The sequence below is a fragment of the Trichomycterus rosablanca genome, chromosome 9, assembly GCF_030014385.1.
Source record: "Trichomycterus rosablanca isolate fTriRos1 chromosome 9, fTriRos1.hap1, whole genome shotgun sequence".
NCBI classification, from domain to species: Eukaryota; Metazoa; Chordata; class Actinopteri; order Siluriformes; family Trichomycteridae; genus Trichomycterus; species Trichomycterus rosablanca.
Window position 1 is genome coordinate 25,743,811 of NC_085996.1, and position 536,192 is coordinate 26,280,002.

Here is a 536,192-nt window from a genome sequence, read left to right on the forward strand (position 1 = left end):
AGCATGACGTATTTGATTTAATTTGCATTAAGTAACATCGCAAGTCCTGCGTGTATATATATATATATATATATATACAGTGTATCACAAAAGTGAGTACACCCCTCACATTTCTGCAGATATTTAAGTATCTTTTCATGGGACAACACTGACAAAATGACACTTTGACACAATGAAAAGTAGTCTGTGTGCAGCTTATATAACAGTGTAAATTTATTCTTTCCTCAAAATAACTCAATATACAGCCATTAATGTCTAAACCACCGGCAACAAAAGTGAGTACACCCCTTAGTGAAAGTTCCTGAAGTGTCAATATTTTGTGTGGCCACCATTATTTCCCAGAACTGCCTTAACTCTCCTGGGCATGGAGTTTACCAGAGCTTCACAGGTTGCCACTGGAATGCTTTTCCACTCCTCCATGACGACATCACGGAGCTGGCGGATATTCGAGACTTTGCGCTCCTCCACCTTCCGCTTGAGGATGCCTCAAAGATGTTCTATTGGGTTTAGGTCTGGAGACATGCTTGGCCAGTCCATCACCTTTACCCTCAGCCTCTTCAATAAAGCAGTGGTCGTCTTAGAGGTGTGTTTGGGGTCATTATCATGCTGGAACACTGCCCTGCGACCCAGTTTCCGGAGGGAGGGGATCATGCTCTGCTTCAGTATTTCACAGTACATATTGGAGTTCATGTGTCCCTCAATGAAATGTAACTCCCCAACACCTGCTGCACTCATGCAGCCCCAGACCATGGCATTCCCACCACCATGCTTGACTTTAGGCATGACACACTTATCTTTGTACTCCTCACCTGATTGCCGCCACACATGCTTGAGACCATCTGAACCAAACAAATTAATCTTGGTCTCATCAGACCATAGGACATGGTTCCAGTAATCCATGTCCTTTGTTGACATGTCTTCAGCAAACTGTTTGCGGGCTTTCTTGAGTAGAGACTTCAGAAGAGGCTTCCTTCTGGGGTGACAGCCATGCAGACCAATTTGATGTAGTGTGCGGCGTATGGTCTGAGCACTGACAGGCTGACCCCCCACCTTTTCAATCTCTGCAGCAATGCTGACAGCACTCCTGCGCCTATCTTTCAAAGACAGCAGTTGGATGTGACGCTGAGCACGTGCACTCAGCTTCTTTGGACGACCAACGCGAGGTCTTTTCTGAGTGGACCCTGCTCTTTTAAAACGCTGGATGATCTTGGCCACTGTGCTGCAGCTCAGTTTCAGGGTGTTGGCAATCTTCTTGTAGCCTTGGCCATCTTCATGTAGCGCAACAATTCGTCTTTTAAGATCCTCAGAGAGTTCTTTGCCATGAGGTGCCATGTTGGAACTTTCAGTGACCAGTATGAGAGAGTGTGAGAGCTGTACTACTAAATTGAACACACCTGCTCCCTATGCACACCTGAGACCTAGTAACACTAACAAATCACATGACATTTTGGAGGGAAAATGACAAGCAGTGCTCAATTTGGACATTTAGGGGTGTAGTCTCTTAGGGGTGTACTCACTTTTGTTGCCGGTGGTTTAGACATTAATGGCTGTATTTTGAGTTATTTTGAGGAAAGAATAAATTTACACTGTTATATAAGCTGCACACAGACTACTTTTCATTGTGTCAAAGTGTCATTTTGTCAGTGTTGTCCCATGAAAAGATATACTTAAATATCTGCAGAAATGTGAGGGGTGTACTCACTTTTGTGATACACTGTATATATATATATATATATATATATATATATATATATATATATACACGCAGGACTTGCGATGTTAGCGCGATGTTTATGCGATGTTTATTATATATATATATATATATAATAAAACATATATAAGTGAAAACAAAAAGTTGAGGGGTGGAAAATGAGAACGGTGTGAATTTTCATTTTGTGTCAAGCAGCAAAAAAGTTGTAGCATGACGTATTTGATTTAATTTACATTAAGTAACATCGCAAGTCCTGCGTGTATATATATATATATATATATATATAATAAAAACATATATAAGTGAAAACAAAAAGTTGAGGGGTGGAGCTTTTTAAGTATGCTTAACTTCTGAACCAATTCTTTGTGTTAGAGCTAAATCAGATGGGTTACTGAAACAACTCTAAAGATGTAGTCAGCCTCTCTTATCTAATATCTCAACCATCTCTGATTATGTCTATTGTCCTGAGTTTGTACTCTACTTAGGACTAATCTCTGCTTCCCTGGCTGCAGTCAAGCAGGACGACGGTGAGTAACTGTGCTTATTTTGTTGTTTAGTGACTGAGAACAAGGCAAAAAGCAGCTTGGTGGGGTTGTTTTTTCCACTTTTTGTCCTTCTGGGTTCACTGCAATCCTCCATGTTATGAGCTGTCATAAAGAAAACCCAAGAGTGAAATGTCAAGCAGATCAAGAAATGAAAGCATCTCCTTTTTTAAATAACTCAAACTCCTTCACTTTAGAACATGCTCTTCATGTCTACTAAAGACATGTCAAGTAAACAAACTTTAATATCTGGAGTGCAGGCATACCAGCCTAGCACAAGTATTGTGTCTGTAATGCCTTGCTGTTGCAGCACATGCAGAATGGGGCCTGGCATTGTCTTGCTAAAATAACTATGGACATCCTGGGAAAAGACATCACCTTGATGTGTCCACTCACTGTCCACTCTATTAGACACTCCTACCTAGTTGGTCCACCTTGTAGACGTAAAGTCAGAGACGATCGCTCATCTATTGCTGCTGTTTGAGTTGGTCATTTTCTAGACCTTCATCAGTGGTCACAGGACGCTGCCCACGGTGCGCTGTTGACTGGATATTTTTTGGTTGGTGGACTATTCTCAGTCCAGCAGGAACAGTGAGGTGTTTAAAAACTCCATCGGCGCTGCTGTGTCTGATCCACTCATACCAGCACAACACACACAAACACATCACCACCACATGCAGAATGGGGCCTGGCATTGTCTTGCTGAAATGACCATGGACATCCTGGGAAAAGACATCACCTTGATGGCAGCATATTTTTATGAAATCTAAATATTTGCTTCCATGCACCTTGAATTGTGTGAAATGTATGGAAAGTTAAAATTGACAGTGGTTTTCATCCTTTCTGTCCATGGACAGTTTATCTGTCTACTGTACCTAATATTGTGAAAAGATTCAAGGAATAAAAAAGGCTTTTAAAATTGTATTAAATTTGTTACTGATAATTCTTAAATGTTTGGCACAATGTGGTGATCCACAGTATAATTACATCTGGTAAAGCATAATATTTAATCATTCTGGACATACAGTGTATCACAAAAGTGAGTACACCCCTCACATTTCTGCAAATATTTCATTATATCTTTTCATGGGACAACACTATAGACATGAAACTTGGATATAACTTAGAGTAGTCAGTGTACAGCTTGTATAGCAGTGTAGATTTACTGTCTTCTGAAAATAACTCAACACACAGCCATTAATGTCTAAATAGCTGGCAACATAAGTGAGTACACCCCACAGTGAACATGTCCAAATTGTGCCCAAATGTGTCGTTGTCCCTCCCTGGTGTCATGTGTCAAGGTCCCAGGTGTAAATGGGGAGCAGGGCTGTTAAATTTGGTGTTTTGGGTACAATTCTCTCATACTGGCCACTGGATATTCAACATGGCACCTCATGGCAAAGAACTCTCTGAGGATGTGAGAAATAGAATTGTTGCTCTCCACAAAGATGGCCTGGGCTATAAGAAGATTGCTAACACCCTGAAACTGAGCTACAGCATGGTGGCCAAGGTCATACAGTGGTTTTCCAGGACAGGTTCCACTCGGAACAGGCTTCGCCAGGGTCGACCAAAGAAGTTGAGTCCACGTGTTCGGCGTCATATCCAGAGGTTGGCTTTAAAAAATAGACACATGAGTGCTGCCAGCATTGCTGCAGAGGTTGAAGACGTGGGAGGTCGGCCTGTCAGTGCTCAGACCATACGCCGCACACTGCATCAACTCGGTCTGCATGGTCGTCATCCCAGAAGGAAGCTGACGCACAAGAAAGCCCGCAAACAGTTTGCTGAAGACAAGCAGTCCAAGAACATGGATTACTGGAATGCCCTGTGGTCTGACGAGACCAAGATAAACTTGTTTGGCTCAGATGGTGTCCAGCATGTGTGGCGGCGCCCTGGTGAGAAGTACCAAGACAACTGTATCTTGCCTACAGTCAAGCATGGTGGTGGTAGCATCATGGTCTTGGGCTGCATGAGTGTTGCTGGCACTGGGGAGCTGCAGTTCATTGAGGGAAACATGAATTCCAACATGTACTGTGACATTCTGAAACAGAGCATGATCCCCTCCCTTCGAAAACTCATGGCAGTTTTCCAACAGGATAACGACCCCAAACACAACCTCCAAGATGACAACTGCCTTGCTGAGGAAGCTGAAGGTAAAGGTGATGGACTAAACCCAATTGAGCACCTGTGGCGCATCCTCAAGTGGAAGGTGGAGGAGTTCAAGGTGTCTAACATCCACCAGCTCCGTGATGTCATCATGGAGGAGTGGAAGAGGATTCCAGTAGCAACCTGTGCAGCTCTGGTGAATTCCATGCCCAGGAGGGTTAAGGCAGTGCTGGATAATAATGGTGGTCACACAAAATATTGACACTTTGGGCACAATTTGGACATGTTCACTGTGGGGTGTACTCACTTATGTTGCCAGCCATTTAGACATTAATGGCTGTGTGTTGAGTTATTTTCAGAAGACAGTAAATCTACACTGCTATACAAGCTGTACACTGACTACTCTAAGTTATATCCAAGTTTTATTTCTATAGTGTTGTCATATGAAAAGATATAATAAAATATTTGCAGAAATATGAGGGGTGTACTCACTTTTGTGATACACTGTAACTCTCATAATCCAATAGTGGTGTGCTCTCTACCAATCAAGACAACTTGAGTTTATGGCGCAATAGCTGCAAACAAGCACAAGTCACACAGTATTCAGTTCTAGTTTGAATGTTTTTACAGCAAGTTTTTACAGTCTTTTGATTGAGCTGGTATTATAAAACTGGTGTCCACATTTTTCATGCATACAAACTTATAATACTTTACTAAAAGATAATTTAACTGTGTACAGAGTATCCCCTCCTTTTTTGTTGGTAAATCATCGTGGTGAAATAGATTTTAGAAGCTGTGGTAAAGTACAGTCACCACTTAAATATGACTTGACAAACTGATATACCAAGCATGACTTGTCATTACTGGAGTCCTTTGTGCCCCCAGGTGTAGTTTGTATGGTCTATTCTGACTTCTGAGCTCTACTAAACCACAGTCCCTGCAGAACCACCTGAGCATGTCTCATTCGTCACAGCCAGAAACAGTTCCAGCTCAGAGATCACAACAAAGAGATGGAAAAGGGAAAGAAAGTAGAGTTACATATACAACCCCAAATCAAAAAAAGTTGGGACAGCATGGAAAATGCAAATAATTTATTTTATTTCATTGCAGACAGGATGAACCTGAGATATTTCATGTTTTATCTGCTCAACTTCATTTCATTTATTAATAAACATCCATTCCTGCATTTCAGGCCTGCAACACATTCCAAAAAAAGTTGGGACGGTAAAGCATTTACCACTTTGTAATGTTGCTATTCCTTTTCACCACACTTAAAATACGTTTTGGCACCGAGGAGACCAAGCGATTTAGTGTTTCAGCTTTTATTTTGTCCCGTTCTTCCTGCAAACACGTCTTAAGATGTGCAACAGCACGGGGACGTCGTTGTCGCATTTTTCGTTTCAAGATTCTCCACACATTCTCTATTGGGGACAGGTCAGGACTGCAGGCAGTCCAGTCCGGTACCCGTGCCCTCTTCTTCCACAGCCATGCCTTTGTAATGTGTGCAGCATGTGGTTTTGCATTGTCTTGTTGAAAAATTATTGGACGTCCCTGGAAAAGATGACGTTCTGAAGGCAGCACATGTTGCTCCAAGTTCTCAATGTACTTTTCTGCATTAATGCTGCCATCACAGAAGTGTAAATGACTTTTGCCAAGGGCACCGACACAGCCCCATACCATGACAGACCCTGGCTTTTGGACTTGTCGCTGATAACAGTCTGGATGGTCCTTTTCTTCTTTGGTCCAATTTTTCCAAAAAGACCTGGAATGCTGATTCATCTGACCACAATACACATTCCCACTATGTGATGGTCCATCCTAGATGCCTCCGAGCCCAGAGAAGTCGACGCTCCTTCCTGACATGGTTAACATAAAACTTTTTTTTTTTGCACAGTAAAGTTTTAAGTGGCATTTGTGCATGTAACTCTGTATTGTAGTGCTTGACACAAAGGTTTGGCAAAGTAACCCCTCACCCATGTGGTTATATCAGCTATTGTTGAGTGGCGGTTCTTGATGCAGCATCGTCTGAGGGATGGAAGATCACGGGCGTTCAGCTTTAGCTTGCGCCTTTGGCCCTTACGCACTGAGATTCCTCCCGATTCCTTGAATGGTTTAATGATATTATGCTCTGTAGATGGAGAAATATGCAAATCCCTTCCAATCTTTCTTTGAGGTTCATTGTTTTTAAACATTTCAATCATTTTCTCACACATTTGCATAGTGTCACCCAAGTGCCATTTAAACCTGAATTCCAGCTCTGTCGTGCGGCCACTGTTGGACTCTTGAGTAAGGGTTTTAATCCTGCTGACCCTGCGCTCTGACTCCAGCTTCAAATCAAGCATGCAGATATGCAGAGAAATAATATCATTGTCCTATACAGTTGTGTATACAGCTTATGTATTTATTTAGTCACCAAAGCAGTTTATTTTCTAGACTCTGCATTAACCTGCTATTAAAGGTACTTGCTTAATAAAGATGAATCTTTCCTGGTTACACAGAGTGGCTCACAGAGCTGAAGAACATCTTTGGGAGTGATTAAGAATGTCCCTGTGTCTGGAAACTGAAGCGCAGCTTTTTTCCCCCTCAAGAAGGCTGATGTGGAGGGCCAGGTGTTCCTCCACCTCCCTTTAGACTTTCTGATACTAATCCACTGCAGTCTCCCTAATAATCCTCTCAATCTCCTGCTCCAACTGAATTCAAGCAGAAATTACTAAAAGGAATTATTCCTGGAGAGAGCACGGCTTAAGTGTTGGCGCATTAACACATGCTTTGCCTCTTTTTTCCAATTTTCTGCTAGCTAATGACCTTATGTAATTGATACTGAGCTAGGCTTGAAGAAGTGGCATTCTAAATTTATGGTACTGCTGGGTAGGGTGGAGGGGTAAGGCCTAAGGACTTGTAGATTAGCTTGTTTTGTAGCCGCAGCTTATAAATAGTAACAAACATTGCTGTAAAATACACCGATCAGCCATAACATTAAAACCACCTCCTTGTTTCTACACTCACTGTCCATTTTATCAGCTCCACTTACAATATAAGAAGCACTTTGTAGTTCTACAATTACTGACTGTTGTCCATCTGTTTCTCTGCATGCTTTGTTAGCCTTCTTTCATGCTGTTCTTCAATGGTCAGGACTCTCCCAGGTCCACTACAGAGTAAGTATTATTTGGGTGGTGGGTCATTCTCAGCACTGCAGTGACACTGACATGATGAGTGGATAAGACACAGCAATGCTGATGGAGTTTTTAAACACCTCACTGTCACTACTGGACTGAGAATAGTCCACCAACCAAAAATATCCAGCCAACAGTGCACCGTGGGCAGCGTCCTTTGACCATGATGAAGGTCTAGAAGATGACCAACTCAAACAGCAGCAATAGATGAGCGATCGTCTCTGACTTTACATCTACAAGGTGGACCAACTAGGTAGAAGTGTCTAATAGAGTGGACAGTGAGTGGACACGGTACTAAAAAAAACTCCAGCAGCGCTGCTGTGTCTGATCCACTCATACCAGCACCATGTCAGTGTCACTGCAGGGCTGAGAGTCATCCACCACCCAAATAATACCTGCTCTGTGGTGGTCCTGACCATTGAAGAACAGGGTGAAAGCAGGCTAAAAAAGTATGTAGAGAAACAGATGGACTACAGTCAGTAATTGTAGAACTATAAAGTGCTTCTATATGGTAAGTGGAGCTGATAAAATGGACAGTGAGTGTAGAAACAAGGAGGTGGTTTCAATGTTATGGCTGATCGGTGTACAGTAAGACAGGATTGTAGCATCATTGTTGCATTACAATGATTATGTTCAGTGTTTTATTATATTAAAGCCTTTATTCATACAGGTTACTAATTTGGTAAAACCAAAAGGCTCTTAAATAGTGCAGCAGAAGAGCATTTGCCCAATATTCTAAAGATTACAAGTTAAAAACCCAGTGTTGCCATAACCCTGAGGGTTTCTTTGGGTTGTCCCCTTAAGAATGCATAGTCTATATCATCACTTTAGTCTATATACCATCATGTATCCATTTATCAGTGTTAGGTAGTGCTCACCTAGAACTGTTTAGCTGCCATATGACTGCATGAACAGCTATTTTAGAGCAGTGTTTCCCAACCACCAGTCCGTGGGTCATTTATTACAGGGCCTCACAGAAAGAATACATAATTAGAGATCGCTACAAGAGCAATTACATTTCCAATACTCTTCGGGTGTTATTGTCTCCAATTACCACTAGGTGGGAGCAGCGTCTCGTTGCATCGAGAAAAAAAAAAGCTTCGGATTCACACTGATTTTCCATTCTGTAGTTATTCTATTTTAAATTCTCCCACCCCCCGCCGGTCCGGGAAATTATATTCTGTTTGAAACCGGTCCGTGGTGCAAAAAAGGTTGGGGACTGCTGTTTTAGAGAGTAGATTCTTGCAGCTTGGAGTATACATGTGCTAGCCCTCACCCTTAAAAGCTGGTAGCAATTTAAACCTGACATGACATCAAGGAAAATTCAGTCTGATACCCAAATTTGCCATGGTCGTAGTATGACATCATTACTGATCTTGATTTTTTTGGTGGAAATAATGGAATGCCAGCTGTGGTTGCATGCACATCCTGATATTGCAGAGTGAGATGTGGCCCTGGGTCAACAGGGGAGGTGCTTCAATCGAAATCGTTCGACCAATCACAAACTAGCCGCCGCTATGACATCACCACATTTGCCAAGCCTTTCTCGTTTTTCTCCCTTTTATTCTATTTTTCTCATTTTTTAACCTCAACCAGAGAAAAAGCTCCGTTGCCATGCACGCACTGAATCCCCTTGTTATAATACATGCTTAACATGTAGTAGTACCGTTTTTTTTGCTTTACACAGAATAATATTTTACATATCGTAGCTAGCCTTGGCTTGGCTAATCTCTTAGCTTTTTGCTATGCTAGCTAGTAGTAGTTAAGATAACTGGCTAACCTAATGGTAAATCTGAGAAATTTATTTCATGCTTTGCACACTGTTAATGTTTTGCTTGGAACAATGATTTCCAACATTCTATCAAATACTGAAAGTAACACAGTTGCCGGATCTTTTAGCTTGCATACTCATTACCTAGCTAGGATTAGCTAGCCCCAGCAAATGTCGTGTGTCATAGCAGCAGCTAGTTTGTGATTGGTCGAACGTTTTCGATTGAAGCACCTCCCCTGTTGACCCTGGGCCACATCTCACTCTGCAATATCAGGACGTGCGTGGTTGCACTTGTAGCAGCAATAAGTAACCCAGTCACTTGGCCTCCAAATTCCCCAGATCTCAATCCAATCGAGCATCTGTGGGATGTGCTGGACAAACAAGTCTGATCTATCGAGGCCCCACCTCACAACTTACAGGAGTTAAAGGATCTGCTGCTGACATCTTGGTGCCAGATACCACAGCACACCTTCAGGGGTCTAGTGGAGTCCATGCCTTGATGGGTCAGGGCTGTTTTGGCAGCAAAAGGGGGACCAATACAATATTAGGAAGGTGGTCATAATGCCTGATCAGTGTATATATGGCATGTACTTCAACAAACCAAACATAGTGATTTAGGGTTAAATGTCACTATCATCAAAACACGAGTTAAGGGACTGTCTTTTAAAAGAGTGGAGTTATGCCAAAGTTTAATTTGTCATCTGTCTAAATATCATATTGAGCAACTGGTGCTAAACATAATCCTCCAGTGTGTTTATAGAGACAGAAGCTGGAAAGAAGGATAAAGAAACTGATACATTGAGGAAAGTAAAGAATGGCACCACAGAGATTGCTTGGGGCAAGTTCTGTTTTTAGTGTGTGTCTATATAAAACAAAGCTGCCTGACACTCCAGCACTCAACCCCCAGACACCCGAAGAATGCATTATCAAGAAATTCCACTCACACACTGGAGAAAGGCAAGCTAAAATGCTCTAAAAACCAAATACTGCATGTTAACTTGAATGCGCCTCAGTGTGCTAACCATCTGTAAGAGCTGCACATCTGCCTTGAAGAATAAAGAACATCTGCCTGCAGCAAAGCCAGCAGGTAAAATCTGACATAGTACATTACAGAGACAGAGTAAAGAAATGTGATATGTTTCATTCATAGCTACTTTGCAGCACAGACATCCATCCAATCATTTTCATCAACTGCTTCATCCTTGTCAGGGATATAATGGGCATTGCTGTGTCTGTACAGGAAACACTGGGCAGGAATATAACTTGGACAGCACACCAGTTCATCACAGAAAAGGGGAGAGGGCACAAAACAAACACTTGGCTAATTTAAAATAGACGATTTACTTTCTGCATCTTTGTAAAGTGGAATTGGTAACATCAGTCAATTATCATGCCCTGCCATACAAATACTCTTGACTGATTTGGCTCAAGCTTCTACAGACATGCATACACTCATTGTCCATTTTATTAGCTCCACTTACCATATAGAAGCACTTTGTAGTTCTACAATTACTGACTGTAGTCCATCTGTTTCCCTGCATGCTTTGTAGTGGTCCTGACCATTGAAGAACAGCATGAAAGGGGGCTAACAGAGTAGGTATCATTTGGGTGGTGGATCATTCTCAGCACTGCCGTTACAATGACATGGTGGTGGTGTGTTAGTGTGTGGTGCTGGTATGACTGGATCAGACACAGCAGCACTGCTGGAGTTTTTAAATACCGTGTCCACTCACTGTCCACTCTATTAGACACTCCTACCTAGTTGGTCCACCTTGTAGATGTAATGCCAGAGATGATTGCTCATCTACTGCTGCTGTTTGAGTTGGTCACAGGACGCTGCCCATGGGGTGCTGTTGGCTGGATGTTTTTGGTTGGTGGACTATTCTCAGTCCAGCAGTGACAGTGAGGTGTTTCAAAACTCCAGCAGTGCTGCTGTGTCTGATCCACTCATACCAGCACAACACACACTAACACACCACCACCATGTCAGTGCAGTACCGAGAATGATCCACCACCCAAATAATACCTGCTCTGTAGTGGTCCTGTGGGGGTCCTGACCATTGAAGAACAGGGTAAAAGGAGGCTAAAAAACATGCAGAGAAACAGATGGATTACAGTCAGTAATTGTAGAACTGCAAAGTGCTTCTATATGGTAAGTGGACCTGATAAAATGGACAGTGAGTGTAGAAACAAGGAGGTGGTTTTAATGTTATGGCTGATCGTTGTATGTGCCCTTGTTATGTATGCCTTCATAGTTGTGTGATTGAAAATGCAATATTACTTCATTTTAGTACAAATTAAAAACAGTCACACACACATTCACAAACTACTCATTTTCATCTCCTGATCAATGAAATGTGTGGAGGCGAGAAATAGCTTAAACCCGTCTCTCTCCTCAGCTGAGTGCCCATTGATCTGGCCCAGACCACTGATTTAACAAAATAAGAAGGTAGGGGTATAGATTGATAAAAACAAAATTAATTGGAACCCTAATAAAAGTGCTGGCATCGATTACAGCAAAGTGGCTCAAAATTCTGATAAAATGAAACTCACATTTGCAGCCTTCAGAGGCTTTTGCAGCTTGGTACACCTGATATCATTTCTTTCTATGATACAATGTTTTAGAAGCATTTCTTAAAGAAATGGCGTGCGTATATATAAATGTTAGATTTGCTGTAGAGCTTTAGTACAGTCCACAGACATGGAGTGGTCTACATTAAATAAATTCAAATGTATTATGAAAGTTCTTATTAATAATTTATATGTCCTCATTTTTAATTTGCATATTTTATTCCCAATGCTTTTTTTAACAACACAATCTTGGATCGAGTTGGTTTGAGTTGGTCATCTTCTAGACCTTCATCAGTGGTCACAGGACGCTGCTCACAGTGACAGTGATATGAGTTTTTAAATACATCACTGTCACTGCTGTCCACAAACCAAAAATATCCAGCCAACAGCACCCTGTGGGCAGCGTCCTGTGACCACTGATGAAGGTCTAGAAGATGACCAACTCAAATAGCAGCAATAGATGAGCGATCGTCTCTGACTTTACATCTACAAGGTGGACCAACTAGGTAGGAGTGTCTAATAGAGTGGACAGTGAGTGGACACGGTATTTAAAAACTCCAGCAGCACTGCTGTGTCTGATCCACTCATACCAGCACCATGTCATTGTCACTGCAGTGCTGAGAATGATCCACCACCTAAATTACACCTGCTCCATGGTGGTCCTGTGGTGGTCCTGACCATTGAAGAACAGGGTGAAAGCAGGCTAAAAAGGTATGTAGAGAAATAGATGGACTACAGTCAGGAATTGTAGAACTTCAAAGTGCTCCTATATGGTAAGTGGAGCTGATAAAATGGACAGTGTGTGTAGAAACAAGGAGGTGGTTTTATGTTATGGGTGATCAGTGTACATGTTCAGATTTGTCTGAAGGGGGTTTCGGAGGTGGTCAGACAGTTTAGCCACTGGGAGGTGTACTTATCAGTGAACTCTGTCTTGGCCTAAAGCCCGGATAAAATAAGAAGAGAGGGCATCATGCATAAAGACTGTGCCAGCTGTGGTGACCTCCAAATAAGTATTTTAAAAAACAAATATTTACTGTTTACTCAATAATAAAAAAAATAAATGAACAGTCAAAAAGAAGGTCCACCCCCCAGAAGAGATATGTAAAAAGCAAGTTTATTCGCAACAGTAAACATAAAGAAGTTTTACACAGAACCTCCTTTCTCTCCAGTATAGGCAGCGTCTTCCTTCACTTTTAATGAGTCTTTTAATTAGTTTGCTTTTTAATCTATATCTCATTAGTTTATGACTTCATTCAGCCTCGGCTATCTCAGAGGAACACCTGCAAGGGCAGGACGAGTGAAAAAGCTACTGGCTTTTATTAAAGGAAAATAAATACAGCTTTGTTGTAAAACAAAAAAATGGAAAATCAAATACCAAGATTACAGAATCTACAGTATTTTTAGCAGATTCTCATTCAATAACATTACGGTTACAGTGCAAAGGTGTTAAAAGGATGGACCAGCATGGTAGTGCAGCTAGTATTGTGGGGGCTACTTTGTTGTGGGTTTAAAAAAAAATCTCTGTTGGGTAAAAATGAAGTTAAATTACTTTCGGATTTTCTGAGTCGTTTAAATCAAATGTGTTGTGTTTATGTGGATATTATTATTATTATTATTATTACTATTATTATTACTATTACTATTACTATTATTACTGTTATTATTTTTAATTATTATTATTACTGTTATTATTATTTTTAATTATTATTATTACTATTATTATTACTTTAGTTGTTATAATTATTACTATTATTACTGTTACTATTTTTATTACTATTACTATTATTACTGTTATTATTATTACTATTATTATTATTGTTACTATTATTATTACTGTTATTATTATTGTTATTACTTTTGCTATTATTACTCTTAATTATTATTATTACTATTATTATTACTTTTACTATTATTACTGTTATTATTATTACTATTATTATTACTTTTACTATTATTACTGTTATTATTATTACTATTATTATTAATATTAATATTATTATTTTTTTTTTTTATCATTATGACTTATACTAAATCCTTCTTCTTATTATTATTATTACTAATATTATTATTGTGCTACTATAAATTGGGCTAGATTGACCTCACTTGCAACTTTCAAGAGGAACATTAAAACTGTTACCTCTACTAAAAGCTTTTGTATGAATGGTAAGATGTAATTTAAGAACCACACACAAAAAAAACTGAACTGAGACTCACAAACGTGTATTCAGTGTTTCGGGGCTGCTGTGTTTCGGGGCTGCTGCTGTGTTTCGGGAAAGCACCTTGAGGTTCAACTGAAATGTGTTGCCAATCATGGACATAAAAATGCCGGAGCAGTAGGTGCTTTCTTGTACAGCTTGATTGATTGAACAGTAGGACCCATATCCCAGCAGCTTCCTATTTATGGCAGACCTGTTCCATTGTTTATACTATCAATATTTAAAGTGTTGTATTCAGATTTTATGACAAGTCTTACTGAAATTTCAATAAAGTGTTATCTTAAAAAGGAAAAAAGTTAAAAGTTCATTATTTTATTATTTTTTCTTAATGGCCACTTGATTGCCCTGAGTGTAAGTGAATAAAAAGATCAGCGCCTCTTGCCCAGTGATGGATGACCCTGTCCAGCAATTCAAATTAAATACTTAAAGAATTGAGTCAGTTTATTTAAACAGTTATTTAATTTTTTTTAAATGTATTATTATTACTAATATTATTATTATTAATACTATTACTACTATTATTATTACTATTATTATTATTATTATTATTAATACTATTACTATTATTATTATTACTATTATTATTATTACTACTATTACTATTATTAATACTATTATTATTACTATTTGTATTATTATTACTATTACTATTATTATTATTACTATTATTACTATTACTATTATTACTATTATTATTATTACTATTATTATTATTACTATTATTATTATTACTGTTATTATTACTATTATTATTATTTTTACTATTATTATTATTACTATTATTATTATTAATATTACTATTAGTATTATTACTATTATTATTACTATTATAATTACTATTACTATTATTATTTTTACTATTACTATTAGTATTATTACTATATTATTATTATTATTATTTTTTATTATTATTATTATTACTATTATTATTATTACTAGTATTATTATTATTACTAGTATTATTATTATTATTTTTATTATTATTATTACTATTATTTTTTCATTATTATTTTTATTATTATTACTGTTATTTTTATTATTATTATTAGTCTGTTTGTTCTTTAAAGAGTTGGCATTTTTGTTTCAAAATTTTATTCTATATTTGAATATGCTGAATTTAACAATATGCTACATTTGTTTTTTTAGGCTGTTATTGCGGATCAACCTGTTCACCCTACTACAACAAAAGCCTCCATTCTTACAGTGCTGTGAAAAAGTTTTTGTCTGTTACACAATTTTAATCTTTTATTTTTGCAAATTTGTCACATTTAAATGGTACTGATCTTCCAACTAATTTTGATATATAAGAAAGACACCATGAGTAAACAAATACAGCTTTTAGATAGTCATTCTATTTATTAAAAATCAAGATTCATTTTAAACTGGTTGAGCCAGCCTTGTGCAATCAAACGTTTGCAATAACTTGTCATGAGTCTCTTACATCACAGAAGAATTTTGGCCCACTTCTCTTTGATAAATTGTTTTAATTCAGCCACATTGGAGGGTTTTCAATCCTGAACTGCTAGTTTAAGGTCATCTGAGACAGCATCTTAATGTGCTTCAAGTCAGGACTGTGACTCGGCCGCTCCAAAACCTTCATTTTGTTTGTTTTAAGACTGCATATTCTCCTTGTGTCCATTTGACAAAATGTCCAGGTCCTGTGGAAGCAAAGCAGCTTACCAGAGGTTTCTATGTTCAAACCAGCGTTCCTCCTTGTCACGGATTTGCACATCATCATTAAACGAGTGGCCGCTGGCCTACAGTTGAGTGTAAACCATGGAGTCCTGGCCAGAAGAGGTCGATCTTCTATGTTGGGCCATCCGTTTCGCCAGTGGCTGTTTAGTTTCCCCGATGTACAGTTCCCGGCAATCCTCCCGGCACCTAACAGCATACACTACGTTACTCTGTTTGTGTCGAGGGACCGGGTTCTTAGAGTGAACAAATTTTTGGCACTGGTTTGAACGGGGAGGCAAAGAATACTAGACTATCGATTGAAAGGTTTAGGTCCCACCAAAGACAAGCTGCCACTGTTGGGCCCCTGAGAAAGATCCATAACCCTTAATTGCTTGCATTGTGTTCTGTCACAATTGTAAGTCGCTTTGGATTAAAGCATCTGCTAAATACTGTAAATGTAAAATAGCTGTAGTCGGCAGTTGTAGCCTAGTTGTTAGGGTACTGGACTAGTAAGCAAAAGGTCGCTGGTTCAAGCCCCATCACTAACAGGTTGTCACTGTTGGGCCCTTGACCCTCAACTGCTTAGACAGTATACGGTCACTGTACTGTAAGTCACTTTGAATAAAAGCATTTGCAAAATTCTGTAAATGTAAAATGAAAGTTGTCATGTGATGGGGAGAACTTGTTAAGTCAGAGGGAATTGGCTACAACAAAATTGAAAAATAAATAGTAATACAGGAATACCTTCTTTGCATTTGTGCTTTGAAAATCAGCTTAGTTTATTCAGTGATTTTAGGCTTCACTGTGTGAAGTAAAACAGCATGTACCCAGTTTGTGCTGTTTACCTGATCTCATGCTTTTTAAATTAGGGTTGTTTGCATATTTTTGGCATCTTGCTCTGACAAAATATTTATGGCTGTGTGTAACAGAGGATGAACCTAGGGTAGCTTTAAATGTCATAGTGTTGTGAATGTTAAGTAAGTACTATGAACTTGTTTACTTTTATTGTGTGTTTCTGTTTATATCACTGAGCTCATTAACTTGCTCCCTCAGCAGACCCTGCTCTTCTACAATACGTGGGTTGAGTAATTATCTGTGACACCATTATACTGCATAAACATACACTACACTCTAAATTCACACTGGTAAATAAATATTTTTGTCACAGACACAAACAATGTATGGACGCCCTTCTCCCATACAGCTTTTTAATTTCAAAGTTATCTGATGTTTCTGAATGTTATTTTCTTCTATTTACTACTAAAATCCGGAGCAAATAAATCTAATGCCATGCTTTTAACGTCATCTTCATAACTGTGCTTGTACATTTATCAGCCATAACCTTGTTTCTACACTCACTGTCCATTTTATCAGCTCAACTTACCATATAGAAGCACTTTGTAGTTCTACAATTACTGACTGTAGTTTATTTGTTACTCTGCATGCTTTGTTAGCCCCCCGTCATTCTGTTCTTCAATGGTCAGGACTCTCACAGGACCACCACAGAGCAGGTATTGTGTAGGTGGTGGGTCATTCTCAGCACTGCAGTGACACTGACATGGTGTTGGTGTGTTAGTGTGTGTTGAATAGTCCACCAACCAAAAATATCTAGCCAACTGTGCCCCGTGTGCAGCGTCCTGTGACCACTGATGAAGGTCTAGAAGATGACCAACTCAAACAGCAGCAATAGATAAACGATCGTCTCTGACTTTACATCTACAAGGTGGACCAACTAGGTAGGAGTGTCTATTAGAGTGGACAGACAGTGGACACAGTATTTAAAAACTCCAGCAGTGCTGCTGTGTCTTATCCACTCATACCAGCACCATGTCAGTGTCACTGCAGTGCTGAGAATGATCCACCACCCAAATAATACCTAGTCTGTGGTGGTCATGTGAGGGTCCTGACCATTGAAGAACAGGGTGAAAGCAGGCTAAAAAGCTATGTAGAGAAACAGATGGACTACAGTCAGTAATTGTAGAACTACAAAATGCTTTTATATAAGTGGAGCTGATAAAATGGACAGTGTGTGTAGAAACAAGGTGGTGGTTTTAATGTTATGGCTGATCGGTGTGTGTGTATATATACATATAAACTCCACTTACCATATAAAAGCATTTTATATATATATATATATATATATATATATATTTATACTGTATCTATACTGTATATATATAATATTAAATGCCTTTCTATTGTGTGCATGTGTTTCATTAAAAAAACAGTAGATTCATTGCAGCATTATGCTAGCAGTTTTAAACACACACCTCATAGCACTGCCACACCTCTGTCTCCCTTAAGCTTCCTATAGACTGCTTTATTGAGTGCTACAGCTTACCGAGTGCTAAAATATGTGAATGCATATTTACTCTACAGAGAAGAAAAGCAGACTTCACTGTGGTTGGTCCCAGCAGAGCAGTTAGCACACAGTTTAAGATTCAGTACACAGCTCAGACCAGCGTCCATGCAGCTTGACGAGAGTAATTGGAAAAAAACAAGCAAAAGCTAAGTATGTTTAGAACAATGGACTGCAGAAGCTAAAACCCCCTCACCCCATGAAGGCCCACCTGACCACTTTAGCAGCCTTAAAACTAGCTCTATCTGATTGTTAGAACTTCCATGTGATTTTACAAAAGTAAAACATGGTGTTCCACAGGGGTCAGTATTGGGACCTTTATTATTTACACTATATATGCTTCCATTAGGAGAAATTATTCTTAAACATGGCATCAATTGTCACTGCTATGCAGATGACACTCAGCTGTATATATCAGCCTAACCCATTGACAGTAACACAATCAGTAAGATTGAAGATTGTGTAAACGACATAAACTGGATGTCGTTTAATTTTCTTTTAATTAATTCAGATAAGCCAGTACGACCCTCTGCAGGGCTTTCCGTTCCAGAGCAGTGCAGCTCCCGTACCAGGTGGTGATGCAGCCTGTCAGTACACTTTCCACAGTGCACGTGTAAAATGTCCTGAGGATACGGGTACTCATGCCAAACCTCTTGAGCCGTCTGAGGAAAAAGAGGCGTTGTTGGGCCTTCTTCACCACCCGTGTGGTGTGTTCTGTCCATGTGAGGTCCTCAGTGATATGGACCCCTAGAAACTTGAAGCTGCTGACCCTCTCCACCGTGGCTCCGTTGATGGTGATGCGGGCGTGCGCTGTCTCCTGCTTCCTGAAGTCCACAATCAGCTCCTTGGTCTTGTTGACATTGATAAAGGTTATTTTCCTGGCACCAGTGTGTGAGGAAGCTGACCTCCTCTGTGTAGGCTGTCTCGTCAGGAGATCAGGCCTATGATCGTCGTGTCATCTGCAAATTTGATGATGACGTTGGAGCTGTGACTAGCAGTGCAGTCATGTGTGTATAGACAGTAGAGCAGGGGACTCAGAACGCAGCCCTGGGGAGCTCCGGTGTTGATGGTCTGTGAGGAGGAGGTGATGCTTTCCATTCTGCACAGAACTGTTCAGACCCAGGTTGCGGAGCTTAATGTCCAGTCTTGAAGGTACAATGGTGTTGAAAGCTGAGCTGTAGTCTACAAACAGCATTCTCACATGTTACTTATAGTTCCTAGAATTAAAAAGATCACAGCTCGTACAAAGCTCCACAACTTTGGAATAATCTCCCTGCCTCTGTATGGGACTCGTACTCGATGTTCAAGTCTGGATTGAAAACACATTTATTTACTCAGGCTCTTGATTAGTCTTGTCAAACTAAACAAACAAACTTTGTTATGCTGTAATAATTAGGGGTGCCAGAGTCTAAAGCTACTCTCTGTAAAACTGACATTTTACTCTTAACGATTTCACATTGTAACTACACCTTCTGCTGTTTTACCTCGAGGTGGTTCTGACGGAAACCTGTTTACCTTCTCGAGGTTAAAGACTGCAAGTCGAGGCTGCAGTGCCAACAATGCTGCTCCTACTAGATGGGATGGAACCTGGCGTGTTTGCACCAAAACAGACTTTATCACAGACTGGACTGAACAATGAAGTATCCTCCAGGCCACCCAAAGTCTGGTTTCTCTCAAGGTTTCTTTCTATAATTTTAAGGGAGTTTTTCCTTGCCACTGTCGCCCTCGGCTTGCTCAGTAAGGGTTTTTTTGTCTGTTGGTCCTGGATTCTGTAAAGTTGCTTTGAGACAATGTGCGCTATATAAATAAATTTTACTTGACTTGAATTTTGGTACAAATACTGTTAAATATTCCTGGATAGAAGTAATCTCATCCCACTTTGTCACAGGAAAGTAAGCCATGGATTGTTACTATGCCTGATTCAGATTTACTCTGTACCCTAAACTGGTTGGGAATTTGTTTTTCATTGCTTATCACTACACAAGGCCATACGATGAGTATTTAGGCAGGTTGCGTGATATAGGTGGGTGTATGAGTCTAAAATGCTACATTTATTGCAATGGATTAGTAAACTACTGTGTAAAGCAAGCATATAGTGTATTTCACATCATTTTAATTCTTGGGATGACATTGTTGACTATTGTTGTCTACCTCATTACAGGGGTGGCACGGTGGCTAAGTGGGTAGCACTGTCGCCTCACAGCAAGAAGGTCCTAGGTTCGATCCCCAGGTGGGGCGGTCCGGGTTCTTTCTGTGTGCAGTTTGCATGTTCTCCCCGTGTCCGCGTGGGTTTCCTCCGGGAGCTCCGGTTTCCTCCCCCAGTCCAAAGACATGCAAGTGAGGGGAATTGGAGATACTAAATTGTCCATGACTGTGTTTGATATAACCTTGTGAACTGATGAATCTTGTGTGTAATGAGTGACTACCGTTCATGTCATTAATGTGACCAAAGTGTAAAACATGACGTAAAAAACGTAATAAACAAACAAACCTCATTACAGAGGGGAAGTTTTTTTTTAACCAGACAGGGAGAGAAAGTGACTAACTTTAGCCTAATAAATGTATTCATTCATCTTTTTTACCACAGCAGTGGGTCTGATTTATTGCGCAAAAGACTGGAAACACCCCAGGTCACCAGTTAATCACAGGCCAGACACAAGCACACACTCACTTAGGTCATTTTCTAGTGTGTCCAACTGATCTGACTGTATGTTTTTGGCCTTGTGGAAGAACTTTACACCAAAAGGACCCTGGTCGCTAGGGAATCAAACCCAGGCAGTTCTTGCTGTGAGGCAACAACGCTACCATGCCTCTTTCTGATAAACATTAACTAATTAAGTAATAACTAGTTAAGTAATACATTTAAAGGTGTTATAGCACAACTAAGTTCTACCTTAAAGCAATTTGAAATTCAGCACAACATGAAGTGTTTATGCTCACAGCCATGCCATAAATTCAGCAAGACAAACCTATTGTGAATTAATTCTATGAATCTAAAAAATGAAACAGGTGCTCGGGTGGCATAGTGGTCTATTTTGCAAGCCCACCACTTGGATCCGGATTTAAATCTTAGTGGTGCTATTGGCAGGCCAAGTGTAGACATGACTGGCTATGTCTGAGGGGTAGGGTGGCCAAAACCCTGCTATGAATTGGCAAGACCCCGACCAAGATAAAGCAGCTGATGAAAATGAAGTGAAATATTAAAAGATTTAATAACATTTTCCTTCAAATGCTACATGAAATCTTAAAGGATACAAATTAATAAACCAGCACTTGATAGCACTAATAATAAAAATGGTTGCATCATAGTGAAAAGTAGATTCTAGATTTTTCCTTTAAAATTTTTTTTTTTGATATGTCTTCCATCAAGACTCTGATAACCCTGACAAATAGTCCACTTGGGACAAGCCTATGATGGTTGCTGGTCATAGCAGGTTTTAAAAGGCTGAACCATCAAAAGAATAAATAACCTGCAGAGACCAGCAATGTTATGAACTGGTAGACCTGAAATAATGACAGGTGAAAATTATTATCTGCGAAGAAAATCAACTATCATCGGGTTGCGAGCAGAGAAAAATAATAATAATTAAATAAACTTGTATGCGAATGCCCCTTTGTGGAGGCTTTATGTTACATTTTGTAACCACAGTGGGACCAAATTTTACAGAGAGAAAGATGTATTGCTTGTGTTGCCTGGGTCACGTAAAATAATCATGGATAAATTGTGGGTTGCTTGAAAAAAAAAAAAAAAAAAAAAGTTAAAAAAACCCCTTGATCTTAAGTATCAAAAACACATCAGCTGGGCTATAAGCTGATAGAGCAACAAGACCAACAACAAACCTGAAAAGCTCCAAGTATGTTATAACCTGGTAGACTAGCAAAACAGCCAACACTTGAACTAGAACTAGTAACTAGAAGACTAGGTTATAAGCTGACAAAGCAGCAAAGCCATCAGCATAGACCAGTGTTACTATCACAATACTAACCAATTCAAAGACCTGCTAGGTTACAAGCTTGTAGACCAGGGGTCACCAACACGGTGCCCGCGGGCACCTGGTCACCTGCAGGGACCACGTGAGTCGCCCGCAGGGCATGTTCTAAAATAGCACTAGTGACTATAGAGCTCCGTCTAAAAATTTTATTTGTGTTGCTGTTCTTTCTGAATCAATAACACTTGCCTTTATGTGGATTTAAATATGACAATACTGAATATAAAATTTCAAAAACTTTGATGCCCTTCGTATTATTCAGTACCCTTGAAGTAGCTCTTGCTCTCGAAAAGGTTGGTGACCCCTGGTGTAGACTAACAAAATCAATGCTAAGCGGGAAATATGAGCTGAGTACACAAACTAAAGCAATACATTGTTGGTAGTCTAGAATGTGAAATTTGAAACCCTACAGTGACAGTGCACTGTGATGGAACCAGTTATACTGTAGTTTATCATTATTTTATAGTTTATTCCAGATTGAGAAATGTGTTCCTTGTATACAGTGGTACAAAGCAGGCAAGCAGAACATGCGAAGAAAACATGTAAATAGGGCATCAGATCTGTGTTGGAATAACCTAAAAACAGCTTTGTTCATGTTCAAAGGAACAAGATGAAGCAACGCTCAACTAGACATGACGGTTAAAGGATTGATGGAAGAATATTGACCTTGTTCAACTGATCCCAAAATGCATGTGGATGTCAGAGTAGCACATGAGAAGATGAAAACAAAGAGCTATATTTAGAAATTAACTAAGCATACACAGCTGACACATGGAGCGAGTTACTGATTGTAATGAAAGGGTTTGAGAAATGTGTGGGTGACCGACGAATAAAAAACGTTAGTGTATTTTCAGGTCATGAATACTGTATATCAGAAGTCAAGACTTTTGAGCTCACAATGAAATTTATTTGCCATCAAGAGGCATTTGTAAACAAATAAATCTTCAAATTTAGCTCATTTGGTCAGATGAATTGCTTTAATGCTTCACACTCTGAGGGGAAAAAAGAACTTAAACATGATTGTTGCTGGGGTGGTAACAGGGGGCTTAGTACACAGGTTAACAACATGCAACACAGTCATGTCAAGGTACATCGATCAGCCATAACATTAAAACCACCTCCTTGTTTCCACACTCACTGTCCATTTTATCAGCTCCATTTATCATATAAAAGCACTTTGTAGTTCTACAGTTACTGACTGTAGTCCATCTGTTACTCTACATACTTTTTTAGCCTGCTTTCACTGTGTTCTTCACTGGTCAGAACCATCACAGAGCAGGTATTACTTGGGTGGTTGGTCATTCTCAGCACTGTGGTGACACTGACATGGTGGTGGTGTGTTAGTGTATGTTGTGTTGGTATGAGTGGATAAGACAGAGCAATGCTGATGGAGTTTTTAAACACCTCACTGTCACTGCTGGACTCAGAATAGTCCACCAACCAAAAATATATCAGCCAAAAGCACCCTGTGGGCAGCGTCCTGTGACCACTGATAAAGGTCTAGAAGATGACGAACTCAAACAGCAGCAATAGATGAGCGCTCGTCTCTGACATTACTTCTACAAGGTGGACCAACTAGGTAGGAGTGTCTAATAGAGTGGACAGTGAGTGGACACGGTATTTAAAAACTCCAGCAGCGCTGCTGTGTCTGATCCACTCATACCAGCACAACACACACTAACACACCACCACCATGTCAGTGTCACTGCAATGCTGAGAATGATCCACCATCTAAATAATACCTACGCTGTAGTGGTCCTGACCATTGAAGAACAGGGTGAAAGCAGGCTTAAAAAGTATGTAGAGTAACAAATGGATTACAATTAGTAATTGTAGAACTACAAAGTGCTCCTACATGGTAAGTGGAGCTGATAAAATGGACAGTGGAGAAACAAGGAGGTGGTTTTAATGTTATGGCTGATCAGTGTACGTTCAACAAATCTCACACAGTGATGAGATGCCACATTTCTAGAAGTCGGTTTATCATGGACAAACAGCCGAGGCTTCCAATGCTAAATCTAAGCTACCCTGAGACATTAAAAAAAGCTTAAAAATGGTGTAGCTTTTATTAACTTTGTAATAAATAATGGCTGCTATAAAACTTTTTTGGTACTATCTTGACAGGCAGAGTGAAATCATCATTCAAAGACAAACAGTACGTCCTATTAAAACAAGGGAAGAGCAACAACACAGCAACCTTTCAATTACAACTCCCTTGCAAGGTTCACAACCCCCTTGAGGTATTCTAGGGTACACCAACCCCCATGGACCACGCCACAGCATAGGAAGTGAAGTCTATAGCAATCATAGCAATAGCCCACATTAGTAAGCAACTCACATGCTATGCTGCATAATCACATAAATTTTCAGAGATGCTGGTATGGAACAGTGGGGGTTGTGTAAGCTAGTCAAACAAACAGATTGGAGACCCACTCAGTCGTAGTGTACGACTTGGCCTAAGGAGCAGTCATATAAATAGATTTGTATATATATATAAAGCCTTATGTTAAATTCAAAGCGTGGGGATTGCCTTGTGTGGGTGTGCATCAGGGTACAGTGGCTTACAGTGCAGTGAAAAATGTTGCTCCATCCCTTCTGCCTGCAGACGTCTCTCTGGCTCTTTCGGTAGCTACCATCCCGCAATACATCAGTCTCTTTGAGTGACATTTAATTCCCAGAACCAGGCCTGGTGAGACCTCGCATGCACACATCTGAGCCATCTACAACCCTTGGCCTTTCTGATTTGAGTTGAGATGAAATAAGCCAGGGATGGGGGCATCGTTTTAGAGGGAGATGAATGAGCCAAGACAGGGCAGAGAGATGTGGTCCGCCTCCGTCTAATGTTAAAAGATAGTGAAATGTCAAGACCACGTTAATAAATAACCCAAACAGAAAGCAGAATTAAACGTGGGTAAACTAGGTAATGTTTATTTTAAGATGCTTGGATAAAGGTGCACTGGTCAATAGGTGCGTTGCTGTCATTGGTAAAAGTACCATGGATAAAATTGTCTTTCGGCTAGAAATGTCCGCCATTGGTTGGAAGAGCATGACCAAGACTTCCAAGTACTACACTGGCTCACTTATTCCCCAGACTTGAACCCAATTGAGCATCTGTGGGACCACCCTGATTGTCGTGTTCGCTCTATGGATCCTCCCCCACGCACCCTCCAGCAGCTGTGTGATGCACTGCAGTCAGCATGGCTCCAAATACCTGTGACAACCTACCAGGACCTTACTGAGTCACTTTCAGACCATCTAGCTGCTGTCTGTGCTGCACATGACGGTTACTCTGGATATTAGCTGGTAGTCATAATAATGTGACTTGACTGTGTATATACACTTAACTGTAGTTAGAAACATACACCGATCATCCATAACATTAAAACCACCCCCTTGTTTATATACTCACTGTCCATTTTATCAGCTCCACTTACCATACAGAAGCACTTTGTAGTTCTACAATTACTGACTGCAGTCCATCTGTTTCTCTGCATGCTTTGTTAGCCCCCTTTCACCCTGTTCTTCAATGGTCAGGACTCTCCCAGGACCACTACAGAGCAGTTACTATTTGGGTGGTGGGTCATTCTCAGCACTGCAGTGACACTGGCATGGTGGTGGTGTGTGTTGTGCTGGTATGAGTGGATAAGACACAGCAATGTTGATGGAGTTTTTAAACACCTCACTGTCACTGCTGGACTGAGAATAGTCCACCAACCCAAATATATCCAGCCAACAGTGCCCTGTGGGCAGCGTCCTGTGACCACTGATGAAGGTCTAGTGGTAAACTCAAACAGCAGCAATAGATGAGCGATCGTCTCTGACTTTACATTTACAAGGTGGACCAACTAGGAGGTAGGAGTGTCTAATTGAGTGGACACGGTATTTAAAAACTCCAGCAGCGCTGCTGTGTCTGATCCACTCATACCAGCACAACACACACTAACACACCACCACCATGTCATTGTCACTGCAGTGCTGAGAATCATCCACCACCTAAGTAATACCTGCTCTGTGGTGGTCCTGTGGGAGTCCTGACCATTGAAGACAGGGTGAAAGTGGGCTAACAAAGCATGCAGAGAAACAGATGGACTACAGTCAGTAATTGTAGAACTACAAAGTGTTTTTATATGGTAAATGGAGCTGTTTAAATGGACAGTGAGTGTAGAAACAAGGAGGTGGTTTTAATGTTATGGCTGATCAGTGTATATGGACTGATCAGCTAACTAATACACTTGTGCTGGGTTGGTGAGTAATTTTGGTTATGTTGGAAGAAAGATACAGATTCAGATTGAAAGTACTGTTCCACCCTCACCGCTACTTGTGCGATTCTGTGGTACATGATTTTCTTTCAAAGGATTAACCGCTATGTATCTAAAAGGTTATCATAGCATTGTACCTCTATAGGATTAAGAGGTTAAACATTGTACAATGCATGTAACAAACAAACACCTACTCATCTGTCAGTGGGGGGTTAAGGTATCTGAATAACCTCCAAACTCTATCTTACAATCTGACACGCACACACGTCTTTCCAGGACCAAAAACTCAGAAAGAATGCCTCATTCACTCTGTTGCTGAGCTCCAAACCGGCTCTGTGATATCTATTTGATATTGGTTGGGCAGTATGGAAAATGCAAATAAAATAAAAATGCAGTGTTCCTTACATTTAACCCAGTATATTTCATGTTTTGTCTGTTCAAGTTGGGACGGGGGCAATTTAGGGCTAGTACTGAGGTGAAAAACTAAATAATGATTTGATTCCAGACAGGTGATTGTAATCATGGTTTGGTACAAAAGCAGCATCCAGGAAAGGCCGAGTCTTTGATGAGCAAAGATGATCAGAGGATCTCCAGTTTGTCAACAAATGTGTGAGAAAATGATTGAAATCTTTAAACAATGAACCTCAAAGAAAGATTGGAAGGGATTTGCATATTTCTCCCTCTGCAGTGCATAATATCATTAAACCATTCAAGGAATCGGAAGGAATTTCAGTGCGTAAAAGCCAAGGGCGCAAGCTTAAGCTGAACGCCTGTGATCTTCGATCCCTCAGACAGCACTGCATCAAGAACCGCCACTCAACAATAGCTGATATAACCACATGGGTGAGGGATTACTTTAGCAAACCTTTGTCAAGCACTATAATACAGAGTTACATGCACAAATGCCTCTTAAAACTTTTAAAAGATGCCTTATGTTAACCATGTCCAGAAGTGGCATAGACTTCTCTGGCCTTGCAGGCATCTAGGATGGACCATCACACAGTGGAAACGTGTATTGTGGTCAAATGAATCAGCATTCCAGGTCTTTTTTGGAAAAAATGGACACTGTGTGCTCCGGACCAAAGACTGAAAGGACCATCCAGACTGTTATCAGCTACAAGTCTAAAAGCCCAGGGTCTATCATGGTATGGGGCTGTGTCAGTGCCCTTGGCAAAGGCCATTTACGCTTCTGTGATGGCAGCATTTATGCAGAGAAGTACATTGAGATCTTAGAGCAACATGTGCTGCCTTCAGAACGTCATCTTTACCAGGGACGTCCATGCATTATTCAACAAGACAATGCAAAACCACATGCTGCACACATTACAAAGGCATTGCTGCGGAGGAAGAGGGTACGGGTACTGGACCGGCCTGCCTGCAGTCCTGACCTGTCCCCAATAGAGAATGTGAGGAGATTTTTGAAACAAAAAATGCGACAATGATGACCCCGTACTGTTGCACATCTTAAGACGTGTTTACAGGACGAATGGGACAAAATAAAAGCTGAAACACTAAATCACTTGGTCTCCTCGGTGTCAAAACGTCTTTTAAGTGTGGTGAAAAGGAATAACAACATTACAAAGTGGTAAATGTTCTACTGCCCGAAAATTTTTTGAAATGTGTTGCAGTCCTGAAATGCAGGAATGAATGTTTATTAATAAATGAAATTAAATGAAGTTGAGCAGATAAAACATTAAATATCTTAGGTTTATTCTGTATGCAATCAAATAAAAGTCAAAGTAAATGTAAGAAACTGTGTTTTTTTATTATTTGCTTTTTCCATGCTGTCCCAACTTTTTCTGATTTGGGGTTGTATAATTATTTATACTCTGTGCACATACGGCATCAATCCAACATGTGTCTGATTGGCAAGACAGCATTCTTTAACTCTTGTACAGCAATATAGTTTCTTAAATAATGTAAGTATATGGAACTAATTTGTGTTAATAGTGTTTAGATTTTAAGAAACATAAGTCACTGCATAGACACAATTGTTGGTTTCTGGGTTGATGTAACACCACAACAAACAAAACTACATACACATAAGACTAAACTGATGTGAAAGACTTTTGACTCATTAGCTATGATGTCATGAGCTCTGAAGTGCTTGAAGTCGACAGCTGACTCTGATTAATGAGGTCACACAAAGTCTCACACAGGCTGTGTTCCATCAGTTCTGAATGACTGAATCACCCAGCAGCCATTATGCTAGCACTCTTCATCCTCATCTAAACAGTGTGTATGCAGGAAATAGTTAGAACTAAATCACCTGGAAATCCATGGGGGGCATAGATTATTCACAGATAAGACAGTCATAGGCATTTTATGATTAGAGAATTTGGAGAATACACAAGGCACCAGCCACTCTAATCCAGAGGGATAGCTTTAGCAGCATGCTCATTATATTATATCTATATTCTCACTCATGCTTTGCTTTTACTTTTATGTATTACTTTCTTCTTTACTGCAATTTTTAAGCCATTCACAAACTTTTTTGTGTTTTATATGGACCACAACATATAGTTAATGACTCAAATACTGCTTGTGACACCACTGAAACAAACATTATGGTTTGGCTGTAGTCAGTAGAGGTTAATCATTTATCCTCTCAATGGTCAGTGTGTGGCATCACTATGCCCACTTTAGCAGAGGCCATTGTTTTCTAAGGTGCTAACACTAAAACCCCCAATCTAAAGCTAAAAGAAAATTACAGCACATTAACCCTCTAAGTGTACACCGATCAGCCATAACATTAAAACCACCTCCTTGTTTCTACACACATTGTCCATTTTATCAGCTTCACTTACCATATAGAAGCACTTTGTAGTTCTACAGTGACTGACTGTAGTCCATCTGTTTCTCTGCATGCTTTGTTAGCCCCCTTTCACAGGGCCACTACAGAGTAGGTATTATTTGGGTGGTGGATCATTCTCAGCACTGCAGTGACACTGACATGGTTGCGTTGCCCGATTGCGTCATGCTTCCTCTCCACCAATGCCGATCCCTGCTCTGATTGAGGAGAACGAAGCTAACCCACGTTGGCAGCATGCCGTATGCATCTTATCACATACACTTTGACGAGTGCAGTGCAGCTTAGCGTACGTGTACGGAGAGACACACCCTGAGAGCACTCTTTTCTCATCTTTGTGCAGGCACCATCAATCAGCCAGCAAAGGTCATAATTGCACCAGTCATGATAGAGAGACCCCATCCGACTTAGTCCCGCCCATATCTGAACAACAGGCCAATCGTTGTTCATGTGGCCGCTCAGCCTCAGCCAGCAGGCAGAGCTGGGATTTGATACGATGTATTCGAGATCCCAGCTCTGGTTCCAGCGTGTGTTTTTACCGCTGTGCCACCTGAACGGCCCTGACTGAGATATTAAACACCTCACTGTCACTGCTGGACTGAGAATAGTCCACCAACCTAAAATATCCAGCCAACAGTGCCCTGTGGGCAGTGTCCTGTGACCACTGATAAAGGTCTAGCAGATGATCAACTCAAACAGCAGCAATAGATGAGCGATCGTATCTGACTTTACATCTACAAGGTGGACCAACTAGGTAGGAGTGTCTAATATAGTGGACAGTGAGTGGACACAGTATTTAAAAACTCCAGCAGCACTGCTGTGTCTGATCCACTCATACCAGCACCATGTCATTGTCACTGCACTGCTGAGAGTGATCCACCACCTAAATAATACTTGCTCTGTGGTGTTCCTGACCATTGAAGAACAGGGTGAAATCAGGCTAAAAAGGTATGTAGAGAAACAGATGGACTACAGTCAGTAATTGTAGAACTTTAAAGTGCTCCTGTATGGTAAGTGGAGCTGATAACATGGACAGTGAGTGTAAAAACAAGGAGTTGGTTTTAATGTTATGGCTGATCAGTGTAGTTTCAATTTAGCAGGTCATCTGGGAATCTGATTCAATCAATATGGCTGCATAGCTTCAAGCACAGCACACAAATCTAAACATGTATACATGCTATTTGACTATTCCATAACAACAAGAGCTGTTAACCTCTGTGCAGATGGATCCATCCCATACAGCAAGAAAACTTGCTTTAAGATTGGACTTTAAAATGTAGAAATGGAAAGTAAGGAGTTGTTTTTACATGAGCTTCACACATTAAATCAGAGGTCGTCAACAATTCACAAATAATTCTGTACATAAATCATTCGGTCAGCATGCATGAGCACACAACAGCTGTAACATACACCGGTTATTGTTTGTACACACCTACGTACATTCAGACACAATGCATTCGATTCACCATGCCTGTCCCCGTGGTCATTAGAAAAGAAAGGACGACTACCGAGTGCAAACAATGAGGAAATGGATTTGTTAGCATTCAGCAGCCTTCTGTCCCAAGGCCAACATTAACTATGATGGGCTCCCTCCCACGCAAGCCTATTGTGAAAAAGGGCAACAGAGGCCTGGAAACAGATCGTGGCATTACGCTGAAACAAACAATCACGATGCAATTTCAACTTGAAGAACTCCCAGCAATTAGACTTAGAGTGCCAGACACATTGATTCGATGATTTTTAATAGCCGCTACATTCTGGTCAGGATCACAGTGGTCCAGATGCCAGCTACACCCTAGACAGGGCAATACATACACCGATCAGCCATAACATTAAAACCACCTTATTGTTTCTACATCCACTGTCCATTTTATCAGCTCCACTTACCATGTAGTCCATCTATTTCTTTACATACCTTTTTAACCTCCTTTTACTCTGTTCTTCAATGGTCAGGACCACCACAGAGCAGGTATTATTTAGGTGGTGGCTGATTCTCAGCACTGCCGTGACAATTACATGATGGTGGTGTGTTAGTGTGTGTTGTGCTGGTGTGAGTGGATCAGACACAGCAGCGCTGCTGGAGTTTTGAAATACTGTGTCCACTCACTGTCCACTCTATTAGACACTCCTACCTAGTTATACCACCGTGTAGATGTGAAGTCAGAGACGATCGCTCTTCTATTGCTGCTGTTTGAGTTGGTCATCTTCATCAGTGGTCACAGGACGCTGCCCACAGGGTGCTGTTGGCTGGATATTTTGGGTTGGTGGACTATTTTCAGTCCAGCAGTGACACAAGTGTTTAAAAACTCCAGCAGCGCTGCTGTGTCTTATCCACTCATACCAGCGCAACGCACCCTTACACACTGATCTACCACTTAAATAATACCTGCTCTGTAGTGGTCCTTTGGGGGTCCTGACCATTGAAGAACAGAGTAAAAGGAGGTTTAAAAAGTATGTAGACAAACAGATGGACTACAGTCAGTAATTGTAGAACTACAAAGTGCTTCTATATGGTAAGTGAAGCTGATAAAATGGACAGTGAGTGTAGAAACAAGGAGGGGGTTTTAGTGTTATGGCTGATCGGTGTACATTTACTCACTCAAGTTTAGCTAGGGGCAACGTTTTAGAGTAGCCGAATTACCATCTGCATTTAGTATGGAAGAGGAAATCAAAGAATACAGTGTATCACAAAAGTGAGTACACCCCTCACATTTCTGCAAATATTTCATTATATCTTTTCATGGGACAACACTATAGACATGAAACTTGGATATAACTTAGAGTAGTCAGTGTACAACTTGTATAGCAGTGTAGATTTACTGTCTTCTGAAAAGAACTCAACACACAGCCATTAATGTCTAAATAGCTGGCAACATAAGTGAGTACACCCCACAGTGAACATGTCCAAATTGTGCCCAAATGTGTCGTTGTCCCTCCCTGGTGTCATGTGTCAAGGTCCCAGGTGTAAATGGGGAGCAGGGCTGTTAAATTTGATGTTTTGGGTACAATTCTCTCATACTGGCCACTGGATATTCAACATGGCACCTCATGGCAAAGAACTCTCTGAGGATGTGAGAAATAGAATTGTTGCTCTCCACAAAGATGGCCTGGGCTATAAGAAGATTGCTTACACCCTGAAACTGAGCTACAGCATGGTGGCCAAGGTCATACAGCGGTTTTCCAGGACAGGTTCCACTCGGAACAGGCTTCGCCAGGGTCGACCAAAGAAGTTGAGTCCACGTGTTCGGCGTCATATCCAGAGGTTGGCTTTAAAAAATAGACACATGAGTGCTGCCAGCATTGCTGCAGAGGTTGAAGACGTGGGAGGTCAGCCTGTCAGTGCTCAGACCATACGCCGCACACTGCATCAACTCGGTCTGCATGGTCGTCATCCCAGAAGGAAGCTGACGCACAAGAAAGCCCGCAAACAGTTTGCTGAAGACAAGCAGTCCAAGAACATGGATTACTGGAATGCCCTGTGGTCTGACGAGACCAAGATAAACTTGTTTGGCTCAGATGGTGTCCAGCATGTGTGGCGGCGCCCTGGTGAGAAGTACCAAGACAACTGTATCTTGCCTACAGTCAAGCATGGTGGTGGTAGCATCATGGTCTTGGGCTGCATGAGTGTTGCTGGCACTGGGGAGCTGCAGTTCATTGAGGGAAACATGAATTCCAACATGTACTGTGACATTCTGAAACAGAGCATGATCCCCTCCCTTCGAAAACTGGGCCTCATGGCAGTTTTCCAACAGGATAACGACCCCAAACACAACCTCCAAGATGACAACTGCCTTGCTGAGGAAGCTGAAGGTAAAGGTGATGGACTAAACCCAATTGAGCACCTGTGGCGCATCCTCAAGTGGAAGGTGGAGGAGTTCAAGGTGTCTAACATCCACCAGCTCCGTGATGTCATCATGGAGGAGTGGAAGAGGATTCCAGTAGCAACCTGTGCAGCTCTGGTGAATTCCATGCCCAGGAGGGTTAAGGCAGTGCTGGATAATAATGGTGGTCACACAAAATATTGACACTTTGGGCACAATTTGGACATGTTCGCTGTGGGGTGTACTCACTTATGTTGCCAGCCATTTAGACATTAATGGCTGTGTGTTGAGTTATTTTCAGAAGACAGTAAATCTACACTGCTATACAAGCTGTACACTGACTACTCTAAGTTATATCCAAGTTTCATGTCTATAGTGTTGTTCCATGAAAAGATATAATGAAATATTTGCAGAAATGTGAGGGGTGTACTCACTTTTGTGATACACTGTATGTACCTTATGGAAACAGTTTGGGGAAGGTCCTTTCCTGTTATAGCATAACTGTGTTCCTGGACACAATAGGTTCATTTATTTATTTATTAGGATTTTAATGTCATGTTTTTACACTTTGGTTACATTCATGACAGAACAGATAGTTACTCGTTACACAAGATTAATCACTTCAAGTCAGCTGTAGCATTCTTATAGAATTCCTCAAACCCAAACGTATCTCAGATTAAACAATGGCTCCTGGTTTAATATGGTGTGCACTACACCACTTTAGCTGAAACCATGTTAAAGGTAAACCAGGAAATCTAACAAAGCTCAGATAAGTATTGGTTCTGACGCTGCTTTGAAAGGCAGGTTATAATCTTGTAAAATCTTGGAGATGAAAAAATCCTTTCAAGCTTCAGCACTCACTGCTTTCACATCATCATCACATGAAAATCTTCCTCTTAAAGCTTCTTTGAGTGTCCCAAAAAAGTGGAAATCAGATGGTGCTAAATCCGGACTATAAGGTCTCTCTTAGTCTCTCAGACACGACCAGTTACTACTCCTCCCACCCTCACCGTTTCCAACCAAAATATAAAAGTGCTGCAACTTTTGAAAGATTCCTTGTATGTTCCTAAAATCTCTGCTGATTCCCAAACAAAACAATATTTATCACAGGTGGAGTTAACTACATCCAATTATTAATCCCAATATATAAAAAAAAATTATAAAACCATTTAATCCAACAAATGATTAGCAAATTGGTTTTATTCCTGCCGTTGTTAATACAAGACAAATTCCAATGCAGGAAATTCAAACCTACATTAGCTTCAATTATGGGCTGCACACAATCAGGCTGGTATCAAAGGTGAATTCATGCCTGTGAATGTAATAAGAGAGTTTAGGAATCTGATTGCTAATTTTCAAGGACAAAACCAGTGTAAAGAGGCACAGCTGAGATAGCTCACATTCACTTTCATTTAATAGCTTCGCCTGTATAGAAGACTTCCTCACAGTAAAGCCATTAGTTCAGCCTAAGGCCACGGGCTTTTCTGTCTGAGTATGGTACAGGCATATTAAGTGTGTGTGTGGCGTCACATGCTAAGAATGGAGACTGCACGGAGACACACTTGACACTTCATGCAGGATCATTCTTCTTATACTGTCAGATCTACAGTACACCCTAAACGTTTATACATGGTTTACAGAGGAAAATAGGATTATCAGTGTAGATGCTTGCAGTAAAAGCTCTCTCTCTCACACACACACACTCACACACACACACAAACACACAATAATAAAGTTGCATACTGTAAACTCTGATTCTAGACTGACTACTGTTTATTATTCTTTCTTTTCTCTGGCATAGCTGTTACAATAAGCTAATTTTAAACCACCTCCTTGTTTCTACACTCACTGTCCATTTTATTAGCTCCACTTACCATATAGTAGCACCTTGTAGTTCTACAATTACTTCGTGGCTGAGTTGCTGTCATTCCCAATCGCTTCCACTTTGTTATAATACCACTGACAGTTGACTGTCACGACTGGACTTGTTGCACAGGTGGCATCCTATCACGGTACCACGCTGGAATTCACTGAGCTCCTGAGAGCGACCCATTCTTTCACAAATGTTTGTAGAAGCAGTCTGCATGCTTAGGTGCTTGGTTTTATACACCTGTGGCCATGGAAGTGATTGGAACACCTGAATTCAATGATTTGGATGGGTGAGTGAATACTTTTGCCAATATATAGTGTATGACAAAGGCATCCCATCTGCCCCTAGATAATCCTTGTCCTTGATAGACACCCAAGATACCTAAGAACCTTCAACATGTCAGATCAACAATGGAAATCAAGCTTTACACATTTTCTTTTTCTCTCAAGCTTTTTCTCTTTGTACTGTACAGTCATCATCCCCGTCAACTCTACAACCAGCCTTACAGTCTCTGCATGTACAGTCATTTGTATTCTGCTGGTCACACTGCTGTGTAGCCTTTGCTGCCATAATTTAAAGCACAATAGGCGCTGGAACACACAAACACTTCTATTTACAGTGCCTTAAGGTGGTTGGTCCCAAACCCTTCTGACACATAAATGATGGGATTAGTATCAATTGTGCCAACAGCAATAAGACAATCTTTCAAGCAGAAGCTGGTCTTTAAAGAAGACAAAACAGTACACTTGGTCCACTATATTAAATAAATAAATAAAGAAATACACATTTTGGCTGTAATAAGTTAATCGCCTTAGGCAAGTGGTGTAGAGCAAATGCTATATGTGGTCCAAGTCAAACCTCCATCCCAGTTGAAGCTTTCTTGTAATTGGGAACTTTTTTATTTAAAATGAGATGCACACCATTCTTTTCTGGTGAAATTCTCAACCAGTTTGATGTGTCACATACCTACCTTTCCATCTAAATCTTAAGTTGCATCCTAGATGGCGGCATCCAATACTGTGCCTTTTGTTAATCACTGAAGAAAAAGTCACAGCCGGCACCATCAGTATCTGACGTTCCTGTAGTGTATGCGTTACTACATATAACAGGACTGATGGTTAATTAATGCAACGCTTTAATTTTTAAGCCTAGCATCTGTTTTAACGCTTACAAGAGATTTTGTTTATTTTTACAGACTATATAATGGGACTGGTGGCAAATGGTAATGCTGGTAAAGCAAATATTTACCCCATGATTTACATCTGGGGCAAGTGTAATAGAATGCCTTTGTCATTATATATATATATATATACAGTATATAGCCCCCTTTCATGCTGTTCTTTATTGGTCAGGACTACCACAGATCAGGTATTATTTGGGTGGTGGATCATTCTCAGCACTGCAGTGACACTGACATGGTGGTGGTGTGTTAGTGTGTGTTGTGCTTGTAAAGTCAGAGACCATCGCTCATCTATTGCTGCTGTTTGAGTTGGTCATCTTCTAGACCTTCATCAGTGGTCACACGACGCTGCCTACGGGGTGCTGTTGGCTGGATATTTTTGGTTGGTGGACTATTCTCAGTCCAGCTGTGACAGTGAGGTGTTTAAAAACTCCATCAGCTCTGCTGTGTCTGATCCACTCATACCAGCACAACACACACTAACACACAACCACCATGTCAGTGTCACTGCAGTGCTGAGAATGATCCACCACCCAAATAATACCTGCTCTGTAGTGGTCCTGGGAGAGTCCTGACCATTGAAGAACAGCATGAAAGGGGGCTAACAAAGCATGCAGAGAAACAGATGGACTACAGTCAGTAATTGTAGAACTATTAAGTGCTTCTATATGGTAAATGGAGCTGATAAAGCTGGGGGTCAGAGCGCAGGGTCAGCCATTGTATGGTGCCCCTGGAGCTGAGAGAGTTTATGGTCTTGCTCAAGGGTCCAATCCAACAGTGGCAGCATGGCAGAGTCGGGATTCAAACTCTTAACCTTTTGATTGAGAGCCCAAAGCTCTACACACAAGGCTACTATGTGTTACCCATGCTACCTGATGCACCACTGCGCTTTGCAGACAATTTATTAAATAAAAAATTAATTAATTAAAACAGATTATATAGACATCAAATAGAATATAGTGATTAAATTGATCATGCAAGATATTTAAAGGGTGTTTTTATTTTGATATCTCATAAAAATTGATCTCAGCTATGGAGTGTAGGCTATGTGGAATTTCTGTTAGAACTGGATTGTATTAGTGTCTCTTTAACACAAATACTGTGATTCCCTGTGGTATCTCTCACACACACACAGTTGGACGGGGTGTAAATGAAACTGGCTGCCACGTTCTGAAAAAACAGTACAACTTGCAATGGAAACTGCACAAAGTGTGAACCAATTAAACATCATTAGTTTTTCACAGTGTCCCTTCTGCAAACTGAGTTGGAGAGACAGAATGTAAGAATTTGAAATGAGCATTGCACATTTCATGCTATTATACACAGTGTGTCAAAATAAGTAGACGATAACAGGAACCTCATAACATGTCCACATAATATTTCTTATAGCACAAAATAACTACATTTACATTGCAGACAGGATGAACCTGATATATTTCATGTTTTATCTGCTTAACTTCATTTCATTTATTATTAAACATCCATTCCTGCATTTTAGGCCTGCAACACATTCCAAAAAAAATTTGGGACAGTAAAGCATTTACCACTTTGTAATGTTGCTATTCCTTTTCATCACACTTAAAAGACGTTTTGGCACCGAGGATACCAAGTGATTTAGTGTTTCAGCTTTTATTTTGTCCCATTCTTCCTGCAAACACGTCTTAAGATGTGCAACAGTACGGGGTCGTCGTTGTTGCTTTTTGTTTCAAAATTCTCCACACATTCTCTATTGGGGACAGGTCAGGACTGCAGGCAGTCCAGTCCAGTACCCGTACCCTCTTCTTCCGCAGCCATGCCTTTGTAATGTGCACAGCATGTGGTTTTGCATTGTCTTGTTGAAAAATTCATGGACATCATTGGAAAAGATGACGTCTTGAAGGCAGCACATGTTGCTCTAAGATCTCAATGTACTGTTCTGCATTAATGCTGCCGTCACAGAAGTGTAAATTACCTTTGTCAAGGGCACTGACACAGCCCCATACCATGACAGACCCTGGCTTTTGGACTTGTTGCTGATAACAGTCTGGATGGTCCTTTTCGCCATTGGACCAGAGCACACGGGGTCCATGTTTTCCAAAAAAGACCTGAAATGCTGATTTATCTGACCACAATACACATTTCCACTGTGTGATGGTCCATCCTAGATGCCTCCGAGCCCAGAGAAGTTGACGCCGCTTCTGGACATAAGGTTAACATAAGGTTTGTTTTTTGCACAGTAAAGTTTTAAGTGGCATTTGTGCATGTAACTCTGTATTGTAGTGCTTGACAAAGGTTTGCCAAAGTCATCCCTCGCCCATGTGGTTATATCAGCTATAGTTGAGTGGAGGTTCTTGATGCAGTGTCGATTGAGGGATGGAAGATCACGAGTGTTCAGCATAAGCTTGCGCCCTTGGCCTTTACGCACTGAAATTCCTCCTGATTCCTTGAATGGTTTAATGACATTATGCACTGTAGAGGGAGAAATATGCAAATTCTTTCCAACCTTTCTTTGAGGTACTTTGTTTTTAAACATTTCTCCCAACTTTTTTGGGAATGTGTTGCAAGGAACACTGCATTTTTATTTTATTTGCATTTTCCATACTGTCCTATCAAACTTTTTCTGATTTGGGGTTGTATTGCAGAAGCATGTCAGTTTCATATTAGTGTCTTCTAAGAAAACAAAGATCACAGGCATTAAAAACTGGCATTTTGATTTGGTCTTTTATAAACAGATTTCGCCAGATTCTCTAAACCTTTTGATAATGTTAAGGACTTTAGGTGCTAAATTTCTTACTAATACTTTCTTACACTTTTCTGCTCACACCATAAGTTGAAATAATTATTAAGTATTTGACTAGGCATTTTGATATTGCTTGATTATGCATATTAGATTAGAAACAAGGAGGTGGTTTTAATGATATGGCTGATCAGTGTATATTTTCAAGAATAATAGAAGTGTATAAGGTAAAACCACACTCTCATACTGTCTTATTTGTGTAATTTTTAATTAAGATTTGCTTACATGTTTTCAGGTGGGAAATGCAGACCACACAGGGAATTTTAAAGGCTTAAAATCAAAGAGCAGGACCTTTATTTGCCTCTAGACTGGCTTTTTTTTTCTTGAATGTTTGAGATCACGTTAAAAAGTGGATTGGACAGCCGCTGCTTGGGGGGGGGGAAATGGGGAGAAAAAAAATGGTAATTTCTGGATCATATCTGGACAAATAAAACTAAACAAAAACCCAATTATTAACTCTGGCCTTAACCAATAACAATACAGCTAATTAATATTGGAAAATGCTTTTTAAGCCCTCTACTCTTAAGTACAGATACAGGGGTTGGACAAAATAACTGAAACACCTGTCATTTTAGTGTGGTAGGTTTCATGGCTAAATTGGACCAGTCTGGTGGCCAATCTTCATTAATTGCACATTGCACCAGTAAGAGCAGAGTGTGAAGGTTCAATTAGCAGGGTAAGAGCACAGTTTTGCTCAAAATATTGCAATGCACACAACATTATGGGTGACATACCAGAGTTCAAAAGAGGACAAATTGTTGGTGCACGTCTTGCTGGCGCATCTGTGACCAAGACAGCAAGTCTTTGTGATGTATCAAGAGCCACGGTATCCAGGGTAATGTCAGCATACCACCAAGAAGGACAAACCACATCCAACAGGATTAACTGTGGACACAAGAGGAAGCTGTCTGAAAGGGATGTTCGGGTGCTAACCCGGATTGTATCCAAAAAACATAAAACCACGGCTGCCCAAATCACGGCAGAATTAAATGTGCACCTCAACTCTCCTGTTTCCACCAGAACTGTCCGTCGGGAGCTCCACAGGGTCGATATACACGGCCGGGCTGCTATAGCCAAACCTTTGGTCACTCGTGCCAATGCCAAACGTCGGTTTCAATGGTGCAAGGAGCGCAAATCTTGGGCTGTGGACAATGTGAAACATGTATTGTTCTCTGATGAGTCCACCTTTACTGTTTTCCTTACATCCGGGAGAGTTACGGTGTGGAGAAGCCCCAAAGAAGCGTACCACCCAGACTGTTGCATGCCCAGAGTGAAGCATGGGGGTGGATCAGTGATGGTTTGGGCTGCCATATCATGGCATTCCCTTGGCCCAATACTTGTGCTAGATGGGCGCGTCACTGCCAAGGACTACCGAACCATTCTGGAGGACCATGTGCATCCAATGGCGGTGCCGTGTATCAGGATGACAATGCACCAATACACACAGCAAGACTGGTGAAAGATTGGTTTGATGAACATGAAAGTGAAGTTGAACATCTCCCATGGCCTGCACAGTCACCAGATCTAAATATTATTGAGCCACTTTGGGGTGTTTTGGAGAAGCGAGTCAGGAAACGTTTTCCTCCACCAGCATCACGTAGTGACCTGGCCACTATCCTGCAAGAAGAATAGCTTAAAATCCCTCTGACCACTGTGCAGGACTTGTATATGTCATTTCCAAGATGAATTGACGCTGTATTGGTCGCAAAGGGAGGCCCTACACCATACTAATAAATTATTGTGGTCTAAAACCAGGTGTTTCAGTTATTTTGTCCAACCCCTGTAGGTCTATTCTTCATTTCAACAATGACCGCAGTGTCTACAGGCCAAACCTTGATCTTGTCTCTAGTTGCTCCCAACCGTCACACTCAGCTCTTCAATTTATTTATTATAGGGTTGAAGCACTCCCCACAGCTTTGACCTCTGGCCATTTACTTCTGATTGGTTGTGACCCTAACAAATAGAACACTTGCCCGAGGGAAGGGACTGTTTTTCTGGTTAAAATCAGCCCACCCCCACATTTTTCAATCACATTTAACATCTACACACATACACCTCTCTGCCTTTCTCTTTCTCCACATGATTGAAGGCTGCCTTCGGGACGGCATCTGGTGAGACAGCAATAATCCGACTGGCTCGCTCTGACATAACGGCATCACTGCTGACTATAGCACACAATGCTGTGATAAAAAAGAGAGCTTACAACACCTGAGCATGAGGAATAATAGGACTCAGGATCCTGCGGGACAGAACTATAGGATCTGTGATGTACAAGTTGTCAGCCCAGGGGACAGATTTGTCCAGCTCTCCCAAGTAAAAGTCCCATAATTTAAATAAAACTACAAGTCAATCTAAAAGTACTAATCTCAATTATTTGTTTTGAATTCACATATGAACATATGACTTTCGATATGACTTTTCTTTTTTCTTGTTTTTTTTTTTGTCGTTTTTCTATAAACCCCTGTTTTAATTTCTTATTAATTTTGTCTAATCATCCCTTTCATGCAAACCTTTAAAACCATGGATGTGAAACTGGTAAGTGGTCAGTATCTATCAAAAGTGGTCCAAGGATAGAACAGTGGTAAACCGGTGACATGGTCATGGGTGGCCAAGGCTCAGTGATGCACGTGGGGAGCAAAGGCTGGCCCGTGTTGTCCGATCTAACAGATGAGCTACTGTAGCTGAAACAGCAGAAGAAGTTAATGCTGGTTCTGATAGAAATGTGTCAGAATGCACAGTACAGCACAGTTTGTTGCGTATGGGGCAGCATAGCCGCAGACCAGTCAGGGTGCCCATGCTGACCCCTGTCCACCGCCGAAAGCACCAACAATGGGCACGTGAGCATCGGAACTGGACCACAGAGCAATGGAAGAAGGTGGCCTGGTCTTATGAATCACGTTTTCTTTTACATCATGTGGATGGCCGGGTGTGTGTGCGTCGCTTACCTGGGGAACACATGGCACCAGGATGCACTATGGGAAGAATGCAAGCCGGCAGAGGCAGTGTGATGCTTTGGGCAATGTTCTGCTGGAAAACCTTGGGTCCTGCTATCCATGTGGATGTTACTTTGACACGTACCACCTACCTAAGCATTGTTACAGACCATGTACACCCTTTCAAGTAAACTGTATTCCCTGATGGCTGTGGCCTCTTTCAGCAGGATAATGCACCCTGCCACAAAGCAAAAATGGTTCAGGAATGGTTTAAGGAGCACAACAACAAGTTTGAGGTGTTGACTTGGCCTCCAAATTCCCCAGATCTCAATCCTATCAAGCATCTGTGGGATGACAAACAAGTCCAATCCATAGAGGCCCCACCTCACAACTTACAGGGGTTAAAGGATCTGCCGCTAAGATCTTGGTGACAGATACCACAGCACACCTTCAGGGGTCTAGTGGAGTCCATGCCTCGACGGGTCAGGGCTGTTTTGGCAGCAAAAGGGAGACAAACACAATATTTTAGGAAGGTGGTCATAATGTTATAGAGACATTTTAAAATGTTAACTAGAAGTTTATGATATTTATTAATGATAAAATCTTTTTAAGACGTTGGATGGCCCACAAATGAAAGTGGTTTTATTGTTATTTCAGCTATATACAAGAACATTTTGAAACAAAATGTTCCTCCAGGACATGGTTCAACAAATAACACATTGCAAGTAATACAATATACAAAATGCAGACAGAAACAGTGTAATAAATACCAAAGACTTACAACAAATATGAGGAACAGAGCCAGACAGTGATGACCACAGAATGCTGCGCAGCTGAACTAAAAAAAAAAATTGTACTTGCAAAATTACAACAGTTTGTATCATCAGAATCTTCATGCATCACAGATTCTTGTTTTTACTGCATTTTACAAAATGTCCTTACTTTTCCAGAAAATGGGTTTGTACATACATAGCCACAAAGATCCAACTTGTTTTGCTTGTTCTACTTTGATGGTGATTACTGCACTTTTCTTGTTACATCTTCAACTAGTTTTTAGAATGTTTTTCTTAGCCACTAAGTGTTTCATCCACAGCAAAAAAAAAAAAAACTCCAAAATTGTGGTAAATATTTTAGGACATTTTATGATTGGATTCATATAGAGCAGTGCTAAAGTGATAACAGGGATTAAAAATGCCAGTATGAAGAAAAGAGAAAAAATTTCACTGCTTATGTGTAACTGGTGGATGTAGATGCCGCTGCCACCAATAAACAAAGGAACTCTGCATTGTGTTTTCGTTGGTTTTATTCTGATAACAGAAATAATACAGCCTTTACTACTGGTTAGCGAGCCCCTGCTTTCTCTCTGCTCTCCTTACGTCCTCCTCAAGACAAAAATCAAAAGGGCCACGAAAACAGGGCTTATAGAAAAGATAACAATATATTGGTATGCACATTTTATAGGTCTAGAAACCGCTTGTCACAAACACTGGTTTCCAGTTTACTCCCTTTTCTTGTTCAGTTTGTGCCTTACTGTTTTAGCATGATTGCTGATGTGCATAAATTGTTTGTTGAGTTTGATGTAGAGTAACTTCAGTGGTTTATACAGAGCACCAAGCTCAACCTCATTCGATACATTCGATAAGATTTGGTCAGCTGGGTGCCGTCTAGCGGGCACGATTGGCAGTGCCTGCAGTAAACAATAATTGGCCACCGTGTCTGCTGGGTGGGACGACCGGACTAAGTGGGTGGGTCTTCAAACTCTGTGTAAGAACCCTGGTTAGCAGATAGAGAGGCGCCTGTGCAGAAAGCAGGGGTCTGCTAGGACTGAACATGGGTCGGAGGAGGTGTGAGCAGCAATGTACCAGATATACCAATATATACAGATTGACTATGCTAAATTGGGAGGAAAAGGGGAGAAAATGCATAAATATATAGAGAAAAAAAAAAGAATTGGAGTGTTGACTGGGAGCTAGGCCCTTTCATCCAACATCAGGGCATGATCTTACAAATGTGCTTTTCAGAAATCCCACTAATCCCAGCATTTCAAAATCTTGTGCAAAGCCTTTGTAGAAGAATGTATGCTGTTGGAATGGGGCATGAATTTGTGTTCACATACATTTGACCATATAGGTAGATCTCTACTTCTTTAATCACCTAAATAATTCAAATTAAATTTAAATGAAATGAAGTGTAACTGAACATACTCCTTTTCCAGCATGCAACAGCCTCCCAACATTTTTTCGTTTCTTAATCTGGCATCACACACAAGGTGTCTCATAATTACACATAAGCACTCTGGTGCATAATGATGAATCTAGTACTGTTGGTAAAGCGCCAGGAGATTTAGGGTATATTTAAACTGAGTATGAAGACCTAAAATACTCCAATATTAATGTGGAAATTCCTGTAATTACCTCTTGTGTAAATGCAGGTGATGACGTGATAGCTGAAAGGCTTTGTTTACTGACTGCACAGATTTGCCTTTAATGAAAACAGAGGGGTTATGGAGATAAATATGATAAATTAATCTATGCTAATGAGCGGCGCATATATCATCATTTTAGCAACATTAAAGTCATTCCATGCATATCACTATCATTTTCTGCACCATTAAACCTGAAAATAAACGTACTTTTTTTGTACATAACCAGAATGTTTCCCATCTGTCCAACTAACAAATGCTTTTTCACTCACATGTTTTGGTAGGATGCCCAGTAAGTCCGGTAACAGTCTGGTACAAAGGTCATTTATAGAGGATGCCACTTTTAGTTCTAACTATAGGTTTGATTCGGACACAGACAGTAATACGGGTGCTGCGAAACATTCTCAGAAACAAATGATGGTTGTAGAAAGAGCTCAGAGTGTGGATGTTCGGTTTAGTGATACGTATAATCTCTAGTCACAAAGCAATCCAATTGTATGACAGGAAAAACAAGACAGAGATGGCATGGTTTACATTTACGTTTTCGGCATTTTAGCAGACGCTTTTATCCAAAGCGATTTACAGTTATGACTGAAGGGCCTTGCTCAGGGGACCAACAGTGGCAAGGAAAGAGAGAAAGAAAAAACACCTATAGGAGCAGTTTCACCAGGAGACACATTGTTGCACATTGTTCGAACAGCTTTTATGTTACTCAGTAAGCTTATTTGGTTTTGCATATTAGTGTACTTATGGCCCATGGGAAAAAACTGTTCGAGAGTCTGGTGGTCCGCATTTTCAGTGACCTGTAGCGCCTTCCTGATGGCAACGGATCGAAGAGGTGATGTGCTGGGTGCGAGGAGTCACTGAGGAGGGCTGAGCACCGTCTGAGGCAGCGGGAGCAGGAGATGTCCTCCAGTGAGGGCAGGGGGCAGCCAATAATTCTCTGGGCGGTGTTGATGACCCTCTGCAGTGACTTCCTGTTGGTGACAGTGCACCCAGCATACCATGCAGTGATGCTGTAAGTTATCACACTTTCGATAGCGGCCCTGTAAAAGGTCGTCAGCAGCCTCAGGTTAAGTTTATTCTTCCTCAGGGTTCTTAAGAAGTACAGTCGCTGCTAGGCCTTCTTCTTGACTTCCCTGATATTGGTGGACCAGTGAACTAAAGAAAACAACAAACTGGGACAAACACGTCTACGTCTTCTCATCACCAATAGTTGAGCAATGCTTTTTAACAACAGCACAGATGCTCACAGGTAATCTACACGCCCTGCCATCATGTTACTATTCTTTACTGTCGTTGTGTAATGCCCATCACTGATGACGCAGGCTTGGCTCCCAAAAACTGGTGGAAACGCGGGTCGGTTATCTACAAAACACTAAGGTTCGAAGAAACCTGAACAGAACCTGTTTAAGAACCATGGTTCTTTTGGTGCAAACAGTGCTATATGTGGTTCTTGAAGCTTTTTGTAGAGTGTGAGACATATAAAAAAAACATATGGATATGCATTAAGCGCCTGAGCAGTCGGGCAGACTTGTACCTGTTGACCAAGTCTCATCTCCACATGAGTTATGGTTTGGTCTGTGCATTTGGTTTAATCAAACTAAATGAATAATAAGAAAAAATTCTAACAACAGGGTTTCAGCACCTTTGGTGACCCTATTTTAAAGGGTACTCCCAACATTTTATTTTTAACCATTTATAAACCTCCAAGATACTCTGCACATTTTATAGATGAATTTGCTGAACTACTGTCACTTATCTCCACTGAGTACAGCTTCTTCATCATAACTGGGGATTTTAACATCCACTTAGATAATAACAAGGACAACAACACCAAAGAACTTTTTGGACTTTTTGACACATTTGGTCTATTGCAACATGTGAAAGGGCCTACACATACTCGAGGGCACACTCTGGATCTAGTTATTTCTAAAGGTCTTAACATTTCCTCTGTTTTGGTCAAGGACTTGGCCCTCTCTGATCATTTTTGTGTCTTCTTTGAAATGCTGATCACTCCAGATGCTCAAACTAGCTCTGTTTCTGTTAAGAAAAGGAATATAAATGAAAGTACTAGTTCTCGGTTTATGGAGGCCATAGCTATATCACCAACTTTAATTGCAGAGTCAGTTGATGAACTCCTGGATAACTTTAACGTGAAAATATTGACTGTCATGGACGTGGTTGCTCCGGTAAAAGTCATGAAAACATTGAGCAAACAGAAAGCACCATGGCGTAACACAATGATGGTAATGGCTATGAAAAAAGAATGCAGGAGAGCTGAACGTAAGTGGAGGAAAACTAAACTTCAAATCCACTATGATCTCTATAAGCAAAGCCTTTGTAGTTTTAACTCAGAGTTAGGCAGGGCTAGACAGCTGCACTTCTCTAAGATCATTAACAGGAACATCAACAACACCCGCACTCTATTCAACGTGGTCGACAAGCTTACAAATCCTCCAAAACAGATCACGCCAGAACTTCTGTCCACAGAGAAATGTAATGAGTTTGCTCATTTCTTCTGTGAAAAAATCAAAACTATTAGACTGACCATTAACTCCACTCAGTCAAACAATAAAACCATGCTGCCCCTACAGACACCTAAAAATAACATGACTATTATGTCACAATTTAATACAATAGACCAAAAAACTCTGGAGAAAACAGTTCAGCATCTTAAATCATCGACATGTTGTCTCGACATACTGCCATCTGAATTTTTTAAAACTATTTTTAACTCTGTAAAAACTGATTTGCAACAAATAGTTAATGGCTCACTATCATCAGGCGTTTTCCCAAAGTCACTGAAAACAGCTGCCATTAAACCACTCCTAAAAAAGAGAACTCTGGATGCGTCTGTGTTAAACAACTACAGGCCGATCTCAAATCTTCCTTTCACAGCTAAGATCATTGAGAAAGTTGTCTACAATCAAGTCAGCAGTTTTTTGAATTCCAGTGGTTCTTTTGACAAATTTCAGTCAGGCTTTCGAGCTCACTACAGCACTGAAACGGCTCTCATAAAAGTGGTAAATGATCTACGGCTGAATAGTGACTCAGGTAAAATATCAGTTCTGGTTTTACTGGATCTTAGTGCAGCCTTCGACACTGTAGATCACAGAATACTGCTGGACAGGTTGGAAAACTGGGTTGGACTTTCCGGAACAGTCCTTAATTGGTTCAGGTCTTACTTAAAAGACCGCAGTTACTTTGTCACTATTGGCAGCTATGAATCTGACAGAGTGGCTATGACATGTGGAATCCCCCAGGGATCAGTTCTCGGACCTCTCCTGTTCAATCTTTATATGCTGCCATTAGGCCAAATGCTACAGGCTAACAACATTGATTACCATAGTTATGCAGATGACACACAGATATATCTGGCTCTCTCACCAGATGATTACAGCCCAATAGATTCACTGTGTCAGTGTTTAGAGGACATCAATAAATGGATGAGCCAGAATTTTTTACAGTTAAATAAGGACAAAACAGAGATTGTCGTGTTTGGCAACAAAGAAAAGAGGTCTAGTGTCATTGAACACCTCAGTTCCCGGGCTCTAAAAACCAAAGACCAAGTCCGAAATCTTGGCGTTCTAATAGACTCAGATCTTACATTCACCAGCCATATTAAAACCATCACCAAAACAGCCTTCTACCATCTTAGAAATATAGCCAAAATCAAGGGTCTAGTGTGCCAACAAGACCTAGAGAAGCTGATCCATGCTTTTATCTCCAGTAGGGTGGACTATTGTAATGGTCTCTTAACTGGACTTCCCAAAAAGACCATTAAACAGTTACAGCTCATTCAGAACGCTGCTGCAAGAGTTTTAACCAAGACAAAGAGAACTGAGCACATCACTCCAGTTCTAAAATCTCTACACTGGCTTCCGGTTAGTTACAGAATAGAATTTAAAGTGCTGCTACTGGTCTATAAATCACTGAATGGGTTCGGCCCAGAATACATCTCAGAAATGTTTAGAGAATATAAACCCAGTAGATCTCTTAGATCCATGGACTCAGGTCAGCTAGTAGAGCCCAGAGTCCAAACTAAACATGGTGAAGCAGCATTTAGTTGTTGGGCTGCATATAACTGGAACAGACTGCCAGGAGATATTAGATGTTCCTCAAATGTAGAAATCTTTAAATCCAGGTTAAAAACTTTTATTTTTTCTTGTGCCTATGATTGAGCTCGATATTTTTACTATTACCCTCATTTTACCATATTTCTTTTAGTCTTGTTTTAATTCCATATTCTCTAAACTGTAAGGTATATTTTACTATATTTTCTTTTAGTTTTTATGTTTTATTTGCTTATTTCTCTTGTTTTAATTTCGTATTTACCAAATTGTAGGGTATATTTTACAATATTTTCTTTTAATTTTTCAAGTTCTTAATTTTTATCTCTCTTGTTTGAATTTCATGTTTTTAATTGTAACTAAATGTTTGCAAGAAGTCTTTCTGAGGTTCTAGATCTCAGGAATGTTTTAATGCTTTTAATTTTTAATTTTTCCTTATGTAAAGCACTTTGAATTGCCACTGTGTATGAAAGGTGCTATACAAATAAACTTGCCTTGCCTTGCCTTGCCTAGACCCCTAATAATGTAATTACCATCACAGAAAATAACTTATCCAAATGGATTAAAGCTCCCACTCTAACGAGCCCTGAAATTAATTGCTAGGTAATGTCATAATTTATTTCTAATAGATTATTATAATTAGACAGTTGCACCTCAGTGGGAACCAAAACGTACCTGTGGTGTTTTGGTTGAGGAGAGCAGGTGGTAAGTTTGAACTGGATGCAGTGCAAACAGGACAGCAGGCAGGCACAGCAGCATGCACATTAATCACCATCAAAACACCTGCATTGACTATTCATAATTCATTATAATCCTCATTCAATATTACAATTGTGTCATTAAATATGCATTAGGCAGAGTGAGACAGGCCAAGAGCACGGGACACACTGAGAAGATAGCAATAGTGGAAGAGACTGGGAATAGCAGGGAATAGGAGATTCTGGGAGGAACATAGAAAGAGAATGAGATATAAATGATAATATAGTGAGTACAGACCGCAGCCAATGAATAACTTAAAGCTAATCTAGCCAGGCCACCACATGCATCTATTTGAGGGCCACACTTCAGTTAAAACAGATTCACTACCTCTATAAACATATTTCTAGAACCAGCAACGTGAGGTGATATTTAAACGATAAGGATGAAAATTGGCTTTGAAGTTCTACAATTACTGACTGTAGTCCATCTCTTTCTCTACATACTTTTTTAACCTGCTTTCACCCTGTTCTTCAATGGTCAGGACCCCCACAGGACCACCACTGAATAGGCATTGTTTAGGTGGTGGATGATTCTCAGCACTGCAGTGACAATGACATGGTGGTGGTGTGTTAGTGTGTGTTGTGCTGGTAAGTTAAATACTCTGTCCACTCATTGTCCACTCTATTAGACACTCCTACCTAGTTGGTCCACCCTGTAGATGTAAAGTCAAAGACGATCGCTCATCTATTGCTGCTGTTTGAGTTGGTCATCTTCTAGACCATCAGTGGTCACAGGACGCTGCCCACGGGGCACTGTAGGATGGATATTTTTGGTTGGTGGACTATTCTCAGTCTAGCAGTGACAGTGAGGTGTTTAAAAACTCCAGCAGCGCTGCTGTGTCTTATCCACTCATACCAGCACAACACACACTAACACACCACCACCATGTCAGTGTCACTGCAGTGCTGAGAATAATCCACCACCCAAATAATACCTGCTCTGTAGTGGTTCTGTGGGGGTGCTGACCATTGAAGGACAGCATAAAAGGGGGCTAACAAAGCATGCAGAGAAACAAATGGACTACAGTCAGTAATTGTAGAACTACAAAGTGCTTCTATAGGGTAAGTGGAACTGATAAAGTGGACAGTGAGTGTAGAAACAAGGGGTGGTTTTAATGTTATGGCTGATCGGTGTATGCTGCCTTCAAGACAACATCTTTTCCAGGGACGTCCATGCATTATTCAACAAGGCAATGCAAAACCACATGCTGCACACATTACAAGGGCATGGCTGTGGAAGAAGTGGGTACGGGTACTGGACTGGCCTGCCTGCAGTCCTGACTGGTCTCCAATAGAGGATTTTGAAAGGAAAAATGCGACAACGACGACCCCGTACTGTTGCACATCTTAAGACGTGTTTGCAGGAAGAATGGGACAAAATAAAAGCTGAAACACTAAATCACTTGGTATCCTCAGTGCCAAAACGTCTTTTAAGTGTGGTGAAAAGGAATGGCAACATTACAAAGTGGTAAATGCTTTACTGTCCCAACTTTTTACCGAATGTGTTGCAGGCCTGAAATGCAGGAATGGATGTTTATTAATATTTGAAATGAAGTTGAGCAGATAAAATATGAAATATCTCAGGTTCATCCTTTCTGCAATCAAATAAAAGTCAAAGTAAATGACATAAGTTGTGAAATTTACATAAAAATTCATTTTATCATGGAAAGGCATTATTATTAGCCGCACAATACATCGTCAACATTTCTTACATGCCGCTATCTCTGACCTCTCTGACTTTGAAAACTGCATAGAGCACCAAACACTATTTTTATTTTTACTTCTAAAACCCCACGAGTGAACATTTGTACACTTCTGGAAAAAAAAGACTCCAAAATCTATCCAAACTCCATGACCCTTACATTTCATATGCACTGGAAAGCGCTAGACTTGCCACTGCTGGCACAAGAGCAGTCAACCAAGATCCGGAAAAGATCGCACAATAAAAATAACATTTTAAGATTGTAGTTTATCTGACCCCACCCAGTTATCTGGCAACCACAACTCCCCATTGGCACACGCCCAGGCAGCTCATTATACCACTGCCACCACATACACGCAAAGCCAATTACTGCACAGCATACTACACACATGCAATTACTACACATTCAGATTCAATGAGTTTCAGTGTGTACTCATACTAAACGAGCTTTTAACACACGACATTTCTAAATAGGCAATTAAGCATTGCACACACACGCCCCACCCCCAAGTCTTTTTTTCCCTCTCCCATTTGGCACTAGTGACATTTTTAGGTTAGGGTAGCACAAAGAAATGCACATGATTAATTAGCTTTTTTACTTTGCAAAATACACAGCCATCCAACGTTCAAACATAAGATTGAGGGTATGAATACCTTAGGCTAATCTAGCCAAACTATATATGTATATATGTATATACACTGATCAGCCATAACGTAAAAACCACCTCCTTGTTTCTACAATCACTGTCCATTTTATCAGCTCCACTTACCATATAGAAGCACTTTGTAGTTCTACAATTACTGATTGTAGTCCATCTGTTTCTCTACATGCTTTTTTAACCTGCTTTCACCCTGTTCTTCAATGGTCAGGACCCCCACAGGACCACAACAGAGCAGGTATTATTTAGGTGGTGGATAATTCTCAGCACTGCAGAGACACTGACATGGTGGTGGTGTGTTAGTGTGTGTTGTGCTGGTATAAGTGCAGTTTTTAAAATACCGTGTCCACTCACTGTCCACTCTATTAGACACTCCTACCTAGTTGGTCCACCTTGTAGATGTAAAGTCAGAGACGATCGCGTATCTATTGCTGCTGTTTGAGTCGCTCATCTTCTAGACCTTCCTCAGTGGTCACAGGACGCTGCCCATGGGGCGTTGTTGGCTGGATATATTTTTGGTTGGTGGACTATTCTCAGTCCCGCAGTGACAGTGAGGTGTTTAAAAACTCCATCAGCACTGCTGTGACTTATCCACTCATACCAGCACAACACACACTAACACACCACCACCATGTCAGTGTCACTGCAGTGCTGAGAATGATCCACCACCCAAATAATACCTGCTCTGTAGTGGTCCTGTGGGGGTCCTGACCATTGAAGAACAGCATGAAAGGGGGCTAACAAAGCATGCAGAGAGACAGATGGACTACAGTCAGTAATTGTAGAACTACAAAGTGCTCCTATATGGTAAGTGGGGCTGATTTCTTGACACACATTGCTTTGTTAGAATAAACTATGCTGAAAGCATTGATTCTCATAGGGTGTGACCCTCAAGCTATACTAGATTGCATTTTTGGAAAGTGGTTGAATGTGTGATTCACAGCAAAAATGTGCAGTTGACAGATATGCAGCGAGGATGTGATGCTCGTAGGGTAAAGATTTTACAAAGTGCTTGAAGATTCGGGTCCATGTTGACCTAAAAAAAATTGAGGCTGTTCTAAGAACAGCTCTTTGTTTTTAATGGGAGTGGGGGCTCTTACCCAGTATTAGGATCATGTTTCTAATAAAGTGGACTACAGGATACCTACATTATGTAGCCAAAGAAAGTTTACCAGTCCCTCTTCTCCATGTCTTGCTTATCTTCATTGTTCATTTGTGGTTTTGATCTGTATTTATTTACCCAACCTGAGAGTACATATCATTTACACTTAGACACATGTGAATGTGAACAAAGTAACATTTGCACCTTTGGGAGTGCATGGGGGAGGGAGTGTGAGGAAGGAGAGAAGATGAAGAGAGTCTGGTAATTGGAGCTGGGAGTTAGAGACAGGTTGACATATCTTACCACAGCAATACACTTTACATGCTGTCGGCTTCCCTGAAATCTTCTCTACCTTTCTTGCATGATTTTTATCCTTCTCCTCCCTTGGTACTCTCACTTTTTAGCCCATGCAGACACTTGCATTCTCACACTCTTGCTCTTTAAACTCACTTATGCAGTTTATCTTACACACTTGTGCTTTTGTTTTTTTTACTCTCTTGTTTTTGAGTATTTATATTTCCCCCCAGACACTTGCTACCTACTCTTGCACTCTTGGGTGGCTTTCAAATGAGCATTTTGTGATTCGATCACCGCAGGGATGGGCACAGATTTCCACTTACCATAGGGTTTAAGCCTTCCACATTTACATTTTTGGCATTTAGCAGACGCTTTTATCCAAAGTGACTTACAGTACTGTGACAGCATAATGTCTAAGCAATTGAGGGTTAAGGGCATTGCTCAAGGGCCCAACAGTGGCATCCTGGCAGTGGTGGGGCTTGAACCAGCAACCTTTTGATTACTAGTCCAGTGCTTTACCTGCTAGAATACACCTGCCCTACATGATGTGCGACAAGGCCCCTTTGTTATGGCTGTGCTGCTTAGCGCCAAACTTAAAAACAATACACAATTTTGAGAATACTGACTGACGTTATAGACAGTTTATTCACATTCAGTTTTGTATGTAATGTATTCTACGGGGATCTTCAAAAAGTTTCCGCACTTTTATATTTTTGTTGGAAACAGCGAGGGCGGGAAGAGTAGTAATCGTGTCTAAGAGACTGAGAGAGAGCTTATAGTCTGGATTTAGCATCATCTGATTTCCACCTTTTTGGACGCTCAATGAAGCTTTAAGGGGAAGAAGATTTTCATGTGATGATGATGTGAAAGCAGCGGCGCATCAGTGGCTACGCGCTCAACCGAAAATATTTTTGCTGATGGCATTAAAATGGTACAACGCTGGGAAAAATGCACCGTAAGGTGAATATGTACAAAAGTGATGTAATTTCTTTTTGAAATCCTTAATAAATAGAGTTTAAGAAAAAGTGCATAAACTTTTTGAAGAACACTCATAGTTTATACAAGATTCGGCTATTTCTCTCTATGGAAGCTACTCAGATTCTTGTGCAGTCACTTGTAATCTCACGGTTGGACTACCGCAAGCTCCCATGTCCACTATTAAACCCCTGCGACTTATTCAAAATGCAGCTGGGTTTTTAGGTTTTTAACCAACCTAAACACTGTCACATCACCCCACTGCTGCGTTCTCTTTACCAGCTTCCTGTAGCTGCACGCATTCAGTTTAAAACACTGATGCTCGCCTACAAAGCCAAAAATGGACCAACCCCAAGCTACCTTCGTGGTCTAATCAAACCCTGCTATGTACCGCACAACCTCCGAGCCACTAGTCTTGCTCGACTTGATCCTCCATCCAGGACTAGAGGAAGACAAGCATCAAGGCTCTTCTCTGTACTGGCACCCAAGTGGTGGAACGAACTTCCTCTGGCTGTCCGAACTTCTGAGTCTCTTGCTGTCTTTAAGAAACTATTAAAAACGCACCTCTTTACTAAACACTTAAGCAGAAATGTACTTACTTACTAACACTCACTAATACTAATTCATTTCTTGCAAAAAAAAAAACACTTTGGTTCTAACAGGTTTTAGCAGATTTGTGTTCTTGGACTGTTGTCTACTTAAACTAGAGTAAGGTAATGTTCACTATGGAAGCACTTCTGTACGTTGCTCTGGATAAGAGCATCTGCTAAATGCCAAAAATGTAAATGTACAAGCAAGCTCTGCAATGTCGTCATTTGGAGACCCTGCAAAAGAATAAAGCATTAAGTTTCATTAATCTAAGTGTGAATTAAATCTAATACGAAGTCACAACAAGGGATTCCGGAATGAAGAAACTTCCACACAATGTTGTGGTTCTAATGTTATGTAGAATATAACAGCTCAAGGTTTTGTGGAACAGTTAGAATTGGCTTCTCTCTGCCATGTCTGTTTGGCTTTTTCCTGCATCATACAGCATTTTTTTTTACTTTGGTGATGCTTTGAAAAGGTCAGCGGCAATCAGATGCACTTTGAACACTGCGACAAGAGGTAAAATAAAGAGAAGCAAATGCCAAAGCTGTAAATGTGCACAGTGTGACACTTTAGGTAGCACAGTGGCAGAGTATGCGGTACTGCTTTACTCCATAGGAAAGGGCGGCATGGTGACTCAGTGGGTAGCACTGTCACCTCACAGCAAGAAGGCCCTGGGTTCGATTCCCAGGTGGAGCGGTCCGGGTCCTTTCTGTGTGGAGTTTGCATGTTCTACCCGTGTCTGTGTGGGTTTCCTCCCACAGTCCAAAGACGTGCAAAATTGGAGATACAAAATTGTCCATGACTGTGTTTGACATTAAAGGCTTGAACTGATGAATCTTGTGTAACAAATAACTACCGTTTCTGTCATGAATGTAACTAAAGTATGTAAAACATGTCGTTAAAATCCTAATAAATAAATAAAATACTCAATAGGAAACAGTGGCACAGCCAGCGCAACAGCAGTTTTACTGCATGTCTTGTTCTTTCTCTCTTACCCACTTTCCCTCATGTACATAAAAAGGGAGTCTATCTGCCTCTGCAGAAGGAGCTGAGCAGACAAAGAGAAGGGTTACAGGACGGATAGAGACAGACTTCTGACATACAGGTGATTCATGAACCCGCATCTATTAGGGATGAATTATGATCCGTCAGATCTTCTCTCTTGTTCAGCCTCACAAAAGTCTGCCTAGTGTCTGCTCCAGGCTACTGACTGAACAAGAACAGATGCTCTAGATCATTAGTGAACAGTCCCTGGATACCATTGACCTTGAAACCGTTTGCACGTCTACCAACGGTACCAGTTGAAAGTTTAGGCAAATCCTCGTATGTACTATGTTAGCTGGTATGCTAATAATTTAGCTAGCTTGTCCAAACTGTTGCCACTTTGTTGAAAGCATATTTCTTCATCTGATTGTTTTTATACACTTGCTTGCATTGGGTTTGCATTGTCTAGGCAAGACCATTTTAGTCCTATTTTTTCAAACTCATTAAATTGCTTAAAAATTGCTTTTAGTGGCTTTAAAGGAAAAAAGATACATGCAAAGTTGATTGCAAATTAGTTTATGTTGACACCCCTTATTGATGATTGTATCTCTCCAATGCAAACCTGACAAGAAATGTAATTTTGGTTATTGGTGGATGAATTGTAGGTGTTGGTGCAAATCCTTTATTTCCCTGCCTGGATCATGATGTACAAGGCCAGTTTGTAATTGAAAGAAAATAGGTTATGTTTTTATCAAAATATATATGGAAAAAAAAAAACAGTAGAGCACATACTGAGCTGATGTATGTTCTGCACCACGGCTACAACTATTATGGCAACTATTAGGTATACACTGACGAGGCATAACATTATGACCACTGACAGGTGATCTCTTCATCAACACACCTGTTGGTGGGTGGGATATATTAGGCAGCAAGTGAACATTTTATCCTCAAAGTTAATGTGTTAGAAGCAGGAAAAATGGGCGAGCGTAAGGATTTGAGCGAGTTTGACAAGGGCCAAATTGTGATGGCTAGACGACTGGCTCAGAGCATCTCCAAAACTGCAGCTCTTGTGGGGTGCAGGTATTATTTAGGTGGTGGATCATTCTCAGCACTGCAGTGACACTGACATGGTGGTGGTGTGTTAGTGTGTGTTGTGATGGTATGAATGGATAAGACACAGCAACGCTGCTAAAGTTTTCAAATACCGTGTCCACTCACTGTCCACTCTATTAGACACTCCTACCTAGTTGGTCCACCTTGTAGATGTAAAGTCAGAGACGATCGCTCATCTATTGCTTCTGTTTGAGTTGCTCATCTTCTAGACCTTCATCAGTGGTCACAGGACGCTGCCCACAGGGCACTGTTGGCTGGATGTTTTTGGTTGGTGGACTATTGTCAGTCCAGCAGTGACAGCGAGGTGTTTAAAAACTCCAACAGTGCTGCTGTGTCTTATCCACTCATACCAGCACGACACACACTAACACACCACCACCATGTCAGTGTCACTGCAGTGCTGAGAATGATCCACCACCCAAATAATACTTACTCTGTAGTGGTCATGTGGGGGTCCTGACCATTGAAGAACAGCATGAAAGGGGGCTAACAAAGCATGCAAAGAAACAGATAGACTACAGTTAGTAATTGTAGAACTACAAAGTGCTTTTATAAGGTAAGTGGAGCTGATAAAATGGACAGTGTGTGTAGAAACAAGGAGGTGGTCATAATGTTATACCTGACTGGTGTAACTTCAAATGATAAACAAAGCCGAGGATCGAACCTAGGTGTGCAGCATAGACTCTACAAGCTGTGCCAACCACTAATGAAATGCTTGTGTAAGAGACAGAAACTGAGTATGTGGTGTGTGTGTGTGTGTGTGTGTACATGTTGCAGTATGCATTATCACAAGAGACCACTACTCCATACATATTCATATATTCTTCCAATTAAAGCACACACGCCCAGTGTTCTAGAAAATATCAAACAGTTCTGCTGAATATTCATCACCTGAATTTTTGATGCAATACTTAGCTAGCACACAGGGCTCTTTCCAATTTACTCTGCACAACACGTTGGTGTTTATACTGGTGTTTATATCTGCTCTGTTGGTTTTGTTGCAGCATCTTATTTTTATATGTGTGTAGAGGTGCACAACATGATCACATTTCTGAGACTTTAGTCATATTTAATTTACAGCACAGTCACAAGGACCTTTGCTCTGCTCAATGTAGTTTCTTATATTTGTTATATGGACAAAAAATGCAGAACAAGTCATGTTCATTTTAGGGCAGTGTGCAATTTGTGTCCGTCCGTCCTTCCTTACTTCTTTCCTTCCCTCCCTCCCTGCCTCCCTCACTCATTTTAGTATAACCCCAAATCAGAAAAAGTTGGGAAAGCATGGAAAATGGAGTTGCATGGAGTTTCTTACATTTACTTTGACTTTTATTTGATTGCAGACAGGATGAACCTCAGATATTTCATGTTTTATCTGCTCAACTTCTGCTCATTTCATTTATTAATAAACATCCATTTCTTGCATTTCAGGCCTGCAACACATTCCAAAAAAAGTTGGGACAGTAAAGCATTTACCACTTTGTAATGTTGCCATTCCTTTTCACCACACTTAATAAAGCAATAAGCCATGAGAGACCGTGTGTTACTGCGATTTTATCACTGGGAAGGATGTTTTTGGAAACTTCTTTCCCCGTGATAAAATCATAGCAGTAACGCACGGTCTCGAGTGGCTTATTGCTTTTATAAAACGGCGGTCAACATAAAATATAATAAAATACAACAATGTTCAATTTATAAATGTTTTTATTTACAAAAAACACTTACAAAAAGCATTCTTCCCCGACCCAAGGTAGTCCGTTAACAGTGTGCCATGTTGCTAAGCAACATGAGGGCGAACATAACATTCGCAATAAACATTCCTCCACAAACGCTATTACACTATTTCTTGGATGAAACACCCGCTTAATGATTAGGATTACTGTTTATATTCATCTGGACATTTCCATGTATAGTACATGACTTAAAATAGTATTCAACCAAGTTTGTACTTTTTCTTTTCAGTGGCGTATTAATATGGAATGATGTGAGGTGGTCATAGGTGTGCGTATATCGGGGACTTTACAACGGCTTCGAACGCGGCTCAGCCAATCAGACTTTAGGACCGGAACTATCCGTTTTATAAAAGACATTTTGGCACCGAGTTCTCCACACATTCTCTATTGGGGACAGGTCAGGATTGCAGGCAGACCAGTCCAGTACCCGTGCCCTCTTCTTCCGCAGCCATGCCTTTGTAATATGTGCAGCATGTGGTTTTGCATTGTCTTGTTGAAAAATGCATGGACGTCCCTGGAAAAGATGACGTCTTGAAGGCAGCACATGTTGCTCTAAGATCTCAATGTACTTTTCTGCATTAATGCTGCCATCACAGAAGTGTAAATGACCTTTACCAAGGGCACTGACACAGCCCCATACCATGACAGACCCTGGCTTTTTTCTGGATGGTCCTTTTCGTCTTTGATCCGGAGCCCACGGCGTTCTTTTTTTTTTCAAAGAAGACCTGGAATGCTGATTCATCTGACCACAATACACGTTTCCACTGTGTGATGGTCCATCCTAGATGCCGCCAAGCCCAGAGAAGTCGATGCCGCTTCTGGACATGGTTAACATAAGGCTTCTTTTCGGCACAGGAAAGTTTTAAGTGGCATTTGTGCATGTAACTCTGTATTGTAGAGCTTGACAAAGGTTTGCCAAAGTCATCCCTCACCCATTTGGTTATATCAGCTATAGTAAAAGAGCATTACTGTCATTTTTGGGTTGTAGGGATGGCATCCTTGTCTCCTCTAGAGAAATACTGGGTATTTGTAAGCTCATGTACAGATGGTGGCAATTGTTGCCCTTTTACTAAGCGCATTAATTTGCATAATGAGTTTAAAAGAAGCAAGCTAGACGTCGAATTCAAGGATTGATCATTGTCATGTAATAAGTGGAGGAAAAATTCAAAAATCAAGGGCGTGGTGCAATCAAAGCCTAGCTTATTCAAGAATGTATTCAGGTGCAGCCTGCAGAATGGCAAACCCATTATAGCTGAAAGCTTAGATTTCCTGACTCTGTTCTTTCATTCATACTACCGTAACATGTTCCGCATGGTAAGTGCCTCTTCTGCTGTATTGATAAAGCTATTCAGAACATAAAAACATCTGTATTAAACATGAATGTCACCTGATTTCCAAACTCAGTGTCAAGGATCCCCAGCTTAAAGAGAATAAAATCTGCACAAAGAACAAAACTTCTGTCGACTGCGATTTAACTCCGCGCTTCAACTTCCTGACAGTTAATTGAATTTAGAATGCAGATTTCCAGTTGTACTTCCCTCGCACATTTAAATGGAACAAGCTCTCTGATTGCGGTACAAATCGCTGAAAAGAATCTATTCATCACCAAACTTCATAAAGCTAAAAATAATTGGGCTGAGCCGCTTAAAGATCAACCCACTTGTACCGTCACTGCTAAGAGATCGAGAGCATTTACACCCATTAAAAATCTACATCTTGATATTTATGCACTTTTAAAAGCCAATCCTGTCAATTGAGCTTCACTCTCGGCCTGTGCACCTGCACACATTCTCTAGCGGGTGCGCACACACCCCCTTCCCACACCTCAGAGCTTGTGAAAGAAATGAGTTTCACCATCATATTGGGTGTGTTCGAAAACCTAGTGAGCTGCCTTGCTGTCTTACTGTATCATGCCATTCAAACAAATGGGATGGGGTGGCACAGCGCGCTAGTATGTCAACTAACATCTCCCTCCGTGTACCGAAAACGGTTAAATTCGGTTCGGTTAAACAACACGTGCAATTTTATACAAATTAAAAATCAATAATAAGCCGCTCAGGTGGCGCAGCGGTAAAAACACACGCTGTTCACCAGAGCTGAGATCTCGAATACATTGTATCGAATCTCGGCTCTGCCTTGCCGGCTGAGCAGCCACATGAACAACGATTGGCCTGTTGTTCAGATAAGGAGCGGGATTAAGCCGGATGAGGACTCTCTCTCAGACCGGTGCGATTACGACCTCTGCTGGCTGGTTGGTGGCGCCTTCTCGGAGATGGGAAAGGAATGCGGTAGAGGGTGTGGCTCTCCGTGCACAGCGCTGTACTGCACTGCACTCGTCAAGTGTAGGTGATAAGATGTTCGATCGCTGTGCACGTGTCGAAGTGGGCGTGGAGCAGCCGGGGGGGCGCGAGTACTTGTCTGGGGGTGTCTGACCGGGTGGCGTGCATTACGAGATTTTTTTACTTCTAAAACTAAAGCAATTCATTTTTCTGCCTCGTTCTGCCTGTGGAGCTAAACGTTTTCTGTCAGTCAGAGCAGATGATCCCGAACTAACCAACTTAGTAATTGATGAACTTTTGTCTATGCTTGACTCTGTGAAGTAATGTTTTCTGCTCTCACCTACATCAAAAAGGAAGAACCGCTTACGATTCACTAAAGTGAACCAGATGGGATCGGAGTGTATTATCTTTTTAAAGTAATATTTTCAATCAGCAAAAAAAAAAGGGGGGCGCATGTCCAAAAAGGTTGAAAACCCCTGCGCTAAAGTGGGAGAAAAAGGGAAAAAAAAAAATCAATAATAGTTTATTTACGTTTGAAAATAACTAAAAACGCTTCCGATGCTCACTCGTTCTTGAGTCAAAATAGCGTTGAAATTTTAAGATGCCTAACTAAACAGCACATTAAGGCATCTAGGATTTTGAACAGCCTACTTCTCGGGAGCGCGCGTAGGATGACGTAAAATGCTGTCTATGTAGAGAGCTCCCTAGGTTTTCAAACACACCCATTCTAAACATTTCAGTGGCGGAGCTGATTGCTATTTCACAGGCTGAGCGAGGTAGGGAGCACAGACCTCATGAGCTAGTAACGTCTTATTAAAACAAAGCAGAGATGAATTTGTTCCTCTTTAGCAGCCAATTTAAAGTTTTTTGTTTGGGAAGGAGGATTGTGTCAGGGAAGCAAATACAAAAAAAAAGTTCTGGCTTTATTGTTTGCAGTTTTTAATCTTTTCCTCACAGGAAACTGGTTTAGCTTTCTAGATTTGGCCTGAAGACCTTTTGCTACTTCATTTCCTTTTATGTCCTTGAGCGAGGATTTTAACCCCCTTCCCTACACCCACCCACCCAATCCCATCCCATCCTTCATCCTTTTTCTGTAGCAATGCATATTCATTCACTCTGGCACATTCAGTCTTTCTCTCCCCTCCCATGTAGAGATGCATCTAGCCGGTCAGAGTAATTAAATTTAAAACTCCAGATTATTGGATTACAAGGCTACCATGCATGTTCATGCCCTTTCAGACCAGCAAGTCCACACTTAAAGCATGTTTACACACTTTCAAATACACACAAGGGTCAAAAACAGTGTTTTAGTAAGGTGTGTATGAGTGGATCAGACACAGCAGTGCTGCTGGAGTTTTTAAATACCGTGTCCACTCACTGTCCACTCTATTAGACACTCCTACCTAGTTGGTCCACCTTGTAGATGTAAAGTCAGAGACAATCACTCATCTATTGCTGCTGTTTGAGTTGGTCATCTTATACACCTTCATCAGTGGTCACAGGACGCTGCCCACGGGGCGCTGTTGGCTGGATGTTTTTGGTTGGTGGACTATTCTCAGTCCAGCAGTGACAGTGAGGTGTTTAAAAACTCCATCAGCTTTGACCACCATGTCAGTGTCACTGCAGTGCTGAGAATGACCTACCACCCAAATATTACCTACTCTGTAGTGGTCCAATGGTGGTCCTGCCCATTGAGGAACAGGGTGAAAGCAGGCTATAAAAGTATCTAGAGAAATATATAGACTACAGTCAGTAAATGTAGAACTACAAAGTGCTTCTATATGGTGGAGCTGATAAAATGGACAGTGGGTGTAGAAACAAGGAGGTGGTTTTAATGTTATGGCTCATCAGTGTATGCATATATGACAAATAAAGGCATTCTATTCTATTAGCCCTAAAATACATGGGTTTGGGGGACATGGGCTTGAGAACAAGTGGGTGTAAATTGCCTAATTTGACACAATAAAACATTAATACACAGCAAATGTTTGTTGGGTTGAAACCAAAGAATCAAAACTACTAACACAGACAGAATGTAAAGCAGTAACCAGTTTAGGCAAACCAGATAAACTAGTCAAAGCTATATTTCCTCATCAGCCATTTACAAAGGGGCAAATTAAACTGAACTTCTTAATTCTTTCCCGGTCTTATTTTTAACGTTTGCTCCTAGTCCTTCGACCAGATGCAAATCGATTCACTGATTTGAGTCTGGTCTCTGACACCCCCTCCCCCTTCTTCCCAACCACCACTGAACTGCCCATTACTGCGACCAAAGCATCAAATCAAATTAGCTTCGGTCAGCCCGCCATCAGTATGTCATACATTGGCTGATGCACAAAGAGAATGATGCAAATGATACAATCAAATTAATATTGCTTCTGTCAAGACGGGTCTTTTTAATCTGCTGATTTCAATCACAGACACTGACATCAAACTCGATGAAGATAGCAAGAGACGTGCACAGATGTCTGCTAGTCTTTTTAAAACATGTATTATGCCAGTCCATGGTCCATAATTAGATTAATATTGCACAAAAATGCAGCCAGTGATTGGCGGAGTAAATTAATTAACTGTAAAGCTTTCATTTAAGAGGTTACATATGTAAAATTTACACCGATTAGCCATAACATTAAAACCACCTCCTTGTTTGTACACTCTCTGTCCATTTTATCAGCTCCACGTACCATATTAAAGCACTTTATAGTTCTACAATTACTGACTGTAGTCCATCTGTTTCTCTACATACCTTTTTAGCCTGCTTTCACCCTGTTCTTCAATGGTCAGGACCCCCACAGAGCAGGTATTATTTAGGCGGTGGATCATTCTCAGCACTGCAGTGACACTGACATGGTGGTGGTGTGTTAGTGTGTGTTGTGCTGGTATGAGTGGATCAGACACAGCAGCACTGCTGGAGTTTTTAAATACCGTGTCCACTCACTGTCCACTCTATTAGACACTCCTACCTAGTTGGTCCACCTTGTAGATGTAAAGTCAGAGATAATCGCTCATCTATTGCTGCTGTTTGAGTTGGTCATCTTCGGGACCTTCATCAGTGGTCACAGGACGCTGCCCATGGGGCACTGTTGGCTGGATATATTATTATATATACATATATTCTCCCTATTTTCCTCCCGATTTAGGTGCTCTGGTGGCACCACAGTAAACCCCACTAGCCCACTGGTATCGAGATCTCGCACTCACGAGTTTGAATTTTAGCTCTGCCAGATGGGCGCCTACATGCAGACATGATTGCCTTGGGGATTCCTCATCACTGCTGCAATTGTGGTGTCTGCTGGCTGGTCAATGGCATCCACACAGAGACGGGAGATAATGGAGAGCAGTGAGTGACACTCGAGCAGGTAAAAAGAAGCGGTTGGAAACCGCACACGTGTTAGGTCTGGCCCTGCTCGGCCAGGGTAGGGATCTGTAGCAGTGGAGGAGATATATGACCAGGGAATTTGGATACGAATACACTGACCCAGACAAAATTTCAATTTATTTAAAGTATTTATTTATCTTTGATCTTTGTGGCTGACCTCTTCTGTATGTAGACACAACACACAATTTTCCCCACTTAATTACTTCTACATGCAAGTAAATGAAACGGCAAACAGAACCAGTAAGAGTAAAAAAGTGCAAGGCAGGAGCCTATTAATTAACAAGGAATTCATCTTTCAGCACCTTAGCTGAGCATGAGAATAGAGAAACAAGTCATGGCCTGATATAATAAGCAGCGTGTGTTTTCCATTTATTAAAAAGCACCAATCAAATTTTAGCTCTACGGCCAAAACAGGCTGCAACCTTCACAACCCGAGATCACAGCAACTGAAACCAATTTAAATGTGTGTAACAGATTTTCCTTTATTTACTTTTTGGCTTTTAACAAGCATATTTACAGAATATAAATTCAGTTGGAAGTTTAATATTGGGTTTGCTGTGCGGCAGTGTTAGCTGGCGGCGAGAATACTGTTGATTAGGAAGTGACTCAGGGGAAAGCTTTGTGTGTATGCTTCTCTTGGTACTGCTTTATTAAAGGACTTTGTTCAGCTTGCACAGGCCCTCTCTCCCCAATCCATCTCATTCACTTGAAGTAAGAGACTGATGTGTAAAAGTGGGAGAAATTGTCTCCAAATTATTTTGAATCCAAGGCTTATAAAATGAACAATGCCTTTTGCAATACAATATTAAATGTAATACTATAGCTATAAAAAAAACATTGGTTCTAATTGGCAGGTGGCTTCCAAATTAATGTACCCAACAAAGCTGCTAGATCTGTTAAATCTAAACATCACTGAAATAGAACCTGTTGGGACGGCACGGTAGCTAAGTGGGGCGTAACTACCGGGGGGGCAGGTGCACTGGGGCCCATGGCATGAACTCAACCCGCCACCGCACTGAACCCCCGATTGTCTGCACTCGCCAGGTCGTTATTATTATATTACAATATTGTAGGGGCGACATTCAGCTCAGCCAATCAGAATGCAGCACTCGGTTCATACATGTGTGTTTGGACGTTCTGCAGTTAGTTTTGTATATGAAACTCGCCATATGAACCTAATAGGCAGTTCGGGTGCTGGAGCTAGGCAGTCTAAAGTGTTGTATCGCTCATTGAAGTCCTGACTAAACAGTTAAAGTGAACTCTATCTTGTCGTGTGCCTTTATTCCCACACCTCCACCACCGCACGAAAGTCGCTAATGCTCAACAAATTTGTTGAGGAGGCCCAAAAATCTTTTTTTTGCACTGGAGCCCATGAGCTCCTAGTTATGCCACTGGTAGCACTGTCACCTCACAGCAAGAGGGTCCTGGGTTCGATCCCCAGGTGGAGGTGGGGCGGTCCGTGTCCTTTCTATGTGGAGTTTGCATGTTCTCCCCGTGTCTGCGTGGGTTTACTCTGGGTGCTCCAGTTTCCTCCCACAGTCCAAAGACATGCAAGTGAGGTGAATTGGAGACACTGAATTGCTCCATAGGTGAATGTGTGTGTGTATGTACTAGTTGTGCGACCAAACAAATGAATCTGTCCAAATATGGTTATTTTATATTCTAAAATCAATTGATTTAATCAAGTGTGGAAAAGTGGCAGAAAGGGTTCTATAAACCAGGATTTAATCCTTGCTGATTATGGTCTGTGAGGATTCTGACATGTTCTCATATACAGTACATAGTCTTCAGAAAATCATCATATTTATTTATTTAATCATGTTTTTCCTTACAAAATCAATTAAATGAGGTTTTGTACTTACATTAATGGTACAATATAATACAAATGCTTAATACTTAGTGGTATAGTAGTAGTGTATATGCTTCAATGTGTGGAAATTAAAACCTAAATGTGATAAACCTATGTATGTAACCATAGCAACTACTACTAGAATCAACCTTTAACCTTTGTACTGACAGGGAACAGAGCTACCAGTTGTGTGACCCAACAAATGAACACTATCTGTCCACATATGGTTATTTTAAATTGTAAAATCAATGAAAAATAACAGTTTGATTTAATCAAGTGTGGAAAAGTGGCAGAAAGGGTTCTATAAACCAGGATTTAATCCCTGCTGATTACGGTCTGTGAGGATTTTGGCATGGTGTCAAATACATAGTCTTCAGTAAATTATTAAGTAATTTATATATTTAATCATGTTTTTTTTCAATTAAGATACAAATGCTTAGTACTTAGTAGTATAGTGGTAGTGTATATGCTTCAATGTGTGGAAATTAAAACTTAAATGTGAAAAATGTATATATATGTGTGTGTGTAACCAGAGCAACTACTACTAGAATCAGCCTTTAACCTTTGTACCGACAGGGAACAGAACTACCAGTTGTGCGACCCATCAAATGAACACTGTCTGTCCAAATATGGTTATTTTATTTTAAAATCAATTGTGTGGCAAAATAGCACAAAAGGTTATACTTTTTTATTATTTAATCATGTTTTTTCTTTACAAAATCAATTAAATGAGGTTTTGTACTTACATTAATGGTACAATAAAATACAAATGCTTAATACTTAGTAGTATAGTACTACACTATTGTACCATTGATGTAAGTACAATACCTCATGTAACTGATTTTGTAAAGAAAAAATCTGGATTAAATAAATAAATAAATTACTTAATAATTTACTGAAGACTATGTATTTGAGAACATGCCAAAATCCTCACAGACCGTAATCAGCAAGGATTAAATCCTTGTTTATAGAACCCTTTCTGCCACTTTGCCACACTTTATTAAATCAAACTGTTATTTTTCGTTGATTTTAGAATATAAAATCAACGAAAAATAACAGTTTGATTTAATAAAGTAAATAATTTTTGGACAATTGGTTGTTTTTCTTGGAGGCTAAATTCTGTGTTTGGTGTCAAAATGCCAAATTTATACTCTATATTTATAATGTATATCTACATTTATATTGTACTCCTTTACCACAGACACGGCCTCATAACACAAGAGACATACCGGATTTTCTTCTTGAAGCACAAACTTGTATTCACTTTCCCATCTTTCATTAAATTTCCTCCTTCTGCTTCAATTTTCTCTTCTTGTACATATTTCTCAACATCACTTGTTGGAAAACCGCCTCAGTTTAACGCTGATGTGAAAACGCTGCCATCTAGTGGCGGGATGCGGTCACTTTGCGGGTCACAAAATTGGCATGCATTGCGGGAGATGCAGTTTATGTACAATTTTACAGTGTATTTTAAGATGATCATACTGTATGTCTTTTATGCTTTAAGGCCAAATCTGGCCCGCCACGCCATTTTGTGGCCCGCGAGAGCTTAAAAGACGTACAGTATGATGATCACCTTGAGTTTGACACATGTAATCTAGGTGTTTCTAGGTTTCTAGATTAAAGATAACTTGCTATCTTTATATATATATATATATATATATATATATACAGTATATATATACATATACAGTATATATATATATATATATATATACAGTGTATCACAAAAGTGAGTACACCCCTCACATTTCTGCAAATATTTCATTATATCTTTTCATGGGACAACACTATAGACATGAAACTTGGATATAACTTAGAGTAGTCAGTGTACAGCTTGTATAGCAGTGTAGATTTACTGTCTTCTGAAAATAACTCAACACACAGCCATTAATGTCTAAATGGCTGGCAACATAAGTGAGTACACCCCACAGTGAACATGTCCAAATTGTGCCCAAAGTGTCAATATTTTGTGTGACCACCATTATTATCCAGCACTGCCTTAACCCTCCTGGGCATGGAATTCACCAGAGCTGCACAGGTTGCTACTGGAATCCTCTTCCACTCCTCCATGATGACATCACGGAGCTGGTGGATGTTAGACACCTTGAACTCCTCCACCTTCCACTTGAGGATGCGCCACAGGTGCTCAATTGGGTTTAGTCCATCACCTTTACCTTCAGCTTCCTCAGCAAGGCAGTTGTCATCTTGGAGGTTGTGTTTGGGGTCGTTATCCTGTTGGAAAACTGCCATGAGGCCCAGTTTTCGAAGGGAGGGGATCATGCTCTGTTTCAGAATGTCACAGTACATGTTGGAATTCATGTTTCCCTCAATGAACTGCAGCTCCCCAGTGCCAGCAACACTCATGCAGCCCAAGACCATGATGCTACCACCACCATGCTTGACTGTAGGCAAGATACAGTTGTCTTGGTACTTCTCACCAGGGCGCCGCCACACATGCTGGACACCATCTGAGCCAAACAAGTTTATCTTGGTCTCGTCAGACCACAGGGCATTCCAGTAATCCATGTTCTTGGACTGCTTGTCTTCAGCAAACTGTTTGCGGGCTTTCTTGTGCGTCAGCTTCCTTCTGGGATGACGACCATGCAGACCGAGTTGATGCAGTATGTTGCGTATGGTCTGAGCACTGACAGGCTGACCTCCCACGTCTTCAACCTCTGCAGCAATGCTGGCAGCACTCATGTGTCTATTTTTTAAAGCCAACCTCTGGATATGACGCCGAACACGTGGACTCAACTTCTTTGGTCGACCCTGGCGAAGCCTGTTCCGAGTGGAACCTGTCCTGGAAAACCGCTGTATGACCTTGGCCACCATGCTGTAGCTCAGTTTCAGGGTGTTAGCAATCTTCTTATAGCCCAGGCCATCTTTGTGGAGAGCAACAATTCTATTTCTCACATCCTCAGAGAGTTCTTTGCCATGAGGTGCCATGTTGAATATCCAGTGGCCAGTATGAGAGAATTGTACCCAAAACACCAAATTTAACAGCCCTGCTCCCCATTTACACCTGGGACCTTGACACATGACACCAGGGAGGGACAACGACACATTTGGGCACAATTTGGACATGTTCATTGTGGGGTGTACTCACTTATGTTGCCAGCTATTTAGACATTAATGGCTGTGTGTTGAGCTATTTTCAGAAGACAGTAAATCTACACTGCTATACAAGCTGTACACTGACTACTCTAAGTTATATCCAAGTTTCATGTCTATAGTGTTGTCCCATGAAAAGATATAATGAAATATTTGCAGAAATGTGAGGGCTGTACTCACTTTTGTGATACACTGTATATATATATACTGTATATATATGCACTTTCTCCCCTTTTTCTCTCTTTTTAGCGCGTCCAATTGCCCAATTGCATCATGCTTCCTTTCCACCTATGCCGATCCCTGCTCTGATTAAGGACAACGAAGCTAACCTCCGACACGTGGGCAGCATGCCGTATGCATCTTATCGCATACACCTTGACGAGTGCAGAGCAGCTCAGCGTTGTGTACGGAGAGACACACCCTGAGAGCACTCTTTTCTCATCTCTGTGCAAGTGCCATCAATCAGCCAGCAGAGGTCGTAATTGCACCAGTCATGAGAGAGAGACCCCATCCGGCTTAGTCCCGCCCATATCTGAAAAACAGGCCAATCGTTGTTCATGTGTCCGCTCAGCCTTAGCCTGCAGGCAGAGCTGAGATTCGATACGATGTATTCGAGATCCCAGCTCTGGTTCCAGCGTGTGTTTCTACCACTGCGCCACCTGAGCAGCAATGACTAGCTGTCTTTGACTATATCCTTACAGTCTATACAGCTTGCTAAAGATACGGACGGTTTTTTAAAAAATTACAGATTTCAAGGATTTTTAAAGAAAAGTGCCAGATTTCACAGGAGTCATTAAATTACTCTCATAAATTGAATGATAGAATAAATTAAAGCCACAATACACAGCACAGCCTACCTTAATAACTCCCTCTCAAAGTTTGCTGAGTTTATAAAGACAGTTAGTTACAGTTGAACATGTGAATTAACTGTCTATAACGTCAGTCAGTATTCTCAAAATTGTGTATTGTTGTGTATTGTTTTAAAGTTTGGCGCTAAGCAGCACAGCCATAAAAAGGGGCTTTGTCGCACATCATGTAGGGCAGTTGTAGCCTAGTGGTTAAGGTACTGGACTAGTAGCCCACCACTGCCAGGTTGCCCTTGAGCAAGGCCCTTAACCCTCAATTGCTTACTGTCACAGTACTGTAGATCGCTTTGGATAAAAGCGTCTGCTAAATGCTAAAAATGTAAATGTAAATGTAGAAGCATTTGTGTAGAGTGAGATGTGTTCAAAGTGATGTAGCGAATACCACATTTTGTGTTATAGTTGTTATGAATTTGTAGAGTTAAGGCTGGACCCAAACAGAAGATCGCCAAGCCCATAAAGGTCAGCGCTCCTCCTGTGGGTGGCAAGCGTTAAATTTGTTTGGTTTTGAGTAATAAAATTTGTGTTGTTCATAGTGGCCTGTGTTCTCATGTTCGCTTGTTTAATGAGTGGGAGGGATCTGCTGTACGTCAGATCTGTCTTCTTTTTCCACGCCCTTGTCATTCACACAGGCTTATTTTTCATAAATAAAAGGGCTACTCTCTCAAGAGCAAGAGTGTTATGTTTCCTTAAGTCTCACAGACGCCACAATATTATGTAGCCTTTACTTTCACGTAAATACCATCATTTATCCCCAGAGATGCTCAAATATAACTCTTCCATGCTGGTCAAATGGGAAGCAGTGGCTTAGAAATGCTTTTCCTCCTCATATTTCTTTATATTACCAAGTGTCAAAACAGCATTTCCTTACAAAACTGCAGGATAATTGGAGCACTGTAGAATACTTCTTTTTGCCACTCTCTTTGATTTCATGTCTTGTGCAATTACTGTTATGGAGTTAGAGGTAAATCTGCACTGAGTGTATGAAATGGTTGGCATTTATATGCAGTACAGTCTCTTATCTGAACAGTCGTGTAGAATTAAATCCACTTTTTTAAAGCAATAAATACTGAGGTTTCAGACAACTCCATTATTCATCGGTTGTACATTCACAAGTACATTCACTGTAGACACTCGTGTATATATATATACCGATCAGCCATAACATTAAAACCACCTCCTTGTTTCTACATTCACTGTCCATTTGATCAGCTCCACTTACCATATAGAAGCACTTTGTAGCTCTACAATTACTGACTGTAGTCCATCTGTTTCTCTGCATGCTTTGTTAGCCCCCTTTCATGCTGTTCTTCAATGGTGAGGACCCCCACATGACCACCAAAGAGTACGTATTATTTGGGCGGTGGATCAGTCTCAGCATGACTGACAGGGTGGCGGTGTGTTAGTGTGTGTTGTGCTGGTATGAGTGGATAAGACACAGCAGCGCTGCTGGAGTTTTTAAACACCTCACTGTACCAGCACAACACACACTAACATACCACCACCATGTCATTATCACTGCACCATGTCATTATCACCACCTAAATAATACCTGCTTTGTGGTGGTCCTCTGGGGGTCCTGACCATTAAAGAACAAGGTGAAAGCATGCAGGTTAAAAAGGTATGCAGAGAAACAGATGGACTACAGTCAGTAATTGTAGAACTAAAGAGTGCTTCTATATAGTGGAGCTGATAAAATGGACAATGGGTGTAGAAACAAGGAGGTGGTCTTAATGTTATGGCTGATCAGTATATATATATATATATATATATATATATATATATATATATATATATATATATATATATATATATATATATATTTACATATATACATATGGTCATGCATATCGGAGGATAATTGATGGTCTCATGTGGTTTTTCCCTGGATTAAACATTGTCTCCCTAGTAATGACCATAATAAAGGTCATTCTACTACATTCAGAGGGATTCTAGAGGATTGCATGATTCTTTACAGGGTTAGACTACAGATCCTCTCCTGTTTCTGCAGGGCAATGCCCTGTGCACAGTGCAAAACCTATTTAATCAATGGTTTGTTAAGAATGGAAGAAAAGTTAAATAGCTTGTGCCAAATTTGGGGAGTTTGGCTATGATTAGACCCTTCATTACCATTCTATCTACTCACGGATGTGACGGTCAGCTGGGTCAGCATGGTTTATATGCATGTGTATGTATTTGCAGGTTTCCATTAATCTGCTTATATGCACTCTGACAAAAATCTTGATATACTAGCTAATTACATTTATTTATCTAAGATGATGAGATGCACACGCATAGTGTGGTTTTAGCATCAGCATTACCATAACAATGGGATGAACAGGTGCCTTCTTAATTGTAATGAATAAAAATTGAACATTTTTTCCAATATATGGTAATTAGTAGAACTTCTTCTAATTCCTATACTTAGAAGTAGTAGTAGCAGTAGTAGTGGAAAGTAGTGATGTCAACCTCAAAACATTTGAAGCTCAGTGTTTCGAAACGTTGCTTCGAAGTTCGTATTAAAATGAAAAAGTCACGTGACTGTCCCGGAAAAGGTTTCATTACGTCACGATGTTTTGAAATGTTTCGAAACTGATCAGTTGTATGTGTAATATTGCATAGCCCAGAGATGTTCACAAGTCACAAAATACGAGTCCGAGTCGAGTCACGAGTCTTTAGGCTAGAGTCCGAGTCAAGTCACGAGTCTTTAGGCTAGAGTCCGAGTCAAGTCACGAGTCAATATAATATACACAAAACATGTATTGGAAATGTAGCGTAGAAATAATAAATAATACGTACGTTCAGATAAAAACAACAACAGATTAGCGACTGTATTTTGCCGTTTTACTTAGTGCCTTTACTTTCCTAGGTACCAGTTAAAAGCTTAAACTGACGTTTTGTTTTCACTGCAAATTACGGCACAGCGGCCAAAATCCAAAACACAGCAAAAAATCCATAACCACTGCTTACCTTAGCTTATGTTGTTCCAGATGCTATTAAATTTATACCTGTGTGTTGTCCCATAAGGAATATAATCCATTATTTTGTAAATGTGCTTATAATTAAAAACCTCCAAACTTTTCCCGGTTGTGAAGTACAACACGAACTCGTTAGAAAGTCAATCAAGCGTTTCATTGACACATCATCTGTGTGACGCTGCAAACTAAATACATGCAAATAACAGCATTTCTTACTAACAATTTAAATCAGAAAGTCTGATTGGTTCAGAAAGTGGATCTTACAATCATTAGCACAATCATCAATTCTGCAGGAGCGTTCCATTCACATTATCTGTTACTTTGAAGTGCACTACGCAGGGTATTCCACCATTTTAAGTAGGGAGCGACGCTTCATCACTACGCCGGAAGCTGGCTGTAAAATTTACGCATTGCGTGCATTGCGGTTTAAAACGGCCGGAGCGTTATTAAAGAGCAGAAAATGACACAATCAGAATGATGTCGGATCACACACACACACATATTATATATATATATACAGTGTATCACAAAAGTGAGTACACCCCTCACATTTCTGCAAATATTTCATTATATCTTTTCATGGGACAACACTATAGACATGAAACTTGGATATAACTTAGAGTAGTCAGTGTACAGCTTGTATAGCAGTGTAGATTTACTGTCTTCTGAAAATAACTAAACACACAGCCATTAATGTCTAAATAGCTGGCAACATAAGTGAGTACACCCCACAGTGAACATGTCCAAATTGTGCCCAAATGTGTCGTTGTCCCTCCCTGGTGTCATGTGTCAAGGTCCCAGGTGTAAATGAGGAGCAGGGCTGTTAAATTTGGTGTTTTGGGTACAATTCTCTCATACTGGCCACTGGATATTCAACATGGCACCTCATGGCAAAGAACTCTCTGAGGATGTGAGAAATAGAATTGTTGCTCTCCACAAAGATGGCCTGGGCTATAAGAAGATTGCTAACACCCTGAAACTGAGCTACAGCATGGTGGCCAAGGTCATACAGCGGTTTTCCAGGACAGGTTCCACTCGGAACAGGCTTCGCCAGGGTCGACCAAAGAAGTTGAGTCCACGTGTTCGGCGTCATATCCAGAGGTTGGCTTTAAAAAATAGACACATGAGTGCTGCCAGCATTGCTGCAGAGGTTGAAGACATGGGAGGTCAGCCTGTCAGTGCTCAGACCATACGCCGCACACTGCATCAACTCGGTCTGCATGGTCGTCATCCCAAAAGGAAGCTGACGCACAAGAAAGCCCGCAAACAGTTTGCTGAAGACAAGCAGTCCAAGAACATGGATTACTGGAATGCCCTGTGGTCTGACGAGACCAAGATAAACTTGTTTGGCTCAGATGGTGTCCAGCATGTGTGGTGGCGCCCTGGTGAGAAGTACCAAGACAACTGTATCTTGCCTACAGTCAAGCATGGTGGTGGTAGCATCATGGTCTTGGGCTGCATGAGTGTTGCTGGCACTGGGGAGCTGCAGTTCATTGAGGGAAACATGAATTCCAACATGTACTGTGACATTCTGAAACAGAGCATGATCCCCTCCCTTCGAAAACTGGGCCTCATGGCAGTTTTCCAACAGGATAACGACCCCAAACACAACCTCCAAGATGACAACTGCCTTGCTGAGGAAGCTGAAGGTAAAGGTGATGGACTAAACCCAATTGAGCACCTGTGGCGCATCCTCAAGTGGAAGGTGGAGGAGTTCAAGGTGTCTAACATCCACCAGCTCCGTGATGTCATCATGGAGGAGTGGAAGAGGATTCCAGTAGCAACCTGTGCAGCTCTGGTGAATTCCATGCCCAGGAGGGTTAAGGCAATGCTGGATAATAATGGTGGTCACACAAAATATTGACAATTTGGGCACAATTTGGACATGTTCACTGTGGGGTGTACTCACTTATGTTGCCAGCCATTTAGACATTAATGGCTGTGTGTTGAGTTATTTTCAGAAGACAGTAAATCTACACTGCTATACAAGTTGTACACTGACTACTCTAAGTTATATCCAAGTTTTATTTCTATAGTGTTGTCCCATGAAAAGATATAATAAAATATTTGCAGAAATGTGAGGGGTGTACTCACTTTTGTGATACACTGTATATAAAATTGTCACACGTAACTAATGTTGCTGACTTTTGTTGTCCATAAGTCATTTTTTGTCCGAGTCGATTCTGAAGTCACTGTGTGTAAGTCACCATCTCTGCGCACAGCTCTGTTCCCTGTCAGTACAAAGGTTAAAGGTTGATTCTAGTAGTAGTTGCTATGGTTACATACATAGGTTTATCCCATTTAGGTTTTAATTTCTACACAGTGAAGCATATACACCGATCAACCATAACATTAAAACCACCTCCTTGTTTCTACACTCACTGTCCATTTTATGAGCTCCACTTACCATAGAGTGAATAAACATCTAGATGTAGCAAAAATTTAAACAGACAAAGCTGGAGATAAGCAAGAGTGCTCTTTGCAAATGTTTGTGGGAGGCCGAATGTTCACCACTCGTTCCTGAACAGTTAACAAGTGGAACAAGTGGAGCTCACTGTAGTGCGCTCTCATGTGCTCACCGTGATGTGCACATGGAATCTGAAGGTTAAAAAGAGTCATTACTTGTTCACTGTTCAAGTTTCTATTCAACAATTGCATATAAAACATTATTAAATCAATGCCACAGCTTAAAAAAAAATCACCGTAAAGGCCAAAAAAGAGTTTGAAAATTAAAATACACCGACAAAGCATAACATTATGACCAGGTGGTGAAGTGAATAACACTGATTATCTCTTCATCACGGCACCTGTTGGTGGGTGGGATATATTAGGCAGCAAGTGAACATTTTATCCTCAAAGTTGATGTGTTAGAAGCAGGAAAAATGATTTGAGCGAGTTTGACAAGGGCCAAATTGTGATGGCTAGATGACTGGGTCAGAGTATCTCCAAAACCGCAGCTCTTGTGGGGTGTTCCCGGTCTGCAGTGGTCAGTATCTATCAAAAGTGGTCTAAAGAAGGAACAGTGGTAAACTGGCGACAGGATCATGGGCCAAGGCTCATTGATGCACGTGGGGAGCGAAGGCTGGCCTGTGTGGTCCGATCCAACAGACGAGCTACTGTATCTCAAACTGCTCAAGAAGTTAATGCTGGTTCTGATAGAAAGGTGTCAGAATACACAGTACAGCACAGTTTGTTGCGTATGGGGCTGCATAGCCACAGACCAGTCAGGGTGCCCATGCTGACCCCTGTCCACCGCCGAAAGCGCTAACAATGGGCACATGAGCATCAGAACTGGACCACGGAGCAATGGAAGAAGGTGGCTTGGTCTGATGAATCACGTTTTCTTTTACATCTCATGGATGGCCGGGTGCGTGTGCGTCGCTTACCTGGGAAACACATGGCACCAGGATGCACTATGGAAAGAAGGCAAGCCAGCACACCACTACCATGTCATTGTCCCTGCAGTGCTGAGAATGATCCACCGCCTAAATAATACCTGCTCTGTGGTGTTCCTGTGGAGGTCCTGACCATTGAAGAACAGCATGAAAGCAGGTTAAAAAGGTGTGTAGAGAAACAGATGGACTACAGTCAGTAATTGTAGAACTACAAAGTGCTTTTATTTGGTAAGTGGAGCTGATATGCTGTGGCTGATCGGTGTATAATATTCATATAATAAAATATATGCAGTTCCATTGGACCATGGAACGCATTAACAGGTTTCCCATACATCCTAATTGGAAAAAAATACTTTGAAACGCAGTGCCACTCCCAGAAACAATTGAGGTTGAGTTTCAAGGTACAACCGTATTCCTGAATGGGACATGTACAGTTGTTACTAGGGATGCATCAATACCATTTTTTCCCAACCGAGTACAAGTACAAGTACATGTATTTTTGTACTTGCCGATACCGATACCAATACCTATTGGATCAGATGTCTGACATGCTAGAAAACTCGATCAGGTCGCCGAGTGCTCGGCGAGCCGGTTGGATCGAGTTGTTGGATAGTTCACACTTAGCGATCGAGAGCCAAGTTTTGATCGCCGAGCGAACGACGAGTTGCTCCCGAGCCGGCAAATCTAGCACCGACCAGTCGCCGAGCGAAAATCAGGGCAAGAGTCGTGTAGTGTGAACTAGGCATAACGCAGCAAAGTGCACTAAGCACACGGTATCGGATGTTTAGTATCGGAGCCTCGTTTGCGAGTACGAGTAGAAGTTAACGAGCGCGGTATCGGGCAAATACCCGATACCAGTATCGGTACTCATGCATCTCTAGTTGTTACACAATAAGAATGGTCATGTAAAATTTTATAAAATTTTTATACAACATTGCTTAAATGTTGTATATAAGCAATATACAGTACAATGTAGAATGCCCCAGTGAATACTTTTAAATCATAGAAAGAATTTTTCATTCACCTCCTGGCACCACAAGAGAAAGAAAGAAAAAGAAAGAGACTCCACTGTGAATAAGAGCAAGACCCTATTTCACACTACATGAGATGTGACCTTTTAGAAATAGCATTGTCTAAAGTGTCCCATACCCCCCTCCCTCTCTCTGTGCCACTGGTTTTGGTCTTGTTTGTGTGGGAGAAAAACAAAGAGCAAAACTGCCCACTAATAAACATACTCAGCACATTCACAAAAATATTAAGCTACTCTGCATCTAGTAGATATCATAATTTAGCTCTTATCATTTCTATTATGTACTAAATATTTAAGGTCTTTTTTTTTTGCATCATTTACTGGATGCTTTTATCCAATCGACTTACAATTGTGACTGAATACATTTCAAGCAAGGGTTAAGGGCCTTGCTCAGGGGCCCAACAGTGGCAACTTAGCAGTGGTGAGGCTTGAACCATTAACCTTCTGATTACTAGCCCTGAGAAAGTATATACACTGATCAGCCATAACATTAAAACCACCTCCTTGTTTCTACACTCACTGTCCATTTTATCAGCTCCACTTACCATATAGAAGCACTTTGTAGTTCTACAATTACTGACTGTAGTCCATCTGCATGCTTCGTTAGCCCACTTTCATGCTGTTCTTCAATGGTCAGGACTCTCCCAGGACCACTACAGAGTAGGTATTATTTGGGTGGTGGATTATTCTCAGCACTTCAGTGACACTGACATGGTGGTTTTAACGTTATGGCTGATCAGTGTATATATGCATGTAATATAATTAACTTTGTTATTTTAGAGGCTGCAGATCTATTTGACCAATGTATTTATTTATGTAAAACCTTATTACCAGTGTTTAAGGGTTCAAGTTCAAATGTTCCACCTTAATTTGTAATAATACATCAAAAGAAACACAACTGTTGGTTAAGTGATTATGTAACAGATGAGTACTGTGTAAAATAAACAGCAGCCTGCCATTAAGATAATGAAAACAGCATTAACATTTCATTTATTTTATTCAGACCTTTAACAGAGAAAAGTCTGAATAAAATAAATGATCAAGTCCGAGTTGGAGATAAATAAAAAAAAGGTCTCACCACAAAATTCTCCACTATACCCCTGAACGTGTGCTGTGGTATCTGGCACCAAGATGTTAGCAGCAGATCCTTTAACTCCTGTAAGTTGCGAGGTGGGGCCTCCATGGATCGGTCTTGTTTGTACAGCACATCCCAGAGATGCTTGATAGGATTGAGATCTGGGGAATTTGGAGACTAAGTCAACACCTCAAACTTGTTTGTTGTGCTCCTCAAACCATTCCTGAAGCATTTTTGCTTTGTGGCAGGGCGCATTATCCTGCTGAAAGAGGCCACAGCCATCAGGGAATACAGTTTCCATGAAAGAGTGTACATGGTCTGCTACAATGCTTAGGTAGGTGGTACGTGTCAAAGTGACATCCACATGGATGGCAGGACCCAAGGTGTCCCAGCAGAACATTGCCCAAAGCATCACACTGCCTCCGCTGGCTTGCCTTCTTCCCATAGTGCATCCTGGTGCCATGTGTTCCCCAGGTAAGCGACGCACACGCACCTGGACATCCAGGTGATGTAAAAGAAAACGTGATTCATCAGACCAGGCCACCTTCTTCCATTGCTCCGTGGTCTAATTCCGATGCTCACGTGCCCACTGTTGGCGCTTTCGGCGGTGGTCTGCGGCTATGCAGCCCCATACACAACAATCTGCACTGTGTGTTCTGACACCTTCCTATCAGAACCAGCATTAACTTCTTCAGCAATTTAAGCTACAGTAGCTCGTCTGTTGGATCAGACCCCACGGGCCAGCCTTCACTCCCCACGTGCATCAAAAAGCTTTGGCCGTCCATGACCATGTTGCTGGTTTACCACTGTTCCTTCCTTGGAGCACTTTTGATATAGATACTGACCACTGCAGACCGGGAACATCCCACAAGAGCTGCTGTTTTGGAGATACTCTGACCCAGTCGTCTAGCCAACACAATTTGGCCCCTTTGAAATTCACTCAAAAATGTTCACTTGCTGCCTAATATATCCCACCCACTAACAGGTGCCATGATGAAGAGATAATCAGTGTTATTCACTTGACCTGTCAGTGCTCATAATGTTATGCCTCGTCTGTGTATATTTTTCACACACTTATACATATAAAATACAAAAGTTATGTTTTCAAAATGCAAATACGCATTGAGTAATCTGTCTACTCAACCCTTTTCCTTAACAACTTTACAGTCTATTGAATTACAAACTGTAATTGATGGTAATTGTAATGGTTACATTTCAAATGCATTGATTTCATTTGTTAGCTTTATATCCAGTTCATTCGGGGAGCTGTCCTAGTCAATCAGAAATGAGGATCTTATGTGCTCATGGAATAAATGTTTAGAAAGTGTGGGTTAAGAGGTTAGCAGATAATGTCCATCACAGTGATGGATGATGCGTGACAGAGCTCTGATCCTATTCCAAATGTAATCAAATTATTATTCCTAATACAAAACAACCACACAGTGTGCTGGTAAGTCCGTAATTTAAGGAAAGCAGGAAAGCAAAGTACGAATTTAAAAAGATTTATGTGCAATTGTCATTTACCATGCTAATTTTGAAGCAACGGCTGTTTTCCTTTTTGTCCATGGTAATCACCCTGCAGCAGCTTCTATTGTGGAATCATTGCATTTGTCATTTTTAGAATACCAAGTACTGGTTATCCAGCTACCCTAAAATGTCTTATTCATTATAAGCTACAGCTCAGGTCTTTTATTCTTAGTTTTGCAAGAGACTGCTATTCCAACAATCTAGCTTTATTTATTAGAGTACTAAGTAGTCTCCAGCTACAATTATAATCACTACCAACTTTAACGACGTAAGAGGTTAAGCTTGTAGGTTAAACAACATTATAAAACTTTTTATCACACTAAATTTAAACAGTAAATGCAGAAATTATTAAAACAGTCACATGACAATCACATTTTCCCCTTTAAATATAGCTGTTATACACCGATCAGCCATAACATTAAAACCACCTCCTTGTTTCTACACACACTGTCCATTTTATCAGCTCCATTTACCATATAGGAGCACTTTGTAGTCCTACAATTACTGACTGCAGTCCATCTGTTTCTGTCCCTTTCATGCTGTTCTTCAATGGTCAGGACTCTCCCAGGACCACCACAGAGTAGGTATTATTTGGGTGGTGGGTCATTCTCAGCACTGCAGTGACACTGACATGGTGGTGGTGTGTTAGTGTGTGTTGTGCTGTTATGAGTGGATAAGACACAGCATCGCACCTCACTGTCACTGCTGGACTGAGAATAGTCCACCAACCAAAAAAAATCCATTCAACAGCATCTTGTTGGCAGCATCCTGTGACCACTGATGAAGGTCTAGAAGATGACCAACTCAAACAGCAGCAATAGATGAGTGATCGTTTCTGACTTCACATCTACAAGGTGGACCAACTAGGTAGGAGTGTCTAATATGTGGACACGGTATTTAAAAACTCCAGCAGCGCTGCTGATCCACTCATACCAGCACAACACACACTAACACACCACCACCATGTCAGTGTCACTGCAGTGCTGAGAATGATCCACCACCTAAATAATACCTGCTCTGTCGTGGTCCTGTGGGGGTCCTGACCATTAAAGAACAGGGTGAAAGCAGGCTAAAAAGGCATGGAGAGAAATAGATTGACTACAGTCAGTAATTGTAGAACTACAAAGTGCTTCTATATGGTAAGTGGAGCTGATAAAATGGACAGTGAGTGTAGAAACAAGGAGGTGGTTTTAATGTTATGGCTGATCGGTGTATATCCTCTTTATTTATATTTGATGAAAATTTAGCCAATTTACTGGCCATGAGTATGTTGCTTTTAGTTCTTTTATCAAGTACACAGGAAGCAGTCTGATAGCTTAGTCCAGGTGTTTCTTGTCTCAATCCACTTCACACTGTACATGATACACGAATACGCCATGTTACGATTATTCAAGTATTACTTAGTGTGTGGTTTAAGTTGCAAATTGCACATTAATAGTGAATGTGAATGCAAAATAATATCTACTGCAGCCTCATAAAAAGCCTCAAACACACACATACAGCAAGGATAGAGATCCCAGCAGACTGACTGGTGCAGTGTGTTAGGTAGCTTGTAATCCAGGCTCAGTGCTCTAATCCCTGTCCTTTAGGACAATATCAAACTTCTCTAAGCCACCAGAAAGCCGGTCTGATACTGTATTAGTGTCATGATGGAGCTAAACTTTGTCTGGGTATAAATAGTTTTTTTTACTTTGAAGGATGATTTTATTTGCATCAAGACATGAAAAGGATCCAGGTTAGAATTTTAATAGTCCTTTTACTGACATGATTAGCTACACCGATCAGCCATAACATTAAAACCATCTCCGTGTTTCTACACTCACTGTCCATTTTATCAGCTTCACTTGCCACTTTGTAGTTCTACAAATACTGACTGTAGTCCATCTGTTTCTCTGCATGCTTTGTTAGCCCCCCTTCATGCTGTTCTTCAATGGTCAGGACCCCCACAGGACCACCACAGAGCAGGTATTATTTAGGTGGTGGATCATTCTCAGCACTGCAGTGATAAGGACATGGTGGTGGTGTGTTAGTGTGTGTTGTGCTGGTATGAGTGGATCAGACACAGCAGCGCTGCTGGAGTTTTAAATACAGTGTCCACTCTATTAGACACTCCTACCTAGTTGGTCCACCTTGTAGATGTAAAGTCAGAGACGATCGCTCATCTATTGCTGCTGTTTGAGTTGGTCATCTTCTAGACCTTCTTCAGTGGTCACAGGACGCTTCCCATGGGGCGCTGTTGGCTGAATATTTTTGGCTGGCGGTGACAGTGAGGTGTTTTAAAACTCCACCAGCTTTCCTGTGTCTGATCCACTCATACCAGCACAACACACACTAACACACTACCACCATGTCAGTGTCACCGCAGTGCTGAGAATGATCCAACACCTCAATAATACCTGCTTTGTAGTGGTTCTGGGAGAGTCCTGACCATTGAAAAACAGATGGACTACAGTCAGTACTTGTAGAACTACAAAGTGCTTCTATATGGTAAGTGGAGGTGGTTTTAATGTTATGGCTGATCGGTGTATGTAGTCTTTCTTTGTAAGCAGTAAAGTGTCTTTTACATGCATGTGTCAAAAGAAGGCATGTGGGTCTTTGGTGCAAGCGGAAAAGGACCGCAATACAGGGACTTGGAAATGACTAGACTAAATTAAAAACCCTTTAAAATAGGTAAAACTGCTTTACATCACCAACAGCCTAAAAAAAGTGATTGCTTACATTTTGTAACTGAAAGCTAAAATTAAACACTGCAGCAGTTTGATTCTTGTATAGCAGCATCTAAGCCCAGAGTTATTTATATTTATTGACTTCACCAGTAGGGGCATTTTAAAGCAGCCTATACACATTCTGCAAAGCTGGGTGTACAAGACTCCAATACTGTGCAGCAGCCCAACTCCATGTGGCACCACTAAGCGGCCTGCAGTGTTCATTTTTAATCCATTTTATCTTTCCATAATAACATACTGCGGTATTTTACAAAGTCTATTAATGGTAATGACTCGACGTGTTGCAAGGAGATTAGCAGCAGACATTTATCAGTGTATAGCACAACTTTACTCTGAGTGTGATGTGCTGTCTTCATATCACTCTGGCTTTCCTCTACACACAGATTTCATGAGAACAGGATGATGTACCAGAGTGGATATGGTGCTCGGCTCGCTGTTGATTAATTCATGGGTTGATTTTAGTGTGTTTACATTATGCAATACTTGTAATATAGCAAAAATTTGGTTTGTTTTATTCAATTAATAAGCCATGTACATCTAGTTATCTATTTATGAACAGAAGAAAAGTCAGAAAAACATTATAGATGTACGATTTTAAAAGCCAACCTTGGCTGCTGCAGCAAAGTTATACATGATATATGAAAAAAGGAAGAGTGTGATAGATGTTATGGTGTCTAAATTTGTCATGGCTGAATGTTATTTACTATGACCGAGCTTATACGTCTAGCCCATAAGCTTTTTTGTCAACGGGTTTTTGTAGTAACAACGGGTTGTCAACGGGTTTTTTCCCCAGCTGCGCCCATATTTAAGGGTCGCCACACCGATTATTCTGGTCTGCAAAACTGATTTGGCATTGTTTTTATGCTGCATAACCTTCCTGACTTAACCATCCATATTTGTTTGAGATTGCACTGCCAAGTACACCTCCCAACATTTAGGCTGTTCAGTCTCTCCCACCTATAGACATAGTTAATCACGTCTGAGTAGACACCCGACTGTTTGATAGCACTGCTGTGATTCGGATGAGTGGTATCTCAGCGGTAGTGGTACTAACAGTTACAGGTGCATGATTTAAACCATGCCCTTGCTTACCAGTGCTGAGACCTCTAGTTTAATTTCCATTGGTGCTAAACTGGACAGCCACCCAAGAATTGAAGCAGTTTTTGGGGGGTACTGATGTGAAGATTTCCTTGTAGCTGTTGATATTGTAGAATTTTGTTCTTATGGTGTTCATCTGTTGGCATAAATAGAGAATGTGTTTAATAGAAGTTCTTGATCCACAGAATGGGCAAGTGGGGACCTGGTCTCCTTTTAGCAAGTAGGTATGGGTCAAGTTGGTGTGTCCTATGCAGCATCTTGTGTAGATACATTGTTCCCATCGGGTTTTTGGGGTATTGAGCTTTATCCATTTTTTATGGTAGAGTAGATCTCAGAGTTTTTTTTCAGGCTGCTGTGGTGTATTCTTTTATAATTGGTCTGAGGTCGGATGGCAGGTAGGGACATTGTTGGATTGAGGATGTTACGGCTTGTTTTGCTGTCAAGTCTTCTTATTCAGTCCAATATTGGCCCAAATCACTGGATTGGATATCGGAAGGTAAAAAAACGTGTAATCTGATCCGATACTGTTGCTTGATGTAAATAACACTTAATGTAAATAAGGCCATTCAGAAATTAAAACACACTGATCTACTTAAACTTTTAGCATTTTAAAAAATCATCTACTACTGCCACATCTAAAAACACTGTTTTACGGCATGTTGTTCAAAGTGTCTACAATTGGAAGATGTGGATGTCAATCAAACGCGATGGACCAATTGGAATTAACGCAGAGTTTGGTTGAAATTTTCTGTTAAATTTCTGTCACGTTTTTAGATGATTAAAAACCAAAGCACGCTTATTAAAAACGCTGCTGGATTTTGAAGAGGACATCTGTGGCTAAACGGGAAACGGTGTAGTTTGTTTTATTTCATAACACTAATGGATTCAATTTTGTTGAGGATGTGAGAGATCTCCAAGCCGGGACAAGATAGATACATTTGTTTATTTTTTATTATTTAATTGTTAATTGTATTTTTTTCCCTGCCTCTTTAAGGTGTAGACTTGAGAGTTGACAGATCTAGAATTTTATATTGAAATTATAATTTATTTGTTAAATACAGATAAAGTTGCACTTTAGATTTTATTTTAAATGTTTGTACGGTGCTGTTAAACAAGCCAAAATGCTGCTAAATGTTCTGTGTGTAAAAGTTAAAATAACAGCAGTTTTGCATAAGTGTGATGTTGTAGGTTCTGTATTTATTCCTTTAGAATGTTTGTTTCACAGTTTGAGCATTGTTATTTAGATAGCTAGTTTAACCATGGTGCATTGAGACATGTATTATTACTGCTTAGTTGTTTTAGAGGAGAAATGTCGGTATCAGATCAGTATTGGCAGATGCTCAATTTGCAGTATCGGTATCGGACATTAAAAAAAAGTGGTATCGAGCCAGACCTAATAAAAACCCATTCAAATGGTTGAATGATTGACAAGATAAAAAGCAGTATTCAACCTGGATAACATCAAATAAGGACAAGAAATCTCCAAACTATGTTGGGTGACCAGACTGCATTTATGGAAATTAGCAGATTTATTTAAAGCAACATACAAATGTAATTGTTTACAATTTAATCCAACCAACTGAGAGTTAAAGGTCTTACTCAAGAGCTCAGCAGTGGCAACCTGGCTAATGTTGGGCTTTAACTAGTCAAGTACCATAATTGGTGAAATGAGAGTGTGATCCTTTTCCAAACCACTGACTATAAGAAGGTGAATGCTTAACCATGTTTTAACACTGTCAGGGTAAGATTCCCCAGAATCACTGGGCACATGAAATCATCAAGCATCATCAACAACCTGACTCCATATCCTCTACCCTGGATCTTTTGCATCCATATTTCTTCTCTTTACCTTTCTGACTACCTCCACTTCTGGACCACTTTCTCTCAGCCCCTTCATCCCTCCAGGGTATGCGAACCAGAAGGTGGTGAGAGCCGAACAGTCCGTTTTAAGGTCACAGCTCTCTGTTACTTAGCAACATGCCAGTAAAAAGTCTGAGTCATTGGCGTTCTCTGTGGCAAATTGTAGATGACCACTCCAAGGTTAGGGCAAAGAGCTTCCCAGGCCAGAAAATAAAAACATACCCAAAACAAAACCAAAAAGACATAAATGTTTCCTGCTTTATTTTCCCCGCTAGTCCAAGGACCAATAATGCAGAGTGGGTAAAGTCTAAACAGATTCTAAGCATGAAATCTCCTTGGACACATGAGCTTAGCTGCTTAGGTGAATCTTTGAGTAACCATAGGCTAGGTTTACTTAATTAAAGAGGAACAGCATTCCAAGGTGTTTTAGTGCTGCATATTATGCATGAGAAGTACATTATTTATTCCCTAGCTTGCTCTCAGAGCTACAAATCTGTTACTGAACGCTAACCACCTCCAGCCATCTGTCAGACTACACATACAGCAAATCCTTTACCTCTCCTCCCCAACACACACACACACAAACCACCATACATGTCAGACACTTGCCTAAATACACTCATATAACCTCTCTACTGTATATAAGCTCTAACAATTGGATTTAGTAGAAGTGGTACAATTTATTATAGTCTGATAATTACCCAGATTTTAGCCCAGTATATATACATGAACAGCTAGTTCATGTATATATACGGTGATCAGCCATAACATTAAAACCACCCACTTATCATATAGGAGCACTTTGAAGTTCTACAATTACTGACTGTAGTCCATCTGTTTCTCTACATACTGTTTAAGCTTGTTTTCACCCTGTTCTTCAATGGTCAGGACCCCCATAGGGCCACCACAGAAAATATATTATTTAGGTGGTGGATCATTCCCAGCACTGCAGTGACGATGACATGGTGGTGGTGTGTTAGTATGTGTTGTGCTGGTATGGATTAGACACAGCAGGATATCGTGTCCACTCGCCGTCCACTCTATTAGACACTCCTACCCAGTTGATCCACCTTGTAGATGTAAAGTCAGAGACGATCGCTCATCTATTGCTGCTGTTTGAGTTGGTCATCTTCTAGACCTTCATCAGTGGTCACAGGACGCTGCCCATGGAGCGCTGTTGGCTGGATATTTTTGGTTGGTGAACTATTCTCAGTCCAGCAGTGACAGTGAGGTGTTTAAAATTTCTATCAGCATTGCTGTGTCTTATCCACTCATACCAGCACAACACACACTAACACACCACCAACATGTCAGTGTCACTGCAGTGCTGAGAATGATCCACCACCTAAATAATACCTGCTCTTTGGGGGTCCTGACCATTGAAGAACAGCATGAACGGGGGCTAACAAAGCATGCAGAGTAACAGATGGACTACAGTCAGTAATTGTAGAACTACAGAGTGCTTCTATATGGTAAGTGAAGCTGATAAAATGGACAGTGTGTGTAGAAACAAGGAGGTGGTTTTAATGTTATGGCTGAGTTTTCATATTTAGGACCTATTAAGGACTTTTTCTGATACTTGACATTACTACTACAGCAGTGCTAATCTAGGATGAGAGTTGGGGAGGGGTGTTCAGGGTAAGAAGTCTCATGCATTATGTATCCAGGTCCAGCCCAGCGATCACTCCTCCTCACCTCCAGGGAAATTTGAACCACTCGGCTAAAATGGGTTTTTTGAAGGGTAGGGCAGAATAAAATCATTAAGCCTTTTAGTTTAAGGCGGTTTTAAATATGATAATGTATGACAAGAAATGGCTAGAATGTGTTTTAGGTGCAAGACATGGCCGTGCTTGACATTAGCCAACTTTTATTATGGCCACAATTACACCATGTTGGAGCATGACATTTGCATTAAGTTTAGAGATCAATTGCCCAATTGATATTTTAAAGCCACTAGCTATGTTTAAAATTTGCAAGTAGACATTAAAAATACTTATTCAGTTAATAGAGAGTGCAAGAACAATGGAACAACACAGAAGTGGATCAGGTATCTGGTCAGTACTTCATGCATTGGAATACAAGCTTCAAAACGGATGCTGAGAAACACTGGTCAAAAGTAGCTTTCTTCTGCTGAGCATGGCCACACAAACTAACTGCACTGCTATTTTCTGAGCATGTAAAAATCTGTCCTCCTTACTACCATGTCCAAACTCTTTTAGCAGTGTCACTTAGCACAAAGAAAGAAAGCTCCCTATAGAGAATTATTTATATAGATTTTCCAGCCATAACATTAAAACCACCTCCTTGTTTCTACACTCACTGTCCATTTTATCAGCTCCACTTACCATATAGGAGCACTTTGTAGTTCTACAATTACTGACTGTAGTCCATCTATTTCTCTACATACTTTTTTAGCCTGCTTTTACCCTGTTCTTCAATGGTCAGGACCCCCACAAGACCACCAAAGAGCAGGTATTATATAGGTGGTGGATCATTCTCAGCACTGCAGTGACAATGACATGGTAGTGGTGTGTTAGTGTGTGTTGTGCTGGTATGAGTGGATCAGACACTGTAGCACTGCTGGAGTTTTTAAATACCGTGTCCACTCACTGTCCACTCTATTAGACACTACCTGGTTTACCCACCTTGTAGATATAAAGTCAGAGACAATCGCTCATCTATTGCTGCTGTTTGAGTCGGTCATCTTTGAGATCTTCATCAGTGGTCACAGGACGCTGCCCACAGGGTGCTGTTGTCTGGATATTTTTGGTTGGTGGACTTTTCTCAGTCCAGCAGTGACAGTGAGGTGTTTAAAAACTCCATCAGCACTGCTTTGTCTTGTCCACTTATACCAGCACAACACACACTAACACACCACCACCATGTGAGTGTCACTGCAGTGCTGAGAATGATCCACCACCCAAATAATACCTGCTCTGTAGTGGTCCTGGGAGAGTCCTGACTATTGAAAAAGAGCATGAAAGGGGGCTAACAAAGCATGCAGAGAAACAGTAATTGTAATTGTCAGTATTTGTAGAACTACAAAGTGCTTCTATATGGTAAGTGGCGATGATGAAATGGACAGTGAGTGTAGAAACAAGGAGGTGGTTTTAATGTTATGGTTGATTGGTGTATGTCTTGAGTCACCCTGACTATTAAATACATTTGGGGTAAATTGGTAAACCAAACATGAGCCATGCCTGACCACATTGTACTGTACACCTGTATATGTATAAATGACAAATGCATTCATTCATTTTAAATGAAAATGTTTGGCCATTGGAGAGATCCTTCAACTGTAGACCATGGCTGAGTGTGGAGTGGCACTAAATGTGTAGCTGCTGTTAACTTTACACTCTTTTCCCACTCTCTCCCCAACTTAATTCATACATGGTCATGTGTCTTATCTTGCCGGCTCAGAAAATGTAATGAGAAAAGCTTATTCGAAACAGTCTCTGATTTAAATGAACTCTCAGAACTGAGGAAAATAGAAGTGCATGTGTTTGCGGCTGCAATCTATGATAGGGTAATGAACTCTACAGCAATGAAGGTGGTCTTTGATGGCAGCTAGAAATCCAGAGTGTAAGACCATGAGGAAAACAATATATTAAACCCACAACACTTGTGACCTCAGCTGGCTGGTTAAGGAACCTGCATGAGTGAGGGATGCTTAACAGAGAGCATAGCATGATTCTGTACTTGACATGTCTTTCTGAGATAGGCAGGTGAAAAGTGGTGGAAGACAATATGGAATATGGGCTGAAGGAGGTGAATGCTAGTCTGTGGCTCTTCTCAGTCAGGGTGGGGGTGGTGCAAGCAGCAGAGGTATTGCAGTTGGAAGCTGGAAACAACTAGGTTGGGAGTAGAAAAAATGCATCTTTATAGAGTGGGCTTCTATAGTTGGGCAGCTGTAGCCTGGCAGTTAAAGTACTGGACTAGTAAGCATAAGGTTGCTGGTTCAAACCCCACCACTGCCAGGTTGCCACTGTTTGCTTTGGAAGAACCTGTCTGCCTTCAGTGACACCTGACCTCAACCCTATCAACTACATTTGGGATAAACTGGAATGTTGACTGTGGGCAGCCCTTACTACTCAAATCTAATTGCCCAAGTTACTAATGCTACTGTGGGTAAACTGACACAAATCAGTGTACCAATCCACCAAAATCTAGTAAAAATACCCTTTTTAGAAGACCCAGCCAAATGGGGACCAATTGCATCTTCATGGAATAGGCTTCTATAGTCAAACAAAGGTCAACAAGTACCAAGCTCTATGCAAAGCATTAGCTGTAGTGAGATCAATCAAACCTTTATTGTCTAGAGAGTTGAAGTCAATGGTAGTCTATAGAACTCGTTAATCTCACTTTATATGATGTTCTGATAAAGAATGTGTTTGCTTGCCGCTCAGGTGGCGCAGAGGTACAAAAACACACACTGGAACCAGAGCTGGCTGCCTGCCGTCTAAGGCTGAGCGGCCACATGAACAACGATTGGCCTGTTGTTCAGATATGGGTGGGATTAAGCCGGCTGTGGTCTCTCTCTCATAACTAATGCAATTACGACCTCTGCTGGCTGATTGATGGCACCTACACAGAGATGAGAAAAGAGTGCTGTCAGGGTGTGTCTCTCTGTACACAGTGCTGAGCTGCACTGCACTCGTCAAAGTGTAGGTGATAAGATGCATACGGCATGCTGCCCACGTGTTGGAGGGGCCGTGGGTTAGCTTCGTTCTCCTCAATCAGAGCAGGGATCGGCATTGGTGGAGAGGAAGCATGACACAATCGGGCAATTGGACGTGCTAAAAGGGAGAAAATTTATAAATAAAATAATAAAAAAAGAATGTGTTTGATTTGGAAGAACCTTGCCTTCACTGACACCTGACCTCAAAACCTATCAACTACATTTGGGATGAATTGGGATGTTGACTGTGGGCAGCCCTTGCTACCCAAACCCAACTGCCCAAATTACTAATACTTATGTGGGTAAAGTGTACCAATCCACCAAAATCTAGTAAAAATACCCTTTTTTAGAAGACCCAGCCAAATGGGGACCAGTTGCAAAGCATTACACTTATTTTAACTTCCTTTTACAATGTGTTTTTTTTGCCATGTTGTTAACAATCCCCCATCTGTGCATTTTCATATGCCATATCAACTAAAAGGGGAGCTGAAGTTTTGATTTGAAGCAAACATCTACCAGCTGGAGGAAAAGAAAAGTTTCTTAACAGCATCCTCTTATTTTAAGATTAATGAATATGTAAAACCATCTGTTCTGTGCATCAGCATGAGGTGCCTCCCTGCCGAGCAGTTCAACAATTGTCAGAGGGGACAGGACAACACCCCACCTTGGTGGGTAAGCTGTTACTAAACAGGTGCTGCTGTATATTTATGATTGGCCCTGTGCACCTCAGAGACCTAAGAATACTAAGGACACCCACAACCTCTGTCATTATATACACAGAGATGCCAACACTCACAGGTTGATGAACTTCATGCCTCATGCCTCACACATCACTTCAGGCCTAAATGTCTAAACTCTTAAAATGGTCATAATCCACAAGGACAGTGGTATCTTCTCATCATTGCTGGAATTACCAGGGCTGCCAGTTATGAGCAATGATCCTTTCCTGCCTCCATTTGGGATTTAGACACACTCTCAATCTAGATGTAAAGAATACATATTTATTTAGGCTTTTACACTCCTTTTTACTGTCCTTGGGTTTTGGTGTAGTCTGGTGGCTTTCCTGTTGAGTCTTACCTACTATTTATTTATTTATTAGGATTTTAACTTCAGGTTTTACACTTTGGTTACATTCATGAGAGGAACGGTAGTTCAACGGTAGTCCAAAGCTACCTTTGTGGTCTAATCAAACCCCGCTCTGTACCGTGCAACCTCCGAGCCACTAGTCTCACTCGACTTGATCCTCCACCCAGGACTAGAGGAAGACCAGCATCAAGGCTCTTCTCTGTTCTGGCACCCAAGTGGTGGAACGAACCTCCTATGTCTGTCCGAACATCTGAGTCTCTTGCTGTATTTAAAAAACGATTAAAAACCCACCTCTTTACTAAGCACTTAGGCTGACTTGTATTTACTTACTAACTAATGCTCTTTTTCATTTCTTTAAAAAATAAATAAATAAATAACAAGAAAAAACACGTTGGTTCTAACAGGTTTTAGCAGATTTGTGTTCTTGGACTGGTGTCTACTTAAACTAGAGTAAGATTATGTTTACTATGAAAGAACTTCTGTAAGTCGCTCTGGATAAGAGCCTCTGCTAAATGCTGAAAATGTAAATGTAGTTACTCATTACACAAGGTTCATCAGTTCACAAGGTAATATCGAATACAGTCATGGACAATTTAGTATCTCCAATTTACATTGCTTGCATGTCTTTGGACTGTGGGAGGAAACTGGAGCACCCGGAGTGAACCCACGCAGACACGGGGAGAACATGCAAACTCCACACAGAAACGACCCGGACTGCCCCCCCTGGGAATCAAACTCAGGACCTTCTTGCTGTGCGCGACAGTGCTACCCATTGAGCCACCTCGCCGCCCGATCCTTACCTACTAGCATAACAGTCAAGAGTTGGGTCAACTGTTGTGTCAGGTGTGTTTGGCAAGGTTGCCAGTTCTGCTACACTATCCTCCTTGTGTCACCACACTTTACAGTAAAAATAATAGAATAGCTAGGGATTCAGAAAATCTGGAACGTTTAAGCACCGTATGAGCACATGGTTTTGGATTTTCTCTTTAGTTAAGCTGTTGGACATAAGGGACCCGGACAGTCATGCATTACTGTGGCCAGCTGTCTTCTGTCTGTGCTACATACTGTATGTTTTGCTAACGTTTAACCGTATCTGCTGTTTCACGGCGATCTTACAAGTGCTGCTGTGAGGATTAGACATTCAGCTACTATGAATGAATCCAGATGTCATGCCAACAATGCTGGATTCCACCACCAAAAGACAACGTATAGAAAAAGTCCCATATTTCATCACTGACCACATACTGGTGACTTTATATTATGAATTTAACTGCTCCACCGGACCGCTCCGCCTGGGACTCGAACCCAGGACATTCTTGCTGTGGGGCGACAGTGCCAACACATACAGTATGAACAATTAAATAATTTACTGATTTAAGAAATGCATTTCGCTTAACACATTACACCTGTATACATTAATTCTACCTTTCCATTTTATCAGCTTCACTTACCATATAGGAGCACTTTGTAGTTCTACAATTACTGACTGTAGTTCATCTGTTTCTCTGCATGCTTTGTTAGCCCCCTTTCATGCTGTTCTTCAGTGGTTATTTAGGTGGTGGATCATTCTCAGCACAGCAGTGATACTGACATGGTGGTGGTGTGTTATTGTGTGTTGTGCTGGTATGAGTGGATAAGACACAGCAGCGCTGCTGTAGTTTTTAAACACCTCACTGTCACTGCTGGACTGAGAATAGTCAACCAACCAAAAACATCCAGCCAACAGCGCCCTGTGGGCAGCATCATGTGACCACTGATGAAGGTCTAGAAGATGACCAACGTAAACAGCAGCAATAGATGAGCGATCGTCTCTGACTCTACAAGGTGGACCAACTAGGTAGGAGTGTCTCATAGAGTGGACAGTGAGTGGACATGATATTTAAAAACTCCAGCAGTGCTGCTGTGTCTGATCCACTCATACCAGCACAACACACACTAACACACCACCATCATGTCATTGTCACTGCAGTGCTGAGAATGATCCACCACCTAAATAATACCTGCTCTGTGGTGGTCCTGACCATTGAAGAACAGGGTGAAAGCAGGCTAAAAAGGTATGTAGGGAAATAGATGGACTACAGTCAGTAATTGTAGAACTACAAAGTGCTTCTATAGATAAAATGGACAGTGAGTGTAGAAACAAGGAGGTGGTTTTAATGTTATGGCTGATCGGTGTATATTGAAGTACTGGCTCTAATTAAAGTGTTGGCATGCAACTTTCCTTTTAAGGTTTGTGCCTAGTGTTACCCACCTTTATTCACCTTTACTCAAAGGTAAAGGGTATTATCCAAGAATCATGTACTTAGAACAATCTGTCAGTGCTGTCTTGCTCTTTTGCCTAGTCTGCCCTGAAAATGACAGCTCCACCTAGGCAAGCAAAAAAGGGTAAAGAAAAAATGGAACTGCTTTTAACGACTGTGCCTTCACTTTTGACAGCAAATGAAAAGCATGAAATAGGTATTTTATAGGGACTGAAAAAACAGGGTGAGTGCATATACTGCTTTCATGTTGACTTGTTCTCATATAGCTGTGATTTAGACGTCAAAATTTGATTAAAGAAGCGTTTGAGCTCATATTGGTGTAGGTGTGATTCAGAAGGTGGATGTGGGCAGACTAAAAGTTATAAAAATGACTGTGGGATAGACAACAAGACTGCTAAAGAACAGTATAGAAAGAGTTAGGGGTTATGTAAACATCTCACTGTCACTGCTGGACTGAGAATAGTCCACCAACCAAAAATATCCAGACAACAGCACCCTGTGGGCAGCGTCCTGTGACCACTGATGAAGATCTCAAAGATGACCAACTCAAACAGCAGCAATAGATGACAGATCGTCTCTGACTTTACATCTACAAGGTGGACCAACTAGGTAGGAGTGTCTAATAGAGTGGACAGTGAGTGGACATGATATTTAAAAACTCCAGCAGCGCTGCTGTGTCTGATCCACTCATACCAGCACAACACACACTAACACACCACCACCATGTCATTGTCACTGCAGTGCTGAGACTCATCCACCACTTAAATAATACCTGCTGTGGGGGTCCTGACCATTGAAGAACAGGGTGAAAGCAAAAAGAATGTAGAGAAATAGATGGACTACAGTCAGTAATTGTAGAACTACAAAGTGCTTCTATATGGTAAGTGGAGCTGATAACATGGACAGTGAGTGTAGAAACAAGGAGGTGGTTTAATGTTATGGCTGATTGGTGTATTATCTAAGCAATTGAGGGCTTGCTCAAGGGCCCAACAGGGGCAACCTTGCAGTGATGGGGCTTGAACCAGCGACCTTCCGATTACTAGTCCAGCGCCTTAACTGCTGAGCTACCACTGCACTCAAACACTTGAATGGTCAAGCCACAAAACCACCAAGGAAAAACACATGACTGTTTGTGGTAGCACAAACTGTACGAATAGTCTTACTTTTTGTCTATTCTTCCCAACTTCACCATGGTAAGACTGACCTAGCACATATTGCTTTTTTTCCTGGACAGCACTGGGCAATATTTATAATTCAATATTGTGTTTGTGCAGTGCAGTGAGCAAGCCATTGTTTACTGTTGAATCTGTGTGACAGGAATCAGAACACTACGTGATGCACCATGATCTGGCCTGAAGCTGCCTGATAAACAAAGCAAACAGCAATGGACCAGGCAAGTAATATAAGAATTTCACACACAGTCTTACAGAAACACACAAAAGTGTGCACACACACACACACACACACACAAACACACTGCACTGCACTGCACATTAAGGGCTAGTGGATTATACACAGGTGTAGCATAATTTAATTAAGCAGCAAAAGCTGGGAGCCATTCTCCTTCACCCCTGCTCTCAAACTATATTACATTACTAATCTTCAATATGGACATATTAATCTCTCCAACCCCATTATCAAAAGGCACCTCCTCTTTTTCAGCTCCAGCCATAAAACCAGCAGGCAAATTTCATACATTACTGAATTACTGCACCATACACCAATCAATATGCAATTAATAAAGCTTAAATTGGGCTTTGGGTGTGAGGCCTGGAATGCTTCTTTCTCTGTCTTGCTCAGTAATAAAGCCCTGATTGAACAGTGCGAAATGATATCGATTACTGATCAAATTTGCAATAAACACAGCAGAAATAGTTCAGCTGAAGTCAAAAGGCCGTTTCCACATGAGTGTGAATAATCTTCTACTTTTTACCTTTTTCGGATTACTACCTAATTACTCCCCTGCTTCACACCCCTCAGTAAAGGGCAATCTTTCTCTTCTCTGCATTCTCCGCACTAATTAGCCACGGTTATCTGTCCTGGCTCTCCCTCACTCTCTTAATTAAGACTCGGCTCTCCAGTGGAGGTGCAAGCCTGGGAGTAATATGGCACCACTGAAGCAAAAGCACTGTCCACAGTACTGTCCACAAAGTACTCAGGAGTCAGATACTGGGTGACTGCCAAAACCACATTACAATAGCACTGAGAGACATTTATACATCTTCAATAACAATTTCATTTTGATTGGAGTTGCAGTGGGTTCTATGCAAATGTGGGTCGCAAGACAAACACATCAAGGACATAGCAGTCTGTTACGAGGAATGTAATTCACTTGTAGGCACCGGGGCAAAAATTACAATAGCCAGGACACCTTCTAAATGTTTTGGGAGGTTATAGACAAAAGTACCCAAAAAGACCCACACAGACAACATTTACTGACTGACCATAATGGCAAGGTTTGTGTCAAGGTCCCCAAGGTGCTGTGTGTCAACCAGTCTAACCTACTACACCACCACCCATCTGTAGACATAGGAAAGCCTTATCTTTTACTTCTAATGGGGTGGATTAAAATCAACTAATGACTAAAGAGGTGGTGGTTGCAGTGGGTCCAAGGAAATCCAAAAGCAATAGGCACAAGCAGGAATACACCCTCGGCAGAGCACCTTTAATCACTCACACCAAGGGCTCAAGTAAAGTACTCAATACAATTTTTGCATGTTTTTGAAGGCATAGAATAAAACACACCTGGATACAGTGAACACACGTGCGTTCAAACGTTCTGCAGTTAGTTTTGTATATGAGACTCGCCGTATGGCCCCAGCATTGAACCCAATAGGTAGTTCGGGTGCTGGAGCTAGGCAGTCTAAAGTGTTGTATCGCTCATTGAAGTCCTGACTAAACAGGTAAAGTGAATTCTACCTTGTCATGTGCCTTTATTCCCACACCTCCACCACCGCACGCATCAAAAGACCTGTAGCATCTCTGCCAGACGAACAGCACTCGCACCGGCTAGGTGAGCAGACCCTCTAGTAGCAAGTGGCTAATGCTAGCAGTAAAGTGTGGCGATAATGAAAGTAAAAACACAACAATATTTTTGTTAAGTAAAGTATTAAAATAACTAAAAGACAATATTTAGGATTTTGGGAATCTGTGTAACCTGCTTATACATACACCGACCAGCCATAACATTACAACCACCTCCTTGTTTCTACTCTCACTGTCCATTTTTTCAGCTCCACTTACCATATAGAAACACTTTGTAGTTCTACAATTACTGACTGTAGTCCATCTGTTTCTCTGCATGCTTTGTTAGCCCCCTTTCATGCTGTTTTTCAATGGTCAGGACCCCCACAGGACCACTACAAAGCAGGTATTATTTGGGTGGTGGATCATTCTCAGCACTGCAGTGACACTGACATGGTGGTGGTGTGTTAGTGTGTGTTGTGCTGGTATGAGTGAATCAGACACAGCAGCGCTGATGAAGTTTTTAAACACCTCACTGTCCCTGCTGGACTGAGAATAGTCCACCAACCAAAAAAAATGCAGCCAACAGCGCCCCATGGGCAGCGTCCTGTGACTACTGATGAAGGTCTAGAAGATGACCAACTCAAACAGCAGCAATAGATGAGCGATCGTCTCTGACTTTACATCTACAAGGTGGACCAACTAGGTAGGAGTGTCTAATAGAGTGGACAGTGAGTGGACACGGTATTTCAAAACTCCAGCAGCGCTGCTGTGTCTGATCCACTCATACCAGCACAACACACACTAACACACCACCACCATGTCATTGTAACTGCAGTGCTGAGAATCATCCACCACCTAAATAATGCCTAATCTGTGGTGGTCCTGTGGGGGTCCTGACCATTGAAGAACAGGGTGAAAGCAGGCTAAAAAGGTATGTAGATAATTTTATATATATATATATATATTTCGCATGTTGCCATGGTGATGGTGGACGCTGGCGCATTTGGCTGCCGCTACCGTTACCGTATTTTACCGTATTTTATTGTATTTTTATCGTTTTTCGTTTTCATCTTTTTACACACCTTGTGGATCTATTTCTTTTATGTTACTTTTGATACTTTTATTTGTGCTTTTGATACTTTTTGTTCTTTCTACTGTACATCGCGTCTGCGGCCGGTGGTGAACGGTGGATGAGTTTTCCTGGGATCGGCACGATGTTGAACTATTCCGTTGACCAGCTGAGGAAGTTCAACAACTGCACTACTCCATCGTGTATTTCAGTCATCAAACAGCTTGGACTCCTTCGCCGGCCTCGTTATATTCACAGGGGCTCCCGGAGAAAGCTTGTTTATCTTCGAAACGGTAACGCTATTCCATCCTTCTGGTCAGCCGTGTGCACTGTCGCTCCGCAAACACGTCATCAGAGCGCTGCTGCCTTGCACACCAGTAGCGGTGTAGTCTCCATGACAACGCTGTCCACGGAGTGGGATGGGAAACGCGGAGTGGACTTAGCAAATCTCCGTTCTCTTCCTCGTTCCTCACAGCCAACTACACAACAATACCACTTGAAAATGGCATTGCTTAATGTTCGTTCACTCAACACAAAAAGTACTGTACTTAGTGAATTTATATCTGACAGTGAACTAGACTTTTTCTGTCTCACTGAAACTTGGCATAAACCCTTGGATTATTTTACGTTAAATCAGACCACGCCAATGGGATACTCGTATATTGATGAACCTCGTATGGAAGGGCGAGGTGGTGGTGTTGCTGCAGTCTATAGGGATGATATTAAAATAACCACTTTGTCTTTTCCTGCTGCTCTTTCTTTTGAACACCTGGCTTTCAAGTTGTCAGGGCCTACTCCTCTGGTCACTGCTGTAGTTTATCGTCCGCCAAAGCCAAACGCTTCCTTTCTCTCTGACTTTTCAGATTTTTTAACCCAGCTTAGTGCCCTCTCATCCTCTGTACTGCTTATGGGTGATTTTAACATCCATATTGATGACAACAACTGTAAATTTGCCAGGGAATTTTTGGAATTGTTACAGTGTTTTAATTTCACACAACATATACATTTTCCAACTCATAAAAAAGGTCATACTCTTGACCTTGTCTGCTCTACTGGTGTCCTAGTTCATCAGCCGTCCAGCCATGACCTTACTGTCTCTGATCATTTGACAATCATCATGGACATTGAGGTCACTAGGCCCATCACTAGAGCTAAACGTAAAATATCCTTCAGGAATCTTCAATATATCTCTCCCTCTGCTTTCTCAGATTCTCTTGTTAAAAAGATGTCTGTCTGTCCTGTACTGTCTAGTAATTCATCTGACCTTGTCAATTACTATAATGACATACTCGCCTCATGTCTTGATGAGCTGGCTCCTTTGAGAACCAAATTTGTTTCATTTAGTCATTCCGCACCATGGTACACAATTGAGCTTCACCAAATGAAATCCCGTAAACGCCAGCTTGAAAGACTTTATAAGAAAACCGGTCTAACAGTACATTATCAGATTTATTCTGATTATCTTCAACATTACAAAGACGCTCTTACGGCAGCCCGATCCACTTACTATTCCGAACTCATACATGCTGGATCAACAAATCCTAAGACTCTCTTTTCTACAATAAATAAACTTCTCAAACCAGTTGACAATACTACCAATTCCTTTACAGTTGACAAGTGTAACTCTTACCTCTCATTTTTTCAAACAAAAGTTGAGAATATCCACAATTTTCTGACAGTTTCCCCTGTCATCTCTGTTTCTCCGCCTATCTCATCTCAATTTATTACCCAGCCTCTGTCTCAGTTCTCACCTGTGTCTCATTTGGACCTATCTGAGATCTTAACAGGGATGCGAAGCTCCACTTGTGTTTTGGATCCTGCTCCATCAAAACTTGTTAAGGGTTGTTTTCCAGTTATCTCATCACTTATCACAGAGATAATCAATTCCTCTCTTAGTTCTGGCTCAGTCCCTCAATCACTCAAATTGGCTGCTGTTACTCCCATACTTAAAAAACCTGGACTTGACTCTAACATTATGAGTAACTTTCGGCCCATTTCCAATCTTCCATTTCTGTCGAAAATACTGGAACGTGTTGTTGCCTCACAGCTCAAAGATCACCTAAATTCCAATAATCTATTTGAATCATTTCAGTCTGGTTTCCGCCCCCAGCACAGCACTGAGTCAGCCCTCCTCAAAGTCACAAATGACCTTCTTCTTTCCTCAGACTCTGGACAAATTAATATTCTCGTCCTCCTTGATCTTACTGCAGCTTTTGACACCATTAATCACTCCATTCTTCTGTCCCGCCTTGAATCCTCTGTCAACATCACTGGTACTGCCCTTTTGTGGTTAAGGTCATATCTCGTAAACAGACAACAGTTTGTTAATATCAACAATTGTAGTTCTGCCATTGCTCCACTGTCCCAAGGCGTTCCCCAAGGCTCAGTGTTAGGTCCCCTTTTGTTTATTCTTTATATGCTCCCCCTTGGTGACATCATACGTCGGCATGGTTTACATTTCCACTGCTATGCTGATGATATTCAGCTTTACATCTCCTCCAAATCCATTAATACTGAACTTCACTCCACTCTGACAAATTGCATCACTGAAATGAAATTGTGGATGAAAGCTAATTTCCTCAAATTAAACTGTGAAAAATCAGATATGATCATCGTAGGTCCTACAACCCTGGCAAAAACCACAAAAAATTTTCAAATTACCATTGATAATGACACTTTGTCTCCGTCTTCTAACATCCGAAATCTTGGTGTAATTTTTGATAGCAACCTCTCTTTTGACCTCCATGTAAATCACATCACCAAAACTGCTTTCTTTCATCTAAAAAACATAGCACGTCTACGTCCATCACTCTCCTTTTCTGCCGCCGAAACCTTGATTCATGCTTTTATTACATCCAGAATTGATTATTGCAATAGCATCCTTTATGGTACATCTAACAAAATCCTAAAAAAACTTCAGTATATCCAGAATTCAGCTGCTCGCCTCCTTACTCATACTCGCTCCCGTGATCATATTACACCTGTTCTACAAAAACTTCATTGGCTTCCCGTTGCTCAACGCATTCAATTCAAAATTCTTCTATTCACTCACAAAGCTCTCCATAATCAGGCCCCATCCTACCTCACCGACCTGCTCCATCAGCACATTCCCTCCCGTAGCCTTCGCTCTTCTGAGGCTAACCTACTGTCCATACCCTCTAGGACCAAGCACCGGACCTGGGGTGACAGGGCCTTTTCCATAGCTGCTCCATCTTTATGGAATGCTCTCCCCAAACACCTACGAGATTGTCCTGACCTGTCCAAATTCAAGTCACTTCTCAAAACTCATCTATTCAATATGGCATTTAACTTGTAACAACACAAAATAAATGCTTTTATTTTTGCTATTCTTTTTAATAGTTTTTATACTTAGATCACGACAGAAATGTGAAGTCCTAGATCCTAAAACTTGTAAAGTTTTCAGTTTCCTGATTGCATGTAAATCTGTCCTGTTTCTGTCTAATTTTAAGAAATTGTTCTATATTTGTTGTTCTCTCTCATAATTTAGCTAATTTTTAATGAACTGTCTTATGCTGCTCTCTTTGTTTTTATCTTAATTATTCTTGATGTTGATGTACTATTTTGATTTTGTACTATGATTTGTATGGTGTATGTACGTATTTGTTTTGATTATTTGTCTTATGTAAAGCGTCTTTGAGTATCTTGAAAAGCGCTATATAAATAAAATGTATTATTATTATTATTATATATACTGTATATATATATATATATATACTGTATATATATATATATATATATATATATATATATATATATATATATATATATACATATATTTATAAAATTTGTTGAGGGGACCCAAATTTTAGCTCCTAGGCACATGAGCTCCTAGTTACGCCATTGCTCTGGCACAAATGCATAGTGTAAGTGTGTCAGTTCAGCTCTTAGAATTCATCATAATAATAACAATTGAATAAAGCAATTTTAACAGGTACATAAACACAAAATAAATTTGTACATGAGCACCCCTTGTGGAAGCTTTATGTTACATATTGTAAACCACAGTGGGACCAGATTGCCATCATTTTATTATGTATACTTGTGTTGACAATGACTTGCTGAGTTCGGTATGGACAGAGCACAGAGCGCCACACTCAACCCCACCGAACATCATGTGAATTGGAACAGCAACTGCAATCTTTTTTTTTTTTTTTTTATCTATTTTTTCCCACTTTTCCCCCCCAATTTGTACCCCTATTCTAGTCATGTCCAATTACCCTGATTGTGTCCGCTATACTGATTCGACCCTTTTGCCGCTGACTGAGGACGCCACTCAACTGACTTGCGCCCCCTCCGGCACGCAGTCAGTACAGCCTGCATTTTTCACCTGCACGAGTCGAGGTCATACACCGAGAGACACTGCACACGGAGGTTAACACCCCCCTCAATGTTATTCCTCAGCCCTGTGCAGGCGCCGTCAGTCAACCAGCAGGGGCCGCAGTTGTACCAGTTATGAGGACCTATGCTCCGACTCTACCCCTAAGCCCCTGAACAACAGCCAAACGTTGTTCATACTGCCGCCCAACCCAGTCGGAAAGGCAGAGCTGAGTTTCGATACGATGTTATAGAAACCCAACTCTGGTGAGCCAGCAACTGCAATCTTTAACTTTCCATCAGTATTTGACCTCACACATGCTATTTGGAGTCAAATCCCCACAGATGTACTCAAATGGGATGGGAAAAACTTACCACAACACCATGTTGTAGTAATCAAAGATCCATAATATTGTTTTGAATGGCTTTAAACTGGGACATCCAACAAGTTGATGGTCAGGAGTCTACAAACTTTTGGCTGGTGTGAATAAAATAAGCTTTAATTCAGAATAAAAATGCCACCCTCCTGCTCAATGTTTATCCTGTTACATCTCCTAGATACACTGAATAGCAAACATTCACAGGTACTTCACAGCGAGCTACATAAAATCCCCCTGGACCACCAGAAGAAAATAACCCTCCCCCTTAGTTTCCAGGCAGTTCATGGTCAATGCCCACTCCTGTGAAAAGCACATCCACTCCTCCCCACTTTCATTTTCAATCCCTTCTCCTCTGGGTCATATTTCTGCCAACCTTTTCTGTCTGCTGAGTCACAAGCCATTGATTTCGAGCCACTGTGTGGAGCTTGCCGTTGCCTCTACAGACAGAAATAAACACAGCACAGTAGATGCCGGACACCATAAGCCACAGTTTGAAGTTGAAATAACCAATTACTTCTAGCATTCAATATTTCACGTGAGAGCAACATTGGTGTAAGAAAAGAGGGAAAAAGCTGTGCCCGAAGCAGGGTTCGAACAAAATGATTCTAATTTAAGATGACTGGTGAGCATGGATTCAAAGCTTTTAAATTATTACTCAGTGACATGACGGATGGCTTGCATCGTTCTGCTCATTACTTCCTCACGTTTCCTTGCATTGGCTTTTTTTTTTCACCCACCCTCACCCCAATTTCACTCCACTGCTCTTCTCAGTTAAAAGTTTACAAGTATACCCACTATATTCTTCCTAAAATCCATAACATTCCACCACCAAATAAAATAAATTGCTGGATGTAAACAGCATCTGAAGTCAGTTGATCACTAATGAGTAATTGAAAGGCAGTGAGTTGCTTTTTGACAGTTTTTTTACCTAGCTTGACAAGGCTGCCACACTTCTGCCTTCTACACTGGGTTTTGTTGTAATGAAACCTTGAAATCAAAAAGACTTGATTAAATAACATGCTGATCCAAACAGCTGCATGTTAGAAACAGCATGAAGGTCCTGGGTTGGATTTCCAGGTAGTGCAGACCGGGTCCTTTCTGTGCGGAGTTTGCTAGATCTCCCTGTGTCTGAAATGACTGAACAAGCTGATCAAGAAAGCGAGCTCTGTCTTGAACCGTCCTCTCGAACCTTTTAGAGTAGGTGGGAGAAAGGAGGATGATAACCAAGCACGAGTCTGTAGGGGTCCTGACAAGCTCCTTCAGCACCAGACTCCTCCACCCCCTGTGTAAGAAGGAGCGCTACTGCAGGTCCTTTATTCCTGCAGCCATCAGGGCTTAAAATTAAAATATGTAATACAATCCCAAATCAGAAAAAGTTGGGACAGCATGGAAAAGCACAGAGTTTCTTATTCTCCACACATTCTCTATTGGGGACAGGTCAGGACTGCAGACAGGCCAGTCCAGAACCCGTACCCTCTTCTTCCGCAGCCATGCCTTTGTAATGTGTGCAGCATGTGGTTTGTTAAAAAATGCATGGACGTCCCTGGACAGTAAAGTTTTAAGTGGCATTTGTGCATGTAACTCTGTATTGTAGTGCTTGACAAAGGTTTGCTAAAATAATCCCTCAACCATGTGGTTATATCAGCTATTGTTGAGTGGCGGTTCTTGATGCAGTGCCGTCTGAGAGATGGAAGATCACGGGTGTTCAGCGTAAGCTTGCGTCCTTTACGCACTAAAATTCCTCCCGATTCCTTGAATCGTTTAATGATATTATGCACTGTAGAGGAAGAAATATGCAAATTCCTTCTAATCTTTCTTTGAGGTACACTGTTTTTAAACATTTCAATCATTGTTGACAAACTGGAGATCCTCTGATCATCTTTGCTCATCAAAGACTCGGCCTTTCCTGGATTCTGCTTTTGTACCAAACCATGATTACAATCACCTGTTGACATCACCTGTTTGGAATCACATCACTATTTAGTTTTTTCACCTCATTACTAGCCCTAAATTGCCCTCGTCCCAACTTTTTTTTAGAATGTGTTGCAGGACTGAAATGCAAGAATGGAAGTTTATTAATAAATGAAATTAGGTTGAGCAGATAAAACATGAAATATCTCAGGTTCATCCTGTCTGCAATCAAATAAAAGTCAAAGTAAATGTAAGGAACACTGCATTTTTATTTTATAAGACATTTTACCATATATAAATTTTCATTTCATTCTTTAAAAATATAAACTCGCATATTCTGAATTTATAAACTGAATCCTGCAGTGGTCTCTTCTTTTCCCTCCCACAGAGTTCTATACATGCAGTACGCAGTACATATTCTGCCACTCTTCAGCATCAGCCTGCCACAGACAACTGCTCTACTTAATGGCATCAATTTCTCCAGCTTGCATTTCATACATAAAATTACAATATGAATTGCCTCGCGACTGTGCAACGTGATATTGCTAGAATTGGACTATTTGTCTTGTTAGGCGGCAAAAACATCAGATGAGTCGCACTCTCAAAATGCTTTTACAGGTATATGAAGAGGAGATGGAGGAGATTTAGAATAGCTGAATGTGAAATTCTCAGAGTATGATGCCATGATTTTAAATTTTCTGACAGCATAAGATATACGATATATAAGAGAACTGCAATGCATGATCCATTGCCACTGAGATCAATAAACTTAAAGTCAATGTTCTGCAAAGCCTAAAAAACTGGGGTTTGATCACAGAATATACACCGATCAGCCATAACATTAAAACCACCTCCTTGTTTCTTTACTCACTGTCCATTTTATCAGCTCCACTTACCACATAGAAGCACTTTGTAGCTCTACAGTTACTGACTGTAGTCTATCTGTTACTCTGCATGCTTTGTTAGCCCCCTTTCATGCTGTTCTTCAATGGTCAGGACCACTACAGAGTAGGTATTATTTAGGTGGTGCATCATTCTCAGCACTGCAGTGACATTGACATGGTGGTGATGTGTTAGTGTGCGTTGTGCTGGTATGAGTGGATCAGACACAGCAGCACTGCTGGAGTTTTTAAATACAGTGTCCAGTCACTGTCCACTCTATTAGACAGCATAAATATGATTGTGAGATTCTGCTGGTTTTATTAATATTGTCAATATGTTTATATAATATAGATATAATATTAATATTGTCAATATTAATAAAAAAACAGCCTTGTAATAATACAAAATATAAACACTGTAATTCTCTCAGAATGTATCAGAACTACAGTATTTTGTGTTTTTAAGATAATTTATAAACAATGTAAGCTAGACTACGGGCAGTGGCCTGCCATTGTACTTTAAGTTTACATTATATTGTTTCGTATCATATATCGCCACTTCTTAAAAGTATATCGAGATATGAGTTTTTTAGTCATATCTCACAGCCCTAGTGATTAGTCAGTTTGAAATTGGTCTCTCATTCAATTGACTTGCTTCGCCTTCTGAAAATTTAAAGCTGGGACCACCAATCATATTGCCCCTATAAATGTGTGAGCTATTGTATTGATTACTTTATGACAAGTTCTGCCCGCTGTGCAAGCTGCAATAATATCTGTCTGCAGAGTCACATGGGCCTGTCTTTAATGCATTCTAAACTCTCTTTTAAGGGGTCCAGGCACCAGATGCTTGAACCCTATTCTATGTTAAGATTTTTCCAACATGACAATGACCCAAAGCACAGTGGCCCAGCCAGAGCCCAGACCTGAATCCAATCAAACATCTGTGGAAGGAGTCATTAGTTACAGAAATCATGTATTTCTGTTTATGTTAAAGAATGTCCACAAAAATGGGGTCGGTGTACATGGTAATATCAGTAATTGCCTGTCCATTGAGAAACCATGTTTTAAAATAGCTGTAATTTCTCCTTACACTTTTTCAACAAAGGTAAACCTCAATCACTTTGTCACAGTGCTGGTTACCACTGTTACTTGAATCTCAGCTCCATGCTGTGCTTCTTTTACAAGAAAAAAGTGACTTTGATCCACAATAGTATTAGTGCAGGGTAATTATTTTATTTTTACAAGAGTTTTTGCCACTGTATTTCTGACTGAAATGTACATTCCTGGTAAGCACAAGATTAAACACACTTACACTGATCAGCCATAACATTAAAACCACCTTCTTGTTTCTACACTCACTGTTTATTTTATTAGCTCCACTTACCATGTAGGAGCACTTTGTAGTTCTACAATTACTGACTGTAGTCCATCTGTTTCTCTACATACCTTTTTACCCTGCTTTCACCCTGTTCTTCAATTGTCAGGGCCCCCAAAAGACCACTACAGAGTAAGTATTATTTAGGTGGTGGATCATTCTCAGCACTGCAGTGACACTGACATGGTGGTGGTGTGTTAGTGTGTGTTGTGCTGGTATGAGTGGATCAGACTCAGCAGTGCTGCTGGACTTTTTAAATACTGTGTCCACTCACTGTCCACTCTATTAGACACTCCTACCTAGTTGGTCCACCTTGTAGATGTAAAGTCAGAGACGATCGCTCATCTATTGCTGCTGTTTGAGTTGGTCATCTTCTAGACCTTCATCAGTGGACACAGGATGCTGCCCACGGGGCGCTGTTGGCTGGATGTTTTTGGTTGGTGGACGATTCTCAGTCCAGCAGTGACAGTGAGTTGTTTAAAAACTCCAGCAGTACAACACACACTTACACACTAAAACATCCACCGCCCAAATAATACCTGCCCTGTGGTGGTCCTGTGAGTCCTAACCATTGAAGAACCGCATGAAAGAGGGCTAAAAAAGCATGCAGAGAAACAGATGGACTACAGTTAGTAATTGTAGAACTAGTGAAGTCGATAAAATTGACAATGAGTGTAGAAACAAGGAGGTGGTTTTAATGCTATGGCTGATCAGTGTATAGTAATTGATTAACGTGTAAGCAATTTTATTCTTCCAGAAATATCTCCGCATGAAAGGTCAGCATGTGTTTATTTGTTTGTTACAGAGAAGCAGATTCAGCAGCAGTGTGTATCTATATGACAGCGTTGTAGTCATGTGGCACATTAAATATTAAAAACAGACTCATTCCAGCTCTGGCAAGACGTAAAATTAATTCCTCGACTACACACCACAGACTATCAGCAAGATCTTTGTCCTTAGAAAACTTCATCAGCAGATGTGTAGGCCACACAAATATGAAGAAATATTGATCTGAGGCTAAAGGATGACACTGTATTAAAGCCTGTTCTGGGTGCTTTTGTTATGATCATCTGCGGTTTTCTAGATTGACTTTTAATGACCGTCTGAAGTGTGAATAATGAATGGCGATTATCACCCTGCGGGGCGAGACCTATTTAAACTCCAGAGGAGAAGAACAACAAAGACATTAGAGAGTGCAGTTGTTCTCCTGACGCTGGGTCCAGGGTTACTGATCACCGCTGGGCCACTTTAAAGATGGCTATTGTTCAAGCTCTCATTACTATGGTCTCCATGTCCCAAAAGCCATTTTTTGGGGAAAGAAGGGGGGGGGGGGATTCTTCACTCTCCTGTCTCTCTTTTGCTCTTGCTTTCTCAAGGACACTTCGATAAAGGTCCAGGCTCCCCTGCTATGTCCTAATTGCCCATGATGAGTGCTCCATACATGAGCAGGCACACATCAGACCCTACTGACAGGGACCATTTAAGGACGCACACACATTTGGATCCAGCTAGCACAACAGCATTTTCACTTTGCTCACCTTAAAAAAAATGTCTGAAAATACAATACACACAGCAATGTACGCTTGTTTGCACACACACATTCGCCCATTAAAGTCGAACGGTCTTTAATTAGTGGCAAACGTGGGCAGGGGTTCTGAAGCGAAGCTAATAGAATGGTATCATGTGCAGTCAAAAATAAACAGAGCATACACTGTAAATACAGACAAAGCCCATAACCGATTTAATACAAGAGACACAAACTGTTATTTAATAACCACTGCAACTCTACATAATGCATTCTAGTTCAACCACAAATACATTTACATAGTGCTGGCTTTATTTCTTTAAAAAAGTTAAAACTAGGGCATATGATTAGAAATTCTGCAATAAACAAGCACTGGCACTGGAATAAGTTGTGCTGGGTTGCTCAATACGTGACTGTCATAGACTGCCACTTTTCAACCCCACCCTGAAATGTAATATATGACATATACACCGATCAGCCATAACATTAAAACCACCTCCTTGTTTCTACACTCACTGTCCATTTTATCAGCTCCACTTACTATATAGGAACACTTTGTAGCTCTACAATTACTGACTGTAGTCCACCTGTTTCTCTGCATGCTTTGTCAGCCCCTTTTCATGCTGTTCTTCAATGGTCACATGGTGGTGGTGTGTGTTGTGCTGGTATGAGTGGATCAGACACAGCAGCGCTGCTGGAGTTTTTTTTAATACCGTGCCCACTCACTGTCCCCTCTATTAGACACTCCTTCCTAGTTGGTCCACCTTGTAGATGTGAAGTCAGAGACGATTGCTCATCTATTGCTGCTGTTTGAGTTGGTCATCTTCTAGACCTTCATCAGTGGTCACAGAACACTGCCCACGGGGCGCTGTTGGCTGGATATTTTATGTTGGTGGACTATTCTAAGTCCAGCAGTGACAGTAAGGTGTAAAAACTCCATAAGCTGAGTCTTAACCACTCATACCAGCACAACACACACTAACACACCACCACCATGTCAGTGTCACTGCAGTGCTGAGAATGATCCACCACCCAAATAATACCTACTCTGTGATGGTCCTGACCATTGAAAAACAGGGTGAAAGCAGGCTAAAAAAGTATGTGGAGAAACAAATGGACTACAGTCAGTAATTGTAGAACTTCAAAGTGCTTTTTAATGGTAAGTGGAGCTGATAAAATGGACAGTGAGTGTAGAAATGAGGATGTGGTCATAATGTTATGGCTGATCGGTGAATATAAATAAATAAATATATATATATATATATACAGTGTATCACAAAAGTGAGTACACCCCTCACATTTCTGCAAATATTTTATTATATATTTTCATGGGACAACACTATAGAAATAAAACTTGGATATAACTTAGAGTAGTCAGTGTACAGCTTGTATAGCAGTGTAGATTTACTGTCTTCTGAAAATAACTCAACACACAGCCATTAATGTCTAAATGGCTGGCAACATAAGTGAGTACACCCCACAGTGAACATGTCCAAATTTTGCCCAAAGTGTCAATATTTTGTGTGACCACCATTATTATCCAGCACTGCCTTAACCCTCCTGGGCATGGAATTCACCAGAGCTGCACAGGTTGCTACTGGAATCCTCTTCCACTCCTCCATGATGACATCACGGAGCTGGTGGATGTTAGACACCTTGAACTGCTCCACCTTCCACTTGAGGATGCGCCACAGGTGCTCAATTGGGTTTAGTCCATCACCTTTACCTTCAGCTTCCTCAGCAAGGCAGTTGTCATCTTGGAGGTTGTGTTTGGGGTCGTTATCCTGTTGGAAAAGGGAGTTTTCGAAGGGAGGGGATCATGCTCTGTTTCAGAATGTCACAGTACATGTTGGAATTCATGTTTCCCTCAATGAACCGCAGCTCCCCAGTGCCAGCAACACTCATGCAGCCCAAGACCATGATGCTACCACCACCATGCTTGACTGTAGGCAAGATACAGTTGTCTTGGTACTTCTCACCAGGGCGCTGCCACACATGCTGGACACCATCTGAGCCAAACAAGTTTATGTTGGTCTCGTCAGACCACAGGGCATTCCAGTAATCCATGTTCTTGGACTGCTTGTCTTCAGCAAACTGTTTGCTGGCTTTCTTGTGCGTCAGCTTCCTTCTGGGATGACGACCATGCAGACCGAGTTGATGCAGTGTGCGGCGTATGGTCTGAGCACTGACAGGCTGACCTCCCACGTCTTCAACCTCTGCAGCAATGCTGGCAGCACTCATGTGTCTATTTTTTAAAGCCAACCTCTGGATATGACGCCGAACACGTGGACTAAACTTCTTTGGTCGACCCTGGCGAAGCCTGTTCCGAGTGGAACCTGTCCTGGAAAACCGCTGTATGACCTTGGCCACCATGCTGTAGCTCAGTTTCAGGGTGTTAGCAATCTTCTTATAGCCCAGGCCATCTTTGTGGAGAGCAACAATTCTATTTCTCACATCCTCAGAGAGTTCTTTGCCATGAGGTGCCATGTTGAATATCCAGTAGCTAGTATGAGAGAATTGTACCCAAAACACCAAATTTAACAGCCCTGCTTCCTATTTACACCTGGGACCTTGACACATGACACCAGGGAGGGACAACGACACATTTGGGCACAATTTGGACATGTTCACTGTGGGGTGTACTCACTTATGTTGCCAGCCATTTAGACATTAATGGCTGTGTGTTGAGTTATTTTCAGAAGACAGTAAATCTACACTGCTATACAAGTTGTACACTGACTACTCTAAGTTATATCCAAGTTTCATGTCTATAGTGTTGTCCCATGAAAAGATATAATGAAATATTTGCAGAAATGTGAGGGGTGTACTCACTTTTGTGATACACTGTATATATACTGTATATACAGTATATGATGTATGCTGATAGCTGATCAGAATGTACAGTTAAGTTCATGTCGTGGAGGCACCTATCTGAAACCCCAGACCCGGGGCATGGGCCCCAAGCTACCCCCCGGTAGTTACACCATTACAGATGCCACATATAGCACCAGGGTTCCAGAGACCTAGATTTAAACCTTGCCTACAGTCACTGTATGTGAGTAGCTGGACTTTTTCACACCTTTTCCAAGTGGATTTCTACTTAAATCTTTAGAATCTTTAGAAAGTGAAAAAGGCAAAACGGGGAAGGCAAGACAAAACAAAAATAATAAATCAGAGACAGTAAGTGTGTCCATTAATTTCCAAATTCTTACACCACAAGTTGATCACATAGTAATGATTATTTATTCCTTTTTTTAAATGACCAATAATTAAACTAATTGCAATAGCTGTATTTAATAAGTTCAATACACAGAGAGGAGAGCGGTGGCGCATGACGTGGTGAAATTAAATCTCAATTTAAATGTAATCTTTCCTGATGCAGTCACCTCAGCAGATAAAAACGTACATCACCCAGTTTTCCATTTAGCCACGATGATAAATTACTTTGTTTACTGGCTGTTTACAAGAACAATACTTTCGGGGCTTCATTTCCTCTTTTATCCCTAATTTAATCAGACTACGAGCAAGCCGTGTTTAATATGTGCAATGAATTGTAAAAAGAGGAAAAAGACATTGGGACTATTAGATAAGTATAATGTGTTTCATTAAATGACAGCAAAATAATAGTAAAAGCATAAAGCATTACTATTCTGCCCTATGTTTGTTTGCACTAGGTCTTTGGGTGGAACTGGCAAAGCTAAACCTCCCATAATTCCCTATAGAGAAGAATCAGACATCAACTCTCAGCTCAACATAGAATCAATTCTGCAGTTTTTTCTTTTCTAATGAAAGCACTGCAGTGACACTGACATGGTGGTGGTGTGTTAGTGTGTGTTGTGCTGGTATGAGTGGATCAGACACAGCAACTGATGAAGGTCTAGAAGATGACCAACTCAAACAGCAGCAATAGATGAACAATCGTCTCTGACTTTACATCTACAAGGTGGACCAACTAGGTAGGAGTGTCTAATAGAGTGGACAGTGAGTGGACACGGTATTTAAAAACTCCAGCAGCGCTGCTGTGTCTGATCCACTGATACCAGCACAACACACACTAACACACCACCAGGTTCCCAAAGTGAAAAGAAACCACACTTTCAGCTTCAACTGCATTAATAAGAAGTGCTGTAGGAAGGGCTAGAAATCATGAGCTTAACTGCCATGCTTTACTGCTGTTGGCTTTGTGCCACCCAACACCCTGGCAACCTTGCCATATCACCATAGTCCATGTTTCAGTGCTACTGCTAGAGTCAGCATTACAACAGCACGCTACGTAGATCATCCGCAGGGCGCTGGTGCTGCCTCTTCATCTCTCTTCTATTACCCTCCTCTTACCCATGCTGCTGATTACAGCAGTCATTGTTGTGTTCACTCCTTTTGATCTGTGTCCTCATTTTCTTGGTTTTAATAAGAACGCTCTTTTCTCAGTCTTAATGGAAAAGCTTGTTCTTTTCATCTCACTGTTTTTTTTTAAATACATGGGTAGTAGTCCTTGCCTTGCGATTGACTGGTGCCCTGTCCAGGTTGTTTGTGTGCCTTGCGCCCATTGAGAGCTGAGATAGGCTACATCACCTCTTGACTACTTGATTATACATATATGTGTTAAGTGCACTCCTTGATTATTTTATAAGCTACACACATTACACAGAAATAAACTTTGTTGGTATACAATTATTGACTGTAGCCCGTGTTGCTCTGTATACTTTGTCACCTCCCTGTACCAGAGATGTTGAGTCGCACGTAAGTCAAACACACAGCGACTTCAGACTCGACTCGGACTCGTTTCAAATGTTTCAGACTCGACTCGGACTATATGTTTTGTGTACACCGATCAGCCATAAAATTAAAACCACCTCCTTGTTTCTACACACATTGTCAATTTTATCTGCTTCACTTACCATATAGGAGCACTTTGTAGTTCTACAATTACTGACTGTAGTCCATCTGTTACTCTGCATGCTTTGTTAGCCCCATTTCATGCTGTTCTTCAATGGTCAGGACTCTCCCAGGACCACCACAGAGTAGGTATTATTTGGGTGGTGGGTCATTCTCAGCACTGCAGTGATGGTGGTGTGTTAGTGTGTGTTGTGCTGGTATGAGTGGATAAGACAAAGCAATGCTGATTGAGTTTTTAAACACCTCACTATCTAGAAGATGACCAACTCAAACAGCAGCAATAGATGACAGATCGTCTCTGACTTTACATCTACAAGGTGGACCAACTAGGTAGGAGTGTCTAATAGAGTGGACAGTGAGTGGACACGGTATTTAAAAACTCCAGCAGCACTGCTGTGTCTGATCCACTCATACCAGCACAACACACACTAACACACCACCACCATGTCAGTGTCACTGCAATGCTGAGAATCATCCACCACCTAAATAATGTCGGCTCTGTGGTGGTCCTGTGGTGGTCCTCACCATTGAAGAACAGGGTGAAAGCAGGCTAAAAACTATGCAGAGAAACAGATGTACTACAGTCAGTAATTGTAGAACTACAAAGTGCTTCTATATGGTAAGTGGAGCTGATCAAATGGACAGTGAGTGTAGAAACAAGGAGGTGGTTTTAATGTTATGGCTGATCAGTGTATATTACATTGACTTGGACTCTAGCCTAAAGACTCGTGACTTGACTCGGACTCGTATTTTGTGACTTGTGAACATCTCTGCCCTGTACCCTATCTATCAATTTAAAAGGCACACCCAAAAGACCCACACTGGCCAGATGAAGTTTGGGTGGTGAACCATTCACAGCACCACAATGACACTAACATGGTAATGTTCTGCTATGAGTGCATTAGGTGCAGCAGTGTTGTTGGGATTTTGAAATACTGTTACTTTAAGTAAGAAAGAAAAACAGGTATACAGGGAGAAAGGAAAGGCTAATTTACAAACACAGATCACTGGCAGACAGCAAACAACAATAACCACGAAGATCCAAGTTTGTGCAGGAGGGAAACGTGACAGATTTCTTTTCCGATTCTTTCACCCCAATTTCTCATCCTTCCTCCTTGCTACTTCACTCCCCACTAACCTCCCCCACCCACCTCCATGCACACTAATTGAGCCGAACAATGCCAGTGTTCACAAGACGCCCTCCTGACCACATACGCAATGTGTGTATGCGCATTAGGAAGAATGGGAGTGAAGCTTGGCAGAGCGTGCCAGCACATCTTGCAGAATGGAAAGATGTGATTGCTTTATTTTATAGAACAAAGCAAGAATAAAATTAGGCATATTGTGTAGCACTGACAGCTGGGCTGAGATTTACTTACTCCTGTGTCTCACTGTGGGAGAAAAAGAATAATGAAAAGAAAGTATTGGAATAAAAGGGAAAAGTAAACCGTACATGAATCTTGCACAATGTTAGATTTGCCTTCTAGTTACAAAATAAGCCTTGACATTTTAAAAGAAGCATATTTCAAACAGCAGAAATGACATTGATTGGGTAATTTACTTATTTTAAGGCACTCAGGTGGTGCAGCGGTGGTGGTGCAACTACTGAGAACAAGGATCAGCAATGCCATTTCCTGGACAGGTGTCTACACAGACATGATTGGCTATGTCTGAAGATGGGGGAAGGGAATTGGCCTCATCCCCCAGTGTTTCCCAGTAAAAATGGATCCTCCACAATCTTGACCAGGGGGGGGGGAAGTCTTGTTTGGCTCGTTTGTAGTATCAGAAAATACTGTTAGCAGTAGGTTTCCCAAAACCATTTACACCAAACACCTCCTTGTTTCTACACACACTGTCCTTTTAATCAGATTTACTTACCATATAGAAGCAATTTGTAGTTCTACAATTACTGACTGTAGTCCATCTGTTTCTCTGCATGCTTTGTTAGCCTGCTTTCACCCTGTTCTTCAATGGTCAGGACCCCCACTGGCACTGTTGGCTGGATATATTTTTGGTTGGTGGACTATTCTCAGTCCAGCAGTGACAGTGAGGTGTTTAAAAACTCCATCAGCATTGCTGTGTCTGATCCACTCATACCAGCACAACACACACTAACACACCACCAGCATGTCAGTGTCACTGCAGTTCTGAGAATGATCCACCATGACAGACCCTGGCTTTTGGACTTGTTGCTGATAACAGTCTGGATGGTCCTTTTCGTCTTTGGTCCGGAGCACACGGCATCCATTTTTTTCCAAAAAAGACCTGGAATGCTGATTCATCTGACCACAACACATGTTTCCACTGTGTGATGGTCCATCCTAGATGCCTGCAAGCCCAGAGAAGTTAACGCCGCTTCTGGACATGGTTAACATAAGGCCTCCTTTTTGCACAGTAAAGTTTTAAGTGGCATTTGTGCATGTAACTCTGTATTGTAGTGCTTCACAAAGGTTTGTCAAAGTAATCCCTCACCCATGTGGTTATATCAGCTATTGTTGAGTGGCGGTTCTTGATGCAGTGCCGTCTGACCTCATTACTAGCCCTAAATTTCCCCCGTCACAACTGTTTTTGGAATGTGTTGCAGGCCTGAAATGCAGGAATGGAGGTATATTAATAAATAGTTGAGCAGATAAAACATAAATGAAGTTGAGCAGATAAAACATGAAATATATCAGGTTCATCCTGTCTACAATCAAATAAAAGTCAAAGTAAATAAAAGGAACACTGCATTTTTATTTTATTTGCATTTTCCATACTGTCCCAACTTTTTACTAAGAAAATATGAATTTGGTATTATACATGTACAAAAAAAAAAAAAGAATGAAGCTGAAGCTTTGTTGTATCAGTACTAGGTGATGCTGTGTGTTCCACCCTGGTGGGAATCAGACGAGGCTGTGTGATACCGTCTGCCCCATAGTACCTGTGTTGTGTCAGTACTAGGTGATGCTGTGTGTTCCACCCTGGTAGGAATCAGACGAGGCTGTGTGATACCGTCTGCCCCATAGTACCTGTGTTTTGTCAGTACTAGGTGATGCTGTGTGTTCCACCCTGGTGGGAATCAGACGAGGCTGTGTGATACCGTCTGCCCCATAGTACCTGTGTTGTATCAGTACTAGGTGATGCTGTGTGTTCCACCCCGGTGGGAATCAGACAACGCTGTGTGATACAGTCTGGCCCATAGTAGAAAAGGTGACGCTGTGTGTTCCACCTGACCCGTAGTTTAAGGATTAACAGTAAAGACGTCTGGGACGCCTGTCTATGTAAGACAGAGATATCACCATAGATGAAATCGCTATATGAGCGTCATTGTGTGGCAGTAGAACTGGAACACTGTACTATTGGTGACGACCGGTAGTATAAGTTACTTTGTCTGCTGTCAGTCTGTGGGATAGTCTTAGTATTTAGTACTGAAATTTCCCCATTAATATGTATAATTAATCCCTTATAATAATGTGCATCTCTCTTGTTTAAATTTCTAATTCTCTAAATTGTAGGGTATATTTTACTATATTTTATTTTAGTTTTCATGTTCTTAATTGCTTATCTCTCTTGTTTTAATTTCATATTTCCTAAATTGTAGGGTATATTTTACTATATTTTCTTTTAATTTTTCATATTATTAATTTTTGATCTCTCTTGTTTATATTTCATGTTGTCTTAATTGTAACTAAATGTTTGCCTAGAAGTCTTTCTGAGGTTCTAGATCTCAGGAATGTTTTAATGCTTTTAATTTCATTTTTTTTTTCCTTATGTAAAGCACTTTGAATTGCCACTGTGTATGAAAGGTGCTATACAAATAAACTTGCCTTGCCTTGCCTTGTTGATATTTGAGCAAGTTTGATAATGCATTAAGAGATTTGACCCAAAACACACAAGCAAATCAACAACTGAACAGTTTAAAAAGAACAAAGTCTAGACTAAAGAACTTAAATCAAACTGAGATGCTGTGTTGTGACCTAAAATAACTTTTTAGGTGAGAAAAGCCAGGCTGGTATAAAATTAATTCTGTCTGACCGACAGCTAAAGGAAATATTAGGCTAAAGCCTCTACTCTAGTAAAGCTAGTGACTTCTTGAATACAACATATAATCCTTTAGATTCCGCAGCATAGAGAGATTTAAACCTCTTTACTTCTGCTGCTACGGGTTATGTGTGTTCAAAATCTGTGAGTAAGGTCCTGTATGGGTAAGAAAAGAAAGAAAAGATCACGAAAGTCATGCATGAAAGTGAGCATAAGAAAATAAATCAGCCATTTAAAAGTCTCCATTCAGCTTCAGTTTCTGGTTACAAAAGGCACAGTTAATTGGTAAATGAAAAGTGAGGTTATGAGTAAAAGGTTAACCAAAGACCTTTTTATATTTTAAAGCTAACTTTTGTTCTTTTCTGTTCATTCTTTTATCATTATTATATATTTTTTTCACAAATCATGTTTAAAGAATCAACCATATCAAAACAAAGTACATTTATGCAGACGTGGGTGTCGCACACTAACATGTATCCTTGGTTTGATCACCACCTCTGGTCACTGTTCATGTGGTTTTACTTCAGATACTAATTTCCTTCTGCCTCCCATAAGCATATTAGTAGGTAAACAGTCTGTGTAAAACTTCCCTTTAATAAACTAAGTTATGGCTTGCAGTGAACTGGTATGCTGTCCAAGGTACACCGATCAGCCATAACATTAAAACCACCTTCTTGTTTCTACACTCACTGTCTATTTTATTAGCTCCACTTACCATATAGAAGCACTTTAAAGTTCTACATTTACTGACTGTAGTCCACCTTTTTCTCTACATAACTTTTTAGCCTGCTTTCACCCTGTTCTTCAATAGTCAGGACCCCCACAGCACCACCACAGAGCAGGTATTATTTAGGTGGTGGATGATTCTTAGCCCTGCAGTGACAATGACATGGTGGTGGTGTGTTAGTGTGTGTTGTGCTGGTATGAGTGGATCAGACAAAGCAGCACTGCTGGAGTTTTTAAGCACCTCACTATGACTGCTGGACTGAGAATTGTCCACCAACCAAAAATATCCAGCCAACAGCGCCCCGTGGGCAGCATCCTGTGACCACTGATGAGCGATCGTCTCTGACTTCACATCTACAAGGTGGACCAACTACGTAGGAGTGTCTAATAGAGTGGACAGTGAGTGGACACGGTATTTAAAAACTCCGGCAGCAGTGCTGTGTCTGATCCACTCATACCAGCACAACACACACTAACACACCACCACTATGTTAGTGTCACTGCAGTGCTGAGAATGATCCACCACCCAAATAATACCTGCTCTGTGGTGGTCCTGTGGTAAGTGGAGCTGATAAAATGGACAGTGTGTGTAGAAACAAGGAGGTGGTTTTAATGTTATGGCTGATCAGTGTATAATTAAACATATTCCTGACCTGGCCGCTTACAATTCAAATGCTACCAAATAAAATTAGAACTCAACTAAATTCAAATGTTATTCCTGATTAACTTGTGAAAAATTGATCGATCTAAATGTCTGCAGAGGCTCTGACTTTTCTCAGCAGGGTCGTTCCTAGCTTTACTTATTCATCGAGCACAACAGCATTCATACCACAACTTCTCTCGGAGAATGAATAATTTAGTGTGTTTGTACACACACACTCTGTAGGGTATTTTCGTAAAATGGTCACCGGTCAGTCATTGTGTAATCTCTTTTAAAGTGTCTGGATCAGCCAACTGAAGTGCGCAGAAGAGCAAGTGGTGGAATAAATCTAGACATTTGGAAAACGGCTCCACTGGGACATACAGAATTGAATTTTGGAAAACAGCACTGACAATGGGTTTAAAAGCATGGACACTCTATTATTCCTACCTCCCCTAACCCAACTACCCGGGTTAACAACAGAAGTCACTTTTTCTTGAGCTGTTTGGGCATACTATTTCGAAAACTACAGACATTAATATAGTCTCATCTCCCCCCTTTTCTGGAGAAGCTTCTCATTGGATTTTGTGCAGGCCACTTGAATTTCTCCACACCAAACTCATCAAACTTTGCTTTGTGCACATAGACACGGTCCTGCCGGAACAGGGAAGTTTCCTCCAGAAACATCTGTCACTAGTTGGAAGCATATACAGTGGTACCGAGTTTAAAAGACAATGAGTTTCAAGGTATTTTTTTTCCCATAAGGATGTATGGGAAACCTGTTGATGCGTTCCATGGTCCTGTGGAACTGCATATATTTTAGGCTAATGTAAAATAATAAGGTTGTTTTTTACAATTATAGACTAAAAACAACACTAATTTAATATAAAAAAACACTGAAATACAATGTAAAAAAGTTAAAAATCAATAAAGAAAAATATCTTTTATCTTTACTTCTTTATTGTTTCCTTATGCTTCTTAATCATGGAGATGCTTGATCTCGGGAATACCGTATTCCGTTCACATGAGAAGCTGCAAAACTGTTTTTGCGCTGACCGTGCCATTATTTTCTATGGAGTGTGGTGGTGCACAAAGCTTAATGTGACTTATTGTACTAAAACAACAAGTGAGGAATTTCATTAGTGAAAGGAACTTACAAGCAGTAATAATTAAGAGAGGTTTAGTGTGTCTATGCCATTCGTTTAATACATAAAGTCACATTAAGCTTTATTTTTAATGATAAGCATTTTAGACTCTCAGAAATGCTGATTCTTACAATGAGCTATAACACAAGTTTAAAAGTGAAACAGGAGGAAAATCCAGCTCAACACAGATACATGTGGAGCTTTCAGAGTGAATCTGATGGTTATTCCACACAAATGCAGATTCGTCACATATTCGCACTTTGATGACGTTTACCACACCGCTCAAGCCGGGCGCTGAACAAAGCAGCAGTCGCACATGTCGAGTTTAAGGGAAACGTCAAATTTAAGGGTACAAATTTCTCAACAAAGGGCGTCGAGTTTCAAAAATTTCAAGTTTAGGGGACGTTGAGTTACAAGGTACCACTGTACACATGTTTGCAATTGATTTGGCTGAAATATCTGAAGAGAGTCAAGAGAGGCTTTATTGTCATTTCAGTTAGAGTCCATCATGTATGTATGTATGTATGTATGTATGTATGTGTGTCAGAGTCCCATCATGTATGTATTTGTGTGTGTGTCAGAGTCCATCATGTCTGTGTGTGTGTGTGTGTCAGAGTCCATCATGTCTGTGTGTGTGTGTGTGTGTGTCAGAGTCCATCATGTGTGTGTGTTAGAATCCATCATGTATGAATTTGTGTGTGTGTCAGAGTCCATCATGTCTGTGTGTGTGTGTCAGAGTCCATCATGTGTGTGTGTGCGTGTGTGTGTGTGTCAGAGTCCATCATGTGTGTGTGTTAGAATCCATCATTTATGTATTTGTGTGTGTCAGAGTCCATCATGCCTGTGTGTGTGTGTCAGAGTCCCATCATGTGTGTGTGTGTGTGTCAGAGTCCATCATGTGTGTTAGAATCCATCATGTATGTATTTGTGTGTCAGAGTCCCATCATGTCTGTGTGTGTGTGTGTGTGTGTGTGTGTCAGAGTCCATCATGTGTGTGTGTGTCAGAGTCCATCATGTATGTATGTGTGATCTGAACTCAATTCTGTGTCCACATACTTTTTGTAGAACGTCTGTTTTAGATAACGCTACCACCATATGGTTCTATGTCTATAAAGCATCAATCACATCATCGATCTTTGTGCTTCCACATTACAGAACAGAGATCACAGTTGTGAGCTAGTCAGCTAATGTATTCTAGCATGCTAAATGCAGTGAAATGTGCATACTGGACCAGCAAACAAAATACACGGAGGAGAAAAAACTCATTACTGTTAGTCCTGTAATGTAGATGAAGCAACAGTGAGGGCTGTGGTCAATGTATAAGCTTGACATTGAGCTAGATTGCTAACGGTGGTTGAATATCTCACTTCAGGCGATCCACCACTTCTGTCGATCGGTCGTCTAAACAGACACGATTGGTTTTGTCTCTGGTGGAGTCATGGTGGGGCATCTGTGGTTGAAGCCCTGAGATGGATGAGTGTATTCCTGCCTTGCCCGCGGTAACCCTGACCAGAATAAAGCAGTTGAAAATGATACACTGTCCAGAACTGAAGGCTTGGATTTGGACCCCCAATCAGTGTCCACATGGATGTTCTATGAGTATACTTGTCTCCCACTAAAACCTGCCAAGTGTGGATCGGCTGCTCTAAACTGCCCAAAGCTGTATGAAAGTAAATACACGGGCAAGATTGGCACAGTGTCCATGGTGTAACACAACCCCCCCCGCCCTCTTCCTGAACGCAGTGTTTCTAAAGACAGCTAAATATCAATTTTGAATGACTTGATGTGCAATAAAAGTGAACTGCTGCTTCAGAATCTGTATAAAGTATAATTGGCAGTGTTTTGCTAATGTCCACATTGTTTTAATGAGCAGCTGCTGAAATAAACAAGATGGATTTAAGCCTCACTGTTAAGCCAAAAACAATATTACTGATGTGCCAGTTGACAAATCTATTTAGGGGTGAGAAATAGAAAAACTAAAAATATCTATGAATTAGAACAAACCACAACCACCATCTTTATGGCACAATTAGACATTTAGCTTGGCATAGCATTGTACAACACTAATGTTAATAGCCAGATAAACAAAACACCATATGACATTGTATGCCATAACTTCATTTACTACTTTATTAGAACCAAAAATACCTGACTTTGTTTGACATCCACTTAACTGTCTTATTTCAGTGTAATACACTAAAATACTACATGGCTGAAAGTATTTGGACACCTGACTGTGAGCTTGCTGGACATTCCATTGCTCACATAGAATGACCTCTTCTTCTGAAAAGGCTTTTAAGTACACTGATCAGGTTGTTTCTACACTCACTGTCTATTTTATCAGCTCCACTTACCATATAGAAGCACTTTGTAGTTCTACAATTACTGACTGTAGTCCATCTGTTTCCCTACATACTTTTTTAGCCTGCTTTCACCCTGTTATTCAATGGTCAGGACCCCCACAGGACCACTACAGAGTAGGTATAATTTGGGTGGTGGATCATTCTCAGCACTGCAGTGACACTGACATGGTGGTGGTGTGTTAGTGTGTGTTGTGCTGTTATGAGTGGATAAGACACAGCAATGCTGATGAAGTATTTAAACACCTCACTGTCACTGCTGGACTGAGAATAGTCCACCAACCAAAAATATCCAGCCAACAGCGCCCCATGGGCAGCGTCCTGTGACCACTGATGACGGTCTAGAAGATGACCAACTCAAACAGCAGCAAAAGATGAGCGATCGTCTCTGACTTTACATCTACAAGGTGGACCAACTAGATAGGAGTGTCTAATAGAGTGGACAGTGAGTGGACACGGTATTTAAAAACTCCAGCAGTGCTAAAAAGCTAAAAAGGTATGTAGAAAAATAGATGGACTACAGTCCGTAATTGTAGAACTATAAATGCGTCATAGAACTATAAGTGGTCATAATGTTATGGCTGATCAGTGTATGTCTGTTGGAATTATGAAAATAGATTTAATATGTGGCTTTCCCTGTGTGTAATTGAGTTTCAGGTTGTATTTCTTGATGCAGCAAATGACTGTGTTGAGTGCTTTGGGATGACAGCATTGGTAAATAAATATGCAGTTTAATTTTGGAAATGAATGCTCTCTTGCTGTATTCAGACTACAGGCCAAACTAGAATTCAAATCAAATCTGGCCATACATTGAAGAAATAAGGAGGAAAAAGTATGTAGGTGTGTATATAAAGCTTATAAGAATGTTAAGCCTGCTCAGCAGCACTACATACCAATCAGACAAACACACTATTACGCCCCGAAGTGTGTGGGCTATTAAGGCCATCAGATGTGTCCGTGTGTGTTGGGAGAGTGTGGGAGTGTATGTGGGTGGAAGTGTGCATCTGTTCTTTTCTACTTGGCCTGAGTCTGGTAAGTCCTGTCTCCACGGTGATGCCCAGGGGCTCATCAGCACCTGTGAACAATTCATTACTGTAACCTAACTGCAGTCGTGTGTCTGTGGTTTTTTGATGTGGGCTTCAGGCAGTCAGAGCCTTCCTCTGCCATGAGCATGGATAAGAATAATTGGATATGAAGGAACAGACGGATAGATTTTTTTTTGATAACTAAAGAATACCATAGTCTACTGTCCATTACAATGCGTAGGGTACATTTTCCCAGCAGTTAAAAGAAAGCTGTGAGATACAAGGTGTAGCTAACGTCATTGATTCACTTCTGTCTTCTGTATGGCCTAATTATACATCGACCAGGCATAACATTATGAGCACTGACAGGTGAAGTGAATAACACTGATTATCTCTTCATCATGGCACCTGTTAGTGGGTGGGATATATTAGGCAGCAAGTGAACATTTTATCCTCAAAGTTGATGGGCAAGTGTAAGGATTTGAGCGACTTTGACAGGGGCCAAATTGTGATGGCTAGACGACTGGGTCAGAGCTCTTGTGGGATGTTCCCAGCCTGCAGTGGTCAGTATCTATCAAAAGTGGTCCAAGGAAGGAAGACTGTCCATGTTATCAGCTCCACTTACCATATAGGAGCACTTTGTAGTTCTACAATTACTGACTGTAGTCCATCTGTTTCTCTGCATGCTTTGTTAGCCCCCTTTCATGCTGTTCTTCAATGGTCAGGACCCCCACAGGACCACTACACAGCAGGTGTTATTTGGGTTGTGGATCCTTCTCAGCACTGCAGTGACACTGACATGGTGGAGGTGTGTTAGTGAGTGTTGTGCTGGTATGAGTGGATAAGACACAGCAGCACTACTGGAGTTTTTGAACATCTCACTTTCACTGCTGGACTGAGAATAGTCCACCAACCAAATATGTCCAGCCAACAGCGCCCCGTGGGCAGCGTCCTGTGATCACTGATGTAGGTCTAGAAGATGACCAACTCAAACAGCAGCAATAGATGAGCTATCGTCTCTGACTTCACATCTACAAGGTGAACCAACTAGGTAGGAGTGTCTAATAGAGTGGACAGTGAGTGGACATGGTATTTAAAAACTCCAGCAGCACTGCTGTGTCTAAATGAAGAAGTAAAGAAGTGAAATAAAGATGGAAATAATAGAGAAATATGAGAGTTATTTTTGTTTCTGGTAGATACATTTCATATAAAAAGAAATGTATTATGGTGTATGGTACAGCACACGTGCTGTACTGAAATGTGATGTGTGTTGTTTTATGTACAGTACTACTGTGTATTGTTGTTTATTATTGTTTATAATAGTAATGTCTATTCTATAATTTAAGATTTAAGGGAAAATATACTTGTATTTATAACAAAAAAGACCATTTAAGACATTAGAACGGTTAGGTAAGGGGGTGGTTTGGGATTAATTCCATTTACATTATTTATTATGGGAAAAATAGGTTTAACTAATGAACATTTTAACTTAAGAACAGCCCTTCGTAAGTCAAGGGTCTACTGTAGGTTGGAAGAGGTCAGTTTATATCCCAATAACAAAGGAAGAAGACAATTACAAGTGTGCAAAAACATTCTTCCTTGAATCTTACACCAGTAAAATTATGCTGAAGATTATTCAACACAGATTCTCGTACATGAAAAAAAAGTCAAAGCAAAAAGAGATTTCTCTGCAGATGTATGCTGGATTACAGAAAAATCCAAGGATTCCGAGAAGGGAGTCAACATGTGCTGCACAGACTACAGCAAAGCTTTCAACTGTGTCGACTGTTCAGAATGATGGAATGTCCTCGGGAAGATGAGATCACCAGAGCACCAGAGCATCTCATCGTTCTAATGAGGAATCTCTATACCAGGGGTGTGAAACTCATTTTCACTGAGGGCCACATCTGCATTATGGTGGTCCTTAAAAGGCTGATTGTAACGTATCCTGCTGTGATTGCTGTCTGCCTTTTAATTCTTGGACAAGTTGTTGTTTTACTTGGAGGCTAAATTCTGGGTTTGGTGTCAAAATGCCAAATGTATACTGTATATTTATAGTGTATATCTACATTTATATTGTACTCCTTTACCACAGACACGGCCTCATAACTTAAGAGACGTACCGGTTTTTCTTCTTGAAGCACAAACTTGTATTCACTTTCCCATCTTTCAATAAATTACCTCCTTCTGCTTCAATTTTCTCTTCTTGTACATTTTGGGATTATTTGTAAATATTCACCGAGGTCCACATCTGCATTATGGTGGCCCTCAAACGGCCGATTGTAACGTATCCTGCTGTGATTGCAGTCTGCCTTTAAAGTCTTGGACAATTTGTTGTTTTTCTTGGAGGCTAAATTCTGGGTTTGGTGTCAAAATGCCAAATTTATACTGTATATTTATAATGTATATCTACATTTATATTGTACTCCTTTACCACAGACACAGCCTCATAACACAATGCGAGAAGTGACGAGGGGTTTATATTCCCACGTCCAAAATGCACGTCATCAACAAGTAGCGAACGATCAAAGTTTGTGCGCTGATGTGCAGCGTAAAATCAAGGACCAAAAATAAATGAATCTGATTGACCAGCATGGATTGTTTGTTCTATAGTGAGTTGGAGGTTAATAAATAAGCAACGTTGGTGTTATGTTTTGTAGAGAACGATCAGGTCAGAAATACTGTAAAACTTGTGTGTGTGCCGATGTATTCTGATATAAACTATATTATGCCCCTGTCCCACCTTTGTACAACTCCTCCCCTGCGTTTCCCCTCACACCATATCTTGCGTTCTTATTGGCTGTTCGACATAGAACTCATTGCCAGTTGGGCGACTCATATCCAGATATTTGACATGCTAGATAAATTTCTCCAGTCGGATTAGATGGAATTGTTGAGTAGTTCACATTTAGCGATCGAGAGCCGAGTTTCGATCGTCGAGTGAACGTCGAGTTGCTACCGAGCCGGCAAATCTAGCGCCGACCAATCGGCAAGCGTAAATCAGGGCAAAGATCGCGTAGTGTGAACTAGGCATAAGGAAGCATCAGAAACTCCCTCGTTATTCAGTCAGATTATTGCTTAGAAGTAAGGCACCTCAGTAGACAGCATTTTAAGATATCTAAGAATTTAGACAGCCATCTTTACAGGAGTGCACATACGATGGCGTGAAATGCTACGTAAAAAAGTCTATGTAGAGAGCTCACTAGGTTTTCAGACAGACCCATAGATTGTGCTGTTTTTCTCTCTACTGCGCCTCTCTTTTTCTACAGTGCATATTTGGTTTTGGCAATCAACAGTCTGCTCCAGGTGGCTAACAAACAAATTAATATGCACACACTACAGTAATTAGCAGCCTCCATTGTGAGCAATGATGACAGTTTAACTTTCTAAATGGCTGCATTTACAATTAATCACTAAAAAGCTCAAAACACAAATTGTGAGTACTGGCTGTAGCATAAAAGAAGATATATACAGGGATCAGCCATAACATTAAAACCACCTCCTTGTTTCTACACTCACTGTCCATTTTATCAGATCCACTTACCATGTGGAAGCACTTTGTAGTTCTACAATTACTGACTGTAGTCCATCTGTTTCTCTGCATGCATTGTTATCCTCCTTTCATGCTGTTCTTCAGTGGTCAGGACTCTCCCAGGACCACCATAGAGCAGGTATTATTTAGGTGTTGGATCATTCTCAGCACTGCAGTGACACTGACATGGTGGTGGTGTGTTAGTGTGTCATGTGCTGGTATGAGTGGATCAGACACAGCAATGCTGATGGAGTTTTTAAACACCTCACTGTCACTGCTGGACTGAGAATAGTCCACCAACCAAAAATATTTAGCCAACAGCACCCCGTGGGCAGCGTCCTGTGAGCACTGATGAAGTTCTTGAAGATGACCAACTCAAACAGCAGCAATAGATGAGCGATCGTCTCTGACTTCACATCTACAAGGTAGACCAAGTAGGTAGGAGTGTCTAATAAAGTGGACAGTGAGTGGACACGGTATTTAAAAACTCCAGCAGCACTGCTGTGTCTGATCCACTCATACCAGCACAACACACACTAACACACCACCACCATGTCAGTGTCACTGCAGTGCTGAGAATGATCCACCACCCAAATAATACCTGCTCTGTGGTGGTCCTGTGGGGGTCCTGACCATTGAAGAACAGGGTGAAAGCAGGCTAAAAAGGTATGTATACCAAATGTACAGTCATACCGCCCAGCTCAACCCCCTCCTCAACAAAACAGAAAGCAGTTAGTCTGCTTAAACCTCAGCTTGTGGGCAGTTAATGTTTAGACTAACAGCAGATGTTTGCCCAAAAATTAAAGAAATGGAACCAAAAGAGGAGCCAGATGTACCAACAGCCAGTTTACAGCACCAGTGAATTTGCAAAAAGTGCTACATCATTATCAGACCATAATGAGCCGTTACAGAAGCTTAAATTGCCTTCACAGAATCTTCATGGATTTAGTTGCAGATAAAGATATGAATCGTTTAACCAATGCTAAGATGAGCTTTCACTGAAACTGGGAGTTTGTCTGCTATTAATATTTAAACAGATTTAAAAATACTTTTCTGAGTATTGCTTCACATTAAACATAGTGCACATTCCTACTGCTGACACACCGCTCCCATCTAGTGTGTTTATTAGCTCTGGCGTTGAGCAAACATGCCCTATATAAGACAAGAACAAACAAACAAATAAACAAAAAAAAGCTTTAAGCCTGGCTGTCACTACACTTAGACACTTTGCAAACACGCTAATACTAATTACACTGTAGACAGTTTCTCTACACAGTACACTAGAAGTGCAGTGGAGGTAAAGGGCCCACAGCAGGAATGCTAATGAATGTTAGCAAAACAAAGCCTTCCCTAATGACAGCTCTCAGATAACAGGGTGAAGGCCAGGCAAACAGACCGACAGACAGCAAGAGAGAGAGAGAGGGCTTATTGTCTTTCTCAAAAAGCTTGACAGCCTTATTCTAAATCAGAATTAGCGTTATTAGTCTTTTATTAAAAATGGCAAGTGCACACATTTGTTTTTATGACATTGTTGCATAAAATGTGTAGAATTAACTATACACAATTATATATTCAGTACTGCAGTGACAATAACATAGTGGTGGTGTGTTAGTGTGTGTTGTGCTGGTATAAGTGGATCAGACACAGCAATGCTGACGGAGTTACCGTATCCACTCACTGTCCACTCTATTAGACACTCCTACCTACTTGGTCCACCTTGTAGATGTAAAGTCAGAGACGATCGCTCATCTATTGCTGCTGTTTGAGTTGGTCATCTTCTAGACCTTCATCAGTGGTCACAGGACGCTGCCCACGGGGCGATGTTGGCTGGATATTTTTGGTTGGTGGACTATTCTCAGTCCAGCAGTGACAGTGAGGTGTTTAAAAACTCCATCAGCGCTGCTGTGTCTGATCCACTCATACCAGCACAACACACACTAACACACCACCACCATGTCAGTGTCACTGCAGTGCTTAGAATGATCCACCACCCAAATAATACCTGCTCTGTAGTGGTCCATTGAAGAACAACATAAAGGGGGCTAACAAAGCATGCAGAGAGACAGGTGGACTACAGTCAGTAATTGTAGAACTACAAAGTGCTCCTATATGGTAAGTGGAGCTGATAAAATGGACAGCGAGTGTAGAAACAAGGAGGTGGTTTTATTGTTATGGCTGATCGGTGTATGTAAATTGTACCAGGCAGCCTAGCTTATATTTAACCCTGCTCTGGTACCTTGAAAAAAATTACGTTGACAATGCCATGGGGTCTATGTGGTTTTCTTGTCCTTTGATCTGGGACAAATATAGCATCTCCTGCACTGTCCTGAATGGTGCTGGATGGTGCTTAGAGCTGATAAAGGTGCCTCTGGTAAAATGCCACAACTACAAATGACCTGTTTGACATCTTGCAGTGTTTGCTGCATTTCCAAACTCTGACGTGCATGTGGAATGATCAAAGCAAGGGCCTGTTTTTTCAAGACTTTTTGTCGCTTGTCTTTCTTATGTTCTCCAACGTTGGGCACATTTTCAGTGAAAATAACAAATGGCAAATGGTTCAAGGCAGCACTGTCAATTATTCCATAAAAGACTCTCATTTGCCAATGGTTTGTTTTTCTTGCCGTGGTGTACAAGCTGCACATTTGATCATGACTGTCCACACCACCTTTTTTCTGTTTGTAAAACAAATTTATATCTTCTTTTCCAGTATCCTCCTGTGTCTACCTATACCTATATTACATCAAATGTACACCAATCAGCCATAAAACCACCTCCTTGTTTCTAAACTCACTGTCTATTTTATTAGCTCCACTTACCATATAGAAGCACTTTGAAGTCCACCTGTTTCTCTACACACTTTTTTAATCTGCTTTCACCCTGTTCTTCAATGGTCAGGACCCCCACAGGACCACTACAGAGCAGGTATTATTTGGGTGGTGGATCATTCTCAGCACTGCAGTGACACTGACATGGTGGTGGTGTGTTAGTGTGTGTTGTGCTGGTATGAGTGAATCAAAAACAGCAGCGCTGCTGGAGTTTTTAAATATCGTGTCCACTCACTGTCCACTCTATTAGACACTCCTACCTACTTGGTCCACCTTGTAGATGTAAAGTCAGAGACGATCGCTCATCTATTGCTGCTGTTTGACTTGGTCATCTTCTAGACCTTCATCAGTGGTCACAGGACGCTGCCCACGGGGCGCTGTTGGCTGGATATTTCTGGTTGGTGGACTATTCTCAGTCCAGCAGTGACAGTGAGGTGTTTAAAAATTCCATCAGTATTGCTCTGTCTTATCCATTCATACCAGCACAACACACACTAACACACCACCACCATTTCAGTGTCACTGCAGTGCTGAGAATGACCCACCACCCAAATAATACCTGCTCTGTAGTGGTCCTGTGGCGGTCCTGCCCATTGAAGAACAGCATGAAAGGGGGCTAACAAAGCATGCAGAGAAACTGATGGACTACAGTCAACTGCTTCTATATGGTAAGTGGAGCTGATAAAATGGACAGTGAGTGTAGAAACAAGGAGGTGGTTTTAATGTTATGGCTGATCGGTGTACTATGGAAATGAAAATAACCATAAATAAAAAATAAACAGTAAGACACAAAAACTAGTGAACATGTGTCACATTATTAGGAAGGCCTTATGAAAAAATATGTGAAAGGCAAGGTCACTAATAATGAAAACATGGGTCAAAGAGGAGTGGGGTACCACCCCATGGTACCCCAGAAGAGTTAACGATAAATTATTAGCTTATTATATAGCAGCTTATTTTTCTTTCTATATATCCAACGATTTTGTTAATCTTTCCCGCTAATATGCATAGTGCCCGACCCAAGTTAAAATATTTTTTTCAGACCAAGTGTTTCCAGGAAAACTAATTTCTAATTTCATCTGACATCAGTTTGTGTAGCGGTTTGGAAACAACAAAGGAAGACGCCATTGTGAGCAGGAGCCTTAGGAATGTGAATGACTGTAACCAATGTTATGACTGTAATTTGCACTCATGTATGTCTATGAATACCAACACCAAGAGTCACCCTGCACACACATACAAAATATGATCCTTATACACCACGCTACACTGTCCCTCAGGCAGCACACACCGGCTTGTGTCCTCTCCAGATAAGGATTGATTGTAATGGATTTCTCTATGGTTTATGGCCTTAGGCCACTAATCAACTTGGTCTTTAAATAATAGCCTTCTGTCAGGCACACACACACACGACAGAATCAAACCTGCCTGTATGAACTCTGCACAGTCAGCAGGTATGAAGCACCTAACCCACCCTGCGTGCTACACTATTGCGCAGAAAGAGCCCAGATAAATTCATGTTTGTGCAAGATTTTCTACAATTTGCATATTATAATTCAGTTTGTAGCTTTCCCACTCACAAATTTTTCACCCAATAACCCCCCTTGTCCCATTTGGTGGGGTGATGTAAGGGAAGATAACTTTTGAAATAATGAATAAACAAGTACGTCAGTGGAGACAAGTCAAGGGCGAACATTAATTAATTAAAGCCAAAAATGTCGAAAGTAACAGTTTAGATTATTGTTGATTTTTTTTGAAGGCATTTAATTAAAAATATGCAAATGCTCTCAGTTTCAAAGTGTGAAGTGTCCATATTAGGAAAATCATGTTGGACCACATTTCAATTATACTCCCCAAGCTAAGCACGCTTGACTACACAGCAAGGCAGCAAGACGGGAAAACATATTACACTGTAGCTACAGAAAAATCTAATGACTAGATCAAATTAAAGTGGCAAAAAATAATATTAACAAAAAAAAAAAGTCTCCCCCTGTAACGAATTAGGGCTAGGACGTGACTAGAGGGGGAGGACACACACGCAGAGATGTATGAACAAAGTTTAATAATAACAAAACACAAGACAAGGGTACACAAGAAAAGACATACATTAGTCTTGTCAAACTAAACAAGCAAACTTAGTTATGCTGTAATAATTAAGTGTGCCGGAGTCTAAAGCTACTCTCTGTAAAACTGACATTTTACTCTTAACGATTTCACATTGTAACTACACCTTCTGTTGTTTTACCCCGAGGTGGTTCTGACGGAAACCTGTTTACCTGAGGTTAAAGACTGCAAGTCGAGACTGCAGTGCCAACAATGCTGCTCCTACTAGATGGGATGGAAACCTGGCGTGTTTGCACCAAAATGTCCAGAACTTACAACGGACTTTATCACAGACTGGACTGAACAATGAAGATTTTTTTACCACTTAACAGACGTCTTCATCCAAAGCCACTCACAGTACTGTGACTGCCCAACAGCAACAACCTGGCCATGGTGGGGCTTAAACCAGTGACCTTTTGATTACTAATCCAGCACCTTAACAGCTAGGGTACAACTCCTAGATTTTTTTTAATTGAAAACGTGTTCCAATACCTGTTTTATTACTTTTTATGCATCACAAAAGCAAAATCACATACTAATTGACAAATAATATTTTGGCAATATTGTGGCATCAGCAAGATGTAAAGAAACATGGCATAGAAAAAGAGGTCAGATCTGATAAATGTATGATCCCTCCCACTTGCTGAACAAGTGAACAGAACAGACAGGTCACCACACCAACACACTTAAGGGAAATGTTCATTTAAAATTTCAACATAAGCATGAAATGCACTAAATCATTTTGAACACAAATGCTTCTACACAATTTTACCCATTAAACCTTTTTTACCATAGCAGGTAAGGTACTGGACTAGCAATTGAAAGGTGGCTGGTTCAAGCCTCACCAGTGCTAGGTTACTACTGTTGAGCCCTTAATCAAGGTCCTTAACCCTTAAGTCAGTTTGGATAAAAGCGTCTGCTAAATGTCAAAAATGTAAATGTAATGTTTCAGCTGTGGGTGCACTGCATTGTGGGATACCGTGCTCACATGGCCAATGACGTTTGTTTGTTTGTTTGTTTGTTTATTAAGATTTTATGTCATGTTTTACACTTTGGTTACATTCATGACAGAAACGTTACACTAGATTCGTCAGTTCACAAGTTTTAACGTCAAACACAGTCATTTCCAATTCCTGTGGGAGGAAACCGAAGCTCCCGGAGGAAACCCACGCAGACACGGGGAGAACATGCAAACTCCACACAGAAAGGACCTGGACGGCCCCACCTGGGGATCAAACACAGGACCTTCTTGCTGTGACCTGCTTACCTATGACGTAAGCAGGGGGAACGTCCCTTACCTTTCTATGACGCGAGCGGGCCGCTCACCACAATATCAAAGCACCTTCATGAACAAGCCTAGATATCTGCTTCTGCCAAAGTATAAACCAGTGAATTAATAACATTAATTCGGGGTTGTTTAAGGAAATCCGGGTTGTTTAAGGAAATCCGAAATGCCTGCTCAGTGCTGAATCATACTCAGATGGTAAGGTAGTCGGGCAATGTGATGAATGAGAGATCTCTTTATTCTTGTATTACTTTGTGTACTGCTTCTGCGTTTAAGAAGCTATTTTCTGCCTAACTGATTCTTGACAGACTCGCTTCAGTGAGTTGACTCCCAGTCAAATCAGTTTTTTTCTTCCATCTTTTGTAGAGTAGCTGTAAGAGGAGAAGCATCAGGGCTTCAGCCACGAGTCGATTGGTGGATTGAGCAGCTGGACAATGGTCATGGTCCCACCTAGCCCTCTCTCCCTTAACATTAGCTAGTGCTCCTGAGTTAATAACATACCACAACCTTCTATCATGCTGCTATACTAAGATCAGTATTCTGGAATTAGATTCTTCATGCTACCAGTGACAAGTTGTTAAACCATCCATCCAAACACCAGCCGTTTTGACTGACATGTTGTTCCTATGCTTACACAGATCACGACAGGGCCAAGTACGCTAACAGAACCTGAAAATCACTCGCTCAGCTTGTCACCGTTTTGCCTAACGCTGAGCTCTCAGATTTGCATGCATGTTGTGTGCTGTTATTAAATTTGTGCAGCAAGGCTCTGCTGAAAGTGAGTTAGTGCGTCCTTTGAGGCTTGTCGTTTCCTCTCCACCCTCTTGTGCCACGGAGGCATTTATCATGATCATCTGTATTTGATCAGTGCTTAATCAAGCCTGGCATTTTGGTGCTGTGTCACGATTGTGTTGTAGAAAGATGAGACATCGCTACTGAATGCATAAACGGGGCTGCAAAATCAAACATGAGGTCCTCTTGATCACAAGGTCAAGATAAGATTTGTGCTTTGTCCTGTTTCTTATTTAAATGGCTGTTTATCACCATCAGCAGATTTTTTTGGAATTAAGTCTGGTTTTTGCTTTGACAGAAGAACGTCTGGGAAAGTTTCCAAAGTGTACTTACTGTAGAGTGTTCAAATTTGAGCAGAATGGTAAGAGGTTTACAAATGTCTATCATAGAAGGTGGCATGTAGTAGGCAGTCAGCACTAAAAGGTGAAAGCAATTGCTGTGATGCCATTATTATAACAGGTTGATTACTTTTTTCTGGCATTTTCTCACTAGAGGAAGCATAGGTTGACCAGTTGTGCTTAAAAAAAAAAGTACATTTTCCAGTAGCTGCAGCGCTAATCAGCATTAACTTTCAAACGTTCATCAAAGATACGTTCCAACAGAGCGCCGTTTATTGCCACTCACGCTTGATGACATCATTAACATGTGCCACTGATCTACAACTCATCCGTAACAGCCATTCACACACTGATCTACTTCAACTTTTAGCATTTAAAAAGATCATCTCCTACTGCCACATCTAAAACAATGTTTAAACACAATAAAAATCACTTTATAAATGATAAATCACTCACCTGAGATAAAGAAAACATATCTTGTCCTGGCTTGGAGATCTCTCACATCCTCAACGATTAATCCATTAGTGTTATGAAATAAAACAAACTACACCGTTTTCCGTTTTCCTCTTTAAAATCCAGCAGGGTTTTTAATAAGTGCACTTTGGTTTTTAATCATCTAAAAACGTGACAGAACTCTAATGGAAAATCTTAACTCTGCGTCAATTCTAATTGGTCCATCGCGTTTGATTGACATCCACAACTTCCAATTGTAGACACTTTTGTTAAACAAGCCAAAAATGCTGCTAAATGTTTTGTGTGTAAAAGTTAAAATAAAAACAAAACTTGCTTTGTTTAAGTGTGATGTTGTAGGTTCTGAATTTATTCCTTTAAAATATTTGTTTCACAGTCTGAGCATTGTTATTTAGATAGCTAGTTTAACCATGGTGCATTGAGACATGTATTATTACTGCTTAGTTGTTTGAGAGGAGACATGACGGTATCGGATTGGTATCGGTATCGGCAGATACTCAATTTGCAGTATTGGTATCGGACTTAAAAAAGTGGTATCGAGCCATCCCTAGTGAGAACCCACTGACAGTGGTCTGGAACAAGACAAGCAACAGGTTTCAACAGGTTGTTGGGCAACCTAACTTATTGGTGCTAGAGGGCATAAAGGCTATTGTGTCCAGGACACTGGATACAACCTGACCAAAACAGTTTTGACCTGCCAAAACATGGACTCTGGAGGACAATGTGTTTGGCTGATCTGTGTATAGATGACATATCACAGACAAAGCAGTCCAAGGCCAATCACGATGTATAAGACTGTTGAGTAGGTAATATTAATCATGCTTTAAACAAACATAGAATTGTTGTACAGTCCAAACTGCCCGAATAAATTGTTTGCTACTGTTATTTTAGAATTACAGACACCACACTGGCAATTGATTTCACAGTGCAACCTCCTTACATTAAGCAATATGTGCAAACAATTGCCTAAGTAGTGCAGAAACAAAAAATAGACTAAATTTCCTAGAAGAGCGGATCATGAAGTGACCTCAGACACCCCACTAAAATGAGTCGGTAACTGAAAATCATGCTGAAAATAGCAGTGTGTGCACTAGGCATTAGTATGCATATGTTTGTAACAGCTGTGTAAATGCAGTGTGAAAGGCCCCACGCTGTGGGTGTTTGGAGAAAGTGTGAATCTGCACATGTGGGAAATAGGGTCCACACTCTTCATTTGTCTGTCTTGCTCACTCTCATTCTTTCTGGTACTAGTAAGCATCCTTCACCCGTCCCTTAACAGCAGGTTTTTACAGAATATAGATAAAAAAATATATAAATAAATAAAGGCAAAAGATTAGGGCAGGGGCATATGGTTATTTGTTTTGGTTCCTGCTGGCTTTTGTTCTGGTGCAATAGTTGCATTGGTCATGCTGACAGCCTTTACGTATCCTACCCCCCTTTTTAAAGACTAATTTTTAACTGTTCTTTCTGAAATCTGAATTGTATGGAAAATAAAGTAAGCCTACGTTTTGTATCAATAGTCATTAGAGATTTTTTTGTTCTTCTCAAAAGTTTTAAATAACTCATTTTATTTTGTTATTTTTTTACAATTTACATTATTTAAAATTATTACAATAAAAAAAATAATAATATTAAATTATTAACCTGCAAGAAGACACTGTACTCAAAAAAACTTTAAAACAACTATTGGTTGGAGTTACAGGTGTTTGACTGGGTCACAGAGATGGTTTTTTATGAATTTAATAGTATTAAAATTTAAAGATGATATAAAATAAGATGCCCAGCTATGATCATATCTGTAATAAAGCATGAAGCCTGTCTCTCTTTTGCCGAATCCAGTCTCTGGAGTCTCTTTTGCACATGACAGCAAGAATGTTAATTTATTTTATACACCTGTTAGCATTGGGTGTGGCTGAAACAACTTAAAGAATTGGCCACACAGTGCTATAGTTTGTTTGTTCCATCATTTGGGATTGTAATGCCCATGCAGTGAAGCAGTCTTATACGAGGGTTCTTCAATAAGTGTCCACACTTTTTTTAAAGTCTTTTTATTAAGAATTTCAAAAACAAATGACACCACTTTTCTACATATTCACCTTCCGATGCATTTTTCCCAGCATCATACCAACTTTACAATCCAATCAGCAAAAAATGTTTGGTTGAGCATGTAGCCACTGATACACCGCTGCTTTTACATCATTATCACATGAAAATCTTCTTCCTCTTAAAGCTTCTTTGAGCGGTCCAAAAAGGTGGAAATCAGATGATGCTAAATCCGGACTATAAGCTCGCTCTCATTCTCTCAGACCTGACCAAACATTATTCCTCCCAACCAAAATATCTTTTTGAAGATCCCTCATATTACTGACCGCAGTCCATTCCTCCATCCTCTGTGATTTGGCAGCATTGCCCTCTCCAATACAGCAACCATCCCGTACAGTTACTAGCACTGTCTTCCAGTTTTAAAAGCTCTTCTGTGTTTTAAAGGTTATGTCTACCGAACTCATTACATCAGTCAGAAACAGTAAGCATATCCAAATTTTAATAAAAGAACTTGGACATGAACTGAAAGGCCTATTATTTATAAGTCCAAGCACAGCCTCAGTCAGACAAGCCTCCTACTTACCATTTCAACCAAAAAGCCATGTACCATTTTTGCCACAGTCCCCCATGCTGGACGTCTCCTTTTCAGCTTGAAAAGGTCACTAAGTGTAGATGCATATGTGTGTCAGTGTAGTTTAATTCAAGCCAGCTGCTCGGTCTCTGTTGAGATACCCTTGGGTGAATGGTGTGTGTGTGTGTGTGCATGTCGTCTCAGCTCAGTACAGCGGTCAGCCAAAAAGCTACCGGCATAAAGAGGCAAGTTTATACTCATTCCCATGATCCATCAGCCTTGTTCACTAATCCATCCACGGAGGTATCTGAAGCCTTTGAGAGTGTGTTCTGGGTTTGGTTACTTGTCTAAATTTCATGTAGTTAGGTGGAAATTTAACTTCAGATCTACTGTGATAGAATAATAGTAATAATAATCATGTCTGAGGTAAATATGTTTGTTTGAGACCCCACTCCAAATTCATGGGCAATAACATGGTAAAATGTCTTTTTTTGCCCATTTAATCAAAAGAGCATTTATAAAATCAGGCACTGAGCCGCTCAGGTGGCGCAGCGGTAAAGTACGCTAGCGCACCAGAGTTGGGGTTTCGAATACATCGTATCAAATCTCGGCTCTGCCTTTCCGACTGGGCTGGGCGGCAGCATGAACAACGATTGGCTGTTGTTCAGGGTTAGAAGGTAAGAAAGTCGGATCATAGGTCCTCATAACTGGTGCGACTGCGGCCCCTGCTGGCTGACTGATGGCGCCTGCACAGAACTGAGGAATAATGCTGATGGGGGTGTGGCCCTCCGTACACAGTGCCCGTCAAGTGTATGAACCCGACTCGTGCAGGTGAAAAATGCAGTCTGTACTGACTGTACGTGCCGGAGGAGGCGTATGTCAGTTGAAAGGCGTCCTCAGTCAGGGGTGAAGGGTCGAATCAGTATAGAGGACGCAATCAGGGTAATTGGACACGACTAGATTAGGGGAGAAAAATTGGGAGGAAAAAGTGGGAAAAATATCAGGCACTGATGTTTGGCAAAAGTCCTGGCTTGAAGTTGACATTCCAATTCATCCTTAAAGTGTGTAGTGAGCTTGAGCTCAGGGCTTTTTCCTTTATTTATTTGCACTTTAAATAAAGTCACTTAGCACTTTATTTGCTCTATCCAATTTTATATTTCTATATCCTTTCTGACAGATCTTGACGTGGTAACTGGCTAATTAGAAACAGACATTTTTCCCCAGATGCAGTTTAAACCGCTAGAATTAATTTTGCTGCAAAATATTATATTAACTGTGTGATTTATAATCAATTCCACTGTGTCCTGTCCTAGAGACTATAGCCTCATAGCACTCTTACCAATAATCATGAAGTGCTTTAAGAGGCTGGTTATGAGGATCATAAAGAGCTCCTCTGTTTGTATACCAGTGAAACTGGTCAAGAAATAAAGCTATATACTTCTAGACGATTCCTAACTCATTAAAACCACAACAATGGTTGTCAATGGTTATTATTGTTATTATTATTATTGATTTTCAATTGTTTATTATATTTTTTAATTGGTAAGCATAACTGTAAATGATCCACTCATTTAGAATTGAAAAAAAAAATTCATATGATCACTGCTGGACTGAGAATAGTCCACCAACCAAAAATATCCAGCCAACAGGGCCCCGTAGGCAGCATCCTGAGACCACTGATGAAGGTCTCAAAGATGACCAACTCAAACAGCAGCAATAGATGAGCGATCATCTCTGACTGTACATCTACAAAGGTGGACCAACTAGGTAGGAGTGTCTAATAGAGTGGACAGTGAGTGGACACGGTATTTAAAAACTCCAGCAGTGCTGCTGTGTCTGATCCACTCATACCAGCACAACACACACTAACGCACCATCACCATGTCAGTGTCACTGCAGTGCTAAGAATGATCCACCACCTAAATAATACCTGCTCTGTGGGGGTCCTGACCATTGAAATTGAATTTATTATTATTATTAGATGTATTGATTATAGATGTATAGATCTACACATCTATATCCTTTTTATTCATAGATTAAATAACACTTGACCATAAAGTTTTATACCTTTACCTATGACTTATGTCATTTTAATTCCTAAAACATACATAAAGTCTAAATATTAAGATTAGTGTTGGAGGCAAAGATCCTGAAATAAATAAAAAAGGTTTTCACACTTTCAGAAACTAGTTATCAGATTATTAACTGTACAGCTGTATTGTGCAGGTCAGACTTGTTGGTGCAAGAGACTAACTCCTGTTTAAGATGCTTTTAAAAAGGGTGCCAATTTGCTCACAGCTGCCGGCCAAGCGGAAATAAGCTGCTGTCAAATCTGTCCTATTTAAAAAACAAGTAGTAGTACAATGCCAATTGCAACCTCTGTCTGGTTAGAAAACAGCAGTCTTATTACTTTTGTTTATTTTATTTTTGTTACAGAATTTGCAGCAGTGAATTAGTAGTTAGTTAGTATTTTTACTAACTGCTTTATTCTGGTCAAGGTTGCATTGACCCAGATTAAGCACTACAGGCTGGGAAGGGTGCTGAACAGTCTATAACAGCACAACACATATTCACTTGAAAATGGGCATAAGATAAATTCTGGGCAGCATAGTGGCTAGCACTGTCACCTTACAGCAAGAATGTCCTGGGTCAGACTTCTAGGTGGATCGGTCTGGGTCCTTTCTGTGTGGAGTTTGCATGTTCTTCCCGTGTCTGTGTGGGTTTCCTTCAGGAGCTCCGGTTTCCTCCCACAATCCAAAGACATGCAAGTGAGGTGAATTAGAGATACAAAATTGTCCATGACTGTGTTTAACATTAAACTTAAACTGTTGAATCTTATGTAACAAGTAACTACCGTTTATGTCATGAATGTAACCACAGTGTGTTAAACATGACGTTAAAATTCTAATTAAAAAGTACACCAATCACCGATTTTATCAGCTCCACTTACCACATAGGAGCACTAGTACAATTACTGACTGTAGTCCATCTGTTTCTCTACATACCTTTTAGCCTGCTTTCACCCTGATTTTCAATGGTCAGGACCACCACAGCAGGTATTATTTAGGTGGTGGATCATTCTCAGCACTGCAGACATACTGACATGGTGGTGGTGTGTTAGTGTGTGTTGTGCTGGTATGAGTGGATCAGACACAGCAGCGCTGCTGGAGTTTTTAAATACCGTGTCCACTCACCGTCCACTCTATTAGACACTCCTACCTAGTTGGTCCACCTTGTAGATGTAAAGTCAGAGACGATCGCTCATCTGTTGCTGCTGTTTGAGTTGGTCATCTTCTAGACCTTCATCAGTGGTCACAGGACGCTGCCCACGGGGCGCTGTTGGCTGGATATTTTTGGTCGTTGGACTATTCTAAGTCCAGCAGTGACAGTGAGGTGTTTAAATACTCCATCAGCATTGCTGTGTCTGATCCACTCATACCAGCACAACACACACTAACACACCACCACCATGTCAGTGTCACTGCAGTGCTTAGAATGATCCACCACCTAAATAATACCTGCTCTGTAGTGATCCTGTGGGGGTCACAGGACCCATCATGCTTGATATCACATGCTATTGAAAGAGGTCTTAATTAATTTATATGGCGTCCCATTGGTGCTGGTGCTGGTAGCTTTAACTGCCATGACAGTTATCAAATATGACAGCTTGGCACTTGTTAATAAATTGTCAAGGCATTACATACTGTATGTATGATGTCATGACAATTATCAGTCTCTTTAAAAAAAAAAAAACAGTTATAACATAATACACCAACTCTTAAGACCAGTCATTACAGCATATGGCATCTGACATGACATGACTTGGCATAATTCTACATTCCTAAAACACGTCAGTGCCTTTTAAATACACATTGTGGTTTCGTGATACAATTGAGTGCATTAACACGGTTGAAAGATTGATTGCTGTAGGCTCTTGTCTCAGCCTTCGCAAAGTTTGATACATTGTGGCTGCTGTGTTAGCATGTCTGGCTCTCCCACCCATGCCTTCACACTCATTCTGCTTGTGGGCAGACAGTCAATCCTTTCTGACTCATGCATTCTGAGGGAAAAAAGCTCTCTGAAAGCCTGTACTACATACAGAAATATGGTCTCAACAGGAACCCAAGACTCTCTCTTGATCTCTTGTGTGTTATGGTTTTAAAGATGCCTTAAACAGTGCTTCCATTTTTTTTATTAAAATGTATTAACTAATTAATAAATGAGTAAATAAATAACATTTCTTAAGACATTCAGCTAGTCCCTATTTTGTAAGGACATAATGTTAAGAGTTTGTAAACTAATGTGGACATGTGTGTTACTGGCAGAAGCTAAAATATATACAGCAATACAAATCCTACACTGTTACTTATACTGTATATCAAAATATGTTGGACAATATGTTGGCAGAGATGGGGACACACACAGCGACTTCAGACTCGACTCAGACTCGTTTCAAATGACTCGGACTCAACTCATAACTCACAAAAAACTCTTAAACAACAAGAGTCCCTAGCATCAGCATGTGTTAACATTAGTTACTACTGAGTGCCTTTGTGTTCTCTACACACTGATCACGTGATCTTGTCTATGGGACCTTAAGCAGGTTAAACGAATTCATTCGGACGCCCTGTGACATCATCACGTACATGACAATGTCTTGTTACCGAAATTTCTTTGAGCGTTTGAGCGTTGCTTTACTTTCTAAACTATCAAACTAATGAAGCTCAGCCGTCTATCATATTGTGATTTCATCTGGGAATAAACCTGATTTTATCATACAGCCACTTTGTGATGTCATCACGTGGTGTTTTATTGTTTGTGATTAACGGTGTAAAAGTTAACAGCTACATTTGTGTTTTTGGTAGATTGTGCAGTGTTTCTGGATGTTTACTGGTTATTTTCACATCACTGCTAGTTTTTATTAAAGATGAATGAAACGTCGATCCAACATCATTCTGATCGTGTCATTTTCTGCTCTCTAATAAAGCTCCGGCCGTCTTAACCCTTTGATGCACAAGCTAAGCAAACCCCTTCTAATGCACAACATGGGTGGAAAATGACCCATCTTCATCCATTCAAGAATATTTTCATATGCACATTTGTCAGTTATTCATGTATTTGCTGTCTTAGCTAATAAAAGCTATCTATACTAGAATATGTAAACAGCTAGCAAGCAAATAGTATTGGACATATTCAAGATTCAAGAGCCTAATCTTTGGTTGTCTTTCAAAAGATCAGTAAATATGTTTTTGACTACAAACACTTACAAATGTCAGTAGATTCTGTCAAATTCCATAGTAAATACATAAGGGTCTTTTTTGACCCATGTTGTGCATTAGAAGGGTAGTGATACAAAAATGATTTTTATTAAAAAAGCAAAAAATATAAAACTGAAATAAGGATTTGTGATGATCAAAAACAAGTTAATTGAAAAATTCATGGAAGCTTGAATGACGAAATTAATTTATTGCAAAGACATAGAAAATAAAAACTAATTTGGGTCACTTTTGACATAGGTTGTGCATCAAAGGGTTAACCCACAACGCACACAATGGGTAAATGTTACAGCCAGCTTCCAGCGTAGTGATGAAGCGTTGCTCCCTACTCCCTACACAGTTTGAAGTTCACTTCATTTGAACATTTTCGTTACCTTTGGATTGGAATCTCACTTAGAATGGTGGAACACCCTACGTAGTGCAGTTCACAGTAACAGTTAATGTGAATGGAACGCTCCTACAGAATTGGAGCTAATGATTGTAAGAACCGCTTTCTGAACAAATCAGACCTTCTGATTTTAATTGTTAGTAAGAAATGCTGTTATTTGCATGTATTTAGTTTGCAGCATTACACAGATGATGTGTCAATGAAATGCTTAATTGGATTTCTAATGAGTTTGTGTTTGGAGGTTTTTAATTATTAATTAATTAAGTACATTTACAAAATAATGGATTGTATTTCTAGTGGGACACACGGTTATAAATTTAATAGCATCAGGAACACCATAAGCTAAGGTAAGCAGTATTATGGATTTTTTGCTGTGTTTTGGATTTTGGCTGCTGTGCCGTAATTTGCAATGAAAACAAAACGTCAGTTTAAGCTTTTAACTGGTAACTGTTTTTTATCTGAACTTACATATTATTTGTTTATTTCTACGCTACTTTTCCAATATAGGTTTTGTGTATATTATATTGACTCGTGACTTGACTCGGACTCTAGCCTAAAGAGTCGTGACTCGACTCGGACTCGTATTTTGTGACTCGTGAACATCTCTGATCCACCTTATTGACTGACTCGTAGCTGAAGCCCTGGTGCTTCTCTCTTAAAGCTAAACTAAAAAATACAGCAAAATTAAAAATAACCCAATTAGGCTGGGAGTTGACTTACTGATCCGAGTCTGTGAGGAATCAATCAGGCGGACAATGGCTTCTTAAAGCAGTACACAAAGTAATACAAGAATGAGCAGATCTCTTCGGAAAGCGAATACAGGAGATATGCACATTGCCCAACTACCTTACCATCTAAGCACTAAGCAGATTTGGTATATGTTTAAATAACCCTGATAACAGGTGCCGAAAGTTAGCGCTGATTGGCGCAGCAGCTACAGGAAGATGTAGTTTCTTTTTGAACCAAAGTTGAGAAACACTGGACAAAGGTAGTCAATCGGTTACAATAATGGCAGCACGGCAGTTACTTTCACCTTTTAATGCTGACTGCGTACTACATGCCACCTTTTTTGGTCCCAGCCCCCCTATACATTCTTAGGTCTAAGAATATGCCTTGTATTTATTGCTGTATTTTGTATTTCTTACACTTTTATAGCACTGTGTATATTGCACTGTATCTTCACCTTCACTGTGTGGTTGTATATCCCTAATAAAGACAATAAAGCCTCTTAAATCTTTTTTTTTACTCCATAACCACACAAACCAAATGCAAATTTAACAAATGCAGATTAGGTCAACCAGAATGACGTACATGCTTTTCTCCATCTGCATTGTCAAACTGCTGTACGCCAATCAAACTAATGCCAGTTTGCTAATTACAATTTGAAATGTCTTGCAATGTTTGATGCACTCTTGCTACTCATTTACATAATCATTTGCACCTGACACATATCAATTAAGTCTCATTTGCATTCAATGGCCAAACTGTCAACAGAGATAAACAAAAAACTAGAATAATTAGCTGAATTTAGGACTAATTACAGCAAAAGAGAGAAACATAGCTTCATAAAGGGTGTTAAAGGACATAGAATGAAACTGTGTGGTGAAAAGTTGGCAACACAATAGGAGATGGAGTTTGTTTTGTTTATTAGGATTTTAACGTCATGTTTTACACTTTGGTTACATTCATGACAGGAACAGTAGTTACTCGTTACACAAGATTAATCAGTTCACAAGGTTATATCGAACACAGTCTTGGACAATTTAGTGTCCCCAATTCACCTCACTTGCATGTCTTTGGACTGTGGGAGGAAACCGGAGCACCCGGAGGAAACCCACGGGGAGAACATGCAAACTCCACACAACCCAGGACCTTCTTGCTGTGAGGCGACAGTGCTACCCACTTGGAGATGGAGAAAGGCAGCTCAAGAGGTTTGTACTTTTATTACTGATGTTAATTATGTCACTATATAGACACCTGACCATGAGCTTGTTGGACAAACCATTCAACCATTCAGGTATTATTTAGGTGGTGGATCATTCTCAGCACTGCAGTGACACTGACATGGTAGTGGTGTGTTAGTGTGTGTTGTGCTGGTATGAGTGGATCAGACACAGCAGCGCTGCTGGAGTTTTTAAATATTGTGTCCACTCACTGTCCACTCTATTAGACACTCCTACCTAGTTGGTCCACCTTGTAGATGTAAAGTCAGAGACGATCGCTCATCTATTGCTGCTGTTTGAGTCGGTCATCTTCTAGGCCTTCATCAGTGGTCACAGGACGCTGCCCACGGGGCGCTGTTGGCTGTATTTTGGTTGGTGGAGTATTCTCATTCCTGCAGTGACAGTGAGGTGTTTAAAAACTCCAGCAGTGCTGCTGTGTCTGATCTACTCATACCAGCACAACACACACTAACACACCACCACCATGTCAAATAATACCTACTCTGTAGTGGTCCTGACCATTGAAGAACAGCAATGAAAGGGGGATAACAAAGCATGACTTACTACAGTCAGTAATTGTAGAACTACAAAGTGCTCCTATATGGTAAGTGGAGCTAATAAAAAGACATGAATTTAATAATTACAGGAGTGTCCCAATACTTTTGTCCATATATTGTAGTTCTAAAAGATTAAAAAAGTATCATTTGCAGTTTGTAAGAATACGCTTTTAGAGGAACCATCATCTTTAGCATCCAGCTAGCTACATTGTTATTATAAATCTTTAAAAAGCCCTAGTGTTGGCACAATACAGAAGCTGTCTGTCTACATTATTCCCATTATTATTTCTTGTTTGTCCATCACCCGCCACCAACCCCCATGCACAAGCTACCAGAACGGCTTGTTTTACCCCTGCAGGATCGTCAACATTTAAACATATTTCAAAATGGCACTTTGCTCTGAGGGCTAGAGCTTTTCTGGGTATGTGTGTTGAAAATATTTAGCTTCTGTCACATGTTGTTATGTCTTGATGATCGTTCGGGGAAAGTGAGACAGACAGTGATTGGCTGTACTGGTATTGATTTTCTTTAGCATGCCTAAGAGCTGGAGGCAGGCCAGTGAAGTGTTTGTGCGTGTGTGTAATTTACAATCATGTAAGGTGTGCCGTTTGGTCAGGCTTAATATGCTAGGTCAGTTTGGAATATTTTACATAAAAAGGAGGTACTAGGCTTTGCTAAAACATACTTAATTCAAGTGAGTTGGACATTATTTATTGCTATAAATGCTTTCATTCTTCTGGAAATGCTTTACAGTTAATTGTAATTGCAGGGATTTACTTCCTTTCAGCCAAAACTCATTAGGTCAGTGACTGACATTGGGCAATATAGATGTATGTACACCGATTTGTCCATTTTATCAGCTCCACGTACCATATAGAAGCACTTTGTAGCTCTACAATTACTGACTGTAGTCCATCTATTTCTTTACATGTTTTGTTAGCCCCTTTCATGCTGTTCTTCAATGGTCAGGACTCTCCCAGGACCACTACAGAGCAGGTATTATTTAGGTGGTGGATCATTCTCAGCACTGCAGTGACACTGACATGGTGGTGGTGTGTTAGTGTGTGTTGTGCTAGTATGAGTGGATCAGACACAGCAGCGCTGATGGAGTTTTAAAACACCTCGCTGTCACTGCTGGACTGAGAATAGTCCACCAACCAAAAATATCCAACCAACAGCGCCCTGTGGGCAGCGTCCTGTGACCACTGATGAAGGTCTAGAAGATGACCAACTCAAACAGCAGCGATAGATGAGTGATCGTCTCTGACTTTACATCTACATGGTGGACCAACTAGGTAGGAGTGTCTAATAGAGTGGACATTGAGTGGACACAGTATTCAAAAACTCCAGCAGCGCTGCTGTGTCTGATCCACTCATACCAGCACAACACACACTAACACACCACCACCATGTCAGTGTCACTGCAGTGCTGAGAATCATCCACCCCAAATAATACCTAATCTGTGGTGGTCCTGACCATTGAAGAACAGCATGAAAGGGGGCTAACAAAGCTTGCAGAGACACAGATGGACTACAGTCAGTAATTGTAGAAATACAAAGTGCTTCTATATGGTAAGTGGAGCTGATAAAATGGACAGTGACTGTTAAAACAAGGAGGTTGTTTTAATGTTATGGCTGATCAGTGTAAATATGTATTCAAAACCTATATCACCCAAGTGAAAAGGTAATAACTGGTTGTGCCACCCTTGGTAACAACGGCAATCAAACGTTTGCAATAACTGTCATTTACATTTTCACCATTTAGCAAACACTTTTACCCAAAGCGATTTACAGTACTGTGACAGTATACTGTCTAAGCAATTAATGGTTAAGGGTCTTGCTCAAGGGCCCAACAGTGACAAGCTGGCAGTGGTGGGACTTGAACCTTTTTTTATGCATTTTCTCCCTTTTTCTCCCGACTTCAGCATGTCCAATTTTACCCAATTGTGTTATGTTCCCTCTCTACTGGTGCTGAACTTCACCTCGATTGAGGAGAGCGAGACTGACACACGACCCCTCTGACACGGGAGTAGTAGCTGTCTGCATCTTTTCAACTGCACAAGGCGAGTTCATATGCGATCAGCCTTGTGCACGGAGAGACACACCCTAATCAGCATTATTTCTGTACTCTTTGCAGATGCCATCAATCAGCCAGCAGAGGTCGTAACTGCATCAGTTATGAGGTCCCTATCCAGCTCCCTCTTTGGATGAACAGCAGCCCAGCTGGATGGCAGAGCTGAGATTCGATACGATGTATTTGAAATCCCAGCTCTGGTGTGCTAGCGTATTTTACCGCTGCACCACCTGAGCAGCTGGGACTTGAACCTTTTGATTACTAGTCCCGTACTTAAACCACTTAGCTACAACTGCCCATAGGCACATTAAGGCACCTTAGTAGGCAGCATTTTTATCTGAAAATGTATTGTAAACTTGTGTTCTTAGCAACAATCTTAGTTCAAAGGTTGCTCAGGTGGCGCAGCGGTAAAAACACACGCTGGAACCAGAACTTGGATCTCGAATACATCGTATTGAATATCAGCTCTGAGCGGCCACATGAACAACGATTGGCCTGTTGTTCAGATATGGGCGGGACTAAGCCGGATGGGGTCTCTCTCTCATGACTGGTGCAACTACGACCTCTGCTGGCTGATTGATGGTGCCTGCACAGAGATGAGAAAAGAGTGCTCTCAGGGCGTGTCTCTCCATACACAACGCTAAGCTGCAATGCATTCGTCAAAGTGTAAGTGATAAGATGCATACAGCATGCTGCCTACGTGTCAGAGGGGGCGTGGTTAGCTTCGTTCTCCACAATCAGAGCAGGCATCGGCACTGGTGGAGAGGAAGCATGACGCAATTGGGCAATTGCGCTGCAGCTGGCTTGATTCCGTTATTGTTTGCTGATCATCGTGGACTGGGAATGTTAAGCTCTGGCTCTCTACTTCTCTGAGATTGCCGTTTCTATTCACACAGCCACAGCGGACTATCAAAGTAGATGGCCTTTAGCCCAAAACACTATTACGTGCTTGAAGTGCCCGTGTCACTGGAACCAACCCCCTTACCAGCAGAGGTGTTTTATCTCATTATTATTCTCTTTCTGAATGTCTGCTGCAGGGATTAGCTCCTTTTCTTCTTCGTTTTGGGCCAAGACTTTATCAAAACTAATAAATTGCAGAATGTCACATTCAAGAGTTCATGTGAATATTCAATGAGAAAGAACAAAGAGGGGAAAGGATGAAAAATCCAAGCTGACTGTCAAGTTGTTCTTGAGCGGCTGTGATCCATATGAAGTTAACTCGTTTGAGCAGTGGAAACATTGGATGTATTTGAAAACCTAGTGAGCTGCCTTCCTGCCTTCCTAGGCAGCTGCCTAAGTATAGGGAATTCTAATAAGACATCGAACTCATAAGGCAGATTATTTAGACGCACTACTTAGACAGCGATTACATCACAGCAGTTTTCGCTTACTAAGCTAACACAGTTAGCCTCAGGTCATTTAAACCAAAGAGCTGAGGCTGCACAACATGCTAAAATGCCAGCTAACATCTCCCTATGTTAAAAGAAAATGGATAAATTGTCTGACAAGCCCAAATATGCAAATAAATGACAAGTGTACACATTTCAGGCCTGCAACACATTCCAAAGTTGGGACAAGGGGCAATTTAGGGCTAGTAATGAGGTGAAAAAATTTACTACTAATGTGATTCCAAACAGGTGATGACAACAGGTGATTGTAATCATGGTTTGGTACAAAAGTCTTTGATGAGCAAAGATGATCAGAGGATGTCCAGTTTGTCAACAAATGTGTGAGAAAATGATTGAAATGTTTAAAAACAATGAACCTCAAAGAAACACTGGAAGGGATTTGCATATTTCTCCCTCTACAGTGCATATTATCATTAAACGATTCAGGAAATCGGGAGGAATTTCAGTGCGTAAAGACCAAGGACGCAAGCTTAAGCTGAACGCCCGTGATCTTCCATCCCTCAGACGGCACTGCATCAAGAACCGCCACTCAACAATAGCTGATATAACCACATGGGTGAGGGATTACTTTAGCAAACCTTTGTCAAGCACTACAATACAGAGTTACATGCACAAATGCCACTTAAAACTTTACTGTGCAAAAATAAAAAAAAGCCTTATGTTAACCATGTCCAGAAGCGGTGTCGACTTCTCTGGGCTCAGAGGCATCTAGGATGGACCATCACACAGTGGAAACATGTATTGTGGTCAGATGAATCAGCATTCCAGGTCTATTTTGGAAAAAATGGATGCCACATGTATACAAACACAATAGGCTATGTCTGATGGAGAGGATGGCTGAAGCCCTGCGATGGATTGGCACCCTGTCCAGAGTGTACCAGCCTAGCGCCCACTGTTTCCAGGTGAGCCTTACCACGATAAAGCGATTGAAGAACATATTAAAGGGGGCCCCTACAGTGTGAAGGTAAACTTCTCCACATACGTACAACTTTCCAGAGTGTACCAGCCTAGCGCCTTGTGTTTCCTGGTGAAACCAGACCTGCCGGAAACTGATGTAACAATCACCACTCGTTAGGGCTGCTGCGATTGGTCGACCTAGTCGATGATGTCGACGCTAAAAATGCATCAACGTAAATATTTTAAGTCGATGCATCATTTTTAAAACTATGCTTATAAATGATCCTTTTTAATGTCTACAAAGTCTCCATTCATATAACCGTTCATATGATTTCCCTCAGCACTACTTACTGCATGCATGACCTAAGTCGTATTTGGTCAAGTCACTGGTTGGCAGCATTAAGCGCAGTCTTTAAAAAAATGCCGTCTGCAGCAGTCAGAAGCCGATCGTAGAGAGCTTTCACAGAAAAGCTAAAAGTTTTCCAAGATCCAAATCATCAAAAGTTTGGGAATACTTAAAACTGGCACAAAACTAAAAGGTGGTTTGTACACTGCTTTGATGGTACCACAGCAGCACTAGCGCCGCGCCATGTTGTTTCTTTCAACTTTTTAATCGCGGAGATACTAGAATACCGTATTCCTTAGCGAGTTCAGTTATGGCGCATTTTTCCTTCTATATTGTTTCATTAAGCTTCTTAATCGTGGAGATTTTGGAATACTGTATTTCTTAGCAAGTTCAGTTTAGGATGCATTCACACGCGCCGCACACTTGCTGCAATGGTCTCGCAATTTGGGTGATCAAAGTGCAAAAAGCTTTTCATTTAATGCGCCTTAACGCTTATCACTGTGTTTTCATGGCTTAGAATTTGAAGTAAGTTTTGAGTGAATGTGTAGGTTAGAATCTGGGCTCATTCTGTCTTTACTGTACGTTGGGCTTAATGAGACGTGACCACCTCTATTTTATTTCTGTTTTAAGTTTAAGCACTTTGCTTTGTGTACGGAATGCCATAAACACATGCTGCACTTGGTTTAATATGGAGCACTTGAGAATTTGATAATATGGACATAAACCCTGTTTACATTTATTTTTGTGCCATATTATTATGCCATACAGTTTGTTGTTAAAATAAAAGAAGTGTAAATGAGATTCTGAATTAAAATTAATCGTTTAGATTAATCGACTACTCAGTAAAATAGTCTATAGATTAATCAATAGAAAAATAGTTGTTAGTGGCAGCCCTACCACCCGTACAGACAACTACTACAGCATGAATCTCCTGTGATATTAGTTAGTCTGGGATCAAACACAACAAAGTGCACTGCCAGTCATGGGACTAAAAAATGAGACATCGAGTTGGTGGAAGGTCCAGGGAGTGGTGCTAAAATGCTTCATGAAGAATTAAAAGAAATGTTTGAGAGTAAAGCAAGCAAAGCTCTTCTCTTGCTGCTGATACCTTATTCTGCACCACCCTGCTGTCTCTCTCTGCTAAGCAGAGCTAGCAGGGGAATCCCAAAGGAAGTTGTCAGGTTTGTGTGTGTTCAATTCAGAGTTGTTGACAGCAGTGAGCGACAGAAAACGCACCACTACGAGTCCAAGTCTCATAACATCAATTATTCAGTCAGTCACAGTCTAACACCACAGCTTGCTCTCGTTCTCTTCTTTTGTCTCTTTTGTTGTATTGTTTGTTTCATTCACTCTTTATAATTTTATGTTCTATAAACGGGAGCTAATTTAATATTCTTCTGTGCATTCCAGTAATGTAGTAATGATCAGTTACAAACCCTAATTCCAGAAAGGAATGAGCAATGCAAATAACTCAAAAAGTAGTGATTTGCATCAATTTGTGATGTAAGTGATGCAATCAAGCTTGGATAATAATGCTACAACCCCAAATCAGAAAAAGTTGGGACAGTATGGAAAATGCAAATAAAATAAAAATGCAGAGTTTCTTACATTTACTTTGACTTTTATTTGATTGCAGACAATTCACGTTTTTTTTTCTGTTCAACTTCATTTTATTTGTTATTAAACATCCATTCCTGCATTTCAGACCTGCAACACATTCCAAAAAAAAAATTTGGGACTGGATCAATTTAGGGCTAGTAACGAGGTGAAAAAACTAAATAATGATGTGATTCCAAACAGGTGATTGTAATCATGGTTTGGTACAAAAGCAGCATCCAGGAAAGGCTGAGTCTTTGATGAGCAAAGATGTTCAGATGATCTCCAGTTTGTGAGAAAATGATTGAAATGTTTAAAAACAATGAACCTCAAAGAAAGATTGGAAGGGATTTGCATATTTCTCCCTCTACAGTGCATAATATCATTAAACCATTCAAGGAATCGGGAGAAATTTCAGTGCATTAAGGCCAAGGGCGCAAGCTTAAGCTGAACGCCCGTGATCTTCCATCCCAAGGTGAACCAATTACAGGGGTTGGACAAAATAACTGAAACACCTGGTTTTAGACCACAATAATTTATTAGTATGGTGTAGGGCCTCATTTTGCGGCCAATACAGCGTCAATTCGTCTTGGAAATGACATATACAAGTCCTGCACAGTGGTCAGAGGGATTTTAAGCCATTCTTCTTGCAGGATAGTGGCCAGGTCACTACGTGATACTGGTGCAGGAAAACGTTTCCTGACTCGCTTCTCCAAAACACCCCAAAGTGGCTCAATAATATTTAGATCTGGTGACTGTGCAGGCCATGGGAGATGTTCAACTTCACTTTCATGTTCATCAAACCAATCTTTCACCAGTCTTGCTGTGTGTATTGGTGCATTGTCATCCTGATACACGGCACCGCCATTGGATGCACATGGTCCTCCAGAATGGTTCAGTAGTCCTTGGCAGTGACGCGCCCATCTAGCACAAGTATTGGGCCAAGGGAATGCCATGATATGGCAGCCCAAACCATCACTGATCCACCCCCATGCTTCACTCTGGGCATGCAACAGTCTGGGTGGTACGCTTCTTTGGGGCTTCTCCACACCGTAACTCTCCCGGATGTGGGGAAAACAGTAAAGGTGGACTCATCAGAGAACAATACATGTTTCACATTGTCCACAGCCCAAGATTTGCGCTCCTTGCACCATTGAAACCGACGTTTGGCATTGGCACGAGTGACCAAAGGTTTGGCTATAGCAGCCCGGCCGTGTATATTGACCCTGTGGAGCTCCCGACGGACAGTTCTGGTGGAAACAGGAGAGTTGAGGTGCACATTTAATTCTGCCGTGATTTGGGCAGCCGTGGTTTTATGTTTTTTGGATACAATCCGGGTTAGCACCCGAACATCCCTTTCAGACAGCTTCCTCTTGCGTCCACAGTTAATCCTGTCGGATGTGGTTTGTCCTTCTTGGTGGTATGCTGACATTACCCTGGATACCGTGGCTCTTGATACATCACAAAGACTTGCTGTCTTGGTCACAGATGCGCCAGCAAGACGTGCACCAACAATTTGTCCTCTTTTGAACTCTGGTATGTCACCCATAATGTTGTGTGCATTGCAATATTTTGAGCAAAACTGTGCTCTTACCCTGCTAATTGAACCTTCACACTCTGCTCTTACTGGTGCAATGTGCAATTAATGAAGATTGGCCACCAGACTGGTCCAATTTAGCCATGAAACCTCCCACACTAAAATGACAGGTGTTTCAGTTATTTTGTCCAACCCCTGTAGGTAGGTGTGTCTGCTCTGTGGGGGTCCTGACCATTGAAGAACAGGGTGAAAGCAGGTCAAAAAGGTATGTAGAGAAATAAATGGACTACAGTCAGTAATTGTGAAACTACAAAGTGCTTCTATATGCTAAGTAAAGCTGATAAAATGGACAGTGAGTGTAGAAACAAGGAGGTGGTTTTAATGTTATGGCTGATCGGTGTAAGTCCTTATGAATTTTTTAATTGCATCTCCAGTTGCATTCTGAATTGTCTTCTGCTGTTGTTTGTACTAAGAAATAAGTTCTCTACATTACTGCCAAGCCAGTCTTCTTAATTACAGTATTACAAAATAAATACATGTAATAGCAGTTAGCTACAGGATAGTCCTAATCCGGTAAAGCCACTGTAAATCCTCCTCTGGGAAGCTGTAGCTCCATAAGTTTTACTTTGCTTTACAATGCTACTTCTTTCTGCCCTTCTTTCAGTGTAGACATTTAGTTACTTAGTAGCACACTATTGTTCACATATTCTTTAACTTTAAACTTGAAACTACTAACAATGTGACCTTTTTTGGTTAAAAATGTTCCTTTTTAATGTTTATTTTTGCTTCATGTCTTTATAAAGCATGTCGATGTAAGAATAGACTAAATTAGAGCATTGAAATTATGCAATAGAAAAGTTGTCAAACTTGAAATAGAGTATACACTGATCAGCAATAACATTAAAACCACCTCCTTGTTTCTACACTTACTATCCATTTTATCAGCTCCACTTACCATATAGGAGCACTTTGAAGTTGTACAATAACTGCTTTCACCCTGTTCTTCAATGGTCAGGACCCCCACAGGACCACCACAGAGTAGGCTTTATTTAGGTGGTGGATCATTCTCAGCACTGCAGTGACAATGACACGGTGGTGGTGTGTTAGTGTGTGTTGTGCTGGTATGAGTGGATCAGACACAGCAGCGCTGCTGGAGTTTTTAAATACCGTGTCCACTCACCGTCCACTCTATTAGACACTCCTACCTAGTTGGTCCACCTTGTAGATGTAAAGTCAGAGATGATCGCTCATCTATTGCTGGGGCTCTGTTGGCTGGATATTTTTTTGGTTGGTGGACTATTCTCAGTCCAGCAGTGACAGTGAGGTCCTGACCATTGTCTAACAGAGAATGATCCACCACCTAAATAATAGCCGCTCTGTAGTGGTCCTGGGAGAGTCCTAACCATTGAAGAACAGGGTGAAAGGGGGCTAACAAAGCATGCAGAGAAACAGATGGATTACAGTCAGTAATTGTAGAACTACAGTTGCGTCTATAATGTAAGTGGAGCTGATAAAATGCACAATGTAGAAGGTGTAGAAACAAGGAGGTTGTTTTGATGTTCTGGCTGATCGGTGCATTAGTTATTCTTAAAGTATACTTTAGATTTAGTATATTTTAATATAGTACAGTTTGTGTGTATTTATAATGTAAATTACAGTATGTCCATATTGTTTCACCATGTAAATACTCATATTTCTTATAATTTTGGCTTATTTTGTGCTGCACCATCATATAGATAAACAAGCTAGATACCGCAAGCTAGATAAACAAAACAACTTCCATATAAATACATTAGACATTTAGTTGGCCATTTCTTTGGAATAACTATAAACCCTAAATGACCTTGGCAAAAAATAATGATCTAAATATTGTGGCAATAATTCCTATGAGAAAAAATTCAAACAAAACATAACACGCTTCCCATTTCTGCTTCCTGTTTCATTATATAGATGTTTATTTTTAGGACATTTACCTACATATACTGTGTTGGCCTCATTCTTACTGATGCCATTATATTTACTTGTTGGATCCAGCTAGCAAGAGCAGCATTAGAGAGCTAATTAGGGAGTCAGCAGCTTGCTTTCATTCTGCTGTGACCCACTTCTCTTTTTTCCCCATTTTACCCTTTCTCTTTGCTCCTTCTTCTTATTTTTTTATTCTTCTTTTTTTCTCAATCCTAACATTAATGAGTCTACCCCATGATGGGAAATGGCATAGCATATTTCTGACAAACCTTGTTAAAAGGCTGTTCACCTTCTGTTGTTCTTTACACATGGAATTGAAGTATTTTTCTCTGCCTTTTGTTTGGGTGAAAGTAAGGTGTTCCGAATGTTTAATGGAGGTCAGAGCATGAATGGAAATAGCGCCTGCAGTCAGATTAGGTTGCTCTCTGGCCATGTGAAAGCATGGAACAGGTAATGAGGTAGCGTCCACATCTGCCTCCTCCTCTAAGGGCTTGCCGGTCCATTCCTCTTTCTCAGCCCCAAGCTGACATCCCTTCCCCCTCGGCCTAATGATTACAGTGTGCTGCACGGGCCTTGAGGAAGACTTTCTCAACAAATGTGATAATGTGTGTTCTGGCAGGCTATTTTTTTTCAACAGACCTCCTTTTCTCTCTCTTTCCTATGTGTGTTGCACTCCACTTCAAGGGTCTGAATATTTTTATGTTATTATATATATATATATATATATATATATATATATATATATATATATATATATATATATACCTGTATATATATATATATATGTATATATATATACAGTGTATCACAAAAATGAGTACACCCCTCACATTTCTGCAGATATTTAAGTATATCTTTTCATGGGACAACACTGACAAAATGACACTTTGACACAATGAAAAGTAGTCTGTGTGCAGCTTATATAACAGTGTAAATTTATTCTTCCCTCAAAATAACTCAATATACAGCCATTAATGTCTAAACCACCGGCAACAAAAGTGAGTACACCCCTAAGAGACTGCACCCCTAAATGTCCAAATTGAGCACTGCTTGTCATTTTCCCTCCAAAATGTCATGTGATTTGTTAGTGTTACTAGGTCTCAGGTGTGCATAGGGAGCAGTTGTGTTCAATTTAGTAGTACAGCTCTCACACTCTCTCATACTGGTCACTGAAAGTTCCAACATGGCACCTCATGGCAAAGAACTCTCTGAGGATCTTAAAAGACGAATTGTTGCGCTACATGAAGATGTCCAAGGCTACAAGAAGATTGCCAACACCCTGAAACTGAGCTGCAGCACAGTGGCCAAGATCATCCAGCGTTTTAAAAGAGCAGATTCCACTCAGAACAGACCTTGCGTTGGTCGTCCAAAGAAGCTGAGTGCACGTGCTCAGCGTCACATCCAACTGCTGTCTTTGAAAGCTAGGCGCAGGAGTGCTGTCAGCATTGCTGCAGAGATTGAAAAGGTGGGGGGTCAGCCTGTCAGTGCTCAGACCATACGCCGCACACTACATCAAATCGGTCTGCATGGCTGTCACCCCAGAAGGAAGCCTCTTCTGAAGTCTCTACACAAGAAAGCCCGCAAACAGTTTGCTGAAGACATGTCAACAAAGGACATGGATTACTGGAACCATGTCCTATGGTCTGATGAGACCAAGATTAATTTGTTTGGTTCAGATGGTCTCAAGCATGTGTGGCGGCAATCAGGTGAGGAGTACAAAGATAAGTGTGTCATGCCTACAGTCAAGCATGGTGGTGGGAATGCCATGGTCTGGGGCTGCATGAGTGCAGCAGGTGTTGGGGAGTTACATTTCATTGAGGGACACCAACTCCAATATGTACTGTGAAATACTGAAGCAGAGCATGATCCCCTCCCTCCGGAAACTGGGTCGCAGGGCAGTGTTCCAGCATGATAATGACCCCAAACACACCTCTAAGACGACCACTGCTTTATTGAAGAGGCTGAGGGTAAAGGTGATGGACTGGCCAAGCATGTCTCCAGACCTAAACCCAATAGAACATCTTTGGGGCATCCTCAAGCGGAAGGTGGAGGAGCGCAAAGTCTCGAATATCCGCCAGCTCCGTGATGTCGTCATGGAGGAGTGAAAAAGCATTCCAGTGGCAACCTGTGAAGCTCTGGTAAACTCCATGCCCAGGAGAGTTAAGGCAGTTCTGGGAAATAATGGTAGCCACACAAAATATTGACACTTCAGGAACTTTCACTAAGGGGTGTACTCACTTTTTTTGCCAGTGGTTTAGACATTAATGGCTGTATATTGAGTTATTTTGAGGGAAGAATAAATTTACACTGTTATATAAGCTGCACAAAGACTACTTTTCATTGTGTCAAAGTGTCATTTTGTCAGTGTTGTCCCATGAAAAGATATACTTAAATATCTGCAGAAATGTGAGGGGTGTACTCACTTTTGTGATACACTGTGTATATATATATATGTATATATATATATATATATATATTTATATATATATATATATACACACTGATCAGCAATAACATTAAAACCACCTTTTTGTTTCTATACTCACTGTCCATTTGATCAGCTCCACTTACCATATAGAAGCACTTTGTTGTTCTACAATTACTGACTGTAGTCCATCTATTTCTCTACATACTTTTTAGCCTGCTTTCTCCCTGTTCTTCAATGGTCAGGACCCCCACAGGACCACCACAGAGCAGGTATCATTTAGGTGGTATATTATTCTCAGCACTGCAGTGACAATGACATGGTGGTGGTGTGTTAGTGTGTGTTGTGCTGGTATGAGTGGATCAGGCACAGCAGCGCTGCTGAGTTTTTAAATACCGTGTCCACTCACTGTCCACTCTATTATTAGACACTCCAACTACAAAATGCTTCTATATAGTAAGTGTAGCTGATGAAGGTTTTAATGTTATGGCTGATCGCTATATATATATAAATATATATATATACTGTATATATACAGTGTATCACAAAAGTGAGTACACCCCTCACATTTCTGCAAATATTTTATTATATCTTTTCATGGGACAACACTATAGAAATAAAACTTGGATATAACTTAGAGTAGTCAGTGTACAACTTGTATAGCAGTGTAGATTTACTGTCTTCTGAAAATAACTCAACACACAGCCATTAATGTCTAAATGGCTGGCAACATAAGTGAGTACACCCCACAGTGAACATGTCCAAATTGTGCCCAAAGTGTCAATATTTTGTGTGACCACCATTATTATCCAGCACTGCCTTAACCCTCCTGGGCATGGAATTCACCAGAGCTGCACAGGTTGCTACTGGAATCCTCTTCCACTCCTCCATGATGACATCACGGAGCTGGTGGATGTTAGACACCTTGAACTCCTCCACCTTCCACTTGAGGATGCGCCACAGGTGCTCAATTGGGTTTAGTCCATCACCTTTACCTTCAGCTTCTTCAGCAAGGCAGTTGTCATCTTGGAGGTTGTGTTTGGGGTCGTTATCCTGTTGGAAAACTGCCAGTTTTCGAAGGGAGGGGATCATGCTCTGTTTCAGAATGTCACAGTACATGTTGGAATTCATGTTTCCCTCAATGAACTGCAGCTCCCCAGTGCCAGCAACACTCATGCAGCCCAAGACCATGATGCTACCACCACCATGCTTGACTGTAGGCAAGATACAGTTGTCTTGGTACTTCTCACCAGGGCGCCGCCACACATGCTGGACACCATCTGAGCCAAACAAGTTTATCTTGGTCTCGTCAGACCACAGGGCATGCCAGTAATCCATGTTCTTGGACTGTTTGTCTTCAGCAAACTGTTTGCGGGCTTTCTTGTGCGTCAGCTTCCTTCTGGGATGACGACCATGCAGACCGAGTTGATGCAGTGTGCGGCGTATGGTCTGAGCATTGACAGGCTGACCTCCCACGTCTTCAACCTCTGCAGCAATGCTGGCAGCACTCATGTGTCTATTTTTTAAAGCCAACCTCTGGATATGACGCCGAACACGTGGACTCAACTTCTTTGGTCGACCCTGGCGAAGCCTGTTCCGAGTGGAACCTGTCCTGGAAAACCGCTGTATGACCTTGGCCACCATGCTGTAGCTCAGTTTCAGGGTGTTAGCAATCTTCTTATAGCCCAGGCCATCTTTGTGGAGAACAACAATTCTATTTCTCACATCCTCAGAGAGTTCTTTGCCATGAGGTGCCATGTTGAATATCCAGTGGCCAGTATGAGAGAATTGTACCCAAAACACCAAATTTAACAGCCCTGCTCCCCATTTACACCTGGGACCTTGACACATGACACCAGGGAGGGACAACGACACATTTGGGCACAATTTGGACATGTTCACTGTGGGGTGTACTCACTTATGTTGCCAGCTATTTAGACATTAATGGCTGTGTGTTGAGTTATTTTCAGAAGACAGTAAATCTACACTGCTATCCAAGCTGTACACTGACTACTCTAAGTTATATCCAAGTTTCATGTCTATAGTGTTGTCCCATGAAATATTGCAGAAATGTGAGGGGTGTACTCACTTTTGTGATACACTGTATATATATATATATGTATATACGTATATATATATATATTTTAAAGGTACAGTCAACTATCCACTATTATGTAATATATATGGTCACGAGTCAAAAAGTCAGGTACTAGTGCAACCACAACTGCTGGTTAGGCATTTTAAACTGCTCATTATCTCTAGATCACGTGTCAAACTCAAGGCCCGCGGGCAAGAGCTTCAAAGACATGATTGTCTCAAAATACACTGTAAAGTCATACATAAACTGCATCTCCCACAATGCATGCCGATAAGCTAGTAAGCAGTGTTTCCACATCAGCATTTAACTGAGGTGGTTTTCCAACAAGTGATATTGAGATATATTTACATATAATCCCAAAATTTACAAGAACAGAAAATTGAAGCAGAAGGAGGAAATTTTAGCCTCCAAGACAAACAACAAATTGTCCAAGACTTGAAAGGCAGACTGCAATCACAGCAGGGATACGTTACAATCGTCCCTTTGAGGGCCACCATAATGCAGATGTGGCCCTCTGTGAAAATGAGTTTGACACCCTTGCTCTAGATAGTTTTATTACCAATATCATACTAATAGTGTCATTTGGACCAAAATCGCCTATCATTTCAAATATTATTGTTTATTTTTAATATTTTTACTAGTATTATTATTAATATTATTATTATACTTTTAGTTATTCCAATACAGTATTAATACAACATATACATGCCATCTTATTGCAAATATGAACTTGGAGTTCATCAGTATGGAACACTGTGCTCTTACTGTACTGCAGTAATCTAGTCCACAGCTGGTGGTGGGTTGATGGCAATTATGCAATGCTGCAAAAATTGTCTGTATTTTAAAAATGTGGCTTCTTTTATTACAGACTTTTGTGGAAAAAAATATGGCTTAATTACCTTTCGTAGATATACAGCAATAAATGGCTCACTGCAGAGGAATGACTAGACTATAAGCTTGCTCTGTGAGTCTTGGTTTAAATAAGTATTGTTCTTGGCGCCCAGGTGGCGCAGCATGATATTCTGCTAGCAGAGATTCTGAAATCCTTGGTTCGAAACTCTGAGTTGCCATCAGTCGACTGGGGGTAATAATAGGCAGTGTCTGCAGCAGACACGTTTCTGCTAGGGCGGGTTGACCAGAATGAGCAGATACTGGAGTCTTCAAACGCTGTGAAAGGACCCTGATTAGCAGATAGAGAGGTGCCTTTGCTGAGTGCATAGGTGAAAAAGGGTTTCGCTAAGGGGCTCTGTGCGGGTCAAAGGAGGCGTGAGCAGCAATATACCCCCCTGGACTTCAATTAGGGACCCCCCAGCAGTGGAAGACAAATTGACTACACTAAATTGAGAGTAAATGCATAAATAAAATAGAAAAACTTTTTGAAGAACCGTTGTATTTAAAAGATGGTGGTGGCTGCATTAGCTTCTTTAAATTTGTAAGTTTATGTCATGCTAAACTAATGTAAGTCTAAGCATGAGGTGTTTCCAGGTTGTGTTAATGATCTGCGATGAGGAGTTTCTGTGGGTATTCTTTCAGCGGCTAAAGTAAGCATGCATGACAGTCAGGGTGAGTGCTGTAAGCCCAACTTAGTACATACACACCGATCAGCCATAACATTAAAACCACCTCCTTGCTTCTACACTCACTGTCCATTTTATTAGTGCCACTTATCATATAGAAGCACTTACTAACTGTAGTCCATCTATTTCTCTGCATGCTTTGTTAGCCCCCTTTCATGCTGTTCTTCAATGGTCAGGACCCCCACAGGACCACTACAGAGTAGGTATTGTTTGGGTGGTGGATCATTCTCCGCACTGCAGTGACACTGACATGGTGGTTGTGTGTTAGTGTGTGTTGTGCTGGTATGATTGGATAAGACACAGCAGCGCTGATGGAGTTTTTAAACACCTCACTGTCACTGCTGGACTGAGAATAGTCCACCAACCAAAAATATCCAGCCAACAGCGCCCCCAAGGGAAGCGTCCTGTGACCACTGATGAAGATGACCAACTCAAACAGCAGCAATAGATGAGTGACAGTCTCTGAATTTACATCTACAAGGTGGACCAACTAGGTAGGAGTGTCTAATAGAGTGGACAGTGAGTGGACACGGTATTTAAAAACTCTAGCAGAGCTGCTGTGTCTGATCCACTCATACCAGCACAACACACACTAACACACCACCACCATGTTACTGCCACTGCAGTGCTGAGAATGATCCACCACCTAAATAATACCTGCTCTGTGTTGGCCCTGTGGGGGTCCTGACCACTGAAGAACAGGGTGAAAGCAGATGGACTACAGTCAGTAATTGAAGATCTACAAAGTGCTTCTATATGGTAAGTGGAGCTGATAAAATGGACAGTGAGTGTAGAAACAAGGAGATGGTTTTAACACATCCACAGCTAAAGCAAACCTGTCAGAGATATTCCAGTCAGGGGTTCTACACATTTGTTTTCTTTTTCCCGGAAATGTGAGGACAAATACATTTTGGGGGAAGGTTAGCAGGTTAAATTTTGCTACAAAAATATGCTAAATTGCTAGCTGCTACTATAGTTTGTGTCGAGTTGCCTATATGAAAAGTTGCCTTTGAAAATGCTTTAGTGAACGTCTGAATGCCTTTCTGTGTGAAGATTCCTGCAGTGCAGCGTATGTTTGAAAGGGCACGCTGGGTATTCCTGTTTTGATGGGGAACATCACCCTGCTTGCTGTCTTCTCAGCAGTATACTTTTTGTTGTGTGGTTTTTATGTCTGGTTTACTAGTTGTTGACTGCTGTATCAACAGCACATGGAGTACAGTCCTACTGGCAACGCAATCTTAATGTACAACCAAAGACACACAAGGAACGCCGAATAAAATTAATTATTTAGTTAATCTGCACAGGTGAGTCACATTATTATGACCACTTTCTACTTTGATGGCGTCATATGGTGTGCGATAGGATGTCTGCACATACAGTGCCTAGCAAAAGTATTCGGCCCCCTTGAACTTTTTAACCTTTTGCCACATTTCAGGCTTCAAACATAAAGATATGAAATTGTAATTTTTTGTGAAGAATCAACAACAAGTGCGACACAATCGTGAAGTGGAACGAAATTTATTGGATATTTTAAACTTTTTTTAGAAATAAAAAAACTGAAAAGTGGGGCGTGCAATATTATTCGGCCCCTTTACTTTCAGTGCAGCAAACTCACTCCAGAAGTTCAGTGAGGATCTCTGAATGATCCAATGTTGACCTAAATGACTGATGGTGATAAATAGAATCCACCTGTGTGTAATCAAGTCTCCGTATAAATGCACCTGCTCTGTGATAGTCTCAGAGTTCTGTTTAAAGCGCAGAGAGCATCATGAAGACCAAGGAACACACCAGGCAGGTCCGAGATACTGTTGTGGAGAAGTTTAAAGCCGGATTTGGATACAAAAAGATTTCCCAAGCTTTAAACATCTCAAGGAGCACTGTGCAAGCGATCATATTGAAATGGAAGGAGTATCAGACCACTGCAAATCTACCAAGACCCGGCTGTCCCTCTAAACTTTCAGCTCAAACAAGGAGAAGACTGATCAGAGATGCAGCCAAGAGGCCCATGATCACTCTGAATGAACTGCAGAGATCTACAGCTGAGGTGGGAGAATCTGTCCATAGGACAGTGCACAAATCTGGCCTTTATGGAAGAGTGGCAAGAAGAAAGCCATTTCTCAAAGATATCCATAAAAATTCTCGTTTAAAGTTTGCCACAAGCTACCTGGGAGACACACCAAACATGTGGAAGAAGGTGCTCTGGTCAGATGAAACCAAAATCGAACTTTTTGGCCACAATGCAAAACGTTATGTTTGGCGTAAAAGCAACACAGCTCATCACCCTGAACACACCATCCCCACTGTCAAACATGGTGGTGGCAGCATCATGGTTTGGGCCTGCTTTTCTTCAGCAGGGGCAGGGAAGATGGTTAAAATTGATGGGAAGATGGATGGAGCCAAATACAGGACCATTCTGGAAGAAAACCTGTTGGAGTCTGCAAAAGACCTGAGACTGGGACGGAGATTTATCTTCCAACAAGACAATGAACCAAAACATAAAGCAAAATCTACAATGGAATGGTTCACAAATAAACGTATCCAGGTGTAAGAATGGCCAAGTCAAAGTCCAGACCTGAATCCCATCGAGAATCTGTGGAAAGAGCTGAAAACTGCTGTTCACAAACGCTCTCCATCCAACCTCACTGAGCTCGAGCTGTTTTGCAAGGAAGAATGGGCAAAAATTTCAGTCTCTCGATGTGCAAAACTGATAGAGACATACCCCAAGCGACTTGCAGCTGTAATCGCAGCAAAAGGTGGCGCTACAAAGTATTAACGCAAGGGGGCTGAATAATATTGCACGCCCCACTTTTCAGTTTTTTATTTTAAAAAAAAGTTTAAAATATCCAATAAATTTCGTTCCACTTCACGATTGTGTCCCACTTGTTGTTGATTCTTCACAAAAAATTACAATTTCATATCGTTATGTTTGAAGCCTGAAATGTGGCAAAAGGTTGAAAAGTTCAAGGGGGCCGAATACTTTTGCTAGGCACTGTATATCCCTCGTTGCTCCCATGGGTAAAATTGTCTTCCCTGGAGTGGATGGGATCCTCCAGCAAAGCAATGTGAGATGTCACACTGCTAGAAATTGGAAGAGCATGGCCACGACTTCCAAGTACTACCCTGGCCCCCTAATTCCCCAGACTTGAACCCAATTGAGCATCTGTGGCACCACCTTGATCTTTTGTGTTTGCTCCATGGTTCCTACCCCACACCCCCTCCAGCAGCTGTGGGATGTCAGCATGGCTCAAGATACCTGTGATACCTACCAGGACCTTACTGAGTCACTCTCAGCCCGTCTAACTGCTGTCCGTGCTGCACACGGCGGTTACTCTGGATATTAGCTGGTGGTCATAATAATGTGAGTCGACTGTGTACACTGATCAGCCATAACATTAAAACCACCTCCTTGTTTCTACACTCACTGTCCATTTTATCAACTCTACTTACCATATAGGAGCACTTTGTAGTTCTACAGTTACTGACTGTAGTCCATCTATTTCTCTGCATGCTTTGTTAGCCCCCTTTCATGCTGTTCTTCAATGGTTAGGACTCTTCCAGGACCTCTACAGAGTAGGTATTATCGGTATCTTGTATACCTGTATTCTATTTAAAAGCAAACATGGATACATTAATGAAGATACTGGTGTCTGATACATTATAGTGTTATCTGTATGCCTGTTAAATGCTAAAAGTAACCGGGCACTTAGACGCAGACAAGATTGGCTAACACCTGCTGGGTAGGAAGGCGAATAGCATTTCAATTACAGCCTCTGCTGGCTGGTCAGTGGGTGCTTGCACAGAGACGGGGGATAATATAGAGCAGTGCTTGACTCTCCATATGCAATACTGATTCCTGTCTGAACCCACATCATGCAGATGAAGAGAAGCTGTTGCCAACTGTGCACATGACTGAGGGGGTGTGTTTTGGGTACGGTCCTCCTCGACCAGTTTTGTGGTCTGCAGCAGTGATACAGGAGATACACCGATCAGCCATAACATTAAAACCACCTCCTTGTTTTTACACACACTGTCCATTTTATCAGCTCCACTTACCATATAGAAGCACTTTATAGTTCGACAATTACTGACTGTAGTCCATTTGTTTCTCTGCATGCTTTGTTAGCCCCCTTTCATGCTGTTCTTCAATGGTCAGGACCCCCCACAGGACCACTACAGAACAGGTATTATTTGGGTGGTGGGTCATTCTCAGCACTGCAGTGGCACTGACATGCTGGTAGTGTGTTAGTGTGTGTTGTGCTGGTATAAGTGGACAAGACACAGCAGCACTGATGGAGTTTTTAAACACCTCACTGTCCCTGCTGGACTAAGAATAGTCCTCCAACCAAAAATATATCCAGCTAACAGTGCAGCGTCCTGTGACCACTGATGAATATCTAGAAGATGACCAACTCAAACAGCAGCAATAAATGAGCGATCGTCTCTGAATTTACATCTACATCTACAAGGTGGACCAACTAGGTAGGAGTGTCTAATAGAGTGGACAGTGAGTGGACATGGTATTTAAAAACTCCAGCAGCGCTGCTGTGTCTGATCCACTCATACCAGCACAACACACACTAACACACCACCACCATGTCAGTGTCACTGCAGTGCTGAGAATGATCCACCACCTAAATAATACCTGCTCTGTGGTGGTCCTGTGGGGGTCCTGACCATTGAAGAACAGGGTGAAAGCAGGCTAAAAGGTATGTAGAGATACAGATGGACTACAGTCAGTAATTGTAGAACAACAAAGTGCTTCTATATGGTAAGTGGAGCTGATAAAATGGACAGTGAGTGTAGAAACAAGAAGGTGGTTTTAATGTTAGGGCTGGTCGGTGTATATAGTGTAGTAAATGGATATGACTCTATTGGAAGAAACAAGGAAAATGCATAATTAAAATAATAAAAACAAGGCTAAGAGCAAACACATTATTGATTTTAAAATGAAGTTGGGGTATATAGTGATGTGCCTTTTGGTATAGTAATTTATCATGTTTTTTTCTCTCCAGCCATCCTTTCATTCATCTATCAATCCATCACAAGACAGTCATTGAACTTTACTGTTTATAGCCTCTGCAGGTTGATGTAATATGACAAATGAGGTGCATTAATGTGAGTGAATAAAGCACACCAACAGAGATACTAGACTGGTCAGGGTTAACGTAATGGCTTTTTTTTAACAGAGCAGGTAAAACTCTTTAAAAATATTCACCTCCAGACAGATCGATGTGTCTCCTAAGTTGGATGAAGACTAAATGTGCGCCTGGCAAACTTCAAGCCTGACAGAATTCACCTTGAGTATGATAGAGGAGGGTAAATGTCACCTTCTCTATATCCCAGCTTTAGTACATCTGATTTCATTACAGCAATACCTTCTCTGTGCATGACAAGCAGCTCAGTATTAATGTACCAAATAAATAAGGTAACCTTGAGATTTAACTCATGAACAGTCATCAGTGTCAGCCATAACAAGTGAGGTGTACTAATCTTAGGTTATTTTGAACACTGCTGCCATTTTCAGGATTTTAAATATTTAAAATGACTGAAACAATGCAAGGGTTGTACAACCCCAAATCAGAAAAATGCTGTTTCTTACATTTACTTTGACTTTTATTAGATTGCAGACAGGATGAACCTAAGATATATCATATTTTATCTGCTCAACTTCATTTCATTTATTAATAAACATCCATTACTGCATTTCAGGCCTGCAAAACATTCCAAAACAATTGTACAGTAAAGCATTTACCACTTCATAATGTTGACATTCCTAAGTGATTTAGTGTTTCAGCTTTTAATTTGTCTCATTCTTCCTGCAAACACGTCTTAAGATGTGCAACAGTACGGGGTCGTCGATGTAGCATTTTTCCTTTCAAAATTCTCTATTGGGGACAGGTCAGGACTGCAGGCAGGCCAGTCCAGTACCCGTACCCTCTTCTTCCGCAGCCATGCCTTTGTAATGTGTGCAGCATGTGGTTTTGCATTGTCTTGTTGAAAAATTTATGGACGTCCCTGGAAAAGATGACATCTTGAAGGCAGCACATGTTGCTCTAAGATCTCAATGTACTTTCTGCATTAATGCTGCCATCACAGAAGTGTAAATGACATTTGACAAGGGCACTGACACAGCCCCATACCCTGACAGACCCTGGCTTTTGGACTTGTTGCTGATAACAGTCTGGATGGTCCTTTTCGTCTTTAGACCTGGAATGCTGATTCATCTGACCACAATACACGTTTCCACTGTGTGATGGTCCATCCTAGATGCCTCCGAGTCTAGAGAAGTCGACACTGCTTCTGGACATGGTTAACATAAGTCTTCTGTTTTGCACAGTAAAGTTTTAAGTGGCATTTGTGCTTGTAACTCTGTATTGTAGTGTGTGACAAAGGTTTGCCAAAGTAATCTCTCACCCATGTGGTTATATCAGCTATTGTTGAGTGGCGGTTCTTGATGCAGTGTTGTCTGAGAGATCGAAGGTCACAGGCGTTCAGCTTAAGCTTGCGCCCTTGGCCTTTACGCACTGAAATTCTTCCCAATTCCTTTTAATGATAATATGCACTGTAGAGGGATAAATATGCAAATCCCTTCCAATCTTTAAACATTTCAATCATTTTCTCACACATTTGTTGACAAACTGGAGATCCTCTGGTCATCTTTGCTTATCAAAGACTCAGACTTTCCTGGATGCTGCTTTTGTGCCAAACCATGATTACAATCACCTGTTTGACATCACCTGTGTGTGGAGTTTGCATGTTGTCCCTGTGTCTTCGTGGGTTTCCTCTGGGAGCTGAGATTTCCTCTCAGTCCAAAGACATGCGGTGAGGTGAATTAGAGATACAAAAATGTCTATGACTGTGTTTGACATTAAAACTTGTGAACTGATGAATCTTGTGTAAGGAGAAATTACCTGTCCTGTCATGAATGTAACCAATGTGTGTAAAACATGATGTTAAAATCTTAATAAATAAATACATTACTGCCTAGATCTTTATTTTCTATAAGGTGTATAAAATAATAACTGTGAAAATGGCTAATTCATCATATCAATTGGAAAAAAATGGCAGAAATTCACATCTACTCAGCCACAAGAGCATTATTACATTCAGCCACTGATGCTGTTTGATGAGGTCTGCTCACAGCTGGCATTCCAATTCATCTGAAATGACTTGAATAAGATTTATGTCAACCAGCAAAAGCACTTTTGGAGCATTATACCTTTTACATTAAGCTTTGCATTCAAGTTTTCTCCTCGCTAATCCACCAAGTTTAATTTCATGCATGACTTACCACTTCAAAGAATATGTTTTCATTTCTTTTGAGTCCAATGGCAATTTTACACCACAGTGTTTTACACCATTCTATCCGACTTTTGATCTAAGTGTGGTGTTTGGCTGTTCAATAATGAAAGCTTAAATCTCCTGATGAGCATTTCTTGTGTTCAAGTTGAGCCCAGAAGCAGTTTGGAAGCATTAACAGGTGGACAGGTGCTTTTGTACGTGCTACATGTCACAGCAATCTGAACCTTAGACCTGTTGTATGTATCAATTATTGCATAGCCTAACATTCAGTTTGTCAACAAATGTTTGAGAAAATTATTGAAATGTTTAAAAACAATGTACCTCAAAGAAAGATTGGAAGGGATTTGCATATTTCTCCCTCTACAGTGCATAATATCATTAAACCGTTCAAGGAATCAGGAGGTATTTCAGTGCGTAAAGGCCAAGGGCACAAGCTTAATCTGAACGCCCATGATCTTCCATTCCGCAGACGGCACTGCATCAAGAACCGCCACTCAACAATAGCTGATATAACCACATGGGTGAGGGATTACTTTGGCAAACCTTTGTCACACACTACAATACAGAGTTACATGCACAAATACCACTTTACTGTGCAAAACAGAAGCCTTATGTTAACCATGTCCAGAAGCAGCGTTAACTTCTCTGGGCTCGGAGGCATCTAAGATGGACCATCACACAGTGGAAACGTGTATTGTGGTCAGATGTATTATCATTCCAGGTCTTTTTTGGAAAAAATGGACGCCGTGTGCTCCGGACCAAAGACGAAAAAGACCATCCAGACTGTTATCAGCAACAAGTCCAAAAGCCAGGGTCTGTCATGGTATGGGGCTGTGTCAGTGCCCTTGTCAAATGTCATTTACACTTCTGTGATAGCAGCATTAATGCAGAGAAGTACATTGAGATCTTAGAGCAACATGTGCTGCCTTCAAGATATCATCTTTTTCAGGGACGTCCATACATTTTTCAACAAAACAATGCAAAACCACATGCTGCACACATTACAAAGGTATGGCGACGACCCTGTACTGTTACACATCTTAAGACGTGTTTGCAGGAAGAATGAGACAAAATAAAAGCTGAAACACTAAATCACTTGGTATCCTCGGTGCCAAAACTTTTTTTAAGTGTGATGAAAAGGAATGGCAACATTACAAAGTGGTAAATGCTTTACTGTCCCAACTTTTTTTTTGGGAATGTGTTGCAGGCCTGAAATGCAAGAATGGATGTTTATTAATAAATGAAATGAAGTTGATCAGACAAAACATGAAATATCTTAGATTTATCCTGTCTGCAATCAAATAAAGTCAAAGTAAATGTAAGAAACTCTGTGGTTTTTTTATTATTTGCATTTTCCATGCTGTCCCAACATTTTCTGATTTGGGGTTGTAATTACAGGTCCTGCAATTGTTGTGTTCAGTAATTGCACAGTACAGTTTTTTATTAACGTTTATTATCTCTAATTATGTAAATCCAGCTAAATGCACATTCACATGAGGAAGTATTCAGGCATCACATATAATGTGAAACATCTTTTATATGTAATGGATGTAAAATTACATGCTACATGCTCTGCAGGCCACATTGACCATAAAGTATAAAGTAGGATTAACCCTCTTCCAGTAGTCATTTTAAATAATGATTTACCTTACAGATGGAATTATTCTATTCTGTTTAATTCAAGAACATGGTGTTCTTTTGTCCAGCGATACATTTTAATATGACTGGACTGTATCTGTGTGAATAACAAACTGTTTTCTTCTCTTATTCACTGTTTTTCACTGAAAGGAAATTGGATGAAAAATGTACACTGGATTCAAAAAGTGTTTGGACCCTTACATTTACGGCAGTTAGATGATGCTTTTTTATCCAAAGCGACTTACAGTAATGTGACAGTACATTGTCTAAGCAACTGAGGGTTAAGGGTCTTGCTCAAGGGTCCAACAGTGGCAACCTGGCAGTGGTGGGCTTGAACCAGCAACCTTTGGATTACTAGTCCAGTACCTTAACCACTAGGCTACAACTGCCCTAAATGGATATAGTTGCCTTTGTTATGCATTTTCTTCCGATTTTATCATGTCCAATTTTTACCCAATTGCCTTATGCTTCCTCTCCACTGGAGCTGACCCCCGCCCCGATTGAGGAGAGTGAGACTGTCACACGCCCCCTCCAACACGTGTGCAGTACCGACTGCATCTTTTCACCTGCACGAGGCGAGTTCATATGCAGATCAGCTTTGTGCACAGAGAGCCACACCCTGATTAGACTCAGCCAGCAGAGGTCATAATTCGCTCAGTCATGAGGAGTCCCTATCCGGCTCACCCTACCCTATGAATAACAGCCAATCGTTGTTTATGTAGCCGCCCAGCCGGATGGAAGAGCTGAGATTTGATACGATGTATTGGAAATCCCAGCTCTGGTGTGCTAGCGTGTTTTACCTCTGTGCCACCTGAGCGGCCTTAGTTGCCATTTTTACCTGTCCATCTACACCTGATAAACCATAACAATAAAAAAATAGAAACTACTTTTTTGTGATTAATTAAAGGTCAAAAACTAAAATTTTATTTATGAAAAGTGTATTCATTTTTATTTTTTTAATGCATTTTCTCCCCATTTTCCTCCAGATTTAGCCCACTCAATTTTTGTGTTCCGCTGCTGAGAGATACCAGATTGCATCCAAGGAGAGCACGTCACTGTATACGCCTCTTCCGACACGTGCACAGCCCTCGTCTTCTCGCCCCTGCATTCGGCACAGGCGCCTCTTCCGCCAATCAGGGTCCTTATACAGCGTATGAAGACCCACCCACCCACACATAGTTCGGCCCCCACCCTGCAGATACGGTGGCCAATTAGTATCTGCTGCAGGCACTGCCAATTATGTCCACCAGATGGCGCCCAGCCGACCGGTGGCAACACAGAGTTTAGAACTGACGGAATATCCCGCTGCGCCACCTGGGTGCCTATGAAAGTGTATTCAGATGATTTATTCAATACTTTGTACAAGCCTCTGCAAGTCTTATTAGAAACACTTCTACAAGCAGTGCACACCTGGATTTGGTTTATCGAATTCTTCACGGCAGATCCTCCCAGGACCCATCATTGGATTCTCAGCTCTCTCAATAGATCTTCAATGTGATTAAAATCTGGGCTTTTGCTGAACCACTCAAGTACATTCAGAGACCGACCTTACAGACACTCTCTAGTTTTCTCTAGGCTGTTTGTTTTGGTTCATTTTACAGGTTAAAGGTAAGCTGTTGCCCCAGTCTAAATGTGGGTGTGCTCTAAAAGAGGGTTTTTAAGGCTTTTCCTGTATTTGACTGAATTGGGTTTTTCTTCTTTATTTTTTGTCTCCCTGCCACTGATGGTCACCCTCATATTATAATGTCATTATTCTGTGATATGTTTTTTACTCAACAGTGGTTCTATTTTATCAACCTGCCATAAAGGCCTGACTCATGGGCATGGTAAAAATGGCAGTTATCCATTTAAAATCAAATCCATATCACAATAAAGTGTGCTGAAGGTCAAATTGTCTGAATACTTTTTGAAGCCCTTTAAAATGTTTACTGCGTAACACTCAATATCAAGTCAACACCTCAAACTCGTTGTTGTGCTCCTCAAACCATTCCTGAACCATTTTTGCTTCATGGCAGGGCGCATTATCCTGCTGAAAGAGGCCACAGCCATCAGGGAATACCGTTTCCATGAAAGAGTATACATGGTCTGCAACAATGCTCAGGTAGGTGGTACGTGTCAAAGTAACATCCACATGGATGGCAGGACCCAAGGTTTCCCAGCAGAACATTGCCCAAAGCATCACACTGCCTCCGCCGGCTTGCCTTCTTCCCATAGTGCATCCTGGTGCCATGTGTTCCCCAGGTAAACGACGCACACGCACCCAGCCATCCACGTGATGTAAAAGAAAACGTGATTCATCAGACCAGGCTGCCTTCTTCCATTTGTCCGTGGTCCAGTTCCGATGCTCATGTGCCCATTGTTGCTGTTTTCGGCGGTGGACAGGGGTCAGCATGGGCACCCTGAATGGTCTTCGGCTATGCAACAAACTGGGATGCACTGTGTATTCTAACACCTTTCTATCAGAACCAGCATTAACTTCTTCAGCAGTTTGAGCTACAGTAGCTCGTCTGTTGTATGTATTCATAATGTAAAAATAAACCGTGTGACTTAGCTAAGAAGCTAAGATGAGTGTTACCAAAGCTAAGTAAACTGGACAAGAAAAAATATAATTGTGGTAAAATAACTGCTGTTAGCTGTTATTAGAGGTAACAGCAGGTTTATTATGGGATATTTCCCCCTTACATTGCATGGCTTGAATTACCTCTTAAAAACCTATTTTTAACCTATTTTTAATCCTCAAAAAAGAAAGCAGATTTCTTACAGATTCACCTGAGTGCTCATACCACTATTATCTTAAAGTCAGAAAAAACATCTAAATGTAATTCATATGTCTCCTTTAATTCTGGTGCAAAGAAAATTTCAAAATTGCTTCATTTAAACCATAATACATGTTTACTTTTTGGCATGAAAGAAGAAAATTGACTTATTCTACAGGTATTGCAGTAGGTTACATGATTCTACCTAACTACTTAGACTTTTGTTTTGATCCTGGTGAAATACTAAAGATTTTAATGTAAGATGGGCAACTTTTGATGTAAGAAGGGCATCTGGTAACTCTGATCACAGTGATTAGACATGGTGACAATCAGTGATTTGGATGAGCAGCACCTCAATGCCAAAGTGCAATACAGAGCACCTGGATGAATGAATTAGAAATCCAGATGGTCCAGTGTTGAAGCCTAGGCTAGGCTGTGTAAACAACAATAAACCTCAGAATTGCAGGTGCATAAAAGTAACTGTAGCTGAAAGTTAATGCCAGCTTCTAAGAAAAGCTTGGAACTGATTCAAAACAAGACATGAATGACTGCAAACTGTTAATAAAACCTTTGTGGAGGAAACTGCACACCCTCAATAACTGCAAACTACCTAGAAGAAAATTCCATTAAGTCTTGCTTGCAAAACAACTTAATTAACTTAACTAAGCATTTTCATTACTGGACTAAGGCAGCAAAGCAGCCCCACAACATTATGGATCATCCACCGTGTTTCAATATGAGGCAGCAAAGCAGCCCCACAACATTATGAATCCTCCAATGTGTTTCAATATGAGGCAGCAAAGCAGCCCCACAACATAATGGATCCTCCAACGTGTTTCAGCTAGTTTGTCTTTGCTTTTGTAAACAAGGAACTTGGATTAAAACTGGCCTTTTAGAGCATCAAAGCCATTCATGAGCTTATTAGAGTTATGTGAGCACTGACAAGTGGGGACAGGTGAGTTTAATTCTTTAATTCCTAATAAATCAAGGTTTGTAATGGCATAAATCGTGTCATGGCATTCTTTTTAATTTTGTATCCTATTTTGTTTTTGAGTCCTTTGCTTTTCTGTATCAAATATATAAGTTTATACACTGACCAGGAATAACATTATGACCACTGACAGGTGAAGTGAATAACACTGATTATCTCTTCATCATGACACCTGTTAGTGGATGGGATATAATACAAGTGAACATTTTATCTTCAAAGTTGATGTGTTAGAAGCAGGAAAAATGAACAAGAGTAAAGATTTGAGCGAGTTTGACAAGGGCCGAATTGTGATGTCTAGACAACTGGGTCAGAGCATCTCCAAAACTGCAGCTCTTGTGGGATGTTCCCGGTCTGCAGTAATCAGTATCTATCAAAAGTGGTCCAAGGAAGGAACAGTGTTAAACCGGCGACAGGGTCATGGGCGACCAAGGCTCATTGATGCACGTGGGGAGCGAAGGCTGGCCTGTGTGGTCCGATCCAACAGACGAGCTACTGTAGCTCAAATTGCTGAAGAAGTTAACGCTGGTTCTGATAGAAAGGTGTCAGAATGCACAGTGCATTGTAGTTTGTTGTGTATCGACCAGTCAGGGTGCCCATGCTGACCCCTGTCCACCACAGAAACGCCAACAATGGGCATGTGAGCATCAGAACTGGACCACAGAGCAATGAAAGAAGGTGGCCTGGTTTGATGAATCACGTTTTCTTTTACATCACTTGGATGGCCGGGTGCGTGTGCATCGCTTACCTGGGGAACACGTGGCACCAGGATGCACTATGGGAAGAAGGCAAGCCGGCGGAGGCGGTGTGATGCTCTGGGCAATGTTCTGCTGGAAAACCTTGGGTGCTGCCATCCATGTGGATGTTACTTTGACACGTACCACCTACCTAAGCATTGTTTCATAGAAACAGTATTCCCTGATGGCTGTGGCCTCTTTTAGCAGGATAATGCGCCCTGCCACAAAGCAAAAATGGTTCAGGAATGATTTGAGGAGCGCAATAACAATCCAATCGAGCATCTGTGGGATGTGCTGGACAAACAAGACCGATCCATGGAGGCCCCACCTTACAACGTACAGGAGTTAAAGGATCTGCTGCTAACATCTTGGTGCCAGATACCACAGCACACCTTCAGGGGTCTAGTGGAGTCCATGCCTTGACGGGTCAGGGCTGTTTCGGCAGCAAAAGGGGGGCCAACACAATATTAGGAAGGTGGTCAAAATGCCTGATCGGTGTATATTCAATCAGTTTCACTAAACACTGGTGTACTTAACATTGGGGTGGAAATAATCTTGACCACAACTGCGCTTGCCAGGGCATGTTATCTATTTACATTTTGCACCATAGCTACAGACAAAAGGTGAGGCAAAAAATTTCCAAAAGGTAACTGACTAAACACAGTACCATTAAAGTTTTAAAATGTTGAGTTTTATTAAGACCAAGCTCCTTTACTGACTCTCCACTTGTTTTTATCATCTTACTTTAGTTTCTTTTGAGATTTAAGCTCGCCAAGGCCGATCTATTTGATTATTAAAACAAAGAACTAATGCATATTTATGATCTTGGCAAATTATGTAAGTAATAGATATGTTACTAATAGATAAAAAGCAAAAAATTAAACTGTGAGTCAATATTGCAGTTTGGGACTCAAATGATGTATGATTTGCTTTTTTTTTTTAAAGCTTTCTTCTAACTGTGCAGTCATGACCAATAACACGTCTCATCTTTCTTTTTTTATTATTTTCTTTATGCATTTTCTCCCCTTTTTCTCTCTTTTAAGCGTGTCCAATTGCCCGATTACACCATGCTTCCTCTCCATCCCTGCTCTGATTGAGGAGAACGAAGCTAACCCACGCCCCCTCCGACACGTGGGCAGCATGCCGTATGCATCTTATCACCTACACTTTGACGAGTGCAGTGCAGTGCAGCTCAGCGTTGTGTATGGAGAGACACACATTCTGAGAGCACTCTTTTCTCATCTCTGTGAAGGCGCCATCAATCAGCCAGCAGAGGTCGTAATTGCACCAGTTATGAGAGAGAGACCCCATCCGGCTTAGTCCCGCCCATTTCTGAACAACCTGCCAATCGTTGTTCATGTGGCCGCTCAGCCTTAGCCAGCAGGCAGAGCTGAGATTCGATACGATGTATTCGAGATCCCAGCTCTGGTTCCAGTGTGTGTTTTTACCGCTGCGCCACCTGAGTGGCCACACGTCTCATCTCTCAAGATGATGTTTTCTTCAATAATAACTAGGGCTGGCACAGATCCAATACTCTGTATCGGTATCGGTCCGATATTGGTGTAATCCGATCCGATACTGTTGCTTAATGTAAATTACACTTAATGTAAATAACACTTAATGTAAATAAGGCCATTGTTTGTGTGTAAAGCAAATAACACACGAAGATATGTTCCAACAGAGTGCCGTTAATTGCCAGCTCACTCAGCAACTGCCGTAACAAGGTGCATCTTGATGACATCATTAACTTATGCCACTGATCTATAACTCATCTGCAACAGCCATTCAGAAATTAAAACACACTGATCTACTTAAACTTTTAGCATTTAAAACAAATCATCTACTACTGCCACATCTAAAAACACTGTTTAAATAAAAAACGCTTTGTAAATGATGAATTGCTCACTTGAGATAAAGAAAACCTGTCCTGTCCCGGCTTGGAGATATCTCACATCCTCAACGATTAATCCATTAGTGTTATGAAATGAAACAAACAACACCGTTTCCCGTTCAGCTACAGGTCGTCAAAATCCAGCAGAGTTTTATCATCTAAAAACGTGACAGAACTTTAACGGAAAATCTTAACTCTGTGTCAATTCTAATTGGTCCATCGCATTTGATTGCTTGAACGTAAGTGAAACCAAAAATGCTGCTAAATGTTCTGTGTGTAAAAGTTAAAATAAAAACAGCAGTTTTGCAGAAGTGTGATGTTGTAGGTTCTGTATTTATTCCTTTAGAATATTTGTTTCACAGTCTGATCATTGTTATTTAGATAGCTAGTTTAACCATGGTGCATTGAGACATGTATTATTACTGCTTAGTTGTTTGAGAGGAGAAATGACGGTATCGGATTGGTATCTGTATCAGACATAAAAAAAGGTATCGAGCCAGCCCTAATAATTACTTTTTACTGTTGCGGTTGCTTTGTAGCCAAACATCAGCTGGGTGCATGGCAGGCGTACATCCCTAACAGGATCATCTTTATTTGCCCTTACAACTATAGACAATTAAGCATGACCAACCCACCTTCCACTATGTTTTTGATAGGTTGGAGTAAACCTCAGCAGGCAACCCAAGCACAGAAGCTGTGAAATGTCAATACTACCCGCTATGAATCTCTAGAAACATGCTGTATATACTAATTTACTCATTTACAATCCTATTCATGATGTAGAAACCTCAACTGTCCATCAGTCATGGCATGCTAGAGCATTTTACAGATTAGCAGCCTGTCATCTCCCCTTCCAGCAACACTGCACTTTGACTGACAGTTAAATGAAACATTATTCTAGATAACAACCCTCACGGGCTGTAAAACAACCTTCTCAGTGTCAAACTAGGAACATATTTATTTCAAGTATGTAAACGCGAACCTTTAGCATTTCAGCAAGGAGGACTGTAAGAGCTCTGTGCAATTTTTGCGCTTGCTATGGCGCTTAAAGTTCACCTGATTGAATGTTAACCCAGTTTGCCGCTGACCTTTCTTCAAAGCGCCTCCAATAAGACAAACTGTTTGATATGATGTGATAAAAGCAACTCAGGTCATACAAATAATGCTTAACGTGACTTATTGTATTAAAATGAGTAAGGAATTTCATTAGTGAAGAGAACTTACGAGCAGTAATAATTAAGATAGGTTTAGTGTTCCTATGGGTGTGTTCGAAAACCTAGTGAGCTGCCTTACTGTCTTACTGCCTACATAGACAGCTGCTTAAGTAAAGAGGATTCTAATAAATCATTGACTTATAAGTCAAGTTATTCAAACGCACCACTTAGACAGCGATTCCATCCGTTTTTAATACTAAGCTAACACAGTTAGCCTCATGCCATTCAAACCAATGGGATGAGGTGGCACAACACGCTAGCATTGCACAGAGCTCTGATCTCAACCCCATTAAACCCCCTTGGATTGAATTGGAACCACGATTGCAGGCCACCTCACAAATCTTCTTATATACTGGATGGACAGAAAAAAAAGAGTGGAGGCTAAATCAAGCGAACTCAACTTCTGATCAGGTGTCCATATACTTTTGGTCATATAGTTCATATGCCCCAATGTTTTCATTGAGACTCGGAGCCTATTTATATATCTGTATATACAGAGTGCTGTGATGACTGGCAATCATAGTGTTGAAGTAGCACAATCAATTGGCATCTGTGTAACCAGGCAACAAACACACAAGAGAAGTAAGAGACCGAGACATAGCCCAGAATTTAATTTCTTTTCTAACAACATTTACTTGCTAGTAATGGTTCATGAACAAATGATTTCATTATGGTTTGTAATTGTGTTACTCTCACTTTTATTACACTACTGGGGAAATATGGAACAAATAGTGTTTCTGTATTCATTTATAAAGCAATACAGCACTTTGTTCTTCATTACAAAGCAGTTCTGTATTATATGGAATGGGTGGCAACCATACAAGAAAAATGATTCCAGTAAGGCAGGAGAAACTGGCTGATCCACAGCACAACAATAAGGCTCTTAAGCGGCACTTCCTCCTCTGAATACATTAGTCTAAACAAATATGTGCAGAATATACAGGCTCAACATTTTTGCACAAAAACATAGACTAGCAATGCATACACGTCTGTTTTAGGAATTGATCTCAATACCCCTGATGGTCAGCTTCAGAATTATTGACACTCCTGCAGTAAACTGGGGGATTTAAGGATAATTGTTGTTATTAAAACCACATGTCACAAGTGACACCCTTGAATTTAGTAGGCTCAGCTACCACTAACATGACACCTCTGAGACCTATCCTATAATGCTTGATGGATTTGATAATTTAGACCTAGTTATCCTCCAGACTCTCCCTCTCATCCTTCAGGTTTTGAGTGCAGTTTAGGTTAGCAAACTAGGACGACTATGGCAAAAGCCAATCAGTTGGCATTTGTGTAATTTAGACCTAGTATATAGATAGATAGATAGATAGATAGATAGATAGATAGATAGATAGATAGATAGATAGATAGATAGATAGATAGATAGATAGATAGATAGATAGATAGATAGATAGATAGATCAGCCATATCATTAAAACCACCTCCTTGTTTCTACACTCACTGTCCATTTTATCAGCTCTACTTACCATATAGAAGCACTTTGTAGTTCTACAATTACTGACTGTAGTCCATCTGTTTCTCTACATAGCTTTTTAGCCTGCTTTCACCCTGTTCCTCAATGGTCAGGACCCCCACAGAGCAGCTATTATTTAGGTGCTGGTGTGTTAGTGTGTGTTGTGCTGGTATGATTGGATCAGACACAGCAGCGCTGCTGGAGTTTTTAAATACAGTGTACACTCAATGTCCACTCTATTAGACACTCCTACCTAGTTGGTCCACCTTGTAGATGTAAAGTCAGAGACGATCGCTCAGCTATTGCTGCTGTTTGAGTTGGTCATCTTCTAGACCTTCATCAGTGGTCACAGGACGCTGCCCACAGGTCACTGTCGATATATTTTTTCTGTTGTTGGACTATTCTCAGTCCAGCAGTGACAGTGAGGTGATCCAGCGCTGCTGTGTCTGATCCACTCATACCAGCACAACACACACTAACACACCACCACCATGTCAGTGTCACTGCAGTGCTGAGAATGATTCACCACCCAAATAATACTTACTCTGTGGTGGTCCTGGGAGAGTCCTGACCATTAAAGAACAGCATGAAAGGGGGCTAACAAAGCATGCAGAGAAACAGATGGACCACAGTCAGTAATTGTAGAACTACAAAGTGCTTCTATATGGTAAGTGGAGCTGATAAAATGTACAGTGAATGTAGAAACAAGGAGGTGGTTTTAATGTTATGGCTGATCAGTGTATATAAATGGCAGACTATGGCAAAAGGTTAATGTTCTGGTCATCTGGCAAATGCACAGATGGACCCCGGGCAGTGCTTAATCTTAAGGTGCTGCCCCTTTGACAGACTAGAATCATCCCTATTATTGTTTTTTTAGTATTAAACATCTGCATAAATATGTAACTAAAAGATACTACTACTACTACTAAAAGTACTCTGTTTGTAGCATTACTGTGTTAAAGCACCCAATCATGACCCAGTTTTTTTTATTATTTAAATTCTCCTGGCCCAGAGAAAATGATGCCATGTATCTTAGCAAGTTTATAGGGCATTTGGAGGATGGGGGGGTTGCACGAAGCCGAACGCGCCTTTGCGAGCTTACAAGCGGGCATACTTTCAGCGGTTTCGTTTTGCCTGTCGCGTCTGTTCCACAGCTGCAGGTGACGCTGTGACATTTATGATGTTAAGTTCAACAACTACTGAAAAACTTTGTAGATAATTTTTTTACCTGTATTACATATTTTATCTTTGGCTAGAAAACCACAATGTCAGTCATCCAGTATGGTTATATTCATCAAAGCATGTTTGCTATTTGGGTGGCACTATGGCTCTGTGGGTAACACTATTGCCTCACAGCAAGAAGGTCCTGGGATCGAATCCCAGTTGGAGTGGACTAGGTCCTTTATGACTGGAGTTCTCCCAGTGTCTGTGTGGGTTTCCTAGGATTGCCCTAGTTGTGTGTGTGGTGGTGGGGGTGTGTTTGCTCTGTGATGGACTGGCAACCTGTCCAGGGTGTTTCCTACAATTCACCCAGTGAATTGGACCCACTTCAACCCTGATCAGATAAAGTGGTGGTGATACAAACAATGAATGAAAGAATGAATGTTTGCTATCTGTTCACATGCCGTTTAGGCCTGTTTTTCCTAAAACATTGAATATTTATTGTGACTGCTGCTCTTGCAATTTGGTCAGGTACTGTTTAGCCTTTTGAGAACTTTTGTTGCCTCATGCTGCTTTAAAATCTCACATGTCACTGCTAATTGTCATAGATGTTTTATATCAAATACATGCTTTTACTGGCATTCAAGCTGAGAATTCGCTAGAACTCAACTGTGCAACTTAATTACAGCAATGGTTTCTGCACCTTAATGTGCACCATATTCTGCCTCATACTTTGGAATTAGGAATTCTGAATTCCATTTTTTACAAACTCAGCAAGTTTTGAGCTATAAAATAGAAAACCATAAATGTCTCCAGCAAAGCTGGTCTTTTGTTTCCTTTGTCTGAACGCCAGAAGGCTATGAATAAGTATATAGTCCATGTGTTGTAGAGCAATTACCACAGTGGTCTTATTTAAAAGTAGAGGAAATGTACTTTCAAATGTAGTTGTGTTAGAAAGCTTGCGTGTTTATATTCTTGAGAAACTGTCGCCCTACAGCAAGAAGTTCCTGGGGTGATCCCCAGGTGGAGCGGTCCGTGTCCTTTCTGTGTGGGTTTCTTCCTCCCACAGTCCTAAGTGAACTGAATTGAAGATACAAAATTGTCCATGACTGTTTGACATTAATCTTGTGAACTAATGAATCTTGTGTAACGAGTAACTACCGTTTCTGTCATGAATGTAACCAAAGTGTAAAAACATGACGTTAAAATCCTAATAAACAAACAAACAATATTGTTGAGGACAGTTTTCTACTTTCTAAATTAGTTTTTGTTTCTCCCCTAGTCGGTAGTCTGGAATCCTGAGTTATGACGTTTAGTCAAAGCCAGTGATAGTTGTGGCCCTAAAACTATTTTCATTACTTTAGTTTACCTTATACAAATCAGACTTTAGGTACTTTTGTTACTTTTTGAAAGACCCTGGATGATTTATGTTTCTGGGTTGCATTGGTAATAAAACACAAGAGGAGTCTGGTGCAGAATTTTGCAGAAAATAAACTTCAGCTTAATGTCAGTAACACAAAAGAGGCCATAAACTTCAGGTGAAATAAAATATTACTACGTTTTATTTCTGTTCAGGAGACAAAGGTTGAGTTTGGAGCACTCTTAGGTTACTTGGTGTATGCATTAGTGATAAGTTGGTGTAGAAGGACAGTCCTGAGGCACTCTGAACTAGCACTGGCTAGTTCTGCAGTGAAGTCTTACACTTTTCATTCACTTCTGTGTAGTAAATGCGTTATTTTATTTATTAGTTTTTCCTTTTTATGGGTTAGGAATGTAAGTAAAATCTTAATAGAATAAAAATTCTATTAAAAACATAAAGCAAAGTGTAGTACTGGTGTACTTTAAAGAGCTTCATTGAAAGGAAGAGTAAAAGTAAGCTGGACTTAATAATTTACTAGCCTGACATTAATTACTCAATGTAGTGGTGCAGTTTTATGCCACTTTATGACCCAAAGTACATCATGCTGTACTTTCAGATTAATCCATTTAATATTTGGTCATTGTTTCCATTCTAAGTGACAAGTGTCAGGGCACCAGAAGTACTACTCATGGAAATCTTGATAGTAAATTTAGGGCAAAAAACTGCAGTGTTTTAATAAAATAGTTAAATGGTGAAATTTCTCATTTTAAAGGATGATTTTGAATGAGTGTTTTAAACCTCATTTACTGAAAAGTTGAGACATTTTGTAAAATGCAATAAAAAAACCAATGTGATTTGTTAATTCTTTTGAATCTTTATTTAACTGATAAAATTTAAATGAAAAAAAAGATGTTTGATGTTTTCTTTATTGGTTAACTTTATTGTATTTTGTAAATACAACCCCAAATCAGAAAAAGTTGGGACAGTATGGAAAATGCAAATAAAATAAAGATGCAGTGATTGTAATCAGCAGCATCCAGGAAAGGCTGAGTCTTTGCGTTGCCTCGTCGGGCATCTGCGCGCACGGATACGCGTTACAGGTTAAATGAGCTCAGACTCAGTCTAACTTTATTTCAGAGGAATTTGGATGGAAAGACCATGAACTGTACACATTGTGGGAACATTACAAACACTGGTGTTAAATGGATCGCAATGGACTGTAGATGCTTTAACATAGTTTACGATGTGGGTCGACATGACGTTATACGTGTTGCATATAGAAACGGTTCATTGTAGTAAACTGAGCACCTGTTTTCATTGGCAGGATTATGAACAGGAAAAGATCCTCACTTTTGCCAGATAATGTGAACAGACTTGTCATTTTAAATAACTGGCTGAAAGATGGGTAGCTGTTAACAACTCTGTAGGCATTGGCTCGCTTTCTAAAAATAATTAAGATTTAATAATTTTATCATAATTTTATTATAATTTTTTTCTTTATTGGTAAACATGTTCTTGCGATAAAAATGTGCAAAACTGTTCAAATTTTGCTTATTTTTGCAGTTGACTAATCGCAATTAATTTGGTTATTTAATCGCGATTAATCTCAATTAGAAATTTTAATCGTGTGAAAGACCTAATATAAATATATCTGTGTTTGGGGCAAGGTGATAACTATTGACACTTTTCTTATGTTAGCCACAGTAACTTGTTGTATTTAATGAAACCTTGACATTTAGAAAAATCCATAGTGCCAACAGGTTTGCATTTCATCTAAATCAACTCAACATTTTTTCACATATAAGCATAAACAGTGCTTGCCTACAACTTCTAAAGCTTTTTACCCCTCATCACTTTGTTAAGAGATGCTACAGTTTTTATAGACAAATATTAACAAGAAAATAAGTTATACTTAAAAGATCAGTAAGCTTAACCGTGATGCTAATATTTTCAAATCATGACATTTTGCCATGCTAGAGCTTCCCTGATTAACAATAAGATCAAGTGCAATGCCAAACATTGGCTGGATAATAATGTAAAGCAAATTCCCATTGGACTCTGGAGCAGTGGAATTGTGCTCTTTGTGGTCAAAGTAGCAATCTGACAGTGTTATCTGGGTTTGTTAGATGCCAAAAAAGCTACATGTTTAAATGTATAGCACCTACTGTAAAGTGTGGTGAAGGATGAAGTTTTAGGGGTTGTTTGATTGTTTGGACCTAGCTTTAGTGGAAGGAATATCCTAATGCTGCAGTATACAGGTGTCACGATTTCAGCCTCTGTGCTACTGAACTTTGTTTATGTGCCACGCCCCCCACTCCAGGAGCACATGTTGTTTTGTGTTCAGCCTCAAGCCAACGCCCCTCATGATGATTGGTCCCATGCTGCTATTGCTGGCAGCTGCACCTGGTCTGGGAGGAGGAGCATGGGGCATTTAAGGAGGCAGTTTCTGTTCAGACTTTGGAGACTATTTTGGATTTGAGTTGATCTGCCTTAGTAATCTGCCTTAGTAATCTGCCTTAGTAATCTGCCTTAGTAATCTGCCTTAGTAATCTGCCTTAGTAATCTGCCTTAGTAATCTGCCTTAGTAATCTGCCTTAGTAATCTGCCTTAGTCTGTTACTCTGTCGGTTCGGTTCTGTTTGTTCTTGTTTGTTTGTCAGTCCATACTCTTTGTCTTAGTCGTGTTCTTGTTAGTGTTGGCTTGGCTTAGAGTTTAGGTTTCATGTGTTTAGTAGATTAGCATTAGCATTTAGTTTAGCATTTAGCTTAGTTCATGTGTGTTAGTTTAGTAGTAAGGTTAGCCCTGTTTAACTTTGTTTAGCCCTGTTAGCCCTGTTTAACTCTGTTCCTGTTTGCTTCTGTTTGCCCCTGTTTGTCAGGTTTGTCTCGTCTTGGTCCTTAGTCATGTTTAGCTTTGTTCATTTGTAGCTAGCATTTAGCATAGGTTGTGTGTTTGTCTTGTGTAATCTTGTCGTGTCTTGTTACTATTAAACTTTAGTTGAAACATCTCTGCATGTGTGGGTCCGCCCCCTCTTGTCTTGTCCTAGCCATAAAGCGTTACAACAAGGACATTCTAAAGAGTGTTTTCAACTTGGTAGCAGCAGTGAATAATGCCCAACTGTTTCAGAATTTAAATGTTCTAATGCTAAATTTTCTATTTCTATTAGATAGCTAATGTATAGGTAAGAGCCTTGTAGACTGATTTCCTGCCACAATCTCTTGGTGGCATTAAACAGTTCGGAAGACCTGCGGTCCTTGTCTGGCCTAAGTAATAATGATTGAGCGTTTAGAGGCTGCAGTGCTTCCCAGAGTAGAAGGTGCAAATTGAAATCAATATTCTGCATGATGAGGTGACTCAAGGGGTTAAAAACAAACTTTTCTCTATATTTTACAACCCTTGGAGGACCCTAAACTTATCGGAATGTATTTATCATCAAGGTGATAAGAGCAGTGCATTGTCAGTGGGCATTCTGCTGGTGTTTGTGTGTAGCTTTGGGGTAGGATAGGATTATGTTGCAGAAGTGTCCTGTAATAATATTTAAAGGCACAATATGCATATGTTTTAAGGTGAAACCGGGCCTGCTGTGACCCATGACCAGGATAAAGTGGTTAATGAGAAATGTATCCTTTTCTTCTGATTTGAGGACCGGCCCTACCATATTGATACTGCTACCTATTATTGATACTACTACCTATTATTACTACTCACATTTCTTACTCTACCAACAAGTTATTGTTTTGGTCTCTTGTTGCTTAACAATGACAGATATCCATTTAAGCTAGTTAAACACACAAATTAAAAGTTAATTATCACCAAAGTTAAATATTAAATGGAGCATAAACACATCTAATTGTAAACTAATTACAGACTGAGTTTATGTAATTAGACTGAATCAAGGATGTAAAAAAGAAACAACTTGTCTTTCAGCTTTCAAACAAAACTGCCCAACTTGATACCAAACCTGTGGCGGCACTGTCGCCTCACAGCAAGAAGGTCCTGGGTTCGATTCCCCAGGTGGGGTGGTCTGGGTCCTTTCTGTGTAGTTTGCATGTTCTCCCCATGTCTGCGTGAGTCTCCTCTGGGAGCTCCGGTTTTCTCCCAGTCCAAAGACATGCAAATGAGGTGAATTGGAGACACTAAATTGTCCACGACTGTGTTTGACATTAAACTTGTGAACTGATTAATCTTGTGTAAGGAGTAACTACTGTTTCTATCACGAAGGTAACTGAAGTGTGTAAAACATGACATTCAAATCCTAATAAATAAATACAACCCTAAATCATAAAAAGTTGGGACAGTATGTAAAATGCAAATTAAATAAAAATGCAGTGTTCCTTACATTTACTTTGACTTTTATTTCATTGCAGACAGGATGAACCTGAGATATTTCATGTTTTTTTCTGCTCAACTTCATTTCATTTATTAATAAACATCCATTTCTGCATTTCAGGCCTGCACATTCCAAAAAAAGTTGGAACGGGGCAATTTAGGGCTAGTAATGAGGTGAAAAAACTAAATAATAATGTGAATCCAAACAGGTGATGTCAACAGGTGATTGTAATCATGGTTTGGTACAAAAGCAGCATCCAGGCAAGGCTGAGTCTCTGATAAGCAAAGATGATCAGAGGATCTCCAGTTTGTCAACAAGTGTGTGAGAAAATGATTGAAATGTTTAAAAACAATGAACCTCAAAGAAAGATTAGAAGGGATTTGCATATTTCTCCCTTTACAGAGCATAATATCATTAAACCATTCAAGGAATCAGGAGGAATTTCAGTGCGTAAAGGCCAAGGGTGCAAGCTTACGCTGAATGCCTGTGATCTTCCATCCCTCAGGCGACACTGCATCAAGAACCGCCACTCAACAATAGCTGATATAACCACATGTCAGGCACAACAATACGAAGTTACATGCACAAATGCCACTTAAAACTTTACTGTGCAAAAAAGAAGTCTTATGTTAACCATGTCCAGAAGTGGTGTCGACTTCTCTGGGCTCAGAGGCATCTAGAAAGGAATAGAACCTTACAAAGTAGTAAATGCTTTACCGTCGCAACTTTTTTTGGAATGTGTTGCAGACCTGAAATGCAGGAATGAAGGTTTATCAATAAATGAAATGAAGTTGAGCAGATGAAATATGAAATATCTCAGGTTTATCCTGGCTGCAATCAAATAAGTCAAAGTAAATGTAAATGTTTTTTATTATTATTATTATTTGCTTTTTCCATGCTGTCCCAACTTTTTCTGATTTGGGGTTGTAAATAAGTACCAAAGCTCAAAGTAATTCTAACAACATGATTCTGAAACATAAACACAACATGTTAGAGTACAACCCTGTATTTATATTTCTGAATATAGTAATGCATTTTTTTTCTGACCTAAACACTTACAGCAAAACCAGTATCTTCCAAACATCTAATTTTGTACCAATCCATAATAACTTAATAGATTTTAAATGCACCATATTAAATGTCACTACTATTTTCAGTACTATTTGGTATGCAGTTTGAGACACGAGTTGCACCTAAATCCGTTAACTAATATGCTATCTAAAGCATTTTGTAAGAAACATAAGTGTATTATCTATTACACTATCTAGTGCACTAAGTAAGGAACATAAATTCATATCTAAAATACTATCTAGTGCACTATGTAGGGAACCTAAATCCGTTATCTGATATACAATTTAGTGCACTATGTAGGGAACCTAAATCCGTTATCTGATATACAATTTAGTGCACTATGTAGGGAACATAAATCGCTACCTAAAGCATTAATACGCTACCTAAAGCATTATGTAAGAAACATAAGTCTATTATCTAGTACACTATCTAGTGCACTAAGGAACATAAATTCATATCTAAAATACTATCTAGTGCACTATGTAGGGAACATAAAGCCGTTATCTGATATACAATTTAGTGCACTATGTAGGGAACATGAATTCATATCTAAAATACTATCTAGTGCACTATGTAGGGAACCTAAATCCGTTATCTGATATACAATTTAGTGCACTATGTAGGGAACATAAATCGCTACCTAAAGCATTAATACGCTACCTAAAGCATTATGTAAGAAACATAAGTCTATTATCTAGTACACTATCTAGTGCACTAAGGAACATAAATTCATATCTAAAATACTATCTAGTGCACTATGTAGGGAACATAAAGCCGTTATCTGATATACAATTTAGTGCACTATGTAGGGAACATAAATTCATATCTAAAATACTATCTAGTGCACTATGTAGGGAACCTAAATCCGTTATCTGATATACAATTTAGTGCACTATGTAGGGAACCTAAATCCGTTAACTAATACGCTACGTAAAGCATTATGTAAGAAACATAAGTCTATTATATAGTACAATATCTAGTGCACTAAGTAGGGAACATAAATTCTTTTTTAATATACAATCTAGTGCACTATGTAGGGAACATAAATCTATTATCTTTCACACTATCTAGTGCACATTAATGTGTTTGTGACGCGAACAGTTAGCAGCTCCTAAAAGTTCTGTGAGAGGTTTTTTAGTTTTTTTTTTCTTTTTTTTTTTGGGGTCTGGGGGTACCTCCCTGAAATGAGTATTCGCAACTTCGGATGTCTGCTAGATGCACCCCTTCTTCCCTCCTGCAGTTGTTTTCTCTCTTTTATCTTGCTTTGCGCATCCTGGTGCTGGAAGTAATGCTCCGCTCCCCCCGCCCTCTTGCTGCCTTTTTTTTTTTCTTCTGAAAGCAGGAATGAGGACAGCTCGGTGCGCTCGGTGCGCACAGGGTTAAAGCGCAATCACGTTTCTGATAGGCTAGAGGAACACTGCTTCAGCCGCTCTAACACACACACACACACACACACACACACTCACTCAAACACACACGCATACATACATACACACACAGGGGTAACCAGGCAACTTCATCCCGTCCAGAACCTAAAACCTGGTGAAAATCATCAAAGCTGAATCCGTGTCACAGGTTTTGCGCTGCGATGGGAAGGATGTAGTCTTGATTTAATGGACTGTCCCCGGCATGGAAAAGTGGATTACGGTGGTGTGTGAAAGCTGTGGAGCTCAGATACAGCCAGATCACGTTTGGATTTTAATGATGCATCCTATGGAAGCTGTACCATCAAGCACCAGTTTAAAGGTAAGATTATAGTAAGATTTTACTCTGCGCTTCTTTTCTGCGTTTTTACGCACTTGTGGACTGAATTTATCCAAGTCGTTTTTACCCCTGGCTTCTTTTTTTTTTATCTCGGTTTGGCACTGGTTGATATCTGCTTGAATTACATACTAATTGCTGATCTACATAGTACTGGGGGGCGCACATTGCCAGGCACTGTTTAGGTGTAGGTGCCACCGGTTGAGGCTGACCATGAGCCTGGGTTTATATGATCATATGAGATGCGCTGTTTGCTGCATTGCCATCCATCCATCCATCCATCCATCCCGGCTGTGCTCTGCCCTTCAGCTCCACACTGCTTGAAGAAAAAAAAAAATATTGATTGACTAAGGCTTGACGGTTTTATTGATGATGTCCTGCTACACTTGAGACACTTTCATACTGTTGTCATGGCTGATCCAACAAACTGTTTCGGATGCGGATTCGGTTCTGTCAGGAGTCCAGCGTAAAAGCCGGAGTCGACTCCGCGCACTAGTGTATTAGTCTGGTCTTCAGAAACTGCAGCTTTAAACTGGTTAAACGTGTTTTTTAAATAGAAAGCGTTCTTTTTTCTTTAGATAATTAAAACACACTGATTGTGGTTTAAAATATGTATGCGCTATGGCACAGCACGGCTTCATCAGTGCGCAGAAGCTTCATTCTGAAGAAGCCTCGAACGTCCGTATGCTTCCTTCAAGTGCTGTCAGAATCTCCGTAAATACGACTCACAAGTGCGGCTACATCTCACCTTGTAAATGAAGCAAACTAGATAGAGTTGTACGTGGTCCAAACCATAAATGTCTAAGCAACAGTTAACGTTTATAACATGTACAGTGTATCACAAAAGTGAGTACACCCCTCACATTTCTGCAGATATTTAAGTAAATCTTTTCATGGGACAACACTGACAAAATGACACTTTGACACAATGAAAAGTAGTCTGTGTGCAGCTTATATAACAGTGTAAATTTATTCTTCCCTCAAAATAACTCAATATACAGCCATTAATGTCTAAACCACCGGCAACAAAAGTGAGTACACCCCTAAGAGACTACACCCCTAAATGTCCAAATTGAGCACTGCTTGTCATTTTCCCTCCAAAATGTCATGTGACTCATTAGTGTTACTAGGTCTCAGGTGTGCATAGGGAGCAGGTGTGTTCAATTTAGTAGTACAGCTCTCACACTCTCTCATACTGGTCACTGAAAGTTCCAACATGGCACCTCATGGCAAAGAACTCTCTGAGGATCTTAAAAGACGAATTGTTGCGCTACATGAAGATGGCCAAGGCTACAAGAAGATTGCCAACACCCTGAAACTGAGCTGCAGCACAGTGGCCAAGATCATCCAGCGTTTTAAAAGAGCAGGGTCCACTCAGAACAGACCTCGCGTTGGTCGTCCAAAGAAGCTGAGTGCACGTGCTCAGCGTCACATCCAACTGCTGTCTTTGAAAGATAGGCGCAGGAGTGCTGTCAGCATTGCTGCAGAGATTGAAAAGGTGGGGGGTCAGCCTGTCAGTGCTCAGACCATACGCCGCACACTACATCAAATTGGTCTGCATGGCTGTCACCCCAGAAGGAAGCCTCTTCTGAAGTCTCTACACAAGAAAGCCCGCAAACAGTTTGCTGAAGACATGTCAACAAAGGACATGGATTACTGGAACCATGTCCTATGGTCTGATGAGACCAAGTTTAATTTGTTTGGTTCAGATGGTCTCAAGCATGTGTGGCGGCAATCAGGTGAGGAGTACAAAGATAAGTGTGTCATGCCTACAGTCAAGCATGGTGATGGGAATGCCATGGTCTGGGGCTGCATGAGTGCAGCAGGTGTTGGGGAGTTACATTTCATTGAGGGACACATGAACTCCAATATGTACTGTGAAATACTGAAGCAGAGCATGATCCCCTCCCTCCGGATACTGGGTCGCAGGGCAGTGTTCCAGCATGATAATGACCCCAAACACACCTCTAAGACGACCACTGCTTTATTGAAGAGGCTGAGGGTAAAGGTGATGGACTGGCCAAGCATGTCTCCAGACCTAAACCCAATAGAACATCTTTGGGGCATCCTCAAGCGGAAGGTGGAGGAGCGCAAAGTCTCGAATATCCGCCAGCTCCGTGATGTCGTCATGGAGGAGTGGAAAAGCATTCCAGTGGCAACCTGTGAAGCTCTGGTAAACTCCATGCCCAGGAGAGTTAAGGCAGTTCTGGGAAATAATGGTGGCCACACAAAATATTGACACTTCAGGAACTTTCACTAAGGGGTGTACTCACTTTTGTTGCCAGTGGTTTAGACATTAATGGCTGTATATTGAGTTATTTTGAGGGAAGAATAAATTTACACTGTTATATAAGCTGCACACAGATTACTTTTCATTGTGTCAAAGTGTCATTTTGTCAGTGTTGTCCCATGAAAAGATATACTTAAATATCTGCAGAAATGTGAGGGGTGTACTCACTTTTGTGATACACTGTATAAGATCATGTGTGGCTAAGCCTTATCTATAGGCTACATATCTACATATACTACATATCTGTTGTTATTTAACACTACTACAGCTTAGTATATCACATTACATATCTCATCTAAATATTTAATGCCAGGATACTTGTTAGTTTTTTTTTTTTTATACTTTTTGTACTTATATGCTTTTGTACTTTAATTGTCTGTACTTTAATACTTTTTGCTTTAATGTACTGGAGCTGCTGTAATACCTGACTTTCCTTATGGGGTTAATAAAGTTATCTATCTATCTATCTATCTATCTATCTATCTATCTATCTATCTATCTATCTATCTATCTATCTATCTATCTATCTATCTATCTATCTATCTATCTATCTATCTATCTATCTATCTATCTATCTATCTATCTATCCTTACCTATAGTAATGTTTTATCAGGAAATACATTGCCTACCATTATTATTTGCTAAAATACAAATACTGCTTCAAATGTTGTAGCCGTGTCTAGGCTAGCAAGTGCATTTCTGTGTGTTTTGGTCAATTATGTTTGTGTAACAGTGATCACAATGCTTGTCTATCATTACCTGAATTCATCATTACATGCTATATTCATATCCTTTCAAGTACAAGGATTTTATATAAAGTATTGCACTCGGGTTTAGTGCTATTGTGCTAACGTTCGGGGCCCAGCGATCACGTGTTCTTGAACCGTAATGGGCAGTGAGTGCTTGGGACATCCCATAAAAAACCCACATAAGATCTGCCCCTGAGGGGCCAACACTAAGGTAGCTGCCATCCAATGAGCATATTAACTAGGAGCCCTCGATGCAGCCCACAATGGGCACGTACAGGTCAGGTCAGATTGCTGACCCGGATTTCTTGTATAACTAACAAGATCAACAAGGTCTTACCTAGGATAACTAACTGCTACTTCTGTAAATGTTTGGTGGAAGTCATGTCGCAGTTAATCCCTGGGACAGGATGCTGTTTGCATTTGAGACTTTTGTTTGATTTGATTGAGTCACTTTGGATTAAAGTTCAGACTTGCAGCCTGTAGGACTGAAACATAAAAAAAGAAGAATACAGTATATTCAGTTTGCATTGGTGACCCACATTAAAACCACCTCCTTGTTTCTATACTCACTGTCCATTTTATCAGCTCCACTTACCATATAGGAGCACTTTGTAGTTCTACAATTACTGACTGTAGTCCATCTGTTTCTCTACATACCATTTTAGTCTGCTTTCACCCTGTTCTTCGATGGTCAGGACCCCCACAGGACCACCACAGAGCAGGTATTATTTAGGTGGTGGATCATTCTCACACTGCAGTGACACTGACATGGTGGTGGTGTGTTAGTGTGTGTTGTGCTGGTATGAGTGGATCAGACACAGCAGCGCTGCTGGAGTTTTTAAATACCGTGTCCACTCACTATCCACTATATTGGTTCACCTTGTAGATGTTAAGTCAAAGACGATCGCTCATCTATTGCTGCTGTTTGAGTTGGTCATCTTCTAGGCCTTCATCAGTGGTCACAGGATGCTGCCCACGCGGCGCTGTTGGCTGAATATTTTTGGTTGGTGGACTATTCTCAGTCCAGCAGTGACAGTAAGGTGTTTAAAAATCCATCAGCATTGCTGTGTCTGATCCACTCATACCAGCACAACACACACTAACACACCACCACCATGTCATTGTCACTGCAGTGCTGAGAATGATTTACCACCTAAATAACATCTGCTCTGTGGTGGTCATGTGGGGGTCCTGACCATTGAAGAACAGGGTGAAAGCAGGCTAAAAAGGTATGCAGACAAACAGATGGACTACAGTCAGTAATTGTAGAGCTACAAAGTGCTTCTATATGGTAAGTGGAGCTAATAAAATGGACAGTGAGTGTAGAAACAAGGAGGTGGTTTTAATGTTATGGCTGATCAGTGTATAAATATATATTCATATTTAAATTTAAAAGTGCTGCTAACAGATGATTTACTGCCATTGCATGTGATTTTAAAAAGGTCATTTCTTTTATTCATGTGTAGGGTTACAATGTGACCTAAATGGCATAGCTAGCTACCATAAATACCACATTCTGATTAATGATGCAAGCAGAATGTCATTTTCTCACACTTTATTTAGTGCATATAAGTCTAATGACTGCAAACATCTTGGGCGTACAAATTACATACTGCTCCATACTACTTTACCATACCATGTGTACATATTATGGAGTACTGGTGCTTAATACCTATTTTCGACTTTCCCACTTTCACCTGAGTATAGGACTCAGATGTGTCTCGGGTTGATTACACAAGAGCACACAGTAGGATGATTTGATTTGACAGAAAACATGTCAATGCCCCTGAGAGCTTATGACTGTTCGGCAACAGGGTGCACACAGTGAAATGAAAGGACCCTTTGCTCTAACCGAGGGGGGAAAATAAACCCCAGTGTGTCCTGCTGACAGTCTGGGCTTGTACCAGAGGATGATTTAATAGATCCTGCTGAGCTTGCGCAGGCTAAAGGTCTGCCGTGCTGTGCCATAATTTCAGAAACGATGCATGTTATGTTTGGTTTCACTGATTCCTGACTCGTCCTGCATTAATAAGTCTGTTAAAAAGGGAAACTGCTAAAACTGTAGAGAGACACAGATGGCCACTCCAAGTTCACCTTCACATAAAGCTATAACTTTTAAAGACAGTATTTTAAAAGGATGTTTTTTTCTAAACACCAATTTACGCATGGGGTGTCTGGAAACTGTGACACTTGGCCTCTGAGTAGAGCTGGTTCAGGCACTGTTGCCTCATAGCATGTCAAAGTCAGGAGACACTTAACCTCCTTGTGTGCCAGGTCAGTGTCAAGACCATTAGTCTTGCATGTGCACGGTGAACAATGTTTATTAATGGCTTTAATTGTAAGACCCCAAGGGATTTCAAAAGCACTTAGATGATGACTTACAGATGATTTAAATGGCAGTAATCATTTATATTATTGTTATTATTATTATTTTAATATTTATATATTCATATTCTTTATTTATAGTGGATCTATTTTATTGTGTATTGGGGTCTCATAATACATAACTGATCAATTTGTGTTGCTGGTAAAACAGCTTTACCTGCATTTAGTGGTAGAAATGTTATTTTTTAAGGTTTGGATAAAGACACAGGCATATATTGACATATTACCATATAGAAGCACTTTGTAGTTCTACAATTACTGACTGTAGTCCATCTGTTTGTCTGCATGCTTTGTTAGCCCCCTTTCATGCTGTTCTTCAATGGTCAGGACTCTCCCAGGACCACTACAGAGCAGGTATTATTTGGGTGGTGGATCATTCTCAGCACTGCAGTGACAATGACATGGTGGTGGTGTGTTAGTGTGTGTTGTGCTGGTATGAGTGGATCAGACACAGCAATGCTGATGGAGTTTTTAAACACCTCACTGTCACTGCTGGACTGAGAATAGTCCACCAACCAAAAATATACAGACAACAGCGCCCCGTGGGCAGCGTCCTATGACCACTGATGAAGATCTAGAAAATGATCAACTTAAACAGCAGCAATAGATGAGCGATCGTCTCTGACTTTACATCTACAAGGTGGTAAACTAGGTAGGAGTGTCTAATAGAGTGGACAGTGAGTGGACTCAGTATTTAAAAACTCCAGCAGCGCTGCTGAGTCTGATCCACTAATACCAGTGCTCAGCATGAAAGAGGGCTAACAAAGCATACAGAGAAACAAATGGACTACAGTAAGTCACTGTAGAACTACTGAGTGCTTCTATATGGTATTTGAAGCTGATAAAATGGACAGTGAGTTTAGAAACAATGAGGTGGTTTTAATGTTATGGCTGATCAGTGTATTTTGATACACTGACACAGTTTGATAAATGATTCAATCATCAACCATTCTTTGCTAGAAGTGTTGGACCAAAAAGAAGCTGTTCAACACCAGAAATTAATATCAACACCTTTAAATGATATTAACATTGGCGTATTCGTCTCTATCCTGCCCTTTCCCTTGCCATTCTGTCATACCAACCACCTGCATGCCCTTTCTCACCACATCCATAAATCTCCTTTTTGGCCTTCCTCTCCTCCTCCTGCCTGGCGGCTTCATTCTCTGCACACTCCCAAACCATCTAAATCTTGTGTTCCAAACCTTGTCTCCAAAACATCCTACTCATGCTGTCCTAATGGACTTGTTGCAATTCTCTTGGGAGTGATGAGGATAGACAAGATTAGAAACACGCTTGAAAATACCCTTCTATCGCAAATCACTCATGCAACTCTATGCCACCCACTCCACCCACTGCACTGCCTACCGCCAGGGGCGTCGTAGTGGGGTGAAAAGTGGGACTGGGTTACCAGGGCCCCAAGTCGGGGGAGGGCCCTTGAGGAGTCTGGGATTTTATTTTCCTTTAAATATTAATATCATTTAAAGATCACAATAAATGTTGCTAACTAATGTAAATTTAATGTTTTGGGTAAATAAATCGGTTTATTGATGGATTGAATTGTGTGTCCTAGCCTACATATAGTGTCTGCGGCACCCCCACCCCTTGCACGAAATGGATTAGTCCGCCTTCACCGGGCTAGGCGCATTTAACTTAGCGTTCACATTCTGCTGAAGCGGCAGTGCGCGTAGTATCCGTGATATGGAAGATGATGCCCAATAAATTTAAATCCAGTTTTCAGAAAAGAAAAGAGAGGCAGGAAAGAGAAAAAAAAAAGAAATGTGGGAAAGCAACTGCTAACGAACTTCTTTCCCAAGAAATGTGAGCCCAAATGTGAAAGCAAATAGTCTACATTACATGAACTCCTGTGGTTATAAAACGTTTCAATACCACCGCGATTGTCAGTGCTAAAAACGACATAACACAAAATTAAAAATAACATGATGCTTTATCTGTAATCTGAGGTAAACTTTGGGGTAAAAGACTGGGGTGAGGGGGGCCCATGGGCACTGCTTGTGCATAGGGCCCAGAATTTGGTGCTACACCCCTGCCTACCACACTCAATTGGTTTGTACAATCAACCCCATTTAAATTATATCAAAATCAAATAGTAAACTTTTTGACCATTTATAAAGTAAAGTTCTGACCATTTATTTTGTTAAACATAAACTAGAATTTCAGGTTCAGTTTGTAGAGCTCATTTATAAGAGAATATAGAATCAGAACACCAAGCAGTTTAAGATTGTGTGATATAAAAAATGCATGGCATGGTTTAATGTGGTATGCTCTTTGGGTGGCTTTTTTGTTTTGGTTTCCTCACATGTTACAGACACATTTGTCATGGAACAATAAGGTCAGATAATAAAAGAAAACAAAGAATACAGTTGACTGGATTGAAGAATGAATTGGCTTGATCGTGGGTTCTTACAGCAGTGGAATAGCAGAAGAACAAGGAATAGATCTGTGGGACTTTCTTTATACTGCTCTAGTCATGTTACATTGGGTGTTGGACTTCAGAACTTCCATTCTGTGCTAACAGTTGTGTCTTATGTGCTTACAACATTTTAGAACAGCTTAACAACAGACATGTTGCTTATCTCGGTACTTTAGACTATTACTTAGGTAATATTAAGCATACATTAATCCCAGTCCATTTTATGGGCAGGTTGTTATCTTTCTTCCAAGTACTCAATACGGCAGGCTCTGTTTCATCTTTTTCCCTACCAGGATAAGATGTTACTATAAGGGAATAAACTAATTATGTAGCATTATTTTAATAATTTCAATAATAGCCCGACTTTACTGACGTGCGTAAACGCTAAAGGCTGAATAGGGCTCTGCTTCGGGCTGTACTTTCTCATAGACCTCATTGACACACCAGCCCACTCATGCACCACCTGGCGATCAACAGAAGCAGGACATGGCGGGGTTCCTGCGTCGAGCATGGGTTCTGTGTTCCGTACTTTTTAGTGTCTCGGCGGGAAGGCTTCCCGCTCCGGCTGAATGGGTCCAGCAGGCAACAGCGTGTGTCCATGGAGACGGAGCTCAGGGTGAATGGGCCCACAAAGCCAACATTGTTTTGCTTCTCTTTCTGGCTTCATTTAGTCATCCTTACAAGCTGGGATTAGGCACTGGGGCCCAGAACCAAGAGTGTAGATCTGTCTGAGGAATTGTTTGTGTTGCATTAATGCTAAGAGCTAAGTGGAGGCTAATAAGCTCTTGTTTGTTTGCTCTGGAAACTGGAGGAAGCGTGAAAATAGGACACTAAATATTGTGACCTGGCCTTGAATTTCTATAAGAAAAGTGTTGTGAAAAGTTTCTGAATACGTCTTTCATTGCATGTTTGTCACACTGAATGATTTTAGATCATTACAAACATACAAACAAAAAGGAAAGATGATTAAAAAAACAACAATTGTAAATGAAAATTCAAATAGCACAAATGATCTTCTGTAATTTGATGTTAGTCTTGCACAGCCGTGGTGGCAGTCACAATTTTCCACCCAATCTAGTTGTATCCAATTACCCGATTGCATTACGCTTCCTCTCTACTGATGCCGATCTCCACTCCTGATTGAGGAGAGCGAGACTGACACGCCCCCTCCGACATGTGCCGTAGCCGACTGCATCTTTTCACCTGCACAAGGCGAGTTCATATGCGGATCAGCTTTGTGTACGGAGAGCTACACCCTGATCAACACATTATTCCTCGATTCTGTGCAGGCACCATCAACCAGCCAGCAGAGGTCGAAATTGTATCAGTAATGAGGAGTCCCTATCTGACTTCCCACACTGTATAAACAACAGCCAATTGTTGTTCATGTAGCCACTCAGCCCAGCCGGTAGGCAGAACTGAGTTTTAAATGACGAGTTCAAAATGTCAGCTCTGGTGTGCTAGTGTGTTTTAGCGCTGCGCCACCTGAGCGGCTCCATTTTTCTTAATCATTAATAATTCTTTAATAGAGAACATAGTGCAATGTGCGCTGCATTCCTGCATCAGGACCTGGATGTAGCATTAACACTGAGCTAACTTTCAGAATTATATTTATTGCACAAATGTGCTTTTTTATTTGACAAGCAGTAACATTTCTCTGATTTAATGGTGGTCTTTGATTTAACGGTGGTCACCCACCCATGAATTACATATTATTATTATTATTTATTTATTTATTTTTTGCTATTTGGTTTACCAAACGTAAATAGTAGGGTTTTTTTTTAGGTTCATACTAGGAATGTAACGATACACTCTACCAACGATGCGATACGATTCAGGATACTGGGTTCACAATACGTTTTCTTTTTATTATTTCTCTTTAAAAAATAAAATAAAATACTGTATTTGTGCTTATCTTTTATTTATCTAAATAATGAATGCCCTTTTATTTCTGAGGTAGGCACACACTATGCCAAATAATGCTTATTGTGTATAAAAACTAAAATTAAATTTTAAAATACCAACATTATATAAATAAATGAATAATAAATGAATAATACAAATAAAGAAAGTATCCTCACAAAATAAATTTGGCTGGAAAATCCACTACCTGGCAACATTGTGAAGTGCCGTCAATCAGGCGAGGTGAATAGTGCCAGAGCCCGCTGCTGTTTAAAGTGAATATCAATTCATCTTAAATGAATAACCGATTCGAATCGTGGCACATGTGAACCGATTTCTAACTGTCTGGTTCTGTCTCAAAATTGCTAGATTTTAAAAAATAAATTGAAAAAATATTGAATTAAATAATTATTAGCATTGTAAGGCTTTTACTTCTTATCTTTTATTTTGATCTCAATAGCCAGGACATTGTAAATTAAATCAAGGCATAACAAATGTGGTCCTGAATCAATTCTGGTCTTGATTATTTGGCATAATTGGGATTCTTTTTGTAAATGCTTGTTTTTTTTGAGGGATCCATGCCTTTTAGAGAGGAGGCATCGACTGCTGTTACTCAACCTCTATATTGATCTGTCAGCTGTAGGTGACATTATCTGTTCCGCCTAATTAGAGCTTAAGGAATGTCCTTATTTAGTGGGTGGCAGCTTGTAAAATGCGTATTTAGTATCTCAAGTCGAAGTTGAAATCTATCTGCTATAATTAAAATATTGCCCTCTTTAAATGTAGATTTTTTTATTGTAGGTTGCTGGGATCGACAAATATGAAATGTAACTCCCATCCCTGTCTAGAGATCAGTGGGCTTGGCATGTCTAAAAATCCGAAAGTCAAAAGATGTGCATGTAATCGGAATAATAACAATAACAACCACTTCTTTGATATGATATAATCTATACCTTACTATAGCAGCTTAAGCAAACTGATAAGCTTGGCGTATACCATGTCTGATTGGGCTTCCTTTTGGCATTAAAGTCCTCTTTCAAATTGTCAAATATATTCCAGTGACTGGATGTCCAGGATGTAAAAAACACAGAATTTCTTACATTTACTTTGACTTTTATTTGATTGCAGACAGGATAATTCTAAGATATTTCATGTTTTATCTGCTCAACTTCATTTCATTTATTAATAAACATCCATTCCTGCATTTCAGGCCTGCAATACATTCCAAAATAAGTTGGGACAGTAAAGCATTTACCACTTTGTAATGTTGCCATTCCTTTTCACCACACTTAAAAAACGTTTTGGCACCGAGGAGACCAAGTGATTTAGTGTTTCAGCTTTTATTTTGTCCCATTCTTCCTGCAAACACGTTTTGAGATGTGCAACAGTATGTGTCGTTTCAAAATTCTCCACACATTCTATATTGGGGACAGGTCAGGACTGCAGGCAGGCCAGTCCAGTACCCGTACCCTCTTCTTCCGCAGCCATGCCCTTGTAATGTGTGCAGCATGTGGTTTTGTATTGTCTTGTTAAAAAATGCATGGATGTCCCTGGAAAAGATGTTGTCTTGAGGCAGCACATGTTGCTCTAAGATCTCAATGTACTTTTCTGCATTAATGCTGCCATCACAGAAGTGTAAATGACCTTTGCCAAGGGCACTGACACAGCCCCATACCATGACAGACCCTGGCTTTTGGACTTGTTGCTGATAACAGACTGGACAGACAGTCTTTGGTCCGGAGCACACGGCATCCATTTTTTCCAAAAAAGACCCGGAATGCTGATTCATCTGACCACAATACACGTTTCCACTGTGTGATGGTCCATCCTAGATGCCTCTGAGCCCAGAGAAGTCGACGCTGCTTCTGAACATGGTTAACATAAAGCTTCTTTTTTGCACAGTAAAGTTTTAAGTGGCATTTGTGCATGTAACTCTGTATTGTAGTGCTTGACAAAGGTTTGCCAAAGTTATCGCTCACCCATGTGGTTATATCAGCTATTGTTGAGTGGCAGTTGTTGATGCAGTGCCATCTGAGGGATGGAAGATCACGGGCGTTCAGCTTAAGCTTGCACCCTTGCCCTTTACGCACTGAAATTCCTCACGATTCCTTGAATCGTTTAATAATATTATGCACTGTAGAGGAAGAAATATGCAAATACCTTCCAATCTATCTTTGAGGTTCATTGTTTAAACATTTCAATAATTTTCTGTAAGGGGTCGGTCCATGCCGCCGGTCACCAGCAGGGGGCCTGGGCGGCGTAGTAAGAGAGCATCTGGGAACAGCTCTCAGAACTCCAGTTCCCAGAAGCACCAGCACTGATTACTGCTAATCAGGAACACCTGTAGAGCTTTGTATAAAAGCTCAACTCAAACCACTGATCAGTGCTGCACCTTTGTAGAGGGGCAGACGGTAAGGTACCCAGAAAAGAAAGAGAAAAGAAAGAGAAAAGAAAGAGAAAAGAAAGAGAAAAGTAAGAGAAAAGTAAGAAGGAAGAAAAGAAAGACAAAAGAAAAGACAGCTGAAACAAAGGAAAAATAATTATAGACTAACTGAGATATTTCTTTAAAAGAAGGTTCAGCTTCTTGTCTCTTAAGCTTATTTATAAACTAAAATAATAAATTTTTGTTAAGAGTGTTTCCAGCCCAGTGGCTGAGGATTATTTTGTGTTGGTTTGGTATCAGTATCTCCCTTTGTTTGCTGTTCCCGCCTTTTTACTATTGCCTTTTGAGTTGGTTTTCCAAGTGCTTTCCCACTCGTCCAGTAGAGCAGTGGTAAAGCACTGCTCTCTGGTTCCCTGAGTTGAGGGTTAGAATCCAGCCTCAGACGCAAAAGCACACAAGCATACTCACTACACCACATACCTTGTTTTTTTATTATATATTAGTTTCTATTCACAGTTTACCTCAAAAATAAATAAACCTAGAGCTCTGCTCTTGGGTCCACCACCCACCCTTCCCGTAACATTTTCTCACACAGTTGTTGACAAACTGGAGATCCTCTGATCATCTTTGCTCATCAAAGACTCCAAACCAAACCATGATTACAATCACCTGTTGACATCACCTGTTTGGAATCACATCATTATTTAGTTTTTTCACCTCATTACTAGCCCTAAATTGCCCCTGTCCCAACTTTTTTTGGAATGTGTTGCAGGCCTGAAATGCAGGAATGGAGGTATATTAACAAATGAAATGAAGTTGAGCAGATAAAACATGAAATATCTCAGGTTCATCCTGTCTGCAATCACATAAAAGTCAAAGTAAATGTAAGGAACACTGTTTTTATTTTATTTGCATTTTCCATACTGTCCCAACTTTTTCTGATTTGGGGTAGTATTTTGCCTTACACCTTGTAATTTCAGGAAAGGCTGTGGGCCTTTTTAACTTTTACCATTTGTTGAATGCATCATATCAGTACTCTTTGGTTGCTTCCTCTCAGGCATTGTTTAGAATCATTAAAGAGGAGAAATAGCAAACTGCTGTGATGTTGGGTAAGAATGGAAATTCTAGGTTGGTAACTGACAACTTGTCTTCAAATTCATCCCTTGTTTAAGGCTTTAAAGCCTGCACTATTATTTGTAAGGATTTGTAAGTACAGATTACATCATGGGACCAGACACAGAACACAAAATATGAATATTTTCTGCCTACATTAAAAGTATTGGAAGAATCTGCTCCTCCTTTTCTTCCCCTCCTGCCACATCTGTCACTGCGGTGTGGAAGAATGCTGTGCTCCACTGACTCTAAACTCTCCTTTAGAAAGCAAGGAAGAATAAAGACAAAGACACAAAGTCAATGGCTGATAACGTAGTCCTTGGAGAGTTGTCATGCATGCCCCGCATGCCGAGTGGCAATTCATGGTGTGTGTTTTGAAATGTGGCATTTGCCACAGTCACAGTGCATTAACGCGTCAATTAAACTCTTGCTTCTGGGATTCACATTTGCCCTATAAATGCACACAATAGAAGCCCGGGAGGGCTAAATAAATTTCCCCGGGAGGGCTTTTATTGTGCAGGTGTTTAGTAGTCACTGATGATGTATGATGTAGCAGTACACTGATCAGCCATAACATTACAACCACCTCCTTGTTTCTACACTCACTGTCCATGTTATCAGTTCCACCATACAGGAGCACTTTGTAGTTCTACAATTACTTACTGTAGTCCATCTGTTTCTCTTTTTTAGCCTGCTTTTACCCTGTTCTTTAATGGTCAGGACCCCCACAGAGCAGGTATTATTTAGGTGGTGGATGATTTTCAGCACTGCAGTGACAATGACATGGTGGTGGTGTGTTAGTGTGTGTTGTGCTGGTATGAGTGGATCAGACACAGCAGCGCTGATGGAGTTTTTAAACACCTCACTGTCCCTGCTGGACTAAGAATAGTCCACCTACCAAAAATATCCAGCCAACAGTGCCCCGTGGGCAGCGTCCAGTGACCACTGATGAAGGTCTAGAAGATGACCAACTCAAACAGCAATAATAGATGAGCGATCGTCTCTGATTTTACATCTATAAAAGGACCAACTAGGTAGGAGTGTCTAATAGAGTGGACAGTGAGTGGACACGGAAAACTCCAGGAAAACTCCAGCAGCGCTGCTGTGTCTGATCCACTCATACCAGCACAACACACACTAACACACCACCACCATGTCAGTGCATGCAGTGCTGAGAATGATCCACCACCTAAATAATACCTGCTCTGTGGTGGTCCTGTGGGGGGTCCTGACCATTGAAGAATAGCATGAAAGGGGGCTAACAAAGCATGCAGAGAAACAGATGGACTACAGTCAGTAATTGTAGAACTACAAAGTGCTTCTATATGGTAAGTGGAGCTGATAACATGGACAGTGAGTGTAGAAACAAGGAGGTGGTTTTAATGTTTTGCTGATTAGTGCATTTTAGATTTTTGTTACAAGAAAGCAGCATGACCGCACCTTTATTGTGTGGCAATGACTTTTAATTAGAATGGCAACAGGGACACTGTGTTTTTTTTCTTTTGCAGGGTACCAATTCTGGTCATGTTCAAACCACTCTTCCCATGCCCTTGTAGCTCACCAATGTTCTAAGAAACAGCAGCAATCTTGGCTGTGTTCCTAAATGCATTTTTTTTTCACCTAGTAAATTGTGTTTAATCGGTTCTGCTTTTGTGCTTAACTTTTTATTGCCTTAAAGAGTTACAAAGAGATGGTGATCCAAGCTAACACCCTTCTGTGGTGCCCCATTATGCTCTGTGAAGGTCCTACCTCTGCGGAGCTGTTTAGTATGTGTGGCCCTCTCTCTCCTGCCATTAAGCAAGTGAAATGAAAAAAGCTGCCTTTCTCAGTAGCAGAGCGAGTGGGATGCAGAGTGGAGGCGGGAGGCACCAGTCATGATGGCTTTTACACAGAAGAGTGTAAGGTTTGCCTGAAACCACCTTCTGTGGGTTGAAGTCGATATTGCAGTGAAGCCTGTCATAATAATTGGAGGAAGGACGGAAAGTTGGATAAATGATGGATGGATGGATGGATAGACGAGTGGGTGGACAACTAGATTCATTGATAAATAAATTAAAAATTAATAAATAAATTGCAGCTTTTTGCCTCCAATCCTGATTTATCCTGAAGGAGTTTGATGTTGAGTAACTGCAGACGTACTGATTTAGCAGCATTACAGTAAACTGGTTCTGACTTCATCATCTTATTTACAGCAGTTCATTTTGGGGGTCTGTCTTAAAACCTAGTGAGCTGCCTTGTTTAGCCGTAAATAAAATAAATAAACTTAAAAAGAGCCTCACAGTGAAGATAAACCGGAGCAGCGCGCGTGTTTGTGTGTGTGTGTGTGTGTGTGTGTGTGTGTGTGTGTGTGTGTGTGTGTGTGTGTGTGCGCCTTTAGAAGAGACACTTTGTTCACTGTATCGCTATAAGTGATTCATTGATTCACGAGTCATTTTTCGCGAAGCGTAAGTTTCTCTTCTCAGTTATCTCTCCGTGTTTACTGTTATTAATTAAATGTCGTGGTTTTAAATAAACACCAACTACTACAGAACATTCTGTGTGACTCTCTTACATTAAAAAGCTTAATTAAAAAGCTTAATTAAACTGCTATTACCACAGATCTGTAACTGAGTCAGACTCGTTCCGTCTAAGGAGCTAAAAGTTCAGCAGATGATCCTGAACTAACGAATTTGGTAATGAATAAACTTTTGCCTCGGATTGGCTCTGTAACGTTTTCTGTTCTCATCTACATCACAAGTAAGAACCGCTTACGATTTACCAAAGTGAACCAGGAGTTCATATAACGTGCTGATAGAATCGACTCAGATGTGACCGGGTTGAATTATCTTTTTAAAGTAAATATTACAATCAGCGAAATTACATCGTATGTATGATGCACAACGTTAATGATGTTATTTTAGGTCATGAAGAGCTTTCACCGTGGTTTCTGTACGATGGTTGATGAATGGTGATGTGATGGTTGGTGCTTCGTAGCTCAAAGTCTGGATCAATGCACTGAGCTGTTAACTTAACGTGATCTTTATATGTCACACGATCGAATCGGCTACTTTTAGGAAATATCGCCGATCGCCGATAGCATATTTTGATTAAAAATCGGCCGATACCGATTCATAGCCGATCGATCGTCCCATCTCTAGTCCTGACCATTGAAGAACAGGGTGAAAGGGGGCTAACAAAGCATGCAGAGAAACATATGGACTAGTCAGTAATTGTAGAACTACAAAGTGCTTCTATATGGTAAGTGGAGCTGATAAAATGGACAGTGAATGTAGAAACAAGGAGGTGGTTTTAATATTATTGCTAATCGGTGTATGTTTTTAGTTTGAGCCTCTGATTGGTGGACTGCTTTAAAAATATTTAAAAGTAAATTGCACTTTCATTGTATTTCTCAATTCTTTATGCTCTGCTCTCCCGCCCCTCCTTCAAACAAAAGATACTGCAAGATCGCAGTGCCATTTTCAGTGTGCAATTACCATGATTAAAAACATGACAGGCGTACTGCTGCCGAACACAGATGTGGCTGCTACTAACATCCAACCAGCAGCTGATCTCTCTGTGTGCTTGTGTACACACTTGCTGGAACACATTGCAGTTTTTCTGATTGCTGAAGAAGTTCATTAGCTTAGCTATTTGTAAATGGAAATGTTTTGAATATTTTAAGCAATGTGATTAAGATTTGTCTGTGTGCACATCAGAGTTTCTGGACCATTTTAACTATGGGAGGAGGGAAATGAGGACTCCTACAGATGCTTCAACAAATGTTCACCATACATGGTCTTTAATTTTCTTGACTGTTTAAAGCTCATCCTCTATAGTCAGCCGCTATAGTAAAGCTAGTCATGATGGTCAGCTGGTGGTATTGCTTGTTCAATTGTTAAAACACATTGGTTATTTTTGCTGGTCTAAATTGGTAACAGTTGTTCAACTTGGTATCCAGCTAAACCAGGCTAGATTGGTCAGTCTGGTTAAACCATAAAACAGTTTAAACAACATGTAAACCTGGTTATATTGGTCAGTTGTCATGCAAAGCTGATTTATTATTATTATATTTTGTATTTTGTTTATGCATTTTCTCCCCTTTTCCCCCCGACTTTTAGCGCGTCCAATTGGCCGATTGCATCATGCTTCCTCTCCACTAATGCCGATCCCCGCTCTGATTGAGGAGAACGAAGCTAACCCACGCCCCCTCCGACACGTGGGCAGCAGTCGTATGCATTTATTTAACCTGCACTAAGCGAGTGCTAATGTGGATCAGCCCTGTGTACGGAGAGACACACCCTGGTAAACGCACTCCTTCCCCGCCCCTGTGCAGGTGCCATTAATCAGCCAGCAGAGGTTGTAGTTGCATCAGTTACAAGGAGACCCTATCCGGCTCACTACTACCCCACCCCTATATGAACAACAGGCCAATCATTCTTGTGGCTGCTTAGCCCAGCCGGATGGCAGAGCTGAGATTCAATATGATTTATTCGAGATCCCAGCTCTGGTGTGCTAGTGTGTGTTTTACCGCTGCGCCACCTTACACCTTTACACCTGCGCGACCATGTTATTGTTATTATTAACATACAAATTTTTTTGGCTTGCAAACATTATAAATTTACTTTATTTTTAAATATAAAATTGGCTAATTAACACTTGAAAAAATGTATGTATACATGCATATGTAAGAATGTATATTTACATTTAGAACAGCAATGAAGCTACCCTTTGTCGTTAATTTTTGATTAAAGCTGGCGATTTCCGGCAACAGGAGGGTAAGCTAACATTAGTGACGCAAAGTGGGTGGAGTCAGCAAACCAAAAAGTGGAGCAAAGTTTAACTTTATTCAGACTAGAGTGAAACAATGTGGCCATTACCAATAAGTCTTGAGCATCGAGTGGAACACACATTATCTCTGCCACTTTGAAACGGTACGCTCTGTTTTTGGTTCCTAGATAGTAGTTCTTACTAGAGATGGAACAGAAACACATTGTCATGGTGTCAAACTTTTGCAAATGGCAGCGATTGCAAAGAACAAACGCAGTTTTCTGCACATTGTTTGACTAAGCAGAGAGAAAATTTAAAGATGAGCGATCCTCCTCAGGATTTGTATTTCAGTGGGAACACATGATTTGTGGTGAAAACTGGGCGGAAATACATATATGTTCTGTGGATACCAGCCAGTAAAGTATGCTGTACTGTAATTGGCATTTTTTTACATTGGTGTCTTAAACCATGGCAACCAAATGCCCACAGGCAATGATAATGCTTCCAGTGGGAACACAGGGTGATGAGCAATCAGCGAATCGCTGCCAGTCTGAACATAGGTTAGGGGCAAAATGGTGGCACAGTGGGTAGCACTGTCACCTCACTGCAAGAAGGTCCTGGATTCGATCCCCAGGTGGGGCGGTCTGGGTCCTTTCTGTGTGGAGTTTGCACGTTCTGCGTGGGTTTCCTTTAGGAGCTCCGGTTTCCTCCCACAGTCCAAAGACATGCAAGTGAGGTGAATTGTGAACTGATGAATCTTGTGTAAACAGTAACTACTGTTTCTGTCATAAACTGTTTGTGTGTGTGTGTTTGTGATAATGGTGCACCAGCTTTACAATAGGAGATCAGGTTTGTGTGCAGGGTCACTCTGGGTCACTCTTGTCACGTCTGGGCTTTTTCTATGCAGATTTGATTGCTATTCAATCTCGGTGCTCGAGCTGTGACAGCGTGATTTCCTCTCCTGTCAGCAGCGGCGCTTTCGGCTAAGCTTTTAGCCCCTCAACTGCTGGCTGCTAATGCTGCCTTTTGAATAGTTGCCTGGAAAATCTACCTGTGGCTTTGATCAGGATGAAAGCGCATCTCTCCGAAGCGATTGCATTTCTGTTGTCTTCTGCCTGGAGTTTAAGTAAAAATGACTTCCTCTGCTGCTCACATTTGCTCTCGGTTGTACTCTGTCTCTTGTCAGAGCTTGCTCTCTCACTTCTTGGTTGAGGGAATCCCATCTATGAATCTTTTTTTTCCCTGCTTATCGCTTCAGCCAGAGAGGAAGGTGGCTGTGTATACATCAGAATGGAAGAAGGGATGAAGTGAAAGGGTAAGCGTGAGATACGTGAGTAGGCTTTTTTTGGCTGTGATAACACCCGGTCCTTCTAGCTTCTTGTGGCGCCAATACGGACGAGCTTGGTTGCACTCAGCCACTCAACAATCACATATCTCTGAGAAATTGTGTTTGTAGGTTCGTATTAAAATGCCACAGCAGACACAGTCTGTCTGAAACTGCAGGACAAATGGTTCAGCAGAGATAGAAGCTGAGAGAGGTTGAATGAAGAGATTGGAATAAGATAGAGGTGGACCGGGAAAGTCTGTCTCACTAATCTGTGCTGGATTTGGAGCCTGTGCCAGATCTGAACCAATTTTACACTTTTGACCAGCTTGTGTGATGCAGTGGTCTTTTATGCTAGCCCACCAATAATGAAATCCGGGTTCAAATCTCAGGGGTGCTATGAGTCGATCGGGCGCTTACACAGATATGATTGGCAGTGTATGGGGAAGATGAGTTTCAAGTGGAGAACTCCAAAGCCCTCATCTCAAACTTATTAAAAACATGTGTGGTGATTTGGTGATGAGTTGTAGCTGCCAAAAGGGGGGGGGACTTCATCTGCTCATGGTTTTGGAATTGTAAGTCTAATTGTAAGTCACTTCTGTGATGGCAGCATTAATGCAGAAAAGTACATAAAAATCTTAGAGCAACATAGGCTGCCTTCAAGACGTCATCTTTTCACAATGCAAAACCACATGCTGCACACATTACAAAAGCATGACTGTGCAAGAAGAGGGTACGTGTACCGGACTGGCCTGCCTGCAGTCCTGACCTGTCCCCAATGGAGAATTTTGAAAGGAAAAATGCCACAACAACGACCCCGTAGTGTTGCACATCTTAAGACGTGTTTGCAGGAAGAATGGGACAAAATAAAACCTGAGACACTAAATCACTTGGTCTCCTCGGTGCCAAAACACCTTTTAAGTGTGGTGAAAAGGAATAGCAACATTACAAAGTGGTAAATGCTTTACCGGCCTAACTTTTTTTGGAATGTGTTGCAGATCTGAAATGCAGGAATGAAGGTTTATTAATAAATGAAATGAAGTTTCAGAAGAGCAGATAAAACATGAAATATCTCAGGTTCATCCTGTCTGCAATCAAATAAAAGTCAAAGTAAATGTAAGATAATGTTGCAAATAATGTTTTTTATTATTTGCTTTTTCCATGCTGTCCCAACTTCTTCTGATTTGGCGTTGTACATAAAAGACTATTATATTAAATATTATTAGTTTGTGGCAGATTAAAACAGTGTAGGATGAGACGAGTGTCTCTATATCAATGAGTCTCTCCATATCTGATTAGAGAGGACTTAATAACTCTCTTTCTTTAAATGAAAGACCATGCCATTCTATATGCTGTCTATGATACAGACATGCCAATCCAACCTTCTACATGCACACAGTGGCAGTTAAAATTAACATTTGTGAGATAAACTGCAGATTTGTATGCCCTTTGTCCCACCTTTATGCCAATCAATGCGCAGAACAGCAGGGGTGATAGTAAAGTGTTGCAAAGTGGGATTAATGGAATAGGGTAAATGTACAGTCCATTAGGATTCAGGTGGGGTACAGTGATTTAAAAGGGAATGTAGGGGGGTTTGCATGGGCCTGTATGTGTCTCTTTCAGACGGTGTGGGCAGCCTTCCCTTTCAAACATAATGAGAATTCCTTGACACAAGGATAAGATGTGATGGCTTGCAGAGGTTTGTTTATGTGTGTGTGTGTGTGTGGTGCGGAAGAGAAATGGAGTGGAATGGATGTGCCGGGGAGGGGTTGAGATGAAATCATGTTAGTAAGGTGGACCATGGAGATAACCCATATTTATAACCCATGTTTATGCTAGTCTGTGTGCTGTTTGTGTATGCGAGTGTTTGCTTGGATGAAGCTGTTATTATTATGTCTCGGTTTGAGCGTGTGAGTAATTCGCACTGGCAGGCATGTCTGTCTATCTGAGATGGGGTGCTTTGGTTCATTTTAATGGGGTTGAACAGCAGGGAGCGTTGCCCCTGTGTGCATTTGTGTGTATTTTATGCAAAATCCCTAATACTCTCCTGTCAGTCAGCCACTAGTTCAATTGGAGATGCAGATATAATTGTTATGATTATATACAGAAAACTAACTGAACGTTTTCGGTGCAATAAAAATCAATTAACACTTCACTGTGGTCAGTGTTGCAATGGGTTTGTGGCTTACATGGACATGGACACAGGAATACACTTTGGATAGGGCTCACACACTTCTCACACAGTTCCAGTTTCACTCCCAGGGACAACGTAGAGTAGCCTATTCACCATCTAAATGTTACCTTGAAGAAAACTGTGTAAACAAACCAAACCAAAATACATTTACCTTAAAATAGAATTACACCCAGCTCCCTGAAACCCTGAAGCTGTGCATCACCTACTTATTTTCCATTTCATTTAATTCCATCGACTACTTTATCTTGATTAAGGTCGTAGCCGGTCTGGTTGCAATCAAATCAATACCCACCAATATATCGCAGATTAGGGCTGAGCGGTATATCGCAAATATCAATATATTCAATATTACTTTTTACAAGATTTTATGTGGAAATTTGTGTTCATTCAGTCAAAAGAGCATGTGTATGGCTGGATACTGATGTTGGTCAAGGAAGTGTCTATTGACCAGTTTATTCCAAAGCTGTTCAGTGGGGCTGTGGTTAGGGCTTTGTGCAGGTCACTGGAGTTTCTTGGGTATTTATGTCTTTATAGTATATAAAGGAAAGGACATTTTCCTAAACTGTTGCTGCCAAGTTGGAAGCATATAATTTTCTTTGTATAATGTATTTATTACATCTGTTAGCATCTGTTTTGAATTCAGAGATTTTAGAGAATTTAGAAGGGGTGTCCCAATACATTTTTATATAGTGTACATGCTAACGGTTTGTGCTATATGACTTTGATGTATTTATTATCATTATTATCATTATCATAAATGCAATGAGCCAAGCATACAACACTACCTGGTGCCAGTTGATTCAACCCTATTCTGCTTAGCAGAAAACCAGCCTAAGATCAACATGTGTTATGACCATAATGGGCTGAGGTACTTTCAATCACACACCACCATTGGACTTTATAGGGACTGATTTTATGTATAGGGTCTGATGTCTTACTGCTACATGTTACATGTACGTTGTCACAATTCTTGTGCTTTCAAACTAGTGGTACCAGCTGTGGCCATCAGCTGAACTTCAGCTTGCAAAACTGCAACAATCAGTTCACAAATGATTAAAAAGTGTCATTACCAAGTTGGTCTGTTAAAATACTGGAATTGTTTTTCTTTGTATTCTATTTAGTTAAATCAAGATCCAAGAGAATCAACAAATTTAACACAGCAATCGTTACAACCTGGTACTATTAACAACACTGATAATTATTACCATTATTATTTGCAGGCATCTCATATAAAATGCTGCTGTTTCAGACTTTTAGAATCTGAGACTTTTAAAATCTGTCTATAAACTACTGACCTGGAAAAACACAAAGTGAAATGGAGACAAAGAGAAGGAGAGAGAGAAAGAAGGAGAAAGTGAAATTGAGTGAAAAATGGCCTGATAGTCATTGATGGCCACATTAAATTTAGTTGAATTACTGGTTAAGCCCACCATGAATGAACCATTAAATTCTTTACCCTCACTGGTCTCCACTCTTTTGAGTCTTTCAGAAACAGTATTGGCAAGTAATGGATACAGTTCAGCCATCCATTTGGAAATAGCTACCTTCATTACGCCAATACAGCACTGACTTAAGCATTGATTGGTTAAACTGTAGTTCTGCAAGAGCTAGCTATTATGCAGTGTTCGAAATCCAGTCTGGTGTTGATCAGTTTTCATATTTCTTTACATTATATCACATTTGTGGATTATACATACAACAATGCAATTTATTTTTGAAGAAACGGTTTAAATGAATTTATCTGTTCTACAATAGGTCAAATGTCGGTCCACTGATTAATTTTCAAAAATAAAAGTGTTGGCACCCAGGTGGCGCAGTGGGATATTTCACAAGCACACCAGCGCTGAGATTCTGAACACTCGGCTCTGCTACCGGTCGGCTGGGCACCATCTAGCGGGCACAACTGGCAGTGCCTGCAGCAGACAAAATTGGCCACCGAGTCTGCTGGATGAGAAAAGATCGGACTAAGTGGGTGGGGTCTTCAAATGCTGTGAAAGGTTCCTGTTTAGCAGACTAAGGTGCCTGTACAGTGGTGGATAAGACACCGCAGCGCTGATGGAGTTTTTAAACACCTCACTGTCACTGCTGGACTGAGAATAGTCCACCAACCAAAAACATCCAGCCAAAAGCACCCCGTGGGCAGCGTCCTGTGACCACTGATGAAGGTCTAGAAGATGACCAACTCAAACAGCAGCAATAGATGAGCGATCGTCTCTGACTTTACGTCTACAAGGTGGACCAACTAGGTAGGAGTGTCTAATAGAGTGGACAGTGAATGGACATGGTATTTGAAAACTCCAGCAGCTCTGCTGTGTCTGATCCACTCATACCAGCACAACACACACTAACACACCACCACCATGTCAGTGTCACTGCAGTGCTGAGAATGATCCAACACATAAATAATACCTTCTCTGTGGGGGTCCTGACCATTGAAGAACAGGGTGAAAGCAGGCTAAAAAATGAATGTAGAGAAACAGATGGACTACAGTCAGTAATTGTAAAACTACAAAGTGCTTCTATATGGTAAGTGGAGCTGATAAAATGGACAGTGAGTTGGTTTTAATGTTATGGCTGATCAGTGCATGCTACTATCATTGTGTTGATTGGGTTTATTTAGCCAATACCAATCCATTCAGTTCTGAAATGCATTTACAACACTTGATGCTTGCTCAACTCTCGCACTGACCTTCTCACAATTCTATACATGAGACAGTTCATAGCACGGTGAAGTGCTTACATAAAAAGGAAATGTTGTGGTTTTTCTGCCACTCAGTGCCAAGGTCTTGAACAGACAGTCTGAGTCACTGTTGCGGCGACCAGAAGTGACTCACCATCAGGCCTTTCCTTGCTCAGACATGGTGTCTATAGATCACCTGGCTAGACTGCTTACAAGATATGTCTATGTTTATAAGCAAACCATTTTAAAAGTCTTGTGAGTCTTAAGAGCAGGGGTCACAAGGAGGGGAGATGTCTCCATGGTAATGCACAAGAATTTGGAATTTGATGGGATGCCCAAGGCTGATGGCCAGTAGTCCACATTCTTTTTGGTTTTAGAGTGCATTTATTTGATTAATTAATGCAAAAAATATGTCTAACCTTGAGATAAAGAAATGACCAGCAGCTGCAGCAAAACCACACAAAAGCCCGGTTTAAAGTGCCACATTGAAGACAACCTCAGATGGGCACTGGACCTGATATAATCCTGAACCTTGTACAATGCTTCTATGCCAGGGTTTTTCAAACTTTTTTCTTTTTTTTTCTATTTAGAAATAGAGGGGCCAATTTGTGTCTGCTGCAGTCACTGCCAATTATGCCCACTAGATGGCACCCGGGCGACCGGTGACAGAGTCGAGTTTTGAAGCGAGGAGTTCAAAATCTCTGCGCTGGTGTGCTAGCGGATTATACCGCTGCGTCACCTGGGTGCGCAAACTTTTTTTAAGCAACCCACATTTTGTCTATGATTTTGTCTTACTCTCCCTGCTCTGATATAACATAAAGCCTCCACAAGGGGGCGCTCATGTACAAGTTTATGTGCCTGTTAAAATGTGTTTATTTAATTATTATTATTTTTCTCTGTGACCCATTTTTTTGACTCGACACTCATCTAAGAGTCGCGACCCAGGGTTTGAAAAACCCTGGTCTATGCCATCCTGTTACTTTAGTCTTCTAGTTAATTAGCTAGATATCAATCTGTGCATACTTCATGGAAATTTTACATTCATATTGTCAAGAAAGAAAATTAGTGCAGTCAATTTGAATACCACAGGTGGTCACTAGTGTCATGTAGTTCTGCACAATTACAAGCCATGAGAAAACGTCAGTGTAAGTTAAAACAGGACATTTACATTTTCTGCATTTAGCAGACGCTTTTATCCAAAGCTACTTACAGTTGTGACAGTGTACAATCTGAGCAATTGAGGGTTAAGGGTCTTGCTCAGGGGCTCAACAGTGGCAACCTGGCAGTGGTGGGGCTTGAACCAGCAACCTTTTGATTACTAGTCCAGTACCTTAACCACTAGGCTACACAGGACATCATACAGAGTTTCTCATTGAGATGGTACATCAGGGTAATAGTAGAAACAGTGACGTGGGTTGATTTTGAGAGGGGGAATGAAGGCCGGGGTTAAGGCAGCATCTTCACTAAATGAAATGACTCTCTTCGGGCAGAGTGGTAGCCTTCACGCTCGTTTACAATGCTGAATGAACTCTGAATAAGAAAGCTCCAGTGTTGAGCTGACTCCACCAGTGAAATAAGCTTGCTGTGATTTCTAATGTACAGCATGCTGGGTAAAATGAGACTTCAAGGAGTGCAGAAATTACCAAAGGTGACCCTGAAAGTCTCCGAATCAATCAGGTCCTGTTGTTTTACAGTGATATCTGTGGCTATTGCTTGTTCCTTTGTTCCTTCTTTTCTAACTACACTATACTGCATACCTCAATGTTCAACCTTCTTGTCACTAGATTTTGGAACAAGACTGTCAGGATTTCTGTTCAGCCATAAGAGCATTACTAGGGTCAGGCACTGTCACTGGGTTGATGTCAACCCCAAACAGGTCAGTTAGGTTCTATCAAATACAGTGGTACCCTAAAACTCGATGTCAGTTGGTTCTTGGAGTGGCGTCAGGTTTAAAAGGCGTTGAGTTTCAAGGTATTTTTTTCTATAAGTATGTATGGGAAACCTGTTAATGCGTTCCATGGTATATTTTAGGCTAAGGTAAAATAATAGGGTTGTTTTTGACACTTGACACACTGTATATCACATTTTATTTCTCTTTTTACGCTGATGTAGCTTCTAGATGGCAGGTTTTATGCACATTATAGTGTACATGTGTGAGTTAACTAGACATGGTACCAGCAGGTCCTTCAACCTCAGTATGCCATGATGTTGATTGTCCAACAATGCATACTGGTACTTCCACTGGAAAACACTGCACACATGTTGGCTGTTCACATGATCTTAGAGAAGACAGGACCAGTTGACCTTCTTCTATTGCTTTTATATCCAGTCCTGGTTCCAGTGTGCCCATTATAGGTGCTTTCAACAGAGGACAGGAGTAAGCATGGGCACTTGACTGATCTGTGACTACACAACCTCATACACAGAAAGGTTTGATGCACTGTGTCTTGTGACACATTCACCCTATCAACAGTATTTGAGTCACAGAAGCTCCTATGTTGTTCCATATTAGATTCTTTAGTCGTCATGCCATCTGGCATCAGAGTCCGGTGTGAGGAGCAGCCACCGTGGCTTACTGTGACTCTTATTAAGCCATTTAGGTCTTAATACTGTGGATATCTGCTGCATGCAACACATTTTGCATAATTTCTGCTCTTCTATATGGACAGAATAATGCAATGAAATGCTAGTGTAGCTACAACATAAAACTGATTTCATATTGGTCTACGTTAGTGCGGACTACACCTTAATGCAAGCTCAGAATATACTGTAAGTGCCCTCGTCCTTTGTCTCTCTTTTTCATCCAAGTTAATGCATTTTAAAGCAGTAATACATCAGACAGACATCAAATGAAATGCTTTTTGGTCCTTGCTGCACTCTCAGGCAGCCTGCCAAGAGTTTGTGAGGGATGGGTGTGCATGTTGTTCTAGCATGATCCTGTCTCCTGCCTCAGCTGTCATTCCTACTCCTCGTCTCTAAGTTGATGGCAGCCTCGCTGTTAGACGCTTAGAGCCCCAGCAACTACTCAGATTGATTAAAGAGTGTTTTTTTTCCCTTCTATTCCCTTATTAATTGAATGGTCCATTTCAGAAATGCCTCTTTTTTTCTTTCTTTATTCAGCATAATTTGGTTTTGCTTGCTGGTGTGTACTTATGGTAAGGACTGCAGCTAGCTTAAGTGAAGCTAGCTACATTAGATGACTAAAAAAGCAACAGAGCAAGTGATGTCCTGCAGAGTTGCCACATTTTTCGGATAAACGTAAGAAACACCACCCTACACCTTTCTGTATAATTTTATAATAAGTATATTAATTACATTAAAAAATATATGAGCACTCAGGTGGCGCAGCAGGATATTCTGCTATCACACCAACGCTGAGATTCTGAACTGTGCGCCATCTAGTGGGCATAATTGGCAGTGATTGCAGCAGACTCTAATTGGCTACCGTTTCTGCCAGGGGGGATGACCGGACCATGTGGGTAGGGTCTTCAAACGCTGTGCAAGGACCCTGATTAGCAGATAGAGGCGTCTGTGCAGAGTGCATGGGCAAAAAGAAGGGGTCCGCTAGGACTGCGCATGTGTCGGAGGAGGCGTAAGCAGCAATATATCCTCCTTGAATGCAGTCAGGAATCCCCCAGCATCGGAAGACAAATTGACTATGCTAAATTGGGAGAAACTGGGAGAAAATGCATAAATAAATAAATAATAATAATAATAAGTATATATATATATATATATATATATATATATATATATATATATATAATTAAAAATATATAACTTATACATTAAGTATAGAAATACTATATATACAGTGTATCACAAAAGTGAGTACACCCCTCACATTTCTGCAAATATTTTATTATATCTTTTCATGGGACAACACTATAGAAATAAAACTTGGATATAACTTAGAGTAGTCAGTGTACAACTTGTATAGCAGTGTAGATTTACTGTCTTCTGAAAATAACTCAACACACAGCCATTAATGTCTAAATAGCTGGCAACATAAGTGAGTACACCCCACAGTGAACATGTCCAAATTGTGCCCAAAGTGTCAATATTTTGTGTGACCACCATTATTATCCAGCACTGCCTTAACCCTCCTGGGCATGGAATTCACCAGAGCTGCACAGGTTGCTACTGGAATCCTCTTCCACTCCTCCATGATGACATCACGGAGCTGGTGGATGTTAGACACCTTGAACTCCTCCACCTTCCACTTGAGGATGCGCCACAGGTGCTCAATTGGGTTTAGTCCATCACCTTTACCTTCAGCTTCCTCAGCAAGGCAGTTGTCATCATGGAGGTTGTGTTTGGGGTCGTTATCCTGTTGGAAAACTGCCATGAGGCCCAGTTTTCGAAGGGAGGGGATCATGCTCTGTTTCAGAATGTCACAGTACATGTTGGAATTCATGTTTCCCTCAATGAACTGCAGCTCCCCAGTGCCAGCAACACTCATGCAGCCCAAGACCATGATGCTACCACCACCATGCTTGACTGTAGGCAAGATACAGTTGTCTTGGTACTTCTCACCAGGGCGCCGCCACACATGCTGGACACCATCTGAGCCAAACAAGTTTATCTTGGTCTCGTCAGACCACAGGGCATTCCAGTAATCCATGTTCTTGGACTGCTTGTCTTCAGCAAACTGTTTGCGGGCTTTCTTGTGCGTCAGCTTCCTTCTGGGATGACGACCATGCAGACCGAGTTGATGCAGTATGTTGCGTATGGTCTGAGCACTGACAGGCTGACCTCCCACATCTTCAACCTCTGCAGCAATGCTGGCAGCACTCATGTGTCTATTTTTTAAAGCCAACCTCTGGATATGACGCCGAACACATGGACTCAACTTCTTTGGTCGACCCTGGCGAGGCCTGTTCCGAGTGGAACCTGTCCTGGAAAACCGCTGTATGACCTTGGCCACCATGCTGTAGCTCAGTTTCAGGGTGTTAGCAATCTTCTTATAGCCCAGGCCATCTTTGTGGAGAGCAACAATTCTATTTCTCACATCCTCAGAGAGTTCTTTGCCATGAGGTGCCATGTTGAATATCCAGTGGCCAGTATGAGAGAATTGTACCCAAAACACCAAATTTAACAGCCCTGCTCCCCATTTACACCTGGGACCTTGACACATGACACCAGGGAGGGACAACGACACATTTGGGCACAATTTGGACATGTTCACTGTGGGGTGTACTCACTTATGTTGCCAGCTATTTAGACATTAATGGCTGTGTGTTGAGTTATTTTCAGAAGACAGTAAATCTACACTGCTATACAAGCTGTACACTGACTACTCTAAGTTATATCCAAGTTTTATGTCTATAGTGTTGTCCCATGAAAAGATATAATGAAATATTTGCAGAAATGTGAGGGGTGTACTCACTTTTGTGATACACTGTATATATATACTGTATATATATATATACATATTTAAAAATATATAATATAACTTTTATATTAATTATAGAAATCCTTTATAAAAAATTATATATTTAAATATATTTAAATATACAAAATATACAATAAATAAAAACATTTATAATATTTTTCTAATAATATATTTCTATTTCAGATATCAAGGAGTAGTCACAAGGTGTGTATTCCATCTTATCCCGATCTAAATTCCTGTATGCTGGCTGTGTGCTGAATGCAGTATCTAAATGTTTATGTTATGCATCAGTAGTTTATGGATCAGCTTTTGCTCCGTGACTCCCAAGCTGACTGGCTTCATTGGCATCTACTCCGTCTTGCTAATTGGCAAGCGACCTTGAGCATTTGGAGGGTTCAGATATAAGTGTAATTTTTTAGTGCCATTTTCTTTACTTTTGCATGGACTAGGATAGAGTTTCTCAAATATGGATACTTTAAGATACATAGAGGTGCCACCTGTACCCCTTTGTGGCTATATACACTCTATTGTAAAGGTAAAAATCTATAAGATTTTGCAGTGTCAATGGGAATCTGTGCCCATTTAGTCAACATTCCAATCTAAAATGGTTAAATTCGCTGACAAGCCCGAATTATGAAAGTGCACGTTTATACAAATTAAAAATCAATGATAATTTATTTACATTTGAAAATAACTTGTTCGTTGCTCCGCATCCGTCCGCAATATTTGGAACTTTTTTGTGAGAAAAGTTATGCCGCACTGAATGCTGGGATTGCCTTTACCGCTCAGGCAGCATCGGATGCTCCCTCATTATTTAGTCAAAATACTGTTCAAATTTAAGGTGCCTTACTAGGGAGCATTTTAAGGTATCCAAGAATTCAAAAAGCCTTTTTCTCAGGAGCGCACGTAGGATGACGTAAAATTATGAGAGGCCGTGTAGGCCATAATTCTGAGTTTAATTCTCTCACACACACCATCATACTCTCTCACACACACCATCATACTCTCTCACACACTATCATACTCTCTCACACACCATCATACTCTCTCACACACCATCAAGGTGTTCAAAGGAGGACAGGAAGGAGGAGGAAGGAGGACAGGAAGTCAGATTACCTGATTGGCTTACAGCTGTAAGAACAGAGCCTGCACATAAATTGGTCTACAAAAAACATTTAAATCTGGCAGCAGACCTTTTAACAATGACTTTACACTTTTGTTGAGCTTTGTTGAGCTAGCCATGATATTTCTACTTTCTACCTTTTTTTTACAAGGTCACTTTGGTTTGTGGAAATAAATGGTAATGAGGAGGACATGTTTTACTATTTTTGTCTATCACAATGAGATGCATTTAGAACATTGAAAGGAAAACTGACAGCATGGGACATACCAGCATGATTGTGGAAATATTATTTTGTGAGCTTAATGGATAAACACTGACAACTTTTTACTTTCTTTTAATTAGCCAGCAGTTAGAAGGAGGTGACAGTCAATGAAGTTTGGGTGCACTGGAGGCACTTTATGCATGTTTTTGTTCCCTAAAAAATTCATATGAAAACTCAAGATCAGTAGAAATTAGACATAGGGATATATTTACTCCAAGAGTACCTCCAACAATCAGAACTGGTCTATATACTACATAAACAAATTACCTTCGGTTTGTCTCTTGAAATTCATTGCTAAAGAATAGCTGTATGCTTTGGAATCATCAGGAGGACATTGTACTGGCACAGACAGCAACTTCAAATTGGTTAACTGACGTATACAGCAATGTCTGATGCGGCTTTGGCTGACATTGTTAATAAGATTCTTCAAACCACCCCAAATGCAGATGAAAGGTACGTGCTAGGAGGACTACAGTCTTGCAACATCAGAAAACAGTGCTGGCATGCGCTGCAAGTGCTTGACCCAAATGGACATGCCTTCCGTCACGGGCGTGCAACTGGCCAAAGAATTTACAATGTTCAAATTCCCAATTAGTTATGGTTATTAGAGTTATTTGTGACAGTAATTAAACTTCATAAAGTATTTCTGATAAATGAAACAATGCAGTAATGTAAAAAAATGAGGACACCCCATATAATATTTAGATATTTATTATCAAGTTATGGACAGGTCAGGAAATCACTATTAGACTGGTTAACAAAGATCTTGTCCCAGGCAAACAAATGTTTCTTATTTATTGTTGCATGCAGAAACCAAATATTTCAGAACAGTCTCAACAGCAAATAATCTGTCACTCAGGTGGATTAAGGTATCCTTAGCCCTTGTAGTCATACAATGACTGGTGTGGTACTTCTGTGGTCACTAGATGCTGTTGTCGGTTCAACCTCCACACCACTGTCCTCTAAATCTGTGGTGACAAACTAAAAAACAAAACAAACACACACAATGCATTTAGAAAATGTTGTGTAATGGTCTACTGTACACTGCCTTTGATGTAAATGTATTGTGAATCATGAAGCCATTTAGTTTCTGGCCCTCGTGCAACTTTGGTGAAACCAGTTTGTTTCCACATGCCATCAAAAGTTCAATACTGAAAACACAAAAATTGAATTTAGTTTCAAAACCAGTCTATAGCAATTCACCCAATACAACAAATATTTAGAGAACAGTTACTCAAAAGAGCTTGGTCTCAATCTATAATGAATTACATAACTTTTCTGTAATAAAAGAAATATAACAAACTTTAATAGTACAAGTGACTGTTAGAATGACCACTGAGACAGATTTTGAAATGTTAGACTGTAAGTCTGTAGCTTTCCATGTGCAGCAGCTTGTTTATTATTGTGTATATAAAATGAATCTATATTTTATTTTACTTATCAAGATAACCTACATAGGGAAGAGTCCAAAAGTTCCATGTAATTCGACCTAAAAAAACACTCTAATGTAGTGACACATTAACGTGGAGCAACTATAGCCATTAAAACGATAAAGTAAATTTATTTATTGTTCTTTAAGAAAGCTTCCAAGACAGAGTTTCTTATAAATGTGCTTTATGAGAACTCACTTACTTAGTTTGGCATTACTAAAACGTTTAAAACGTGTAATTTGCAGACGGTCCCTTACAAAGAGGAATATTCATTAAATATCCCAATCTAAACCCGAGTCTATCAGAAGCTAAATGAAGAGCTGAATGATATGTAGTGAACTCACCTGTCCCCTGACTCTGAAGCCTCTGCTCTCTGTGGTTGAGGCTGATATGGAGCTCGCATCACCTGGCTGATGATTCGGATATAAAGCTTCACCGCATTTCTTCCTCTGCGGCCGCGTTTAGACTCCTGTCGGGCTGTCCACATTAAATCCACATTTCTGACATGTATGTGGCAGCGGTGGAAAAGTTTAAAATGTTGTTAACAGGCCGATGCTCCATTGATCCTCTCTCGGTCCACTATCCTCTCCTATCAGTAATAATGAGGAAGGCGGGACATGTCTGTGAAATCCCGCGTCTTCTACCAATCAGGTACTGAGAATTTAATATTACTTCCGTTTCAATCAAACTCTCTCACACATACAACTATTCTCATTCACATGCACCATCATTCTGTCTTGTATTCACTATCATTCTGTTCCATAAACATGATTATTTGCATTCACATACACTATTTATTACGCTTACCAATGCTATTATTCTGTTTTACATATAATAATATTCTCTTACACATATAGTAGATTTTGTTTTACATACTGTGTTAACGTCCCTTACACAGACTACCAAACTTACATACATATACTACTATTCTCTGTTACACAGATTATCATGAAAGCACATAATGCATGTTTAAGTAGCTATAGTTATCTGTGCAAGAGAGAATAGTGCTGTGTGTATGAGAGTATGATAGTGTGTGTGAGAGAGTATGATGGTGTGTGTGAGAGAGTATGATGGTGTGTGTATGAGAGTATGATAGTGTGTGTGAGAGAGTATGATGATGTGTGAGAGAGTATGATAGTGTGTGTGTGTGAGAGTATGATAGTGTGTGTGAGAGAGTATGATAGTGTGTGTGTGAGAGAGTATGATAGTGTGTGTGAGAGAGTATGATGGTGTGTGTGAGAGAGTATGATGGTGTGTGTGAGAGAGTATGATAGTGTGTGTGAGAGAGTATGATGGTGTGTGTGAGAGAGTATGATGGTGTGTGTGAGAGAGTATGATTGTGTGTGAGAGAGTATGATAGTGTGTGTGAGAGAGTATGATGGTGTGTGTGAGAGAGTATGATGGTGTGTGTGAGAGGGTATGACGGTGTGCGTGAGAGAGTATGACGGTGTGTGTGAGAGAGTATGACGGTGTGTGTGAGAGAGTATGATAGTGTGTGTGAGAGAGTATGATGGTGTGTGAGAGAGTATGATGGTGTGTGTGAGAGAGTATGATAGTGTGTGTGTGAGAGTATGATAGTGTGTGTGAGAGAGTATGATGGTGTGTGTAAGAGAGTATGGTGGTGTGTGTGAGGTGTGTGTGAGAGAGTATGATGGTGTGTGTGAGAGAATTCAACTCAGAATGATGGCCTACACGGCCTCTCATATCTCAGAATTATGGCCTACACGGCCTCTCATATAAAATGCCGTCTATGTAGAGAGCTCACTAGGTTTTTGAACACACCCTACATCTACACAGTAAATCCTTAGCAGTTGCAAAAACCTTCATGTCCTTTGGCAATAATGCATTCTTTGCGTCTTTCCTAGAATCAATGTTGGTTGGTACTCGCCACAGCTGCCTGTCTCTGACTTTACATCTACAAGGTGAACCAACTAGGTAGGAGTGTCTAATAGAGTGGACAGTGAGTGGACACGGTATTTAAAAACTCCAGCAGCGCTGCTGTGTCTGATCTACTCATACCAGCACAACACATACTAACACACCACCACCATGTCAGTGAATGATCCACCACCTAAATAATACTTACTCTGTAGTGGTCCTGGGAAAGTCATGACCATTGAAGAACAGGGTGAAAGGGGGCTAACAAAGCAACTACAAAGTGCTTCTGTATGGTAAGTGGAGCTGATAAAATGGACAATGAGTGTAGAAAAAAGGAGGTGGTTTTAATGTTATGGCTGATCAGTGTATATGCATACAGAACTCTAAACAGGTCTCTAACAGTAGCCAGTTGGTTGCTGTGGTAACAATGCAGGTCTACTCACACTGAATAGTGCAGAAGAGGTGAAAGCTAATTCTCTTCACATACTGTATATTTACCAACGGAAATATTTTTTTCAGAATGGATTGTGCTTTTCATGAGGGCACCGTCACCCGCACATGTGCATCAAATGGGATATTTCTTTGTAAACGGCTTTCTTTTTTATAGGTGTCATGCAATTTCGATCAAACTGACACATTTTCCTACAAAGACAGAAGACATGCCACACTTTCATTGCTTTAGGCCAGACTTCCATCCTCCCCTGACTTATCTGACAGGTTTTCATGTGCTGTGCTGCATATAATGATACATAAAATCCTATCAGACTGAGTGGCGTGTTTAGAAATTCGATTTAGTGTGTGTGTGTGTGTGTTTAAACGGTCTGCTGTTTAGATTGCAGACCGTTTGTTTAGCTCAGACTTTACATTCTGTGTAGGAATTATTTGGCTGTCATTATAATAAAAAAGCTCTGTATAGATGGTGGTCATTGATTTAGGTCAAGATTGTCAATTGAAGCCTTTTCTAAGGTCCCAAAATGTCTGCATAAACTATTGTCCATAAGTACATGAAACAGTGGTCTCTTTGGCAGGCTTGGGAAGTGTAGTGGTACTGTACTTCTTTGAGTTTCAAGCAGTTTTTTTCCCCCATAAGGATGTATGGGAAACCTGTTAATGTGTTCAATGGTCCTGTAGAACTGAATATATATATATATAGATTGTGTCATGCTTCCTCTCCACCAATGCTGATCCCCGCTCTGATTGAGGAGAACGAAGCTAACCCATGCCCCCCTCCGACACGTGGGCAGCATGCCATATGCATCTTATCACCTACACTTTGACGAGTGCAGTGCAGCTCAGCACTGTGTACGGAAAGACACACCCTGACAGCACTCTTTTATCATCTCTGTGCAGGCGCCATCAGTCAGCCAGCAGAGGTCATAATTGCATTAGTTATGAGAGAGACCCTTTCCGGCTTAATCCCACCCCTATCTGAACAACAGGCCAATCGTTGTTCATGTGGTTGCTCAGCCCAGCCGGCAGGTAGAGCTGAGATTCGATACGATGTATTCGAGATCCCAGCTCTGGTTCCAGCGTATGTTTTTACCACTGCGCCACCTAGATCTGCTTATATTTAAGGCTAATGTAAAATAATGGGGTTGTTTTTGACACTTATACACTGAAAATAACATAAATATAATATAAAAACACTGAAATACAATAAAAAAACCCAGTTTAATACAATAAAAGCTGCACTTTACCTTTACTTCTTTATTGTGTTCTTATGCTTCTTAATCATGGAGATGATTGATCTTGGAATGCGTAAAGGTGCATTCACATTAGAAGCAGTACAACTTGCAGGCTGTGCTGTTATTTACTATAGAGTGTGGCGGTGCACAAAGCTTAACATGACTTATTGTACTAAAACAATGAGCGAGGAATTTCATTAGTGGAGAGAACTTATGATCAGTAATAATTAAGAGAAGTTTAGTGTCTTTATGTCGTTCTTTTAATACATTGTCACATTAAGGTTTAGACTCTCTTGAAAAAGCTAATTCTTACAATTTCTCAGCACCCCGTGTTTAAAAGTTTAAAAGTGTAACCAGAGATGTTCACATGTCACAAAATACGAGTCTGTCAAGTCACAAGTCTTTAGGCTAGAGTCTGAGTCAAGTCACAAGTCAATATAATATACACAAAACATATGTTGGAAATGTAGCGTAGAACTAAACAAATAATATGTAAGTTCAGATAAAAAACAACAACAGATTAGCTACTGTATTTTGCCATTTTACTTCGTGCCTTTACTTTCCTAGTCATTGTGCAAATGAAAGTTATTTCCGTAACAAGAAGGTACCAGTTAAAAGCTTAAACTGATACGTTTTGTTTTCATTGCAAAACAAAAGCGCACGATAAATCACGGCACAGCGGCCAAATTCCAAAACACAGCAAAAAAATCATTACCACTGCTTACCTTAGCTTATGTTCTTCCAGGTGCTATTAAATTTATAACCCTGTGTCCCATTAGGAATATAATCTGTTATTTTGTAAATGTTTTTATAATTAAAAACCTCCAAACTTTTCCCGGTTGTGAAGTAAAACATGAACTCGTTAGAAAGCCAATCAAGCATTTCACTGACAATCATCTGTGTGACGCAAACTGAATAAATGCAAATAACAACATTTCTTACTAAAAATTAAAATCAGAAGGTCTGTTTGGTTCAGAAAGCGGTCTTTCAACCATTAGCGCAAGCGTTCCATTCACCCCAGTTGTTACTGTGAATTGCACTACGTAGGGTATTCCACCATTTTAAGTGAGATTCCAATCCAAAGGTAACGAAAATGTTCAAATGAAGTGAACTTCAAACTGTGTAGGGAGTAGGGAGCAACGCTTCATCACTACGCCGGAAGCTGGCTGTAACATTTACCCATTGCGTGTGTTGCGGGTTAATACGGCCGGAACTTTATTGGAGAGCAGAAAATGACACGATCAGAATGATGTCAGATCGACGTTTCATTCATCTTTAATAAAAACTAGCAGTAATGTGAGAATAACCAGTGAACGTCCAGAAACACTGCACAATCCACCAAAAACACAAATAGGGACTCATAGGGAGTCATTTTTTTTGCGAGTCATGAGTCGAGTCCGAGTCATTTCAAATGAGCCCGAGTTGAGTTGCAGACTCGAGTCCCCATCTCTGAGTGTAACAGGAGGAAATCCAGCTAAACACGGCTACTTTTATTCTTTTCTTAAATGACCATTGTGTTGCTTGATTTACAGCAATTTCCTTAGAACATTTGCATGTCTCTTGTGGTATACTGCAGCTCCCTGTACACCTGCAATACTATCTAAAAGCAAACTCAAAGCCAGTTCTAAAAGGACAGTAATATGTTTGCTGTTTCTTTCTGCCTTCTATTTCTCTTTGTGGAATTCAGTGAAGGAAATCAAAAGCGAGAGAGGATCTGTAGGGAGATGAGAGCTAGAGAAAAATACTCAATGTTTACAATGTCTAGCAATGGAATACAACATCAGAGGGAAGCGGAATATAAAAACACATGATTGGAAGCAGTCGGACTGGGTTGTTCAAATGGCAGATGGATCAGGTGGTGAAGAATTGCTTTAACCACTGTTCTATTATTTGCAATATGTATATATAAAAGTTGGGACAGCATGGAAAATGCAAATAATAAAAACACAGTTTCCTACATTTACTTTGACTTTTATTTAATTGCAGACAGGATAAATCTGAGATATTTCATGTTTTGTCTGATCAACTTCATTTCATTTATTAATAAACATCCATTCCTGCATTTCAGACCGTCAACACATAAAAAAAAAAGTTGGGACAGTAAAGCATTTACCACTTTGTAATGTTGCCATTCCTTTTCACCACACTTAAAAGACGTTTTAACACCGAGGATACCAAGTGATTTAGTGTTTTATTTTGTCCCATTCTTCCTGCAAACACGTCTTAAGATGTGAAGCGGTACGGGCCGTCGTTGTTGTTGTTTAAAAACTCTAAACACATTCTCTGCAGGAAAGCCAGTTCAGTACCCGTACCCTTTTTTTTCGCAGCCATGTCTTTGTAATGTGTGCAGCATGTGGTTTTGCATTGTCTTGTTGAAAAATGCATGGACGTCCCTGGAAAGGATGAAGTCTTGAGGGCAGCATATGTTGCTCTAAGATCTCAATGTACTTTTCTGCATTAATGCTGCCATCACAGAAGTGTAAATGACCTTTGCCAAGGGTACTGACACAGCCCCATACCATGACAGACACTGGATGGTTCTTTTCATCTTTTTTCCAAAAAAGACCTGGAATGCTGATTCATCTGACCACAATACACGTTTCCACTGTGATGGTCCATCCTAGATGCTTCCGAGCCCAGAGAAGTCAACGCCACTTCTGGACATGGTTAACATAAGGCTTCTTTTTTGCACAGTAAAGTTTTAAGAGGCATTTGTGCATGTAACTCTGTATTGTAGAGCTTGGCAAACTCACCCATGTGGTTATATCAGCTATTGTTGAGTGGTGGTTCTTGATGCAGTGCCGTCTGAGGGATGGAAGATCACAGGTGTTCAGCTTAAGCTTGCGCCCTTGGCCTTTATGCACTGATATTCCTCCCGATTCCTTGAATCGTTTAATGACATTATGTACTGTAGAGGGGAAATATGCAAATCCCTTCCAATCTTTCTTCTAGGTTCATTGTTTAAACATTTCAATAATTTTCTCACACATTTGTTGACAAACTGGAGATCCTCTGATAATCTTTGCTCATCATAGACTCAGCCTTTCCTGGATGCTGCTTTTGTACCAAACCATGATTACAATCGCCTGTTGACATCACCTGTTTAAAATCACCTGTTTAAAATCACATCAATATTTAGTTTTTTTACCTCATTACTAGCCCTAAGTTACCCCCGTCCCAACTTTTTTTGGAATGTGTTGCAGGCCTGAAATGCAGGAATGGAGGTATTTTAATAATTGAAATGAAGTTGAGCAGAAAAAAACATGAAATATCTTGAGTTCAAACTGTCTGCAATCAAATAAAAGTAAAAATAAATGTAAGGAACACTGCATTTTTATTTTATTGATTTGGGGTGGTTTTTATAGATTTTTGGTTCAAGACTGGTCAAAGAGAATTTCAAATGTGTTCTGATCTAGAAGCACTTTACATATTATAGCAACTTTTTATTAGCTGAGTGCATGAGCTTGTTCATGGAGATGGAAGATGCATTTTGCACTTCCAGGTGTTACAGTTCATTGCATTACCCATATGGCAGATTAACAAGACAATTTGTACTTCACACACACACACACACACGCTTCACACTCAGATGGGACTAATTACTTTTTAGCATGGAAGCTCTTTCTCAAAACTGGCACACACACAACTTCCCTAATAATCTGTCTCACACAGATCCTCATTCCTAACACAACTGCAGTCAGTCTGTCACAGAGCACACTGCATTACAGCCGACACCCAGCTTTTAATAACATCCTTATCTCAAAATTAATTACACCATGCTGAACTCTCCGTCTCTCGCAGTCTTTCACCCGCTGCCCTGCACGCACTAGAACGGAGCAATAAAAGAGAAACGCGGACGGGCAATTGGGCATCATTTTAAGTAGCGTAGCAATTCCGTCTTACATTCATCATCATAATAATCTGATTTCCTAGTGTCCCCTTTAGGTATGGACTGGTGCTATTAAAGATGAATGGGGTAGAATTATGCCTGTTGCTGTTAGATTGTCCTTCACTTTAACCATAGTATGTTTAGATGTGCTGTTACACGAGGGTTCTTCAAAAAGTTTCCACACTTTTTTAAACTCTTTTTATTAAGAATTTCAAAAACAAATGACATCACTTTTCTACATAGTCCCCTTCCTTTACGATTATTTTTTCCCAGCGTCATACCAACTTTTTAATGCCATCAGCAAAAATAGTTTTTAGTTAAGCGTCATCACCACATGAAAAACTTCTTCCCCTTAACCCTTTGATGCACAAGCTAAGCAAACCCCTTCTAATGCACAACATGGGCGGAAAATGACCCATATTCATCCATTCAAGAATATTTTCATATGCACATTTGTCAGTTATTCATGTATTTACTGTCTTAGCTAATAAAAGCTATCTATACTAGAATATGTAAACAGCTAGCAAGCAAATAGTATTGGACATATTCAAGATTCAAGGGCCTAATCTTTGGTTGTCTTTCAAAAGATCAGTAAATATGTTTTTGACTACAAACACTTACAAATGTCAGTAGTTCCTGTCAAATTCCATAGTAAATACATAAGGGTCTTTTTTGACCCATGTTGTGCATTAGAAGGGTAGTGATACAAAAATGATTTTTATTAAAAAAAAGTAAAAAATATAAAACTGAAATAAGGATTTGTGTTGATCAAAAACAAGTTAATTGAAAAATTCATGGAAACTCAGTTGGGTCACTTTTGACCCAGGTTGTGCATCAAAGGGTTAAAGCTTCTTTGTGCTTCCAAAAAGGTGAAAATCAGATGTAAAAATGTGGGACATGTAGTATAGTATATAGTTCATAATATACTGTAGTTCATGATGTAGTATCAGAATACATCGGCACACACACATTTTACAATATTTCTGACCTTATCGTACACTGCAGTGTACGATAATACCAACAATGCATAATACCAACATACCAACATAATACCAACAATGCATTGCATAATACCAACAATGCATTGCAAAAAATATTTATTAACCTCCAACTCACTACAAAATCGAACAATCCCGGCTGTTCACGTAGCCCAATCCACTCAGATTCTTTTTTTCTTCTTCTTGCTTTTACGCTGCACATCAGTGCACAAACAGCTTTCATCGTTTGATTATTGTTGATGTGCATTTTTGGATGTGGTATCATTAAACCCCCTCGTCACTTCTCATGTGTTTTCATGACAAAACGTAGTTTGGGAGACAAGACCGACTCATCCTGGTGATAGATTGTGTGGTATGTGACCCCCTATCGCCGATGATTTGTTTAGTGTGAAAAACGACTTAAAAGACTCCCGAGTGCAAGAGATCCAGCTGTGTAGTGTGAACTGTACAGCGATCTGAACAACTTGAAAGTCGTGTAGTGTGAACTTGGCATTAGCCAAACTTTGAGGTTGTCTATCAGCTGGGCATTAATGTGAGAGAGGTTAAAAGATCATCACCTGATGTATAGCATGTGAAGACATTGTGAAGAAATTCACAATAAATTCTCACACTGGTGCTTCTGTTATGTTGGTTAAAAAACATTATTTACAATAAATTACCATGGGGGAAGAGCTATGATACTCCTTAAGTGGTACAGTCCTAAAGTAGCCTGTACGCATTTGCATTTTAATAATAATACAACTATATTTTGTTGTTTTTCTTACAAGAAAATATGCTGCATTACTAATTTATACCACTACTACTGATAATAATAATAGTAATAATAATAATAATGGACAGTCACAGACTGGAGTGAAGCCTGTTCAGCCAAATCAATTTGAGTCCGCAGTGTTTCCGGTGAGTCTGCTCACTTGCCCCGTGTATTTAGCAGCAGCCAGTCAGAGGACTCATAGGATCCGGGTTAATTGAGACCTCGGACTCGTGATTACTGATTCAGAACGTATAATTGAATCATTAACACGGGTGATTCAGGAACCGCCCAGCTCTAATTTACGATCATTAAAGCTAGGGTGGCCACATTCATAGTCACTAAAAGGAGGACATTACACCCCAAAAGGAGGACGTCATACCAGCAACAGGGGGAAATAATACTGCAACACGCAGAATGAAACCGTAACCCATATAACAGAGTTTCTGACCAATTTAAGCAAGAATTCTATAACAAATTACTGTTTTACTCACCAAATTTTGGCATTTTCACAGCGTTCCTGAGCATGAGAGCTGACTAATTGACCCAGGCAGAGGTGTATGCAGACCAGAGTGAGTGAGCGAAATTCAACCACCCAATCACAGACTAGCATTTAGAGGGCGGACCTTCTGCGATTGGCCTGCATGTACTAGTGACAACAACCTCTATTTCAATCAATTCACAATTTATAAACATTCATTGTTATAGATGAGACTATAAGTAAGAATTTAGATGAAATTGTATAGTTTGTTGTGTATAAATGAATGTGTTTGGAGTGTTAGCTGCACTTAAAATACATTCCAAAGACACTTTGGCAGTATAATTAAAATAAAGCAGATACAAAAAGCAGTTTGTTTTATAACTAGTGGCCGGCAATGCTCCTGTCGATGCCTTTTCAAAACCACCTGGATGTTCCTATCCATCTGGCATCAACTGGGGACTGTAAGCCTTCAGCTTAGTGTGAAGTGTGTGTGTGTGTGTGTAGTTTTTAAAATGGATGAAGAAGTGTTGAAGTGTGTGAACATCCCCTTGGCCTACTCGTGGCTTCTGTATGTGTTTGGGCCTCAGGCTACTTTCAGTGGAGTGCTCAACAGAGCAGGTGGCCCAAAAAAGAGCCGAGCCAGTGTTATTTCAAGGGGCATTTAAACACACACACACACACACACACACACACACACACACACACACACACACACACACCTTATCAGACTTTTTCTGACTCTGCTCTAGTGGTCCTCTGGGGCTAGAGTGCATTGAAAGTCTATTTGGGGGGTTTTAACACTTCAATCTAGGCACTCCGAGGCACAGGGAGTGTGTAGAAAGGGATAGACTGTGTGACCCTAATCAGGACCCAATCAGGATGAACTTGTTAATGAAGATTAGTTTTTTGGGCTTCTTTGTTTTGTTTTGTTTTAATTCCACTGTTAACGTTATGGTACTTACAGAAGTGTCAGTGACGTGTTTTTTTCAGTACTTTCCTGGGGGTTCGAAACCTCAGAATTAAGGTTATAATTAAGACAAAGATATAACGTCATCAGCATCATGTCACACAGTCATCGACCTTGCCAGGTGTCCACATAAACACATCTGGTTGGGTTTGACGAAGGGAAGATTGGTCTCTTCTCGCTGTGATATGCATTCTCGGGTACTGGTCCAGGTGCCTGCTTGAGTGTGGGATGATGGGAGGGGCGATGGGGGAGGTTAAGCTTGGCCCTCTGTACACAAAACTGCTCTTGTACTTACAGTCAATTTAAAAAAACCCAGAAATGTATATGTACACCATCAGGCATAATATTATGACCACCTGCTTGTTTCTACACTCACTGTCTATTTTATCAGCTCCACTTACCATATAGAAGCACTTTGTAGTTCTACAATTACTGACTGTAGTCCATTTGTTTCTCTGCATGCTTTGTTACCCCCTTTTATGCAGTTCTTCAATGGTCAGGACCCTCACAGGACCACCACAGAGCAGGTATTATTTGGGTGGTAGATCATTCTCAGCACTGTAGTGACACTGACATGGTGGTGGTGTGTTAGTGTGTGCTGTGCTGGTATGAGTGGATCAGACACAACAATGCTGATGGAGTTTTTAAACACCTTACTGTCACTGCTGGACTGAGAATAGTCCACCAACCAAAAATATATCCAGCCGACAGCGCCCCGGGGGCAGCGTCCTGACCACTGATGAAGGTCTAGAAGATGACCAACTCAAACAGCAGCAATAGATGAGCAATCGTCTCTGACTTTACATCTACAGATAGGAGTGTCTAATAGAATGGACAGTGAGTGGACACGGTATTAAAAACTCCAGCAGTGCTGCTGTGTCTGGTGTAGTGTGCTGACAATGTTTGATGTATGTGTTTACCTATTGAGTGTCTTTTGTCTCCTTGGGAATACCGTAAAGTGTGCTTCTCTACACACATGATCATCTCTGTAGTTTGTGCTGCGCCTCAAAAGAACAAGCCAGTAAAGAATTATGCTCCCGATAATTATTCTATGTACAGTTTATTTCTTTCTTTATTAACTCGACAAACTCTAAAGACGCTTGGTAACACTAGCAGTCGGTAAGACAAAATGTCCAAGCAGTTAAAGTGTCTAAAGCAGTTAAAAACACGACTCTGGTAACTGAGTGGACTCAGTGGAGGGTGTGTCAAAACACGGACGAGTATTTTGGTCTTTGAGAGGGAGCTATTAAGGTAGGCTATGCTGTGTATTGTAGCTCCCATTGATTCTATTATTCTATAATTTATGAGTGTTATGTAATGTCTGCCGTAAAATGTGGCACTTTTGTTTAAAAATTCGTGAAATCTGTGATTTTTTAAAAATGAGGTCTGTGAAATTAAGCACATTTTCACATATGAGTAGCTGTGCAGTTTACATGTTCAAGAGGTTTTATTCTTTGACGTTAGTTTTCTATTGCTTTAGTCAGCCCACTTGGATAGCTCTCTCTAAAATCTTTCTATTATGTACCCTTCTGTTTCTCTCCCTAGTCCATGCTTTTGTTCTGGTCACTGTAGATGTAACAGTTCATGTTCATTCATTTTACAAAGTGAAGGGGCTCTTCGGGTTGAGGTTTCAGACTTAGGGCTTTCTCTCTGTTTCAAGAGCAGGAAGCCAGAACAAAAGAACGAAAATGAAGGTACAAAGAAAACTGAACAAAATCAGAATGAGAAAAGCAATTAAAAAAGAATGGGCTCGCCATTCTTCCGGGCGATCTTTTTGATCTAGGGGTTTGTTTCTAAAACATCTGAATTGATTCATTACATTTTGTGATGCAGAAAGATCAAGACGTTATAGCAAAATATGTTGGATTTTGCTATAATTGGGTCCTTGGGTCACTTTTACCAAGGTTTTGAGTTCTTCCCATTTTCTTTGGTGCACTGTCACGAACCGTTTACCATACGAACATTTTGGGTTACGAGCGATCTTTTTCAACTTAACGTACAAACAAATTTTGGATTACGAACCGAAATTTACAAAACTCATGGCATCACGAACATTGAATCTGACCGTCTCTCTCTCTCTCTCTCTCTCTCTCTCTCTCTCTCTCTATATATATATATATATATATATATATATATATATATATATACAGTGAGCGAACATTCGGACAGCAGACAGTGTTTTCTTTATATTTTCTAAAATTCTATATTAAAATGGCCCCAAAGAATGTGTAGAGAAAGCGTAGTGGTAAGAAAATAAATCTATTACATTTGTTGTTGTATAATTACTCCTGCCAGTAGCTGTCACTGTGTATCAGACAGAGGGGACAGTGAGTAAGATAGAAGAAGGAAATCGAGTAAAGTATTCTTTCTTTCATCCAATTACACCTACAAAATACAACACTATTGAAATAAAGAAGGAAATAATAGAGAAATATGAGAGTTATTGTTGTTTCTGGTAAATACATTTTATTAAAAAAATGAAATGTATTATGATGTATGGTACAGCACACGTACTGTACTGAAATGTGATGTGTGTTTTTATGTACAGTACTACTGTGTATTGTTGTTTATTGTTGTATATTACAGAAATGTCTATTCTATTATTTAAGATTTAAGGAAAAATATACTTGTATTTATAACAAAAAAAGACTATTTAAGACATTAGAAAGGTTAGGTGAGGGGGGATTTGGGAGGTCTGGCACGGATTAATTCTATTTACATTATTTCCTATGGGAAAAACAGGTTTAACTAACGAACATTTTCACTTCAGAACAGCCCTTTGGAACCAATTAAATTTATAAGTCTATTATTGTTTACTGTATTTGATATTACTTTTTACACGATGTTAAAAATGGCCATATATGATATATCGAGTATGTCTAGGATACACAGGTTACCTTTTGAGAACATTTAAAACAGAGCACAAGCGCTGCACATAACGCTTTCTCTAGCACATGAGCGGGTGGGTGTGTGCACGCACGCACATGCAAACTGAATCACTGAGTAAAGAGTCAGAAACGACTCTTCGAACGAATTACTCATTGGAATCGAATCAGGGAGCTGTGCTCTTATCTATAGGAAAGATTCATTCGTCTCTGACTTTACATCTTCAAGGTGGAACAACTAGGTAGGAGTGTCTAATAGAGTGGACTCCCTAATTTTTTGCATATGCTTGCTGTAGGTACGTGAGGGTCGTCAAACTATATTTTTCTTAAATATATTTCTTTTCACATAGACAGTTTAACAAATGCAGTAATGATGCTAACACGCTTATATTAGCATCAATAAAGCAGCTATTTTAATATGCTGTCAAATGTATTAAAAAATAACTGAGTTTGTTAGCTAGCTAATGCTGCCACTGTTGCCTCACAGCAAGAAGGTCCTGGGTTCGATCCCCAGGTGTGGCAGTCCGGGTCCTTTCTGTGCGGAGTTTGCATGTTCGCCCCGTGTCCGTGAGTGAGTTTTTTGCTTTATTTATAAGTTTAATCTACATAGATATTAGTTCATTAATTTTAGCATACGCTTTGTATGCACATTCAATGTTTTTAACCTTCCTAAATCCAATCAAAAGCCTTTATGAGAAAGTGTTGGTTCAATTAGCCAATTACAGAAAGTGCAATACTGCATTAGGCTGTAGTGAACCATACAGAGAAGGTCTGGCAGATCTCCAATACAATGACCTTGCCCTAATCTGCATGCCTCTCTGTCTCTCTCACCGTCCCTGTCTGGTATCCCGTGGAGATGTGTGGCACGTTTGGCAATCCATCAATGTGAATGGGTTGCCTGATCTGGCAGCTCAAATGGACACAGACCTAACATGGCCCAGATGTTCTGGAGCTTCCACAGAGAACTATATCATGTTTGAATGTTGAGGAGGATAGGGGTTGTGCCCTTCACAATCTGTTTCTTTGATGGGCAGATTTAGAGAAGGTCCCCTGAAACAGAAGGGATATTTATAAAATTCCTCTATCACCCAGTACAGATGTAATGACCCTAATAATCACTGTGTGCAATTAACATTGTCTGTCTGATTATTTATGCACTACTACATTATATGGCCAAAAGTTTGTAGACACCTTATCCAAAACCATGTACAAAATGTCACTATTCTATCTCAGTAGAACTAAAGAACTCTTATTTCCCCCTCCACCCAATTTTACAGCTTGTGTGCTGACAAAACATGATATATTACTTTAGGGAATGCTTTTCTGTCTTGCTCACCTTTCTATCAGAACCAGCATTAACTTCTTCAGAAATCTGAGCTACAGTAGCTCGTCTGTTGGATCGGACCATACAGGCCAGCCTTTGCTCCTCACGTGCATAAATAAGCCTTGGCCGCCTATGACCCTGTCGCCGGGTTACCACTGTTCCTTCCTTGGACCACTTTTGATAGATACTGACCACTGCAGACCGGGAACATCCCACAAGAGCTGCAGATTTTGGAGATGCTCTGACCCAGTCGTCTAGCCATCACAATTTGGCCTTTGTCAGACTCGCTCAATTGGCCCATTTTTCCTGCTTCTAAGTCTTGTGTATGTAATGTAAAAATGTAATGTAAATGCATCCTTGCACGTGCTGTAATTGTTCAAATTATTTTTTGAAAATCATCCTCAAGGAATCAAGGAATATATCATATTATTATCTTTTTATAATCTATTATATTATTTCTTTATTTTAATGAATAGGTTTTCATTTTTTTGTTCATTAATACTTTTTTTACATACATTCATTTCATGCATTGACTGAAAAAAAACACACAAAAGATAAAAAGAAAATCCTTTAAAATTCCACCGGCAGCTTAAAAGCCGTAAAACATAAATGTAGTCTTTGACCTCAAGTTTGGAGGTCAGACTAACACTCACCAAAGGGTAAAGACTTAATCTAACTTGAAGATCGCTCTCCCCAGGAAAAAAGTCCCATCAGAGGAGGAGCAGAAACCGCCGTGTGGAATAGATTTAATTCTTTAATTAGGTTTTATGCATATGAAGTCCTGCTTTATCCTCACAAGCCTCAAGCACTTCATCTTAATTTCTCTTTACTTCACTTTTATTAGCATGTCATAAATGCATTTAAAGCAGCTAAGAAACTCTGATCTGATCGCAGCGTTTTCCAGAGCCTGGGGGTCTTTTTAACTTCTGAACGTTTTCTAGGACATGAGAGTGTATGCACACACACACACACACACATAAGCATATGAACTGATTAATTCTATCATTTTGAATATATAATGTTTAGTCTGAATGTTCTTTAATAGAGGTAATGAAGATTGTGTTTAAAGGTCGAATGGAAATAATTTAGTAATTAGGTGAGATTTGTCTAAAACATAATACAGGGTATGAATATTTACAGCAAGGACATTTATTTATTTAACCAATTTGTTTTGTTATTTAATGCACACTATATGGCCAAAAGTACACCTATCAGCCATAACATTAAAACCACCTCCTTGTTTCTACACTCACTGTCCATTTTAACAGCTCTACTTACCATATAGAAGCACTTTGTAGTTCTACAAGTACTGACTGTAGTCCATCTGTTTCCCTTTCATGCTGTTCTTCAATGGTCCCAGGACCACTACAGAGTAGGTATTACTTGGGTGGTGGGTCATTCTCAGCACTGCAGTGAGACTGACATGGTGGTGGTGTGTTAGTGTGTGTTGTGCTGGTATGAGTGGATCAGACACAGCAGCTAAAACTAAAACACAGACAGACTTACGTTAATCATCCTGTTATTTCTATCACAAAATGTCAACATGAATAATAATGTCTATAATAAAGTTTGTGCCTTGAGCCAGGCATGCACTTATTTTAAAGGGAATGAGAAGAGCTGCTTTGGTCGAATTTTAAAACACGTCATCTGAACACACTTTTAAATAATACGTCCAACTCACATACACTAAATATATAAAGGATTTGGATACCTGATTATGACCTTGTTGGACATCCTATTCAGAATTAGTATTGGGCTTTGTCTTTGTGGCTATATTAGCCTCATTGTCTCAGGGAAGGCTTTTCATATAATTTATATGATTGTAGTGAAGCGTTTGTAAGAATTTGTCCTGGCAATAAGCATTCCAGTTCATTCCATAAATGTGTTAAGTAAGATTCACCTCCAGTGGTCTGTACAAGCCAGTGGAATTTTTTACCAAACTTGATTAAGATTTTATGCTTTGTGCACCAGTGGCTCGGTGGGTAGCACTCTTGCCTCACAGCAAGAAGGTCCTGGGTCCTTTCTGTGTGGAGTTTGCATGTTCTCCCAGTGTTTGTGTGGGTTTCCTTTGGGAGCTCCGGTTTCCTCCCCCCACAGTCCAAAGACATGCAAGTGAGGTGAATTGGTGATACTAAATTGTCCATGACTGTGTTTGACATTAAAACCTGAACTGATGAAACTTGTGCAACCAGTAACTACCTGTCCGGGGATGAATGTAACCAAAGTGTGTAAAACATGACGTTAAACTCCTAATAAATAAATAAATGCATTGTGCACAGGAGCACAGTCATAATGGAAGAGGAAAGGCCTTTCCCTTAACTTTCACTTTTTTTTCTATTAAATTATGCTTTTTCTCCCTTTTTTCATCCAATTAAGCGTAGCCAGTTAGTCTTCCATTGCTGGGGACCGCGGTCGTGTCTAAGGAAGGTATATTCATCTAAAACACAGTCCACTGACCCCTTCATTCACTGATCTCAGGGAGTTCAGTATCCCAGCGCTGGTGTGCTAGTGGAATATCTGGGCCACCTGGGTGCCCCTTTCCCTAAACTGCTGCTTTAAATTTGGAAGCATGAAATAAAACTATATCACAATTGTTAGCAATGGGTGTGGCTAAAACATAAATTTGTCCATATAGTGTATGTATTTTTGTCACAAAACTAGGCACCTCTTTCAGTAAATAAGTAGTCGTATGTAATATATACAGACCTGTACATCTGTACTTTCTATATATTGATTTCTATAGGAACCTGATGCAGGGGTGTATATGTGGATGTATAATGGATGCATTGAGGAGCAGCAGGTTGCTGATTGCTGATTCTAGTCACAGTGCCTCCCCCACCTCTTTCTGGGGCTGCTGGTGGTAGATTCTCTCCTTTTCATGCCTTCTGCCTCTCATTGCTTGGTGCTGGATGCTATGCAAGGTTCTATCATTAGCACACAAAGTAGGATTGTTGGGCTAGACTGCAGAGGCACCAGGAGAGAGAGAGAGAGAGAGAGAGAGATGGCCTTGTTATAACCCACTGAGGAGTATTTAACACATTTGATACAGTTTGTGCATGGTACAGGTGGTATGCACCAGCTGCGATTGTGTGCACATATTCCTTTTGCTGCGTGACTATAAACTGTGGGTGTGTGCGCCTGGTGTCATAAAATATGTGGGCACGTTATAAACCAGTATAAAGTCTGACACAGATTATTTTAGACCTTGCCAGTGCAGACACAGTGAATCTATCAAGGACATTCCAAAAGCTACTGGAGGAATCTAGCACACAGGAATAAAAATGCCTTTAAATAGCCAGGTTCCTTTGAATCAAAGCAGCTGGTTCGTTTTGACAAGCTTCCTTTGGTTAGCGCTCCCTATGTTCCCAACGTCAACGGCTGTGCTATCGCTGGATTATCGTACATGGGTGAAAAAGAGGCAAGGGAGAGCTGAAGAGACAGGGAGTATGTCAGATGCTCTTATTAAGCCTGGCTTTCTACTGTGAGGCGAAAATATGTATACACTGAGGAACACATTATTTCTAACCCCCTTCCACAGAGCACGTCTATTTTCTCTTCAGATTAACAATGTCGAGCTGGAGAAGAGACTTGCCACAGAGCATTACTATCAGTTCGACCTGCTGGTGTTCCTCTCTCGGGGTAAAGAGCAAGAGAAAGAGAGCGGGGTTAAAGGTGATACATAAAACCTAAAATAAAAAAGTAAATGATCTGAGCTTTAAAGTGTTCTGAGAAAAACCCTAATCAAATGGCCGTCAGTCATCACAATGGAAAAAAAAATCACATTTTCCCTATTTAAACCAAGGACTTACTGAACAAGTCATGATTTTCTCTTCAGGATGACATGACCATCTCTAAAACTCTTCAATCACTAATTCTGAGCCAATCACATCCAACATAAAAATCATAATTAGAGTATAAAACTCTACAGTTGCTCTGGAGCTGGAACTGACTCAAGCTATCTTATGTCAAGTTCACACTACACGACTTTCTGATTTGCCGGGTCGCTGTACAGTTCACACTACACGACTGAATCTCTTGCACTCGGGAGTTTTTCAGTCGGCGTATATTTCACACTACACGACTGATCGACGATAGGGGGTTTCACACTACACGATCTATCACCAACTGAAATCGCAGGCGAGCTTCTCTGCTCTCCCAAATATCGTTTTGTCACGAAAACAAACGCGAGAAGTGATGAGGGGTTTAATGATACCACGTCCAAAAATGCACGTCAACAAGTAGCGAGCGATCAAAGTTTGTGCGCGTAAAAACAAAGAGAAAAAATAAATGAATCTTGGTGGATTTTGCTTGGATTGTTCTGTAGTGAGTTGGAGGTTAATAAATATTTTTTGCAATGCAACGTTGGTGTTTTGTAGAGAACGATAAGGTCAGAAATACTGTAAAACTTGTGTGTGTGTGTGTGCCGGTGTATTATGATATAAACTGTATTAAGCCCCTGTACAACCCTCCTCCCCTGCGTTTCTCCTCACGCTGTATCTTGTGTTCTCATTGGCTGTTCGACATAGCACTCATTGCCAGTTGTGCAACTCAGATTGAGATATCTGAAATGTTAGAAATCTCGATCCGGTCGCCGAGTGCTCCATGATCCAGTAGAACTGCATATATTTTAGGCCAAGGGTTTTCAACCTTTTTGGACATGCGCCCCCCTCCGTGTGCCGAGCGTGAACTCGTGCCTCATCCACCCACCCAACCCCGTCCACCATCGCACAGAAACCATTGCGAAAGCTCTTGACAAGCTAAAATAACACAATTAACGTTGTGCACATCATACATACGCTGCAATTTTGCTGATTGGAATATTTACTTTAAAAAGATAATACAGCCCGATCCCATCTGAGCCTGTTCTATGAGCACATTACATAAATTCGTGGTTCACTTTCGTAAATTGTAAGCGGATGAAGATGAGAGCAGAAAACGTTACTTCACAGAGCCAAGTAGAGGCAAATGTACATCAATTGCTAAGTTCGTTAGTTCAGGATTCTGTACTTTGACTGACAGAAAACTTTTAGCTTCACAGGCAGAATGAGTTACCAGTCTGTGGTAATAGCCAGTTTAATTAAGCCTGAGCTTTTTAAGGTAAGCGAGTCACACAAAATGTTCTGTAGTAGCTGGTGTTTATTTATATATTTAGTCATATTTATATAATAGAATAGACTATAGACTGTGTATTAGATATAGAATATATCAGACATAGGTATGGATGAGTATAGTAGTGGTAATTATTATCCGTATATTACCACTACTATACTCATTCATACCTATGTCTGATATATTCTATATCTGATACACAGTCTATAGTCATATTCTATTATATATATATATATATTTACATTGTATATATTTATAACTATAGCAATATCCTTATTTCTATATTTATTCTTATATACAGTGTATCACAAAAGTGAGTACACCCCTCACATTTCTGCAGATATTTAAGTATATCTTTTCATGGGACAACACTGACAAAATGACACTTTGACACAATGAAAAGTAGTCTGTGTGCAGCTTATATAACAGTGTAAATTTATTCTTCCCTCAAAATAACTCAATATACAGCCATTAATGTCTAAACCACCGGCAACAAAAGTGAGTACACCCCCAAGAGACTACACCCCTAAATGTCCAAATTGAGCACTGCTTGTCATTTTCCCTCCAAAATGTCATGTGATTTGTTAGTGTTACTAGGTCTCAGGTGTGCATAGGAAGCAGGTGTGTTCAATTTAGTAGTACAGCTCTCACACTCTCTCATACTGGTCACTGAAAGTTCCAACATGGCACCTCATGGCAAAGAACTCTCTGAGGATCTTAAAAGACGAATTGTTGCGCTATATGAAGATGGCCAAGGCTACAAGAAGATTGCCAACACCCTGAAACTGAGCTGCAGCACAGTGGCCAAGATCATCCAGCATTTTAAAGAAGCAGGGTCCACTCAGAAAAGACCTCGCGTTGGTCGTCCAAAGAAGCTGAGTGCACGTGCTCAGCGTCACATCCAACTGCTGTCTTTGAAAGATAGGCGCAGGAGTGCTGTCAGCATTGCTGCAGAGATTGAAAAGGTGGGGGGTCAGCCTGTCAGTGCTCAGACCATACGCCGCACACTACATCAAATTGGTCTGCATGGCTGTCACCCCAGAAGGAAGCCTCTTCTGAAGTCTCTACACAAGAAAGCCCGCAAACAGTTTGCTGAAGACATGTCAACAAAGGACATGGATTACTGGAACCATGTCCTATGGTCTGATGAGACCAAGATTAATTTGTTTGGTTCAGATGGTCTCAAGCATGTGTGGCGGCAATCAGGTGAGGAGTACAAAGATAAGTGTGTCATGCCTACAGTCAAGCATGGTGGTGGGAATGCCATGGTCTGGGGCTGCATGAGTGCAGCAGGTGTTGGGGAGTTACATTTCATTGAGGGACACATGAACTCCAATATGTACTGTGAAATACTGAAGCAGAGCATGATCCCTCCCTCCGGAAACTGGGTCGCAGGGCAGTGTTCCAGCATGATAATGACCCCAAACACACCTCTAAGACGACCACTGCTTTATTGAAGAGGCTGAGGGTAAAGGTGATGGACTGGCCAAGCATGTCTCCAGACCTAAACCCAATAGAACATCTTTGGGGCATCCTCAAGCGGAAGGTGGAGGAGCGCAAAGTCTCGAATATCCGCCAGCTCCGTGATGTCGTCATGGAGGAGTGGAAAAGCATTCCAGTGGCAACCTGTGAAGCTCTGGTAAACTCCATGCCCAGGAGAGTTAAGGCAGTTCTGGGAAATAATGGTGGCCACACAAAATATTGACACTTCAGGAACTTTCACTAAGGGGTGTACTCACTTTTGTTGCCGGTGGTTTAGACATTAATGGCTGTATATTGAGTTATTTTGAGGGAAGAATAAATTTACACTGTTATATAAGCTGCACACAGACTACTTTTCATTGTGTCAAAGTGTCATTTTGTCAGTGTTGTCCCATGAAAAGATATACTTAAATATCTGCAGAAATGTGAGGGGTGTACTCACTTTTGTGATACACTGTATCTGTATATATTGTTTATAAGAATAGATACACTACTGCTTCTATTACATGTACCAGATGCACAATTTGCACATACTGTTTTTCTGTTGCATACCATATGCTGTATAAATGCACCTTATTTACTTACTTACTTAATTTGTATTTGTATTAGTTTCTCTTTTATCTGTCTGTCTGTCTGTCTGTCTGTCTGTCTGTCTGTCTGTCTATCTATCTATCTATCTATCTATCTATCTATCTAAAGGTGCCAAATTCATTAATAACAGTAAAAACGGAGAGCTCAATTTGGACATTTAGGGGTGTAGTCTCTTAGGGGTGTACTCACTTTTGTTGCCGGTGGTTAAGACATTAATGGCTGTATATTGAGTTATTTTGAGGGAAGAATAAATTTACACTGTTATATAAGCTGCACACAGACTACTTTTCATTGTGTCAAAGTGTCATTTTGTCAGTGTTGTCCCATGAAAAGATATACTTAAATATCTGCAGAAATGTGAGGGGTGTACTCACTTTTGTGATACACTGTATATGTGAAGCTTTCAGAGTGAATTTGATGGTTTTTCCACACAAATACAGATTCGTCTCATATTCACACTTTGATGACATTTATTGCACCACTCAAGCCAAGCGCTGAACAAAGTGGCTGTTCATTGTAAATTTTAAATTTATTAGTCTCTAACTTTACACCTACAACAGGTATGGAAATGGTATATGGTCCTAATAAAAAGGCCAGTACACTTCATCCCACCAACACTGCTGCACCTACCATGAACAACTCACAACACCATATTATTGGCATGTTAGTGTCATTGCAGTTCAGAGAACAGTCCACCACCCACTTTTCTACTTAGTCACCTCCAATGCATTTTTCTCAGCATAGTACCAACATCATCATCACATGAAAATCTTCTTCCCCTTAAAGCTTCTTTGAATGGTCCAAAAAGGTGAAAATCAGATGGCGCGAAATCCAGACTATAAGCTCTCTCTCAGTCTCTCAGACACGACCGATTACTGTCCTCCCATCCTCACTGTTACTAACCAAAATATAATAGTGCAGAAACTTTCTGAAGATCCCTCGTACTATATCACAAGTATTAGCAGTGGGTGTGGCTAAAATATCTGAACATAAATTTGGTACAGTTGCATGTGATTGGAAACATTTTAATTTTGGTTAATTATTTAAACACTTGCTATTACAGGTTGGTTGGAGGACACGGGGGTCTTCCCAAATGATGTATGGATGTGTTTCTCTTGGCCTGTTTTATTACTTTCTTAGGCTAAACTAGCATTCAGGTGCAGAAAGATGAGAGATGGGAGTGAAAGTGTTGTAGCATGTGAAAAATCTAATATTCAGTGGAGGAAGAAGAATGTGCAGCGTGAGTCCTGAGTCTTTGCTTTTTCCCCTCTCCAAACACACATTCAGAATAAATGAATGTTGAAGTGTGGGGGGGAGGGACCCTGCATGGTAAGCTGTACCCTGGTTTACAATACGAACGGTGAGAATATGATAATACACATTCTGCTATTCATATCAGGTTTGTAGCCATTAGTTTCAAGGGCAAGCTAGCATGTTCTGTATTCTCAACAGTCCACGTGCAGTGCACATATGCTGTGAGGGAGCTCAGACGACAGTCCCGGAGCGGTTAGATGTTCACGCTGTACATTTTTCACAGGTACATTTCTCTCTGTGGGTTGGCAGTAGCTGGTAGCGGTATCGCAGCCTCTGACCGCTGGTCGTGAACTGTTGTAAAGGTTAATGAAAGCAAATAACGTCACCGCCTTATCACATTAATGTTCTCACATCATTGACTTGATTTGTAGGGAAAAGCTAGAGGATGTGGTGCAACCAGTTCAAAACATCACCAGCTTTGCAAACGTTTACTAAACAGTAAATTTTTATGTTCTGGAAAAACACTATCCATATGTTTGCCTGGAGTAGGAAACAACGTAACGACAATAATAATAATAATAATAATAATAATAATAATAACAATAATTATAATGATAATAATAACAATAATTATAATGATGATAATAATAATAATAATAATGATAATAACAATAATTATAATGATAATAATAATAATAATAATAATAACAATAATTATAATGATAATAATAACAATAATTATAATAATAATAATAATAATAACAATAATTATAATGATAATAATAATAATAATAATAATAATGATAATAATAATAACAATAATTATAATGATAATAATAATAATAATAACAATAATAACAATAATAATGATAATAATAATAATAATAACAATAATTATAACGATAATAATAATAATAACAATAATAATGATAATAATAATAACAATAATAATGATAACATAATAATAACGATAATAATGATAATAATAATAATTATAATGATAATAATAACAATAATAATAATTATTATAATAATGTTAATAATAGTAATAACTAACAATTATAATAATAATAATAATGATAACAATAATGATAATAACAATAATAATAATAGTAATAACAATAATAATATTAATAATAAAATAATAACAATAATAACAACGATAATAATAATAATGATAATAATAATAATTATTATAATGATAATAATAATAACAATAATTATAATGATAATAATAATAATGATAATAATAATACAATAATAATTATAATGATAATATTAATGATAATAATAATAATAATAATAATAACAATAATAATAATGATAATAAAATAATAATAACGATAATACACACACACATACAGTCACATCTAGGAAGACTCCACATCTAGTAGCTCCAATTGCAAGGTCTTTGGGCTGTGGGAGGAAACCGGAGAACCCAGAGGAAACCTACGCAGACACAGGGAGAACATGTTTCCCACAGAAAAGACCCAGATAGCTTTACCAGGAAATCAAACCCTGAACCTTCTTGCTGTGAGGCGACAGTGCTACCCACTGAGCCACCGTGCCGCCCTTTTTGCTCTATTTAAGTCAAAGTGTGTCACATGCAAATAAACCTACATTATGTATTAATACCTACATTAATTATCTATATTTATAGCATTTAGCAAATGCTTTGATTCAAAGCTACCTTCAGTTATGACTGAATACAGTTTGAGCAATTGAATGTTAAGGGCCTTGCTCAAGGTCCCAACAGTGGCAACTAGGCAGTTGTAGGGCTTGAACCAGCAACCTTTTGACTACTGGTCCAGTTCCTTAACTATCCTAAAACTTTAAAATCCTCTTAAATGTCTCTCCCTTTTCTCTTATTCACTCTCTCTCTCTTTCTCTCACTCTGATCTTAACCACTTCAAATCACTTAAAAATTAAAACTGAATCTAAAAGTATCAGAAAGTGCCAGGTGATTGATCCCAATCAAACCCAATTAAGCCCTCGAACCATTATCAGCTTGCTCTGAGGCAAAGAATAAACAGCGCACAACCAGGAGTGATAAAACCTTCTTTACGTTTACCAATTATCCACACTCTGCACTCCATCTGCTACTGGATTCAGATTAGCACCCAGTGGCAGTCTCTAGTTTCCCTTTTTTAAGTGGTTTGACATTTATTTATGGAATAAATAAATTTTTTCTAAATATCAGCAATTTTTGTTTTTGAATCATCATTGGTACTGTTGGGGGCACCTTTTCCCCCTATACAGAGTTTGTGTTAGTTACAGATCTTTCTCTTGATCAGAACTGGTTTGTTTAATGCTGCTATACAAAAAAAAGTTCTAAGACTTTTTCTTTTGACAAAGAATGTACACTGATCAGCCATAACATCCTTGTTTCTACACTCACTGTTCATTTTATCAGCTCCACTTACCATATAGAAGCACTTTAAAGTTCTACAATTACTGACTGTAGTCCATCTGTTTGTCTACATACTTTTTTAGCCTGCTTTCAGCCTGTTCTTCAATGGTCAGGACCTCCACAGGACCACTACAGAGTAGGTATTATTTAGGTGGTGAATCATTCTCAGCACTGCAGTGACAATGACATGGTGGTGGTGTGTTAGTGTGTGGTGTGCTGGTATGAGTGGATCAGACACAGCAGCGCTGCTGGAGTTTTTTAATACCGTGTCCAATCACTGTCTACTCTATTAGACACTCCTACCTAGTTGGTCCACCTTGTAGATTTAAAGTCAGAGACGATCACTCATGCTATTTTTTCACTTTACCAGTATTTACTGGCTTGCTGTGTCTTTAGGCTGCACATATTCAAGAAACTAATAGTTAAGATATGTCCAAACTGGGTTTACACTTTACCCCCAGTCACTGTCTGTGATAATCATGTTTAGCATGTTCTCCTTGTGTCAGATGAGTTTTCTCTGAGTATCCTGAATATCCTTTTTTACACCTTCAAACATGCCAAAGGTGGATGGACTCTTATTCAGATTCAGATATTAATGAGTGAATGAATGTTTGGTAGACTTATAGATAAGTCCTGTTAAGGTTGTACTGCTTGCACATAATTCTGATTGGTGCCAGACCCACTGAGACCCTGAACATGATAAAGCAGTTAGTGAAAGTAGATGAATTAATGAATGCACTTGCCATTGGTAGCCTGTTTATACATCGGTTAAAAGCTCTAGTGGTCTGCATAGTGGCTCGGCGGGTAGCACTGTCTCCATCAAGAAGGTCCTGCGTTCGATTTCCAGGTGGAGCAGTCCACGTCCTTTCTGTTTCAAGTTTGCATGTTCTCCCCTTGTCTATGTGGGTTTCCTTCGGGTGCTCCAGTTTCCTCCCACAGTCCGAAGACATGCAGTCAAATTAATTGGACATACAAAATGAATAGAATGGATAAAGGCTCTACTGTTTTGACTACAGGTGCATATTTTGCAAACAATTAAATATGAGTAGACAATTAGCAAGGGAGTCTAGCATGTTTTACTTTGTGCAGTAAAGATCATGGCGAAGTAAAATCTTAGATGCATGTCTTTTATGTGAATAACCGGAAGGATGTAAACAAGCAAGTCTAAATAAGAAAACGAGTTTTTAATCAGTTTTGGCTTATGAAGCACAGGACTTCCCTGACACCCTATGCCAGGGGATTAGCCACGCCTTCCACACAGAGACGAGAAACACATTTTAAAAATCACTCTGCCGTCATATTTCATGGGGTCAGTTTTATATAATCTCCCTAATCCAAATTGAGCTTGCCGTATCATAAGATCAGTGTGCTGAGTGAATCAGAATTGCAGCCATATTGAGAGATTAACACATCTTTAACGCTTCTACAGAACCTCTAAATGAGCCCCCGGGGGATGCATGGCCCCCGGGGGATGGTGTCACTTTTTTATTTATTTATTTATTTTTTTGCCAGATGTCTTATTTGTGAAAGATTGGCAGGTTGGCAGAAAGCGGTTGTGAATGTCTTCATTATTTAGTGAGTTTGTTGAGGCAGAAGAGATGTGCTGTGACAGTAAGGTGCAAACGTGGTGCTGGGCTTTCTGATGCTCACCTAGAGGGTTAGATGATGGGGAATAGTGTGGAAGCTTGGCTAGAAGCCCTTTGGGGTTCAAATCGGAGAAAAATAAAGACTTTATAGATAGATAGACAGATAGATAGACAGATAGATAGATGATAGATAGATAGACAGACAGATAGATGATAGATAGATAGATAGATAGATAGATAGATAGATAGATAGATAGATAGATAGATAGATAGATAGATAGATAGATAGATAGATAGACAGATGGACACAGACAGCTTAGACACAAACAGGCAGACAGATAAATATACAGACTGACAGATAGATAGATAGACACAGACAGATTAGACACAGACAGACAGACAGACAGACAGACAGACAGACAGACAGACAGACACGGACAGATTAGACACAGACAGACAGACAGACAGACAGACAGACAGACAGACAGACAGATAGATAGATAGATAGATAGACACAGACAGATAGGTAGACACAGACAGATTGGACACAGACATATTAAACACAGACAGACAGACAGACAGACAGACAGAGAGACAGAGATAGATAGATAGATAGACAGACAGACAGACAGACATACAGACAGACAGACAGACAGACATAAGAAAAAGAAGATGAAGATATACTTTATTTGTCATACATGCATATACAGATGTACAGTACAATGAAATTCTTTCTTCGCATATCCCAGCTTGTTTGGAAGCTGGGGTCAGAGCACAGGGTCAGCCACCTTACGGCGCCCCTGGAGCAGACAGGGTTAAGGGTCTTGCTCAAGGACCCAACAGTGGCTGCATAGCAGAGCCTGGATTTGAACCGCCAATCTTCCGGTTGATAGCCCAAAGCTCTACCCACTAGGCTACCACTGTCCCAGACAGACAGACAGACAGACAGACAGACAGACAGACAGACAGACAGACAGATAGCCACAGACATATTAAACACAGACAGATAGACAGACAGACCGATAGATAGACACAGACGGATGGATAGATAGACAGATAGACAAATGGACAGACAGACAGACAGATAGACAGACAGATAGACTATCCACAGTTCATAATATCTGAATAGGTTCTGGGAGTCAGGGGGAATCTCTGAGAAACTTATCGACATGGCCACATGGGCTCATGAATTCTTAGAAAAATCATTGTCACTTAACACAGTCCGCCACAGCATCAAGAAATACAACCTAAAACTGTATAATGCAAAGATAAACCCAGATATTCATTTCATGCAGAAGCGCTGGCTTCATGCAGAAAGTTTTCTGGTCCCAAAGTCATCTGAGAGGGACCAAAAGACAGACGAGTACCTGGAAAACACAGTGGAGCTATGTGATAACTTTAAAACACAGAGCTTACATTCTTTTTGTTGGTCAGCTTAGTGTCATCCAACCAAAAGCACCTAGAGCCTAGTGCTCACAAATGAAAACATGACAGTCGCCTTTGCATAATGGCTAGCATCCTGTGATACAGTGGTTGCATGGAAAGAATGTAGGGTCAGTCATTATATGACACCCCTGGAGCCAAGAGGATTAGGGTGTGCAGAGCCAGGATTCAAGCTCTCATAGTTCAGATTAAAACCTACAGCCCTAACCACTGAGCCAGAGCCAAGATTCCAGCCCATAAATCATTCACAGACTACTTTACACTAGTAAAGTGGGAAAAGAAGTGCAAAAACGTATCACTTGCTTTCTTCCTTTAAAAATTTAAAACATCTAAAAAATAAAAAGTGAACTTTTTAAGAGCAGAGGATGTTTAACTAAAATAAAAATAAGACAGCGGACAGGTCTAATTAAGATGCATTAACACTGGCTCAGGTAAGCTATCATTTTCTTTTACTGTCAGGTGCTTTTTTCTCTTGTGTTGCTACATGGTGTGCACGCAAGGGAAATGTGGTGAGCAATTCCAATTTACATCAGAGCTACAGAAGAAGCTACAAGGCCGACTCACCCGAGAGCGGCGCTTCCATCTTTCTTCTTTCTTTCTATTTAAAACACTTGTGAGCGTGGAAGTCCCTGAAGACGGATCAGACTGTTTGAGATCTGATGTGTCTCTTGCTGTACAATTAAGAGAGGAAAAGATTTAAAGCAACACTAATCCCTATCTTAGTTCTTTTGTTCTTTCTTTCTATCTCTGTGTCTTTGGGATAATAATTTAAATTTGTTTAAAAATAGGTGTCCTATAAAGAACGATAAATCTAGGTGCTAGCAGTAATATACTATATATAGGGCGTCAATCAATTGCAGGCACCAAACACTAAAAGAGGCAATCCTTCATCATGTTCTTTGAATGTACAATTGCAGTTAAAATTATTCAACCCCCATTGCAAAATAAAAGAATTATAGACTAAGGACAGACAGCTTTTTCAGTTTTTAATAACAAACCTAATTCTATTTCTTAACTTCAAAAAGGTTCCACACTTTTAAACTCTATTTATTAAGAATTTGAAAAACAAATATGCTCCACTTACCATATAGAAGCACTTTGTAGTTCTACAATTACTGACTGTAGTCCATCTGTTTCTCTACATACTGTTTTAGCCTGCTTTCACCCTGTTCTTCGATGGTCAGGAGCCCCACACTACCACCACAGAGCAGGTATTATTTAGGTGGTGGATCATTCTCAGCGCTGCAGTGACACTGACATGGTGGTGGTGTGTTAGTGTGTGTTGTGCTGGTATGAGTGGATAAGACACAGTAATGCTGCTGGAGTGTTTAAATGCCATGTCCACTCACTGTCCACTACCTTGTTGGTCCACCTTGTAGATGTAAAATCAGAGACGATCGCTCATCTATTGCTGCGGTTTGAGTTGGTCATCTTCTAGACCTTCATCATTCGTCACAGGACGCTGCCCATGGGGCGCTGTTGGCTGGATATTTTTGGTTGGTGGACTATTCTCAGTCCAGCAGTGACAGTGAGGTGTTTAAAAACTCCAGCAGCGCTGCTGTGTCTTATCCACTACCAATACCAGCACAACACACACTAACACACCACCACCATGTCATTGTCACTAAAGTGCTGAGAATGATCCACCACCTAAATAATACCTGCTCTGTGGTTGGCCTGGGAGAGTCCTGACCATTGAAGAACAGCATGAAAGGGGGCTAACAAAGCATGCAGAGAAACAGATGGACTACAGTCAGTAATTGTAGAACTACAAAGTGCTTCTATGTGGTAAGTGAAGCCAATAAAATGGACAGTGAGTGTAGAAACAAGGAGGTGGTTTTAATGTTATGGCTGATCAGTATATACAGTGTATCACAAAAGTGAGTACACCCCTCACATTTCTGCAAATATTTCATTATATCTTTTCATGGGACAACACTATAGACATGAAACTTGGATATAACTTAGAGTAGTCAGTGTACAGCTTGTATAGCAGTGTAGATTTACTGTCTTCTGAAAATAACTCAACACACAGCCATTAATGTCTAAATAGCTGGCAACATAAGTGAGTACACCCCACAGTGAACATGTCCAAATTGTGCCCAAATGTGTCGTTGTCCCTCCCTGGTGTCATGTGTCGAGGTCCCAGGTGTAAATGGGGAGCAGGGCTGTTAAATTTGGTGTTTTGGGTACAATTCTCTCATACTGGCCACTGGATATTCAACATGGCACCTCATGGCAAAGAACTCTCTGAGGATGTGAGAAATAGAATTGTTGCTCTCCACAAAGATGGCCTGGGCTATAAGAAGATTGCTAACACCCTGAAACTAAGCTACAGCATGGTGGCCAAGGTCATACAGCGGTTTTCCAGGACAGGTTCCACTCGGAACAGGCTTCGCCAGGGTCGACCAAAGAAGTTGAGTCCACGTGTTCGGCGTCATATCCAGAGGTTGGCTTTAAAAAATAGACACATGAGTGCTGCCAGCATTGCTGCAGAGGTTGAAGACGTGGGAGGTCAGCCTGTCAGTGCTCAGACCATACGCCGCACACTGCATCAACTCGGTCTGCATGGTCATCATCCCAGAAGGAAGCTGACGCACAAGAAAGCCCGCAAACAGTTTGCTGAAGACAAGCAGTCCAAGAACATGGATTACTGGAATGCCCTGTGGTCTGACGAGACCAAGATAAACTTGTTTGGCTCAGATGGTGTCCAGCATGTGTGGCGGCGCCCTGGTGAGAAGTACCAAGACAACTGTATCTTGCCTACAGTCAAGCATGGTGGTGGTAGCATCATGGTCTTGGGCTGCATGAGTGTTGCTGGCACTGGGGAGCTGCAGTTCATTGAGGGAAACATGAATTCCAACATGTACTGTGACATTCTGAAACAGAGCATGATCCCCTCCCTTCGAAAACTGGGCCTCATGGCAGTTTTCCAACAGGATAACAACCCCAAACACAACCTCCAAGATGACAACTGCCTTGCTGAGGAAGCTGAAGGTAAAGGTGATGGACTAAACCCAATTGAGCACCTGTGGCGCATCCTCAAGTGGAAGGTGGAGGAGTTCAAGGTGTCTAACATCCACCAGCTCCGTGATGTCATCATGGAGGAGTGGAAGAGGATTCCAGTAGCAACCTGTGCAGCTCTGGTGAATTCCATGCCCAGGAGGGTTAAGGCAGTGCTGGATAATAATGGTGGTCACACAAAATATTGACACTTTGGGCACAATTTGGACATGTTCACTGTGGGGTGTACTCACTTATGTTGCCAGCTATTTAGACATTAATGGCTGTGTGTTGAGTTATTTTCAGAAGACAGTAAATCTACACTGCTATACAAGCTGTACACTGACTACTCTAACTTATATCCAAGTTTCATGTCTATAGTGTTGTCCCATGAAAAGATATAATGAAATATTTGCAGAAATGTGAGGGGTGTACTCACTTTTGTGATACACTGTATGTGATAAATAAAGGCATTCTATTATATGAATAAAGAAAGTAACATTTAAAAAATCCAATTATTGTTATGATTATTAAATGTAGTCAGTTTGACATCTGATCTTAGAACGTTGGAAAAAATTACTTCTGACATCTGTCAATGAATTCAACTCAATTTTTTCTAGCTTTTTTTGCAAACTGTGCATCAGATTAGCACTGGCCCTTTCTTAATGTTATCTTGGACATATAATTAGCAGTTTACAAATGACCTTTAAACTGGTAAATCACACTGCTGGTGCAAAATCAACTTTAATTGACACCGCTCTGTATTTTATGCCCCTTTTGGGAAAAAGCACTCCAAATTAACATATCAATTAGCACAGACCTCACTAAGGGAGGCAGCAGCATGTGTTGTTTTACTTATTTTAAAAACACAATCCTCCATAGACCCTGTTGGTAAATCAGTTTGGACATTTTGCTGACGATACCTAATTACCGCATTTCTATACACATAAGCCAGCGGTAAATCGGGGCCTCTAAGCTCTTGCTTTTAATCCCACTAATGCCCTGTCAAAACACAACAGGGCTGCGTTTACCCACCGAGTAGGGCGGCGGAGTTGCTTTTTGGTGAGGTGTGCTGTTATGACATGTGTTAGGGAGTAAACAGAGCTTTGTGCTAATCCCTGGTACCAGCTGCCGTCTGTCAAAATGAGAACAGCAGCCGACTGAAAGACAGCTATCGTCTTCTGTACGCAACACACACACACACACACACACACACACACACCTGAGTCATTAAACTGCAATAGATTAATTGTTATTCTGCTTCCATATTAAAATGCTTGTCAGATACACTATATTGACAAAAGTCTGTGATCACCCCTTCAGTTTAGACAGTTTACAGTTGTACCCTAGTGATTAAGGTACTGGACTAGTAATCGAAAGGTCTAAGCCCCACCTCTGCCAAGTTGCCACTGTTGGGCCCTTAAGCAGGTCCTTAACCCACAATTGCTTAGACAGTATATTGTCAAAGTACTGTAATCCATAACATTAAAGCCAGCTCCTTGTTTCTACACTCACTGTCCATTTTATCAGCTCAACTTATCATAAAGAAGCACTTTGTAGTTCTACAATTACTGACTGTAGTCCATCTGTTCCTCTGCATGCTTTTAACCCCCTTTCATGCTGTTCTTCAATGGTCAGGACTCTCCCAGGACAACCACAGAGCAGGTATTATTTGGGTGGTGGATCATTCTCAGCACTGCAGTGACACTGACATGGTGGTGGTGTGTTAGTGTGTGTTGTGCTGGTATGAGTGGATAAGACACAGCAATGCTGATGGAGTCTTTAAACACCTCACTGTCACTGCTGGACTGAGAATAGTCCACCAACCAAAAATGTGGGCAGCATTCTGTGACCACTGATGAAGGTCTAGAAGATGACCGACTCAAACAGCAGCAATAGATGAGTGATTGTCTCTGACTTTACATCTACAAGGTGGACCAACTAGGTAGGAGTGTCTGATAGAGTGGACAGTGAGTGGACACGGTATTTAAAAACTCAGCAGCGCTGCTGTGTCTGATCCACTCATACCAGCACAATACACACTAACACACCACCACCATGTCAGTGTCACTGCAGTGCTGAGAATGATCCACTATCTAAATAATACCTGCTCTGTGGTGGTCCTGTGGGGGTCCTGACCATTAAAGAACAGGGTGAAAGCAGGTTAAAAAAGTAGGTAGAGAAACAGATGGACTACATTCAGTAATTGTAGAACTTTAAAGTGCTTCTATATGGTAAGTAAGGCTGATAAAATAGACAGTAAGTGTAGAAACAAAGAGGTGGTTTTAATGTTATGGCTGATTGGTGTATACAGCCAATATATAGTGTGGCGAGTGGCCAACTCACCATAATAGAAAGGTTGTTATCGGCCATAAGAGCGCAGTATCCCATGATGCACTGCATGGCTGAAACTTTACATTGTAAGGGTTAAAATGAGTTTCATGGAATGAGTTGGAATAGTGTGGGGGAACTTATGTAAATAGTTGTGTTTGTTGTGACGTCATTTATTTATTTATTTATTTTTGCATTCTCCCCCAATTTTCCTCCCAATCTAGTTGTATCTAATTATCCAATTGCATTCCGCTTCATCTCTACTGATGTTGACCTCCACTCTGACTGAGGAGAGCCGTGAGGAGAGCCGTGACTAACGCACAACCGCTCCGACACGTGTGCAGTAGCCGACTGCATCTTTTCACCTGCATGAGGCGAGTTTATATGCAGATCAGCTTTGTGTACAGAGAACCACATCCTGATCACATTATCCCTTGAGGTAGTAATTGATGGTGTGTTGAAAATCTGCAAGCTAGTAATTTTTTGTGCTCAGAATTTATACAAAATGAATAATTTAACACACTATTCCAACCATAAAAGTAATTTTAACCCTTATTAATGTTTCATCCATGGGTGCCCTGCATAATGGGCCAATAACAACCTTTTTATTATGGTGAGCTGGCCACCCACCACACTATATATTGGTTGTATACATTTACATTTTCAGTATTTAGCAGATAAGAGAGTGGAGCCACAAAGCAAAGCTTTCAATTTACCGGTCGATCTATGTCCCTATCCTCACCTATCGTCACGAGCTTTCGGTAATGACTGAAAGAATGAGGTCGCGGATACAAGCGGTTGAAATGAGCGTGGAGAGGAACCAGTTGAGGTGGTTCGGGCATCTGATAAGGATGCCTCCTGGACGCCTCTCTTTGTAGGTATACCAGGCACAGCCAACTGGGAGAAGGCCCCAGGGTCGACCCAGGACCCGCTGGCATGGGAACGCCTGGGGATCCCACCAGAGGAACTGGTAGAAGTGGCGAGGGAGAGAGATGCCTGGGACTGTTGCCACCGCGACCCTGAATGGATAAGCGGAACAGATGATGATGATGATGAATAATTTAATTATGATGACAAATCCTACTGTGTCCTACTGTGACCAGTGTGAACATCCTGGTGAGTGAGTGAGTGATGCCCTGTCCTTAGTGTTTTCACATCATGTTCCAGGACAGGATACAGATCTGCCACAACCCTGTTCAGAAAAAAGCAATTACTACATGTCAATGTGTAATATATGGTTGCCATGTTGTCTGGATGTGTGTATATGTGTGTGTGTTACACTCATTTAATATCTTTGCTGATATCTTCATATCATCCTTTTGATGTATTCTCAATTTCCTGTGTGTGTGTGTGTGTGTGTGTGTGTGTGTGTGTGGAGGTGGAGGTGAAGGGGTTTGCATTTGTTTCAGTGCAGCACTCTAATAACGCAACATTAGAGACGAGCGCATCCGCTATGAAAGTCACTCACGCATCCTCATTACCATTCTAATAAAGCTAGCACCGAAACCCTCAGCTGGAGCCACTTTATTAACTAGAACCATATTTACAGTGCAGTAGCATGAGGGCCATTACTGGAATTGCATGAAGCAAAATTCAAAGATGAGACACGGCTCTTTCTCCAAAAGCTAGTTTGTTGTTCACTGTTTTGAATTAAGCTTTATTCTTTTTGCAATTCAAGTGACACACACTTGAATCTGGGACCTTTACCTTGCTGTCAGGCTAAGCTTTAAGGAGAAATTGATTTTTTTACACCGATCAGCCATAACATTAAAACCACCTTGTTTCTACACACTGCTATTTTATCAGCTCCACTTACCACATAGGAGCACTTTGTAGTTCTACAATTACTGACTGTAGTCCATCTGTTTCTCTACATACTTTTTTAGCCTGCTTTCACCTTGTTCCTTAATGGTCAGGACCACCCCAGGACCACTACAGAGCAGGTATTATACAGGTGGTGGATCATTCTCAGCACTGCAGTGACACTGACATTGTGGTGGTGTGTTAGTGTGTGTTGTGCTGGTATTAGTGTATAGGACACAGCAATGCTGATGGAGTTTTTAAACACCTCACTGTCACTGCTGGACTGAGAATAGTCCACCAACCAAAAATATCCAGCCAACATCGACCACTGATGAAGGTCTCAAGGATGACCAACTCGAACAGCAGCAGTAGATGAGCGATCGTCTCTGACTTTACATCTACAAGGTGGACCAACTAGGTAAGAGTGTCTAATAGAGTGGGCAGTGAGTGGACACGGTATTTAAAAACTCGAGCAGTGCTGCTGTGTCTGATCCACTCGTACCAGCACAACACACACTAACACACCACCACCATGTCATTGTCTCTGCAGTGCTGAGAATGATTTACCACCCAAATAATACCTGCTCTGTGGTGGTCCTGTGGGCATCCTGACCATTAAAGAACAGCATGAAAGGAGGCTAACAAAGCATGCAGAGAAACAGATGGACTACAGTCAGTAATTGTAGAACTACAAAGTGCTTCTATATGGTAAGTGGATCTGATAAAAGCATTAGTGATGCAGGTATATCAGAACAGCACACACTTTTTCATAAAAAAATTGAATAATATTCCAAAATCCAGTCATCTGCGAGAGGAAAAATAGGCATATTAAGGTAAGACAAGAAGTGGTGTTATCAGATCCTATCCATGATACAACAATGATAGACAACCTCCGACGAGCCAGCTGGGACACGTCTCCGATATCAAAAGGGCAACAGGGAGGATGATTGACAGGCAGCGGTGGCAAATAGCACAGTACCCATGTGTGCTAAGTGGGAGATCAGTCTGGAAAAGAGTAATGAGTTTGAAAAGCAACGTTAGCATGACGCCTCTGATCATATGGTGCAACATTTGATGCGCTATGAAAAAAATAAAATAAAATAAAGGTCATGCATTATGCATTAACTAGACTCTCTCTCTGTCTCTGTTCCCTTTTTTTCTCATCAGCATACAGGCTGCAATAGATAGCATGATTAATAACTCTATTGTGTAAAGTAATAATCACTCTGCGTATCGTAAACAATCATTTTAGATAAAACATATTGGTTATTTGATTTGGTGCGCTGCTGTAAAATATGCATATAGCCTACAGTCAGTAGGGATGATTAATTTCTCATTGCGGCTTATGAAAAGCTGTTTAGCTGCTTATTTTTTTTAAATGCTGCATTTTTTAAAACAAGGCAGTGTTAGATTAGAAATATACAAAACGTATTTTTGTATAATAATGGAGCACTCAGAATATTTGAATTAAGTAAATGAATCTTATATTATATATCTGGTAAACCAGATATCAGTTAATCAGTCACACCAGCCAAACCAATGTCTTTTATACGATTATTCATCATAGCCCAACTCTAGTCTGATACGCGCTAGTACTGGAAAAAACAGACTATCTGCCACAAGATCGAGCTAATTAGCCAGTAAGATAGTAAGACCAAGCTAAATTTGATTTTAAGAAGCCAATATATGTCTCTGCAGAGCTCAAACTGCACCCTAGTGTACCATACAGTATGTCTAATTAGTGCATGGCCGATAGCATAATTAAACAAAGGACATGAAGTACATTCTAGGACAAAGAATGTGGTTTGAGACTCAGCCAAGAAATCACTTGTCTACTGATATACAGTATATTCACCCATTTACCATGTCAGTTAACTGTGATTTTGTGTCTGTCCGGTGCATTATGTATATATATACACCTCCTTGTTTCGTCACTCACTGTCCATTTCATCAGCTTAACTTATAATATAGAAGCACTTTGTAGTTCGACAATTACTGACTGTAGTCCATCTGTTTCTTTACATACTGTTTTAGCCTGCTTTCACTCTGGTCATTAATGGTCAGGACCACCACAGAGCAGGTATTATTTAAGTGGTGGAGGATTCTCAGCACTGCAGTGACACGGACATGGTAGTGGTGTGTTAGTATGTGTTGTGCTGGTATGAGTGGATCAGACACAGCAGCGCTGCTGGAGTTTTTAAATACCATGTCCACTCAGTGTCCACTCTATTAGACACTCCTACCAAGTTGGTCCACCTTGTAGATGTAAAGTCAGAGACGATCGCTCATCTATTGCTGCTGTTTGAGTTGGTCATCTTTGAGAACTACATCAGTGGTCACACGGAAGCGCTATTGGCTGGATATTTTTGGTTGGTGGACTATTCTCAGTCCAGCAGTGACAGTGAGGTGTTTAAAAACTCCAGCAGCGCTGCTGTGTCTGATCCACTCATACCAGCACAACACACACTAACACACCACCACCATGTCAGTGTCACTGCAGTGGTCCTGTGGGGCTCCTGATCATTGAAAAACAGGGCGAAAGCAGACTTTGTCAGTATTTGTAGAACTACAAAGTGCTTCTATATGGTAAGTGGAGCTGATAAATGGACGGTGAGTGTAGAAACAAGGAGGAGAAACGAAGATGTTATGCCTGATCGGTGTATATATACTGATGAAGGTCTAGAAGATGACCAACTCAAACAGCAGCAATAGATGAACGATCATCTTTGACTTTATATCTACACTGTGAACCAACTAGGTAGGAGTGTCTAATAGAGTGGACAGTGAGTGGACACGGTATTTAAAAACTCCAGCAGTTCTGCTGTGTCTGATCCACTCATACCAGCACAACACACACTAACACACCACCACCATGTCAGTGTCACTGCAGTGCTGAGAATGGTCCACCACCTAAATAATACCTACTCTGTGGAGGTCCTGACCATTGAAGAACAGGGTGAAAGCAGGCTTAAAAAGTATGTAGAAAAATAGATGGACTACAGTCAGTAATTGGACAGTGAGTGTAGAAACAAGGAGGTGGTTTTAATGTTATGGCTAATCAGTATACATATACATACAATACAACGAAAATCTTTCTTCACATATCCCAGTTTGTTTGGAAGCTGGGGTCAGAGCGCAGGGTCAGCCATCGTACAGCACCCCAGGAGCAGAGAGGGTTAAGGGCCTTGCTCAAGGGCCCAACAGTGGCTGCATGGCAGAGCTGGGATTCAAACTCTAAACCTTTCAATTGTTAGCCCAAAGCTCTACCCACTAGGCTACCACAATCTAATACACCCTTGATATTAATTGATATCATGGATGTATTAGATCTGGCCAATTTCTATTGTGCTTACGCAAGACTACAGTAGAAATAATGAATCTCTGTACTGACCTCCTGCCCTCGACACACACACCGACCACACAGCCTAACTCATTTGATTCAGGATGAACCATCCAGAAGCAGCAGCGTCATTAGAAATACATAAGTCATCACATAGCCATCTTTGGGACTATTGTAATTCTGCTGCTAGTATAGGTTATAGGATAGGATAAAAGCATGCCACTGTTATTAGGTGGGAGAGCTAATCTACAGACAACGAAAAGCACAAGCAGCAAAAAAGCAAGAGCGTATGGTTAAATAGGACAACCTTTAAATCTCATCCCTTTAATTCTCTTTCTCCTTTCAGTGTCTTCTAGCATCTTTCTCAACTTCAATCTCCTCATCTCATCTCCTCCCACCCCATCTCTCAATTTTTGTTCTTTTTCTCTCTAATGGCTTAAGTAGGGTTTTGAGTTTATTAGATCTGACCGAAATAAGAAGAGACAATCAGAGTCGGGTGTAGATCTGAAGATGAGAGGCACCATGACCCAGATACCAGATGCTTTTACAGTTTTGAAGAGAAGAAAGAATTTATGTCACTTATACACACTTCTAAGCTGCAAAAAATAATATATATCATAACTGGAAATGGAATTGATTGTTGTGTTTATTAATTATTTAATGCTTCTTTAATCAAAAAGATCAGCTGTAGGTATGGAACTACCTGGCTCTGTAGTCCAAGAGTTATATAATATACAGCCTGTTTAAATGTAAAACATTAAGACATTAATATATACAGTTTTATGCATTTATTGGACATTTCTTGTCAAATGTAGTGTGTTGTTAATTCATTGAACAATTACTGTTTAACGACATATTTTACTAATGTGTTAATCAGTGAACACAATTGCATGCCAAATCTATTAAAAAAAAATGTTTCCTTGTAAGAATGATCAGGTAACTTGTTTTCACTTTAAAAATAAATCAACAAGTCGCTCGGGTGGTGCAGCGCTAAAACACACTAGCACACCAGAGCCGACATTTCGAACTTGTCGATTCGAAACTCGTGTGTAGCCACACGAAAAAACGATTGGCTGTTGTTCATACAGGGTGGGAGTCAGAGCCAGGACCTCATAACTGATGCAATTATGACCTCTGCTGTCTGATTGATTGAGGGATAATGCGTTGATCAGGGTGTGACTCTCCGTACACAAAGCTGATCCGCATATGAACTCGTCTCGTGTGGGTGATAAGGTTCAGTCGGCTACTGCACACGTGTCTGAGGGGGGTGTCAGTCTTGCTCTCCTCAATCAGGAGTGGAGATCAGCATCAGTAGAGAGGAAGCATAATTCAATAGGGTAATTGGATACAACTAGATTAAGTGTAAAATTGTGGGAGCGCAGTATCCCACAATGCAGTGCGCCCAGAGCCAAAACATTAATAAGGATTGAAATGGGTTTAATGGTTGGAATAGTGTGGGGAGCGTTTATATAAAGAGTTGTATTGTTGTGATGTGATTTATGGTGTAATTTGTGTTTGTGTTAAGTTTGTTAGTTTCCATTTTTTGTTTAGTGTATTTGGTGACCTGTCTGTTCTTCATAGTTGGAGGGATCTGCTGGAAGTCCTGCCTTCTACAATTAAAGAATAGAAATGTTTACTTACGTCGCTCAGATGCCACAATATATAGCAGATTTTACACATTGGTGTGAGCTTGTGTGGCATAGTGGTAAGAATCACTCAACTGGTAACAGCTGGGGGTTTCAATTCCAGGCTGGGCTCGAATGCAGAAGCTACATGGTGTTACATAAAACAATCCATTAAAAGAACACAGATCAGTGCACCTTTAGTGTCGGTCCTAAACCTCAATAAATAGAAGAGTTGCATCAGGAAGGGCATCTGGCATAAGAACTGTGCCAAATTAAGCATGCGGATGAATGATTCTCTGTGGCGACCTTTGACGGGAGCAGCCAAGAAGAATCATTTAGATCAGGGGTGTCAAACTCATTTTCACCGAGGGCCACATCTGCATTATGGTGGCTATCAAAGGGACGATTGTAACGTATCCTGCTGTGATTGCAGTCTGCCTTTTAAGTCTTGGACAATTTGTTGTTTTTCTTGGAGGCTAAATTCTGTGTTTGGTGTCAAAATGCCAAATGTATACTGTATATTTATGATGTACAGTGTATCACAAAAGTGAGTACACCCCTCACATTTCTGCAAATATTTCATTATATCTTTTCATGGGACAACACTATAGACATGAAACTTGGATATAACTTAGAGTAGTCAGTGTACAGCTTGTATAGCAGTGTAGATTTACTGTCTTCTGAAAATAACTCAACACACAGCCATTAATGTCTAAATAGCTGGCAACATAAGTGAGTACACCCCACAGTGAACATGTCCAAATTGTGCCCAAATGTGTCGTTGTCCCTCCCTGGTGTCATGTGTCAAGGTCCCAGGTGTAAATGGGGAGCAGGGCTGTTAAATTTGGTGTTTTGGGTACAATTCTCTCATACTGGCCACTGGATATTCAACATGGCACCTCATGGCAAAGAACTCTCTGAGGATGTGAGAAATAGAATTGTTGCTCTCCACAAAGATGGCCTGGGCTATAAGAAGATTGCTAACACCCTGAAACTGAGCTACAGCATGGTGGCCAAGGTCATACAGCGGTTTTCCAGGACAGGTTCCACTCGGAACAGGCTTCGCCAGGGTCGACCAAAGAAGTTGAGTCCACGTGTTCGGCGTCATATCCAGAGGTTGGCTTTAAAAAATAGACACATGAGTGCTGCCAGCATTGCTGCAGAGGTTGAAGACGTGGGAGGTCAACCTGTCAGTGCTCAGACCATACGCCGCACACTGCATCAACTCGGTCTGCATGGTCGTCATCCCAGAAGGAAGCTGACGCACAAGAAAGCCCGCAAACAGTTTGCTGAAGACAAGCAGTCCAAGAACATGGATTACTGGAATGCCCTGTGGTCTGACGAGACCAAGATAAACTTGTTTGGCTCAGATGGTGTCCAGCATGTGTGGCGGCGCCCTGGTGAGAAGTACCAAGACAACTGTATCTTGCCTACAGTCAAGCATGGTGGTGGTAGCATCATGGTCTTGGGCTGCATGAGTGTTGCTGGCACTGGGGAGCTGCAGTTCATTGAGGGAAACATGAATTCCATGTACTGTGACATTCTGAAACAGAGCATGATCCCCTCCCTTCGAAAACTGGGCCTCATGGCAGTTTTGCAACAGGATAACGACCCCAAACACAACCTCCAAGATGACAACTGCCTTGCTGAGGAAGCTGAAGGTAAAGGTGATGGACTAAACCCAATTGAGCACCTGTGGCGCATCCTCAAGTGGAAGGTGGAGGAGTTCAAGGTGTCTAACATCCACCAGCTCCGTGATGTCATCATGGAGGAGTGGAAGAGGATTCCAGTAGCAACCTGTGCAGCTCTGGTGAATTCCATGCCCAGGAGGGTTAAGGCAGTGCTGGATAATAATGGTGGTCACACAAAATATTGACACTTTGGGCACAATTTGGACATGTTCACTGTGGGGTGTACTCACTTATGTTGCCAGCTATTTAGACATGAATGGCTGTGTGTTGAGTTATTTTCAGAAGACAGTAAATCTACACTGCTATACCAGTTGTGCACTGACTACTCTAAGTTATATCCAAGTTTTATTTCTATAGTGTTGTCCCATGAAAAGATGTAATAAAATATTTGCAGAAATGTGAGGGGTGTACTCACTTTTGTGATACACTGTATATCTACATTTATATTGTACTGCTTTACCACAGACACGGCTTCATAATGTACCGGTTTTTCTTCTTGAAGCACAAACTTGTATTCACTTTCCCATCTTTCATGAAATTACCTCCTTCTGCTTCAGTTTTCTCTTCTTGTGCATTTTGGGATATTTGTAAATATTTCTCAACATCACTTGTTGGAAAACCGCCTCAGTTAAACGCTGATGTGGAAACACTGCCATCTAGTGGCAGGATGCGGTCACTTTGCGGGTCACAAAATCGGCATGCATTGTGGGAGATGCAGTTTATGTACAATTTTACAGTGAATTTTAAGACGATCATACGTCTTTTAAGCTCTCTCGGCCACATAAAATGACAAAAATACATTTGCCAAGAGTTAGGAAGTAAACCCAAACTTTTATTTATTTATTTATTTATGTTTTTATTTGTAAAGCTCCACAGCAAACATATGATTAGTTTATTAAAGATTTACTTCTGACAAATATATAATTTAAACAAGAAATCAGTATAAAAATATGAACAATGCAAGTCTATAAAAACAATTGCCTTTATCTACGAGGGTTCTTCAAAAGGTTCATTAAGTATTTCAAAAACAAATTCACATCATCACATGAAAATCTTCTTCCCCTTAAAGCTTCTCTGAGTGGTCCAAAAAGGTGGAAATCAGATGGCGCTAAATCCGAACTAGAAGCTCTCTCTCAGTCTCTCAGACATGACCAATTACTACTCCTCCCACCCTCACCGTTTCCAACCAAAATATAAAAGTGTGGAAACTTTTTGAAGATCCCTATTTATTTTCAAAGTGCTTCACTTTCACTATACCGTATGGATGCAGCATGTACACCATAAGTATGTAGATGCCTAACTATAGAATCCATGTGTTCCAATGAGAATTGACTGTTTCATCATGATTCAGCCCATTTCTTGTGTTAGAACTTCTTGTAATATGCACAGATCTCTGATCTCAACCCTTATTGAACATTGATTGAACATTGATTTTGAGCCAGACCTTCTTGTTGAACATCAGTTTATGTTTGACCTTGCATTTTCTTTTTCTTTTGGCAGATTTTAGGACATACTGTACACTGATCAGCCATAACATTAAAACCACCTCCTTGTTTCTACACTCACTGAGTGGTATGAGTGGAACAGACACAGCAGCGCTGCTGGAGTTTTTAAATATTGTGTTCACTCACTGTCCACTCTATTAGACACTCCGACCTAGTTGGTCCACCTTGTAGATGTAAAGCCAAGTGATCACTTATCTATTGCTGCTGTTTGAGTTGGTCATCTTCTAGACCTTCATCAGTGGTCACAGGACGCTGCTCATGGGGAGCTGTTGGCTGAATATTTTTGGTTGGTGGACTATTCTCAGTCCAGCAGTGACAGTGAGGTGTTTAAAAACTCCATCAGCATTTCTGTGTCTTATCCACTCATACCAGCACAACACACACTAACACACCACCACCATGTCAATGTCACTGCAGCACTGAGAATGACCCACCACCCAAATAATACCTGCTTTGTCGTGGTGCTGTGGGGGTCTTGAGCATTGAAGAACAGAGTACAAGGAGGTTAAAAGTATGTAGAGAAACTACATACATAGATGGACTACAGTCAGTAATTGTAGAATTACAAAGTGCTTCTATATGGTATGTGGAGCTGATAAAATGGACAGTGAGTGTAGAAACAAGGAGGTGGTTTTAATGTTATGGCTGATGTATATACTCAGTGTAGTACACAGTCCTACACAGTCAGGCATAAGGGTTGGGCATCCAAATGAGCTCAAACTACTGGCTGTGGTGCCCAGTGCCACTGCCACCATCTGCACGTTAGTGCTGGGTGATTTATGGGGATTAAGTGTGTTTGCTGGCAGTGAACTACTTACCTCCATCCAATTTTCTGCCTGCGCTTTCTTCTCCTGGTTCTACTTCTCCTCCTTTTCATTATTCTGTACTCTGTAGCAGTCTAAAATCTGGCACAGAATCTGGTAGCTAGTATCACTGGCCAGTGCAAAGTGGCAAATAAAGAGTAACTGAAATCAATAACTATTGACCATGCCAAATGAGTGGAATTGAAAGGATTTAAGTGTGGAAAAGGGTTTTGTTCTGGCTTTGCTTCCAGTGGAATACACCGAGCGTCACATTGAAAATGGCAGTACAAGGTCAAGCAGCAGACATTGGGGACAACAGAAAGCAGAGGGCAAAAGGATTCTACACTTCCCAGGATGACCACCAACTCGTTTGAACATGAAACGATCTACAAAATAATGACAAATGGCAGCTGGGGTAAAGTGCACGATGAAGCTGGTTTAAAACAGGCTTTTAGGGGTGGGGCTGAAGTTGTACGAAGCAGCAAAAAGCCCTTTATCAATTTGAATCAAAGAAGAGCTGGGCTCATATTTGTGAAAGACCATAAGGATTGGACTGTAGAGCACTGGAGTAATGTCTAGTCATCTGCTTTGAATAGTTGGGGGGGGGGGGGTTAAAGTAACCACAGCAGTTGTGGTTGGCTGTGTTTCAAATTACACACTATTGAACTGATAATATAAATATGTATAAATACAAATAAAACACTAGGGACAGTGGTAGCCTAGTCGGTAAAACTTTGGGCTATCAATCAAAAGGTTAAGAGTTTGAATCCGGGATCTGCCATGCTGGCAATGTTTGGCCCTTGAGCAAGGCTTTTTTCCCCCCAAGTTTTCCCCCCTAATCTAGTCGTGTCCAATTACTCTGATTGCGTCCTCTATACCGATTCAACCCTTCACCGCTGACTGAGGATGCCTGTCAACTGACATACGCCCCTACGGCACGTACAGTCAGTACAGACTGCATTTTTCACCTGCACGAGTCGAGTTCATACACTTGACGGGCACTGTGTATGGAGGGCCACACCCCCATCAGCATTATTCCTCAGCCCTGTGCAGGCGCCATCAGTCACCCAGCAGGGGTCGCAGTCGCACCGGTTATGAGGACCTATGATCCGACTTTCTTACCCTCTAACCCTGAACAACAGCCAATCATTGTTCATGCTGCCGCCCAGCCCAGTCGGAAAGGCAGAGCTGAGATTCGATACGAAGTATTCGATACCCCAACTCTGGTGCGCTAGCGTACTTTACCGCTGCGCCACCTGAGCGGCTCTTGAGCAAGGCTCTTAACCCTCTTGGCTCCAGGGGTGCCGTACAATAGCTGAAAACACACCCATAGATGCCACAGTGTCCAAGTGTTAATGGTTATGCTCGTTTTAGATCTTTGTAGGTGTTTCCACTTCTTCTTACATTTTAAAGTAAGTCTTGTGTACAGTTGTGTACTTCAACCGGATAAAATAATGGTCCAGTTCTTTTTCCACATGTATTTTTATTCATTACCATTCACGCCCATCCACTTTTCCTAATCGAAGTCAAGACGCTTGGTCCTTGTTTTTAATAAAGGAACAGCTATTAGCTATTTAAGCAAAGTGACAGGGTTAATTACTGTATCTACTGCATGGTGTGCGCTGTAAGGGCTTTATTTGGTAAGCATGTCTGTGCAGGGGTCTGCACATTAGTTAGTCGTGTAATTAGTGCTGATAGTCAAATTAAATCCAGTTTCTCAGGTGGATGTGTATGAGGCAAAGGGTTTTATTTATTTTAGGATACAAATAACTGTGAATAATAAAAAAGTAAACTGAACACCAGTAGTTTTGGGTAGGTTTAAGGAGCAAAGACTTTCACTTAAATTACTGGATGGTTTTATCTCCCTTCCACCCCAAAAAACACCTCTATTTCTGCAATGATTATTTCTAAACCTTAATACACTAACACACAAACAATTGTATTTTAAAAATAGGACAATTACGTTTGAAGGTGGCACGATGGCCTGGTGGGTAGCACAGCAGGTTGCCTCACAGTAAGAAGGTTTTGGGTTTGATTGTCAGGTAGACTGGTCTGGGTCCTTTCTCTCCTTTACTTCAAACCTCATTCTGCATGCACTACATCAATGTGGCATTGTTTTTGTGCTTGACTGGCCTGCCTGCAGTCCAGATCTGTCTCATAATGAAAAATGTATGGTGCATCATGAAGAGGAGAATCAAACAACGGTGACCATGGACTGTTGAGCAGCTGGAGTCTCGTATCAAGCAAGAACGGGCAAAAACTTTACTTGCAAAACTGCAACAATTAGTATCCTTAGTTCCCAACCTATTAAAAAGTGTTATTAATGCTGCTCAGGTGGCGCAGCGGTAAAAACACACGCTGGAACCAGAGCTGGGATCTCGAATACATCGTATCGAATCTCAGCTCTGCCTGCCGACTAAGGCTGAGCGGCCACATGAACAACGATTGGCCTGTTGTTCAGATATGGGCGGGACTAAGCCAGATGGGGTCTCTCTCCCATGACTGGTGCAATTACTCTGCTGGCTGATTGATGGCGCCTGCACAGAGATGAGAAAAGAGTGCTCTCAGGTTGTGTCTGTCCATACACAACGCTGAGCTGCACTGCACTCGTCAAAGTGTAGGTGATAAGATGCATACGGCATGCTGCCCACATGTCGGAGTGGGATTAGCTTCGTTCTCCTCAATCAGAGCAGGGATCGGCATTGGTGGAGAGGAAGCATGATGCAATCGGGCAATTGGACGTGCTAAAAAGGGGAGAAAATGCATAAAAAAAGTGTCATTAATAGAAAAGATGATGATGGAACGAACACCCACAGTCGGAAGATTTGCAGTCAGGTTAATTGGAGATGCTAAATTGCCCTAGATGTCAATGTATGTAAGTTTGCCCTGTGATGGACTGGCGACCTGTCCTGGTTGTTCCCTACCTTTGGCCTACTAAGTTGCACTCACCATGACCCTGAGTAGGATAAAGCGTTGGTAAAACAGTTAATAAACGAATGAATGAACAATTAAATTGGTCATTTGTGAGGAAAAAGGAATGCAGCTGTGTTTTCCAGACTGTAGTCCGCCTTTTTACCACCTTCTAGTTTAAGCTGTCACATTTTAATTGAGTCAATTTTCCTCCGTATGGCACAAACGACTGTCACTGGTCCAGTTTTCTCTGGCATGTTTTTAATCATGCGGGGTATTGACTGCAAACTTGTGATCTGCAGAAGTGCAGTTGTCATCTTACCGATATCCTTCCATTTGTATTTTTTTTGTGTAGTGCTTCCTTCTTCAAGCTGTCACAAAAATATCTATTTGCTATTTATTTGGGTTCGTTATCACCTCCCTCAGCAACACTTGCTGTGCTTTTGTGATCTTTGTAGAATTCCCTGTATTATGGAATTATAAATACCCTGTATAGTGGTACCTTATAACTCATCATCCCCTAAGCTCAAAATCTTTGAAACTCGGCGCCCTTTGGCGAGAAATTTGTACCCTTAAGCCTAAATTAACAATGAACAATCACTTTGTTCAGCGCTTGGCTTGAGCGGTGCAGTAAAACATTGTCAAAGTGCGAATATGAGACGAATCTGCATTTGTGTGGAATAACCATCAAATTCACTCCGAAAGTGTCCACATGTATCTGTGTTTAGCTGGATTTCCCTCCTGTTTCACTTTTAAACTTGTGTTATAGCTCGGGGTTCTGAGAAATTGTAAGAATCAGCTTTTCCGAGAATCTAAAATGTTAAGAAAAAAAAAAGCTTAGCGTACAGCATAGAAACACTAAACCCCTCATAATTATTACTGCTCATAAGTAATAAATTCACTATTTATGAAATTCCTCACTTGTTTTGGTACAATGTCATGTTAAGCTCTGTGCACCGCCACACTCCATAGGAAATAACGGCACAATCAGCACAAATGCTATTGTGCTGCTTCTCATGTGAATGCGCTTTTACTGAACGGAATGCGGTATTCCAAGATCAAGCATCTCCACGGTTAAGAAGCATTAGGAAACAATAAAGAAGTAAAGGTAAAGAGCAGGTTTTATTGTATTTATTATTGACTTATTATTTGGTTTCAGTTATTTCAGTGTATGTGCGTCAAAAACAACCCCATTATTTTACATTAGCCTGAAATACACCGACATAACATTAAAACCACCTCCCTGTTTCTACACTCACTGTCCATTTTATCAGCTCCACTTACCATATAGAAGCACTTTGTAGTTCTACAATTACGGACTGTACTCCATCGGTTTCTGTACATACTTTTTTAGCCTGATTTCACCCTGTTCTTTAATGGTCAGGACCGCCACAGAGCAGGTATTATTTAGGTGGTAGATCATTCTCAGCACTGCAGTGACAATGACATGGTGGTGGTGTGTTAGTGTGTGTTGTGCTGGTATGAGTGGATCAGACACAGCAGCACTGCTGGAGTTTTTAAATACTCCACTCACTGTCCACTCTATCAGACACAACTACCTAGTTGGTCCACCTTGTAGATATAAAGTAAGAGACGATCGTTTATCTATTGCTGCTGTTTGAGTTGGTCATCTTCTAGACCTTCATCAGCGGTCACAGGACGCTGCCCACGGGGCGCTGTTGGCTGGATGTTTTTGGTTGGTGGACTATTCCCAGCAGTGACAGTGAGGTGTTTAAAAACTTCATTAGCACTGCTGTGTCTTAACCACTCATACCAGCACAACACACACTAACACACCACCACCATGTCAGTGTCACTGCAGTGCTGAGAATGATCCACCACCCAAATAATACCTGCTCTGTAGTGGTCCTGGGAGAGTCCTGACCATTGAAGAACAGCATGAAAGGGGGCTAACAAAGCATGCAGAGAGACAGATGGACTACAGTCAGTAATTGTAGAACTGCAAAGTGCCCCTATATGGTAGGTGGAGCTGATAAAATGGACAGTGAGTGTAGAAACAAGGAGGTGGTCATAATGTTATGGCTGATCGGTGTACATGCAGTTCAGCGGGACCATGGAACGCATTAACAGGTTTCTCATACATCCTAATGGAAAAAAATGCCTTGAAACTTAACACCTTTTAAACTCAACACCACTCCTAGAACCAACTGACGTTGAGTTTTTACCAAAACCACTGTATTTGCAGACAGCTTGTCTTCTTGTGGGTTGAAGGATATCAAGGTCTTTGGAGATGCTCTTGTAGCCCTTCTATATACATAGCAAATAATACAGCAAAAATTCTATCTTATTTTATACCTGTAGACTTGTTTTACTTTAAAATATTTCTGCTTTTAAAGTCTAACCATATTCACACAGTTATGTTTAGCATGAGTTCTGTATGAACAAATAGTCTACCATGTTTTACACACAAGAGCAAAATCTGGACCAGTAAACACATTTTTCTTGTCAACAAGGACCAAGAAGTACAATTAAAACCAGGCTACAAGCCACAGAATAAAAAAAATAAAATAAAAACAGCTTTAACAGGATTGAATTAATAAAACTTTATCGTCTCTGTGTCAGATAACGTCCAGCATTTTTAGAAATGCTGTGAGAAAAGCAGTGTTGTTTTCTGTTTACAGGCTGTGAGGAGACATTAGTCACCGATATCTGACAGTGTAAAGCCAGACACTGGTGCTCTTGCTCTTTCAATTGATCTTCTATCATTAGACATGGGAGTTTTTACTTGCACTCCAATAAACTGATCGTTATCAGTCTAAAAGGCTATGCTGTTGAGAAATATCATAAAGACAGCTGGCTTTGACCCCTGTATGTGGGTTATTCTGTGCTGGATTACTCCATTATACACCGATCAGCCATAACATTAAAACCAGCTCCTTGTTTCTACACACATTTTCCATTTTATCAGCTCCACTTATCATATAGAACTCAGATAGAACCCCCACAGGACCACTACAGAGCAGGTATTATTTGGGTGGTGGGTCATTCTCAGCACTGCAGTGACACTGACATGGTGGTGGTGTGTTAGTGTGTGTTGTGCTGGTATGAGTGGATCGGAAACAGCAGCACTGATGGCATTTTTAAACACCTCACTGTCACTGCTGGACTGAGAATAGTCCACCAACCAAAAATATCCAGCCAACAGCATCCTGTGACCACTGATGAAGGTCTAGAAGATGACCAACTCAAACAGCAGCAATAGATGAGCGATCGTCTCTGACTTTACATCTACAAGGTGGACCAACTAAGTATGAGTGTCTAATAGAGTGGACAGTGAGTGGACATGGTATTTAAACTCCAGCAGCGCTGCTGTGTCTGATCCACTCATACCACAACAACACACACTAACACACCACCACCATGTCATTGTCACTGCAGTGCTGAGAATGATCCACCATCTAAATAATACCTGCTCTGTGGTGGTCCTGTGGGGGTCCTGACCATTGAAGAACAGCGTGAAAGCAGGCTAAAAATGAAACAAGCAGAGAAACAGATGGACTACAGTCAGTAATTGTAAAACTACAAAGTGCTTCTATATGGTAAGAGGAGCTGATGAAATGGACAGTGAGTGTAGAAACAAGGAGGTGGTTTTAATGTTATGGCTGATCGGTGTTTGTTCTTCCCTCATTGAAAGGTGGTCATTATGGGTTCTTTAAATTAAAATGAGCTGTACTTATTGCTAACAAAGGCTTACAGTACAGTGGATTTTCACCTTACACTCCAGAGGTGATGAGTTTAAACCCAGATGATTCCATGTGCCATTCTGTGGCTTGGATCTGGCAATTGATTGGCCTTGCTGTCTTTGGTGACGAAAGGGCATTCCTGTCTCTCATCAACCATCTAACACCAACCAATTTTGTACAGGAAAGCATTCTCTGAGCGGCATTGATCTGCCTAATTGCACTGCATAAGCCACAGCTCATATACAGGCATTGCCTATTTTATCAGCTCCACATACCATATAGAAGCACTTTGTAGTACTACAATTACTGACTGTAGTCCATCTGTTTGTCTGCATGCTTTTTTAGCCTGCTTTCACTCTGCTCTTCAATGTTCAGGACCCCCACAAGACCACGACAGAGCAGGTATTATTTAGGTGGTGGGTCATTCTCAGCACTGCAATGACACTGACATGGTGGTGGTGTGTTAGTGTGTGTTGTGCTGGTATGAGTGGATCAGACACAGCGGCGCTGCTGGAGTTTTTAAATACCGTGTCCACTCACTGTCCAATCTATTAGACACTCCTGCCTAGTTGGTCCACCTTGTAGACGTAAAGTCAGAGACGATCGCTCATCTATTGCTGCTGTTTGAGCTGGTCGTCTTCTAGACCTTCATCAGTGGTCACAGAACGCTGCCCATGGGGCACTGTTGGCTGGATATTTTTGGTTGGTGGAATATTCTCAATCCAGAAGTGACAGTGAGGTGTTTAAAATCTCCATCAGCACTGCTTTGTTTTATCTACTCACACCAGCACAACACACACAGCTGATGAAATGGACAGTGAGTGTAGAAACAAGGAGGTGATTGTAATGTTACACACATAGCAATCAAGAGCTGATTAGCCTCTGAGCTGGCGCATCTGTCGACAACCTTTCAACGAGCAAAAATCAGGGCAAAAATCGTGTAGTGTGACCTTGGCATTAGGTGAATTGTAGATACAAAATTTCCTGTGATAGTGTTTGACATTGAACCTGAACTGGTGAATCATGTGTGACCTGATTCGTGATGTTTGTTCAAACAAACAAACAAATCGTGACTCAATATGGCACCTGGGTGGCTCACAAACAGAACTAAGGTGATGATAAAGGCCTAAACTAAAATCTATATTTGCAGCAAATTCATGAGTAACTTAGGTGTCATGTTCTAGTCCCTTTTTTTTGTTTTTGCAGTCACCGTACTCGCTCTCTCTCTTTCTCTCTCTGTGTTTGCCTTTCAGAGAGATAATGACTGTAATTGGACGGACTTGCAGGTTCTATGTGTGTTTCTCTCAGATAAAGCGTGCTGTGTGATTCTCTGGCGTCCGGCGACATGCTCTCTCTATTTAGAATAAAATGTTCTGCACACAATGGGAGGCGAGTGTCCAGGCCACAGCTCAGGCTTAGTGCTTCGGGTTCCAGTTCTGGCTATAAAATAGCTGTGGAAATCCTCTCTACTCAGGCTTAAGTGTGCATAATGCTTCTGTTATTACAGGCGTCCAATGTTTCCCAACAGTTAGTGAACTGTTAACAAGGCCATATTAATAAGTCATTTTCCAAAATCACTGCCCACAATCATCACCCAACTCTGCAGCCTGGATTTAAGCTTTAGCACCATCGCTCACCTTATGGGATCAGTCATTCCATAGGCACATTTATAGTCTGATACTACTGCATACTGCATACTACCATACTAAACAGTATACAAAATTACAAACCCAAATCAGAAAAAGTTGGGACGGCATGGAAAAAGCAAATAATAAAAAACAAAAAACACATTTTTTACATTTACTTTTATTTTTATTTGATTGCAGACAGGATGAACCTGAAATATTTCATGTTTTATGTGCTCAAATTCATTTTATTTATTAATAAACATTCATTCCTGCATTTCAGGTCTAAAGCATTTATCACTTTGTAATGTTGCTATTCCTTTTCACAACACTTAAAAGACGTTTTGGCACCAAGGATACCAAGCGATTTAGTGTTTCAGGTTTTATTTTGTCCCATTCTTCCTGCAAACATGTCTTAACATGTGCCACAGTACGGGGTTGTTGTTGTGGCATTTTTCCTTTCAAAATTCTCTATTGGGGACAGGTCAGGACTGCAGGCAGGCCAGTCCATTACCAGTACCCTCTTCTTCCGCAGCCATGCCTTTGTAATGTGTCCAGCATGTGGTTTTGTATTGTCTTGTTGAATAATGCATGGACGTCCCTGAAAAAGATGTCGTCTTGAAGGCAGCATGTGTTGCTCTAAGATCTCAATGTACTTTTCTGCATTAATGCTGCCATCACAGAAGTTTTTCCAAAAAAGACCTGGAATGCTGATTCATTTAAACACAATACACGTTACCACTGTGTGATGGTCCATCGTAGATACCTCCGAGCCCTGAGAAGTCGGCGCTGCTTTTGGGCACAAGGCTTCTTTTTTGCACTGTAAAGGTTTAAGTGGCATTTGTGCATGTAACTCTGTATTGTAGTGTGCGACAAAGGTTTGCTAAAATAATCCCTCAACCATGTGGTTATATCAGCTATTGTTGAGTGGTGGTTCTTGATGCAGCGTCGTCTGAGGGATGGAAGATCACAGGCGTTTAGATTAAGCTTGCACCCTTGGCTTTTACGCACTGAAATTCCTCCTGATTCCTTGAATGGTTTAATGATATTATGCACTGTAGAGGGAGAAATATGCAAATCCCTTCCAATCTTTCTTTGAGGTACATTGTTTAAAAAAAATTTTCGCACACATTTGTTGACAAACTGGAGATCCTTTGATTATCTTTGCTCATCAAAGACTCAGCCTTGCCTGGATCCTGCTTTTGTACCAAACCATGATTACAATCACTTGTTGACATCACCTGTTTGGATTCACATCATTATTTAGTTTTTTCACCTTATTACTAGCTTTAAATAGCCCCTGTCCCAACTTTTTTTGGAATGTGTTGCAGATTTGAAATGCAGGAATGAATGTTTATTAATATATGAAATGAAGTTGAGCAGATAAAACATGAAATATCTCAGGTTCATCCTGTCTGCAATCAAATGAAAGTCAAAGTAAATGTAAGAAAAACTGCATTTTTATTTTATTTGCATTGTCCATACTGTCCCAACCTTTTCCGATTCGGGGTTGTAGTTTTTCATTTTTTAGAATACTGGTTATGATAATCTAAATGATAAAGTTTACCTCATAGTCAGATTTGTGACCTAAGGTGATAATTAAAGTTGCTAATTCAACCATGATTTTACTACACTGCTCAGTTGACATGTAAATATGTTACATTTCTTCGAAAACACCAACCCACTGACACATCATTGTAACACATTACTAAACGTCTCTCTGTCTTTGTGTGTGCAGCTATTGCAGGGCGTGCTGGAGATGCAGCGTCGAGGCTAGAAGCAGTGGGCGAGTGAGAGCGAGGCAGCAGGAAAGCCCCTCTGGATGAGCCAGCTACAGGCACCCAGCCACACTGTACAGGAATAACCACTTAATATGTCAACAGAGGCCGAGCTCCAGCCTGCCGCCAGACCCAGCGTCAGAAAGGATTCCAGGAGGAGAGGTACGGGCGTGGATAACAGACATACATACAGATGGAACGACTTCTACTCTGAATTGTACTAGTTCCAGTCCTTATAGTAGAGACAGGTCACTGGTAAATATGAAAGCAATAGGGTTTAAGTTCAAGAGGGTTTATTGTTATTTCAGGTATTGAAACGTAACAATGTTCCTCCAGAACCATACAAAACACTACAATACACAAAGTGTAGATAAAAAACAAAACAGTAAATAATTACAGCAATGATCCTAAAAAACTTTATCTGTGACAACAAATATACTGCATGTTAATGCAATGCTATCTTGGATCAGAGATCATAGCATCAGAGCAAAACACACTTAAAAAAATAGGTTCAGAGTATCTGTTTAGTTCTGTGGCTGAAATATAACTTCAACTGTGCACTGCCTGGGTTTCTAAAAAGCATTTCTGTTAAACCAAGTGCAGTGTATGAATAGAAGGAGCCAAAATCAATTTGGAATTTGGTTCCGCATTGGATTCAGTACTAATTAAATAGTAGTTTAATTGTTGATTGTGTTACTAAAGCTATTAAGTATCTACACTTGAGTGCATGTCTGCACCCCAGTGGTGCAGTGTACTTTCATTACCCTTTATAAATATAATAAAATAAATCCTCCATTCAAAAAATGGTACATTTAGAGCTGGGTGGTATGACATTCGGTATATTGTCTTTGATTCCTTATACGGTATGGATTTTTCATATACTGCCATACCGTAACACAGTTAATACAACAGCTGTAAGCTTCAATATGCAGCAAATCATATAATATTGTTTGCCGCTAAAAGTGCTATGGAGCGCTGTGCAGATTAAGTAGTTAGCCAGCTAGCATTAGCATGACAGTGTTAACAGATGAGAGAGGTTTCGTCAATATGGTGAAAAAAAATAAACAGATGGAGGATGAAGATAGGAAGACCAAATATGCACCTGCCAAAGAAATGAGGCGTGTCGGCAGTTTAGAACAGACTAACACACTATGTACTGTAGGGTTTGTTGAGCCACAGCTGTTACAAACAACGACATTACGAACGCAGTAACAATACACATATGCAAGGACACGATTCCTCTATAGATAGTCGAGAAAGAAGCTTTCAGAGCAATAATTAAAACAGTGGATTCCAGGTTTGTCTTTCAAGGTGACAATACTTCATGTTAGTCGCTATTTCAACGTTATAAGCGAACTGAAAAACGTTGTTTTATTTGTTAAAGGGAGAGCTGAGGGTAATTGTGCAGTACTTTAATATTAAATAAACAATACAAATTGTATTTATTGCAACTGTTTCACACGTACTGATTCCATCATATATTGTGTCATTTTGTGGGGCTTATAGTACTCAAAACCTTCATTATATACATGTTGAAATTAAAACGTTTATATTATATGTACTTATGACAGTAGAATAAGCCACAGACATATAAAAAGTCCCAGTCATACAAAAACAAAAAACATCATACCGTGATATACCGTGAAACCGTCAGAATCTTAAAAAATACCGTGATACAAATTTTTGGTCATACCGCCCAGCCCTATGGTACATTCAAATGTATTTATTTATTTTTAGTTTTGTTTACTTTTAGATTTGTCTGCTTGGTAATCAGTGGTTATAATCTGTGCCTACTTAAATACAGTATATTAAAGCAATAAGCCACGAGAGACCGTGCGTTACTGCGATTTTATCACAGGGAAGGTTGTTTTGGCACAACGCGAAGTGGAGTGCCTAAAACGTCTTTCCCCGTGATAAAATCATAGCAGTAACGCACGGCCTCAAGTGGCTTATTGCTTTTATAAAACGGCGGTCAACATAAAATATAATAAAATACAACAATGTTCAATTTATAAATGTTTTTATTTACAAAAACACTTACAAAAAGCATTCTTCCGTGACCCCAGGTAGTTTGTTAACAGTGTTGCTAGGCACTATGAGGGCGAACATAACATTCACTTTTTCTTTTCAGTGGCGTATTAATATGAAATGATGTGATTTGGTCATAGGTGTGGGGATTTTACAACAGCTTCGAACGCGGCTCAGCCAATCAGATTTTAGGACCGGAACTATCCGTTTTATAAAGAACCTTTTGTCTTGTATTGCTGGTGCTCAGGGGCAGGTATTCAGAACTCTTAGAAATGCTTGATATCAGAAGTTAAGGTTTGAAAATTAAAATGATGCTTACTTTTATTAAATATTCTGTTCTACTCATTTTATTGTACATTCTATGTATTATTATTATTTTCATGTTGTCTGACCAAAGACAAATATGTGCAGCACCAAACGTGTCCTCTTGATAAAGTTCACTGTAATATTGACTATAGCTGTAATCCTTTTTAAATCTAATCTTGGTACTGGCGTAAAGATTGTTGGCAGGTGGCAGCTACCTTCTATTAGTAATTACTTGCTCTCTAACATGACACTATTACACCCGCTGCTAGTCCGGCCTAAATGGGTTAGAAATGCTATAACTGAACACTTCATTTAACTTGATATTCAAAGCACACTCAAGTAATGCCTATTCAGTATTGCGTTTTACACGTTTTACAACATTTATTAGTAGTAACTGGATAAAGAATTGCAGTGGGTCCAGGAGCATTCAAAACACTGACCGCACAGCATGAATTTATCCAGGACAGATCACCAGTCTATCACAACGCATCACACACTCAGATGTAACTTAGTCTCATGCTTATGGAACCAGTTTGTAATGACTTTGCTTTGTGACTAGTCTTAGACCCAATGTGTAAGAAAACATGGATTCAGATTACTCATTCTATAATAGATACAATTAGACTTCTGACAAATCTAAAGGAATTTTATGATGCCGACACCTCAACATGGACCAAATCTTAAAGGAATATTACCACACCACAAAGAAATATGGCAAAACTCCAAAAGTTAATAGTGGGTCCTTCCAAATGTAATTATAGTGTTCTATAGTGTTAGTGCAATGACTGGTAAATGAATGCCTTTTTTCATATATACAAATACAAATGTACAGTACAACTACATTCTTTTTTTGCATATCCCAGCTTGTATGGAAGTTATTGTACAGACAGGGTTAAGGGCCTTGCTCATGGGCTCAACAGTGGGTGCATACCAGAGGATAGATCTGATAGCTTAAAATAATATTTTATCACTGATTAAGAAAACATCTCTTTTAATCATTATATTTGTAATCGTTTGAAGTACATTAGGTAATAACCAATTGTAATGTCATTCTGTGGTACTTACCTTGCCTAACAACAACATGTGTCAAGTTTGTACCTATATGGCAAAAAAATAAGTGGACACCTGACAATGAGCTTCCTCACATATGCCTCCTCACAACTGTGCCTAGCGCTGCCTCAATTAGATTTTTATGTGTGTCTTTTATTAAGTCATTTTGCATTTGTGAGATCAGGCACTGATGAAAGAAAACATAACCTGGCTTGCGGTTGTGTTCCAATTTTAAGTGTTAAATAGGTTTAAGAGAAGTTTAAGAGAAGAAGGGTAATTTTTAGTATCTCTAATTAACCTGCCTGCATGTCTTTGGACTGTGGGAGGAAACCAGCACTTTCAGTCATGGGGAGAACATGCAAACTCTACACAGAAAGGACCAGGACCGCTCCACCGGGGAATCGAACCCAGGACCTTCTTGCAGTGAGGAAACAGTCCTACCCACCAAGCTACCAAGAAGCCCATATAATTTAGTTCATATTATTTATTTTTACACCTTTGAGTGTGGGTTAACACCAGAAGGTAATAATTAGGATTAGGATACGCCACAAATCATAGGGCCATATAGTGTAATTTTAGTTGACTTGAAGGGAAGGGAAGTTTTGTGTACCTTAATGTCGCATTCACACACAGACTCTCATATAACAGCAGGCTTGTTAGATTGCGTTTGCTTGTACTTAGATTTTGGACAGTACATTTTGGCCATTTGGAACTAAATTGCATCCTAATTTGGGGCATTTGCACAAATGACATAAGGGTCATGCCTAGCTAAAGTTCATTTAGAAACAACATGATGAGCTATGATGGCACTAGTTAATGACCTTCATCTATCATTTGCCACCAATTTGCAAAGATCCCCTAATGATCATGAAATGAAATTGAAACTCTAATTAGCCACTCAGTTTTCGTCAGTCGCAGTCCTGCTCCTGTGGTCTACACTGGCTCTGTGTTCATACTCAGAGGTATTTTAATCACTTCCAAATCAGTCTGGCTTTCACTCTTTTTTTAGGTGTGATGACAGGGTTACCATTCAGCTACAGAAGCAGTTGAATGACCTACCAGTGATGGTAACATTCCAGATTTTAAGGTCCAAAAAACACCTTTTTTTATTTGGCACATATACTATATTGACAAAAGTATTGGGACACTTTTTTTACTTTCTGAATTCATGTGTTTTAGGCACACAAATTGCTAATAGGTGTAATAAATCAATTATGTAGAGGGAAGTACTAAAGGCCCTTGTCTGTTCCGGCATGACTGTACCCCTGTGTACAAGCAAGATCTCTAAAGACATGAAGAAAAGCTTGGTTAAGCCCTGACATCAGCCCCATTGGCTAGCTTTGGAATGAACTGGAGCATCAATCAAGGCTTTCTTGACCAACGTCAGTGCCCAGCCATAGAAATAGTCTTTTCACATAACAGACACAAATATCCACAGACATACATCAAAATCTTGTGAGAAGTGTTTTTGCTAGGCTAGGCTGGGCTAGCCTAGGATAGGATAGAGAATAGGATATATGATTGTAATGGTTCTGTGGCGTTTGTGGGACTTACCACTCTTCCCCGACGTCACAGGCCTTACAGAGCAGTATTGAGCTAGGCCTTTAGTAAGAGGCCAGCTCGTTAGGGTGACGACCTGCAGCTGCGGCTCCCTTATTTAAGGGTACGCCGCCTGGCTGCAGGTGTCGCACCTTTTGTCTTGTTTGCTCCTTTTGTTTTGGGCACTGCGGTGTCCGTGGGGACTGCTGACGGCTCCCCCACGCTTCTTTTGTAGTTTTAGAGGTACCCCCGGTGGCATTAGGCCATCAGGGTGTGTAGACTGCAAGGTTGAGGTAATTAGCTTTTCTTTTACCTTCTTAGAAGTAGCGTGGTGCGATGTCGTGCAGTCCTCGTACTGTGTTTATTTTACCCGTTAGCATTTAGCATTAGCGGGTGAAGCCAGCCCCGTGACACGGCGCTGGTCCTCTCCCCGCTAATGTTTACCTAGCTAACCTAGCTGTGGTATTCGGCAGCCGGTGGGTGGCGTCTCGGTAAGACACTCGGTTGGTCTGCCAGCACCCCCGGTTTGAATCCGCACTAGGAGCTTGGGTAACTGTTTTGTTAACCGGTTTTCTTTACTCTGTTTTGTGTGCTTTAACAGATTGGCTCTAGCTGCGGCTGATGAAGGAGCCGTCTGTTACCCCGAACTGCGCCTGAGGCGATTTCGGGGCTTTGTAGCGTAAAACAAGTATTCTGGGATTCAGCAACCGCTGGGTGGCGACACCGCTAAGTGCGCGGCTGTCCTGCCAGCCGCCCCGGTTCGAATCCGCACCCTTTTGTGTGCTTTAACAGATTGGCTCTAGCTGCGGCTGATAACGGAGCCGTCTGTTACCTCGAACTGCGCCTGAGGCGATTTCGAGGCTTTGTAGCCGAAAATAATTGTAGCGCCTTAAGCGCATGAAGTCATCTGCTTTCCCCCGCGGCAGCAGCGCGCTGGTTACGCGCCCGGCTCTCACCCGAGCGGCCGGGGTTCGCGCCCAGCGTCCGCGCCCAGCGTCTTTTAGTTTTCTTCTTTTCTTTTTGTTGCTGCCTGCATTCCCCAGTTGAAGTCCATCGGGGTTCCTTATGTTTGTTTTTGAGTTCTGTTATGTGTGTGATGTTCTGTGTTTTTCTGTTTAATAAATAAACTTTTATTTATTTAAACCTCCGCATTTGAGTCCTTTCTCTCCCACGTGACAGAAAGGTGCGACCATTTCTGGACTCAGTGGAGGACCCCCATTCTCTCCCAATAATTTTTTTGGGGGGGCACTCCCTGGTTGCTTATAGCAACCTGGGGGAATCCCCCGGTTGCCAGTAGCAACCTGGGGGAACTGGACCGCTGGCTAGGGACCTCAGGAGAGGTCCCTTTAAGGAGGGGGTACTGTAATGGTTCTGTGGCGTTTGTGGGACTTACCACTCTTCCCCGACGTCACAGGCCTTACAGAGCAGTATTGAGCTAGGCCTTTAGTAAGAGGCCAGCTCGTTAGGGTGACGACCTGCAGCTGCGGCTCCCTTATTTAAGGGTACGCCGCCTGGCTGCAGGTGTCGCACCTTTTGTCTTGTTTGCTCCTTTTGTTTTGGGCACTGCGGTGTCCGTGGGGACTGCTGACGGCTCCCCCACGCTTCTTTTGTAGTTTTAGAGGTACCCCCGGTGGCATTAGGCCATCAGGGTGTGTAGACTGCAAGGTTGAGGTAATTAGCTTTTCTTTTACCTTCTTAGAAGTAGCGTGGTGCGATGTCGTGCAGTCCTCGTACTGTGTTTATTTTACCCGTTAGCATTTAGCATTAGCGGGTGAAGCCAGCCCCGTGACACGGCGCTGGTCCTCTCCCCGCTAATGTTTACCTAGCTAACCTAGCTGTGGTATTCGGCAGCCGGTGGGTGGCGTCTCGGTAAGACACTCGGTTGGTCTGCCAGCACCCCCGGTTCGAATCCGCACTAGGAGCTTGGGTAACTGTTTTGTTAACCGGTTTTCTTTACTCTGTTTTGTGTGCTTTAACAGATTGGCTCTAGCTGCGGCTGATGAAGGAGCCGTCTGTTACCCCGAACTGCGCCTGAGGCGATTTCGGGGCTTTGTAGCGTAAAACAAGTATTCTGGGATTCAACAACCGCTGGGTGGCGACACCGCTAAGTGCGCGGCTGTCCTGCCAGCCGCCCCGGTTCGAATCCGCACCCTTTTGTGTGCTTTAACAGATTGGCTCTAGCTGCGGCTGATAACGGAGCCGTCTGTTACCTCGAACTGCGCCTGAGGCGATTTCGAGGCTTTGTAGCCGAAAATAATTGTAGCGCCTTAAGCGCATGAAGTCATCTGCTTTCCCCTGCGGCAGCAGCGCGCTGGTTACGCGCCCGGCTCTCACCCGAGCGGCCGGGGTTCGCGCCCAGCGTCTTTTAGTTTTCTTCTTTTCTTTTTGTTGCTGCCTGCATTCCCCAGTTGAAGTCCATCGGGGTTCCTTATGTTTGTTTTTGAGTTCTGTTATGTGTGTGATGTTCTGTGTTTTTCTGTTTAATAAATAAACTTTTATTTATTTAAACCTCCGCATTTGAGTCCTTTCTCTCCCACGTGACAATGATAGGATAAACTAGGATAGGATAGAGGAGAAGACAAAGGGATGATAGGCTATAGGAAAGGATAGGCTATAGGATAGGATAGAGGATAAGACAGAGTATAGAATAGGATAGGATATAGGCCAGTATAGAGAATAGTATAGTGGATAGGATAGAGGATAGGGTAGAGAATAGTATAGTAAAGAGAATAGAAGAAGCATATAGGATAGGCAAATAGGATAGTATACATAGAGGATAGGACAGTGCAGACAATAGGATAGAGGGTAGGTGAGTATAGAGAAAAGGATAGAAAATAGGATAGAGGATAGGTGAGTATAGAGAATAGGATAGAGGATAGGATAGTATAGAAAATAGGATAGAGAATAGGACAGTGCAGACAATAAGATAGAGGATAGGTGAGTATAGAAAATAGGATAGAGGATAGAGAATAGGATAGTATAGAGAATAGGATTGTATAAATGATGGGATAATCAAGAGGATAGGATAGAGGATAGGATAAAGGATAGGGTAGTATAGAGGATAGTATAATATAGAAGATAGAATATAGAATAGGATGAAACAGGATGGTATAGATGCTAGGATAGAGAATAGGATAGTATAGGGGATAGGATGGAGAATATGATAGTATAGAGGATAGGTGAGTATAGAGAATAGGATAGAGAACAGAATAATGGATAGGATAATATAGAGGATAAGAGAGAATGTGATAGAGGATAGGATAGGATATAGAATAAGATAGAGAACAGAATAAAGGATAGTATAGTAAAGAGGATAGAACAATATAGAAGTTAAGATAAAGAATAGGATAAAGGATATGATAGTATAGAGGATAGGATAGAGGATAGGATAGTATAGAGAATAAGGTAGAGAACAGAATAAAGGATAGGATAGAGGATAGGATAATATAGAGGATAAGATAGAGAATATGATAGAGGAGAGGCTAGAATAGAGGATAGGATAATATAGAAGATAAGATAAAAATAAGATATAGGATAGGATAGAGGATAGGATAGAGGATAGGATAGAGAATGGGATAGAGAATAAGATAGAGAACAGAATAAAGGATAAGATAGTATAGAGGACAGGTTAAAGGATAGTATATAGGATAGGATAATATAGAGGATAAGATAGAGAATATGATAAAGGGTAGGATAGTATAGAGGACAGGATATAGGATAGTTCATAGGATAGGAAAACTAAACTAAACCAAGACAAGAGAACCTTTTACTATCCCATGGGTGAAATTTGCAGTGTTACAACAACTTCAAAAGTATAGCGATATAAACAATTTGTTTATGAAATTAGATGTCCAGTAAGCTCATGGTCTGGTGTATGAATACTTTTGGCGATACAGTGTAGCTAATAAAAGAGCATCCCTGTGTCTAGTCAGTGCCAGAGGGCTGATGGCAGTCTCTGTGTGAGGAATGGGATGCCCTAGGGCATGCTGTTGTCTCTTTTGTTGTAATCAAGTGCACAGTGTTGCTTTCTTGTCATGTACCACCTGTCCCTCAGTGGGCTGACACTGGTTCAGTCAGCTTCACTTTGTTGCCAAGACTCTGGAGGTCAGACTAGGACTGGCAGAGCTGAGGCTATTTACCAGATGCTCTAACACATTCAGTTCACACTAGTTCCTATTGTGTACTATTAGTTACATTGACAAACACTCCAGGTGCGAGAAAGTATGTGTTCCCTCACTAAAACAACATAAACTGTGAACAAGGGCACCAATACCAATTTTGGGGTTAATGGACTGGACTCCATATACAGGACAATTTTATTCCCAAAGCTTTTCTACTCACGGCTCATAACCTCTGTCCTTTAAAACAATGGGTTTTTTTTCATCTGCTTATTGCAATGACATAGCAGTAACAGGAAAAAAGGGAGATTTTTAATCATGCATAAATTGTCTTCAGGTTATGTCAGAACATCAGTCAGGTTAAGGTTTTGTTCATCAATAGATCTTGATTATTATTATTATTATTATTATTATTAATAATAATAATAATAATAATAAATTATTATTAAATTATTATTAAATTATTATTAAATTATTATTATTATTACTGATGTTGTTATTAATTAATTAATTTTTTTATGTATTTATTTATTTATTTTTTCCATCACATCATTGTTTAGGTCCTGATTTAGCATAGGAACTGAAACCATTAGACTTCCACCACCACACTTTGCCTTTTTGTGCTCCAACACGGCATTGTGTATTTTGACATTATCCCATATATTCACAAAATATTGCTCAAGTATATATATATATAAATATACAGTTTTGGCCGGCATGGTGGCTTGGTGGGTAGCACTGTCGCCTCAAAGCAAAGAAGGACCTGTTGCCACAAAGAACCTGGGTTTGATTCCCAGGTAAAGCAGACCGGGTACTTTCTGAGTAGACTTCTGAGTAGACTGAGCAGTCCTCACCGTTTCTGTGTGGGTTTCCTCCAGGAGCTCTGGTAAAACAGACAATGAATGAACAAATGAATGAATGAAAAAACTGTTTTTTTCACTGTTACTTCTACACTTATTGAGCATTTAAAAACAGAACATCATTGGACCCAATAGCAGACCACCAATCATTAGATTGTTTTGGGTGTTGGACCATTTTTAGCATAGCAGTAACACAGGCATCATAGTGTTGTTGCAGTGTTCTAAAAACAGCAGCATGGCAGAGGTATTTAACCACTGTGCCCACTTAACTGGCCATCTATGATACAAGCCAACATTGTTGAGGCCCTTCATCAATAGTCAGATTTTAAACACAGGACCACTTCTTTTTACCAGCCTCTGACTCTTGCAGAGAGCTCCAATACAATAGAGGATTACGCTATGCCTTCTATATTCTATCACCACTCTTGATCCTCTCTTCCAGACAGTAGAAGTCACTGTTACAACAGCAAGGACGAATCCCCCCAACTGGCCTCCACATCTTCTGACACGTTTATGTGCCCAATTAGTCTGGTGGCACCACTGCAACTCAAACTCAGGTCTCTGTAGTGATGGGTTAGTGCCATCCAAGCGCCTGCCAGGTGCCTCCCTTGATCAATAGTCAGATTTTAAACACAGGACCACTTCTTTTTACCAGCCAGCTCCTACTCTTACAAAGAGCTCCAACACAGAGGATTGGAGAATTACGCTAAGCTCTCTATATGCTACCACCACTTTTGATTTTCTCTTCCATACAGTAGGAGTCACAGTTACATCAGCTAGGAGGAATCCCCCCAACTGGTCTTCTGGCACTTTTATGTGCCCAATTAGTCTGTTGGCACCACTGTGACTCAAGCTCAAGTCTCTGTAGCGATGGGTTAGTGCCACCCAAGCACCTGTCAAGTAGTGATGGGAATTCCGGCTCTTTTTAGAGAGCCGGTTCTTTTGGCTCAGCTCACTAAAAAGAGCCGGCTCTTTCGGCTCCAAAGTGGCTCCTTAGATTTTTTTGTTGCTTAAATTAATTAATTGCCAAATTACATGTAAAATGAATTACTAATGTAAAAACATTGTATCAAATGTTCATTATTTAAATGGCTTTATTTATATACTCAACATGGAACAGAGTGTTACAACAATAAATTATAAAATACAAAAACAAAGACCCATCTCAATTAGTCAAAAAGGTCTGATTGTGTATATTATTTCTAAATTTCATCTAGAGTGAAACAACACAACATCAACAAAGCAACACACTATAAATTATAAATGAAAATGTGCAAAACAAAAAGAAAAAGCAGCATTCAGGTGACAGTATTTGTAAGTCTTTAGCAAAGATTGGCATTAAGAAAAACCAGGGAGCTCATCTTTAAGGGGTCGATCCTGTTTCTCCTTTCTGTTATGATCTGCCCTGTTTAGGAAAAGATTCTCTCAGGCAGATGTTGCTACAATACACAGTCTATGTGCCATCACATGTATAAGATGTGGGTAGACTGAACGCTTGGTCTCCCACCAGCTCAGTGGGTCTGTACTTCTCTGTAAAAGAGGTTCCTCGTGTCCAAACTTTACTATGTTTCCTGTCACTCATTTTCCTCACATTTCCAGCGTGTAATGTCTGGCTATGTAAAGCGCCATGTAAAACTTCATCAAGTTCTCTCTCTCTCTCTCTCTCTCCTGTTCGTGTGCTCGCTGTGTGTGTGTGTGTGTGTAACCCCTCCCCTCCTGCTCAGTGTAAACACACAAACGCCACCACGAATCTTGACCAATCACGTGCTGCTTTAACAGAAAAACAAATGAAAAAAAAAAAACCCGAATCGGCTCCCAATCAGGAGCCGGATCCCGTCGTTCACTTTAAAGAGCCGGCTCTTAGAGCCGGATCGTTCGCGACCGACCCATCACTACTGTCAAGTGACAAATGAAAAGAAAAAGATCTTACAAAAGTGTCTTTGAAAGGTGTTTGGCCACTGTCAGCTGTCAGAACTGCTTCAGTACACAATTATATAAGTCTCTGGGATGAGTTCTGTAGGAATGGAACTTTGTTCTTTTGATGTTGAGCTGTTAGTCAGTGGGGGAGAGCAGGGGGTACTGGCATAAAGTAGGAGTGGATTAGCCACAGGATTAAGATGTTTACACTGATAATGTAATGAGCTTAAATAAACGTGTATTGTGTTTCAGTGACCTTTCTTAAGGAAACAAGATATACAGTATATATATATATATATACTGTATATATATATATATATATATACATATACAGTGAGGAAAATAAGTTTTTGATCCCCTGCTGATTTTGTAAGTTTACCCCCTTACAAAGACTTGAACAGTCTATAATTTTTATGGAAGGTTTATTTTAACAGAGAGAGACAGAATATCAACAAAAAATCCAGAAAAAAAACATGAAATAAAAGTTATAAATTAATTTATATATATTTATAATATATATATATATTACTGTAATAAACAATAATAAACAATACACAGTTGTACTGTACTGTACATAAAAAACACATCACATTTCAGTACAGTACGTGTGCTGTACCATATACCATAACACATTTCTTCTTTATTTTATAAAATTCATCTACCAGAAACAACAATAACTCATATTTCTCTATTATTTCCTTCTTTATTTCAATAGTGTTGTATTTTGTAGATGTAACTGCACGAAAGAAAGATTACTTTACTCAGCCGACTTCCTTCTTCTCTCTCAATCACTGTCACCTCTGTCTGATACACAGTGAAACCTACTGGCAGGAGTAATTATACAACAAATAGTAAAATATTTTTTTCACTTTCACTCTCAACACTACTCTTTTGGGCCATTTTAATATAAAATTTTATTTTACGAAATATAAAGACAACACCGAAAAAAACACTCACTGTATATATATATATATAGAGAGAGAGACGGTTGGAGTCAACTTGTTCGTGACGTAACGTGTTTCGTGAATTTCGGTTCGTAATCCGAAATTTGTTCATACGTTAAGTTAAAAAAGATCGTTCGTAACCCAAAATGTTCGTATGGTAAACCGTTTGTAACTCAAGGGTTTACTGTACATATATATATATATATATATATATATATATATATATATATATATATATATATTGTAATTTAATTCTTTAATTTATTCATTCATTATTCATTCATTAATGCAGGCTTTCATTTTTTGTCACTTATTTCGATGCAAAAATATAATTACCCATATATTTCTTTAATACCTGTTTTTCACAGATAATGTAATTGCAATGTAATAGTTCACCTTTCATATTTAACTGCTTTCCCTCCTATTCAACATCTGTGTCCTGGTGTCTCTAAGGAAACATCAATCAAAATTGGCAGCAACGGTGGTTGCTAATGACTTTGACCTGCATCACTATTCCCATGGAAACCAACCCTGTCTCAACCAGCTTATAAAAACAGCTGCCTCCATCCCCATAGAAATGATTATGATGCAACCTTTTTTAACCTTCTGGTGTGAAAAGTAAAGTCACCGTATTGCTGCTAATGTCATGACTGTCATGTGTATCTGCCACTTCACTTTTCTACTTCAATGTTCTCTGTGCCAGGTCATTAATACACTTTTTTCTCATTGATAACACCAGAATTGCAGTTATTAAAATATAATATGCTTTTGATTTACTACATTAGTCATATACACACTATAACATATAGGAGCACTTTGTAGTTCTACAATTACTGACTGTAGTCCATCTATTTCTTTACATACTTTTTTAGCCTGCTTTCACCCTGTTCTTCAATGGTCAGGACCACCACAGAGCAGGTATTATTTAGGTGGTGGATGATTCTCAGCACTGCAGTGACAATGACATGGTGGTGGTGTGTTAGTGTGTGTTGTGCTGGTATGAGTGGATCAGACACAGCAGAGCTTCAATAGCAGCCTCTGTTGGCGGTTTGAGGCGCCTGCAGGAGAGATGGACGATTTACAGATAGCATTGTGTGACTCACAGAAAAGTAGTGGCCTGTGGAGGTGCATGTCAGAGGGGGCATTTGATAATCTGTGATTCTGCTTGGTCAGGGCAGGGGTGTTGCAGACGGTTATTAGATGGTTATTAGTCTTAGAGACATATTAGTCTTTCATCACACATTAAAAGACATATTATTAATTAATATTATTGACTAGGCTTAAACCCTGGCAGTCTGTGAGTCCATGTCTGTGTAATACTCAGTGACGTCCAGTTTAAGCTTCCACTTTGACAGCCATTTGGCCGATGATGGCACACACACACACACACACACACACACACACACGGGTGTGACAGATGCATGCGAGACTGCTTTCAAACATGTCATGAAATTAATTGAGGTATAATGAATGAGCATTTCATGTGTGTCCACATCCCTGAGGTCTGTAGAAAGCGGGCTGAATCTTTTTGCTCTTGGGGCTGAATTTAATGAATATGAATGTCATTGATGCACATTGAAATGTAAAAGAGGTGAAAGCAGACAAGAATGCTCGAAGATGCGCTGCGACTAATAAACCAGGGGTGAAAAACAGCTCTGCTGAGCCTCCCGATTTCTCTTTCCTATATTACAAGATGTTCTATAATGCCTAGTTAACACTACACGATTTATGCCCTGACTGATCGGCACTAGATTTGCCAGCTCGGGAGCAACTTAACCGAAGAGAGATATCTAGCATGTCAAATATCTGGATCTGAGTTGCCCGACTGGCAATGAGTGCTATGTCGAACAGCCAATGAGAACGCAAGATACGGTGTGAGGGGAAACGCAGGGGAGGGGATGTAAAAAGGTGGGACGGGGCATAATATCGTATATATCAGAATACATCAGCACACACACAAGTTTTACAGTATTTCTAACCTTATTGTTCTCTACAAAACATAACACCAACGCTGCATTGCAAAAAATATTTATTAACCTCCAACTCACTAGAACAATCCATGCCGTTCATGTAGCCAAATCCACTCAGATTCATTAATTTTTTTCTCCTTGATTTTACGCTACACATCAGCGCACAAACTTTGATCGCTCGCTACTTGTTATATTATATATTTTTTTTATTTATGCATTTTCTCCCCTTTTTCTCCCCTTTAGCGCGTCCAATTGCCCGATTGCGTCATGCTTCCTCTCCACCAATGCCGATCCCCACTATGATTGAGGAGAACGAAGCTAACCCACGCCCCCTCCGACATGTGGTCAGCATGTCGTATGCATCTTATCACCTACACTTTGACGAGTGCAGTGCAGCTCAGCACTGTGTACGGAGAGACACACCCTGACAGCACTCTTTTCTCATCTCTGTGCAGGCGCCATCCATCAGCCAGCAGAGGTCGCAATTGCACCAGCCATGAGAGAGACCCTATCCGGCTTAATCCCACCCATATCTGAACAACAGGCCAATCGTTGTTCATGTGGCCGCTCAACCTAGCCGGCAGGCAGAGCTGAGATTCGATACGATGTATTCGAGATCCCAGCTCTGGTTCCAGCGTGTGTTTTTACCGCTGCGCCACCTGAGCGGCCATTGCTCGCTACTTGTTGATTCATCATTAAACCTTTTGTCACTTTTCGCGTTTGTTTTCGTGACAAAACGTAGTTTGGGAGACCAGAGAAGCTCGCCTGCGATTCCAGTTGGTTGGAGAGGCTCATTCTCTCTCTTTTCTGTCCTTTTCTGAAGTCATGAAAACAGGTACTTCACCGTGTGTTTCCCTCCTACACTTGTAGCGGTTTGTAATTGAGCCGAGCATGTCTGCCACTGAGGTCACTCCTGCCCACAATGTCTCTTCTTAATTAAAATGCCATTTAATTTATGTGCTGTCAACACTCTGATTACACACTGGGGCCAAGGTGCAGAGGAAACAATTTAATTGTATGTTTTGTATCTTGTTCTTTAACCTTGACGTTTATTTTAATTGCAGCAGATTGTCCAGCATGACCTTCCTTTAGGGTGCTGTAATTAGAATTTAAAGGCTCAGAGGAGGAAAGATCCTGGATGAGTGATTATGTATCTACTGCTATTTCTCAATTGGAGTCTCATTCAGTCAAGAGGGGCTCTAGAGCTGAGTGTGATCTGAAGAGCCTAGTGTTCCCACACACAGGTGCTGTATGCCGTTTAAACGGTAACACTTTCATGTGTGGTTTGCTCATGGTTTGACACTGTCCTTTAATCAAGCTGGATCAGGATGTTTGATCAGAATTTGTTTTGGAAGCTTAAAACGTATATATAAACGTATAAACGTATAAGCTTAAAATGTAATATATATTGATCAGTCATAACATTAAAACCACCTCCTTGTTTTTACACACATTGTGCATTTTATCAGCTCCACTTACCATATAGAAGCACTGTGTAGTTCTACAATTACTGACTGTAGTCTATCTGTTTCTCTGCATGCTTTGTTAGCCCCTTTTCACGCTGTTCTTCAATGGTCAGGACTCTCCCAGGACCACTACAGAGTAGGTATTATTTGGGTGGTGGGTCATTCTCAGCACTGCAGTGACACTGACATGGTGGTGGTGTGTTAGTGTGTGTTGTGCTGGTATGAGTGGATAAGACACAGCAATGCTGCTGGAGTTTTTAAACACCTCACCAAAAATATCCAGCCAATAGCGCCCCGTGGGCAGCGTCCTGTGACCACTGATGAAGGTCTAGAAGATGACCAACTCAAACAGCAGCAATAGATGAGTGATCATCTCTGACTTTACATCTACAAGGTGGACCAACTAGGTAGGAGTGTCTAATAGAGTGGACAGTGAGTGGACACGGTATTTAAAAGCTCCAGCAGTGCTGCTGTGTCTGATCCACTCATACCAGCACAACACACACTAACACACCACCACACAGTGTGAACATTTTTAGGAATAAAAACTAACAAACGTATAAATGTTTGTTTTTTTCTCGTTTTCTACAAATACACTTTTTTAAAACTTGTGCATCTGGCTTTGTCAGAATTTTTGCTTGGGGGCCAATACTTTTTTTTCTCAGGTATGTCTATAGCTATGGATTTGGCCTGACCTCAACCACATTGAACATCTTCTTTAGATTCCCACAGACACACTGCAAGGTTTTGTGGAGGCCTTTTTAAAAGCCTGGGAGTCAAGATTGTCAAGATTGTTGCTTAGGCGTCATGGTATTTTTCTTAGGTGTGCCTATGGCTTTTGTAATTCTAATTATTTAATGCTTATAATAATAATAATTATTATTATTAACTCACTCACTTTTTCAACCGCTTATCCAATCAGGAGCGCTTATCCAATCAGCTGGAGCCACACAGTAACACCCTGGCCGGGGCGCCAGTCCATCGCAGGGCACACGCACACACACACATATTTTTGGACTGTGGGAGGAAACCGGAGCTCCCGGGGGAAACCCATGCAGACACGGGGAGGACATGCAACTCCACACAGAAAGGACCCGGACCGCCCCGCCTGGGGATCGAACCCAGGACCTTCTTGCTGTGAGGCGACAGTGCTACCCACCGAGCCACCGTGCCGCCTTATTATTATTAACATTAATATTAATAATAATATGAATAATATTAATAATAATAACAACAATAATAATATTAATAATGTTCATATTATTATTATTAATAATAATAATAACAATAACAACAATAATAATAATAATAATAATAATAATAATAATAATAATAATAAAAATAATATTATTTATTTATTTTTGTTTAGGATTTTAGATTATTTGTTTTACTTTATTAATGAAAAAAACATTCTATTGGCAGCCCTGCCATGAATTTATTTTAATTATTGTATTTTGTCTTCTGTTGAGACTGCATTAATTTTTTTTAAATTGCTTTAATTTGTTTAAATATTGGGCCATTTGGATACCATCACTGTCACAGTGAATTGTGAAATACATCTGTACAGATAACAAAAAAAATGTAGAGCAGCAGCACATTTTTGCTGATCGACTTAAAGAGCTTAGATCAGATGAAGTGGCTGATACCTTCACATTGTAAAGTGTTATAAATCCACATTCCGTCAGCTAACCTTTGTACTGTAATCTGTAAAAGCCTAACAGCTCTCGAGGAGACCTTTAGCACCAGTGTTTGTGTAACTGCATTATTATGATATGCACAGAAGGTCTCACATTTAAAAAAACGCAAACAATAAAAGGGTAAAAAAACAGTCTGCAATTTCCTGCAGGAAGCTTTATGTCATTCCATCAGACCTCAGTTCTAGCCACTTCTCTCTCTCATATCTTTCTCTCCTCCGTCGTAATTAAACAAACATTTGCGTCTGATTTCTCACTCTGAATATCAGGAATAATTACAGCACTTTGCAACACAGCCTGCTGAGATGGGTAAGCAAATATTACACTGTGGAATCATCGTGTGTGTGTGTGTGTGTGTGTGTAAGAGTGTGTGTGTGAACAGGCAGGTTTTCCTTTCTGTGTTCGTGATTTATAACCATTGTCTTTTTCTGTGACTGGATCACATTTAAAATGTTACAAATGTTATTACTTTGATATATTTCGTGTAGAATAAAAATAAAGTATGATGGGTGAAAAATACACTTTAGGGCCCAAGGGATTTGAGTACGTCTATATAGGATCTTGTTATACACCTTATTCCAAAACGACGTGTGTTCATACAGTGTTTCATCCTTTGCAGCTATAACAACTTTTACCCTTCACACTTCTTGAAGGGTTTTTGGTCTGAATATAACAAGGAAAGAACAAGATGTTTGGTGTGTGTCTGTAGAAACGCATTCGAATGGTGTTTAATGGGGTTAAGAGGATGGCACAGTGGCTCAGTGGGTAGCACTGTCGCCTCACAGCAAGAATGTCCTGGGTTTGATTTCCAGGTGGAGCTGTCTGGGTCCTTTCTGTGTGGAGTTTGTATGTTCTCCCTGTGTCTGTGTGGGTTTCCTCCCACAGTCCAAAGACATGCAAGTGAGGTGAATTAGAGATACAAAATTTGTTTGATGTTAAACTTGTGAACTGATGAATCTTGTGTAACCAGTGACTACCGTTTCTGTCATGAGTGTAACCAAAGTGTTTAAAACATTTGTGGCCTAGCAGTTAAGGTACTGGACTAGTAATCCAAAGGTTGCTGGTTCAAGCCCCACCACTGCCAGGTTGCCACTGTTGGGCCCTTGAGCAAGGCCCTTAACCCTCAATTGCTTAGACAATATACTGTCGCAGTACTGTAAGTCGCTTTGGATACAAGTGTCTGCTAAATGCTGAAAATGTAAATGTAAACATGACGTTAAAATACTAATAAAATCAGGTCAGGGCTCTGTCATGCTGGAACAGAAAAGGTCCTTACCCAAATTGTTGCCACAAAGTCAGAACACTTAACCAATTTCGATAATTAGGAGGGGTGTCTACATTATTTTGGATGTATTGCTACCCTCACCAGAACAAAAAATTTCAATTATACATACGGCAACTTCAATCAATCATTTGATGGTGTAAAATTCTATGCTGTCTTAAATTATGGCATAGCCTGTTAATTCGTCATTAATAATTATGATTAACTTAAACTGATGACTTCTTTGTGTACATATAAATATGTCTACTTTGACCCCGCCCAGTAAAACCTACTTATCACAGTGGTCATCAGACAAGACCGAAAACAGTGCCGTGAACGGAGTCTATAGAGGTCTGTAATAGGGTAGTGGTAGCTCAGTGGTTGAGGATCAAGCCTCACAACTGCCAGGTTGCCACTGTTACATATTCTAGAACATTTTCCACTGTTCTAGATGCCACTGTTTTATTGTCTAGAAACCACTGTATTATTTTCTAGATGCCACTGTTTAATATTCTAGATGCCATTGTTCCATAAATGTAGAACATGTTGCACTGTTCTAGATACCACTGTTCCATATTTTAGATGCCACTGTTTTATATTCTAGATGCCACTGTTTCATAAATCTAGAACATGTTCCACTGTGCTAGATGCCACTGTTTCATAAATCTAGAACATGTTCCACTGTGCCAGATGCCACTGTTTCATAAATCTAGAACATGTTCCACTGTGCTAGATGCCACTGTTTCATAAATCTAGAACATGTTCCACTGTGCTAGATGCCACTGTTTCATAAATCTAGAACATGTTCCACTGTGCTAGATGCCACTGTTTCATAAATCTAGAACATGTTCCACTGTGCTAGATGCCACTGTTTCATAAATCTAGAACATGTTCCACTGTGCCAGATGCCACTGTTTCATAAATCTAGAACATGTTCCACTGTGCTAGATGCCACTGTTTCATAAATCTAGAACATGTTCCACTGTGCTAGATGCCACTGTTTCATAAATCTAGAACATGTTCCATTGTGCCAGATGCCACTGTTTCATAAATCTAGAACATGTTCCACTGTGCTAGATGCCACTGTTTCATAAATCTAGAACATGTTCCACTGTGCTAAACGCCACTGTTTCATAAATCTAGAACATGTTCCACTGTGCTAGATGCCACTGTTTCATAAATCTAGAACATGGCCCACTGTGCCAGATGCCACTGTTTCATAAATCTAGAACATGTTCCACTGTGCTAGATGCCACTGTTTCATAAATCTATAACATGTTCCACTGTGCTAGACGCCACTGTTTCATAAATCTAAAACATGTTCCACTGTGCTAGATGCCACTGTTTCATAAATCTAGAACATGGCCCACTGTGCTAGACGCCACTGTTCCATAATTCTAGAACATGTTCCACTGTGCTAGACGGCACTGTTCCATAAACCTAAAACATGTTGCAGTGTTCTAGATGTCACTGTTCCATAAATCTAGAACATGTTCCATTGTTTTAGATGCCAATGTTTCATATAATTTGAACAGATGCTTACAAACTAACCTTTTTTAATATGGGCAGAGTAAGGTTACCAGCTAGAGAGAAACATAACCATTGACCCTGACTGGCAGCAAGTTGCTGATGTTGCTTGCGGCTTGTCTCTTGCGGGCATAATAATGTGCTCCTGCTGTCACTCGTGGGGGTGGCACTGACCAGTGATTGCTTGTGGGTAAAATGAATGTAATAGACTCAATAATGTTTACATTATGATGTTCCTGTTTACAGTTCTTATTGTGTTAATATGCATAATATGAGGTGTGGACAAAAAAGTTTGGTGAATGTTACAGTAAAAACAACAAAACAGAATATACATAAAAGGGACCTTTATTGACCTACAAAGTAATACACATCAGACACAACACAAAAACCCCACCCCCTTTTTATTCCAGTCTTTACCCCCACCCAGCACACTAGTGGCCAATTTTGTCTGCTGCAGGCATTACTAATTGTGCCTGCTAGGGGCGCCCAGCCAACCGGTGGCAGAGCTGAGATTCGAACTCAGGAGTTCAGAATTCCAGCACTGGTGTGCTTGCTCAATATCCCACTGCCCCATCTGGGCGCCCCAACTTTTTTTTTTTTGCATTTTGTTTATGCATTTTCTCCCTTTTTCTCCCGACTTTATCATGCCTAATTGCATGATTGCATCATGCTTCCTCTCCACTGATGCCGATCCGTGGTCTGATTTAGGAGAACGAAGCTATCCCACACCCCCTCTGACACGTGTGCAGCAGCCGAATGCATCTTTTCACTCGCACTAGGCAAGTACATATGCGGATCAGCTTTGTGTCCAGAGAGACACATCCTGACGCACTCTTTGCCCGTGTCTGTGCAGACGCCATTAATTAGCCAGCAGAGGTCATAATTGCAGCAGCCATGAGAGAGTCCCTATCTGGCTTTTTCCTCCCTGAACAACAAGCCAACCGTTGTTTATATAGCCATCCAGCCCAGCCGAGTTTCGAACCGATGAGTTTGAAATGTCAGCTCTGGTGTGCTAGTGTGTTTTACTGCTGCACCACCTGAGTGACTTATGTTTTTTAATATGCATTTTTAATTCCTTTTTCTCCTTTCTCTCCCAATTTAGCATAGCCAATTACACTGTATTATTGCCTCGGACCCTAATAGTGCTCGACAATGTTTTTTTTGTTCTCTTTTTTGCTATTTTATTTATTCTTTTTTGCTATTTTTATTTATCCACCACACTGGTGTGCTTGCGAAATATTCAGCTACACCACCTGGCCACCCAGAATTTGTTTTTTAAATGAATAACACCCAAACTTCTCTGGAAATAAGGTTTGTATATTTTTTATTTATTTATTTCTGACTTTGAATTCAATTGAAACCAAACACAAACACCAAGATATATCATGTTCCAATGATTTAGCCACTGAAAAAGAACAGTACATTAATATATGACGTCCAGAATAGTTAGCTCATGCAGGTCTGTAGTGTGTTTGATAAGACCATGACTTGCAGTTTGAGCTGTGTGTTTAAGCTGACCTGACTATTTTACATCTGTGTAATTAGATCAGCCTCATTGAGTCTTGTCTCATAAGGAAAATTGAGTGGGCAGCAAAAAGAAATCACCCTACACTGGAACACTCGGTGCATGTTGGAATATGAGGATATAAGATCATGTCATATTAGTCATATTAAAAAAATAATAACTTATACAATTATGTTTATTTAAAATAATTTAGTGTTAACTGCATTTCTTTTGTGATCATGTGAACTAATATTATTGAAATTACTACTTGTGCTGTTGGAGTAGTCCCTAGCCTCCAGGTCAAAATGGGATTCTAATAAGAAACTGTAGGCCTCAATATGGCTCGGTGGGTAGCACTGTCACCTCACAGCAAGGTCCTGGGTTTGATTCCCAGGTGGAGCAGTTTGGGTCCTTTCTGTGTGGAGTTTGCATGTTCGCCCTGTGTCTGCGTCGGCTTTCTTCTGCAGTCCGAAAACATGCAGGTTAATTGGAGATACAAAATTTCCCCTATATATGGGTGTGTGCATGTTTGTGGTGACCTGTCCAGGGTGTTTCCTACCTTTCGCCCCACAAAATCAACCCACTGCGACCGTGAATAGGATAAAGCTGTGGTAAAACATACAATGAATGAATGAGATTTGAACTTGGATTTCAACTGTGGTGGGCTAGTGCATTACCTGAGTGCCCTAGCTTTCATAAATGTAACTTATTATGGTTTGACAAAAACAAGGTCAAAATTAAGCTCCTACTTACACTGATCAGGCATAACATTAAAACCACCTCCTTGTTTTTACACACACTGTCCATTTTATCAGCTCCACTTACCATATAGAACCACTTTGTAGTTCTATAATTACTGACTGTTGTCCATCTGTTTCTCTGCATGCTTTGTTAGCCCCCTTTCATGCTGTTCTTCAATGGTCAGGACTCTCCCAGGACCACTACAGAGTAGGTATTATTTGGGTGGTGGGTCATTCTCAGCACTGCAGTGACACTGACATGGTGGTGGTGTGTTAGTGTGTGTTGTGCTGGTATGAGTGGATCAGACACAGCAATGCTGATGGAGTTAAACACCTCACTGTCACTGCTGGACTGAGTATAGTCCACCAACCAAAAACATCTAGCCAACAGCGCCCCATGGGCAGCGTCTAGACCAACTCAAACAGCAGCAATAGATGAGCGATTGTCTCTGACTTTACATCTACAAGGTGGACCAAATAGGTAGGAGTGTCTAATAGAGTGGACAGTGAGTGACATGGTATTTAAAAACTCCAGCAGCACTACTGTGTCTGATCCACTCATACCAGCACAACACACACTAACACACCACCACCATGTCATTGTCACTGCAGTGCTGAGAATGATCCAACGCCCAAATAATATCTGCACTGTAGTGGTCCTGTGGGGTCCTGACCATTAAAGAACAGGGTGAAAGCAGGCTAAAATGGTATGTGGATAAATAGATGGACTACAGTCAGTAATTGTAGAACTACAAAGTTCTCCATCCATCAGATCTAATTGCAGGAGAGCATGTGTGATGTATTATACTTGCAGCATAAATGCAATAGACAAATCACTCAAAGAAGTGGGCAGTAAACCTATACAATATTACTAATAATATATTCACTTAACAAATACTAATATTGCTACTAATAACAACATTGTAAGTAGGTAAATGTAGCATCATAGAGGAGCTGGACTTTATTCCTACTCCACAATTGTGTGGGTGGGTGGATGTGTTGGTGGCAGCGGTGGCAGCGGCTTTTGAGTGTTCAAGCCAATTTTCCCTTTGAGTCACAGGGATCGTGATGGGGAAACTAAAGGTTCAAACCCCCACACACAGAAACAAACTGTACTAACCTGAGATGTCTTTCACTCTCACAAACAAAAGTACTTTTCCCACACATCATTTGTTAGCACAAGCAATAAAATAAAAAGGGCATATAAAAACATATTATCCGTGATTATATAATAAATGTTTATAATATTACATGTACAATACAAATGCTGGTTTTTAAAATTCTAAATAAAAAGCGCTCTCTGTATATTGGTTGATTTACTAAAAATTATTTACATAGTAAAGGTCTCCATACTAAACTGCCTTCCATATTTTTCACCTCTGTTGTGGTTCTAACAACTTTTTATATTTATTTTGCTTCTATCACTACCTTTTTTAGGCCCCATAGTGGCTTATTTAATTTAAAAAAAAATAGTGAATTTTGGCAGAAATGTGCACTGACCAGACACAAGCAAACTGACCCAATCACCCTTTGGTTCAGCAGTTGTGCTGGGGGAACATGGCCTGAGAGATGCGATTCGTATTGTAATTTTTCCACCAAAGTTTAGTTGACAACCGAGGCATTTGTCAAGAACTGAACCGAATTGTTCAAGATGGCAGGCTTTTGAGAACCGAGGTTCCGCTGTATGTGTATATGTAAGATCTCAATGTACTTTTCTGCATTAATGCTGCCATCCCAGAAGTGTAAATAACATTTGCCAAGGGCACTGACACAGCCCCATACCATGACAGACCCTGGCTTTCCACTGTGTAATGGTTCATCCTAGATGCCTCTTCTGGACATGGTTAACATAAGGCTTCTTTTTTTGCACAGTAACATTTTAAGTGGCATTTGTGCATGTAACTCTGTATGGTAGTGCTTGACAAAGGTTTGCTAAAGTAATCCCTCACCCATGTGGTTATATCAGCTATTGTTGAGTGGCGGTTCTTGGTTAAGCTTGCATCCTTGGCCTTTATGCACTGAAATTCCTCCTGATTCCTTGATTCATTTAATGATATTATGCACTGTAGAGGGAGAAATATGCAAATCCCTTCCAATCTTTCTTTGAGGTACATTGCTTTTAAACATTTCAAGAATTTTCGCACACATTTGTTGACAAACCAGAGATCCTCTGATCATCTTTGCTCATGAAAGACTCAGCCTTTCCTGGATGGTGCTTTTGTACCAAATCATGATTACAATCACCTGTTGACATCACGTCCATTATTTATGTTTTTCACCTCATTACTAGCCCTAAATTGCCCCGTCCCAACTTTTTTTGAAGTGCGTTTCAGGCCTGAAATGCAGAAATGGATGTTTATTATCAAATTAAATGAAGTTGAGCAGACAAAACATGAAATATCTCAGGTTCAATCTGTCTGCAATGAAATAAAAGTCAATGTAAATGTAAGGAACACTGCATTTCTATTTTATTTGCATTGTCCATACTGTCCCAACGTTTTCTGATTTGGGATTGTACACTTACACTGTCGAGTCACATTATTATGACCAATTCCTACTTCTGATCTCATCAGCGTGTAGCTCATGACGGAAGTCACGTTTCCTGAGCTGGCTTGTGGTGTGTGATAGGCTGTCTGCACACATATCCCTGGTTGCTGTCATGGGTAAAAGGGGTGATTTATCAGAGTTGCAAAAAGGGATGATTATTGGCTTCCGGGTCAAGGGTGGCAGTATATCTAAAACTGTGCAGTTTGTGAACTGTTCACCGCAGTATCAGAATTTGACCTCTGATGATTGGCAGAGGGTTGCCTTTTCTGATGAGTCACGTTTTCTGCTTCATTGAATGGATAGACATGGTGTGTCTGGCGAGAAACATAAGAGAACAAACACCCTGCAACCATTGCTGGAAGAAGACAAGCTGGAGGTGGCAGCGTTATGATTTCGGGAATGTTTTCTTGGCATTTTCTGGGCCCATGCATCCATGTGGAAGACACTCTCAACCAGTTTGGGTTAGAATCCATCCTTGCACATCATAGACACCACATCACATACATGCTGTTTGATGCGACCTGTTACACGGTGTCCGACATTGGCTGGAAGAGCTTCCAAATACTACCCTGGCCTCCTAAGTCCTCAGACTTGAACCCAGTTGAGCATCTGTGGGACCACTTTGATCATCATGTTTGCTGTATGGATCCTTCCCTACACACCCTTCAGCAGCTGTGGGATGCTCTGGAGTCAGCATGGCTCTAGATACCTGTGACACCTACCTGGACCTTATTGAGACATGGTTTCCTAGCCTGTCTATTCTCCGTTTGTGCTGCACACGGCGTTTACTCTGGATATTAGCTGGTGGTCATAATAATGTGACTCGTAATAAGTGTATCACTTATCTCTTTCAAATAAAGCACTTTGTATTGTACATTTTGCATTTACATGTGTTTGTCAGGGCTGAGGGAGTCTATGTGTGGGAGCTAGATGGTAACTTGAATATTTAAACGTGTCAGCTGTGATCCATGAAAAAAAACCTCTTTTACCCTGCAGGATGCAGTACAATAGAGTAAAGAGCAGTCCAGCATGTCGCTTTATGTGTAGGTGTATATTCAGCAGCGTTTGTGACTGTATTTTTGAGTAGCCATTTCCTCTGGGTAATGTTTTTCTCAGCGTCTTGATGTCACGTCTAACATGTCATTTATTTTGTCCACACTGGCAGCTCAAGGTTTCCATAGTAACTGTTGCTCTCTGACTGTGTGATATGCACAAATAACAGCGCTCAGGTCAAATAATCTCGACACATTTGCATCACAGACACATCATGATGCGGTAGCGTGCATGTGTATGTTATTCAGCGCAAATTACCGTGTCGCTGTTCGTGATGAGGCTTCCTGCCATTGTTATCACAGCATAATCAAAGCCAAATGTCACCGGAGGCTCTTTTGCAACATGTGCTGTGTTTTATTTGCTCAATTCCCTTCTATTGGTCTTTATGTCCTTGCCGAGCATGAGGTAAAATTGCGGGTTGGTTTAAAAGTTGTCATTATAAAATGTTTATGTTTTATTCTGCTGTGTTTTGTGCAAGAAAACTAATTTTCCAAGCAGATAAATCAGCATGTGTTTCAAATGATAGATGTTTCTGGGTAATGTTGTAAGAAGTCCTGATTTACCTGACTTGCATGAGTTATTTATATATTATCTGTTATTTATTAGGATTTTAATTTCATGTTTTACACACTTTGGTTACATGCAGAACATGCAAACTCCACACAGAAAGGACCCGGACCGCCCCACCTGGGGATCGAAACCAGGACCTTTTGCTGTGAGGCGACAGTGCTACCCACTGAGCCACCGTGCTGCCCTGCATGAGAAGAGATGGAAAAATAAATAAATAAAAATCCAATATTTATGGAAAAAAAAACCTAAACATTAAATAAAAAAAACAATCAATCAAACAAAAAAAACCATCAATGTCATTTTTTTAAAACTAAGACCCAAAAAGATGTGGCTATTTAAAAAAAAAAAAAAAAAGGAACGTGATGAGCATGCCAGAAGGTGCAGTTGTTAAGCGCTCCGGAGTTCAGGCCATGCAACACTTAAATCTCTACCACAGAACGTACATAATCTGGAGAAAGAGACAAGACGCAGATGGGAATGAAAAGGCTGGATGCGGAAATAAACCAGGAGCTGGTGCAGGCGTTTAAGCTTAGATATAAATAATAATAATAATAATAATAATAATAATAATGGTAATAATAAAAATTATAAAAAATAAAAATAATAATAATAATGATAATAAAATAATAATATTAATAATGATAATAATAAAAATATTATTAATAATAATAAAAATATTAATAATGATGATAGTAACAATATTATTAATAATAATAATAGTAATAATAATAATAATAATAATAATAATTTTAATGATGATGATAAATATAATAATAATACTACTACTAATGATAATAATATAAATTTTATAAATCTATTAATTTGATAAAATTATTAATAATAATAATAATAATAATAATAGTAATAATAATAACATTAATATTGATAATAATGATAAATATAATAATACTACTAATGATAATAATAATAATAATAATGATATTAATAATAATAATAATAGTAATAATACAAATAATATTAATAATGATAAATATAATAATAATACTACTAATGATAATAATAATATTAATAATAAGTATAATAATAAGTATAATAATAATGATAATTTCAAACAGGACAGTCATGGACAATTTTGTATCTCTAATTCAGCTCACTTGCATGTCTTTGGACTGTGGGAGGAAACCGGAGTTCCTGGAGGAAACCCACACAGACACAGGGAAAACACGCAAACTCCACACTGAAAGGACCCGAACCGCTCCACCTGGGAGAATAATGCTTACTAACTTTCTTAAAATGATCTTATCTGATGATTATCTGATCTGGTATTGACTCTGACAATGATTTTTAGATAAACTTAAATGAAGAGACCTATATCCAACCACCTCTGACTCTCAGGTGGCAGGCAGGGCATGACAGCTCAATTTTGTAAAGGCATAGATGACGTTCAGAGATCAGTATCATTACACAGAGCTCAGTAGCCACCTGCAATCTGCCTTGATTCCCAAATCAATGCCATTCATCAGTTAAGCCATCGATCAGCCACTCACCCAGCTGTCCTGCTGCCATACTAAGCAAAATGAGGTACGCTGGTACTGCACTCTTTAATCGTTTCACACTGAAAGGACGTTCTAATTTCTTAAACAATTGATATGAGCTGGTGTAACGCCTTTAATGCATTTAGGTTTTTATTCATATGTGTCTGCGTTTGCGCGTGTATTTGTGTGCCGGGTTTGTTTGGCAGCAGGCTAATCAGATAGCTGTAATTGTGTTTACCCTGCTAAAGGAACATGTGCGCAGTAATTGGTGCCTTGATTAGAGCAGAAACACCACTGCAATCCTTCATTAGGCTCACTGCATTCCCAACCCTGGCACCATAAAAGCAGAACAAAAGGCTGAAGAGTGTGAAAATGTTGCAGAGCATGTGGGAAAGTCAACATTTTGGAGCGAAAAGAGCAATTACTGTGGAAAAGAGGGAGTATGCAGAATTCATTGGAACAGTTTTTGCTAATCTGTTCATGTTTTAATCCAAGGAAAGGAAAGAGGACATCAACTAGTTGTATGGATTGATTGTTTTTTTCTGGGTTTATATTATTACTTACATTGCAAAGAACATCGATGAGTGCTTGTCTTCCAAGGTTAATGAGATGTAATACAAGAGCCACCAAAAAACAGGTATGCTATGTATGTAAACCATAAAAAAGCCCCTGCTCCAAATTTGTAATTTTTATTTATTTATTTAATTATTATAAGTAGTATTTATTATTACTATTATTATTGTTATTATTATTATTATTATTATTATTAATAATAATAATAATAATAGTAGTAGTATTTTATTTTTATTATTAATAATGGGTTATTATTAATAGTAGTAGTAGTGGTATTTTATTATTATTAGTAGTAGTCGTAGTAGTAGTATTTATTATTATTATTAATAGTAGTAGTAGTATTCTATTAATTTTATCATTTTATTTATTAATTTATATGTTTATTTATTTATGTTTTTTATTATAATTGTTATTATTATTACTATCGTTATTTTTGTATTATTATTATTATGATTATTATGATTATTATTATTATTGGTAGTAGTAGTAGTAGTCATATTTTATTGTTATTATTATGAATTATTATTATTATTATTAATAGTAGTAGTATTTTTTTATTATTATTAGTAGTAGTAGTAGTAGTAGTAGCAGTAGTACTAGTAGTAGTATTTTATTAATTTATTTATTATTAGTAGTAGTATTTATTATTAATAATATTATTTTTATTAATAATAATAGTCATAGTAGTATTTTATTTATTTTACTATTTTATTTATTAATTTATATGTTTATTTATGTATGTTTTTATTATAATTTTTGTTACTATTATTACTATCGTTATTTTGTATTATTATTATTATTATTGGTAGTAGTAGTAGTAGTCATATTTTATTATTATTATTATTATTATTAATAATAATAATAATAATAATAATAATAATAATAATAGTAGTATTTTATTATTATTAATAGTAGTAGTATTTTATTCATTAAATTATTTATTTTTTCAATCTTCAACTGTCTAGTTTTGGTAAGCTTGTGCCCACCATATCCTCCACCATATTTCTGTTCCTGGCTGACAGTATTTTATTTTTATTATTAATAATGGGTTATTATTAATAGTAGTAGTAGTGGTATTTTATTATTATTAGTAGTAGTCGTAGTAGTAGTATTTATTATTATTATTAATAGTAGTAGTAGTATTCTATTAATTTTATCATTTTATTTATTAATTTATATGTTTATTTATTTATGTTTTTTATTATAATTGTTATTATTATTACTATCGTTATTTTTGTATTATTATTATTATGATTATTATGATTATTATTATTATTGGTAGTAGTAGTAGTAGTCATATTTTATTGTTATTATTATGAATTATTATTATTATTATTAATAGTAGTAGTATTTTTTTATTATTATTATTAGTAGTAGTAGTAGTAGCAGTAGTACTAGTAGTAGTATTTTATTAATTTATTTATTATTAGTAGTAGTATTTATTATTAATAATATTATTTTTATTAATAATAATAGTCATAGTAGTATTTTATTTATTTTACTATTTTATTTATTAATTTATATGTTTATTTATGTATGTTTTTATTATAATTTTTGTTACTATTATTACTATCGTTATTTTGTATTATTATTATTATTATTGGTAGTAGTAGTAGTAGTCATATTTTATTATTATTATTATTATTATTAATAATAATAATAATAATAATAATAATAATAATAATAGTAGTATTTTATTATTATTAATAGTAGTAGTATTTTATTCATTAAATTATTTATTTTTTCAATCTTCAACTGTCTAGTTTTGGTAAGCTTGTGCCCACCATATCCTCCACCATATTTCTGTTCCTGGCTGACAGTAGAGGACCCTGATTTGATCTCCTGCTGCTTTAGTCTATCGGCCGTGTGCCTTGAAGTGTATTGTGTATTCTGAGATGCTTTTATACATGAGAACTCACCTTCCTAATATTCTGTCTGACCTCACAAGATTTTGGACTTTTGTAACCATATATTAACCCAATTCAAAACAATTTCTTCCTAATGTGTTCGACAGCGTTCTCTACCTGTTAATAATTTACACAGGTCTCAGCCTGTTTTGTTTTCCACCTGTTTTCAGCTTTCGGAATTAGTCTTGTTTATTTCCACCCGGTTTGATTTTCGCTAATTACCCTGATATGTTGCACCTGTTGTGAGTTTATCTTGTCCTTGTTTAGTACCAATTTAATTCCTTTTGTGTTGGCAGCCCAGGGCGAGGTATCAAAGCAGAACCTGAGCTTGTATTGAGCGGTTTGTTTGAGAATACCGTCTTGGGATTCTCACCGTAGCATTTTGAATTTCGACTATTCCTTTAAGCTTTGTCTACAGCAGCCTGTTCACAGATTGATCGACCTTGGCCTGGTTTCTCACGACAAGTATTTGGTCTGTGCTTTTTTGGACTGTTCTTGTAAATAAAGCCTGCACTTGCCTGTAAATAAAGCCTGCAGTGCTACCTACTTGGGTAGGTAGCACTGTCGCCTCACAGAAACAAGGTCCTGGGTTTGGTGGAGTGCATTGGGTGCTTTTATGTGGAGTTTTCACCGTTCTGTGTGGAATTTAATGTGCATGTTTTTCCCATGTCTGTGTTGGTTTCCTCCCACAGTCCAAAGACATGCAGTGAGCTGCATTACCGTACAGCCTACCTTGTGTTTTGACACACCCCCATCTGCGTCCACAGAATTGGTTGGGAGTTTTCCAAACTCAGTTACCTGAGTCGTGTTTTTAGTTACTTTAGACGTCGTCTTCTTGGACATTTTGTCTAACCGATTGCTAACTGAATTGCCGTACGATTGCTAGTGTAACCGAGCGTCTTTAGAGTTTGCTAAGTTTATGAAGTAAGGAATAAACTGTACATAGACAAACTACTGGGAGCATAAAACTTTACTGGCTGATCACGTGTGTAGAGAAGCACTTTTTTATTGATTATGGAATCCCATAAAGGGACAAAATGCACTAAATACGTAAACACATACAGTACATTAAACCTCATCAGCACACTATACCACAGAAAAATCTGTTACACTAACTGAATGGCTGTATGATTGCTACATTTACATTTTCGGCATTTAGCAGGCGCTCTTATCCAGAGCGACTTACAGAAGTGCTTCCATAGTAAACATTTCATTACTCTAGTTTAAGTAAAACAACAGTCCAAGAACACAAATCTGCTAAAACCTTGTTAGAACCTTTTTTTTTTTTTTTAAGAAAGAGAGTGTTAGTAAGTAAGTACAAGTCAGCTTAAGTGCTTAGTAAAGAGGTGATGATGTTTTTAATCGTTTTTTAAAGACAGCAAGAGACTCAGATGTTAGGACAGACAGAGGAAGTTGGTTCCACCACTTGGGTGCCAGTAGAGAAGAGCCTTGATGCTTGTCTTCCTCTAGTCCTGAATGGAGGATCAAGTCGAGCGAGACTAGTGGCTCGGAGGTTGCGCGGTACATAGCGGGGCTTGATTAGACCACTAAGGTTTTGGCTTTGTAGGCGAGCATCAGTGTTTTAAACTGAATGCATGCAGCTACAGGAAGCCAGTGAAGAGAACGCAGCAGTGGGGTGATGTGGCAGTGTTTAGGTTTGTTAAAAACCAGTCGAGCAGCTGCATTTTGAATGAGCTGTGAGGGTTTAGTTGTGGACATGGGAACACCTGCCAGGAGAGAGTTGCAGTAGTCCAACCGTGAGATTACAAGTGACTGGACCAGAATCTGAGTGGCTTCCATGGAGAGAAATGGTCGAATCTTCTTTATGTTGTAGAGGAGGAACCGGCACAATCTTGTTATGTTGGCTACATGAGGAGAGAAGTTCAGCTGGTTATCCAGGACGACACCAAGGCTTCTTACCTTATCAGAAGTGCTAGGACCGTCTCACATTTCATACGCAACACGGATGAACAATGTTAACTCGCTAAACACAAACCTTAAATTTTCACGGCCGTGAATTAGGTAGGGCATTAAGTATAAGTCATCCCAAAGAAGAAGATTTCTTGGCTAACTTGTTTATTCAAAAGTGGCGTAAAATCAAGAGTCTTCCGTTCACAGTTAGTCCATCTTCCTGAGTATACTTAACTGTACTGGACTAGTAATCAAAAGGTCATTGGTTTGAGCCCCACCACTGCCAGGTTGCCACTGTTGGGCCCTTGAGAAGAGCCCTTAATCCTTAATTGCTTAGACAGTATACTGTCACAGTACTGTAAGTCGCTTCGGATAAAAGCTTCTGCTAAGTGCTAGTGGTGGGCGGATCGATCCAAATATCATTATTATCGATACCAACGTTGGTATTGTTATCGGATCGATACTAGTGTGATGGGATCGATACTTTAGTTTTACTTTTTCTCCGCTACATTTAGCACATTTCTCCCGTTTCATCAGAAAGTAAAGATCATGTCTGTACAGACTCGCTCCTCTCAGTGTAAACTATACGTACGTAAAGTACGGACGCACCTTACGCACTTTGCGCAAATGAATCGGAGCATGCATAGTGAGGCTCTTATTCCATTACAAAAATGTGTGAATTACAATAATACACATAAAGGTAATGAAAAATCATTCAGATTTAGCAATTTGATGATGCATCTACCTTAATTAATAAAAAAGTATTGGTATTGGCAGACATCCCAAGTCTCCCAAAAGTTCCGGGAGTCTCCCGCATATACATAGCGGCTCCCTGATGCCCGCAAGTCAGATAAAATCTCCCGAAATCTAGAACGAGCGGCCAAGAGCGCACACACGCACACACACACAAGCGCACGCAGGCGACACAGACTTTTTTTCTCTATCGCGTATTAAATCCGTTATCTGATATACAATCTAGCGCACTGTGTAGGGAACATAAATCAATTGTCTAATATACTGTCTACGGCACTATGTAGGGAACATAAATCTGTTATCTGATATACAATTTAGTGCACTGTGTAGGGAACATAATTAATTATGTAATACACTATCTAGTGCACTATGTAAGGAACACAAATCATCATCTAGTTATACTTTCTAGTGCACTATGTAGTGAACATGAATGCGTTATCTAATACACTATCTAGTGCACTATGTAGGCAACATAAATCAATTGTCTAATATACTGTCTAGTGCACTATGTAGGGAACATAAATCTATTATCTGATGTACAATTTAGTGCACTATGTAGGGAACGTAATTAATTATGTAATACACTATGTAGTGCACTATGTAAGGAACACAAATCATCATCTAGTTATACTTTCTAGTGCACTATGTAGTGAACATGAATGCGTTATCTAATACACTATCTAGTGCACTATGTAGGCAACATAAATCAATTGTCTAATATACTGTATACTGCACTATGTAAGGAACATAAATCCATTATCTGATATACAATTTAGTGCACTATGTAGGGAACATAATTAATTATGTAATACACCATCTAGTGCACTATGTAAGGAACACAAATCATCATCGTTATACTTTCTAGTGCACTATGTAGTGAACATGAATGCGTTATCTAATACACTATCTAGTGCACTATGTAGGGAACATAAATCCGTGATCTGATATACAATCTAGTGCACTGTGTAGGGAACATAAACCAATTGTCTATTTCACTATCTAGTGCACTACGTAGGGAACATAAATTCATATCTAAAATACTATCTAGTGCACTATAGGGAACATTAATCCGTTATCTGATATACAATTTAGTGCACAATGTAGGGAACCTAAATCCGTTAACTAATACGCTACCTAAAGCATTATGTAAGAAACATAAGTCTATTATCTAGTACACTATCTAGTGCACTAAGTAAGGAACATAAATTCTTTTCTAATATACAATCTAGTGCACTATGTAGGGAACATGAATCTATTATCTTTCATTTATTTACTTGGTATCGAATTGATACCAAATTTTGCAGTATCGCACACCACTACTAAGTGCCGTAAATGTAAAATGCTTTGTGCTCTAATTACCTTGTGCCTTACTTTGCAAAATGCACTGGACAACTGTTCAAACAAATAAATATAAATGTGTTGACTTGTTGCCTAGACAAAACAATAAAAAAATATGGAGTGAGAGATGAATATCTAGCCCAGTGAACTGTGGGTGTGCACATACGCCTGTGTGCCAGGGAGAAGTGCTTGGCAGTAGAGCCAGTGCGCCTAATTAATTGTGAAGGTGGAAGAGAGAGGAGTGAATCGCCAATTCATTCATCATCTGCAAGTCAGCACGTCGTGTGTGTGTGTGTGTGTGTGTGTGCAGGGACGGTTTGGCAGTACTGCACTGGTGGCTGAGTGATGGGTTTCGGATGAGAGACTCCTGTGGTTTGTAGGAGAGAGAAAGGACACAGAGGGGAAGGAACCGCTAGCGCTAATAATCTCTCTTTCTACATTCTCACTCTCTACACTCTCCACACACTCCTCTGTTGGTTGGCACGTAGCTGATATGACCTGTAGGCAGTAATTGGACTATTGTAATCATATTAATTCAGTTCTCCAAAGAGAAGGTCAGTGGTTTGTAACCCTGCATTCACACCAGCAAGCAGCAAAGTGACAGGCGGCCATTCATTTCCCGCATTAAATCGCCACATGGAGCCACTATTCTTGGGACATCGGCACAGTAACAGGCCGGCTGCTGACATTTCTTTTGATTCATTTATTTCCCCACTGTTTTAAATAGTCCAGGGTCGCTGTGGTTCTGGCAACCTGTGAAAATGCCAGGCGGGAGGTGATAGGGGCTATTTAGGCTTTTTCAGTCATTAATTCATTTATTTAGCACACTGGCACAGCTGGTGGGTGAGGCACAGCGACATAAATCCTAGGAACCTTGGTTTGATACTCACCTTTAGTCACTGTCTGTAAGGAGTTTTGGATGTTCTCTTTTTTTCCACTAATTAAATACCAGTAAGGGGTGGATTTAAAACCATACATACAAACCCTACATATTTTTGTTTATACTTTTAGTGCGTCCAATTGCCCGATTGCGTCATGCTTCCTCTCCACCAATGCCGATCCTCGCTCTGATTGAGGAGAACGAATCAAAACCCCGCCCCTTCCTACAACGTGGGCAGCAGCCGTATGCATTTTGTCACCTACACTTTGACGAGTGCAGTGCGGATCAGCACTGTGTACGGAGAGAAAAACCCTGACAGCACTCTTTTCCCATCTCTGTGCAGGCGCCATCAATCAGCCAGCAGAGGTCGTAATTGCATTAGTTATGAGAGAGACCCTATCCGGCTTTTAAAATCCCACCCCTGTCTGAACAACAGGCCAATCGATGATCATGTGGTTGCTCAGCCCAGCCGGCAGGCAGAGCTGAGACTTGATACGATGTATTCAAGATCCCAGCTCTGGTTTCAGCGTGTGTTTTTACCGCTACGCCACCTGAGCGGCCAAGCTACAATGGATTTAACTAGATAGTCTTTGGGTCTGTCTGAAAACCTAGTGAGTTGCCTTGTTTCCTCCTGCCTACCTAGGCTGCTGCCTAAATAGAAAGGATTCTAATAAAACATCAAACTCATAAGGCAGATTATTTAGACACACACGACGTAGACATCAATTGCAGCGATTATGCCACCGCAGATTTCGCTTGCTAAGCTAACACAGTTAGCCTCAGGCCATTCAAACCAATGGACTGAGGCAGCACAACCAGCTAGCATGCCAGCAAACATCTCCCTCTATCTACTGAAAATGGTTAAACTGTCACTGACAAGCCTGAATCTGCAAACAAATGAGACGTGTACACCTTTATACAAATTAAAAATCAATCAGATTGTATTTACATTTGAAAAGAACGTTTGTTGCTTCACATTCGTCCACCATATTTGTAATTTTTTGTGAGAAAAGTTGTGCCGCACTGAATGCTGGGATTGCCTTCACCACTTTGGATGAATTGGATGGTCTCTCATTATTCAGTCTGATTATCTCTTAGAATTAAGGCACCTCAGTAGGCAACATTTTTAGGTATCTAAGAATTCGGACACCCTTCTTTTTGGGAGTGTGTGTAGGATGGCGTAAAATGCCATCTACACCGATCAGCCATAACATTAAAACCACCTCCTTGTTTCTACACTCACTGTCCATTTTATCAGCTCCACTTATTATATAGAAGCCTTTTGTAGTTCTACATTTACTGACTGTAGTCCATCTGTTTCTCTGCATGCTTTATTAGCCCCCTTTCATGCTGTTCTTTAATGGTCAGGACTCTCCCAGGACCACTACAGAGCAGGTATTATTTGGGTGGTGGATTATTCTCAGCACTGCAGTGACACCGACATGGTGGTGGTGTGTTAGTGTGTGTTGTGCTGGTATGAGTGGATCAGACACAGCAATGCTGCTGAAGTTTTTAAACACCTCACTGTCACTGCTGGACTGAGAATAGTCCACCAACCAAAAATATCCTGCCAACAGTGCCCTGTGGGCAGTGTCCTGTGACCACTGATGTAGGTCTAGACCAACTCAAACAGCAGCAATAGATGAGCGATCGTCTCTGACTTTACATCTACAAGGTGGACCAACTACGTAGGAGTGTCTAATAGAGTGGACAGTGAGTGGGGACGGTATTTAAAAACTGATCCACTCATACCAGCACAACACACACTAACCATCAGCATGTCATTGTCACAGCAGTGCTGAGAATGATCCACCACCTAAATAATACCTGCTCTGTGGTGGTCCTGTGGGGGTCCTGACCATTGAAGAACAGGGTAAAAGCAGGCTAAAAAGGTATGTAGAGAAACAAATGGACTTCAGTCAGTAATTGTGGAACTACAAAGTGTATCTATATTGTAAGTGAAACTGATAAAATGGACAGTGAGTGTAGAAACAAGGAGGTGGTTTTAATGTTATGGCTGATTGGTGTATGTACGTAGAGAGCTCACTAGGTTTTCAGACAGACCCAAAGGTTTCTTCTTCTTTTTACAGTTTATGTTGATCCCAGTTTATAAAGAATTATTTTGATTGTGAGCAAAGCTCAATAAGGACGTGTGGGTTGTGTTTATTAGCCTGTAAACTTTATTAAATTAATTATAACTTTTAATTGTTAAGCTAGTGTCACCCACGCTAAATGAGAAAATGTTCATGTTTATCCACTTTGGAACAACATATTTTCAAAGATGCCTTTTCAGGGTCATTAACACCAGAATGGCAAAATGTGTAAATAGAAATAGAAACCAGTCTGTAAAACAGATTATCTCATATTAGTCTGAACTATGCCCAAAGCTGAGTCTACAATGCTTTGCTGTGTTATGAAACTGACACCCAGGCCAAAACCTGCACTGTACATGCTGAGATCCAGGTTTGAATCACAGCTGTGCTATCGACCAGCCGATCGACCTGCATAGACAGGATTGGCTATTTCAGAGGGGGAAAAGGTCAAAGCCGTGCAATGATTGGTAACCTGTCTAGGTATTTCTGCTTTACTCCCAGTGGAACGCTGCAACACTGCCTAGGATCAAGCAGTTGATGAAAACAAAGTGAAATGTGTTAAGTATGTTAGTCATACATTTCTTCTTCCTTTCATTCTTTTTCATCTTCTTTCTGGTCTGCTTATAGCCGCAGGCACAGGCTTTAAGCAGAACTTAGAGAAATGTACCTTTTTTTCCTTTTTTTATGTTGGCAGGTATTTCACTATAGTAGCCATTGTCAATCACATTGTCAAATAAAATAAAATAGAACTTTTTTGTTTGTATAACTTTATATACACTGATAAGCCATAACATTAAAACCACCTCCTTATTTCTACACACACTGTCCATTTTATTAGCTCCACTTACCATATAGAAGCACTTTGTAGTTCTACAATTACTGACTGTAGTCCATCTATTTCTCTACATACTTTTTTGACCTGTTTTCACCCTACACACACTACAGAGCAGGTATTATTTAGGTGGTGGATCATTCTCAGCACTGCAGTGACAATGACATGGTGGTGGTGTGTTAGTGTGTGTTGTGCTGGTATGAGTGGATCAGACACAGCAGCGCTGCTGGAGTTTTTAAATACTGTGTCCACTCACTGTCCACTCTATTACACACTCCTACCTAGTTGATCAACCTTGTAGATGTAAAGTCAGAGACGATCGCTCATCTACTGCTGCTGTTTGAGTTGGTCATCTTCTAGACCTTCATCAGTGGTCACAAAAGGATGCTGCCCATGGGATGCTGTTGGCTGGATATATTTTTGGTTGGTGGACTATTCTCAGTCCAGCAGACAGTGAGGTGTTTAAAAACTCCAGCAGCGCTGCTGTGTCTGATCCACTCATGCCAGCACAACACACACTAACACACCACCACCATGTCATTGTCACTGCAGTGCTGAGAATGATCCACCACCCAAATAATACCTGCTCTGTAGTGGTCCTGGGAGAGTCCTGACCATTGAAGAACAGCATGAAAGGGGGCTAACAGAGTATGCAGAGAAACAGATGGACTACAGTCTGTAATTGTAGAACCAAAAAGTGCTTCTATATGGTCCACTGCTGGGGACCCCGACAGTGTATATTCGCCTGACACACATTCCCTACGATGTGTGCGCAGCCCTTCCAATCCTTTCTTATTCACCCATACTTTAGTGGAATTGTGTATAAGGTCGGCTTCATGTACAGAGAGCCACGCCCCTTTACTTGCAGCACAGGTGCCCTGGGCAACCAAGGTCCTTACACAGCATTAATAACCCCACCCCATAGTCACTGGAAGCCAATTATCCCACCCAGCCAACTGGTAGCAGAGCCGAGATTCGAACTGGGGTTCAGGATCTCTGCGCTGGTGTGCTAGCGGATTATCCCGCTGCGCCACCTGAGCATCCTCAGTAAGACATTTTATTTATTTTATTTTATCGAATATATGTCTGTAAGAGCACAAACTCAAAAACAAGCCTGAAAAACAAGTGATCACAGACACTCTGCTTCTTGAAACTGCTGCTGTGTTCAGTGAGAGCAGTGGTGCGTGGTCTCCTTCTATAGCCATTCATCAACATTCTGCTCTACGACTCTACAGACAGAGAGGATGATGGGTTGTGACCCTCTCGCTCTCAGAGACGGCCGCCTAGGGGAACACTCCTGATCGAGTTTGGAAGTCACACAAACACCCGGGCTTATGTGCCAACGTTCTGCAGCCGTTTCTGTACATTTGGTTTGGAGACTGACCTTAGGCGACAAGAAATGATCGCAAAGGGTCAAATTACTCATGCACACACACACACACACATACACACACACACATTGGTACACACACCCTGCTGACTCATACATCACCCATCTGGTACCATCTGTCCTCCCTGAGACAGGAAAGGTGATTGCTTCTTCTATATTCTTCCTTCCGTTTTCTTTTCTTCATTTTTAGGTTCCTCTGGAGTTATGGATAAGTTTGTCTACGTGTGCACGTGTAAGAATTTAATCTAACCTATTTGAGGGGACAACTGTGCCCTCTTTTTTCATAGCTTTAACTCTTTTGAGAAGGCCAACACCAATTTTTCCCCCAATTTATCATTAAGGTTTTTTGTAGAGTTGACTGATCAGCCATAACATTAAAACCACCTCCTTGTTTCTACACACATTGTCCATTTTATCAGCTCCACTTACCATATAGAAGCACTTTGAGGTTCTACAATTACTGACTGTATTCCATCTGTTTCTTTACATATCATTTTAGCCTGCTTTCACCCTGTTCTTCGATGGTCAGGACACCCACAGGACCACTACAGAGCAGGTATTATTTGGGTAGTGGATCATTCTCAGCACTGCAGTGACACTGACATGGTGGTGGTGTGTTAGTGTGTGTTGTGCTGGTATGAGTGGATCAGACACAGCAGCGCTGCTGGAGTTTTTAAATATCGTGTCCTGTCACTGTCCACTCTATTAGACACTCCTACCTAGTTGGTCCACCTTGTAGATGTAAAGTCAGAGACGATCGCTCATCTGTTGCTGCTGTTTGAGTTGGTCATCTTCTAGACCTTCATCATGGGGCGCTGTAGGCTGGATGTTTTTGGTTGGTGGACTATTCTCAGTCCAGCAGTGACAGTGAGGTGTTTAAAAACTCCAGCAGTGCTGCTGTGTCTTATCCAATCATACCAGCACAACACACACTAACACATCACCACCATGTCAGTGTCATAATACCACCACCTAAATAATACCTGCTCTGTAGTGGTCCTGGGAGAGTCCTGATCATTGAAGAACAGCATGAAAGGGAGCTAACAAAGCATGCAGAGAAACAGATGGACTACAGTCAGTAATTGTAGAACTACAAAGTGGTTCTATATGGTAAGTGGAGCTGATAAAATGGACAGTGAGTGTAGAAACAAGAAGGTGATTTTAATGTTTTGGCTGATTGGTGTATGTAACTTTATAACATCATCGGATGGCTGGGAGTCATTTAATGGGTCATACCCTCCCTAACACTCTCTTTCCCCAAATTAATGAGTAAAGCGGGTTCTTCAGCTCATTATATAGTTGTTTGCTTCATCTGGCTTTTTTTAATGCCATCCTCTCTGTTTGTTCTGAACTTACTCTCATATCGATTCCTCATCCCCTCACAATGGACTGTTTGCACTAGTCTCACTCTGATCCATGGTTGTTGGCTTCATCTGCCCCTCTCATTACTCTCTATTTAGTGTTCTTTGGAGACACTACACATTAATTGTGGGGTAAGAGTTTAATTAGTGTGTCCTAACCTGTAGAGGAAAGAAACAGGTTGCACTGGCAGGCATTGACTCAAAATGTATTAACTTCCCCACACCTATCGGCTCAGTGGGTCGCCTCACAGCAAGAAGGTCCTGGGTTCGATAGTCCAGGTCATTTCTGTGTGGAGTTTGCATGTTCTCTCAGTGTGTTTATGGGTTTCCACCCACAGTCTAAAGACATGCATTCAGGTTAACTGGAAATAAAAAATCACCTTTGGTAAATTAATAAAGTTATATAGGAAACAAAGTTATAAATGTGTGTAAGTGTAGTGTTTGTTTATTAGGATTTTAACGTCATGTTTTACACTTTGGTTACATTCATGACTGGAACGGTAGTTACTCATTACACAAGATTCATCAGTTCACAAGGTTATATCGAACACAGTCATGGACAATTTAGTGTCTCCAATTCACCTCACTTGCTCATCTTTGGACTGTGGGAGGAAACCGGAGCGCCCGGAGTAAACCCACGCGGACACGGGAAGAACATGCAAACTCCACACAGAAAGGACCAGGAACGCTCCACCTAGGGATCGAACCCAGGACCTTCTTGCTGTGAGGCGACAGTGCTACCCACTTAGCCACCGTGCCGCCCCGTAAGTGTGTGTTATTTGCTGTGTGGTGTCTAAAAGCCAGTATGCGTTTTGTAGTGTCTGACTGCAGCTTGTTTACTGAGCGAAGGCATCAGTTGTGAATGTTGCTATCAGCAACCATTCAGATGCTTTAAACATTAAATACCCACCTATTTATGTTTAGGTTTAGTGTGGGCTTGAGGACAAGTTCTTTCAGAGCAACCTAATATCTTCAAAGTATCAAAGTAACTAGCTTAAACAAACAGGTAGGCCTTGCCCATGGAATGGTTTTATTAGCATACCTTGCTCTGTCTGGCAGATGTAAATGGGATGGATGAATGGATGGATGGATGGATGGATGGATGGATGGAAAGATAGATGGATGGATGAATGGAAAGATAGATGGATGGATGGATGGATGGAAAGATAGATGATGGAAAGATAGATGGATGGATAGAAAGATGGATGGATGGATGGATGGAAAGACAGATGGATGGATGGATGGATGGAAAGACAGATGGAAAGACAGATGGATGGATGGATGGAAAGATAGATGGATGGATAGAAAGATAGATGGATGTATAGATGAAAAGATAGATGGATGGATGGATACATGGAAAGACAAATGGATGGATAGATGAATGCATAGATGGAAAGATGGATGGATGATAGAAACATAGATAGATGGATGTGTGGATGGAAGGATGGATAGATGGATGCCAATTTTGGCTGCTAGGGGCACCCAGCCAACCAGTAGCAGAGCTGAGATTCGAACGTGGGGTGCCGGTATGCTAGCACCACCTGGGCGCCTTGATGTAAGGTAATTTTAAATGAATTTTTTTGTTTATGAACTTGCTTTAAGATTTGACTTTAATCCTGCTGCATAACACAATGTGCATTTTAAAATAATTAAAACAAAGGTAGGAGCAAAAGTGAATGTGTTTGCAGTTCAATTGCTTAGCTTTGCTTTCAGTCTCTGTTTTAAGGTCTATGCATATTTGATCTCTTCCGGATGTTTGTTTTACTGAGCGGCACAGTAGCTGAATGCTGCTCCACTGAGCTGTGTTCTGATTCTGGGTACATCTTTTGTCTTGGTTAATATTCAAGCAGCAGCATTTTGAAGGAACCTTAACCGTCAGATCTCATGACTGAGATTAAGAAGCACTTACAAAGCTAGGAGGTCCAACTAGAAAGAACACTATCACTGCAGGACGAGCTCTCCAGTTTGTAGCAGACAGGTTCTGTATCCTCTAGGATGATAAATGTGGCTGAATACGTTGCTGGGTTTAGTAAATGACTTCTGTTCTCTGAAGTTGAGAGGTAGTGGCTGTGAGTGAGTGTAAGAGTGGCTGTGTGTGTGTCTTGGCTGGAGTTACAGCCTAATTTGTATAGCCTAATTTGTTAGCCCTGCAGCTCAGGAGATGAGTTGGCAGCAGGTGTGGACAGCAGGACAGAGTGGATTATGGGAACAGTGCTTGGGGGACAGAAATGATAAGTTCATTGTGACCCAGGTGTCAGCAACTAAGACAAACTACTGTACCCACTGAAGTGTATTCAAGGAACGGCTACTTAGTTTATAATGTATCAGTGTCAGCGTTATTGTTTGGATCTAAAGACTTAGTCTTTACATATATGACATTTATTAAATGCTTTTTTTTCATCTGCAACGACCAATTTGTTGCGAAGTACAGCGGTACCTTGAAACTCAACGTCAGTTGGTTCTGGGAGTAGCGGTAAGTTTAAAAGGTGTTGAGTTTCAAGGTATTTTTCCCCATAAGGATGTATGGGAAACCTGTTAATGTGTTCCATGGTCCCGTGGAACTGCATACACTGATTAGGCATAACATTATGACCACCTCCATGTTTCTACACTCACTGTCCATTTTATCAGCTCCACTTACCATATAGAATCACTTTGTAGTTCTACAATTACTGACTGTAGTCCATCTGTTTCTCTTCTATTTCTTTCTTCAGTGGTCAGGACCCCCACAGGATCACTACAGAGTAGGTATTATTTAGGTGGTGGATAATTCTCAGCACTGCAGTGACACTGACATGGTGGTGGTGTGTTAGTGTGTGTTGTGCTGGTATGAGTGGATAAGACACAGCAGCACTGATGAAGTTTTTAAACACCTCACTGTCACTGCTGGACTGAGAATAGTCCACCAACCAAATATATCCAGCCAACAGCGCCCCATAGGCAGCGTCCTGTGACCACTGATGGTCTAGAAGATGACCAAGCGATCGTCTCTGACTATCTCTACAAGATGGACCAACTAGGTAGGAGTGTCTAATAGAGTGGACAGTGAGTCGGCACGGTATTTAAAAACTCCAGCAGCGCTGCTGTGTCTGATCCACTCATACCAGCACAACACACACTAACACATATATATATATATATATATATGTCATTTCCATGCATCAGCATTTCAAACTGCTTGTAAAAAAATCCTATTTTTAATAATAATAAAATAGTTAAAGTAAAGACAAAAGAGCAGAATTATTTATGATAAACATTGTGTTTAAGGTCATGTAAACCTCAGCAGTACTGCATAGCTTGAATAGCTTAGTAGCCTGTCCAAGACTAATGGGAAAGGCTATAAGTGTCATAATTATGCTAACCTTGTAGCATAGCATGACTTTGTCCTCTAAAGGTCACTTCTATTGTATTAGAAGTCTTTGTAAGTTGTCACCAGAGTTACACTGCCTGTATGACCTATTTAACATAAAAACCTTTCAAAACAGGTTACAGGAAACAGAATGCTAATCACCGTTTTAGCATCATGGAGTCTCGTCCTTCTCACTTGCACTGAAGCCAGTAAAATTTGCTCAGTTCATTAGCTAAATGTGCTTCACGTCTTAAACAAATGGTTCTTTGATCCACACTTAATTTTCCACTGCAACAGAAATCTGAGCACGAGATCGATTTTGGCCCATCAGCTACCATTTAAGTCTGAGTTGTCGATAACCCAGACGAGTTCTTATTTTAAAAACTGACTGCTATGGGAGTACGTTTTTAGGCATAGAACCAGAGTCCACTGACAGGCACACGGGTCCAAACGTAGCAGAGAAAGGTTACCGTGCATGCTAGTCGTACCTGTAAGCCTGAATAACCTGCCATTGATTTTTACCGCACGCCACATGAATGGATCTCCAGAGAGTGTTTTCAGGGCTACCGCTGCCTAGAAGCTGTCAAGAGAACTCAGACTTAAATGCACTTCAAAGTGTGACACCCAGCAGCTAGCAAATTAACCGTAGCGGGTCTATTTTTTAGCCTAACTACTGATTACATGCCTGGAATGTTAGGAGTCGGCCTTTGTTTGTGAAGTTGGAGAAATCAACGTTTCACGCCTCCTCAGTCTCCTTCTTGGGCTTTATAGTTTTGCATGGTGAGCTTAGGATGGACCCAGCCAAGAACCAAGCGGTTAAGGATTGGCCAGTTCCCACTTCGTTGCGCTCAGTTCAGCGTTTTCTGGGTTTCGCTAATTTTTTCCGACGGTTTGTTCGGAATTTTAGCTCCGTTGCAGCTCCTCTCATTGAGCTCACCAAACGGTCAAAAGGCTCTTTCCAGTGGTCCCATTCGGCCCAGAAGGCATTTGACACCCTCAAGGAGCTCTTGATCTCTCCTCCTGTGCTCCGTCTTCCTGACCCGGAGCTCCCATTCATAGTGGAGGTGGATGCATCAGATGTGGGTGTAGGCGCGATCCTCTCTCAACGCTCGGGGGAGGATCAGAAATTACATCCCTGCGCCTACTATTCCCATCGGCTTACCCCAGCCGAACGCAATTACCCTATTGGAGACAGGGAACTCCTTGCAGTAAAATTGGCATTAGAAGAGTGGCGCCACTGGCTTGAGGGCGCCCCTCATCCGTTTCTGGTCTGGACGGATCATAAAAACCTGGCGTATATTCAGCAAGCCAAAAGGCTAAACTCAAGGCAGGCTCGCTGGTCCCTGTTTTTTGGGAGGTTTCAGTTTACCCTCTCCTATCGCCCAGGTTCAAAAAACGCCAAACCGGACGCCCTCTCCCGCCAGTGGGATCCCCCTGAACCTAACTCGGAGGCCAAGCCCATCCTTCCGGCCGCCCAGATTGTAGCTCCTCTCACCTGGGACATTGAGAGAAAGGTCATTGCTGCCCAGCGCAGGGAACCAGATCCGGGTGGGGGTCCCGAGGGCAAGCTATTTGTCCCGTCCAGCATGCGCCGCCAGGTTCTTCTCTGGGGACACGCCTCCAATCTCACCGGCCATCCAGGAGTCTCACGCACCCTAGATTTTTTGAGACGCCGTTTCTGGTGGCCGGCCATACAAGAGGAGGTTCGTTCTTTTATAGCAGCCTGTGATGTCTGTGCCAAAAACAAGGGACCTAGGGCTCGACCCCAGGGGCTTCTCTTGCCCCTACCGGTCCCCTCTAGACCCTGGTCCCATATTGCGATGGACTTCGTCACGGGTCTGCCCTCCTCTAAGGGTCTGACAGCAATACTGGTGGTGGTGGATCGATTCTCTAAAGCGTGTAAATTCATACCCCTCTCTGGGCTCCCCTCTGCTAAGCGAACAGCCCAGATCCTCCTTCAGCACGTCATCAGACCCCATGGCATACCCACCGATATTGTGTCTGATCGTGGACCCCAATTCGTGAGCAGGTTCTGGCGGGCCTTCTGCAGCTTCATGGGAACCTCGGTTAGCCTGTCGTCTGGGTACCACCCAGAGTCAAATGGACAGTCTGAGAGGGTCATTCAGGATCTTACGCTCCCTTAGATGCCTGACCTCCGGCTGCCCGAGCTCATGGCCCGACAAACTCCCCTGGGCCGAATATGCTCACAATACCCTCAGGCACTCGGCTATTGGCATGTCACCCTTCGAGTGCCAGTTTGGTTTCCCTCCCCCACTCTTCCCAACCCAGGAAAGAGAGGTAGGGTCCCCAGCGGCTCAGCACTTTGTTCTCCAGTGCAGACAGGCATGGCGTAAGGCTAAAGCCGCACTGGGGGCCAGTTCCGCAACCATGCAGCGCACAGCCAACAGGAGACGTCAAGCAGCCCCCTGTTTTCGGCCAGGACAACGCTTGTTGTTGTCCACCCGTGACCTACCACTCAGAGGCGAGTCAGGTAAATTAGCGCCCCGATACGTGGGACCCTTTAAAGTCATCAGAAGGGTGAATCCGGTCACATATCGCTTGGAACTACCCCCAGCGATGAAGATTCACCCTACGTTCCACGTATCACGATTAAAGCCCTACTTATGCCGGACTCTCCCACAGCAGCAACCTCCACCGCCTCCCAGAGTCATAGATGGAGCGCCGGTCTACACCGTCCGTCGTCTACTTGACTCACGACGGGTCCAGGGCTCCACTCAGTACCTGGTCGACTGGGAGGTTTATGGCCCTGAGCAAAGGACCTGGGTCCCGGCGCGCCACATTTTAGACCCAGCACTAATCCGGGAATTCCGAGAAAATAGGGCAGCTGGCATGGGAACGTCGGGAGCCGTTCCAAGACGGTGGGGTACTGTTAGGAGTCGGCCTGCACACCCCGCGGCCACTGGAGGGAGCCAGACCGTGGCTCAACCTGCGGCTTCTGGTGCCCGCGCGGCTGGAGGCCGATCGACTCCCTCTGCGCCCACCAGAGGGAGCCAACTTCGCAAGATTCCGTCAGTTGCCACGGCCCCGAGGGAGGAGAACTACAACTCCCGAAACACCCTCGGGCAATCAGCGTTCACGAGGAACACCTGGCTGAGCGTGTATTTAAGATAGCGCTCAGCCAGGCTTCCTCGTCACACCCTCTCTTGTGCTCTCTTGCACATTAGTTGTCAGGGACACAGGTAACGCAAGGTCTCATAGAGAGTTTGCGGTAGGCCCAGGGGCCGAGGTAATAAAAGCAATAAAGGGAAAGATTTAGTCAGTGTGTGACTTCTTTGCGTTCTCCTGATTTTACTAGGAGAAACGCTTTTCCTTTCTTTCCATTTAAATGCGCCTCCTCCTCGACCAGAGGATCCGCAGTACTCTTTCTCTGTAACTCCGCCTCGTTGCTAGAGGTAGAGCCTTTAAAGCTTTCTTCTCCCCGTCCTTCAAGTGAAGCGGGGAGTTTCTCGCCATTTCCTGGCTCTCTACTCGTTCCCTACGGGGATCGAGGTTGCTATTCCTTCTTTTCCGGCACGAGTGAACACGTCCGGTGCTCTGTAACTTTTGAGGTGGTCACGCCCACTCTCGGGAGTAATGAGATTAAAGTTCAAAAGCACGCCTCTAACTTCTCAGCTCCCGGGCGTGAACCTGCTCTTTTAGTTTTGTTGAATGTTAATAATTCAGAAAAGAAAAGATTGATTAATTAATTGAAAGAGAGTAATCTAAGTTTCCCTAATTTTCCGAACTCACCTTTTGTTTGAATTCGCTGGAAGGCGATTCTTTTGTTTGCCCTTTATATCCCAAGCCGTCGGCATTGACACCAGTGGCGCTGTGGCTCTCCTGTTTAAGTCACTGTGTCATAGTGCCCGAGGTTCCCGGTTCGAAACTCACTCGCTGCACAGCACAAATAAGTGCAGCGCGTGAATATATTATTTATTAACACACCAAACGTATACTAAACTCCAGAACAGTTTATTTATTTATTGGGGTTTTATTTTCACACGTGAACCTTCAGTGTTTTCAGTTCGTTATTTCTGTTGGCTTGGGCTGGCCCCGCCCTCTTTTCCAGCCACTCCTCTTAATTGAGTTTCATGGTGACTTTAGATTGCGTCGGTTCCGCCTCTCCCGGGCCGACGCTCCGCGATTGAGTCCACCCGTAGGAAAATCATAACATGGAATGTATAAATGAGCTGGACTCTTGTTCTTTTCTGTCATTTATTCCTGGTTTTGTATTAGCACTTTCTATTTTCTGCTTAAAATAGTGACAGATAGAAAAAAATTGCTAAAAGGCAAAGTTGCCTGTTTGTAAATCACCTTTAAAATCACCTGAAATGTTCAATTTGTTACCTCTAACTCTAACTTTGACCTCCATCTTACTGTATAAATGTACTTTCTGTCTGAACTAATAACTCACCAGTTGTATCTTTGAAGGCTGTACGCTTGTGGACACCTGACCATGAGCTTGTTGGACATCCCGTTACAAAACAATAGGTATTGTAGGGTATGTTTGTGGAAGTTTTCACTACATTCAGTCAAACGAGCATTTGTGATGTCATTACTGATGAAGCAATGGAAATTGTAATTTGTCACAAAGGTGTTTAGGGAGGTTAGAGCCAGCGGTCTAGTATAAGAGATTAAATACTTTTCCTTTTACACACATTGTCACACATTTAATTCTCTAATATTTACAGTTTGAATGTAGATATAAGGTCTTTTTACAACCCCAAATCAGAAAAAGTTGCGACAGCATGGAAAATTCAAATAATAAAAGTTTCTTACATATACTTTGACTTTTATTTGATTGCAGACAGGATGAACCTGAGATATTTCTTGTTTTATCTGCTCAACTTCATTTTATTTGTTAATAAACATCCATTCCTGCTTTTCAGCCCTGCAACACATTCCAAAAAAAGTTGGGACAGTAAAGCATTTACCACTTTGTAATGTTGCCATTCCTTTTCACCACACTACACCAAAAGACATTTTGGCATCGAGGAGACCAAGTGATTTAGTGTTTCAGCTTTTATTTTGTCCCGTTCTTCCTGCAAACACGTCTTGAAGGCAGCACATGTTGCTCTAAGATCTCAATGTACTTTTCAGCATTAATGCTGCCATCACAGAAGTGTACATTATCTTTGCCAAGGGCACTGCCATGACCCCATCCCATGACAGACCCTGGCTTTTGGACTTGATACTGATAACAGTCTGGATGGTCCATTTTTTCCAAAAAAAGACCTGGAATGTTGATTTATCTGACCACATTACACGTTTCCACTGTGTGATGGTCCATCCTAGATGCCTCTGAGCCCAGAGAAGTCGACGCTGCTTCTGGACATAGTTAACATAAGGCTTCTTTTTTGCACAGTAAAGTTTTAAGTGGCATTTGTGCATGTAACTCTGTATTGTAGTGCTTGACAAAGGTTTGCCAAAGTAATCCCTCACCCATGTGGTTATATCAGCTATTGTTGAGTGGTGGTTCTTGATGCAGTGCCGTCTGAGGGATCGAAGATCACGGGCGTTTAGATTAAGCTTGTGCCCTTGGCCCCTTTGCACATTGAAATTCCTCCCGACTCCTTGAATGGTTTAATGATATTATGCACTGTACAGGGAGAAATATGCAAATCCCATCCAATCTTTTTTTAAGGTACATTGTTTTTAAACATTTCAATCATTTTCTCACACATTTGTTGACAAACTGGAGATTTTCTCATCATCTTTGCTCATCATAGACTCAGCCTTTCCTGGATGCTACTTTTGTACCGAACCATGATTACAATCACCTGTTAACATCACCTGTCTGGAATCACATCATTATTTAGATTTTTAAACTCATTACTAGTCCTAATTGCCCTCGTCCCAACTTTTTTTGGAATGCGTTGAAGGCGTTAAATGGAGGAATGGATGTTCATTAACAAATGAAATTAAGTTGAGCAAATAGAACATGAAATATCTCAGGTTTATCCTGGTTCAGTCTGCAATTAAATCAAATTCAAAGTAAATGTAAGGAACACTGCATTTTTATTTTACTTGCATTTTCCATAATGTCCAAACTTTTTCTGATTTGGGGTTGTACATTCTAGAGCAGGGGTGCCCAATTCGTCAATCTCGATCGCACAGTGCACACTGGTGGATCAGGCCTCATTCAAACAGGTCAACGTGATGTAACCTTCACTGTTAGTGAAGATGAGTGCGCAACCAACAACAAAGAAACCAAAAACGGTTCGATTCAGGCAAGAACACTGCAAAGACGGCTGTTTTGTTCATACGTGGAAAATGCTGATAGAGAATATTCAGATCTCATGTTACAAACAGAAATTTTAACCCTTCAATCTGACATTCATATGAAGTCAAGGGCCTCTGCTGGACAATTTTGGAACTTGTTGGCTGAGGAAAAACATTCAAACCTTGACAGCATTTTTGGATCAATCTATTTGTGTGAATCAGCCTTTTCCCACATGACAATAATTAAGTGTAAATATCTAAACACTTGGAAGCCTGCTTGAGAATTGGCGTCAGCAGCTACTGTCCAGACTACAGAAACCTGGTTGACACCCCTCGGTACAAATCATCGGTACAAAGTTTTTCTCTCTCCTTTACATTAAGTAAATTCCACTGATGTCTGGGTTCATGTGTTGGCACACTTGGGACTTCTTTCAGAGGCATACCAAAACAGTAGAGAATAAAAGCAAGAACGAGTAAGGGGGAAAAAAAGAGGGCTTGGTCGAGAATGAGAACCGAAATGCCATTTCTTGTTCCAGGATGCACTTGGTTGAGTATTCACAGAAGCTCCCCGGCCCATTGATCGACTCTGCGGTAGAAACATGGCCTGTCTGACAGCATACTATTAAAGCCAGCTAGTATAGCATAGCACATACGAGCACAGAGCAGAAAACCTGCTATTACTGAAACAAAACACACTGCAGGTACACCCATGGCAAGATTACCTGAACCTACTTTGACTGTGAGTGTGAGCAGCGTGGGCCTCAGATAATGAAGTGCTGTCCTGTTGAGCTTCCAACATTCATAATTTAGCTGCAGATGGTTTCTCAGACAACAAGGCAAGAAATAATAAAATAAAAACTACCTGTTAGTTGCAGCCTGATGGCAGGGTTAGGGTTAGAGTGAATATACACCGATCAGCCATAATATTTAAACAACCTCCTTGTTTCTACACTCACTGTCCATTTTATCAGCCCTTTCATGCTGTTCTTCAATGGTCAGGACCCTTACAGGACCACCACAGAGCAGGTATTATTTAGGTGGTGGATGATTCTCAGCACTGCAGTGACAATGACATGGTGGTGGTGTGTTAGTGTGTGTTGTGCTGGTATGAGTGGATCAGACACAGCAGTGCTGCTGTAGTTTTTAAATACCATGTCCACTCACTGTCCACTCTATTAGACACTCCTACCTAGTTGGTCCACCTTGTAGATGTAAAGTCAGAGACGATCGCTCATCTATTGCCGCTGTTTGAGTTGGTCATCTTCTAGACCTTCATCAGTGGTCACAGGACGCTGCCCACAGGGCGCTGTTGGCTGGATATTTTTGGTTGGTGGACTATTTTCAGTCCAGCAGGGACAGTGAGGTGTTTGAGAACTTCATCAGCATTGCTGTGTCTTATCCACTCATACCAGCACAACACACACTAACACACCACCACCATGTCAGTGTCACTGCAGTGCTGAGAATGATCCACCATCCAAATAATACCTACTCTGTAGCGGTGGAGAGTCCTGATCATTGAAGAACAGCATAAAAGGGGGCTAACAAAGCATGCAGAGAAACAGATGAACTACAGTCTATATGAAATTTGTTGAGGGGGCCCATTTCTTTTTGCACTAGGGGCCATGAGCTCCTAGTTACACCATTGAACCCAGGACCTTCTTGCTGTGAGGTGACAGTGCTACCCACCGAGCCACAGTGCCTACCCTTAATGTTCTATAAAGTTGCACTTTGGAACTGTGTAAAATCCAAGATCAAAGTGGTAAAAAACCAAAAAAAATCCTGGCAGATATGTAATAAAATGCAGATGCAGAAGATTGCTTTCAATTTCATTAAATCCTAAAAGAGCAACAGTGTAAATCAGTAACACATTCTATCAGTGGCTGCGTTTGGATGTGTTCACAAAATATATATGGCAGTGATTCTTATTTGATAAATCGTCTCCTTGTGCAGATCCAGCAGACAATTCAATGAAGTGCCGGGATCTGTTGAAGCATATTGCTCATCTTCCCACTGTGTGCTGCTTCTCCCTCAGGCCTTGTTGGCTCTTATTATTTTTTTTTTCTTTTTCTTCGCTGACTTCTATCATATTCCTCTCGCAGCTTTCAACGTGCTCCAATTACACATCTATCGGAGGCTTTTTACAGTCAGAATACGACGAAAGGAACAGGGAAGAAATTGCATTGATTTATTGCTTTATTGAGGCTAAGTTATTGCTCTCCTCCTGTGCACTGTTTACCTGATGCTGCTGTGTTGCAATAAAAATGCTTTTTATTTTACAGCAGATCAGGCTTTCATAAAGTAAATAATAAGCAGAGGGAGGGGCAGGCCAGCTGGTAGGCGCTTAGCTCTTAGTTATATTCACTGTGGACTCTGGGAGCAGCCATTTTGTTCTTTAGGCAGTGTTTTATGTCCAGGCTGCTGTGCTTCCACTTTAATAGGATGCTTTTAATTAATTTATTTATTTTTTATAATCTGAAAGGGGGGCGGCACGGTGGCTCGGTGGGTAGCACTGTCGCCTCACAGCAAAAAGGTCCTGGGTTCGATTCCCAGGCGGGGCGGTCCGGGTCCTTTCTGTGTGGAGTTTGCATGTTCTCCCCGTGTCTGCGTGGATTTCCTCCCACAGTCCCAAAAATATGCAGTCAGGTTAATTGGAGACACTGAATTGCCCTATAGGTGAATGGGTGTCTGTGTGTGTGTGTGTGTGTGTGTGTGTGTGTGTGTTTGTGTGTCTGCCCTGCGATGGACTGGCGCCCCGTCCAGGGTGTTACTGTGTGCCTTGCGCCCATTGAAAAACTGGAATAGGCTCCAGCAGGGATAGGCTAATTGTATTCGGTGCACGGAGATAGATGTTAGCTGGCATGCTAGTGGGTTGTGCCGCAGGCCACATTTTGATCAGGCCTATTCCAGATTGGTTAAGCGCATGGTAAAAAATTCCATACCACTGGATTTTGTCCTCTGGATTGTTGTTTACATCATTCTACTTATCACAAATCGACTGACTCGAACTTCTCATACATTCCCGGAGCGTCAATGCATTTGCCCGTAGAAGCTGAGCGTCTATTCACTTCTATGGGGCTGCATGGAACGGTTTTTTTCATTGCTTCGAAACTCGCCGGTCATTGGATAAATGCCACGATTTTGTCCCGCCCCCGGACGCTGAGCGTCTCTGGTGGTGAATGGAGCTGTGGGCAGGTCTGGACGCTAAGCTTCTGCAAGATGATTGGAGGATCAGTCGAAAGGCTGAATCCCGTTTTGATTGACAGCTATCACTGGGAGCTTCAGTCCCATCGCGGATTTTGCGAGTGAAGTCGAAAAACAAACTGCATCCCATTTCAGGCCATTTTCTTGAAAAGGAACAGAGGGCACAATTTATATATAAATTGACAAATTTTATGATATAAGCTGACAATGAGCTTCCCCTCTTTGAAAGACCAGCAGCCGCCACTGATATATACAGTATATATATATTGGGGTTGAGGTTGTAATTAAGTGTTCTGGGTTACACCTTAAGTAACCTCTCTGTTATAACTCAAACATAACACACAATGACACAACACACACACAATGGGTGTGTTCGAAAACCTAGGGAGCTGCCTTGCTGTCTTACTGTCTACATAGGCAGCTGACTTAGTAGAGAGGATTCTAATAAGTTAGTGACTTAAAAGTCAGGTTATTCGAACGCACTACTTAGATAGCGATAACATCGGGTTTAGCATTTCGCGTTTAGCATTTAGCATCTCGCCATTAAAACCAATAAACTGAGGTAGCACAGCACGCTAACGTCAATAACATCTCCCTTCATGTACCGATAACGGTTACATTTCCTGACAAGCCCGAACTTGCTAATAAAAACACTCGGCACAAGTTTATACAAGTTAAAAATCAGTAATATTTTATTTACGTTTAAAAATAACTCCATTCGTTTCAACGACCCGTCAGCAATGTTTATTTTTCTGTGAGAGCCGACCCGCAATGAACGCTGTTGCCTTGATCACTAAGGCAGCGTCGGAGCTCACTCGTTCTTGAGCCAAAATAACATTGAAATATGAAGATGCCTCAGAAGTGAGGATTTTAAGTCATCTAGGATTTCGAACAGCCTCCTTCTCGGGAGCGCGCACAGGATGACGTAAAATGCTGCCTATGTAGACAGCACACTAGCTTTTCGAACACACCCAATGTGTTCCATCACCTTTTTTATTCATTAGACTTTTTAATTGTTTGGAAAATGAGACACTAACTGTTGCAGTTTTGCAAGTGGAATTTTTGTCCATTCTGGCTTCATACGAGACGTCAGCTGCTTAACAGTCTGTGCTCGTCATTCTCTAATTCTCCTCTTCATGCTGCACTATAGATTTTCAATAGAACACAGATCTGGACTGCAGGCAGGCCAGTCAAGCACACACACACACTCTGTGTCTATGATTGTAGTGCATACAGAATGAGGCCTGGCATCATTTTGCTGAAATAATATGCAGCATTTGGGAAAACATCGGCCTAATTCCAGTATATGCCTCAATGGTACCTTTACACATATGCATATGGGTAGTGATGCACCTCCATACCATTATAGATGTTTGCTTTTGCACCTTTTACTGATAACAGTCTGGAAGGTCCTTTCTGTTTTTGGCAAAGATAACTTGACATCTGTTTTTTAACTCATCTGACCACCACAGATGTTTCCACTCTCATGGTCTTTTGAACGATCTAAGATGAGCTCAGGTCTAATGAACTCAGAGGCGTTTTTGCATAAGATTGAGTTTCAAGTTGCATTTCTTGATGCAGTGGCGCACTGTGGTAATTGACAATGGCTTTCTGAAGTACTCCCAGTGTTTTACCTTCAGATTTATACAGATGAGGTAGTAATTGAGTTTAATATGTAATATAAGGATGTGTAATACAGACAAAAATATTGTCAGATATTTATACTGGGAAAGTATATACAATGTAAATAATACATTACATAGAATGTATTTTATATAATTGCTTTTGAATACCTGTTAGCAATAAGTCTGACTATAACTGAAGGCCATACAGTGTATGATAGAATACTGCTTTTAGTCTTGGCATATTTATTGTATTTCATATAAATGCTTACATTTATGCTTAATATTTTTATTATATTACTGTTATAAGCTGAAAGGATAATGGGATTTTCTGTAATCCCTGCAGCAATAGGAAACAGTTTTACCTGACATACAGGTGATGACATTGTATTGAATTAACACATTAATACAAAGTGACAGCACAGTGCGTGTTGGTATAGTGGGAATCCAGGTGACCTCAAGTAATGCTTGGTCACAGTTGCCACTGGTGATGCCTCTGGGTTTTCGTGGTGATTGACAGATCATCTGCCACCGAAGTCCCCTTGTTTGGAGCACCTGCTCACCAAGGTCCTCTTGTATGAAGCACCTGCTCTAATAAAGCACTTTCCAGAAGTCTGTACACACACACACACACACACACACACACACACACACGAGCTGCAATGGATATTTAAAATATTCTGTTTCAATATTTTTTAATATTTGGGCTGCACATTGATGGTTGTAGTGTGTGTTGTCAAGCTCAAACATTGAGTCATAATTCAAACATAACAATGTTATGCCAAATGAAATATGCTCTTTTCAGAGGACATAATGGTATTTGCTAGGTATTATAACAGTACCTTTTACAATAGTGATGTCATAACAGCTTAGAAATTAAGGACATACACTGATCGGCCATAACATTAAAACCACCTCCTTGTTTCTACACTTACTGTCCATTTTATCAGCTCCACTTACCATATAGAAGCACTTTGTAGTTCTACAATTACTGACAGTAGTCCATCTGTTTCTCTGCATGCTTTGTTAGCCCCTTTTCATGCTGTTCTTCAATGGTCAGGACTCTCCCAGGACCACTACAGAGCAGGTATTATTTGGGTGGTGGATCATTCTCAGCACTGCAGTGACACTGACATGGTGGTGGTGTGTTAGTGTGTGTTGTGCTGATATGAGTGGATCAGACACAGCAGCGCTGCTGGAGTTTTTAAACACCTCACTGTCACTGCTGGACTGAGAATAGTCCACCAACCAAAAACATCCAGCCAACAGCGCCCTGTGGGCAGCGAATTGTGACCACTGCTGAAGGTCTAGAAGATGACCAACTCAAACAGCAGCAATAGATAAGTGATCGTCTCTGACTTTACATCTACAAGGGGGACCAACTAGGTAGGAGTGTGTAATACAGTGGACAGTGAGTGGACATGGTATTTAAAAACTCCAGCAGCGCTGCTGTGTCTGATCCACTAATACCAGCCCAACACACACTAAGAATGAGAGGTGCTGAGAATGATCCACCACCTAAATAATAAAACAAGGAGGTGGTTTTAATGTTATGGCTGATCAGTGTACAGTGTATCACAAAAGTGAGTACACCCCTCAAATTTTTGCAAATATTTCATTATATCTTTTCATGGGACAACACTATAGACATGAAACTTGGATATAACTTAGAGTAGTCAGTGTACAACTTGTATAGCAGTGTAGATTTACTGTCTTCTGAAAATAACTCAACACACAGCCATTAATGTCTAAATAGCTGGCAACATAAGTGAGTACACCCCACAGTGAACATGTCCAAATTGTGCCCAAATGTGTCGTAGTCCCTCCCTGGTGTCATGTGTCAAGGTCCCAGGTGTAAATGGGGAGCAGGGCTGTTAAATTTGGTGTTTTGGGTACAATTCTCTCATACTGGCCACTGGATATTCAACATGGCACCTCATGGCAAAGAACTCTCTGAGGATGTGAGAAATAGAATTGTTGCTCTCCACAAAGATGGCCTGGGCTATAAGAAGATTGCTAACACCCTGAAACTGAGCTACAGCATGGTGGCCAAGGTCATACAGCAATTTTCCAGGACAGGTTCCACTCGGAACAGGCTTCGCCAGGGTCGACCAAAGAAGTTGAGTCCACGTGTTCGGCGTCATATCCAGAGGTTGGCTTTAAAAAATAGACACATGAGTGCTGCCAGCATTGCTGCAGAGGTTGAAGACGTGGGAGGTCAGCCTGTCAGTGCTCAGACCATACGCCGCACACTGCATCAACTCAGTCTGCATGGTCGTCATCCCAGAAGGAAGCTGACGCACAAGAAAGCCAGCAAACAGTTTGCTGAAAACAAGCGGTCCAAGAACATGGATTACTGGAATGCCCTGTGGTCTGACGAGACCAAGATAAACTTGTTTGGCTCAGATGGTGTCCAGCATGTGTGGCGGCGCCCTGGTGAGAAGTACCAAGACAACTGTATCTTGCCTACAGTCAAGCATGGTGGTGGTAGCATCATGGTCTTGGGCTGCATGAGTGTTGCTGGCACTGGGGAGCTGCAGTTCATTGAGGGAAACATGAATTTCAACATGTACTGTGACATTCTGAAACAGAGCATGATCCCCTCCCTTCGAAAACTGGGCCTCATGGCAGTTTTCCAACAAGATAACGACCCCAAACACAACATCCAAGATGACAACTGCCTTGCTGAGGAAGCTGAAGGTAAAGGTGATGGACTAAACCCAATTGAGCACCTGTGGCGCATCCTCAAGTGGAAGGTGGAGGAGTTCAAGGTGTCTAACATCCACCAGCTCCGTGATGTCATCATGGAGGAGTGGAAGAGGATTCCAGTAGCAACCTGTGCAGCTCTGGTGAATTCCATGCCCAGGAGGGTTAAGGCAGTGCTGGATAATAATGGTGGTCACACAAAATATTGACACTTTGGGCACAATTTGGACATGTTCACTGTGGGGTGTACTCACTTATGTTGCCAGCCATTTAGACATTAATGGCTGTGTGTTGAGTTATTTTCAGAAGACAGTAAATCTACACTGCTATACAAGTTGTACACTGACTACTCTAAGTTATATCCAAGTTTCATGTCTATAGTGTTGTCCCATGAAAAGATATAATGAAATATTTGCAGAAATGTGAGGGGTGTACTCACTTTTGTGATACACTGTATTATTAGATGCAGGCAGGCCGGTCCAGCACACACACTCCATGATGTGTCTATGATTGTAGCACATACAGAATGAGGTCTGGCATCATTTTGCTGAAATAAAATGCATCATCCTTGATATTTTTGTACCTTGCGACCAGCAGTTGTAAAACACTAGTGCCTGTAGTGTGGATGCCGTTCAGCACCCAGGTCCTAGTGGACTAGGGTTTGATCCCTGTCTTTAGTCTCTATATGCAAGAATGTGGGTTTCCTCTCACTTCCAAATACTAGCTGGTAGGTTGATAGGCTGCTCTTGAGCTCATAGAGTGTTTGAATAGGTGAGTGGATCAGTGATCGAATGATGCCCTGTTATGGATGTTTGCATGCCTCAAATCAAGCCATTATGACCCTGATTAAATAAAGCGGGTAAAGATGATGCCATTTAAAGGTCAGAATGCAGTTTATAATCATGTAATCTCATGACTGGCATGAGGGACACAAGCATCTTTTTTTTTTTTCATTATGGGAAGACTCGATCTGCATGTGATGAATATTTTGCCATATTTTCCTTCATCTCAGTATGTTTTTATCGAAGAGCACAGCAGGGGTACAGCAGTGATGGTGGACACTTAATTACAACAGGATCTCTATCCCTCTCTCTCTCTTTCTCTCTCTGTTGCTAATTCTGCCTGAAATGTTGCTGGTGTTTTATAATTGGATATGTGTGAATGGGACTCTAATGCCACACCAAGCAATATTAGACCCTCGGCAGGAATGTTTGAAAGTGCTAAATTGTGTATGTGTGTGTCAGTGTGTATGGGGGACCTCGTAAAGTCGGCAGTGGAAGATAACCTCAGAGAGTGTCCAGGATATTTAATACTGCAGATGGTTACTATGACATTTATTACTCCTACTGCTCCCTCACCTTTATAATAAATATATATATATATATATATATATATATATATATATATATATATATATATACACACCGACCAGGCATAACATTATGAGCACTGACAGGTGAAGGGAATAACACTGATTATCTCTTCATCATGCCACCTGTGAGTGGGTGGGATATATTAGGCAGCAAGAGAACATTTTATCCTTAAAGTTGATGTGTTAGAATCAGGAAAAATGAACAAGCGTAAGGATTTGACCAAGTTTGACATGGGCCAAATTGTGATGGCTACATGACTGGGTCAGAGCATCTCCAAAACTGCAGCTCATGTGGGGTGTTCCCGGTCTGCAGTGGTCAGTATCTATCAAAAGTGGTCCAAGGAAGGAACAGTAGTAAACCGTTGACAGGGTCATGGGTGGCCAAGGCTCACTGATGCACATGGGAAGCGAAGGCTGGCCCGTGCGGTCCGAACGTCTTCTTGGAACTCACTCGGTGGTGCAGCATTTTCAGGCCTCACGACAGAACTGCCCTGGGAGAACGAAATGCCTCTGAGTCAGTTTGACATCCCTGTCTCCATAGCAGACCTGTTTGTAAGCCATGTTATGCACGGGCTGTTCCAGTTGGTGGGGATAGAGTGCTGGTCATGCATTGCTGTCACCTGCTTGTGTTTAGGGTTCCCTATCTTTCTTGTTTCCTCTGAGAACTGGGTTGTAGAGGCTGTTGTTGGTGGCCGGAGCAGCCTGTCATACTGTAACAACTCCTGTTCTATCCACTGTTTCCATTTTGGGCTACAGATGTTCTTGTGCCTTTCATTTGGCCCTTTGTTTTTATTATTTTGGCCACCTTTTATATCTACATCTACCCCTTTTTATTAGTGTTCGTCCCCCAATCAAGCCCTGAATTGATCCTGGATACAGTCCAGGTCACAATGGGAATATCACTCATGGTCTGCAACAATGCTTAGGTAGGTGGTACGAGTCAAAGTACAGTGTATCACAAAAGTGAGTACACCCCTCACATTTCTGCAAATATTTCATTATATCTTTTCATGGGACAACACTATAGACATGAAACTTGGATATAATTTAGAGTAGTCAGTGTACAACTTGTATAGCAGTGTAGATTTACTGTCTTCTGAAAATAACTCAACACACAGCCATTAATGTCTAAATAGCTGGCAACATAAGTGAGTACACCCCACAGTGAACATGTCCAAATTGTGCCCAAATGTGTCGTTGTCCCTCCCTGGTGTCATGTGTCAAAGTCCCAGGTGTAAATGGGGAGCAGGGCTGTTAAATTTGGTGTTTTGGGTACAATTCTCTCATACTGGCCACTGGATATTCAACATGGCACCTCATGGCAAAGAACTCTCTGAGGATGTGAGAAATAGAATTGTTGCTCTCCACAAAGATGGCCTGGGCTATAAGAAGATTGCTAACACCCTGAAACTGAGCTAAAGCATGGTGTCCAAGGTCATACAGCGGTTTTCCAGGACAGGTTCCACTCGGAACAGGCTTCGCCAGGGTCGACCAAAGAAGTTGAGTCCACGTGTTCGGCGTCATATCCAGAGGTTGGCTTTAAAAAATAGACACATGAGTGCTGCCAGCATTGCTGCAGAGGTTGAAGACGTGGGAGGTCAGCCTGTCAGTGCTCAGACCATACGCCGCACACTGCATCAACTCGGTCTGCATGGTCGTCATCCCAGAAGGAAGCTGACGCACAAGAAAGCCAGCAAACAGTTTGCTGAAGACAAGCAGTCCAAGAACATGGATTACTGGAATGCCCTGTGGTCTGACGAGACCAAGATAAACTTGTTTGGCTCAGATGGTGTCCAGCATGTGTGGCGGCGCCCTGGTGAGAAGTACCAAGACAACTGTATCTTGCCTACAGTCAAGCATGGTGGTGGTAGCATCATGGTCTTGGGCTGCATGAGTGTTGCTGGCACTGGGGAGCTGCAGTTCATTGAGGGAAACATGAATTCCAACATGTACTGTGACATTCTGAAACAGAGCATGATCCCTTCCCTTCGAAAACTGGGCCTCATGGCAGTTTTCCAACAGGATAACGACCCCAAACACAACCTCCAAGATGACAACTGCCTTGCTGAGGAAGCTGAAGGTAAAGGTGATGGACTAAACCCAATTGAGCACCTGTGGCGCATCCTCAAGTGGAAGGTGGAGGAGTTCAAGGTGTCTAACATCCACCAGCTCCGTGATGTCATCATGGAGGAGTGGGAGAGGATTCCAGTAGCAACCTGTGCAGCTCTGGTGAATTCCATGCCCAGGAGGGTTAAGGCAGTGCTGGATAATAATGGTGGTCACACAAAATATTGACACTTTGGGCACAATTTGGACATGTTCACTGTGGGGTGTACTCACTTATGTTGCCAGCCATTTAGACATTAATGGCTGTGTGTTGAGTTATTTTCAGAAGACAGTAAATCTACACTGCTATACAAGTTGTACACTGACTACTCTAAGTTATATCCAAGTTTCATGTCTATAGTGTTGTCCCATGAAAAGATATAATAAAATATTTGCAGAAATGTGAGGGGTGTACTCACTTTTGTGATACACTGTAAAATCAGAACCAGCATTAACATCTTCAGCAATTTGAGCTACAGTAGCTCGTATGTTGGATCGGACCACACGGGCCAGCCTTCGCTCCCCACGTGCATCAGTGAGCCTTGGCCGCCCATGACCCTGTCACCGGTTTACCACTGTTCCTTCCTCGGACCACTTTTGATAGATACTGACCACTGCAGAACGGGAACACCCCACATGAGCTGCAGTTTTGGAGATACTCTGACCCAGTCGTCTAGCCATCACAGTTTGGCCCTTGTCAAACTCGCTCAAATCCTTACACTTGTTCATTTTTCCTGCTTCTAACACATCAACTTTGAGGATAAAATGTTCAGTTGCTGCCTAATATATCCCACCCACTAACAGGTGCCGTGATGAAGAGATAATCAGTGTTATTCACTTCACCTGTCAGTGGTCATAATGTTATGCCTAGTCGGTGTATGTGCGATGTGTTAAGGGGAGGCTCTCTGTCATGCCATTAATGAACTTGGTATTTTAAAGCCACTTTAAACAGCAAAGTCAATGTTGCACAATGAGCCTTTGAGTCCACTTACCATGAAAATTTAGTTCTCATTTTCAGTAAAACCAGAGTAAATAAACCACAAACATCTAGGTTAGGATCATATTCACCATACAGTGAATAGCTTATGATGTTTAGATCTTAAAGGAATCACAAGGTCAAACTGTAGGAGAGAATAAGGCTGGGGGAGGATCGAGCAAGGCTTAGTGAGGGGGAGAGAATGGAAACTACAGCATCCCTAATTCAATAAAGCAAAGTGCATTCTTGTAAGAGAATGAAAGTCTTGTTGGAAGTCATTAGGCTGTGTGTGTTCTGAGGGATGCCAACCCGCAAGTAATGAAATGTGTGTGCGTACGTGTGGGGGGTACTGAGGTTATATTCTTTATATTAATACTCTTATTATGTTTACCCATTATTGCTTCTCATGCAGTTTCCCAAACGCAATCCAAAGCATTACAAAATAAAGGTGTGTATCACAGCAAGTGGTTATAAGTCCAGATTTTCCCCATTTGTGTTTCACAAGATGAATAATACAAATCCTAGTGAATAGGATCCTCACTCTGAAGTCAGGTCTATAAGCCATATATAATAACTCATGGCAGAATAAAAGACAGTCGGCCGCAGAAACAGCGGGATTGGGATTTCGTTCTTAAATCTTGATTTAAAATATAGAATGAAGCTGTCGAGGAGATGAATAGTTATATTTGTAGTTCTGATTGAGTCACGCCCACCTGGGGAACACTAGAGATTAATGGTTAGAGTTGCTAAGCCTTTACTCAGGGAGGTATGGGAAATGTGCTTACTCAGGCAAAAAATAACAAATATCGAATAGCAGTGTGAAAAAGGTGTGAAAAAGGCACAAGGTATATACGCTGACCACCCATAACATTATGACCACTGACAGGTGAAGTGAATAACACTGATTATCTCTTCATCATGGCACCTGTTAGTGGGTGGGATATATTAGGCAGCAAGTGAACATTTTATCCTCAAAGTTGATGTTCTAGAAGCAACAAAAATGAACAAGCGTAAGGATTTGAGCGAGTTTGTCAAGGGCCAAATTGTGATAACTAGACGACTGGGTCAGAGTATCTCCAAAACAGCAGCTCTTGTGGGGTGTTCCCGGTCTGCAGTGGTCAGTATCTATCAAAAGTGGTCCAAGGAAGGAACAGTGGTAAACTGGTGACAGGGTCATGGGCGGCCAAGGCTCATTGATGCACGTGGGGAGCGAAGGCTGGCCCGTGTGGTCCGATCCAACATACGAGCTACTGTAGCTCAAATTGCTGAAGATGTTAATGCTGGTTCTGATAGAAAGGTGTTAGAATACACAGTGCATCACAGTTTGTTGCGTATGGGGCTGCATAGCCGCAGACCAGTCAGGGTGCCCATGCTGACCCCTGTTCACCGCCGAAAGTGCCAACAATGGGCACATGAGCATCGTAACTGGACCTCGGAGCAATAGAAAAAGGTGGCCTGGTCTGATGAATCACGTTTTCTTTTACATCACATGGATGGCCGGGTGCGTGTGTGTCGCTTACCTGGAGAACACATTGCACCAGGATGCACTATGGGAAGAAGGCAAGCCGGCAGAGGCAGTGTGATGCTTTGGGCAACGTTCTGCTTGGAAATCTTGGGTCCTGCCATCCATGTGGATGTCACTTTGACTCGTACCACCTACCTAAGCATTGTTGCAGACAATGTACACCCTTTTATGGAAACTGTGTTCCCTGATGGCTGTGGCCTCTTTCAGCAGGATAATGCGTCCTGCCACAAAGCAAAAATGATTCAGGAATGGTTTGAGGTGTCATCGAGCATATGTGGGATGTGCTGGACAAACAAGTCCGATCCATGGAGGCCCCACCTCGCAACTTACAGGGGTTAAAGGATCTGCTGCTAACATCTTGGTGCCAGATACCACAGCACACCTTCAGGGGTCTAGTGGAGTCCATGCCTCTATGGGTAAGGGCTGTTTTGGCAGCAAAGGGGGGACCAACACAATATTAGGAAGGTGGCCATAATGTTATGCCTGATAGGTGTTTATATATACAGTGTATCACAAAAATGAGTACACCCCTCACATTTCTGCAAATATTTCATTATATCTTTTCATGGGACAACACTATAGACATGAAACTTGGATATAACTTAGAGTAGTCAGTGTACAGCTTGTATAGCAGTGTAGATTTACTGTCTTCTGAAAATAACTCAACACACAGCCATTAATGTCTAAATAGCTGGCAACATAAGTGAGTACACCCCACAGTGAACATGTCCAAATTGTGCCCAAATGTGTCGTTGTCCCTCCCTGGTGTCAGGTGTCAAGGTCCCAGGTGTAAATGGGGAGCAGGGCTGTTAAATTTGGTGTTTTGGGTACAATTCTCTCATACTGGCCACTGGATATTCAACATGGCACCTCATGGCAAAGAACTCTCTGAGGATGTGAGAAATAGAATTGTTGCTCTCCACAAAGATGGCCTGGGCTATAAGAAGATTGCTAACACCCTGAAACTGAGCTACAGCATGGTGGCCAAGGTCATACAGCGGTTTTCCAGGACAGGTTCCACTCGGAACAGGCTTCGCCAGGGTCGACCAAAGAAGTTGAGTCCACGTGTTCGGCGTCATATCCAGAGGTTGGCTTTAAAAAATAGACACATGAGTGCTGCCAGCATTGCTGCAGAGGTTGAAGACGTGGGAGGTCAGCCTGTCAGTGCTCAGACCATACGCCGCACACTGCATCAACTCAGTCTGCATGGTCGTCATCCCAGAAGGAAGCTGACGCACAAGAAAGCCAGCAAACAGTTTGCTGAAAACAAGCAGTCCAAGAACATGGATTACTGGAATGCCCTGTGGTCTGACGAGACCAAGATAAACTTGTTTGGCTCAGATGGTGTCCAGCATGTGTGGCGGCGCCCTGGTGAGAAGTACCAAGACAACTGTATCTTGCCTACAGTCAAGCATGGTGGTGGTAGCATCATGGTCTTGGGCTGCATGAGTGTTGCTGGCACTGGGGAGCTGCAGTTCATTGAGGGAAACATGAATTTCAACATGTACTGTGACATTCTGAAACAGAGCATGATCCCCTCCCTTCGAAAACTGGGCCTCATGGCAGTTTTCCAACAGGATAACGACCCCAAACACAACCTCCAAGATGACAACTGCCTTGCTGAGGAAGCTGAAGGTAAAGGTGATGGACTAAACCCAATTGAGCACCTGTGGCGCATCCTCAAGTGGAAGGTGGAGGAGTTCAAGGTGTCTAACATCCACCAGCTCCGTGATGTCATCATGGAGGAGTGGAAGAGGATTCCAGTAGCAACCTGTGCAGCTCTGGTGAATTCCATGCCCAGGAGGGTTAAGGCAGTGCTGGATAATAATGGTGGTCACACAAAATATTGACACTTTGGGCACAATTTGGACATGTTCACTGTGGGGTGTACTCACTTATGTTGCCAGCCATTTAGACATTAATGGCTGTGTGTTGAGTTATTTTCAGAAGACAGTAAATCTACACTGCTATACAAGTTGTACACTGACTACTCTAAGTTATATCCAAGTTTCATGTCTATAGTGTTGTCCCATGAAAAGATATAATGAAATATTTGCAGAAATGTGAGGGGTGTACTCACTTTTGTGATACACTGTATATATATATATATATACTGTATATATATATATATATATATATATATATATATATATATATACCTGTATATATATATATATATATATATATATATATATATATATATGGCGCTGAGGGAATCCAGTTATTCTAAATCTTTCCCTCTCCAGGCATTGCCAGACCCACCCTGACCAGTATAAAACATTCGAAATAATGAATAAATAAATGATCAGCTGTTTATTATGTGAAGCACCAGGGGGCAGGAATGATCATGCTGAAACACGAGACCTCAGCACTGCCGTTGGCACTCGTTCTTTATTTCTAGGCGCTCTGCAGATGAGGAGAGTTAGACAGTTCACATAATTTGATGCAGCCAAGCTCGCTCTTCACGTTAGATGCACACCTAAACGAATAAAAAAACACGGCCAGACTCACAGTAGCGCACACTTTAGTTTATTTATATTCAACTGGAAGAGGCAGATCCTACCCTGGCAGAAATGTGAACTGCATTATAAATGTATGTCATTTCATATCTCACGGCTGCCGGAGGAGAGAAAGCTATCGTCCTTCAATCTCTTTAGTATATTTGCTTTCTCTCTCTAGTTTCCATTGTAGCATAAAGCAGAGTAACTGACAATCTTTATACAGTACAAATCTTATAGGTGTATGGAGTTTTGATGGCCTGGGAATGTGGGTATGCAATTAATCCTGGAAGGTATGTATGCTTCATCTCTCATATCTCTCATACAGGCGTAACCTTAAGAAATGTATTCAACCACAATGTGTCATCATTAGGATGTACTTTTTATCCACATTGTTATAGCCACCAGGACTGGGTGTATATAACACTTGTTGCCAGCTGTGTGCAAGTATCACCAGGTCCCAAGCAAAGATTGGGATAAAAAAATAAAACAACACTGTGGCTCTGTTGCCACCTGGAAACACTGGCCACAGGGCAGTAATACACCCTGATCTAGGTGGCAGTCCATTGCAACGAAGTACACTCTCACCCATTCACTCCCTCATTCGACTGCTGGGGAAGTAGATCACAAAAGGATAAAAATATAAAAAATTCTATACATCTGCATATTTTTGGGGTGTGGAAGGAAATCATATTACTTAAAAACCAAACTTCTCAGAGTAGCTTCAGACGACTTAGGAGCCTCACAATCCATGCTTTGTTCTTAGCGTTTAGTACAGTAGTGGGAACTTTGGGGCAGTTGACATGAATGCTATTGTAATATTAATTAATATATTCATTTTGTAATATTTTCCATAGACACATTGGCAATTCACTATAATTATGTTCTTTTCCTAATGACTCTTTGATCCCACTGACCTTTAAATGCTGCAAGCTTTTATGTTACGTGTCACATGTCACTGTCCACTCTATTAGACACTCCTACCTAGTTGGTCCACCTTGTAGATGTAAAGTCAGAGACGATCTCTCATGTATTGCTGCTGTTTGAGTCGGTCATCTTCTAGGCCTTCATCAGTGGTCACAGGACGCTGCCCACGGTGTGATGTTGGCTGGATATTTTTGGTTGGTGGACTATTCTCAGTCCAGTCAGTGAGGTGTTTAAAAACTCCAGCAGTGCTGCTGTGTCTTATCCACTCATACCAGCACAACACACACTAACACACCACCACCATGTCAGTGTCACTGCAGTGCTGAGAATGATCCACCATCCAAATAATACCTACTCTGTAGCGCTCCTGACCACTGAAGAACAGCATAAAAGGGGGCTAACAAAGCATGCAGAGAAACAGATGGACTACAGTCAGTAATTGTAGAACTACAAAGTGCTTCTATATTGTAAGTGAAGCTGATAAAATGTACAGTGAGTGTAGAAACAAAGTAGTGGTTTTAATGTTATGGTTGATGTTATGGTTGATCGGGTATTATTATTATTATATCGGGTATTATGCCTGTTACTGTAGACCTTTAATTTTATACATTGTACTGACATAATTTTTTATCCATATTTACTCTTGTAGTAGGTCCTAAATGGCACTGGTGGGGCTTAAAAAAATGTGGCCCATTATTCTTACCATGGCACCTGTCTCAAAGTTTTTGTGTTGGAAGCAGAAAATGTAAGCTGTAAGGATCTGAATAACATTGACTGTGGCCAAATTTTGATCTTTCAGAGTCTACACAATTCCAGGTATTGTGTGAAGTTCCTGTCATGCAGTAGTTAGTACCTACCAAAAAAGGTAAAAGAAAGGACAACCAGTGAACCTGTGACAGGGTCATTGGTGCTCAAGGCTCATTAATGCGCGTGTCGAGCAAAAGCTATCTGGGCTGCTCTGATCCCACAGAAAAGCTACTGTAGCGTGGTATTTCCTAATAGCAGTGGTCTCTTTCAGCAGGATAATGTACCTGCCACACTGCAAAAAATGTTCAGGAATGAGTTAAGGAACCTGGCAAAGAGTTAAAGGGGTTGGTGGGACTTTGGTAGGCAATCGGAAGATTGCCGGTTCAAATCCAGGCTTTGCTATGCAGCCACTGTTGAGCCCTTGAGCAAGGCCCTTAACCCTGTCTGCTCCAGGGGCGGGGTACAATGGCTGACCCTGCGCTCTGACCTCAGCTTCCAAACAAACTAATTTTTCAAATGGCTGGCAAGGAGCACAGAGGCTCAGATGGCTAAAAGTGCTGGTTCTTTTAACTGGTGGTCTCTGCACCTCAATTACCATTCTTTATTCCAGCTGGAGGAGTGTCTTTATAATCATGGCCTCATTACCAGATTATTGCTTGGTTCTCTGGTGTTGCTGGTTTTTTTGGGGTCTTAAAGTGGACCCCACAGATGGATCCATCCTGGATGTGGGCAGCATTGGTTGGTAGGGTGGCTGCTTGACACCGTTTTTAGCTGCTGTCAGTTCTTACTAAATTTCCCTTTTTTATTTTATTTCTGAGAAATTTTATTTTTTTAACTGTTTTGTATTACTTTAACCATTTAGTATTTGAATGTATTATTTTTATGGCTGTTTACATTCATATTCATGGCATTTAGCAACACTTGTCCAAAGCGACTTACAATTGTGACCAATACCAGTACCAGCAATTGAGTGTCACACATCTGTTGACCTCCATGCTATGAACTGCCCATTAACCAAAAAAGGTAATGTCCCAAAAGCCAATATTAGTGATTGTTACTTATAGATGTGTGAATGGATGTCTGACTCCGCTCTGCTAGGCATTAGTGTGTTAATTGGTCTCTATCCTATAGGACTTCATTGATTGGTTGGTTGGTCCAGTTTGCTAATTGAAGCCTGTGCGACCTGGGTGTTCAGGGGATTGGGGGGGTTCTTTTCACTGTGACACTCTCTTGCTTTCTCTCTCTTCTAGCTTTAGGCTTTTTGTAAATCGCTTTTATACTTTCACTTTATTTCACTCAACACAAAACACATACGAGAATATTCACTGGCGAAATCAGCTTCACCCACATATTTGTTCAGCCTTTACTTGAAGCGTAGATTTACCTCTGAGACTCAATGCAGTAACTCCATTTCAATCTCTGTAGAAAAACAATAGCAGTAAAACAAGTTGAATTTGATGTGAAATTGGTGAGGAGCTACTGGGACCAATGCTTGTATAGAAATACTCTAACCTGGAATGTTCAATGGACCAAATGAATGAAAATCTAGTGTTTGTACTGCAGAGATGTGGTATTGTGTTCTTACTTTTATTAAATGAGGAGTTTGTAATCGCAATAGAGCTGCTGGCGGTAAGGTGAATAGCAATTGCAGTGAAAGCACTGACAAGCCTTGGATTTATCAAGTATTTAAACACTTTTTATTTAAACAAAATAATGTATTTCTAAGCATAAACAACATAATCAGATTAAATATGCTCGATATGCTTTTGAGAAGTAGCAATATACGATACGATGTAATGTAAACTTACCAAAGTACAACGGCAGGCCGCTGCCATTTTACTTCAAATAAATGAGCATCAAAAAAGTTCAATATTTAATAATGCTTTGCTATCATTGCAAAATGAAAGCGCACAGTAAACAGTAGCACCGCAACTCAGATCACACAGCAGCATAAAATCATAACCGCTGCTTATCTCAGCTTCTTTTCTTCAAATTGAGACAAATCTATATCCATGTGTTGTTCCATTAGAGATAAACCCACTTTGTTGTAAATGTTTTCCTTCATATTTGCAACCAATAAAGAGAGAGTTTTTTCATTGCCAGCTCACCTGAATGACACACACTGGAGATATAAGAAATTTGCATATATTGCTTTAGATTAGATGAACAATTGAAATTCCGCCCAAAATTTGAATTTGGAAGCTCTGATTGGTTTATACAGCTGTTTATCAAGACCTGAACCATGACTGATCCACTGAAACACATGCGCACTGATCCATGAAGTAATTTACGCAGAACACAATAATGAAAACGAATGATTCTTTACCATAGATAAGAGCATGGCTCCCTGATTCGATTCCAATGAATAATGCTCTGTTTTTAAATGTTCCCAAATGGTAACCTGTGTATTCTAGGCATACTCAATATGACGAATATGGTCATTTTCAGCATTCCAATCCCTGCTCTGATTGAGGAGAACGAAGCTAATGTGGGCAGCATGCCGTATGCATCTTATCACCTACACTTTGACGAGTGCAGTGCAGCTCAGCGTTGTGTACGGAGAGACACGCCCTGAGAGCACTCTTTTCTCATCTCTGTGCAGGCACCATCAATGAGCCAGGAGAGGTCGTAATTGCACCAGTCATGAGAGAAAGACCCCATCCGGCTTAGTCCCTCCCATATCTGAACAACAGGCCAATCGTTATTCATGTGGCCGCTCAGCCTTAGACGGCTGGCAGAGCTGAGATTCAATACGAAGTAGTCGAGATCCCAGCTCTGGTTCCGGCATGTGTTTTTACCGCTGCGCCACCTGAGCAGCCCTTATATCAACATTTGTGATATCCCTAGTAAGAAGTAATTCGCCTTTTAATTCAATGTGATTTATTTATTGATTGATTCCTTTGGGCAAATTGTCTCAATGGACACACAAGGTTAAAATTTATACAATATAAAATTTGAACAATATATTCAAGTCAGAAGGCTTTAGAAACATTTATTAGTCTCAACTATTCTCTTTTTGACTTTATGTTGAGAGTTTTTGTCTCAATAAAAATGTCCAGTTTTTTTTTCTTTAATAAGAATACATTATTTCCTAATATGTGCTGGTAAGTTGCTTTAATAATGTTTCCTTTAATGATGTATAATTTCCCAGTACCATTCACAAAGAGTCAGCCTCATATAATGATGCTCCTACCACTTTACCTCTCTGTTGGTTTGGTGTTCCTGGAATCATTCATGTAACCTACCTCTCTCCAAACATGATTTAATGTCTCATTCTCATTGTTCTGATTTGTCTTAATGCTTGTGTGCACATTTGGACAACATATCCAAAATCAGAGAACTTATGGTTTAGTTGTTGGAAAGAGGATGGTTGCAGTGCAGATGATTGCTTATTGTAACTCTGTAATTGTTGTTCCTGCTGCTTTAAGGACAACCGGCAACACTTTTTAGACCATTAGTGATTTACAAATACTGAATCATGCCTAAATATGCCTTCTCAGGCAGGCAAAGAGGATCTGTAAGGTATAAATTACGGCAGCATGTTGCCAGCGATTCATTAAGGATGCGTCCCAATGCAAGACTTATTTGATGATTTGTTTCTCATTGTGTATAATAAGCTTTTTAGTTAAGGGCTGTGTGCGGGTCAGAGGAGGCGTGAGCAGCAATATACCCACCTAGACTGCAGTCAGGGATCCCTCAGCAGCGGAAGACAAATTGACTACGCTTAATTGGGAGAAATTGCGAGAAAATGCATTAATAAAAAATAAAAATAAGCTTTTTAGCTTAAAAGCATTTGTAGCCTAGCGGTTAAGGTACTGGACTAGTAATTAAAAGATTGTTGGTTTAAGCTCCACCACTGCCAGGTTGCCACTGTTGGGCCCTTGAGCAAGGCCCTTAACCCTCAGTTGCTTAAATAATATACTGTCACAGTACTGAACGTCGCTTTGAATAAAAGCGTCTGCTAAATGCTGAAAATGTAAATGTGAGGTATGAGTTTGAGGCTTTATGTGCAGCACTTCATCAGTAAAGATTATAATTATTATTAAAATATAAAAGCAGAATTATTATTAATATACAGTATATTAATTGTTTGGCTTGGGTGTGGTCTATTATGCTACCTACTCTACACTCTACCTACTCTAAGATTGGCTATGTCCAGTAGGATATACAAAGCCATACAATGGATTGGTGCCCTGTCCAGAGTATTCCAGCCTTGCGCACAGTGTTTTCTGGAGGAACTGTACCTCCTTCAAAGGCGACACAACAAGAAGGTCATGGGTTTGATTCCCAGGTGGAGCGGTCTGGGTCCTTTCTATGTGCATTTTGCATGGGTTTCCTTCGGGAGCTCTGGTTTCCTCCCACAGTCCAAAGACATGCAAATGAGGTGAATTGGAGATACAAAATTGTCCATGACTGTGTTTGACATTGAAGACTTACATTTTCGGCATTTAGCAGACACCTTTATCCAAAGCGACTTACAGTAGTGTGACAGTATACAGTCTAAGCAATTGAGGGTTAAGGGCCTTGCTCAAGGGCCCAATAGGAGCAACCTGGCAGTGGTGGAGCTTGAACCAGTGATCTTCTGATTACTCGTCCAGTACCTTAACCACTAGGCTACAATTGCCCTACAGCCCAAGACCAAGACTTGAAGTGATGAATCTTCTGTAACCAGTAATTAACTGTCCTGTCATGAATGTAACCAAAGTGTGTAAAACATGATGTTAAAATCCTAATAAATAAATAACTACCTCCTGCGACCCTGACCAACACAAAGCACGTAATGCTATGACATTTTAAATGAAACCTTTCTGTACCTCTCTCTTCTTACAGGGCAGGACCGCAGTGAGGCAGTTTTGATAAAGCGATTTAAGGGGGATGGTGTCCGCTACAAGGCCAAGCTCATCGGCATTGATGAGGTCACCGCCGCAAGAGGAGACAAGCTCTGTCAGGACTCGATGATAAAGCTAAAGGTGTGGTACAGCCTGCGAGAGTGTGTGTGTGTGTGGACATTTCCATGTGCACATACCTGCAGTCACAATGTGAATGATCTCCCATACTCTACATCCATCAGCTGGGTTAATGAGCCCTGTAAAGTGCACTTCCCAGCCAAGGGTGTGGTGTGTGTGTGTGTGTATCTGTGTATGTGGACCTAGCACTTTTTTCCTTAATATTTAAGCTATATTATTTTTCTACTTTAAGTGTGTGTGTGTTTTGCATGTGTTTTGTACACCGATCAGCCATAACATTAAAACCACCTCTTTGTTTCTAAACTCACTGTGCATTTTATCTGCTCCACTTACCATATAGAAGCACTTTGTAGTTCTACAATTACTGACTGTAGTCCATCTGTTTCTCTGCATGCTTTTTAGCCTGCTTTCACCCTGTTCTTCAATGGTCAGGACCACTACAGAGCAGGTATTATTTAGGTGGTGGATCATTCTCAGCACTGCAGTAATGGTGTGTTAGTGTGTGTTGTGCTGGTATGAGTGGATACGACACAGCAATGCTGATGAACTTTTTAAACACCTCATCGTCACAGCTGGACTGAGAATAGTCCACCAACCAAAAATATCCAGCCAACAGCGCCCCGCAGCAACAGATGCGCGATCGTTTCTGACTTTACATCTACAGGGTGGACCAACTAGGTAGGAGTGTCTAATAGAGTGGACAGTGAGTGGACACGGTATTTAAAAACTTCATCAGCTCTGCTGTGTCTGATCCACTCATACCAGCACAACACACACTAACACACCACCACCATGTCAGTGTCACTGCAGTGCTGAGAATGACCCACCACCTAAATAATACCTGATCTGTGGTGGTCCTGTGGGGGTCCTGACCATTGAAGAACAGGGTGAAAGCAGGTTAAAAAGGTATGTAGAGAAACAGATGGACTACAGTCAGTAATTGTAAAACTACAAAGGGCTTCTACAGGGGTTGGACAAAATAACTGAAACACCTGGTTTTAGACCACAATAATTTATTAGTATGGTGTAGGGCCTCCTTTTACAGCGTCAATTCGTCTTGGAAATGACATATACAAGTCCTGCACAGTGGTCAGAGGGATTTTAAGCCATTCTTCTTGCAGGATAGTGGCCAGGTCACTACGTGATGCTGGTGGAGGAAAACGTTTCCTGACTCGCTTCTCCAAAACACCCCCAAGTGGCTTAATAATATTTAGATCTGGTGACTGTGCAGGCCATGGGAGATGTTCGACTTCACTTTCATGTTCATCAAACCAATCTTTCACCAGTCTTGCTGTGTGTATTGGTGCATTGTCATCCTGATACACGGCACCGCCATTGGATGCACATGGTCCTCCAGAATGGTTCGGTAGTCCTTGGCAGTGACGCGCCCATCTAGCACAAGTATTGGGCCAAGGGAATGCCATGATATGGCAGCCCAAACCATCACTGATCCACCCCCATGCTTCACTCTGGGCATGCAACAGTCTGGGTGGTACGCTTCTTTGGGGCTTCTCCACACCGTAACTCTCCCGGATGTGGGGAAAACAGTAAAGGTGGACTCATCAGAGAACAATACATGTTTCACATTGTCCACAGCCCAAGATTTGCGCTCCTTGCACCATTGAAACCGACGTTTGGCATTGGCACGAGTGACCAAAGGTTTGGCTATAGCAGCCCGGCCGTGTATATCGACCCTGTGGAGCTCCCGACGGACAGTTCTGGTGGAAACAGGAGAGTTGAGGTGCACATTTAATTCTGCCGTGATTTGGGCAGCCGTGGTTTTATGTTTTTTGGATACAATCCGGGTTAGCACCCGAACATCCCTTTCAGACAGCTTCCTCTTGCGTCCACAGTTAATCCTGTTGGATGTGGTTTGTCCTTCTTGGTGGTATGCTGACATTACCCTGGATACCGTGGCTCTTGATACATCACAAAGACTTGCTGTCTTGGTCACAGATGCGCCAGTAAGACGTGCACCAACAATTTGTCCTCTTTTGAACTCTGGTATGTCACCCATAATGTTGTGTGCATTGCAATATTTTGAGCAAAACTGTGCTCTTACCCTGCTAATTGAACCTTCACACTCTGCTCTTACTGGTGCAATGTGCAATTAATGAAGATTGGCCACCAGACTGGTCCAATTTAGCCATGAAACCTCCCACACTAAAATGACAGGTGTTTCAGTTATTTTGTCCAACCCCTGTATATTGTAAGTGGAGCTGATAAAATGGACAGTGAGTGTAGAAACAAGGAGGTGGTCATAATGTTATGCCTGATCGGTGTACGTGTGTACCAGTGTGTACCAGTGTGTAACTCGGAGTTGGTCAGTTGCATGATTTGCATCTTGATTTAATTGGAATGGAAGCCAGGCAGTCATTGATCAGAGCTGTTTACCCCTTCGCTCATTTCGACAGCTAATCTATAACTATATTCCCACAATGCTTCACTCTATAGTAAAGTAATGACCCTGCATTATCTTTTTTAATCCTTCACCGTCTTACCTGGACCCACAACAAGCACAGCATAAACTCGGATATGTACTGAACTCTGGAGGCAGTGACTTTTCTCTATATCCAGTGTTAAATAAGAAAAACAGAGAGAAATACCACCTGGATTATCTCGTTCTGAACAGGATATTAGTGCGAGACACCTAGAAACACTGACTAGCTGTCAGAAAAGCTATTGAATTTTAAATTCAGTAGATTATTTTACTTTAATGACAATTAAAGATAAGAAATTGTATTCACCAAAATTCTAATAAAAAGGCAATATCAATACAGGGTCACAGGCTTCAAAACTGGTTTTTGGCCCTGTCCTTAATTCACAGTAATTTCTGTAGATTCTTAAAATCCTTTCATAATATAATGTACTGTAGATGGTAAAATCCCATAATTAAAATCTGGTTTGCTTGTGGGAATTGTTTTGTTGTTGTTGTTTTGTTTTTTTCATCTTAACATTTTTGGAATTGGGTTTGTAGCCTAGTGGTTAAGTTACTGGACTAGTAATCAGAAGGTTGCCAGTTCAAGTCTCACCTCTGCCAGGTTGCACCTGCTGGGCCCTTGAGCAAGGCCCATAACTCTCAATTGCTTACATTGTATACTGTCACAATTGTAAGTCGCTTTGGATGAAAGCATCTGCTAAATGCCGTAAATGTAAATGTAAAATGTAGCTGAATGAAGCTATGTATTTGGTAGCTTAAAAGGCACACTTTATAAATGTATAAAAATATATTTTTATTTTAAATATTTATTTATGCTAGCTGTATCAGTTTGTAATCAGTTACATGACTGATACTTATATATATACATTTGAACCCATACTTATAAACATATTATAATGTATTCTGTCCTTAAAATCCACAAGCTTTTCTGACATAGCAATCAGTAAAAGATGTTCTTTAAATCCTTACCCCTCAGCATTTGAACACTTAACCTTCAGTTTGGAAGCCAACCACATGGCACAAGCACAAGGCTCTGAAAGGCTAATACATTCCGAATGTTGTTATTTCCAAGTAAGTGCACTTGCATCTCAAGATGTGAATAATGAAAACATATAGTCTTCTGCACAGGAGGTACTTACCACTTATGTCCTCCCAAACCTCCTCCAATCAGAAGGGATTGATCGCTGCACCATGTTATTGAACAACATAGGGGAGACGGGAATGAAGAAACAGACAGGAGCTTTAAGGTCGTTAAAAGAAACAACATCTTGTAGATCAGGTTCCAACTTGCAAACATGCCCATTGGGGTATAGACACATGCCCAATACTTTGACGCTAAGTAATGCAGTCGAAGGGATGCCAGAGATTAAGAACATCTTACTGGCTAAATAGGGCAGTGGTACTGATGGGCAGAGAACCTTGGGTGGAAAGGATTTTAATGTTAATTGAGAGGGTTATACACAGGAAACGCTGCCTGTCAGCATAGTGTCTTATTTCATACTCCACATAATAAAAGCACTTCAAATCCAAACAGCCATTTAGGGATATAATGCAGACCTCGGTGGTGGCATAACAGAAAAACATTCCCCTAATAGTCCAAACATTGTGAGTTTGAGCTCCAAAGATTTCATAGTGTGTAAACAGGTGCCACAGTGGTATATTAAGCTATTGTCATTACGTTACAATATACACACAAGATCTGAAAGCCCATGTTGCTCTGGATATGATGTAATTGTTTAGAATACAGTGGTACCTTGAAACTCGATGCCAATTGGTTCTGGGAGTGGCATCTAGTTTAAAAGACGTTCAGTTTCAAGGTATTTTTTTCCCATAAGGATGTATGGGAAACCTGTTAATGCATTCCATGGTCCTGTGGAACTGAATATATTTTAGGCTAATGTAAAATAATGGGGTTGTTTTTGACACGTATACACTGAAAATAACACAAATATAATATAAAAACACTGAAATACAATTGAAAACAGTTAAAAATCAATAAGGAATACAATAAACCTGCACTTTACCTTTAACTCTTTATTGTTTCCTTATGCGTCGTAATCATGGAGATGCTTGATCTTGGCATACCGTATTCCTTAGTGAATTCAGTAAGGGTGCATTCACATGAGAAGCAGCAAAATAGTTTTTGCACTGTCTGTGCTGTTATTTCCTATGGAGTGTGGCGGTGCACAAAGCTTAACATGACTTATTGTACTCTCATTAGTGGAAAGAACTTATGAGCAGTAATAATAAAGATAGGTTTAGTGTTTCTATGTCATTCTTTTAATACAATAAGTTATAATACATTAATACTTTATAATACTTTATAATACTACATATAATACTTTCAGCACCCCGAGCTATAACACAAGTTTAAAAGTGTAACAGGAGGAAAATCCAGCTAAATACAGATACATGTGGAGCTTTCAGAGTGAATTTGATGGTTATTCAACACAAATGCAGATTCGTCTCATATTCGCACTTTGATGATGTTTTACTGAACCTCTCAAGCCAAGCACTCAACAAAAGTTTAAGAGAGACATTGAGTTTAAAGGTACAAATTTCTCAACAAAGGGCATCAAGTTTCAAAGATTTGGAGTTTAGGGGACGTCGAGTTACAAGGTACGACTGAGATGAGTCTCTAAGCTTAAATAGTGAATCCCCTATCCCTAAATTATACAGATAGAAAACGGCAATTGTAGCTTTTAGTGGTTGAGGTACTGAACTTGGAATTCAAAGTTTGTTGGTTCAATTCCTACTACCTCCAAGTTGCTACTGTTGGACCCCTGAGCAAATCCTCACTTGATAGCATAAAATTTGGTCATAATTGTAGGTCGCTTTAGATAAAAGCGTCTACTAAATGCTGTAAATGTTAACATGTTTTTGTCTTCTAAATCTCACACATGTAGCCAGCTGTGATTCCAAAACAGTACCTGTTTGATTGTGGCATATTTGGCGTAATGTGCTGGTCTTTTTAATTTCTATAGCTAAGCTTTGATGTAACTGTTTCCCCGTAGCATTGTAGGCATGGGAACTTTAGGGGCCTGCAATAATCAGCTAAACTTGTTATGACATTGCACTTAATTGCACTTATGCTGGTACATAAGTACTATTTGACGACAATCTAGAGTTTTAGTAGCATATCCACTAAAGTAATCCCACTAGTCTTCCTAAATAAGAAACACTGATACAAAGACCAAGTACTTTCATATCAGCTTTAGCTCCAGTAATCTAATCTCTGTTTTTCTATGTTGTCTGTAGGGAATTGCAGCTTCGGCGCGCTCGAAAGGAGAACACAAGCAGAAAGTCTTTCTTACCGTCTCCTTTAGCGGGATCAAAATCTTCGATGAGAAGTCAGGGGTAAGTCGACTGCGTGGCATTTGCAAGGTCAAGGTGGGTGGTTGGGTATTTGAGTAAGTAATTTATTCATCTCTAAGTTTCTGGATGAAGCATGCACTGTACTTATATACAAATCATAAACAGTAAATAATATCCACTATTATATTTATGGAAGTTATGGAAGAACAATCAGCAACAGGGTGGTGTGATTATATTCCTATGACAGTTGTTTTTAATAATATAAAAACAAAGTAGTCCTAAATAGTAGTAGTAAGTAGTCCCTAGGCCGCTCAGGTGGTGCAGTGGTAAAATATGCTAGCACACCAAAGCTGGGATCTCTGATACATCGTATCGAATCTCAGCTCTGCCTTCCGGCTGGGCTGGGCAGCTACATGAACAACAGTTGGTGCAACTGCAGCCTCTACTGTCTGATTGATGGCACCTGCACAGAGTTGGGGAATAATGCTGATCAGGGTTTGGCGCTCAGTGCACAAAGCTTATCCACATATTAACTCGCCTCGTTCAGGTGAAAAGAGGCAGTCGGTACTGCACACGTGTCGGAGGGGGCGTGTGTCAGTTGCGAGGCTCCTCAGTCAGCAGTGGAGGGTTGTATCGGTAGAGGTGAAGCCTAATGCAGTCAGGGTAATTGGATACGACTAGATTAGGGGAGAAAATTGGGGGGAAAATTTGGAGAAATGTAGTCCCTATAGTCTGTGTGTAGTGTCACCTCTGGGTGCTCCGGTTTCCTTCCACATTTCAAAGACATGCAGTCAGGTTAATTGGAGATGCTAAAGTTCCTCTAGGTATAAGTGTGTGTGTTTGCTTTGTGATAGACTGGCCAGGGTGTTTCCTACCTTTGTCCCCAGTGAATCGTACCCACTGCGACCCTGAATAGGATCAAGTGGTGGTAAAACAGACAATGGATAGAAAAAGCCTTCTAACCAATCAAATCACATCCAGAACAACACAACAAGGATGTACTTTCACATCTTGTGTTTGTATAATGTAATGACAATAAAGTTGAGTGGAGTTCGTTTGTAATACACTGTTGGCCCTGTGAGTGGTATTTAGCACTGTGAATGAAATTTGTGAGGGCTTTAAGAAAGGTTTTACCGAGCTAATGTGTTTTGGGCTCATAAAGCATCATTGTGAGCTGGTTAAATGGGGCTCTAGTGCCTCCTCTCAAAGCTGCAGTATGTTGTGTTTGTTTCCTGGACTCAGAGCAGCTCTGCGGGTTGGTCCTGACATGAGGCAGGGGTTCCCCTAGGAGGTCTAAGCCTGTGTTAATGATGCATTTTCCAGAGAGGAAAGAAGGGGACACTGTCGAGGGAAATCAAACCGGCCTAATTGAATAGATGTCTCGAAATAGAATGCTGTAGGGCTTACGGTGTCTGACTTGGGGTTCATGTGCTAGCTTTCAGGAAAGCGATTGCTGACCTACATTAGAGGAAAACAGTCTGCTTGAGGTTAGCAGTGCCAAAAAAAAATACCATAATCTTACTATCTTATTAATTAGGACTTACAGTATATACATACTGATCAGCCATAACATTTAAACCAGCTCCTTGTTTCTACACTCACTGTCCATTTTATCAGCTCCACCTACCATAAAGAAGCACTTTGTAGTTCTACAATTACTGACTGTAGTCCATCTCTTTCTCTACATACTTTTTTTAGCCGCTTTCACCCTGTTCTTTAATGGTCAGGACCTCCACAGGACCACCACAGAGTAGGTATTATTTAGGTGGTGGATGATTCTCAGCACTGCAGTGACACTGACATGGTGGTGGTGTGTTAGTGTGTGTTGTACTGGTATGAGTGGATCAGACACAGCAGTGCTGCTGGAGTTTTTAAATACCGTGTCCACTCTATTAGACACTCCTACCTAGTTGGTCCACTTTGTAGACTTAAAGTCATCTTCTAGACCTTCATCATTGGTCACAGGACGCTGCCCACAGGGCGCTGTTGGCTGGATATTTTTTTGGTTGGTGGACTATTCTCAGTCCAGCGGTGACAGTGATGTGTTTAAAAACTCCCGCAGCGCTGCTGTGTCTTATCCACCTCTCTTAACTTAGCGACTTTGTTGCTATTTTTATCGAGTATTTAGACCCATCTAGCGACAAATCTCGTGACTTTTTCAGGTGTTATTGGAGACTTTTGGAGACTCGGACGTGAAAGTACATATCGCTCTGCAGTTACTGTCCTCAGCGAGCAGCGGGTGCTGCCGTGAGCCCCTCCCCCGTCCCAAAGCACTCACAGGCGGTCAGTCTCACAGTAGTTGCAGTCAGAGCAGAGAGGAGACCCACACCACGTCCAGACTTCAAATAAATCGCGCGTCACTTACTCACCTCTTCCACTGTGTGTGTGCCTCTCTGTAAAATAAGCTTAACATCTAGCTAGCTAGCTTATCATGTCTCAGTCTAAACTGTACATTTAAAAATGCAGAAAGGAGTGGGAATCAAAGCCTGAATTCAAAGCCTGGTTGATGTAGATGTTGGTAAAGTTATGTTAAGTTAAGTTGGTAAACCCTTTTGCAAATTAGGCGATGATATCATTTAGCGACTTCTAGCGACTTTTAGGACAGCCAATAGCTACTTTCCTTACTGAGGAGTTGGCAACACTGCATCCATGTTTGCTGTATTCCTGATCAATACACATGAAGTTGGTTCCATCTAATAAACCCACTATAAAAACTCACTATAAAAATGTCATTTAACTGTAAGATCTGGGCAATTTACTCTACTTAAAGATGCACCGTGTGCCATAGAAAGTTGAAGACCTTTGCTGAAACTGGCCGTGCACTTCACAGGTTTAAACTCAATCATGTGTAATTATTTTAAATTGTTGACGAATTGTGAGCTGAAATCTTCAAAGTAAAGCATAACCAAGATTTTTCTTTTATTCTATTATTATTCTACAGTATTATTATCAGACTTCACTTGAAAGCACTTAAATGCACTTATATAAGAATCTGGAACACACATCTGGAACCACTGTAAACCACTACTTTATTGTCCACTCTTCTAAGTATGAATGATATCCTAGACTGTTAGGGAGGAAAAGATTTTAATGCCACCGTTTGTCTGACTGAGTCATGTTACAGACTGGTGGCTGTATTGAGCCTGGTGATGGTTTATGGAGATTAGCGGCGAGGATAGATGACACTGCTGATAAATCATAGCAGTATGTTCTGACATTGGTGCCAGGAGAAGCGCTTGTGAAACAGGGGTGTTATTTATGGGTGTACAACAGTGTCTTTGACCTTTTTCTGTGTGTGAGTAGGGAGATTTGGTCAGATTTTAATTACAGCATCGTGAGTACTGGCCAACGTACCACCTACAGTATATTGCTCTTTATACAACAGTTAGTTCAGACCTTACAATCTGATTGGTTGAGAAGCGTTCTAACTGTGCTGATATTCGTGATTCTTTTCACACCATAACTGTATTACTCCGCTGACGCGTTGCCATTAACGACAAGCTTCATGCACACAAACGCGCACGCAGGCGACACAGACCTTATTCCCGATCGCGTTTTAAATCCGTTATTTGATATACAATCTAGCGCACTGTGTAGGGAACATAAATCAATTGTCTAATTCACTATCTAGTGCACTATATAGGGAACGTATATCCGTGATCTGATACACAATCTAGTGCACTATGTAGGGAACATCAATGTGTTTGTAACGCGAATAGTTAGCTTAATAGCCCAGTTAGCAGCTCCTAGAAGTTCTGTTATCATCCATAATCCTTTGGTGTGTACGAGAGGTTTTTTATTTCTTTTTTTCCCTTCGGAGGTTCTTGCCCTCTTCTTCTTGTTCTTACCTCCCTGAAATGAGTTTTTGCAACTTGGGATGTCTGCTTTGTAGTGTTAAACTTTATATTCGTTGTGGAACTACTTTTTGGCGGAAGGTATTGTCAATATTAAAGCATATTTATTATGAAATTCAGGGCTTCTTTGATATATTTTCTTTCTTTATTTTGTAAAAACTGTTGTATAAAAGCAATAGAACACTCGAGGTCGTGTGTTATCGCGATAACACACTCCCTCTCGTGTTCTATTGCTTAAATATGCAGTAAATGTAAAGCATCTTTACCACTGTCTGCCTTAAATACTGCTTTCAAGTTTTTTAAATATTAGCTTTTGTACATATTGTCAATCTCCTAAAACAGTATAGCCCAGCCCAGACACTTTATTCATCCTGTTTATGCCTTCTGTTCATTACAGGGATCACTTGCATTTCATCTATTACAAGATTTATCTAGTATTGCTCTTAAACTCTGAAGCAGCACTTTCCAGGTCAGTAGGAACACATTAAAATACACTAGTCTTCTAGGCTTCTTTGTAAGTTTTTAGCTGCTGCTGTAGTTAGTAGAGTGGGTGTTATACAGCGAAAAAGGTCCAGTAGACCTGGGTTTAATCCTCACCTCCATTCAAGTCAAGTCAAATGTATTTATATAGCACTTTTTACAATAGACATGGTCTCAAAGCAGCTTTACAAAATCCAGGACCGACAGGCCAAAAACCCCTGTTAAGCAAGCCAAGGGCAACAGTATCAAGAAGAAACACCCCTAAAATTACAGGGAAAAAAAACCCTGAGAGTAACCAGACTCAGCAGGGACCTATCCTCTGTTGGTGGCCTGGAGGATAATTTGAATGAATAGGATCCATTGAACGTCTGTGAGGGATTTACATGTTTCTCTGGGTATCTCCCTAAGGTTCTCTTCATCTCTGAAAAACATGCAAGTAGGTCGATTGGCTGCTCTTAATTGCCAGTGAGTAAGTGTGTGAGAGAGTGAATAAATGTGTGAGTGGTGCCCTGAGACGAATTGGTGATTGGTGCTGGGCAGGAATACTTGAGAATGAATGTATGGAGTATAATTGTAAATATAATCAATGATATTGATGTATATTTGTAAATCACTTTAGTCTATTACATTATTTTAATAAATATTGATATTTAAAGATCAGCATAGCAACATGAGTCCTGTGGGTCTGGGTTTGTCATCCTTGCTTGCTTGTAACAGACATGGTTGCCAACACCATGAAGTTACTTTTGGTCAGTTGTCTTGATTTGCCTTAGGGGGCAACAGAGAGGGAATGACTGATATTTTTCTTCTATAAAGGAAGTAGCCACAGCATTTCCTGAGGAAAGCTAAAGTGGTTTGCTACTCTGTTTGTTTGCTGCATTGCATGTTGCTGATCATTTTGGATATTTTAAAGCTTCTTTCCTAGGAAACTGAAATGTTTGACGCCTAGATGTAGGTACTGCTTACTACTGTTATTAAGGAAATGGTTATCATTATTTTTGGTATAATTTATATTTTGGAAGTATTATGGAAGGTAGTAATGCTAATGCTATGCGCTAACCTCCATTGTAAATACACATTGTTAATGTATGCATATTTCTACTTGTGTAGACAAGAGTTTATTTTGGATATTCATTAACCATATTTATCTGCTGGATGGATTTTGGAAACGGACTGGTAGCTCAGGATTACATTGATGTGGACTCCTGGTAAGGCTTATAAGCTTTGAACTTTGGTGGGTTTGGTTACTGGGTGTTCTTGGTAAAAGAGGTAGTGAGTGGGTTAAATGGCTGGGTGAGTGAGTGAATTAGTAGGTTTGTGAGTGAAGTGGGTGTGTGTTTTGGGTGAGTTAGTAGATAGGTAGTCGAGTGAATAAGTGGTTTGTGTGGGTGTTTTAAGTGAGTGAGCATTACAGTGGATTAGTTGCATTTTGGTGACTGGGTGTTTGATTAGTGAGGTAGTAAGTTGAGTGAGTCAGTTGAGTGAGTCAGTTGAGTGAGTGGGTGAGTGAAGTGGGTGTGTGTAGGTAGTCGAGTGAATAAGTGGTTTGTGTGGGTGTTTTAGGTGAGTGAGTGAGCATTGCAGTGGATTAGTTGCATTTTGGTGACTGGGTGTTTTTGATGAGTGAGGTATTAAGTGGGTTGAGTGGGTGGTTGAGAGAGTGAGTGAGTGAATGAGTTTGTGGGTGGGTGAGTGAAGTGGATGTGTGTTTTGGGTGAGTTAGTAGATGGGTAGTTGAATGAGTGGGTTGTGTGAGTGTTTTAGGTAAGTGAGAGCATTGCAGTGGATTAGTTGCAGTTTGGTGACTGGGTGTTTTTGATGAGTGAGGTAGTAAGTGGGGGGGGAGAGTGAGTAAATTAGTAGGTGGGTGTGTTTTGGGTGAGTTGGTAGTTGAGTGAATGAGTAGGTTGGGTGGGTGATGTGAGTGAGTGAGGTAGTGAGTTGCAGTGGATTATTGGGTGAGTTGGTGGTTGGGTGGGTGAGTGAGTGTGTTTTGGGTGAGTTAGCAGGTGGGTAGTTGAGTAAATGAGTGGGTTGGGTGGGTGTTGTGAGTGAGTGAGCGAGGAAGTGTGTTGCAGTGGATTATTGGGTGAGTTTGGTGACTGGGTGTTTTTGGTGAGTAAGGTAGCGGGTGGGTGGGTGAGTGAGTTAGTGGGTGGATGTGTGTAGTGGGTGTGTGTGTTGGGTGAGTTAGTAGGTGGGTAATGGGTGTTGTGAGTGAGTGATCAGTTGCTGTGAATTATTGGCTGAGTTTGGTGAGTGGGTGGCTTTGGTGAATGAGGTAGTAAGTAGGTTGAGTGGGTGAGTGAGTGAACGGGTGGGTGGGTGTTGTGAGTGAGGTAGGGAGTTGCAGTGGATTATTGGGTGAGTTTGGTGACTGGGTGTTTTTGGTGAGTGAGGTAGCGGGTGGGTGGGTGAGTGAGTTAGTGGGTGGATGTGTGTAGTGGGTGTGTGTGTTGGGTGAGTTAGTAGGTGGGTAATGGGTGTTGTGAGTGAGTGATCAGTTGCTGTGAATTATTGGCTGAGTTTGGTGAGTGGATGGCTTTGGTGAATGAGGTAGTAGGTGGGGTGAGTATGTGGGTGGGGTTGTTGGGTTGCCCTTCAGTGAACTGGTGATCTTACAGCTTGTTTTTGCTATATTTAATTAACTAAAAGAGACTTATTTTTGTATAAGCAACTGAAATTATTAGCAACACTGAACCTGCAACCTTGGTATTTTAAAACTGCTGATTTTATTAGAATTTATTAAACTGACCAGTTAAACTGAATGTCTTGGAAATAATTTGTATCTTCCCTAAATAATCCCCCCCCCCCCCCCCCCCCCAATAAAATACCAGCTAGTTTCATTCTGTTATAAAGAGGCCCTATAACGATCTGGACCCAGGTGCGGTTGTACTTATTGCACCCCCGTTGCACCAGCCCTTTTCTGGAGCCGTTTCAGCGTAGCTCTACCTAGTGAAATATTTTTGCATGCCATCCCGTAACTGGTACTCAGACAGATGGCTGGTTTAAAGAGCTTTTTGTGAAGTGTTGGCATGGCTCTGAAGAGGCTGATGACACTCTAGCCTCGGCTGTTCGTTTCTATTATAGAGCTCTTGTGTCACCGTGCTGGTAATCCCATGACTTAAATCTGTTATAGAAAAATGGAGGACAGCTCGGTGTGTGTGTTTTGTGGAGCGTGTGTGGGTGTGCTGGAAGCCGGAGTGTATATCACTGTGATAGGCCGTGAGGCAGAATGACTGGGTCCTGTCATTGTGGCTGTTTTAAAGCTTTTATTAGATCTGAGAAGTGCTGTCCTCTATTACAGCCAAGGCCATACCTTATCCTCCTATCTCTCTTCATCTTCATCTATCTCTCTCATTCTCTGGCCTTTTTTTTCTTTACTGTCCACTCCCATGTGCTTTCTTGCTCATTAAACCCCAACTATCTGTTCTCCTGTGCTAGACACTGTTACAGCCGTGCTGTCGCTCAGTGCCATCAGCTGTTATAAACAGTTCATGTCTTAAAGCCTTTCTGAATTAATAGACCTGGCCAAGGGTCTGATTTTGGCCATAACAGCATCTCTAAAGAGCTTGAACTTTGTCATTATGGTTTTACAAGAGATCAGGGTGGGCAGGTGATATTAGGTGATGAAGGAAAGTTGGCTATATAGAGAAAGGACTACAGAAGAGAACAACAGTAGCACCACCAATACCAATTGAGTGAGAGGAACATTGGGACTCTTATCAAAACTTGGAAGACCAAGTTAAAGTTGCAACCCAAAGTCAAGTCAAGCATTTGCATACACAAAATACATTCATTTTTTACTACAATGGGAAACAGAAGTTTGATCCTTGTCTTTAGTTACTATGTGGAGTTTTTTGAAGATTCTCCATCGCCTGTCCCAAAAAACACTCCAATAGATGGATTGAATTCTTCAGTCCCCCAAAGCAGGATGGGTCTTATTCCTCTGAACATTTCCTCCTGTAATTTTTCAATGGAGTTTTTCCTTGTTTTTCCTTCCTTTCTCAATAGGGTTTTCTGGTCTGTTGGTTCTAGATTTTGTAAAGTTGCTTTGAGACTTGATTATGTATTTCTGCCTCTCACGCTGTCTCAATGTTAATCAGAACATTATAAAACTCACACCAGTGCCGAGATTCTGAACTTCTCGGTTTGAAACTCGCCATTGCCACCGGTCAGCTGGGCATAATTGGCAGTGCCTGCAGCAGATACGAATTGGCCACCATATCTGCGGGCGGGGACCGGACTGTGGGTGGGTGGGTCTTCATACGCAGTGTAAGGACCCTGATTGGCGGAAGAGACGTCTGTGCAGAATGCAGAGGCAAGAAGAGGAGGGCTGTGCACGTGTCGGAAGAGGCATGAGCAGCGACATGCTCTCCTCGGATGCAATCGGGTATCCCTCAGCAGCAGAAGACAAAAATTATTGTGCTAAATAGTATAAATATAAATGTGTGTGTATATATACAGTGTATCACAAAAGTGAGTACACCCCTCACATTTCTGCAAATATTTTATTATATCTTTTCATGGGACAACACTATAGAAATAAAACTTGGATATAACTTAGAGTAGTCAGTGTACAGCTTGTATAGCAGTGTAGATTTACTGTCTTCTGAAAATAACTCAACACACAGCCATTAATGTCTAAATGGCTGGCAACATAAGTGAGTACACCCCACAGTGAACATGTCCAAATTGTGCCCAAAGTGTCAATATTTTGTGTGACCACCATTATTAACCTGCACTGCCTTAACCCTCCTGGGCATGGAATTCACCAGAGCTGCACAGGTTGCTACTGGAATCCTCTTCCACTCCTCCATGATGACATCACGGAGCTGGTGGATGTTAGACACCTTGAACTCCTCCACCTTCCACTTGAGGATGCGCCACAGGTGCTCAATTGGGTTTAGTCCATCACCTTTACCTTCAGCTTCCTCAGCAAGGCAGTTGTCATCTTGGAGGTTGTGTTTGGGGTCGTTATCCTGTTGGAAAACTGCAATGAGGCCCAGTTTTCGAAGGGAGGGGATCATGCTCTGTTTCAGAATGTCACAGTACATGTTGGAATTCATGTTTCCCTCAATGAACTGCAGCTCCCCAGTGCCAGCAACACTCATGCAGCCCAAGACCATGATGCTACCACCACCATGCTTGACTGTAGGCAAGATACAGTTGTCTTGGTACTTCTCATCAGGGCGCCGCCACACATGCTGGACACCATCTGAGCCAAACAAGTTTATCTTGGTCTCGTCAGACCACAGGGCATTCCAGTAATCCATGTTCTTGGACTGCTTGTCTTCAGCAAACTGTTTGCGGGCTTTCTTGTGCGTTAGCTTCCTTCTGGGATGACGACCATGCAGACCGAGTTGATGCAGTGTGTGGCGTATGGTCTGAGCACTGACAGGCTGACCTCCCACGTCTTCAACCTCTGCAGCAATGCTGGCAGCATTCATGTGTCTATTTTTTAAAGCCAACCTCTGGATATGACGCCGAACACGTGGACTCAACTTCTTTGGTCGACCATGGCGAAGCCTGTTCCGAGTGGAACCTGTCCTGGAAAACCGCTGTATGACCTTGGCCACCATGCTGTAGCTCAGTTTCAGGGTGTTAGCAATCTTCTTATAGCCCAGGCCATCTTTGTGGAGAGCAACAATTCTATTTCTCACATCCTCAGAGAGTTCTTTGCCATGAGGTGCCATGTTGAATATCCAGTGGCCAGTATGAGAGAATTGTACCCAAAACACCAAATTTAACAGCCCTGATCCCCATTTACACCTGGGACCTTGACACATGACACCAGGGAGGGACAACGACACATTTGGGCACAATTTGGACATGTTCACTGTGGGGTGTACTCACTTATGTTGCCAGCTATTTAGACATTAATGGCTGTGTGTTGAGTTATTTTCAGAAGACAGTAAATCTACACTGCTATACAAGCTGTACACTGACTACTCTAAGTTATATCCAAGTTTCATGTCTATAGTGTTGTCCCATGAAAAGATATAGTGAAATATTTGCAGAAATGTGAGGGGTGTACTCACTTTTGTGATACACTGTATATATATATATATATATACAGTATATATTGTTTTTTTCATACACAATTTTGAAATTATTAGAATGAAATAAACCTGCAAATTTTAAAATGCTGATTTTATTCATTTTTATTAAATGAAACTGAATAAAAACGTAAGTCCCTAGATATGATTTTAATTCCATATTTTTTTTTTTTCTAAAATAAAATAATCCCTGTTTCACTCTGTAAAACTCATTGCACCCCCTATTGCACCAGCCCTTTTCTAGAGCTGTTTCAGTGTAGCCCTACCCAATGAAAATCACTCCGGCCATTTAATAATTTAATTCAGTGTTTGCTATAGTGAATTTTGACATAAAAGTATGTACCTTAAACGAAAAGAAAAGCAAATATGAATCCATTAAGGTGGTCCTAGGTCCAAAACTGTCGTCATCTTTTCAGTTCTGATCTTAGTTCAGCTTGAGTCAAACAAGTGGTGTAGTTTGTACCAACATATAATTTGGCCTTCTTTGCTCCTCAAAAACTCAGCCTTTCATGGATACTCCTTTTCCAAATCACAATTACAATCACCTGTTTAAATCACATAATTATATAAGTTTATTATTAACTTTATTATTATTATAATGATTTTTGTACACCAATCAGCCATAACATTAAAACCACCTCCTTGATCCAAACACTCACTGTCCATTTTATCAGCTCCACTTACCATATAGAAGCACTTTGTAGTTCCACAATTGCTGACTGTAGTCCATCTGTTTCTCTGCATGCTTTTTCAACCTGCTTTCACCCTATTTTTGATGGTCAGGACCACCACAGAGTAGGTATTTTTTAGCTGTTGGATCATTCTCAGCACTGCAGTGACACTGACATGGTGGTGGTGTGTTAGTGTGTGTTGTGCTGGTATGAGTGGATCAGACACAGCAGTGCTGCTGGAGTTTTTAAATACCGTGTCCACTCACTGTCCACTCTATTAGACACTCCTACCTAGTTGGTCCATCTTTTAGATGTAAAGTCAGAGACAATCGCTCATCTATTGCTGCCGTTTGAGTTGGTCATCTTCTAGACCATCAGTGGTCACTGGATGCCCACAGGGTGCTGTTGGCTGGATGTTTTTGGTTGGTGGACTATTCTTAGTCCTGCAGTGACAGTGAGGTGTTTAAAAACTCCATCAGCGCTGCTGTGTCTGATCCACTAATACCAGCACAACACACACTAACACACCACCACCATGTCAGTGTCACTGCAGTGCCGAGAATGATCCACCACATAAATAATACCTGCTCTGTCGTGGTCTTGGGAGAGTCCTGACCATTGAAGAACAGCATGAAAGGGGACTAACAAAGCATGCAGAGAAACAGATGGACTACAGTCAGTAATTGTAGTAATTAACTGCAAAGTGCTTTTATATGGTAAGCGGAGCTGATTAAATGGACAGTGAGTGTAGAAACAAGGAGGTGGTTTTAATGTTATGGCTGATCAGTGTATAAAGTTGCTTTGAGTACAATGCTCATTGTAAAACGTGACATACAAATACTTGACTTGATATATTCACATCTCTACACAGTCTGTATCTGTACTGGATGTAGGTATTCCTACTTGCTATTCTGTTTGAGGACCCGAATAGCTTGCGGGAAGAGCTCAACTTCTGTCTTGGCCTTTGAGGAGCAAAATCACTTCTCTGAGCACAACAGAGAGAAGAGTCCATTATTGAGATGGCTGGGGTCCTTCACTATTCTCCTGGCTTTTGACCAGCACCTTTTGGTCCAAGGCCAGGAGGTTAGGAAGGAACCCCAGTAGATGGTCCTTAAGAATAAGAAAAGATGATATAAGTATGATAATTAAATATTCCTTACTTGGAAAGACAATTTTGTTAAATAGAAGGCTATTTGGGGCAGTCACGATGCGCCTATTAAACCCACATGGCCTATATGCTTTCAGTACGCTAAAATGTGTCAGTAAATTATTGCTTAATTTTTATTTATATTCAGTATCACTACTTATATTGAAACATCTAGTTTATTGCTCAAGGCAATGTAATATTTCTCCATCATGTCGATAAACCTTTGCGGAGACTCAGACTTATTAAAATTCAATGGAGCGTCTCCATATCTGTGTCTCATTCCCTCACCCTTCACAGCTTCTGCGTGTTGGCAACCCCTCAACACCTTCCTCTGATGAAGAGAAGCAGCTTTTGTAATTTCATTAATGCAGCTCGACAGAACCACGGTGACTCAGCTAATCGCATCGAGGCCTGTTTTATGAAGGCCTGCCAAAATCAACCACTTGAGTTATTAACTCCCACAAAAAAAAGAGTGAGAGTGTTGAGAAGAAAGAATGACAAAATGAAGCCCTGGCTTACACGTCTCTGAAAAATAGCCAGAAAAATAACAGGAAATAGGGATAATTCAAGAGCTGCACAGCACCATTGGAAATACGCTGGACAAAATCCAGCACTTTAATGTCGGTGGTAGGTGTGTGGCACTGAGGCTTTTATGATAATTGGAAAACATTAATTCTGTCATTTATCTGCAGTAGCCTGTTCATTGTGATCAGAGTAAAAGTGGGTCTAGAGCCCAACCAAAGACAATGGGCCCAAAGTGGAACTGGGTGCCAATTCATCTCAGGGCATACATTTCCACCTACTCCAACCCTGGTGTAATTTAGAGCTGCCAATTTGCCTTCAGGTATTATTGGAAACCAAAGTGGTTGGAGAAAACCCACATGGAAACAGGATGACTTTTATAACACGTAACTGGAGGCTCAGTTGTGTGGTACGTTTGCTAGCTGCTGCGCTTCTGTGCCTCCCACACTAATTAAATAATTATTATTAAATTACCCAAAAATAAAGTGGAAAGATTTAATAATAATTAAAGGAAGAATATTTAACCACTCAGTGTTAGACAGCAGATGGGGAGGCACGGTGGCTGAGTGGGCAGCACTGTCGCCTCACAGCAAGAAGGTCGTGAGTTCGATCCCCAGGTGGGGCGGTCCGGGTCCTTTCTGTGTGGAGTTTGCATGTTCTCCCCATGTCTGTGTGGGTTTCACCTGGGTGCTCCGGTTTCCTCCCACACTCCAAAGACGAGCAAGTGAGGTGAATTAGAGACACTAAATTGTCCATGACTGTGTTTGATATAACTTTGTGAACTGATGAACCTTGTGTAGTGAGCACTGATGTAAGTAACGTGTTACTTAGTAACGCGTTACTCTAATCTGACCACATTTTTCAGTAACAAGTAATCTAACGAGTTACTATTTCCAATCCAGTAATCAGATTAAAGTTACTTATCCAAGTTACTGTGCGTTACTATTTTTGCACAGTAAAAATAGGGGAGTGACCTCTGGCCTATGCGACAATTAAGTCACAAGCTGCGTCCGAAATCGCATACTTACAGAGTATGCACTAGATTGGAGGAAGTATGCACTGCTCGGCCGGTAAAGAAGTACATACTTTCAGTACAGAAGTGTGCAGTATGCCAACAACACCGCTACGTACTACACGTGGGGACGTGATGATGTAATATCACCATAGTTACAGACTCATTACAAACCCCACTCGCCAAAATTTTGGATATTTATCGTCTTTTTGTTATTTATTTGTCTTTAAAAATTTTATTTTATTTATCTTTCTTACACTTGTGAACAGAGGACTCAGTTTTCTGTTTTCTTTCTTGTTTCTTATTCCTCTTCAATCGCCTACGCAGCTCCAGCTGCATTACGGCAGCTGCTGAATGTAACTAATAAAGTAACTTGTAATCTAACTTAGTTACTTTTAAAATCAAGTAATCAATAAAGTAACTAGGTTACTTTTTAAAGGTAACTATGCCATCACTGGTAGTGAGTAACTACCGTTCCTGTCATGAATGTAACCAAAGCGTAAAACATGACGGTAAAATCCTAATAAACAAACAAACAAGACAACAGATGGAGCTTTAGTGTAGGTTGAGCCAGGGTTTTTCCCACATTTTGTCCATGATTTTTTACGTGACCCAGGAAACAAACAATGCATCTTATGCCAAGTTCACACTACACGACTTTCCAAGTCGTCAGGTCGCTGTACAGTTCACACTACACGACTGGATCTCTTGTAATCGGGAGTCTTTCAAGTCGGTGTGGCTGATCGGCGATAGGGGGTTTCACACTACACGACTGATCGGCAACAAGTAGCGAGCGATCAAAGTTTGTTCGCTGATGTGCAGCGTAAAATCAAAGAGGAAAATAAATGAATCTGAGTGGATTTGGCTACATGAACAGCATTGATTGTTCTATAGTGAGTTGGAGGTTAATAAATATTTTTTGCAATGCAACGTTGTTATGTTTTGAGGAGAACGATAAGGTCAGAAATACTGTAAAACTTTTACAAGTTCTCCCCTGTGTTTCCCTTTACACCGTATCTTGCATTCTCATTGGCTGTTCGACATAGCACTTATTCCCATTCGGGCAACTCGGATTCAGATATCTGACATGCTACAAAAGTCGTTTCGGTCGGCGAGCATTCAGTGAGCCGCTCGGATCGAGTTGTTGGGTAGTTCACACATAGCGATTGAGAGCCGAGTTTCGATCGCCGAGCGAACATCGAGTTGCTCCCGAGCCGGCAAATCTAGCGCCGACCAGTCGCCGAGCGCTCAAGGGAAAAATCGTGTAGTGTGAACTAGGCTGCTATGCTCTGTACAGTCTGGTCCCGCTGTGTTCTTAAGATGTAACATAAAGCCTCCACAAGGGGGCATTTACGTACAAGTTTATCTAACTATCATTAGATGGATGGAGGGATGGAGGGATGGAGGGATGGAGGGATGGAGGGATGGATGGATGGATGGATGGATACTTTATTGATCCTGAAGGAAATTAAAGCCCCAGTAGCATAATACAACAAATACTTAACAAAAGCAAACAGAAAAACTGAGTAGTTCTTGTATTTTACATAAAATGGATAACTGGTAAATCTAATGACTATGCATTAGGTATAGTTTCAGTGTAAAGATTGAACAGTAATTAAATTATTAAATTTTTCTTAGGTTTGAAAAACTCTGGGTTAAGCTAAACAATTTTGTCTGCTGCAGGCAGTGCCAATTTTTTGTCCATAAAATCTTGTGTCAAAATTTAAATTTGCTGATGTATGAAGTTATAAAATGCAGCTTAACTGTGACATTTTTTACATTCGCATTTGCACTTTTAACCAAAGTGACTTACAATTTTGACTGGATACAGTTTGAGCTATTGAGTGTTAAGAACCTTGCTCAGGAGCCCGACAGTGGCACCTTTTCAGCAGTAGTACTTGAACCGGCAGCCTTCTGATTACTAGTCGAGTACCATGTAAATTAGGTTAACCACAATGATGGCACACCTACATGAAACAATAAATACATTAAATTAAATGTTTAGAAGTAGGATCTCACATCTTCAGAATTGTGGGTTTTACTGTCTGAGTGTAATTTGCCACACTGTGTATGGGTTTGATTCACCACTTGCAATGAATAAGTGGGATTCAGTAGGTAGGTGTGATGACCTGCTATGAACTGATGCCGCTACACACCTTAGTGCTGGTCACTGATCGTGTGGAGTTTGACATGCTCTCTTTGTTTTCCATGAGTGGAAATAATCAAGTGAGTGTACTGGCCTTCAATAGACCTCTTCTGTAGTTTAATTATGTTCTCTTTGTGTTTCTAGGAAAGGCTTTACAGCCACGGTGACCCTAACCAGGATAAAACACTTACTAAAAATGACTCAATGAATAAATAGCCTGTCCTCCCACACAGCCCTAGTTGGCAGTCCCGCTCTATCCCTGGGACGCTTAAGGAATTAGCGCCGTAAGTGCACAATTTACAGAGGTTGAGAAATTAAATTTGCAGACTGAACCTCACCCCACTCATGTACAATTTTCATAATTTGTGCAATATGGTTACCCGGTTCAATCAGCACTTGGCTTCATAAGTCAGCTGCGGCACGCCCAAAGTGTCATCTTCAGCATCCGCTGCCACTGATTTGCATGGAAATGAGATTTGACCGGTCCAGTAAAACAGTTTGGTGGACATAAAAACAGCTGTCGATGTAAATGACTATGCCTGTTCCACTTACTCTAATAAGATGCTGTGAGTGTGCAAATAGGTGTGTGTGTGTGTGTGTGTGTGTGTTCAGTCAGGGATACACGTGTGACTACGCCAATAAGGTTCCATTCGAATAAACTACATGGTCAAAAGTAGTGGACACCTGATCATAAGCTTGTTGTAGCCAGTGGGTAGCACTGTCAATCCCCCAATCTGTGTGGAGTTTGCATGTTCTCCCCGTCTCCGTGTGGGTTTCCTCCGGGTGCTCCGGTTTCCTCCCACAGTCCAAAGACATGCAAGTGAGGGGAACTGGAGACACCGAGTTGTCCATGACTGTGTTTGAAATAACCTTTGTGAACTGATGATTGGTCAAAAGTAGTGGACACCTGATCATAGACTTGTTGTATATCCTTTTTCAAAACCATGGGCATTAATAGGGAATTGTCTCGCACCCCTTTGTAGCTATAACAGCATCCACTCAAAAATTTGAGTGTGTCTTAAGTCAAAAGAATGCTTGTAAGGTAAGTCTCCCAGTTGACGTTCCAATTTATTCCAAAGGTTGGTTCCCTTAGCAGTGTTGTCCACAAAGTAGTCAGCATATTATTTATATTATATAATTGATTTTATATAGGTGGCTCGGTGGGTAGCACTGTCGCCTCACAGCAGGAAGGTCCTGGGTTCGATTCCCAGAGTTTGCATGTTCTCCCCATGCCTGCATGGGTTTTCTTCCAGGACCTCCGGTTTCCTCACACAGTCTAAAAACATGCAGTCAGGTGAATTGAAGATACTGAATTGCCCTATAGGTGAATGGGTGTGTGTATGTGTGTATGTGTATATGTGTGTCTGCCCTGTGATGGACTGGCGCCTCATCCAGGGTGTTATATATATATATATATATATATATATATATTAGGACTGCCGAATACATTGTATCTAATCTCAACTCTGCCATCTGACTGGGCTGGGCAGCTACATGATTGCCTGTTGTTCACAGGGTGGGATAAACTGGACCAGGGTTTCTCATAACTGGTGCAATTATGACCTTTGCTGGTTGATGGGTGCCTGTGCAGAGTTGAGGAATAATGCTGATCAGGGTGTGGCTTTCCATGCACGGGGCTGATCTGCATATGAACTCACCTCATGCAGGTAAAAAGGTGCAGTCGGAGGATAATGGGGATCAGTGCGTGACACTCAAATCAATGTGTAAAACCGAGCTCCATATGAACTCGCCTCGTGCAGGTGAAAAGATGCAGTCGGTTACTGCACATATGTGAGGGGGTGTGTGTTAATCACGGCTCTTCTCAGTCAGAAGTGGAGGTCAATGGTCAACATCAGTAGAGAGGAAGCGTAGTGCAATTGGGTAATTGGATACAACTAGATTGGGAGGAAAATTGGGGGAAAGGACCTTGATTGCAACAGGGAATGGAACCCTGTGACAGTGCTACCCACTGAGCCACAGCGCCGCCCAGAAGATTTAGCAGATATTATGTAGTAAGCAATGAGTCCAGAGCTAAAGGTAATGCTTTAAAGCCATTATTTTAAAAATTCATTATTTTAATCTCCCAGGCTTTTAAGTGCTGTGCATTATATTTTGGCCCAGAGCTTTCCAACTTCCACACCTCTCCATATGCTGCGTCGTCCCCAGAGGGAGCCATGGGCTGCTGATTTCTCGAGTTCCTCGCCAGTTCCTCTCTCGGGGGAGTCATTTCGGCTGCCCACCCGCTTGTTGGCTCTGTGTGCGTGCATGTGTGTGTTGGCACAGGTGGCATATGTGATTGAGTTTATTCCTCTCATCGCTAATTACCTCTCTCTCAGGCCTTGTTGCCCGCAGACACAGAGGCGGAGAGGCCTTCACTCATCTATGCGCTGCTCCTTCTCTTTTTAATCAAAAGTTTTGCATTTTACTGTCAGCGTTTTCATGGCAGCTTCTAATTAGCGGCTAGTGGGATATGTGGCACCTGTTAGGAGGTGGAGGCAGGGACGGGTCATCAGGGTTGAGTGAGCGGGATAATCACACAGTGGCTGTCTGTCATACTGAGATTATTAAGTATGAACACATACTGACCTACAGTGTGTATTTGTGTGTGTCTGAATGGGGGTGTTTTATAGAGCCAGACTAAACCAAAACTAGCCACCAGTACTAAAACCTGTACACAGATTTTATAGAGCTAAAATTCTTATAGAAGCACTTTGTAGCTCTACAATGACTGACTGTAGTTTATTTCTTTCTCTGCATGCTTTGTTAGCCCCCTTTCATGCTGCTCTTCAATGGTCAGGACCCCCACAGAACCACTACAGAGTAGGTATTATTTGGGTGGTGGGACATTCTCAGCACTGCAGTGACACTGACATGGTGGTGGTGTGTTAGTGTGTGTTGTACTGGCTGTCACTGCTAGACTGAGAATAGTCCACCAACCAAAAACATCCAGCGTCCTCTGACCACTGATGAAGGTCTAGAAGATGACCAACTCAAACAGCAGCAACAGATGAGCGATTGCCTCTGACTTTACATCTACAAGGTGGACCAACTAGATAGGAGTGTCTAATAGAGTGGACAGTGAGTGGACACGGTATTTAAAAACTCCAGCAGCGCTGCTGTGTCTGATCCACTCATACCAGCACAACACACACACACCACCACCATGTCATTGTAACTGAAGTGCTGAGAATAATACCTGCTCTGTGGTGGCCCTGTGGGGGTTCTGAGCATTGAAGAACAGCATGAAAGCAGGCTAAAAAAGCATGCAGAGAAACAGATGGACTACAGTCAGTAATTGTAGAACTACAAAGTGCTCCTATATGGTAAGTGGAGCTGATAAAATGGACAGTGAGTGTAGAAACAAGGAGGTGGTTTTAATGTTATGGCTGACCAGTGTATAATTTATGCCTTTTAAGTGGAAGGTCCTTTCCTGTTCAACAATGACTGTGAAACACACAACAATGAGAGGAGGCAGGACAAAAGCATAGACATTAAAACAAACAAGAAATATACAAAGCAACAAAGAGGACTAGGAGTTGACAGACTTGAAAAATGAACAATACAAAACAATAAACATCAGGATAAGCGAGGACTAAACTATGAATTTGGAAACTACACAAAGAACACTAAGATGAATAAAGACCAAATAGGGGTTCTATCTGAAGATACCCTAAGAGAATAAACCCAGCTAGACCCAGAGAATAAAGGAACAGATCTCTAAGCTATGCTGCATTTATGCTAATCCTAAACCTAAAACTAGGTACAGTTCCCTAAACAGGGGTGACCATACATTCGGCCGGGATTTCTAAATATTGTAGTCTGCGTGCGCTATTCTTTGCATGTTTTCACACTGATTTCACCTTCTTCTTTAGGTCTCATGCCCAAGCGTGAATTAAAATTTACATACGAGAAAAAAATCTGTGTTTTTGTCTCGGTCGGGATCCTTGGGAAGCAGAATGCATGACCTGCAAAGCTGACATGCACGTGTCGGTGTTAAAAAAAATGAAATGTGTCAGTTCAACAAAACACACAACTGCAGCTAAAGGAGAGAGTTTGTCAGGTAAAGACAGGTAACACAGCAGATGTTGTTACTGCTGCAGAGGGAGTTTTTGCATCACAACAGCTACAGATCAATGGACTGCATGTCTGCCTTGTTAAAAAGTATTTCCCTGATTCTGAAATGGAGTAAAAACATTTCCAAATGCGCATATTAAGACATCGTCAATGCCGTGATAGACCCACATTCTGTCGAAATAGCTCTACTGATGAACTATTGTATTTGTTGTTATTATTGTTTAGGGCTATATGCAGAATTGAAAGTAATAAGATTATATGACCATAAATGCATTTGTTAGCTGTTTTGTTAAGTCACTGTTTATTTATTAAAGTTCAATAACATAGTTGTATGGTTATAAATGCATTTGTCAAATATTTAAAGCCCTACTTCATACACATTGCCATGGTGCCACCTATTACATTAAATTACAGTAGACCCTTGACTTGCGAATTTAATTGGTTAATTGGTTAAATGTTTGTTAGTTAAACCTATTTTTCCCTTAAATAATGTAAATACAATTTATCCATGCCAGACCTCCCACACCACCCCCTTACCTAACCTCTGCAATGTCTTAAATGGGTTTTTTTTTTTGTTATAAATACAAGTATATTTTCCATTAAATTTTAACTTATAGAATAGACATTCCTGTAATAAACAATAATAAACAACAATACACAGTAGTACTGTACATAAAACACACATCACATTTCAGTACAGTATGTGTGCTGTACCATACAGTATAATACATTTCCTTCTTTTTTATAAAATATATTTACCAGAAACAACAATAACTCTCTATTTCTCTATTATTTCCTTCTTTATTTCAATGGTGTTGTATTTTGTAGGTGTAACTGCACAAAGAAAGGATACTTTACTCAGCCGAATTCCTTCTTCTCTCTCACTCACTGTCCCCTCTGTCTGATACACAGTGACAGCTACTGGCAGGAGTAATTATACAACAACGAATAGTAATAGATTTGTTCATTTTCTCAACACTGCGCTCTCTCTGCACATTCTTTGGGGACATTTCAATATTGAATTTTACAAAATATAAAGAAAACACAGAAAAAACACCGTCCGAATATATATATATTCGGAGTCAACTTGTTCGTGACGTCACGTGTTTCGCGAATTTCGGTTCCTAATCCAAAATTTGTTCATATGTTAAGTTGAAAAAGATCGTTCATAACCCAAAATGTTTGTATGGTAAACCGTTCGTAACTCAAGGGTCTACTGTACTTTGCCAACCCCCCCCCCCCCCCCTTCCGGAACCAAACTTTCAACCCATCTGCATAGACATGATAGGCTTGGGAATAAACCAATGTTGGAAAGAAATTGAGTTTAAAGACAAAGTGTGTAGAGTTTCTGCAAATGACAAATACAAATGTAGTGTGTAGACTTTTTAACCCAGTTGGGACATAGATTTATGAATGCATGCATGAAAACGTCTATGCATGTGATGGTGAATGGCGGCAAGCCATACAAGGTCTTTAGCTGCCAAGGATTCTAGGCATGCTGTTACAAGGACATGCTAAAACCTTGGCTTATCTGCAGAATTAGCTCTCTGGCTAATATAAGATGAGCTGCACACTTCTTGCTTTCTTAATAAATGCTATTAAGGAATGACAACTCATGTCTGATGGTGCAGGTTAATGACATGCTTTCGGATATAAGAATGTGAGCGTGCATTAGAGTGAATGATGAAAAGTAAGGCAAGCGAGATGAATGAGTGCTGTGAAAAGTTCATTAATGAGACATCGTTGGCTTTGGAACGTGAAGGTTAAATATGGAGGGCTGGGTATATACAGGGTCTGAAGACAGAAAAGAAGTGTTGCATACGATAAACAGAAGTGGTTGATTTTCATTCAAGCTGTCACTTCCTTATGCCCCAGTGGAGTGGTAGTGTTTACATGAGGGTTTAAAATCCTTATCAGCAGTGTGTTTTGCTGCAAGATTGTCAGAGCTGGATTTTACGATACAGAACTAGAGTTTGGAAGCTTGGCTAACTTCTCAGTGATCCTAGGATAGCTGATATTCAGTTTCAGGATATTCAGGGGCAGTAATAGCTCAGTGGTTAAGGTACTGAACTAGTAATCAGGTTGCTGGTTCAAGCCCCACCACTGTCAAGTTGCCACTGTTGGGCCCCTGAACAAGGCCCTTAACCAGCCCCGGTTCTGGACTGCGTTGCTTGGTGGGGCAGTGAGAAAATCTGGGGGGGGCATAAGAATCTGTAGTCCATCTATTTCTATACATACCTTTTTAGCCTGCTTTTACCCTGTTCTTCAGGTCCTGTGGTCAGGACCCCCGCAGGACCACTACAGAGTAGGTATTATTTGGGTGGTGGATCATTCTCAGCACTACAGTGACACTGACATGGTGGTGGTGTGTTAGTGTGTGTTGTGCTGGTATGAGTGGATCAGACACAGCAGTGCTGCTGGAGTTTTTAAACACCTCACTGTCACTGCTGGACTGAGAATAGTCCACCAACCAAAAATATCCAGCCAACAGCACCCCGTAGGCAGCGTCCTGTGACCCATGATGAAGGTCCAACCTTGAAGATGACCAACTAAAACAGCAGCAATAGATGAGCGATCGTCTCTGACTTTATGTCTACAAGGTGGACCAACTAGGTAGGAGTGTCTAATAGAGTGGACAGTAAGTGGACACAGTATTTAAAAACTCCAGCAGCGCTGCTGTGTCTCACACTACCACACCACCACCATGTCATTGTCACTGCAATTCTAAGAATGATCCACCACCTAAATAATACCTAAAAAAGGGTAAGTAGAGAAATAGATGGACTACAGTCAGTAATTGTAGAACTACAAAGTGCTCCTCTATGATAAGTGGAGCTGATAAAATGGACAGTAAGTGTAGAAACAATGTGGTGGTTTTAATATTATGGCTGATCGGTGTATAATTCATGACATTAATTGATTGGACCATTTATGACAACATGACATTTGGTATTATAGTCTTATAACATGTTCAAACTGTATATAAGGAATGAAAGGCAGCTTGTATACACAGTTGCATAATTAACAGCAGGTATAATCCTGGCTTTAGATTTACAGATGGAATGGAGTGGATTTGTACTGATCAGAGAGAAGAACAAACAACACAGATAAAAAATGAAAGCTTGAGAATTTGGACAGGCTCATATGGGCCATACAGACTCGATTCAATTCTCTGTTGTTGATTAGCAAACAGTAATCCACAGTGTAGATGTGGAGAATTTGTGGCCCTGTTTGCTTATCTCTGCTGCCTCAGAAAATCTCATTCTCAACTTGGATCCTTCCCACACTGCCATACTGTGATAGAGCTAATGTTTTTTTTTTCTCTTTTGGCCATGTAGTAAGCCGGTGCTGCAGTAGCTTGTGAGGGATACCACTAACTAGGATATACTTATAATACTGTCTACGGTGTAATTTTGTACATACTACTGTGTTACTTTTGTGATCAGACATCATATTGTTCTAATAAAACCCAGAAGAAGATATTACACATCAGTAATGTAGTAACCTTTTTTGTTTTTTATTCATGTACTGTCATAACAATGCATAGTGGGAACTAAACTCATGTTCATATTCACGCTGTACAATTGGTCCATTGGTCAAATTGTGTTGCTGATGCCAGGTTCACACTACTCGACTTTCGGAGTTGCCTGGTCGCTGTACAGTTCACACTACACCTGGATCTCTTGCACTGTTTATGTAGACACAGACATCGCTTCCAGCTTGCACAAACTAAAACCTAAAAAACTTACTAATGAGGCCTTAAATGTCTATTTTATTGCAAATCATTGATGTGGAAAGAGAAGAAGTCTGTAAAGCTTTAGTTCATTAGTATGTATTAGAATTCACTGCTGCTAGTTCAGTGTGTGTGTGTGTGTGTGTGTGTGTGTGTTAAAGTAAATGTGTACCATTAGTCATCTGAGAATGAGGTTTTGAAATGCTTAGTACTGGACTGAAGACAACACAAGGCCATTGGATGGATGGATGGATGGATAAATGGATAGATAGAAGAATGAATGGATAGTTATATAGATGGATAGGTAGGTAGCTAAGTAGATAGATGGATGGATGGATGGATGGATGAATGGATAGATAGAAGAATGAATGGATAGTTATATAGATGGATGGGTAGGTAGCTAGGTAGATAGATGGATGGATGGATGGATAGTTATATGGATGGATGGATAGATGGATAGAAGAATGGATGTATGGATGGATGGATGGATAGATGGATAGGAGAATGGATAGATAGATGGATGGATGGATGGATGGATGGATAGATAGATAGAAGAATGGATGGATGGATGGATGGATAGATAGAAGAATATATGGATAGATATATGAATGGATGGCTAGATATATGGATGGGTGGATGGATATATGGATAGATGAATGGATAGAATAATGGATGGATAGATATATGGATGGATGGATGGATAGATATATGGATATATAGATGGATGGATGGATGGATGGATGGATGGATGGATGAATGGATAGATAGAAGAATGAATGGATAGTTATATAGATGGATAGGTAGGTAGCTAGGTAGATAGATGGATGGATGGATGGATAGTTATATGGATAGATGGATAGAAGAATGGATGTATGGATGGATGGATGGATGGATAGATGGATAGATGGATAGGAGAATGGATAGATGGATGGATGGATGGATGGATGGATAGATAGAAGAATGGATGGATGGATGGATGGATAGATAGAAGAATGGATGGATAGATATTTGAATGGATGGCTATATATATGGATGGGTGGATGGATATATGGATAGATGAATGGATAGAATAATGGATGGATAGATATATGGATGGATGGATGCATAGATATATGGATATATGGATGGATGGATGGATGGATAGAAGAATGGATGGATAGATATATGGATGGATGGATGGATAGAAGAATGGATGGATAGATATATGGATGGATGGATGGATGGATAGATAAATGGATGGATAGATATATGGATGTATGGATAGATATATGGATGGATTGATAGATAGATGGATGGATTGATAGATAGATGGATGGATGGATAAATAGATAGATGGATGGATGGATAGATATATGGATGTATGGATGGATGGATAGATGGATGGATGGATATATGGATGGATATATGGATGGATGGATAGAAGAATGGATGGATAGATATATGGATGGATGGATGAATGGATGGATGGATGGATGGATAGATAGATAAAAGAATGGATGGATGGATGGATGGATAAATAGAATGGATGGATAGATAGATATTTGGATGGATGGATAGAAGAATGAATGGATAGTTATATGGATGGATAGGTAGGTAGATAGGTAGGTGAGTAGATAGATAGATGGATGGATGGATGGATGGATGGAATGGATGGATAGATATATGGATGAATGGATGGATAGATAAAAGAATGGATGGATGGATGGATGGATGGATAAATAGATGGATGGATGGATAGATATATGGATGGATGGATGGATGGATGGATGCCTACTTTGTAGTGGACCTGGGAGAGTCCTGACTGTTGAAGAACAGCATGAAAGGGGGCTAACAAAGCATTCAGACAAACAGATGTAATACAGTCAGTAATTGCAGAACTACAAAGTGCTTCTATATGGTAAGTGGAGCTGATAAAATGGACAGTGAGTGTAGAAACAAGATGGTGGTTTTAATGTTATGGCTGATCGATGTACAATAAGTCCCACCCCAGTACACGTACATAAGATGTAAAACTTTGTGGAATGTTAGGATCTATGAGTGTTCCCATAAGTTGTTGATATGACACCAGTGTTTTAGAATTGTAGGGAACCGCCCACCGTTAGATTTGGTCCTTCCATGTTCAAATAATGGCTACAGCTATGCTTTAACAGCAGCATTGAACATCCACTCCTTTTTGTCTTGCCTAGAAAACAAACAATGCTGCTACCATTTCACATCACCAACTGCTGCCACCTGCTAATAAAGTTTTCGTGATGCTATTGGAAAATTATTTTACGTATTGTCTTTTCAGAAGCTAATATACTTGCTGTGTAATCGTTCATGCATGTAATGCATCATTTACTGGCTGATTAGTTTTCCACTAATGCTGCGTTCCACTAAGTGTTTACCAGACATTTGAATATTTCCACTTGCATGCCTGAGACATGCTTTCATTTCATGTGAGCATTAGTCTTGGTTAAACATTTAAACATTTGCCGTGAGTTCACAATGAATGCTGGTCAATTTGTGTACACATACATAATACAACTACTACAATAGGAGAACAATACTACTGAAAATACACAGATCAGCCATAACATTAAAACCAGCTCCCTGTTTCTACACTCACTGTCCATTTTATCAGCTCCACTTACCATATAGAAGCACTTTGTAGTTCTACAATTACTGACTGTAGTCCATCTGTTTCTCTACATACTTTTTTAACCTCCTTTTACTCTGTTCTTCAATGGTCAGGACTCCCACAGGACCACTACAGATCAGGTATTATTTAGGTGGTGGATCATTCTCAGGACTGCAGTGACACTGACATGGTGGTGGTGTGTTAGTGTGTGTTGTGCTGGTATGAGTGGATCAAACACAGTGATGCTGCTGGAGTTTTTAAACACCTCACTGTCACTGCTGGACTGAGAATAGTCCACCAACCAAAAATATCCAGCCAACAGCGCCCCATGGGCAGCGTCCTGTGACCACTGATTAAGGTCTAAAAGATGACCAACTCAAACAGCAGCAACAGATGAGCGATCATCTCTGACTTTACATCTACAAGGTGGACCAACTAGGTAGGAGTGTCTAATAGAGTGGACAGTGAGTGGACACGGTATTTAAAAACTCCAGCAGCGCTGCTGTGTCTGATCCACTCATACCAGCACAACACACACTAACACACCACCACCATGTCAGTGTCACTGCAGTGCTGAGAATGATCCACTATCTAAATAATATCTGCTCTGTGGTGGTTCTGTGGGGGTCCTGACCATTGAAGAACAGGGTGAAAGCAGGCTAAAAAAGTATGTAGAGAAAAGATGGACTACAGTCAGTAATTGTAGAACTACAAAGTGCTTCTATATGGTAAGTGGAGCTGATAAAATGGACAGTGAGTGTAGAAACAAGGAGGTGGTTTTAATGTTATTGCTGATCGGTGTATGTGTATTAAGTGTTACACTGCATTTCTATGCATCTTTTATGACTTAACAAAGCTCAAGATTATTGGCGAAGGCGTCGGCGCCTGTGCTGGCTACGGCTGCATTGCTTTACAATAAAAACACTGTCAGAGTATCTGTTATAGACCGCTGTAGTGGGGGAGATTGATCTGCTGTCGTCAAACCATGCTGATACTGCGTACGAACAGCGAATTAAGAACTATTGATCAAGACACCATGGATACACTGAAAAACCTCAGGCTGCTTCTGGGAGAGGCTTGCACAACATTGATACCCTTTACCTGATACCCCTGTTACCTGCCTATGGAGACTGGCACAGAGGAGCTTTATGCAGAAGCATGCTAAGCTAAGAGCCTTTGAAGCCATTGATTCTGCTTGCCAACGTCAGCTCAGTGGAAAACAAGCTGGGCTGTCTCAGGTTGGATTTGACCACAAAACGGTAGGTGAGAGACTGCTGTGCCCTAGTTTTTACTGAGACCTGGCTAAATGAGACTTTTACGGAGGATGCTATTAGCATGAAAGGGCTAACAGCTTTCTGTGCAGATAGGAGAAGTGCCCTCAAATTTGCATAAGTGACTTGTAATCCGCATATTTTGAGCGGGTATTCATTGTTTCTGTAGAAACATAAAGACGGTCCTCCCCCACTTTTACCAACATCTGGATTTGCAACATGGGGAGCCAACATTTTGGACCATGCTTTTACAAACAAAGGTGCGTTTAAGACTATCTCCCACCCTTACTTTGGCTTATCTGATCCACATCTCAGTGATGTTAATACCATCATACAGATCTCTGCTGGTGGTAGCTCAGCAGTTAAGGTACTGCATTGGTAATCATTGGTTCAAGCTGGTAGGTACTGCACTGGTAATTTTCTAGGTCACCACTGTTGAGCCCTTGATCAAGGCGCTTTATCCTCAAGTGCTTCTATAAAGGCGTCCACTAAATGCCATAAACACTTTGGACATGTGCGTGTCTGGTCTGATGGAGCCATGTCAGCATTGTCAGTTCTTCAACTGTACTGACTGGTCTGTTTTAGGAAGACGACCACCAAGTCCAAATCCCAGATGTGTATGGGTATGCTGAGACTGTAGTGGGTTACATTTACAAATGTATGGATGATGTCTGTATCACTAAGCACACTGAGTCCAGGCAAACCAGAAACCGTGGATGACCACTGAGGTCTGGATCTGCTTTTAAATCTGGTGGCACAACTTCCCTTAGGTGTACAGGAGCTAAGCTGAATATCAAGGCTATCAAGGTGGCAAAGAGAGCCCAAGAGACCGTGGCAGGGAGTACAATCGATTACGGACTAGAGGATTGCTCCTCAGTCCCGTGATGACGACATCGACTTTTTCAATAACCTCCTGCTTTAAAACCTTGGTCCCTCTCCCAGTACTACAAAAATCCACAGTCATCACTGGTTTAAATGACTATCGCCCAGTAGCTCTCACTTCCATTATAATTGAGTGCTTTAAAAGGACATCAAGGGCTTTATTACAGCCTTTTTTACCACCCTCACTTGACCCACTGCAGTTTGCCTACCATCTAAATTGCTTTACTGAGGATACCTAATCCAGGATTCGTCCTGCTTAAGTACTACAGTGGTCCTGCAGTGCTAAATTACGCTAGGCCACTAACACTGTGATCCATGGAAACCAGACACATTATGACCTTGACCAAGATGAAGCTCTAGTAACACATGAAAATGAAATAAAACCCTTGTGTACAAAGCAAACAATTTGACAGACTTCATAGAGCCGTGATCCCAATCTAAAACAATTAATTTGCGCAGTTCTTATCACCTCGTATGGCTAAATGGATGCAAACCCTTGAAGTCAGCATTCAAAATCGAGTGGAAAGCCCTTCCAGAGGGCAGTTAAAGCAGCAAAAAGAAAGATGGACCAACTCTGTATAATTATTGTATAGCTATTGTTTTTTTTTATGAGGTTTGGGTCTGGTTTGGGATTACAGGTCCTTTTGATCAGCTTGGACTCTGTACTGGTAACATATTTTGCACTGGCAGCTCAGGGCAAACATTCCATTCTGGAAAATTGGCAGAGGAAGGCTGCTGCTGAATGGCTTCACAAGTAATTAATCTTTCAAAGATTTTCTCTACTTTCAATTTCAAACCACCCAGAAGGAAAGAAGCGCAGTTATTTGGTGGAAGATTTCATATCTAAGACTCTTGAAAGATTAAAGCTGAGGGGGAAGGGGTTCTTCCCCTCCCTTACTTTGCATTACATTTATTTTTCAAAGATAAGCCATTTTTTCATTTTGTGGGCAGGGATGTGTTTGGTGTGACATTAGAATGTTTTATTAAACTCTCTATCTGTTTACCCAGCAGCGAAAAGCAAGTCATTTGATTTAGCTGGGTGTTATGACTACTCCAGCCATTGGTAATTTATTCTACATTTCTGTTCGCAAATGGGTCGTGCTTGTCAGTTTATTATGTGGAGACACAATCTGCAGCCTGAAGATTTTTAATTCATTAATTTATTTTTAGTAATTGCCTAATTGTGATGATAATCTAGAAGTTTCCTAAGCCTTTCCTAAGAACATTTGACTGGTAGTCACTTCAGGCTTGGCGCTAATCCATTGTAGGTCATCCCACCATTACTCACTCACTTAAACATTAGGCAATTTAGTTTGATTCGGTGCCTTTTGTGTCCCCAGTACTGATCATTGTAATTATTAAGTAAATTTTAAACAATACAATTTCTAAACATCTTACTGAAATAATTAACACTTTCAAATACTAAACACAGTGTTTTCTACCCCCCCCCCCCCCCCCAAATAAAATTACTGTATACATTTTACAGTGTTTTTATCTTTTAGATACCAGAGGTTTTCCCATGTCTCCAGTGCTGTACATTCAGATTTAGTGATGGATATATGAGGTTTAATCATGAAAATATTTCAGTCTTTCAATACTGTTTAAAAGATTTTTTTTCTTTTATTGCTGATTATAAGGGTTTTTCACACGTCCTTCAAGTTGCTGTCCACCCTGTTATCTCTTACTACTGTCTCTCAAAATGAAGAGCTGTTTTACATACTGACATCATTTCCTGGAGCTCACATGATCTTTTTGGAGGGAAAACAACTGTGGAAGATGAGTGGCTAACTCCTCAGTTTAATGTCATTTTTTCCACATTTATCCTTATATGGTCAACCATAACATGTCCACCCTGTTATGGGATATATGAGAAAAAGCAATACGATTTGATCATTTTAAAAATAGTCATACTAAAAAGCAGAGAATTCTTTGTCTGAGTTCACTTTTATGCTAGCATGGTTTTGCTCACTTGCTAGCTAATGGCTAATTTTATGTCAGAAAGTCCACCCTGTTATGGTCCACCCTGTTATGCACAAGCTTTCTATTCATAATTTAATTAAGATAGCATAAGTAATTTATGTTGTTTTTGTCAGTTATTGCATAAAAGGAGGCCAAATCATGGACCTATAAAATATAGTCAAAATATGTCTAGTATGTATTTTAATCTAAAAAAAAAAAGTGAAATCACGTGTTGGTGCAAAATCAGAGATGCAATTCATACAAAATCTATTAAAAACACAACCCTGACACAACCCTCCCTATTTATCCGGGCTTGGGACCGGCACTTCAATGCGCTGGTTTATGCATCCTAGCGGCTAGGTATCTATAGGACAATTCAGTGTCTCCAAGTACTGCAGCCTGGCCGCATGTTTTTGGACTGTGGGAGGAAACCGGAGCACCCGGAGGAAACCCACCCAGACACGGGGAGAACATGCGAACTCCACACAGAAAGGACCCGGACCGCCCCACCTAGGTCGAAACCAGGACCTTCTTGCTGTGAGGCGACGGTGCTACCCACTTAGCCACCGTGCCACCCACTTACTTGCATGTTATTTATAGATAAAAGAAAACCATCTATTAAACTGGAATGTCTAGAGCTTTATGAAACTAACCCCACTTGATGTGCCACTACCTGACACAGTGGTGATGGGTGGGGGTTACAGTAGACAAATGTGTCTCTTCAATGCGGTCTAAATTAGTTTAACATGTCAAGTAGTATGTCATAGTTTTAAGAGTAGAAAATAGCACCTCGCAAGCGAATGAATCCCCATGAGATGACACAAGCTGTGAAACTCAAATGAACTGTCAAGCCCTCGAAGTGAGGAGTGCGAATTAGGCTGGTGATGTTATAATGAACAGGCATGGAGTGGGTGGAGAGGAGATGATTGCCACTTGCGCTGCTTGAGTTCTGTAGATGATTGCCGTATTGCTCCAGAATTGGGACAGAGGGTTGGGAGTGCACTGGAGAAGCCTCCTCTCAGAGCTCTTGAACCTTTATATTTCTTTTGTCACGGAGATTTATTTCTCTGGTTCAAGATTTCTGCAGAGTTTGTTTTTGCACTGGCATTAAACTTTAAGATACCGAGACGAAAGGATAAATACTGTATTGTGCTATATGGACAAAAGTATTGACACTTCTTATTGAATTCATGTGTTTTAGCCATAGCAAGCGCTAAAAGGTTTGAAAATCTAAATACTGTATTATCGGACACTCATTGAATTCATGTGTTTAGCCACAAATATTGGTAACAGGTGTAATAAATCAATTATATTAAAAAATATATGCTTTGCAGCAACAGTTTATGGACGGCTTTTCCCTCTTTCAGCAAGACCTCCTGGTGCTCAAAAGCTTGGATTAATGAAACTCCCTGACCTCAGCCCCACTAAACAGCTTTGAAATAAACTGGAACATCAGTAGAGGCTTTCTTGAGCAACATCAGCGCTGATGTTTTTGACCTAATTCTTTTCTTTAGTGCGCCAGTATATTTTCCCACATTTACGTATACTGCAGCAAATCTGCCTGTTATTGTACTGACAAACTGGCAGCAAATCAGCATTCAGATTTAATTCATAAAATATTTACTCATTTCTTAATTATTTGTGATATTGTATATATGGATGGACGGACGGATGGACGAATGGATGGATGGACGGACTGACGGACGGATAGATAGATGGATGAACGGATGGATGGAAGAATGGATGGATAGATATATGGACGGACGGACGGATGGATGGATGGAAGAATGGATGGATAGATCTATGGATGGATGGATGGATAAATAGATGGACGGATGGATGGATGGACGGACGGACGGACGGACAGACAGACAGATAGATAGATACATGGACGGACGGACAGACAGACAGATAGATAGGGTACACTTGGGTACTCGTATGTTTATCTATAGTCAGCTACACCTACTAACAGGTGTAATCTGTGGTTATACAGTTGTAGATTTTTGTTCCTTCATACAGTTCGTCACACCACACTTGGCAGAGACATTAAATATGTAGCTTTATTATGTCCATGTCCATATATAGAGATATACAGTATGTGTGACCTTGAATCTGCATTTTATTTAAACATTTCCCCAGACTGCACTTTCTCTTAAATATTCCTAAAAAATCCCCACTTCTGAAAATGGTTTATTAATTATAAAAAATACTAATAAAATGTTATTAACTAAATACATCATATCGAATCTCAGCTCTGCCACCCAGCTAGGCTGGACGGCTACATGAACAACGATTGGCTGTTGTTCACAGGGTGAGAAAGGCCGGATCAGGTTCCTCATAACTGGTGCAGTTACGACCTCTTCTGGCTGATTGATGGTGCCTGCGCAGAGTTGAGGAATAATGCGTTGATCAGGGTGTGGCTCTCTGTGCACAAAGCTGATCTGCATATGAACTCACCTCGTGCAGGTGAAAAGATGCAGTCGGTACTGCACACGTGTCGGAGGCGGCATGTGTCAGTTGCGAAGCTCCTCCATCAGCAGGGTTGTATTGGTAGAGGTGAAGCGTAACACAATCAGGGTAATTGGATTCGACTTGATTAGGGGAGAAAATGGGGGGGGGGGATTGGAGAAAAAAAATGTTATAAACTAAACATTGATCTAAGTTAAGAATATTAATTTAGAGTTATAAAAAATATATTGTTCAAAAAGCTTTTAGCAAATCGGATATTGCACATTTGTCTAATTATAAGGGTTTGTTTTGCAGGTTCTTCAGCACCACCATGCAGTTCATGAAATTTCCTACATCGCCAAGGACATTACAGACCACCGGGCTTTTGGCTACGTATGTGGCAAAGAGGGCAACCACCGATTTGTGGCCATTAAAACTGCTCAGTCTGTAAGTATTTCCTATAGACAAATGTACACATGAGAATTTTGCTTTTATGGTACATCTATATTTTTTTAATTATTTTTATATTATTTGTGCTTCTGACCAAACAACAAGGAAAATAAAATGTACATGTATGTAATATGGTCAAAAATGTGTAAACATAGGCCGCTCAGGTGGTGCAGCGGTAAAAACACACGCTGGAACCAGAGCTGGGATCTCGAATACATCGTATCAAATCTCAGCTCTACCTGTCGACTAAGGCTGAGCGGCCACATGAACAACGATTGGCCTGTTGTTCAGATATGGGCGGGGTTAAGCCGGATGGGGTCTCTCTCTCATGACTGGTGCAATTATAATCTCTGCTGGCTGATTGATGGCGCCTGCACAGGGTGTGTCTCACTGTACACAACGCTGAGCTACACTGCACTCGTCAAAGTGCAGGTGATAAGATGCATACGGCATGCTGCCTACGTGTTGGAGGGGGCGTGGGTTAGCTTTGTTCTCCTTAATCAGAGCAGGGCTCGGCATTGGTGGAGAGGAAGCATGATGCAATCAGGCAATTGGAGGCGCTAAAAAGGGAGAAAATGCTTAAAGAAAAAAAAAAAAAAAAAATACATGTGTAAACATATGACCATAAGCTTGTTAAACATCAAATTTTAAATATTAATGTATATAGTTGCACCCTTTTGTGGCTATAACAGTCTCCACTTTTAAAAGTGTGTCTGTGGAGAGTGTGTCTGTGCCATTTTACTCACAAGAGGATTTGTGAGGTCAGGCACTGATGTAGCATTAGAAGGTCTGGCTTTCAAATGACGTACCAGTTTATCCCTAAAGTGTTTAATGTGGACAGCTCAGCTCAGGAGCTCAGTGGTTAAGATACTGGACTAGATATCAGAAAGTTGCTGGTTCCACCACCTCCAAGTTGCCACAGTTGGACCCCTGAACTAGGCTGTTAACCCTCAACACAGTCAGAATTGTTTTGGTTTTTTTCCCCCTTTTTCTCCCACTTTAGCGCATCCAATTTCTGCCCGTCAATCATCCTCTCACTAATGCTGGTCCCTGCTCCTGACTGTGGAGGACGAGGCTGCTCCACGCCCCCTCCGACACGTGCACAGCAATCGAGCACCTTATCACCTACACCTGACGAGTGCAGTGCAGTACAGCGCTGTGTACGGAGAGCCACACCCTCTACCGCACTCCTTTCCCATCTCCGTGCAGGCGCCTCCAACCAGCCAGCAGAGGTCGTAAATCCCGCCCCTATCTGAACAAGAGGCCAATCGTTGTCCATGTGGCCGCTTAGCCTCAGCGGGCAGGCAGAGCCGAGATTCGATACGATGTATTTGAGATCTCAGCTCTGGTGAACAGCGTGTGTTCTTACCGCTGCGCCACCTCTGTCGGCTGTGTCACAATTGTGAAGTTGCTGTTGATAATGGTGTCCGCTAAATGCCGTAAGTGTTATCATGCAAAGATTTTAAGGGATTAAATCTACTGATGCTCCAACATCACTGGTATAATGGTCACAGTATTGGGTGTACAATGGTAGCTTAGTGGTGAATTTACTGAACTAGTAATCAGAAGGTTGCTGGTTTAAGCCCTGCATTTGTTAGGTTGCCACTGTTGGGTCTTTAATCCAAATTCAATTGCTTGGATTGAAACGTTCACAATTGTTAGTTGCTTTGGATAAGTGTCTACTAAATGCTGTAAATGTAAATAAACATCCTCATGTGGACTGAGGTTTTTAATATTTGATCACAGAACCACATTACCTCTGCTAAAATCATTTTCACGCATGTTACCTAGGAACAGCTTAATAAACTCTACAGCACATGTACTGTTTCTCCCAGCACTTCACCTCTTGCTCATTTAACTGAGGTCCCTGCTTTTCTCAGACAGTCTCACTTTTTCTCTTTGATTGTGCTGCTGATTGTGTGCACCACTGCAGATCTATTCTGGATGTTGGTATTGATTTGCTATACACAGTCAATGAGTGCACAGCCAAAGCTTCTCGCTTTTCATCCATCGCCTACTTGATTTGAACTGCTGGTGACCCTGTGCTGGGTGACACAGATTGATCTTAGCAGAACCAAAACACTCTAACGCTCTCTGTGGCTAAAGATGGCTTTCTCTGTTTAATTTTTGTTTAAATTTATTCCCTGGCTTTTCTGTATACTTTATTTTAAGTGGTATTTTTTCTCCTTTTTTCCTTTTCTCTTTTCCTTATGATTCCACTTTTAACTGTGATGTGCTATCATTAGCAGTGGAAATAAACCCAAAAGCTAATTCTAAGAGAGAGTGTTCTGTTTATTCGGCTCTATATTGTGCTATTAGTGATATTTAAATGTGGCAGGCTGAAGATGCTGAAGATAAAGGTAACATGGAGCTTTGAAGTTTACCACAAGGAGTTGATTAAATGTGGCTTTTTAACATGGAAAGGTAATTATAATGTGGGGGCATCCATCCATGAGCTGCTCCAGGGGAGATGGGCACAAGGTTGAGCTTCATGTGATCAGTCACCTGCACCTCATAAGCATTAAGTCGCTTCAGGTGGAAGCTTTCCTATATATCACGGCTTCTCTCATTCTTCTTTGCCAGCTTTATAGTTGACACACTTTCATTTTTTTGACTCTGTGGTGCCCGCTTGGTCCAGATTGGTTTTCCACTGATGAGAGTTGTCAGCATTATGTTGACTTCTAAAAAGGGAGCTGCCCTAAGAGTGAATTTCCCCAAAGGTGTTGTGACAGCCCTTCCAAAGCGCTGGATTTGTTTGATTAATCCACAATTACGCACTATGCTATAGAGGTGTTGTTGTCACGGATGGCGAAGTAGGCTGTCATATCGTGACATCCAGTTCTCATTTCTGCATGTTACGTTCCGGGTTCAGATCCCGGACGAGCCCCCAATTGTTACGTTCCTCTAAAGATGTTACAGCTAGGGGTGCTGAGGAGGCAACAATAAAATTGGACGTGTGTTTGTTGGAGGAAAAAGAGAGACAACTACTGTAGTATTTCAAAGAAATAAGTGTCTCTATTTTACTTAATAAGTACACAGTAGGCATATAATACGTACATGTACAAGCAAAATAAAATATCCAAATCAGCTACAAATGTAAAGGTGGATGATAGATGGTGCCAAAGGAAAGAAAAGAACAAAACAACTAAACTGCCTACTTAACGCTAAACCTAACACAAAATACATAATTGTATTTGCAGTGTATATGCAGTGGTCTTAATCACATAATTGTATATGCAGTGGTCTTAATCACATATTCATGATTTTAACTTAAGTTAAAAAGCAATGAATTCATCTCTGCTCTTTCCTTTTTTCTCCATCTCTTAATGTCTAGGCTGAGCCTGTGATCCTTGATCTGCGTGATCTTTTCCAGCTGATCTTTGAGATCAAACAGAGGGAAGAGATTGAGAAGAAGGCTCAGAAGGACAAACAGTGTGAACAAGCGGTTTACCAGGTGCCATACACTGAAACACACTCATACAAAACACACACAGAGATATTTACACATATGCTGCAGTTTAGTATACTGTATTTATTACTGGCCAGGCACATTTGTATATATATATAATATTTGTGGAATAGGTGCATGTATAAGGAGACAAGACATAATACGCTTGACAGCTAATAAAACACTGCATGTTTAAAAAATGCAACAAAATGTACAGAAAAAGTCATCATAGGAAAGACACAGCTAACATACAGTATTTTACCACACATTTAGATGTTAGAAACTGGTGGCAATATGCGTGTCATTCTTTAATGCTATCGGCTGGTCTGGTGTGTACACAGACATGTTTGGCTATATCTACTGGGGAATAGCCGAAGCCCTGCAATGGATTGGCAGATCTGCCCCAACCCTGACCAGGTTAAAGTGGTTGAAGGAATGAAATAATAATAATATTAAAAAAAAATAATAACACTAATAAATATTTTTAATGATTATTAAATATTAAAATTACAGTAATTCATTGTAATAAAAAAATTCTAAATATTAAAATTATTATTTAATAAAATTACTAGTAATTAATAAGTTCTAAATACTTATTAACATTAATAATAAAATAATAAGATATTGTTGATAATTATTAAATATTAAAATTACAATACTTGATTGCAATAAAAATAATTACAAATATTAAACTTATTACTTACTAAAACGATTAATAATTAATAAGTTATGAATAATTATTAACATAAATAATACTAAATATTATTTATATTTATTAAATATTAAAATACTTAATACTTAAAATAATTTTATGTATTTAAATGATCACTTATTAAAATGATTAATATTTAATATTTCACTAGCACACCAGCCGCGAGATTCTAAACTCCTCGGTTCAAAACTCGTCGTTACCCTCGGTTGGCTGGGCGCCATCTAGTGGTCATAATTGGCAGTGCCTGCAAGGAGGGATGACCGGAATATGTGGGCGGGGTCTTCAAACGCTGTGTTTGGACCCTGATTGGCGGATAGAGGCGCCTGTGCAGAGTGCATGGGTGGAAAAGGGTTTTGTTAAGGGCTGCGTGCGGGTCGGATATATAAAAACTATCCAATACAGTAATTTTCGTTGCAAATTGTAAAATGAAATTCATCCAAAAATTCACCAAACAAACACATTTAAAATCATTATGGACAGACAAATGTTTCTGCCTGGTTAAGATATTTTTCCAATTAGTTACTGATGCTTATTACTGTAGATACATTTTATTATGTTATCTCATATTAAGGTATAGGTTTCTGTTTTAGACCCCTCATTGCCTTATTGTTTACACTTGTTGTAAACACAGCCCTCTGGTAATCGTTCTTTCTTCTATACTGATTATAAACAGAATGACTGATGCTTTTCTGCTTAATCACAATAATCAGACTCTTTCCTCTTTTCTTTCCTTGCTTATTTCCTTTTCTGCTCATTGTCTTCCTTTTATCACAATCACTCCTTAAGACAATTCTGGAAGAAGATGTGGAGGATCCGGTGTACCAGGTAACACTGCGTGTTCATTTACTAATCATGTTTGCTTCAATGTACTCAAATTAGTCAAATTAGTCTGGCTGCTGGGTTCCCACACCTTAACGTGCTTTTAATCTCTCTTGTATAAATAAATAACCTCGCTTCAATTTCTCTTCCTCTTTTACTCTGCCTGAATTAACAAGTTATTTTATTATTACGTGTGCATAAATCCATGGTGAATTTAATGAGCTGTTCATGCACTTTTTTATATATTTATTGTCAACGTGAGTGGGGTCTGTGATTGTGGACATGGCCCTGGCTCTGAGATTTTTTTTTTCTTACTGAAAACAGACAGCTTCTACACACCAACACAGCCTGTGTGTGTGTGTGTGTGTGTGTGTGTGTGTGTGTGTATGTGTATGGTTGAGTGTGTCTTACATTCCATTGCTTTATTGTATTGTCTTTCTAATCAATGCTGGTTTTAAGGTAGTCTGGAAAACAAAGAGGAGTCTTTAATTCTTTGCTTTGGTGAGAATCTGGTGCATCAGCAATTATTAGTTGAATAGAAATAATCTGCAAGAGAGCAGAATAGCTAGAATTGTCAGTCTAGGGCTAATAGCAGGAGTATAATAATTATAGAATAGAAAATACCTTTATAAAATTAACCTATTAAATAAACAATAGTTTTAATTGTGCAAAGCAGGCATGTTAAAAACTAGTCTGCAGTTAGATCTTAAATGCAAGCAAATTAGATAATCGTTTCATTATAATGACAATAGCATTGAAGCTATGTTATTGTCTAAACGACAGTTCTGCATTGAGCTATAATGCTGTGTAGACTAGAGGCGAATTAGCTCTGATTGAACGCCGCATGCCGCTATTGTTAAAGCATCTCTGTATGGTTCCTGCATCACGGTAGAAATATATCACAGAAACAGGGCCGGCTGGGACTGCTCTTTGGCATGTATGAGCGATCTTGCAATTTGGTGTGCTTATTTGCAACCCGTAGACCTGCGTCTGGTTCCCTAGAGGATTTTCCAGCCTTTTGCTGTGAGCTGGCCATGTTTCTGCATCACCGGAGCTTATCCATACAGCATGCGTCTCATTAAATACACATGTATCAAGCCACAACGGCTGTGATTTTTTCCTGCTGAATGTGGGAAAATACACTGCATCATTTTGTTTGTAGGTAGCAAAAAGGTCCAGGTATGGCTAGAGAATTATGCAGGCTTTTTTAAACACTCACCCTGCATTTAGAACAGCAACACAAGTATGTGGTCGTTATTGTAATGAAAGTTGGCAGGTTGGCTTGCAACAGGAGGTACAGCAAGTACTGCTAGTGTAAAGTGTCCTGTATGCTAAATAATTAAATAGGGTTTAACTATAAGAATGCTTAGACTGTTCGCTTGTAGTTCTTTTTAAATAAACCAAACTCAGTTCTATTAGGCTGTGTTCATACTTGTCAGCTTTGATCCTATAAAAAAAAAAACCCTGGTGCGATTGCTTTGTTAGTGTGGTTCATTACAGTAAGCATGAACACTTCCTTCAGAAGCTGTTTTGACTTCTTTATCTTTTTTACCACCTCTTTTTTATTGATTTTGGTTTGAGTGTAAATTTGTGAATGTAAACCAGAATTAAAATAGAACAATGTATACGTTTCTTGTTTGGTTTAACAGGCCCCAAAGTGCCTTCATTGCTCAACTACCCTATCAATGAAACATATTCTATGTGAATGCGATGTTTTTACCCAGGACAGAAATCTGTACCTGATGAGATCGGACATAAATTACATTTTTAGAAAAATTGCTCATTTTAAGATTAAAATTTCTGAAAAGCATGAAATTGAAACATTTGTTGTAATTTTAACCTCTACAATTTTGATGCACATATATCTCTGTATCCTAAAACTCCTTTCATGGTTTTAACACTTTTTTTTTTTTAAACGGCAGACTGCAATCACAGCAGAATACATTACAATCGGCCCTTTGAGGGCCACCATAATGCTGATGTGGCCCTTTGTAAAAATGAGTTTGACAACCTTGGTGTACAGTATTGAGCAGCGCGTCTTCATGGTGCAAACCTATTGGGTCACCAGTTTGTTTAAGCAAAAAGTTTATCGGAACAAGCCTCTGCTCTGGAAGATTTGTAGGAAAATGTCCAATGTGAAACTGCTGCTATTCTGCTTCTAACACCAAATGTAATGCAATGGATTACACATAAGTCAAGCTATGTAGTGTATTTTTTTGGTTCAGATTGCTTCATCCTAACCGGAGTTACAACATAATATTTGGGGCCTCTTTTAAGTGAATCTTCCTGTACTTCATATCAGTACAATATCATATAACAATATCAGTTCCCTTGATATTATTGGTAGAAAATAATACACTAGTAAATTTTAGTCCTGGTTTGCTTAACATTCACACACAACTTTACAATGAAACGAAAAACAAAACAACTGATGTTTGACATATTTTGCGTGTAATGTAATAGATCGACTGCATACTGAATGCATTTTGTCCCTGTGGGGTTTTCATAGTTCAAAGATTCAAGATTCACTTTACTGTCATTTCACTGTACACCAAAGTGTACAGAAAAAACGAGTGTGTTCCAGCTCTGTATTGTGTGTTGCACCTCAAAATAGTTAATACAGTTATGTTCCGAGTGTCTCAGTACACTTTATTTCTTACCTTATGAGTTTAGTGAACCATTAATGAGCATTAATGTTACAGTTGGAACAATGCAACATGCTGGGCTTAATGCACTTATCTTGGTTGTGTATACCTACTGGTATTTTTACCAGTAGTGGAAACACAGAAGGAGAGGGTAAAATGGATAAAGAAGTCAAAACAGGACCATAAACCACTCTGTAAAATATTGTGGATACGAACCATTGTTCAGTGGCACTGGTCTGTAATACTACAATAATAAAATAGTTTTAAATGATAAATAAGGCAACCAGAGGTACAAATTGCTGTTATTATGAACACGGGACTAAGCTTTTTAAAGAGCAAATGCACTGCAATAGTGAGTCAGAATTCTAAATGATTTGCATACTGTCAGCTTCACTAAGCTCTACAGACTAGCCAGTTTGATTTGATTAAAACCATTTCAGTACATATTGCTCAAAATTGTGCTAAAGTCTTCATGTGCTTTCTCTTGGGGTTTTTATGCCTTGAGGTGCAGTCATCTGTCACATACTGCTGAAAATCAGAGCATCAACCATGACCAAACCATCATCCAGGACCATTAGCGCTATTCCACAGGGTTATGGGGGATCAGGGTTCTTCGGCTGAGGCCACGGCCACTGTTTTTTCCTCTGTGATTCTGTGACTCATTCTGCTACCTATTCTCTTTTTCTCTTCCCCATGTTCTACTTTCTTTTCCTGTTTTCCTTATCCTCTCAATCTCACCTTTGCTGCTGGCGTTGTAGTACATTGTGTTTGAGGCGGGACACGAGTCCATCCGTGACCAATCAGAGGAGAGCATTTATCAGGTACTTTTTAATTTAAGCCCCATACTATGCTATCTCGTACTATGCTTGACGGTGCAAATGTCAAAATTCAGTTCAAACCCATATTCACCAAACACACTTATTTAACAGATTATTACCAGTCTGTGAGTATTACAGGAGACATTTTAAATCCTAAACCAGCTGTTCTAGGTAATCCGCAAAATACCGTCATCTTTGCTGATACGCTGACTTCAGTAACTTTGTCCAAACTTGTTTAATATATTAATAATATACACTGATCAGACATAACATTATGACCACCTTCCAAATATTGTGTTGGTCCCCATTTTGCTGCCCCATATGCAACAAACTGTGATGCACTGTGTATTCTGGCACCTTTCTATCAAAACCAGCAACTTCTTCAGCAATTTGAGCTACAGTAGCTCGTCTGTTGGATCGGACCACACGGGCCAGCCTTCGCTCCCCACGTGCATCGATGAACCTTGGCCGCCCATGACCCTGTCGCCGGTTTACCACTGTTCCTTTCTTGGACCACTTTTGATAGATACTGACCACTGCAGACCAGGAACACCCCACAAGAGCTGCAGTTTTGGAGATGCTCTGACCCATTCGTCTAGCCATCACAATCTGGCCCTTGTCAAACTCGCCTAAATCCTTACGCTTACCCATTTTTCCTGCTTCTAAGATATCAGCTTTGAGGATAAAATGTTCACTTGCTGCCTAATATATCCCACCCACTAACAGGTGCCGTGATGAAGAGATAATCAGTGTTATTCACTTCATCTGTCAGTGGTCATAATGTTATGCCTGGTCGGTGTATAATTATATACAATATAGTAAATATATTAGTACACACTTTTACTTGCCTGCTTGGCGTTTCTGCTGTATCTATAACTACTGCTCTATCTGTAACTACTACATTGATAACAAATTTCTGCTAATATATTTTTTAAGCATAAAAGGTTTAAATCCTAAATAATTTACTGGCCTTGTGAAGCATTGTAGCCCATCCTGAGCTTTTTATTTAACTTCTTTATCCTTCTGTTAATTCCTAGGAACTCTTGTAGCCCACAGAGGACCTTTTTGTTAATTGTACATTGGCTAAACTAGACAAAGACAAATGACTTAAGGATTTTTTAAATTAATTTTATTACTATTAAAAAATATATAATGACATGTCAACCTGGCCTATTTGTCAATAAACACACATCTTTGTTATATTTGCAATTCTTCTACATTTGTGGTTAATGAATTATTCAATGATGCATTATTTCAGCTTTGTGCCTAATCATCTGCAAGAATTAAAAAGCTTTATATAAATAAATCATTATTATATTAAATTAGATACTTTACCACTGGTTGCAGAAATGCAAGTCTTGAAGTGAGCTTAAAGTCAACTGTGGCACCAGCCTTCAATTTTGGTTATTGGGAATGTTGGTTGAGGTATTGCCTTCATGCTACCTTTATTATATTTCTGAATGAGGTGGAGGAATAAGAAGAGCATAGCGTGGTCCTCCATACATTATAAAGCACTATCTAGGGATCTGGGCAGCATGGGTGTCGTGTGACTTGGGCAGCTGTAGCCTAGTGGTTAGGGTACTGGACTAGTAAGTAGAAGGTCGCTGGTTCAAACCCAACCACTACCAGGTTGCCACTGTTGGGCCCTTGAGAAAGGCCCTTAATTGCTTAGACTGTATACTGTAAGTCGCTCTGGATAAGAGCGTCTGCTGAATGCCGAAAATGAAAATGTATTTCATATATGTATATTATTCATAGCTGTTTTGAGGGACAGTTGTAGCCTAGTGGTTAAGGTACTGGACTAGTAATCGAAAGGTTGCTGGTTCAAGCCCCACCATTGCCAGGTTGCCACTGTTGGACCCTTGAGCAAGGCCTTTAACCCTCAATTGCTTAGACCGTATACTGTCACAGTACTGTAAGTCACTTTGGATAAAAGCGTCTGCTAAATGCCGAAAATATAAATGACTGGCGGGGGTCACCACAGTACATTAGAAAATTAGCATATTTAAACTAGGACAAAGCAAAGATACCTCTAAACCTCTGGAAATAAAATAAATAATATTATATAATAAAAGGCATCTCTATTGTTGAAATAGTGACATTAAATAAAAGCAGCATTTGATAAAACACTGACAGACACATCTCTATGCAGTTTCCAAAATCCCACCTGTGAATTAGACTGAAAAGGCAGACTGCTACGCTACACTGCGCTAATTCACCGTGACAGCCCTCTCGAAGATTTACATTCCATGGTGCCATGCTTTTAGCATTGAGATTGTGACAGCAGCCACTGCTGTCCCCTCAGGTGCCACTGTGTCAGGTGTCTGTGTCACCTGGCTTCAGGAACAGAGACACTATCAGAAATCACTCAAGCTTAGCACAAACACTGGTGCCACTGCTGGCCGACATGACTGCTAATTGTTCCACAAGTTTAGCAGGAGCCGCTCCACTGCTGTGGTCTCCTCCGCAGTGTCAGGTCAGTGTTACAACAGCAGTAAGAAGATAGGATGTGTATAATTGTTCCACTAAGCTCATACACGTTGACCAGACTGTAAAACTCTCTCTTTGGCTGATGGTACTACATCAACAATTCAGGCATCAAAGAGACATCTGTGCTCTGTCAGAACCTGAGCTGCTGGAGCCTGATCATTCAGAGCATCCAACACTCTGTCATACGGGTCGGGTCAAATTCAATCAGCATGCACATCATTTCTTGTGTTTGCTGACTGTAAGACATAACAGGGAGATATGTGAGCCAAGTACAAACCAGAAATTTATTATTAGTATTTCTATTTACATTAAAAAAAAAAATGCAACAACACATCTTTTAACCAAAATACTAAATCAGATATTGTTTGAACCTTTAATAATAAATGTATATATATTTTTAAATATAAATTTAAGTTTATACTGGTACAGTATATACAATTTATTAATTTATTTATAAGTTAAAAAGGTAAAAAATAAAAATAAAAAAAAACTAATATTCCAAACAAAAGTTCAGTTCTTTTGTTCAGTTCACCTGCACAGTGTTGTGGAATAATGCTGATCAGGGTGTGGTTCTCCGTACACAAAGCTGATCCACGCATGAACTCGCTTTGTGCAGGTGAAAAGATGCAGTTGGCTATAGCACACGTGTCCGAGGGGGCGTGTATCAGTCTTGTTCTTCTCAATCAGGGCAGGGATCGGCATCAGTGGAGAGGAAGCATCACGCAATTGGGTAATTGGACGCGCTAAATGTAGGGAAAGAAAGGGTAGAAAATGCATAAACTAAAATATACCTAAAAAAAAAATCATCTAAAACATGGTGTGTGTTTTAATGTCTAATGTTCAACTCTGAAAGTGTGCGCTAGTCTATAAGAAAATCAGATTATTACCTGTGCGCCAGGCTTAATATTTTAAACATATTTTTACACAATCAGTACGACGGCGTATTAGGGCCATTGTAAAAAATATTTTTTAAATAAGTTTTGATTTCGAGAATAAAGTCGTATAAGTTTCGATTTTGAGATTAAGCCAAAATATTATGAGAATAAAGTCGAAATTATTTCGAGATTAAAAATTTAATGATTATGAGAATAAAGTCAAAATATTATGAGAATAAAGTCAAAATTATTTCGAGATTAAAAACGAAATGATTATGAGCATGAGTTGAAATATTATGGCCAAAGAGTGAGCAGCCGTCGTAGGTTTGTCAGTTCAGAGAAGCACGGGTCTCTGGATCGGCATGCAAGCGCCGAGGGCCGCTTATAATGAGTGTTATTGTGGTTATCCAATAACCCGCGATTACTTTTGGGTGGCTGTTTGTATTGTACGCTTCCATCCACATGACATGATGACTAGACCTGTCAGTGCAACCATTTATAGCAATGCCATACGGCTTTAGTTTATCATACAAGTCCATCAGGCTCGGTCGAAGTACTGCTGACGACGCAGACACCGAGCGCTCCGGTGACGCACGTTCTTCTAAATAAACAGAGTTTATTACAAAGCCGTTTCAGCATCCTTATACTAATAACAAACTGGTGCTGATGTGCAGGAGATTGGGGATTTCTTTATTTGTGAAACCGATATGAAAGTATAACAAATCATGAACATCCCTCATTTTAATTCAAGGAGGTTGCTATGGCCATAATATTTCGACTTTAATCTCGTAATTATTTTGACTTTAATCTCGAAATCGAAACTTATACGACTTTATTCTCATAATCATTTCGACTTTAATCTTAAAATCGAAACGTATATGACTTTATTCTTGAAATTATTTCAACTTTATTCTTGAAATTATTTAGACTTTATTCTCAAAATCGAAACTTAAAAAATATTTTTCTGGCCCTAATACGCCATCGTACAATCAGGCCAAATCATACTTCATCATGAATCGGTTTGTATTAAGTCTGCTGTCTATTTTGTGATCCAAGGTATACCCCCCCCCCCCCCCACCAATCAGCCTGTTATGATTTAATTGTTTTTTTTCATTCAGATGTAATCAAACTAGTACCATTTTACATGCATAAATGCTTAATTCTTAAATAAAAAAGTCACTCAGTATAATTCAGTATCATTTGCATAACAGATCTAAAATTTTTACTTTATTATGTTAAAGAAACATGCAGTACAAATAAGTTAAGGAATATTTTACTGTTCAACAGAAAACAGACCCTCATCGATTTCCCCATTAAGATTCTTTAATTTAGAGCTTAAATTTGTCTTGGTTTGCGAGCAAAGAGCACATGTATTAGAAGCTGCTTTAAATCTTTAGCCAGTGCTGCGGATGACAGGTAGCCTTGGCTACTGCCTGATTTAGCAGCACATCGGTGAGCTGACCTTCCAGCTCTAGACACAGATTTATTTTGGCGTGCAAGTAAGCCGCATCTCCTCCCTGGCTCTCCTGATGAGAAAGAGAGAAAGTGATTAATCACTGCCATCCGCTTTTGATCTCTGAACGAAAGAGGTGTCGGAAAAGCTGCCGGAAAATAAATGATTTCAAACTGGTGAACGATGGAAGTTTAACCAGCCAGGCAGAAAAAACATGAACAACATTGGTAAATTAAAGAAAGATCATTTGCTTTGTCTATGTGACAGCAAGTGAAAAGCTTTAATTTGAAATGTTATCCAAATATACAAAATATTGCAGTAGTTAGTTCTTAGCAAGGCTGCACAGACACATTCACACACATTTTACACTTTAAATACACACTGCAAAGAACAAAATGTGAATTGATGGTAACGTGTAATCTGCTCGTGTCCACTGACCGTCCACGCCAGGTTCCTACCAGCCAACAAAAGGAGGGAGTGTATGACGTCCCAAAGCGACATCCAGTGAGTGGAGCTGTGTGTGTCCGTGTGTATGCCTGTCCTGCATATTGCAAGCCTCTCAGATTTGCGGTTTCTAAACTAATTCTATGTTAAATGAGTCGATCATGGTCTCTGGATGATGATTGTATGTATACAGCATGTGCATTTTGTGTAAATGTGTGTCAATGGTTGATTCTCTCATCTGTGTCCTTAATCTTCATCGGAATGATAATGTGGTATGTTGGCATGCTGTGTGCTTGCATTTGGTCTTTGTGTTGGGCAGCTGATGACATATTCAATGCCAAGCTTTAATATCATGTTAATTTCATACCATGACTGGGTAAAACAGGGGTGCCCAATACGTCGATCTACCGCACAGTGCACGCTGGTAAATCGCACCTCATTCAAACAGGTTGTGATTGACATGAAATGTGGCCACTGTTTCTTTCATTTGCGGTGTGTTACCATAGCAATGCCTCTTCCAACCTAAAGCACTGCGAATCTCGAAAGTTTTCATTTATCAGTAGCCAGTTTGAGCCATTTTTGCATTTTTCCTTTTGTAACCTACACTGTTTGTGAAGATGAGTGCACAACCACTCAATCGGACATTCAATCGGACAGTCAAGGGCATCTGCTGGACAATTTGGAACTTGCTGGCTGAGGAGAAATATCCAAACGGAATAATATGTGCCACATATTTCACAGCATTTTTGGATCAACCTTCTTGTGTGAATCAGCCTTTTCCCACATGAAAATAATGAAGTTTAGTATATCAGTCCACACTTACTGATGAACACTCAGAAGCCTGCTTCAGAATTAATATCAGCAGCTATTGTCCAGACTACATAAACCTGACTGCCACCATTCAGTGTAAATCATCAGAATAAGGTTAGTGTGATTTCTCAGTCGCTTGCCCTGTAATGCTGAATATCCATCTGAAAAATAGTGAGGCCAACCTTAAAAAGTAGATCGCAATGACCTGTCGACTGAAATAGTAGAGCTCAAGCCACGAACGTATGGGCACCCCTGGTGTAAAACCATGCATGAGCTTATCAAAATGATCCTAAAACTGTTGTATGTCCTGTTCTCATAAGATCCAGCCATTCTCAAACGTATGACAAGCTTCAAGGTCAGACTGCAATTCTTATTCATTCCCTCAATTCAAAGCATCAGATACGATCTGGTAAACTGTTATTGTTGCTACTAAATTCATGCTTTAGTTATAATACTGTTTTGTTTATGTCAGGTTTGAAAATGGCTGTTGTTTTCATATTGCAAGTGTTATCGCTGCTCTGTTTATTCAGTGCTAGCTTTTTTTATTTCGATGCCAGCTTTTTTTACTGACACGGGCCCTGTTTACATCTGTCGTACATTGCTAGAAAAAAATGGCTTTGGCCAATGAGAAGCAATGAAAAAGCCAAGCTGAGGTTTTGAATTGTAGAGTAGGGTCATCATCCAGTTTTTAACTGGGTCCTACATCTGGTCCTCTAATATTTAGACAGATGCATCTCTGGATGCTTCAGCAAGGCTGATACCGAGACAGTGGTAGCCTAGAGGGTGGAGCTTTGGGCTGCTAGTTGAGAGGTTGAGAGTTTGAATCCCAGCTCTGCCTTTCAGCCACTTTCGGGTCCTTGAGCAAGGCCCTTAACCCTTTCGGCTCCAGGGGCGCCGTACAATGGCTGACCCTGTGCTCTGACCCCAGCTTCCAAACAAGCTGGATTATTATAACATTAAAACCACCTCCATGTTTCTACACTCACTGTCCATTTTATCAGCTCCACTTACCATATAGGAGCACTTTGTAGTTCTACAATTACTGACTGTAGTCCATCTGTTTCTCTGCATGCTTTGTTAGCCCCCTTTCATGCTGTTCTTCAATGGTCAGGACTCTCCCAGGACCTCTACAGAGTAGGTATTATTTGGGTGGTGGATCATTCTCAGCACTGCAGTGACACTGACATGGTGGTGGTGTGTTAGTGTGTGTTGTGCTGGTATGAGTGGATAAGACACAGCAGCGCTGCTGGAGTTTTTAAACACCTCACTGTCACTGCTGGACTGAGAACAGTCCACCAACCAAAAACATCCGGCTAACAGCGCCCTGTGACCACTGATGAAGGTCTACAAGGTGAACCAACTAGGTAGGAGTGTCTAATAGAGTGGACAGTGAGTGGACACAGTATTGAAAAACTCACCAGCACAACACACGCTAACACACTACCACCATGTCAGTGTCACTGCAGTGCTGAGAATGATCCACCACCCAAATAATACCTACTCTGTAGTGATCCTGGGAGAGTCCTGACCATTGAAGAACAGCATGAAAGGGGGCTAATGAAGCATGCAGAGAAACAGATGGACTACAGTCAGTAATTGTAGAACTACAAAGTGCTTCTATATGGTAAGTTGAGCTTGATAAAATGGACAGTGAGTGTAGAAATTAAAGGTGGTTTTAATGTTATGGCCGATGTATATGTGATAAATAAAGACATACTATATTGGGAAGATTTGATTTCAAGGACCAATCAAGTCATATTTTAGGTTATGACTTTAGATAAAGGACTTGGCTAGAGGACCACCAGATGATTACCTTGTCATGACAGCCCAATTTCCAGACCTAGACCCTTCTAAAAACTTGTGAAATGTGATCAAGAGGAAGAAAAGTCTCATTAATATGAAAGGTGATGGAACCTCAGTCCCAATTCTTATTGAGTGTGCAGGCATCAAATTCTAAATCTAATGAAGTTGATTCAAAAGGCTTTGTTGTCAGTTTAGCTACACACAGGTCCATATTGAAATGAAATCAAAAACAGGCAGACACGATAATTCAGGTGTTCCTTGGGGAACTCCAGTTGAGCTGCATGCTTCTGGGCTGTGAACGTTTGTCCCACTAGAGAATATTAGGCTACCCTTGCGGAATCTGTTTCTGATAATGTTGCCCACACTTGCCAGGGATTAGCCAACAGCTTTAAATAAATGTATGCAAAACACACACATGCATGTAATTAGTTTCTCCTGTGAGACGGTTAATTGTTAAGCGATTGTTACGATGAAGGATTGTAGGTAAATTTAACACGTGAGAGAAGTTGATAAACAGTATAAAGAGCTTCCTGCAGGATTAGGTTGCATCAGGATACGGCAGTGCGTACGTTCATTTGCAGCTTGAGTAAATTACCGCTGAGAAATCTGAGCTGAATATCACCATGGAGACCATTTAACGCTAACGCACTTTCCTGTAATTATTTGTTTATTTATTTTTACTAGAGAGAAATATGGCCAACCTAATTACAGAACGCTTACTATTGTGTAGTTCTGCACATAGTATGTTAAATACAATGTGAAATCATTTAAGACTTTGTTAATCAGTTTATTGACCTTTAACAAACCATGTACTCAAGCCTCCTTGGCAATTCCTAGAAGGAAGTAAAATAGATAGCACCCTTACAGCTGTAGACAGGAAGTACAATACAATCATGTATTGGATACGACTAGACTGGGAGAAGAACTATGGGGAAAAAACATGTCTTCATGCTTCCTGAAGTGTTAAAATTTTATGCAAATTAATACTGGAAATACTCTATCATATAAGATTACTATATACATATATACTAGAAACATTAGCTAGCTGTCAACCTTATTTTACCCCAGCTTGGGACCGACACCAGTGGCTAGGCTGTTCGGCCAACAACCAGAACCAAGACAGCCAATCATAACACTGATGATAGCACTGCTCAGATTCAAACTCTGGATCTCAGCGTTAGTGGGATAGCACGCAAAATTAGCAAGTGAGCTATCTACCTAGAGAAAACTTAGCTAGCTGTTTACCTCAGTTAATTTATTTATTTATTTTTACCAGAGCTTATTATGGCCAACCTAATTACAAATGCTTACTATTGTGTAGTTCTGCACATAGTACACCGATCAGCCTTGTTTCTACACTCAATGTCCATTTTATCAGCTCCACTTACCATATAGAAGCACTTTGTAGTTCTACAATTACTGACTGTAGTCCATCTATTTCTCTACATACCCTTTTAACCTGCTTTCACCCTGTTCTTCAGTGGTCAGGACCCCCACAGAGCAGGTATTATTTACAGTGTATCACAAAAGTGAGTACACCCCTCACATTTCTGCAAATATTTCATTATATCTTTTCATGGGACAACACTATAGACATGAAACTTGGATATAACTTAGAGTAGTCAGTGTACAGCTTGTATAGCAGTGTAGATTTACTGTCTTCTGAAAATAACTCAACACACAGCCATTAATGTCTAAATAGCTGGCAACATAAGTGAGTACACCCCACAGTGAACATGTCCAAATTGTGCCCAAATGTGTCGTTGTCCCTCCCTGGTGTCATGTGTCAAGGTCCCAGGTGTAAATGAGGAGCAGGGCTGTTAAATTTGGTGTTTTGGGTACAATTCTCTCATACTGGCCACTGGATATTCAACATGGCACCTCATGGCAAAGAACTCTCTGAGGATGTGAGAAATAGAATTGTTGCTCTCCACAAAGATGGCCTGGGCTATAAGAAGATTGCTAACACCCTGAAACTGAGCTACAGCATGGTGGCCAAGGTCATACAGCGGTTTTCCAGGACAGGTTCCACTCGGAACAGGCTTCGCCAGGGTCGACCAAAGAAGTTGAGTCCACGTGTTCGGCGTCATATCCAGAGGTTGGCTTTAAAAAATAGACACATGAGTGCTGCCAGCATTGCTGCAGAGGTTGAAGACGTGGGAGGTCAGCCTGTCAGTGCTCAGACCATACGCCGCACACTGCATCAACTAGGTCTGCATGGTCGTCATCCCAGAAGGAAGCTGACGCACAAGAAAGCCCGCAAACAGTTTGCTGAAGACAAGCAGTCCAAGAACATGGATTACTGGAATGCCCTGTGGTCTGACGAGACCAAGATAAACTTGTTTGGCTCAGATGGTGTCCAGCATGTGTGGCGGCGCCCTGGTGAGAAGTACCAAGACAACTGTATCTTGCCTACAGTCAAGCATGGTGGTGGTAGCATCATGGTCTTGGGCTGCATGAGTGTTGCTGGCACTGGGGAGCTGCAGTTCATTGAGGGAAACATGAATTCCAACATGTACTGTGACATTCTGAAACAGAGCATGATCCCCTCCCTTCGAAAACTGGGCCTCATGGCAGTTTTCCAACAGGATAACGACCCCAAACACAACCTCCAAGATGACAACTGCCTTGCTGAGGAAGCTGAAGGTAAAGGTGATGGACAAACCCAATTGAGCACCTGTGGCGCATCCTCAAGTGGAAGGTGGAGGAGTTCAAGGTGTCTAACATCCACCAGCTCTGTGATGTCATCATGGAGGAGTGGAAGAGGATTCCAGTAGCAACCTGTGCAGCTCTGGTGAATTCCATGCCCAGGAGGGTTAAGGCAGTGCTGGATAATAATGGTGGTCACACAAAATATTGACACTTTGGGCACAATTTGGACATGTTCACTGTGGGGTGTACTCACTTATGTTGCCAGCCATTTAGACATTAATGGCTGTGTGTTGAGTTATTTTCAGAATACAGTAAATCTACACTGCTATACAAGTTGTACACTGACTACTCTAAGTTATATCCAAGTTTTATTTCTATAGTGTTGTCCCATGAAAAGATATAATGAAATATTTGCAGAAATGTGAGGGGTGTACTCACTTTTGTGATACACTGTAGGTGGTGGATGATTCTCAGCACTGCAGTGACAATGACATGATGGTGGTGTGTTAGTGTGTGTTGTGCTGGTATGAGTGGATCAGACACAGCAGCGCTGCTGTAGTTTTTAAATACCGTGTCCACTCATTGTCCACTCTATTAGACACTCCTACCTAGTTGGTTCACCTTGTAGATGTAAAGTCAGAGACGATCACTCATCAGTGACAGTGAGGTGTTTAAAAACTCCATCAGTGCTGCTGTGTCTTATCCACTCATACCAGCACCATGTCAGTGTCACTGCAGTGCTGAGAATGATCCACTACCGAAATAATACGTACTCTGTAGTGGTCCTGACCATTGAAGAACAGCATGGAAGGGGGTAACAAAGCATGCAGAGAAACAGATGGACTAGTCATTAAGTGTAGAACTACAAAGTGATTCTATATGGTAAGTGGAGCTGATAACATGGACAGTGAGTGTAAAAACAAGGAGGTGGTTTTAATGTTATGGCTGAACTGGCTTTTACTCTTTAGTGTTGTTTGATTGGCTGCTTGCTGTGAGAATTTGCTATTGAACACTGCATACCAATATAAATGACATTAAAAGATAGTTAAATCCCGGAACATTACTTTAGTTCTCATTGTTTTTATGTGGTGTATAGTCGTTTAGTCACTTATTTTCTCCCCTGCTTTGTTCTCTTCTTACAGTGTATCACAAAAGTGAGTACACCCCTCACATTTCTGCAGATATTTAAGTATATCTTTTCATGGGACAACACTGACAAAATGACACTTTGACACAATGAAAAGTAGTCTGTGTGCAGCTTATATAACAGTGTAAATTTATTCTTCCCTCAAAATAACTCAATATACAGCCATTAATGTCTAAACCACTGGCAACAAAAGTGAGTACACCCCTAAGAGACTACACCCCTAAATGTCCAAATTGAGCACTGCTTGTCATTTTTCCTCCAAAATGTCATGTGACTCGTTAGTGTTACTAGGTCTCAGGTGTGCATAGGGAGCAGGTGTGTTCAATTTAGTAGTACAGCTCTCACACTCTTTCATACTGGTCACTGAAAGTTCCAACATGGCACCTCATGGCAAAGAACTCTCTGAGGATCTTAAAAGACGAATTGTTGCGCTACATGAAGATGGCCAAGGCTACAAGAAGATTGCCAACACCCTGAAACTGAGCTGCAGCACAGTGGCCAAGATCATCCAGCGTTTTAAAAGAGCAGGGTCCACTCAGAACAGACCTCGCGTTGGTCGTCCAAAGAAGCTGAGTGCACGTGCTCAGCGTCACATCCAACTGCTGTCTTTGAAAGATAGGTGCAGGAGTGCTGTCAGCATTGCTGCAGAGATTGAAAAGGTGGGGGGTCAGCCTGTCAGTGCTCAGACCATACGCCGCACACTACATCAAATTGGTCTGCATGGCTGTCACCCCAGAAGGAAGCCTCTTCTGAAGTCTCTACACAAGAAAGCCCCCAAACAGTTTGCTGAAGACATGTCAACAAAGGACATGGATTACTGGAACCATGTCCTATGGTCTGATGAGACCAAGATTAATTTGTTTGGTTCAGATGGTCTTAAGCATGTGTGGCGGCAATCAGGTGAGGAGTACAAAGATAAGTGTGTCATGCCTACAGTCAAGCATGGTGGTGGGAATGCCATGGTCTGGGGCTGCATGAGTGCAGCAGGTGTTGGGGAGTTACATTTCATTGAGGGACACATGAACTCCAATATGTACTGTGAAATACTGAAGCAGAGCATGATCCCCTCCCTCCGGAAACTGGGTCGCAGGGCAGTGTTCCAGCATGATAATGACCCCAAACACACCTCTAAGACGACCACTGCTTTATTGAAGAGGCTGAGGGTAAAGGTGATGGACTGGCCAAGCATGTCTCCAGACCTAAACCCAATAGAACATCTTTGGGGCATCCTCAAGCGGAAGGTGGAGGAGCGCAAAGTCTCGAATATCCGCCAGCTCCGTGATGTCATCATGGAGGAGTGGAAAAGCATTCCAGTGGCAACCTGTGAAGCTCTGGTAAACTCCATGCCCAGGAGAGTTAAGGCAGTTCTGGGAAATAATGGTGGCCACACAAAATATTGACACTTCAGGAACTTTCACTAAGGGGTGTACTCACTTTTGTTGCCGGTGGTTTAGACATTAATGGCTGTATATTGAGTTATTTTGAGGGAAGAATAAATTTACACTGTTATATAAGCTGCACACAGACTACTTTTCATTGTGTCAAAGTGTCATTTTGTCAGTGTTGTCCCATGAAAAGATATACTTAAATATCTGCAGAAATGTGAGGGGTGTACTCACTTTTGTGATACACTGTATCTCCGGCCTCTGTCCATGTTTTGAGCATTAGTAAGAGTGAAATGGCAGCCCGTGGCAGCCGGCCGACTCCCATTGCTTTTTCATTACAGCCAGTTCTAATCTCTATCCACGGACGGGTTTTAATTAGCTCCATATACCTGCCAGTCTCGCTCTGTACCTCGATGCTAACTGCTCAGCACACACACAAAGAGGCCCAATAATTCTGCATCTAGTCCTTTTTACTGATCATACTGTACTTGATGTAATTGCATGTATGTATTTGCTTGTTTGCATGCACATATTTGTTGGAACTTATGTAATATGTGATAAGGTATGGAATTTTCTCCCTTTTTTTTCCCTTTATCTCTCACTTTTCTCTACACTTTCCGTCTGTATGGTGTATTTTGCAGTGTTGTGGGATGTGAAATGATAGCAGATGTTGTTCATGGTCCCTTGCTCTTCTCCAGCTCTTTACTCTTGAGAGAGATCCATACAAGGCTATTACTTTCCCATTAGAGCCCTTCTGGCAGTCTGTTGAAAGATGGCCTATCTGTTTGCTTTTCCCCAGTGCCACTGTGCCTGGGGCTCAGCTCAGGGTTAGCGCTAAAAAAAAGAAATAAAGAATAAGATAATTTGTAGTTGTTATGGCACAGACTTGTTGCATTTAGATAGGACAGAGGCTGGAGATTGTAGAGACCATGAATGAGCTGTGTAAAACACACAATACTGCACCCAAACTTTAAACCCTGACCTTACGTGTACAGGTAGGTCCTTATCCACCATATCTGCATCTATTTCACCCTTCCACCCTTCACCCTGCCATCCAGCAATTCTCACCTTTTCTTGTTTGTATGTTTCCATCTCATCCCATTTCCTATTTAACACCATGGTATTGTTACAGAATGGATTTACTGATGAGAAAGATCTACTGGAATTCAACACTGAACTAGACATGGTTCCACAGGTAAGGTTAACATAGGTTCACATATGTGGACACCCCAACAATTACAGAGAAACCTCAATTTAACAGACCTTCATTTAAAAGATTTAAAGTCGGACAAACTGAATGTCCGATCAGATTGTTTAAAATTCCCTTGAGAAGAGTACCAAGACCAGTAGTTCAGTAATAGCCGGCGCACATCTTTCTGTTTACATGAGTGGTAAGCTTTATTTTACCAGGAGGCTCTCTTTGTTCTCGCCTTTTTTATGTTTGTTTTTGTTTTATGCTTTATTTTTGCAAGTTTTAGTGCTTAGTTATGGCTTTGAGAGCCAATACACCTGGTATGAGTGTTTAACACACCTCAGTGTCAGTGCCCTTTGTGTTGGTGCCCTTCACTGACCCCTTAACATACCCATTTTTCTGTCAGACCTTTCTATTTGACCCCTGATTGTTCCTTTAGAGCATGAATCTTTACAGGCCAGTGCATTTTCATACTGAGCAGCCTGTAGAAGAACAGACAATAAATGTCTCTAATCTTATTTTCTCCCTGTGTCAGCTCAAGGGGCATTAAAGGTCAAACACAATATGAGGAGATTGTTCTAATGCTCATACCTGCACAGACTTATTGAAGATGATCCTGAATAATGGATTAGTACTTAAGTGAATTATCCCATTATATGAATTTATGCATATTTTGGGTCTAAAGCAGTTATGATAGTGTAAAAAATGCACTGTATGACCAAAAGTATTTGGACACCTGAACAGAAGCTTGTTGGACCTCTATGTGATTATTTCAGCTATCATTTCAATAGCCATTCTTCTGTGGGAATTTGTGCCCATTTAGTCAAAAGATTTGTATTTGTATTTGTTTATTCCAAAGCTGCTCAATGGGCTTCTGTGCGGGCCAGTAGGGTTTCTTTAAGCCAAACTTTTCTTTATAGACCTTGCTTTGAAACAAGAAATGGCCTTCCATAATCTGTTGCTGCAAACTTGGCAGCCTATAATTTCCTTTATATAAATGATTTGTTACACCTGTTTGCAATTGCTGTGGCTGAAACACATGAATTCAATAACTAAAAGTGGTGTCCCAGTACTTGGGTAGCACTGTCGCCTCACAGTCCTGGGCTCGATTCCCAGGTGGAGCAGTATGGGTCCTTGCTGTTTCGAGTTTGCATGTTCTCCCCGTGTCTGGGATTCCTCCGGGCGCTCAGGTTTCCTCTCAAAGTCCAAAGACATGCAAGTGAGGTGAATTGGAGATACAAAATTGTCCATGACTGTTTGACAATGAAGATTTGAACTGATGAATCTTGTGTAACCTGTCATGTCATGAATGTACGTCTGATTTTTAATTGCCACTGACCTCATGCGGGCCGGTTGAAGATGGCCGTACAATGCCCAGGTCTGCTTTAGTTTGTTACGTTTCTATTTTATTTATCAAGGCTAAGAAGTTTAATATACTTAGCTGTCAGGACTGACAATTAAAATTACTATAATCTTTTATTTATTACTGTGATCAGTTAGCATTCCATTATTTCTGATGTATTGTTTTTTGTTGCCTTGAACATGAAATTTATGAAGAAATATTATTTTTAGAGCAAATTGTCAGGCAGTGCAGCTGGCCCTGATGATTCTCATTATTAGTTGGAATATTCATTGAAAAAGGGTCAGCTTTAAACTGTGAATCACAGATGACATTACTGTGTTACAGAAAACCCTGTCCTGTGCATAACCAACACCCTACTGTCAGAGCAACACTGCACACAACTCTGCAGTTTGAATATCAATGTGTGCAATTTTATTATTTATTTAGTTCTAAATAGGTCCTATAATCCATATACTTATTTGCAGTGAATTCCAGCCTGTTCTTTGTATTTTTTAAATGGTAGGTGTATTTATCATCATTACTATCATTATATCACCATTATATCACCATAATCCATATAACATTGTATTCTCACTGCTGCTGCATAGCCCTTTCTGCTTATGCCAACTCTGTGCCCTGAGGTAGGTCCCGGTTGTGTGGGAATGGTGAGAGGAGGCAAAGGTACAGCAATAATTTCCATTTCTTATCTTTTTTCTCCTTGCTATAGAATATCCACCAGTTAGAGCTGTTTGGAGACATGTCTACACCTCCTGATATCACATCCCCATCAGTAAGTACACACACACACACACACACACACTTAAATGAGAACATTGGTGGAAGCTCAAAATTGCACTCTATGGCCAGAAGTAAGTGGACACCCCTGCCAGCTATTGAGTTCAGATGTTTTAGCTACAACCCGTGCAAACAGTTGTATAAAATTCATGTTCCTGTGCATATTGCAAAGTAGATGTGGAGGAACTTCAGTGGTCCTCACCTCAACCCTGTTGAACACTATTGGGATATATTATAACATCACTTGCAAGACAGATCTTCTCATTTAACATCAGTGCCTGACCTTATAAATGCTCACAAAGTCACATCTTTAACATTTATACAGGTTAAAGATAATTGTTTCTCTGAAGTGCTCTACAAGAATTTGAAATTAAGCCATTAATATAAAACAAAGGAATTAAAAACTGAAGCCGCTCAGGTGGTGCAGCGGTAAAACACACGCTGAACACCAGAGCTGGGATCTTGAATATGTCTTATCGAATCTCAGCTCTGTCTGCCGGCTGGGCTGAGCAGCCGCATGAACAACGATTGGCCTGTTGTTCAGACAGGGGTGGGATATTAAAGCCGGATAGGGACTCTCTCATAACTAATGCAATTACGACCTCTGCTGGCTGATTGATGGCGCCTGCACAGAGACGGGGAAAAGAGTGCTGTCAGGGTGTGTCTCTCCGTACACAGTGCTGATCCACATTGCACTCGTCGAAGTGTGGGTGACAAGATGCATACGGCTGCTGCCCATGTGTCCAAGGGGGCGTGGGTTAGCTTCGTTCTCTTCAATCAGAGCGGGGATCGGCATTGGTGGAGAGGAAGCATGACGCAATCGGGCAATTGGAGGCGCTAAAGTGGAGAAAAATGGGAGAAAATGCATAAACAAAATTTAAATTAAAATTTGAAGTGCAATAAATTAAATAAATACATCAAAAACAGAATTATAAGGAAATTATAAATGTACTCTAATGAGAGTGAAAGGTTCTTTTTAGACAACATTTTATGGTGTACATGTAGTGTGTTATAGTCTTTATATGTAAACATGATGTTTTTGTTGCCAGACCCCCGCTTCTCCAGCTAACTCGCTAGACCCATCGCTGGCTCACCTGCACCCGTCAGAACTGTTTGCTCCATTCAGCCCTGCCTCTGTGCCCTCAGGTCAGTGTGTGTGTGTGTGTGTGTGTGTGTGTGTGTGTCTGTCTGTGTGTTAGACGGAGTCACAGATAAACAGCGTATTGTACATTAGACTGTGTGTCTGACGAGCTCAGACTAAATGAAGTGTTCTCTCCTTCTCCTGCAGAATATGAATGCTCTCATTACTCAGCTGTGTACTGAAATACATAACAAACAATCTGCGAAGGAGACTAAATTAACTACCCACCATAGTCCGCTGTCTGCTGCGTGTGTTTGTGTGTGTGTCTGCTTTCTCGTTGGGCGAGGGCAGCATGAAACATAGAAGTATACAGAATATATTCAGCATAGAAGAGACTTTTTTATTATTATTAATTATGTGTCTTTGCTGATGTGTCTAGACATGTCTATGTGGGCTTTAGTAACATTTGATTCAGGGTCAGGGTGGGTCTAATTGATTGGACAAAAGCAGGAAACACTCCACCAGTCCATCTTAGGGCAAATTTATTAGCTCCAGTTGATCTGACTGCATGTCTTTGGACTGTGGGAGGAAACCGGAGCTCCCGGAGGAAACCTACACAGACACGGGAAACATGCAAACTCCACACAAAAAGAACCTTGGCCATCCAGCCAGGGAATCAAACCAAGATTCTTGTTTGCTGTGAGGTGACATGCTACACACTGCACACCATGTCACCCACATCTGAAGCAAATTGCAACCAAATTAAATGCATTCAGGTTTATTATTATTTCTTGTAACATTTTATTCCATGCTAATATAATACCAACAAAGTTTTCCATTGTTGCCAGTGACGGCAATGCAACTAGTAACACAACAAATAAGAAATGTTATTTTGAAATGACTCAGTGTTGATTTTGTGTCTGTGCTCCCTTTCAATCGGTTTCTTGCATCCTTGAAAGGAAGAGTTAAGAATCAAGGAATTAATCAAGAAAAGGAACCAATAAAAAACGGAGAAATGGGATATGCCCATAGTGTAGGCAGTGTTCTGCCCAATTAACACCACTTCTGACTCAGGACAAACACATTTATGTCATATAAATGCTTTAATTGTTTGAAATAAATAGAATTTAAGGGCAATTAACCTGACTGCATGTATCTGAACTGTGGGAGGAAACTCCACACCACTAAACCTGGGAATTAAACCCAGAACCTTCTTGCTGTGAGGAGTGCCATCCATTGAGCCACTGTGCTGCCCAATGAAATTAATTCTAGTTTACTATAGTAGATTTTTTGCAAGGTTTCTGCCTTGCTCCTAAACATCATTGTTTATAGGTGGTGGTGCAGCGGTAATAACACACCCCGGAACCAGAGCTGGGATCTCGAATACATCGTATCGAATCTCAGCTCTGCCTTGCCGGGTGAGGCTAAGCGGCCACATGAACAACGATTGACCTGTTGTTCATATGGGCGGGACTAAGCCGGATGGGGTCTCTCTCTTGACTAATGCAATTACGACCTCTGCTGGCTGATTGATGGCAATTGATGGCGCCTGCACAGAGATGAGAAAAGAGTGCTCTTAGGGTGTGTCCCTCCGTACACGCAGCTAAGCTGCACTGCACTCGTCAAAGTGTAGGTGATGAGATGCATACGGCATGCTGCCCACGTGTCGGAGAGGGCGTGGGTTAGCTTTGTTCTCCTCAATCATGCAATCGGGCAATTGGACGCGCTAAAGGGAAGAAAAAGGGGAGAAAGTGCATAATATATATATATATATATATATATATATATATATATATATATATATATATATTATAAACACATCATTGTTTATTATTACATATTATATGTAATAATGAATATTGTTTTTGCACAATATTACATTACAGTTACAGTATACAGTCTGAGCAATTGAGGGTTAAGGGCATTGCTCAAGGGCCCAACAGCAGCAACCTGGCAGTGGTGGGGTTTGAACCAGCGACCTTCTGGTTACTAGTCCAGTACCTTAACCACTAGGCTACTGCTTGCCAGCAACATACCGACTACCCCAAATCCCAATGTTTTGTGTTGTACTTGAAGTTGAAGTTAGTACCCATGCAGAATGCTTGGCAGATGTTGATAATACGTTGGTTAGAGTTAGTGTGGATTTAAATGTTGGATACAATGGAAGACGTATAAGGAGAAAATACCTTAAAAACCATTTCCCAGCTTAATAGCACAAATTAGTAGGAATGGAACTGTGTCAGTTCTAATACACAGTCTATGACTGTGATGTCAACTGAGAAGAAATGTGATACAGTTTTTGAAGCTGTTTGAAGTGATGTTTCAATTCACTGTGAAGTAAAACTCAAGCTATGCAGTAATTGTTAGACTAGTATCAGCGTCAGTGTGTCGCCTCCGCTTTATTGTACATGACTGAGCCAGCTGCCGAAGCCAGATTGACTTGTTCAAAAACACTAAACAGTGTATCATTAATACATCTGGATCTGCACAGCATCACACTACCCATCTGTTTTTCCTCTGTTGCTCTGTAAAAGCTCAGAGGATAGTTGGAAGCCTGTAGATTTCTGAACCCAAACTGAATCTACCTGCATTTTCAAGCTCCTCTAGTTCATTTCGAACTAACAAGATCGCATTTTATACACTTCCAGTCATGGCAGCTGAATAGCTTAAGCTTTATTTAGCTTAATGAGCAAATCATTTCATCCTTCTTTAGCATGACTGCATGCCCCCTCTCTGGATGAGCCTGGATTCATTTACACACCTGTCTGTGGTTATTGCTGTGGAATAAGATGGCACTAATAAGGAAAACAAGCTTAAAAGTTTAATTAAATTCTGGTTTGTGCCAATGGTGCACAACAGATGCTAGCAGCGCTGTCAAAAAGTTTTTATTAAGGGTTGAACTTAAAAATAGGAACTGTTTGGTCACTCAAAATCTTTCTGTTAGGAGATTTTTGCTTGTTATAAGACGTTTTTTGTTGGATATACACCAACCAGGCATAACATTATGACCACTGACAGGTGAAGTGAATAACACTAATTATCTCATCATGGCACCTGTTAGTGGGTGGGCTATATTAGGCAGCAAGTGAACATTTTATCCTCAAAGTTGATGTGTTAGAAGCAGGAAAAATGAACAAGCGTGAGGATTTGAGCGAGTTTGACAAGGTCCAAATTGTGATGGCTAGACGACTGAGTCAGAGCATCTTCAAAACTGCAGTTCTAGTGGGGTGTTCATGGTCTGCAGTGGTCAATATCTATTAAAAGTGGTGCAAGGAATGAACAGTGGGGAACCGGCGACAGGGTCATGGGCGGCCAAGGCTCATTGATGCACGTGGGGTCCGATCTAACAGACGAGCTACTGTAGCTCAAATTGCTGAAGTAGTTAACGCTGGTTCTGATAGAAAGGTGTCAGGATACACAGTGCATCACAGGAATATATATATAACGGCTGGCAGTCAGGCTGCCCATACTGACCCGTCCACCACCGAAAGCACCAACAATGGGCATTTGAGCATCGGAACTGGACCACGGAGCAATGGAAGAAGGTGGCCTGGTCTGATGAATCACGTTTTCTTTTACATCACCTGGATGCCCGGGTGTGTGTGCGTCGCTTACCTGGAGAACACATGGCACCAGGATGCACTATGGGAAGAAGGCAAGCTGAAGGAGGCAGTGTGATGCTTTGGGCAATGTTCTGCTGGGACACCTTGGGTCCTGCCATCCATGTGGATGTTACTTTGACACGTACCACCTATCTAAGCATTGTAGCAGACCATGTACACTCTTTCATGGAAACTGTATTCCCTGATGGCTGTGGCCTCTTTCAGCAGGATAATGCGCCCTGCCACAAAGCAAAAATGGTTCAGGAATGGTTTGAGGAGCACAACAGCGAGTTTGAGGTGTTGACTTGGCCTCCAAATTCCCCAGATCTCAATCCAATCGCGTCCACGGAGGCCCCACCTCACAATTTACAGGAGTTAAAGGATCTGCTGCTAACATCTTGGTGCCAGATACCACAGCACACCTTCAGGGGTCTAGTTGAGGCCTGTTTTGGCAGCAAAAGGGGAAGTAGCAATGATAGGAAGGTGGTCATAATGTTATGCCTGATCGGTTGTGTATTTAATGCACTTTTCTAATGCACGATTGAACAGTATAACCATGAAAACCATTTTCTCCCCATCTAGTAGTTTTTAATTTCCAAGTGCAACTCAAAGTCACCAGCTGCTTCTTTTCACCTCACAGAGAGCTGTTTTGCATACAGAGAGTCACATGTTGTCTTATATTTGTCCACCACTCATCCAAGCACCTCGACCAGCAAGCAGAGGTCGAAGTTTGCAGCATCAATGTGAAACCTTGTCAACCTTGTCAACCTTCCTTCGTCAGCACTGCTAATTGTGCATTTTAGACCCCGGCCAGGTTGATAGCAAAGCTTAGATTGAACTGCCGAGCTCAAGATCAGTATTTTCATTGCTTGAATGCTTTTTAATTGTTGCAGTGGTTGTTTAGTAGATAATATACTTGACTAATGATCAAAAGGTTGTGGTTCAAGCCCCTTGCAAGTTGCCCTTGTTGGACCCATAAGCAAGGCTCTAATTTGTCGACAGTTGTAAGTTTCTTAGGATGAAAAAGGTCTCCAAAATGCCTAAAATGTAATTGCTAATGTAAGAGGATGATGATGATGATGACTCCAAATGAACAACCTCACTCACTTGGTTTATCCCACTGACTCTCTTGTTGCACCTCTCCTCTAGGTTATGTGACGATGGGAGCCATACCCCCAGGCTGGGCACAGCAGCAGTTTGCAGCCCAGTCACCACTGGCGTTCGGGGTACAGTCACCAGTTCCCATGGCGCAAATGTTACCCGGTGGGCAGCCGTTAATCTGGGGCCAGGCAAACTTGTTTTCCGCCACACAGCAGCAATGGGCAGCCATGGCGGGAGCCCACTTCTCGCCAGCAGCATTCATTCCTGCACAGACGATGGGGCCGCTACCAGCCGCCATGTTCCAGACGTTAGCGCCCATGGCTATGGCGGCCTCCTGCGAGGTGCCTACGGTGGGCGTGCCTGGGGCGGGACCAGTGCCAGGCACGTCAGCTTCCACCGCCACCAGTCCGCAGCACGGGGAACGCACGCTGCCAGGCCAGGCCAAGATGAGCAAGGAGATGTTCAAGGACTTCCAGATGGCCAAACCACCAGCAGCGGGCACTCGCAAGAGTGAACAGCACAGCCTGGCATGCACAACGGACGCCTTCACCACCTATTTTAGCCGTGTAGGCTTGGCGCAGGACAATGACGACTGTGATGACTTTGATATCTCGCAGATGAACCTGACTCCCGTTACCTCCACCACACCCTCCACCAATTCACGTGAGTCAAACGCTCAGTTCACATTCAAATACAATATTTATTTGCTATATTTAAAACCACTTCTATTTAAAGAATCCTCAAAAAATAAAAAGGTGTTAACTGTTCAGTGGATCTTGACATTTCAAAATAACGGGTTCTTTTTGATGTTTCGTAAATTAAAGAAGTTCTGCTTATGCCAATTTCACACAACACGATTTTTCCCCTGACTTTTACACCAGCTTGGAGGCACATCGGCGTTCACTTGGGGCTAAAAAAAAAACGGCTGTCGATTGCTATGTGTGAACTGTTCAGTGATCGGAGTGGCTCGCCGATTGCTCGCAAACAAAAAATAAATAAAAGCTTTTGTATGTGTACAAAAACCCATACGGGGTACAAATACCCTTTAATCTCACTGATAGTTGCACCTTGGACTGGAAACATATTTTGTTGTAGTGTGTTAGATTAATGCCCCGTTTGATCCAAGCAACTGTAACAAAACCTTTACATTGAAGTCCCCAGTGGTGGAGTTATTATACACCAACCAGGCATAACATTATGACCACTGACAGGTGAAGTGAATAACAATGATTACCTCTTCATCATGGCACCTGTTAGTGGGTGGGATATATTAGGCAGCAAGTGAACATTTTATCCTCAAAGTTGATGTGATATAAGCAGGAAAAATGATCAAGCGTAAGGATTTGAGCGAGTTTGTCAAGGGCCAAATTGTGATGGCTAGACGACTGGGTCAGAGCATCTCTAAAACTGCAACTCTTGTGGGGTGTTCCCGGTCTGCAGTGGTCAGTATCTATTAAAATTGGTCCAAGGAAGGAACAGTGGTAAACCGGCGACAGGGTCATGGGTGACCAAGGCTCGTTGATGCACGTGGGGAGCGAAGGCTGGCACGTGTGGTTCGATCCAACAGACGAGCTACTGTAGCTCAAATTGCTGAAGAAGTTAATGCTGGTTCTGATAGAAAGGTGTCAGAATACACAGTGCATCACAGTAACTGAAGAACACTGATTTAATAATCATGTACATTATAGATGTAAAATGCATTAAACACAGAGAATTTGTAATGATGGGATTTTTCAGTTTTGAAAATGAATGGCACTCATTTGCATTTTCAAACTTGACTACTTAGCGTGTACTGCATTAAGACTCTGAGACAGTGGCTAATCCCTGTATCTATTATTCTGTTAGATCTATAGAGTGCTGACACAATGTCATCACTTTACGACATGCAGAATTATCTTGTAGCTCTGCTACGATCTGCTCTGCACCTGTCTCCCCCCCCCCCGCTCGTGATGACTGGTTAGAAGGTGGCCTTTAATGCTGCAGCTCCTGGGGTATTGTCTTTAGTCAGCATAAATTGACAATTAATAATAAAAGGGAAAGATGGAGGGGATGAAAGATGGAGGGGATGAAAGAGGGAGGCCGTGCCAGCTGTGCAGTGTTGCAGAGTAGGGTAATTATTATCGGCCTCAGGAGAGTCATGCATTGTGTGTTTGGCCTGTTTGGATCCTCACAGCCCTGTTGCGGTAATTACTGCTGCAGAGGAGGAGTGCGACACTGTTGCACACACGACGCGAATACGTGCTTACACCCTGCATGAGGGTCAGAATCATTATCAAGTGACAATGAGAGGAGCATAGCCCGCCAGGTCTTTTGGGCTGTACAGGTTCAAACGGTGCTGAGAGCCATTATTGCACATAGAGCCTTTGGGAAGAGAGGGCATCCAAATTATGGGTAAATGCCAACCATTCTAGCACTTTATTTAAGTGAGATGAAATGACATGAAAACACTGATTAGCTGATATACAGAAAAGTGAAAATACGACACAGCTTCCAGTGCACAGGCAATTCTCACATGATGAGTTTTCTCAGGGCGCATTCACACTCCTCGGCGCAATTTGCCGTTATGCTCAGGCTTGAACGGTGCGGTAAAACGTTACAAGTGCACCACGACATAAATCTGCATTTGTGTGGAATAAGCATCCACATATACACAGATCAGCCATAACATTAAAACCACCTCCTTGTTTCTACACTCACTGACCATATAGAAGCACTTTGTAGTTCTACAATTACTGACTGTAGTCCATCTGTTTCTCTGCATGCTTTGTTAGCCCACTTTCATGCTTTTCTTCAATGGTCAGGACTCTCCCAGGACCACCACAGATCAGGTATTATTTGGGTGGTGGGTCATTCTCAGGACTGCAGTGACACTGACATGGTGGTGGTGTGTTAGTGTGTGTTGTGCTGGTATGAGTGGATAAGACACAGCAGCGCTGATGGAGTTTTTAAACACGTCACTGTCACTGCTGGACTGAGAATAGTCCACCGACCAAAAACATCCAGCCAACAGCACCACGTGGGCAGCGTCCTGTGACCACTGATGAAGGTCTAGAAGATGACCAACTCAAAAGCAGCAATAGATGAGCGATCGTCTCTGACTTTACATCTACAAGGTGGACCAACTAGGTAGGAGTGTCTAATAGAGTGGACAGTGAGTGGACACGGTATTTAAAAACTCCATCAGCATACCAGCACAACACACACTAACACACCAACACCATGTCAGTGTCAATGCAGTGCTGAGAATGATCCATCACCTAAATAATACCTGCTCTGTGGTGGTCCTGTGGGGGTCCTGACCATTAAAGAACAGGGTGATAGCAGGCTAAAAAAGCATGCAGAGAAATAGATGGACTACAGTCAGTAATTGTAGAACTACAAAGTGCTTCTATATGGTAAGTGGAGCTGATAAAATTGACAGTGAGTGTAAAAACAAGGAGGTGGTTTTAACATTATGCCTGATCGGTGTATATACATATACGTATATATACAAGTCCCAATTGCACCGAGAATTTTAAGACCTTAATTTCTTTGGGTGTAGGGTTTTTTAAACATTCCCCGGCTGCCTGCAGTCTAAATTGTACTTGGTGTAATTGATAATTAATTACACGATCACATTAAGTGATTGCAAATGAGCCATGCTTTTTCCAATTATAAAGTGCTTAAAAATTCAGTGCCTGTTCCGAAAAATGGACCAGTGATGCAGTTTATTTCATAATAATTGCAAATGTGTTAGTAGCCTTTTTAGACCAGCAGGCGTAAATCTGCTAATGTAATTAAAGAGTTGTGATCTGCATCCACTTAAACCATTCCTTTTCATCAGCTCGACTTTGTTTTTCTCACTGTTACCATAAAAGAGGCTAAAACTATCCTCTTAACATGAAGGATTGATGTTCACCATTAGTGTTTTGCTATTGTAACTTTAACACTCTGTTTAGGTTGAAATGATTTCTTTTAAATGTCCTCCAAACAGTACTTGAAATAAATGAAACTGTATGGACTGTGTTTAGAGATGCCAGTTATTAGTGTGTCCCAGAGATGGGGACTCGAGTCTGCGACTTGAGTCAGAGTTGCACGTAAGTCGCACACACAGTGACTTCAGACTCGACTCAGACTCGTTTCAAATGTCTCGGACTCAACTCGTGACTCACATAAAATGACTTGTGGACAACAAAAGTCAGCAACATTAGTTACGTGTGACAATTATATATATATGATCCGACATCATTCTGATTGTGTCATTTTCTGCTCTCTAATAACACTCCGGTCGTTTTAAACCGCAACGCACGCAATGGGTAAATGTTCCAGCCAGCTTCCGGCGTAGTGATGAAGCGTCGCTCCCTACTTACAATGGTGGAATACCCTACGTAGTGCACCTCACAGTAACAGATAATGTGAATGGAACGCTCCTACAGAATTGGCGCTAATGATTGTAAGAACCGTTTTCTGAACCAATCAGACCTTCTGATTGTAATTGTTAGTAAGAAATGCTGTTATTTGCATGTATTTAGTTTGCAGCGTCACACAGATGATTGTCAATCAAACGCTTGATTGGCTTTCTAACGAGTTCGTGTTTTACTTCATTTATAAGCGTACAAAATAACGGATTCTGTTCCTAATGGGACAACACACGGTTATAAATTTAATAGCATCTGGAACAACATAAGCTAAGGTAAGCAGTGGTTATGGATTTTTTGCTGTGTTTGGGATTTTGGCCGCTGTGCCGTAATTTGCAATGAAAACAAAACGTCAGTTTAAGCTTTTAACTGGGACCTAGGAAAGTAAAGGCACTAAGTAAAACGGCTAAATACAGTCGCTAATCTGTTGTTGTTTATCTGAACTTACATATTATTTGTTTATTTCTACGCTACATTTTCAATATATGTTTTGTGTATATTATATGGACTAGTGACTTGACTCGGACTCTAGCCTAAAGACTCGTGATTCGACTCAGACTCGTATTTTGTGACTTGTGAGCATCTCTGATGTGTCCTGGTCAGAATATGGAAGTTACCTGCATGCAGTTCACACCTCCAAGGTTGCCAGATGTCATATTAGTAGAGCTTTCAGAGTATAAGTTTACTAAATCACACGTCATCTTAGTTTAAGAAAATAAGAGTTGTTGCTAGCTTTGTTTAGTAGAGCTAAACCCCTACATGTGTAAAAATTATATTGTCTGTAATACTTTTGTTCCTCACAGCAGCTTAAGTGTAGTTTAAATACTGATGTGTATAAGTTCTGTATTGCCTTATCACAATGTGTGCATAAGTGTACTGTGAATTCCCCATGTGCATGTCTCAACTTGTCAAGAAGAACATTATGAACTAGTATTAGTCAGAGATGTTCACAAGTCACAAAATACAAGTCTGAGTCATTAGGCTAGAGTCCGAGTCAAGTTACGAGTCTTTAGGCTAGAGTCCGAGTCAAGTTACGAGTCTTTAGGCTAGAGTCCGAGTCAAGTCACGAGTCAATAACATACATAAAACATATATTGGAAATGTAGCATAGAAATAAACAAATAATATGTAAGTTCAGATAAAAACAAGAACAGATTAGCGACTGTATTTTGCCGTTTTACTTAGTGCCTTTACTTTCCTAGGTACCAGTTAAAAGCTTAAACTGATACGTTTTGTTTTCATTGCAAATTACGGCACAGCGGCCAAAATCCAAAACACAGCAAAATATCCATAATACTGTTTACCTTAACTCGACACGAGTCGAGTAAAACAACTAAGCAGTAATAATACATGTCTCAATGCACCATGGTTAAACTAGCTATCTAAATAACAATGCTCAGACTGTAAAACAAACATTCTAAAGGAATAAATACAGAAGATACAACATCACACTTGTGCAAAACTGCTGTTTTTATTTTAACTTTTACACACAGAACATTTAGCAGCATTTTTGGCTTGTTTAACAGCACCATACAAACATTTAAAATAAAATTTAAAGTGCAACTTTATCTGTATTTAACAAATAAATTATAATTTTACTATAAAATTCTAGATCTGTCAACTCTCAAGTCTACACCTTGAAGAGGCAGCAAAAAATATAAAATAAATAATAAAAAATATTAATTATAAACAATAAAAATGATACAATTAAATAATAAAAAATAAACAAATGTATCTATCTTGTCCCGGCTTGGAGGTTTCTCACATCCTCAACGAAATTTAATCCTTTAGTGTTATGAAATAAAATAAACTACAGTACACTGTTTCCCGGTTTCCTCTTCAAAATCCAGCACGGTTTTTTAATAAGCATGCTTTGGTTTTTAATCATCGAAAAACGCGACAGAACTTTAACGGAAAATCTCAGCCAAACAACGCATCAGTTATAACTGGTCCATCGCGTTTGATTGACATCTACATCTTCCAGTTGTAGACACTTTGGACGACATGCCGTAAAACAGTGTTTTTAGATGTGGCAGTAGTAGATGATTTTTTTTTAAATGCTAAAAGTTAAAGTAGATCAGTGTGTTTTAATTTCTAAATGGCCTTATTTACATTGTGTTATTTACATTAAGTGTTATTTACATTAAGTGTCATTTACAGTAAGTGTTATTTACATTGAGCAACAGTATCGGATCGGACTACACGTTTTTTCATTCCGATATCCGATCCAGTGATTTGAGCCAATATCGGACTAAAACAGAGTATCGGATCGGTGCCAGCCCTAAGTAGTACATAAGTTGCAACTTTCCGAACACAACAAGAGGGTTAAGGTTCATTTGTATACAGTGGGGTCAAAAAGTATTTAGTCAGCCACTGATTGTGCAAGTTCTCCTACTTAGAAAGATGAGAGAGGTCTGTAATTATCATCATAGGAACACTTCAACTATGAGAGACAAAATGAGAAAAAAAAATCCAGGAAATCACATTGTAGGATTTTTAAAGAATTTATTTGTAAATTATGGTGGAAAATAAGTATTTGGTCAATAACAAACAAGCAAGATTTCTGGCTCTCACAGACCTGTAACTTCTTCTTTAAGAAGCTCTTCTGTCCTCCACTCGTTACCTGTATTAATGGCACCTGTTTGACTTTGTTATCTGTATAAAAGACACCTGTACACAGCCTCAAACAGTCAACCATGACGAAGACCAAAGAGCTGTCGAAGGACACCAGGAAGAAAACTTTAGACCTGCACCAGGCTGGGAAGAGTGAATCTACAATAGGCAAGCAGGTTGGTGTGAATAAATCAACTGTGGGAGCAATTGTAAGAAAATGGAAGACATACAAGACCATTGAGGGTCAAGATCTCATCCCGTGGGGTCAAAATGATCATGAGAACGGTGAGCAAAAATCCCAGAACTACACGGAAGGACCTGATGAATGACTTGCAGAGAGCTGGGACCAAAGTAACAAAGGGACCATCAGTAACACACTACGCTGAGAGGGACTCAAATCCTGCAGTGCCAGGCGTGTCCCCCTGCTTAAGCCAGTACATGTCCAGGCCCATCTGAAGTTTGCCAGAGAGCATATGGATGATCCAGAAGAGGATTGGGAGAATATCATGTGGTCAGATGAAACCAAAATGGAACTTTTTGGTAAAAACTCAACTCGTCGTGTTTGGAGGAAGAAGAATGCTGAGTAAACACCATACCTACTGTGAAGCATGGGGGTGAAAACATCATGCTTTGGGGCTGTTTTTCTGCAAAGGGGACAGGACGACTGATCCGTGTTAAGGGAAGAATGAACGGGGCCATGTATCATGAGATCTTAAGCCAGAACCTCCTTCCATCAGTGAGAGCATTGAAGATGGAACGTGGCTGGGTCTTCCAGCATGACAATGATCCCAAACACACCGCTCGGGCAACGAAGGAGTGGCTCCGTAAAAAGCATTTCAAGGTCCTGGAGTGGCCTAGCCAGTCTCCAGACCTCAACCCCATAGAAAATTTGTGGAGTCCGTGTTGCCCAGCGACAGCCCCAAAACATCACTGCTCTAGAGGAGATCTGCATGGAGGAATGGGCCAAAATACCAGCTACAGTGTGTGCAAACCTGGTGAAGACTTACAGGAAACGTTTGACCTCTGTCATTGCCAACAAAGGTTATGTTACAAAGTATTGAGTTGAACTTTTGTTATTGACCAAATACTTATTTTCCATCATGATTTACAAATAAATTCTTTACAAATCCTACAATGTGATTTCCTGGATTTTTTTTTCTCATTTTGTCTCTCATAGTTGAAGTGTACCTATGATGAAAATTACAGACCTCTCTCATCTTTCTAAGTAGGAGAACTTGCACAATCAGTGGCTGACTAAATACTTTTTGGCCCCACTGTATGTTTTTTATTATTACTTACTGTATGGTTGTTGTTTGTTTCTGTGCAGCACCCACCCCAGCTCCTCATCAAAGCTCCCCATCCAAGTCGCCGTCACAAGCCAGTGACCCTCCCACTGATGACTCGTTTGGAGAGGTAGAGGGAAGTCCCAGTCGCAGCGGCGAGGAGGACACTGTGAGTACCACCCAAAAAAGTTTAATTCTCAAACAAAACTAAATCATTCCTTACTAAACAAAAAAGTTAATTTCATGAAGATTTATTGTTAATTATTTCTGTAATTAGAAAATTTGTAATTAGCTATAAAGTCTAAAAAGCTTGATGCCCTTAACATTCAAGTAGCATGTTAAGTTCCCCCCAAAAAGGTAAATTGCAAATCTAAAATATAAAGTGGTGATTTGTAAGTTATTTGTTATAGATATTTAACTAAAATACACCAACCAGGCATAACATTATGAAGTGAATAACACTGATTATCCTTTCATCACCATCATCCAAAACTGCAGCTCCTGTGGGGTGTTACCAGTCTGCAGTGGTCAGTATCTATCAAAAGTGGTCCAAGGAAGGAACAGTGATAAACCGGCGACAGGGTCATGGGCGGCCAAGGCTCATTGATGCACGTGGGGAGCGAAGGCTGGCCTGTGTGGTCCGATCCAACTGACGAGCTACTGTAGCTCAAATTGCTGAAGAAGTTGATGCTGGTTTTGATAAAAAAGGTGTCAGAATACACAGTGCATCACAGTTTGTTGCGTATGGAGCTGCATAGCCGCAGACCAATCAGTTAGGAAGGTGCTCATAATGTTACAGCTGATGGGTGTATGTTTAATGGGGGCAACCAGCCTGGGATTCTGAACTCTGTTACTGGTAAGCTGGGCACCTAGTAGGCTCAATTGGCAATACCTGCAGCAGACAAAATTGGCCACCAAGTCTGCTGGGTAGAAAAAGACAGGACTAATAAGTGGGTGGGTCTGAGGTGCCTGTACAGAAGTGGAGGAGTATGGGGATTAGTGCGTGACTCTCGGTGCTTGATATCTGACCTCCTGTGCAGATCCACCGAAGTATGGGCGAATAAGAAGGGGTCAAGGGACTGCGCGTGTGTTGCCTTATTTTGTACAAATCACTGTTTACTCATCACCTGTGGGCATTCCTGACCCAACTTTACAGCTGCCAGATTGTATCCATGGCAAAACTAGACATGATGGGTTTTTTTTTCTTTAAGTTGTAAGTAATACAAATTAGAATTTTCTACTGCAACCAAGGTTTGGTGGTTACTGTTTAATTCTACTGTAATGTCCAAGCCTTACTTTTAGACTTCTTATTAGGAGATTCAAATCACCTTTAGAAACAACCAGGCTATCACTCTCTCCTGGCTCATTCGTTTTATGCATCCTCTTCTATGGATAGCCAGTAATGTATTTAATTAATGCTTGAAGCTGACGGGGAGGCCATTGGGACATTATTAACCATACTTAGATGCCTTTCATATATCACACATTACTATTCTGTGTGGAGTATTCTCCTGTCTGATTGCGCACAAGGTCTAATAACTTATAAAACTGGCTACAGCTTTTTATTAGACATAATTAGTATATATTATCAGCTGCATTATGTCCTGTGAAGAAAGGATGAAAAGGTGGCACATTAAAGCCCTTAAACTTTAGTATTACAACTGAACACATCATTCTGAGCCATCAAATACAGACAATAGTATATTGAGTAATACATCGTTTGGTGTTTCTTTCTCTCAGAACACTTTTTGTTAAATGTTTTCATGTTATTTAATATGCATATGACCTTGATCTTGGTTACTCAATCAACCAGCTAACCAAAATTTAAATAAATACAACCAGGCATTATTTCAGCAATCACTGATAGATAGATATATAGATATGTAGATAGATATATAGATAGACAGACAGACAGACAGACAGACAGACAGACAGACGGAGGTAGGGAGAGAGAGAAAATGATGTATATATATATATATATATATATATATATATATATATATATATATATATATATATATATATATATATATATATAGAGAGAGAGAGAGAGAGAGAGAGAGAGAGAGAGAGAGAGAGAGAGAGAGAGAGAGAGAGAGAGAGAGAGAGCTCAACCAAACTCTGCGTCAATTCTAATTGGTCCATTGCGTTTGATTGACATCCACATCTTCCAGTTGTAGGCACTTTTGATGACACGTCGTAAAAACGTGTCTTTAGTTGTGGCAGAAGTAAATGATTTTTTTTAAATGCTGAAAGTTTTGGTTTTTTAAATATTTTTCTTTATGCATTTTCTCCCATTTTAGCTCATCCAATTGCCCAATTGCGTCATGCTTCCTCTCCACCAATGCCGATCCCAGGAGAACGAAGCTAACCCACGCCCCCTCCGACACGTGGGCAGCATGCCATATGCATCTCATCACCTACACTCTTACGAGTGCAGTGCAGCTTAGCGTTGTGTTTGGAGAGACACAACCTGAGAGCACTCTTTTCTCATCTCTGTGCAGGCGCCATCAATCAGCCAGCAGAGGTCGTAATTGCACCAGTTATGAGAGAGACCCTATCCGGCTTAGTCCCACCCATTTCTGAACAACAAGCCAATCGTTGTTCATGTGGCCGCTCAGCCTTAGCCGGCAGGCAGCGCTAAGATTTGATACGATGTATTCGAGATCCCAGCTCTGGTTCCAGCGTGTGTTTTTTCCCACTGAGCGGCCCTAAAATGCTAAAAGTTTAAGTAGATCAGTGTGTTTTAATTTCTGAATGGCCTTATTTACATTGTGTTATTTACATTAAGCCTTATTTACATTAAGTGTTATTTACATTGTGTTATTTACATTAAGCCTTATTTACATTAAGTGTTATTTACATTAAGTGTTATTTACATTAAGCCTTATTTACATTAAGCAACAGTATCGGATCGGATTGATCGGATTACACGTTTTTTTTATTCCGATATCCGATCCAGTGATTTGGGCCAATATCGGACCGATACTGATACAGAGAATCGGATCGGTGCCAGCCCTACTTTATATGTATCGGACCCAGTACATTTTGAAGTAAAGTTTTAAAATAATGTTTAAATTATTTTGTAAGTGAAAAACTATGTCGTCTATTCTATTCACCAACACACACACACACACACACAAATAAACCCACGCACACGCAGGTGCTAAGAGCAAAGCACCAGGAGGCCATCAATTCAGCGCGCTCTAAAGTGCTTATATAATGCCGAGCTGAACCTTTCAGATGGGAAAATAATAACGTCTGAATGAAAAAAGCTGAATTTCGCATGACCATTAAGAGACATAGGGGTGGATAAATAGATGGCAGCGTGGGTGGAAAAAGTACAAATGGATGAATTTCTCTGCTCTGTCTTGTCCCTTGCTTGCTTTTACTTTCTTTTGGTACTACGCTTTTTCTTTTTTGTACCCGAACCCCTTCCACCACCTGCTTTCTATCTTCGTTATATTTGTTTTTACTCCTGATACCTTTTTATGCATTATTTCCTTAATCTGTATCTTCTCACTTCATTTCCCTCCACCACCTGTTCCGATTACTCCTCCTCTCTTCTAATTATTCTTCCTCGTCCGTTTTCACGGTGCCTGATTCTCCTTCTTCGGCTTCTTTTCTCATCCATCTCTCGTTTTTTCAGACTGTTTTCTTTCACCATCTGTTTATCCTACCTTCTTTTCTTTCTCTCCTCTTTTCCACAGGCTGGGGACTCACAGTCTCCGTGTACGAGTGAACCTCACGAGGAGCTCGGTGGTTCCGAACCGGCTAGCTCCGAGCCGGGCGGTTCTGATCCGGGTGGCTCTGAGACGGACAGTGCTCAGGTCGGTAGCTAGATAGCGGCAGGTCAGGGTAGGTATCTGTCTTCTTTTCCTTTTCTGACTTCAGCTATGATGTCACATCAGCACATCACAGCTTGACCTCATGCCACCATCGCATGGATCCACTAAAGTGTGGTGTGGTGCTTTCGCTTTCTATTGCTTTTAATCTCTTTCTGCCATTTCTCCACCCTTGCCTGCTGCTGCTTCTATTGTGTGTGTGTGTGTGTGTGTGTTTGTGTTTGTATACCCTAAAGCTACCGGAAGTGTGTAAGTATCATAATTTTTAACTGCGGCATGGCATATCCATAAAGATTAAAACACTCCACATCTGGCTCTGCTGCAGACAAAATTGACCACTAGTCTGCTGGGTGGGAAAAGACCAAACTGAAAAGTGGGTGGGGTCTTTGATGCTGTGGGAGGGCCCTGGTTAGTAGCCCGAGGCTCCTGTACATAAGTGAAGGAATGCAGAGATCAGTGTGTGACTCTCCATATGCGAGACTGGCCTTGTGTGTGAATCTATTGAAGTATCGCCAAATAATAAGGGGTCAGTGGACTGCGCACGTGTGCAGTAACTGACTGCATCTTTTCAGTTCATGTGTGGATCAGCTTTGTGTACAAAGAGACACACTCTGATCAACGCATTATCCCCTGACTCTGTGCAGGCACCATCAATCAGCCAGCAGAGGTTATGAGGAATCCCCTCTGACATCCTTCCAGAACAACAAGCCAATCGTTGTTCATGTAGGCACTCAGCTTTTCTGTCGGTAGCAGAGCTGAGATTCGAACTGATGAGTTAGAGATGTCAGCTCTAGTGTTAGCATATTTTATCGCTGCACCACCATGACAAAGAAATTAACAAAGTTGGCACAGAAGCACAGGTTGTGTGCTAACCTTTAGGTTCCTGTGGCGCTAGGAACAAATGTTATTTTTTTTATTCGCTGTCTGTGACAAGGTCTGGTCTGTGACCAAGTCTAGTATGGGTTTTACATTTACATTTTCGGCATTTAGCAGACGCTTTTATCCAAGCGACTTACAGTACTGTGACAGTATACAATCTAAGCATGTGTGGGTTAAGGGCCTTGCTCAAGGGCCCAACAGTGGCAACCTGGCAGTGGTGGTGCTTGAACCAGCGACCTTCTGATTACTAGTCCAGTACCTTAAGCAAGTCAAGTCAAATTTATTTATATAGCACTCTTTACAATAGACATTGTCTCAAAGCAACTTTACAAAATCCAGGACCAACAGATACAAAAACCCCTGTTCAGCAAGCCAAGGGCGACAGTGGCAAGAAAAAACTCCCTTAAAATTACAGGAATAAATCTTGAGAGGAACCAGACTCAGCAGGGCCCATCTTTCTTGGGTAGCATGGAGTAAACTTTAAATAAATAGGATTTACACAAATCATACAAACACAGAATTAAAATTAGCACCAGGCTACAACTGCCTTACCTAATTTACCTATTGTTTTCTATGGGTACTTAGATTTTTCTAATGTGCCAGTTAGTGGACTGGCTACTCTATAGTAACTGAAAGGGCAGTGGTAGCTCAGTGGTTAAGGTACTGGACTAGTGATCAGTCACCTGTTCAAGCCCACCACTGCCAGGTTGATACTGTCGGACGCCTGAGCTAGACCCTTAACCCCTCAATGTCTTGCATTGTATTCTGTCACAGTTGTAAGTCGCTTTGGAAAAGCGTCTACTAAATGCCTTAAATGAAATGAAATGAAATGAAAGAGTGAGTGAATGGGTGAGTTTATGATGCTCTGTGATTGGTGTCTGGTTCAATAAAGCAATAAGCCACGAGAGGCCGTGCATTACTGTGATTTTAGCACGGGGATGACGTTTTTGGCACGACGCGAAGCGGCTTATTGCTTTTATAAAACGGCGGTCAACATAAAATATAATAAATACAACAATGTTTAATTCATAAATGTATTTATTGTGTATAAACTTACAATAAAGCATTCTTCCGCGATGCAAAATAGTTCGATTAACAGTGTTGCTAGGCAACATGAGGGCGAAAATAACATTAATTTTTTCTATTCAGTGGCGTATTAATATGGAATGATGTGAGATGGTCATAGGTGTGCGTTTATCGGGGATTTTACAACGGCTTCGAAGGCGGCTCAGCCAATCAGATTTTAGGACCGGAACTATCCGTTTTATAAGGTGTATTTTGATCCTACGCACTTGGTGTTTCTATGTAGACTCTAAAAACTGCCAGGCCTCTGACTAAAATGTAGTGGTTACTAAACATACATAAATGAATGGATGTAATAAACCACACAGAGATTAAAATGACACAACATTAATGCCAGCCAAGAAGAACTTCATACTAACACAAGTGGCATATACATTTCAGCACAAATGCTCTCTATATTAATAGTACAGTAATTTTAATATAAATCAATCACACAGTACCTGCTACACTGCACTATTTTCTATGAATAAAACCTGGGTGAGCTGGCTATGCAATGTACTCTTTAGCACTGCAGTCTGACTCCATGAACAGTTAGTCTGCGCAGCGAGAAACCCATCAGATCTCCTCGTCCAGCATGCAGAGGGCTGGGCGAGCGGCTGCTCCCTGCCTCCGCTGTATAAAACTTTAATAGTGTGCAGAACCAGAGCTGTGTGCAGGGTGTACATGCAGACCAGTCTACCAGCCTTATTACTGGGTCTGGTTCTTCATGAAGCTGGATAGATTCAGAGGCACGTACAGAGGCAACAGCTTAAAATGCACATAGAACTGCTTAAATTGGCAGATATGCAGTATATACACCGATCAACCACCTCCTACACTGGCCAGTCTAACTGAAAATCGCCCCAGATTGCTCTCATAGACTCATGTTAAGGCTCTTTTTTTCGAACTGCAGATGCTGCAATACATTCTGAATGGCTTCCAGGAGGGCTCACACTTACGTGCTTGCGTCACACGTAACCTGGTGTTGCGATCTCGTCACCATGACTACCATTACCTCAGTTCAGAGCAACTCCATCGTGTAATCTCAGGATAAATTAGCAATTTAAGAATTGACCAAATTTAAACATCAAGTATCTACAAAGGGGGGAAAATCATATAAGTTACACGTAAATTACAAGTAAGTAATATAATTTTTAAATAGTAAATTGTGATTGCACTTATTGTATCTCCCAAATTGTTTAATTGTACTTCTTTATTCATTGCACATCAGCCCCGATGCCAATCTTTATTCTGGATCTGCTGCACCTAAAATAAAATGCTATCTGATGAAGACTGAATTAAATAGTTAGTGTGAAGGCTTTACTTAATTTTATGATTGATGGTAAAGCTGGTCTCTCTCCCTGTTCAAAGTTATTTGTGAGGGCAAACTAACAGATGACTTAAGATGTTAATTATTTAAGCTTTAATTTACCCATTGAACGGGTCACCTTGGCCATCATCGCAACAATTGCCCCCCCTGAGAGATTTGGCAGGAGCCGCCACTGGTCCTGTGGGGGTCCTGATCATTAAAGAACAGGGTGAAAGCAGGCTAAAAAGTAGGCAAAGAAACAGATGGACTACAGTCAGTAATTGTAGAACTACAAAGTGCTTCTATATGTGGAGTTAAGTGGAGCTGATAAAATGGACAGGTAGTGTAGAAACAATGAGGTGGTTTTAATGTTATGGCTGATCTGTGTATATGGTTGTTTATAACACAAACTAATCTGAAACTAATCTGTATTTACCCATTTTCACAGCATATGATTTCCACTGATGCTGCTTTTTAGTATGGTACAGTGGTAGCCTAGTGGGTGGAGCTTTGGGCTAACAGTTCAGGTTCAAATCCAGACTCTGCTGTGCAGCCACTGTTGGGCCATTGAGCAAGGCCCTTAACCCTGTCTGCTCGGGGTGGCGAAAATTGGCTGGCCCAGTGCTCTAACCCCAGCTTCCATTCATCCATCCACCCATCCTTCCTCCCTCCTTCCCATCCATCCATCCATATATCCTTCCCTTTTCCCTCCTTCCCCCCACCCATCCATCTTTCCATCCTTCCCTCCATCCCTCTTCCCTCCCCACTCCCACCCATTCATCCATCCTTCACTCCACGGGTGCCGTACATTGGCTGACCCTGTGTTCTGACCCCAGTTTCCATCCATCCTTCCTATTATCCATTCATCCATCCTCTTTTCCTTCCTTCCAACCATTCATTTATTCATCCTTCCATCCTTCTCTCCTTTAAACATCCATCTTTTCCTCCATCCGTTCATTTATTCATCCATCCATCCTTTTCTACTTTAATCCATCCATCTATTCTTCCATCCATTCATTTATTCATCCATCCATCCTTCTCTCCTTTAATCCATCCATCTATTCTTCCATCCATTCATTCATCCATTCTGATTTCACACTGAATGTCCATTTGTACCATACTAAAGAGCAGTATGGTGGTAGCCTTTGGGCTAACAGTCGGAACGTTGTTGGTTTGAATCCAGACTCTGCTATGCAGCCACTGTTGGGCCATTGAGCAAGGCCCTTAACCCTGTCTGTTTCAAGGGCGCCGTACAATGGCTGACCCTGTACTCTGCCCCCAGCTTTCAAACAAGCTGTAATATGCAGAATTGAATTTTACTGTACACGTGTATGTGTATATATGACAAATAAAGGTATTCTTTATGGAACTAACAATGAGTCAATGTGAAAATACGGGGACAGCTAACTGAGGTGTTAGAGAAAGCAGATGTCACCTACGATGTAAAGCATAAAGAAGCATAACAGGGACTGAGGCTGTCTCTGTTCACTAGCGCTTCTCCCTGTAGCCGAATTCTCTGCTCCTTCTAATCCTTCAGTTATCTGCCTTCCTTTCTCTGTACTGTCTCAACCATACACCGAAACAAAGAGATTCATCATTCAGATTCATCGTCTGTACTGTTACAGATGTCCTACAGGGACTTTGTGTGTGGAAAGTCTATGCAATCCATTATGTCAGTCCTTCCTCTTTTTGTCTTTCTCTTTTTTAAAAGTTACTTTTTTTACTATGTCAGTCCCTGCCTGGATCTGTCAGAGCAGCTGAATGCATTTCTTTTTCTTATTTCTTTTGTCCCTGCACCAACCACCCTCTCAGTAGGAGAAGTAGGGAATAAGTGAGTCATAATTATTATGTTACAGATGACTCAGTGGTGTGAGGCTAATTTGTCAGCTTGGTTGGACTGCAGGCAGGACTCAAGAGTTCCCACCATGAGCTGTCTTTCAACCTTTTTTATCTTTTGTATCTATGACTGACATTTTTTTCTGTCATTATTTCTTTCTTTTTTCCTTTCTTTCTTCCTCCCTCCCATCCATTCACCCATCATTCCTTCCTTTCTATCTCCTTTCCATCCACCCATCTATCCCTCCTTTGTACCTGAGACTATAACATAATTCATATTTTTTTTCTTTGTTTGTTCCTCCCTCCCAATCCATTCACCCACCATCCTTCCTACTTTCCTTTCTTCCTTACCCCCTCTCTCCCATCTATCCACCATTCTTCCTTCCTTCTTTCTTTCTTCTCTCCCATATATCCACCCATCCTTCCTTTCTCCCTCCCATCTATCCATTTACCTATCATTCCTTCCTCCCTCCCTTCCTTCCATCCACTCATCCTTCCTTTCTTCCTTTGTCCCTCCCATCCATCCACCCATCCATCCTGTGTTCCTCCCTTCCTCCCTCCCATCCATCCACCCATCCTTCCTTTCTTCCTTTGTCCCTCCCATCCATCCATCCACCCATCCTTCCTTCTTTCCTCATTCCCATCCATCCATCCACCCACCCACACATCCTTCCTTCCTCTCTTCCATCCATCCATCCATCCATCCACTCATCCTTCCTTCCTTCCTTCCTTCCTTCCTCTCTCCCATCCACCCACCACCCATCCTTCCTTATTTCCTCTCTCCCATCCATCCACCCACCACCCATCCTTCCTTCCTCTCTCCCATCCATCCATCCACCCACCCATCCTTCCTTCCTCTCTCCCATCCATCCACCCACCCATCCTTCCTTCCTCTCTCCCATCCATCCACCCACCCATCCTTCCTTCCTCTCTCCCATTCATCCACCCATCCTTTTTTCCTGACCACCCATCCTTCTTTCTTTCCTTCCTTTCCTTCCTTTCATCCTTCTACCAGTTCTTTCTTTCTCTTTTCTTTCCTCAATACCATAAATTCCACCCACCCATCCTTTTTTTACTCCCTTTCACCCTTCCACTCATCCTTCCTTTCTTCCTTCCATCTATCCACTCATCCTTCCTTTTTTTCTTCCATCCATCCATCCATCCACCCATCCATCCACCCATCCTTCCTTCTTTCTTCTCTCCCATCCATTTACCCACCACCCATCCTTCCTTCCTCTCTCCCATCCATCCATCCACCCATCCTTCCTTCCTCTCTCCCATTCATCCACCCATCCTTCCTTTTTTTCTTCCTCCTTTCCTCCCATTCTTCCCTTCTCCCCCCTCCCATCCATCCATCCATCCTTCCTTCCTTCCTTTCTTCCTCCTATCCTTCCTTAATCCTTCCACCCATCCTTTTTTCCTGACCACCCATCCTTCTAATAGTTTTCTTCCTCTTTACCTCCCTTACTACCATAAATCCCACCCTCCCATCTTTCTTCCCTCCTTCGCATCCTTCCACTCTTCCTTCCTTCCCTTCTTCCTTCCTTCTATCCTTTTTTTCTTTCTTCCTTCCATCTATTCACCCATCCTTCTTTCCTCCCTCTCCCATTCATCCATCCATCCTTCCACCCATCCTCTTTTCCTGACCACCCATCCTTCTTTCTTTCCTTCTTTCCATCCTTCTACCAATTCTTTCTTCCTCACTTCTTTCCTTACTCCCATAAATCCCACCCACCCATTTTTCCATCCCTTTCTTTCCTCTTTCCATCCGTTCTTTCATCCATCCATCCATCCGTTAACCCATCCTTTCTTCCTTCCATTTATCCATTCACCCATCCTTCCTTCCATCCATTTATCCATCCATCCATGCATCTCTCCTTTCATCCATCCATCTATTATTCCATCCATACTGCTCTTTAGTATGGTACAGTGGTAGCCTGGTGGGTAGAGCTTTGGGCTAACAGTCGGAACGTTGTTGGTTTGAATCCAGACTCTGCTATGCAGCCACTGTTGGGCCATTGAGCGAGGCCATTGAGCCTGTCTGTTCCAAGGGCACCGTACAATGGCCGACCCTGTACTTTGCCCCCAGCTTTCAAACCAGCTGTAATATGCGAAATTTAATCTTACTGTACCCATGTATGTGTATATACAACAAATAAAGGCATTCTTTTATTCCATCCCTTTCTTTCTTCCTTTCATGTATCCACTTATCCTTCCTTCCTCTCTACCTCCTTTCCATCCATTCACCCATCCATCCTTCTTTCCATCCTTCTACCAATTATTTCTTCCTCATTCACTCCCTCACTCCCATCCATCCCACACACCCATCATTTTTTCTCTTCCTCCCGTCCCTCCACCCTTCCCTCCTTTCTTCCTTTCTTTATTCCTTCCTTCCTCCCTACTTCCCTCTCATCCATCCTTTCTTCCTTCCATCTATCCACTCATCCTTCTTTCCCTCCTCACACAGCTATAACCAGATTGGTGTGAACCACTAAGTAAGGCAACTGCTATTCCACTAGTCTAGAGCAGCCAAAGCGCTCCTGCATCGAAACAACCTCAGCATTCCAGGCTAGTGCTTGTAATCAACAGAAAGAGCTTTGCTGACATCTGCTGTCCATCTGGAAGAACTGCCTGTACTTCAATTTTTACTTTTTATACATATTGTGACAATAACTGTCTAAATTAGGCAAGTTTCTAATTTGTACCTGACTCCTGGACAATACTGGCTTTATTTGATGCCCTGCCTTGTACACACACTTAGCTTTTATCCAGCTTTTACTGACAGTATTGCAAAAACACTTTTTACTTTTATAATACAGATTGAATCTTGTCACCTGGTAAAATAGGTGTGGTTAAAACACCTTAACTTTATTCATTACAGTGAGTGTCCAGATGTATTGGCCATTAATTTTATCAATGACTTTACATTGACCCATTAGGTGAGTCTAGTGTGAAAAAAAACATACACGTCTTCACACATCTAGGGTTTTACTACTGAGTGTGAGTCTCCAGCATGAACCTCAATTTCTTTAATGGGGTTTTGCTCAGTGGTGCAATGAAGCACAGGAAATACAGTTCACATACAGTGCTGGTTTACCGACATCTTTCAGCTCAAATAAATTTGAGTCCCTGACCCAAGACGGAAATTCCATGTGATTCATTGCCCTATAAAAGCTGACTGCATGATGGCACCATGTGACAAGGGAAAAAAATCAAGCAAATAAACGACTGTAATACACACATTAAACACTGTTGTATTTAATGAAAAGTCTAGAATGTAAATGTTTTTTTCATGTCAAACAGATTTTAAACCATCTCACCACTAGGGCTTGCTGGCTTCCCATTTCCAGCTAATGTCTTGTACAGTGCATGATAACTAAAGAACATTTACAGGACACCTCTCATCACCAATATTAATATTTTTATATTATATTAATCTACCTTTTCTGTAAGGTAGATTAATATACACCGATCAGCCATAACATTAAAACCACCTCCTTGTTTCTACAGCTCCACTTACCATATAAAAGCACTTTGTAGTTCTACAATTACTGACTGTAGTCCATCTACTTGTCTACATAGTTTTTAGCCTGCTTTCACTCTGTTCTTTAATGGTCAGGACCACCACAGAGCAGGTATTATTTAGATGGTGGATCATTCTCAGCACTGTAGTGACACTGACATGGTGGTGGTGTGTTAGTGTGTGTTGTGCTGGTATGAGTGGATCAGACACAGCAGCGCTGCTGGAGTTTTAAAAAACTATGTCCACTCACTGTCCACTCTATTAGACACTCCTACCTAGTTGGTCCACCTTGTAGACGTAAAGTTAGCGACGATCGCTCATCTATTGCTGCTGTTTGGGTTGTCATCTTCTAGACCTTCATCAGTGGTCACAGGACGCTGCCCATGGGGCGCTGTTGGCTGGATATATTTTTGGTTGGTGCACTATTCTCAGTCCAGCAGTGACAGTGAGGTGTTTAAAAACTCCATCAGCATTAATGTGCACAACACACACTAACACACCACCACCATGTCAGTGTCACTGCAGTGCTGAGAATGATCCACCACCCGAATAATACCTACTCTGTAGTTGTCCTGGGAGAGTCCTGACCATTGAAGAACTGCATGAAAGGGGGCTAACAAAGCATGCAGAGAAACAGATGGACTACAGTCAGTAATTGTAGAACGACAAAGTGCTTCAATATGGACAGTGAGTGTAGAAACAAGGTGGTTTTAATGTTATGGCTGATCAGTGTGTACTGTAACAAGATTCATAGGAGGCTGATAGTTATTTACTACCCACTATTTATCAAATCTTGACACTAGAAAGCATTTGTCTATGTATATTCTATTCTAGTATGTGTTGGGGGGGGGGGGGGGGTGCACAAAAATGAAGTTACAAACATATTCGGTTAGCAGACATGCTTGCTTAAAGTCTTACATTTTGTATTAGATTTGGGATGCGCCTCCCAATTTGTTTATAAACCTAAATACTTTGTAACCTGATACTTAATGTACTTAAGGTATTTTAATAATGTTTTGGGAAACACACCACTGGTTTGTATTTTAATGTTTAGCACAGTTAGCTTTAGCTAACATCTGCTAATGTTGCCGTACCTTAAAGAGGTAGAATTGTCGCCATAATTAAGTGAAATAATTATAAAAAAGTAAAAATGTGTACATGTAGGTTGGATGTTTTATAAATGATGTTGGAGTGAAGTGTACCATTCTTATGTCTTTGTCCAGGGGAAGGACCCTCTCTACGCCAAGATCTTTAAAGAGAAAAAGTGAAGGATCATGGGAACTCTGCACACAATCTACAACCAGGCTCGGGGGAGGAGGAGGTCAAACCCTAAATCTGCTTTCAGTGTTTGTGTGTGTGTGTGTGTGTGAGAGAAAGAGAGAGTATGAGAATGGATGGATTCAGATATCACCTGTGACAAATCACTGGAGACTTCATGGCCTTTATTCACCTCTGGATCTCTAAGAACCACTGACCTCTATCTTCCACCTATTGCTCCTTCTCATTCTACCACACTGTGTTCCTGTCACTTATGAACTGAAAGTAGAATGATGTGATAATGATGATCATGAAGAAGCTTCTTTACACCTCTCATCGCCTTTCCTTCGTTTTTCATACTATATGGGTCACTCTTTCATTCTATTCCTCTCAACATGTTGTTTAGCCATAAATATCGAACTATACCCGTGTATGATGGGTGCAAACTGAAAGGTGATTCACTGGAGTACACACACACACACACACACACACACACACACACACACAAGTGCAAAGTGAAGAATTTACTCAGTCGTGATCCTGCCTAATCCCAGCCTCCATACTGTCATCTCTCTGTAGTCCAGGCCAGCGCAATCGATTACAGAGTAATCCATTCGGATCTATCCACAGGATTATGTGCTTTATCTATTTCAAATGTTTGGTTTTTCTCCCCCTTCTATTTGAGTTTCTGCTGCTAAGGAGCTATGCAGGAACAAAAATTAAGACCTTCAAGTAGAGATCTTACTCATGGAGTGACTTTGCCAAAATCTCTCTCCTTCTCTCTCTGTTCGTCTGTTTCCGGGAAAGACTTGAGAAGCTCATTCAGATGGAAAGGACCACAATAAATAAACGGACTTTGCTGAAACAAGCTGAATCAGTGATCGAACTGTTCCTTCTCTATAGCTTTTGTACAATACTAATGAGAAAAAAAAAATCAAAAATCAAACCCTGACATTAAAAATGGAATTTTAATTTTGTAAGTCAGCGGAGCCCCTGAGGCTGACTCAAGGTGTGTTTTTGAGTCAAGGTAATCATGGCTTTAAGGCATCACATCACTGGTTTGTCCAAGTCATTTTGTAAATAACAATAATAATCATAACAATAACGATACGGAAGACAATAGTGTTCATTACGTTCGCTAAACCTCTGTGCCATAAAATAGGCAGACCTAAGTGATGCAAGCTTGACATGGAACCCAAGCAATATATACATGTGTCTGAAATACCCCTTACTGCTTTATGTTGCTGTCAGGAAGAAGTCTGTGCATGTTTTGTTTTGTTTTGTTTTTAACAATGTGACGCACGCCCGGTGGAGCGAGTGGAGTAAGGCATGCAGCTAAAATACATCATGACCGTCATGCACATAGTTGAACTTAAAATACTTTTGTAATTCCTCTTTACAAATTCCAAAGTCAAGTCACGTCTCAGTCTTCAGTTCATTTAGCAATTAAAGTATATAATAATAAATAAATAACCCTGTTTGAAATAGGTATAGGTAGGCTAACATAAATCATCACACCAATACAGAGTCTTAATGCTTGTCAATGCACTGAATCCTAAAAGTTGGAGCCATGCTTGTGGCTTGAATGGTACAAAATGTATACAACTAATGTATAATGTACGAGGGATATTAAAATTTTTCAGCACTTTTATATTTTCGTTGGAGATGGTGAGGATGGGAGGAGTAGTAATTGGTCATGTCTGAGAGACTGAGAGAGAGCTTATAGTCTGGATTTTAAAATCTACAGCGCCATCTGATTTCCACCTCAAAGAAGCTCTAAGGGGAAGAAGATATTCATGTGATGATGTGAAAGCAGCGGTGCATCAGTGGCTACACGCTCGACCAAAAACATTGGAAGGTGACTATGTAGAAAAGTATTATAATTTGTTTTTGAAAATCTTAATAAATAGAGTTTTAAAAGTGTGGAAACTTTTTGAAGAACCCTCGTATTAAAAAAATGCCTAATTTAAAATAAATACATACTATTTCAATGTAGTATCCCCAAAGTCAAAAACATGACTCAAGGGTCGTCAGCACATAAGATCAACAAATTAAAACCAGTCATATTTGTCAGATTATTATTAGACAATAACAAAATTATGTCAGTATACTTGGATACTATTAAATAAATTACTAACAATATGACGATGTCAATTTAGACTATACTGAAATCCTACGTGTCTGGCAGTAAGATAATGTGTTTTCTTATAGCTTTTTGGCTGTTTATGTTTTTACTCCCAGATCCAGGCTGCTACATATGGACTCCAGAAAACTGCAGAGCTGATTAGACTATAAATATGATTATTACAGAACACCAGATAATATTTGGCTAAATCCATTGATGAGAATTGTATGATTTGAATTGAGACCCAGTAAACTTAAACAGTTTGAGCCAGACTAATTGTAAACTTAGCTTCTAAAAGCTAGCTATTCTGTTTGCTAATGTTACCTAAATAACATTTCAGCTATATATATATATATATATATATATATATATATATATATATATATATATATATATATATATATATATATATATATAGGCAAAACATTATGACCACCTTTCTAGTATTGTGTTGGTCCCCCTTTTTCTGCCAAAACAGCCCTGCAACTGTGATGCATATAGACAGAGAGACACATTTCTATATAAACCAGCATGAACTTCTACAGCAATTTGAGCTACAGTAGCTCGTCTGTTGTATCGGACCACACGGGCCAGCCTTCACTCCCCACATGCATCAATGAGCCTTGGCCGCCCATTACCCTGTTGCTGGTTTACCACTCCTCCTTCCTTGGACCACTTGTGATAGATACTGACCACTGCAGGCCAGGAAAACCCCACAAGAGTTGCAGTTTTGGAGATGCTCTGACCCAGTCGTATAGCCATCACAATTTGGCCCTTGTTAAACTAGCTCATATCTTTACTCTTGTTCATTTTTCCTGCTTCTAACACATCAACTTTTAGGATAAAATGTTCACTTGCTGCCTAATATAGCCCACCCACTAACAGGTGCCGTGATGAAGAGATAATCAGTGTTATTCACTTTACCCATCAGTGGTCATAAGTGTACACATATATACATATTTCTATTACATATAATTTTAATGTAGTACCCCTAAATTAAAAAAACATGACTTAATAAGTGTGTTGTCAACATTTAAGATCAACAAATTAAAACCAATTGGTCATGTTTGACAAATTATTATTAAAAAATAAAATTAATTCAACATATTGGGCTACTTTTAGGTAATTCACTTAGAGTATGACAATGTCAATCGAGACTTTAATACTGAAATCCAGTAAACAAACAATTTGAACCAGACTAATCGTAAACGTAGCTTCTAAAAGCTAGCTAGCCTGTTTGCTCTTTGTTAATGTTACCTAAATAACAATTCAGTAATTAAGATACATTTTTAACATATATTATATGTTAATATTATATATTATAAACACAAAACATATATTGGTGTAAACAGAGACCTCAATTCACACTCGTGTCCAAAATCACCCAGTAAGCTACATTGTGCATACTTCATTGTGCTAATGAACGGTGTTACATGTTTCAGACTGCATATGTTATACTGTCAGATCATCAAACACACACTATACTATATAGTACAATAGTATATGTTACGCAAACTGTAATTTCAGTTTAATTTAAGCACTACTGTTACTATGAATAAGGGTTTGCTAAATACCACAGCTTACAGTAAATTTAATTGGGGTTTCAAAGGTTCAACTGAGCTAACAGCTAACAAATGAGCAAGCTATCAGTGAGCTAACAGCTAGCCAAACTGCTTAATCTAATTTCAGATTAATACAGTCACAGATCCTGGTATTTTAAATAATGGTGAATTAGTTAATATTAGGTTAATATTTCTGCTCTGTTTTTACCATTTACTGCTTAAATTATCGAAATGTTTTAAGAAAGACCTAAACAATGAATGTTAAGTTTGCAACACTGATATGTAATGATAAAAAAGTGCTATTAACTGTGGTATTTTAATGTATTCTGGTTTCATTCTCAGTCTATCCTGCCATGTAGGTTGCTCTTTAATTAGCATGACACCACGCATACCACAGCTACCATAAAATATGCGCGGCCTTGTACATTTACAAACACGTTCGCGAACACACCCACACACTCACCCACCTACACATAAATACACACATTCATGTGTAAATCAATTCTGTTCATGCTTTCATCTGGAATCAAACCCAAGAAGCTCACTAGTAATATTTCTTTCAGCAATCAGTCAACAGTGCATTTGATTCACTGTGAGGATTAATACTTCCTATTTTATGGCCAGAGCCCTTTTTTTATTATTTTGAGCCATTTTGGTCCTTTAAAGCTGATCAGCTGAATTCGGGGATATAAAAAGAAGATAAAGAATGAGAGAGATAATCATCATGGTTTGAATATGTTTTTAGATCTGTTTAACGGTACCTCAGCTAATCGTTTGTTAATGTAAAAGAACGTCTTATTTTTATCTCAATGAAAATGACATTCTGGAGTGGATTTTTAGAGATTTTTGTTTGTTTATTTACATATTCCACCATGTAATACTGTACCAATAAACACATACCAAAATCAGCACTGTTTTCTTCTTAATAAATGTAACTTGTGTTTAATACATATAGTTACCTGCACTGATCAGCCATAACATTAAAACCACTTCCTTGTTTCTACACTTACTGTCCATTTTATCAGCTCCACTTACCATATAGAAGTACTTTGTAGTTCTACAATTACTGACTGTAGTCCATCTGTTTCTCTGCATGCTTTGTTAGCCCCCTTTCATGCTGTTATTTAGGTGGTGAATCATTCTCTGCAGTGACACTGACATGGTGGTGGTGTGTTAGTGTGTGTTGTGCTGGTATGAGTGGATCAAATACAGCAGCGCTGCTGGAGTTTTTAAACACCTCACTGTCACTGCTGGACTGAGAAAAGTCCACCAACCAAAAACATCCAGCCAACAGCGCCCTGTGGGCAGCGTCCTGTGACCACTGATGAAGGTTTAGAAGATGACCAACTCAAACAGCAGCAATAGATGAGCGATCGTCTCTGACTTTACATCTACAAGGTGAACCAACTGGGTAGGAGTGTCTAATAGAGTGGACAGTGAGTGGACACAGTATTTAAAAACTCCAGCAGCGCTGCTGTGTTTGATCCACTCATACCAGCACCATGTCATTGTCACTGCATTGCTCAGAATGATCCACCACCTAAATAATACCTGCTCTGTGGGGGTTCTGACCATTAAAGAACAGCATGAAAGGGGGCTAACAAATCATGCAGAGAAATAGATGGACTACAGTCAGTAATTGTAGAACTACAAAGTGCTTCTATATGGTAAGTGGAGCTGATAAAATGGACAGTGAGTAGAAACAAGGAGGTGGTTTTAATGTATGGCTGATCAGTGTATATTTTAGTTTACAAAACCTTATGAGACATTACTGGTATGTCAGTCTGTGACTGAATGATTGGAACATATCCTTTTTTGTATCTAAACTTTGTCATTATTTGGACTTATCATTATCAGGACTATGGTACAACACAGAGCATGAGTGAAAACAGTACAGTTTGTTAATCAATGTATTGATCACCATTTAAACATTTTTGTCACATACAGAAATTATTCATTCACCTGTTAGCAGTGGGCGTGGCTGAAACACCTAAACTCAGTAATTAAAGAGGAGTTTTCATAATGAGTACATGTTCCCTACAGATGTATGTATATTGACCACTACTTCATGATAATGATCACACTCAAGCCTTTGTTATACATCAGGGCCAAACAAAATAGTAAAGACAAATGATTACCATTCTACAACTCAAATGAAGCTAATTTAAATGCAAGACCCTCACCAAACCAAACAATCAGGTTTAGTCAGAATTAACTGCACTAATAATAGTCTCATTTATCTCATTTATCCCTCCTGCTCACTCAAGGAGAAAAAACAATTTTGGATAAAGACAGCCTATAGTAATGTGTGTCCTTGTTTTTGTGCAGCTGCAAAACTCTTTACATTTGTAATTAATGAGCCGTGGCATTCTGGTGAAGTTCAGTGTGATGTAACAAAACAAAAGAAATCTGGAACTGAATTCAACAGTTTAGTTAAATAAAAATGGTAATAAACATCTCTTTTTAGATTTTTTTTGCTAACCATTTTATCTTGATAAAGGTTGTGGTGGATTGGCCACCATTTAGAACCACTGGTTGCGAGGTAAGAATACACCCTGGATAAGATTACATTATATTTCACAGCATCACTCACTAACAAAAACAAACTCAGGGTATATAGATACCACACTGAAGACATGTTTTTATAACAGCAAAAGGTGAGGTTTAGCCCAGGGGTTTTAACCTTTTTCTTACAATTCACAATTTTAAGGGCTCAAAATTGTTGTAGCCCTGCCTCATTTCCACTGTCCTGTTGTTCCATTGCGTTGTTAAAATAAGTGCATATTCATTAACATATTAGCCTATTGAGAGCAAAAAAATTAGCCCACACTAAATACACTGTGCTTACAGTGTTTCATTCTGTAGTTTTACTGTTTTAATAACAGTTTTGTAAAAATTTTCTCTGACCCACATCTTGAGGTCACATGAGAGGTGACCTGACCCCAAGGTTGAGGATCCCTGGTTTCCTCTTGAAAAAAATCACTATATTAACATTATAAGTATATTTCATGCAGTCCTATACTGTAGATTGCTTATCATTGATATTTAACCATGTTAAAAGCAAGGAATTTTGTTTCCTCCATTTTTGTCTGCAATAAAGATCAATAAACCTACATTTCCCCCTGTTTATTAACAAAAGAGGAGCTTTTGCACTTGCAGCTGAGCAGGGCAGCTCAAATGGGACTGAATTTTAACAAATATAGATGTGTGGAAAAGTATTTGCTTTGTCCTCCTTATTGTTGACTTCTCGTTCAGTTTAACAGCTTTCTTTGCTAAGAGGTGCATTAAATCACTTATTTAAAATAGACATTTAACCTCCTGAGACCCGAGCTTTGATTTTTTCAATGCATTTTTTCTATTCCTTTTGTTTTTAACCTTATTAATTGGGCGGCACGGTGGCACAGTGGGTAGCACTATCACACACTGTCACAGCAAGAAGGTTCTGGGTTCGATCCCCAGATGGGGCAGTCCGGGTCCTTTCTCTGTGGAGTTTGCATGTTGTCGTGTGGGTGTCCCTCGGGTGCTCTGGTTTCCTCCCACAGTCCAAAGACATGCAAGTGAGGTGAATTGGAGACACTGAATTGTCCATGACTGTGTTTGATATAACCTGAATCTTGTGTAATGAGTAATTACCGTTTCTGTCATGAATGTAAGCAAAGTGTAAAACATAATGTTAAAATCTTAATAAAGAAACATACAAACTTTATTAGTTTTCTAGTACTTTTGCTACCACTAGATGGCAGACAAAAGTGTCCACTAATGGGGACAATCGGTCTAAGTTTAGCAGGTCAAGGAATAAGGCATAACAAAGCCAAAATGTAATGTCCTCATATGTGACCGCAGGGTCTCAAGAGATTAAAATATACAGTCAGAATCTCAGCTAACTGGCAGCGGTTTGGTTAGGATTATTGGTATGGTTTATTTTTCTTATTTCAGCACAACTGTGTCCCTGTGCACAAAGAGAGGTCCATAAAGTTTGGTGTTAAGGATCTCTAGTGATCCCTACAGAGCTCTAACCTAAATCAATTGGGATTATTTGGAACTATTATTAGAGACCTTTTATAAATATTGTTTTCATCCATTACATGCTTTTTTTTTCACAGTTATCATAAATTGTGAACAGGTATATGTTTATTGTGGTGTATGTAATGTGTTTTCCAACTTTTATATTTTCTATTCCCAAAATGTCAGTACTCAATACCAAGTTATATGGAAGTAATCTGCCAAAAACAGACTACTTTCATTAGAAAAAAATACCCCAAATAATTGAAAATCATCATGGCTAAAAGCATTTGAGAATGAAGATCCCAGCATGGACAGCACTGCTGTACTCACAAATAATAAAAACATGGTTACATAATGGCACAACACGTTTAATTTTAGTTTGGGATTTACTTAAACTGAGACTAATAACACCCTGCTTTGTACTTTGCAACCTTCGAGCCACAAGTCTCGCTCATCTTGAACCTTCACCCAGAAGCCGAGGAAGACAGGCAGGTAAATGAGACCAAGATCACAACCCTAAACAGGATTACCCCTTAATGTTAAATGCTCATTGTTTATACAGGCTTATTGTGTATGAGTGTGTGAACAGTGGATGTATTCCTGTAAAATGACTCATCAAGAATGTCGTACTTGAAGATTCAGGTTTGAAAAGTTTGCAAACTATTGATCTAGTGTCATGGCAGCATGGGTCAAAGCTGGACAAACATCATCAATAAAGCAGAACGGTTTAACAAGTCAAATTTAAGGAATATACAGATACACCATCAGCCATAACATTAAAACCACCTCCTTGTTTCTACACTCACTGTCCATTTTATCAGCTCCACTTATCATATAGAAGCACTTTGTAGTTCTACAAAGACTGACTGTAGTCCATCTGTTTCTCTACATACTTTTTTAACCTGCGTTCACCCTGTTATTTTATGGTCATGACTCCCACAGAACCACCACAGAGCAGGTATTATTTAGGTGGTGGGTCATTCTCAGCACTGCAGTGACAATGACATGGTGGTGGTGTGTTAGTGTGTTTTGCTGGTATGAGTGGATCAGACACAGCAGCGCTGCTGGAGTTTTTAAATACCGTGTCCACTCACTGTCCACTCTATTAGACACTCCTACCTAGTTGGTCCACCTTGTAGATGTAAAGTCAGAGACGATCGCTCATGTATTGCTGCTGTTTGAGTTGGTCATCTTCTAGACCTTCATCAGTGGTCATAGGACGCTGCCTACAGGGCGCTGTTGGCTGGATATTTTAGTTGGTGGACTATTCTTAGTCCAGCAGTGACAGTGAGGTGCTTCAAAACTCCACCAGTGCTGCTGTGTCTTATCCACTCATACCAGCACAACACACACTAACACACCACCACCATGGGAGAGTCCTGACCATTAAAGAACAGCATGAAAGGGGGCTAACAAAGCATTCAGAGAAACAGATGGCTTACAGTCAGTAATTGTAGAGATACAAAGTGCTTCTATGTGGTAGGTGGAGCTGATAAAATGGACAATGTGTGTAGAAACAAGGAGGTGGTTTTAATGTTATGGCTAATCGGTGTCATTTATAGCAGAGATAGCATTGACAGCGTGCAAGGAAGCATAATTTGGTAATAGGAGCACATAGCCTGAGCAATAAAAAAGTTTACCTGTGGTGTCTTGCCTTAAGAGTTCCCATTGACAATGTAAATGATGTTTAGATGCCAAGGTAGACTACAAGCTAAACTATGCATGCACCTGTAGCTGCACCACGGGCCTTCGTCGTGCCTGCTAAACCGCATTCCTTAAATAAAAGAAAGTAGTCAGAAGGATGAGGATCAATCTCTCGTCATCCTTGGGTGGGACTTGCCAGACGAGACTAAGTGCTTGTTGATGATGTACTCGCGCATGGCTCAAACTCCTTCATTCCGATAGCAAAACATTCTCTCTCTGTCACGACTATAGTTGGATCACAACGTTTTGCTGGATTATTCGTGCTGGATTGTTTTATGTTGTTTTTTCTCATTGGATTATAGAAGTAATGACGCATAGGTGACTGTAAGGGGTGCATTTTTTTCTTTCTTTTTTTTAAGTTTGGGAAACGGCACAACAAAAGATGGAACAGGTAAGATTTTGTGTTAATAGATACCTACCTAGGGCTTTTACAATACATTCCTTTACCATTACATTAACTTTGTATGTAACAAAATAAGACAAGTTAGGAAGGCTGTCTGTCAAAACTTCAGGTTAGAATGTTTGTGCAGTATTTCACGAGACCCCAAATTATCATATTATTTGCAGTAATTGCAATTATGAGGAGCATCAAAACATTACTCAGTTACTCATTCACTGTCTTAACCGGTCGCAGGAAGTGGGGCGGTACTGGAGCCTATCCCAGGTTTTCAATGGGCGCAAGGCACACAGTAACACCCTAGACGGGGCGCCAGTCCATCGCAGGGCAGACACACACATACACACACCCATTCACCCATAGAGCAATTCAGTGTCTCCAATTAACTTGACTGCATGTTGCATGGGACTGTGGGAGGAAACCAGAGCTCCCGGAGCAAACCTATGCTGACACAGGTAGAACATGCAAACTCCACACAGAAAGGACCCGGACCGCCCCGTCTGGGGATCGAACCCAGGATCTTCTTGCTGTGAGGCGACAGTGCTACCCACTGAGCCACCGTGCCGATCAAAGCATTATAAATATAAAATCTACTATACTATGTCTATGACCACTGGTAAACTTGCTGAATGAATGGTTTTGATACCCTCAAAGTGGTGATCAGTTTGTGTTCATGCCTCTAGTGTATAAGTTCTGCAGCTTTAGTCCAGCTGGATAACTTTCATGCCTAGGACTTAAGCTGTATGTGGACACACCTTCTAGTTACTGAGTGGTGCCTAAATGCATATGAGAAGGTCCTTTCCCATTTCCGCATGACTCTGTGCTGTGTACAAATCCAGGTCCAAAAATACAGGTCAACAGGTTTGGAGTAAAGGAACTCCAGTGGCTTACACAGAGCCCTGACCTTTACTCCAATGAACAGCACAGATACATTTGGAGTGACACTTTCAAGCTTGGTGTGTTGTCCAATATTAGTGTCTAAACTCGCTTTGGATTGAATGGGCACAAATTCCCACTAGCCTTCCCAGAGAAGCAAAGGCTGTTTAAGCCACAAATTATGAGTCTGGTTTCTCTCAAGGTTTCTTCCTGTAATTTTAAGGGAGTTTTTCCTTGCCACTGTTGCCCTCTGCTTGCTCAATAAGGGTTTTTAGTCTGTTGGCCCTGGATTTTGTAAAGTTGCTTTGAGACAATATCCATTGTAAAAAACGCTATATAAATAAATTTGACTTGATAACTTTATATTACTGTCCATAATTTTAAATTGGGATTTCTAACAAGAGATGTCATGGTCATGTGACCACATGTTTTACCCGTATAGTGTACCTTTTTAAAGCCTGTGTATAAGCTGAAGTAGTTGTTATTTCATTAAACTAAAGTGGTGCTCAATGCTACATTCATAACACTGTAATAAACTGTTATTATGTAAAATCTATATACAGTTTATTGTATACAGTACAATATACAGTACTTACAGTACTTATATACAGTATATATAAGTATGTGGACAAACATGAGGTTAGGCCTAAATATTGAGTTGGCAATCAGTATGTATTTTATACAGGATGTTTCGATTATGAATGTTCTTAAAGCCTGAATGAAGGTACGAGAGTTTTTCAAAAATTTTTCGCACTTTTTAAAACTCTATTTATTAAGAATTTCAAAAACAAATTACATCACTTTTCAACAGTCACCTTCCAATGCATTTTTTTCCAGTGTCGTACCAACTTTTTAATGCCATCATCAAAACATTTTTTTGGTTGAGCATGTAGCCACTGATGCACTGCTGCTTTCACACCATCATCACATTAAAATCTTCTTCCCCCTAAAGCTTCTTTAAATGGTCCAAAAAGGTGGAAATCAGATGGCGCTAAATCCGGACTAGAAGCTCTCTCTCAATCTCTCAGACACAACCAAATACTTCTCCTCCCACCCTCATTGTTTCCAACCAAAACATAAAAGTGCGGAAACCTTTTGAAGATCCTCATATATTAATGCTATTTTAGAGTAACTTAGAGTCGATGCAGTTTGTTTAGATAAGATACAATGGTCAGAAAAATAGTCTGGATGAAATCTGGATAAATTAGTGACACCATGTGTAGTGTAGGTAGTCTCTGAATGTGACATTGTTTTCAGTGTTAACCAAATAGGCTCCAGATCCATTGCAGCCTATATCAGGATGAAGTAGTTACTATGACAGAATTATTATTATTATTATTATTATTATTATTATTATTATTATTATTATTATTATTATTATTATTATGCACATATTTTTTATTCCACAGAGTAAAGTGGTGAACATTAAGAGCCTGAGAGAAAAGTTTCAGAATGAACCTTTGGTGTTCCGGACTAAACCTGCCATTCCAGTAAAACCTCAGATAATCCCTTCTCCTACCACAAAAGTCAACAACCCATTAATTGCTTCTATCAATTCAGCTATAAGGAGCCCGACACATTTAGCCCCCCGCGTGGTCTTCAGAGATGACAAAAATAACCAGCCTGAAACTCCACTAAAAAAGATGCAGCCTCAGTTTCTAGATAACAACCAGAAGAAGGAAGGTGACCTCATCAAAGAAGCCCTGAAAGGCAAAAAATCAGTGGTTCAACCCAAGAGTCCTATAACTCCAGTCTTAGGGGAGACCTCCAGACCTGAACCTAACAAAACTTTTAAATCAATGGTTAAAGACTCAACCCCAATCAAGAGGACCATATTCAACTTTTCCAAGCCAGATGAAAATGAAGAAGAACAGACAGAGAGCTCAGAATGGGATGTACCAGCTACTCCTCGGTTTAATAACTATGATCCTAGCACATCCACACCTTCCGCCAATCTGCCAGTTAATCTGCCTGGTGCTCCCAAAGCTCTTGTTCCAGCTCTTCAAGTGGAGCGTACTATCCCATTTTCAGACCACACAGTTAATCAGCCTGTGTCTTCCAAAGTTCATGTTCCTCCAGTTCAAATGGAACCTAGGATGCAATTTAAAGCTCCCACAGTGAATCAGCCTGTGGCCCCCAGACCTATTCCAGCTGTTCAAGTCACTTCTATCTCTCCTCGTACAGGTCCCGTCTCAAAAATCCAAACAGTTCCAGAATCTGGCATAACTTCACAACTTGGTCAAGTTTCAAAGCCTGACGTTACTATCTTACCTACATCTAACTTCACAGTTCCCAGGTCAAACTATTATTTAGATAGGCTTCAAGAGAAACAAATGCCCCCGTCAGAAATGCTTGATTATTTTGAAGATTACCTTCCCCCGCCAATTATTCCTGAAGACTTTACAGATTCAATCAGTCCTGGTTTAAATACCACTCCAAATGTTACCCCTGATCCGTCCATTTCTGTACCTTATCCATCAGTTACACCAGCTTTTAGAAGTCCGGCTCTCTCTTATACTGATTCCCCTACCCTCCCAACATATACTTACAATCGACCAGAACCTTCAGTTACTCCAAATTCCTCATTACGCCCTGATGTAAACACTTTTTTTACATACAGTCCCTTACCCACACCTTCAGCTACAGATGTAGCCCCAGAAAACAAGTTCACGGAATATCCCAAGGCAATTGAGCAAACAGAAAAGATCAAGGCACCTCCATCGCCGGCCCTATCGGCGTTAGCAAGAGCAGAGGAGATGACTCCTGTAAAACCGCGTGATAATCGACTGCTGACTCTATTGGCAAAAGCTAAGAGAAAGGCAGAGGGCACACCTGAAAGTATGACCTTACTGGACAAAGACCTACCAGTCAGAGATGCATTTGAGTTTCTACCACCTGAGACAGCTGATGCAGAACCATACCTACCCTTGGAAGACCCAAAACTCCCAGAATCTTTTGTGGATCCTCCTGCTATACCGCCTTTTGATTATGAAGGAGAAGGACATTATAAAACCCCAACCACATTGTTCAGTGGGCAAAACCATGGTAAGTACATGAATCAAATGTTTTAAGTTAGTTTACACTGATGAGCCATAACATTAAAACCACCTCCTTGTTTCTACACTCACTGTCCATGTTATCAGCTCCACTTACCATATAGAAGCACTTTGTAGTTCTACAATTACTGACTGTAGTCCATCTGTTTCTCTGCATGCTTTGTTAGCCCTCTTTCATGCTGTTCTTTATTGGTCAGGACCCCCACAGAGTAGGTATTATTTAGGTGGTGGATCATTCTCAGCACTGCAGTGACACTGACATGGTGGTGGTGTGTTAGTGTGTGTTGTGCTGGTATGAGTGGATCAGACACAGCAGCTCTGATGGAGTTTTTAAATATCGTGTCCACTCACTGTCCACTCTATTAGACACTCCTACCTAGTTGGTCCACCTTGTAGATGTGAAGTCAGAGACGATCGCTCATCTATTGCTGCTGTTTGAGTTGGTCATCTTCTAGACCTTCATCAGTGGTCACAGGACGCTGCCCACGGGGCGCTGTTGGCTGGATATATTGTTGGTTGGTGGACTATTCTTAATTCAGCAGCGCTGCTGTGTCTTATCCACTCATACCAGCACAACACACACTAACACACCACCACCATGTCAGTGTCACTGCAGTGCTGAGAATGATCCACCACCTAAATAATACCTACTCTGTAGTGGTCCTGGGAGAGTCCTGACCATTAAAGAACAGCATGAAAGGGGGGGGGGGGGTCTACCAAAGCATGCAGAGAAACAGATGGACTACAGTCAGTAATTAAAAGTGCTTTTACATGTTAAGTGGGGCTGATAAAATGGACAGTGAATGTAGAAACAAGGAGGTGGTTTTAATGTTATGGTTGATTGGTGTATTTTTAGCATAGCATTTTAGCATATGATGCTGTATGTAATGTTGCTGCCATTACACAGTAAGGCTTGTTAGACCAACAGGTTTATGCTGGTAGTTAAACGTTTACATACACTGCACAAGTCTATCTGTCTATTAAAACTAGTGTCTAATAAACTAGTAGTAATGCTTGAACTCTGTTACTGTTGTATTCAACTGCAATTGTGTTAATATAGCAATGTGCAGGGCTGTAGAACCAACAGTAATGTTTCCAGTAACCCATAAATATTAGCAGCAGTCTTGAACAAATTTTGAGTCACTGTTAAAACCCTACATCTCTTGAGGTGGGGCGGTGTGGTATGTAAAGCATCCAACAAATGTCATTGTGATTGCCTAGTGCCACTGAAAACCAGAATGAGTGAGTGGTAGAGAAATATTTTTAGTCCTCCACAAGAGCTGCTTTAATCTAAAATGTATTAATAAATAATACATTAAGTTTAAGAATAAGAGATCTAGTATGAGGGCTGAAGTGGTTTCCAGCAGTTTGTGTCTGATAAGAAATCCTCATTTAATTTTGTTTCTTGATTTACAAACCACATTTCCAAAGAGGTTTGAACATTTGTGATTTGTTTGTTTCTTGTCATGTTTCAATGAACTACTTAATTAACATTTTGAATGTAATGCCTGTAACATACAGTACTAAAGTACACCGATCAGCCATAGCATTAAAATCTCCTTGTTTCTACACACATTGTCCATTTTATGGGCTCCACTTACCATATAGAAGCACTTTTTGTTCTACAATTACTGACTGTAGTCCATCTGTTTCTCTGCATGCTTTGTTATCCCCCTTTTATGCTGTTCTTCAATGGTCAGGACTCTCCCTGTTTTTAAACACCTCACTGTCCCTGCTGGACTGAGAATAGTCCACCAACCAAAAATATCCAACCAACAGTGCCCCATAGCCAGCGTCCTGTTACCACTGATGAAGGTCTAGAAGATTACCAACTCAAACAGCAGCAATAGATGAGCGATCGTCTCTGACTTTACTTCTACAAGGTAGACCAACTAGGTAGGAGTGTCTAATAGAGTGGACAGTGAGTGGACACAATATTTAAAATCTCCAGCAGCACTGCTTTTTCGGATCCACTCATATTAGCACAACACACACTAACACACCACCACCATGTCAGTGTCACTGCAGTGCTGAGAATGATCCACCACCCAAATAATACCTGCTTTGTGGTGGTCCTGTGGGGGTCCTGACCATTGAAGAACAGGGTGAAAGCAGGCTAAAAAGCTATGTAGAGAAACAGATGGACTACAGTCAGTAATTGTAGAACTACAAAGTGCTTCTATATGGTAAGTGGAGCTGATAAAATGGACAGTGAGTGTAGAAACAAGGAGGTGGTTTTAATGTTATTGCTGATCAGTGATCAAATGTATTAGTGTATGTTGTTCTGCAATGGATTGGTAACCTGCCCTGCCTTTTTCTTTGTTTTCGGGTGCCACTGGACCCAAAGTGACCTTGATTAGGGTAACGGCATTACTGACGATGAATAACTGAATTGTTTCTTTAATGAATAGAGCCATCCAGGCCTTTCGTCATGCTGCTCATGTTAAATAAAGTTTCAGTATTTATGTGCTCACCCAAACCTCACCCCCTAAAAACTTATGCCTTATCTATCCACAAAAACATCAATTTTTTTTCAATATTTTTCTTATTTTAGACACATAAACAATTGTATACTTTAGCAATCATTTCATGGTCATGAGTATTACATCTGTTTGTGTGTTATTAATTTAATTTAATTAATGTTAACAATAATCAGATCACATGTCATGAGTATTACAGCAGGATTCAAAGGATTTACAAGCTGTTTGTTTGAACTATTACTGACTAATTGGTTGGGTTACTTAAGCAAATCAGACATGATTTGAATGGTTTTGCAGGTAAACATGTAAGCTTAGTGATCAGCAATTTAGAAAATCACTAGCCAGTCTTTTTATTAGAGTAGTTATTCTGAAACACTTATAATGAAGAATGATGTGAAACTAAAAGACATTACAAGAATATTAAATTTGGCTTGTATTAGAACTCTACTGGTTGACCTGACTATCCCACATGTTAACCCTTTTTCTTCTTCTCTCTTTAGCGAACACTTTACCAGTTCCGAAAACTGTACCTATTCAGAGACCGTTAACTCCCCCGCCACCTCCTCCCAAAGTGCCCCGTGCAGCTGTACCTGACACTGATCTCACTACAGGAAAATCACCGCTAAAACCCACAGCTATGCTGACCCCCATTCTACCAACTCCGCCTTTGGAGAACAATGGTACATGCACCTCAACTTGTATTTCCTTTTCTTGATTACTTTAAGCCACCACTACATTAGAAATGTACCATTTGGAGCTAGTGGTCAAGCTAAACATTATAATATGTGGAAATGACTTTATATTTTGGCTATGGCTAGCTTTTTTACATTGCCAAACTGTCTGAATCGGTTGTTCGCAAGGTAAGCTGCCTCAATACCAGCAAACAATAAAAAGCACAAATGTAAAATACGTGAACACCATATAATCCAGCCTCCCAGCTGATGAACAATGCTGCTACATTTGTAAGGAATAATTGATATTTAAGTAGGAGTTATAATGTATAAAATATCAGCCAGTACACTGCTTGCAAGCTCTAAATTTTGGATTTACCTTAAATAAAGGGCTTACAAAGTCAACTTGGCAACCTTCCACTGTGGATTGAGAATGTGCACTGTAAAAAGGAACTTTAATCTTTGTTTCTTCAGCTTCATGCTAAAGGTTGGGATTGATTTTCTAAACTCAGTTCTTTAGCAATGTTAAAAATAAGTGTGTAAGGGTTGCTGATGAAAAAAAGAACATGTTCGAGCACAAACATGCATGAGATCACAAAAAAAGAACAGTTCAACAATGCCTTTTTGTGCTTGACTTATCAGAAATTCAAACCCTCTACATGAGCAGGAATGATTATTCAATTCGAGTATCTATGAAAGTGAAACTTGGCATGTGAACATCATAAGAGGCTTAACTGGAATTTCACATTCAGATGTATGAATTCACTATTGGCAATGTACACTGCACACACATTTACATACACTTACACGAAGCACTTAGTTTAACAAAGCTGGTCTAGTTACTCACCATATAATGACCAGTGATGGTAACAATCAGTTTATAATGTATATACTTCTTATATGCTTTGGTGTGAGTCAAAAAACTCAAGTATTAACTAAACCAACTTTCATTTTTATTCATTTTTTTCATTCATACTGAAACATAAAATGAACACAATAAATTAATCATCAGTGAACCAAAGTAAAGTCCAAAGTATCAAAAATTATTGCAACACGCATGTATTTAATGATACACAATTTAACCACAGTTCCTTTCTTACTGTGAAACAGAAACCCTTCACCTTGCATAGATTTATGATTAGTAATCTAATATACCTGGTCAAATATGTCTTGCACAGCAATCTGGGGTTTAAAGCTCAAATTTGGTCAATGTCTGTAAAGAGTTAAGCATATTTTAGGAGTCTGTGTGGGTTTCCACTTACTAATTTGGTCCCCCCACCTCCCATCTCCCAAAAATACCAGAAGGTTGATTGGCTTTGCCCCTTAGTGTAAGTGGCATATCACATGTGTGAGTATGTGTTTGTAAAGGATTGGCATTCTGCCTGTGAACATAAATACATTTCACTCAAACTGTACAATGTTACCCTTTGATTGCTAATGAAAAAACAAACACCTTAATCAATACCTTCATAAAAAATAATAACGAGAGCAGGCACTGTCAAACAATAAAGTAAAAATGAAGTTAGCCTGATTGCAGGGCTTATTAAAACACATTATGGAGTGTTGTGGAATTTTAGGGAAAATTGGGATAGTTGAAAAATATAACTGTAGGACTTTGGGGTTGATATTCACTATTTTTGAGAATAATTTAGTAATAGAGGCATAATTATATGTAAAAGGGGTTAGAATAAATACAGTACATTGACATTTTCAGCATTTAGCAGACGCCTTTATACAAAGCGACTTACAGTACTATTGCAGTATACAATCTGAGCAATTTAGGGTTAAGGGCCTTGCTCAAGGGCCCAGCAGCAGCAACCTGGCAGTGGTGGGACTTGAACCAGTGACCTACGGATTACTAATCCAGTACCCTAACCACTAGGCTACTGCTTGCCCTAGTAATGGTGTATATATATATATATATATATATATATATATACTGTATATATATATACACCACCTTCTTGTTTCTACACTCACTGTCCATTTTATCAGCTCCACTTACCATATAGAAGCACTTTGTAGTTCTACAATTACTGACTGTATTCCATCTGTTTCTCTACATACCTTTTTAGCCTGCTTTCACTGTTTTCTTTAATGGCAGGACCGCCACAGAGCAGGTATTATTTAGGTGGTGGATGATTCTCAGCAATGACATGGTGGTGGTGTGTTGTGCTGGTATGAGTGCATCAGACACAGCAGCACTGCTGGAGTTTTTAAATACCGTGTCCACTCACTATCCACTCTATTAGACACTCCTACCTAGTTGATCCACCTTGTAGATGTGAAGTCAGAGACGATCTCTCATCTATTGCTGCTGTTTGAGTTGGCCATCTTCTAGACCTTCATCAGTGGTCACAGGACACTGCCTATGGGTTGCTGTTGGCTGGATATATTTTTGATCGGTGGAGTATTCTCAGTTCAGCAGGGACAGTGAGGTGTTAAAAAACTCCAGCAGCACTGCTGTGTCTTATCCACTCATACCAGCACAACAAACACTAACACACCACCACCATGTCAGTGTCACTGCTCTGTAGTGGTCCTGGGATAGTCCTGACCATTAAAGAACAGCATGAAAGGGGGCTAACAACGTATGCAGAGAAACAGATGGACTACAGTCAGTAATTGGAGAACTACAAAGTAGTAATGAACAGTGTGTGTAGAAACAAGGAGGTGGTTTTAATTTTATGGCTAATCTAGTATATTGTGTGTGTTTGTGTGTTTTGTCTTACTTTTGCATTCCCTTAGCTCTCTTATATTTTTGACACTATTTAAAACTGATCTTGTGTGGTTTCTCCAACATTATTGCAGACTTTGTTATCCCGGCTCCAGAAGATTTTAACTTTGATTTTTCCAAATCTGAGAATACAACATTCTGGGATTCACAAGCAGAAACTCCAGAGTATGGAAGTCCTGACATGTCAGTTTATGAGGAAGAACTACCAGAACAGTCCGTTCCCGAGCATTACTTTCCAAATGTGGACTCGACAGATTCAAGGCTACCAAGTGCAATGGCAGCTAGATTTCCACGTTCAGTACCAGACTCTCCTGTTAGCCAAATGTCCTCATCTCCAGCTGGGTAAATCTTTATGGTGATTTATAATTAATTATTGAAGGGTAAATTCACTGATACTTGCTGTATTATTTAAACATGCTAGATTGCACATGTGTGTTCTACAAATCAAAACCACTATCTGTTTCAAGTATGGTATTTTGGAATTTCCACAGAAAACAGGAGATAAACCACACCAGTCCTAAGCCAGATGACCTATTATCCCAAAAGAAGTCTAAACTCCATAAGAAACTAAAAGGCAAAGGATCTCCACTGAGTATGAAAATGCTGTATTTGATCATTTTACATCATTAGGCTCTGGTTTTATCATTTAGATTCTTTACAAAGATCTCAATTCTGAATTTTCTTTACCTCAGTAAAACTTAACTACTGATCAACTTAACTGTATTTTGTATTTTGCCTGCAACAAGTTGGAACAGAGACAAAATAAGAATGAAAAGTTTATTGAATATTCAAGTTACAGTCTTCCATAATAAGCAGGTGAATTGGTAACAGGTGAGGGAAACATGATTGGATATAAAATGAGGATCCACCAAAGGATCAGTCTTTACAAGCAATGGTAGGTTGTGGCTCATCACTTTGTGTCAGACTTCAGGAGAGGATTGCCAATTAGGTAAAAAAAATGCAAGATTGCAAATAATTTAGTCTTTCACCATCTACTGTTCATAAAGTTGTAAAAAGATTCAGGTAATCTTGGCAAAGATGGAAACAAGTTGAATATGTGTGACTGTTGAGCTCTGAGATGGCATTGCACCATCATGCTGCTGTGATAAATAAAGCCACAATGGCTTAGCAGTGGAAACGTGCTGTGGTCAGATGAGTCCACGATTCAGCTTGTTTTCAGGGGAAATGGATGTCAAGTTTTTTGTGCCAAAAATAATCCAGACTGATATCACTGCAAGGTGCCAAAGCCAACATATGTTATAGTATGGGGGTGCATCAGTAACCATTGCATGAGTGACTTGAATATTTGTGAATATACCATTGACACAGAAGCTTATATTGGGATTGTAACGAGACACATGCTGCCATAAGGCGACGTCTTTTCCCTAATAATCCCTAAGTACATGATTATTTCAGCAAGACGATGCCAGGCCTCATTCTGTACAAGCTACAACAGTGTGGCTTCATAGACATAGAGTGTATGTGCTTGACAGGCCTGTCTGCAGACCAGATTTGTCTTCTATTAAAAATGTATTGTGTATCAGAGCCGCTGGAGTCTCGCATCAAGCAAGAATGGACAAAAATACCACTTGCAGAACTGTAACAATTAGGATCCTCAGTTCCCAAACCATTTAAAAGTCTCATCAATAGGAACAATGAGGAACATTAAGCAAATAAAGTTGATAGAATTGATTTTCTTTCCACTTTTAGCAATTAAATGAAGAGTCAAGAGAATTTTTTATTGCATTTTACAAAACTGAGGTTTATAGATTTATACATGATCTTGTTTAGGCAGTTGAATAAAATATGAGCTTGTTCCATTTTATGCTCACCAACATAGAAGTATCTAGATTTCTAATAATCATTACTTAATTATTTCTTTTTGATTTGTAGATCCATATTCAGATGATAGATCTGTTGGGGTAAGTCTTTTTTTTTTCTTTAAATGTATCAGTTAAGCTAACTAGCCAGCTAGATTTGCTTAAGATCTGAAGATGTGTCAAACTTATTGGATCACTAAGTTGTAACACTAAGAGTGTTAAAACCAATATATATATATATATATATATATATATATATATATATATATATATATATATATATATAGATATATAGATATATATATATATACAGTATATATATATATATATATATATATATCATCATTTCATTTTTTTTTATTTAATTACATAATAACATAACTTTCTATGTTTATTTTCAGCCTGAAGAGATTCCCAGAAAATCCTTATTTTCTAAGTATGTTTTTATTTTTTCCTTAACTGTAGCATTTAGTTATTTTTTGCTAATCCTCATACCCTATAAGTACGACAGCGTATTAGGGCCACTGTAAAAAACTATTTCTAAGTTTTGATTTCGAGATTAAAGTCCAAATGATTATGCAAATAAAGTATTGTTGGCCAAAGAGTGTGCAGCCATCGTAGGCTTGTCAGTTCAGAGAAGCACGGGTCTCAGTACCTGAATCGGCATGCAGTCGCTGAGGGCAGCCTCCACTGTGGTTATCCAATTACTTTTTTGGGGTCGTTTTTGTATTGTACGCTTCTGTCCACATGACATGATGACTAAACCTGTCAATGCAACCATTTATACTGTTTATCAAACGAGTCCATCAGGCTCGGTTGAAGAACTGTTCTTTTATCAAAGTTTATTGCAAAGCCGTTTCAGCATCCTTACGCTAATAACAAACTGCTGCTGATGTGCCATGAGATTGGGGATTTCTTTATATATTTTCTTTATGCATTTTCTCCCCTTTTTCTCCCTTTTTAGCGCGTCCAATTGCCCGATTGTTTCCTCTTCACCAATGCCGATCCCTGCTCTGATAAGGAGAACAAAGCTAACCCACGCCCCCCCTTCTTTAAAGTGGCCTTAATACGTTGTCGTATATAACACATAATGCTTTTTTGTCTAATTTAAATCTAATTTATATTTTACAGAAAGCTCTCTGTATCGGATGAAAATGATCTGAAGACAAAAGAAAAACAAAAGCAGAAAGAAAAGAAGACTTTTAAGGAAAAGGAGAAGAAGGAACAAAAAGAAAAGAAAAAAGAAAAGGAAAAGGAGCTTAAAGAGAAGGAAAAAGAAAAGAAGGAGCTTAAAGAGAAGGAAAAAGAAAAGGAAAAGGAGCTTAAAGAGAAGGAAAAGGACAAAAAGGAAATCAAAGAAAAAGAGAGGGGAAAGAAGGAACAGAAAGAGAAGGAAAAGAAGGAAAATGAACTTAGGAACAAATTTAAGGTGGAAATTATAATTATTTTAGTTTATTTTATATTTCCAGTAGTTTTCCAGGTTTTGTACACATGACCCACTGTGTGTGTGTGTTTATTATTTCCTCTGTAGATCACAGGTGATGAGGAAGTAATGTACCAGGCTGAAGTGATTGAAAGCTGCAAGGGTCGTAAAGATGACCTTGCAGTGAAATCAGGAGAGGTTCTTGATATCATCTGCACCACAGACTGTCCAAAAGGAAAATGGCTGGCCAGAGACTGTACCAAAACATGTGAGTTTATCAAGAACATGTAACATGTTTAATATTCACTTTAACACAACTGCATCATGTCTCAGTAGATCAGTATATGAATAAATTATTACATAAATATGAATGAGAAGAAAATAATAATAATACTTATTTGAGTGGCTCAGACCTGGGTCACAGTACCGTCAGTTTGACTCTGAAGTTACGGATGAGAGAATAGTGTGATTCTCAATACGTGTTCATTGCTCTCTCTGAAAATTCACCACTGGCTGGTATAAAGAAAAGCTCATCGACCTCAAATGTTTTGGAGTGGGCATTTTCTAGTCTGTAATCCTTTTTAGGAATTGTAATAATAAAAAAAAAATAGGATGCTTTGGTAGTGCAGCAGTCTGTTAAGCTATTCCACCACCACTGAGATTCTGGTATTTCAGCAGTGTTGTCAGCCAGCCAGACATCTACACAGACACAAAAAAAAAAAAAAAAAACCTTATGCAAGACCAGAAACAAATTGCCTTGGCCGGCATTGCTGTCAGGCTACTGTGATAAATATGGACTTGGGAGTACTTTGGAAAACTGTTGTCACTTGACACAGTACGCCACTGCATCAAGAAATGCAACTTTGTATTGAAAAACAAAGCCAGACAGAAATTCTCTATCCCCAGTCTAAATTAATATGGACAGTAGAAAGACAGTAGAAATATGTGTCCACATATTACATTATATTATGCATTATATTATTACAGCATTATAACAAATGCAGACAAAGAGAAAAAGGACCATCCAGACTGTTATCAGCAAAAGCCAACATCGGTTTTGGTATGACAGTGGTATCACTGCCTACAGCAAGGGTGACTTACATATTTACAGTATGATGGTACCATTAATGTGGAGGCATAGGTTGGATTCTAGAGAGCCATATGCTGTCATCAAAGCGCTGTCAAGACAATAACAGGCTCTTTCTACACTTAATGTTTATATTTTCAAAATACAATTGTTAGCTAGTAAAACATTTAAAGGATTTTCTTTGTAAATGCATCAGTTAATAATTGTTTAAACATTACATTTTTTTAGAAATGTAAAGAGTATATCTAAAAGCAACACTATATCTTCTGTGGCACATTATTGTTTCAGATGGTTATATTCCGGTGGAGAATTTGAAGCTCGATATCCAAGAGATGCTGGTAATGGGGAAAAAAGCTAAATCTACAAATAAAATCAACAACGTTGGCATCACAGACACTGAGGTTACAGATGGCAGGTAACATACTAACATTACTGAAGCCTGTTGGTGGCAAATAAATTAAAACTGTAAAAAATAAATCACACGCTAGTGCAGTACTGGAATATTTGAATTTTTCTTATTGTAACGGGGTGGAGAGCGCTTCCCCACAAAGGTGCCAGGTAGAGACTGCCTTGAAGTGCCATTTCAGTATTTTATGCCCCCGTCTGGTCCATATGGCTGGTGGGCCTGTTACACTTATACTGTACATTAACAATTCTACAGTGATTTCTGGTGTTCATTTTGTTATATGATTTTACGTTTACAGATCTCCAAACCATTTTACCTACCAAGAGAGCTGTAAGTACATTTTGTTAAGATCCTTTTTATAAATAATATTTTAACATTTATTATTTGCAAACCTCATGTTCAGGACAGCTGATATATTTTGTAAAATGAAATAAACACATGCATTGGTGATTTGTTAATTCTCATGAACCATTATATAACTGACAGAGCTGAAATTAAGAGATTAAGAGAGTTTTCACAGACCAACTTCATTGCATTTTATAAATATAAACACATTTAGAACTTGTTTCCCGCAGTATTGTTCAAACACAGTTGGAAAAGTTGGGACAGAGGCAAAAAAGTTTATAGATTAGATAGATTTACAATAATTTTGGTCTTTCACCATCTACCATACATAATATTATAAAAAGATTGATGAAAGAGATGCCCTCAGATGGCACTGCATTGAGCCACTGCATGAAGAAACGCAACCTGAAACTCTTTATGCTAGTATGAACTTCTCTTAAGCTCAACTTAGACATACTGACAGACAAAAGAAATGCGTGCTGTATCTGTGTTAAAGATGAAATGGACTAACCAGACTGTTATCATGCAGCTAAAGGTGCAAAAACCTTGACATCCTTGATGGCATGGGGGCACATACCATGGTTAGTTCAGCGACATAATGCAATAACTTATTCTTTACAAGCTACAACAGTATGGCCTTGTAGACACAGAGTGTGTGTGCTTAAATGCTTTGCCCTCAGTCCAGGTCTTTCTCATATTAAAAATGTATAGCAAATTATAAATAGCCACAGACTGGTGAGCAGTTTAAGTCTTGTATCGAGCAGGAATGAGCAAACATTCCATTTGTAAAACTGCAATTAGTATTCCCAGTTCACAAATTATTAAAAAGTGTAATTAATAGGATTGGTTCACTATAATTATAATAACAATTATTAAGAAAATTATAAAGAAAAAAGTTTTCACTTTAACATTATAATAATTATGATAATAAACAAATGCACAATATAATATAATAAAGTATGCAAAAAGTCAAGGGAGTAGGAATAGTTTCCATTGTGTATATATACTGTACATTGTACATACATATACTGTGTATATACTGTATAAAAACATCTATACAGAATACACACAGTACATACCTTAATTAAAATCATAGATAGATGTAATGGAAGTGTAAGATTTGAGAGGGTAATGTGTACCAACAAAATGTGTGTTTTTCATCCTTAGTTGAGGACGATAGTGAGGAGTGGGCTGAGGATGATGACACACAATTTCATCCAACAATTGACACAGAATTGTAAGTATACTGTGTGTGAGTGTGTCTTTGTAATATAATAAAACACAGTATTAGTGCGTCACTTACCTGGGGAACACATGGCACCAGGATGCACCATGGGACAAGCCAAGCCGGCGGAGACAGTGTGATGCTTTGGGTAATGTTCTGCTGGGAAACCTTGGGTCCTGCCATCCATGTGGATGTTACTTTGACATGTACCACCAACCTAAGCATTGTTGCAGACCATGTACACCCTTTCTTGGAAACGGTATTCCCTAATGACTGTGGCCTCTTTCAGCAGGATAATGCGCCCTGCCACAAAGCAAAAATAATCCAGGAATGGTTTAAGGAGCACAACAATGAGTTTGAGGTGTTGACTTGGCCTCCAAATCTAATGGAGCATTTGTGGGATGTGCTGGACAAACAAGTCCGATCCATGGAGGCCCCAACTCACAAATTACATGAGTTAAAGGATCTGCTGCTAACATCTTGGTGCCAGATACCACAGCACACCTTTAGGGGAAGGTGGTCATAATGTTATGCTGATCAATGTATATTTATATTTAGGATTTAGTTTCAAGACGTTGGATCTGATGTTTTGCTCAGTGAGACCTAGCTAACAGTCTATGTTATAAATCATTATTCTAACAATGTTTGATGGTGTTGAGGTCAGGGTTCTGTGCAGGTTAATTAAGTTCTTTCACACCAAACTAAAAAAGCTATTTATTATTAGAGCTTGGCCTGTGCATGTTGACATTTAAATTGAACTTTCTAGGACTGTTGCAACAAAGTTAAAACACATTTTTAGCATAGCGTTGATGGGCAAGATTTTTCTTTAGTAAAACATAGAGTCCTTGGTCCAGTGAGGCTATGACTATGATATATTTTGATGCCTTCAGTTGACAGTAGTTGTCAGGTTTGACCGAAAAAGTTCTAGATTGGCACCACTGGTACTAGTAGCTTTCTAGTATGGCCTATTTTACTGTTGGTGGTTGTCCATAGAGATGCCGGATGGTGGTTGTGCTTATTGTATACCTAATATTTCTTCCATCATAATGTCTGTTTATTAATGACCTTTCCTCCTTTCTATTTCCCACCGAACTGAACCACAGGCCAGCTTTCTCAGCAGCAGGTGAGTCGTACATGATTTACATTATAGATTTCTGACTTCATGAGTCACACAGATTTAAGTAAAAGGATTAGAATGGTTATAAATAGCAAGTATGTAGTTGTGGCGCATGCTAAAAAAATCTTACCCCACATTCTTCACTTAAAACGTCTTTGTAGGTTGTGGTTCAGGACGCAACCAGTGATGAAGAAAAATGAGTTCTTACAGGAAATCAGTTGTAGCAAATGCCTCACATGACAAAATGGGGCATGATCTGATCTGATCCTTGTATGATACATCAACAAAGAATGAGAGGAGGAAATAAAGTCAACTTCAGAAATGTTTCTTTAGTACTGACTCTCTATGAAAAGAAATCTATTTCAAGAAAAGTAGAATAATGAAGAATGCCTTTATTTGTCATAAATACATATAAACGTGTATAGTACAATTAATAATTTTTTCCGATATCCCAGCTTGTTTGGAAGTCTGGGACAGAGCACAGGGTCAACAGGCTTAAAGGCCTTGTTCAAGGGCCCAACATTGGCTGCTTAGCAGAGCCGACAATCTTCTTCCTGATAGCCCAAAGCTCTACTCCCTAGACTACCACTGTACCTCAGTACAATCCTTACAAAAATTACCAGCTCATTCATTTAGTACTTTGTGCATCCTGCCTTGGTCAACAAAACAGCACTAAATTTCTACATTAATGCTTTTTTTTGGAGAATACAAAACATAGAATCTAAGATTATTTCTTATTAAACATTCTCTTAGAAAGGTGCTACAAGGTTACAAGGTTTGCTAGAGCATTCTGGTGGAAAGACCATTAAGAATATCAAGTAGGCTGATTATTACTGGTTACATCACCAGAGAAACCAGGAGCAATGTGTGTAAGGTGGCCTCAGAAACCTCTTCACCATGATGTCTACAGCAATGTCAATCATAAACACTTTTAAGAACTCATGTGGTCATTAATGTGGTGTTATTATTTCTACTTACTAAATGAAGTAGTTTGATAGTAATTTATTAGTAGAACCCATTAACAATATAATTTATAATTGTTTCTTAGATAAACAACACGTGTATGTAGATAGATAGACAGACAGACAGACAGATAGATAGACAGACAGATAGATAGACAGAGAGACAGACAGACAGGTAGGTAGGTAGATGGGCGGGCAGGCAGGCAGACAGACAGGTAGATAGATAGATAGATAGACAGACGGACGGACGGACAGGCAGACAGACAGGTAGGTAGGTAGATGGACAGACAGATGGACGGACAGGCAGACAGACAGATAGATAGACAGACAGACAGACAGACAGACAGACAGACAGACAGATAGACAGACAGACAGATGATAGTGGTGTAGTGACGTGACATGATTTTAAATGTGCACTGTTCTAAACTTGAATGTTATTACTATTGTAATTATTGAATGTAATTAAAGGACTATAAAGGACTATTAAAGGATTTTAGTATTATAAGATTAAAAAAATTAAAGGCAAAGCTGGACTAACTTGTTAACACTTAATAAACAATCCACTAAGATTGTCACTGTTTCACTGCTTACAAATCAATAACTATAAAGACAGTATAACTATGATATAATATTTTGAATACTTTAATGCACCTGTTAGCAGTGGGTGTGATAAGTAAAACCAAAACCAAAGTCACTAGATAAAATAGGTGCCTTCATACAGTACATGTTAACATTGTATAATGGCTTATAATCATGTGATTCTTTATTAAAATTGTCTTATTTTGTGTGCTCCAGCGAGATCAGTGAAAGTTCCAGGCCATCAATCACAGACTAATGTACATGATAATGTTCAGTAAGTACCACTTAACTTAGATATTTCACATACTTGCTTTACACTCTTTTAGCATCGCTTATATACATTTACCTATGTCATTTTTATCAGTTTTTTTTTTCTAAACAGTTAATGTTTATCCCTAAGAAAGGGGTTAACTCTGATTACAGGTCATGTCAACATGTCAAACAAACGTTTTTCATTCTTTCTTTGCTTATTGAACCACAGATTTGAAGAAAAAGAGTCTAACATGGGAATAAGCCATTCTAGTAATTATTATTGTTATTTGTCATTAGATTAAGATTTGAGTTGTATCTCAAATCATATACTATTTCACCTAATATGATGTTAAATGAGTGCACCATTAACACTGTGTAGTATTTTAAGCAGGGTGGTGTACAGTTTGGTGTACAGGCTTGGTAGTGCAGTTGGCATATCACTGACAGAATGGGTTGTGCTTTAATTGGATCCAGTACTTAGTATGTGAATTAGGATGCAGCCTAAAATAACAATGTATTTCATTTTGACAGTTTTAGAAGTCTGGTAATTGCTGTTAACATTTAGGTATTATGACAGGTTTGGGTACATCAGTCATGTCTGACAAATCTGATCTAAAGTCAGTTATAAGCTGGTAGAAATTTTATTATATAAATTTTTTATTTTTATGGTATATTCTAGTATTTTAAACAGATAGATAGATAGATAGATAGATAGATAGATAGATAGATAGATAGATAGATAGATAGATAGATAGATAGATAGATAGATAGATAGATAGATAGATAGATAGATAGACAGACAGACAGACAGACAGACAGACAGATAGATAGATAGACAGGCAGACAGACAGGCACACAGATAGATAGACAGACAGATATATAGACAGACAGACAGACAGACATATAGATAGATAGATAGATAGATAGATAGATAGATAGATAGATAGATAGATAGATAGATAGATAGATAGATAGATAGATAGATAGATAGATAGATAGATAGATAGACAGGCAGACAGATAGATAGACAGACAGATATATATACAGACAGACATATAGATAGATAGATAGATAGATAGATAGATAGATAGATAGATAGATAGATAGATAGATAGATAGATAGATAGATAGATAGATAGATAGATAGATAGATAGATAGATAGATAGATAGATAGATAGATAGACAGACAGTTGACAAGGGCAGTTGTAGCTTAGTGGTTAAGGTACTGGACTAGTAATCAAAAGGTTGCCACTGTTGGGCCCTTGATTGCTTAGATTGTATACTGTCAACAACTGTAAGTCGCTTTGGATAAAAGCATCCGCTAAATGCCGAAAATGTAAATGTAAAGACAGACAGATAGACAGACAGATAGATAGACAGACAGATATATAGACAGATATATAGACAGACAGACAGACAGACAGACAGACAGACAGACAGATAGATAGATAGATAGATAGATAGATAGACAGACAGACAAAAGATAGATAGACAAACAAACAGACAGATAGTGGCATAGTGCCGTGACATGAAAGTAAAGCCAAAGTCACTAGTTAAAATACGTAGGTGCCTTCATACATGTTTTTTTTTCTGTTAAAATTGTATATTGGCTTATAATCATGTGGTGTACAGTTTGGGTTTGGTGGTGCAGCTGGCATATCACTGGCAGAATGGGTACTGCTCAAATTGTATCCAGTACTTGTGTTAGATAGATATTATTAGTGAATTAGGATGCAGCCTAAAAGGGCGTTGTATTTCATTTTTAGCAGTTTTAGAAGTCTGGTAATTGCTGTTAATATGAAGGTATTATGGCAGGTTTGGGTACATCCGTGATGTCTGACAAATGGGGCTTTTACTATTGCTTTTTATGGTATATTCTAGTATATTAAAAAGGAGCAAAGATGTTTAGAGGCTTTTATTATAGCTTATTTATTTAAAACGAAACAGTAGCATGGTTTTTATTATTTGAATTGCTTGCTTCTGCTTGCAAGGTTGTTCTTTAGCACATATATTTATGTATTTACTGCCTCTATATTTGTGCAGAGCAAAAAATGAAGCACTTCAGAAACTGACTACCTTCTTTGCACAGCCTAAAATGCCTTCACCAAGCAACGGCAGAATGTAAGTAGCTCTTTTGCTTTATTTATACACCGACAAGGCATAACATTATGACCACTGACAGGTGAAGTGAATAACATTGATTATCTCTTCATCACGGCACCTGTTAGTGGGTGGGATGTATTAGGCAGCAAGTGAACATTTTATCCTTAATGTTGAAGTGTTAGAAGCAGAAAAAATGGGCAAGCTTAAGGATTTGAGCGAGTATGACAAGGGCCAAATTGTGATGGCTATACGATAGGGTCAGAGCATCTCCAAAACTGCAGCTCTTGTGGGGTGTTCAGTATCTTTCAAAAGTTGTCCAAGGAAGGAACAGTGGTAAACCAGCGACAGGGTCATGGGTGGCCAAGACTCATTGATGCACGTGGGGAGCAAAGGCTGGCCCGTGTGGTCCAATCCAACAGACGAGCTACTGTAGCTTAAACTGCTGAAGAAGTTAATGCTGGTTCTGATAGAAAGGTGTCAGAATACACAGTGCATCACAGTTTGTTGTGTATGGGGCTGCAAAAGAGGGACCAACACAATATTAGGAAGGTGGTCTTATGTTACGCTTGATCATTGTAAATTACCTGTTACTATCTGTGGATGAAGTGGGAGTTCTCATAATGCTTATAAAATATAAATATAAATGTTAATAAATGGAATCTGAATTTGTTTTGTCTTTTTTTCTACATATTTGTGGGTATCACAGAAACACTGCAACAAAACCAGGTAAGAATGTTACCAATTCAATTTAAATCAGTTGAATTAGTACAAACATAATAAAAATAAATAGAAAGAAAGATTAACATTGTTTATGTATTTATTGGGAATATCAAGCAATCATTTACAACCAGAATGGAAATAAATGTAAACCACGAGGGATCTTCAAAAAGTTTCTGCACTTTTATATTTTCATTGGAAACAGTGAGGACAGGAGGAGTAGTAATTGGTCATGTCTGAGAGACCAAGAGAAAGCTTATATCTGGATTTAGTGCCATCTTGTTTCCAACTTTTTGGACACTCAAAGAAGCTTTAAGGGGATTTTCATGTGATGATGGTGTGAAAGCAGCGGTGCATCAGTGGCTACGCAGTGGCTCAACTAAAACATGACTATGTAGAAAAGTGCTGTCATTTGTTTTTGAAATTCTTAATAAATAGTTTTTAAAAGTGCAGAAACTTTTTGAGGAACCCTCATATTATATTAAACAACTGGTTAACCTCTATTAGCGGCAATAATGTTTCCAAAAGTTGCCAGACAGACTTGCACAAAGGGGGATATGAATTATAAACCAAATGCTATGTTAACTTTTTAATACCATCAGCAAAAAATGTTTTTGGTCAAGCGTGTAGCCACTGATGCACCGCTGCTTTCACACCATCATCACTTGAAAATCTTCTTCCCCTTAAAGCTTCTTTGAGCATCCAAAAAGTTGGAAATCAGATGGCACTAAATCGAGACTATAAGCTCTCTCTCAGTCTCTCAGACACGACCAATTACTACTCCTCCCATCCTCACCGTTTCCAACCAAAATATGGAAAATGCCAAAATACCAAAAGTGTGGAAACGTCTTGAAGATCCCTTGTAATTGCATGCTGTCTAGCACCTTATTTAAAAAAGGACTCTTCGGCCGCTCAGGTGGCGTAGAAGTAAAAACATACGCTAGCACACCGGAGCTGAGATCTCGAATACATCGTATTGAATCTCAGCTCTGCCATCCGGCTGGGCTGAGCGGCCACATGAACAACGATTGGCCTGTGGTTTATATAGGGGTGGGGTAGTTGGTAAGCCAAATAGGGTCTCCTCGTAACGGATGCAACTTCAACCTCTGCTGGCTAATTGAGGTGCCTGCACAGGGGCAGGGAAGGAGTGCGTTGATCACGGTGTGTCTCTCAGTACACAGGGCTGATCCGCATTAACACTCGCCTAGTGCAGGTGAAAAGATGCATACGGCTTCTGCCCGTGTGTCGGAGGGGGTGTGGGTTAGATTTGTTCTCCTCAAATCAGAGCGGGGATCGGCGTTAGTGGAGAGGAAGCGTGATGCAACTGGGCAGTTGGACATGCTAAAACGTTGGGAGAAAAGGGGGAAAATGGCATAAACAAAATACAAAGAAAAAAAGGACTCTTCCTCCACCATGTTTCACAGTTAAGATTAGGTTTTGGTGCTGGTGTGCTTTGTTTCTTTTACTTTAAAATATGGTCATTTATTCTGTTTGCTAAGCTTGCTAACGTATTTTATTTTCTTGTTTTGAACCCATTTTAGTTCACACGGTGGAACCAGTCAGCTTGTAAGTTCTCTCAGGATGTTGATACTTTTCATGCACCACATTCTACAAATAGAAACCCTGCATTCCTGTGCTGACTAATTGGATGGCATGTTGTCAGACTAGTTTTGCACGGTTCATGTTGTAAGCCACAGTCGACCAAATTTTTCTCACCTTTTCGTTTTTTTAATCTTGTTTAGACCTCAAATGGACACAGATTTTCAGATCCTTCCTCCACCGGATCTGTATGCTGACATCATCATGGGGTAAGCGACGGCAGCTGTAGTCTAGTGGTTAAGGTACTGGACTAGTAATCAGAAGGTTGCTGGTTCAAGTCCCACCTCTGCCAGGTTGCAACTGTTGGGCCCATGAGCACGGCCCTTAACCCTCAATTGCTTAGATTGTATGCTGTCACAGTACTGTAAGTCTCTTTGGAAAAAAGAGTCTGGTAAATGCAAATATGTATTTTATATAAATGGGTAAATCTGAGAAGCTTGCCGCTCAGGTGGCGCAGCGGTAAAAAGACACGCTGCAACCAGAGCTGGATTCTGAATACATCGTATCGAATCCAGCTCTGCCTTACCGGTTCGAGGCTGAGTGGCTGTATGAGCAACGATTGGCCGGTTGCTCAGTTGGGGGGCGGGACAAAGAACCGGATGTGGGTCTCTCTCTGTCAGAATGCGATTACGACCTCTGCCGGCTGATTAGAGGCGCCTGCACAGATATGAGGAAGAGTGCCCTTAGGGTGTGTCTCTCTGCATGCAACGCTAGGTGGCACAACACTCATCAATGTGTGGGTGGCAAAAATGCATCCGGCTGCTGCCCATGTTTCGGAGGGGATATGGGTTAGCTTCGATCTCCTCGGTCAGGGCAGGGTTCGGCATAGACAGAGAGGAAGCACGATGCAAATTGAACAATTGGATGCGCTAAGGGGGGGGAATCAGAGAAGCTTTGTATATAACTGTTGTAAGTGAAGCATGCATTCTAACATGATGGGCAGTTGTAACCTAGTGGTTAAGGTACAGGACTAGTAAGAAGAAGGTCGCCGGTTCAAACCCCACCACTGCCAAGTTGCCACTGTTGGGCCTTTGAGAAAGGCCCTTAACCCTCAATTGCTTAGACTGTATACTGTCACATACTGTAAGTCGCTTTGGATAAAAGCATCTTCTGAAAATGTATCTGTATTTTTTTCTTCTTTAGATAGATTTATGATATATTTTGGACACTTCTGGAGAATTTAGGACAGCTCGCACCCATCAGGTCCTTATCAGACAGGTCATGATAGGGTTTGTTTCATCTGAATGCGCATTGTAAAAGAACTTGACTGGAACCCTTCCTCCTGGCTGATGTGCAGGAATGTTGTCAGGTGTGTAGAAAAATGAGGCGTGGGTAAACACATGGTACACACGTGGTTAGAGGTGGGGTTTCCGTTCAGTCCTGTCTTACGTGAGAAGAAATGTTCGTGGCCAAATATTGTACAGCATTGTTGCTTTCCAGTTACTGGGGTGTTTTCACTTCCACCAGTTTTAGTACGAATTTTGTAACATAGAAAAACGAAAGTGCAATAAATCAGAAACCATTTAACTCTTTATAGTTCTACCAATACTAAAGTGTAATTTCTATTAAGTGTTTGGATTGTTTTTTGTTGTTGGATTGTTCATTTATTTTATTTCCTTGCTGCTTTTGTTAAGTACCTTTTGTGTGCAAAAGCCTAAGTATTCACAGCACACACTTCTAATCGCTTATGAAGGAACGCTGGATTGATTTAGTTTGTGCTTTAATAGTATTATTTGCATTTTAGAACTACAATACATGTACTGTTGTTAATAAAGTCTATGTGGTGTATGCCTTACCTGCTTAAACCTGCTTTGTAACCACTTGATGTTGCTATCTGTTATGAAGTACACCTTTCATGTCAAATCTGTGATTTTCATTTTATGTATCGAGTAAAACTAGTCATGCAAAAAGCTACTTGATTAAACAGTGTTTAAAAAAAATAGACGATCATTATTTATCACATAGGAATAAATATTCTATGTAATTAGTGTATATATATATACACTAATCAGCCATAACATTAAAACCACCTCCTTGTTTCTACACACACTGTCAATGTTATCAGCTCCACTTACCATATAGAAACACTTTGTAGTTCTACAATTATTTACTGTAGTCCATCTGTTTCTCTACATGCTTTTTTACCCTGCTTAGGTGGTGGATCATTCTCAGCACTGCAGTGACAATGACATGGTGGTGGTGTGTTAGTGTGTGTTGTGCTGGTATGAGTGGATCAGACACAGCAGCGCTGCAGAGTTTTTAAATACAGTGTACACTCACTGTCCACTCTATTAGACACTCCTACCTAGTTAGTCCACCATGTAGATGTAAAGTCAGAGACGATCTCTCATCTATTGCTGCTGTTTGAGTTGGTCATCTTCTAGACCTTCATCAGTGGTCACAGGACTCTGCCCACGGGGAGCTGTTGGCTGGATGTTTTTGGTTGGTGGACTATTCTCAGTCCAGCAGTGACAGTGAGGTGTTTAAAACTCCATCAGCATTGCTGTGTCTGATCCACTCATACCAGCACAACACACACTAACACACCACCACCATGTCAGTGTCACTGCAGTGCTGAGAATGATCCACCACCCAAATAATACCTACTCTGTAGTGGTCCTGTGAGAGTCCTGATCATTGAAGAACAGCATGAAAGGGGGTTAACAAAGCATGCAGAGAAACAGATGGACTACAGTCAGTAATTGTATTACTACAAAGTGCTTTTATATGGTAAGTGGAGCTGATAAAATGGACAGTGAGTGTAGAATCAAGGAGATGGTTTAAATGTAATGGCTGATCGGTGTGTGTGTGTGTGTATATATATATATATATATATATATATTTAAGCAATAAAACACGAGAGGGAGTGTGTTATCGCGAATAACATCACGGCTGTGATTCGGTCGCAGGCACGAGTCGAAGGCGAGTGCCGTAGATCATCACAGTCATGATGTTATTCGCGATAACACACAACCTCAAGTGTTCTATTACTTTTATACAACAGTTTGTACACAATAAAGAAAGAAAATAAATCAAAGAAGCCTTGAATTTCATAATAAATATGCTTTAATATTGACAATACCTTCCGCCAAAAAGTAGTTCTACAACGAATATAAAGTTTCACACTACAAAGCAGACATCCCAAGTTGCAAAAACTCATTTCAGGGAGGTAATAAGAACAAGAAGAAGAAGAAGAAGAAGGCAAGAACCTCCGAAGGGAAAAAAGAAATAAAAAACCTCTTGCACACACCAAAGGATATGGATGATAACAGAACTTTTAGGAGCTGCTAACTGGGCTATTAAGCTAACTGTTCGCGTTACAAACACATTAATGTTCTGTACATAGTGCACTAGATTGTGTATCAGATCACAGATTTATGTTCCCTACATAGTGCACTAGATAGTGAATTAGACAATTGGTTATGTTCCCTACACAGTGCACTAGATTGTATATCAGATAACGCATTCATGTTCACTACATGGTGCAAGACAATGTATTAGACACTTGATTTATGTTCCCCACACAGTGCTCTAGATTGTTTATCAGATAACGGATTAAAAACGCGATCGGGAAAAATGTCTGTGTCGCGTTTGTGTGCATGAAGCTTGTCGTTACTGGCAACGCGTCAGCGGAGTAATACAGTTGTGGTGTGAAAAGGCCGTGCTGTTATCACAAATATCAGCACAGTTAGAACGCTTCTCAACCAATCAGATTGTAAGCTCGGAACTAACTGTTGTATATATATATATACTGTATATATAATAGTGCCGTTAACGCAAATTCTAGTTCATGTTGAGACTTGACTGGTAGAACCAACGTTTTAATGTCGGACTTGCCACCGTTGTTCATTTGCGGTTTGTTAAAATAATATAACTGAGCGTCGTAGGGATGCACTTGCATAATAAAGAAATAAATACACGGTATATTCACAAGTTGTCGGGAGCAAAACACTTTATTAACTTAATCTGTTACGGCACAGAATACCGGAGTCAAGCACGCTAGTCCATGAACTATGGAAGCCCCAAAAGGGTCAAAACACACTCACTTCGTGTAGAAACGTCCACTTTTCACATTTCACTTAAAAATCCTTGTTTTCTATAACATTTACACAGATTTTATTTAATGCGATTAATCGCGATTAACTATATGAAATTCTGAGATTAATCGCGATTAAAAATTTTAATCGTTTGACAGCCCTAATATATATATATATATATATATATATATATATATATATATATATATATATATATATATATATATGTATATATATATATATGTATATGTATATATATATATATATGTATATGTATATATATATATATGTATATATATATATATATATATATATATATAAACATTCAATGGTTTATTGTTTTCTGTTGTGACGCAACTAAATGCATTACTAATAATACTTACCTAATGTCACCCTCTAGTGTTTAAACCGGTTACTGCACCTACACAGCTAGTTAGAAAGTAATAAGAGTGAAGTCAGGCAATTTGGGACACTTTTTTGGTAGATTACCATGAAAACCACCTAAAATTCTAAAAACTGCCTTAAATGATGCTTTTCAAATTTGCTAAAGCTAAATGCGCCTTTACTGTGCATATAACGGTATTCCAAGATCAAGCATCTCACGATTAAGAAGCTCAAGTAAACAAGAAACTAGAGGTAAAGTGCAGGTTTTATTGTATTTTATATTGATTTGAACCGTTTTTTAATTGTATTTGTGTTTCATGTAGTCTTATTGTACTAAAACAACGAGCGAGGAATTTCATTAGTGGAGAGAATTTATGAGCAGTAGTGTTTAACCGCACAAGTTAACAACAACGCTGAACAAAGCGGCTGTACATTGTTAATTTAAAATTAAATAAATGCATATATATATATATATATATATATATATATATATATATATATATATATATATATATATATATATATATTAATAAGGCTGAAACACGTCGAATTTAAGGAAACATCGAGTTTAAGAGTAGAAATTTTTCCCAGAAGTGCGTCGAGTTTTCAATATTTCGAGTTTAGGGGACGTCGAGTTACAAGGTACCACTGTAATTGTAGCTTACAGTCACCTATTTCCAATAAATGAGCCTATACATTTGTTAATATTTCAGAAGTTGGTAATATTGGTTTTGTCCAACACTCGACATTTAACATGCTAGCTAAAGCCTCCTATCATATTGACTTTAGGGTCAGTTTGCTAACCCTCACTTGAATGCTTTCTACTGACAAATTCATTTCACTGTACGTGGTATTATAACTCTTCCCATATTGATAAGCAGAACTAGTTGGTTCTCTTCACCACCCTGCTGGTTGAGGCAAGATGAAACAATTACGCCACATCTATTCACCTACAAGTGGTAAAGTCTCACAGAGAGCCACTAAGCAACCAGACAGCAGAGGGCACAGTCACACAATGGCAGTGAAACCCCTCCCAACACTCCCGACACCAGCATAGGTTGGTAGCACAACCTGGGATTTGAACTTGTGAGCACAAGAACTTGTGAGAACCTCAATAAACCTCATTAGTGATTCTAATATAAGCTTCATCTCGTCTTGATCCTCCATCCAGAACTCGAGGATAACACACGTCAAGGTTATTCTCTGTACTAGCACCCAAGTGGTGGAAGCAACTTCCCCCGTCGGTTAGAACTAAGTTTTATAAGACGATTAAAATATTCTACCTATATCTTTGTTCTAACAGAGTTTCAGCACATTTGTATCCTTGGACTGTTGTCTACTTAAACTAGAGTAGGGAAATGTTTACCGTGGAAGCACTTCTGTAAGTCGCTCTGGATAGGAGCATCTGTTCAATGCCAAAAACTGTACATGTAAATGTAAACTTCAATGCACTAAAATGGCCAAGGTTTGGCTTTTATAGGAGTGACCACATCTTGTTCTGAGCAGCTATGTTTGATGATCACCTCCTGGATGCGTATTATTTTGTTATTTGGAACGAAAGCAGTCAGTTTATAACTTATTTATTTACTACAAAGTAATCTCTGCATAAATAAGACATCAATAAAGTTGGAATGTGCTGATAGTTACCATGATGAGATTTACTCTGTTAGCGCACTTGTACAGAGCAATTATAATGTAATTTATAATATAAAATCACTGGATTGTAGGGGGTGTACTTTCCCTGTATATTCTAACACTTTTTTCTTCTTTTTGCTGCTCCTGTATATCTCCTATATTTATTTTTGGCCCACATACCTGATTCGGCAATGTCTTTACGCCGGATGCTCTTTCTAGTGCAACACTCCTTGTTTTACTCTTGAAACTGGCACTGAGAGCTAACCAACAAGTGTGCCTGCTAATGGCAAGGCTGTTTGTCCACCCCCCTCAGACATAGCCAATAATGTCTGTCTGAGATTTGAACCCTGCAGCTCAGCGTTAGTGGGCTAGCATGATTTACCGTTGCACCACCTGAGCACATGGATTGCACTTGGATTAATATAAGGTTTCAGTCCAATGTCCGTGCATAGTTTAGCTCAGGGTTTTCAAACATCTTCTGAGGCGACCCAGATTTTGTTCATGATTTTTACTGCGACCCAGGCAACTATGCATCAAAACAAAACACACAATGAAATATACTTAATTAATGAAAATGGGAACAATCTGGTCCCACTGTGGTTTACAAGGCAAAGTAAAGCCTCCACAATGGGGTGTTCGTGTACAAGTTCATTTTGTGTTTACGTGCCTGTTAAAATTTGTTTATTTAATTAATATAATTTTTCTCTGCGACCTGATAATGACATGGAAAATTCTACAACAATCTAGAACAGCAACGCTTGCACACATTTATTATTAATAAAGGCTTTTTATTTTGCAATAACCACACAGCAATGTGCATATACATTTTCTGTCTTTTGCTTTTTTTGGACAATAAATAATAAAGTGCAAATCGGAACACCATGCAGTGCATAATCTGTGAAAAACAAAACAAAAAATACACATAGACTCAAAGACAATTACATGCAGACACACAATAGTTTCTACACACCAAGGCTATATGTGTGAAAGGTGTGTACACATCAAAATAATGCTGAGCAGCTATTTAAATAAAGATTGTTCTTTATGAAAGTGTACCTCTGTAAGTGCGTGTGATACTTCACATGCTCTCAGACTCAGATCAGATCTTTTATTCATTCATTTATTGTTTGTTTCACCACCACTTTATCGTATACAGGGTTGCAGTGGGTGCGATTCCCTGGGCGAAAATTAGGAAACACCCTGGACAGGTCGCCAGTTCATCACAGGGCAAGCACACACACACACACACTTACACCTAGGGGGAATTTTAGTATCTCCAATTACCCTGACTGCATGTCTTTGGACTGTGGGAGGAAACCGGAGCACCCGGAGGAAACCCACACAGAAAGGACCTGGACTGCTCCAGCTGGGAATCAAACCCAGGACCTTCTTGCTGTGAAGCGACAGCGCTACCCACCGAGCCACGGTTCCGCCCAAGGTCATATTACATATATTTTATGTTGATTACATACACATCTTTATGCAAGGTTTTTTTAAAATGCAGAATCGCTCAGCAGACTTAACAACTTTAATTTTTTTAATTCTATGTGCTCTATTTAGTGAAGATTTAATGTACCCATTAAAACATATACAGTGGGGTCAAAAAGTATTTAGTCAGCCACTGATTGTGCAGGTTCTCCTACTTAGAAAGATGAGAGAGGTCTGTAATTTTCATCATAGGTACACTTCAACTATGAGAGACAAAATGAGAAAAAAAATCCAGGAAATCACATTGTAGGATTTGTAAAGAATTTATTCGTAAATTATGGTGGAAAATAAGTATTTGGTCAATAACAAACAAGCAAGATTTCTGGCTCTCACAGACCTGTAACTTCTTCTTTAAGAAGCTCTTCTGTCCTCCATTCGTTACCTGTATTAATGGCACCTGTTTGACCTCGTTATCTGTATAAAAGACACCTGTCCACAGCCTCAAACAGTCAGACTCCAAACTCAACCCTGGCCAAGACCAAAGAGCTGTCGAAGGACACCAGGAAGAAAATTGTAGACCTGCACCAGGCTGGGAAGAGTGAATCTACAATAGGCAAGCAGGTTGGTGTGAATAAATCAACTGTGGGAACAAGTGTAAGAAAATGAAAGACATATAAGACCATTGATAATCTCCCTTGGGGTCAAGATCTCATCCCGTGGGGTCAAAATGATCATGAGAACGGTGAGCAAAAATCCCAGAACTACACGGAGGGACCTGATGAATGACTTGCAGAGAGCTGGGACCAAAGTAACAAAGGCTACCATCAGTAACACACTACGCCGAGAGGGACTCAAATCCTGCAGTGCCAGGCGTGTCCCCCTGCTTAAGCCAGTACATGTCCAGGCCCGTCTGATGTTTGCCAGAGAGCATATGGATGATCCAGAAGAGGATTGGGAGAATAGCATGTGGTCAGATGAAACCAAAATGGAACTTTTTGGTGAAAACTCAACTCGTCGTGTTTGGAGGAAGAAGAATGCTGAGTTACACCATACCTACTGTGAAGCATGGGGGTGGAAACATCATGCTTTGGGGCTGTTTTTCTGCAAAGGGGACAGGACGACTGATCCGTGTTAAGGGAAGAATGAACGGGGCCATGTATCATGAGATTTTAAGCCAAAACCTCCTTCCATCAGTGAGAGCATTGAAGATGGAACGTGGCTGGGTCTTCCAGCATGACAATGATCCCAAACACACCGCTCGGGCAACGAAGGAGTGGCTCCGTAAAAAGCATTTCAAGGTCCTGGAGTGGCCTAGCCAGTCTCCAGACCTCAACCCCATAAAAAATTTGTGGAGTCCGTGTTGCCCAGCGACAGCCCCAAAACATCACTGCTCTAGAGGAGATCTGCATGGAGGAATGGGCCAAAATACCAGCTACAGTGTGTGCAAACCTGGTGAAGACTTACAGGAAACGTTTGACCTCTGTCATTGCCAACAAAGGTTATGTTACAAAGTATTGAGTTGAACTTTTGTTATTGACCAAATACTTATTTTCCACCATAATTTACAAATAAATTCTTAAAAAATCCTACAATGTGATTTCCTGGATTTTTTTTTCTCATTTTGTCTCTCATAGTTGAAGTGTACCTATGATGAAAATTACAGACCTCTCTCATCTTTCTAAGTAGGAGAACTTGCACAATCAGTGGCTGACTAAATACTTTTTGGCCCCACTGTAGCTCCTGGTGTGTTTTACAAAACAGCAGAAAAAAACACTGTGATTGCAATATCGACATTAAACATTTCGACTGGTTTTCATGCATCATGTTGATGAGGGGAAAAAACATGATAAAAAATATCCTCATGTTATAATAGTACTGTTGATACATTATTGTTCAGTATCACCTTCTGTGTGATTACAAATATCCAGCAGCAGGGAACAGCAGCGTCCCTCAACTTTATAAATATGTAAAGCGTATGTGCTGTCCCAGGTTTCCTGGCTCATGGAGTATCAAGGTTTGACGAAGCTTAGTATATTTTTATGCACATAAGGCACACTTTGCCCAAAAAACACATCCACTCTGCCATATAGAAAAAAAACCTACCGCAGCAATATTGTGTTAACAGTATACAGTAGTGCACCTAATATTGTACAAGAACACACTTAATGCCATGCATCCAGAAGCCACAGTATGTGTTGTCTACAGTACAGTATGAAAAATGAGGGCCAGGGCTATTTTTTACAAGGACACAGGTCATAAAAAAAGAAATTGTATTTCTGATATGATCTGTTTGCATTTGCATGTAAGAGATCTGACTGAGCACTGAATAGAACTACCAAGAACTGTTTATATTCCACAGTCAAGCAATGATGATTTTATCACATGATCCAAGTAGCAGAAATGTGGCAGAGGACCATCAGAGGGGAGTTGTAGCCTAGTAGTTAAGGTACTGGACTAGTAACCAAAAGGTCGTTGGTTCAAGCCCCACCATTGCCAGGTTGTCCCTGTTGGGCCCTTGAGCAAGGCCCTTAACCCTCTTACAGTACTGTAAGTCACTTTGGATAAGAAAAAGCATCTGCTAAATGCAGAAAAAGTAAAATGTAAATATAGTACGGTAATAGAAAATAAAATGAATAATTCTCCTTAATAATTACAGTACATGAGCAAATAATATGTGGACACCTCTACTTTCAAGTGGATTTAACCAATATCTCCCACACACATTGCTAAAAGATGCATATCATCCAGCATCCAGCATTTAAGCCATCCTCCATAGATCACCACTTGTAAGAAATTGAGCCAAAATAAAGAGCTAAAATCCTACTTTTCCACCTAGTCATTTTGTAAAATTGTTTTCCCTTGTAGAGCATCTCTGATTAGTAGATTCTAGTCGCAATAGGTCACCCTCAAAGCAGTAGTCGATGCATGCTGTTTCCTCTGAAAACAAATTTAGCAAAACAATGATTGCTTAGAGCTTCACGGATTGGTTTTCCATAGCTGAGCTGCCACACAGGCCTAAGATCACCCTGCACAATGTCAAGCATCAGCTGAAGTAGTTTAAAACACATGGATATTGGACTCTGGAGCAGTGGAAACCTGTAGCTTGTACAGTGGTGATAATGCTTGACCATCTGGCAGTCTAACAAACCATCCTGAATGCAGATTGACAACTTTGAAGATTGGTGGATCAGAATATGTTCTCTCTGTTGCTCTGTTGTTTGGTTTGAATAATGATATTACGACATTTAATGGCATTTTGGAGAATATTCCCACTTTGTGGCATCAGTTTGGGAAAGGTCCTGTCCTGTTTCATCAATACACTACCATCACACTAATCAAGGACTGGAAAGAAAGAGCTATAACTAAATTGGAACAGACACCCATGCCCAAGGTATATAATGCTTCTGTGACTAACAAAAAGACAATCCCAGCATGTTTTAATATACAAGTGGAAATATTTCCAGAATAGTAGAGGCTGTGATGTCCACATACTTTTGGCCATATACACTCAAAAAACAAAGAATTGGCATTCGTTCTTGTTAAGCAAACAAATCAAATTGATATTAATTGATTTGACCCATTTTTAAAATGTACTTAAAATATCTGTAATAATACAACGTAATTATACTAATTTTTAAATTGACCTAATTTAATCAACTCAAATAAAAGAGAATAAATTGAGTTTATCCAACTCTCGCAAGGTTTCTGATTATATCGCGAGATGCACGCGAGCGTCAGAAGAACTCTCTTTCTCTTCAACCGCCGTCCACTATATAGTGTTAATTCGTTTGAGGCATCAGTACGCATGTCTGTTATGTTTCTTCTCAGGTTCTGTTGTGATTTTACCAATTTTGATTTATTCACTGTAAGACTTTATATTTAATAAAAAAATTTTTAGTACAACTTACATAAATTATTTAAGTTTTTTGCTCTACTATAAAATGCATTGTACTCATATGAGTTCACATTTAAATGTGCTAAAGGATTTAAGTTCATTAAACAAAAAAAATTACTTTTGATTAACTTAAAAAAGTTAAGTTATGTATTGAACAGAAAACCCCTCCCATAAACGTGTAAGTCCGCCCCTTTGGTGAATCAGGCAAAAATGATTTTCTTGTGTGAGGGTAGCCATTTGTTTTAACGTTTGTAACCTGCAAATTACTTTTTACTTTTCATTTAAGGCTTTTTGTAAAAGTAAACGTGTCTTTTTCGAATATCTTTTGGAAAGTAGAACCTTTGTTAAACTAAGTCGACGAACTTTATTCCCCCGACTGTGCTGTGTTTGAGTAGCATGTACACCAGTCTGACGGGGCTTTTTCATCTTTCATCCGTTAACCCAACTCCAGTCTAATGTTGGTAAGTGTTGTACTTTAACAATTTTGTTTAAAATAAATGATCTTAATGTTGACACTAAATAAATAATCAAACAGCGCTGCTTTATTTGCCGTATGTAGGCTACATGCTAGCATGCTAGCCTTTATACGAAGCAAAGAGTGTGCTGGCTTGCTTTATTGTAATCCTTAAATAAATGGTATTAATGTTGATATTAATATTTTTGTTTCTTTGTTTTGTTTTAGAGAGCTGCCAGCCAAACGTTAAGAAATCAGCTCGCCATGTGAAACAGTACAGGTTCATGGTTACTGTAAAGAGCTCTTTGTTTCATATTGTTTGTACAGTTTTTAATGTTTCCTTGACATGTATTTTAAGTAAATACTTCTGAAGTGAAATAAAAAAAAGAAGAATTTTATGATTGTCTGTTTTTCTATAAATAAACATTTCTAATTGATATTTAACATGTATTTAACAAACTATTTTAAACTATTTTTTTTAATTGAGCTCAAGATAAGTAGAATTATTGGGAAAAGCAGTTGGTATAACAAAAAAAGAAAGTTGAATCAACTTGCCTTTTATGTGTAATAACTTAATGTTTTAAAATCATAAGTTAAATCAACAAAGTTAACTAAATTGTTACATCAATTTTAGTACAATAAGTAGAACCAACATAAGTAAAATAAGTTAAATTAACATGGTATATTAGGTTTGGAACAACTTAAATGAAATAAGTTGCATCAACTTAAATGAAATAAATTGCATCAACTTAAGGAAAATAAGTTGGATCAACACTAGAAAATCTTGTCCAGATTACCTTAATGAGTTGAGTTAAACTTAACAGATCAAATTAAGTTTAGACAACTTAAATAAATTGTGTTGGATAAACAAAATTGCTTTATGTCCAAATAAATAAATACAATTGTGTGGAAATACTTTCCATGATTCAATTACAGTAAGTTCAGCCAAAGAATTTTTTTTTTTGAGTGTAGTGTATATATCAAATTTATGCAAGAATTAAAACTACTGTTTTAATTGATGTATTTTCAATATGATTCAGCTGTTAAATTAAGTTCTTGGTAGACTAAATTCAATTCATAGTAGTTCATGCATGATCAGAAACTATACTTTCAAAAGCTCCAGCATTAACACTCCAGCAGTTCTGTTAAATAAATATACTTAAAATAAATAGATCTACTTCACATACATAATGAATACACATTCACATTAACACAAACATTAACAAATTGCGTTAACACAGAATTCATGAGAAACAATTGGGTGGTGCATTAAGGCATCAGAAGAAGGCTTGCATGGTTTAACCTATACTGCATATACTCATGGCTTTATTTTCTTGTCAAGATGTTACCAAATACACTTTAAATTTCATTTTATCTATTTATTGAAGCCACAAAATGACATTTCTTTGTTTGTTTGGGATGTTCTGTGGGTATTTTTGGTTCTAAGGCCCTAAATTACTAAGATTCTTAATACAGACTAAACATTTTTGGATGTAGAATTTTGGAGTAGTGAATTATTACAATTATTATTAGTTTCAGCCTGAAAGTTTCAGAAATAGGCTTACCAACTGATTCATTTTCTTTTAGATGTGGTCAATGCATTGGTACGTTTTTGCATCACTGTGCACAGTTCAGCACAGTGGTTTAAGTACTGGACTTTTATTTTTTTTAGAATACCACTGCTTCAAGCCTAAACCACCCCTCAAATCTCAATTGCTTACATTGTATTCAGTCACAGATGTAAGTTAGCGTCTGGTAAATGGCGTAAATGTAGCAGCACAATGTTCACTTTTACCTCCTGTACATAGATTTCTGCTAATGCTTTTACTAAACAGTTCCTATCTTACAAAGGTTATATTTATTTTATTGCATTGTTTTCCTCACCTGCTACCAGACACTACCTCTCATTAACCTCTCATTAACTGACAAGTTAACTAGTGATAATTAATCACGTTCCATTTTTAATCAATCAGTCTTTAAACAGCACAGAATGATTTTCTGGTTGTGACCAAACTGCTTCATTTTATGCTACATAGTTTATTACTGTAACATTTGTAGTGCACTATTTGAACATAGTATTTAGTAAAGTGGTGTGTGATTTAGGACACACCCTTCTTCACTTGGGCATAGTATTTAGTACAATAGTGTGTGATTTAGGACACACCCTTCTTCAATTGGGCATAGTATTTAGTACAGTAGTGTGTGATTTAGGACACACCCTTTTTCAATTGGGCATAGTATTTAGTACATTAGTGTTTAATTTAGGAAACAGCCTTCTTTAATTGGGCATAGTATTTAGTACAGTAGTGTTATTTAGGACACAACCTTCTTCACTTGGGCATAGTATTTACTACAGTAGTGTGTGATTTAGAGACAGTCTTCTTTAATTGGGCATAGTATTTACTACAGTAGTGTGTGATTTAGAGACAGCCTCTTTTTAATTGGGCATAGTATTTACTACAGTAGTGTGTGATTTAGAGACAGTCTTCTTTAATTGGGCATAGTATTTACTACAGTAGTGTGTGATTTAGAGACAGTCTTCTTTAATTGGGCATAGTATTTACTACAGTAGTGTGTGATTTAGAGACAGTCTTCTTTAATTGGGCATAGTATTTACTACAGTAGTGTGTGATTTAGAGACAGTCTTCTTTAATTGGGCATAGTATTTACTACAGTAGTGTGTGATTTAGAGACAGTCTTCTTTAATTGGGCATAGTATTTACTACAGTAGTTTGTGATTTAGAGACAGTCTTCCTTAATTGGGCATAGTATTTACTACAGTAGTGTGTGATTTAGAGACAGTCTTCCTTAATTGGGCATAGTATTTACTACAGTAGTGTGTGATTTAGAGACAGTCTTCTTTAATTGGGCATAGTATTTACTACAGTAGTGTGTGATTTAGAGACAGTCTTCTTTAATTGGGCATAGTATTTACTACAGTAGTGTGTGATTTAGAGACAGTCTTCTTTAATTGGGCATAGTATTTACTACAGTAGTGTGTGATTTAGAGACAGTCTTCTTTAATTGGGCATAGTATTTACTACAGTAGTGTGTGATTTAGAGACAGTCTTCTTTAATTAGGCATAGTATTTACTACAGTAGTGTGTGATTTAGAGACAGTCTTCTTTAATTGGGCATAGTATTTACTACAGTAGTGTGTGATTTAGAGACAGTCTTCTTTAATTAGGCATAGTATTTACTACAGTAGTGTGTGATTTAGAGACAGTCTTCTTTAATTGGGCATAGTATTTACTACAGTAGTGTGTGATTTAGAGACAGTCTTCCTTAATTGGGCATAGTATTTACTACAGTAGTGTGTGATTTAGAGACAGTCTTCTTTAATTGGGCATAGTATTTACTACAGTAGTGTGTGATTTAGAGACAGTCTTCCTTAATTGGGCATAGTATTTACTACAGTAGTGTGTGATTTAGAGACAGTCTTCTTTAATTGGGCATAGTATTTACTACAGTAGTGTGTGATTTAGAGACAGTCTTCCTTAATTGGGCATAGTATTTACTACAGTAGTGTGTGATTTAGAGACAGTCTTCCTTAATTGGGCATAGTATTTACTACAGTAGTGTGTGATTTAGAGACAGTCTTCCTTAATTGGGCATAGTATTTACTACAGTAGTGTGTGATTTAGAGACAGTCTTCCTTAATTGGGCATAGTATTTACTACAGTAGTGTGTGATTTAGAGACAGTCTTCCTTAATTGGGCATAGTATTTACTACAGTAGTGTGTGATTTAGAGACAGTCTTCCTTAATTGGGCATAGTATTTACTACAGTAGTGTGTGATTTAGAGACAGTCTTCTTTAATTGGGCATAGTATTTACTACAGTAGTGTGTGATTTAGAGACAGTCTTCTTTAATTGGGCATAGTATTTACTACAGTAGTGTGTGATTTAGAGACAGTCTTCTTTAATTGGGCATAGTATTTACTACAGTAGTGTGTGATTTAGAGACAGTCTTCTTTAATTGGGCATAGTATTTACTACAGTAGTGTGTGATTTAGAGACAGTCTTCTTTAATTAGGCATAGTATTTACTACAGTAGTGTGTGATTTAGAGACAGTCTTCTTTAATTAGGCATAGTATTTACTACAGTAGTGTGTGATTTAGAGACAGTCTTCTTTAATTGGGCATAGTATTTACTACAGTAGTGTGTGATTTAGAGACAGTCTTCTTTAATTAGGCATAGTATTTACTACAGTAGTGTGTGATTTAGAGACAGTCTTCTTTAATTAGGCATAGTATTTACTACAGTAGTGTGTGATTTAGAGACAGTCTTCTTTAATTGGGCATAGTATTTACTACAGTAGTGTGTGATTTAGAGACAGTCTTCTTTAATTAGGCATAGTATTTACTACAGTAGTGTGTGATTTAGAGACAGTCTTCTTTAATTGGGCATAGTATTGACTACAGTAGTGTGTGATTTAGAGACAGTCTTCTTCAATTAGGCATAGTATTTACTACAGTAGTGTGTGATTTAGAGACAGTCTTCTTTAATTGGGCATAGTATTTACTACAGTAGTGTGTGATTTAGAGACAGTCTTCTTTAATTGGGCATAGTATTTACTACAGTAGTGTGTGATTTAGAGACAGTCTTCCTTAATTGGGCATAGTATTGACTACAGTAGTGTGTGATTTAGAGACAGTCTTCCTTAATTGGGCATAGTATTTACTACAGTAGTGTGTGATTTAGAGACAGTCTTCTTTAATTGGGCATAGTATTTACTACAGTAGTGTGTGATTTAGAGACAGTCTTCCTTAATTGGGCATAGTATTTACTACAGTAGTGTGTGATTTAGAGACAGTCTTCTTTAATTAGGCATAGTATTTACTACAGTAGTGTGTGATTTAGAGACAGTCTTCCTTAATTGGGCATAGTATTTACTACAGTAGTGTGTGATTTAGAGACAGTCTTCTTTAATTGGGCATAGTATTTACTACAGTAGTGTGTGATTTAGAGACAGTCTTCCTTAATTAGGCATAGTATTTACTACAGTAGTGTGTGATTTAGAGACAGTCTTCTTTAATTGGGCATAGTATTTACTACAGTAGTGTGTGATTTAGAGACAGTCTTCTTTAATTGGGCATAGTATTTACTACAGTAGTGTGTGATTTAGAGACAGTCTTCTTTAATTGGGCATAGTATGTGATTTAGAGACAGTCTTCCTTAATTGGGCATAGTATTTACTACAGTAGTGTGTGATTTAGAGACAGTCTTCCTTAATTGGGCATAGTATTTACTACAGTAGTGTGTGATTTAGAGACAGTCTTCTTTAATTGGGCATAGTATTTACTACAGTAGTGTGTGATTTAGAGACAGTCTTCCTTAATTGGGCATAGTATTTACTACAGTAGTGTGTGATTTAGAGACAGTCTTCCTTAATTGGGCATAGTATTTACTACAGTAGTGTGTGATTTAGAGACAGCCTCTTTTTAATTGGGCATAGTATTTACTACAGTAGTGTGTGATTTAGAGACAGTCTTCCTTAATTGGGCATAGTATTTACTACAGTAGTGTGTGATTTAGAGACAGTCTTCTTTAATTGGGCATAGTATTTACTACAGTAGTGTGTGATTTAGAGACAGTCTTCCTTAATTGGGCATAGTATTTACTACAGTAGTGTGTGATTTAGAGACAGTCTTCCTTAATTGGGCATAGTATTTACTACAGTAGTGTGTGATTTAGAGACAGTCTTCCTTAATTGGGCATAGTATTTACTACAGTAGTGTGTGATTTAGAGACAGTCTTCCTTAATTGGGCATAGTATTTACTACAGTAGTGTGTGATTTAGAGACAGCCTCTTTTTAATTGGGCATAGTATTTACTACAGTAGTGTGTGATTTAGAGACAGTCTTCCTTAATTGGGCATAGTATTTACTACAGTAGTGTGTGATTTAGAGACAGTCTTCTTTAATTGGGCATAGTATTTACTACAGTAGTGTGTGATTTAGAGACAGTCTTCCTTAATTGGGCATAGTATTTACTACAGTAGTGTGTGATTTAGAGACAGTCTTCCTTAATTGGGCATAGTATTTACTACAGTAGTGTGTGATTTAGAGACAGTCTTCTTTAATTGGGCATAGTATTTACTACAGTAGTGTGTGATTTAGAGACAGTCTTCCTTAATTGGGCATAGTATTTACTACAGTAGTGTGTGATTTAGAGACAGCCTCTTTTTAATTGGGCATAGTATTTAGTACAGTAGTGTGTGATTTAGGACACACCCTTCTATAATTGGGCATAGTATCTAGTACAGTAGTGTGATTTGGGACAGAGCCTTCTGCAGCTGCCAGTGTCCAAGGGAGGCATAAATTGAGTGTTAAGTCCTGTCCTAACCTTGATGTCACCCAGCTATAACTGGGTGTATTCAGTCACAGATGCAAGTCAGCGTCTGCTAAACGGTGTAAATGTAGCAGCGCAATGTTGAACTATTTACTTTTATCTTCTGCTAATGCTACAACAGTTAGCTTTACTGAACAGTTTCTGTCTTACCAAAGATGATATTATAGCATAAATTCAGTGTTAAGTCCTGTCCTAACCTTGATGTCACTCAGCTATAACTGAAAATCCCTTACAGGCTGTAGCCATCAAATGTCCAAAAAAATAAAAAAATATTTTTTTAATTGCGCATCTAACAACACATGAAAAACATACTGATAACCTAGCAAGGTTTTTGCTTGTGCTTTGCATACTGGGTAATCTAAGTAAGTTTGGATCAAAAAGAAAATGGGCTGTCATGCAGTCAGTGCAGGTGAAAGCAGTGCAAAAAATGTCAAGAAGATTCAAAAAGATTCGGCCATTTCTCTCTATGGAAGCCACTCAGATTCTCATCCAGTTGCTTGTAATCTCTCAGCTGGACTACTGCAACTTCCTTCTGGCAGGTGTTCCCATGTCCACTATTAAACCCCTGCAACTCATTCAAAATGCAGCTGCCCGCCTGGTTTTCAACCAACCTAAACACTGCCACATCACCCCACTACTGCGTTCTCTTCACTGGCTTTCTGTAGCTGCTCACATTCAGTTTAAAACACTTATGCTCGCCTACAAAGCCAAAAATGGACCAGCTCCAATCTACCCTAGAGTAGTCATAAAACCCCGCTCTGTATCACGCAACCTTCAAGCTTGCTCGTCTTGATCCTCCGCTCTTTTCTCTACTACCACCCAAGTGGTGGAGCCAACTTTCCCTGTCCGTTCAAGTCTCTCATTATCTTCAAAAGACGATTAAAGACCCACCTCTTTACTAAGCACTTACTAACCTTCTATAGCATCTTATAGAAAAACGTTGTTCTAACAGACTTTCAGCAGATTCGTATCCTTGGGCTGTTGTCTACCTAAACAAGAGTAGGGAAATTATTACTGTGGAAGCACTTCTGTGAGGTGCTCTGGATAAGAGCGTCTGCTAAATGCCGAAAATGTAAATGAAATGTAAGGGCAGTAGTAGCTCAGCGGTTAAAGTACAGGACTAGTAATGTTCAAGCCCCACATCTGCCAGGTTGCCACTGTTGGGCCCTTGAGCAAAGCCCTTAACCCTCAATTGCTTGCAATTTAAACAGTCTCAACTGTAGGTCACTTTGGATAAAGGCGTCTGCTAAGTGCTGGAAATGGAAATGTGTATGATTGTGACTTTTGTAAGATTTATTTATTTATGTATTTATTTATTTTATTTTTTGTTCTGCCAACTCCAGCACTGACTGTTTGACTGCCTGTTTTCGCCCACAACCTTCAAAATCTCTCTGGCCAATACTGTAAAATCCATTCTTGTTACTACTGAGGTAAAGCACTGACATCAGACCACGGCCTTAAAATGACTCGGTATCAATATGATGTGTTGTTGCATATCCATTGCCCATGCGAAGCAGCAGCGGTACTGCAAACAACGGTGCTTGTCATTACTGATATTGTGTTACTTTCTAGTCAAATATATATACAGTGTATCACAAAAGTGAGTACACCCCTCACATTTCTGCAAATATTTCATTATATCTTTTCATGGGACAACACTATAGACATGAAACTTGGATATAACTTAGAGTAGTCAGTGTACAGCTTGTATAGCAGTGTAGATTTACTGTCTTCTGAAAATAACTCCACACACAGCCATAAATGTCTAAATAGCTGGCAACATAAGTGAGTACACCCCACAGTGAACATGTCCAAATTGTGCCCAAATGTGTCGTTGTCCCTCCCTGGTGTCATGTGTTAAGGTCCCAGGTGTAAATGGGGAGCAGGGCTCTTAAATTTGGTGTTTTGGGTACAATTCTCTCATACTGGCCACTGGATATTCAACATGGCACCTCATGGCAAAGAACTCTCTGAGGATGTGAGAAATAGAATTGTTGCTCTCCACAAAGATGGCCTGGGCTATAAGAAGATTGCTAACACCCTGAAACTGAGCTACAGCATGGTGGCCAAGGTCATACAGCGGTTTTCCAGGACAGGTTCCACTCGGAACAGGCTTCGCCAGGGTCGACCAAAGAAGTTGAGTCCACGTATTCGGCGTCATATCCAGAGGTTGGCTTTAAAAAATAGACACATGAGTGCTGCCAGCATTGCTGCAGAGGTTGAAGACGTGGGAGGTCAGCCTGTCAGTGCTCAGACCATACGCCGCACACTGCATCAACTCGGTCTGCATGGTCGTCATCCCAGAAGGAAGCTGATGCACAAGAAAGCCCGCTAACAGTTTGCTGAAGACAAGCAGTCCAAGAACATGGATTACTGGAATGCCCTGTGGTCTGACGAGACCAAGATAAACTTGTTTGGCTCAGATGGTGTCCAGCATGTGTGGCGGCGCCCTGGTGAGAAGTACCAAGACAACTGTATCTTGCCTACAGTCAAGCATGGTGGTGGTAGCATCATGGTCTTGGGCTGCATGAGTGTTGCTGGCACTGGGGAGCTGCAGTTCATTGAGGGAAGCATGAATTCCAACATGTACTGTGACATTCTGAAACAGAGCATGATCCCCTCCCTTCGAAAACTGGGCCTCATGGCAGTTTTCCAACAGGATAACGACCCCAAACACAACCTCCAAGATGACAACTGCCTTGCTGAGGAAGCTGAAGGTAAAGGTGATGGACTAAACCCAATTGAGCACCTGTGGCGCATCCTCAAGTGGAAGGTGGAGGAGTTCAAGGTGTCTAACATCCACCAGCTCCGTGATGTCATCATGGAGGAGTGGAAGAGGATTCCAGTAGCAACCTGTGCAGCTCTGGTGAATTCCATGCCCAGGAGGGTTAAGGCAGTGCTGGATAATAATGGTGGTCACACAAAATATTGACACTTTGGGCACAATTTGGACATGTTCACTGTGGGGTGTACTCACTTATGTTGCAGCTATTTAGACATTAATGGCTGTGTGTTGAGTTATTTTCAGAAGACAGTAAATCTACACTGCTATACAAGTTGTACACTGACTACTCTAAGTTATATCCAAGTTTCATGTCTATAGTGTTGTCCCATGAAAAGATATAATAAAATAGTTGCAGAAATGTGAGGGGTGTACTCACTTTTGTGATACACTTGTATATATATATATATATATATATATATATATATATTTAGCGCTTTTTACAATGGACATTGTCTTAAAGCAATATTATTCTGTGCTCTTTATGCTTCCCTTATTTTTGTATATTTTATGTATTGTTTTTATTTTATTAGGACTTTAACGTCATGTTTTACACTTTGGTTACATTCATGACAGGACAGATAATTACTGGTTACACAAGATTAATCTCCAATTCAACTCACTTGCATGTCTTTGGATTGTGAGAGGAAACCAGAGCTCCCGGAGGAAACCCACACAGACACGAGGAGAACATGCAAACTTCACATAGAAAGGACCCGGACCGCTCCACCTGGGATACAAACACAGGACCTTCTTGCTGTGAGGTGACAGTGCTACCCACCGTGCCACCCTAGTTTTTTTTATATGTGTGTATATTTTTTTCCTTAACAGACAACACTGCAGCACTGCATTTTCAGAATATATGTTAATTCAGTATTTCAGCACTTCACTAATTAGCTCATAAATAAAATAACTAAACAGCATAAACAATCTCTAAAAAATAAATAATCTGATAGAGTATTTGTATGCATATAAACATAATTTTTGGTATGTCATTGAAATCAACAGCAACTCCGCTACTAAAGTGATTAAAAGGAGAAATAGAAATATACCGTATATTCATCTTACCAAAATGTTATGTATATAAAAAAGACAAAACACCATGCAGTGTGAAATACCCCAGAATGCCATCCAGCCACACAAAAAAAAGTTTGATCAGTAAAGCAGCAATAATCAGTCAGAGCTGTCTATCTGTCTGAGTGAGAAATGTACATGTGGCTGGCCCTAGAAGGTATAACTCTAAACGAATGACCCCTCATTTATTTAAAGATTCTATCACTGGGCATGAATGTGAAGGTTTAACTAGTATGTTTGTGATGTTTGTGTGCATGTGCACCGGTAACTCAGCGTGCTAGAGTGGTGATGAGACTGGCACACATCTCGAAGAAATCCATGGTGTGGCTGCCCTGTCGTGGTGCCAGCAGGGGCATGCTGCCAAGCAGAGAGCCCGGCAGCGAGCTGCTGAGCTGTGGCATTTCTATAGAGACGGTCGCCGAGTCGATGCTGAGGCGGGGCCGGTGGAGGCCGGCTGCCGACCCTGAGCGCTGAGGTGTAGACGAGCCAGATTTCTGCTCAATGCTGTCATCTGGATGAGAGAGAAATGCTTATCTTTAATTTTATTTTCACCAATACTTTCGGTTTTCAAACCCTGGGTCGAGCCAAAAAAATGGGTAGCTGAGAAAAATAATAGTAATTAAATAAACAAGTTTTAACAGGCACATAAACACAAAATGTACTTGTACATGAACGCCCCCTTGTGGAGGCTTTACGTTACATCTTGTAAACCAGGGTTTTTCAAACTTTTTTTAAGCAACCCACATTTTGTCTATGATTTTCACCATGACTCGGGCAACACAGACAGTCATCAAAACAAAACACAAAACAAAATATACTTTATAAATGAAAATGGTGGCAATCTGGTCCCACTGTGCTTTCCAATATGTAATGTAAAGGCTTCACAAGGGGGTGTTAATGTATACGTTTATTTCATGTTTATTTAATAATTAGTATTTTTCTTTGTGACCCATTTTTTGGCTTGGGTGGGTCACGACCCAGGGTTTGAAAAACCCTGTTGTAAACCACAGTGGAACCAGATTGCCACCATTTTTATTAATTAAGCATATTTCATTTTGTGTTTCGTTTTAATGCATTGCTTGTGTTGCCTGGGTCACGGTAAAATCATGGACAAAATGTTTTGTAAGATTACTTCATTTTTAGAATAAAACACTACAGTATTCCACTACAAAAACTATTTAAAAATTTTAACTGAAGAAAAATTAAGAATTAAGAAATTAAAACCAATGTCACATAAGAGTGATTAGCCATGACGATGACTTTTTTCATAACAATTGTTTATGATACGATCTCTACTGCCGAAAGAACCTACTGAAATGAACCCTGGAACTAGACATTGGTTGTCTGGTCTGACACATCTTGTTTTCTTTCAAATCATGTGGATGGCACTTTTTAAGAATATGGTGAAGAATGACTTCCCCGACCAGTAAAGCCTCTTTTGAACTCCTGAACTTGATATACAGTATCTGTAATGATTTGTGCCTCTTGTTTAGTCACTAATATCATTTTCACCTGCCATTTTAATCCAAACTCCCAGTCAACTGGAATGTTTCAGCATTTTATATGTGCCACAGTAGGTAGGATGTTCATTCCTTACCTGTATCATGCATTACATCTGTCGAAAAGCAATTGAACTTAGGGTTGGCTCACTATTCTGTTATAGGAAGGCTTTACACAACATTTTGAAGTGTGTCTGTAGGAATTTGTGCCCATGAGGTAAAAGCGTCTGTGAGGTCAGGCACTGATACTGGACAGAAAGGTTTGCTCCACAGTCTGATTTCTTCCTAGAGTGTTCAGAAGTGTTGATGTTAAGGCTTTATGCAAGCCACCAAAGTTAATTCACTCATTAAACCATGTTTTTATTTATGGGAAAGGACCTTCCTTAAACTGTTGCAAAAGTTGAATGCATAAAATACATTTTCTGAAATTATTTTATACACCTCAATGAATAGAAGGCATGTTACATACTTTATATACATTATTAATTTGTCACCAGCGTACGTCTATCATGGTTTTATAATAAGTAAGCATTTACCATCAATGCTCTTGAAGTCCAGTAGGTAACTGCGGTTGTCCACTTGATAGAGCTGCAAGCTCATTTTTACAAAGTTTCCAGTGACCGGGTTCTTCCGTCGCACCCTCAAATGATAGGGGTTCACCACCTAAAAGTGAGAAAAGATTCAATTAGAATGTGTCTTAGTATTACGATATTGTGCCAACCAACATATAAAGTATCTTTAATTAATTTAGTCTTAATTATAGTCTGTAAAGGTAATAGTGTGTTTTCTGGCCACTGGGTGGCACTATATATTGCTATAAAACAAATTACACAGTAGAGTCACATAATTATGACCACCAGCTAATATCCAGTAACCGCTTTGTGCAGCACAGACAGCAGCTAGACGGGCTGGGGGTGACTCAATAAGGTCCTGGTAGGTTGTCACACGTATCTGGGGCCATGCTGACTGCAATTTGTACCCTTAAATAATGAACCCCGGCACAATGTTATATGACTTATGTTAAAACTACGCATGGATGGATGAATTTGCCTGACAAATACATATGTTTGCATACACACTATGTTTAGCTCTCACCTTCCAGTCATAGCTGAGCTGCTTCATGGCACGGTACACCTCAGCCATGATGTCATAGGGTCTGCTCTGGCTCCGGATGCCAAGGTGCCACTTGGCTTTCTTTACTGCTAGCGGTTTGGGCTTAGTGTTGTTAAGGGCATCCAGTGGGCACCTGGCTTTGGGGCTGTCTGCCAGCAGTGGGGGCATCCTCTCTGGGTGTGGCCTAATGCCATCGTCGATGAAGGAGCCGGCAGGCGGACTGGAAGCTAGGTAAAACTCGCTGGCCTGGTTCATGATACGCCGGTTGTCGATGATGAGGTGGTAGGCGACGGCCAGCTGGTCCTGTGGGTCTCCGCTGTACAGACTCCCCAGCACTTCGGCCTCGGCACACTCGAACTTTTCACACACGTCGCGCACAGCCTCCTCGTCCACTGCTGCACTGTCATACGAAGCGTCCTCCGGGAAGAGGTAGTGGGGCAGATCTTGCTTAAACCACTCGTGTTCTCTGAGGAAAGTAAACAGATACTGCTGAGTCAAAATTAACACTTAAAAAGACGCAAAAGATGTAAAACATGCTAGCACACATGAGCGTTGACACAAACAATGATTGGCTTGTTGTTCAGGGAGGATGCCGGAGGGGATTCCTCATAACTGATGCAATTATGACCTCTGCTCGCTGATCAATGGGGGATAATGTGATCAGGGTGTGTCTCTCTGTACACAAAGCTGATCCACATATGAACTCGCCTCGTGTATTGCAAATGTGTCGGAGGGGACGTGTGGTTAGTCATGTCTCTCCATAGTCAAGAGTAGGGATGTCACGATCATGTTTTTTTGTTCCCGATCATTAATTTTGATCCCGATCCGATACCGAGTCTCAAACCGATACTTGTATTTTCTAGATATTGTCTAAATAAGAACTAGATAATACTGTTCACACAGTGCACACTTCAAGTACATTACAGTTATTCAAATTAATCCAGTGTATATGTTTAACAACTGAATAGCTCTGCAGTTCTGTAGGAAAAAAATTGGCTGCATCCAAGCTATTGCTTAATGTTCTTTTATTTTTACAAAATAAAAGTAAACAAACTTAGTGCAGCATTGTAGTAGGAAAACTATAACACTCAAAATGAGTGAGATAAATACAGTTTCACTTTGAACTTTACATTCAAAGAACATAATTCTGTTTAATGCAGTGATGCACTAAAAATGAACAGAAATCTCCACTCAGAAGTGGTGTAGCAGCTTAACTTGAATATAAAAAAAACAAATAAGTTACAGCATTACAGTGAAACCTGAATAACAAAATAAAATGGAAAGTCACTCTTTTGTTATGAAGGAAAGCCAGTTCTTAAAGTGCTTGTATTGTGACAATGGTTTGATGGACGTTTCTACGCGAAGTGAGTGTGTTTTGACCCTTTGGGGCTTCCATAGTGCATGGAATAGCGCGCTTGGCTCTAGCTGTCCGCTATTCGGTACCAAATAGTTAATAAAGTGTTATGCTCCCGACAATTTGTGAATATACAGTGTATTTATTTCTTTATTAAGCAAGTGCATCACTACGACGCTCGGTTACATAACTAAGCCAATCAGAGTGCCCGATACTGAGATGTCGATCAGTCTTGTAACACGTAAACTCGTAAAAGCTGTATGTCCTGGTCCTGAAGCTTTCATACTCGGATTAAAAGTTATTGTTTTGTAAACCGGAGTGATCCTTGACTCACACACCATATAAATAGTAAAATCCTACAGTAATGAACGCAGCTCTGCTACTACCGCCTCGTGAAACGCTCGCATTGCAGACAATACACTACACTGTTGGACTTGTTTCACTTTCAAATTTAAAGTATTTCCACACAGCGGACATGCTGACGTAAAACTAAAGATCGGGACTACGATCGGCATTAGTAAAGCTGATACCGATCAGTTAAAAAATGCCTTGATCAGCCCCGATTCCGGGATCGGGACATCCCTAGTCAGGAGTGGAGGTCAACATCAGTAGAGGGAAAGCGTAATGCAATCGGGTAATTGGATACGACTAGACTGGGAGGACAATTGGGGGGAAAACTGACAAAAAATACACTTGGCTAAATAAATTACACTATAAGCCTACAGTGTATCACAAAAGTGAGTACACCCCTCACATTTCTGCAAATATTTCATTATATCTTTTCATGGGACAACACTATAGACATGAAACTTGGATATAACTTAGAGTAGTCAGTGTACAGCTTGTATAGCAGTGTAGATTTACTGTCTTCTGAAAATAACTCAACACACAGCCATTAATGTCTAAATAGCTGGCAACATAAGTGAGTACACCCCACAGTGAACATGTCCAAATTGTGCCCAAATGTGTCGTTGTCCCTCCCTGGTGTCATGTGTCAAGGTCCCAGGTGTAAATGGGGAGCAGGGCTGTTAAATTTGGTGTTTTGGGTACAATTCTCTCATACTGGCCACTGGATATTCAACATGGCACCTCATGGCAAAGAACTCTCTGAGGATGTGAGAAATAGAATTGTTGCTCTCCACAAAGATGGCCTGGGCTTTAAGAAGATTGCTAACACCCTGAAACTGAGCTACAGCATGGTGGCCAAGGTCATACAGCGGTTTTCCAGGACAGGTTCCACTCGGAACAGGCTTCGCCAGGGTCGACCAAAGAAGTTGAGTCCACGTGTTCGGCGTCATATCCAGAGGTTGGCTTTAAAAAATAGACACATGAGTGCTGCCAGCATTGCTGCAGAGGTTGAAGACGTGGGAGGTCAGCCTGTCAGTGCTCAGACCATACGCCGCACACTGCATCAACTCGGTCTGCATGGTCGTCATCCCAGAAGGAAGCTGACGCACAAGAAAGCCCGCAAACAGTTTGCTGAAGACAAGCAGTCCAAGAACATGGATTACTGGAATGCCCTGTTGTCTGACGAGACCAAGATAAACTTGTTTGGCTCAGATGGTGTCCAGCATGTGTGGCGGCGCCCTGGTGAGAAGTACCAAGACAACTGTATCTTGCCTACAGTCAAGCATGGTGGTGGTAGCATCATGGTCTTGGGCTGCATGAGTGTTGCTGGCACTGGGGAGCTGCAGTTCATTTAGGGAAACATGAATTCCAACATGTACTGTGACATTCTGAAACAGAGCATGATCCCCTCCCTTCGAAAACTGGGCCTCATGGCAGTTTTCCAACAGGATAACGACCCCAAACACAACCTCCAAGATGACAACTGCCTTGCTGAGGAAGCTGAAGATAAAGGTGATGGACTAAACCCAATTGAGCACCTGTGGCGCATCCTCAAGTGGAAGGTGGAGGAGTTCAAGGTGTCTAACATCCACCAGCTCCGTGATGTCATCATGGAGGAGTGGAAGAGGATTCCAGTAGCAACCTGTGCAGCTCTGGTGAATTCCATGCCCAGGAGGGTTAAGGCAGTGCTGGATAATAATGGTGGTCACACCAAATATTGACACTTTGGGCACAATTTGGACATGTTCACTGTGGGGTGTACTCACTTATGTTGCCAGCCATTTAGACATTAATGGCTGTGTGTTGAGTTATTTTCAGAAGACAGTAAATCTACACTGCTATACAAGTTGTACACTGACTACTCTAAGTTATATCCAAGTTTCATGTCTATAGCGTTGTCCCATGAAAAGATATAATGAAATATTTGCAGAAATGTGAGGGGTGTACTCACTTTTGTGATACACTGTACATCATATGTAAGTATTTTGGAGTCATTAACTTTTTTGGTTTTGCAATTACTGATTCAGTCATTTAGCTGAGTCATTTTTGTCCTTATAAAGGTATGTATCAATTATTTGCAATTTAGAGTTAAATAGACACTGCTGGTTGGAAAAGAGGTATCCAATGTAAACATAAGTCACAAAAAATCATGTTAATTGGAGCAGTGGTAGCTCAACAGAGAAAGAATTAAAGATTAATGATCGTGAAGTTAATGGCTCAAGCCCTGCCAGCAACATGTTGCCACTGTTGATGCTATAAATGTAAATGTGGTAGCTCAGTGGCCGTAGCGAACCATGACTGTTAAACCTTGTCCCTATGAGAGAATGTTTTGTTTTCATTGTAATACAAAAGCGTGCAGGAAATGGTGGCACCAAAGTGCAAAGAACACATGTTAACCCTAGCTTGTGTTATATTACATAATAATTATACATTTATATAAGATATATAGAAATATAAGACCCGATTGCATTATGCTTCCCCTCTACTGTTTGTTTGCTTGTTTATTAGGATTTTAATGTCATGTTTTACACTTTGGTTACATTCAGACAGAAACAGTAGTTACTCGTTACACAAGGTTCATCAGTTCACAAGGTTATATCAAACACAGTCTTGAACAATATAATGTCTCCAATTCACCTCACTTGCATGTCTTTGGACTGTGGGAGGAAACCGGAGCTCCCAGAGGAAACCTATAAAACCTGGACCGCCCCACCTGGGGATCAAACCCAGTACCTTCTAGCTGTGAGTTGACAGTGCTACCCACTTAGCCATTGTGCCGCCCTCCCCTCTACAGATGTTGACCTCCACTCCTGACTGAGGAGAGCCGTGACTAAGGATTACATTATTCCTTGTCGCTGTGCAGATGTCATAAATCAGCCAGCAGAGGTCGTAATTGCAACAGATACGAGGAATACCTATTGGCACCCTCCCAGAATAACAAGCCAATCATTGTTCGTGTAGGCACCCAGCCTGCCGTTAGCAGAGCTGAGATTCAAACCGACGAGTTCAACATGCCAGCTCTAGTGTGCTAGCGTGTTTTACCGCTGCATGTGCTATACATATTAGAACATTCTATAGGCAGTACAGTTGGGCAGCAGGTGGTGTAAGTACTGCACAACTTCAGGATTGAAAACTTATTCCCAGTGTATGTTTCATGTTCGATCCATGTCTGTGTGGGTTCACATCATGTACTTTAGGTTTCCTTCCATTTCCCAAACACATGCAGAAAGTAGAATGGCTACTGTCATTGCCTCTAGGTCAGAGTAAGTGGGTAAATAAATCAGTGTGTTGCCTTGATTTGATGAAGTGGTGCTCTGTCCAGGCTTGATTCCTGCCTGTCACTCTGTATTACAGGGTGCTATGGTTGAATGACTGCAGTTTCTCACCTGATATCCTTGATTGTGGCTCTCTTTAAAGGATCCACCTGGAGCATCAGCATCAGCAGGCTGGCTACAGAACGGTTGAGGTACTCAGGGATGTAGAAAACTCCTCCACGGATCTTCTTGAAGAGCGTAGGCACATGCTCGTCATCAAAGGGCAAAGTGCCGCATAACAAAGCATATAAGATCACACCACAGCTCCAGATGTCCACCTCTGGCCCTGCATACAGTCTTTTAAAACAACAATACACACGTGAATCAAGTATGTTGGTTTAAAATTGTGCATTTGAAACTTTTGTGCCAAGTAACACAATGCTGCAAATGTTTGGTCCAAATAAAAACTTTGGATTTAGCTTGAATGTATAAATGCTTGCTGGAAGTCTTTTTAAATATGAAAAACTAATGAAAATTGTGTCAAGTCTGGAACCTTTTTAGTAAAAACAGGAATTTCTCCTGGATAAAGCATTGATTTGTCACAGGACCTCCAAATTGCACCTCCACGTAATATGAACGAAGAGCTTGTGCAATACATTATAGTTAGGGCCCTACAAAGGTGACAGTGCTACCCACTGAGCCACTGTGCAGCCCTCTATTTGTTTATGTACATTAATGCAGTGTTTCAATAAGTCTAATGTATAATGTGGTATTTCAGATGCAAGTGTTTGTCATGCACATGTATGTGTGTGTGCTGAGGGCTCTTAAGTATCAGCCTATTAAATAAAAATATTGACCAATGGCTATCACATATTTTGGTTCTTACATCACTAGTTCTGTCCTGTTCCCCATTTGACCATGGCTTTGCATTTTCTGTAGGAAAGACTTGCTAAGACCTAACCTGCTTGCTACTATATGCTAAATGGACGATAAAAAGGGACAGTGGCAGCCTAGTGGGTAGAGCTTTGGGCTATCAACCGGAAGATTGGCGGTTCAAATCCAGGCCCTGCTATGCAGCCACTGTTGGGTCCTTGAGCAAGGCCCTGAACACTCTCTGCTCCAGGGGCGGTGTACAATGGCTGACCCTGCGCTCTGACCCCAGCATCCAAACAAGCAGGGATATGCGAAGAAAGAATTTCATTGTACTGTACATATGACAAATAAAGTATATCTATTTATCTATCTTCTATCTAAAACCTGTTCGGATGTCATCCTAGCAAGACATTTTTAATAAGACACAACCAATAAGATAATAAGACAGGATGTTCGATTTATAACGTTTAGTGCAGTTTAATTTTTGTCATATTATTTTTCTGTAATTAATCAGCACATCTGAGAGAAAAGTTGATTAATTATCACAGCAGTTCCATCCTTTGTCACCACATTTATATTTTCCACTGAAACCTAACTTCTATTTAGCTTGTTAAATCAATAGCCTCTAGATACCTCTAGATATTTTCTGCTGTGCTTCCATATTTTTCATTCACCTTTCTCCACTTGAATCACTTAATGGTCAAACCACATGATCACTGAGAGCATGAATTCCAGAGTTTTATTTAAATGCACCATTACAAATTAGGAATGTGACAGGGTCAGAGGTCCTGTGCTCTTACCTTCCAGAAATGACCTCTGGAGCAGCATAGTTAGGAGAACCGCAGCTTGTTCTCAAGAACTCTCCGTCTGACATCATGTTTGACAGGCCTGAAAGCAAACACGAAAGCACTGCTCTTAGCATCAGACAGACCAGGCTTTTGTTACTAATGAGAGCCATTATATTTTTAAGGTTGAAGTTGTTCCATTTGATTGATTAAATGTTTGATAGGATCAACGTTAATGGTACTAAATGCAAAGGTCAGCTAATTGGGTTCAGAGATCAACAAAGGGAAAACTCTATTTGGAAGCCAGTGACTATATATGGCTATATATGCTTTCAAAATGCTGATCTGTAAAATAATCTATGAACATTAAGAATTAAAAATCCCTGCAACGTAAAAATGTATATGTAAACAAAGATTGTGTATGCTACATGGCCAAAAATCATAGCTATCATGTCCATAACTATAAGATTTCCATCTAGTAAAACTAAGTTAGCCAGCTTAGAGAAAAAAACATTATTCTTCTTCCATCAAACTGTAAATATAAACAAAAATCTTCTATCATTTTACCCCCCCATCCTTCCTTTAGTCTCTTTTTTCTAAACATTAGACTAGTGCCAAATTAGACATCAAACCAGACAACTGTAAGCAAGTGTTTCCTGAAGAAATATCTCCCTTGCCTTCCCATCCCATTTATTTTTTTCTTTGTTTGTACCAAAGTCAGCAATTTTGGCGTTCATGTTTCCATCCAGCAGGACATTTTCGGGTTTCAGGTCTCTGTGCACCACCATGTGTCTGTGGCAGTAGTCCACCGCAGAGATGATCTGCTGGAACAAACGTCGTGCCTCACTTTCCTCTACCTGGCCAGAGAAAATAAGAAATGGAATAATAATGTCCTGAATAGATTGCAATCAGTTTCAAAGATCATTTTTCCAATGACAACAACTAAGAAAACAAGGTGTAAATCAAAGTAACATCATTAAGAGGGTAAATCAGTTTGCAAGAACTTAAAGTGTACAATTTGCATAACTAAATAATCATACTGCAGTAAATAATCATACTGCAACATACTGCAAGACAAGTTTAACCAATCTGATGCTGAGCATCAGTTTAAAACCAATATTGGACTGAAACACTGGGCTGGTATAAGGTTCCATTTGATTTAATCTTATGACGTGTTCTGTCATGGGCATGAGTAATTTTACAGTTGAGTGAGCATTTAAAGAAACAAGTAATACATTTTTAATAAACAAAAGCAGCATTTTTTTAAGTAAATAACTAATTTAATGAAAATAATTAATGAAAATGACTGAGTGGATTACAATGTATTTATTAAACGTGCAGTTTCTGATACAAATACAATACTGCATTATTTTATAATGTCATTTAACTTTTAAATCTTTATTATTAATACATATTTTAGGTGCTCGGATGGCGCAGCTGTAAATACGCTATCCCACTACCGCTGATATCCAGGGTTCAAATCTCAGCAGTATCGACCGGGCGGGCATCTATATAGACATAACTGAGTAATGTCTAAAGGGATGGCTGAAACAGCCTATCCATTGGGAGAAAGTGAACATCAGCATATACACTTGTTTGACATACAAAAATAGAAAAGCCTTGACTAAAAAAACACTAATTGAAATATATTAATTTTAACTGATTCCTGATTAACCTGGTGTGCCGATTTATAAAATCTAGTACTTGTGGTTATAAGATTGCATTACTCCTGTTAATAGTAAGAATGGCTGGGAAACACATTAGAGACTAGAAATAAAGCCTTTTTGAGACTCTTACCCTTCCATGCTTACAGATATAGTCAAAGAGCTCCCCTCCAGACACATACTCCATCACCATGAAGAAATCTGTAGGAGTGCTGATCACCTGATACCTGCAACACACACATTCACAGGTACATCTGCTTTACACATCATTGTTTTTGAACAGATCTTCAGAATTTAGAGACTATAACAATGATTTACTTTAAAGGTCATTCATAAGTGCAAAACTATGAGAGTGACATATTTGATCAGTTGCAGTGTTATTAGGCTGTATACCTAATATAATTATGCAATAAAATGTGTGTGCTATCATGAATAATATCATGGCTGTGATTAAGTCATAGGCACAAGCCAAAGGGCAGTTACCATAGTCATGGTGTTATTTGTGACAACACCATCCTTCAGTGCTCTATAGATTTATACACAGTTTTGCAAGTAAAGAAAGGAATAAAGCAAAGAAAACACAATATTCTTTAATACAATTTTCATCTTTTCCCCCTTTGGCTAACTAGTTTATTAATATATTCCTTGTCATAGTGTCGTGTACAACAAAATAAATCAGCATTCACAAATAACAGACAGTGATAAAAATCTACATAAAATATTAAACTAAGCTGAGACTGCAAATAACATTATACAATATGAATATAAAATAAAGGTTATATAAGAATCCAGAATATGTTTAGTAGCTGAGTGAAGTATAAATTTAAAATATAAACCTGATGCACTACAAAATTGCATGTGTTCCTAAAATGTTAAAAAGCAGTGGTCATATAAAACAAGTCATAAATGCAATACATATGACATACAGCAGCTAAGGAAGTTCACATGTACATAATTAGTGTTCTTTTAACAAACAAGAATATCTGAACATGGTGCAGTTGGAATGAAATCTATGTAAACAAAAATAACCAGGCCTCAGTGCAGTGGTCTAAAAGTGTACTGTAGTGTGTGAATGCATGCAGGTCCCAAACGGTCAGTGTTGGTGTTTGGTAGTGTTAAGTTCACATATGGCTCTGGGGTGAAAGCTATTTTTAAGTCTGTTTGACCATGATGTAATGACCTGAAGTGTCTCACCAAGAGCAGCAAATCAAATAGGTGAGAATGGGATGAGTCTTTAAGTATATTGGCTGCTTTAAGTATACACAGACCAGGCATAACATTATGACCACTGACAGGTGAAGTGAATAACACTGATTATCTCTTCATCACGGCACCTGTTAGTGGGTGGGATATATTAGGCAGCAAGTGAACATTTTATCCTGAAAGTAGATGTGTTAGAAACAGGACAAATGGGCAAGCGTATGTATTTGAACGAGTTTGACAAGGGCCAAATTGTGACGGCTAGCCAACTGGGTCAGAGCATCTCCAAAACTGCAGTTCTTGTGGGGTGTTCCCGGTCTGCAGTAATCAGTATATATCAAAAGTGGTCCAAGGAAAAAACAGTGGTAAACCGGAGACAGGGTCATGGGCGGCCAAGGCTCATTGATGCACATGGGGAGCAAAGGCTGGCCCGTGTGGTCCGATCCAACAGACGAGCTACTGTAGCTCAAATTGCTGAAGAAGTTAATGCTGGTTCTGATAGAAAGGTGAAATTAAGCAAATTTTCCTGTGAATTTAGTAGGGCCCTAAACATAAGGTATTAAAGCAGGGTTATACAAAGAAAACAAAGGGAAAGTGTGACTCGACGGAAAAGATACAGCAGATCACACAGGGGGGCATCCGAGATAGTGTGAATAACGTTTTTTAAATAACAAATAAAAGACTGTTTAGGAAAATCTCCCCATAACCAGAATTAATTTTTGCCTTGACAGCTTGGCGCTGCCAGAATGAAAGGCATCGATGGCTGTTGCTGTATGCACACTGAAAGTAAAAGGTCAGATCTGTTATTTAATAGACATCACAGCCAGTGAGAAGTGATGTGAGCCTTTTCACAACGTTGCCTAGCAGGAGCTCATGTCGCACTTTGTATTCAGCATGATCTTTCCTCTGGCTTTTCCATGCTTGTAATTGATACATTACTCCTAAAGGTAAAGTGTGTGACAAAGGGATTCTGATGACACTCGGTATACCCCTGTTACCCTGGCTCTGGTTTGTACCTTTTTGTTTGTATCTTTTTGTATTTACCTTTTTTAAGGTAAGAAACAGCCTGCTAACAGAATGGAAACCTCTTTTTGATCTGCTCAAAGCTGTTAGTTGTGTAAATGGAAAAGGGGTATTGTGTAGACCAGCGGTCCCCAATCTTTTTTGCAGCACAGACCGGTTTCATATAAGATATAATTTCACAGACCGGCGGGGACAGGAGGATTCAAAATAGAATAAATAAAAAAAGGCAAATCAGAGTAAATCCTTAGCTTTTTTTTGCTGCAACGAGACGCTACTCCCACCTAATGGTGATAAAAGACAATAACACCCCAAGAGTTGGAAATTTAATTGCTTTGTAGCGATCTCTAATTATTTATTCTTTCTGTGCGGCCCGGTAATTAATGACCCACTGACCCTGGTGGTTGGGGACCACTGGTATAGACAGTAAGTACAAAAGTATGTGGACACCTGACCCTGAAGTTGTTGGACTTCCCAATCCAATACCATAATCATTAATATGGAGGGTCTCCTTCTCATCTACAGCTCTTCTGGAAAAGCTTTCCACACGAGTCTGGAGTTTTAATTTATCCCTAATGTGGATGGATGGATGGATGGATGGATGGATGGAGGAATGGATGGATGGATGGATGGATGGATGGATGGATGGATGGATAGATAGATAGATAGATAGATAGATAGATAGATAAACAGTCTTTATAAATTAATTTAATAGACAATAATGAGTGATACATTTCCAAATTAACAGTGCTCAGTTGTTTTGGTTGTGGTTGTGGGATTGATAATGTGCAGCTGTGTTAGTAGCTAAGCACTGTAGGGCCACAGGGTCCTTTTTTCCTCTGACTGAGGTTATAATACATACATAAAATGTGTGAGTGTGTGTAGGGTTGGGCGGTATGACAGTATACTGTGATATTTAAAATTGTTGACGATATTTAAAAATGGTGACGGTATTTTAAAAAATGTGAAGCGCCAAATTTCTGCTTCAGGTTTACCTTGAAAACTGAGACTTTAAGACATTCGCGCATCCACAGTAAGGGAGGGGTGGGAGCACTGTACAGCACCTCTCTTCATTAACGTATATAAAGACGTCACTGCACTTGTTACGTTTCAGTTTCATCTGTTAGTTTTTTTTTTTTTATGTTACAGCCTGACCCTAGACATGATGGCAGCATGTACCTCTCTAAAATACAGATATCTGCCTCTGCGTTAATGGAACCTCTAGTCAACCATTCCAGGACACTGATAAACCCCAACGTTTGGTCTGGATGGTCCTGTTTGTCTTTAGCACAGATAACTTAACGTTCGCTTTTCTGAAAAACAACAGCAGTCAGATAAGTTTATACTCTTTTAGACCATCTGAGATGAGAAAAGTGCCCTGCAATTTATACTGTCATTGGAATAGACATTCCGAATAATCTCAAAAATGATGAATACACTTAGTTGCCTACTATTGGTCATTTAAAGTTAAATAAGTGACTTTTTAAATAATGACTAATTTAATAATGACTTTTCATCACTGTAGTAACAGCCAAACTCAGCTCTCATAAATAACTAGGTACAACATAAAACAAGACAAAAATATTGAAAATATAGAATATTTACATGACATAGATGTATATGTATCCACTGGGCTTGAATAATGCAAAACAGGCATTAATCATGCTGCCGTGGTTTTATTTAAATGTAAGAAACTGACATTACTCAATATTATCCAAGAGCAAACACAAACACGTGGTCCAACACTGTTACCCATGTAAATCCCTATACCAACCTGCTAAAATGTACCTGTTTGTTTTTTTTCCAACAGTGACCGCTCTGCCTGAGAGCATGAGTTTTACCTCATAATGTAACATGTCTGTCATTCCTGTTTCAAAACAGGAAGCAGCCCTTTCTGATCATTTCTCAACTACCTAAAGTCTCGTAGTACTCAGGAAAACAAGCTACCTTAAAGAGAGGTGGAGATTTCCCCCCCACTCATAAAGACTCCTTTGTTTAGGAAGTGCGCTTTGTTCACGATAACCTGATTCGGGATAAGGTGCGGATCTAAAGTCAGAGGCTTTAGAATTCAGCGCTCAATCTCGAGTTTGATCAGGTCACCTTAATAAAACAGCATTTATTTAGCCAGTGTACGACTATCACATGAATTAGGGCATACGTTTCCATTGGGTTTCATTTGGGAAGGATGGGGGGTTATTTTCTAGCTTATTTACTAGCACACCCCACACACTTTTAAAATAATATAACTCAATAAAAATAGATGCAGTTGGCTACTGCACATGTGTCAAAGGGGGTGTGTGTTAGTCACAGCTCTCCTCAGTCAGAGTAAGCTTAAACAACTGTGGTGACTTAATCGCCATAATCACTGTCTAAGAAGTGGGTCAAAATAATCTGTCTTATAAGTTCAATGTCTTATTAGAATCCACTCTATTTAGGGAGCTGCCTAGGAAGGCAGTAGGCAGCAAGGGAGCTCACTGGGTTTTTAGACAGTCCCCATATCAACCAATTTCTTAGTTTAAGTATCTCTAAAACAGCACCCATCAACAGTGGTCTGAGGAGGGACAAGCCATGATGAACTGCCACCAGGTTGTTGGTCTGGACTAGGGCTGGGCGATATGGATATATAATATCTCTATATTTTTTCGCTGAACGGCGATATACGATATATATCTCGATATTTTTTTATCCCATAAGGTAATAACAAAAAGACACTTCTTAGACAAAGCTACATGTTCCAAATTTTTTACAGGCACTTTTATTAAAATTCATGCTGGGGAAGCTTCACACAAGAACTATTTTTACTTAAAAAAAAATAAAAGAGCTATTCTAAGAAAAAGAAAGTTGTTTCTAAGGCATCTCCTGTCGTGTAATGTGAATTACAAATATATTGTCTGGCCCTTTAAGAATGTTAAGTGCACTATAGGGCGCAGGGAGCGAGTGTGTAGGGAAGGTATCAGAATTTATCGTTTCCGGCTGTGCTCATCTTCTTCTGTTGTTTTGCACTGAGCTTGTGTGGTATTAAAAGTAGCGTTCTCGTTAAACCCCCCTCACATGTTTGGACTTCGAATTATTTTACATCACCGTCGCCACAACATTTACATTAATATTTTCTTTTACTGTATAGAACTCAGTTCTGTAATACAGGTATAACTAATCGTTCATGTTACTGTGTAACTATTACAACATTTAATGCATTTTAATCAGCGTTCTGCTTCATGCACTTTATTATTATTTAACAGCTTTATTTGCTGTTTGCTCCTTGTTTACTGAGTTAGTTCATGCAATTTTATAAATTTTTGGTTGTTTATTGGCCGACAACAAGAAATACTATAAAAAGAAGATAAATAAATAAATGACGACGTCGGGCGATCATCCAGTATAAACTAACATGACCACGTACATATATATCGATATTTTATAAAATCTCGATATATCGCCCAGCCCTAGTTTGAACTATAGTTATAGTTGGAGGGATGTACATGGATATAAATACTCTGATCAAGTGTGTTTGTGTGTGTGTGTGTTTGACAGTGACTCCTCACACCTGTTATTGCTTGCTACTGCAATTCAACAGCTGTGTGTGTGTGGTGGGGGGGTGCTTGTAGGTTTTGAGAAACAGACTGGAGACACAAAGCCTTTGAGTCAAAAATATTTTTAAAACAATGAATCTTTCATTATCAGTCCAGTACTGCAGGGGTTCTCAATCACTGGGCGGGTGGATGTAAGCAACTGTGGTCCTTCTAGTGGATTGTAGACCTACACTCAGAATAAACCAGTGCAGCTCACTTGGTTTGTAATGGCACATCATATGATTTATGATGTGTTCAGATCATTGTGTAAGTCGCTTTAGATAAAAGCATCTGCTAAATGCTGAAAATGTGAATGTAAATATGATTTATAAAAGCCTTAAAAGCATAATGTTCAGTTGCTTGGGTCTAACGTGCTGGATTGGAATTCACCTCTTTACTGCTGCAACAGTGAGGAATATGGAGAAAATATCATGTTCCTTTGTGTGTACTAAGGCTTTTTGTAAGATCTTTTTGATATTAATAACATCATGTTTTTCTTTTTCTCCAGGTGTCGAGGGTTTTGGGGGGGCATTATTTTCTTTCTCTCTTGTTTTTTCTGTTCCTCCCTCCACCACCTCTTGTTCATCATGTCTTTCCGTAAGGAGATGGAAAAGTATCGGGACGTGGATGAGGATGAGCTTCTGCAGAAACTCAGTGAGGAAGAACTAAGGAGATTGGAGGATGAGCTTGAAGAACTCGATCCTGATGTAAGAACAAATTGTTTATATTTGTAATAGCTGTTAATGTGATGTGATAGGATGTGTAAGGTGATTTAGTGTTACTGGAAAGGATATATTGCTGGGTACAGTGATTAGTTTAACATTTTTAGGGATGTGATGGTGGATTATTGTTGAGTGATATAAGATTGATCTGATTAGTTGCATAGGTGTTGTTAAGTGATGTGATTGGTTGGTTGTGATGCAATTATTAAATTATTAATGCTGTAATTATTTTAAAAGGTTTTAAGTGACATGACTGGTTGGTTGTCTATTTCTAGTAGTGTTATTGGTTGATCAGCATTGATGTGATTGCTGGGTCGGTTATTGTTAATTAGGTCATAGTTTAGATAAATTTGTTGAGGGAATTTTTGGGAAGATTGTTGGGAATGTTTGGGTGAATTGTTGAGGGAATGGTTGGGTGGGTTGTTGAGAGAATAATTGGGTGAATTGTTGGGGGAATGGTTGGGTGGATTGTTGAGAGAACGTTTGGGTGGATTGTTGAGGGAATGTTTGGGTGGATTGTTGAGAGAACGTTTGGGTGTGGTTGGGTGGGTTGTTGAGAGAATAATTGGGTGAATTGTTGGGGGAATGGTTGGGTGGGTTGTTGATGGAATTGTTGGGTGAATTGTTGGGTGAATTTTTGGGTGAATTGCTGAGGGAATGGTTTGGTGAATTGTTGAAAACGTTTGGGTAGATTGTTGGGAATGTTTGGGTGGATTGTTGGGAATGTTTGGGTGGATTTTTGAAAAAACTTTTGGGTGGATTGTTGAGAAAACGTTTGGGTGGATTGTTAAGGGAATGGTTGGGTGGATTGTTGAGGGAACAATTGGGTGGATTGTTAAGGGAATGGTTGGGTGGATTGTTGAGGGAACAATTGGGTGGATTGTTAAGGGAATGGTTGGGTGGATTGTTGAGGGAACAATTGGGTGGATTGTTAAAGGAATGGTTGGGTGGATTGTTGAGGGAACAATTGGGTGGATTGTTAAGGGAATGGTTGGGTGGATTGTTGAGGGAATTTTTAGGTAGATTGTTGGGAATGGGTGAATTGTTGAGGGGATGTTTGGGTGAATGGTTGGGTGGATTGTTGAGGGAATGTTTGGGTGGAATGTTGAGAAAACGTTTGGGTGGACTGTTGAAAAAACGTTTGGGTGGATTGTTGAAAAAAAGTTTGGGTGAATTGTTGTGAAAACGTTTGGGTGGATTGTTGAGGGAACATTTGGGTGGATTGTTGAGGGAACATTTGGGTGGATTGTTGAGGGAACATTTGGGTGGATTGTTGAGAAAACGTTTGGGTGGATTGTTGTGAAAACGTTTGGGTGGATTGTTGAGGGAACATTTGGGTGGATTGTTGAGAAAACGTTTGGGTGGATTGTTGTGAAAACGTCTGGGTGGATTGTTGAGAAAACGTTTGGGTGGACTGTTGGGAATGTTTGGGTGAATTGTTGTGAAAACATTTGGGTGGATTGTTGAGTGAATGTTTGGGTGGATTGTTGTGAAAACGTTTGGGTGGATTGTTGAGAAAACGTTTGGGTGGATTGTTGAGGGAATGTTTGGGTGAATTGTTGTGAAAACGTTTGGGTGTATTGTTGAGAACTCAACGTTCCCCCCGAACGTTCCCTCAAGGTTCCTTCACGAACTTTCCCCCAACGTTCCCCCACGAACGTTCCCTCAAGGTTCCCTCACGAACGTTCCCCCAAGGTTTCCCCACGAACGTTCCCTCAACGTTCCCCACCGAACAATCCCCCAACGTTGCCCCCAAACGTTCCCTCAACGTTCCTTCACGAACGTTCCCCCAATGTTCCCCCCGAACGTCCCCCCAAAGTTACCACACGAACGTTGAGAAAACGTTTGGGTGAATTGTTGAGGGAACATTTTGGTGGATTGTTAAGGGAATGGTTGGGTGAATTGTTGAGAGTATGGTTGGGTGGACTGTTGAGAAAACGTTTGGGTGGACTGTTGAGAAAAAATTTGGGTGGATTGTTGAGAAAACGTTTGGGTGGACTGTTGAGAAAACATCTGGGTGGATTGTTGAGAAAACGTTTGGGTGGATTGTTGAGAAAACGTTTGGGTGGATTGTTGAGGGAATGTTTGGGTGAATTGTTGAGAAAACGTTTGGGTGAATTGTTGAGAAAACGTTTGGGTGGATTGTTGAGAAAACGTTTGGGTGGATTGTTGAGAAAACGTTTGGGTGGATTGTTGAGGGAATGTTTGGGTGGACTGTTGAGAATGTTTGGGTGGATTGTTGAGGGAATGTTTGGGTGGATTGTTGAGAAAACGTTTGGGTGGATTGTTGATAAAACACGTTTGGGTGGATTGTTGATAAAACGTTTGGGTGGATTGTTAAGAAAACGTTTGGGTGAATTGTTGAGGGAATGTTTGGGTGGATTGTTGAGGGAATGTTTGGGTGGATTGTTGAGGAAATGTTTGGGTGGATTGTTGATAAAACGTTTGGGTGGATTGTTGAGAAAACGTTTCGGTGGATTGTTGAGAAAACGTTTGGGTGAATTGTTGAGGGAATGTTTGGGTGGATTGTTGAGGGAATGTTTGGGTGGATTGTTGAGAAAACGTTTGGGTGAATTGTTGAGGGAATTTTTGGGTGGATTGTTGAGAGAACGTTTGGGTGTGGTTGGGTGGGTTGTTGAGAGAATAATTGGGTGAATTGTTGGGGGAATGGTTGGGTGGGTTGTTGATGGAATTGTTGGGTGAATTGTTGGGTGAATTTTTGGGTGAATTGTTGAGGGAATGGTTTGATGAATTGTTGAAAACGTTTGGGTAGATTGTTGGGAATGTTTGGGTGGATTGTTGGGAATGTTTGGGTGGATTGTTAAGAAAACGTTTGGGTGGATTGTTAAGAAAACGTTTGGGTGGATTGTTAAGGGAATGGTTGGGTGTATTATTGAGGGAACAATTGGGTGGATTGTTAAGGGAATGGTTGGGTGGATTGTTGAGAAAACGTTTGGGTGGATTGTTAAGGGAATGGTTGGGTGGATTGTTGAGAAAACGTTTGGGTGGATTGTTAAGGGAATGGTTGGGTGGATTATTGAGGGAACAATTGGGTGGATTGTTAAGGGAATGGTTGGGTAGATTATTGAGGGAACAATTGGGTGGATTGTTAAGGGAATGGTTGAATGGATTGTTGAGAAAACGTTTGGGTGGATTGTTAAGGGAATGGTTGGGTGGATTATTGAGGGAACAATTATTGAGGGAACAATTGGGTGGATTGTTAAGGGAATGGTTGGGTAGATTATTGAGGGAACAATTGGGTGGATTGTTAAGGGAATGGTTGAATGGATTGTTGAGAAAACGTTTGGGTGGATTGTTAAGGGAATGGTTGGGTGGATTATTGAGGGAACAATTGGGTGGATTGTTAAGGGAATGGTTGGGTGGATTATTGAGGGAACAATTGGGTGGATTGTTGAGGGAATGTTTGGGTGGATTGTTGAGAAAACGTTTGGGTGGATTGTTGAGGGAATGTTTGGGTGAATTGTTGTGAAAACGTTTGGGTGTATTGTTGAGAACTCAACGTTCCCCCCGAACGTTCCCCCAACGTTCCCCCACGAACGTTCCCTCAACGTTCCTTCATGAACGTTCCCCCAACGTTCCTTCACGAACGTTCCCCCAATGTTCCCCCCGAACGTTCCCTCAAGGTTCCTTCATGAACGTTCCCCCACGAATGTTTCCCCAACGTTTCCCCGTAAACGTTCCCTCAACATTCCCCCCCGAACATTTCCCCAACGTCCCCCCCGAACGTTCCCTCAAAGTTCCTTCACGAACGTTCCCCCCGAACGTCCCCCAAACGTTACGACACGAACATTGAGAAAACGTTTGGATGGATTATTGAGGGAATGGTTGGGTGGACTGTTGAGAAAACGTTTGGGTGGACTGTTGAGAAAACGTTTGGGTGGATTGTTGAGAAAACGTTTGGGTGGATTGTTGAGAAAACATTTGGGTGGATTGTTGAGGGAATGTTTGGGTGAATTGTTGAGAAAACGTTTGGGTGGATTGTTGAGAAAACGTTTGGGTGGATTGTTGAGGGAATGTTTGGGTGAATTGTTGAGAAAACGTTTGGGTGAATTGTTGAGAAAACGTTTGGGTGGATTGTTGAGAAAACGTTTGGGTGGATTGTTGAGAATGTTTGGGTGGATTGTTGAGGGAATGTTTGGGTGAATTGTTGAGAAAACGTTTGGGTGAATTGTTGAGAAAACGTTTGGGTGGATTGTTGAGAAAACGTTTGGGTGGATTGTTGAGGGAATGTTTGGGTGAATTGTTGAGAAAACGTTTGGGTGAATTGTTGAGAAAACGTTTGGGTGGATTGTTGAGAAAACGTTTGGGTGGATTGTTGAGGGAATGTTTGGGTGAATTGTTGAGAAAACGTTTGGGTGAATTGTTGAGAAAACGTTTGGGTGGATGTTGAGAAAACGTTTGGGTGGATTGTTGAGAAAACGTTTGGGTGGATTGTTGAGAAAACGTTTGGGTGGATTGTTGAGGGAATGTTTGGGTGGATTGTTGAGAAAACGTTTGGGTGGATTGTTGATAAAACGTTTGGGTGGATTGTTGAGAAAACGTTTGGGTGGATTGTTGAGAAAACGTTTGGGTGGATTGTTGAGAAAACGTTTGGGTGGATTGTTGAGAAAACGTTTGGGTGGATTGTTGAGGGAATGTTTGGGTGGATTGTTGAGAAAACGTTTGGGTGGATTGTTGATAAAACGTTTGGGTGGATTGTTGAGAAAACGTTTGGGTGGATTGTTGAGAAAACGTTTGGGTGGATTGTTGAGAAAACGTTTGGGTGGATTGTTGAGAAAACGTTTGGGTGGATTGTTGAGGGAATGTTTGGGTGGATTGTTGAGAAAACGTTTGGGTGGATTGTTGATAAAACGTTTGGGTGGATTGTTGAGAAAACGTTTGGGTGGATTGTTGAGAAAACGTTTGGGTGGATTGTTGAGAAAACGTTTGGGTGAATTGTTGAGGGAATGTTTGGGTGGATTGTTGAGGGAATGTTTGGGTGGATTGTTGAGGGAATGTTTGGGTGGATTGTTGATAAAACGTTTGGGTGGATTGTTGAGGGAACGTTTGGGTGGATTGTTGATAAAACGTTTGGGTGGATTGTTGAAAAAACGTTTGGGTGGATTGTTGAGAAAACGTTTGGGTGAATTGTTGAGGGAATGTTTGGGTGGATTGTTGAGAAAACGTTTGGGTGAATTGTTGAGGGAATTTTTGGGTGGATTGTTGAGAGAACGTTTGGGTGTGGTTGGGTGGGTTGTTGAGAGAATAATTGGGTGAATTGTTGGGGGAATGGTTGGGTGGGTTGTTGATGGAATTCTTGGGTGAATTTTTGGGTGAATTGTTGAGGGAATGGTTTGATGAATTGTTGAAAACGTTTGGGTAGATTGTTGGGAATGTTTGGGTGGATTGTTGGGAATGTTTGGGTGGATTGTTAAGAAAACGTTTGGGTGGATTGTTAAGAAAACGTTTGGGTGGATTGTTAAGGGAATGGTTGGGTCGATTGTTGAGGGAACAATTGGGTGGATTGTTAAAGGAAAGGTTGGGTGGATTGTTGAGAAAACGTTTGGGTGGATTGTTAAGGGAATGGTTGGGTGGATTATTGAGGGAACAATTGGGTGGATTGTTAAGGGAATGGTTGGGTGGATTATTGAGGGAACAATTGGGTGGATTGTTAAGGGAATGGTTGGGTGGATTATTGAGGGAACAATTGGGTGGATTGTTAAGGGAATGGTTGGGTGGATTGTTGAGAAAACGTTTGGGTGGATTGTTGAGGAAATGTTTGGGTTAATTGTTGTGAAAACGTTTGGGTGTATTGTTGAGAACTCAACGTTCCCCCCGAACGTTCCCCCAACGTTCCCCCACGAACGTTCCCTCAACGTTCCTTCATGAACGTTCCCCCAACGTTTCCCCGTGAACGTTCCCTCAACATTCCCCCCCGAACATTTCCCCAACGTCCCCCCCGAACGTTCCCTCAAAGTTCCTTCACGAACGTTCCCCCAATGTTCCCCCCGAACGTCCCCCCAACGTTACGACACGAACATTGAGAAAACGTTTGGATGGATTATTGAGGGAATGGTTGGGTGGACTGTTGAGAAAACGTTTGGGTGGACTGTTGAGAAAACATCTGGGTGGATTGTTGGGAAAGTTTGGGTGAATTATTGAGAGAATGTTTGGGTGGACTGTTGAGAAAACGTTAGGGTGGATTGTTGAGAAAACGTTTGGGTGGATTGTTGAGAAAACGTTTGGGTGGATTGTTGAGGGAATGTTTGGGTGAATTGTTGAGAAAACGTTTGGGTGGACTGTTGAGAAAACGTCTGGGTGGATTGTTGAGAAAACGTTTGGGTGGATTGTTGAGAAAACGTTTGGGTGGATTGTTGAGAAAACGTTTGGGTGGATTGTTGAGGGAATGTTTGGGTGGATTGTTGAGGGAATGTTTGGGTGGATTGTTGAGAGAACGTTTGGGTGTGGTTGGGTGGGTTGTTGAGAGAATAATTGGGTTAATTGTTGGGGGAATGGTTGGGTGGGTTGTTGATGGAATTCTTGGGTGAATTGTTGGGTGAATTTTTGGGTGAATTGTTGAGGGAATGGTTTGGTGAATTGTTGGGAATGTTTGGGTGGATTGTTAAGAAAACGTTTGGGTGGATTTTTAAGGGAATGGTTGGGTGGATTATTGAGGGAACAATTGGGTGGATTGTTAAGGGAATGGTTGGGTGGATTGTTGAGGGAACAATTGGGTGGATTGTTGAGGGAATGTTTGGGTGGATTGTTGAGAAAACGTTTGGGTGGATTGTTAAGGGAATGGTTGGGTGGATTGTTGAGAAAACGTTTGGGTGGATTGTTAAGGGAATGGTTGGGTGGATTATTGAGGGAACAATTGGGTGGATTGTTAAGGGAATGGTTGGGTGGATTGTTGAGGGAACAATCGGGTGGATTGTTGAGGGAATGTTTGGGTGGATTGTTGAGAAAACGTTTGGGTGGATTGTTGAGGGAATGTTTGGGTAAATTGTTGTGAAAACGTTTGGGTGTATTGTTGAGAACTCAACGTTCCCCCCGAACGTTCCCCCAACGTTCTTCCACGAACGTTCCCTCAACGTTCCTTCATGAACGTTCCCCCAACGTTCCTTCACGACCGTTCCCCCAATGTTCCCCCCGAACGTTCCCTCAAGGTTCCTTCATGAACGTTCCCCCACGAACGTTTCCCCGTGAACGTTCCCTCAACATTCCCCCCCGAACATTCCCCCAACGTTCCCCCCGAACGTTCCCTCAAAGTTCCTTCACGAACGTTCCCCCAATGTTCCCCCCGAACGTCCCCCCAACGTTACCACACGAACATTGAGAAAACGTTTGGATGGATTATTGAGGGAATGGTTGGGTGGACTGTTGAGGGAATTTTTAGGTAGATTGTTGGGAAAGTTTGGGTGAATTGTTGAGAGAATGTTTGGGTGGACTGTTGAGAATGTTTGGGTGAATTGTTGTGAAAACGTTTGGGTGAATTGTTGTGAAAACGTTTGGGTGGATTGTTGAGGGAACATTTGGGTGGATTGAAGAGGGAATGTTTGGGTGAATTGTTGTGAAAACGTTTGGGTGGATTGTTGAGGGAACGTTTGGGTGGATTGTTAAGGGAATGGTTGGGTGAATTGTTGAAAACCCAAACGTTTTCTCAACGATCCACCCAACCATTACCTCAACAATTCACCCAACCATTCCCAACAATCTACCCAAACATTCCCTCAACGTTCCCCCCTCATGTTCTCTCAACGTTCTCCCCCAAACGTTCCCCCAACGTTCCCCCTGAACGTTCCCTCAACATTTCCCCACGAACGTTCCCTCATTGTTCCTTCACGAACGTTCCCCCAACGTTTCCCCCAAACGTTCCCTCAATGTTCTTTCACAAACGTTCCCCCAACATTCCCCCACGAACGTTTCCCCACGAACGTTCCCCAAACGTTTCCCCAACGTTTCCCCATGAACGTTCCCTCAACGTTCCCCCCTCAAACGTTCTTCCAACGTTCCCACCAAACATTCCCTCAACGTTCCTTCACGAACTTTCCCTCAACGTTCCTTCACAAACGTCCCCCCAACGTTACCACACAAACGTTGAGAAAACGTTTGGGTGGATTGTTGAGGGAATGGTTGGGTGGACTGTTGAAGAAAGTTTTTAGGTAGATTGTTTGGAAAGTTTGGGTGAATTGTTGAGGGAATGTTTGGGTGGATTGTTGAGAAAACGTTTGGGTGGATTGTTGACAAAAAGTTTGGGTGGATTGTTGACAAAAAGTTTGGGTGGATTGTTGAGGGAATGTTTGGGTGAATTGTTGAGGGAATGTTTGGGTGGATTGTTGAGAAAATGTTTGGGTGGATTGTTGAGAAAACGTTTGGGTGGATTGTTGAGGGAATGTTTGGGTGTATTGTTGAGAAAATATTTGGGTAGATTGTTGAGAAAACGTTTGGGTGGATTGTTGAGAAAACGTTTGGGTGGACTGTTGAGAAAACGTTTGGGTGAATTTTTGTGAAAACGTTTGGGTGAATTGTTGAGAAAACGTTTGGGTAGATTTTTGAGAAAACGTTTGGGTAGATTGTTGAGAAAACGTTTGGGTGGATTGTTGAGAAAAAGTTTGGGTAAATTGTTGAGAAAACATTTGGGTGGATTGTTGAGAAAACGTTTGGGTGGATTGTTAAGAGAAAATTTGGGTGAATAGTTGAGAGAAAATTTGGGTGAATAATTGAGAAAAAATTTGGGTGAATAGTTGAGAAAACGTTTGGAAAGATTGTTGAGAAAACGTTTGGGTGGATTGTTGAGAAAACGTTTGGGTGGATTGTTGAGAAAACGTTTGGGTGGATTGTTGAGAAAACGTTTGGGTGGGTTGTTGAGGGAATGTTTGGGTGGATTGTTGAGAAAACGTTTGGGTGGATTGTTGAGAAAACGTTTGGGTAAATTGTTGAGAAAACGTTTGGGTGGATTGTTGAGGGAACTTTTGGGTAGATTGTTGAGAAAACGTTTGGGTGGATTGTTGAGAAAACGTTTGGGTGGATTGTTGAGAAAACGTTTGGGTGGATTGTTGAGAGAAAATTTGGGTGGATTGTTGAGAAAACGTTTGGGTGGATTGTTGAGAAAACGTTTGGGTGGATTGTTGAGAAAACGTTTAAGAGGATTGTTGAGAAAACGTTTGGGTGGATTTTTGTGAAAACGTTTGGGTGGATTGTTAAGAAAACGTTTGGGTGGATTGTTGAGAAAACGTTTGGGTGGATTGTTGAGAAAACGTTTGGGTGGATTTTTGTGAAAACGTTTGGGTGGATTGTTAAGAAAACGTTTGGGTGGATTGTTGAGAAAACGTTTGGGTGGATTGTTGAGAAAACGTTTGGGTGGATTGTTGAGAAAAAGTTTGGGTGGACTGTTAAGAAAACGTTTGGGTGGACTGTTGAGAAAACGTTTGGGTGGATTGTTGAGGGAATGTTTGGGTGAATTGCTGAGGGAATGTTTGGGTGGATTGTTGAGAAAACGTTTGGGTGGATTGTTGAGAAAACGTTTGGGTGGATTGTTGAGAAAACGTTTGGGTGGATTGTTGAGAAAACGTTTGGGTGGATTTTTGTGAAAACGTTTGGGTGGATTGTTAAGAAAACGTTTGGGTGGATTGTTGAGAAAACGTTTGGGTGGATTGTTGAGAAAACGTTTGGGTGGATTGTTGAGAAAAAGTTTGGGTGGACTGTTAAGAAAACGTTTGGGTGGATTGTTGAGAAAACGTTTGGGTGGATTGTTGAGGGAATGTTTGGGTGAATTGTTGAGGGAATGTTTGGGTGGATTGTTGAGAAAATGTTTGGGTGGATTGTTGAGAAAACGTTTGGGTGGATTGTTGAGGGAATGTTTGGGTGTATTGTTGAGAAAATATTTGGGTAGATTGTTGAGAAAACGTTTGGGTGGATTGTTGAGAAAACGTTTGGGTGGACTGTTGAGAAAACGTTTGGGTGAATTTTTGTGAAAACGTTTGGGTGAATTGTTGAGAAAACGTTTGGGTAGATTTTTGAGAAAACGTTTGGGTAGATTGTTGAGAAAACGTTTGGGTGGATTGTTGAGAAAAAGTTTGGGTAAATTGTTGAGAAAACATTTGGGTGGATTGTTGAGAAAACGTTTGGGTGGATTGTTAAGAGAAAATTTGGGTGAATAGTTGAGAGAAAATTTGGGTGAATAATTGAGAAAAAATTTGGGTGAATAGTTGAGAAAACGTTTGGAAAGATTGTTGAGAAAACGTTTGGGTGGATTGTTGAGAAAACGTTTGGGTGGATTGTTGAGAAAACGTTTGGGTGGATTGTTGAGAAAACCTTTGGGTGGGTTGTTGAGGGAATGTTTGGGTGGATTGTTGAGAAAACGTTTGGGTGGATTGTTGAGAAAACGTTTGGGTAAATTGTTGAGAAAACGTTTGGGTGGATTGTTGAGGGAACTTTTGGGTAGATTGTTGAGAAAACGTTTGGGTGGATTGTTGAGAAAACGTTTGGGTGGATTGTTGAGAAAACGTTTGGGTGGATTGTTGAGAGAAAATTTGGGTGGATTGTTGAGAAAACGTTTGGGTGGATTTTTGTGAAAACGTTTGGGTGGATTGTTGAGAAAACGTTTGGGTGGATTGTTGAGAAAACGTTTGTGGATTGTTGAGAAAACGTTTGGGTGGATTGTTGAGAAAAAGTTTGGGTGGACTGTTGAGAAAACGTTTGGGTGGATTGTTGAGAAAACGTTTGGGTGGATTGTTGAGGGAATGTTTGGGTGAATTGTTGAGGGAATGTTTGGGTGGATTGTTGAGAAAATGTTTGGGTGGATTGTTGAGAAAACGTTTGGGTGGATTGTTGAGGGAATGTTTGGGTGTATTGTTGAGAAAATATTTGGGTAGATTGTTGAGAAAACGTTTGGGTGGATTGTTGAGAAAACGTTTGGGTGGACTGTTGAGAAAACGTTTGGGTGAATTTTTGTGAAAACGTTTGGGTGAATTGTTGAGAAAACGTTTGGGTAGATTTTTGAGAAAACGTTTGGGTAGATTGTTGAGAAAACGTTTGGGTGGATTGTTGAGAAAACGTTTGGGTGGATTGTTGAGAAAACGTTTGGGTGGATTGTTGAGAAAACCTTTGGGTGGGTTGTTGAGGGAATGTTTGGGTGGATTGTTGAGAAAACGTTTGGGTGGATTGTTGAGAAAACGTTTGGGTAAATTGTTGAGAAAACGTTTGGGTGGATTGTTGAGGGAACGTTTGGGTAGATTGTTGAGAAAACGTTTGGGTGGATTGTTGAGAAAACGTTTGGGTGGATTGTTGAGAAAACGTTTGGGTGGATTGTTGAGAGAAAATTTGGGTGAATAGTTGAGAGAAAATTTGGGTGGATTGTTGAGAAAACGTTTGGGTAAATTGTTGAGAAAACGTTTGGGTGGATTGTTGAGGGAACGTTTGGGTAGATTGTTGAGAAAACGTTTGGGTGGATTGTTGAGAAAACGTTTGGGTGGATTGTTGAGAGAAAATTTGGGTGAATAGTTGAGAGAAAATTTGGGTGGATTGTTGAGAAAACGTTTGGGTGGATTGTTGAGAAAACGTTTGGGTGGATTGTTGAGAGAAAATTTGGGTGAATAGTTGAGAGAAAATTTGGGTGGATTGTTGAGAAAACGTTTGGGTGGATTGTTGAGAAAACGTTTGGGTGGATTGTTGAGAAAATGTTTGGGTGGATTGTTGAGAGAAAATTTGGGTGAATAGTTGAGAGAAAATTTGGGTGGATTGTTGAGAAAACGTTTGGGTGGATTGTTGAGGGAATGTTTGGGTGGATTGTTGAGAAAACGTTTGGGTGGATTGTTGAGAAAACGTTTGGGTGGATTGTTGAGGGAATGTTTGGGTGGATTGTTGAGAAAACGTTTGGGTGGATTGTTGAGAAAACGTTTGGGTGGATTGTTGAGGGAACGTTTGGGTAGATTGTTGAGAAAACGTTTGGGTGGATTGTTCGAAAAAACGTTTGGGTGGATTGTTGAGAAAACGTTTGGGTGGATTGTTCGAAAAAACGTTTGGGTGGATTGTTGAGAAAACGTTTGGGTGGATTGTTGAGAAAACGTTTGGGTGGATTGTTGAGAGAAAATTTGGGTGAATAGTTGAGAGAAAATTTGGGTGGATTGTTGAGAAAACGTTTGGGTGGATTGTTGAGGGAATGTTTGGGTGGATTGTTGAGGGAATGGTTGGGTGGATCGTTGAGAAAACGTTTGGGTGGATTGTTGAGGGAATGTTTGGGTGGATTGTTGAGGGAATGGTTGGGTGGATCGTTGAGAAAACGTTTGGGTTTTCAACAATTCACCCAACCATTCCCTTAACAATCCACCCAAATGTTCTCCACACGAACGTTCCCTCAACGTCCCCCCGAACGTTCCCCTAACCTTTCCACACGAACGTTCCCTCAACGTTCCCCCTTGAACGTTCCCCCAAAGTTCCCCCACGATTCTCAACGTTCCTTCACGAACATTCCCTCAACGTTCCTTTACGAACGTTGCTTCAACGTTCCTTCACGAACGTTCCCCCATTGTTTCCCCACGAACGTTTCCCCAATGTTCCCCCCAAACGTTCCCCCAACGTTCCCCCACAAACGTTCCCTCAACGTTCCCCCTCGAACGTTCCCCCACGATTGCTCCCTCAACGTTTCTTCACGAACGTTCCTTCAACGTTCCTTCACGAACGTTCCCCCATTGTTTCCCCACGAACGTTTCCCCAATGTTCCTCCTCGAACGTTCCCCCAACGTTCCCCCACGAACGTTCCCTCAACGTTCTTTCAAGAACATTCCCCCAATGTTCCCCCTGAATGTTCCTTCAACGTTCCTTCATTAACGTTCCCCCACGAACGTTCCCTCAACGTTCCCCCCGAACGTTCCTCCAACGTTCCCCCTAATGTTCCCTCAACATTCCTTAACGAACGTTCCCCAATGTTCCCCCGAACGTCCCCCCAACGTTTCCACACGAACGTTCCCCCAACGTTTCCCCCGACCGTTCCCCCAACGTTTCCCCCGACCGTTCCCCCAACGTTTCCACACAAACATTCCCCCAATGTTCCCCCGAACGTTCCCCCAATGTTTCCCCACAAACGTTCCCCCACGATCATTCCCCCACGATCGTTCCCCCAATGTTCCCAACGAACGTTCCCCAATGTTCCCCACGAACGTTCCCCCAACGTTCCCCCCCGAACGTTCCCTCAACGTTCCTTCACGAATGTTCCCCCAATGTTCCCCCCGAACGTCCCCCCAACGTTTCCACACGAACGTTCCCCCAACGTTTCCACACGAACGTTCCGTCAACGTTCCCCCGAAAGTTCCGTCAACATTCCCCCCACGAACGTTCCCTCAACGTTCTCCCTCAACGTTTCCTGAACGTCCGCCCCCCCCCCCCCCCAAACGTTTCCTCAATGTTCTGAGGCATGCTGGTGCATACCGGATAGCAATGGAAACGTTTGCCAGTAGATTAGTTTACCAGCATAAAGATGAGCTACGAAGTATTTATTTATTCATTTATTAGTATTTTAATGTCATGTTTTACACACTTTGGTTACACTGATGACAGGACAGAGAGCCACTTTTTACACAAGATTCATCAGTTTAAGTCTTTAATGTCAAACACGGTCATAGACAATTATGTGTCTCCAATTCACCTCACTTGAACGTCTTTGGACTGTGAGAGGAAACCGGAGCTCCCGGAGGAAACCCATGCAGACATGGAAAAAACATGCAAACACAGAAAGGACACAAACCCCTTTACATGGAAATCAAACCCAGGACCTTCTTGCTGTGAGGCGACAGTGCTACCCACCAAGCCACAATGCCGCCATGTTTTGTGAAATAATAATTACAATAATTATAATGCAACAAGCAGATAGATCCACATGTACAAAAAACAGCAATTGTATGTGGTTTTAATGTTCAATAGTTCCGTCATTCATGATAAAATTAATAATAATGTATTTTAAAAAACTTCAAAATAAAAAAGGCAGCTTTATCTAAATGAGTTTGTACACCTACCTTGTATTGGTAAGCCTTAAATCTCATAAAAATCAATTGTCAGCTGCTAAAAATGAATTTAAATAGCATTTAACTAGACTGTGTTAATCGAACCATGACTTCTTTGTTGGTTATCAGTTGATCATTACTACTGTATCACTGCTGAAAAAGTCCATGCAATGCATTGAATAATGTGTGTGTGATTAGTTTAAGCAGAAAGTATTCATCCATTATTATGACTTGGATGGAGATACATTTTGTAGAAAAATGAACACTGAAGTCTACGTAGCTTTAAATGGTTAAAAAAAAAACATATGAGCTAGATTACGCATTCAAAAAGACTATGATGAAATACAAGCTCGTGTCCCTCTCAGCCAACTGGGTTTGCTCACTAGGCAACAAAGCCTCCCATTGTTGCTGCGAGCTTGCTCATCACTAGCTACATAACCGTGTTAAAACCTACGAATCAAAACAATTCAAAAGCAAAAAGCTGTCAGTAATACAAGGCAGGCCTGTTAGATTCAAAACAAATCATCGGATCGTTTGCTTTCCAAGAACGTAGAGAGAAAAAAAATCATTCGCTGAGTGTTGCTTTTCTGCCAACAGCCTGTGTAACGAGCTGGCTTGGTAGCTCCAAACCGCTTTTAAAGAATGCGCGCCTAGCAAGAGGCCTCTTTAAAGAGACTGAGACGAACAGCGTTCGTTCCTTGGGAAGCACTACTGGGTAAACTATAAGACAGCCCCGATATTAATATCAATGATGAACAATCATGAACATTTTGCTACCTTGCCTTAAATGTAGGCCTAATTCAAACAACACGTAAATGAGAAAAAAAGATTTATTTTAAAAGAAGAGAAAAAACTACAGGGAAGAGACATACTGTGGTTGCATCGCATTAAGTTTCAGAACAATCCTCTTTTGTGCAGAGATGTGCCTGTGTTTGTTTCTGCTTTAAAAGTTTATTTCTTAGTTATTTGTGCTCGTTTTCTGTATGTTCTCTCTGTAGCTCGGTTACATCCAGTGATGGCATAGTTAAAAGTAAAAAAAGTAACTTAGTTACTTTATTGATTACTTGATTTTAAAAGTAACTAAGTTAGATTACAAGTTACTTTATTAGTTACATTCAGCAGCTGCCGTAATGCAACTGGAGCTGCGTAGGCGATTGAAGCGGAATAAGAAACAAGAAAGATAACGGGAAACGGAGTCCTCTGTTCACAAGTGTAAGAAAGATAAATAAAATAAAAATTTTAAAGACAAATAAATAACAAAAAGACGATAAATATCCAAAATTTTGGCGAGTGGGGTTTGTAATGAGTCTGTAACTATGGTGATATTACGTCATCACGTCCCCATGTGTAGTACGTAGCGGTGTTGTTGGCATACTGCACACTTCTGTACTGAAAGTATGTACTTCTTTACCGGCCGAGTAGTGCATACTTCCTCCAATCTAGTGCATACTCTGTAAGTATGCGATTTCGGACGCAGCTCATGACTTAATTGTCGCATAGGCCAGACGTCACTCTCCGAGTTGCAAAAATAGTAACGCACAGTAACTTGGATAAGTAACTTTAATCTGATTACTGGATTGAAATAGTAACGCGTTAGATTACTTGTTACTGAAAAATGTGGTCGGATTAGAGTAACGCGTTACTAAGTAACGCGTTACTGACATCAGTGGTTACGTCTCTCTCTCTCTCTCTCTCTGTGTGTGTGTGTGCGCGCGCGTCTCGCTCGCTTTCCGCGATATTAAAAGTGTTTTCGGATTTAAATTTCGACAATAAACAGCTCTTATTATGACTGACTGATTCCTTCTACTGATGCCAAGCTGAATGGGTGGATTACAGCCGATAAGAACTGCGCAGAAATAAAAAAAATATATAAAGAGAGGCATTTACACTTATGCATGAAATATTTATTATAGATCAGATAGGATAAGCAATGTTTGACGTTCTGATTGTTTAATTTTTTTAAATAAAACATTTGAACACTGTAAAGTTTATACACTGTAAAGTTTATACACTGTAAAGTTTGTCCAACCCCCCCGCGGTAATATTGTATACCGCAGTATTTTCTGAAGACGGTATGACGATATGAAAATCGGCAATACTGCCCAACCCTAAGTGTGTGTGAACTGTGCTGGTGTGTATGCTCTGTTGCACTCACAGCTTGATGATATGTGGGTGTCGAAACAGCTTAAGGTTCTGAATCTCTCGTTTGATTTTGCCAACCACATCGAGACTGCGGATTTTCTGCCTGTTCAGGATCTTAACTGCAACCTTGTGTCCCGTTAGCTGGTGCTCTCCAACTGTTCGGCACAAAGGAACACACACATGCATGGCAATGAAACCTCAGCTGTAACACCAACACCAGCTGATAAAAGATCAGCTTGAATCCAAAGAAATCAGACTGCAGCACCACGGGGCCGAAACACCCTGCTTTATAATTCTAACAAAACAGATTCATTGTTTCAGTGTTTAGCTTCCAATCCCCGACTTTACAAAGACAAACATGGATTAATATGACCTGAACCTGCACACACAATACAAAATTGATAGTATCTGTTTTTGGAAATAGGATATTTCAATAAAGATGCAAGATTCAATAATCTGAATTTTGGAAAGGGGTCAGAAATCATGGGGTTTGAATTGACAGCCCTGCTTTAATGTGAATGAGCAGTAAAATAAAAGGTAATGTTTCTTTACAAGTGAGGCTGATTTACAAAATAAGACAAGAAACACTTAAACACATAAAAGTACATAATATAATGTCTCATGTTTAGTGTGAGAAGGAAACATGATATAATTCACCATAAGCACAATCTAAACACAAAACCAAAGTTTTTTTAATCACATGCATAGTATCATACATTTGTTCTTTGTAACCACTGGAATCCACTGATGCACCTTTCAGGATCGATAAGCAGCCAAATGAACGTCAGTCTCTACAGTGCTTATTGCATTTTATTTAAGTAATCTGTCAAAATAGCACTAATATTAATATATGATAGATCCAGCGCCACATTGGTATGACTCTTGACAGCTTCGTCACAGAAAGGACGGTTAGGGGGATGCCTGAAGCCGTGTGATGACTTGGTGCCCTGTCCAGGGTGTTCCTGCCTTGTGCAACCCTAACCAGAAAAAAACTACTAAAGATGAGAGAATGAACATTGAAGGAGAAAAAACACTTCTAACAAAGGAACACATATGATATTTACTACAGCAAGTTCCAGACCAATAGGGTTATGAAAGTTGCTGATAAATAAAACATGACATGGGTAAATTGGGATGAAATCCATACAGAAATAGCTAAATACAAGCCTAATACAGAAAACAACAATAAAGGGCAACCCCCCTCCCAAAAAAGGAATAGACAACAAAAAAATCTAAATAATTCAGTTTATGAATTATTTATTTATTTATTTATTAGGATTTTAACATCATGTTTTACATTCATGACAGAAACGGTAGTTACTCGTTACACAAGATTAATCAGTTCACAAGTTTAATGTCAAACACAGTCATGGACAATTTTGTATCTCCAATTCACCTCACGAGCATGTCTTTGGACTGTGGGAGGAAACCGGAGCTCCCGGAGGAAACCCACGCAGACACGGGTAGAACATGCAAACTCCACACAGAAAGGTCCCGGCCCGCCCCACTTGGGGATCGAACCCAGGACCTTCTTGCTGTGAGGTGACAGTGCTACCCACTGAGCCACCACGCCCCAATTTATGAATTAATTCATGAGAAATAATCATTTAAATTGCTTTACTTTAAAATAATGCATTTATTGTTATTCATTTTTTTAATATCAATTAAAAATTACAATTAAAAAATAAATCAATTAAAAATGACATTATAAATTGTATTATTTATGTACTGTATATTATTTTATTCATATAATATGCTAAGTGTTTACAAATATAATGGTTCAGTCAGGCTCCCTTACATGTAGTTGTTAGGGGCGTGGTCATTGCTGCTGTTTTGAGGGGGCGTGGTTTGTCTACCATATATAAATGACACATTATAATGTAGCGTTTAATACTGTAATAGCATTTACAGCAAATTACCTAGTCATTGATACAATTACAAATTAAAATTAAAAATTCAATCAATTAAAAATGACAAATTATAAATTGTATTATTTATGTATATTATTTTATTCGTATAATATGCTAACAGTAACTGTTTATAACTATAATGGTTCAGTCAGGCTCCCTTACGTGTAGCTGTTAGGGGCGTGGTCATTGCTGCTGTTTTGAGGGGGCGTGGTTTGTCTACCATGTATAAATGACACATTCCCTCCCCAACCCATCAAACTGAGCGCCGACCTGGTGATTAGTGATGTAGTGCAAATGTCGTTTCATGCGGTCTGTATTGACAACGAAAAAACACATGAGAGAGCTGAAAACAGTGACAGTTATCAGGTCTTCGTGGGCCGTTTTGAGTAAATTCCTTTACTCTTCCTCAAGGTCATGTACAGTGTGACGCTGCAGGATTATAACAGGCACAATTCGGATGTTGGTTTGAGTATTAAATATGATGCGCCACTGTATTAGGAATTAGCCTTTATGTATGCTTTATTATATGTATAATGTGATCACGCAATTACAGCATTTATTAGCGTCTTATTACTTTATTAGAATGTAAAGTATTAAAGTAATAAGTCATAGCAGTATAGGGAAGGATGTAGTATTATCCTTGCTCCTTGTTCTAGCACGTATTATTATGAGACAGCAATGTTATAACAGTTTAGTATAATAATACAGCATTATGTGGGATTGTCCGTTAAGTAGTATTGGCCAGCATGCCATTACAAATGTCTTCCATTACAAATGTACAGTTATTTAAAAGTACGTAATTAGCTTTGTTATAAATACCACAGGCAAAACAGTACGGTTAATTATAATGTAGCGTTTAATGCTGTAATAGCATTTACAGCAAATTACCTAGTCATTGACAGAATGGTAGTATTTAATATTAGGTGAAAGGAAAACAGTCTGTTTTGCCCGACAATTATTACACGCAACGTTGCCAGTTCTAACCCACAGTTTATAAACTGACAGCGGAATGTCGCGCTGAGGTGTCTGAGGAAACTCTATCTGTAAGCTGCTATTCCTGAACATGATACGCCATGTTTCCTGAGGCTCGGGCGTTATCTACACACCCCAGTACGCACACCGGGCTACGTAAAGCACGCACCGGTAAGTTCGACGCTAACGGCAACCAAAACAAACGGTTAACGTCTAATTCGTGCAGCATGACAGAAAACAGAAAAGCGACACGACTTAACTTTTCACTTTGCCGAATGTTCCGACTCCGAGTGTGTCTCCCAGGATGTAGTGTCCTATCTTGACCCTGCCTTCGTGCTTCTGCTTCTCGGCCATTTTACTATTCGGGCTCTGTTCGGTTTGGCTCGGACTGAGTGAAGAAAGGGGCGGGGTCAGACACAGTGCAGGCACCGTTAGGGGTAACGTATGGAAAATGGGGGCGTGGCCCACACACGTGACAAGCTAAAAACATGGGGGAGAGAAAAAAGTTTGTGAACCCTTTGGAATTACCTGGAATACCTTTTAATATTATTTTGGTACTTGACAAATATAGGTGATTAAACAAACTACTTCTTAAAGATTTTAGGTCCAAATTGTCCTTCCAAAAAAAGTTGGGACAGTAAAGCATTTACCACTTTGTAATGTTGCCATTCCTTTTCACCACACTTAAAAGACTTTTTGGCACCGAGGATACCAAGTGATTTAGTGTTTCAGGTTTTATTTTGTCCCATTCTTCCTGCAAACACGTCTTAAGATGTGCAACAGTACGGGGTCGTCATTGTCGCATTTTTAATTTCAAAATTTTCCGCACATTCTCTATTGGGGACAGGTCAGGACTGCAGGCAGGCCAGTCCAGTACCCGTACCCTCTTCTTCCACACCCATGCCTTTGTAATGTGTGCAGCATGTGGTTTTGCATTGTCTTGTTGGATGACATCTTGAAGGCAGCACATGTTGCTCTAAGATCTCAATGTACTTTTCTGCATTAATGCTGCCATCACAGAAGTGTAAATTACCTTTGTCAAGGGCACTGACACAGCCCCATACCATGACAGACCCTGGCATAGCACATGGCGGAGCACACAGCGTCCATTTTTTCCAAAGAAGATCTGTAATCCTCTGGCTCATCAAAGACTCAGCCTTTCCTAGACGCTGCTTTTGTATCAAATCATGATTACAATCACCTGTTGACATCACCTGTCCCAACTTTTTTGGAATGTGCTGCAGGCCTGAAATGCAGGAATGGATGTTTATTAACAAATTAATTTGAAACATGAAATATCTTGGGTTCAAACTGTCTGCAATTAAATAGAAGTCAAAGTAAATGTAAGGAACACTGCATTTGTAGTTACTTTTTTTTTTTTTTTTTTTTTTTTGCATTTTCCATGCTGTCCCAACTTTTTCTGATTTGGGGTTGTATCTATCTACGTATATTATTCATAGCTGTTTTCTGTTGTTCTTTTTATCACTTACACAAGTGGATCTATCTTATAAAATGATAACATTCTGATTTTAAAATCTGTTTTTTTATGGTTAAATTAGGCTGTGTTTAAAAACACACGAGGATTTTATTAACTGCACATTTATTAAACCCTTTTGCTCCCACTATATTGGAAGCAGTTGAGCTAATTCATGTAATTCATTGCAAAATAAAGAGGAAAAAAACTAAAGAAAAAAACTTGTTTGTTGGTGTGCAGCTTCAGTTAATGTTAGTACCCATCTTACACTGGTCCCCTGAACATTCACTTTAGTGTACCAGATCTAAATACAACAAAGCACATTTTGGGATGTGGAGGAACCTGAGATTTGCAGCATAAATGCACAGCTGATAAATCTGTTGCAACCGCAAACCCTATTCCACAATGTGAAGTTTCTTTTAATTCTTTTTTTTTTTTGCATAATTGTTACTTTAAATGGTTTAAAGTGTCATATAAGACAAGCAGAACATGGGACAACATTGTTTTCATTTAAAGAATAAGGTTATGCAACATCCGCAACTTAAAAACTTATGATATCTTTTACATTCACATTTTGTCCTGTTTTCTTTGCAAAGTTGCTTTAAACATGCTTGTTTAACTGCAGTAATAACCCTAGCTGTGTATAGTCTAACCCAGGGTTTTTCAAACTCTGGGTCGTGACCCTTGGATGGGTCGTGAGCCAAAAAAAATGGGTCGCCCAAAAATAAATAAATAATTAAAATAAATATATTTTAACAGGCTCACATAAACAGGATTGTTTTTAACAGGCATATCACGAACGCCCCTTAGTGCGGGCTTTATTACAGTGCTGCAGCTCAGATCTGTGTTGAGCCTTGCTGCTGTTCAAACCTTTTATTCAGAATAATATATATATTGGAGCTGAAAAATTAATAGGTCAGCTGCCAAGAAAAAATGACAGACTGAGACAGTGGCTACAGAAACAACTGAAAATGTGTGCAATTTTCAATAGAGAGCTACAAGCTAATCGCGTTGCTACTGAGCCAGTCAAGAAAAAACAAAAAATGAGTGCCAGGGTCTATAAAGATAGTTTGGATTTGTACACTGTTCCCCTGCTCTAAGGGCGGCACGGTGGCTAAGTGGGTAGCACTGTCGCCTCACAGCAAGAAGGTCCTGGGTTCGTCCCCAACATCATAGGGTGGTCCGGGTTCTTTCTGTGTGGAGTTTGCATGTTCTCCCCGTGCCTGCGCGGGTTTCCTCTGGGTGCTCCGGTTTCCTCCCACAGTCCAAAGACATGCTATGGAGGTGAATTGGAGACACTAAATTGTCCATGACTGTGTTTGATATAACCTTGAGAAGTGATGAACCTTGTGTAATGAGTAACTACCGTTCCTGTCATGAATGTAACCAAAAGTGTAAAACATGACGTTAAAATCCTAATAAATAAACAAATCCCCTGCTCTAAAATTGTTGCCCTCTCTTGTTGTGAACCACAATGGGATTTGTGATTTAGTAAACATTTATATATATATATATATATATGTTGCCTGGTCGCATGAAAAAATCATGGACAAAATGTGGGTCACCAGAAAAAAACCGAACTAACTGAATTATTACTTAAATAGAAGTTATTTGTTTGGGTAATACATATGACGTTTTCCACAATATCAGTTGATATTGGATAGCTGTTTTTCCTTCAGTAAATAAAATGATAATTTAAAAACAGAATTTTGTGTTTACTCTGGTAGTCTTTGGTGTGCTCTTGGTGTGATCTTTTCAGAATGTCCTTTTAATCATGTTAGCAAGAGTACTGAATTTCATTCACTTGTACTCAACATTTGTGGATGGATGAAATTTGTATTTT

General features: G+C 40.5%; 3 protein-coding genes and 1 long non-coding RNA gene across 8 annotated transcripts; 3 read left to right on the forward strand and 1 right to left on the reverse strand.

Annotated features, from left to right (window-relative positions):
- Positions 1–188,098: 188,098 nt before the first annotated feature.
- dab1a (DAB adaptor protein 1a) lies at positions 188,099–442,207 on the forward strand. 4 transcript variants are annotated; one of them, XM_063001305.1, is made up of 16 exons: positions 188,099–188,341; positions 275,572–275,773; positions 349,324–349,463; positions 355,159–355,257; positions 388,409–388,540; positions 391,878–391,997; positions 393,490–393,528; positions 396,926–396,988; positions 402,254–402,307; positions 411,177–411,239; positions 413,306–413,368; positions 414,423–414,519; positions 419,206–419,820; positions 427,495–427,619; positions 431,161–431,308; positions 441,128–442,207. In XM_063001305.1, exons 2-15 carry the CDS (start codon positions 275,707–275,709, stop codon positions 431,290–431,292), a joined length of 1,809 nt encoding a protein of 602 aa, XP_062857375.1. In that variant the 5' UTR covers positions 188,099–188,341; positions 275,572–275,706; the 3' UTR covers positions 431,293–431,308; positions 441,128–442,207. The 4 variants fall into 4 exon arrangements, with proteins under 4 accessions (XP_062857375.1, XP_062857372.1, XP_062857373.1 ...); XM_063001302.1 differs by lacking the exon at positions 411,177–411,239; XM_063001303.1 differs by lacking the exons at positions 411,177–411,239; positions 431,161–431,308.
- Positions 442,208–461,290: 19,083 nt separating this feature from the next.
- LOC134320180 (uncharacterized) lies at positions 461,291–463,030 on the forward strand. The gene is made up of 3 exons (XR_010013610.1): positions 461,291–461,366; positions 462,668–462,696; positions 462,996–463,030. It is a non-coding gene; the product is annotated as an uncharacterized LOC134320180 (long non-coding RNA).
- A 916-nt stretch (positions 463,031–463,946) lies between these two features.
- Positions 463,947–474,623, forward strand: LOC134320865 (FYN-binding protein 1). Its single transcript, XM_063002498.1, has 9 exons — positions 463,947–464,023; positions 464,126–464,285; positions 465,393–465,519; positions 465,809–465,840; positions 467,023–467,092; positions 468,184–468,203; positions 469,955–470,012; positions 472,035–472,112; positions 474,554–474,623. The coding sequence occupies exons 2-9, from the start codon at positions 464,147–464,149 to the stop codon at positions 474,621–474,623; spliced, it is 594 nt and encodes a 197-aa protein (XP_062858568.1). The 5' UTR covers positions 463,947–464,023; positions 464,126–464,146.
- A 21,776-nt stretch (positions 474,624–496,399) lies between these two features.
- Positions 496,400–533,229, reverse strand: prkaa2 (protein kinase, AMP-activated, alpha 2 catalytic subunit). Of its 2 annotated transcripts, XM_063001306.1 has the most exons (9): positions 533,136–533,229; positions 530,007–530,148; positions 507,477–507,570; positions 506,392–506,536; positions 505,695–505,782; positions 504,154–504,378; positions 499,048–499,531; positions 498,489–498,615; positions 496,400–496,964 (listed from the first exon to the last, which is right to left on the reverse strand). In XM_063001306.1, the coding sequence occupies exons 1-9, from the start codon at positions 533,227–533,229 to the stop codon at positions 496,723–496,725; spliced, it is 1,641 nt and encodes a 546-aa protein (XP_062857376.1). In that variant the 3' UTR covers positions 496,400–496,722. The 2 variants fall into 2 exon arrangements, with proteins under 2 accessions (XP_062857376.1, XP_062857377.1); XM_063001307.1 differs by lacking the exon at positions 533,136–533,229 and having other exon boundaries at positions 507,491–507,570; positions 530,007–530,080.
- Between the last annotated feature and the right edge of the window lie 2,963 nt (positions 533,230–536,192).

What these genes read in the sequence shown, in the direction of transcription:
- LOC134320865 (XM_063002498.1), top strand. Translation starts at nt 464,147, where the DNA reads ATGTACCAGGCTGAAGTGATTGAAAGCTGCAAGGGTCGTAAAGATGAC. An exon ending in CAGAGACTGTACCAAAACAT is followed by an intron (nt 464,286 to 465,392) that starts GTGAGTTTATCA and finishes TTATTGTTTCAG; the next exon opens with ATGGTTATATTCCGGTGGAG. An exon ending in TTTTACCTACCAAGAGAGCT is followed by an intron (nt 465,841 to 467,022) that starts GTAAGTACATTT and finishes TTTCATCCTTAG; the next exon opens with TTGAGGACGATAGTGAGGAG.
- prkaa2 (XM_063001306.1), bottom strand. Translation starts at nt 533,229, where the DNA reads ATGGCCGAGAAGCAGAAGCACGAAGGCAGGGTCAAGATAGGACACTAC. An exon ending in CCAGAGGTCATTTCTGGAAG is followed by an intron (nt 504,379 to 505,694) that starts GTAAGAGCACAG and finishes TTGTTTTAAAAG; the next exon opens with ACTGTATGCAGGGCCAGAGG. An exon ending in GCCACAATCAAGGATATCAG is followed by an intron (nt 499,532 to 504,153) that starts GTGAGAAACTGC and finishes TACTTTCCTCAG; the next exon opens with AGAACACGAGTGGTTTAAGC.
- dab1a (XM_063001305.1), top strand. Translation starts at nt 275,707, where the DNA reads ATGTCAACAGAGGCCGAGCTCCAGCCTGCCGCCAGACCCAGCGTCAGA. An exon ending in TCTTCGATGAGAAGTCAGGG is followed by an intron (nt 355,258 to 388,408) that starts GTAAGTCGACTG and finishes TTTGTTTTGCAG; the next exon opens with GTTCTTCAGCACCACCATGC. An exon ending in CACACCCTCCACCAATTCAC is followed by an intron (nt 419,821 to 427,494) that starts GTGAGTCAAACG and finishes GTTTCTGTGCAG; the next exon opens with CACCCACCCCAGCTCCTCAT.